This window comes from Gambusia affinis, linkage group LG09 (genome assembly GCF_019740435.1).
Source record: "Gambusia affinis linkage group LG09, SWU_Gaff_1.0, whole genome shotgun sequence".
Classification (NCBI taxonomy): Eukaryota; Metazoa; Chordata; class Actinopteri; order Cyprinodontiformes; family Poeciliidae; genus Gambusia; species Gambusia affinis.
The window spans coordinates 4,199,640-4,699,390 of record NC_057876.1 but is presented as its reverse complement, the minus strand read 5'-3'; the positions used below and the strand labels follow the sequence as shown (position 1 = coordinate 4,699,390).

The following is a 499,751-nucleotide window of genomic DNA, read 5'->3' as shown; positions in this document are numbered from 1 at the left end:
CTCGACATTCCAGTCTCGTGACTGAACCCAGTGACTCACGGTCAGGACGGTGGAATAAGGGTCATTATGTGGAGGGACATTGCCGCTGTGTTTGTGAGCGCTGAGGGGAAACAAAAAGCAAGACTGTGCTCGGAGATTTCTGTAGGAGAATGAGAGATTGAAATTGACTCTCTTGCTCCCTCTGCATGTGCATTTGTGCGCGTTAGTGAATGCGACAAAATTACGGCGGGCGAGAGGGGCCAGAGTGGAAGGCCGTGTATGAGTGTGTTATGTCGCAGGGAAGAATGGTCTCTCTGTGGTTTCACAAAGTAGCCCTGTTCGCACCAGGGTCAGCTGCCTAGATACACACAAACACACACACAAACACACACATTTGTGAACCTGTATTTAATGCAAACAAGACAACGTTGTGTGAGACAATTGAATAAAAATAAATTCCACGCGGATAGAAGTGGTTTGTTTGCCTCTGCTCATTAAAAAAATAATATTGGCATTTTCATGAGTGGGTGTTTGCTGTCATTGATTCAATGCATCTCAAATTCATATTCAAAAATACTGTACTGTATTAAAATGTTAGGCGGAAATTAAATGTCAGAGAGACAGAAAAAAAAGGAGGAATGCATTTCTTTAAAAAAAAGTGAAATTTTTAGATTAATCTCAGAAATTTTTGAGAAAAAAACATGGAAATTTCTAAGTTTGAAAAGTAAAAAAAAAAGTTAGAAAAATTCCAAAATTCTGACACAAATCTCAAAAATCAGAAGGTATATAAGGAGAAATGTGCACATTTTAAAACATCAACTACTTTTTCATCTCATTTCCAGAGTTTCACTTAAATTCAGTTAAAGTTGAATGTTTTAAATCAGGGGTCTCAAACTCCAGTCCTCGAGGGCTGCAGTCCTGCAACTTTTAGATGAGCCTCTGCTGCACCACAACCTGAATAGAATAATTAAGGCTCTGGAGAACTGGTCTACACAAGGTGGAGGTAATTAATCCATTTCATTCCAGTGTTTTGTACCTGTGGCACATCTAAAAACTGCAGGACTGCGGCCCTCGAGGACTGGAGTTTGAGACCCCTGATTTAAAGAGAGGTTTTTTTCTTTTCACTCATTTTCTGACTGGACCTGGGATTGTAATTCTGTACTGATCTACATCCATGGATAGGAAGTAATTAATTGGACTCGTCTGTCTTCGTTCATAAAATTAATTGAAGTAATTACTTGATACTTAAACTCTGACATTGTACCAGGCAGTATGTTCCTTAAATATGAGGACAGCAGTAAATGAGGAACCAAAGGAGAGTCAAGCAAAGTATAGAAATAAACGGAAAAAATATATATTTTGAAAACGTCTGAAAGAAGAAGGATCAGGGATCATTCTGCTGATTACCTGTCTATTTTTTGATGTAACGTGTCCCTGAGTAATTTATAAGTCAGACTTACTGAACAAGCAAAAACAAAAATAACAAAACTCAAAAGAAACCAAAAGAAACTTCAACACTGAGTCCAAAATTTTTAGAGCAAAATTATTAACATTACTTATCTTCACTTAGAAATTAGTTATAAGGTCATAAAATGTAAAATGTAATGTTAACCAACTTGGTATATAACATAAAATGTTAGTTAAATAAGTTGAGGCAACTTTAAAAAAGAATCTCTTATCACTTTTTAGTTTAATATAATTGCTACAGACGACTAAAAATGTATAAATGGTTTTTAACAAAGTAGCTGCTGCAGTTAAATTTAACCAACAATACATCATACTTACTATGAAACACGGTGTTGGCAGGATCATGCTGTCGAGATGCTTCTCAGTCAGAGCTGATGGGAAGATGGATGCAGGGCCATCCTGGAAGAAAACCTTTTAAATGCTGCAAAGGTACTGAGATCTGGGTGGATGTTCATCAGTCAACGGGAAGAAAGTATTGGCCAAAAGATGTGCAAAATATCATTATCTAAATATGCAGGCAGAGACACAAAGTCATATTCAATAAATATATGTTCTGAATTGGCTTGTTTGATTAAATGCTATTTTTAAAAATAACCTTTAACCTGGTATATTTCACTTGGTGAAAATACAACCAAGTGAATCCATTAACTTTTCAATAATATTCTAATTTAATGACTGCATTAGAAAGGAGTGTTTTTTAAAGTGGGTGCCGCCAGGGGGCGATAAGGAGGCCTCAGAAAGTTAAAGGGAAAATGAGAAAACAAAATGCAAAAATATTGAAACTAATACATTTCTTAATAAAAAAAGATATACATTTTTTTAAATCATAAAATCTATTCTCTTTTTGAACTATTATTATTATTATTATTATTATTATTATTATTATTATTATTATTATTATTATTATTATTATTATTACTATTATTATTATTATTATTATTATTATTATTATTATTATTATTATTATTATTATTATAGAAAATCTAAATAAAAATAACTTACTGAGCCAGTCAAATTAATGAAGCTGCTCAGTTCCTTAAGCTAGCAGTAGCATAACTACTGGCGGTAAATGAAAAAGCTTCTGACAAGAAAAAATGGAAGAAACCGTCCAGCAGCCCTGCTGAGGACAGACCTGCGAAAAACTCCGCCCGCAAGTGTTACAAGCAGTGTTGGCATAGTTACTTTGAAAAAGTAACTTTAATCAGACTACTGATTACTCCTTGAAAAAGTAACTTAGTTAAATTACTGACTACTTGATTTGGAAAGTAACTAAGTTACATTAAAAGTAACTTTTTAGTTACTTTCAGCAGCTGCTAACAACAACGCTCCGCCTCCTGTGAAAATCACATTGAGCTTTGCCAAAACTTAATTGTCAGCTATTTTATAACAGCAACATCAACAATGTGTCTCCACTGATAAGGTTGAACTGAAGAGGAGATTGTACAAAAAACAGTACAAAAAATAAAAAACGTGAATAATTTGTGTGATTCACTGTTGTCTGGGAAACTCTAAGAATGATTTTAAAGCCCCCTCCCCCCCTCCCCCCAGCCTCCAGGTTCTGCGTTACGGCCCTGGGTTTGGTGTCAAAGCGCACAGAGCTCCTCCTGCAGCTCCACAGCTCAGATGGCTGCACAGATTTGTGACACTTATCTTAATATTAATAATTATTATTAATTATAACTATTGCCACGGACACGCATTCGTGGCTGTTTTCACGTTTATTGCGCTGTTCATATTAGTCTCGATGTTTGCAGTTTTCTGGAGCGCAACGCGAAGCTCGACGTCATTCAGAGGTAATTTATTAACTTGACATTAACAAAGACACAGCGGGACGGATCATCCGGGAAATGATGGACAGGGAGAGACTGACTAAAACTACCTTAATGACGGACAAATTCTGGAATTTATCACGAGTCTCTGCTTATTCCCAAACCCAAATGAGTAACTTCACGTTCAAAAACGAGCCGAAAAAGGCGCAACCCGCCACTCATTAAATTTGCAAGCGACTTTAAAAAAATGTAGCCCAAACCCGTTTATAGTAATCGGACTTGGCGACAGAAACGTAATGTTATGCATATAACTACTGAAGGAGAGGAACGATACAACACATAGAGTATGGGATATTACGCCACGCAGGACGTGATATCCCATGTATTGTACCGAGTGAATCGAGTGAAAGGGAACTCAAAATAGTTCCAGTTTTTCCACCAACAAAATGCGCATCTCCCTCCATTGTTTAAATTTCTGTCGCATAGAGACGTCGGTCACTCGACAAGACACGTAGAGGAAATACGATTCAATAACAAAAGAAGATAGTAACGCACAGTGATTTTGATAAGTAACTGTAGTCTGACTACTGGATTTGAAATAGCAACGCGTTAGATTACTCGTTACTGAAAAAAGTTCCTCTAGAATGTTTGTTGACCGAGTTAACAAACATTCTAGAAGTCAATGTTTCTTCACATATTTTGTAGCATTGTCTGTTGGGTTTTAAAAGGGGTTTCAGGGCTTCTGCCCTGGCACGGAACATGGCACGGAAAGTTCGCGAACCCCGGTTGTAAAACATTGGAGCTGTAAATGTTTGGAGGTTCTTTATTTATTTGCCGCCCCAGGGCTGAATACAAGTTATTAGTAAACCTTTAAGTTTTTTTTTTATTCATAAGAAAACTTCAAAGTCTTTTACATTTCCCTCCCATAACTATCCCCGTTTGTGTTGGTTTTACCTACTGAACTGATTGTAATTAGTTGCACTTAATTCACTTGTAATCAATGTCTTTAATATTTTTGAATTCATTTTCTTCTCTCTGTTTAAAAAGCAAGTAAAATTTAGACGGACAACGGCTTGTTCAATTTTCCATTCACCCACTCTCCACAGGAGGGCGTCATTCGTAATGAAATACCCGTTGCCCCCAGTGACGGCTGACATTGGCACTGCAGAAGGGAAGAACCTCCCACTCCGGAACTGTCAACCCCAAACAGCACTCATTGATGAACCACTCTTCTCAGGAAGTTAGTCAAGCAGATGGTTTAGTTCTTTTGTTTTTTTTTTAATGTTGGAGGTTTCTGTTCAACTTGGTTTTGTCTGCTCTCAATATCGTCCCTCTGGTGCTCAGACTGTCTCTGAATGCTAATGAGTTCAGACTTGTGAGGATTTCCAGTGTGTTATTGTAGATATGTTAGTGTTTATGAAGCAGACTCATTTTCAATATTGGGACTGGAAAAATGATGCGTAGCTTACAATAAAAAGCCTGCATCATTTAATAACTGCAAATGTTAAACATTTTTTGCTCTATTCACTTCTGCACAAAACGTTTGCAGAGAAACAGCTGTAATATAATCTCAATCACATGGTTAAGTGGTTGAACTGTATGACTTCATAAATAAAATAGAATTTAATACTATAGATTTACAAACAGTGAGAAGATAAGACATTGCAATTCTCATTAAGAAGATGGCTCAGGATTTTAGGAGTGAGTTTCTGTTGGAAGGTTATGATTAGTTAACCAGAGTGGATAACTCCCTTGGCGGCTTCATTTAAATCCAGATTAGTTGAAGCCGAAGGCTGAATCTAATGGCTAATCTGATAAATATTGAGTCCTACGCAGTCTTATTCCGTAACAAACCAAATCCAAAAATATTTATTAAATACATATATATATTAAAATTTGTCATGTTCACATTTGGTGGTTATTTACTCAGAAATCTCATCTTATTTTTATAGAATATGGAGGTTGGAGGCAGTACAGCACCTTTAATCTTCCTGTCTGAAACTAGAATCTTTCTCATTAAGGTAGGATAAATCTGAAGCAGTGCAAAAATATCATGGTGGTTTTGGTGAAAGATGTTTTGCTACTTTTGTTTATATGCTGCGTTATTCTTTGAATCAAGCAGTTACTTCTACTCATCGCATGAACAAACTTAATTCATGTGGGATTTTTTATTGTGTTTCTCATTTAATGGAAACACAGCAATTGCAAAATTTTCTACATTAGGGGAATATTGGCAAAGTTTTGTTCACGTTTGTAATGGAAGCGCAGCTGCAGACTGCATAAATATTCTCCACCCTCAAGTCAGCATTTAGTGATTCACCTGTGGCTGCAATCACTTCCTTTATCCCCTTAACAAGCAGGGATAAAGGTTGGATATCCCTACCATTCTGTTTTTACTTTGGGTTTTTGGGGGTGAGGGTTAAGGCGCTAAGTTTAATAGTTATATTTGTCATTTTGTACAAACCAGTTTTTAATTTGACATTAAGGGGGTTTTGGTTTTTGCAAATCTTTGTCAAAAAGTCACATTTTAAAGAGCCGGATTGCTTTGTAAAAGTAATAAAAATTGCAAAGCATTCCAGGGAGTGAATACATTTTCTATGCAGTGGAAACGTTTGTCAGCGTTAAACTTGAACTGGTTAACCAGAGGATTCATACAGAGTGTTTGATGTAATATTAGCAAAGCACATTTTTTAAAGTGTCGTGATAGACAGATCTTTGAAATATGAACAAGTGATCCAGTCATCTCTGTCTCTTCTGTCTCCACTTAATCCTGGTGACTATCTCCAGGGGTTAATGGGGAAGAAGTAACAAACACCTCAACAGATTGTTGTCAGACTATCACAAACAACATGGACGGGCCCGGACAAGAACTAAGTCAATTAACGGTTCACCCTGAGAGGTTTCACTTAGGATTTGGGCCAAGAACCTCCTTGTGGTTACCTCACAATATCCAGAGCATTTATTCTTCATTTATAATAAATGAGTATCTCGAGTCACTTATTGAAGAAACTCTTGTTTTACGTTGATATCAAAGAGGCTTTGACTGTCACCAAAACGTTGTGAGCAGCAAAATTTCAGGATTAATGATCTAAAGTTTGTATTCACAAAAAAAAATCTGGAAATTACCAACCTAACAAAGAAAGTCCAGGCATGCTGGGACTTTATTTCTTTAAAAATAAACAATGGCATGATGTGTTGCAGGTACAGCACACGGCTGTTATTGCTGTCATCCACTTCAGCTTTAAGTCATTTAGCTTCTAATATCTCCGTTTGCTCATTAAATAACTATATGAAGGAAATAATGTAGCTCTGTTAAAAAAAAAAAGTTTATTGCACAGCTTGCAGAAACACACTGATATTATTCTTCCCCTTGTTTTACTCTGGTTCACTGCATAATGTGAAAACACTCAAAAATAAAGGTGCACTTGCAAGGGGCTCTCCTTTGGTATGTTGGAACAGTAATAGTTTGAAAAACATGTCAACTTATACAATCTTTTTAAAAAAGTAATAAATTAGCCGTTAAATAATTGCACAGCCGTTGGACACAGTTTCGAAACCTCTACTGCATTCCATCTCCTGCAAACGGATTCAGTTTGACAAACGTGAGGTTTGACGAAAATCATCAGGTTTATCATGAGAGATACACCACCTGGTGTTCTAACTGTGTTCCTCCCCAGCAGGAACACGGTTCCCATACGTTCCCATACGTGCTCATGGGAGAAAATGCAACGAAACGTTGAAGGTCCAACAGTCTGGTCGAGTCTCATAAGTCTTCCATACATCCAAAATCTGCTCAGAGTTCTGCAGTAGCGTGACAATGACCGAGGCGAAGTAGCAGCCCGTCCTTTCTGAAGGCATGTTGACGACAAACAAACCGCTGTGTGGAGGATCCGTCAGCGGAATCCCTAAATGTCTCATGCACAAACCCACGTACACATCTTCGATGTAGACAGCCGGAATCTTTTTGGATGCTTCCAGTATCCGCTTGGGCAGATCCAGGGACAAGACGTAGCCAACACCCAGCGCGTACGGAGGATACGAATCCTCAGGGAAGACGTCGGGCGACAGAAACCACTTGGAGGTTGGGTCTCGAAGAACCGCGGCGCCCCGCGCCACCAGGCCCGTCATGTAGTCGTGGCGGGGGGCTTTCAGCAGCATGTCGACGAGGTTGTGTACGTTGAGGAAGGTGTCCGAGTCGATCTTCATAGCGTAGGAGGTGTTGGGGCAGTGGGAGCTGAGCCACTCCAACATGACCATCGTTTTAATGGTGAGATTTTTGTAGCTGTCCAAGAAGTTACTCTGGAGGATGTCGTGGTGCTTCTTGCTTTCATTTAAAATCTGTGGAAAACAAGGACATTTGAAGCTGAAGTTAACAACATCTGACTTATAAGTACACTCAATGATAACAATAGCCAGACGTCAGGAAGGAACTACGAAATTTAGCCAAGATTTGGTACACATGCAGAGTGATTGGTATGCAAACAATCAGATTGTTTCTAGAAGTAGTAAATGAGGGAGTGCGCGTTGGATTAACAAGCAAATTTGTTGCTATTTATCCACTAGTTGTGGAATCAACAACAGTTAGCTACAACAATGAGTGAAACTCAGAAATAATGTCTGGTAGGGTCTTAAAAGGTGCACTATTGTGTTTTCCAGCCACATGGTTCCATTTTGTAGCACATCAAGTAATTACCTTCAAAAATGCTATATCTACCAAAAAACCTTAAAGAAATTTGACTTCATAATTTAACACCTTGAAATTGGGTCTCTGCCTCTTTAAGAAACTCCTGCTCTCTCTGAATCTTCAGAAGTCATTAAAACATCACTCATCTATTAACCATTTAATGTTTTGACCAGTGTTTCACTGAGAAGTGGCTTGTATTCTGAGCTCATCAAATCCACAGTTCTGCCAGGAGTTTGCTAATTGCTGCTGGATAGTCTGAAGGAGCTGAGTGGAGTTGGCGTCACAGAGGAGAGTTGCCTGAGGAGAAGCTGCATCTCCAAATCGGAGCCAGGTTCACCCAAGTGTTTTGTGCAGCTAAATGGTTGCCACGGGAATTAAATGATTTCTCAAACATGCATGAAAGAATCAAGGCAACACTGTAGGTTAGTTTTTGATGAGGGAATAACAGTATAACATGATCTAAAGCTGAAAAAAGGAGATTTTGCATAACACTCCTCCTTTAAAGGAGTTAGACAGGAGCTTTTAGGTCTGTAGGTTTCACAGTAGCAGGGCCCAGTTAGGAGGTCTAAGCACACTCACCCCAGAATAGGTAAATAATTCTTAATTTGTCAAGATATTTCTGTTTATCTGGTGGAGGAGAAGTAAGGTTCACAGAGACATCAGATTTAAATTGGATTAAAATTAAAATGAGGAAACAAAGTACAATGAATGTAGTGTAATAATGGGAAGTGTAATACAGAACTGGCAGTCCTCCTATAAAGTTCTGAGGTTTGTGCCGTTTTCACAAAGCAAATTATTACAAATTTTATCAACTTCTCTTGTTAATTTCTCCAATTTCACATAAATGTTAGTTTAACCTCTACAACATTTGGTCATTTGTGCTCACCATAGCAACAGTTTCTCAACACTTGCAAAAAATTGCAAATCCTCTTGGACCTGCATCAGTTGCTTCCATGCAGTTCTCTGCTGTTTTATAACATTTAAAGTTTCCACCAGAAAACTTGCTAACCCCGCTGCAGTAGGGGAGTCATTCATCCAGCCGGCCGCCATGTTTTTGAGCTAAAAAATGTTTAAAGATGACAGGAAATAAAAAATAAATAAAAAATCACTTGATAGTTTTGCATTATTGAAAGGCTGGAAGATTAATACCCAACTCCAACTATAGACTAAATCTAAGTCTGGTGGGGGCAGAAGTAAAGCCTGGTGGCCCACCAGTCTTACAACACACTGTGGGAAACCCTGAAATTATCGTTTATGTCATGTCAGTCAAAATGAACTACACTAATCAGTTAATCATAGTAGTCCTCATTTTATAACCAGTTCAACAAAAATGTCATTTTACTTACTTTTCCTCATTCTTTCCAGAAAATCTCTCTGAACAATTTCTCTCAAACATTTCTTACAATTGTGCACAGCGTTACGCAAAAACTGTTTCGTGTGTTTGTTGCCAATAATGTGTCCGGACTTTTCAATTTGATGACACTGACTTCTTCACTTACATGAACTCTTGCCTTTGAGAAATAAACTAGCCATTCTGAACAGGTCACAGCCTTTCACAGTTTTAAGCTTGTTAAAACTATTATAAGAAGTACACCAGCAGTTCTGCACATGTTGATTTCACTGATAAGAGAAACCAAATTGTGCAAACCCCACAAAACCAATTAATTACAAGTCTGCAGAACTTCTGCAAATTATTTTAGCTTCACACTTTAACACAGATGTTCAAAGAAAATACTTCTTGAATCAGGACAGATGAAACAGGCAGAGTATCAGATAATTTCCCAGCTTCTTCCTGTATCTCTCCCTCACTGTGCAGTGAGACTGATTTGAGCACCGATCTACGTGAACGAAGAACAAATTGAGGGATTGATACAGCGTTCTGTCACCTGTCCAACTTGAGATGTTTACTCGGCTCCAACAACGCTCGGTTCTACCCAAACTTTAGATTGAGGCATAATCAAACAGAAAACCAAAGTAAAAATGTTACTTTTGTGTTGAATTTATTAACATGCTTTGTTAATTTGTGTTTTGCTATGATTATGATACTGCTGATTATTTTTGGTGCCCTATGCACAGTGCAAGTTGTGTATGATGTGCAAACGATGCATCATATGAAGTGTGTGATTAAAAAAACCCACGGTGTTCTGGGTTGTCCACAGTTCCAGGAACTGACACAAACCCACTTGTGGTTTACATTTGTGCACAAACAGATGACAGTCAAATCTGCATATAGACTTGTTATTAAGCATAATAACTTTAACACAGCTAAAATAACCTGCCCTGTCTTGATGTTTTAGGTTCCTTCACTACATGAAGCACTTTTTTTTTTTTTAAACACACCGACATGTAATGGGTGGAGGGAGAGCAGCTTATAAATTTCAGTAAAGGAAGTGATCAGACTGTACAGAAAAGAGAGACATGCTCCAGACAAAACAATGCTTTCATAGTGCCTGCAAATATATGCAGAGATGTACCTGGTATTTGGACATTTTGGTGTAAAACCAAAGATGTTGGGTTATCGAAAGCATTAAAACTGTAACATAGGGGTACAATTGTAGCATATAACACAGCAGTAACATGTTTCAGAAAAATTATGTTTCCATCCTTCTGTCAGTAGCTTTGTTTTCATTACAAATGTGCACAAATGTTTGTCTATATTCTGCTAATTTAAAAACAAAACAGTAACAACTCCATGTTAAGATTGTGGTGATTTCATTAAATAAGATATGAAATGAAAATCAGACGTGAATAAGCTTGTTCGTGCGATAAGGCTTTAAAAATCATGGCAGTGACGGATGCATCCTTTGCTCTTCAGGTTTGTTTGAGTCAAGGGATCACCTACGGTTCTTACCGCCAGCTCTGCCACCCGTTACACAAATAGAAAGGACATCAGAGCACTTAGAGTTCACCCTACTCAACATTTCTTATCTTATCAAGCAGTAAAGGTTGAGAGAAAAACAGCGTTCACATCACCTGTTCATCGGGTAGCTCTTCGTCGTTTCCTATTCTAGACTTTCCCAGGAGGAAGTAGTAGCTGATCAACCGGCCCAACACCCGAGTCTCTCTTCCCCAGGTCCTGCGAATGATGTCACGGGCCTCCTTGCTTTGTGGGGCCACTGGGATCATGACCACCACGAAGGGGCTCTCCTGTCGGCATCGGTTTGGCTCATCCAGTATGAAATGGTATTGGTACGGGTATTTCACATAGAACTGTGAGGATATCTAGTGAGAAGGCGAAATATGTGGAGGCAAAACAGAGTTTTGTTTTATACAATTTAAATATAACCATTTACATCGTTTAGCGTAAACCAGTTTTTTCTGAATGCTTGCACAGCATTACATCTGATTTAGTTTTTACACCAACATCTGTACAAACAGATGGAGATGGATTTTTTCACTTTCAGCAGAAAAAACAACTCCACTTCCTGCTTTTCAGAATTATGTTTTGCAATAAACAAAATCGTTGCTACATCATCCGTAATGCTTTTTTTAAAAAAACACATCTATTTTGGCCAAACATGCCTTGGCACAAGCTAATTCCACAACTCTTACTGTAGGAATTGAATTCAAGATTGGTAATGTCACATTAGTTGTCACTGTGTGCTGAAAATGTTGCTTAAACAGAAATTACATTTTTAAGTGTTACATGTTTTTTCTTTTTTTAACTTAGAACGTTTGGAATGTTTTGAAAAGATTAGAGACAGTAGTATATATGAAGCACAGAAGATTGCTGATCCTAGCAACTAAGAAATAATAGGGACAATTGCAAAATTATAAGTGTTATGCATTCATAAATAAACTGGAGGCAGTTAAAAAAAAAAGGAACTGAACTTATTTCTGTTTCAGTTCACCCTTGTGGCTGTTTAGCAGTTAGTCGTTGGGAAGATTCCCAGGAAACAGGCTGGGAATTCCCAACCACAACTTCAAAATCCAATATGGCTGCTCCTCATAGCCATAGTGAAAACTGCAGAAGTACATTTTACCCATAGCTGTCTGTGACTTTGTCCGTCAGCATGTCGTGTTGTGCAACATATCCTTGAATATCATGCATTAGTGTTTAAATATTCATAAACACAGGATAAGGAGAAAGTATCTCGCGTTGCTAGTGATCCAGAATACCTGCATCCATGTTACTGTAACTGGTGGTTCACTTTTGATGATGCTGGCCTTTGAATTTTGTGAGCAGTAAGTATAATTACCAAGCTGCTGATTATTGCATTTCTTTTAAAACAAATTCTGTTTGACATTTACACATTAACTCCAGAGTCCAGGTCAGTGGAGATTCTTGCTCCTGTTGAAGTATTTTTCCACTTTGAACAGCAAATTTCCCCATAAACCAAAACAATAAAAATCAGTCAAACAAACAGCAAAATAGTCGTCTAACTTGGTACTTCATTATAAGCGTTGAATCAGATACCGACTTCAGCATTATGAGCCTGGTGTTTGTTATCTGTACTATGCATGTGGTAGTGTGTGTGTGTGTGTGTGTGGGGATGTGGCAAGTGGTGCAATAATTTGACACATCCGTTATACAACATTTGCATTTCATACCATCACCAGTCAGCATGTTTGTGCTTTTGTTTTATTTTCTTAAACTAAAAGGATTAGATTTTATTCTGCATCTTTGTTTTAAATATTTTTATTATACCGTCTGTAATTTTATTTTTAAACATTGTCACACTTTGAAAAGCTCATATCCAGGTGCAAGCCTTCCTGTACCTGTTCAGGAAGGCAATGATAAGTTTACTACAAAGCCTTTCTTATAGTAAACTAATTTTGCAGATTACCAGAATGAACATAAAAAACATACAAAAAACAGTCCAGTTACAGGAAGATGCTGCTGATGACTCATCCTGTTGTCGTTAACTTTTTTTTTTTGGATGATCTAATCCCGTAGGACCACAAGAAAACCATACTCACAGTTTTAACTGTCGTCTTGTCGCTTGGTGACGAGGCTTCGCTCTGAATCAGCAAAGGCCTCCAAGATGGTGAGAACCAGCTGTAGAGAACTAAAACTCCCAACATCAGGGAGAGCACCACATAGAAGAACCAACGCCTGGCTCCTTTCCACAGAGACTTCTCACTGCAGAGCGAGGAGTGAAGCATCTTTAGTTCTGGTTAGAGATGCATCCAGTGATCACGATTCAGTTCTGCTTAGCTGAGGATCCATTTAGATCCACCTCTTTCTGGCACAACCACAAAAAAACATTTCTAGTGCAACTTGAGCTCCATCATAGTATGCATGTGAAAACAAGCTGATGAAAGTGTCATATTTAATTAGTACCGACTTCAAGCCTTGTTGTCTCATTGATATCATTTAGAGGAAACATAAGTTAGATTTTCTTAAGTGTCTAACATAAAGCGCTAAATTCTCTAAGCTGTGAAGCAATAGAAATCACAATGAAACAAAAGCAGATGTTTAAGGGGTGTGCTGTGGTGGCGTAGTGGATAGCGTGACCCACATTTGGAAGCCATCGTGGGTTCGATTCCTGGACCCGGCGACATTTGCCGCATGTCTTCCTCCCTCTCTCTCTCACTAGACCCCACAAAAGACCCCACCCAAAAACAAAAACAAAAAAACAAAACAAAAAAAAAAGCAGGTGTTTAAGTCTACACTGCACCTCTGGTATGGAAGAAAGCTTTAAAACTTACACACCGTCAACCACACTAAACCCACAGGCAGAAACAGCATATTTACTCCAAAACTATAACACACACACAAAAAACACAACTTTTTCCATCCTGATCAAACTATAACCTATTAATGTGCGGTAAATAGGAGTCCGGTCCCTACCAGCTGCTTTGGTTGCTTCCCATTGAGAGACATGAAGTCAGAGGAATTCAGCTTGACACAGTTTGAGCTCCCAAGAGAAAGGAGCACATCTTTATGTGAGCGTCAAAAGGACAAGCAGAAACACGCCGTCGTCTCTGGTGACTGCAGCAAGAGTGCAAGAGTGGCTGAAAAACCGGCGGTAAACAAACACGCTCATGCAGAAACTTGCATTTACAAGTCGAACTGTCTGATGATTAGACATGATGTGGACGAAGAAATTACAATCAGAAACATCAGTGAAAACTTCCTTTTTTTAAAAAGATCATTGGTCACTGTATTTACTTTCCTGTTTTGTCGTTTTTGTTTTAAAGAAATGCAGGTGATGTTTTCCCCCTGAAGTTTTATGACAGTTCTTAAATGTTCAACCACAAAAATAATCTACTTTTTTTTAATGTTTGGACATTTGTGAGAATTGAAAGCAACTTTCTAAGTTATTAGGATCAAATCAAATTCTGCAACTGGGATCTGAAGTGGAAAAACGATTAAATTCTGATTGCATGACAGAAGTTAAATCACTTTTTTTCTTTTGCTTCTTGGAAAAAAAAAAAAGGTAATAATTTTTCCCCCCAAACAATAAAAGTTAACCCAAATTAAACAAATAGCTATAAACCTTTGGTAAAAATAAAGACGCATCTTTTTAGCCTGAAGCGTCACACGCCCATCAAATTGCCAGCACATTTTATTCAAAATACAGATACAGGCTTACCCTTTGGAGAAAGAATCATTCAACATTGCTACATCTGAGAAGTCCATCAGATGAGTCAAGTAAGAATGAGGATGTGCCTCTGTTCGCTGTCTGTCTCTGGTTGTGAAGTCATTTGAAAGGAAGTGATTCAGAACAGAGTCCGTTGCCTTTTCTGATCTCATGCCCTCTGAAGGTTATTTTAGAAAACATAAGCAGAAAACCTGCTAGTGGAGACATTGCAGATCTCTACTACTTCTATAAGAGGAACACCTGGTTACTCTGAGTAACTATGGTCAAACTACGGCAATAAAAACTCCCTCTTTCCTTCTCTCTCTCTCTCCCATTATCTCTTGTGTGTGTACTACGTCTGCTGCTGCAGCTGATGCTAAGTGCTTCTGTTTGAAGCACTTAGCATCAAACAGAATCCCTGGGGAAGAAAAACTTGACTGAGTTAAAAGAAATGAGTTAAGAGCCTAGCAGAGGTGATATGTGACCTTACAGCTTAAAGAGTTTTCTTAGAAAATTTGTAAAGCTCTTACCTAAAGGTTCATAATGTGAGCTATAAGAGATTAAATGTGAGGATAAACTAGAGGAATTTGTCTTTGTGTTTGATATGAGAGCCTGTATCAGATCATAATTACATATATGTTGTCTATAAACTCATACATTCTTGGTGAAATTCCACCAAAACTCAAAATCAAAACTCCTAAAACAAAAGAAACTTTTACACAATTTATCAGGGGATCAGGCTTATCTTGGTTTGATGAGGAATTCAAACCAGTATCTTGGCTTGAATACCTAAATGGAAATAAAAAATTTTTAAAAAAGGAGAAAAAGCAGTACTGCATTACAAAGAATCCTAAGAAACCTTCTTTTTCTGGACCTTAAGCAGAGATTTTAGGTTTGCTTCGGCTGTGAAAATTGTTTCAGGATATTTTATTACGCATTATGATTTTGAAAGCATAAAGCAGCAGCTTCATTGAATTCAAAACCTACCAGCCATAACACTTTTACAAGCCTCTCAGAAAATACTTTCAAACCACATTTTCTGCTTAACTTTATGTGTGTGCATATATACATGGTGACAGACAGAGAATAAATACACAAAACAAGTGTTAGCCTCTGAGTGGTTACAGAACTCTAGCTTCCCTTTTACAAACCAACGCTGACAGGACGTATTCTGAAAGACAAAGGAAACAGTTTGCAAAACGTTCAGCTCAGAGTTTCTCTGAGAGTTGCTGAAGGCTGTTCCCACACCTTGACTTTCACAGAATTAGATTTTAAACCCAGCGGTGCATCTAGAAATCTCTCGACACTCAGTTTTTACTAGAAGTTACTTTTAGAAGACGTAAAAGAACGAATCCCCATCCCGTAGCTGACACTATTCAACTTGCCTGCGGATTAATGTGAGGTTTAGCGTCGCCTCTTAGTCTTTGATTGTTCCATTAGGAAAACCATCAGCTCATCCAAACCGAACTGGTTAAAGATACTTTACAGGAAGAGGTTAAGAAGGCTGCAGAGAGGAACCAGTGAAGGAGCAACATGAGCTCCTGTATACAACTGGTTTTCCTCTGCATGTCATAACCTTCTGTGTGGCCCATTCAGAAGGAAGGTTGTGACACAGAAGAAATTTGACGCACCAAAATTGCCCTGATCTATGGATGGAAAGGACCCAAATGTGGAGGGGAAAAATGTGGCATTGCTTTGATAAAGTAATAAAAACTTACAGAAAATGAGGCATAGAGAGCAGGACGAGGAATGCAGGAGGTGAACGGAGAAGGTAACAGAGGAATTGAGTTTTACACAAAGAAAACAAGAGCTTAGGAGCTGAGGCAAGGCTGGGAAAATGACCCAGGAACCAAATCAGCTAATCAGAGGAAATGTGGCACAGCTGTGGCTGGGAGAGACAAAAAAAAAACAAAAAACAAAAAAAACAAAAAAAACTGGGGGCTGTGGGAACAGAATAAACACAGACAACTGAATAGGCTGGATCCAGCTAGCGAGGTAGCTTAATAGATAGATAGCTAGCCAGCTAGCTAGGTAGCTTAATAGATAGATAGCTAGCCAGCTAGCTAGGTAGCTTAATAGATAGATAGCTAGCCAGCTAGCTAGGTAGCTTAATAGATAGATAGCTAGCCAGCTAGCTAGGTAGCTTAATAGATAGATAGCTAGCCAGCTAGCTAGGTAGCTTAATAGATAGACAGCTAGCCAGCTAGCTAGGTAGCTTAATAGATAGATAGCTAGCCAGCCAGCTAGAGAGAAAGATAGTCGTCCAGCTAGCTAGAGAGAAAGATAGATAGCTAGCCAGCTAGCTAGAGAGAAAGATAGATAGCTAGCCAGCTAGCTAGAGAGAAAGATAGATAGCTAGCCAGCTAGCTAGAGAGAAAGATAGATAGTCGGCCAGCTAGCTAGAGAGAAAGATAGATAGTCGGCCAGCTAGCTAGAGAGAAAGATAGATAGTCGGCCAGCTAGATAGCTGTCTAGATCAGTGTTTCCCAACCCTGGTCCTCAAGGCTCACTGCCCTGCATGTTTTAGGTATTTCCTTGCTTCAGTGCAGCTGATTTCAATTGATGACTGATTAACAGGCGTTTGTTGAACTGCAATCAGTTGAATCAGGCACATTAAAGCAGGGAAACCTCTAAAACATGTAGGACAGTGTGCCTTGAGGACCAGGGTTGGGAAACACTGGTCTAGATAGTAGTGATGGCCAAATGAAGCCTCATGAAGCAATGAAGCTTCCCAGCCCGTTGTTTTACCCAAAGGTTCATTCATTTCTCACTAGTGACATCTGCTGCTGAAATCAAGGCAGCCTTGTCACTCAGATAGACACACTTAAAAAAAATTGTAAATGCAATATCATCACAAAGTTTTTGTCAAACTTATGTTTAGTAACAGGAGAGTGAATTAAATCCTATTTAACTAATCTTTTTTAGTTATTAAAATTATTTGTAGCCAATCCTGGTATATGTTGACTGTCAGTGGCTGTTTTCTTTTGTCACCAACTGATTTAACAATAGACATTTGTTTCAGTGTATTCAGAGTTCAGTGTTTGCTGGGGGCAGACAATTTTCTTTGAGTTTTTATTTGCCTCCTGAAAAACTCAAATTCTTCAAAAATTATCTTCTTGGATTTCTATTGGCTCTCTGATCTGATCCCATATATTTTTACTCATCAGGCCAGGATTTTACTCTTCCAACAGCTTTAAGTCTGTTTCTGCTGTGCAAGACTGAAATATTTTTACAGAACAAAGAAATAGTGGAAATTTCAAGAAGGTGAGAATTTTACTCGGTACAAACCTTGATGCCTGGCTTCAGATGGCCCATCACTACTAGATAGGTAGAGACAGAAAGACAGTGAGATAGATTGCTAGCTAGCTAGGTCGCTAACTGGATAGAATTAGATAGCCAGTTAGCTAGCTAATTAGATAGATAGCCAGATAGCTGTTTTTTTTTGGCTGCAAACCTCCTTTAGGAAGTTCATGTGTCGTGATCAAAAACCAAATTTCACTACAGGAAACAGGAAGTGGTAGGAGAATCATGGCCCGGCATGTTTTTTTTATTTTTTTTAAAGACTTATCATGTGAACAACATTCACCTGTGATTTTAATTGTTTTTTGTTGTTGTTTTTTTATGTAAACCCCACAATTCTTAAAGTGTGTATCTTTCTTTTCTTTCCAACATTAGCAGAATCCTGACAAAGTTTTGCCCATTTCTGTGCAGCCGCTACTCAGCATGTTTTAGCTTCAGCAGGTCTGATTTCTATTGATCAGTGACGTGCGGTGAGATTCATAGCTGGTGAGGCACTGACGTCATCAGAATCAGATTTGCAAATAGATGCATAGATTGACAGCAGTTTACGGGTTATGTTTCACTTCTGCATCCTTACACATACAAACTGTAGCTCACAAAACACACATTTCCTTAAAAAAACAAAACAAAATAAATGTTATTACTGTCTATCGCTGTCACTTACTCGGCAGTTGAGGAGTGAACAAGACGAACGTCTGGGATCTTGAGCGCCCCCTGCCATGAGGCAAGAGAACTGCCTGCCTCACCTCGAACCTGTTCTCTGCCGTTTATAATCGCTCATTACACGAAACACGTTACACAAACACAGTTGGTGACAAAAAGCACTGTACATTATATACATAAGCTAAATTATTGGAAATAAGTTCACATATTAAATTTGTTTAAACCATTTTATTGACGCCGTACAGCAACATGCTCTCCGCTTAGCAGCCAGCGCGCAGAGCCAGGGGTTGCAATCCAAGGTGAGGCAGAGCTCGCTGCTGCCTCACCGGCATCGCTTCCAAGCATTTGAATGGGAAAATAAGAAAATTCAGCGATTTTGAACAAATAAAAATCGAAATTGGTGAAGCTACATGAAAAATAAATATTTTTTAGTACAAACCACCGGATGAATATAACAATTTAAATTACTTTATGATTATATATTTTCTTTCTTTCCATGATGGCTGGTGAGGCACTGCCTCACCTGCCTCCCCTGACCGCACGTCACTGCAATTGATGGCTGATTAACGGGCATTTGCTGACCTGCATTCATTTGAATCAGGTGTGCTGAAAGCAGGGAAACAACCAAAACATGCAGGTTAGTGCGTGTCTTGAGGACCAGAGATGGGAAACGCTGCAGTACAGACCGACCATGTTGCCTCTAATCTCCTTCGACAGACCTTCACTCTCACCGACGGTGGTGAGGAATCACAACTTTAGAGTCAGTGAAACGTGAGCCGTGAGAGCAAACTGGTTCAGAGAACACACTGGCTTTCACAGGATGTAAACATGAGCAGATCTTTTTCGTGGTTTTGATGTGTCAGACTTTCAAATCACAAAGAATTTGAATTTTTCAGTTTCTAAATAAAACCAACACTGATTATAGTTTGGGAAATTCACCATAAGGACAACAACAAACACAGGTTCTCTGTCTGTATTATTTGCTGAGGTTTTTGAATCAGTATGGCATTATTCCATCTTAGGTCCTATCAGCATGAGAAGATCTTCAACATTTCCCTTTTGTCTCAGAAATCAGAGATGTATGGGATGCTATTTGTTACAAGTCACACAGTAAAAAAGGAAGGAATATGTTTGGATTATTTAGCTTGTCAAAAGAAAAGCTAAAGCACCAACATAATCCCACCAATCCAGAACACTTCCTGTTCATGTCTGATTCGCTCTTAAATTACTTTAGAGCGACTTATCAGAGTTTTTACACAAACAACATATTGACTCATTTTCATACATATAATTTTCATTTTTTTTAGATTAGTAAACAGGAAGTCTTAAATTTTGATAAACATGTATCGTCTGCTTTTAGGGTGAACCTGTTGGGCCAACAAGATCTAGACATGTTTGTTTCACATGTTCTCCACTTGTAGACTGTTTTTGTTTTTCTACAGCTGAAGGTCCCAGACAGCTCTATGTGTCTCACCGCCGTGTTTCCTCCGACTAAAAAGTTCAGAAGCATCAAACCAAATATCTAAAACTCAAAAAGAGCAAACCTTTGAAAAGCTGAGTCCTAACCACACGACTGTCAGAAACCTGTTTGTGGTTTGACCCTCATCACAAATTCTTTTCATTTTTAGCTCTTTCTCCATATTGCAGTTTTTTTTTAATAAGTCTCTTCTTAATTTTAATAGTTTTGTTCTATTAATTGAATATCACATTAGTGCTCAAATTGACCTTTAATATCCATATGTTTAAATATGTTGCAAAGACACACAGCTTGTATTGATTCCTTAACATAACTATGTATAGATCTATACAAGAAGATCAAGTAAAATCCAAGACAAAAAAGTCAGAATGACTCATTAAAAATATGTTGGTAAATAAATAACATCTCATACATTTAGTCAATAGCACATAACACTTCACCAGAACTGCAAGATTGAAGGTTTTTCTTCTTATTTCTAAGTAAAATTATTTCCATAACCAGCTGCCATGTTCCCCACACGTTATCTGCTACATCTCCGCCTTTCCATCACGGAGGATCTAGTACTTGGTTCAGCCTCCGTATGTTTTGCTTGGCATTGCAGTGAGTCAATTTTCAAAATCTTATCTGACATTGGAAAGAGAAGGAAAGCTTGCTTGCAGAGAGCTCCAGGTCTTAGGATTCTTAATGTGCAGCTACTGCTTGGAAAAGGCAAAGACATTCATTCAGACATAAACAGCAAAAAATACAGTTAATATTCATGTCATTACTGAATGTATTTTCTATAAATATGTGCTCTGCCTGCTGGGTTTGTTTTCTGTTTCTTTGCATGCTGTGAAGCTGCTACCAGACAATACTTTATTTCTTAAAGCGTCTGCATAGGCCTGTCGCGATAATCGATAAATCAATTAATCGTACAATAAATTAAAACTATCGACGTCATTTCAATTATCGGCATTATCGTCTCTTCCGGCCTTTTTCTCTTTCTGTTGATGACACTAAATGAAAAAAGGCTCAACTCTGCTGCTGTCCACTGATTGGCTACCTGTCACATTCAACAGGCTGCGTTAAGCTCCCAGTGGGGAAAACCCCTGATTTAGATCAAAGCGGCCACAACGATCTACCTACTGTAACACACTACAGGATGATCGGTTATGAAATCACAATCTGATGAATTGGGGAAAATGTAGGTGTGAACTATTGCATCAGGTATTCGATGTGCCCATCTTCTCTATTTAAATCTAATGATTACTGAAGGTCAATATAGTATACAGACTTTATAATCTGCACTCTTTTGATTGAATGCAGTATTTATTTACACTTTGGTGTTTTTATTCAAGTACAGTTTTGTTAATGGGGACTGAAAATCCATTTTATTATTATTTTTGGTTGTTTTGTTTATTTTATCAGTTGCAGTGTTAAGTGTTCTTTTGAAAATAAAGTGTAACTATCTTTGGCAGGAAATCACATGCATTATTACGTCATTTCCATTAAATCTGTGTACAAAGGTCTTCAAACAATACTATCGTTTATTGCAATATTTTTTGAGACAATTAATTGTGACAGGCCTACGTCTGCGCCAAATGGAGCAGGCCTTTGAGAGTCTGATGCTCGTTACCCAACAGGGGGATTTTCTTTAAAGTTTGCCAGTGCATAAAAAAATTCTACAAATCTTTTTTTCTTGTGAAGCAGTAAGCACACAAAAAGAAAAATTAACTGGTGCCTTATAAAAAAAACACCAGCCACATGGAATACCTGACTGAAAGAGAGTAGAGATAACAAAATCTAGGAAAATTAAACAGGAAGGCCAAGGACATAAACAGAGAAGACATCATGTATGATGCCAGTTATATACAACATTTGACATGTTGGAAATAAAGATTTTATTTCTTCTGACGGTTTAGTAGAAAATGTTTGTATGAAAAACAGTTAAACAATTTGGAATGTATGCATTTCATTCTGACTCGTATGTTGACTGTAAAATAAATTTCTGTGAAATAAACAAGAAAATAAAGAACTTCCAAAGGACAAAGTCCTATTAGAGGAATGTTTCAGAGTGTAGAAAAGTTGAACCACTTTGGAGAAAACACTTTGATTTCTCTTCGACATTTATGAGGAGCTTCTACTAAAGGACTTTTGACAATGCGAGGAAGTTGGGGTTAATGTTTGCTTTGCATGCAAATATGAACAAACACAAGTCAAGGATGAGTTCAAGCTGCAGAGCGTTTAGTAATTATTTTGTTTAACATTGTCACCATGTTATGATGGCATCATATGAGACAATCTGTGAAAAAATCGATATCCTCCACCTCCTCCTTGAACCATTCTTTAGAAATGCATCGTTTCCGACCAAAAACAACCAACGGCAGTTAGTCCTACTTGTGTGGTTTAATTTCATCATACCTTTTTTTGTTGGCTGTGGGACTTTTGGCAGCTGCAGCAACACTTCACACACAGTTATTCAGAGGTGAGATAAGATAAACAGTGGGAAACCTGAGTCTTATGCCACCAAACCAAACAAAATCTAGAGATCAGTGGTACAACATGACTCAGAAATATTGAGAAATATGAGCTGTTACTGCAGAGGAAGTTAGAGGGCAGAGAGACGAGAGGATCTCAAAGTAAAGGAGTGACAGACGTCAAAAATTAATAAAACAACTAATGCATTTTTATTTGCTCTCAGTTAAATAATGTCAACAAATATATTCAAAGAATAGTCCAAGAAATGAGCAGAAAAGGGAAAAAAAACAACAACTATTATACCGTATATTGCCATCGAATATAACAACTCATAAGTAATTATTGTATCAAACAACCTCAAAATGTCCAGAATTTCAGTGGTTCTAACAGGACAATGACAGTACCTTTGTGTGAATTCAAAACATTATCCACATTGCTTAAATATTGCGGTCTAAACTATTTCCTTTAAAGCTCAAAAAGAAGAATGTTTGATTCAGCTTGTAGTTTTAGAGCGGCTTCTGCAGTGGGACTGCCCTACCCCCTCCGGCTGACAGGCGGCGCTAGACTTTAAGACATCAGTCCGTCGGCAGGGCCGATCCATCGACCTGTCTGTGAAAACGAGGAAGAGAACAAAAACGGAACGCCTCTGGAGCACGTGGACGCTGGAAAACCTAGAGAACAAATCACTGTCATGTTCGGATCTATACAGAAGTAATGGAAAGCTGTACAGAGATTCTTGTAACAAATGGGCAGTAAAAACAAATGTTTGTGGAAAAAAAAAAACAGTCTAAGAGGATTAAACTCTTAAATTAAACATGATCAAATAAATATCAAAGTTTTTATCGGAGGGAAGCCTCCTTTTTTCCCAGTTTTTAACCATCACGCCATGGCCGGACAGAAAACAAAACGTACTGCATCAACACAACAGGTTCGTTATAAAAACAAAAAAAGGCTGCAACAAATGATTGTGTCATTTTTCTCTTTTACCTATGTTTACTGGATCCTCTTTTGGTATCTAAATGGGTGGGTCATGCAAATAGAAAGGGGGCCAAGTCTGTAATACGATTTAGTTTGGTGGTAACGGATAATCTCCGATTCCGTCTGCTACCCCGAGTCGACTACTTTTGGAGGTTCTGGTAGACGGTCACCATAACTAAAGGCTAGTTTTCAGTTAGCTAACAGGTTTCAGGTAGCCAATTGAAACCTGTTATGATTGCACAACTGAAAGCTAGCTAACTGAAAACTAGCTGAAATCTGTTTATTTGAATGTTTCATAGAAAAATCTCTGCTATTTTAGTTAGTGGTTTACATTGTATAAAAAAAAACCATTTCAAAGTCAACCGGTTCGGTTTCTATGAGCCAAACCAGCTAGCTAGTTATAGTGCTTCAAGAGGTTGACTTTTTGTTTTAAGGTGGAGTATTTTCCCAAAACTCCTACAGTAGTCAACAGGTAGGCTGATTTCCCAAAGACTGACCTACATTCAGGAAAAGAATGACAGAATTCAGCCGACTGACCCTTCTGTGGAGAGTTGTCTCCAAGTCAACCGGTTTCCATAGCAGCTGGTGTGAGAACAATCTGCGATCAAGAAACCGTTTTGTGCTCTAAGATGCAACTTGGCAGCTGCCTGGACAAACAGAGTCCCTAGAGTTTGCACATACTAATCATTTAGGGTTCCTGGACCCTGTTCCGTCTTTTCTAGTACTTTTATCCATGCATCTGTCTAAAAACTCAATTTTTCTCTGCCCAGTGGGCCATGTTGTTGGTCAGTCAGCAGCACCACTCCCTTTGCAATGGTTGACTTTTTGCAATCCAAGCTGGTGTCGGTCTGCAGCCAGTTCACTCCCCTCATCACAGAGAGCAATTGTTCTTAGAATTTGTCTTTATCCAGTACTCTTAAGATTCAAGACATGCCTCACCCACTGAGGTTCTTTGTTCATGATGTGGTATGAAGTGACCCAGTAGCAGTCCTCAGGCAGTTTTCGAGGAGCCGTCTAACTCCCAAGTCTGTACAAAGTCAACCCCCTAACCCCCAACAAAGTCCAGTTGTACAAGCAATCCACCAGAAGGCGTCTGCCCAGCGGCCCGTAAACAGGTACCGACTGAGCCGTCAGTCTACCAGATGTCAGAGCTTAGTTCTCTGCTGGTGAGCGGTACGAAGGTGCTGTTCAGGTGGAGGTCTGGCTTCTTCCCAAGCGTACTGCTCTGAGACACCTGGCAAACACAGAGCCACAGGTGTCAACAATCCACTCCTACATATGTCCGAACAAAAACCTACAGCATAACTAACTCTACGAGACACATTGCTACTGCATGCTAAATGTTTAATGCCTTATCTACAGACAGAGTCTCGCAAAAGTATTTATACTTCTTAAACCTTTTCACATTTTGTCACATTACTACACCAAACTTCAGCATATTTTCTTGGGACTTTATATGGTAGACCAACACAAAGTACTGCATGTATGTGATTGACAAGCAGAAGGATCCCAGATTTGAAATCTTTTACAAATAGAAACCTGAAAAGTGAGGTATGCATGAATCCTTCCCTGAGTTAATACGTCAAAGAACTTTCTCTGTCTCTACCAGATTTGTACGTCTCCAACAGTGACATTTTTGACAATTTGTCTTTGCAATAGAGCTTAAACTCATGCAGATTGGATGTTGGGCATTTCAGAACATATTGTTCAAACTCTGATTCGGACCAACAAACTGAACTCTGGTCCATCTACAAGTCTAGGCTTCTGTTTGGTTGAAGTAAACTCTGGCCTGGTTTGAATGCAAATATGAATGCCAAGCGGACCAGAGACTGCTCCAAAAGCAGGAAGGAGTCTATTGTGCAGGGCTTTCTGGGTAAATACAACCAAATATAAACACCCTAGTCTAGTGCTTTTGGGAGAAATGGCTCTTGGTAAGACAAGAGAGAAATCCTACAACCGCTAAAATCTGAGGCCATTTTGTTTACGTTTCGTGAAGAAAGAAGTTGTGCTCATGTCTTCTTCTGAGGTTCTGGTATTGTTTTCTTCAGTGGTTCTTAATACAGCACCGCCACAGGTAAAGGTGGGGAAACTGGTATTTTGATTTGACTCAAACCACATTATTTGGTTTGAGTCTCCTGTAAGAATAAAGGATTTATAATAATAATATGACTTTTGAAGGCAGTTTGTTTGCGCTGGCTTTATTTAGGGTTAAAACCCGTATCAGACCTTTCTGAATTTTAAATGTTGAGAATTTTAAAGAAACATACAGGATTCACAATTATGCACTGGTTTGGTTCACCATATTAAATTCCTTTAAATTACTGTACGTTAAAGTTTGGGGTACTAACGTGATAAAACGTGGAGACGTTTGAGGGGTATGAATACTAGTCCAAGGCTACTGTTATCATCATCCTGTCCCAATTTCTACTTCTAGAATAAACACATATTCTAGTGTTACACAAAATGAAACAATGTTTCTTTTATCTTCTATTTTATCCAAACAGACCTCTTGTTCCCCAGTGAACTGCTCTGAACCCCTGGGGAGAAAAGAGGGCTTTTATTTTTATTTGATTTCAACTCTGAACACACGCAAGCACATAACAGAATGGATCATCACTGAAGGAGACTCTGTGCAGATGCGGGGTGTTAAGAGGCTGTCTAGGAACGAGAAAAACCGGAAGACGCAGGTTCCCTCACCTGTCCATTCAGCAGCGTCATGGGGATGTTGCAGTAGACATGGCGCCCCCCGGGGCCCAGAGTGGAGAACTGCACCGTGGAGGGAAGTGGGAGCGGGGGCGACATGGAAGAAGGCTGTGGGGGAAGCTGGAACTCGTAGCTGCGGCAGAAGTGCCGCATTTGGGCCGCTGTAGCAGTGTGACCCCCTCCCAGTGGCAAGGTCATCTGGTTGTAGTCAGGGATCTCCGTTGCCAAGGCAACCTGCGAGTTAAAATAGAAGAAAAAAGAAATGTGGCTGGGGATTTTCCAGAAGGTTGTCACAATGTTTAGATTTTCACACTTCCTCTCGGGGTGAGTTATGAAAACAAGACATTTGGAAAACAGAGAACAAAATAAGAAACGTTTGGAATTACAATTGGGCAAAAAATGATCTTTTATTATCTTAAACATTTAGAAACAATGAAGAGGAAGCTACAAAACAGAATAGAAAAAAATGAGACTAAAATCATTCAACATAAAAGTGTCACCTATATGTTGGAATGTTATCTGAGACTGATGCTATTTTTGTCATCAGTTCATTGCATCCTGTTGCTGCCGAATGTGTGTGACTAATTATTAAAAATAAGTTTAACACCTAATTTGTAGGTGAATTCTTTTATAGGCACATAATGTGCCTATAAAAGAATTCACTTTGTTGAATCATGATTGATTTGCGCTTACAAATCAATCATGATGAGCAAAATGTCAATTTTTGACCAAAAATAATTTGAGTGAAAGCTGATTTCTACAAAATAATAGTGATAGACAAATTAAAAAACACAACACCTTAGAGATTTTTTTGTTGTTTTGCACTTTGACTTCTAGTAAAGTTCAAAGTGTTGCTTGAATCAGAACATTAAATACACCTATTGTAGTTGAATGTGTGCCAAGAGTTCGAATTGGCGTCGGCATTTACTGACCTGATGATGGCCATGGCGATTCTCATTGGGGGGCGCTAGTGAGGCAGAGGTGGTCGTCATGGCGATGGTGGAGACAGTGGTCTGTAGGTCACCAAAGAGGCCCTGTTCACCAGAGTCCATTACCTGTAAACGGGAAAGAGTTTTCTTTCTCCTTGATCAGAATCTACCAGGAACCAAAACCACCTGAATCGTAGAGAAGTTGGGAAGTAAAGTCAGTGAGCAGCAAACCGAACTGCTGTTCACTGCTGGTTATTATTGCGTAGGATGGGTGGCTAACATCATGGTTTCACAATACTTCACCAATTCTTCCAAATGCCTCAGATGTTCCAAATGTTCCCTGTTGCTGATGAATCCAAGCAAAGTGTCTTGGTTTGAGGTATGAATTAGAGGTGGGCAACATGGACTTTAAGTTTCATCATGATATTTTGTGATGCCATTGTGATAATGGTAAGTGATAATAAGAACTATTTATTCCATCGTTTCAGGTGTTTTGCAGTGACTGTGTCTCACAGTAATTATATTCTCGCAAATACAAATAATGCTCATGAATAACATTCCAGTCGGTAATGAAATATCTTAGGACACCAGGCATGTAAAGAAGTGTGATTTATATCACTAAGCTGCACACAGTAACTGTGTTTTCAGATTTATTGATGCTTTTATTGAATAAACAGTAGAGAAAATAGTTAAGCAATCAATCCCAACAGATTGATTGCTTAACTATTGAGTGTTTTTAAAATACACTAAATTAAATTTTCATGACAACTATGAATCAAATTCTTATGACATTAATCGCGATACATGATAAACGATATGATAAATGCCCACCCATAGTATGAATAACTGCAGACTTGAATATGTCAGTGTTCCCAACTAAGATCCTAACAGTGCAGAATTGTACCTTTCTCAAGCTCCTACTGCATGTTTTACAACAAAAATGTCAGAAACATGGTTTAGTTTTTACTGTACAGTACCTGACGTCTGGACAGAGTCTCTCTGCGTTTAGCCGGCATCTCATAGACCACCTGCTTCCAAAACTTTGAGGACAGCTCGTTGCTCTTTGGACCCCTCCACTTGATAACAGTTAAGACCTTCCGAGAAGAACAGCAAACGTTAGTGCTGAAGTCACTTCCCCATCTCCAGTCCTCCATCGAATTCCAGGATCTCCATACCTTGATCGTATGCTTCAGTGCGTCCACCTCTTGGTAGTTCATGACATTCTTCAAGTTTGCACACTCTATCATGATCACCTAGGCAAACGGTGATGAGGGAAGGAAAATGTAGGACCTTCTTAACACTTGAATCAAACAAGAAAGGACGCGTCAGATTGAACCCCACCTTGATCTCTCCTGTAACCAGCATGGAGTGGAGACGCGTCTCTATCTGGAAGATGCTCCAGCCTCTTTTGGCAACAAATTCTGGAGTCAAAACGATGATCAAACGTCTGCTTTGCTCCACGCTGCGCGCCAAGTCCTCAATGTAGGCTGATGGGGGGAGAGAAATAGAGAGAGAGAGAGAGAGAAAGAGAGAGAGGAGTGTTTATGGAGAGCAACAATAAAGATCCATAAGGAATAATCTTGGCTATGGGAATAACCCATTAATTTACATAGAGTAACAAGAAGAGTGTGGACTGTTTTGGTCAACCGCAACGTTTGTGACATCGGAGCCCTCCTTTATGTAACAATATGACATGTACTTTTGTGTTTTTATGATGTAAAACACTTCAACCTGCCTTGTTGCTGAGATGTGTTATACAAACAAACTTGACTGATTGATTGAGTGATGTACAAAGTCCTATTGAACCCAAGTCAAGATCCATTGATAGAGTCCTGTGCATCTGCGAGACATTCTGACACAACCATTGACTTCTTTATCAGCTAATAATCTCGACCACTAGGGGGCATACTAGATGTTTTGATACTAACAGACCTCTTGATTTTGGATGCAGAATCAGATGTTTCCCCAGTGTCAAATCATGACAGAATAAGATTTAGCAACTATTTAGCAGACAATTCAATGAATCAAACTTTTGGTAACATTTGATGCACTGCGACATCAAGGAATAAACTTCACATTGCGTTGAAGTTCAATGTAGGACGAACTGGCTTAGAGGATGTACTTGATGTTAGGCCCTTAGTATGGGTGTGAAATAAGCAGCCATAAGTGACTTGCCTTAACCAAACCCATCTAGCCAATGAAGTCATCATGCTCTATCATTGAGTCGTTTGATTATTCTGGAAGATCCAATATGGCCCAATGACATGTTCAGTGACAGCCTGGTAAAGACCAGCTACTCTTTGCTTCGTCTAGATCAGGGGTCTCAAACTCCAGTCCTCGAGGGCCACAGTCCTGCAGTTTTTAGATGTTCCACAGGTACAAAACACTGGAATGAAATGGATTAATTACCTCCACCTTGTGTAGATCAGTTCTTCAGAGCCTTAATTATTTTATTCAGGTGGTGCAGCCGAGGCTCATCTAAAAGTTGCAGGACTGCGGCCCTCGAGGACTGGAGTTTGAGACCCCTGGTCTAGAGGGTCTGGGCCCTTGGCTATTGAGAAATGATTGCTTCCTGGAAGTGTGGGTTTTTTATTTAAAGATCAGAGCACCCCTTATGAATCCTCTCCTGAAGCATTATATTTCATTGTTTGCTTTCCTCCCACGGCCTGATTTCCACAGGACATCCACTGTAGGTAGTGAATGACTGAACTGACATGGGGATTACGAGACAGATGTTTCGACTGACACAAAACAGGAAGTGGTTTCTTAGCATTTTGCTGATGGAAAACATATCGGTCAGGGGCTGAAGGCGGCTGCATGTGGAAATACAGTTTACACCTCATTTCCAGTTCGTTGTTTGCGGCATTCTCTGTGTCGGATTTTGCAACACGCGACGCTAAAATTGCACAAAGACAAGCAATAATTGTTTGTCTTTGTGCGTCCATGAACAACAGATCTCCCCCCCTTTTTGTATAGCTCCCTTCCCCTCTGTCACGTCTTCACCTGCTAACTGAATTAATGACAGAGACTCTCCAACAACACATTGCAATTTCACGCTCAATTTGAGAGGCACAAATAGTACAGAACATCCCTGAATTCAGCCTGTTTCTTCCCTGCCTCTGATGCGCCTCTTCTATCGCTTGTTTAATCTCTCTCTCTCTCTCTCTTCCCTCCGCTCTTCTTCCGCTCCTCTCACCCTTCACCCCCCCCTCCTCATCTCCGTTTGTGAGGATTATGTTAATCAATTAATAAAACAGCACAGACCAGTGACCGTGCCGCCACCTCTTTTCGCTCTCGTTATTTATTTTTGCGCTCTCGCGTTCGTTCCGAGGCCTCTAAGTGGGCTGGATAATGGAACGGTGTGTTCAAGGTCTGCTCCGCCACCGGCTTTGGAAGAAACGCTGGAAAAAAAAAAGAAAAAAAAAGGCGCATCGCTCTTTCTTGGTCGGTGTTGCACTCAAGCTTTCTGTTCCTCTCAGTGTGTGTGTTGGTGTGTGTGTGTGTGTGTGTGTGTGTAGGGGTGAACAGCAGACATTTGTTTCAGGGATGTTTTTAGGGCAGCAGTGAAACCTCTCAGACTTTTTTCAGGATTTTTTTTTCTTAGAAACCTAGATTTAGCTAAACGCAAACTATGTGGAGCAACGTTATTCGTCAAGAGCCACATTTAAGTGGCAATATATGTTTATTTGTAAACTAATAGTACAACCAGGGCAAAGTGTTTTTACTTTGTTACGCAGTAGTTATGTTGACTGTGGATTCATTTTTCTTGGAACTTTTAGAACATGAGCTAATAATTTGACTAAAAGTAATGGCACATTAACTATTTTATTTTGTAAAGTTTAAACCACGCGTTTACATGCACTGAATAAAAATATTTTTCTTTGCTGTTTTAGGTCACTCAGGATCACCACTACTCTTCCTATTTGATAAATAGAATAATTTCAAGGATTACTACACTTAAACGTCTCACTTAAAATTCTACAGTTTATAATTAACAATAAACATTGCCTCCATACAGATTTCCTCTCAGTTTGGCTAAACTGAGATTCAATTCATTTCAAGATTAATTCACACCTGTTGTGTGGGTTTAACATGAATATTTTATCTTTAAGGCATTTTTCCACAACTAAAAATACCAACTCAGTAGGGATTTGTTTCAAAATGTAAACTTTTTTTGAAAATTGGTTTTGGAGGTAAAGACCCATTGGAGTTTTTAAAGTGGATTATTCTTTCTTTTATCATTATTATGTAGACTAAAACTTGAATTCCTTTCTCCAGTGTGGTCCGAGGCGTTCTGCCATTCCTCTGTTTTATGAACAACTCTAAGTCAGAGCTGCTGTGTTTTGTAGTCCCAGTCAGACATTATGATTCCTGCAGCACTGCTGAGGTTTATCTTATGGAAACAAACTGAGCTTATCTCAAATAATGTAGAGGAATCACGTTGACATCAGACTTTGGATAAAAATGCCTGTTTATATTCATCACTACAGTGTGAAAATGTTAAAGTCTTTACTCCCCTTCCTTCTCTTAGTTACTTTCAAGGGACAATGCTAGATATTTTTCACACACTGACATTATTGAAGCAGTTTCCTTTGCCTAGACCAAGATCAAAGGCCTAAGTGTAACTTCATCATTGAAATCAGGTGTAATTGGTCACCTGGATGTGTGTTGCTTTTGATGCTATTGAGAACCGATTGCTTCCTGGATGCATGGACTCTGAGGTTTTACATTTTACCCAGTTGCTAACATTTGGTCTTGTGTAATTTGCCAGTTCGATGCTATTAAGCTTACCGGAAGTTGCCTGCGCTGTAAACAACCATCCTCCACTGCGAAGAGAGAAGAACGGAACCGAATAAGATGGCTGTTAATGTTAAATTTAATAGTTGGAGGTGTGGCCAACGATTCTACGATTCTGAACGGCTTCACTCACTTCCTCCGCTGCCATTGCTACGACTATAGGCAGATTACAATTCTAAAACAAACAAACAAACAAAACAAATCCATGTCATCGTTCGCAGCTCCTCTTCCTTTTCGCTGATTGGCCTGGAAGAAATTCCACCAAAGACAATCCACTTCAAAGGGAGAAATTCTCAGGTGGAGCAGAGAAGGGAAATGAGAATCCAGCGGATTAGCGTAGAAAACGGCCAGGCTACCATCATACCAACAGTAACAATAAACAATCTATCAAGATAATCAGACAATGAAACTATTGCAGTACAATCTCAGTTCAACTGAGATGCCAATAATAGCAGCATGTTTAAAAAACTGAATCTTAATGAAGCCCGTCGGACATTTTGGGTTTTTATTTCATTTACACTGGACTTTACAGAACTAACAAGAGCAAATTACTCACACTTACATTATATATATATATATATATATATATATATATATATATATATATATATATGCAAGTGTTTTGCAAATTCTTTCACCCTTTGTGAATGTGTGTGAATGATATGCAGTCCTGTGTAGACTCTGTAGCCCGTACTGAGAATCTGACGTGACCTCAGAAGACACAGACAAATGTTGTGAACGTCAGCTTCTGATTGAAAGTGAGATAAAGCTTCATTTAAGTAGGAAAACTACTGTATATATGTTTCTTTGTGTATACGTGATGTACACCTGAGAGCCGACAGAGATAGATTAGTTCAGCAGTAAGTGCGCTGTGATGAAGCTCTGCACACATTTTTATTTATTCTGACAGATTGATGAATTCTGGGGATTGGGGATTAAAGTGACCTATAGAGAGAGAGAGTGAGTGTGTGGGTGGTGTGAGAGAGAGAGAGAGGAGGTTGATAAATAGAATAATACTTACTACTGCTGGGTATTAAATCTCTGTCTGGTATAAATAGTTTGTATCCGTAATGCTTTTCAAGAACGTCGGGCAGAATCTCCAGAGCAAAGGTCTCCTCATCGCTGCTCGTCCTGTCAGGAAAGAAAAATGGAGAAAAAAATGATTGCAGCCTCTGAAATACAAAACAATGGGGCCACTGCTCATGGCTCCACTTATTTAAAAGGCTACTTCACATGTTTGGGAGTGGAGTTCTGCTGAGAAAATGTCACAGTCAGTTTCTAATAGAGGTGCAGAAAAAAAAAAATTTGTCTATAGAGAGTCATAATTTCTAGTCTTGGGAATTCTGAATCAGTTCAAAATGCTCAAAAGTTCTTTTTTTGGGGGGGAAAATTATATTTTGATTTTTTTTTATCTAAGAAGAAGCCAAGCAGCTAAGCTAACCTAAAAGTAAATTATGGACAAACCTATTTTTGTTGAAAAATAAAAAGATGGAATTTGGTACAGTATAGAACCTTGTATACTTGTTGTAAATAATTCTTCTATATGTTTACAGTGTATTTTCCTCTCGTCAGTCGCGTCATTTAGGCAAACAGGATCTCTGGACCGATTGAATAGTGAAATTGGTTTCTGATTTAAAAGAATCAGAAATCTTTCCTGAAGGGAATCCTGACCCTAAAAATTGGAATCAAACCTTCCATCTGCCGGAGTTTAATTTAGATGTTTAACTTATTAAAATATTATATTTATTTCCATCAGATTGCTATGGTAGCTTGGGTAGATTGGTTTTGGTAATAGAAACCCGAATCTCTTAATATAAGGTGAAACTCTTGGACTTGCAAAATATTAGTTTGTGTTATGTGTGAAGAATTCAAAGTGAAGATTACAAAGGCCAGGTGGTGGCAGCATCATGCTGTGGGGCTGTTTTACTGCCAGAGGTGCTTAGGCCCATTCTACTCAGATTGTTTTAGAGAAGCTAAATGGATGAAGCCTGGATACGACTGCTTGTTTCAACAGAAAAAAAAGGGACCGAAACATCATGTTTAATGTTTAAATCAGGCCGGACTGACCTTCACAAACCCCTGACATCAAGTCCATTGAAAATCTGCAGCACATGCTGAAAGGTTGGAGTCTGAAAATTGACTCAAATAACCTCAACAAAATTCAGAGGTGGTCAAATATTCAAGCGCTGGGGATGCGTGTGTATGTTTGAGGCCGCGGCTATAATTCTGACCCGCTATGGATGAATGGAAATCCATAAAAAGTTCAAACTTGTGCATCAGATTCTTTTAAGTAATCATCCCAGTTGCTTGGTGTGAGATCATTTTACCCCTCAGAAAGATTTCAAATAAACACCCAGAATGAAATGGTAAAAGTCTGACTCTACGCTCCAGAGCTCATGGGCTTTAAGAAACATTTATTTTGCAAATCTTTGTCAAAGTTTTTATCTCTTATTCTTCACCGTCACAAAGCACAAACCTCCTTACTTAAAAAAATATGTGCAAACTTGTTGCCTCGCTTTTTTTTTTTTTACAGTTGTCATTAAATTGACTGATAATGAACATTATCTTGTACAATTTTGGTGAGTGTAACTTAAGTTACCTTAATAAATCTGAATAATATGTAATAACTAAAACAGACGAAAGGTTACTTTTAGTACATGTAATAAACCCCAAATCTTCCTGAAGAAACATTTTCAGAACTTGAAACTACTTTTATAAAAAATAAAACTTCTTGATTGGAACAGTTCCTGGCTTCTGCTTTTTTTAATTAATTTCTTACTCAAACTTGAACAGAAGATGTAGAGAGCAGTTTCCCAGTAAAACTAATAGAGTGCGGTTTGTCAACAAAATTAACATACAACTCCCTCATGGTGCAGAGAAATGCCCATGAGATAAAAACCGCTCTGAAAACAGACCCATTCTTCACATTAGTTCAAATTAACTAGGTTCATTTGTACCTCAAAATGCTTATCAGTAGGTGAAGGAAAGCTAAATCCACTTAATTTATTTGAATAAAGTGGACGTTGTGAAGGCCTTACACTGTTTAATTCAAATGTATCAGTCTGACCTGCCCAAAGAGTCCAGGTCCACCTTGGTGTAGGACAGGTAGGCGTCGTACTCCTTGTTGTCTGGGGAGAGAAAAGAAAACAGATGGTGAAGACAAACTGCATGGACTCAAACCCCTCGCTTCTCTAGCTGAGCTTCGTTACGAATGTACGCAAAATTTTGTCACAAGCGGCATTTATACTGACCACAAAACTGCGCAAATGGGAATGATCAAAATTAATTTGCCTAATTGAAATGACAATATAGAAAAAGCTCATGTCTTTGGATAAAAAGTTTTTCCACTACAAGGAGGAGGTTTTTTTTGGCCATATCTCAATTGGTTTATTTTGCAAATTTGCAAAAGAAACTGTGTTTTCACATCACGAGTCACATGATCAACAACCGAATGTTACTACTGACCCAAACCACGAAGAAGAAAAAGACAGGAAGTAATAGGAGGATGATGGTATGCATGATTTCTGATTATCACATGAACAAACTTATTAATGTGGGATTTTAATTATGCTTTTTATTTAACAGAAGCACAGCAATAGCAAAATTGTGTTTTTCCACATTAGCAGAATGTGAACAAAGATTTGTGCACCTTTGTAACGGAAATGGCTCCAATATTCTGCTAATATTAACCCCCCCTGCAATTTCACAATTGTGGTGTTTCCATTAACTAAAAATTGTGTGTGTATTCATTAAAACTCACTGTCCAACCACTTCCTGTTGTCTTCTTTTTTGTGGTTTACAGCAGTAGCAACATCCGGTTGTTGATCATTTGACTCGTGTGATACAAACAAAGTGTTTCCATTGTAGTTTTGTGAAAAAATAAATAAAATATTTCGAAATGGCCGACAAACTACCTTATCCTAATGACAAAACTTTTTATTGACAAAAATAGGTGGTGCGTTTCCATTGAGCAAAGTTATTTTCAAAATGTGAAATTCGACAGTCAGTTATACAGCTTCTGGCTACTACTTTAGCATTTCTCTTAGAGAGGAATGCTGACTCTCTAACGCTTACAGGTTAAGCGTTTCCCCGTCAAATACCATGAAGAATCCCCCGGAGGAATGACGAGCAGCTCACCATCTTCAGTCTCGTCGCTCCCGAAGTGTCTCCGGTAGCAGAGCATGATCTCCAGGTTGTAGCACTTATAAAGCGCGGTTAGGATCCCCAGCAGCAGCAGGATGACTCCAAGGCCGCCCGCCAGCTCCAGGCGATACATATCTGCCAGAGATACGGCGGGGAGAGAACGCACAACCCATGAGATCCTTATCGGCCAACAGTCGGAGGAATTCCAGCTGAAGTGGGAGGTAAATACAGGTAAAAGCTTTTATTTTTGTGTTCTCTGATTTTACTTTGCTTCGTCCTTCTTAACAAACTACTCCGCTAACACCTGAGGGTATCTACGGCAACCTGACTTTCAGAAACAGATAAGCAGGAGCTTCAGTTCCCTTCAGAGTGGCCCTTTTTCTAAGCAGAATCTCCTTCAGTCGCGAGAAAAAAAACAGAATCTGATAATAATGGCTTTTCAGTTGGGATGATTATTTTTTTGATGAGTCACAGCAGCCTCTAGAAACATCATTCAGAGACCGCCAATCATTCCTATTGGTGCAGCAGAGATAAAAGGAGCTGTGTGACTAAAGCAGCAAATTCTCCACAGAGAAAGCAGACAGGTTGTTAAGCTAGGGTCAAATCAGCTAGCAGCTAACGACTGCTGTCTATTATGGTTATTTGTGTCTTTTATAAGAGTGATTCAGTTTGAATGTTCATGATGAAAGAGGAAATGAACAACCCACTTAATGCTTTCAATGGAGGTCAGAGAAAACGTTCCTTGATGGCTGCATGGGAGGAAATAAGTTTGAGTCATTTCCTCTCATATCTTTATCAAGTAAAAAAAAAACAAAAAAAAAAAAAACTTGATAAAGAAAAAGCTAAGTATACAGCCCTGCTTAGCCCGAAGAGATTCCTATCACTTCCTGAATGGAAGTGGTGGTGCTACTGACGTACATCGTACACACCACAACTGCTTAATTGCATCTGTATAATGTTTTACTTAGTTTTTATTTTAAGTCATTTCCTGTTTGACACGAGTATTGAATTGTAAAGCCCTTAGATCAGTGGTGTCCAAACATTTTTCCGGTGTGGGAGCGAAAAGTATTTAGATTTTTCAGGTTCACCTGATTAACAGCAAACTAAAGGCACATTATTTTAATAAAACAGAATGATTTCTGTAGACAAATGATCTGTAGAGTTTTGATTGCGACTTCAATGGGCAGTATTATGTAAAATAGGCTTTTTGAGCATGTTATGCCTAATCAAAACAGACCTGGAGTGTGATGTGTTTGAGAAATCCTTTAATCTCCATGGCAACCACTCATCTGGTGTTAAACGCCTGGGTGGACCTAGCTCCGCCTTCCTCCTCTTTCAGATCATCCACGCAGCTCCTTCAGACTAGCCAGCAGCAATTAGCAAACAACAGGTGGACCTGAGCGTCTGCTGAGCTCAACATAGGAGCTACTTCTCAGAGAAACACTGGTGAAAACGCTGTTAAAGGGTCAATAGAGGAGCCATGTTGTGATGACGTCCTGAAGGCGGAGTTTCAGAAAAGCTTCTTAAAGAGACAGAGGCCCAATTTCAAAGGCATTATATACATTATATATATAACATTTTTATAACAACTGAAGGTAACATATTTAATTGATTGTGCTATACAATGATACTATGTGCCTAGAAAATATATAATACGCCTTTTTAAGAGTCTAAGGCATTTACCAGTTGAAAAGACCCCCCAAAAAAAACAGCAGTTGATCTTTCTCTTGATTTTTTAAATGTTTTTTCAGCAAGAACAGACCATGACTCTCTCCTTATTTTGCCAAGTTAATAAATAGTCCTAATTGGTTTTCTAGTTTGCATAACCAGATTCAGAATAATCCAGCTAGCACAGCGTGACATGATCAAGTCTCACATGTTTTCTGACACTGCACAGTTTGTGTTGAACTTTAGATGTAGTGTTACCGCTCAGCCTGTTGGAGCTTCTGTAACAAACACTTGAAGTTGACTTGATGTTTTGGATCACAGCGTTTCTCTACAGGAACGGTCACTTGGCGTGAACTGTGGTGTGTTTAATCTGCACTGCATGCATACCGAGACGTTTTCCCTGTTTGCTTCGGTTGGGTTGTCTGTTGACACTGAAACCATTCAAACCATTTTGTGTTTTACAAAACCAAAAATTAAGAGGGGAAAAAACTAAAAACACAAACAACTCCTGCTGTATTACAAAACGCCCTGCATTATGGAATCACGTCGACATGTCAGAAACAATCTCAGATGCAGTGTGTGTGTGTGTGTGTGTGTGTGTGTGAATGAATGATAGTGCCTTCATAGGCAATATGAGTGTATGGGAGATTAATGGAACATGGCTGGTGAATGACACCCTGGGAAATATGATCCATTTGTGCCTCCCTCTCCACCACCACATCATCCGACACAAACACAAACACACACACGCACACACACGGACGCCAGTAAACACACGCTGGCTCATCTCGTTCCAAACTTCTCCTGGAAGCACGACCACACTTTATTGATTTTTGTTTCCAGTCACGGCGAGGAATTCTGCTCCAAATCCACATTTCAGAGTGCAGCTGGGACTTTTCCCTAACGCAGTTCGAGACAGTGATAAGTTTCCAATGACGCAAGGCGCGCGCTCAAAACTAATGTGTCAGCATGGACGGGCAATACTGAATAATAATAAAACACGACTACTTCTAAGGTTTCATCAGACACTCACGTTGCAGTTGAATTAACTTGTATCTTATTATCTTATTTAACTGAGACAAACTATATCAGATTTGTTGCTGTGTTTGAAATTGTCTCTCTTCTAAATGAGATCTTGGATCTGAATGAGAAAATCTGTTTAAATGGTCAAATGAAATCAATCCAAGTATATTTTATTACAAAAAACATTCTAAAAGCAAAGAGATGCATAATGGGGAACATAGTAATACCTTGCTGAACTGAATAGAAAGATCCAGCCAATTTTGACATGGCCAAAAAAACAACAACAACAAAAAAACAACACTTCATCCTAGCAGCAAAATGTTTCATCAAAAAAATGTGTTTTTTCAAAACTGCTGTGTTTCCACTCAGCACATTTGTCTTCAGAATGTAAATTCTATGGTGAATGGAAACACAGTGGCTAAATGGCAGAGTTGGTCAAGAATATCGTGAACTACAACTCCAAGGTTTAGTCCTCACAGGTTAAAACTGAACTCAAAGTCCCAACATGCATCAGTTCTTCTTAATTGAACCAATGTTTGACAAGTGAAAAAGTGATAAAGGTGGGTGTTACGTTTCAATAGACAATTAATTACATGATTATGTTGCATTACTGACATTTCAAATAAATAATTTAATTTAGCCAAATTCAGAATAACGCTGCTTTCGTTTGCTTACTTTTCTGACTTATTTAGGAGAAAGCATTCGCACTGTAAAAACAAAGTCTTACCAAATATTTTGGTCTATGTTCTAGTGCTGATTTCTTAGTTTACTTGAAATAAGACAAAAGTAACTGTTCAGCAGGATACTAGAGCTTGTTTTAAGAAAATAATTCCTTAATATTAACCAAAAAGCTCTTGTTCCACTGGCTGATTATTTCACTTATAACATGTGAAAAATGTCTTGTTCTAAATGAAATGATCTGCCAGTGGAACTAGACCTTTTCCATTGATATTAAGGAATTATTTTCTTAAAGCAAGCTCAAATATATTGCTAAAAAGTTACTTGGAAGTTACATTTGTCTTATTACAGATGCAGCAACTAACACCAAAAACACTTGGTAAGATTTTATCTTTGCAGATTTCTTCACATTTTTGCTCTTTTTATTTTCTTACCTAAATGTTTCAGATCAACAAGCAAATGTCAGTATCATCCATTATCTTCCACTTAATCCAGAGTCAGCCTGGATTTGAACAACACCCCAAGGTTTAATGCACAAAAATGGAAATAACTTTCAGACATGCATCGGTTCAAAAACCGGTTCAGTCTTCAAACAGCCGTTTTCTACTATTTCAGCTTTGGAGCGACCTGGAACGTTTATGAACATTATAAACAAGCCAATTAAACAGGGATAATTATGTCAAACATTAAAACACCTCAGTAGCCAATGTGCCATTTTATGTTTTGCAATGCTGATGTGGAAAATATGGAAATATCATTTTTCAGCTTACTGTCATATCTTGAGACTTTTACACGACTCTGGTTAGAGTTTTATGACCCACAGAGGAGTCCTTCAAGAGCCAGAGTCAGGGGTGTGTGTGTGTGTGTGTGTGTGTGTGTGTGCTGTGGTCTAGTCACTGGGAAAGAAGCAGGTACATCCTGAACAGGTTTCCAGGTTTCATTGAGACAAATGAAACAATCAGACACACACACACACACACCTGTGGACGGTCTTTGAATCTCTAATAAGCCAGTCTGATGACACATTAGCTTTATTAAAAAGCTTTAGGTAATGAATTTTAAGATTAGATTTTTAAGGAATTCCCGATCTTTCTCTTTTTGTGCCTCCGTTCAAACAGATTCAGTATCAATTTTTTTTCTTTACGTTTTTTTTCATTCAAATTTGAATCTGGGTAATTAATTTTGTTACATGACATAACTCTCTCTATATCTATAAATCAGCTTCATTTTCCTTTTAAAAACGTGTTTCCTAACACAGAAACCTTTTATTGCATGTCTTTTCTTTTGGTTTGTAAAAAAACAAACTAAAAATAAAACTATGTCCACATTCACCACTAGCAGAAAATGGAGGCAAACACAACAGTGACAACTGTTACCAAAATAATTTTAGTACAGAAAAGTAAAATAAGTCGGGTAAAATGGGTGGTGAGGAGGAATTTCAATGGTCATTTGAAAAATGAATCAAGTAAAAAAAAAAAGTAAATTCAGCCTCAGATCTCATTTTGTCATCCACACGTTTGTATGTTGTGCTTATTTTCACTTTTGCATCTCATTTAAATGTATATAAACTGACTAGTTTTAAGTTTGACCTTTTGTCTTCTTCCATGTTTAAATTTCCATGTCATTTTATATTACAGAATCAACTGGATAGAAAACAACTGAGACAGAAAACAATAAAACCTAGAAAAGTCCCTAATTCATCTCTTTATTAAAAATACAGGTTCTGATTTCTCTTAAAGTAATGCACTCCTGTTCCTCACATTACCCACTACAGAAAGAGACATTACCACGTCTGACCAGTAGGCGTCTCTCTAACTCTACCTCCACCAGCCACATCGCTTCCACTCAGAGGTAAAGCTCAGGAGGAAGGGTATAAAAAAAACAAGAAGTCCAAGCAGAGGTAAGAAAAGCAGCAGATTTAACTAATTGCCAAACATTTGGTAAAATGACTTCAGAATGCCTGCATTGATAATGAGACAGATTCAGAACTCTGTTTCTCCTCCCCCTGTTCCATGAACGACTGTCAGGTAGTTTCCATTAGTAACGACTTGCTACCTTCGTCTGAAACCCGAGAGCGAGCAGAACCTTAAAATTGATTTTTAACCGTGCTTCTTACTCGTCCGCCACATAGAGAGGAGGTGAACGGGTGTCTGTGGGTAGAGGGGGAAGAGAATGATTAAAGTTCAATTACATGAGAAACTTTTTCTTCCTCCCTTTGAATCAGAACCAAACACCAGACTGGCACCTTCATTTGTTCCACAGCTTTCACTTTGTGTCCCACAGACTCATTTTTTTCTCTCTTTTGGTTTTATTAAGCAATAAAAGTAGGTCAAAAAAACCATATGCAGTATTCCTCCGTGGAGCTGCAGCAGGAGATGCTTCCTGGTTCTACACAGTATGGATGTTTGTCATCAGATGCCAATATTCTTCAATCCCTGCATTTTATTTAATAAACTGATATGTTGCACACACACCTGACAGGATGTATTTTGTTGCCCAAAGTATACACGGGTTCAGCTAGAAAAAAACGAAGGTTGAATTTTGTCACTGTAATCATTTGTGACAATATTGATATCTGATGTTAATGTTGCTGTTATGTTCAATAACAGATATCTACCTTTATTTTATGTGTTTCACTGCCGTTTTGACACATTTGGAGGAGAAAACACAAGAAACAGACGGCAACAAGATAAAAATAAATGTTGGTTGTTCATATTGGTTCAGTTCTACTTATCAGTCTAATATCGATACGTTTAAAAAAATGACAGATATCGGCCGATACCGATGTTAGTGCTGATATATCGTACATCCCCAGTGAAATTTAATTTGTTTTCCATCTAAAACCAGAATGCACAGAGGAAGATGAAGAGTAAAGCTTCACTCCAAAATGAAACTTTGCTCTTCATGTCACTTATAACCAGAGATGTATCGATGTGATATTAATATCCGTCCCAATATTGAAAAAACTTCTAGATTGGTATCGGTGACAATGTAGCTGATCCATGAGAGCAGATCTGTTCAGTCTGCTTTATTATTAATTTTATGTTATATTTAGAATTCCTAATTGCACTTGCTGAATTGATTGAAAGACGGTTTGTTGCAGCTTATCTTATTTCATTGTCAGTTTGAGCTCATCTAATTTCCAGTGGCTCTTATCCTCTTAATTGAACTGACTGAACAGATTAAAGATGTGTTATTTTTACATGGTTGACCACGCTTGTGAAGCTGTTGTTGTTTTTAAGTGTGCTATACTGGTGCAGATTAGAAAATACATTTGTAATTCAGTGAGAACGCCTCACTGTATGGATTAAAAAAAAATAAATTGTGCTTTTTGTACAGGCACTGTTGGAGATGCCCGTTTCCATTTAAATGCCGGTAAAAATCAAGAACGAGTTGTGTCCGTTGTTCAACTGGGAGTGGAGTCCCAGCTGTCCTGCCACGTCATCAGAACGCCCTCAGTAACCGTTCTGAACAAAGTTTGCTCTGCCATCCTAAAACTGTCCAAAACCTACGATGAAAAAAAAAATTAACCTTTCCAAAGCTTTCACAAAACTTTGAACGGCATCAGAGGAACAATGTCCCCATCTGTCCTACCAGTTTGTCACTTTCTCTCTCCTGTCAGCTCCTTCAGTCCGTCTCCCTTCCTGCCCCCCCGGCCCCTGCTAAGACTCCCGTCATGGTGGCTGAGGGCAGCTCTTTCTGCTCTGTCAGTTACGATAAGTGGACGGTGTGTGTACCGTAGGTGTGCGTGTGGGTGTGCGTGTGCATGCGTGCAACACGGATGCATCAAGCCATTACCTTGGGTCAGTGCAGAGCGAGGGCACATCCTAATTCAATCACACACACACGCACACACACACTCGGAGAATGAAATCAAGCTTTGCTAACATGCGCTAACTTAGGATAACTCCTGTTTTGTTTAGGGCTGCCGTGTTGCGTTCAGGGACCCAAATGCGACCCTATTAGCTCCAAGGATTTAGGCAGGAGAATCTGGAACAATTGGCCCAGTTAGTGAACTTTTACACAGAAAGAAGAGAAAGTTTGTAAAAGACTTTGCTTGTCTGAACTGTTTTAGTCATTCTAGGGAGTTGGTGGCTAGGAGAGTTGAGAGTAAGTTGATTTTTTATATATTTTGTTTGTATCAAAGTTCTGTAAGTGGGAAAATTACAAACACTCACTGTTTGTTTGACTAAACCCAAAGAAAGCAGCATCTCCAGCAGAGACGTAACAGGCTGATTAAATATTCGCCTTTTGTGGCGTTTCAATGCACCTTCAGCCTCAGACCAACAGGCTGGGCTCCCTCTGAATCCCCTCAATCAGCCAGGCTGCTGGTTTCAGCTCGCAACAATTCTACACTAAACCAACCTGTGTTCAGTGCATCTCTGAAGAAATGTACAGCAGATCTTTTCGGTCACAGGATGGTGAAAGCAGACGTTTTGGGTAGAATGTGGCAGGTATTTCCCACTAGAGTAGACAAGATTTAACACATAAATCAAAATATATTCTGCACCAATATTGATGACCTCCCATGAACATTTCAAGGCCCAGTAAGTTGTACATAGTGGATTTTCTGGATTATAAATTGCTCCGGAATATATTATATATATTTATAAAAAAGCATCTTGAAGATAAAAAAGTCATATGTAAGTTGTTCTGGACTTTAAGTTGTAGAATCAGCCAAAGTATTAGAAAAAGTACCACTTAACCTGGAAAATACAGTATTAATAAAACTGATCATTTGATAATTTATGACCAAACTTGAAATATTTTTAAAAGTGTGTCTACATTTGTTCTAAAAGCAGGTGTTGCTGTATCGCTATCTTTGAGTTCATTTATAACTACAAAGTTAACTTTTACTTTGAAAGCTAATAAAATGATCAAACTACAAACAGACTTAATTTATTCACATCTTTTGTAGTCACGGCGACAAGCTGCACTCACTAATACGAACACATTCAAGCACCAATATGCAGATCGGTCGACAGCTTGGAGTTAAGTGCCTTGCTCAGGGCAGCATCGACATGTGGAAGGAGGAAATCTGACCCCAAACCTTTGGATTACAACATCACTGTTATTGCCTCTGAACTGCAGTTTTGCCCCAACATGGTGAGATAGAAGCACTCAGCAATACTAGTTGATTCGGTTCATTATGAGAACATTTTTGGCCGAGCAAACAAATATTTTTCTGGACAGAAACAAAACTGAAGTTAATATCTTTAACGATCTAGAGTCAGCTTACAGCTTCTGTTAGTACAGCTAGAAACTAGAGATCTGACTGAAATCTGGGTGTAGTGATGTGACCTGCACCTTCGGAGACATAAAGATGGTTACAAAGTCGGCCTTCCAGGACCTGAAGAACATTTCCAGGATTAGAGGACTAATTTACCAGCAAGATCTACAGAAACTCATTCATGTATATCTTTAACCGCATTGATTACTGCAACAGTGTCTTCACAGGTCTGAGTAAAGGTCTTATACTTTTAAACAAATAAGAGAATTCAACTGCTTAGGCACTGTTTGACCAGAGGGGGCAGCTCTGAGACTGTTTTGGGCAAAATACTGCCGAACTAAATAAATTTACACAAAATTGTCAAAATTCTCACAGAAACATAAAGAAACATAAAGTGTGGGTTAGTTACACTTAAAACAAAAATACTGTTAGTTTATAAATCACTGAACCAAAACACATTAAAGATCTGCTGGTGTTATTTGAACCTTCTAAACCTCCCAGGTTCTGGTTCTGGCTCTGCTCTGCATCCAGAACCAGAACCAAACCTGGAGAAACGGCATTCAGCTTCTATGCACCATAAATCTGGAACAAACTTCCAGAAAACTGCAAAGATGCTGGAGCTCTGATTTCACAGCTAAACCACGGCCTGTTTAGAACTGCCTTTGATTTGCAGTGAAAGATTGATCAGCATATTTGATCGATGATCTTGATGATGGCGTTTGACAAAATCTAATGTTTGTTGCTTGTTTCATGATTGGTTGCTGTATTATGATTTTACACATTGAACTGCCGTGTTGCTGAAAAGCTTTTCAAATAAACTTGTCTTGAATCCTTGTTTCTGGAAACTAAAATATAACAGACTTAACAAAAAACAAAACGTTTTCCTTATTTCACTTACTATTGGTTTAAGTCACCTTTATGTTACTTTATTCTTCCTGAAATATTAAGAATATCTTTAAAAGTCCCTCTTTATATTTTGCCTCCAGGTTTTTGCTACCACTTCTAGCTGTACTCTGTTGAACCTTCTTTGACAATTTCATTTCTATGTTGTCATTTTCAGCCTAAAATAAAGGCGATTATATAAAACTCTCTCATATAGCTGTAGTATATGTCCAATTTCCCCATGTCTGAGGTTTACATGGTGAAATTTTGAGAGACCGGCAGACCTGAGGTCCTCGATGAGCTACACGCTGACTGCACTGCCTTCTCTCAGCTTTGAAGCTGGAGTTAAATCAAGGTTAAAGCGTTTATCGGCTGCTCACTTTCTTTCAGTGTGAAACGATCAGAGAACAGATATAGATGAGAAAAAAAGAGACTTCTATTCTTCAGGATTTGGATTAGGGGGGGGAAAGAGCGACAAACCATATCGCTACAGTGTTGTGTATCTTCAGACATCTCTGAGGTTTTAGGATTTAAAGAAATAATTGAAAGGAAAGCAGAAACCAGAAGAAAGAATCATGATAGAGTGTCTTTGAGCAGAGCAGTCCACTAGTTGTAGAACCCAGTTTGAGCTATTGATCAAGGTCACTTTAGTCCTCTGTATTTGTTTGTCTAAAAAGTCTGATTTGTTTGGGGAGGTTCGAATGCATCGCCAAACTGTTGGTCTCGGTTCACTTGAAGTGAACTCTGGTGTGATTCGAATCCATATGTGAACGCCGAGCAGACCGGAGACCGCTCCCAAAGCAGAAAACTGACTGCAATGCAGGGCATTCTGGGTAAATACAACCACACCAAACATGCTAGTGGGAGAAACGGGTCGAAAAGAGAAATCCTACATCTGCTAAAGTCTGACGCCGCTACATTTTTGTTTACATTTCATGAAGAAGGAAGTTGCGCTCATGTCTTCTTCAGAGGTTTTTATGTCATTTCCTTTGGTGGTTCTTGGTGCAGCGCCACCACAGGTGAGGAGGGGAACAGCTTCTTCAATTAGTTTAGTTTGTTTGACTGAGTGCAGTGTGAAAGCGAACCACACCAGCTGAAAATGTAACAAATGATGCAATTTGTTACATCAGGCATTAAAACACCACAAGTTTCATTTGACTTTCTTCCAAAATCACTTTAAAAGTTCTCAGACTGATTAAGAATGCTCTTTAGATCAGTATGAAGAGATGAGGAATGTTCCAACACTTTTCTGTCAGCAACACATGTACCCTGGAGTGAAGCCTCCTGTTTGTTAGTTTAAAGCTTTGGCTGTGTGAGCGTGCATGTACATGTAATTACACTGAGAGTAATGAGAACTCCAGGACTCTCATCCCGACCCCCTCTGGAAGTGCCTCAGGCTGCGGGTCCCTCTGGTGCCCGGGACGTACCAGAAGACAGATTTGGTTTCTAAAGCAATGCGGCGAGAGTCAGATGTTTAAAGAGAAAGATGTGTTTCTACTCCTCCACCTGCATCACTTTTCTCCTACTTTTTTCCCCAAACTTTGTCTCCGTCTGCATCTTTCCGCACCACCTCTCTCTAATTTCTCGCCTTGTTTCGCCTCCCTCTGCTTTTCTGCCTGTTTATCTTTTCCAGCGTTTTTCGTCCCTACATACTTATGCTTCATACGGAGGGCAGTCACCCAGCTCTCTTTTCTCTCAGAGATCTGAGCTGACCATGACAACTCATCTTCTCCTGCAGCACTGCTCTAACACTCCTAGCTTCTCTCTGTCTCTGTAGTTTTTTTTTTTTTTTTTACTGTTGAACTTTGACTCACACCGGCCTGTTTTCTCTGTTCGCCAGATGGAGAGCGAGATGCGGCATGAAAAGAAGTTGCACCCTCATGCATATTTAAAGCAGCAGCTACTTTGTTTTACAGTTAAAGAAGCTCTTAAACCCAGTTGACTTTTTCACATTTCGTCTTGTTTTTACCAAAAACTTGCATTTTATCTGAATTGTGTCATAAATCAGCTCAATGTCATGCAATAATGTTGCACTTACTTTTCCAAGACCACTGAGCAGGTATGGAAGCATCCAAGAGACTCAGTTAGGTTCAAAATAAACCCATCTGGAATAAAATATTCTCTACAACTAATCGCCATGACTGAACAAATTATGAATGGACAGAAATTCTCATCTTCTAAATGCACAAAGAAAACTTAAATGTCTGTGAGCCAAACGAGCGGTTCTATAAAATACTGACCAACAGGGGCTAAATAAAAACGCACACCTCACTTTTCAGTTTTTATATTCTTTTAAAAATCTATGAAAACAATGCTAATAATACTCTTTCAATTCACAATTATCTACTCAATTGTTTTGGTCGCATAAAACAACCCAGTGTGTTTCTTCCACTGGAGGCTCTGAGTAGCCAGCGAGGCGAGCGGCGTCCGGCCCCGTGCCTCCTTCCCCCTCCCGCCGTCTGCAGATGGATTCCTTCTCCCCGCTCAGGTCCAGCTCCTCCACATTATCTAAATCAAGCTTCTGACGAGCTTTCGCAGATAACTCCACGAGACGCGCGCCTTTAAAGTCTTAATTACCTCGGGAGAGCTTTTGCATCTCCAAAATATTTATCAGGCCCAGGAAGGCGGCGTCGGCCCCGGAGCCCGAGGGCCGCGCCTCGTTAACAGAAGCGTGAAGAGGGATCTGATACGTCCCAGGTAACTGGAGCAGACGTGGGTTTATATTTAGTGAGCCTGGGCCGAGCGTGAAAAATAAAGCGGCGCTTTAGGGAGAAGGCAGCGCGAAAGCTGCAGCGCTCCTGAACGCATCGTGGTGTTTATTATAGCCCGTCTCTCACAGTGAAACAGGTTGAACTCATTAAAATGAGCCAAAAATACAAACACAGGCAAATATAGCTTGGACATGAGGTGGCTACAGGTGAATGCTTCCGTTCAGAAATTAGATAAAATACATTGAATAATGGATTAGAAGAACTTTTTTAAACATATTTAAATAACCAGTTTTGGATAACAATAATGTGAGAACCAGATAATTACCAGAGATTGAACTTCAGCGTGTTATTTAATTTTCTCCAAATGGATTTTATAACCCAGGGTTGCAGAACAAAGGCAATAATAAGACAATCTCAACCATTAATAAAGGTCAGCCAATGTTTTGATCCAAGGTGACGCCGTGCGTATTTAACAATTATTGATGGATTTTGTTTCCAGGAATCAGTTTTTGATAGTTTCTCTGAAAAACGATGAATTTCAGCTTCAGCTACACAAACACGTTTGTTTTTCATCCCATGGTGCCGTTACGTTTAACAAACCTTAAAAATGCATTTAAAATGCATATTATGCTGGGGAATAAACTGGATTTTAGAAACGTAAAATCAAAACACTTTATTTGGTTATTGATGCAAATTACTGTCAGTTTCAGTTAATTAGAGATTTAGCAGCTGAGGTCGTGACAAGTTTCCATAATATTAGAAAAAATACTTTCTTCTACAGGTCAGAGTGGAACCTGATCTAGAATCCATGGAGGGAGACAAAGATTAGGGTGATGGTAAGGAGTCTCTCCGACCTTCAAGACTTGAAGCTCAAGAGGAAAAAACTGATCAGCAATTATAGGAGTTTCAATTATATTATTAGGGTTTTTTTTTTAATTTTTATTCTGGGAAATATAGCTGATGATTTAAGTTCTATTAATAATGTATCACTTTCATAAAGCTGATATTTTCTCACTAAAAAATAAAATACAAAACAATAAACTATGAATAAATTATTCTCATAATATTATGAGGATGAAATTCAAATAATGAAAATAAAGTGGTACTATGAGAATGAAGCCGTAATATTGCTACTTCATTGATTATCCTGAAAAATTTAACTTTCACTTGCTGACAGGCGTGAAAAACAAAACACATCATGTAAATTCATTGCGAAAAAAACTTATCAATAATGTTAATATTGACTTGAATCGCTGTTAAACCCAGTAATACAGTTCATAGAGTCATAATGTTACAACTTTATTCTTGTACAACTTTATGGTTGTAATATTATGACTCTATTCTCTGAATATTTTGAGTTTATTCCCATAATTTTATTTATTTTACTACTTTACTCTGACGTAAGAAAATTACATTTTATTTGACTGTTTTTGTATTATTATTATTATTATTATTATTATTATTATTATTATTGTTTTGGCTTTCCCAGAGTGAATGAATTTCTCTTTATTCTCTTTATTTATCTTTCCAGAGGAACTTGCTAACTCAACTGTCTGACCTTTTCCAGACAACAGAAAGTAAAACCTGGCTCTCCTCAAGGCAGCAGAAACTACCTCTGGTAATTGTGACATGACAGATTTCTTCTAGTAAACAAAGAACCCATTTTTCTTTTTTTTGGTCTGCCTCATGCAAAGACAAAGAAAGCGAGAGCTGTACCTTTCTTCTGCAGTATTGCGCTCCCGCTGCGCTTCCCGATGCGGTTCTCTACGTAGCAGGTGTAGTTGGCCAGATCTGCCTCCTCCACGGCGTCAAACGTCAGCGACACCTGCACTTCCTTCTCGCCTAGATGTTCCCTCAAGATCCTGCGAAGACAAAAACGGAGCACAGATTTAATTCCCATCGGTCACCGGAAACATCTCTGCTTGAAGTTGCCGACAAGGTTGCCCAGATCTGAGCCGCCTGCTGGGAACGAGGACGTGTTTACGTCGTGGGACGATAAGTTTATAAAAACACCATATCAGACACCGAACATCAGGAACGTCTGAGGTACTGAATGCTCGAGAAAAGTGAAGGAATAATTGTTCACCCTCAAAGTTCTTAGGACTTTTCTGTTCACAAAAACATTATTCCAGAAGTCTGGCTCTTTCTACAGCTACACTCTCTATCGCAAACTTTAGTCTGACGTTCCTGGTTTTCATAGACGGCATCGGTTCCCTTCCTGTTCACCTTCCATCAAAGGTAAACTTGTGTACTCTCTTTCTGATTGAATCCACAGTAGCAAGAGTCCGATGAAGGCCTGCGATGATGTTTTAGTGTTTTTTAGTGTTTAAGCCTTCAGGGTGATCCTGCTCGTACAGCCAGATCTTGGCGAGCTGTCAGTCGTTTTCAATGTTCTCTACTTCTGGAGGGATTTTTAAAGTGGTGCAACAATATAAAATGGAGGAAAACATGATGCATTGTTTTCCAATTCTTCTACAAAAAACAAAAACAAAAATCTGAAAAGTTTAATTTATATTTTGGACATCGACTGTTGGTTTGATTTTCATCTTCTGTTCATGTTATGAAGATTGTGTTTTTTGCCGCCCAAACATTTTTTTTTTCTTACCCACATGTTCACTTTCCTCATGTCATGGTATGAAAGTACAGGGAAAAGAACTGGATGGAAGACAGAGAAATAATAGCATGAAGATACCGATAATAAAGTCAACAAAAGTCATGTGGGAGTATGGAAAACATAGTCATTAGAGCTTTAACACAGGATCATGAAAGTTCAAAATGCCACCCGACGAAAGAAAAGATCTGCAATTTTAGTTAGTTTTTTAGCGTGTTGGTAAGAATTTCTTCCATTTTAACCAAGTATTTTGGTAGCAAGCAAAACTTTGGAGATAAAACTCCCAGAGCAGAATCCCAACTTGTTTCAAAAAACAAGCAGTGATGCCACAGAAAATTTTTTCCTCCCTCCTCAGTACTTCAAAAGTTGAGCAGTGCCATTTTAAAAGCAGTGCAGAAGAAGAAGGTGGTCTACTGAAGGGCAGATATAATTGGGGGATTGAGTCCATGTTGGTTTTTTGTGCCTGTTAAAAGCCAACGGACTAAGACTGAATGGTTGGATCAAACTATTATCTATAATTCAGAACGTTCCAACCCCAAACATTTAAAAAAAATGCTTCGATAACAAATCTAAAGTAGGTTAAAAACAACAAACTCCAGTACATTCTAAATAAAAGACACTAGCTGGTTGAAACTTCTTGGGAATTAAGAAACTAAATTTCAGCTCAATGCCAAGTACAAGTCCTATCTCTCTTGAATGTTCTGTGGCCTAAAGCAACTTCTGATCAGGGGAAAATGAAGACAGACCAAAAAAAAGAGTTAGAAAGGGATAAAAAAACTTATGTAGGAGGGAAAAAAATCAATCGATGCATTGAAATAAAGATATTATGAATTCATTGCACATGAAGGGACTCCGAACTGTGAACGCTGAGTTGCAGAAATGGAAAGTAGCTGGACGGCCGAGCCGTGCCCCGTCGACAGCAGCTCAGAAACTGATGATACTGCTCATATTTACTATGTTTACTGTGCTTTTAGCATATTTTTGATCCCAAACATTTCAATTATTTACAAGACAAGTTGACTTTTCTCAAGGAAAGATGCATGCCTTCAGAAAAAGGTGGAGTGCAGAGAAAAACTCGAACCACTTTCTGCCTTTCAGAGGAATGACTTAGTTATGCATCTCACGAACTGAGAAAAGGCAAACGTAACCCAACCTCTAACATGTGTAATAATGAAGACCAAATCAGTGTTCTACACTTCATGGTTGTAATAATACAGCTAATCTTTGTACATTACACCATTGTTGTTCATCGAATCGTTTCTCAGGAGAAATTGTTTCGATGCACTCTACGGGCACCACCCGTTTGTTTCCCTGGCTGATAATGGACACTATCAACAAACTCCTGTCAGAATCATGGGGGATCTGAAAGCTGACAGATTAATATGCGTCACGGCGGGGCTCTGTCCGCCACGGCGCGATTGTTGGATCTGGAACGGCAGCGTGATCTGATCAGAGGCGGTCATAACGCTGAAATGAAAGATATAGAAGTCATCTGGCAAACAGTGTTTTATTACCACAGGGAAGGTTTAGTTTCACGTTCACCGGCTACCCTCAATATTTACATTTCTGTTTTCACAGAGACAAATATTATCAAAGGGATTATCTTAGCAGTCACAGACACCATCCTGAAGGCGGAAGGGCTCTTACGTCCAGCCTAAACTAAACTGAGATGATGAAGTTTAAACTCAAACTTTGTTTTTCTCTACGTCACAAAAAAAATGTAAACGCTCTGGGTGTTCACTGAACATTTACCAAACAGTGAATTTTACCAAACCCTCTTAAGAATGTTTCCTACATATGTAATGCTATCCAGTTTTGTACGATGTAGAGACTCAGAGGATAATAAGATTTTGTGTGTTTTTACACCTGATAGTCTGGCAGACTCGGTTCAACCGGTTTGAATGCTTGCTGTTCACAACGCATTCAAACTGTGCCAGAGTTCACTTCAACTGAACCAACGTCCTGCTTTCCACTAGTCGTTTCTTGGTCCGCTTCAGAGTTCAATTACGCATTCACACCTTCCCAAACAAACTGGACTATCTAGGCAAACGGACTAGAGTTCAATTAAAGTGGACTAAACAGGTTGGTGTGAATGCAGCCTAAATCATCCACAGGTCCATAACACAATGTGGAGTACAACAGAGGCTGAGCCTTAAAGACGATTCTACTGGTGTGTGATCCCAATCTGCAAAGTCTCAATACTAACCAACATATTGAATGGAGAACCTCAGTCCATATAACCTCAATGTTCGTAGGTTTGAGATTCTAATTTTGTCTCCTCCAAACATATTTATTGTAAATGTGATCAAACAGTTCAATATCAGTTTGGTCATGTGACTGTGATACTTGATGACGTCATGTCCATATGAGTGGCTGAAATTTTTCACTTAAACCTGAATGTGTCTGGTGGAGGAGGAGCGTCCTTCACCATGGACCCTCTGAGTCCATGTTAATTTTATAATTGCTTCTCCATGAGGGTTATAACTGAACCAGTGTGGGTTGGAGAAAATCCACATTACACTGATTTTTTTCTTCTCCTTGAGTTTTTAAAATAATATTTCCAAACTGTCAAGGGTTCTAAATTAATAGGATATCCATACCTACTAATACTTTGTTTACCTCTGCACTTAAAGTTACAGTAGACAGTGATCCCCTGCTTACACACCAGAGGGCTGCTTGCTGATTTGGCAACTTTGGCTTCCACTGCATGCATCAATTAAATATTTTGAGGCCTGGCTCGGTATTGACAGGTGGAGACGCAGAATGAAGTTATGAAGTCAACTCAAGCTTGATGAGATGAAATTGCTGCAGCGTTTCCAGGTACGAGGTTTAAAGAGCCAGAGTGTAGTGACACTTCCTGGATGGGCAGAGCACTGCTGTGGGAAGAGTCTGTTATTAAAGTGTGTTGGTGACCGTCGGTCAAACGGAGCGACGGCCTTGCCACAGAACGCTCTCTGTGGGTGAACTTTTCTATGTTTTGAGCTCTTCTGACTCCGTCTGTACTTTCTGATCGCTTCTATAAGAGTTTAAACTTCTTAAACTTTTAGAAAATAGGGTTTTTTCCTCCCCCTAATTTCAAAGAAGTGAAAATAGGGGGGAAAAAAAGGTAGAGAGTATATGAATTATATGAGGTCAGTCTGGTCTGTTGTTCTGATTGAAGTTTTTTGTATTGATAACCTTCAAAGGATTCGAGAAGTTGTTCTGTTTCATGGCAACCAGAAAACTCTCAACAGGTAAAAACAGAGCAACATCCGACCTTCCGACTGAAACCTGCATATAGTGTTGAAATATTATTCTGTTTTTACAACACTTTTTTTTTTTTTATATCGACAAATTTTAATGTCAAGCCAAGATAACCAGAGTACAAAATAAATCTTTCAGACAAGGATTTCACTTTTAAAGGAGAAGGATTATGCAAAATCAATTTTTTGAGCATTACATCATGTTATAATGTTATTCCTTCATCAAAAACATTCCTAGAGAGTTGTCATGATTCTTTCATGGATACTTTAAAAATTCTTTAATCTCCCTGGAGATTAAAGCTGTGAAAAACGCCTGCATGGAACTAGCACCTCCTCCTTGGAGCTGCAGTTTCCAACCTTCGGCCTCACCTTTGGCTCCACTCAGCTCCTTCAGACTAGCCATCAGCAATTAGCAAACACCTCGACTGAACTGAGCACCAGCTGAGCTCATTTTAGGAGCTACTTCTCAGTGAAACATTGGTAAAAACGTTGCTAAAGGGTTAATAGAGGAGCCATGTTTTGATGACTTCCTGAAGGCGGAGCTTCAGAAAGAGCAGGAGTTTCTTAAAGAGGCAGAGGTCCAATTTAAAAACAAGGTCAAATTTCTTTGAAGTTATATTTCATATTCATAGCTTTTTTATAGCAACTGAAGGGAACATAATTACTTGATTGTGCTATAAAATGTCTTTATGTGCCTAGACAATACATAATACTGCCTCTTTAAAAAAATAAGTCTAAACAAGAGAGAAAAAAAAAGAAGCTAAACTAACCTGACAGTGTTTGAAAAAGTAACCACTTCCTAAATCTAGTAAGTGGTTGCCTCACATGGTGACAAGCCTTCTCCATGCAGGTAGGTTTGCTGTACAACCTAATAGCTCTAGTGCTTATGGTCACAAACTGATGGATATTCTTTGACATTGTGCTTTTCACCTTTTGAACTCTTGACATGATTCCTTCCTGTAAATCAACAAACAGTGAACTTCATTGAGGTAAGTGAGGCCTGCCGTACTTTAGATTTAGTTCCGTGTTATCTGAGGACCTTCTGAAGGAAATATGGTGGAGTTATTTTGGTGAGATGGCCACTCATGGGAAGCTCTGACATTGGTCCATTTGCTGATGGCAAAGTAACTTTAGCTTGAAGTTGTCCCAAAGCCTTAGAAATGGCTTTGGGACAACGTTGTTTCTCATGTGACCTTGAATTTCTGTTGGGAGATGATGTGTGGCTTTTTGAGATCTTTCATGATTCTTAAAGTCTGGCAGCAATCAAGCCAGAGTATGGATAGTGAGACTCTTTGCTATAAATATGGATAATCAAAGATAATTTATCATTTAAGAGGACTCAAAAGGATTGATAACTTGTTCTAAGTAGGACCAGGTTAGTTTGAATATCGTTTAGCCCTCATCATTAAAATAGTATTTCACAAACTAGCACAAATGGACACCCTATTTTTACAGTGAGGAAGTCCATGAAATGGCTGCTGTTACACTTTCATACTGAAAAAACTAATGTGACTCAGATCTAAACATGAGGACCTAAAGGGGTTTCTGTTGCAAATCAAGTGCAGTGGTTGACCTGTTAGGGTCGTTTCTGCTGCACTGCAGTTCTAAACAGCGTGTACGTATCAGAGTTTACAAAGTTCTACTGAAAGAAGCAAGTTTGTTACTTTTGAAAAAAGCCATTTTTTTCCCCACCCATTATCCATAACTCTAGAACCGCAGAGCTCAAATGGGTCTTAGCCTTACATTCATCTTTAAATGTTTAATGGATTATAGCAAATCTTACCCAGGCTTTGGGTTGGAGCCATGGTTTTCTCAACACTCTCTTTCCTCTTTTTTTTTTTTTTTACAGAAAGTTGAAAAGAAACAGCTTCAGACTTCGCACAAGAACGAGTTAGCCTGGCCAAGGTCGGGTGTTTCAGGGGACACAGACATCCTCTCTTTAGTTATACTCAATGTGTGTGTGCGTGTGTGTAAGAGAGAGAGTGTATGACGTAAATATTCCAGCAGTTGCCATAGAGATCTGGCAGGTTGTCCTAATGATGTTTGATGCCCTGCAGACAACCAGTCTTTTCCCAGTAGAGTCCGATGTAATTGGTCCCAACAGTGAAGAAAATGAATTCAATTAAACTTTATTATTAGGATTCATAATTTTTCAGGCGAGTTGAGAAGAATCCTGTCGGAGAATGCTCAGCGAGTCATAAATCACTAGGAATTAGGTGCTGACGGTGTGAGCGGTGAAGATTCAGCCGAGTCATTGGGAAATTCGTCAAAAACACACACACCTGTGCGCTCTGGAGTTAAACCGCCTGGCTTTATCCCCCATCGTCGTCATGGTAATGTGATGAAACGTTCTGTGAACGCCGTTGTACTTACATGATTTCACTTTCTTTGATGTGTCCTGCCAGCTCTTCCACGTACTTCTCTCCTTTCTTCCAGTAGATGATGGGTCTCTTGTTTTCTGCGCTGTAGCCGAAAAAGGCCTTGCAGTCCAGACTCAGGGGCATACCTGCAACGTACAACACAGACCTGTCAGCAGCCACCATAAAAAAAAAACCATACACACACACACTTTTTGCATCTGAAATTTCTGACTGAATCGTGACTAGAACCCCGGCTGTAATTTGACAGAAACTTGACGATGGCAAGACGTTTCGCTGCAGGGAAAAGTAATGATTTACCCAGAAAGTTCTCTAAATTCTTCACATACAGTAGAGAAGATGGAGGACTATATGTCCCATCTCCAAGAGAAAACTAGACAAAAACAACTTTGTTTAGCTGATACCGTTACCTAGTTATAGGCTTTCAACTAGTCAGCTACATATTTTGGACAAAACCTCCCATCTTCCTGCACCCTGATATGCTTTCAGCATCTGTGATGTGGAAAGAATAAAAATGAACTAGAAAATTCCTGAAGAAATTTAACTGGGGCCTGCCAAAGTATGCCCGTCGGTTTGGACCCAGCATTCAGATGCTACAAATTAGCATCAATGCTAAGCTTGGCTCAAAAATTCCAAAGAAGCATGTGGAATGTTGACTAACATGGACTTGCACCATTCAGCATGATAAACTAAGTGAATCAGCTAAAATTAGCCAAAATACTAATGTTAGCATGAATGCTGTCAGTAGCCTGTGGGGCATCACTAGCATGTTGTCTATACTTGACTTACACCATTCAGTATACTAAACATGGCTAATAAGTCAGAAAAATAGCTAATAGCTTATTTAAGATAAAATGCTAATGCTAATGAACTGCCTTGCGTAACCTGAGAGAAGACGATAATGCAGGCTAATATTAATATTATTTTATTTTGAAAAGAAACGTAAGCTTCATATTAAATGGCCACAGTAATCCAATGTCGATCAGTGGTTTGTTTAAACCAGTCACATAAAGCCCCAAGTAGTTATTTACTGGCCTAAACAGCCGGTAGTTCTAAATGAAAGCTCCGCCCTCTGTTTTAACTGAGTGTTAGTTAGAACTACAGATATGGCGTTTTTGTAGTCCTATTTATTATCATTAGGTCAAAGGCTAATGCTAACGAACTGCCTTGCACAGCAAGGCAGTTCCCTAACCTCAGAGAAAAAGATAACGTAGGCTAATATTATTGCACCGGTGCACTAACCTGAGAGGAATATTGAGGCTTTTATTGTGAAATTTCCATTAAGCTTCATTTAAAATTGACACACTAATCCTGTGTGTAACAATGGTTGGTTAAAATCAGTTATAAAATCCCCAAAACACAAGTAGTTCTAAAGGCCAGCTCATTCCTAAGAGTTCTGACATAAAAAGAACTACAGTGATGTGTTTTTGTAGTCCTAATCAATGCTCTGCCCTCATGTGTTCCGTTGCTATGGTAATGGATCAGTTGCTAACTGTCGTGTGTGTGAGACAGAAAGGTGGAAAAAGAATTCTATCTGTGAGACACCCAGTCAGTTAATATGGAAAAAGCTCTCCAAACAAACCTTTGCCGTTCAGGAACCGAGAGACAAATTCGAAAACCGTTTGAAGCGTATGAGAGGGCTATTTGTCGTCTCCTACAATTCATATTTGTACCTCATTCACAGTAATTACAGTGATGAGACAATAATAGTGTGTGCAGGGCTCAGAAAATTTTCAGAAATACATGGAAGTGAATCTGGGAGAGCGTCAGTTACCCTGGCGCATGATTTTGCTCTGAAGCACCTTGACAGAAAACCGTGAGACCTAGAGAAATATTGAACACATGCGTATAAATGTCATCACTGAGTTTGATATCGATAGGGCGATTATTTGTGGGCGTGATGGCGATTTCAAAATTGTTTTGAGGTCAAAAATTCGCTTAAATTCTCACTCTAAAAAAGCAGCAGTTGGTGTCAGTTATGCTCTGCGTTTCGGCAGTTGGAAATTTTGCTCGTCTTTTTACGTCGCCATTGTAAGTCCGATTCCCAATAAAAATAATAGTCCCATGCCGGGATAAAGCCGCACGATTTGATACCACTTTTATGGATGGGCTCGCAGCGGTACGAGCTGCATTAACGGGAACGGAAGAATAATAAATAAAGAGGCGTTCTATTGTGTGTAGAACAATAGGTGCCTGCCACCTGACTTCGCAAGTCAGTCACTGCCTCCATGCATTGCTATGGGCAGGCCCCAATAATAATAAAGACACATTCTATTGGGTGTAGAATAATAGGTGCCTGCCATGCAATGCATGGAGGCAGTGACTGACTGCCTCCATTGCTTCACTTTACCGGAGTGAAGCAATGCTCTGGTAAAGTAATTGCTTCACTGTAATTACTTGCAGTGAAGAAAGTCAGTCACTGCTCTCCTTATGCATTGTTATGGACAGGCCCCAACTAACGTGTAGTGTGAACTATTGCATCAGGTATTCGATGTGTCCATCTTCTCTATTTAAATCTAATGATTACTGAAGGTCAATATAGAATACAGACTTCATAATCTGCACTCTTTTGATTGAATGCAGTATTTATTTACACTTTGGTGTTTTTATTCAAGTACATTTTTGTTAATGGGGACTGAGAATCCATTTTATTATTATTTTTGGTTGTTTTGTTTATTTTATCAGTTGCAGTGTTAAGTGTTCTTTTGAAAATAAAGTGTAACTATCTTTGGCAGGAAATCACATGCATTATTACGTCATTTCTATTAAATCAGTGTACAAAGGTCTTCAAACAATAATATCGTTTATTGCAATATTTTTGACAATTAATTGCTCAGCAAAATTTGTTATGACAGTCCTACTACAACTAATAATAATTATTAATATAAACTAGTTAAATCTTTTTTCCATCATCCATGTATTATCTAGTCTGCACAAAATCTTTTTTTACTTTGGGAGGAAGCCGGAGCACCCGGAGAGAACCCATTAATGCACATGGAGAACATGCAAAACCCATGTATAAAGAACCAGGCCGGGATTCAAACCCAAGACTTTATTTGCTGCAAGGCAACAGTGCAATCACAAAGCAGAGGTTGAGCTCCAGAGAACAAAGGAGATGATGGCTGATTTCAGGAGGAACAAGATTAAATCAAACCCAATTTCCGTCAAATCTCCCAAGATCCAAAGACCCATCTTGGTCCAGTCCAGTGCTTCTCAATTCCAGTCCTCAGGCCCCCCTGCTCTGCATGTTTTAGATGTGCCCCTATTTCAGAGCAGCTGATCCAAATGATTGCATTACCTGTTCTACAGGCATCAAGTACTGCAGAAGCCTGTTAATCACTCATAGATTAATCCAGGTGTGTAGCAGCAGGGAAACACAGAAAACATGTAGGGCAGGGGGGCCTGAGGACGGGAATCGAGAAGCACTGGTCCAGTCTGTTGTCCAGATGAACACTGAGGGGTTCATGTTGTTCAACAACCATCACTTCTTCTCCCATCTAAAAACTCAACAAATGACTCAAGTTTGCTTCTTTTCACTGCAAACCTCCCCAGCCAGGAAAGTTTGTTCTTTGGGGTCAGAGAAATTGTTTCCTGGGACAGATTTCCCTTCATGGTTCCAGGCTTCTAAAGCTGCTTTTGTTAAAGCAGATGTTGAGTTTTTAGATGGGAGAAGAAGTGATGGTTGTTGATCTGGACAACAGACTGGACCAAGACAAAACCAGGAGGACTGTGACCAATGTAACTTGTTGCCTCACATTGTGGGGCAACAAGATTTTTTTCTAAGACGCCTGCAGGAATGTTTCCCCGTTCCTGCAGGACGTCTTTTGTCTTTATTACATTGGTCACAGCCAGGTAAAATCGGTGTTCGGACCTTGGGAGATTTGAGGTACATCTCTCTGACAGCGTGCGTCATGCCTTTAGAGGCTGCTTTCTCCAGACCAGAGGATGAGTCTGAAGAAGAATCTTCCACAGTCGGGGAAGATTCTTCTTCAGACTCAACATAAAGGGAGGTTGAGTCCGAAGAAGAAACTTCCACAGTCGGGGAAGATTCTTCTTCGGACTCATCCTCTGGAGTTTGTTTGTACTCAATGTAAACTTCCCCAGCCGGGGAAGTTTCTTCTTCGGATTCATCCTCCTCAGTTTGGTTCCTCTCACTGTAAACTTCCCCAGCCGAGGAAGTTTCTTCTTTGGGCTCATCCTCCTCAGTTTGTTTGTTCTCACTGTAAACTTCCCCAGCCGAGGAAGTTTCTTCTTTGGGCTCATCCTCCTCAGTTTGTTTGTTCTCAATGTAAACTTCCCCAGCCGGGGAAGTTTCGTCTTTGGGAAAATCCATTGACCTGTTAAAAAGATAAACGTCATAATCCATGGCGTCTTCTTTAAACTCACTGGTGTCAAATTCGACGCCAGGAAATATTGCCTCCACAACTTTCCTTATTCCCTTGGTAATTAAATAGCCGGCTCCAAAAGAGAGCGGAAAAAACGCAGTCGCTGCCAAAAGTTTGTTCATTCTTACAATGCTGGTAAAATGTCGACCTAAATGTTCAAGAGCTGCTAGTGAACTATCTGATGCTTTGAGATGAAAGCATTCATAATCTCAGATGTCCTTTGATCTATGACATAGATGTATGTCATAGAAGTCGTCATAGCAACAATGACCTCACTGTAGTTCTGGGGGAAGGTCTTGCTTCTGGTCGTTGCTATGGAAACGGTCAGGTCAGTTCTACAGGACTCAAACTATTAATCCTTTGCATCTGAGTCACTTAATCATTTGAGGTGAATTATTAATCATGATGGATGATGGAAGTTTATATTTCAGGAGGCTAGAGATTAAAACAGGGATTTAATAGTTAAATATTAAGTTTAGATTGACAATGGTATATTAAAACTATAAAATTCCTGAAGAAATTTAACTGGGGCCTGCCAAAGTGTGCCCTTCGGTTTGGACCCAACGTTCTGATGCTAAAAATTAGCATCAATGCTAAAGAACGCTGCAATGTAATCAATAGCATGTGGAGAATCACAAGAATGTTAAGTAAACTGGACGTGCACCATTCAGTATGATAAAGTAAGTGAATAGGCTAAAATGAGCAAAAATGCTAATGTTAGAATGAATGCTCTCAGTAGCATGTGGGGAATCATTAGAATGTTCTCTGTAATTTACTTATTCCATTCAGTATACTAAACATGGCTAATAAGTAAGAAAAATAGCTAATAGCTTATTTAAGCTAAAAGGCTAATGCTAATGAACTGCCTTGCCATGCAAGGCAGTTCCCTAACCTGAGAGAAGCAGATAATGCAGAATCATATCATTTCACCGCCTGTGGGTGCACTAACCTGAGGGGCATATTCAGGCTTTTATTTTGAAATGTGCAGAAAGCTTTATATTAAATGCCCACACTAATCCAATGTGTAAGAGTGCTTTGGATAAACCAGTCACATAAAGCCAAAAGGAGCAATTACATGATGTAAAAATTGTCAGGGCTTTTATTTTGAAATTTTGCACAAGCTTCATTTTAAAGGGCCAAACTCATCCCATGTATAACAGTCATTGGATTAAATCAGTTTTATAATGCTGAAAAAAGCAATTACCTGATGTAAAAATATTCAAGGCTTTTATTTTGAAATTTTCAGCAAGCTTCATTTCAAAGGGCCAAACTAATCACATGTGTAACGGTGATTGTGTTAAATCGGTTATATAATGCTCAAAAGAGCAATTATCAGATGTAAAAATTGTCAAGGCTTTGATTTAGAAATTTTCAGCAAGCTTCATTTCAAAGGTCCAAACTAATCCCATGTGTAAGTGATGGGGTTAAATCAGTTCTATAATGCTCAAAACACAAGTAGTTCTAAAGGTCAGTTCAGTCCTCTGTAGTAACTGACAGTTCCACCATGTTGTAGTTCTGACATTCAGCTCAGACCTCTTCTGTAGTAACTGAGGATTCCGCCATGTTGTAGTTCTAACCTTCAGTCTTTGTAGTTCTAAAGAGCAGCTCAACTGTCATGTGAGTGAAACACACAGGGAGAGATGAAATCCTAACTGTCTGAAGCATTTAGTTTTTCTGAACAAAGCAGGCCGAACATATCCTTGCCTTTCAGGAACCGTAAGGCCGATCCAAAAAGCATTTGAAGCCTATGAGAGGGCTTTTTCTCCTCTCTGATTGTACCGCAATTCATATCTGTAGCTCTCTCTGCACTAACATGAGAGAAAAAGAGGAGAAAGGCCTGAGAGGACTATTAAGACTTTTATTTTGAGATTTGATGGAACCTTTATTTTAAAGGGCTACACTAATACTATGAGTAACAGTGTTTGGGTTAAATCTGTTATTTACAGGCCTAAACAGCCAGCAGTTCTAAATGGAAGCTCATCCCTCTGTTTTAACTGAGTGTTAGTTAGAACTACAGATATGGTGTTTTTGACTTCCTTTAAATCTCAACTAAAAACCCACTTGTTTAGAGTTGTATTTGAAACGTAATCAATTACAAATTTATTGATGGAACTTGATTTAATGTTATGTTTTTATTGTTGATTCTATGTTGCATTGTGTTTTTGTGTTTGATTTCATGTAAAGCACTTTGAAATGCCTTGCTGCTGAAATGTGCTATACAAATAACATTTGATTTTGATTGATTGATTTTGTAGTCCTATTTATTATCATTTGGTCAAAGGCTAATGCCATAACCTGAGAGGAAAAGATAATACAGGCTAATATTATTGCACCGCCTATGGAGGTGCACTAACCTGACAGGAATATTGAGGCTTTTATTGTGAAATTTTCAGTAAGCTTCATATTAAATGGCAACACTAATCCCATGGGTACCAGTGGTCCAGTTAAGTCAGTTATTTAATGGCCAAAAGAGCAAAGACATGATGTAAAACTTGACAAGGCTATTATTTTGAAAGTTCCATTAAGCTTCATTTAAAATTGACACACTAATCTTGTGTGTAACAAAGTTTGGTTAAAATCAGTTATAAAATGACCAAAACACAAGTAGTTCTAAAGGCCAGATCATTTCAGAGAGCTCTGCCATAATTAGAACTGCAAAAACAGAAACTATTAACAAATGTTTTTGGTCTAGTTTCTAGTGCAAATATCTTAGTTCACTTGAAATAAGACAACACTAACTTAGGAGTGACTTTTCAGGGGCGTGCTCCGGTGGCGTAGAGGTTAGCACGCCCCACGTTTGGAGGCCCTCAGTCCTCGACGCGGCCATCGCGGGTTTGATTCCCGGACCCGACGACATGTGCCGCATGTCTTCCCCCCTTCCTTCCCCCTTTCCTGTCAGCCTACTATGAAAAAAGGGACACTAGAGCCCACAAAAAGGACCCCCTGGTGGGGGGGGAAAAAAAAGGGGAAAAAAAAAAAAGAGTGACTTTTCAGCAAGATCCATGAGCTTGTTTTAAGTCAATAATTCCTTAATGTTCCTTTAAAACATGAAAAAAATGTCTTTTTATAAGTGAATTAATCTGCCAGGGGCCAGAGTTAGAGACCATAACCATCTGCAAATAGATGAATACTTGAGAACCTCTATTAAAACACTTATCACTGCCTGTTGGACATTTGGTTCAAACACCAAATATACAACAGTATAAATTGATACACACAGTGGAAGCTGTTTTGGTGCTACTGTGAAAGCTAACACCTATAAACATCTTCATCTCGGCTCTTGGCGGTAGAGCCAATCAGCGCCATGGAAAATAAATGGTGCTTTTGGATTGGCTGCAATGTCAACAGCCAATCCAGAAGGAGGTTCCCTGGTTGTGGGAACCTCACAATCTGCCGCATTTACTCAACAGAAATCAGAAATATTCAGCGCCCTCACTCAACACTCAGGGCTTTTTTTTTACAATAGCGGAACATTAATAAAGTTTTGTGCACAGTTGTAAAGGAAATGCAGCTACTGAAAACCACGTCATTAATGGTGCCATATTTCCATTTCCTTTCTTTTAAAAAGTATCTTGGACCTGCACATCCAAGCGGTTGGGATGCGACCATTAAGCCATGCCAAACCAATATCCCAAGAACTAAAAAAAAAAAAAAAAGATAAAAAAATTACAATTCAAAGGAAAATAGAATTACATCAATAAAAATGGAAACATATGGTCAGATCCCATACTTGTTCTCCTAACACACACAGAATCACGTAAGACCTTGAAATCCCCACCAAGCTGTTATTACAGCTATCAGTGGTGATGATGAGGTATTAATGAGCATTCTAATGGACGCCACCTCGTTAGGCAGTCAATTAGCAGATAAGTATGATAGACCTCGGTATTATCATAATGACAGCTCTATCCGCACAATCAAGAACCAAACCGCGGAGGCTGTCTGTTTGTAGCATTACATGCTACGAAACAAGCACGTTAATGCAGAACTGATTCAGACGTCCACTGCCACAGACACTTCAAGGCTGAAGGGACGAGCATCTTTCCACCTTTGCTGTTTGAGCTTCCTAAAACATCCATAAATGTGATTCAGAGCCTAAATTAAGAAAAAACGTTCAATGAAAAGATTGAAAAGCGGACTTTACCTCCCAAGAAGGCAATAATAAAACCTATTGTGCTTTCTGTAACAGGGTAGGGTAGGTATGGGCTACACAAAACATGCTGATCACCGTTTGTTGCACAAAATCATTCAGATTTAAGTCTGCTCTGTTCTGAACTCCTTTCAGAATGAGCCGTTTTACTGTCTCGTCTTATCTCTGTAGATCCAAATAATCTGGCCACACACCCCAGCTCAATGTTTCCAATTTTATGTGAAAATGGCTGAAAACAAGTGCGCAATTACATAACTGAACATCTTTGAAAAGCAGAAGTGGAGCCTCCTGGACAACCAACAATAATGAAGCAAGTGGTTTCTGGATGGTAAGTTGACAACAAAACACTTGTCTTTTCCACCAGCCGTTATACAGCACATACAGCGGTAAAGCCAGATGACCAAACATGCTGAAGCTCTGTTTGGGTTGCTAGGGTTTGTCTGAGGTTGCTAAGTAATGGTGCAGTGTGACTCAATAACTGAGAACTTTTTGAAACAACTAATTTTCCAGTCACCAAAAAAGACGAACTTATTGCCAAAAAATGGCTGGGCACTCTCCTTTTTTAAAAGTTTTTAGAAGCAGATGAGACCCTAAGGGACGAATAAAAACAACAAAGAGTGAATTTTGGTCCAAGTTAAGAGCAAACATTCAATGAAAAGATAGAAAAGAGGACTTCACCTCCCATGAAGCAACAAGCAAACATGGTTAAAAAGTAAAAAGGTGGAATAAAACAAAACAAATGCACGAACACAAAGGTGAGCACTGATGCCTAAATCTTGCTGAGAAGTTGCTACAGGTTGACTTTTAACGTCTTTGTTTGGGCTAAACACGATCTGCGCATAAAGCCTTAAAAACGTCACGTCTTCAAACGTCATGCTGAAACAGCCATTAAAAAGATCTTCGTAGATGGCGAGCGTGCACGGAGGGCTCGATATGGAAATGCCTGATGATTGCTTCAGGTGTGGTGACAATCCTTAACTTTGATTGATGGACCTGGGGGAGAGACGATGGGACACTTTGACGCACGTCAATCTGAAAATGCTAATTCCTAACTTAGAGAAGAAGTGGTCGTCAAATCTCTGCATGCATACGTGTGTGTGTGTGTGTGTGTGTGTGTGTGTGTGGGTTGGTCTCTCTTGATGGGGACAAATATTTCCTCTCTGACCGAGGCGTGCAGCTTCCTGTTCCTCGCACACATAACTCAGAATTGGCCATAAAAAACAGCATTGGGGGGGAAATTGGTTTGGCTTGATTGCGCGAGTGTGTTTTTGTGCGTAAGGACGTGTGTGAATGTGAGCGCTGCAGTAATTGATTAACACCCTGAGGGTGTGTTTGTGTTCTCAGCATGTTATGGTGATTAAAATCATCAACTTTGTTTGCCTTCGTGTGGAATGAGGGTGTGTGCTGGTCGGTGCACACACACTGAGACCATGTGTGTGTGTGTCCTGCAAATAGGCCGCGTCAGGCTTCGGATTGTGTGTGTGTGTGTGTTTCATAAAGTCTCATTTTTTTCCTCTGTGTGTGGCAGCAGCAGCAGCAGGGGGTTCATACGCTGTTGGAAAAAAAAAAATGATTGCGTTGTTGTCACTACTTGAAAGTAAAGACCTTACCCCAGTGGCTGATGGGAATTTTCTCAATTAGGTTCATTGCCGTTTCACACTGCAGCTGAGTGTGATTCACACCGTCTCGGTGTGAATCACAAAGAAAGAAGTCTTACTCAGTCTTGAGAGAGTTTGCAAACAACAACAAAAACAAAAAAATCAGGTGACTGTTGTGTCGAATCCAATAGATTTTTTCCGTCTTCACTCCGACAGGCTTGTCTGTACTTGTTAGTGTAGCTTCTCGATACATCAGATGAGCAGACGCAGCAGAATACATGCATTGGTCCAGACTCTGGTTCGCCCTTGGCTCACTTTTAAGAGTTGCTACTGAAGGACGAGGAACTACGGATTATCTGACATCTTTGTCTGTTTGCTTGTAAAAAGAAAGAGAACCTAACAACCCCCTCCCACCAAAAAAACAACTAAGTTTGCAGTATTTCAAATACAAAAAATGTATTGGGCAGGGGCACCGTATGGGCAGGGGGAGTTATGACAATTTCAAGGGCTCCTGACCAGCATGGGGCACTGCACAATTTTTTTTCCATTTTTTTCTTTTTTTAGTTCATAGAAATAAAAAAAAAATGGTGCCTTGTCAATTATAAACTTAATTATATTGAGTTTTCTAACATTGTTTTTAGCAGTAAAAATGAAATGTTACCACTCCCTGACCAAAAAACTCACATTTACCCTGAACCCCCCTGGATCTGCATGAAATGGTTCGTTCCTGCTTGGAGCTTGACGGTGACGATGTTCAGAAGCAGAACAGAAGAACAGGCATTGTTTACCATGAGTTATACACCAAATCTGTCAGGCAGCTGAAATTTGTTTTATATAGCTCTTAGAACAGTACAATTCATCCAAACATTGCGCCAATAATAATAATTTTTAAAAAAGGCTAAAAGACAAAAGACTCAAGCTGGTCCCAAATGTCCAGACCTCAACTTGGCTGAAACGATGTGGTGAGGTGTTAGGGAACGCTGTGCAGAAACAAACACACCCAAAGATCAACGAACTAAAGCAACGCTGAAGGAAAGTTGGCCAACATTTCTCCACAGCCATGTGAGAGACTGATAACTCTGGGTTATAAAAACTATTTTGTGGAAGTTGTTTATGTTTTTTTCAACTGAATTAGGACTATTTTGCTCCACTGAATCCAAAAACAACATCCATTTTTCTCCATCAGGTTTTTATTCTAATTTAATTTAGAGAAATTTAACCTTCTGACTGATGGATGACATTTTTGTGACATCATCAGTTCATTTCTGTTAATATTTCTCATCCTAAAACGTTTAAGGAGAAAAAAATGGTTTTCTATCAGAGTGTATTAATAAAATGTTACAAACTTGGATTTCTGTAAATTGAATACTGAACACTGATAAGAGGAAGTCCATGTGGATTGAACATCACGTCTCTGTCTCTCCTCTGGAGTCTCTCCTCTTGCTCGTCACTCATTGATCCAGATTGTCAGGAAACCGATCCAGATGTGAGAACAAGTCGTGAATTTTGATGCTCATGTTGCTCCATAGTTCAGAAAGTCGACCTGATGGAGCAAAACCAAAGTGGGATTTGGATTCAGCTTATCAACATGACTCTAAAACAGTCAGAAAACCCTTGACCAGTGTAAATGAATACATGAAAGTTTACTTACAAGCTGTTGCGTGTGTATGTCATAAACTTTCATTTGGAGTTCGGTTCAGTATAGTTTCGGTTCAGCATCTATTGCTTCATTTCACTTGATAATATCTACACAAAGACTTGATAAACACATCCAGAGCCACAGTACTTCATGCAGACTTCCGGCGTATGCTTTCAGGGTAATTCCTCAACTTATCTTCTGCAGAGTTTCTGTTAAGAACCCACAAATGTTGCGATTTGTCAGCGAGGGATAAAATTCAAACCAGCCACCTACTGTATCAACAGCAGAGTTAATTTGTATTCATGCGATTGGAATCTTGCCCAGATAATATCCAAAGAGTATAAAAAAATAAAAATAATCCTGAAGTAGCAGCTTCGTGATATTTCAAGTAAAATGAAAAGTGAGAGAAGCAATACGGGATGGTTGTAAATTCAGAAAAGCGTGGAGCCGGTCGTCTTGGCTTGTCCCTTTGTAATTCTTGCAGCAGCCGTTGGCATCATTAGTCTGTTTCACTTGTCAGTCTTCAGGGTTCCCCTGTTCTCTGCCTGTGTTTCACCAGAGTAGATTCTCTCTCATCTCTCCGTGTATTCCTGCCAGTTTTCCTTGTTGTGTCAGGACGTATTCTCTTTCCAATTACTTGCTGTCCACACCTCCGTTGTCTTCTCTTTTGCACCTTGTTTTCCTTTGTCCCTCACTGATTTGCCAGGTTTTACCTGCAGACACGTCTGTCTCTGAGAAATCTGTGAAGCTCCTGGGTTCCTCACCAGTGCTGCGAAAAGGTTTTTACCGCCCTCTGGATTTCTTCTTCTTTTTAGTTGTTATTTTGTGTCACACTTATGTTTCATATCAACCGGTTTAAATGATACCATTCATCCATCGTCTTTACCTGGTTACCCACTTTCCAGTCTAACTACTCTGAAATAAAGGCCGCCTGAGCCAACAACCACCTTTAAGAAGGATCTTTTTCAAGTTTACTTCTTTATTTAAAGCCAATTAAACGATTTGAGTAAGACTGACTTAAATTTGTCAAGTTAAACCAACTTTATAAATTAAGTTGGATAAACTTAATTGTTACCAATTGAAGTAATTCAATTAAGTTGATTAAACTAACTCCATGCAGAAAGCCCACAGACCAGAATTCAAACCCAGGAACTCTCAATGTGATCAATTACCCCACCGTGAACCCCTAACCGCTTTAAATGTCAGACAAAGTTAAACGAACTGGATAAGTATTCAGTAATTAAGGGAAAAACCAACCTAGCCTTGTTAAAGGTTGTACCACCTTTAGCAGCAACAACTGCAATCAACCATCCATGTCAATGATTGGCAGATGATCCTACTGACTGCAGGGTCGCCTCGTTCCAGCATCTTAACTGGTGAAGCCTGAACACAAACCTTCGTTGTTGCAAGTGAAGCCTACAGAGCTTCAGATGTTGGTTTGTGATCTTTTAGGGCCTCCTGGATGGGTCACTTTGGAGAGCCAGCCACCACCGGGAAGGTCCACCACTGTTCCATGGTTTCCACATTTTAGATTGGCTCTCTGAAGTCCCAAACATTTTCAACCCTTCCCACCCTGATGGGGGTTAAAGGCTTTGTTTTTTGTTTCTCATCGGTTCTTGAGTTCTTTCACGTCAGGCAGTAACCAGACCTGGTGTAAGTAATAAAACTGAATCTGGCTTTTAAAAGTATTCACCTGCAGTTATTTCATGATTTAATAAGAGGCAAATGTTTTTTAGTAGGACTGGGTAGATTTAAATAGTATGTAATAGAGCTGATTGCTTGAAAACTGGGTTTTCTATTTACTCAGTTTATTTTTAGACTTTCTGATGTTTTTTGTACTCTAAGTTTAACAAAAATGCCAGCTTTCACAGCCCAAAAATAACATGTATGAAATGTAACACAATAATGTTAAATGAAAGTAACAGAACAAGTTAACATTTAAATTCCCTCTAAATAGAAACACTTTATTGTTAAGTAAAGAATCTGTAGATGGAAACCTAAAGAACAGTCGGGCGTTCTTATCTGCCAGTTGTAATTCATCTCCCCCATTAAGCCTTGGCCCACTTAAGACCAAGACTGGTGTTAAATAAAAATCACTCAATTGAACTGTTTCGTTTCGCTGGGAAATAAAACGGTGTCAGGGGAGGCGATGTGTTTCAGTAAAGATTGGCTAATTTTCAATTAGCTCACTGAATAATAATAAAAAGAAAAGCACTCTGAAGGAGATTTAACCGTCGCCGTCGTCCTGCTCGCCTCAGCAGATGAAGCGGCGCTGGAGCGGCTGCTTTAACGATGGATGAAATAAAATAACCGCTCACTGAGAAACGAGCGGTCAGGTGGATAAATAAAGACGATAAAGGTCAGTGTGCTGAAGCAGCGGCTAGCGCCATGCGGGGGACTTACATGTCAGAGCAACACGATGTAGTGTGTTATTGTGAAGTGAAAAAGCAGTGACACATGGTTTTCAATCAGTTCTGTGAGTTAAAAATTTGAAAAAGAGCAATTTTTTTTTAACGTCTCTTCCTCTGATACCACACAGTATTACGACGGCGTATTGTGTCATAATATTGTCAAGATCAATAAAAGGAGGGGTAAATGTCCACCAAAAAACTGAGAAATGTGGAGATTAATTTAGGAAAATTTCTAGAAAAAACAAGAAAATTTCTAAACTTCAAAAATAAAAAAAAGGCCAGTTTTTACTAAAAATGACTAGCCAACAAAAATGTCTTCCTAGATGTATAAAATTATTATTTTAAGCTAAACTTACAAACCCAAAATATTCTTAGTTATCTCTACTTAATAAGAGCATCTATGTTTTAGTAGAAAAGTAAAATCAACCCATTTTATCAACCCACAGACATTGTTTTTATGTGCATAAAAGAATAAGGGATAATTACTAACTTTTAATAATTTCTGGATTAAGAGAATATACAGGCTTCTGGGAAAAAATTTGGATTAGTTTGATTGGATCTGTGCAGTAACCAATTCTCTATTATATATCTGATTACAATTTAATTATTGATTATTCCTGCATTTTTGTCAAAGGTCTAAGGGCCCTTTTACATAAAGCAAATATTTCCAAAATAAACACAGGAAATATAAATGTATTAAAGGGAAGTCATTTGTCGTAGAATGAGACGAATGAGTCTCTCAGTCAGCACAGACCAGCAGCGGCCGCCACGTCCGACGGTGTGGTGTGCGTCGCTCTGGACCGACACGGAGAAACGGCTGCAGCTCTATAGAGAGGTTCTGCTTCAGACACTGATCTACAAACCGCTGCTGACTCTGCAGAGTCAGAAGTGGAAATGGCCTCGTGCTAGAGAAAAGGTCCAACGATGATGAACCTCAGTCTGCAGGACAGGAGAGGTTACGCTCCAGAGACTCTGCCACCACTCACTGAACGATCATCTCTTCTTAGTCTAGAATTGCTGAGGTTGTGATTGCCATGCTAACCACTTTATCACCCTGAATCCACCAGACTCATGTTCAAGAGCTGCTCCGCTCAAAACAGCTTCATTCTGATTTGGTTTTAATTCCCCCCAGTTTTAGAAACCGTGCAGCTGGAAGGAGTTTTGCTCTTCCTTTTCTACTTTCAGAAAGTTATGTGTAACCGTGACAACAAGGTGTTGTTTTTACAACTGAGTATAACTCCTCTTTTGAGTTCCACCAGGTATTTGCCAATTGCTGCTGGCTAGTCTGAAGGAGCTGAGTGGGGACGTTATGAGGGAGTGCTGCTCTATGAGGCAGAATCTCAGAAGCTTGGAAACTGCAGCTCAGAGGTGGAGCTGCGCTTCCAAGGCGGGGCTAGGACCACCCAGGCGTTTTGCACAGCTGAATGGTTGCCACAGGAGACTAAAGTATTCTCAAACATGCATAAAAGAATCAAAGCAACACACTGGGTATGTTTTTGATCAGGGGATAACATTACAACATGATGTAAGGCTAAGAAAATAAGTGAATTTTGCATAATTCTGCTCCTTTAAGCTTTTGGGTTGTTTGTAGAAGCAGTAGAAACCCAAATGGAAGAACCAAAATGTGCAAAATGTAAATTAATAGGTCCCATTTAAGGAGGTCACCAGCTCTCTAGATACAAATAGTTTGGGGCAACCATGATATATGGCTGAAGAAGTCCATCCATATTTAATCTGCAGCTGAACAAACAGGAATAAATCTGGATTCTATTGGCTGGAGCAGGACAAATATGTTAGTGTATAGAGATATAGATAGCTACAGTGAAAACACAGAAGCTAGGTGTTGGCACAAGGGTTGAAGCAGCTGAGAACTTTGTTTGAGGGACAGTGGGGTGTATGTGGGTGCTGCCGGCTGGAGCGAATTCACAAATTAAAGATGACAGGTTTTCAAATCCGTGCTCCGTGGCTGCAGCGTTCTACTGAAGACCATCTCAAGATGCCACACGGAACCTTCTGGCTTTCCATAATTATAGCCACACTCGAGCAAGACATGCATAAGCACATTGTCTAATTCTGGCAGCGGCAGCATCATTCAGTGATGCTGACTTAACAAATGCACTGATCCTTTCCACTTACATCTTGCCTCTGTGCAGCAGAGCTAAAAACATTCTGCAAGATCGGCACATGGCCTGAAACACACCAGAACTTCTCTATGCCCACAGCATGCATAGGTTTTAATATATGGGATGCTTTTGTTAGACTTTGGTTCTTTTAGCTGATTAATTTGGGAGGTTGGGGTTGCAGGAAATAGCAACTTTTTAAAAAAAATATATTTTATTTGGATATATCATGCCAACAATTGTACTCGGAACTAGATTTGGCAGCCGTCTGAGGCGCAAAGCCAGAGCCAGAATATAAAGTTAATGACCAATAAGAACATTTTTACATTGAATAGTTCTACTGAAACTATTCAATTTACTGTAATTAAAAATGCTTGAATTATCCCAATGGGAATGAAATGTTGTTGTAACTTAAATCAGCCAAGTGTTGTCAAAGAGAGCAGCAAGGATCTCCAGTAGCAGTCAGTGATGCAACGAATCTATAAAAGCCTCTGCTGAAGGCAGGTATAATATAATTAGTAGTAGTAATAATAATAATAATAATAATAACAACACATTTCTAATAAGTAAATGAGACTTTAAATGAATCAACATGTCACATAGAGCACTTTAAGATGCAGTATGTACCTTTTAGTGGGAGAAAAAGGTTGGGGGAGAGCAGCGCACACATGGGCACAATTAACAGCACTAAGACCCGCCTTAGGAACATGTCCTGGATAACTATCAGTTGCTAGCAAGCACTGCTAATCAACCTCATTTGCTTTTCCACTCTTTAAATCTCTGTCTGGTTTGGAAACCAGAGAAACATTCGAAGGTGAGAAATCTTTAAGATGGAAGAGATGATTTGAACTTCCTCCTTCTCTCTGCTTCAACCTCTTTTTCAACACCTGTGGAATTTGGGGTCATAGTTCAGGTATTATTTGAGCTTTTGAGATGCTAACCAGTAAAAACAACACCTTGTTTTCCCTGCTGTACATCACATGAACTGTCCAAAAGTTATAAAGCAAGAAAAAAAATCCGTCCAGCTGCAAAGCTTCTAAAACCAGACAGAAAAACTGTCCAAGAATCGATCAGAAAAACGATGAACAAAAGTCCATAAAAAAAAAAGGACAAATCAAAGCTAACTTAGCAGCGCTGCTGCTGTTGTATAATATTTCACTTTGATTTGAGCGGCTGTATAAAAGTAAAAAGCATGTGTTCTGCTTTGTGAACACAGTGTTTCTGTTGAGACTAATCTAATTCTCACACTTTACACGCAGAGATCGAGCGAACTAAAAAAAACTAAACACACAGGCCGTCCATCTGCTCGTCAATCCACTTCCTGTTTGTCTTTTAGCTGCTCCGCGCTCGTACGCTAACGTTTTCACCAGAACGGATCCACCGTAGTCCATCTGTTCCCTTACACACACACACACACCGTCAAACCTTTAGGTGATTCTGAGAGTGAGGGTGTGTGTGTGTGGGTGTGTGTACGTGTACATGGACCAGGTATGGCGGTGTAGGGGGGGAGGGCAGATAGGGGTTGTCTTGGTAACAGCTGAGTTTTGGGTCCTGGGCTCTGAGGGCACACAGCTGCAAATGGCTACACAGATGGTGCCTCACACACACGCACGTGGATGCGCATGCATAGAGACACACACTAATGCCATGTAGATTTCCAGGACATTCGTAGGCACAAATCCACGTGTGAGTGAGTGGGCTGCTCAGCTGTAACCTGGGAGGCTGCAGTCTGTAACGGCATCCTGACTCTAATAAATGATCACACTTCTTGTTTTCTCCTCATTCTATTTTTAGGAAAGGTGCGTACGTGTCTCCTCTGCTCTCCCGAACCCCCATTTTCATCGCTTACTTGATGTAAATAACCGCTGAGGTTATTGATGTTGAGTGTGGAGGCTAATTATGTGCTTTCTCTTCTCTTCCTTGAGTGCTACTTTCTTTCTTTATTCGCTAAGTTGAGACAGAAACTCTTCGTTGGCGGCACGCTGCCAGAGTTTCGCAAGCTTCTTTCACGAGGCGTTTTGATCAACTAAAGGTTTTAGAGCGCCTGGCGAAATAACTTTCACCTCTAAATCATTTAGGTTTGTCACAATGCATCTGCAAATGTAAATGAATTTATTGGGTTTTCAAATGATATGTAGTGTCAAAACAGGTGATGATCTGTGCCTCACCTCTGACTGTACTGTGTCACAACCGGCTCTGGCAAATGAGGAAGAGACAGGTCACTTTGTTAGCTTTAAAGAGGCTGGACATCCACTGGATTGCCTACTTCCTCTGCTGGTCATTAGCATTGATAGGCTAACGTTAGCATAGCATAGGCTGGGAAGAAGAATGCTCAAACTGGAAAGTGTCATATATCTGATGCACTGAAATGTTTTGTTTTGACAAAGTTTACTTTAATCCAACGTGAAACCATGCATAAACATACTGTAATACCATCTGTTTAAAGGAGAGCTGAACACAAACACAACACACACTTCATATTTTGAGAACTGTTCTTCAAATTATGCACCGACTGGAGTTGACTTGTTTCAATCAGTGAAAGTGAATCATAGTGAGATTTGAGGTTATAAAGTCTTGAAATGTGAAATCGGTCACAGGAGTCAAAACGACTTCCTTGAAGATCCGATCCCAAAGGATTGTCGGTTCTTCAGCAGATTCTTTTATTCACCAGATCACAACTGGACCTGTTGATTACTTGATAAGACACAAAATCAAAACTCACCATCTCACGGAAACTTTTGCACATTTTTTTTTAAAAGGTTTGAAATCCAGAGTTAACGTGTTTACGACGATGTGAGAACTTCGACGAGCACAGTTCAGATTCAATATAATTTGACATTACAATCACACTGGAGGGACAGAATATTACGAGCTAAAAATGAGCCACAGGATCACTCTTGGAAATGCGATGAAATTTCCTGTCTAACAGGAAATGAAGCTGCCACAAAGCTGGAAAGAGTCATATTTTATTAGCCTGAATAAACTAAATATTTTTCTCTCCCTCTATCTCACTTCATCTGTCTCCTTCCTCTTCTTCTTCTTCTTGTTTCTCTTTAGAGAATCGGAGGTGATTCCCACAGATAGAACTCTCTGGAGGAAAGCAATAAAGGAAAATCCATCCTCCATCTTCATCCATATTTGTCCTCTTTTGACAGCTCTAATTAACTAAGTCCTTTATGCATGTGCAAGTGACATTTGATTGGCTGGGGGCCTGGCCTTGTTAGGAACTGTTTTAAATTAACGGATGAAATTAGATAGGAGATTACAGCCGATATGTTTGACAAGGTTAATTAAATGACCAGTCATGAGGGGGGGAGCAGATCCTAACAAGATAGATCTTCCATTAATAAGGTTGCTCTCTGCAGTCCCAGTTTTCCAAGGAAGCGTTTGGAGAATTATGCCATTGGTACTTTAATTTTAACTTGCTAATTTGATTACTCTGAACATGTGAGAGCATCTCTGGGAGTTCATTAGTTTTAGTATTACCAATTTAACGATGTTTGCAGATGGATCACATCTGCTAGGAAACGGGGCGTATCTATGGCAACGGAGGTAATGCGGGGAATGAGGGGGGCGAATCACTAGAGCATGACTTCAGGATTTTGTCCTTTTTGGAACCTGGTATGCTTGAGTGGCATTAAACAAAGCAGAATATAACTTATAGTGTGAAGGTTGTTTTGTTATTCGACAATTTTCGTCTCCAGAAGTGTGTGTCTAATAATAAAATCACCTTCAGACTACAGTAGCTGTGTTTCCATTGACCGTATAATTGCACAAATTGGAATTATGAAAGTAAATTTGCTTAATCGAAACACGGCAATTCTGACAAAAGCTCCCGTTTTTTGATAAAAAGCTTTTGCATTAAGTTGAGGTAGTGTTTTTGACAGTATTGAAATTAGTGTATTTTGCAAAACTGCAATGGAAACACTTTTTCCCCCATTTCACATCTAGATCCCCAAAATGTGTTCAGTTGCTGCCTTGTGACCGACTGCTTCACTATACATCTTAACATGCAACCAAATCTGTGTATTCAAGAAGCGACCAGGTAGAGAAGACCACTCATTTACTGACAGAGGAATGTATCAATGACACCAAGGGTGGCAGTAATGCAGAGAGCTGGGTGCGAAGGAAAACATCTCGGATGGATTTGTCCTTTATAAAGAAATGGATTGAAGAGGTATGTGAACCTTCTTTGTAACAATGAATAAAACCAAGTTTCAGCAAAAAACAACGTCGCGTAACATTAGCATAAGACGGTTGCATAACAGCAACCAACTGGATGTTAATTAAGAGCAAAACGTTCATCATTGGTACTTGAAGTACCAATGTACCTGTAGGTCTTTAAGAGAAACCTACAATCCAACTGACAAAGACAGACTGATGTCTCAGTCAGCAACATAAATTAAGTAATTTTTACTAAGAATGAAACAAAATAAGTTTAGTTCACCTTACTCCCAGCTCCTTTATCAGAAAAACCATGACAAACATGTAAAGAGAGCAATTCAGCCGTAAAGAGACAGAGATGCTAGAGCAGATTCGATGGCAGAGGTGAGTGTGCTGAATAATAGTGAAGTTCCAGCGTTAAAAATGAGAGAGCACAAAAAGGCTGACATGCTGTGCTTATTGACTAAAATAGAGCTTCCAGGTTTCTTTCTGTTGGTTTGTGATTAGAAACAAACATTTGCCCATTTCACATAGCGGTCGGATCCATTACGAGTACAAATGGCTTCTATTTACCATCCTCTCCAACAGCCACTATTATTATCTATATTTATTTATTTTCTTTTACCTCATGAGACAGGTTTTAATTTTTTTTTAAATATCTAGCTATCAAATATCTGCACACACTTTCCTATGGTCCAATACTTTTTTTTTTCCTTTGAACATTTCATTTAAATTGTTTGTTTTGATTTTTTTTTAATCCATTTTCAGTCCAGTTCTGACATTATTTTGTATACAACAGATAGATCAATGACTGCTGCCGAAAGTTCAATATTGCATTTTCTTTAGAGCTGGAATCAGTATTTTCTCATCCGAGGAACATCTGTACTTAGCATGAACAACTCTGGTAAGAATACAGCATGCTACAATTAAACCACATGGCTTTTGTTGTCATCAGAAACCCATTCAGTCATTTAGACTCCAAGTGTTTTTTACCCTGTGCATGTAGGGTCACCTTTACAAAGTTTTTCTTGGAGTGGTTTCGGGAACTGACGGTCTGACGGAACAAGCCCCCACTTCACTGCTGTCAAACCATAACATCTGCCACACTTCTCCTGAGCATTGATCCGAGACCACGGGAGACATTAAGTGGAATTGCTAAAGTTCATTTAAACTTTTGACAGGAATTCAGGAGAGCTGCTCTAGAAAATTAATGCTACCTTATGTTCCTACTATTCTCCTACCAGTTCTGTTGTGTCACTGGCATGTGGGGACAACTGTGTCCACGTTTTAGCCGTACAGTTTTTGGAGTGGAAGTGGAAGGTACCACCATGCTTGCCAATTGGTACCCTGTTGGTACCCCACTGCTTTCCATAATTTTGAAAGCCTTATCGTGGCTTCTATAAACATTCTTGTCACTGAGGCAAAAGACTTCAATCTTTGTCTCATCTGAAAACAAGTGTTCTTGCCTTGTGGCCCGTTGCCTGTTTTAAGAGACCATAGAGGACTGGTTGAGGCACATGTACTTTGTTCTCTATTAACTGTTTTTCATCGTGGGCATTGACTTTGGAGTTTCAGCAATTAATGGCCTGACATTTTTGGTATGTTTGTGGACATCCTGACTACAATAAACTTCTTTCACTTGAGGGGTCAGATGAACGACGTTTGGACAGTACTGGGTTATGACAGAAGACAATGTTCCCTGACTCACAAAGAAATAGGTCTGAAATGGTAAAACCAACAAGCTAAACGAGATCCACCAATCCTAAAAGTGGTCAAACCTAAGATGTATGTTGTATATGGAGAAGCAGCATTCAGCTTCTATGCACCAAAAATCTGCAACAAACTTCAAGAAAACTGCAAAACAGCTGAAGCACTGAATTGCTTTAAATCAAGGCTAAAACCCAACCTGTACATATTTGATATGTATTAATGATTTTGTGAACGGCATTTCACAGAATGTAATATTTTTTTGCTTGTTTTGCAATTGGTGACTGCATGGTGTTTTTATGATATAAAGCACTTTGAACGGCTGTCAACAGAACTCCTTTAGATGATCGTTGTATGAGAACTTGACCATGGCTTTTTGTAATTTCGATCAGGTATGTACAGGTTTTATTGGACTGATTAAAATTACACTGGAGACCAAATGTTAAAGTTTCTGTTCACAGTAACTTCTTGTTTGAAAACAACAAGTTTTAAATGGGCCGCTTTTATTCCATGATCACACTTCGCTTCCACTGATTCACACACATTTCCTTGAGGTGTCCTCAAAGACTTCTTCATTTGAGCATGTTCAATCACTGATAAGGCAACTTAATCCATTTCATTCAGACCTGTGAGGCTCTGAACACTTTGCCCTTAGGGTGTATTCTTATTATACCTTTTGTGAAAACTATCTATTGTGATACAGAACAAGCAATGTTGCAGTGCTACATTCAGGCTGAGATTTCCCATGATGGCTCAGAGCTATCATGTTGAAGCAACTGTTCTCATGTATAACGAGGTGTTGATTCTCTGCCCAGACAGACAGAGCTCATGCATCATCACTCTCGGCTTACAAGCTGGAATGAAACACCAAACAGTTTTAGTTTGACATTTTCCTCAATTTTCTCTCGGCCGTTACTAAGGAGGCAAATTCTGCAACAGCACAAAATGATGTTACCAGACTACCGATGCATAAACGTTGAAAGAAATGAAGGCCTTTCCATCCATCATCTCCAGCATTGGGGTCATCGGTGCAAAAAGGCAGAGGAAGGGGTGTAAATTATTTTCAACATCCATTTTTTTTTTGTTATATTGTGAAAAAAAAAAAAATACTTGAAACCTTTTTAGAAATGACAGTTGTGTGCGTCATTTCCTGTAAGAAATAAACTTCTTGTCTTATCGAGATCATTTTACATCCAAATCTGCCAGGGGTTTTAAATGATTTGGAGATTAACTCTAAATGCCACACTACTTAAAGTCAGAGGATGCTACTGAAAGGAAACAAAATATTTCCAAGATAAAAACAAAACACTTGCTAAATTTTATAAACATATGTGCTCTGATCAGTGTCCAGTTATACACTGATAATGTTAATTTTGTTGCAAGGCACAACTGAGGTTGTTATTGAAAATAAGAACTTGTTCTCGACTCACCAGCGTAAAAATAGGTAAAATAAACAAATGTTTCTTCCACATGTTTGCACTGCAATCTATGTCAAGAATCTTCCTTTAAAGAATGACGAGCAACGATGTGATGGAGATAATTTAATGTAGATTGTAACATTGCATGCATTGTGTAGACATGTTGCACGTTGTTGTTCACTACATCTTGCGCACAATGCTGGAGGGCCAAAATATGATTCTTTTACTTTGCCATTGTGATGACATTCCTATTGATTATTGATATTTATTTAGAGAAGAAATACTTTTTGTTTCTTTTCTTTATTTCAGTTTGTTTGGTGTTGGGTTATTTGGGTTTTACCGTTCTGGTGTGTCTCCTCATAAGGGTGGAGCAGAAAAGGGAGCATCCAATGTCAACTAAGAAGAGTAATGCTCTGAAGTTATATTAAGTTTAATTTAATTTCTTGATTGACCTTAAGATTAGTTTGTTTCTAATTTGCATGCATGTAAATATTTACTTGTACCATTTATTTTTTGTTGGGTTTGTGTAAATTATTTCTTGTTTGTTTGTCACCCCTTCACCTGGTGTGGGAGGAAGTGGCCATAAGGATAAAGACGGCTTCTTTGTTTCGCAGTGTGAAATGTGTGTCGGTGTAATGGTGACCTGCAGCACCAATAAAGCTACTCCAATCATATTTTGTTGCCTTGCCTCACCTCCTTTCGACGCAGTGCCTCTGTCGGTCAAAGCGATAGAACAACGCTTGTGTAGAACAACTCTGTTCACAAAATGAAACCTGGAGATGTTGGTCGTACTAACTTGGACCAATACACCACAGCAAGAGGAAAAATAACGCAGAGAAACAGTTAAAGAGCAACTCAAAACCACTTGAATGCTTCGCTTTTGTCACTCTGTACCGTACACAGGGAGTCGTTGCCATAGCAACTGGCTGACAACTCCTGCCACTAGTGTACCAAGATTTAACACCAAAAATCAAGCAAACATTTTTCAGACAAAACATTCAGTCCGTAACAGTTTTATGTTTTCATATTTGATGTTTATTTTGTGATTATTAATAAGTGATCATCTGAAGTGATTGATTATCTAATTTAAGCACCTGCTCTGCTGAGGATCTGCCAGACAGTTCATGTGTGGGTTGTCTTTTCTTTTTTAACATGAACCATAGCACACCAAATTCCACAGTACATCTACATGTTCAAGTTTTCAAAGTCAAGTTAGCATAACTGACCTACTTCCCTCTCCATTTTTTTTTAATTCAAGCTTTTTTCTGACCTTATTATCTGCTTGTTGTGGTGATAACAATTAGTACCAAAGCACTGCATTCCTTTATCTTTTATATATCACAAGTATATTTTAGATTTGACCTGTTGTCTTAACATGACAGCTAAAACCAATGGTAGTCATCATCAACTAGCAGTTTTTTGCACGGAGCTGGAGAACAGGATCATACTTTGTGACGTCACGTTGCAAGTTGTCTGTATGCTTGCTAAGCAAGGTAGAATTTACACCAAGGCCCAACCCGACGGCTAAAAGCTAAGTAGTCTAAGCAGTAACAGTACATTTCCCACCGGGTTGGAAGGCAGCAAGTTATAAAAGGAACAATAATCTGAAGTAGGGGTTAAAAAAAAGGAGTAAATCCACATGAGGTTAGGAGTGTTAATAGTTTCAGTCTCTGTGGTTCTACCATGTGAGTGTTTGGGGGAGGTTTTTTTGACAGAACTGGGTAGTAGGTGACGGCTGACTGACAGCTCTTACCGGAGGCTTCCAAAACATCCAGGAGTGTTCCACTTATCCGGCTTACAGACGACGGTTAGCAGAAAAAAACAAAACAAAGACGACTTGCATGGGAAATTAAATTTGGTCCCCAAACTGTCTGAGTCATCTGAGGTTTAACCAGCTGCAGGCCACAATATGACTACACAACTCTAATGTGTCCAGGCTTGAAGCGATGACAAAATTAAAGCGTCTCCAGAGGCGCAGATCGACTGTAAAGAAAGCTTGTGTAATGGTTTTAAGGACTATTTTCTGGTGAGTAAACAAAACCCACAAAACATCTACTTTGATTGTAAACTTAGCCACTTATTTCACACCAAATTTACACCAATCAATAATAACACATACTACATGTGGGTTGTTTTAATTGTGCTGCATAACTGCCTAAATTTAGGCCTAAATAATGCCTCGTGGTGCATCTTTGAGATAAAACGTCGACTTCTAAGGCTTGAATTAAGCTTTTTCACCAACACACATCAATGGCTCTTGGCAGTCTAATTCATTTAAAACCAGATATTTACATACACCAAATAAAAAAGGCTACACTTTATTTTTTTCTCTCTGTCTGAAGTTAAATTAGATGAAACTTTTTTTGTTTTAGATCATTCAAAATGACCAAAATTACTTGTATTTGCTGAATGTCAGAAAACATACAAACAAGAACACGTTTTAGAAGTTGACGTACATCAGTATTAGGGATAACTGTCTGTTGGTAAATGGACTGAACTTATATAGTGCTTGTTCCAATCGTTTTGACCATTCAAAGCATTTGAGTCACATTCACCCATTTATACACCGATCTGAAGGCAAGTTAGGGTTACGTGCCTTGCCTATGAGCACATCAAAGTGACAGGATGAAGCTGAAATCGAACCTACAACCTTCCGATCACAAGACGACTACTCTTCCCCACAGTCATAAACTGCATGACTCGGGGTTAACCTATTCGGTGACGAAAGGTAAACATTCAAAGAAAGTTGCAAAGAAAATCTGTAAAAAAAAAAAAAAAAAAAAAAAGTGTTCTCAATAGGTTTTCTAACAATTCTCAAGCAAAATTCATTTTTGTAATTCTGACTGACCTAAAGCAGAAGAAGTTTGGTCTGATTTTACTTTGGACAGTGTGTGTGTGTCTTCACTGCATGTAAATGTTCAACTGTACGTAAACAGGTGCAGTTGAACATTTACATACCAAACTGCGACCAAACTCAGTTATATCACACGTGTTTACAACCTGAGTTGAAACTTTATACGAGCCACCTTCTACTGGAGAAACACCTGCACGTCTTGCAGCTTGAACTTTTCCACAACTTTGTATTGAAGCCACGACCTTGCTCTGCTTAATCTCTGTTTTCAGCTCCACACTTTGACTATTTTTGTCACGATGCTTGTGATTTACCCTCCATTCCATCTGTATAGTTCACTTAAGCTGAAACAGTTTCTTCACAATTTGTTTTATTCATTACTGTGACTACTTCTGCTTTTCAAAGTTGTGCAGAGCATGGCTGTGCATGTCGATCAGCTCTTGTGAGCTTTTTAAGAATTAGTAGGTGAGCTTCATCTGCTGTAGGAGGCAGAAAGCGTTTGAAAACATCAAACACCTAAAAGTGAGATAAAAACTATCACCCCTTGTTTGCCTTTTAGGATTTCTCTTCTCTTCCTTGAGCTGCCACAGCCGTTAAAAGCGTGAAAATGTCGGGTAATAGTAACTGCATCCATCCACTGGTTTGCTCACTGTAACGAATCTACACACATGCATGCTAACATTGAGGACAGGTGTTTTAATCATTCTTTTTGGCAGCAACAAAAAAATTTAAATATAAATTATAGGTAAAGGTAAACTCATTTGAGTTTCCATACAGCATGAATTGCACAAATTGAAACTACAAAAATAATTTTGTTTAATGGAAACACACCGATTTTGATAAAAAGTTTTTATTAAAATGAGTTGGTTATTCAGCCGTATCCAAATAGATGTATTTCTCAAATTTAATTTTATTTTTGCATCACACGAGTCACGTGATCAACAGCCAGATGTTACTACTGGTAAAATGACAGGAGGTTATAGGTCAGGTGGTGTTTGTCGCTCCCACGCCTGAATAAGACTATAAAGGATTTCTATAATTTAACTTCACAAAACTAAACAAAACATTGACTAGGAATTATAGTTTCCTTTGTTAAATTATAAAGCATGGGGAAAAAAAATCCAAAATGATGAGTATCTGAAGGACCTGGATGACAAAAGTTGATCAGAGTCATTGTCAAGTTTTCATGTAAAATTTTAAATATTAGGAACTTGGTTGGTGACTGTAATCCTGTGATTTTTTTAGTGTCTTCAGCCCTGATCAGCAATCAGTTTGTCAACACTAAGAACTACCAAGCTGTGCAGGAAGGAACCAACACTCTTTAGTGCAGAATTTTGTATGGAAGGTAAAAGATGCAAAGTTAACAACTTGCAGTATCACTAAACTGAGGACAAGGAAAAGCACAAAAAGGTACTAAGAGGAAAAGACATTTATCATGGTGTGATTAGAAATTTCTAAGGTTATTTGGGCTTCAAGAGAGAAAGACTTTTAGCAGATAAGAGCAAGGCTTCAAATTTCCAACTTTACCACTTTAAGCCTTTAATCTCTGTCATGGAAGGTGGGAGATTAGGAAAGTTTTTTTGTGTGTGTCAAGGTGAGGATCTTTAAGCGGTACACATGCGTTAAAAGCTATGCTAACAATGCTAATATTAAATAGGTTTTACAGCAGTGGAAAGGTTTGCCTTTTATTCTTTTTCTTGTAAGCAAAATCTGAATTTGCTAAAAATTGTTATCAGAAGGTAAAATCTTTTTATATACTGGAGATTGGAAAAATTCTGATCTGTGAATTTCTGCTTAAAATTACGATATACAATTTAAAACTGAATAAATGTTGAAAGAACTGGAGAAACATAATACAAAATTAGCTAAAAAAAATATAGAACAGCAAAACACATGAACTTCTTCAATGATCAATATGTTATATTTGCTGCCATCTTCAGTATTATGAATGATTTAAAGCTAAACGGGCCGATGAAGGAGTTTGGCTTCGCTGGAGCAGAAATAACCGGAAACCGAGCTGAAAAGATAGAGATAAAAGTAACATCTCCAATTAGATCCATGTGAAAAACATCACTGAAGCATTGGATACTGTCCTCAAAAGGGTAAATTTGACAATTGAGGTGCTTGTGTTTTGAAAGAAAAAGAGCCAAAGAGCAGGTCTTTTTCAGGTGAATGGGAGGGAATCATTGGACGTGATCAGACTGAGTCGTCTGTCGAGTGTTAGTCCATCCAGCTCTCAGTCCAGATGAGAAAGCACATTTTACAGTTTATCTGTGCGTAACTAAACAAACCTGCGAGCCTGAAAGCCCACTTCTTCCAATCCGGGTTGCTCTCACCACTGTTAGTTCTACCTGTAAGAACAAAAGTTGAACAGCTGCTTCTCGAACTGCCTCGTTTCATCGAATGCATCTTGCTTCTCCTCCCAAATCAAAGCCTCTCTCCATCGGTGTTGCAAACAAAAGCTGATTACCATTATTTAGGAGTTCCACAGATGATGAATTAAATGAATTTCATAAATTTCATAGTACTTTGAGCACAACAATTGTCCCTCTTTTCTCCGCAATTAAATTTTTAACTAATTTGAAGCTGATTTTCTCCTCCCTCACATCTTTGACTGTTCCTCTGATTTGTGTGGTTTGTCTATCATTTAGCTAGTGGAGTGAAGATGTATGTTTCTGAGTTAGCATGCTAATTAACGTTTAGCCATCTTGTATTTCATACGTGATGTTATTTTGCATCTTGTGTGAATCTATGTGGCCTAGTTTAATACACACAGCTCCCACAATGTTTATTTGAACCCCAGGTAAAAATATAAATCAGTCATTGCATCAAACTTATAAACCCCATGTTTTGACTAAGTTTTAAATTTTTTTCTATAGACATGATGCAGCATGATGTCATGCATGTAAGGTAATGCCCCCCAGCTTCCTGCAGGAGGGCAAAAACTGATGAGAGGTGATGACTACCACTGGCTTTAGCTTTCAGGTTGTAAACGTAATGCGCTAATCTTGAGTGTACGCCTGACATATAAAAGTAAAAAAGACGCAGTGCTTTACTACTAATTGTCAACACTATTAGAACTAGATAATATAGTCAGATCAAAGCTTTAATAAAACAAATATTAAAGGAGAGGGTAGCGGGTTAGCTATGCTAGCTTGACTTTGACAAACTTGACGTGTAGATGTGCTGCAGAATTTGGTGTGTTTCAGTTCAGTACAAAAAAAAAAGGTGACCCGCACACCAACTCTGACAGATCATCAGTAGAGCAGGTGTTTAAATTAGCTAATCTACCTGAGCGATCGGTTAATATTTGCATTAGTAATCACAAAATAAACATGAAGCCTCAAAACATTAAACTCTAACGTACTGAATGTTCTGCTCTTTGTGCGGAAAATGTCGGTGTGTGTTGCATCCTGATGCAGTAGTGGCCTTGTTGTCAATCAGTTGTGATGATGAGTCTATGTGAAGCATAGCCAACACACAGAATAAAAAAAGAGAAAAAGTGTACAAATGGTTTTGAGTTGTTCTTCAACTAAGTTAAGAAAGTTATGTGGAACCACCTGACATTACATTTTTAAGTAAGTCCAGAATATCGTTTTTTTGAGTGCGTTATTTTTCCCGTTGCTGTGGCGTACTGCATTAGATTAATGACACCTATTATTTAATAGGAAGTGTTATTATTTAATAACACCTCCAGTTTCAATTTAACTAAACTGCTCTACCGCGGCAGCACGGCTCCGGATGACAAGTAAAACAATCGTCTTTTTGCCCTCCACCGTTGCGTGTATGTGCCAAATTTCCAGATGTAAACAATAGCATGCAACGTGTCTACAATCCTTTTGTGTGTTGCCCGCTACACAGTTGCACACTTAATAATGTGACAGTCTTATCTAAAGACATTTGGGACTGCAACTTTCATATGTTTTGCTCGGTATATTTTTTCTACTTTTCTCCTACTAACTTAGAGAAAACACCATAATTTTAATGCTGACCATCCAACAGTTTCTCATAACTACATTTTCATTTGATTTCTCATAAGATTTTCTATTTCTTTAAGACACTGCTTCCCAATTTGTCCCCTTTTTAACTCTCAATTAGACAAAGAAAAAGAAATCCTCCACTGGATGTTTTTGCTTTAGATCCAATGACGCTATGGAGGCACTGCACCGCATTGTTCTGCTCTGAATTACCCAGCATACAGTCGGATGACTAACTTGCAAACGCCATCCCACTTTCCCTAATGTACGAAACGCTAAAATATAAAGACCTCTTGATCATTTTACCCCGGCCTTCTCCCACCCGATGTTCTCCACCTCCCTGTGGCTGTCTGAAACGGCACAATGATGTACACAACTATTTTAAAACATGGAAATGATGAGCACAAAGAGAAAGGCAAAGGAACAGTTAGATATAAAAGGAAGCAGACAGTGAGATAGAGGCAGACGCCTCACAGAGACAGTCAGACAGACGGGGGCTGATAAATACGATGGGAGATGAGAAAGACAAAAAAAAACAGAGACAAGAAGGGAAAAAGGGGAAAAAACACTTCTTATCTCACTCTGCCTTTCACAGCCACCCCCACGTTAGCATCTAATATGTCTCAGTATGTGAACCTCTGAAACTATCTGTAAGCATGACTTGTATGATTCAAACATTGGCTTTGAGAAAATCAGTATATTATTGGTCACTGGAGACATGGTGTCATTTTAGTGAGCAGGAAAAACAATCAAGTATGTGACAAAATCCTCATATGGTCTGAATCCCCAATGTTTCACCATGTATATAGGTTACTATCACCCAATGCCTTTACACAAATGTACATTTAACTTTAAAGTCTACTCTTTCTGATGCTAAAATGAGGTTTGGAAAGTTGTCCACATCTATTCAAATGGGTTTCTACGCCTGGTAGGAATTAGCTCGTTCACCCAAAGCTCCTTTCTGTGAAATAGCCCTGTAAAGGGGCAATTCTACAACTTTGCAGAACAAACAGTTGTGTCTTGAGAACATGGGAGCTCCTCTAGATGAATTGGTAATAGTGTCAGTACAAGAACAGAATCCAAAAGGGATTTGGGGCAAACATCATATGAGCACTACACCAGCTAGCCTCTTAAAACTGTAAGACCAAGTGCAGATACAGAACTATGACAGGTGGAACTGTAGAACATTAAACACTGGGAGATTCAGTAAAACTTCATTTAAAAGAAAATCCTAGAGGAGGCCAATTCAAATACCAGCTGCAATCAAGTCCACCTTAAAACAAGGAGATGTCCCGTCCCAGCCATTGTTCTTCAGACGCCTGAACACCTTCATCATATTCCGGTACCTGCCTTGTTCCTCCAGGTGAATCTCAATGCCTTCACAGGTCCACTAAGAAACACAGACCCCTCCACATAAACCAACACCTTGCCAGGAAAGATCCCAAGAGGCATCTCAATCAGATACCGGACCCACCTCAACTGGCTCCTCTCGACGTGGCTCTACTCTGATCCCCTCCTGAATGAACCTATCTCTACGGGACAGACACCCACAGAGGAATCTCATTTTGATCTCTTGAGACTGAGATCTCATTTTGATCTCAGTCTCGTTCTTTCAGTCACTACTAAGATCTCTTGACCATAGTTGAGGTTTGAGGTAAACAGAGCTTCGTCTTTCAGCTCAGCTTTCTCTTCAAGACAGACTTGCACAGCACCAGTGTCACTGTACAGGTTGGTGTGGCCTCACTACACACCAAGTTACCCATCAATGTCCTGAAAAAACAAGGTCTTGCTTTTCAAGATCTGGCTGTCTTTCCGGATATGGATTCTTAAGTTGAGTGATCATCCGCCACCTACTTTACTGATGAAATCAAGCTGCATGCTAAATGACCAAGACATAAACTTGCTAATACATCCAATTGAGAAATACAAGACGGAAATTTAAATGGCCATTCAGACTAAACTTGTGCAGGAAATAGTATTTGGAAGACACACAAAGGTTGGACTTCAAGACGACATCAATACAGGTTTCTAGGTCACAAAGTTAAAAATACCTTCAGTCAGCAAGGAAATCAGTCACAACTAAGTACGCCCACAAAAAAAGAGCCAAGTGAATCGCAAGAACAGTACAAGCTTTTACAATATGCTCTATTAGTCATTTAAAACACCTTTAAAAGGGAGGGAAGAAAACACCTCAATGCACTAAGGGATTCAGATTGAATCCAGCATTTTGATAATTTAAAACAGGCTAAATGAGGGAGATCGTGAACCAGTAAACACCAGGAAATATAACAGCAAACATCCAGAAGTACATAAGAAAAATGGCAACTCAAGATGACAACTCAAGCTCTGCAGAAACCCAAAGTTGGTAGATAGGAACAAGAAGGCATTGGATGAGGCACTGGCTTAAAGAAAGAGTCTGGTGTTCTGTGCGGGAACATCTCTCAGAGTGAACTGGACGTCCCACAGTCACAGAGGCTGACACGACCAAATCACATCAAAATCCAGGCAATATTTATAGACTAGCTTGATCGACGCCAAACAACAACAACACAAATATGCAACAAAAAGGGTTTATAGGGCACAAAACGGAATTAAGAAAATTACTGGGCCAGAAAAACAAAAGGAAAAGTCAAGTCCTTGGTGTAAGTTCTCGTCAGCTAAGCCATTGTAAAAAAAGAAATAAATAAAATTTTTTTAAAAAGAACAAAAAACTCTTTGGTCATAGAGAAGCAAACTTGAAAGAAGACTCATGAACAGACATAATGAAAGTGGACAGTTTAGTTGGTAGGAGGCGTACTGTGTCTTTAAAACTGCAAATATTCTATTGTCTTAGTCTGATCTCACAAATTACTCAGTCACTGATGACTAATGAATCCAAAAACAAAACAATTGTTCTGGGAGCGGAGAACAAATAAATGAGGGCCGTGTGGATAGCAGATGAGACAATTCACAAATGCAATAACTTGCCCAGAGTGACATTTAGAGGCATTTATTTATCCCTTCTGTCTAATTAAAACTGCATTAAAAAGCAAATACCAGCTTTGTGCGAATGAGTCAGGGATACTAATGTTCACATAGCTGTTAAAATTCCTGATGGCAACTCGGCTGCAGAAATAAATAATTTTGTGGTGCTTGATGTACAAGGACTGTTGTACTTGAAAAGAACTGAAAAATGACCATTAGACTTTTTATGGTCAGAGAATTTGTCAGACTCATATATGCTTGCTTAGCTAAAGGCAAAAATTGGTTATATTTTTAAAATGTTTTTTTTGACAGCATAATGATCAGAGCCATGTCCATGAATTAATCTATTGTACTTTCAGACCACTCTCCGTAGTACTACCTTACATACCTTCAGGTATTCTGGCCATTGCCTTCCAGCACTATTCGGCTCGATTCAGATCTGAGCTTGGGCTTTTTCCCGTTCACTTGGATTCCACCGGTAGAATTTGTACCGAACAGCGAGGAGAAGAAGTTTCTGCACCATTTTAGAATTGTAGTCTGCATGAAGTTTTAGCAATGGCAGTGGGGGAAGTGAACGGAGGCATTCAGTCTCTGTGCAAATATTAAATTGACATGAACAGCCATTTTATTCAGATGAGCACTTTGTACTTCACATTGAAAGAGTGGTTATTTACAGCGCTGACAATGTCTGTTAAGCTTCATAGCGTCGACCTTACATACGTCACGGACAAACATCGGGTACGATTTAAAATTTTAATCTTACCCAAGATTGAAATTTCAACAGAGTCCACGCCTCCAGAAAGCCATCGTTTCTCGAGAGTCCAGACTCTCAGTGAAGCGAAGCGTAGAACAAGGAGCCGGTATTTACCAGGGTAACCTTTAGAGATGTTACTTTTCAATCTGAGGAATTCTCCTCATCTGTAAGGTTTCTGCAGCTCCACCATCAGTTGCAACATTGCGGTGGAGTACCAAAAAGCACAAGGGCAAGAATCTAAAAGCGGGAAACAATTTGTTCTCAAAGGGAAGGAGAAAATATTGACGACATGAATGTTTGGCTTAAGTAATTAGCTGCGCCTCTGTGAATTCATGTATGACATTTAGAAACAGACAGCATTCGTGAGAAGAATGACACGAAGTAAATATTGAACCTTTAAAAGTTGTAGTGACCCTGTGATAAATGGTGGCAAACATTTTAGATCACCAATCATTACATGAACGCTGTTTAATTTCCTAAGCCGTAATGCAATTTCTCATGCTTTAGTTTAGGTGCTTTCTTCCATCTACTTTCGCCTTGGTGGTCTAACATTCCCATTAGTTTTCCCTCTAGAGCCAACATTCATCAGTTCGCTTCATCTGCTCCATTCTCCCGACTCACACCAAGAAAAATAATGGAAACTCATTGTTTGGTAATTACTTGATTAAGTATGCCAGTGAATTCTCTGAAAATATCTTAATTTATTACTTCAAATTGCCTCAGTCAGACGTATTCAACACTGAAGAATAAAACTTAGAATGTGTAAAACGTCCACTGGAAAAATAGAGAAAATTATTAGACAGCACAAATCTCTCTTTTTTGAGCTTTATGCCCAAGAGACAAACACTTCAATGGTATCTTCTAGTAAAAAAGGACGGGTATTGTAAGACTGTTATGTTTGGTGTTTATAGAAAAAGTCAAATAAGCAACAAAAACGTACAAAGTATCCAACTAGTTCATTTATGTCCAAACATCAATCTACTTTAAATGCTTTACAAGTCTAACATCCAGCTTGACAAGCTGCTCAATAATTTTCCATATTAAATTGTACTTTCAAAACCGCTGATGCTCCATCATAAAGATGCAGATTCTCTTGATAAATTGATAGAACTCAAGGACCACAACACTGCTGTTTTAGTATTTTGGCTTTTTTAAAGCATCAACAAAAACAAAGAAATGGAAACGGCAGAATACGCCGCGCTTCCATCTAATTGAAGTTTGAGAAAACTTTTAAAATGTTGCAAAGACGAAAATGCAAATTAGTGGCGTTTCCATCTACTGGTTTGAAGCTTATTAACCAGGAAGACGTTTTGTGCCCACCAGTGGACACACGAGAGTCCAACCCGGATGTGGAACTACATTTTTTCCATTGTACGTCATTTTGAAATTTGCTGTCAAAAAGATTCTGTGTAATTTTTCCCCAACCTTTTTCACATATTCAATTGCGTTTTACTGTCATTTGGTTTGGTTAATATTCAACAAGCTGAACAGGTCACACATCAAGCAGATGAATGCATGTAACTTTTTCTCTGCAGTGACAAAAATCACTGACTGTTGCCGTGGCAACCACATACAAACAGCCACAGTAAACAATCGTACTTCCATCTCCCCCTTTTCCACATCAACTCTTTTTCAGAAAACTCAAAACTACTTCAAAGTAGGTAACAACTTTTTTTTGCAAAAAATGAGTTTTTTTTTTGTCATTTTCATCAACCTATTCTAATGAGATACTTCAAAATGGACATAATAAACATTGATTGAAATACAGTTAATCTGTAAAAGTTTCCAGCTCTGTTCACGTATCTGGTGTGAATGAAAACAGAATTGAACTCACTTTGCTGCTGGGCCTCTGTAGGGAGCACCCTCCACTCTGCTAATACAGTAAAAAGCACGGGCCAAAAGAGTACAGTGTGAAAGTAAAGGTGCAAATGAAGATATGAATTATTACCCAACATCCACCAACCACATTCTGTCCTCAACGGGAAACATAACGGCTTCATTCTGCTCACATGTCGTTTGGTTCAAAAGCATATTAGTTTACTTTTGAACAGAATGTCGCTGAACGTCAGAACGTCTGAATTAATCAGCCGCTGGACTCAATTTGATATTCAATCAAAATCAGACTAGTCAGCAGCAATTAGCAAACACCTGGAGGAACTAATTATAGGAGTTACTTCTCAGAGCAACGCTGGTTAAAGCGGTGTTAAAGGGTTAATAGAGGAGCCATGTTGAGATGACTTCCTGGCCCTTTAATAAATCTTAAACAATCTCAAACATTTGTGTGGAGGATTTTTGAGGAAAGACATTAAGCTAAAACAATTTGGAATAAGGCTGCGACATAAAACATGGAAAAGTAAAGCGCTTTGAACACTTTCCAAATGGACTCGTACATTAAATCAGCTTCTGACTCTTTGTTCTCTCTTCATCGATGTTGTTTTCCTCACATCTGTACACAAACAAAACGGATGCATTTACATCCAGTTGTTCCAGAAAAGTGCAGGAAACACAAAGATGAAACGCTTTCACTCAACAAACGAGCTTTCAGAACGAAAACGAGCAACCACACCTTGTCTGGAGACAAAGAACGAAGGATGAAAAGAAGAGACAAAGTGAGAGATGAAAGAGGAAAAGAGAGGACATGAAGCAGAGAGGAAATGTGTGTGTGTGTAGGATGGAAGGGGTGGGAGGGAAATGAGCAACACCACTGTGGCTGCTGATGTGAATCCTCCTCAGGTTAAAACAAGACAATAATTAAAAATGTACCGCGGGGTCACAGTGTGACTGCTGGAGTGTGTGCGACTGAGTGTGTGTCTTGTATGCAGCCTTTATTGCTTTCAGGAGACTGCGTGTGTGTGTGTGTTTTGTGGGGTTGATATTGCAGTGCCCATTAAAAGGTGTCCCTGCTGCAGTCGGTGTACAGAGGCCTCGGGGTCTGTTTGTTACTACATCACACACACACGCATCAGAACACTTCTGCCTACGGTGTTAACATTGTCAGAGAGACCGTTGAACAGCAGGGCAAACCCATGCATGCACGCACTTGTGCCAATACAAACACTAACACACACACGCACACCCACACGCCCACGCACACAGCTGGTGAGGAAGGCAGCCAACGGGGCTCACTGCAGAACAGAACACACACTGTTTGGCACACAGGCAAAATCTGAATTAGATCCTTTTTCCGCGTTTATTTCCAGTCCATCATTTCCTTCCACGGATTTTTAGGAAAACGACATCCTGAGACGGAAGTCGGAAGATCTTCTTTCGGCCTCTTGCCAGATTCTGAAAAGTTTGAATCCAGACCGATCAGAAGCCATTGCTGTTCACCGGCAGACGGAGTAAAAAAACGCGGCGGGACATCAAAAGGGTATGGAGTGCGTGCCGACAAGGAGCGGGAGGGCCAGCCGAGCGTTCAGAGATCCACTATCCTTCATTTAACTCAGCCAAGATGCTGAAATCCCTGCCAGCTGTTCTCTAACCAAGCCTGACCTCTGACCTCGCACGCTGAGGCCTCCACAGACTCAGGCGATGACTGCTCAGGGCTTTGGAAGGCGACTCCTCACCAAAATTGTACAAACAACACCAGCTCCAGGTTATGTGGTCACAGAGGCTAAAGCTAACAGCTAATCCAACCGGAATAAGCAACCACTTACTTTGTGTTTGCTAGCCAGCAAAGCTGCAGCATGTAACTTAGATTGAAATAAACATTTTTTAACCATGTTTGTTGAAACCATCACTATGCTGTGACAGTATGGTATGAAACAAATTGTGAAAAATAAATAAATAAATTTTTGTCTGCCTTCTGCCAGGAGGCTGGTCTTATCGCTGTCAATCATGGAGATTTGTGCACCACTCAGCAGAGGCAGTGTGAGCGATAATACTAGTTATTTGACTGTCAGGAAGAATAATTAAGATGTCCGTTTTATCGCAGTCACTGACGACAACGTTCAGTAGTCAGAAGGTCTGAAGGAACAAGACAGCTGAATGTCATCAGCAGAGAAATGATGAGACACATGATGATCTCCACACGTGTTATTATTATTTGGCCAAAAGCGACAAACAAAATGAAAAAGAAGAGAACAGGTCAGAATACTGAGCCCTGAGGTATCCCACACAGCAGGCTACGTGGAGCCAAAACCAAAACTCTGCACTCTTAAAAACATTAATCTACAACAGGGGTCTCAAACTCCAGTCCTTAAGGGTCGCTGTCCTGCAGTTTTTAGATTTACCACAGGTACAAAACACTGGAATGAAATGGCTTAATTACCTCCTCCTGGTGTAGATCAACTCTTCAGAGCCTTAATGACCTAATTATTCTACTGAGTTGGTGCAGCAGAGGCACATCTAAACGTTACAGGACTGCAGCTCTTGAGGACTGGAGTTTGACACCCCTGATCTAGAATGAATGGATATTTATGCAATCACTAAATATCAACATCATTTTGTAGAAATCAGTTTTCTGATTGATGTTAAAGGTTGCATTTTTTTCTAATTTGTTATCAAAAAGCCATTATTGATCATAAGTGGTTTGTAAAGGCAATAAAAAGGGGAAACCACCCATCAACCTTTTCTAATGTGAAAAGGGCTTGAATACATTTCATAATCACAGTGACACGGATCCCCTCCGTAGCACGCCTCGGCTATGGTTAGCTATGATCTCTGGGGATTCATTCTGCCTACATTTGGAACCAACAAAAACCTCTCCATGCATCCATATATAAACAGTTTCACACGCCATCCTGACTGTTGTTTTCGTCCAAGCCTCTGCTGACCCGACTTGCCTCTTCACATTTCCTCCACTAAATCACCTTGAGACTTCTGCCACCCACTTCCTTCATGACCTCATTATTAGAAGCCCTCGGAAAAGCTGATGCAGTCACATACAACACTTGGAAATATTCAGCCCACTGCTCCGCTCGTTCGTAAAGGGCACGGTTATTATTGCGGCATCATGACACGGTACCACTCCTCCTTTTTCTGAACCGCTGATAAATCAATTGTTTAAAAAACAACAACAACAAAAAAAGAACATTCACCCACAGTTTCTGCTATTAACTGCATCAAACTCTCACATAATTCCACTCTAGACTATTGAAGACACCACTCTGCAGCAGATTTCTGTTAACAATTTGTACCTGGTCAAGCTCAAAGGGCAGAGGTCATGTATTCCTCCAGGTTGCATCAACATATAATTGATCAAAGTGGTTGTTGTGGAAAAAACTGGAGGCTTTTATGGTGGAGTACCATCTATCCATCTGTTTTCTGACCCAATCAGCCCCAACAGGGAGAGGATTACCCCGCACCAGAGTCTTCTGGCTCCAAAACTAGCAATCGCACCATCGTCTAACCACATTTTAAAAATCAAAACACAGTTGTAATTTTGCACCAAAGTTGGAGATTTTCTTCCAAACCTGAAGGCGGCACAAAGGGAAAACATTACTCCTTACCAGGGGTGATTTCTATCACCGTGTCTTGTCTCTCTGGAGGGAAAAGGACTTTGGGAGGCCGAGTCGTCTGGAGCGCTGAGGGTAAAACAGAAAGAGACCAAGAGGACAGATGATTATTTCGAGTGTGCAACAGTTTCAGACTAATGGGATTTAAATGTACAAATTTGATGAAAATAACATTTTTCTTTATATATTTATTAAACTTTTAGCCACATAAAAACCCATCAAGATCAGGACTTTGTTCACAAGGTTGATCTGGCCAAGAAAGGCAACAGCCCAGCCATGACAAACAAGACGAGTAGAGAGGAATAACATTTAATATACTGTAATCCTGATGTCTATTTTAGTTTTAAATATGACAGTGAAGTATTGTAATGATAATAATAATAATAATAATAATAATAATAATAATAATAATAATAATAATAATAATAATAATAATAATAATAATAATAATAATAATAATAATAATAATAAAACAGACTAGGCCTGGCACGATACATTTTCCTGGACGATGAATTGTCCCAGACATTCTTGCGATAAACAATAATATTGTTGTTTCAAGACCATTTCAAGTAACATAATAATGGAACAATAATGCAAGAACACATTCTCAAGATTTAAAAGAAATTAAACAGGAAAGAAATGTGTCACAATAAATAAACGATACAACAATTACCCACGTCTAGTTAAAATACATTGAAGTTCGTAGCTCATTTTTTCATAAATGTGAAAAAAGTTCAAGAGATATTAACACTTTAGCAAGACCCTTCATGTTTAAGAGTGAAAGGTGAACTTTTTTGTCAGCTGATGTGTAGCTGACATGGTGATAATAAATGTAAAGGCAGAAATGCGTTGTGTTTTAGGTTCAGCCTTTGTTGCTCCACACTTTTGCATTTACAGACAGCTGGCAGGAAGCAGCTTTGTCAAGTTTTTCAGGTGCTGTAAATATTACAGCACCTGACAAACGTTCAATATTTGACCCAAGGTCATTCTGACATGTCAGATAGGATCAACCCGACAAGCAGAAATATATCTTTGGAAAGGAAATAACTACAGAAATATCTGAATTCATGGCCGTGGGAAGCAACGAGATGCAGCCGTTTGCATCCACAGCAGGTCAACAAGTCCCCACAACTGTTGCTCAAATGTAGGATTCTGTCGTTTATGTCTTAACTTGATAACAATTAGGTTTTATATCAGAGTAGAGAGTTCTCTCGCTTCTTAAACGTTGACTTTCAGTTAAACTTCATTTTCCCAGTTTTGGATGAAACACCCGTTATGAGACTTTTGCGATGTGACACGAAGGCACACGGAGGATTGCGCAATTCTTCTTTTCCCTTCCATCCTCTTCCCAGGTACCCCTCTCCATCTCTCTATCTTTCCATCGCTCTATCTCCATGACAAGATTGATGGTTTCATTTGCATTCTGAAAGTTACACGGTGCCCTTTTAAGATTAATGAGACAACTCTTCACCTATAGACCTCCTCCGCCGCTGTCCCAGCACTCCACCTACCGCCATGTTCTCCTGGCTTTGTCACCATTTCCTCATCGCTTTTGTTCCACATACACAGTGCATTAAAACAGCACTGATATATATGTATAAAGCAAATGCAAGAGCTCGGGACTTTTGGTTAACCCACATTACCATCTGAATATGAGAAGGTGGGCAGCAAACGCATGATAATGACCAGATAGGTGTTTACTTCTGGTTGCCAGCATCATAACAACATGGCAGAGAGAATGTGAATCTTTCCTGTCATTTACTGGAGTTAAAAATTACTGGTTTGATTTTACACCCATGCTTGCATGTGAGCGGCCAAACTGCCTGCGTTATAAAGGTTCAGCAACATCTGAAGTAAACAGTTTTAGGGAGAAGATGACTTAATTGCAGTAAAAGTTTTGTGAGCTCGTTCACGACTGAATGCTGCGTATGATGATTGGACAAGCTGCTGTCGCTGTGCTCAACTTTTGCAACAAGATTTACTAGCATCATTGTGTTAATTTAAAAAGACCAACCGGTAAAGAGCTGACTCAGAGGTTTTCTGGTTAAAAATAATCAGCTGTAAACTGGACATCCACCAACTTACATCCTGTTGTATCGCTGTGACTGACGACAACTTTTGATATACAGAAGGACTGAAGGAAAAACACAGCTGAATGTCATCAGCAGAGAAATGACACAACATATGAGAAAATTTACTTCTGAATATAAAAATAAGAAAGAAAGAAAGAAAGAGAACAGGTCCTAATACCGAGTCCTGAGGTATCCCACATAGCAGGTGGAGCCAAGACTAAAACTCTACACTCTTAAAAAACTCTAATCTAGGAAGAACTGATATTTATGCAATCACTTAAAAAGTCATTATTTTGTACAAATCCGTTTTCTGATTGTTGTTTTGAAGCTCATCCGCCATTTTGTTGTAGTTATTGCAAGATATTTACATCCGATCGTTAAACTAAACGTGGCCTTTACGGCGTTTTGATTGGCTGCTGTTCACACTTTCAATGACTTTTATGCAAAATCGCAAGTTGTTGATGCAGATGGATTGATTTAAATAATTTATTAGTTAATGCTACTCTATCAGGTGGATATTTTCAAACAAAATCCCTAAAATTAAAAATTGTTTAGGTAAAACAAATTATTTCTCATCCATTACCCAAGTTTTTGCATTTATTTGAATTCTGTAGGAAGCAATCACTCCAGTCATGCCGGAGTGTTTGTGTGTATTATTCCTGATTTGTTCTTTTTTAACTTGATCTCATGAGTTTTTCAGTTGCTTTGCTGAATATTTGAACATTTACTCCCTCTGGTTTTGGATGCTGTGCAGCCTGAAGGATTTTTGCTCTCACTTCTTTTGCTTTCGCACCGTTACGATGCGTAACCGTGGCAACACGGTTACCTTTTTTACAACTGGGAGCACCTGGTTAGCATCTCAGAAGCTCAAATAATACCTGAACTATGACCTTAGATCCTGGAGGAAGACACTTCAGATTTAATGCAAGACTGACTGAGACCAGATATCCTTCCTTCCACCAACATCGACTTCTTAAATAAATACCTGATGAGATACAACATTTAATTTCTCTTTGTGATAAAGTTGTTTTGTTTAAACTGAATTTAAACATATTAAACTGACCCCACTCTCGCCTCCAATGGTGCAATCATACAAATCTAGCAGGTCTGGTTTATTGTTGAGCAGACAAAAAAAACAGTGGAAAAAAGAAATTTATTATTTAATATTAAAAAAGAAAATGACGATTTTGGCCCTTGTGCCATAAAGTTTGATGTAATCATTTAAAATCATTATGATTGAAAACATTGTTCTCACTTTGTAAACAATCATCCTGACCAGGTTGAATAGTTTCGATGACGTGTTGCGCCGTTGAACTTTGAGTTTCATATCCAGTTTGACCTTTCCTGGTCCTTGTCCTTCCTCGCAGCCCGCCTCATCAGGTCAGTCTGAGCTATAATCACAGACGGTAAAGTTTGTCCAAGCGCTTATCTCCCTCCGCAGTCATTACAGGGGATGGAAATCTGGCATTTTTGTGAACTTGACGGTGCCTCCGAGTGCGAGAGCCCACAAGTCATCGGATATTAAAGAAATGTGTGTGTGCGCGGAAAGTTTCGATTGTTGGAAAGTCATTTGAGTAACCCCCTCTGTGACTTAAGGAGACTTTGATGCTATCTGAATCATCCTGATCTGATCATTTCAAGCTCACCGGGTGCCGTGGGTAGATTAAAGCAAACCCTGTATTATACTTTCCCATACTGATGTAAGGAGAGTGACTCTGTCATACTACATTTTTTTTAATGTTATCCAAGTTTAGGTCTTACTTCCATAGGAATATCTGTTGCATTTGTAGCATTTGCCCTCATTTAAACACTGGGGATCTGCTTTTTTCACTTTCACTTTTGTTAAAAAATGTTTCTGACTCTTTTTAACCCACCTGTTTATTTGACAACCAACACCCCGAAGTCAATCTGTTCATTTATTCCAACACATGCACTGAAATTGTTCTGTTGTTAAGATAAAAGCAGTTTACAGCACAAAAAAAAAAATGGCACAACTACTAGCATTCTGTCGTCTAAAACAATGACCGCGTCATCAGGATTGGAAAATAAAATCTCACCAAAAACAAGGAAGAAAACAGTAAAAGTTTGACTCCACTGTCGGTGCAAGAATACTCTTTGGAAAGATCTAGAGCTCCGGGGATCTGCAACTCACCGTCCACAGCAGATTTGGGAGAGATCAGTTGGCTTAATGCGACTCTGGAGCAAATATTAAGGTGAAAGATGCATAATACGCTTTGTATCAGAGACACCATCTGCTGCGGAGCAGGACCACAGAGGAACGACGCCTCAACGGCAGGAGAAGTGCTCCCCCTCGCACTGTACATTAAGCTTGATGATTACCAGCATAAATTAAAAATGAAGGGCTATGAAGGGAGCAGAGAGTGCTACAAGCATCAACTTTTGATGAGTTTGGACATGATGGGCGCCAAGTGTACACATTTACCTGACTAGAACTTCTAGACTGGTTTATGTGGGAGGGCTTTCTAAGGAAAGAGTCAAATACCCAAATGTTCAGCTTGACGAATAAATAAGGAGGCAATTTTAGTTGAGGAAAATACCCTCAGTACTAAAATGTTGCCTACATTAAAAATGCATGCTCAAGTGGGAAAATTGGGCAAAAATATGTGTGTGAAGAAATCCAAACAGCCCCGGCTGTTCAGAATTTAAAATGTAACTCAGAAGTCATGACTTGTGTCAGGTGTGAAGAAAAAAGCTGCTGGAAGAAAAGTGACCGACGTTTCCAGCTGACCCCATGGTCAAACGGGAGTCGAGGTGGAAAGGTTTTATGGTCTGGTGAGTTCAAACTTATAGTGATAAAACACTAAAAACAGGAGGCACGTTTAAGACCTTACACACCAGAAACAGTGTGAAGCAACCCAGCTTTTGTAGGGCTAGTAATGGTTGAATGATGAAAGTTTTTTGTGTCACAAGTTGGACAAATTTCTTTAGAACAAAAAATCAGAGAAAAATAACAAAAAAGACCTTTGAATATGCCCAGTCAAAGTCAATCTTTCTTAAATTGAGCGCAGAGAGATTGGAGGAAATTCAAGAATCAACACACTATCCCCCATTCCAGGTCGTTGTGAATACTTTTTCACCGTATTGTCTTGTGACTCCGGTAGACTAATAGACATTAGGAACTGATGAGTTACACAAAGCAAACATGATGTCTCTAGGCAAACCTAGAGACAACAAAGGTTACAAACATAAAGTCTTTTGCTAGAGGTAACTGGTGTGCTAACTTACATGTCTTTGAAGGTTGGAGAGAAGCTGAACAAAGACTACGCAGATGCAGAAAAGGTGCAGCCAAGATTGAAATCCTCTCATGATGATTGGATGTTTTTGTCTTAAATAATGCATTAGGCCAGATGTATCATGCCAACTGTGAAATAGCCTGTTTTTGTACTCTGAGGGAGAGGAAACGTGTCAGTCTGGCAGAGCATTGTTCGGGTGCTTATGAATACAAGCTCATATTTAAAAAAAAAAAAAAGCCCTCATTGAATCAAACAGAAATGCTATTAAACCTGTAAGAGCAATCTGAGACTCGATGGGAAAAAAGCTAAACGTTCCTCAAAGTATCAAATTGACTGCGAGGTCTTTTACCGTGTTGCTGGCTAAAAGACCCCCAGAGCTAGCTCTGTAATGACATCGGGAAGATTTCAAAAGGGTGTGAAAAGAAAAGAAAACGACTGAAAGGAAAAAAAAAAACAAGAATCCCAAAAACTGAGAACTGGAGACTGAGGGACACAACGAGCTGCATGTGGACACACACGATTTACATCCTTCAGGAGCACAGCTTGTGTCAGCAACGTTTCGTGCTTCAGCTGGAAGAAATACTGTGTGGTTACTGAGTCTAATTAGTTGATTCAAATAAAGGAAGGGGACTCATACCTAACCACTGCTGGTCCCACTGACAGGACGGACAGAAACTTGATTTATTTCCATCGTGAGGGCCGGAGGGGCCCATTCTACCCATAGAGATTTAGCTAATTATCTCTGAGCTACCTGTGGACGACTGAGCTCTCTAAGTGATACCGTGTTCTCACTGAAGTGTAAAAATCTGTCAAGACTGAAGCAGAAACACAGCGGCAGAGTTTCTACTCAAAAGAGACAGCAGTAATAATTAAAAGTACGTTTAAAACTAATAAAGAACGACTAAGAAACAATTGAGCCTAATCCTCTACACGACTCCTTCTTCACACTCAGCCACTGGCTCTCAAGATGTGCTGTATGCATCGAGGACGGTGCTTTGGTTGACTTTACTGTTGGTCAGGTGAAATTTTGACATCAATGATTTGAAAAGTAAATATAAATGAATGAAACGAGATGAACACCTAATAAAAACTGATGGGCAAAAACATCAGCTGGTCAAACACACTGACCTTTGTTTCATCCAACTTCCAGGTTCAAGGTCAGAACTGCAAATAAACTTTTTTTAATTTGACTTTCACTGGGTGGTATATGTAAGGTTGACTTTAAGGGTGTGTGGTTCGTTTGTGAAAGTGAACCAGACAATCAAGTGAGAACTTCCATCTTCACCAAATGTAGCTGCAGTAGCCTCAGGTTTTAGCTATTGCAGGACTTCTTTTGTCTCTGGCATTTCTCCTTGTAGTGCTGGAACGCCCTGAGCAATAAATCGCTTCCTGCTTTTGGAGCGGTCTCTGGCACGCTTGCAATTGTAATAGGCATTTGAATCGCACCAGAATTCACTTTAATCCAAATGAGACCTACGTTTTTAGGCGAACCAGAGTTTGCTGTTTTGAGCCGCTTTAGAGTTCGATTGAACATTCACACCTTCCCAAACAAATGATACTTTCTTGGTAAAGAAACTAGTTTGATTAAAGAGGACTAAACAGGACTGATGTGAAGGCACCCTAACTGGATCCACTGAACTGTGCTACAAACTAAACCATCAACAAGTCATATCAAAACAGAAATAAAGAATGCCAATGTAAGCCTAGCAAAACATTGAAATTTAGTAATAATTTGAGAAGACATTATAATAGCTTTCTAAACCAAATTCACCCGGGTTGAATGACCATAACCAAGAAAATTAACAGCAGAAACAGCATTATCTGTTTGATGAAACAAAGGTGTTTGACCAGTTAATGTCATTTTTTATGAGGTCTACACCGCATTTAATTCATTTATATTCACTTCACAAATTACCACTGGTGAGTGACCACCACATTTAATACTGATTAAATTTGGTGGCTTATTTTACGACTCCAGTCGTTTCGAGCAAATTCAATTATTAAATCGAACTCATAAATTGGCCAAAAGCCATTGGAATCTGTTCTCTGAAACAAAAACCCCAGTCTGAGACAATCCGTAGCTAAAAACCCCTTTTTGTAACCTCAGCTATTCCCTGACCTCAGTACCACTCTGCTGTCTTTGAGCTCTTGCTACTTCAGGTGACCTTGACCTTCAGAAGATTCTTGTACAACTTCTCACAGAGGTTGTAGAAAACGCTGATTACGATGACAAATGAATGAAGAGAACAAAATGTGAGGTCCTTCCCTCTCCCTGTTGGTGTGTGTGGAGCTGCATCTGTTGAGAGGTGATAAGACCTTTAATAATGAGCTTGTTCATTCCGTCATCAGTCAATGCGCTGTCACTGTCTCAGCCATATTCATTAATGCATTTTTCATTTCCACACGGCAGCATTAACAGCACCGGAGGTAGGGGGAGAAATGAACAACGAAAATGATTGAACAGGGTTGGGACAGTGACAAAACCCCCCTCCTTTTTACATCCACACACACGCACGCACGCACCCACGCACGCACACACAGAGAGTCGCTAAGGCATGTATTAATATACACCTTCATCTTTTGGACTCACACCTTTGTCTTCCTTCATTAGATTGCGAAATCATTGAATTAAATATCACTTTCCGGAGAGAAGAGGTTGTCACTTTGCTGATGCATTGGAAAGATCTTTCTCATATTCCTTCCCATTGAATTTCATTTGTCTTGCTCACATGAAAAAGCACTTTAGATCAGTGTAAAACCCCCCACAGCGTGATGTTGCGATTTGCTGCAATTTGTTGCTTTGGAGAAAGAAAAAAATAATAATTTCTTAAAAGAAGAAAACAACACGACCCTCTGTCGAACAAATACACACAAATGCAGAACTAATGAGGACAGAGGTTGGCTGCCGGAGAACAAAGTAAAGCCGATCACACTCATAAGCAGGAAGCAGAACACGCAGACACGCCCTTCCTGATCGATGGCCTCGCTTCAACCTCCCTGTGGTTGCTTGTTATTCAAAAACAGGAGCCGCTGTCGCCAAATCTTTCATCTGTCACCCGCATGTATTTGTTTCCAAGTTCATAAAAGAATGTGCGAGGAGAACAGAAGAAGTCAGGAGGAAATCTCACAATGTCATACATTAAGATCACGTAAGTCTAACAAGAAAAGAATCTAGTGATCCGTAAGCAGCAACAGAAAAGCCAGCTCTCTGTTTGGCCTCAAATTAATGGGAAAAATTCATGCAGAGAATTAGTCTCTGAAATTTGCCACATTAATATGTCAAATAGGATGTTGAAAAGTTTGTTTATTCAGAAGCACAAAGACCAGAAAGCTACTTCTGTTGCTAAGTGGTGTGAATGTTTTAGCATGTCAGTGCTCCAGGGAATCCATCAAATTAAAATTTGGATAAAAACTGATCCAAATTAACTTGGATCAGTTGATGTCAGGAAAAACTTCTCTGCAGAGTTTCCCTCACTGTATTATAAGCCTGGCGGGCCACCAGGCTTTTCTTGGCCCCCCTCCAGGCTAAGCATTGTTTGTTAATGTTTCAATTAATTTATTTTTTTTTTTTACACCAGTAACAGTGACTGCAACCTTTCTACTGACCTTTAACAACTGATCCGACACACTGTTATTCAGTAGTGTTGCTCATCATTCATTCTTGGTTATACTATGTAATTGTCTAGAGAAAGATGCCGCTACATTTTGTGCCCTTGGTTTACAACTCACAGCAGGGCTTATATAGTTCTGTCATAAAGGAAGCCAGCATGTTTAATAAGAATCCAGATTAAAAAACAAAACAACAATGCTCATTCACAATTTTAATTAATCCTTTCAAGTCATATTTATTTATTGTAATACAGCAGTAAGTAATTTTCCTAAAAGAATTAAGCTTTATTATAGAAAACTTAGTCTGTCTATTGTCTTTACCTCCAGTCATTTTAGAAACTGACAGTAAGCTTCTATTAATGCAGAGCTTGATGAAGCCACAGGAAAATCAACTTTACCTATTAGAGGTTTTCTCTATAATCACACAACAATGCCTCAATAGGATAATGTCCATGGTAAAATATTATTATCCCAACCTATGTAAGAGAGAGAGCGTTTACTGCATCTATTTATTGTTGTGTAACTTCAATAAAGAGCAGAGGATGACAGGTGAAAGAAATATCCCACAAATCCTCTAAAAACACTAAGAAGTATGGAACGTGTCAATGCTCAGCAGAAGCTGCTTTTCTTCTTTTTGAACCCGAAAGTACATTTAGAAACCTTTAGAAACTCAAGTATGAGCTGAAAGCGAGCGCCGACTCACCCGCAGGCTGTTTTTTTTAATCCTAATAATTTACAGTTGTGAACTTGAAATAGCTAAAGTAGCTGCAGGGTGGTTAGGCTTTTCTGCTGTGCAAAGATTTAAAAAACATAGTATGACTTTAAAACTGAAAACACACTTTATAATCTGTGTACTTTTCACCTTGAGAGAGATTAAGGGGAGACCTTTCACTGATAAAGAAAAGATTTTCAGTATAAGGAAAATAAGTATTTGAGGTGAACAACGTTTCCTGGTAAAAACATTTCTAAAGAGGGTATTGACATAAGATGGAATCAGATGCATTGCAAAAAATGCAATGTAATGAATTTAAAACAGTAAGCTATGTGCGATACTATAATGTTAGCTCTTTATGCACAGATGTATTTTCAGTTGCTGCAACAAATCTGGAGTTTTCTTGTTTTTGTGAATAAGCTTCTTCACGAGATATGTCATTAAAAAAATGGTGAAAGACAATGGACGCAAACAGTTACATGAGAGCAAGAAGCTACTTTGGAGAGGTTACATATGCTGCGTTTTGGGAAATTGTAGTCGACTATTTCACAGAAAAGCTATGGATTCAAAATAGATTCAAAACGTTGGGATGACACACAACTTTTTATGACCCGTGTGATGCTGTGGGAGCTCTGGTGGAGCCGGCCGCACATCGTCCAAAAACAACTAAACCAAACCGTCATCCTCCTACTACTTCCTGTTGTTCCTCTGAGTTTCGGTCTGCAGTAACAACCAACTGCTGATCACAAAACGTTTGTGATGTGAAAAAGTGTTTCCATTGCAGTTTTCAGAAATACATATAGTTTTATACGGCCGAAAAACCAACTCAGCTTAGTGCAGACAGACCTTTTATTGAAAAAAGTGGGTTTTTAAAAATCATCCATCCATCCATCCATTTTCTGTTCACCCCTTGTCCCTAATGGGGTCAGGAGGGTTACTGGTTCCTTTCCAGCTACGTTCCGGGCGAGAGGCGGGGTCACCCTGGACAGGTCGCCAGTCTGTCGCAGGGCAACACAGAGACAGACAGGACAAACAACCATTCACACACACACTCACACCTAGGGAGGATTTAGAGAGACCAATTAACCTGACAGTCATGTTTTTGGACTGTGGGAGGAAGCCGGAGAACCTGGAAGAACCCACCATGCACAGGAGAACATGCAAACTCCATGCAGAAAGACCCCGGGCCGGGAATCGAACCCAGGACCTTCTTGCTGCAAGGCAACAGCTCTACCAACTGCGCCACTGTGCAGCCCAATCATGTTTCCATTAGGCAAATTTATTTTCGGAATTTCAATTTGCGCAGTTTTAGGGTTAATGGTAACAATAAGATATGACTTCACCTGTGGATTTAACTTCTTTAATTTCTTTGTGAGTATAAATTAATTTTGTTGTTACTTATATCTGTCATTAAACCCAATAAACATCAAATAGTTCAATACTTAGTTTACCCAGTACGCATAGACGACTTGGCTCAGGCTAAAAACACAGCCTATAAGCACATATAAATGCATGTATAAAACATGTCTTTTAGTCTTTTTTTATTAAACATTTTACGTTGTAGAAAATACCAGTGAGATTCCTGTTGCTCTGTCATGTTGCTGCTGGTGTCTGTGTTTGACTTGGACAGAGGAGGGAATCTGAAGATACCAGCCACATTCAGATGTCCAGCGTCGCTCGTGGCTGTACCCACAACTACTTTGCATTCCAAACGTTCAAAAACACACACATTTATCATTCTTCATTCCTCCTCCCCACTTCCTGTTTTGGACGGCGTATCGTCTGATAAACAGTGTCAGCTGCCAGTGTTTACAGGGAGAGAGAAGACAAGAGAAAGTCTCCTCTGCAGAGTGTGGAGAACAGTCCTCTTAACATATTGTAGAACAGATGAGTCACGCATACTGAAAGACATCTCTAGGAGTGCCTACACAGGTATATAAAAAAAGGAAGTGGTGTATGAAATATTCAGACGTGTGTCATGCACAGACTCTGAGATGAGTGCCACGGCAGAGTCACTTCTTCTGTCTTTCTTTTGTCTCTTTTCTGTGTGACGAGACCAACAAAACAGAGGCTCGCTCTGCTTCCCTAAACACTCCGTTATGTAACCGCTCCTCTTAGCTTTTATCCAATTTGACACTTGTTTTCATCTGCGCAGACCTTTCTCTGTTCTGTGTCTGCTTACGTTTGAGGTTTCATGATGTTCAACGTTAGTCATGTGACTAAGCTGACGAGAAAGTGGAAAATTGAGCAGCTTTAGTTATAAAACTGAGAAACACTGAGATTAATCAGAATGGACGATCATTTAGGATTTGTCAGATGTATCGCGTTGCAGCTACTGAATGTAGAACATATGAATTGCCTTTCACTATCATCCCATTTGTTTTACAGCTGACTTTTTTTTTTCCATAGCTCATATCTAAAATATTTGGATGAAAATTCAGCTTTGCTGAAGCTGAAATACTTGGCCAATGCCACCCGACGTGCTGTTGGCTAACGTTTGTAAAGCAGCCTCACACAGGACTGCTCCTCGTTTTCCCTGTAACTGATCGGTTGCATCCCACAGAGTGGAAACAGTGAAGATCATATGTATCACTGCATTATATAGAAATGCAAAAAATTAAAATAAAATTGGGCTTTACAATGTAAAAACATTATTAAAACCACATTTTGCAATAGTCGATGCAAAATGTAATAAAACCCTTGAACACGTTTTTAATCGTTTTGCCTTTTACGTTATTACTGAGGGCGATGAGTCTGAAACTAAATGGCTAAAAGTTTCATATTTATTGACCAAAGTTTCCATATAGGATCTTCAACTTGATCACTATTAGAAATATATATCAATTAGGATAAACACAAACAGTTTGTGATCGTTTATTACATTATTGCTTCAAAAAAAAAAAAAAGGCTACATTTTGCAATAATAATGCAGCGGAGAGTACTGCAAAATGCGTTCAAGGATTTATTACATTGATTATCATATCAGTCAGTTTTAACAATGTTTATTACATTTTAAAGCCAGTTTTATTACAGTACTGCATATTGCGGTGCTGTTACATAAGCAGCGTAGATGTTAGTTTCTGTGATACTGCTGAGGTTTTTTTATCGTTTGCCTTAATGCAAAATAAGGATTTATTTGGTGTTTCACCCATTAAATAGGCAGTTAAAATTATAATTATAATTATAATTATAATTATTTTAGATGTGATCTAAGCTGGGGTCACTATTACACAAGAATACCTGGGGTTCAACATCTTTCACAGAATAATAGTGGCTGTAAAAAATTATTACAATAGAATTCATTTCTGTCATCACAGATTCCTTCTTTCCATCAGATGTTTACTCTTGTTGGATGCTGTAATTATGACTAATTTTGGTTACCTTGGTAACACTGAGAAATCAACGAGTTCTCAGTTTAAACGTCTTGGACCGGTGGTGGTGGACTTGTTGGAAACAAAAACAATCTGATTTCTGACCAGTGAATGAATGCACCGTAACAAATCAGGACAGCTGCAGGTCAACGTCGACAACAACCTTCCAGTGTGGAAGCTCTTCTGTTGGGAAGAAGATATTTTTTTCCAGCATCAGTAAGGTATTGAGAATGTTTGCCATTAGTTATGTGGTCTATCTCTAAATTAAGAAAGTTTCGGTAAGAGTTGTCTACCCATGTCATAGTGGCATGAGGCTGGCAGTGAAGATCTTAAGAGTGTGTTTGTAAGCACTAAAAGTATAGAATGAGAAATCCCAGTTTATGAAAATGCAAAGAAACAAAGGAAAAGAAGCATCAACATATGTAAATGATGCGTCTAAACCAATTTGGGAAAGTGATGACAAAGCCGAGATTACTCCTCACCACGGAGGCAACGGTTGTGCATGTTTATCCTCGTTGAGTGGGAGTGGAAAAAACGCTGTGGAAATATTTATTCCTTAGCCAAGGGCTGCAGGATTTTCTCCTTGCAAAGAACTGGAAAATATAGTGACGTCTGTTTCCCAATCACTTATCTGAATGCTCAGAGACAGAAATAAATAGAGGCTCAAAAAAGAGAAGCCTACAGCGAGAGAGTGGTACAAGAAGAATGATGTAGACAAAAAAGAAATTATCAAAGTGGGTTTTAATAAAAGCATCAGTGGTAACACACTGGGAGCTTTATTGGATATACTCAGCTCTGCGCAACAGCAGCCTAGTTAAAGATATTTATATTTTCTTATCACTGGATTGTTTGAGCGCCAGATTAACTGTAGCTGAAAGCTAATTGGCTTGAAAAGAGACTCACAAACACTCATAAAAAAACATTTTCTATCATCACGGTGATGGCATTTATCTGGAACTGTTTAAAAAAGCTGCTTATGTAAAGTAAACGTGCCACAATTTTCACACCAATCAGATTAGACATAACAATAGGACCAAAGACAGTAAGTGAATACAATTTTGTAACATTTTTGCTCCTAAATCTGATGCTCTAAATGTCAGAATTTTTATTTATTTTTTCATTTAATTTATTTGGTAGGGATAATCCACATCAATAAGCATTTTTGTAAATGTGGCAGAATTAGCCAAGAGGCTATTTGTCCTCTGCTGTCCCTGGACAATAAGTCATTTGTCTTGCTAGAAACAAGAGGATTTCAGCAAACGTAAGAACGTAAAAGGCAAACATAAGAATTTGAGCAGTTCTAAGGAAGACCAAAACTGTGATCGGCTTGGTCAGAGAATCTCCAGAAACGTAAGCCTTATGGTTCATTCCCAGTCTGCAGTGGTCAGTATCTACTATGAGTGAACAAAGTAAAGGGAGATCATTGGTTGGCCAACAGTCACTGAGGCACATGTGGAGAGAACATTGGCCCATGTGGTCTGATACAGTGGCTCAAAATGCTGAAAAAGTTAACACTTATAGAAACGGTCCAAAACAAACAGAGCACCTCAAGTTTGACCAATTGTTTACTAGTCAGTCAGTTGGTCAAGCAGCCAGACTGGCTAGCTTTTAAATATTTTATAGACTTAGATTACAATTTTCATGAGGGAACATCCCAAAGCGATTCATAAACCAGTCAGCCTACCTATAGACTTGGTACCAAACAATCCACCAATTGACTTGGTACCAACCAAAAGACAGGGTTCCTATGTTGAAGTTTGTCCTCCAGAGGAGGGCAGTCTGATCTGATCAGCCGTGACTTTTACTTGACCTTGGCTTGTTGGGTACTACAAAGAAGAAGGACTGTGAACAACAGAAATGGTTCAGGAATGAATTGATGAGCAAATAAACAAGCTTGACATGTTGACTCTGCCTCCAAATTCACAATTTTTCACTGAATTGGCCATTTGTGGAATTCAGGACCAATTATTCCAATCCAAGGAGGCCCCACATCACAACTTTCAGGACTTGATGTTAACGTCTTAGGGCCAGATGCCATAGCACTCCTTCAGGGGTAGAGTTAAGTTCATGGCTTGAAGAATCAATGTTATTTTGGCAGTAAAAGTGTAACCAACACATTATTAGGCAGGTCATTATGTTTTTCAGTGTATGTGTAGTTCTCTGAAAGCGACTGCGTCAACCAGTAAAGAACAGTAAACAGGACAAAGGTCAAAAGGTCAAAAACTGAAAAAATAACATGTCATTGTGGTGGAGTCACATCAACTGCTTTCAAGGTCTTCAAATCATGTCGCGTCCCTATTTCCTAACAGAGACAGAATGAGGAGAAAACATGACTTTCTGTGAAGCTTGATATCCTGCCTCCAAGCTGCCAATTTTCACCATGCTCCAGTGAACGGTCGTGACGACGACGCTGAAGAAAGGAAGTGACAGCTGGACGTTGATCATCCCAACATCCCATTAGCACCAAAACACCTCCCCTCCGGATTCAGTCTCAGTAGATCAGCTCGTAACTCAGCCTTCTCTCCTGGGCTCTGAGCCTCTGCCGCTCCGGGAAAGATCTGTGTGGAGGTCGTCATGATGTCTCAGAGGAACGCTGGTACTTAGCAAGAGAAATAGGCCTGGGTGCTTTGGCTCTGTGTGGCTCAGGCTCTCATGTTTGCTGCAGAGGCGTTACTAGCTAGCAGGCTGAGAGCCACGCTGTTTTTCTTCTAAAACGTAATGAGGTCCATATTCGGCATTTGACTGGCTGCGCGACACAGGGATGTGTTTTATCGCCAAAGGTGCAGTCAAAGGTCAGGGATTCTGATTTCTGCTTTGAAGGAATGCATACATGGTTTCTGCGTTAGCCTTTTAACAGACAGGCAATTTAAACGGGGTCTGTTTTATTCTTCCCAAGCAACAAAACCTGCAGTAGCATGCAGCTGCTAAACGTGGACAAATATTAGGACCCTTTGAAGATGTGTAAAAACGCCTTTAAATAAATTCAATTTTTGAAATTGAATACCTTTGTTCTTACAATTTTTTTTTTCTTAAAAGGCAGTATTATTAAAAATCAACTTTCTTGAGCTTTACATCTTGTTAAAACGTGATTCCCTTATCAAACATATGCCTTGAGTGTTGTCTTGATCCTTTCATGCAACTCCTTTAATCTCCCATGGCAACCATTCAGCTCTGCAAAGCGATTGGTGGGACGTTGCGCCGCCTTCAAGGACGAAGTTCCTTGATCAATATATTTGATGTATATTTGCTTGATGATTTTGATGACTGGATTTGACAAAAATGCTTATTGCTTGTTTCATAACTTGTTACTTTATCATATTTTATGGTGCTGTACAAATAAACAGCAGTTAACTATTATTTGTGAAATCAAGATCCCAACTCGGATAAGAAGACCTCAGAAAACATAAAAATGCAACACAGCAAATGAAAAATAATCCATGTTCTTATTATAAATGCATTACAAAAGGAATCAGAGTAATCCTCAGGTCAATGAGCAACTGGAAGACTTCAGAAGTAATTGCAGATGTGGTTAGTTTCAGGTTCCGTGTTCATGAAAGTCCTCTGTTGTTGGGCTTTGCTGACTGCGCTTGTGGATGAGCCAGATAAAGTTTGACATTACTTTACTGGCTGGTTGGGTAGGTAAAACTTTGCTATGGCCTGATACACAAGTGGCACAGTGACAAGGTTTTTTTTTGGTCCAATGGCTCCTGACCAGTGCTCATCTTTTCTCAGAGGCCAAACCTGGCGCTAGTGTAACTGAGCCAAACTCATCCACAATCTGATCAAGAGTAAGACTCAATGAACAATTGTTATCCTTCATTAGCTTGGCTATTTGAGAGATAAAGTTAATTAACACTTTATGTATTCCATATCTATGGGTTTATATATACTGTAGATGTGTAAAGCAATGACATTAAAATGTTTTGATATAGTTTGGTTTACGGTTTCACACCTCTTCTATTCATTTACCTTTTTTTCTTTTTTTTTTGAAAATGTGAATCAAATACAGCAAGTAACTTTTACACAGAACCTATTGGGACTCCACATAAAAGTTCACTGCCTTTCCAAACTAAAGAATATGAAGACAGACATGCTGACTAAGCAGTGGCAGTAAACCTTGGGAGCTTTATATCGCATAATCCAACACACACAAACACCCTTTGAAAGGCTACAGCTTCTCTGAACATCACAACGCGTCTATTTTTGCCTTTGGAAACAGAGGTGACAGTTCTCTAAAACAATCAAAAAAAGACTAAAAAGCTGAGTAAGAGTGTATGAAGTGCGGCTTTGCAACCTGCAACAGACAAACAGGAAACCCGGATATTATAATGAGGCCTCAAGAGGACTGACCTTTTCACCATTGTCAACATATGGTACACTACACCTGTCTGCCTCAGTCAGTCCGGCTCACACACACGGCTGATTGCCAGTGTGTGTGTGTGCATGTGTGTGTGTGTGTGTTGTCAGGCAGTTCTCTCTGAATGAATTAATTTTGTGAATAATATTCACAACTGAAATAAACGCAGTGACAAAAACCAATGATGTCGCTCACCAACCTATTTTATGAATGAACAGCACAGAGTCCCGTCAGCAGCCTCATAACTCAAATGTCTTTGTTTGTGAACAAGTGGACAAGTTCAAACAGCATCGTTTCTGAGGCGGTCTGCCAAACGAACCATATTGCAAGTCCGCGTGTGTTCGTGTGTGTGAATCTCTTTCGGTTGCCCCAAAGAGATCAAATATCAGCAGACATGCCAATCTGAACATATTGCAGATTAGGAGTAAAGGGGAGCTGAGGGATCAGCTGGCAGCAGTGTGTCTTTATTGTTACCGGTGAGAACATGAAGATGTTCAGCTCGCAACAATGAAATAAATGACTCAGAAAAAGTGAATGAGTTAGTTTTAAAGATCTGCTTGGCTTTGGGTTTAGATGCTCTTTTTTAAATATGCATTAACTTCCACCTTGATGTTTTCTGACAGCTTTTTGAACATTCAAGAACCCAAGTTTTATCTTTATCAGTATGAATTATTGGTCAAATATTAAATTATAACTACACTATCTGTAGATATCTCATTAAGCTTTAGGATAAATAATATTTTACAGACTAAAGTGATGTTTTCACTATATGTTACATAAGTTCTCAAATCTAAAATATATTCTCTCTCTCCTCAATATTGGAAAATTAATGTAATAAGCATTTGGTGTCAGAGCTGAAACCAGAATAACATTGTATTTCAGTGGGCTACATATTGAGGAAACCACCATAAATATTTAACCTAAAGTACAGCATCATATCTGGGAAGCATCTCCTCATCAGTACAATGGGATCCTTTCAGTGTTGAGGTCAGTCTTTAGTCTGTGAGCAGGGGAGTGTGGAAGCCGGTGGTCAGAAATTACAGTTTGTGCTCAATACTTCCTACTTGCTCTGAAAAGCACTGCTGCACACCAAAAACAGTTCTGGCTTCAAACTGCACTGTAGGCTTTTATGTTTCAAATTTTAACATTCTACTGATGTAAATGTGGGTTTTCTACAATGTCTCTTAAAGGGGCAGTGTTATATGAAATTTACTTTTTTTTTTTTAGCTTTGCATCATGTTATAATGTTAAGCCCTCATCAAAAATATACTTGGGAGTGTTGCTTTGACTCTTTCATGCATGTTTGAGACATCATTTAATCTCCATGCCAACCATTTAGCTGTGTGAAATGCCCGGGTGGACTTGGCCCCGCCCTCAAGGACAAAACTCCTCCTTGGAGCTGCAGCTTCTGAGCTTCGGCATCACAGAGGCGGAGTGACCGCTGCAAGCGTTTGCAGAACAAATTCTTACAACCATCGCCCCCATCATCCAGAAAAGATTGTGGTGACAATATGTTATAACAAAAACGGCATATTTTCTTCATCATTAATATCTTTCCACTGTTTTCCATGAGTTTATCGTCTCAAGGAGCAAGGTATAACAACAGTCAGTCAAATATGTCCTGCAAGTACACCTGTCCAAGTATATTCCAACTTCCTAAAATAATGGCCTAAGTCAATTTTTGCTAAAATAGATTTTTTTTCCCTAAAAGTCCTTTGGAAAGAAAAGTTTGTGTCCGCCCCAAATCACTTAAAAAAAAAGAAAAAAAAAAAGACTTATGCCATTATTTTCTAAAAGTGACGACATGCTGATGTGTCCTTGGGAAGTCTGAGTCGATGTATTTTATAGCTCTCTTTTATGTTTCGATACAGCTGAGGTAGGAGTTATTGTAAATACAACCTAGCATCAAAACTCACAGCCATCGGTCCGTACTGCTAAGATTATGGGAGCTTTGAATCCAGTGTCCTTTAAGACGTTGTTTGTCGTCGTTCCGTTTGGTCAGAACTCAATATTAGAAAGGCGCTCATATTGCTATGGACTGATGGGTATTTTAGAATTTCACATCCATCATCAGAAAATGCCACTGATATTTGAGATAACACACCAAATTGGACTCGTTTTGCTGTTTCAGAAAGCTTCCGTATTGTTTTCACTGGAAAATGCTGCCGAGTTCTAGCGGTGTAGAGCAAGAAGAATGATGCATTCAGGTACAGTCTAGCGAAGTCTATGATATGCAGGTAGCAGTGAGACGCTTTATGCTTTACGGGAAACAGAATTGACATTAATGATTCTGAGGAGAAGCTCTTCTATTCATCAGCAATACAATGCAGGTAATATGGAAAATACCAAGATCAGCAGATTCGTGACAAGAAAATCTCCATTTCTGCCCCAAGCAGCCCCAGATGACCCTGTCTGTACAAATACACACTCACACACTACACGCACACTTACTACTAATAGCATATTATCTTTGCTGCAAGCTCCTACATCCACAGTATGAACATTTAGCTAGGCTATTAATACACTTTAATAGGGGTCAACGCTACCGTGTCGAGGGAAAATCCACATACACTTGAGACCCTCGCAGATTTCGCTCTCCGATTTAAAAACGTACACACACGTGCACGGGCACGCCCACACACAAGCAAGAGGTTCTCTGTGGTTAATTCTGTCTTTAGTAGTGACTGAATCAGGTTAAAGAAAGTAATTAACTCATAATGGCCTCAACCACCCTGCCAATTAACACGATTTGAATGTGTGCGAGTCTGCATGCTTTTTTGCACTTTCATCTGCAAGAGGGATGATGGTGGCTTGATGAGTGCCTGTGTGTTTATGAAAGCAAAACACTTGTGTCTTTGTGTTTTGTTTTGTTTTTTTTCTCGCATAAAACCTCCTTCTGCTGTATCTGCGGTTGAGGACGCTCCCATGTGAAGTGTCTGTGTGTGAATGTGGCTAAATTAATAGATTTTCTTTTTTAATAGTCTGGGTGTATTGGGAAATTAGTGCTACGAAATGAAATGTGATTGGCCCTAAGGCCTCTTCTCTCATTATTTAACACCACTAGTGGCGTGGACGCGGGGCGAGAAGGCCAACGCAGGCTCACAGAAAGGATTGTTTTAAAAACAGAGATAAAGGAAGAGAGTTAAATGGTCCAGTCAGTCAGACAGGCCCGTCACTCCCTCCCTGTCAGAGGGGAAAAGCAGCAGAGAAAGAGTTTGTTGATCTCGGTGAATCAGAGCTCAGCTGCCGTCTGGCTGCTCTCCGCCTGCTGTCACTCACTTTCACAAACACAACAGCTCATTTTTCTGAAAGACAGTAGATGAGGAGACAGAGGGGGAAAAAAAAAACACAACAGAGTAAAAAAAAGAAAAAGTCTAGGGTTCAGCGGGGAAACACTCCATTGGTGTTTCCTGCTTTTTGACTAGCCTGTCCTATAAAGACAGAGTTGTGAATAACTCAGAAAATCCAAAGCTAGAGAGGGACAGCAAGAGGAAAGGTAATTTTATTTATATAGCACATCTTCAGGATCACGGCAGTTCAAAGTGCTTTACATGAACTACAAGGACATACAATCAAAACAACAAAACTAAAGAAAGACAAAGAGTGTAAGGGTAAAAAATAGTTTTAACAAAATGTAATATTGGTTCCCTATGTTTAATAAGAGTAAGTTGTCCATAATTTCTAAACTAATATGGGTTTCTCTGGATCTTAAGTTTGTTCTGGATTAGAGAGGTATAAAACTAAATGTTGGTTCCAGTTGTTCTGGGTTTCGTTCTAGATTTGTACAGTATTGAGCTAAATGTTGGTTCTCCATGTTTGAATCTTATTCTGGGTTGTTAAGTGAACTAACAGGAGTTTCTCTAGGTTCTGCTCCAATATTAAAAGTATAAAGCTAAATGTTGGTCCAAAGTAACAAGTACTCTACAATTTATAAAAGTAAACTAAAAGGCTAAATGTTTGTTGATTCTCCATGTTTGATTATAAAACTAAATGTTGGTTCCAGTTTGCTGAGTAGATGGTAGTGTGTGCTGGTTCTGTTGGTTCTGGTGTCATCTATCATAAAGATGAGAACATTTGTATTTCATTGTATCGATGCTTTGCAACAATGTTTCTTTGAAAGACACAATTTACTAGTAAGTAATAAATCACTTAATCAAATGATGATTAAAGTGAGCTCGAGGGAGAAACAGCTTATGGTCTTCTCCAAACAACAAAGAGAGAACCACTGAAATCATGGTTCATATTGGTTTACATTTGGAAAAGGAGGAAGTGGCATTCAGTGTCTTCTTCAGAGGTTTTCATTTTGTTTCCTCCAGGGGTTCTTGGTGCAGCGCCACCACAGGCAAGTGGGTGAACAGTGAAGTCAGGCAGGCGCTTGAAAATGTTTATGGAACCATTTTCACCTGGCTCCATAAACATTTCCTCCTCAGCAGCGTTCACATATGTGTTGCTTACTGATGAACAGAAATGACCTGAACACAGGAACTAGCGCCGACAGAAAAGCCCAAGGAGCTGTTATTGCTCCTTTGTGAACGTGGGTTATGAGAAAGTGATTCAATACAGATAAGATGTGCAAAATTTCATTACTGTAATTAGGGCTCTCCCGATACAATATTGATATAGAAAAAGGTTCTATATCAGCCAAAAACCCCGATAGAATCTCTGATAGACGCACTCTGCTCCAGCATTTAGTCCGGTCCAGGATTTCTATCTGGCAGCACTAGCATCCCATATGCAGACCCATTGGTCAGTTCCTCTCACACTCCATTGTAGTTGACCACTGTTTTCTTAATAATGAGGCCTGCTGCAGTAAACAATAAATCAGTTAATTCTATGATGAATTAAAATGAGCTCTATAATTTCCATTTGCATGATTTATCGCATCTCTTTTCTTTCATTCTAACAAAAATTTGATAACAAACGTCTTCAGTCTGGTGATTTCGGTCTCAACTAGGCCTTTTTATGAAGGCTAACTTTTCTTTATTGTATGTAATGAGCATTACAAAACATTCTCTAAATGACACACACACACACACGTACACACACCGAGTCCCCCACATGGCTGGCAGGGGGTATGTATAGGGAACAACCTGAGGCATCCCCCCCCACTCCTCTTATTTAGCTGAGGACCCCTGAGGAGACACACATACATGCACACAGAATCAGATACACACTCTTATTTAGTTATGCCACCTAGGGCTAAACTTCTACATAACATCTGTCCAACATTTATCTGCCCTGACGCAGCCTCTCAGCAAGAGATGGATGAGATGGAAGGAGGAGGCGGGAGCAAAAAGAAGGAAGAGGAAATGAGCACAGTAGAAAGAACATGAAGCAAAAAGAAGGGAGGGAAAGTGAAAAAAAGGTGGAGGAAACACTGGAGGAAGAGAAAGAGGGTAAAATGGTAACGTTGCTGGAAGTGTTGATGGACGAACACGAGGGGTGATGGGAAAGGAATGAGTCATGAGTGAAAAAGGGCAAAAAAAGAGGAGAAAAACAGATTCAGGCAGTTAATATTTACTCCACTGACAGAGGCAAATCCTAGAAAAATATTTAAAAAAATTCTACACTGCTGCTTTAGTATTATTCTGAACAAATGAACCACACTGGTTTTCATGTGGCACAGTTTTTTAATGTAACCTTTTAGTTTCATCTGATTCATCTTAAGTGGACTTAGAAAACACTACAGTCTGGCATGACTTGGAGCGAGAGACAAGCTCATCCACAACGCCAACGCTCCCGCTGTCTCAACGGTGTTGTGAAGTCACTGGTGAACTGCCAACAACTTGCTTTACTACAGCAACTTGGCTCAAAAACAGTAAAGGTTTTGGGGAGTTTATTGATTTGAAATTAGCATATTCGTAATCCATCCATTCGTTGTCATTACCTGTTCTCCTTAGAGCCGATCTCCAACCATCTACGGAGAGGTCAACAGTCTAGAATATATCGCCAGTTTTATTTCATTTAAATGTGGCGCTTCAGGGTTAAAAAAAAAAATCTAAGTTTAAGAGTGTGTCTAAATTTTGAGGAGTAAAATACATTTGTGAGGTCAGACACTAGATGCATTTCCATTAGCCATAAAGCTGCATAAGTTTAAAAAAATAATACAAAAGTAAATGCGTTTAATGAAAACGCGCCAATTTTGATATGTCTTTGCAGAAGGATGAGGCAGTTTTTTTGGACGCATTGATATAAGATGATTCTGCAACACTGCAATGGTTCACTGGTTCGAAACACGATTCATGTGGTCAACAGCCGGATGTTACTACTGACGGAAACCACAGAGGAAGATGACAGGAAGTAGTAGGAGGATGATGGGTTTTTTTTTTTTTCAGACAACGTGCAGCTGGCTCCTCCAGAGCTCTCACAGTGTCACAGTTTATTTTAAGTTGTTTCATTCACCGTCACTGCCATGATTGTTAATGACTGATCGTATGAACAAACTTATTCACAAAAGATTTTAATTTAATTTCTTATTTAAGGGAAAATGAAGCTGGAAATTTCAGTTTTTTGACATTTGTGGAATATGGACAAACATTCGTGACAGAAACGCCAATCACGTTGCTCCACACAGAACAAATATGACGGAGTTTGTTGTGTCGGTAACCAAATGGAGCCATCTGTTTTGTAAATCACATGCTACAAATAGCACACTCTAATTGGAAGACAGAAATCTCAGGTAGTGATTTGATGTTACAAAAAATAAAACAAAAAATACACTTTCCATTTAAATTTTTTCCTATTTGATTTCCTTTATCTAGTTGGGTGGTGGAGTTTCACACCTAAAAAAAAAACAAACTTGTTTTATTAAAACAGTTGTATAGGCTCAGTATTAGAGTCTTGTAAACTCCTATTACAAAACCATTTATGCTCTTATTTATTCCCAAGCTTAGTTCCTTTAATAAGAAATCTCATTTTATAGCCATTTTGTGTGGCAGAACTTGCTCTGTTTTGAATTGAGCGAAATGTCTCAACATTGCATTGATAAGTCATTCCTCACTGCAGAGCACAAACCAAACAACTTTTTTATGGGCTAACGATTAACTGAGCTCCATTTACAACCTATTTGCCTTTTGCACATCAAAACATTTACATCCGTGTGAAATCCGTGTTTTCCATGGAGTGGAGAATAACTCACAAGGGAAATTGTAGAGACAGGCAGTCGACCGATGCTCAGTCTGGAAGAACCGTTGAAGTAAATCCTGGTTTTGGAAAGTTCCAGATTAAACAAATTTGACTTCCCATCAGAATCTGGCACAACACAGAGTTATGATCTGTAGATTTACGCATTACAAATCCAATAAGCATCTGAATAAGAACTGAACTGTACGACGGCTTTAGATCACCCTCTAAGGTTAAAAAGTACTACGCATTAGCGGTGTCTTCTAAGTTATTAATTTATAGCTACTATTCTTGGGGGTGTGCCAACACAATAAGACAAAGTTTAAGCAAATAAAAAGCAAAAGTGACACCCTGCCACCTCACATACCAAGAAAAACTCATTAAACCTGCTTAGTATTATAGGAATGAATTTTGCTGACTGACGGTAACCTTTGCAGACTATTTTCTCATTCGGAGCGAATGCTAAAAACAGGCCAGAGGCGAGGCTAGCTCTTTACTCTGACACTTATTAATGCAATATGCTACTACCCCAGATTTAACACACTCTTAAAGCACACATGACACTTTATGTATTCAAACAAAGGCCAGCTCTCTGAAATGCCACCGCGTGACTTATTATTTGAGCGAGGGTGTTTGCATGCAATTACTTCCAACGCGGTTGTCTGAAATCCATCATTCAGAGTTTCATGAGCTTGTTTTGTGAAGTGTCTGATGAGCGTAATTAAGGCATAAATCTGCTTGTTTACTCTATTAGATGTGTGGCCAGCGGGTAGAAAACAGCGTGTGATGCTTATACACACACACACACACGCACGTGCACACGCCTTTATGTTATCGCCGACATCTGAACAAATGGCTTTCTCTACTGCCTGGATCTGTCTTGAAACAATTAGAGAAGGAGAAATACGTTCTAATCCACGCAGTGCTGTAAAGAGGTTTTTTGTTTTGTCAAACTCGGATGTTTTAAGTAAATACTTGACCTTCTGACAAATATTATAGTTACAAACTCATACTAAGAGAAAAAATGTCAAATTAAATTACAAGAATAAAGTCTTCAAATTACATGAAAAGAGTCACAATATTATAACTGGTTTTCACTTTTTTACCACAGTGGAATGTTTTAATAACAAAGTGACTTAGTGACGGAGTATTAAGGCCACACTTAGAAAATAAATTCATGATATTACAGGAATAAAGTCATAATAGTAACATAATTAAGTCTAAATAATACGAGCAAAAAGTCATAATAATATGAGAATGCAGTCATAATATTTTGAGAATAATATATATTCAGTGTTTCATATTCAGTTCCATAAACTGCTACAATCCTGTTTTGCCACTTGAAAATGGAAAATAAAAACAGTTTTTCTTGGCCTTTTCACAGAGAACGAAGCCTCTAATTTTGCCCTCATTTGTAAAGGACATAGCATTTTATTTTGACGTTTTTTCCCCATAACATTTTAGGCAAATTGTGATTTTATGTCCTTTTTGAAATAAAAGTATCCCAGCAAATATTTTTTTGCTTTTTTTTTTTTTTTTTTTTTTACTTTAACCACTGGCTTTGTGAGAGGTTGAAATGAAAAGGTTACAAACTGGTGGTTAACTAGATTTCAGGGAACAGCAACAAGCAGCCATGTATGTTAAACGTAGAAACTAGAGCAACGTTACAAGAGGTCCGTTTCAGGTGGTCTGACCTACAATACCTCACAACCAATTCCTACATGCTTCACTTTTTCTTATTTTACTATATGATGGTATTATCTCACAACTAAAAAACTTCTCATCTAATCATGTAGAGCAAGCAGACACTCAGGATCAGACGTTTTGCAAACATCCCTCCTGGAGATCCACCAAACGGAGAATAATATCGGTATCGGTCCCAATATTGAAAAAAAATTCTTGATCAGATATTGGTGACAATGTGTCCGATGCATAAGAGTAGATCTACTCAGTTTATTTCTATGTGTTTGCACTGGGTGCTTTATTTTTTTTTTTATCTTACATTATATTTAAATTCCTAATTGCATTTTCTGAACAATTTCTGAAGGATTTGTTGCAGTTTATTTTTTTTACATGTTTTAAATTAGCTGTAATTGCACTGACAAATTAAAGTTGTTTTTACATGTTTGACCACGTTCGTGAAGCTGCTGCTATTTAAGTGTTCTGTATTGGTGCACAGTTAGAAAATAAATATGCAATTCTGCACATTTATGTCTGTGTTTCAAAAAAGAAACATTGTAAGTCAATTCAGTTTTTCTCTATCGGATCGGTGTCAGACGTTACTAAATCTCAGATATCAGTATCGGTATCGGAAGTGAAAAAAATGGACCGGGACATTCCTAGTTGATACAAGAAATTGACCTATGCCTAATGCAAAGCTCATATAGATGGCTCATTTAAATATGAATGTTTTCAGAAAACAAATAAAAAATCTGTGCATCAGTCCTCCAGAAGTTGATAAAAATGTGAGGGCTCCTGTTTAACGTGGAGCTAGCTGCCCCTTAATCACCTGCAGATGGCTTCGATGGCCTTTATAAAAGCATTCATGGACGAGATCAAATTCTAAATTCGGAAACCTAACATTTTCACCCCAGCTGAAATACTGAGATTACTTTGGGATGATGGAATTAGTGTCTTGGTTTAAATTTTATTTGGCTGCACTATCCATGCTTTTTTTTTTTCCCCAGTAGCGTCTACTTTAAGTATTTATTAGCCGTTTTGTGCGGATCCAGTTGTTAGCCCGTATTACTCCCTTTGAGATCTCACATTAGTGTTAACATTTCTCAGCTGACAATGAGCAGACTCCACACACAATGGTTAAAAAAAAAAGGATAATGGATGACCTTATGATGACTTGTTTAAAACCACTGCCAGCTTCATATTAAATTAACACGTTACAATTATCGCTTCCGATCCGTGTCCGACGAATTAACACGAAGAGAAAATGATGTGATATTTTATAAACACCATAAAGAGACGAAACAATGACACTTGAACAATGAAAAAAAAAAAACGCCTGGAGGGAAAAAAAAGCTGTGCATGTACACAGCACTTTATGTCTTTTGATGGGAGACAAACAAATAATTCTGTTCCTTTGTCAGATAAACAGCCCTCTTTTGTCCCCGCTGCGTTTGTCGCATTGTTCATCAAGGCTCAAACATATTCGTGTTGATTGTGCTGACAGTTCATTGAATAGATGTCAGCGGTTCTCACTGCCTGAGTCTCGGACGGTGATAGAAAACAACATGAGAACAAGCTTATTTATACATTTCCCCGTGAACCTGTGTGCGTCTGCTTTGTTCTTGTTTTGCTCCTATTAGTGTTTCTCCCTTGACCCGAGAGCTGCGGATCAATACATGACAAACACAGTCCTGACGCGACAGACACCGACTCCAGTTCAGTTCGTATCCTCAAACAACGGTGATGAAATGTAATCTTTTATGTGTGTAGGCGTAGCGCATGTGATCCACACAAAGCAGTTAATTAAAATAAATAGATTTTTATTCATATGCGCTTTTGATTACCCAAACAAACAAGCACCCCAGGGTGCCGTAATACCCATATTTCCAATAAATTTCCGTTCGTTTAGCCGTCACTGACCTTGCATAAAGGATGATGAAGAGAGTGGGAGTAATAATAGAAAAAGAAAACAGCCTTACCAGATATCCGATTAAATTGCCACAACTTTTACAAGCCGCTTCAAATTTACAGATTTAATTACAGCGGCAGGCAGAAGGATGGATTTGTTGTAGTTCAATTTACAGGACAGTAATAGGACACAGTTCAGCGTTCATGTGAAGCTGGAACAGCTTGAATGGCCAATAAAAGGATGAAGGAGTGAAGAAAGCACATAAAGCTCTTGTTGGCCACATTTGATATTTGGATTCAGACATTTTAATGTTGAATGCAAAGTGTAACTTCAAAGCATGCACACACCCAGAATTTCATTTTTTTATGACTTTAGTTACTTGGACCAGATATCTTAATGTTCAGATCTAAAGCCTTGTGTTTCAAGACCAAAGCTCTCATCTTCTGGTAAAGTCACTCTTTAGTTGATCTGATTGTATCTTTGGACTAAATAGGAGGCTGGAAAACTAAATCCCTCTTTAATTTTCCATCCAACATTTGGACATTTTGTGACATTCTAATCTATTTTAAAAACATTTGGTGCCATTTATGGAGGAACTACAAAGTAAAGCGTAGTACAAGAGGGTTGGTTTGTACCAGGCTAGTTTTCATCCAACTGCCATGCAAATCTTGGATGAATTTTTAAAATGTCGCAAAAATTTAAGGGAAAAAAAAAAAGAAATTGAGAAATAGGCATGTTTCCATCTACTTTAGTCAACCAGGCCATGCAAAGTGTAATTCCATCAGATGTGAAGTAGAGGTTGCAGAAATAGCATGTACCACACTTCTCATAAAAATTGAGGGGGGTTTTCAGAAATGTGTTTCTGTATGGCGGATTGTTCTGTTTGCTGTTTCCATCAACCTTTTCTAACGGGATACTTAGAAATGCAAACTTTGACGACTGAGAAATCTTCATGAGCGTCCCTACTTACTCTCGTCTCATCTTAAGCAATAAAAGGAACACGGTACTATGAAACAGAGGGATGTCGGTACTTCTCTTTGGTAGTATTGGTAGTATAACTACCAAAGGGAAGCTACTATTAGCCTTTATTGTAAAATACTGCTAACTGGATATCAACAGGAAAACACGGCAAAAGATTGGAAAACCGGATCTTCACCGGTTTTCCAATCTGGCTCAATACTCATTACCTGTTCTGTCTCTGGATTGTTTCGTGATAAACTCGTGCCGTTGAATCCACCTTCAACAGCACTCCATTGTCTTGGCTAAAGTATATCCCACGCTGCGTATCTGCTGTTCATCTAAATCCATCTCTGTCTAGACTGGCGAAGAAGCAAAAAGCAATGAAGGAAAAGGGAGGGCAGCGGCGTTAGAGGAGGAGAAGAGGCAGACGATGTGTCTCTGCCTGGTTTAATGATTGATACTATGAGGGTCCTCGTCCTGCTAAAAAAGAAATGGCGTTCACATTGTATCAACGTGCCATGAGTCATGCAACAGCCTGCTAAACAACATGCTCTGAAGAAGCGAAAAGGCAGATAGGAACAGAGAGACAGATGATGAGAGAGGGAAAGCAGACAGAGAGAAAAGGCGATGGCAGTTTTATTAAAACAACAACATGGTTGGAGTTGTGCGCGCATCAAGCCAATAACACTTGATGTGCGAGCGGTGTGAAAAACACAAAATCAGGCCACAAGCAAAGTCATTAGAACCATTTCACAGTCTACAGCTGCTGATGGTAAATCATGACAACAATCTGTGAAATTGTCCAGTAAATGCCTGGTCTGCTTCTTCATGACCGATTTGACACAGCACAGTTGTGTTTGCAACGGGGAGCGAAACGCTCCGACTCAGCTCAAAAACAAAGGTGGAGAACGCTGTAAGTTTGTAACTGCGACGACAAGTGTGACATTGATTTTCGATCTCGCTCATAAAATTTGAGAACAGAACGTCTCCATATTAGGTGATTTAAGCAGAATTCAATGTATCCACTTGGTTGAAGTCACATTATTCAAAGACAAAATGCTGACTAAAGACAGGAAGGTGACACTTTGAAGACAATGTCTCTGCATTTGTATTGAAACATAACGTTGATGGTTTCAGACTAAGGCCTCTTTCACACTGAGACGATTTTAAGCGTATCTTCATGTTTTTGTGGTTTTGGTTGTGTGTCCACATGAATCTGGCATCTTGGCAGACCAGAAACAATTATTTTTAAAACGGAGTCGTTAAATTTCAGAACATTAAATTAGAACATTAAATTTAATGTTTCTGTGCGGCCTTGCAAAACGTGTCTTTTTTTAAAACAATGATGTTGAAGCTCTATGTCTCTCTCAATCTCTCAATTATTTGTAAGAGCGTATCTCACTCTCACAAATAAACACGCTACTGTTGGCTTTGTTTTTTAGGTGTGTTATTCAAGTTATTCTCTGGCAGTGGCACCGATTGCTCCGGCAGACGTACTACATCATTTCCTGTGGTGGACGAGCATTATTCTTTATCATTTACAAATCATACCGTGCTCGTCTCCGTGTATACGGAACTAAAAGTGGAGAGGTCGGAGGTGTGTTTCATGACGTGGACTCCAGAAGGCGTAGCCATTGGCCAACATGGATCCAAATAAACAAACAAACAGACAAAATAATATTCATTTGTGTTCGTGCCTGAGACAGTTTCGGCCAAAATCCAAGTGAGAGATCGTGGTAAGTACATCCAATCAGAGCTGCTTTTGACATTTCTTGAAAGCATTTTTATTAAAATAGTGTAAGACAATATTTTTGTAAGGAATTCTATGGCTAGTACAAAATTGTTATTAATATACCCTCAATAGCCAGAAACTAGTGTTGTCATTTAATTTAACACAAAATAAAAAAATATATAAAATAAATTATCCAACTAACATTTAGTTTTAAATCATCATCGAGGAATACACTCCTTCCATGAGGGTCCAGTTGGAGGAGGGAATAGAAGAATTTGAAAAGCAATGAGTCAAACCAAGAGGAATTAATTAGCGTCTCATTAATCACATTCTGGTCGAAACTAATGTCTCATTCCACGAATCCAGACGGTGGGCAGGGAGCAGACGAAGGATGGTGTCTGAGCGTGTGTCATGAGCAAACAGGGCGATGTGTAGCAGTAGTTAATGAAATGGGTGGTTATCAAGGCAAACAGGCTTCATTAAGCCCAGTGTAATGACCTGTGTCGCTTTTCATCTCTTCTTCACTCTCTCTCTCTCTCTCTTCTCGTCTCTTGGCTCTCGTCTCTCTTTTTCTCTCTGCTTTCATTTTACTTTGCACGGAGTGGGCTACTCTAAGGAGGAAAACAATGCAAGGAAATTTAGAATGTCTCCCAAAAGAATACGAGCCCATTCTGACGCAGCTTGAGAAAAATGTTCACTGCCTATTTACTACCGTAACTGCATGGCCCCCAGAGGACATCTCTTGGTGTTCCTCGAAAGCCGATTAAACGTTCATGAGCCAAAAGCGGGGATCACCTGTCTAATATCCTGCTGCTCCTCCATGGCAACAATCCTCTGTGACCCACAGAGGCACAGAGTGGTCAGAAAACCTCAATACCTGGTTGTACCTGGCACAAACAGCACACAACTGGTGCATGTTCTTCAACAAGAGCTTTATGTTTCTCGATGGGCTAAAGGGGATTGTGGGATTTAAATTGTACAATTCACACATTGTCTTCTGGATCTAGAGATAGGATAGGAACCTTTTAGGTGCTTTTACAGCTATCCAGTCTTTGCCAAACTAAAAAAGGTTGATTGTTTTCATGCAAAGTTGAAGTTGTTTCCTCTGAGGGCAGGTTGTCATCGTTGTCCTTAAACTAAAGAACGCCTGAGTGTCAAGTTGCTGGGATCAGTCAAACAAAACGTAAAATTTGTTAATGCAGGATTGAAATTCTGACAGCAATTCTTATGTATTGCCTCTTAATTTGAGAACATTGGACAACGATAACTTAAAAAACCCAATCAAAGTCTAAAAGTTACACAAATTTTGTCACGCACAAAAATGAACTGGAACAAATGTTAAAAGCGAAAGGTGATATTTATGCCATCATCACAAAATAATGACCGTTTTGTCAAGATAATGAGATAACGTCTTTCACTATCACGAGAAGACAATAGTTTTTTGAGATAACAAGATGATTATCTTACCGTTTCTCAATGGTTTTACCAAGATAATGGTTTAATTTCCAGATGGATTTATTGAGATTAGAGAATTTTTCGAGATAACGAGTTATAGTTACACACAGAGGGAAATCATCCGCTCTCTCCTGTAAAAAGCTTTTTCCTCCAAATCATTAATTTAATGTTCAAAATAAGTTCCAGAATTTGTTTGGTAGGTTAATAAAAACAGGAACACAAACATTACCCTTTTCATTTTTTAATGCTCTCGTGATATAAAACATCCATCGGCTGGTATTATCCAAGCTGGCAATGGCAATTTTGGTGTGATATGAAATGTTTAAAGAACACAAACAATCCATCTCTCTGATGGTCTGTCCACTGTGAGACTTTGACAGAAGATCGTCTATAGCTGTGACTTTACAAAATGATAATTAAGACCCTGACAAGCTTTTCAAATTAGCTAGCATCCTCAAACAACAGTCACAAGTCAATTCTACGTTGGGCATCGTTTATTTTCACCTCTTTGTTAAACGGCTTAATGAGGTGGGCTCATTTTCACCCTTCATTACCCAAGATGCAAGGTTGCATCTTCTCCACAGGCTAAAGCAAATAGGACCGAGCCACTTCACATGTTGGTCTTCAGAGGAATCAAGTCACAAATCATAAAGCCCCCAGTGACTCACAGGAAGGACCGGTGACACGTCTGACCTTTAACTAGGGTCGTTGTCTCAATAACTTTTCATTCATATAAACCAAACAATCTTTCTACTTGACATTCAAAAAAATATTCAACGTTAAAACAATCAAAGCAGGAAGAGAATATTAACAACCAGGAGTTTGTCTAAAACAGAAGGTCGCTGAAAAAAAAGAGAATCAAACAGGCAATGGAAGAAAAGTACAAATCAGAGCAAAGGGACGGACTGAGGCCCCAGTCCAGATCACTTCTGATACACACATTTACACAACTAAAGCAGATGGAAAACACACAGAGGTTCAATCACAAAGGAAAACCTCCAGAACCGCTAAACAGTGAGAAATAACCTCATGCCTTGCCCTCCTTCCCTGGTTACAAGGAGATGAAACACTCCAGTCTGATGAAATGCAATTATTAAGATATTCAGGTCACTGAAAGGTTACTCTGGCATACTTTATAATAAATTTAGCTTCCACGTTTTCTTTATTATCTCATTTCTTTCCCATCAGGATTCATTTTTGTCTTTCTTTGTTTAGTCTCCCAGCACCTTCTCTTACTATTTAGCCTCAACTCTCCTTTCCCTCTTCAGCCTGATTTCTGCTGCTGTTCTGCAAAACCTGCGTCGTTCGGTTGCTCCGCTGTAGCTTCTTATTGATTGCCAACAGAAACGTGCTGTGATTTCATTTAGAGCCGAATAAAAACACTGAGCAATCCCCCCTGAGAGGAAATTAAAAAGGTAAGGGAATGCTTCAGTAATCTGATGATTGAATTATTAACTCACTCAGTGACTTATAATTATTGAGATTAGAAAAAAATAATGAGTCAGTGAGATCAGATGCCACAAGAAAGAAAGAAAGCAAGAAAGAAGGAAAGAAAGACCTGCAGTTTGAGACGTGGAGGAGGAATATTGATAGATTATATAAAACAACATAAAACAAAGCCTTTTCCAAGTATTCAAACCCCTGAAACATTTATTTAGGATTTATTTCAGTAGGATTTTATGTGACAAACTGAAACAACATAGAAAATATTTGTAACCCAGATGTAAAATAAAATTTTTATGAATACAAAAACTGCAGTGTTTTGTGTTCCCTCCACTCATTATAGGAGCTGCTCCTCAGTGAAACGCCGGCAAAAACATTATTGAAGGGTTAATAGAGAGGTCATGTTGGGATGACTTCCTGAAGGACTTTCAGAAAGAGCAGGAGCTTCTTAAAGAGACAGAGACCCAATTTCAAAATTATATAGTCAAATTTCTGTTAATTTATATTTTTGTTATATACAGCTTTATAGCAACTAAAGGCAGCCGTTGCTTGATTGTGCTATAAAATGGCCTTATGAGCCTGTAAAATACATAATACTGCCTCTTTAAAAATCCTTTTCAATTGTTTAGTGAAGGTCATCAAAGGTTAACCAGCTCTTCCACTCACTTTATCAACAAATAACAACTGACTAATTGTGCTACTAGCATGCTCACTTAGTAAGCAATTTAGTACACTAACATATTTAAAACAGAGGCAAATCAGACACAAATTTCGGCAGCATAAGCTAGTGCTAACAAATGGTTAGCACTATTTATGTACGTTTTGCTCAACGTGGAGTATACAGAACTGCACTGGACACTTTCACGAAAAACTGGACATTTGAGGATTGAAGCAGGATTTTTTATTTGAGGGTTTTTTTTTTAATCGGTGCCCCGGAAAATATTTTTAAAAACCCCAAAACAAACAGAAGCTCTTTTTTCATTTTGAGCAAATAACTGATGACGTCAAACAAATCTAATCATAAAAAATAGAAAGCAAACAATAAAAGGTAGAATCTGCAAACTCATAAATGGGAAATACGATGGAAAGACTAAGACTAGAAGATGATGGATTAAAAAATAGAAAAGGAAAAAGAGGTTGTAATGGGCATTTGGAATACAGTAATGGAGCCATTAAACCTGCTCTACCTTAGTGCTATTATTTCTGAAAAATTAGGAAAAAGGTCCTTCAGTGTACCACAGTTTCCTCTGCTTAGTAATAGATTGTTTCTATGCAGTGGATAATGGATCTCAGAGGAGGAGAAAGGAAATGAATAATGACTGTTTAGAAGACTTTTATGGATTTAATATAGGACCATTTGCCTTATGCATTTTAGTTAATGACTCTGGGTAGAACACTTTCCACAGTTAAGGTAAGAATGATTGCTCAGAGTGGACTTTGGGTAGAATTTAAGTATAATTGAGGCAATTTATTAGACATGCCCCCATCTCTGCTGTGTATGCCAAAAGATGCTCAGCATAAAAGCCCATACGGCATTGTTTTCCCACCGAGGATAGCTGAAGGAGTATCACTTTAGCTTTCAATGTCTTCTGCTTCCACATTATGTGCAAACATCTGTTAGATTTAAGCAAGCTCTGCACTGGTGGCAACATGAGTCTATATAGTGGACCCCTCTGTTTGTGGGGGTTAGGCATGTGGATGCCTCAAAGAACTTAACACACTTAAAATCCCCCTCAATATGCTCATAATTGTCCATTTTAATACTTCAAACATCAAATATACCTTTCACAGTAGAAAGCATCTTAAAACTACCATGGAAGCCAATAACTACAGGTTTCTTTAGCCAATCAGCTCAGAGGAAAATAAACGGGGCTCCTGGATCGGCTGCTTTGCAAACGCCAGCTGATAGCATGTCAATTAGCATTGCGCCTCGGGTTTTTAGCTGCCCAAGCTGCATTTTCTTTCAAATATTTTAGATGTGCTCAACACAAAAAAAAAAAAACAAAAAAAAATCAGTGACATTCCACAGAAGAATTCTCAAATAATGAATTGCCAGCAGGTGATTGTAGATAATGACGAAGAAACCAACTTACCATTCCATCAGTGGCTATGCTAACAAGCGTTAGCGTTCCTGACACGCTCTGCTATCAGGGCGGTAGCATAGAAAGGGGAGGGCCTGAGTAGCGTAGACGCAAGCACAGCTGACAGCACTTAGACCCTCCTCCTGTCTCTGATTGGTTGTTTCTGACCTTATTTCTGTACTGGAGCTGAATTCTATCAGATTATCGCTGTCATTTTATAATGTCAGTGAACAATAACAGTTGTACCAAATGTGTAAATAAATGTTGCATATTACCTGAGTTTAAGAAGAAATCAAAACTTGAGTGTGGATTAATGTCATCCCTGCTGTATTGTGTTAAAAATACTTTGGTGTTTTTGCTTCTTTTTTTTAAATATCTGGACATTAATAAAAATGTGGTAAATATGCTAAAATATTTACATATTTGTACTGTACTTGTGGTTGAAACAACATATATAAAAAATTAACACTATACAAGTTGTGTCTCGTTTTCTCTCTTCCACCAGAGACAAAGTTCAGCTTGTTTTCATGGAAACAGAACCAGCGTTTCACACACCTCTACTTGTGTCACGGTTTACTCTCAAAGAGAAAGCAGAACCCGTCTCCACAGGTGATAATCTCGTTGGATAAAGATTTTTTTTTCAATCAAAGTCTGAATAAACAAAGTTTGCTTTTTTTCCCCGAGCGTGTCGCCTGACATTAACCAATTTGCATATTCACTCCTTTTCATCCTGACGCAACATGCTCTCTATTTCATATTTTGTTCTGATGATTTTTCCCATCCTGTTTTGTCCTCTCTGTGTTGTTTCTCTCCGCCTCCCCTCTCGGTCAGAGGTATCGGTGTGTGAGACGCAGAAGGGTTTGCATCTTAAGGTTGTCTAATACAATTAACTTGACCACTGGGTTTTGCCATACATGTGCATGTGTGCGAATATGTTTGTCTGAGGGAAGGAGGAGAGCTTTACGCTTAGAGGAGACGGTTAGCATCAGTGAGCTTTTGGCTCCTTTTCTAGCCGATCGTTGCTTCAGTGTGTGTGTGTGTGTGTGTGTGTGGGAAGGTAAGAAATGTGGGTTTCTGCCTCCCTTCAGCCTCGCTGCACATATTATGCTTGTATCTGCGTGTGACTATGTGTGTATACATAATGAATGTCTTGACTCTCTTATTTTCCAGACCAGTGGATAAAATCATGCTGGAGCATGTTTCAAGTGGAAAAAACAAAGGGTATCAGGTCACATCAACCGAATACACACAACATATGTTACACAGACACTAAAAACTGAATGAGAATCAAACTTTATAGAAACTAGTTGTTCGCTACTTATTCAGTGGATTTCACCCCCAACTTTCAGATGAAAACTGAGCGTATGAACGCACATACTAAACTTTTACTTAGTCTGGGTCATCACAACTCCATCTTATTGGGATTTACTTATTGGGAAGCGATCAACCAATGCAAGGTGGTATATAGACACGATGAATGTAATTGTTTTTTATCCGGAGAGTAAAATTCCTTTACTTGCCATTCATAGCGGCACTATCAGGGTGGAACAATTCTGTTCGAACAAATGAAACCTGGAGATGGAGGAATTATAAATTTAATGCCGTGCGCCACAGAAAAGGGAAAAACCGTTGAACAACTCAAAGCTATTCGTATTCTTTTTTCTTGCTGCCTCTGTCGGCTACGCAGCGTACAGACCCGTTGCTATAGCAACTGACTTGACAACAGCTCCATTAGTGTTTCAAGATTCAACACCAAAAAACACACAAACATTTATTACACAGGGAACCTTCAGACCGTTGCAGTTGTTATGTTTTCAAGCTTCATGTTTATTTTGCAATTATCTGAACACAGCGGTGGTCCAAAACACAAAGCACATTTTCATTTAACCCCGTTTTCTTCAATATCAAAAAAATAAAACCAAGGCCCGTCAACTGCCTTCAGAAGTAACCTAATTAAACAGAGTAAATGGAATCCACTTTTGTGTATGAAAGCATTAGGGGAGGATGAAAGCAGTAAAGAACTTTTTTTGGCAACATGCAAATGACGATGTGTGGCAGAAGTTAAATTACCCTGGACAAACTCTGCCTGCACAGGGAAACATGGTGGTGGCAACGTCATGATTCTGTGTGAAGGCATAGTTGTGTAAGTAATTTCAATTCAAGAGATTTTCAATTGAAAATGTTGGTTATTTTATCAATATGTTGTTTCGATGAAAATTTATAATGGACCCTGCAATTATCTCAATTAAAAGCTTTAATTCAGTCCCACCACTAACCGTCAGACGTTCACGGGGCGTATATTCTTCTGATTTTTGGCAAAAACGAAAGTAGGAAAATAAAACCAAAAGTGAAAACAAGCTTATTTTCCATCAGCAAAAACCATCCAAATAACCTTCCTATTGTGGAAAATAATCAACTCAAATAAATGCTAAATGATTCTCTTTAATCAGGCTTAAATTACAGAGGACTGTTGCTATTAGTTGGCCTTTGTTGTGTAGATTAAAAAGTGTGTGTTTTTAATCAGTAATGCAGAATGCATTCACTATTAATCATCTTTTTTCTTTTCTTTTTTTAAAAAAAAAGGTAAAATTCATGTTGATGGGGTTATAATGGCAACAATCTGCTGTGAAGCAGAGCTCTGGAGAGCTGAAAGTGAGGAATAGTGAGGAACTTAATCTTTGCTCCATTCGTTACATAACTGCACGACTTATTACGCATCACATCTTACCCTGATTTTGTGCCTTTAAGTCATGTTGCCACCCATATGTGAAGCTGAACTCGTGGTGATGTGAGCCTGCTTCCACTACAGGAACTGTAACCAGGACCAATGTAGCGTAAATGCGACAAGGTCAACACAAATGATCAGATACCAGAAAACATCTGATGTTTAGCAGTTCAATGCTCTTCTAAGGTAAGAAAGGAGCCTCCTTTGTCCATAACCTGGCCATTTTAACCTGGTCATACTTGTGATGACATATAATGTTATGAGGTAAGTCTAAGTTGAAATGATAAGAATTCATCCATCCTTTCACTTATTTTCCTCCCCTATCCAACAGAGCTGGTTGCAAACCTGAGGCCAGCAGGTGTCAGTCAGTTATGGTGGATCTGAAATTTGGTTTGATGACCTCAATATGAGAAGCTACAGACTGATAGGAGGAACCAAAGAGCTTTGTTAAGGTAAAAAAGCCATTTGTTTGTTAAAATGTTATTAAATATATTTGTTCTATTTGATGTTTGTTATGAATGACGTATACTCACAAACGAACGAGGTAATGAGTCCAACGTTTAGAAACTACAGCGGCTGTAATGCGCCACAGCAAAGGTACACAAAGGTAAAATAACCCGAACAGCAGATCAACTCAAAACCACTCGTACCATTTTATTCTCTCTCTCTCTTTGTAGTTTAAGCACACCTGTTACCGTGGCAACCGCCTGCGCCCCGCAAGACGAGCAAAGATTACGTTAAAAACATAACATTCGGGGCGTGCTCCGTTGGCGTAGAGGTTAGCGCGCCCCACGTTTGGAGGCCTTCAGTCCTCGACGCGGCCGTCGCGGGTTCGATTCCCGGACCCGAAGACATTTGCCGCATGTCTTCCCCCCTGTCCTTCCCCCTTTCCTGTCAGCCTACTATGATAAAAGGGACACTAGAGCCCACAAAAAGGACCCCCTGGTGGGGGGGAAAAAAAACAAAAAAAAAACAAACCATAACGTTCAGTCCGTTACGATATCAAGTTTCCAGGCTTGAAATTTATTTCTCGATTATTAATCAGTGCTTCCCTGAACACAGCGATGGTTGATTGACCAGCTATACTTGGTGCTAGAGTGGCTAACATGAAGAACAGTTTAGTCCAAAGCCTTTTCTGCTAAAATAAAATCTTTAGTGTGTGTCAGATACAGTACACGTTGCATATTGATCTGTTTAGCTAACGTAAGACTGTGCAGCAGACAGGCTTCAAGGTGTAGAAGTTGTATCAGTGCTGCTATTATGCTGTTCTTAGCTAACGGGAAGCGTGTGTTTGTGAGACGGCCACGCACGTGACCACGTTGAATGGGCATCAGCCAATGAAAAGCGGCCCCTGTCGTAAGGTCCATAGGGCTCATTCAGCCAAGTTGCTACATGGTGCAGCGGTGTCAGCATATTATGAAAATATAGACCTTTTTGTTATGGAGAAATGGTTGGCCATTTTGAGACAAGAGAAAATGTTTTTAAGAAAATGTCCACTTATCAATCACTCAATCAATTCTATCAAACTTTAGATTAACTCATTAATTGATGAGTTGCATCCCTAGCTGCGATACATTTGCCTCTAAATACATGCTAAGTTTTTCCACGTCAAAGGATCTAACTCAGTGTTATATGCACAGCTATAAGAGTCCCCAAGCAGGTAAATAATTGTTAACTGAAATACTTAAAAACAGGTCAGAAAGAGCTGCAGCTGTCCTTTGTCAGGCGAGTCGAATCTTCTTCACTGCAGACAAAGAGTTTGCACAGTTTAGCATGAAATTAATGTTATAAGTGGGTAAATACTGTGAAAGTATAGTTCCATTTTCATTATTGCATTGTTTCACATGTAAGACATATATATATCTCAGATTCAGCTAGATGTAGTATTGTGTATGCTACAATGTGAAATGTTTAGGAAGGTGACAAAGTCTGATGTGATTGGTGGTATAAAAAACAGCAGATCAACAGCTCTCACTGAAATATTTTCGGGTTATTTATTAATTCTTTACTTAGCTTTCTCTATTTGTCCTTTATTTGTGTAATTTGCAGCTAATCAAAACTTACAAAGATGTAACCTATTACCATATGTAAAGGTCTTCTGGAAAAAGTCACTTTTACAGCTAAATAGTTTAGAGGTTAGCTTAAATTAGATATGATGAGTGTTTTGCATTACGTTTTTTCAAATAACAGAAAAAAAGTCTGTACCACCAACAACAGTTTCTTTGCCGTTTCTTTGTGTCTTTGGTCAAAACCAAAGTCCTCATCAATCTGACAACCGAACAGATTGGCTTCGTGTCCAAATGAGCGCTCTGGTCACTTTAACGTAAAACACTACAATCTTACTCGGACGGACACTGAAACATTTATGAATCCTAAATGTTTAATGATGCACCGCCACATCCTAATGCGTGCTTGCTGGTGACTGAATGCTTCAATATAAACACGGAAAAGGAAAAACCAACAGGCACGACTTCACTTTGTGTTGAATGAGAGAATATATTGGTCATCTCAATCACAAGTTACTGTACAAAAGTGGGAACTCTTAGCATGTGGTATCCTTGTTTATTTCTGACTGCTAACCACAGCATAGTGGGTGGAATTAGATGCTCATCTGTTGTTTTTATTGACAAAAAGAGAAAGTTGCTGCTTAAAACTACTTACAGTTTACTTTTTTTGTTTTTATTTTCACCAGTGTTTTATGTGTATCATTTTGTTTTTCTGTCACTTGCTGGTGAACAACTGAGGGAGAAATAAATGATTACTCTACTGCATTTCCAATTTGCTAGTCCTACTATTACCATAGAGACCAGAATATAAAAAATAAAGGATATTCTGATTAAATGCATACAAGCTGTATTAAGGTTTTGCTAACACTTTATTTGATGGGTTGTAAATAAGACTGTCATGACTCCGTCACAAACATAATATAACACCTGTCATGAACATGAGTACGTCTTCAAGAATATTTATGACTGTTGTCATAAAGTGTCATTAGGTGAATCATGACACTTTTAATACAAAGTTGACATTATTCAAAATGTCTTATGACAACTAGTCATTAACCAAGAAATCATGATCTGACATAAATTTGTTGTAAAAGTATTACTGATTAAACTTGAGCTTTAATAACATAAAGGTAAAATTTTTTTTTTAAATTACGACTAACTTTGGATAGTATTATTGTAAATTTTTTGCCACTGCATTTAAGAAAGGAATAAAAACAACTTTTTACAATTCAAGTGGTGAAACTGATGATTTCGGCAAACAGAAGCCCTTGTGGCAAAAAAATGACTTTGGCCATTATTTTAGGAAGATGATAATATACAGTATAGACCAGAAGTTTGAACACACTTTCTAATTGAATTCAATGAGAAGGTTGTGTCCTTCTCATTGAACACACCTTCTCATTGAATTAGAAGGTGAATTGTTCTAATTCACCTTCTCATTGAATTACAACAATTCAATGATAAGGTGTGTCCAAACTTTTGGTCTGTAGTGTATAGTGCTGGCGAATACATATCAGAAACAGTGTGCCACGTCACTTGTCGTGCATCATTTTTACTTAGAAGTAAAAAAGAAATAGTAAGGAGGTCAGGTACTGGGGGACCAGGTGAATTAAAAAATAATAAAAGGGTAAAAGTAACCTGACAGGGGTTCAAAGGTAAAAGCAAAGTACTTTTAAATGCATCTGGCGTCCCAGATATTGTATTGCATATAAGATCGCTGAAGAGGCGAAACTCCTGTGTGGAGCAAATATCATTACATCAGACAATATTCTATTGATTTCACAAACATTTTGCACCACGGTAATTTATCTCCGTACCTCTGCTGTTCTTTTTGTTTTCACTCGAACTGTATTTATTTCACTCACACAATGAAGCACTCTGGCACAGAAATGCTCAGCTGTTAAATTTAGCCCGAATGCTGTGTACTTTGCTAACACACATTTCACTTTGAAACGCTTCTGAAATATGGATGACTTTTTTTTCTTTTATGGTTTTGGTATAAAGAGTGCATGAATGGAAAAGGGGGGGAAACCAAGAGGTAGACAGTGGATTTATCACTAGGAAGAATGCAGAAAAAAACTCCGTTTACAGGAACAATTAGAACAATTAGCTCAAAACTGTTGCGTTGAACAGCCTCCGGACGTCAGTCATGTGTTGCATAATGTAAAAAAAGGACTCTAGTGAATGTCATATGACAGCCAGAGAGAGAAAAAAGACAAAAAAAAACGTTGTTCCCAACACTGCTGTTTGTAGAAAGTTGTTAGTTTTATAGCATCTGCCCTACTTTTGTCACAGCAATTCAAACAAAGGTTAAAAGGTAAAATGTTATTCACATAATAGAATTTGTAAACAGTATCACAGAGTAAATGATACTACTATATGCATGCTCACCATCCTCTATGTATTGAATACTTTTTCTACAGTGCCGTATAAATGGGTCTGCCACCTCAAAGACTTCTTTTGTTTTAACTTTTTTGCCACTTACAGCTACAGCATGTCACTTTTATTCTTTTTAAAACATCAGTTGATTTTTTTATATATTGGTTTTAAAACTGTCACTGTTGTCACAATGTTGTAGGAGACAGATAATCTGTGGGGGGAAAAAAACTTTAGATTGCTACTATAGCGGTCTGCCAAAATGTAACACTCCCGGTCAAAAACAACCAATCAGAGCCAGGAGGAGGGTCTTAGCGCTGTCAATCACCTCCTCTGTGATCTGTTCCCCATCGCAGGAAAACTGTTAATACACCGCCATTGGTGGCTATAGTAAGTGGCGTTCATGACGGGCTCTGATGTGGGAAAGAAGCTGTAGCTTGTAAAACTGATACAACATTTCAGAAAACAAACATCCTAACATTAATCAAAAATGGTGGTGGTAGTGTCATAGCAACCGACTGACTTTTTAAAATAAGTGAACCTCAGAGGTTTGGCATTTGTTTTGTTAAAATCTCTACTTTTTTGGGGGCCGGGGGGTTCTGTACAAATCTGATGCGTCTTACCTTCATTGTGAAAAAACTGGCTCACCAGCAACAGGCAGGTAGATAACTAAAACAACAACAGAGACTTTCTGTTTCATTTGAACTAATGAAACAGGAGCCACGCTGGAGGTTCAACATAACTGGGTTTTCATTGACAAATCTGGCTTAACCAACTGGAACATCGAAGAATGGCCCATAAATGATGCTACAAGCTGATTCTAACTAGAAAAGTCAACCTATGGTTACTGACTACACCTAACAGGACTAATGCCAAAGATATTAACCTAAAATGTCAATATGAATAAATATGGCTGACATTTTTTATCATTATATCATATACTACAGGTCTCACCTGTTGGATATCAGAGAAAGATTCAGTCACAGTATATATTCTGGGTTAAAAACTGTTGCTTTTTAATCATTTGTTTTCTAAACTTGTATAAAAATACAATGCCATATTATCCACACCAAGTTTTTAGATTGGTGAAAAATCCTGAATTTGGTTGTTTCTCATAAAGAAATTAAAAGCATTTACAAAACAAAGCGAAAAAGACAAAACAGTAATCTCTACTTCGTCCATGTGCATTTGATCTGTTTTTTTTATCACCAGTTGCTTTTTTCACGTTTTGTTTTTGTCTTCCCAGTTGAACTCAAGTACTAAGATACCTAAGCTTGGTAAAGGCTGGGTATATCAGAGCAAATAGACAGAACAAGTTCACTAATTCAGTATTTATATCTCACAACACAGAATGTATTATTCACATAATCGGCTCACTGCGTTTTACACAAAGGAAAGGACTGTTTGGTTTGATTTTGCAGCTCTCACAGCAACGAAAAAGTGGAGTATGTGGAGTTTTTCACAACACTTACAATGTTTACATTTGTTTTATGATGATGATGATGATGATGATGATGATGTCCCTAATAGCTTAGTTGCATTTTTTATGACTGCTACACATATTTGGATCCAAAGCTGCTGGACGACCTTGATAAAATGTCCCAATGAGGTTGAAAAAGCTTGATAGTGATCTGGCAACGCCTGAAACATGCAAAGCTTTAAGAGATATTCCAGAGTTAATAAATACGGCCACAGTCTTCAATAAAGTGCTGTCCTGCTTCTGTCAACAGTATTTTAACGTACAGTGAGGTTGGGTCAATGCAAAAAGAAGACGATAAAAGACATGAGATTTTAAAATCTTCCTCATTTCATGACGACATGAAATCGTTTTGCGATGCATGAAGATAGAAACAAAACTGGGAATTGGTTTTTGGTAAACATTGTTCAACAACAGTAATTTTATACTCTGAGCTGCTGAAGAGTTTTACAAATCGGTTAATTGAAAGTTGGCCTTGATGCCAGGTTATTATTGTCCACTGCAGAAACGACCAGCAGCTCAGACTCTGTGGAACAGTTTGGATCTGGGGCTGGGCAATAAATCAATAACAGAACGTATCGCGATATGTCAGAAAGAATTTTCAATCATTTCACAGAACTTCAATCCAGAACTGCACTGCATTCTGGGGGATGTAGGCAGAGAAAAGATATTGGCCAGTCAATCTCTGACAGCTACGCCCGTCACAATAAACAACAAATCAATCCAACGCATGACAAACTAAAGCAAACTCAATAATTTTTATTTCTTGATTTATTGTTTTACTTTTCTCTCTGTCTTCCTACCAAAACTGTAGTTGAATCTGTTGCTTTGGTCTCAACTATCTCTTTCTTGAAAGACAATTTTGTCTACTGAGACTTCAGTAATCATTTTGTTTGTTGTTTCTGTTGTTTTTTTTTTTAGGTATTTTGGATATTTAAAATGTCTTCCAGTTCCAATATTTAAATGTGCTTCAGAATTTCAAGTTTATTGATCGTTGAGAAAGTGTTCTTGCATTACTACTTCATCCGTTACTACTTGAAAATTGTCTCAAAATAACAATATTGTTTATTGCAATAAGTTTTGGAACAATTTATCGTCTGGCGAAATTTGTTGCCGTGACAGGCCTACTCACAGCCAGCTAAGAAAACTGCTTAAAAATAAAAAATAAATGAGATCAAGTGACAACTGTGGATAAAACAGGAAAGGTTTGGTTGTATTTCACACATTTCAAACAAAAAGAAAATCAATAATTATCAATATCGACTGATATGAAACGCTTATATCGTGATAAGTTTCTCAGCCGTATTATCTAGTTGGAAATTTTGGAAATGTAAAGTCACGGTCAGAATTATTGTTCATACCTACCAACTCCATTCAGCTGCTGCAGCCAATATAATCTCTCTCTTCACTGTGAATATTATTGAAAAGGGTAAAAATCACAGGCAAAAAATGCTAAAGAGCTTTGATCTGATCTCAATAAACCTTCCAAGACATCTAAATAGTTTCCTTTGACTTCAGAATCTTAAGAAAAGAAAATAACTCACTGCACCATAAAGAGCCATTCAATTAGAGCACAATTATTTCCCCCCCAAAACACAATTATGAAAACAATTAGTTTCCTGGGAACATAATTCCGAGCAAAACGGCTTCACAACAAGTCGTTAGTGCCGCAATAAAAATGTTCCAGTTTAGCAAGTCTACACAGGATATCCCCCCGAACCCTGCCGGCTAAAAACAGCTTTATAAACACGAGAGATTACCCACCCCAACAAAGTGTACACTTCCCTGAGGTACAGCGGTTAATTAGAGGGTTGTAAATATTTAAAGGGAACAGAGAAGCTTTAAATGAGGTGCGCTGAGAGTGTGAAATTCACAACACATGTCCCCAGATGCGGCTTCGATCCATTTCCAGGGCTTTTACTTTGACTCGTTGTATTTAACACCATAGCCGAGAGGGCGTCTTCAGGCTCTCCCTTTTTCTCTCCCCCTGCTTCAGTCTCAATTTAACGTTCTTTCTGCCAGCAGGCACAGAATCAACAGCTGAGGGCTTTAACTCAGGAGCAGCTGGAAATCAGTGGAAATATTCCAAAAGATATATATTTGTTCTGTTGAACAGGTGGAAAAGAAAACATACACTTAATACTTGTCTTGTATAGAGGGCAAAAGATATTGCTGACTTTGGAATGTCATAAAATCATAAAATCTGTCACTGTAGTATTTTCATGATGAAATACTCATTCATTATGTTCAGAAACAACCAATCAGAGGCAGGAGGAGGGACTTAGCGCTGTCAATCAAGTTTATGTATGCGCTGTTCACAACCGGTGTGCTGCAGCTATGGTAATGGTGGAGACACAGCCTAGCATTAAAGGGAACACTATTTATCTACCGTCATCGGTGGCTATGCTAACTAGCATTCATGTCAAACTCCACTGTAAACTGACGATGCCAAGACTTTACTGCTGCTTGTTTCTGACCAGGAGGTTGATGGATGCAGTTTTGGCATAAATTTATATAGCAAATTGCATCATAAAGTTATCTATCTGTTTATTAAAATTATAAGCCAAACTTCAAACCCATTTATTTGAAAAGAGCTTTTGATCTTTAACTTTTAGTATTTTTATTTTTTGCCTTCTTTTATTGTGCTTGTGTTTTTAGCTAGCACTGATTTATTGAGTTATGGTTTTATGCGTTTCATCTTGTAAAGCACTTTGGTCAATACTGCTTGGAAAGTGCTATAGAAGAAGAAAAAAAAGTTCAAGTTTGTTTTTAAAAATGGAAAAATACGTGTCAGTGATCATTTATGTGTAAAATCATGAGATTACAGTCAGGTTGATGTTAAAACACAATAATAAATGCAGGGATAAAAAACATAAAATAAAACTGCAGAATAGGAAATATATAAAAACCACCATGAAATCTATATCTCCTTGCATAAACTAAATGTTCACACTTTTTTGTCTTAAGATGTTTTTTTAAATGAGAAGTGAAAGCTCCTCTTTGTTACTCAGAATTATATCCCAAGTGTGAGATTAATTATAAAGTTTATAAAGTTTGTGACTATTACTAAATTATACTAAGATGTTACTATTCACTTTCAACAAAAAATGCAACTGCTGTTCGCAATTCTACACGTTATTTGCATCCTACTGCGTTTTAACATAAACCAATTAAACTGACTTAAGTTGTCACATTAAAGAAAAATGTTCAGTGAGGGAAAAATGTAAAAGAATCTGCATGGTTTCTGGTTCTGCTCTCCTCTGCAGCGGTGGAGGGAACCCGGGCAGCGCGGTGAATAATTCTCTGAAAAATGAAGCAGCGCCTGTTCATGTCAGCTCCGCTTTGCAAGAGGTAGCTGCACATCTGAAGCACAGTGCAGCAAAGTGCTGGATGAAAGCAGCACAGACTCGGCTGTGGGATTTAAAAAAGAAAAGAAAAAAAAAAGTGTGGTGAAATGGAGCGTTAAATGTTTTAGGGCACACTCTAAAAGGACATTGTTCTGCTTTAACATGTTGCTAATCACGGCGCTTTAAAGCACTTCAGGAAATCTGTCGGCCTGCATTACCGTCGGAGCGCAGAGGAGGTTGGATTTACGGGAAACCAGACTGTCGCAAATGTTTATGAACTGCTGTGCAACGTAAAAACAATCCTCAAGATGTTGCTGTTGCTGAGAGAAACCGACAATCTGCTGCAGAAGGAATAATAATAAAACACAAGTAGGTGGCAAAGAGCGACCCGGTTCCCTAAAACACACATGAACCGGCCACGTCGGCTCTGGGTCCCGTGGTGACTGGCAAGTCAAAGTTAGATAAAAAGTCACCGAGGGTTTTTATGTTTATGTAGTTAAATTACAGGAGGGAAAAAAAACATTCAAAAATGACAGGGATAAAAAGCTACTCAACAGTTTTAGGGCACATTTGTAAAGTGTGCCTAAAGAAACTTTAAAAGTGCTGAAGTAATGATGAATGGTGCACTGCTGAGTCCGGTCATCTGTCAAAGTAATGGATGCTCTGGAGTTAGGAGGGCTGCTAAACGTTCAGAGAAGGTAGAGGAGTTGTTCACGCTGCAGTTTATTTCATTCTTGTTAGTTTGTCAAAAATGTCTGACTGCATAAAATTCATATATATTGTACTTGGACAGACAAGTTGGATGGCAGATGTGCTTAAAATACATTTTTCTTACATTCCATTTCTTAACTCAAAGTTATAGACCCTAAAAGAGGCAGTATTATGCAAAATTACCTTTGTTGAGTTTTACTTTATGTTATAATGTTGTTCCTCATCAAAAAGACACCTGGAGTGTTGTCTTGATTCTTTCATACATGTTTGAGAAATCCTTTGATCTCCATGACAACCATTCAGCTGTGTAAAATGCCTGGTTGGACCTAGCTCCGCCTTCCAGGACAAAGCTCCTCCTTGGAGCTGCTGACTTCCCCACTCAGCTCCTTCAGACTAATCAGCAGCAATTAGCAAACAGCTGGTGGAACTCAGCATAGCTCATTACAGGAGCTGCTTCTCAGTAGCTGCATTTCCATTGACCGTAAAAATTGAACAGTTTGACATTTCAAAAATGAATTGGCAGAATGGAGACACAGCAATTAAAGAAACAACAAAAAAACTCTCATTTTTCGACAAGAAATTTTGCCAGGAGGATAGTGTTTTTTTTTGTTTTTGTTTTTTTGGGGGGGGCCGTATCAAAATTGGTTTATTTGGGAAAACTGCAATGCATTTTTTCCAGACAGTAACGAGTCACATGATCAACAACCAGATGACCATGAAGAAGAAGAAGACAGGAGGTAGTTGGAGGATGATGGCGCAGAATGGATTTTAATGATTTATCAGGTGAGCAAACTTCCTCTTGTGATTTTATTTGTATCACAATTCCCAAATTGTTTTTCTTTTTTCGACATTTGGAGAACATTGACAAATTTTAGCGCACATTTATAATTGAAATGCAGCTACTGAAACGCTGGTAAACACTTTAAGTGTTCAATAGAGCAGCCATGTTGTGATGACTTCCTAAAGACAAAGTTTCAAAAAGAGCAGGAGCTTCTTAAAGAGACAGAGGTCCAAAATCAAGGCACTAAATTAAGTTAAATTTCTATGACTTTTCTTTTAACATTGTAAGTCATGGTTGACATATATATCATTTTTATAACATTTGATGGTACCACAAAATGGCATTATGTAGCTGGAAAACACGTAATACTGCCCCTTTAAATAATGGATCAGATCCTCCAATCAGCCTTTCTTGTACTCATGGTGTAACATATCCTTTAGCCTCTTTCGAGATCCCCCAGCCACGCAGCCACAAATCGTTTCCTACCTGTGACTTTGAGTTGCGTTGTTCGTCGCACCTGCTTGGATCCGTACTGCAGTTCGCACGTGTAGTTCCCGGCGTCGCCCTCCTCCACCTCAGGAATCCAGACGTGCGTAGTGTTGACAGTAACGGAGCTCCTCCATTCCACTCGCTCGCACTCCTAACAGGAGACTCCAGTTTAGCTGAAGCGGACTCCGGGAGAAGAGGTGATGGTGCGTTTTCAGCGCCGTACCTTATACCAGGTCATCTGCGGTTGTTTGTACGGAGCCAGATAGTCTTCGATGTCGGGACAGGTGATCATCTTGCTGTGGGTCACCTCGGCCTTCTCCATGTGCCGGATTTTGCTGCTGTAGCACTTCCCCTCGTCGCTCTCCTCCACGGTCATCGACATGGACACTTTCATGCAGTATGTCGAGTTCCTGAAGAGGTCACAAGGAGCAATGCCAAAATGGTCATGTTAGGAGATATAGCATATTTGCAGAATTAAAGTTTTTGAGCATTCCCTAATAAAAGGAAGAGGTGTTGACGTGCATAAAACAAAGCAGTAAGACATGGTAAAAAAGAGAAATATTTTAAATTTACGGCAAAGCTAGACTGAAAAGAAACAGCTTTGGTCCTGATTTAAAGTAGTTTGTTGTTTCTTCTTATCTTCAGGTTTTCAGGGAGCTGATTCCACAGCTGAAGCGATACAACGATCCGTAAGATATTGTGACAATGTGCCCTATCAATGCAGGCAGATCTATTCAGTCTAACTCTAAGCTTTGTTCTCTATGCAACGTCAGGGTTTATTGTCTACTTTATATTCAGAATTACTAATTGCACTTTCTGAATCATTTGAAAGAAAGCTTGTTGCAATTCTTTTTATTTGTTTGACCTCATCTTTTTATTATTTATTTCACATTAAACACCTAATGGCGCTGACTGAACAAATTAAAGTAAGTTATTTGTACATGTTTGACCAAGCTTGTGAAGCTGTGCGAAATTGTTTTGCAGACACAAAAATACGTGGTTAAAAGTATTTTGCAGACGCCTGTAAAGTTTGTCCAAATTCTGTTCCAGGTGTGAACAAAATATGTCGAAGGCAGCAAAAACACTTCCAGGTCAGAAGTTTGATGACATATCGAACTTCAAAAGCATCTGAATCGGTATCGACATCCGTGATGCCGGCCTTGTATTTACTTGGCGTCAAATCAATACCAAAATATGCAGCATCGCACACATTTAGGCATATCGTTTATGTTGGGAAAGTTAAATATAAAACCATATCTTGCATCCGCAGCCCTGCAGCTCTGAGGCGTGAAAGGACTCTTGAATCAATCTGAGTGGGTTTGTTTGGAGCCGATTTGTTTAGCCATCTAAGGATTAGCCACAACAACAGTGACATGAGTCATCCCTCCATTTGCTCAAAACAGAAACTGTGTAAAACGGTCTTCGCTTCATTTTCACGGCTGGAATGCCGAGCGGACCTCCAGGCACTGTTGTGGGTATGTTTTGTCAAATTATGGCCCTCCTAAGCTACTGTAGAGGGCATCATGGACGTCACTGAAGGTCTGAGACCATGTAAACATCTGACTACCTGTTAGCATTCTACTAGCTTGTGATCTCACTCTGCATTTTGCCACAATGAAGTTACGCCGACGTGCCCTTGAGGTGACCCTAAGTCAGAGGATTAAAGAAGGCGACTTCAACGTTTTCAACTTAAATTTGGACTTAAAGTCTTAGATTGTGCTGAAGGTGATGGGGGTTTTGTATGTTTTTGTGTAGGGAGGTCTCAGCTTGGTGTTTTCTCCCAAGTTAACCTCGAGACACAAAGCAACATTGATCTATTTCTCTTTCATCCGCCGCAACACACACACACACACACACACACACACACACACACACACACTCACCTATTGTCCTTTAACCACAACCTCTCATCTAAGTGGATCTAAACCACTCATCCCATCAATTGAGTGTGTGTGTGTCTTACAGGGGCCGCTGGGATTTGGGTCACTGACCTAACTAAGACCACTGAGCATTGAACTTGGAAAGCTTTTTATCCACCCAGCGCTTCATCATCAATCTCTCCAACCTGCAGCATCTTGTTTTCATCTCCATAGATTCTGTTACGGTTCTCTGAAGCTCTGGTGGTTTTCTCCAGCTCTCTCTCTCTCTCAGTCCGTCTTACTCTCACACACACATCAAGCAGTCCTTTAGGAGATGCTTGAATGTGTTTGGACTTGTTTGTCCCTAAAGTACAGCTCAGATCAACTGCATTAAAAACAGTTTGGGTCACTTTACTGTGATGGCGTATCAGAGCCAGGAGAGAAAGAGAGAGAAAACAATGAGGATTATTATTTTCTAGAGCAAGCAAAAATAACAAACAAAAAGAAATAAGTTAATCAGTTCCAAAAGTCAAACATTTGCACAACTTCAGAGCTCCAAAAGACCAAAATTTGTGAGAGAAAAAAAAACGGCAAAAATTGAAATTCATTTCAATTTGCAAAGAAATAAACTCAGAAATTTTCAAGTTTTTTGTAGAAAATCTTGGACAGTCAAAAAAAAAAAAAAAAAGACTTCTGAAACTGAGAAAATTTTCAAAAATATGTTCAACTTTTCAAGCTCAGAAATCTTTATTTTTCCTATAAAATCTGTTTTTTGGACTCCTTTTTCTCTGTCTACAATTGAGCTAATACATTGTCGCACTTTCCGAATGCGAATGAAATGGAAGAAACCTTAAAGTATCTCAAAGGGTTGCATTTCATATATAATTAACAAATGAAAAGCAGCTACACCTAAAACAGAACCACAAAACCTCATAACCTTCAGTGTGAATGCAACACAAAGTGAACATGATCAAATCAAAGTCAACAAATATAACATGGGATTGTATTTTGACTTCATATATAAAACACCAGATGAGACAGTAACCTGAACAGAGATATTCAAATAAGGCCAGAAAATGTCAACTCCTTTGGGTTTCATAGCAAAATCATTTCTTTCTCGAAATATAAACATTGTATTTCATTGATACAGAATTTTTATAAGGACTGAAGGTAACATTGTTACTAATTGTGCTATAAAATGGCACCTAGAAAATACATAATACTACCTCTTTAGTGCTTGATTTAAGACCTTTAGATTGAATTAACATCAGAAAGTCAAAACATCTGTCAAGAGTTCTACTTGACTTTAAGTGGCAGGAAATTATATTTAAAAAAAAGAGTTTGGGTTATATTCCAGAAAATACGGTACTTAGCAAATCTCTACATAAACGGACAGAGTGAAACATGCAAAGATGGAGGATTTTCTCATCGACCCAAGAATCAAGAATTACATATTAAATCATTTTCCTTACTTTGATTTCTTCTGTTTTTGAACTGATCCAGTGTACGGTTACATGTGTCTCCTTCACGTTTCCTTCTGTTTGTCATTGTGTCCAACCCGCATTAAACGGGGGGAAAAAAACAAACAAACACACAAAAAGGCATTATGTATACCTCATGATAAAGCCTGTGATTCAGTTGGACTGCAATGCAAACGACATGTCAAACGCATGTGTTTCACGCTGCGCAAATCTTGCTCACGGAAAAGCTCACTCTGCGTGTGGGTGTGTGTTCGTATCTGGTGTTGTTCAGAACACATTAGAATGACTGTTAGGGGAAAAAATAAATAAATCTTTGTTTGGGGAAAAAATAAATAAATGCCACAAACATCCTGTCATTGCGCAGCGCATTACTGATGAAAAAGATCTCTAGGCTAAAAAAAAGAGAGGAAATAATGGAATCGTTTTTGGGGGTTTTGAATTAAATACAGTGCGGTGAGTCAGTTTTCCATTCCGCCGCAACGCAATCAAGAAAATATCCAATTTGGAATCAATCTGTGGTTACTGATAAAAGGAGAAACAAACGGTTAGTATAAATGAAAACTCAATGTCTTATACAGTAGGATCCTCAAAATCAGTAATAACAGCAGATTAGGTGGGAAAGAATAAAACAGCGTTGGATCCCCAGACACTTATTTTTGACACTATTTGTACCGTAATTGGCTACATGGGAGGAAATCTTAAAGATGAGCCACGTTTCAGATCGGTTCGACCGTTTCCTTGGCAACAGGTGTATTTTCAGATTCCCTCCATGCTTTTTGGGGCCTGCCGTTTGGTTTGCAAGGAAACCACTTCTGGTGTAATTTGTTATGACAAAGGAGCGTTTTGCTGGTTGCAACAACTACCCAGTGGAGGAAAGTAGCCAGCCGCCAACCCGGACCACATCATTCTGGAGACGATAACGTCTCCCTTTAAAAGTGGGATATATTTACTGATGTTTCTGTCCATCTCAACGGCCATTTAGAGTGACAGACCCTCAAAGAGCGAGGTCACCAAGCCTACATGTCGAGAAATGGTGACGGTAGGGTCAAAGTGATGGTAATTTATATCTGAATGGTCAAATCAGAAATTAACTGTTCTACTTTGAGTAGAAATTAAAAAAAAAACAAAAAAAAACAAAACGCTGGTAAACACTTTAATCCCCACAGCATGATACTCCCACTATAGATCAGACAGGCGTCATTTTAGTGCATTAATACTAAGGTCTGCCACACATTTTTAGAGGACAAAAATGTTCAAATCTTTTCCTTCAACTTATAATCATGCACTACTTTGTGTCCAATCATTGTAGGTGGAAACTAGATCTAATACCTGAGCTTTTTCACAAAATGTAGACTAAAGCTATAGAGTTTGGACAACATAACGTTGCCATAATTATTTATTGATCCATGTTTCTGCTCTCACCATAACATATATTTGGTCGATTTGTTTATTTTGCTGAGCAGCTCTTACAAAAACCACCTGCTGTTCTGGACTGAGTTTATCCTCCGAGGTCTAACTTTAAAACCGAACCCAAAAGATTAAAGCTTGACTGCTTCTGCTTTTTCTTTTTTCCATCTTTCACTGGGGAGGAACGGAAATCCCAATTACATGAAATATTTAAAACGCGCCACAAACAAAATCCCCACATCCGCTTGTAATCTACAGAGTCCACCACGTAGATGAATCGAGCGGGAGAGCAGGGACCTCAGCACATGTCCAGGCACTCACGCAGGAGCGGCCGACCCCGAAGAGTACGACCCGAAGAACTCAAAACGCTCCAACGTACAGACACGAGCCTGAACATTGACTGTGCTCTCTTAATGAGAATAAAAAGTCTGCTTGTGACAAGCTTTTTTTTTTTTGTACATTGAACGTTGACAGCTGGAAAATACAACATCATCTTCAGACGTTTATTAATCACGATGGGGGCAAAAGTGGCCTATTTTGTGTAATTAAAGTTTCAAGGTCCTTTTAAGCCGTGTTAAAACGAAAGAGTCTGAGCTACTGCTGAATGTAATGAAACTTCATTAAACTCTTTCTTTTTTATGCTTTTACTTTCAACATGCCTGTCGATTAAGTGACACTTAAAAAAAAAAAAAAAAAAGAACTAAAGCTGAGTTCAGCCTCCCTGATGTTTGTAATTATTTCTCAGCACAGCCGGCCCAAGTCATTAGCTGTATGGACCCCCTGCTGGAAGTGAAGGTTCACTGGACACATTGAAAAATGGGATTGTTGTAAAGAGACAGTAGCTGCTTTTACATTACAAATGTGCGCAAAACTTTGCTGATTTTACGCCAATGACAAAAAAAAAAAAAACAACAAAAACAAACAACACAATTTGGCAATTGCAGTGTTTCCATTAAATAAGAAACACAAATAAAAGTCACACATGAATAAGTTTGTTGACACAATAAGTCATTAAATAAAATATGCAGCACCATCGTCCTCCTACGACTCCCTGTGGTCGTCTTTGTGCTGCCAGCAGCAACGTCCAGTTGTTGATCTAGTAATTTGTGTGATTTGAAAAAAATGTTTCCATTGCAGTTTTGTAAAACATGCTAATTTTGGTCCACTGAAAAAAGCACCTCATTGTAGCATGCTAACTTTTTATTAAAAAATTTCAGTTTTTTCAAAATTGACATATTTCCATTAGGCAAATTTATTCTTATAATTCCAACTTGACGCAGCTATTGACTTAATGGTTCACAGGATAGACGATCACAAATTGTTAGGAAGGTTTACGGCTGTTTTTCCTCAAAAACCCTGCTGTTTATGAGGGCTTGCTAGCTCCTTGATCTACGCTTCACTTCATTCAGACGCTCTGGACCCCTGGTTGTTGACAAGCAATTATTTTTTGTCGGCGCACACTCTGTTGAAGTTTTAAATGATTGTATTTGATTTTAGCCAATCGCTAACGTTTAGCTGTGGCATTTGTAAAGCGGCAGTGTGATTGTGAAGGAAGCTACCCCATGAAGCTAACTGGAAATTGTGAGTGCTCTAATCTCCCTCACCCCCACCAGTGTGTAGAGAGAAGGGTCAGCGAGAACAACTGTTACGACTGGGGTCGCTTGACCTAATTATGTACCTGAGTGTGCAGGTGTTTTTTTCTTATTTGATTGGTGCCTGGAGGATGACGGGGGACGTCCGATTGGTCGCTTCCCGGAGAGGACGGATAAAAGCTGGTGACGCGGACTTCCTGGGGTTCCATCCTCGGCCCATCCCTATCGACCACACTGTTTGTAACGTTTCGGAGTTTGTAGGAGTGAGCTGCCGTTTCTGTTTTCTTAGTTTTCTCCTGGTTTTTTTTAGTTAGGGAGGTAAGTTTTTGTCATTTGGTTTATTTACTTTTAATTAGGTAAGTTGGTTTATATTCAGATAGTTTTTTTTGTTTGTTGTTTTTGGCGTTAGCTCACTCCGAGGTTATACGCTCAACTCCTTGTAAATTGAAAATACATCTCTTTACAATAAATATCATATAAAATGTTCAACTTTGTGTGTTGGTTGCTGGGGATCTGAAGAGGATGGATCCTTTATGTTGCGATCTGGCCCCGCCTAGACGGGTCGTAACAACAACATATTTGTCAGCAACAAAATGTCTTAAGCATTCCTCCTACTCTGGAATTGTAGGGGAAGACAATTGCGAGGCTAGTGCCGGGCAGGTTAGCCGCTAGCTTTAGCCTCCAGAAAACCAAGCAGGTTCCCAATAGGAAACGAATTGCTAGCTTACTAGTTCACTCTAAAACTGGTGGACAATAAGCCTAACGGCACACGGGCCATCAAACATATGCTCACTGTGTCTACAGAGTTTGCTGTAGGTGCCTCTCAGTTTTGCACAGTTACTGGTAATTCTGACTTTAAATCAACTGTAATTCCTTTGATAAAAGAACAAATCAGCTGTGAGCATCCAGTTGTCCTGATGGGCACCAAAGTTCACTCCTAATTCAGTTCAATAAAAAAAAAAACATGCCATTGATCCCAGAGGGGAATAAATGTTGTAATTTATGTTATGCACTTTTCTTTAGTGTTGCAGACATACCCGAGGATTAAAGAGTGTACATATCTAGGACATCACAGAGGAAACCTTTTAGGCAAATAAAAGACTCTCAGCCTGTCTCTTACAGATGTGCATTAGCGTATCATCAGAAACACTGGACAATGCAGAGAATGATGAGGATGAAACAGGAAGCTGCTACAGTCTTGACAGAAACTATGTGCCCAAATATAAGGATTATTGGTTCTTGAACATCTTTCAACTGCGATCCGAAAAATTTATCTGAAATCTGCCTAATGAAGATATGAGTCTTTTTGTGTTTGTTTTGACTTCTCAATTTTAGGACAGTTCTATGTGAAATCAACTTTGAGCTTTACACCATGTTATAATGTTGTTCCTGTAGGAGTGGGGAGTTGTCTTGATTATTTCATACATGTTTGAAAAAGTTCTTTGATCTCCATGGCAACCATTTAACTGTGGAAAACTCCTGGGTGGACGCAGCACAGCGTTCAAGGCACATCTACTCCCCAGCTTCAGTTTCTAAGTTTCCGTCTCACTTAGGTCCCCTCCTCAGCTCCTTCAGACTAGCCAGCAACAATTAGCAAACACCTGATGGAACTGTGTATTTCCTGAGCTCATTATACAAGCTACTTCTCAGAAAAACACCTGTAAAAATCGTGTTTAAAGGGTTAATAGAGGAGCCATGTTGTAATGACTTCCTGAAGGCAGAGTTTCAGAAAGAGTAGAAGCTTCTTAAAGAGACAGAAGCCCAATTTCAAGGTGTTAAGTTATATGAGACAAATTTCTCTTAAGTCATATTTGAAATAAAGCATTTTTTTCAACTGACGGTAATAACGTCACTTGAGTGTGCTATAAAATGACATTATGTGCCCAAAAAAAACACAATATTTCCCTTTTAAAAAATACACTCTACACATGATCAGAAATAAAGCGGTTCATGAACATTAAGGCTCTGCTGAATGTTGACCCAACTAAAATGACTCAGATCATTCTAAGTTTACCATATGTATTTCCTAAGGTAAAATCTGGATCATTTACAGATCATCATGCTTGGGTCCCTGCCTCCTCCTCCTCCTCCGGCCTCCTTTTCTCTCATGTCTCTGCTCTTTCTCTCATATCTCCGCCAGGCCAGAAAGAATTCAGAAAGCCCTAAACCTCTTCAACATCAAAGTGTCAAAGTAAAGCTTACTTAAAGCTTTTTCTCCCAGGCACTCCTGGCCGTGCCAGCAGGAGTAGGCTTACGTTGGCATGAACTGGCACATGTTAGCACACGCTGGGATGAGAGCGATACCAAAGTAGATGGCTGCCAAGTTACTGAGGACTGCCAAACAAACTTCAAATGACCGCTCTCTCCTTCTCTGCTCCCGGTTTACCATCCACTCCTTCCTTGTTAGAGTCTACCGACATATTTTTTCACCCCATCCAAACTCTATTTTTGCAAGTGCCTGTTATCGACTGTCATTTCATTTGACCAACAATTCGTAACTGCTCACGTTTAACTTTGATGGAATGTTTTCTTGTGTGAGAAAAACAGATAGGGGAGCATTAATTGGACGCCAGAACAGAGAACATGTTTGGTGTAAACTAAACAGAGCATTCCAGAAGAAGAACCTCAAAGCGACGGTGAAACATGGAGCAGGACGTGTCATGTTCACCATCACAAAATTCCCCATGATCTTAATTGTGTAGCAGAGGGTGCTTCAAGAAATGTCAGATGACAGGAAAAAAACAAGACAACGCAGAACTGGACCCTGCATCATAATATTGACCCAAAACATATCAGGTAATCCCTGAAGGACTCCATTCAAAGATTAAAATGGAAGTAGGATGTAAAATCAGCTTTGAGCTTTACATCATGTTAAAATGTCAGAAGGGTCTTAAAAAACATAATTGAAGTGTTGCCTTGATTCTTTCATGCATGTTTGAGAAATCCTTTAGTCTCCATGGCAACCATTAAGCTGCGTAAAACACCTAGGTAGACCAAGCTCCACCTTCGAGGTGCAGCTCCTCCTCACAGCTGCAGTTTCCAAGCTTCAGAGCTTCTGCTTCACAGAACAACAATCCCACTCAGCTCCTTTAGACTAGCCAGAATCAATTAGCAAACACCTGGTGGAAATGCACATCTGCTGAGTGCATGATAGGAGCCACTTCTCAATAATAATGTCACTAAAGGGTTAAAATAGGAGCCATATTGTGATGACTTCCTGAAGGCAGAGCTTCAGAAAGAGCAGGAGCTTCTTAAAGCAACAGAGGCCCAATTTCAATGTGTTAAATTACAAAGTTACATTTCTTTTAAGTCATATATGATATATACAGTATATTTTTAAGAAATCGAGTTGACATAGTTACTTTACTGTAGGCCTGTCGCGATAAACAATAAATCAATTAGTCGCATGATAAATGAAAATTATCGACCTCATTTTAATTTATTGGCTTTATCATTTCTTCCTGCCTTTTCTCTCTTTCTGTTGATGAAACTGGATGAAAAAAGGATCAACTCCAGTTCTCTTCACTCCACAAAAATTTGTTATTGTGACAGGCCTACTTGACTGTGCTATAAAATGACACTATGTGCCTGGAAAATACATAATTTTAAGAAAACGAAAGTCCTGAACTCAGATTTTGATCTTTTTGAAATGCAGTGCGGTGACTTTAAATAAGATGTAAATGACGGAAAACCCTGAAATGTCTAATATAGATTATTTTATTTTATTCATAAAGATTATTTTAACAAACATGTGGAAGTCCTGATGTCCTCCTCATGTTAAACCAAAACCGACTGTTTAGAAAGTACCATTTGCTGCAAAAGACTTTGATTAAAAGGTCTCCCAAAAAGTCACATGCCAAGAAAATGCTAACATGTGACCTTTGTGTCAAGATAAGGCAACACAGTCATCTTAAAATGACAGTAAAGTCATTTAAACATAGAGTCCTAGAAACGGTTTAAAATGCCAGTAAAGTTGTTACTCTGCATTAGCCAATATAACAATCCTTTCTGCAACCAAATCATACTGTATTTAATCCACATGGCTGATGAAACGGTGAACATGCCTGAGATCCATAAAGAAAAGTTGAGTGAAAATGAAAGAATGCTAAAAGATTACTTATAATCTGAAAAATGCTGCATGCATTTGTGAAAATCCAATGTTTTGAACTTCTATAGACTTTCTCTAGTCACCAGTCAAAGCTGTTTCCACACTGACAATTTTATTCAGAAATGCCCACACATTCATAACCCAATATGCAGGTCAGGAGGAAACTTATGAAGGATTGCCTTACCCAAAGTCCATCCAACCGGCAACTTTCTGATTGCAAAGCAATTATTGTTCCGACTGAGCCATTTTTGCAACAAGAAAAATGACCAAACTTTCAGGTCCAAGATGCACAAAACTAATGGAGCCATCCCAAGAAAGATCTGCTCAATTCCACATAATATGGTAATGGCCAATACGAAAAAAAAATCTAATGTGTGCATTTGTACCTTGAAAAATATTCAAGGCCAATGAATGAACTCAAAGTGTGTCTTTGCCCCGCTGAAAAAATAAAATGACTATTAATTAAAAAGGGCGAAGTTTAAAACTAAAACGAGAAATACTGCAATTTTCCGCTTTCATAGATTTTAAGAAAAGCCTAAAAAGCCCAGAGTATGAAATACGGTAAAAGCATAAAAACAAAAAGTTAGTCAAACAAAACTATAAAACAACTATAAAACTTTCGTGTGTGTGTGTGGGGGGGGTGTAAACATTCAACTTTTTTGTCGTTTCACTAAAAAGTGTCCTAGTTAATCTTCAACATCAGAAAAATCTCTAACCAATCACCACGTCTTCAAAAAAATATGTAAACGTTCAGTAATGGGTAATTCAGTAATTCATTTTGACTGCACCAAAAATACAAACTCACCATGCCAAACATATTTTCAGCCACTGACTCATTTTTAAAGCAAATGTGTTTCTTTTCCTTCTAATGTGACGTGCAGAAGTGCATAGACAAAAGCCACGGCATGAAGTGTCTAATCTAACACTTCCTTGTTCAGTATCTAACACTTATTATTCTGTTCTGCCTTACATATTGTTTCCTGTCTCTGTCGTTCTTCATGCAGGATGTTCCTGAGCAGAGAGGCGGCCTGGCAGCATAAGGTGTGAACTTTTGAACAGTTTTTGGTAAAAATGTCCTTTTCCAAGCAGACTGGCTTCTTTTTTAATATAGTAAATAAAAGGCAAGATGCTTTATATTTTGGACAGCAGCCAAAATTGCCGCTCGCTGGCCCAAATGGAACTCAAATCAGATGAATGATTAGCGAGTTTTGAAGCGAAACCAACTTGTTGAATATTAGATGTAGATTTTTTTTAAACTAACAAGTTTGTTCACAAAGAGAATAAAGAAGAATAAACTTTGTAAATGCAATAGCAACAAACATAGAGCCAGAGATACAATAGAATGACAAAGTCTAAAAATGAAATCTAATTAAGGAGAGTTGTGAAAAAAATGTTTTTTTTTAAACACTATCTCTTAAACTCAACTAAAACTGTTTGGTAAATAATGGCAGGAAATATTCAGGTACTTGATGACTGAAGATTGAAGAAACAAACTAAAAAGTCTTGGTTTATTAGTTAAAGGTGTAATTGCTGTAAAAAGCGACTGTGCAAAGTTTTGACTTGGATAATTTACTTCAAACTCAAACTTTTCAGATTTGTAAAAATCATAAAGCAATATAAAAAATATAAATATAATATAAAATATTAGAAAATGTTTATTTAATTTTCCCCTCCACTTAATTATGCTCTACTTGAGTCTAACACACAAAATCCCAATTAAGTAAATTAAAGTGTGCAGCTTTTTTCAAAATATGTAAATAAGTTCATGTATTATGACAACTTTTGCGACACATTTACATTTTGTTTTTTTATTTCTTTTTCAGCCTGACTCTGAGATAGTTATTGTTTTATTCAGAAGGATTTCCATTTCTACCACATGAGTAAACATTTGGACTCAGTAGAAACTGGAATCACAATAACAGCCTTCTGCCACCTTTCCGCTGCTCTGATTGTAATTTCAGGTTTAGGTTTTCCATTGGCATAAAGCGTCACCACAAACTCCTCAAAGACTGACACATTCATCTATTTTTAGTCATATTTAGTCTGTCTCATGCGCTGTTAGTTTTCCAAAGGAGCTGATGATCCGACATAAATTTGTGGCTGGCATGCTAGAGGAAGGTCAGATGAAAGATAATTAGTCCAACTCTCCCAAATCCCATTCTTTCTTTTGATGGATTATTAACAAAGCTTAGAATTTCTTGGAAAACCTAAAAACACATTAATAGTCTTCATCTGCAAACATTAGATTAACTTTTTAAAGCGGCATTGTTATGTAAAATCAACTTTTCTGAACTTTCCATTGTGATATAATGTTATTCCCTCCTCTAAATCATACTAGGAGTGCTGCCTCGACTGTTCCTTTAATCTCCATGGCAACCATTCAGCTGTGTGAAACGCATTGGTGGAACTTAGCCTCACCTTTAAGGATGACACTCCTCCTCAGAGCTGCACTTTCTGGGCTTTTGTCCCACTCAGCTCCTTCAGACTAGCCAGCAGCGATTAGCAAACACCTGGCGAAAAACGCACATCAGCTGAGCTCATTATAGGAGCTACTTCTCAATGAAACGCTGGTAAAAACGCTGTTAAGGGGTTAATACCGAAGCATGATGGTTTCCTGAAGGCGGAGTTTCGGAAAGAGCAGGAGCTTCTTAAAGAGACAGAGGCCCAAATTGAAGCCGTTAAATTATAAATTTCAAATTTATCAAATTCAAATTTATTTTACGGAATTTTATAACAACTTACGGCAACACAAACTGTACTGTAAAAAGATACTATATGGCTGGAAAACACATAATACTGCCCCTTTAATTAGATTACCTGGTTGAGCTCTATAGATTCAAATACTATCACTCTTCTTCCTGAAATCAAGCTGAGTTGTGACACATCCACCTCCATCCCTCTCTGTATGTGTGGCTCTGTATGTGAGCTTTCTGATTTCCTCCCTGATTCACTCGGATAGACAATCAAGTGTTCCAGGATGGAGGTCTGGTGCAAAGTCCATCTTGTAGCATCATAGCCTGAGGGGAAACTGGGAGCTCTCACCATGCGTCTCAATTTCTGTTTAAGTAATGTCTGTCTGTGAGCGGTGTGTGCTGTGGTCCTAATCATAATGTGTGTGAGGAGGGTGTTGAACGGTCATCGCATGCCCTGCCTTCTTTCCCCACTGAGCTCCCTGTACCTGCAGAGAAAATAGATTTTTTTTTTCTTTTGTTTTTACCCTCCTCGTCTTGCTTTTCTGCCTTCGCTTTCCCGTCGTCTGTCCGTCTAATTCATCTTTTCTCTGTCGGCTCTCCTCCGTCTTCGGTTTTGTCTATTTACCCTCTTCCTCTGCATCTCCAATTTGACTACTTTGTTTTTGATTACAGTTTGCGTCTCGCTCCCATTTTCCTGACCCATCCCAAATTACTTTGCCATCGTCTTAAAAATGTTTCCACTTCTGTGCAATTTCTATCTTATCTCTATATTGTTTATCAGTTTGTGCCAGAAATCCTGTTATTTCATTTACTGAGTTTGCAGTAATTTTTTTCAGATTGTTTTTGTTTATTTTGAGTAATGTAAGAAGGACTTTTGTGAAATGTCTGTCTACGTGTACTTACATTGATAATAATCAATACAAGAAAGTTGCATATAATTAATTTCTTTCCTTAGTATTATTCTTCTGTCTTATGGAACGATGTTTGACAAAAACACATTTCTGTCAAAGATGTTTTAGGCTTCAAACCGTATCACAAAATAAGGGTTTCATATCAGCTGGAATGGATAATGATCGATTAGGTTTTTTGTTTCAAATATCGGAAATGCTGCCAAATCTTTCTGCGTCACTCTGCAAGAAATTCTGACCCATACAGTTGTTCTGTGAATATAGTAAACAATGGCTAAGTGGTGTACAGAGATATAAACTTATGTCAGCACAGACATTGTAAAATTAATTGTAGTATTAAATAATCTGAGCCACAAGGATAATGTAGATTTAAAAAAATATTTAAAAAGTGGCCAGAGAATGGAGCCTTGAGGAACTCCACATCTGATCTTTGTGTGCTCTCATTTATAACTAGAAAGCAAAAAAATTGATCTAAATCGGTTTATCATATTAAAATCATATTCATTTTTCCAGTCTGACATAGTTTTTAATTTATGATCAATCACTGGCATCCAGTTTTATGATAAACCACTGTACAGTCATTGATCAACTGTACAGTCATTGATCAACTGTACAGTCATTGATCAACTGTACAGTCATTGATCAACTGCATATTTGGTAATCCCCACTAAAACTTGTTCAGGGTCTGAAACGTGTTTACAAAGTACTGAAGCTCCTGGGAACCAAATTAATGCAGCAGGTTGTGAGTTTATGACAAACAGTTTTTGTCAAACGATTTAAACTCAATTTAAGTTATTCTACTGCAGGTGCACTAATGACTGAAAGCACCAGGGACTATTTTCATAAGGTAGAATCAAACAAATACTGTTTGTCTTATTCTCTAAATCGTTCAGGAAAGATGAAAAAAATCAAAGTAATTGTTGGATAAGAGTCAGCAGAGACAATTGGTGAGCCGTTTATCTGCCTGTCAGCAAAAGCAATTTAAGGTCCAGACATTGTTCACAGGAATAAAACTGCCTCCGTCTTTTCTATGCTAACTGCAGGTTCAAAAGTTACGGCAATGAGAGGATGAGTAATGCTGGATTCAAAATGGAGTGCAGAGAAGCTCAGGAAGTAGGAACGAAACGGGCAGGAGTGAACAGAAGGATCTTACAAACAGTGGCCGAAGAGAGACGCTTAAAGCCGATTACTGGAATGCAAAGCAGGTGAGTCCAATTACTGGATGAGGGAGAGCTGCTAATTCACTGAACACAGAAACTGGGAGAAAAAACTGATAGAAACTGGCAGTAAAAAAATACCCCAAACAAATCCACATCCAGAAAATATTACAAACGAGAATGTGAGCAAACATAAATTTACTGAAGTGTGTGATCAACTCAAAAGAACAAGGAACTGCAAATTAATAGCCAAGTTGTGCAAAAGAGATCTGAAGTTGTGTCATCAGCAGAAACACTGTGAGATGATTGTAGTATACCATAATCTGAGCCACAGGGATTATGGAGATTTAAAAAAGTAAAGTGGCTGTAGAATGGAGGCTTGAGGAACTCCACGTGATGTTTGAGTGCTCTTATTTACAATTGGAAAACAGAGAATTTTGATCAACGTTTACCAGTTTATCGTAGTTCTACATGTTCCTACAATATGAGCAAGATTATGGCTTGTTGCTATAAAACAGGATTTCAATAACATTTAAAAATGACAAAATGATAACGGAGCAGACATTTTTGACCTGTTTTTAGCATCTTAAGTATGAATTACCAAGGTTACAGTGGCTACAAAATGGATTCCTGTAAGACTGATAACTTCTCCTTAAAATGTTTTCAGATATGTTTACACATTGTGACCTTTAACCTGCCAAATATCTATTCTGCATACCTCAAATGTATGAAAGAATTTTCTAGTTTTCTTTCTAAAATAATGGCTTGCGTCGCTTTTGCCAATTTTTTGTGGTAATTTTGGCCCCATCTCTTTCTACTACACACAGACGTTACATTTGTGAACATGTTTCTCCTTTCTAACTTTAAACTCAGTTTCTCAGAAAATTGTAATCAAGAACTATTAATTACAACCTCCTAGAGTTTCCGGTATTTTCACTTTCCTTTTGTTAATCCAATTTCAACAGATGCCAGTCAGCACAGGGAGTCAGGAAGCAAAACAAAATCTGCTTGGCAGAGCCGTTTCTTTTTGTTCTATTGTAGCAAGGGTACAAACAAGGAAACGTATGTCAACGCTCTTAAAGCAACAGCAACAGAAATCAATCAAGAGCAATAAATTGCTCTGAATGTTCGGGTTTTTTCTCACGGCCCTTTTACTACCCGCTTTCATACACTGGATACGGCCTTTTAGTAATATAACCGTATCCAGTCAGAGGCTCCCTGCTAGGATAGGAGGTAATTTGCTTCCCTGCATGTGTGTGTGCGCTAATAAGAGGCCCTGAGACAATGACAGACACCAAGCCCTAATTAGGTTGTCATGCTGAGAGAGCAAGAGAGAGAAGTATTGAAAGGGAGAGAGAGAGAGAGAGCTTATTACGGAGGATAGGTGTCAGGCTATGGCAGGAATAGGTGGGAGGATGGCACAGGAGCGGGTCGAGGAGGAGGAGGGAGGAAGACGACACGGATGAAGGGAAAGAGGGAACCGGTCGAAGACGTGGAGAACCAAAGACCGGGAATGGGAGGAGCATTAATGGGGAAGTGTTACGGGTTTTCCAGGCACTTAGTGGCATTTTATAGCATAATGAAGTAACTAATGTCCGTTGTTCAAAAATGCTACATATTATTAAGTATGACTTTGCAATAAAATGCCTTGAAATTGGGCCTCTTGTCTCTTTAAGAAGCTTTTGTTCATTCTGAAATTTCAGGAAGATATCAACATGGCTCACCTATAACCTTTTAACAACATTTCTTCCAGTGTTTCACTGAGAAGTGGCTCCTATAATGAGCAATTAGCAGGTGTTTGCTAATTGCTTCTGGCTAGTCTGAAGGAGCTGAGTGAAGGAGTTGCTGGGGGAGAGGGAAGCTTTTGAACAAGTGAATGGTTGCCATGGAGATTAAAGGATTCTCAAACATCCATGACAGAATCAAAGCAACACAGGCATGTTTTGATGAGGGAATAACATAATGTAAAGATCAAAAAAGTTAATTTTACATAACACCGCTGGGGGATCTTTTGACATTAATGGAAAGATTAATCCATTACTAATGTTTGAAACAATTAAGTTAGTCTATTCAAGTAATGCAACTAAAGGAGTTTGATTCATTTACTATACGAGCCATTGTGAATGTTTTCCACTCAGTTTTTGTCCAAACACCCGTCACTCACTTGCAGGTAAACAAGAAGAAAAGCTTTGTTGTCGGCTACAAAGCTGACTGCTCTACATAGGTTTCTGCCACTGCAGTTACAAACACACAGACATGTCCCTGAAGTGGCCCCACAGTAGCCATGCCAGAGCCTGTTGCCCTGCCAGCAGCCATATTGTGAATGAACAATTTGCAAAACTGGCAGGATTTCCTCCATCTGGCAGATTAAACCCATTTGTCGCACGTTTAGAGAAAAGATTTGCTTCAGAAAAGAAGAAAAAAAACTATTTTAGAACGAATTATGGTGTGAAAACAAAACCAAAGAAATGTTATAGCCTAAGAGGTTGTTTGTTTTAATGACAAAATTACGGCACTTAATATTCTACTTAATGAATTCATTTTCTAAAGCAGAAGCCTAATCTCAGACTGAAAAACTTAGAAAATAAATCTGTCCTTAACTTACGTCCACATATAAACTCATTATGAAACGTTACCTGGAGTAATTAGACACAAATTGATGTTTCTGTTTTTGCCTTCTTTCCTGTTAGCTACACTTGCAGCTAATGAAAACACAATAATTAAGATAAGAAATTTATATTAGACCAATAAAAAAACAAAGCTGTCAAATGATTAAAGAATATAATCAGATTAATCAGACTCTAGTGCTGTAACTAATCATGATTAATCACTATGTCCAACTTTGTAAACTTCTGATTTAAATATGAAGACAGTGGAGGATGGCAGGAACCTCCTGCCATCCTCCAGCCAATTAAAATGAAAGCTACTATCTGACTTTTTTGAAAGCAGGTAATGGAAACTTACGCCACTTCACATGCATACAAGTAGTAGAAAACTTGTTCAGGGGAAAACTAACAGATGACTAGCTCACTCTTGCCTTTTTTTGCCGCTTTTTTCCATTAAACGTTAGAACAAAGCAGTGAATCTGGTCACAACTGGTCCAGAAAAAGGATTCATCGTTCCAGAACCTCAGCATGATTATTCCGTCTCACCACCTGCATTAAGCTCAGTCTGAATCCCGAACTTGGAAAATGAAACGCCCCTCTGCTCAGCGTACTTTGACCTTGCTCCCCATCCAGGCAGAGGAGCTGTTTGGATGTGGCATTCACAAGGCGTCATCAGCAATGCATCTACCTGACCCAGAGATGACCCTGAATCACGCTTCCTCTGAGAGTCTGGGACGGCGAGACAGAGTTTTTCCTCCAGGGTGGAGCATAAGTCTTTCCCCGGCGTGCAGATTCGGTACCTTAGAACGCACGTGTAGAAGCCGTTATCTTCCACTTCAGCAGATCTAAACCAGATGGAGTCGTCTTCTTTGCTCAGCCTGTGACCGGAGAAGATGATAGGCTCCTGCAGACATTACAAAGGATAACAAGAAGCTGAATGTTCAGGAAAAAAATCTATTTTGACCCAAAAGCAATGATGATAAAACCTGAAGAAGATTACCAGAGTTGTGAAGTAACGAAGTACATGTACTTCGTTACTGTACTTAAGTACAATCCTCGTGTATCTGTACTTTACTTAAGTATATTTAATAATGGATACTTTCGACTTTTACTCCACTACATTTTACAGTAAGTATCTGTACTTTTTACTTACTACATTTCTACAAAACCGTCGCGTTACTCGTTACATCCGAGTCGCATTGCGCTTTTTTTTTTTTTTTTCGTTAAAATGTGAAGTTCAGGGACTTAACAAGGCGCTGTAAATCCAAGCAATAACTTGACCTACTAATTACTGTTGTCACCCATCGCCTCCTTTCAGTCGCACGCTGAGCTCCCAGACATGCGCAGTGGTTTCCACTAAGCGGGAGATGATTGTGTCTAATCGTCAGTAATAGAATTTCGCTACATAAATCATAAGCTTTGGCGACATGTAAAATCAGCAGCGCTTCACTTTCAGACGGCGGAAACTTCGTCCGACTTTTAGCGTCACTTGGAAAGGAAGCTTAAAGGAAGGTAAGCTATGTGGACGTGATGTTAGCAAAACTAGCTGTACAGAGACACATATGATGCATCTGCGATGAAAAAACGTTGTCAGTCATGCGTTTAATTATTGTGTGGAAGTGTTTTAGGTGTCGCATATATGGGGGAACGCTGTGACCAAAATCTGCTATATAGTGATAGTGATGAACAATCTGATTCTTCTGGACGGATTTTTACTAAGTACTATAGGACTGAAGCCTCACTGAGAGCCGTTCTTTGTTCTTGTGACGCTCTGCACACACTGCAGTAGCTATTATTATTTTATTTAATTGGCCAATAAACAAAACAAGAACGTGTAACGCAGAGCTGCTCATTGCTCTTTGATTGTGTTGGTGGCATACAGGGTGAGAACAGTCATTGTCCTTCTACTTGGTTACTTCTTGCTTCTTGCACCTTGGACAGTATTCATAGTTGAGTGTTGTTTACCATTGGGGCATTGCCTTAATTTCTATGTTTAATGGAGCAGACAGTTGTGGTTTCTGACATGGGTGACATGGGCAACCACCCAGGGCGTTATCTTTTAGGGTTGGTAGGAAACCACTGCGGATTGTGCCACAGAGATGGAAGCAAAGCAGAATGAAGAAGAGTTTGAATTGATAATGATACTGGTTACATTTATTTCAGCTCTCAGTATTTAATATCTAGGTGTTTTTATGGGAATGTGGATTTTTCAAATCAATTTGAGAAGCAGTTTTGAAAGGTGCACTTCATTTTATTGTGTCATGTAGCGCAGGGTGCTGGTCTTTGTCTTCACTACAACACTAAGTGGCTCCTTGGTTGCATGTTTCCCTCATCCACCTTCTTTCCATCCCCTTTCTGTTGGATTTCTTTCAAAATAAATGCCATTAGTGGCAAAAACCTGAAGTTCATGCTATGTGAGAATAGGATGTTTCCATCCCTGAAATTATGATGCATAGAATCACAAATCTAAATCTAAACTGTCACAGAGTAAACACACTAAAAACATGCTCTATCTGTGACATTGTTCATTAAAATGGCACATATTTCATGTATTAAAATTAAATATGATAGATACACTTAATGATATTGTTTTAGAGATTAGGTAATGCATTCAGGAAGTACTTTTACTTTTAATACTTAAGTATTTTTAAAAGCCAGTACTTTTTTACTTTTACTCAAGTAAAAATGTTAATGTGGTACTTTTACTAGAGTACATTTTTGTCCGTGTATTTGTACTTTTACTTAAGTACATTTTTTTAGTACTTTCTACAACACTGAAGATTACTACGTAAATTAGATGGGGAAAAAAAGGATTTAACTTAGACTATTTCACTTTATTTGAGATGCAACAAAGAACAGCTGCTGTAGGTTTCAGGATATTTTGTGATATTTAGTGAGAGTCCATCAGTTGTCCCAGCATGAAACATAAACCTGAAGAAATCACTGTTTCAGCTTCAGCTTCAGGTTTGTTCATGTCCCAAAGGCCAATTATTATCACAGCAAGTACATAAATATATCAAAAGTTGAATTGAGTTTAACATTTTTGACAGTATTTATGACAGATTTTTCCACCAAGAGAACTTTGCAAAAGAATCAAACTCTTGAAAGTTTGACACTTTTGGCATGCCACATTGAAATTTACGTGACAGACTGATTCAAATTATTTGCATAATTCAGAAGTTTGGAAAACACATGAATTTCATAAATTTTTAGCAATGAAAAGTCTGAAAGGTGCAGCCTGCATTTACATTTAGCAGCTGAGAGCTAATACTTTTTAGAATCAGCTGGTTTTGCCGCATTTGAAGCAAAACATTTATTCTATAAAATGTCAATGGAAATGCCAAAGTAAACTAATAAATAAATCTGTACTAAATATGTACAAACTTGTTTAACTCCCAAGACATTTTGAAAAAAAAAGTCTACAAAGGTTTTTACTTCTGTAAACTTCTTCACAGAAATTAGAATTTCAAATTCACCTTTAGTTTTTACAACAAAGAACATCAAATTACAAAAAGAGAGAGAATGAATATATTCTTTTTATAAAGTATTGGGGAAAAGCACAAGTTTGTGGCCTAATGTTAAAAATGGTATTAGTGTCAGCATGAATATTGCATCAAAAGTCAACAAAAAACAGCACTTTATTACTTTTATATTTAAATTTATTAAATTGTATTTAATATCTGAAGCACAGTGTTTGAGATTTAATGTTTTGTTTTATATCATTCATGTTAAAGAGCCAAAATAGACACATGTGGTCCTAGAAACCTGTGATATATCACAAAAAAAAATCCCAAGAAAACACATTTTACTTGTGAATTGAATAAATGGGAGGTATGAATACTTCTGCAAAGCACTTTGAGTTATTTTCTCACGCCTCGGTTCTCGTCGTCTTTTGGGTCTCCAGTTCTGAAGGGGCTGCCTTACCTCCGCATCTCCTTTGTTCTTGTACCAGATGAGACGCAGCTTGGCGTTGGTGGCCATGGTGTAGTTGGTTCGTATGTAGCTGTAGAACAAGGCACATTTGACCCGAACGGGCTCGCCGGCCAGGACGTGGTACTCCCTCAGATCCACCGACCAGTCTATGCATCCGTCCACTGGCAGGGAGAGGAAGAAGGCAGAGAGTCTGAATGTGTCTGAATGTGCACACCGCTCTGCAACTTTGCTCTCTCAAAGTTTCTGACAGCAAACATGAGTAGTCATCAAAAATACCAGCATGAGTTGGAGAAAAATAAACTATATGGAAAATGAAATGGACAGATGCTGGAATAAATTAGGGGATGTAAGGGAAAGAAAAGAAAAAGACAAATGCATGTGACGGGGAATATTGTTTCTTTGAAAATTGTTCGCGGTATTGTGTTTCAATATAGAAGCAATCAAAGACTGAAAATAGGTTGTAAACTATATATATATATATATATATATATATATATATATATATTTTTTTTTTTTTAAACATATCAGAATCCAACTTAAAGCTTGAACCCATGAAGAGGTTATAATAAGAAGTATAATGGAAGAAAAATATGAGGTGAAGAGGTCCATAAACATTCAGAGTTCTGAAAGAAGAAGGGCGATGCCTGCTAAGGCAAAAGAAGAGATGAAAGAGGAATGTATGCAGCGGTGGGTAAGATGAGGTCAACTGGAAGGGGGGAAAAAAACAAATTGTAGACAGAAGACATGGGGAAGGAAGAAGCTGAGATGTAAAGGTCAACACCGAAAATGACAAGGGCGATTCCCCAAATGGACTTCCTGCATTCTCCTCATTCCACTCGTCTACTCTTCTCTTCTAGATTTTTCTTCTTTTCTCTTCTAATCTTTTGTTTTCTCGCTCCTCCAGCTTCTTCTTTCAGCCCTTCATGTTATGCGGTTTCGAGGGACGTACTACTTCATCCATGGTTCCTACACATCATTCTGCCAAAAGGTTAATTTAAAAAAAAAAAAAGCTTTAGTTCCCAGGCCTTCATTTGCCAAGTATAAGTCTATTAGGTAGGTACGAATGTTGGTAGGTAGATTGGAAGATAGGTAGTACCTGGTGTACATTCTTTACACAGTCTTTAGACGTTAAAGGTAAGGAAACATGCTGTAAGGTATTTTAGATGTTAATCTAAAAACATTTAAAAATATACACATTTATATCAAGAAAAGATAACAGAAGATATCTGACTCCTGCAGCAGATCTTAACCAGACTCCCTCAGCTGCACTTCCTAAATGCTCCGTTAGATTTCGGTTGCAGATAGCCTCTGACACCTCCTCGTTTAACGGCAGCGTAAACATGTTTTATCACTCTGTAAAATGTGTCATGTCTAATCTGTGATGACTTGGGTCACGGTCAAAGATTTAAAGGCTTCATTTCCATTAGTTTACTGTAGGAATTTACAACCACACACTTAATTGGTAACATTTATAGATCTAGCAGCAGGCATTAAGTCATAGCAGTGACAGGAGAGATTTAGCGCCGCGGCACGCACCCAGGCAGATTTATAGCACACAAAGTCACTCCCTCACCCTTGCAAATTAGCGCTCACCCGTGCTCTACACACACTAATGCACGCAGGAATGATTTAATAACCGACATGGCCGACAGATAGTCGGACGTCACTTTTAAAAACTCGCCGGGTTGCGTCTGTTGTGGCAGGAGTTGGCGTATGTTAGCGTTAGCCTGAGTTAGCGTGTGGTTGGGATTTTGGATGTGTGAATGAGAGTTGTTGATCTGTAGGCTGTTTTTCAGCATTTAACACACACATTCGGACCTACACAGGATGACCTCGGAGCATCACATTAATAGCAAATCACATCAGTTTGGTCTACTGGACTAATCCCTATTGTTTCTGGACATTGCTTAACACAGGTCGGAGATAATAGCACACACACGCACGCACACCCCTGCATGCACACACACCCACAAAGCAGTACGTCTGCAACAAAAAAAAACAACATAACCCGACACAGCTGCAACAGCAAATAGCCAATAATTCATTTATCTTCGCCTCTCCACGCACTCATCCATGGGAGTTTCTGTGTATGCGAGTGTACCAGGGGGAGAGTGGGTGCATCTGTGTGTGTGTGTGTGTGTGTGCACGTGAGCAGACATATTAGGGATGTGGGCGAGGTGTGAACATGTGCAGATATATCATTCCCATCGGCTCTATCTGCATATGAATGCTCCCTGGACGGCAGAATGGAAATAACCCCGGATGAAGGCGAAAACTTTCAGAGACTGAGAAAGTTGAGGGAGTTTTTGGCCAAAGCGCACACATTTACATGCAGAGGAGCAGAACCAAACACCCAAAACGCTTTTACTTTGCTAATACACGCTGTAAACGTTATGTAATTATAAAAGGTAAATGATAGCGATAGGAAAACCTCAGGAATGGAGGCAAAATGGAGGCGAAGCAAAAAAAAAATCTTTTCTAATAAAATCAAATCTGATTTTCTTAGAGGGATATAAAAGTACAGGTAGCTCACCAACCTAAAATATTTAGATTTATTTGTGCCATTTTATCTTAAGTGCTTTATCGAGTAAACCTCCACCACAAAAAACACACACTATAAAATTCATTCAAAATTTTTAGCTGTTTGGTTTTTCTTATTCCCCCACTCCAAACTGCAGATGACATCTCTTTCCTCTTCCATCTATTAAAACAATCTTACCCAAAATAACAAACATAGGTAACACATGTGATTCAAGGGACCGCGCGGTGTGACCGGTATAGGTGGAGCAGATCACAGCAGTTTCGGTCCGAGGCCCGTCACTCTAACGTAAAGTCCTTCAGAGCCTGCAGTCTGTCTGCACGCCTCCAACAATCCCCTGCAATACCGCTACAGCTGCTGCCATAATAATAGCTTGACCTGACCCACCCACGCACACACAGATGCAAGCACACACACACACACACACACAGCACAGAGGTAATGATCCAGACACTCACCAACGGGGCCAAGCTAGACACGGACACACAAGTCTATCACCACTGCAGGACTGTCTATACCTTGGGAAAAATGGAGGCAAAAGGAGAAAAAAAAAAAAAAGGAGAAGAGGTAAAAGGAGAGAAAGAGCTCCAGGCGTTTTGGCCAGTGGTTTGATATTCAATTTCGGAGCACTACTTTCTTCTTTTTTTAACCCGTTTTACGAGAATAGGCTTTAGCTTAGATAGACCTTTTTATATACGTCTGCAGGACATGTGGTGTGTGTGAAGTTAGTAGATACATGACAGTATGTTTGCTATTTTCAAAATCACTCCTTTAAAATAAGTTCCACCCTTACAAAAGGAAGGAAAGTCACGCTGTGCTAAGCTTAGCTAAACACCCTCACAACCCACCCATACACACACACAGAGCCAATCTATTTTGCGAGCTGTATGAATATGGTAATGCATGTGTGGGTTACGGCCTTCATTCACTGGAATAGAGTAACAACAGCATCTATCAGCAAACATGGCTCGTAGCATCGCGACACACACACACACACACGCACACACACAATCCACACTAAAACGCTCGACCTCATATTAACACACACATACATCAGGGCTGAATAGATGGAGTTGACCACAATCTGCCCTCTGTCTAATGCTACCAAACACAGTGAAATTTATTCATTCTCACAAGAGCAGTGACACACACGCACACATTTAGCTTTTTCTAAACACAGTTGCTGAATAAAGAAGTAAAATATTAGGAAAAAAAGAAAGAAAGAACAAACCCATGATTTGACCCAACGTATGCATTGCACTGACACTGGAGCGTGTTTCCAGATGGTTGGAGTTACTGAAGCACCATGGTGCAGGAACACAAACTGCAGGTTTTTGTGATTTTGTCTACTTTTTCTTGTGAATTGTGATCGGTTTGTGATCTTCAAACTTTTGTTCGCTGTAGTTTGGTACACTATTTCATGGTCCGGCATTACCACCACCAATTGCACTCTCACTGGGCAGACAAGATCAAACCCCTATGCCTAATGTTGCATTGTAGTAGTGTGATGTCAAGACGTAAGACCCTCGTGGGTCTTGTGCTTGTTGCAATCAGTGATGTTTTTTTGACTCCCAGTCATTGGGTGGTGTTGTATGACGACAGTTGCTCCACCCTAACCGTGCCACCTCTGTCCATACAACAAAGGTATCGTAACCTAGGGATATGGACATAGATGGGTAGAGGAGCCAAAGATTGTACTCACAAGTAGCAATACTTCAAAGTATTTTTACTAAAATATAAGTAAAAGGTAGCTGTCCAAGAAATTAGTCAAAAGTGAAAAAATATTTGGTAAAAATGCAACTCAAGCACTGAGTAACTGACCAAAACATCAGTCATTTAATATATATGAATGTCATTTTTTCCAAAAGGTTCATAGAGTAAATGTAACTAGTTACTAATCAACTCTGCTTATGGGCCTAAACCTGAAGTGGGTATGGTTGGTTTGAGCCACTTTTACAATGGAAACAGACAAAATGACGTACCAAAACGTAGCGACCCGCGCCGTACCACTCAGTGGAAACGTGGCTCTAGTGGCAAGGTGCAGATAGAAGACGTTCCATCTCCAAGTTTTCTTTCCTCGCTTGTTTGTTTTAATGACGTCATAGTCTGACGGCTATTAACTTGGCAGAAAAGATGAATATCAAAATGTGAAAACAACCTAAGTGTTAAATCACACATACAATAAAAAAAAAAAAGTTACAACAAAGTTAAGCTTTTAACCCTTCACAGGTTTTTGTTTTCACCGTTTTTTGTCACATGCGTTTCTGATAAACAATTTTTTATTTCATGCAAAAATAACTACAAACTGCAGTTTTTAAGAAATGATTTCAATCATTAAGGCAAAAAAAGGTTAACCCAAATAACTTACCCATGTTAAAACACTTCAACCAAAAGTTCCTGCTAAATGGAAACCAATACCACTTCACTCCCAGTGCTCTCTTTTGGCAAAGGAAGGAGGGTAAAAATATGCAAGGACAGGTTTTTGTGTTGGAAATGGTTTTGAAGTGGCCTAGTCAAATTCAAGATTTTCAAATAAATAAATTTGCTATTCAGTCACCCTAATCAGACCATTCAGGCTTGAAAACCCACAACTGTCGCTGAACAAAAAAAAAAAAAAAGAAAAGAAAATCTGCAAAGAAGACAGGGCCAAAATTCCCCCACAGCAATTTAAAAGCTCATTGTAAATTATGAAGCCTTGATGGCAGTGATTGCTGCCATCAAGCTTAGGGGGAAATTACTTTTTCACATAGGCCAGGGTTGGTTTGGTTAGCTTTTCTCCTTTAATAAGTGAAATCATTATTTGAAAACGGCAAGGGAAACTTTCCTGGCTCCATTAGATGCATCCTATTACCAACACACCTGAATCAAACGGCTTAATCCGCTCATCAGCAGGTCATTTGGCCCTGCTGAAGCCCGGTGGGGAGCTGTTCATTTGATTCTGCTGTGTTGGAGAAGGGGTGCATCTAAAGTCACAACTGGAGCAGGGCAAATTTCCTGTGAATAAATGTTATACTTCAGAAACTTTATTGTCCATTTCACTTCACATGTGACTTAATAAGTCCAACTTATTAAGGAAACATTTAATTAATTTCCGTTGCGCGCCTACGTTTCAAGGGGCTCGACTGATAAAAAAGTAAGTTGAGCGTCAGCCACAGAGCCAAAAGAAGAACAATACCCAATTTAAACTTGATTTTGACTACCAGTGCTTTAATAAAGAGCCAGAATACATCTAGAGATAGTGAGGACTGGCTTGTGAGCAAAATGTATTATGTTTAAAGACCATCTGTACCGTTTTACCACTTTCTGTCCAGAAGGAAGCACAGCCAGCAAGAGAATCGAGTAGAAATGCCTGTACAAGTTGCTTCTGTGGAGGAAGACAAGACTCTCTGGTGTATTAGGAAGGAAGTTGTGTATGATATTCAGTTCAGTACACCAAAAGAACACATTAATAAAAAGAAAAAAAGAAAAACATAAACCCAGGATCATATGATTTATATTGAACTCGTCTCCCCTGAGAAGAGTTGCTAGGTCGTCACTCCAACTGGGTATATTTTTAACCAGATCATAATAACGTACTCATTGTCTTGTCAGTTTTGCTTAGCTAAACGCAAGAGTGTGATTTGCCTCACTAATCAGATTTGTGCTAATTCATCGTGCTTTAAGTCAGGTAAAAAATGCTGACACATTCCAGCAGTATGAGCAGAACAATATGCAGAGAACAGATTAAAGGAAGACATTTACCTTTGATATTCTCTGGTTTTATGATTTTATGTTATTTTGTGTATTAAACTCTCTCAGCTACGTTACTTTTTCCTTTCTGTTGCAGCCTATTGCCCTGCCACTATGGAAATTTGGTAAAACCGGCTTGAAAACGTAGTTATAGATCTAGGACATTTAAAATTTTTCACATTTAATCATTTCGCAGTAGGATAATATTATGTATTTCATTGGAATGGTATGTGATGAACCAAAGCAAAATCAAGTCAAATTGCTGCAAAGTTGTCAAAGTACATACAAAGTTACAAATGGCATTTTGACTTGTCATTGTTCTTATTGTTATTTCATTGCCTGGTGCATTACATGCCAGCTAAACTGTAAACAAAAAATAGCACAAAATTTAAACATTTAAATCAAACCATATGAGGATGCCATCACGAATTACGTTTGGTTCAAGCAACAAATTATGAACACTTTATATAGAATAACATCGGTATTAAAACCCCACGATGCAATAAACACTAGCTAGCATTGTGCTAATTAGCGGCTAACCACTAGAGTTTTTATTAGCTTAAACCTATTTATCCAAAGCCACATAAAGAACACAAACACCTCTCTCAACAATTTACTACATGCGACATCAACTCACCACGTTGGGCAATCCGCAAAAACGCAAGTAAGTAGTAATTTTAAGGTTAATTTAGCTCCTATGCTTCAGCCTCCAGTGACCTAAAGTCACTTCCGGTTCACAGTCGGGTCGCTTCCGGTCCTCCGTTAAGTCGCTTAAACCAACGTAGGGTAAGCTGGAGAGCCCCCTTGTGGAATTTGAGGAGTGAATCCAGCATTATTTTTTCAAATTCAATTGCAGAATGACCTTTCACTACAATTAAAACTGCAGGGTTTTGAAATGGCTCTACTAACTTTGTTTCATACTTAAATGTTAGACTACTCAAAAAAAACTAGCTCAAGCTCAGTCACACCACTGCATTTTGTCATTACACTACAATTTCCAAGTCCTGGTACAGTTTTGGGGTGGAATAAGACCTAGATCACAGGTATCAAACTAATTTTTTAGTTCAGGCCACTTCAAGATTATGAATCTCCCCAAGTGGCTAGGTGTGGCAGAACATATTGATAAATTCACCTTTTAAACTGTTTATATCACAGGTGTTTGGTGGCCACCACTAAATCTTGTATTCAGAATAAAATGGTTCAGTTCTGGCCTCATCTGACCAGAGCTGTAAAGTCTTGAGTAGTGCTCCTATATTCCGGTCTGGTGCATCTAATACTTCCATTTTGGAGCTTTAAAACTGCCCGTGGGAAGACATTTAAAGTATATTGTAGCAATATTTTTCTGACTTCAATGTTTTTATACATGCAGTATCTACCTGAGGTGTGAGGTGATGAAACACAAATTTTATAACTGGAGCATAGACTTGAGATTTGCAGGACTTTGTGCTTCATCCAACCAAATAAAACATTTTATATTTGCTGAAAGGTGTCTGTTCCATCTAAAAAAAAAAGAAAAGAAAAAGAAATAAGATTTTGTTGCATAACCACCTTGGACTTTCCTCCTCTGTAACCAAACACTCAGAATGCCCTGGAACAGAGTGTGGCTATCATAAAGAGGAAGAAAATGTGATTTGATTGGTCACGGAGCAGGCCAGGGCTCAGCACCGTTTCCAGCTGAGTTGTAGGATTGCCACAGGCCTCTTGACACCACCCGAGGAAAGTCATAAGGAAAGAAGCTGAGTGTATTACATTTTAAAGGTGTCTTGAAAAACGTGGTTGCCTTTTTATCAGGTACACTAGCTTCCCTTTTCCATTTCTTGACCCATCAGCAAGCGGACAAATGAGCCGGTAATGATCATGAGGAAAGGAGGAGGAGTGGGAACCAGAGAAAATGTGGAAGATGTAACAGTGTTTCTATTGCTTAATGAAAAGTAATGAGACCTATTTTCCTCCAGAACAGAACACATTGGCCTCCATATTTACCATAATAAATACTGGAGAGGTAGATCTGAATGGATGAAGTGACAAAGAAGAGGGTGAAACACTAGCAGATGGATGTAAAAGGAAAACAAATATTAAAGAAGTTAATGATTCTGACTCATTGTTCCTCAAAGTTCGGCGGTCCAAAGGTTAAGGGGAGATGGAGGGTTTATGAAAATACTGTTTGGAGCGATGCCTCCTCAATAAGTCACTGTCAAATTACATGTGGTACCTTGGTATAACTACCCTAATAAATTAGGTTAGTGTAGTGGTGACTGATGAGTCAGGCAAAACATGGAGGATGTTTGTGTTTGAGAAAGTAAATGTTTCCCTTTAAACTACGCAACTAGCCTTTGTACACAGAAAAATTACATTAAAGCTGCAGTATGCAACTTTCATAAAGAATCTGTTCGTATATGTATCATATTATACATGTCCTGACAGTATAATATGAAAGTTGTGAAAAGATTGATCCCCTTCATCTTTTTCCTGAGCTACTATTGCTATTGGAAAAAATGCACCACTCCCAACCAAAAGCAACCAATCAGAGTATGGAGGAGGGGCGTGGTGCTGTCAATAAACATTGTGTACCCACTGCTCAGCGTGCTAATAGTGAAGAAACGATTACAGTTACAGGAAAACCCTTTATTCTCGACAGTCTCTCCTATCAGGAAGAAGCTGTAGTTTAGCAAAGGGAATAAGAGGGTGATTGGGAGCTCAGACCCGCCTCCTATCTTTAATTGGTTGTTCCAAAACAATATATATATAATATGGTCTCAATCCTAACTCCTTGAACTAAACATTGGTTCATAAACATACTTGTTTAACCAATTGTGATGTTAATGCATTGCTTTTTGGTTGTTGTTGTTGTTGTTTATTGGGTTAAACTTTTTTAGTTCATTTTCCTGGTAGTTTATTAGTTTCCTTTAGTCAGTCCATTTTTACTCATCCCCTTAGTTGAATGTTACTCGCCTGGATGAAGAGCTTCTTGACTAAAGTATTTTAACAGGAAGTTGAATTATTATGTGAATAAATTCTTGTAATGTGGAGATAATTTGTTTATTCTGTATGTATGTGCAGCACTTGCAGTTTGAATTCACTGCTATTGTTCTGTAATACCACACTTCATTCACATTATTCACAAATCTGTCAGATTAGACTACATGTTCTTTGGCTAATAATTCCTAATCCTCTGGTTGGGGCCCTAAATTTGTAATTTTGATTAAAATGATAAAGTTTATAAATATTTCCCCTCACACTTAATAGTTATTCATAGCTACACCGAGAATATTACTGCGAGATGAATAACTCAGAACCAAAATGAAGTCGATATCCTCATTCTCTACTTTGTGTTTATTCGTTTCGCCATTTTCACCACATTTGTTCTCGACTTAATCAGCGCACCGTGTTGCTGCAACAGCAGCCCTCTTTTTTCCCCCCTTGTTGATCATTAAAATCCAATCTAATCTGGCTGGGCTGGCCGGTTCATAAGCACAGGAGGGATGATGTATTTTATGTTTATGGAGATAACGACTGTTTTTTATTTTTTTTATTGCTTGTTGATGTCCCCTGGTGCTTTATCTCAGGGGTAATGAAATGTCCCCAGGGACTTTATCATGATGAGATGTAATGTGTTTAAAGTAGCAGAAAAAGGTGGTGTGACTTCGTTCATTTCAATAAGGAGAGGAAGATCAATCTTCTTTATTTTCTAGCTCAAAAACACAGTCCATTGGAGAACATACAATATATTTATAGGCTGTTTAATAGCTCACCAGTTTTTTATCAACTTTACTAGAGGAACAACAATACATCTAGTTAATAAGGTACACAAGAGCAACGAGATAAAACTGAGACTATACTTGGATATGGAGTCCATTTTTAAAATAAATAAATAAAACAACATGCAATTCACCTTTTAATTCACCTTTTAATCATGCAGGAAATTAATACTATAGTTTTTGGCCTCAACTCAATTAGATTTGATCCTATGGCAAACAAAAAAAAATGTGTTTGTGTGCGTGTGCGTGTGTGTGTGTGTGTTTCAGAAATAATCCGAAGGCGGTGAACATTCGCTCTGAATGCAGCTGGGTTGATCTGCTGCATGCAGACTTGGCTGTAAGTGCTGTGGGGATAAACATACAGCAGAATCCACTGCTCCTTATTGCCTATGATTCAACTGACCATACAGCTGCCCAATTTGAGATTTCAAGAAGAAATTTGCTTAAGTGAACAAGGTCAATTTACTAAAAAAAACTCCCGTTTTTTGATAAAACGTTTTGGCACTAGGATGAGTTTTTTTTTATTTATTTTTATTTTTTTTTATTTTTTTGGTCATATCAAAATTGGCATATTCTGCAAAACCGCAGTTTTTTCGCATCAGACGAGTCACGTCATCAACAACCGGATATTGTCACTGGCGCAGATCACAAAGAAGCAGATGACAGGAAGTAGTTGGAGGAAGATGGCGCAGCATGTTTTTATTTTAATGACTAATCGTGCGAACAAAAGTATTTGCAGGTGATTTTAATCCCGTTTCTTATTTAATGGAAACACTGCAATTGCGAAACTGTGATTTATCGACATTAGTGGACACATTTGTCATGGATACGCAGCTAGTGAGAAGACCAAGAGGGAACCATGCCTTCAAGTCAGAGTCTCCAAAAGTCTCCAATAAGAGCAGCAAATGTCACAAGATTAGCTGTTTACATTAGGAGTCATCAGAAATATCTGAATAATCACAACAACAACAACAACAAAAACACAACAAAGTCAGTAAGCTGCCAAAATGTCTGCAGAATATGTTTGAACAAAGCAGCTGTTCAAACTGTTAAAAATAATGTCACATAGAAAGTAAATAAAAAAGGCTTGTACCTTCCTTAATACATGAGTTTCAACGTTTCAGTGACAATTTATGCAGATGACGACACAGGAAGAGTAAAAATGTTCTAGTGCCCAAAATAAGAAATAACCTTGGTTTGAAACACAATAAAACTTTCTTTATGATGAACCTTTCTTCTCTTTCAAATAAACTTTCAACCTTGAGACCCAAGAATATGTACTGGCAACAAAAACATGGTCAATTCTTACAGACCAGGCAGGATGAGGCTATTTATATATTCTATCCTAAGTCCAGATCATTGCTTGCTCTAATTTGCTCACACTACCACTATAGTGTGTTCTGTTTTTTTTTTTCTTCAAAATGCCCAAACTGTTTTTTCTTTCATACAAGTACTGTCCATAAACAATGGAAAAAACTGGTAGTTAAAAATGTTATCTTAAAAAACCCAGAGAGATCCGTGATTCAGTCTTTTTGAGAGAAAAAAAAAAACAGTGAAATTGATATTTTGAGATACGGAATTTAAATAAATATCTACCTAGAGTTGAAACTTTTACAGCTTTCCAGTAAAATCACAACATGAATAGCATTCATTTTGACTTCCAGAACATTGTATCATAACCGGAAGAGAACATATTTAAAGCTCTAAAAAAAAAACATTGTTTTGTGTCAAATTGCTTCTTCGTCTTATATTTATATACACACAAGCACACACACGCACACGCACACACACACACCCCTCCTGCTCCATCCATTTGTCACCGTGCCGATGGAGCGTGCCGCAGAGTCACTCCTGCATTTGTCAGTTCTCCGGCCTGTAACGCACACACCCACGCGCCGTAGTCCCCTCTGCTTTCCTCCTGCCTGTCATTAATAAAGAGAAGTAGCAGCACACCTGTTCAATGACAGCGCCCTACAGAGAGGAGGGTGGGAGGGGGGAGAGACAGGCAGGCAAAGGTGCGACTGCATTTTATAGGAAGTGAAAAGAGATGTACTGCTACTGAAAGAAATACAGAGTGAAGAAGTAGTGTGCAAAAAAAAAAAGAAGGAAAAAGAAAAGAAGAAACTTTCTGGAGTTGTCTGTAGATTGAGAGAGTAAGGATTTGTGGAGAGTGGTACTCTGAGCTGCAGCTCTGAGTTTTCAAATCTAATTTTTTTTAAAAAAGCTAAATGCTGCTCAGACATGTAAACATTAACTGCATTGGTGTGTGTGTGTGTGCCAGTGATTAAGTCGATCTCTTTTTATTATTGCATTCTTGTAGCCCATCAAAGAACTGCATATGCTGATTAGCTCATGCTATGACCTGCTACAGCACATCAAATAGTGACTTTCATGTTGAGTTGTACATTGTCCCTTTTTAATCAAAGTTTTTTTTATTATTCTTTTGCTGCATTTCTGTGTTAGATTTACAAAGCAGATCACATTAATGACACGCAGGAGAAAGAAGCATCTTGCTCATATTTAAACCAAGCCTACGATTCCTACGGATGCCCTGAAGGGACATTGAAAGACAAAAAACTTTCTAGTGTGAGATAATGAATATTGCGCACGAGAAAGTTTATTTTTCTATTTTTTTCTTCAATGTCCCTTTCGGGCCGCCGTAGATTCCAGACGGTGAGAAAAACATCTTATGCTTTCTCATGATTTGAAATGAGTTTCAGCCTCCTAACTATAAGGGAAGTTGAACTCTCCTCTCTGGGTCATTCCTTTTCTTTCCTTATGATTAGGAAGCCGATTAGTTTTTTTCTACAAGCCTTCAGCAGACGGTATAGTTATCTTTTTGTCTAGTTTCAGAATTAGAATTGTAGATTAAAAACAATTGTTTCATTTTTGACTGAGGTAATTAAGCAAAATTGAAGTAACCTAAGACCTCCCCTTTCTTTTCTGCTTTGTTTGAATTTTCTTCTCTAACAACAGGGCGGCCATGATGGCTGCTGTGGCCTCAGGCCCCTGTCTATCCAGGGCAGTTTGATTTTGTCTTTTTGTGTTCATTGGATGGGCTATGCTGAAACTAATGTTGTGCTTCCGTATGGCAACAAAGTCTGATTCTGATGTAAAACTACACCAAAATATAAGAAATCCCAATCAGATTACTGATTACCGCAGAAACTTAGACACGGTGTCATGCTGAAAGTAACAGTTACAAGACGACAGAGTTTAAATCCTGTGAACGCAGATTTGACTACAGATTCATTCTACTGACAAGAGAGATAATCTGAAGAATCAGCGAAAATGGAAGCAGATAAAGTAGAATTTGACTGAGGAAGAGAGACCAGTCAGACACAAAGGACCCAAAAGAAACGAAAAAATAAAAAAACAAAAACCAAAACGTCGGAGTACAGCAGATTGTTTCACCAGAAATGGTTTTGCTCCCGTCTCTACCACTCTGCTCTTCTTTCAGTCTCCTATAATCTCTTTCATCCCACCTTCACCTGTCTCCACACACGTCCTCTTCCTCCCTAACCGTGGTTCTGCTGCATATTATAAATGAACCGCAGTGGAATTGCACAGTTCCACAATAAAAAAAAGTGCTGAACAGCAGAAGAAACAGGCTCTGATCAAGTCTTAATTTGATGCAAACTTACAGCACTTGTCAGCTGTCGATACTGCTCAAAGCACATTCAGTCAAACCCTAAAGGGAAGGCCAGCAAATTCCTAAAAGTATAGTCTAACTTACCAGATAGGGAAGACTATGCGAAGCAGCAATCTGTAAAAAGGGTATTTTCTGGGTTTTGTGTATTTATTTGGATAAATGTGCAAAGGGATGCAAGTTGAATTGTTTTTGGTGTGTGATGATGCAGGGCTTTGCAGAAGTAAAGCGAAACGTGCACAAACTTTTTCAGATTTCGCTGCATCTCAACAACAAACAGTGGATTTTATTGATACATCATATGTGGCAGACCAACGCTAAGTAGAGGATTAATAAGACATGGAAGGTTAAAGTGAAGTGTAGCCTGGTTTCATTTGTACTCTTAACATTTTAGTTACATAAAATGTTAAGAGTTCTTGAAACCACAACGATTATTGTAAGCATGTGACTTTAAAGGGGCAGTTTTATCTGTTCTCCAGCCACACAGCGCCATTAACAGAATCAAGTAACTATGTCAACTTCAGTTGTTATTTAAAAAAATGTTACATATATCAAATATGATTAAAAAAAATTTTACTGTATAATTTAACACCTTGAAATTGGGCCCCTGTCTCTTTAAGAAGCTACTGCTCTTTCAGAAACTCCGCCTTCAGAAAGTCATCACAACATGGCTCCTCTATTAACCCTTTAACGTTTTTACCAACATGTTTGTTAACTGTTGTGAGATGAAGATGCGTTTTGAAGGCGGGGCTAGATCAGAGGCGTTTTTTTTGCACAGCTCAATGGTTGCCACGGGAAATTAAAGGATTTCCCAAAAATGCATTAAAGAGTCAAAACAACACCCCAGGCATGTTTTTGATAAGGGAATAACTTTATAACATGATGTAAAGCTCAAAAAGGTTGATTTGACATAATACTGCCCCTTTAAGATCAGTAACCTCTCCTCGTTTTCTTCTTTGGTGGTATTGTTTTGTTAAATGGTTCCATAGCACTGATTCAGGTGCGTAATTTTTGAAAACCATTTCCTCCCACAGTTTGGAGAGAAAACTGAAAACAACAACATTGTGTTTTTCAGTCTGACCTACAATGTTTGCAAGTAGCACCGCTGCAGAAATCCTGACTACGCACTCTGAAATGTTGTTCTCTAAAGGTTAGGATTCACGTTAAATGCCAACGAAAGCTGCTACATAAGTGAAGCTATGTAGACAGGAACAGGTATGCACACACACCATGGATACCTAGAAACAACCAAAACCTGGCAGACCTCTGCCAGGACTGGGATTACTCTGCCAATCCCTCTGATGTCTGGGCTTACTGGAAGGGGAAAGCGTGCCCCCTAACCTGGCAACCTTACCGACGTCCGGTCACCTTGACAACCCGCTGCTACGCCCCCGGTTCCTCCTAATACACAAACACACTGCTGACAGTCTATTTATATTCTGCTCCTTCACAGGTAAAAATGAGGTATCTAAAGTTTTACATGGAATTCGTTGTAATTACCAGCGGCTGTTTACAGTTTTCTGCCCCATCAAGTTTCAAAGTATAAAAGAATTTAAAAATAAAAAAATAGAGAGACATTAGTTTCCAGACTCTCCTCTCCATTACATTTCCCTGAATGTAAGAGTCTGACTTTTCTAAAAGCACAAATTGCTCAAAAATAAGAAGCTATTTTCAGATTAATTATACATAATAGATATAATGGGGACTGAGAACAGCTGTGTACCTGCTGTGCTGCTGCGCCTCGTTCAGATGGGGTTTTCTCGAGATTATGAGACGATTTTTTGATATTCACAAAAAGATTTTTTTTTACCCCACACAAACTGTCTAAAAAAATAACTACAGTTCATCAAAATGACAACAATAATTCTTTTTATTTTCTTCAAATGGGAAATTACACGTCCACTACAGTGACGCGGTGGTGCAGTCATGGCTCTGTAAGCTAATAAATCTTGGGGGAGTTAAAAAAAACAAAAAATCCAAAGAAACACAGAGGTGCCTCTTTATTTTCAGGTCTCATTCCAGCAGTAGCTTTCTTGTTGTCTGCGGATCAGTTGGATATAATATATGAACCACTAGAGTCAGCTAATTTAACTTTTCACATCAGTTAATCGATTGCCAAATTATGAGCGCTAAACTCTCACCGGTGATAAATTCTGTTTTCTGCTCGTCTCCTCCTCACGTTCCGCTCGGTCAATTTATCCCACGGTTAGATAAAAATAAATAAATAAATAAATCTTCGCCTTGCTCTATAAATAGCTCTCATGGTGTCACAACATCTTTCGCAAACCGTTTGCTAGCTAACCCGCTCGTTTGTGCACACAAACACTTGACGCAATTAAAATGACAAGTGATTCAATTATAAGAGTTCGGCGAGGAAGGCAGAGCGGTGATAAGACGCCAAGAAACCTTAAGGGTAGTCGAATATTAAAATACTTAAAGAAATATTGTTAGAAATATGACTAATTCAGTTTTTCTTTTGCTAACCATGAATATCTGCCGTGTTTTCGAAAGCAGTTAAAATCATGTAATTTCCTGTTCATTTGGCAATTTATTCTGCTCTACATGTTTCCAGAAACAGCCTAACAAATTTAAAAAATCTTCAGTTAGTCATGATTTAAATAATTGAATTAAGTATTGAAACAAAAAAAGGTTTAAAACAAGAAAATAAATGTGTACACAAGCCTAGAAAAGTATTGCTAAAAATATGAACATGACTAATATATTTTCAGAAATAAGCTAACTATATATATTTTTTTAAAGTCATGACTTGTTGTTGAATTTAACTGAATTGAAAATAAAGGATTATTTTCTGGTCACAGTGAAATAATACATAAAGTACTGTATTACCAATGGCCTGGGTGCTGAATGCGATTGAAATAAACTCCTTTCACCCCCCACCAAGATTTACCTATTAATCTTTATTTTACGGTTACTTTAATCAGAAAACAGATTAAAGAGAGAATTTTTCTTTTATGAAAGAAAGATGACTTGTTTAAGTCTTGTCATTGGATCAAGTCCAAACCTTCACTTACAACAGCTAAATAAAGACATTAAGATAGAAAACTTAAATCACCAAAAACAAAACCTTTATGACTTGATTCTATCGCAGGTTTTGATCTCCTGGGTAATTTACCTCCGCTTCTGTTTTGAACTCCAACAATGCCATGCAGTCACTTCCTACTTCAGTTTTGTCCCCATAAAACCAAAACATTTTATACTCTTGCTGTTTTTTCATCCGTTTCTATGGCTTCTGGATATTAAAACGGAGCCGTCTTCCACAAGATGCTTCAAAAAGGCTTTGATAACTGTAGACTTAAGGTAATTTTCTACAGGCTATTGATAGAAGGAAATCTGGTTATGTGAATTGAGCATTTGACATTGTTTAGAGTTCATCTCAGTTAATAATCTGGTAACTTTATTGTTGCTCTAAGATCAAAGCAACAATATTTAAACACAGGATGGAAAAAGTCTTCATGATTAAGTCAAATTACCTGCTGGATGTGAACATGTGAACTCCATCTGTGCACATCTCTGCTTTAAATTGATTGAGAATTCATAGTTTAAAGACACCAAAAGGATTGGAAACATGTGAATGTGTAAAAGATTTAACTTAAAATTGAATCAATTTGTTAACAGTTAATTTTTTTCTATTATTTTTTTCTAAAGCCAGGCAGAAGCACTTAGCCAGTCACACTCTCAAACACCAACACATTCATCCAAGCTGAGGAATTGGAGCGGTGCCTTGCTCAGGGAACGACCTACATGTGGAAGCTGGGATCAAACCCACAACGTTCAGGTTTCACAGGACAACGACTCTACTCACAACTGAGCCCCCCAAAAAACGAGGCAAAACACAATTTTACAAAACAGAATATGCTTGTCATAAAAATTAAAAAATTTAAAAAAATCTTCCATGTTGACTTTTAAAAACTACAAATCAACTTTAAAGCAGCAGTAAGTGATCTCTTTTCTCATTGTTCATGTTTGAGTTTCTGGATCTTAACTGCGGCTCCATGTGCTCGTCTGCACCTTTTCCTTCTCCTCCTCTTCCTCCTGCTCCTCCTCCTCTGTGAACAGGAAGTAGTGGCCTAATTACTCCAGAATCCCAGAGGATGCTCAGACCAGTTTACACTCATCACAATAAGTTACAGTCACCTCTCTCTCTGCTGCCACATCCACTCCTCCTCTTCATCTCTCTCTCTCTCTCCCAGCTTTTATTATCCTTTGAAACGTTTCATCAGGCCTCTCTCAAGTCAGTCAGGCCGTTTGCACACGTGGAGTTATGGACACATCTTTAACCTCATTAACCTTAATGTTCCGTTTTAATACCTTTGTGTTTCTCATTGTAGTTTAGTTTGATTTTTTTGTTTGTCTAATTGAGTTGGTTTTAGTTCATTTTTAGAGTGTGTTTTCTAGTTTTTACTACTTAAATATTGTTTACTTTTTGTTTTAGTATTTATGAGTTATAGAATAGTTTTAGTTTTGTCTTACTTTGGTTCATTTTTCGGTACAGAATTCAAAAAGTATTGCATTGTGACGATGATTCATTTGTTGTTGAACAACCAACTGACTGGCATTTTTATCGCAACTTTTGCTGCGGCCATTTTGGGAACCAATGCAGGTGCCGCCATGCCGTAATTTGCCGACGTAAACCGCTTTTGTGGGTGGGAGAGGAAAAATGTTCCCATCTGTTCCATTGTGTTTGTGAATAGGTTTACAAACGCAAAAACAAAGTCAATCAATCAATTAATCAATCAAATTTTATTTGTATAGCACATTGTCTAACTCCGTGATTTATGAACACATCAGAGCAGAAATGTCCAAACTTTTTGTCTTGTCAGCTCAAAAGAACTCGCAGGCCAGAAAAATATCACCTTTAAAAAAACTCAACAATAAAGTAATCATGAACTACTTTAATTAAACAAATAATTAGATTAATTTGTTTTTTGTGTAGCTCTAAAACTTCAAATGTTTTTTTTTTCTTGTTAAATGAAAAGCCTTCAGATTGCTTAATATTTCAGACTCGCCTGAAGAAAACTGCAAAAATATTTTGTCTGTTCTCAGCATTGAAAACGGGATCTAGGTCAGTCTCCATTTGAAAAAAAATAAAAATCTTGCTGCATGTAGCCAAGTTCTAGTACAAGCAATTAGAAGCAGATTTGGCTGCACTTTAGAGTACAAGTATGAGTAGAAGTGGTCCTGGTTACCATGACAACGAAAGGAAGCCAGAAAACTCGGAAAAGATGATCACTCTGTGGCAGATCCAAAAATTTTGTAAGAGCATTTTTGATTTGAAAGTTGCAGTTTTGGCCTAATTTATTGAACTGAGAATTTTTGAATTGTGGTCGGGGCGCCTGCCAAAAAAAATTTAAATTAAAAATAAAAAACTGCTCGCGGGCCTGACCGTGAAGATCTGAAGAGCTCTGGGTTGATGAGAACGTCTGTGTTACTTTAACCAAACATTGACAGGATCATCACCTTGTCACTGACAAGTTAAAAACAATCAAATCCCCTGCTGAGTTGGCGGCAGGGGCCAAAATAAGAGTTGCTGGAGCATCAACATTGCCCCGGGCAAGCATCTAATTCTGCGCAAGTATTTTGCAAATCAAAAGAAGGCAAGCAGAATTAACAGCCTCCGTCTTGTGAATAACATGGTCCTGAATCAAATCGCAGAACACTTGCAGATCAGTCCGTGATCCACAGAAACCAACAGAGCAGCATCAACGTTTTCCCTTTTACCGATAAATGTTCTCCTCCTCAAATAAACATCCACAGAAAACTATTAGTTTGCAAAGACAATTTTTCAATCTTCCCTGTTTGAAAATAGCTAAACATAATACAGGAGAAGCATGATTTATTTTTGCTTTGCCCAGGGGCGGAGCCAAAGTCAGCACTGCAGTTCCCCTCCAAAACAGTTGGGGGCAGCAGTGAAATATGCTTGGGTACCACAAATTTATTAATAAATACATTCAAAACATGAATGCAGTTGTTGGAAAATATTATGCTCTGAAGTTTGTCTGCCACCTAACATTGGTGGCAACCCATGAGTGAATAATGGTTCCAACCTGGCAACCCCGAATGCAGATATCTCTGACTCCCCCACTGGCTTCTTCTGATGCAGACACAGTTTGCTTGAGTTTTGTGTCAGTATATGGCTGTAATTGACACAAAACAGCCATGTCTTTTGGAAACCAGTCAAAATCAAAAATCATCCTCCCACTGCCTCCTGTCATCTTCTTCTCAGTACTTTGCACCAGTGGCAACATCTGGTTGTTTATTGCGACAGTCATGTGATGCAAAAAAAGTGTTTCCGTTGCAATTTTGTGAAACAAACAGATTTTGATACGGCCGAAAAACCACCTTATGCTAGCGCCAAAACATTCTATTTGAAAACGAGAGTCGACGTCTTTCCAATGAGAAAATGTATTTTTGAAATGTCAAGTTGTCCAATTATATGGTCGATAGAAATGCAGCTACTGTTGCAGTAATCACTGTGACTAAAGATAAATGCACGAATGAGTTTCTTTAAATCCTGTTGGGACATTAGTCCTTTAACCATGGAAGTTTTCTTCAGGTGATAGAAGGCTGACTTTGTAGCCGTCTTTATGTGGCTCTGAATGTTAAGTCCATCACCACAACCAGATTTCACTGAGTGACTTGGGACCAAAATACCTGACAGACCTGCTGTCGTTGAAATAGAAACAGCTTAGTGGTTCAGGCCAATTCTGATTCACACTCCCTCATTTTCCGAGGTACAGTTACTCAGACTGGATTAAAAAAAAGAAAATCGTCCAAATCCAAGTATGTGTTTCACACGGGAAGATCCGTGGCGACGTACTCCCTTACACCTCCAGCCGACAGAAGGTAAGGCGATTCTCGAGCGAGAGAGAAGGTTGGGAAACTCTGTAAATGTTCCCGTGATATAACTGACAGGTTATCCAGAGAGACAGAAAAAAAAAATACCTCTGGTTCATGTCACAATTATCCTGAGGCCCCAAAACGCATTAAAACCTCCAATTACTTTGAGTTCATCCAGTGGCGTTGCACACCTTCTAGCTCGGCTGTTTAAGGCTGTCAATCTACCAAACACACAGAGTGACCAGACAGCAGAGGAGGCTTACATTACTGCGCGTCACACTGGTCAGAAATAGCCTTGTTATAATGGCCCAGTGAATCACGATTGCGCGCCCAACACACTGCCGATTACTGGACAGAAAAGTGTCACACAGTGTCCAGTGTCAGGATGAGGCGAGAAAACACAAGATGGAGGGAAATAATAATAATAAAAAAATAAAAAATAAACAAAAAACTGAGGAGGGGAGCAAATTAAGATGGAGGGGCTGTATGACTATTCAAGCAAAGTGGGAGGAAAGCGGAGATGATGGACAGGGGTGTTTCCGCAGATAGACAGACGAGAAGACAGAAAAGAGTGACGGGAGGAAAGACAGAGTAAGCAAGAGGAGAGAAGAGTGATAAGGAGCAAGAGAGACAGCTTGTCTTATTGGTGAGCTGTGAAAAGTTGCAAGTTGTCCAAGGACATTTATACTCCCAAACATTCCCCCCCAAAAAAGAAAAGAAAGCAGTTTTAAATAAGTTCTCACAATGTGCAACTCACCAAAAGGAGCAGGGTTGTGTTTTCCAAGCACATAGTGCCAGTTTATAGCTTTAGTCAAATAACAATTTTAACTTTAGTTGTTTTAAAAATTATATATATATATATATATATATATATATATATATATATATATATATATATATATATATATATATATATATATATATATATAAAATATGACTTGAAGGAAATTTTACTTTGTAATTCAACGCCTTAAAATTGGGCCTCTGACTCTTTAAGAAGCTGCAGCTCTTTCTGAAACTCCGCCTTCAGGAAGTTATCACAACATGGCTCCTCTATTAACCCTTAAACAACGTTTTTACCAGCGTTTCTCTGAGAAGCAGCTCCTACTGTACTGCTTTAGCTTTCTTTAGCACAGAAGGTGAGAACATTTATGCTATGTTCATTATTTCTTAGCTGTAAGTAAAAAGTTGCAATTTCTGTATGGAAAACTCACGAGTCCAATATGGTGGATGAACGCATTAAAAACTCCCCAAACTAAACAAGCACAACTTTCTTTACTTGTTTTGCCAGGTTTATATAAACTGACTGATAGGTACTAAAATAATACATCCAGCTAGGAAAAAAACCCCAAAAAACAGTTCTTTTCATTTAATGCTACAATGATGCTTTTAGTCACTACATTGCTGATGGTGAGACCCTTTATAAATAATCCTCTTGAACTCCATTTCTCTCTCCAAATGAGACAGAGGTTCAATCAGAATCCTGCAGCTCAGAAGCTGAAAACTTGTTACTGTGAAATGAAGTGGGAAAAAAAAAACGTATTCTGAAACCATCTCAGTTTTATATACATAATGCTGCATGTTATTTTTTACGACCAGGAACTTCATGCGTGCGAACAACTCTGGAGGGCAAAAAGGAAGATTCTTTTAATTGCCATCTGTAGCTGCGGAACAATTCTGTCAACTAAATGAAGCCTGGAGGTGCAGCTCCAATGAAGTGCGATGCAAAAATAACGCAGAAAAACTGTTGAAGAATAACTCGAAGCAACTCGTATCCTTTTTTTCTTGTTCTCTGTCGGCTTTACGCTACACTCGCACAGACCCGTTGCCATAGCAACAGACTGACAACAGCTCCACTAGTGTGTCAGGATTCAACACCAAAAACCACACGAACATTTCCCACAAAAAGAACAGCATCCAGTTCGCAACAGTTTGATGTTTTCTGCCTTGATGTTTATTTTGCGATTATCAAGAGATCGTCTGAACACAGACTTTGCATTTACCAGATTGCCAACAACCTAAGTTGTCTAAATGGTAAGCACAAAAAAAACGACTCAAAGAATTCAACTTCTGCCTCATTCTTAAATTAAATCCATATTTTGTCTTTATCCAGCGTTTTGTCTAGAGTCCAATTACACCAGCAGCAACAAAAGGTTAACTAGAGTCTCTGGAGCATGGCACGAACTTTAACCCACTTTCGTCTTCGACTTTTCCCGTTGTGAGACTTCATGCCGGATCCATCGTGTTCATGCACCGCGGCACGTCAACGAACAAACTCATGAGTTTCTCCCGACAAGCCTCCAGCTCCTGTATAAGAGAAATACTTTGAATGGAACTCTGTTACTTCTACTTCGCCAGGCAAGTAGAAATGGGGGCGGGGGGGAGAAAGTAATTGTCAGCGACGAAGAAAAAAAAATGCAGCAGTAAGAGAGTCGTGAAGCTGAAGAGATGTACTGAGAGAACGAGAGAGTGAGCGAGAAGCTCTCTCTAGTTCTGAAGGACGGAGGGAAAGTTGCCAACGCTGCACTTCCAATCAGATAAGAAAAGACCCAGTCATCAAGGTTTAGGCCCAATGCATGTGTGCGCATTCATGAGGGGGCTGGAAGTGTAAAAGTAGTGCATGCGTGGGGCGGGATGGTGTCACCAGGCGCACGTATGGAAAACTTCACGAGAGAGGACGCTGGCGCACGCACGTGTGTGCGTGTGCGTGTGCGTGTGTGTGTGTGTGTGTGTGTGGCTGGCGGTTGGAGACGGAATCTGTCGAATCGTTCTGGACGCGCGCAGCCAGTGTGTTTTGAAATATTTATAAATGAGGAAGATTAGATCAGCAGAGGAAGAAGAACAGAATCTGCGGTGAAAATCAGGGAGGACTCCGGGGGATTTCCGGCAAATTCTACTTCCTGCTGGATGCGGGGAAACGTCATGAGAATTTGTTTCCAATGTGAGGAGAATAACAGCCGCAGGTCAACTCAGATCAAAACATGAGAGCTTAAAGTGTTAACTGTCAGTGGTGAGCACCGGTAACTGAAAGCACTAATAATAAACATTAGCAACCACTACCTACATGCTACTTAGCAGAAGATAACGCTTGACTTTTATGAGCTTTACATTATGTTATAACGTTATTCCCTCATCAAAAACATACCTGGAGTGTTGCTTTGATTCTTTCATGCATGTTTAAGAAATCCTTTAATCTCCATGGTGCAAAACCCCTGAACAAACCTAGCGCTGCCTTTCAAGACAAATTTTCTCCTCGCAGTTGTAGTTTCCAAGATTCCAAGCTTTTGCCTCACAGAGCAGCCCTCCCTCCACACAGCTCCTTCAGACTAGCCAGCAGCAATTAGCAAACACCTGCTGGAACTGTGCAGCTGCTGAGCTGATTATAGGAGCTACTTCTCACAGTAAAAACGTTACTAAAGGGTGATGACTTCCTGAAAGCACAGTTCCAGAAAGAGCAGGGGTTTTTAAAAAGACAGAGGCCAAATTTCAAAGTGTTAAATTAGAACGTTGAATTTCTCTTAAGCTCTGTTTGATATATACAGCATTTTATAAGCAACTGGAGGTAACATAGTTACTTGATTGTGCTACAAAATAGCATGTTGTGTCTGGAAATTACATAAAAATACCCCTTTAACTCCGGCGCCAAGTTTTCACCAAGCAGGCGTCTTTAGGCTCAGAAGTATTTCGGGGTTATTTTAGAGCTGCTCAGCAGAGAAATAGAGACGTTCAACTCGGACAGGATACGTGCGTTTCAGTATTTCTGTGACAGAGGGAGGAGCCCTAACCGGTTCAATAGCAGAGAGGATGTAGCCGAGCTGAACGGAGCCAAACCCTGTGGCGCGGCCCACGGGACGAGTTCTGCACACGCACGTTGCATGTAGAAGAACTGGCGTCCCGTGTGGGACCCGGGTCCGACTCATACATCCATCTTGACTGACACCTCCTCCCTGGCGGACGGCAGCGTGTGCTGAAATCACGAGGCGGGAAATCCCATTGTGAGGCGAGGATGCATGATGTGTGTGCGTGTGTGTGTGTTTGTTAGTGGGTAGGAATCAGGCAGCAGGCAAATCTGGGGTCAAAATCTAAGTTGACTTTATTAAAAGTCTTGTACTTTGGCAGCGCCTCATTTCCTCCCTCCTGCAGAGCAGGTGGACTGGGGGGAGCTGGTTCCAACTGTTATCTATCAAATGCAGATTAATCAGTTTAGGGCGAACATGTGGAGAAAAGCTGCAGCTACAGACTCCTGTTTAGCTCATTTTAGCATTGTTTATGGTAAACAGAAATGTAAAAAAAACAGTGTGTCGCAGTCAGACAGATGTAAAAAGGAGCAGCAAAAGCAAGTGAGATGGATTAGCAGAGCTTGCTAACAGCTAATTGTGACATCCAGGATGTGTTACTGTGGAATATCATCTCTGATTCCCAAACACTGAGCTGTTAGCATGTCATGGAACTGACATGTCATCACCTTCCTTTCATGACAGAGCTGATTATTTATTTATTCATGTATTTATTTATTTTATTTTGCCTAAATGTTCTTTCATAATGGCCCAAGTTAAGTGTTGCTACAGTAATAGTTTTCAGTCAGAAGCCCCCTAATTATAATTTAAAATATTTGAAATTCCTAAATTTGATTAATTAATGATAATTCAACAAGTCGGTATAATAGTTTAATAGTTTAGTGTTAGAAAAATCTGATTCAGACCAATTTTTTAAAGAAAACTTCAATTTTTAACTCAAAATCAGTAAACGGCCACTTTGAGATGTATATATTTCTATAAAATGTTCATTTTATTAAATATGTTTTCTTAATTTTTCACTCATTGCCTTGTTCTTTGTGAACAGGAAACCTGAAAACATTTTTGCTTTTACACACTTCATGTGCGGTCAGTATCTTTTTTTAAGCAGAAAAGTCCAAATTTCATAACAACAACAATGATAATACATCAAATTCTTATTTTGAGTTTTTGGACACTTTACAAGTGAAAAATAAAAAGTTATATATGTATATGTGTACATATCTTAAATACAAAAATGGACCATTTTAAAACAGCAAACAGCTTGACAAATTTACACTAAAGGGATTTATTATATCTAACAACTCATAATCTCATATTTTATAGCACTTTATGCACATCCAGTTTATTAAACTTTTTATGTTTCTTCAGTAATAGGTGGATCTTTTCTACAGAAATCCACAAACTAAACATTTTAGGAACAATGAAGGGCGTGAAGACAGTAAATGGATTATTTATAGTAAGACTATTACCATGTGATTTATTTTTGCTAAGCCAGATTCTGACCTTATCCACTTTATTTTAGTTTTTTACACAGTACTGCAGTCTTTTATCTTTCTTTAAAAAGGGGGCGATGTCTGGAGGAGCTTTCGTGTTGCAGCTGCAACGTATCTCGAAACGAAAACCCCCACTTTCACTTTTTGTGAATTTTTCGAAACAAAGAGCCCTGGAGCTGGTTTCGGTTGAAAGGGCCCCGTTAATCCCCAAGTTGCCTAGTTAGATCAGCAATGAAATCAAGACACGCTCACTTTTGGAATATATCTTCCCTTAAAAAAAATAAATAAATACAAAAAAATTAGAAATAAACCATCTCATGGCTCGGCAATGGCAAACCAAGATATGATCAAGGCAGCAGAGATTACTATCACAGACACTTCTGTGGCCACGGCGTAACTCGGAGAAGATAAAATTAATCTAAAAACACAGAGATGGAGGGAGGAAACGGAGAGACAAGATCGTACAAGAGATCAGAACAAGAGAAAGAAAAGCAGAAATGCAGAGGGTGAAAGGACTGAACGCAAAGAAAGGCAAGAAAAGTATGATTCAATTAAAGAAAGCAATACAAAGCATGAGGTAATAAACAGGTGAAGAAGTGTGCAAACCAGGAGAATAAATAAATATATAAATAAATAAAAGGAAAAATAAAAGCATTCCCTCTTCACACTCTTTAATTGGCTCATAACAAGAAAATCCTTTGAGTTCTGTGAAAAGCTGGGAGCTGACGGCAACCTTGTACGTCCGGAACTCACCTATCTCCTTTTAATCAATAAAACTGTACACACACACACACACACGCCATACAAACACCTACACTAAAGGTATAGTACCACATTTGGAGCTTATTATCACATCTTATTTCCTGCAGTCGTCCTTAAATAAGAGCAAAAGATTGCAAATCCTTCAGAGGTGGAAGTAGGAAGGAGAAACTTCATCTACTTACACGCTTCCTGCCTCCTGCATCTGCATGAAATATACATAGAGGTGATGCCTGGTACTTTAACCCGACCACTGCTTAGTTAGCACCCCGATTTAACCATAAACAAAGACTGATGGAAAGCACAAGTCTGCCGAGAATCCTCTTAGTCAGCAGGCTTAGACCGAGTGAATAACTCAGCGGAGTGTGCTGAGTGTCGGTTCTTCGCACTCTTTGCCCAAAATAAAAGATCTCTGTGGATCACTTACAGTCACAATTCATCCAGGAACACTAGTAGAGCAAAAATATTCAATTTCTAAAAATACCAGACAACCGATTAAAAACAGAAGTCACTGAATAAAAGCTTAGAGGAAACGATTCAACACTACAAACACGTCGCAGCGTGACGTCACGCACACAAGATCCCTGCAAGCCGACGACGACTGCCGTCAAGTTGTTAACGTAACGCTTTAAACCTGAAACGTAGCTGTGATACAGACACTTGTCAACACTACGACAACTAGGTAACAACGTCAGGAAACTATGACTCTCTTAAGGTAGCCAAATGCTTCGTCATCTAATTAGTGACGAGGCATTTAGTGACAAATGCCTCGTCAAAAATGCTTGGGCCTGTAAAAAAGGTTTTGTTCTTTGTTTTAAATGTATTATGAAGTATTTCATGTATAATAATTGTAAAAAAAAAAATAAGGTTCCTTCTTCGCGGATTTCGCTTATCGCGGATTCTTTTTGGATCGTAACCCCTTTAAAAAATGAGGGATCACTGTATTTATATATAGCAGAGGAGGGGGATGTAGGTCACGTATGCTAGCTTGACTTTAGCAAATTAACATGTAGATGTGCTGCGGTGTGTTTTGGTTTAGTTAAATAAAGGGCGACCTACACACACACCAACTCTCTGACAGATCATCATTAACAGCAGGTGTTTAAGTTAGCTAATCATCCAATGCTACTGTTCAGACGATCCATCCATCCATTTTCTGAACACTCTTTGTCCCTATGGGGTCGGGAGGGTTGCTGGTGCCTATCTCCAGCTGCGTCCCGGGCGAGAGGCGGGGTACACCCTGGACAGGTCACCAGTCTGTCGCAGGGCTGTTCAGACGATCACTTATTAATAATCGCAAAATAAACGTCAAGCCTGAAAACATGTTACTGGAACGAACTGAATGTTTTGTTCTGTGTCGGAAATATTTGAGTGTTTTCTTTGTTTTGGTGTTGAATCCAAATACACTGGTGGTGGTGTTGTCAGTTGCTATGGCAACGGGTCTGTATGTAGAGTAGCCGACACAAAAAGCAAGAAAAAAAGAGTAACCAGTGGTTTTGAGTTGTTCTTCAATGGGTTTTCTGCGTTATTTTTCCCTTTGCTGTGGCGCACTGCACTACATTAATAACACCTCCACCTCCTGGCTCCATTTATTTAAAGAAATTGCTTTCTAGTGGGGCTACAGATGGCAAGTTAAAGAATCGTCTGTTTGCCCTCCAGCGTTGTGCGCATAAGGAAAAATGTCCGGATGTAAACAACAATATGCAACATGTCGGTAGCTCCACGTTAATGACATTGGAGCTTACAGTTTGTAAAAAAGTGAATCAAAAATCTCCTGTTTGGGTGACTCATGGAGTTGACCGCTTTAAGACGGGTTCTGTTGTAATTGGCAACACATCTGAACTTTGGTTAAAAAAAAAAAAGAAAGAAATATATTTATAAATGTTACGTGGCCAACAACAAATGTAGGCATTAGGTACAACAAGCCACGTTATTAAGTAATTACATCCGTATGTTTCCTTATTGAATGACATTTTGGAGTAAAGAATACTCGTCTCCCCTTGTTGTTTTTCTAAGTCAGTCGTCTTCCAATTTTCTCCCACCGACTCCGGCCCTGTGCTGACATTATTCCCATCATTAATTGCAGATCCATCAGTAATTGTGCGCGCATATCTGCAGACAAATGTGTCCCCGCAGCCAGCTCCAGTCACTGCAGGAAAGTCAGTTACAGGAGCCAATTAGAGGGCACACACACACATACACACGCACACACACACACACACGCACACAACCGGATGCCACATCCACCGCGCTCATTATTTGTCTAGCAGGCCAAAGAAGCCAACATCTGCCCAGTGTGTGACCATCAGCACAGCGTTTCTCAGTCAATCTATTCCCACAGCATTTAAAGATGCAGTGGCATTAATTTCTCACACAAAACGTATTAATCCGTCTGTTCTCGCCATTTCTCGGCCAATTACTGTCCAATCATCTCTCACTTCCTTCCTGTCTCCCGGTGGCTGAAGTGGTCAGACGTCTCAGGAGGATTACCGTTGACCTGCGGACATTTCTGTCATCTGATTCAACAGATCAATACATCATCCAACATGGCCACTATTAAACAAGGTTTAATTTGATCTTTTTACAGCAGTTTGCTTTGAACTGATTGGTGCAGAATAAGGAAAACACCCGTTTTGATCAAGTTTTTTTTTTTTTTTTTTTTACACACTGACATCATTTTCCATGGTGTCTCAGTGGCTTCGGGAAGATAGTTTTTAAAAAGTGATTTATAATTAAACAGATTTGTTTCCACATGGCACTCATAATCATAACAACTTCAGGATTCCTGCAGGCTTCACCAACTCAAACTTGAACTATTACAACTGAAATGTACAAAATAAATGTGTCTTTCTCTGTGTTCATTTTCCTGTCCTTCTCAGCTGTATTTCCATCCATAGTAACAACTTTTTCCAGTAGCTAATATTCTAAAATAGGTAAGAGTGGTGCATAATCATTAGGTTTAAAATCCACAGAACCTCAGGCTTCAGAGTTTGTGTCGCACCAAATGCTGCTTTCAGACCAGTGCTAGTAATAGTAGTGGCAGCTGTCGTTGTTTTGTGAGCTTTAGCCGTGCCAGGGAAGCAAAACGGTTAAGGATTTGGGGACAGTTTTTTGGCTATTGGCAAGCTTACCCCCCATACTGACAAGTTTGTATTGAACAGAATGTGCCTAGCATCTTATGGATTGGCAACAGAAATGAGCCAGTGGCAAAGACAAATGCAATTAGGCCAACTAGCAATAAATAGTTTAACCCAAGAAACACTTAAAGAAACTACCTGCCTAGCTACTAGCTAGGTAACTTTAGGTAATTAGCTAGTGTACCTAGCAGCTAACTAGTGGAGCCAGTAGGTACCTATCTAGAGTAGCTTATAGGTAGCTAGCCAGTGTAGCTAGTAGCAAGCTGGCTGGTGTACCTGGTAGCTAGCTAGTGTATTTTAAAAGCTAATTACCGGCAGTCTCAACCTTAGTCACAGAACACAGTAGATCTCTGGGGGTGACTCAGATTTGCCTGACGGAAAAGACTTGTGGTTACCATATTAACCACAATGTAATGAATGTAGAACATTCATTAAAAAATGTATTTTAGATAAATAAATGTAAGAGTTTGATTTTTTTTTAAGGATCTGTGGACATCCCATGGTCGGTGACAAGGTGTGTTTTCATATCTAATCATAGGGAATAAATCTCTGTGCTTCAGGCTAATGTGACTTTAGGCCAGACACTGTCCCAAAGTAATTATCGATAGATGGATATAGAATTAATATCATACGGGTTATATACACACAGTGCATTAAAATAAAAATAAAAAAAACTCTAGGTTTGGATAAAATGGTTTAATAAATTTAAAAACATTAATTACAATGCACATTTAAACTAAGTGACCTGTATTATGACCTCCTGAACCGCCTACTTCCTCCTGCTTGTACAAAAATAAGTCAATTATGACCTGAAAATGGGACAGTACTCCTGCATCCTCCCTTCCTCCTACAGCAGCAGACACCGAATGCTTGTTATTGTTTGCAAACCATTTTCAATTGTGAAGAAAAGATATGTCTCTGTAGACTTTAAGCACACAGGAGTGGCTGGCCCCAGCTCCTCCAGTCAGACTCTGCTGTCCCCTGAGGGCCCGGGTGTCAGCGCGGGGATCTGCCAGGGGCCGGGGCCACGCTGAGTGGGAGGCAGCCGGCATCATTTCCTTCTCTCTGCACGCATGGAGGAAGTTTGGAACATGAACACACAGCTCTTTATGCATTTCTTAGATGGGTCTTTCACTTTTTATTATTTGTAACTTCCTGAAACCTTCACATATTTACTTATGGCTCGTCTTGAATATTCTTACTGGACGGTGACGTCACAAACCTACTGCTGCTCTGCCCGTGTGCCAAACGTCACAACAGGCCTTAAAATAGACTCTCACAATTCATATTAAATATGATTGTCATAATATTTCACTACTATTATAACGATAAGAGCTGTTTATTGCTCTTTTTTTTCTTTTTTCTTTTTAAAGAGCAGTATGGGTGTGACTGCATGGCAAATCAGTTCTTGAAAAACATTCCCAGTCGTTATGTTTTTGTGTGTGTCCTTTTTCTGGACACCAGTTACATAAATAAGTGTGATTTTCATCAACAAAGTGCACACATTCATTGCATTTAGTCATGTTTCCAAATGTATTGATATTTGTTGGTACACCTTTATGGTACAAACAGTGGAGAAAAGCTAGTAAAAAAAATCACAATAACAATATTTTAGGGCTTTAAGGCATTGCTTGGAGCTTATGACAATAAATCAAAAGCTTACCATGACAATTTATCATGATAAATGCAAAACGATGCGATAAATACACAATAGTAAAAATTGTGTAAAATTATGTACAATTCTTGGCTTAATATTTCTAGTATTTCACAAAGTTAAAGAATGTAAAGCACCCATCCGTGTTCATATCTGAGGAGAAACCCTGCCAGATGCTGACTAACATGAAATCCAGTTCATAATAATTTCAACCAGACATTCAAACCTCCCCACACAGACCGGACTTTCAAGGCAAACGGACTAGAGTTTAATTAAAATGGACCAAACGGAGCTGGTGTGAATGCACCATTAGTCATTCCTCTTCCAGCTCCTTCTTTAGTAGCTCAGATAGCATTTTACGCATTTAGGCACAAAGAAAGCCCCAAAACGACTGACAGAGGGAGAACTGAGCAGGTCGTGATGGAGAGGTAGGCATTATTGAGAGACGAAACATTCCAGATCAGTGTGGAGCGGAGTGAGGCCGGGAGGAGTGACAGGTTGTGGTGTGTGTGGCAGACTTTGCTGGAGGTGGTGTTGCGGCCACGGGCAGCATTGTGAGAAGGACGATTGGTGTTAAATTGGGGTGAAAAGAGGCTTAGGTAGAGGCAGAGAGACTGAGTTGGACAGAGAAAACGCAAGAAAGAGATGGTCACCCTTCACTCCACACATGGATTAGAGGCTATAGAGACACTGACAGGCTCGAAACCAGGCTTACACCACTAAAGCCCCGCAGACACACACGCGGCTCGGAACGCGTCGGCCCCAATAGCTACGCTATATCCACCGAGAGGGGGGGCAGAGAAATGTATTGCACAATGGTTTGGCAATGGAATATTCTCAGTTTTGCTGAAATTCACCTGCTGGGTTTCTTCAGGTATTGCAGTCAGCCTGCTCAGGTTGGCGAAATGCTCTGCATCTTTCACAACCACGCAAACATCAAGCTATTCTTGGCCTTCTGGACGAGGCTGTGCATTCAACAATTAGCAAACAACTTGATTGGTGATTATATTAGAACTAATTTGAAAAATTAGTTGGTTTATTTTCCTGAAAATGAAAGGTTTTGATGTGATTTAGGATCCTACTGTGGGGCTAATCACTCACACGTTTTTAAGTTCATGTAAAATGTAGCCTATAGCTATGCTAGCAGTTATACTAAGCCAGGCTTCAGATTTAAAGGGGCAGTATTGTGTTTTCCTGTCACATAGTGCCATTTCATAGCAAAAACAAGTAACTTATGTTGCTGTACGTATCAAATATTACATAAGAGAAATTTGACTTTGTAACTTCATAACTTAAAATGTGGCGTCTGTCTCTTTAAGAAGCTCCTGCTCTGTCTGAAACTCCGCCTTCAGGAAGTCCTCGCTTAACCCTGAGTGGTTGCCGTGGGAGATTGAAGGATTTCTCAAACACTTTATCGCATCGCTTATCATTTATCATGATAAATTCTAGTTAATGATGTTTAAAACAACTCCACCGAATAATTAAATGCATTCAAATTAAAGATTTGTTTTTCTATTTTTTTTTCTTCTTCACAAAAAATAACTCTAATAAAAGACTAATCTATTTTTAACCCGTCTTTACCAGGTGTGCCGCTAAATGAGTTTGGCACCGTCCATTAGTAAAAAGCTAGCTTTGAAAAGCTACTTATGAATTATTCCACTAGGCACGTGCTTCTGTGGTGATTATTTTCAGATTGATAAATGTTGCAACGCATCATTACGTTAGCATCACTCTCCCTCACCTTGAGAGAGAATAGCTTCACAATTTGTTTCACCGTGCAGGGAGGTTACAAGTTAGTTAATCTTGCCATTGATTCTTTTTTAAAGGGAAGATTAAAAGTCTATTTATTCGTCTTCAAGCAGACAGAGCGACAGGGAAGAAAGCGAGAAAGAGTCATTTTTTTAAATGAGTTCAATTTAATTAAAGCTCATTGTTTGAATGGACTCTCCAGAGGAGGAGAGAAAGATGTGCTGATGTTTATCTCCTTGGCTAACCCTGGGGCCGTTTTTAATGGTTTAATAAGACTAATGCTGATTTATTGCAACGGCTTTTTCCATCAAATTCATTAATTAAATGCAAAGATTCAAATTTAGCTGGAAACTTTGGTTTAGAATTGCTTTTTTTTTTTTTTTTAGTTTAACTTTTCTTTAACTTCAATGAAAATGTTCTGGCTAACTTGATAAAATAGAATATCTTGGTGGTAATGTCTGGTTCCAGAAGTCAGTTTTGATGGTTTGACCATAAAATCAAGGAATTCTGGGAATACAAGGATCAAACAGAAGCGTCCTAAAATCTATGAGTTTAAAAAGTGATCTATTTCCAGTAAGTGCACTGACTCCATCAGTGTGACGGTACGGTACTGCGACGGTACTGCGACGGTACTGTGACGGTACGGTACTGCGACGGCCGATTCTCACCAAACAGTGAGACAAAACTCAGCAGGGGCGCAGCAGACTTCTCAACCCCATCCCCAAAAAACCCGACTTCCTCCGCCGAAGATCCCGCAGCGCTCAATCTCCAATCAATATTAACTTTTAATTTTGTTTCGCCCATCTACAGATCCACTCTACAATAGACCTTTGATTAGTAATTCATCTCTTCCTTGTCAAACAGCACCATTTTTCAGTCATAGCCGCGTCTTCGCTCTCCTCTCTGCTCTGGTAAATGGAGGAGAAGGTATGACAGCTGCTATAGAAATGTTTTGTTCTTCTGCATCGCTTCAGCACGTGCTGTGGTTTTTCTGTAACTGTGGGGTACAGTTGTGTTGGAACATCTGCTGCAAGGCCTGGTCCCAGCAGAAACTTACAGCAGTCACCCATGCATGCGTCTTTGTTCGGGAAGCTTGTTTTGTCAGTGCTAATTGGTTAGCAGCTGCAGCTGGTGGCTTTAAGTTCCCACCTGTGTAATGTAAAAAGTATTGGCACCTTTACACATTTTTTTAATTATTTGCCTGAATGAAATGTTTCACATCATCCAAAATATGTATGTTTTTCATCAGACTAGATAGTAGAGGTAATCACTAAATCACTTTACTTAAAGAAATCACTTAAATATTTTTGTCTCTGGGGCCAAAACTAGTAACATCAAAATGGGAAAAAAATAACTTGGTAATTTTTCTTTTCTGTTTTTTTTTTTTTAGTTTTGCCTGCTTGAGAAACAGGCAAAACAACAAAGATCCAAAACATAAAAATTTGTTGTGGACTATTAAAAGAAAAACATACAGTTTTAAAGTTTTTGGGGTCAACAGTTGTTTTTTTATTTTGTTGGACACAGTTTTACCATTTGGGGAGGATGGGAGGCGGGAGATCAAAATCATTTCAAGGGTCACAAATGGCCTGTGGTCCACACTTTAGACAACCTTGACTTAAACAGTGGCTGCATTCTGCAAGAATGGTATAAAATAAACTCCCTCTCAGTATTTTCCCTTTTCTGAGATATATTTAGCATTAACCTCAAAGAGTTGGGATGCTACAAAGGAGAGTGAGATATGGAGTCAGGCAAGGAGAGCCACATTTGCAAAATTAAAACATAGCTTTTACAAAAAATATACAAATTTATGTGCAGACAAATGAGTAAATTTTGGAGAACCGGTGAAGAAAACGACATGATGAGCCAGGAAGAGACGCAAAATGTGGTCAAACCCCAGCGCGAGTTATCAACTAAGCAACCTCTGACATTTTAATGGAGCAGACAGGAGGAGATCATTTTGGACGGAGCATATTGGGTCTCCTCCTGCGAGACATATGCACACGCAAACGCGTACACTCACCGCCTGAGAGAAATGATGGATAGATGGCACCGGCAGGTCTCTCGCATTCGCCATCCCTGTTTACGCAGGAGATGTTAGCGTGAGCTGCTGAGTGTGATAAATAGCCGTGAGTGCAGAGGTCTTAGTGGTTTTGTCCAGAGTCCATTAAACACCTGTTCACTGGCCTAATGTGTGCAGTCCCATGGCCTCAGGCTGCTGAGGACGTACAGGAGCAGACATGTAGTGTTTGGGATAAAACCCAATTGAAAAGATAGCTATTTCCTCTACCTACACAGTAAACATGTTGAGGATGTACCACTCTCTTTGACTGACAGTGTTTATTTAGGTAAGTAATGTTTAAAATAACTGTGCAACATATGCTTTTTGAAGTTTTAAAAACTTTAAAGAGCACAATAACATACACTATTGTCCTGAATGTTTTACGGCAGTTAGCTAAAATGTTAGTTGAGTTAATCGAAAGGCAATAATCAAAAAGTTTCCCTAATGCTACAGCGCTACGACAACACGGTATTTGGCGGCAGCTTGTTCTAAAGTGCTACAATAATATGGTATTTAAATAAAGCTAATGCTAAAGTGCTACAATAATATGGTATTTAAATAAAGCTAATGCTAAAGTGCTACAATAATATGGTATTTAAATAAAGCTAGTGGTAAAGACCTACAACAACATGGTATTAAGCTGAAGCTAATGCTACAGCGCTACAACAACACTGTAATTAGCAGAAGTTAAGCTAAAACACTAGAACAGCACGGTATTTTGTGGCAGCTACAAGGCAACGTGTTTTTAAAGAGGGAATAACACTATAACATGAAGTAAAGCTAAAAAAGATCTGTTATACCTAATACTGCCCCTTTAATATATTTCTATGGCTACTCCACCTGTGCTCTGTCATCCCTAGAAAAGTTTGAGCACCTTTCATTGGAACGGTAGTGCGAATTAAACAGACTGAAACTAATGCGTTAACTTTGCCTTTTTTTTGTCAGCTTCAAACAGATTTTAACAAATGAATAAATAAAATTAAAAAAAAAGATGCATGTGGAATCATGTGGCTCTGCTGCTGCTGAGGACTTCCAAAAACGTTAATCCTGGAATCTCAGGACTACGTCTGTGTTGCTCAGCAACAATATATATATTTTTCCGTTAGCTCATAATATCCCTTGTGTCTGTGGTGTCTTTTTCAGAGAAGCTGGGCTGTATTAACATGTGGGCTCGTGTTAGACCACAGATATGAATGCCGTGAGAGTCGGTGTGTCCTTATGACTGCATGGGCACTCTTGCATTCAGAAAGATGACAAGCAGTCCTTCGCTGACCGCTGCTCTGACAGACTGTGGGCCCACTCTGATTATGACTGCAGCCTTGGGATGACACAGCTGTCAGAGCGGTGCGGGCTGAAGCCGTAGCTGAGGCCGTTCCGGTTCTGGTTGTGACGCTTGGTGTTTTTAGCGCCGTAACGACGGCTTCGTGCAAACGACGACGTGTCCCTCGTTGTGTTTTCAGTTGGTCTTCTCTTGTGCAGTACGCAGAAGCAACACAGGTAAAAAACTAAAAAAAAAGAAAAGTAAAACAACAGCTGCACATTCCCACTGCAGTGAAAAACATGGAGCTGTCCAGTCAGACAGCAGATGCAGATGTGCTCCGATCCGGCATCTGGAAGCTGCCGGAGGTTAAACGGGAACAATGAGCCCTCCGTGCGTCACAGGAAAGGATAAGGTGTTATTTCATTTCTGTCCAACAACACACCGAGTGCACAACTCTGAGGAAATGACTGTGAGGAGGAGTCAGTAGATAAGAAAACAACCTTCAAAGCAAAAGGCAAAATTCAAAGTGAAAGTTTGTAAGAACATCTGTTGGACAGAAATGATTGAACCCCTTTCAATTACAGTTATATACATAATCTTTAAAGATATTTGCTATCAAGAAAATGTTAAATCACATTGATCATGTAATTTTAATGTAGCCCTACATTTAATATAAAAGGTATGATGCAAATTAACGACATTAGGTGCAATTGGTCATATTCAGGACTAAAGAAATCTTTGACTCCAGGTTATGTAGATTATATTAATAATGCTTGTCACCAGGCCATAAGCAATAAATAAATTAATTACATGATAAGTTGAATAATTTTCATGATTTATAATTTTTTCCTGTTTCTCCCCTCTACTTCTACCAAAAACTTGACGACAAACCTCTTCAGTCTGGTGCTTTCATATCAACCAGCCATTTTTTGAAGGACAATTTTGCCTACAGAGATTTCATAATTCATTTTATTTGTTGTTTCTGTTGTTTTGTGGTTTTAAAACTTTGATTAGAAGTGAAAGTTCTTCAATCTTTGAGAAAGTGTTCTTGTATTGATTACGGTTATATTACTTGGAACAAACATTATAATTTACTGCAATAACTTCTGGGACAATTTGTCATCCAGCAAAATTTGGTTTTTATGACCGGCCTACTGGACACACTTAAAAACAGGCTTGTTAAAAAAATTTTTTTTTAACAATATTGTGATGTTCAATAATCAGTCCATCAAATACAGCTTAATTTGATATTAAGCTAAATACGGCTTAATATTTTTAAACAGCAAGCGGGTGTCATTTTCCAGTATAATCACTAGTATGTGTGAAATATGCATCAACAGGCGTTTCAGCAGGTGGAAGCTAACTCTGAAAAAACGGTTTACAAAGAGTTGCATAGTGTTTCATGAGACACTATGGAAACCTTTTGTTCTGGCATTTCAAACTAAATAAGAATTTAGTTTAGTTTTGCTCCCACAAGCAGAAGGTGTATCATCAGGCATCCCAACCGTCCCCAGTGGTACATCTACCACACCTCAGAACCATGTAATGTTTATAATTATTCAACTGTCCCTTCCATTTAAATATGACCACATGAAAACTTTTCCTCCTGCCAGCAGCATGACTACAAGTGCTCATTCTGCCCCAAATAAGCCGCCTGTTGTCCTTTCTAATTCTGCAAGGCACTTTGCTAATGGCCCCCGCTTTTACTCCCCCGACATCAGCCGCCGACACGACTGTCACCATAATGACCCGAGCAGAACAGCAGCACTTAGAAGGAAGTTTGGCCCAGGCCGGGCCTGTCGCTGCCAAAGGAAGACGTTGGACAGATTTTCCCCAGCGCCACGGAAGGCATGTAGTGATCGTGTTGGGGACACACACCCCTTAGTCACCCTCTATCACGGTTAATTGTCGGGAGAGCGCTTTAATAGGCCCAAAAGGTGTCAGGTACTGTGTGGATAATGTCTTCCACTCTGTCGCGACTGTCACTGTAATCAAGTTAGCCTGACTGGAGCACTTAGCATTAACATCAGCATGGGTGATAGCTCCGTACTCTAACTGCCCTTCTTCTTTTTAACATTCATAGAAGCGGTAATGATCACTCAGCATCCACCATCCTGTTCCTCCCAACACTCCCCCCATACCTCCACCCTTCATCTCTCCGTGTTTACGAGCAAACCTTTCCTCTGCCCTCCATTGTCCGTTTTTTTTTTTACGCCTGAAGATTGATTCCGTGCAGGTCCGTCATTACGTCGAGATTAGAGGACCTGCGGCTCACCCGACCGGCTCGCGCACCGCCGCCGCTGACCGACTGACCGACCGACCGACCGACTGACCGGTGCGAATCCCTAATGAAATGTCAGCAGCCTGGTTGCCAGCAACAATGGAGGAGAGCGTGCACGCTTAGCAACGTGTCCAAAAGCACTCCGTCTCGCGGCTAATAGCATGTCACTACTGATGACGCTGCACTATCTGCTTAACCAGCACAGTGTGTGTGTGTGTGTGTGTGTTTCTGAGTGTGTGTACACAATAACAGAGTATGAGTAGGTAAAGAAATGGGTTGCTCTTGCATGTATGTTTGGTAACATTAAGATGGACGCCTTTAAATTCCTTTTGTCATCAGAACCAGAGCTGGAAGCTTTAGAAATTAATTTGCCTGTCTGTTCTTCTGACACCAATTTGAAAAAAAAAGAAAGTGGTTTCTGTGAATGATTATGTGTTAAGTGACCCACTCGTTTGTGAAATTACAGCCTGAAAGCATGAATGAGTTTTAAGTAATTACTATCTTTGTAGTTATTGATGCTTAATTTAACTGGATTTTTCCCAAGACACTTTGGGGCAAATTTGGAGAAGACCTCCAGTGAGGACGGGGCGAGTGAGACCGAAGGTGACCGTCTCCATAAACCGGAAATCCAGCACACATCAAAGAACGACAAGGTCGAGTAATTTCCATCTGAATGGATCGGTCAGACAGTTCTCATATATGTATGGCACCATGTTTCCCCAAACAACCTTGTCACCAAAACACTTTGTATTGCAGAGTTGTGCTAAAGTGTTTTGTAAAACAGTTAAAGTGAATAGAAACAGCTGGAAGTCTCATTTTTTAAAGGATTCCTATCCCTCATTTCATTTAAAAAAATCCCACCTTTCCAAATTGCTCAGTTAACTTGTGACTCTTTTTTTGTTGTATATACAGGAATTCTGTTTAGATTGATTTTATATCTTAGCAAAGTGTTTGGAGTTTGCAGGTGGCACAAAAGAAACCCCCAGAAAGTTCTCCTTCAACAGGTTTTATGATAAACATTCCCACAGTTCACCCTCCTCTTTCGCCGCTTCGTCACCTGAGACACATCTGTCCTTGAAACGTTTACAGAACCATGATTACCTTTATAATGTCCAAGATATTTATTTCATAACCATTCAACTGAAGACTCAATATGCTATTAACAGCTGAAATGACAGAAACCATGTCAATGGTAGAAAGAAGAACTTCTGAAGTGTAATGTGTTTGTCTGTTTTTAATCAAATACCTAAAATTTCCAAAATGGTTGGCTACAGAGTATGAAAATATGAGTGCCTTTATAAATTATGCTTTTCTTTCTCCATAATTATGAATCAAAATAAAACACCTCGATAAAATCTTGTTTTCTGCTCATTTTCAGTCCAAACTGGTCACATACTGGTGTTAAACCAGTTGTTCTGCTATTTGTCTCAGGGTAATTTGATTTTATGAACACTATATTACTAGAACTATTCCAATTCTGGATGAACTGAGATAGAATAAAATTCAGGGAACATAACACTTTTGCATTTGCCTCCAAAATGTACATAATTGGAAAAAAAACAAAAAACGTTTGGGAATAGTTCACTACTATAGATTTTCCCAGAACACATCTAGTATAAAACCCAGATGTTTTGTACTAGATGTTCCTTTTTCAGAGCGTTCTAAAAAGCGAACGTCTCAAGAAAGCCTTCAGGGTATTCAGGAAAGGACTTTCAGGGGAAACAAAAATGACAAAAGTGAAATTATTTTTTTTCATAGTGCCTTGAAAAAAACAGCTATTGATACACCTTGAAGAATTTCAGATTTTATAATGAAAAAAAAATCCCAAACCTGAAGGGATTTTATGCTACAAACCAACACAATCTAGCACATTTCCGCAAGTCTTCTGGACAGAACCTGAAATTTTCCTTTTTAAAAAAAACAACAACTATCTGTAGCTCATTCATAATGTACAAGAACATTCTGAATATTGTTTTGAAAGATCTCTCACTTCTAGCACTCCTGCTAAAGACACGTAGGGACACATTTATTTTGTGGTGCAACAGCATCATTATATTACAATGTTACTTTTAGTCAAATGTAAATGTAATCACTAATGTTCTCCAACAAACCTGACAGAACCGCTGGACTCATATTGGGATGAAATAATGCAGACTACTAAATACTTAAGTGACTCATGAAGGCAGTTGTTTGTTTGCACCCGATTTTTTTTTTTTATTGCAAACAAAAATTTTGACAACCACGGAGCATTTATAATTATACACTACTGTCGGTTTATCACAAAAAAGAAAAAAAAAACAAACAAACCTCCAAAAAAGGTGACGAGTCATTTCTTCTACATTAATGTAGAAAATCTACATAGACCAAGCAAAAGCTATACTCCCATCTTCACAAAAACATAAGTTGCAACGTTTACATCTGAAACTAGAAGGGGAATTATTCATTAAGAGGTACAGTGCATTTCAAAAGAACGCAGCCCGTATGTGTTTTTGTTTGTCTTTCTGAAGTTCAAAGGCTTTTAGTTTCCATCTGTCACAAAGACTGCAGTTTTAAGCAAGGAGATGTAAAAAAAACCCAAAAAAACATGCATTTGGAATAAGAAAAGCTGATTATATATGCTAAAGCTGTCTATAACTGGAATAATAGATATAGAAGAAGCCAGAACCTACGAAGTTCTGACTTCGTAGGTTTGTATCAAGTATGTTTTTCTTTACCACAATTCAATGGATATATTAAGGCATAAGGTGGAAAATATACACAAAGACATACCAACACAAAATGATGACATCACTGACTAAAACACACACACACACTTGCAAAGTCTCAGAGGTACTTGGTTTGTGGCTTGTGTCTGTAGCAGATGGTCTGAATTCCACAGCCAAAAAGAAACAGATTCACCAAAAGGCAGAGCTGCTCTTTAACTTGTTCTCTGTTTTTTTTTTTTTTTTGCTTTTCTGACTGTCCCCCCCTCTGTCAGTTTCTTTTTTTTTCTCATTTCTCCATCTGTCCAGTTCAGCTGGTCGGATGGAGCAAACTACAAAGGAATCTTAGCGAAGCCTTCGGAGTCCTGGAGTTTAACACCAACAATGACACAACCGAGTTTTGCTACACTTCTAACAAACAGAGGCAGAAAATCTACTTGGCTACAATAATCGTGTTTTATGAACTTACCGCTCAGGAAATCCTTTGAAACTCCCGTTATGCGGAAAATGTTGGATTTTGACGATGTGAATTATTTGGGTACCGTTTGTCCCCGAAGAAATTTCTTTAGATTTTTTTTTGTTTTTTATGCTTTTTGAAAGTTTTTTTGAAGACATCAAGAAACAACAGACTCAAGAATTCCTTCAAAGTCATTGACATCTATCAGTCTAGAAAGTCCACTGAGACACAGTAAGACAGAACTGACTGACAAGGCATTAGAAAACTTTCAAGCTAGTTGAAATTCAGAGGACAACAAATGAGGGTAAATCTAGAGGTCAAAACGAAACCCCCCAGAATCCCTCTCCCCAAAATAAAACTATAGACGCCTTGAATGTTATTGTTTTCATCTGCTAATTTTGCGCATGCCCACAACGCTGGAGGGCAAACAGGAGATTCTTTTGCACAGCTACGCTGCCGCAGCAGAGCAACTCTGTTAACAAAATGAAACCTGGAGATGTAGGTGTCATTAATTTAGAGCAGAGCGCCACAGCAGAGGACAAAATAACACAAAAAAGCCATTAAACAAAACTCGTCAAAACTTGTCTTCGTGCTACATACAGACGTGTTGCCATAGCAACTGATTGAGAACATCTCTACTATATGTGCCAGAATTCAACACCAAAAGAAAACACGCAAATATTTCCCACACAAAGAACAGAACATTGGGTTCATCACTGTATTATGATTTCAGGCTTGATTAGCGGTTCTTAAAAAGTGATCGTCTGAACAAACAGCGACGGTCGATTAACTGCTTGCAACACCTTCTCCATTGACTGTCGCTGAATTGGTTTGTAATTTCCCTGATTTTTGGGGGTTAAGCACCAAATTCCACCACACAAAGTCAAGCTAGCATAGCTGATCTACTTCCCTGGCTTTTTTTTTTTTTTTCAAATAAAACTTTTGACTGACCTGTGAAATGTGATACCCTGGGACCTTGTTATCTAGTTATTGGAATATTGGCAATTAGTAGCAAAACACAGCTACTTTTCTTTTTTTATTATTTTATGCATCGTTTTCTTTTATACATCATGCATACATTTCAGACAATTTTCTTTCGACTGCTAAAACCAGTTGTCGTCATTGTTGGCTAGCGGCTAGCGGTTTTTTGTCGGCTAGCGTTTTTTTGTCGGCTAGCGGGATTTTGCGCGTGTGACGTGAAGTGGCGACGTGCCTATCCTTGGCCAAGCTTTGCCGCAAGTTTATGTCAGAAAATCAATTCCAGATGTGCCAAAAGGTCATGTGACAGGAAGGCCAATGATTAAGAGGTACCATGCTTAATGTGTAATGGTAGCACAGTACCACCATGGTGCTGTTCTTCTTTGTGGGCTCGGGAGACCAGAACATTCTTGTAAACGTCTGTAGATCACACATGCCAAACATTTCTACAGTGCGACTCATTGGCTTCATCCAAACACGTCCACCCACATTCAAATACGTTGTTAACCTCCACAGCGGCAAAACTACGTCCAAATCGGAGCATTCATTCCGGATGACTCACTTGTTTTGTTATTGACTGTAAATCCAGCTACGAATACAGATAAAGGAAAAAGCGAGTGAAAGATGAAGGACAAACAGAGGGAGAGGGGAACGACTGGGCTGAATGGAATACGAATGACGATCATAAAAACCGAACACAGAATCTGTAAAGTTTTTATTTCCATCTTCTTCCTAGTTTGCTCCAACTACAGACAAGTGAGTCTATTTACTCTGACAGCTCTTCTAAAAAAAAGCCCAGTCATCACTTATGCATTCTGGACTTCACAACATATTTTCTGAACACCTGAGTCAGAGGAAACAAGGGTAGCTTTAATCACTTCAACTTGCCAGAGTCCAAAGAGAGGCTAGTTGGGTTTCATTGATTGGCAGACACCAGATCATCTTAATACTCTTTAATAAACATTTTTACGAACAAATATTTATGTAACATTATAAACCTGCTGTTGAGGTTGAGCTGTCTTACAAGGCTTGAACATCCACACACTTTTTCAATCAATAAATTGCAATAAGCAATTTCCGTTCATGTTTGTTGTCAGGATTGATTCCATTCTGTTCTGCAAAAACATTTTAGTCCTTATCGCTGAATTTTACAAATGACTCCAGAGTGTTATAAAAATACACTTTAAGAGCTCACTCGGAATGTAAACATTTAAAAAGTTAACCAGGTGGAGGACCTTGAAATACTCCCACTTCATGGCTTTCCAGCCGTCATCCTGACAGGTTTTTGAGTGCGCACATGTAACGTGCAAGCCGGGAGTAAGAAGTCACCAAATGACAGAATTTCTCAGCTTGCAGGCCAGACGGACAGACGGTGACGCAGACCTATGAACGCAAATGTGTTCATCTGCAGCTCTAATCGGGTGTCTAATGGGCTGCAACATAAAAGATTTAAATAGAGAAAAGGTGAGTTAAAACCTTTTGATTTTTTTCTCCTACAGAGTCACGATTTTAAAAATATGGAATTAGATTTTATTTTTTCTCCCAAATATCTTCTTTAGGATGCCCTGCGACAGACTGGTGACCTGTCCAGGGTGACCCCGCCTCTCGCCCGGAACGAGAGGCGGGGCGAGAGGCGGACAAGGGTGATTAGAAAATGGATGCATGGATGGATCTTCTTTAGGAAATTAAAGATGAAATAAAATTGCTGACAAAAATTAAATCATTTTGAGCTCAACAGTCCCTTTCAGGCGTAGGAGGTTGTAAGTCGGACTCTGCAGAACTGCTCCTGGTCCTTGAAATGAAATACTAAATCAGTCTGCTGTGATACTTTGTTAGGCTTTACCATCTGTTTTTTTCTTAGTTTTGGCATTTTCTTCCTTTTTTTAGATGGTTCATTGTGATAAAACCTAAAAGAAGCTAAATGCCAGGAAAAATATTCTCATATTTATGTGATACCTCTGGAAGGTGTAGCTCCAAAATAACTCAGACAATAAAAACTGGACGCTTTAAATTGTTTGCTTGACTGACTGAAATTAAATTCCAAAGTGATGTTTGAGAGCAGAGATCAAACCCCATTGCCTTTAACACATTTCTGCAGTCACAGACTTTCCCCTCATTTGAGAACAGAGGCTCGGTCTGAATAGGTCTGTGTTATAACGAAAGTGAAATTGACTATTTTATCACACTGAGCTCCTTTGACCTCCTCCCCCTTCAAGCTTTGACCACCAGCTGAGGTAATTTCAAGGTGCATGCAGGCTTTGAACAAGATATATACTGGGATTTAATGGCCCCAACTTCATGTTATAGGAGAAAGCTCTCTGCATTACATTTTTTAAATCTGCTAGGATTTGCTCTGCAGGAAGTGGATGTTGGTAAAAGTTACATTTTTCATGCTCCATTCTCAACTGTCTTATTTCAGTTTTTTATGCATCAGCTTAGGTTTGATTGGAAAGCAGTAAGTTTCATCTTCTGAAAGGCCTCAGGATGATGAAAATCAAGTCACTCACTCAAGTCCAATTGAAATGCTCTAACATAAACTTTACCAGGCTTTTTAAGCTCAATACGCCCCAACTGAGGCTGAATTCTGCAATGCGGAGTGGGTCACAATTTCTTTTCTTCCCTCCTTAATAAATTAACTGATAATTTGAAAGCCATATTTTGACAGTAACTCTTCAGAGTTGCCACATATTTTAAAAAAGGATACCCCTACTGGTGATTTAGTAATTTCAAAAGTAACAAATTTAGACTACATGTTACATTAGTTACGTCCAACAGCTTCCAACGACACCCTCCCAATCTCAACGTTAAACACCAGTGGGTTTTCTTTAGACTTGTTTGTGCCGTGCTGTCACTCAGAATGTTTCTTTACCACTAACACAAACCTCCATGCTGTCATCTTCAGCTGACACAAACTCAAGTGGTATTTCTAGATGTCCAGCTAGGAAACGTGGATCTCTCTGCTCAATACGTTGTTGTTCACAGTTGTTTGCTAACTGCTTGGTTAGCATTTTGCAGCGCACTGCACAGATTACCGTGTAAATTGGGGATTATCTCCTCTGCCACGAAGCGGATTCTGCAGTAATTTGGCATCTGTTATTGTCAATGTAAATGTTCATTTTAGTGCTATGTGTCGCACCTCCACCATCCCATCAGGGAAAATTACCCCTAGTTAATATGATCTGTCCTCAAGCTAAAAAATGTGGTGCCTCGTCTATGTAACGCCACTCACTGCGACGGAAGAAAATGGCAAAATAAAATGTTTCCACAAAGGAAAATGTCAAAAATACTAACATGCAGTGACTTGGTCAAGTAACTTTAATCTGATTTCTGGTTTGGAAATAGTAACGCGTTAAATTACTTGTTACTGAAAAGAGTGGTCTTGTTAGAGTAACACCACTGGCAGCACTGGCTATGTTTATGTGCTATTAACAGTGTTGGCATAGTTACTTTGAAAAAGTAACTTTAATCGGACTACTAATTATTCCTTGAAAAAGTAACTTAGTTATATTACTGACTACTTGATTTGGAAAGTAACTAAGTTACACTAAAAGTAACTTTTACTATTTCAGCAGCTACTAACAACAACTCCGCCTCCTGTGAAAATCACATTGAGCTTTGCCAATACTTAATTGTAAGCTATTTTATAATGGTAACATCAACAATGTGTCTCCACTGATAAGGTTGAACTGAAGAGAGTTGTTAAACTATGCAAACCAAAAACTCTTCAAAGTGTCAAATGGTTTTTCCACAGCAGTCAGAGCGTTAGGAACCGTGGGGTTTCTGTGTAGCTACACTCTAGTGCTGTATTTGAATTTGAAGACACATAAGCTCAGATGGCTGCACAGATTTGTGACACTTATCTTAATATTAATAATTAGAATAGCGTTAAATTGCCATTATAATCATTGCCAACTACGGACACGTTCATTCGTGGCTGTTTTCACGTTATTGCGCTGTTCATATTGGTCTCGATGTTTAATCATTAAACACATCATTTAAAAAATATATATATATATATATATCACCTTCACGTCTACATAAAACACAAATATATAAAAGATAAAATCCCCTCAAATGAAAAAAAACTGGGATTTATTATGAGTCTCTGAATTTCCAAACCCAAATGAGCAACTTCACGTTCAAACCGACAAAATCACCAACCCGTAAAAAATGAAGCCCAAAGCATAATAATCGGACTTGGCGACAGAAACTCAAAATAGTTCCAGTTTTCCACCAACAAAATCGCATCTCCCTCCATTGTTTACATTTCTGTCGATAGAGGCGGGTCACTTTGACAATGACGAGTAGAGGAAATACGATTAAATAACAAAAGAAGATAGTAACACACAGTGATTTTGATAAGTAACTGTAGTCTGACTACTCGATTTGAAACAGCAACGCGTTAGATTACTCGTTACTGAAAAAAGTGGTCCGACGTCAGTAACGCGTTACAAATTAACGCGTTACTGACATCACTGGCTATTAATAGTTTGATAAATTGTTATTCTGTAAAGTAATTTTACAGCCAGTCACAATAAAAGACAAAACAACAGAACACCAAGAATTCCGATTTTTCCAATGGAGGTTAAAAGCACAAAACAAGAAGGGGAATGATAAATAAATCTATACATAGTGCTTAAAATTTTTTAAAATAAAGATTTGATTTGCAACATTTGAGAGTTGCGTTAAATTACGCAAAGCAAAATCTCTTCAAAGTGTCAAATGGTTTTTCCACAGCAGTCAGAGCGTTAGGAACCGTGGGGTTTCTGTGTAGCTACACTCTAGTGCTGTATTTGAATTTGAAGACATTCACATAATTTACAGAAAAGTTTTATTTATTACTGTACTGAAATAACAGAGTGCAGTCAATGTCACGATAATTTGGATTTTCTTGTGAATGCAACATTTCAGATCATAAAAATGCATTTTCTATCATTTTAAAATTACCCATCATTTAAAAAAATATATATATATATATATCACCTTAACAAATCTAAAACAAATCTATAAAAAACTCTTGTGAATCATAAATTAAGTCAACATTTAAATTATGTTTATAAAATCAATAATAGTTTTGCTTTCATCGATGCAGAATCAGCAGCAGGTGGACAGTTATCGTCCTGGTGAAACGTTTTGACCGGATATGTACTTTCTGTGATGTACAACCCAGAATATTTAAGCAAATTTTATGATATTTTGTCGCAATGCACTTTTTACTGTCCTCAAACAGGTAGTTTTTAAAGGATTTTCCTATTATAATAAAGATGATTTGATGCCTTGACGTATATAATAAGGTAATTTAAAATGATTTGAATTGAATCAGATTTACAATCCTCCAAAATACAATGCTTAAAGTCTTGCTGAAAAGTTTTGGCGTCTGGACCTGAATTAATCTCTGCCTTTTTCACCTCGGATGACACACAACGTTTTTCCCCTTCATTCTGTAGAGACAAAAAAAAAAGTAACTTCTTTTTTTTTTTTTTTCTTGAAATCAAACTTTACACACTCTCATTATTTGCAAAAGCAAACCCGAACAAAAGCCCCAGGAGAGCGTGCGGTTCTCATTCGTACTGCTGTCAAAAACGCAGCACAGACTGAGCTATCGGAACATCAGCAGACGGGCCGGGCTGGAGACGATGCGTTTACTTTGGCATATCCTCAAGCTAAAGACTGAGCGTCAGTCAACAGCGAGGGAAATGTTTCGACTTTGTAATCTGCCATCTACATTCTCTGCCCCTGGAGAGTTACTGGTGGATTTTCAACGTCCATCACATTCATGCCGGCTAATTCTGATGTGCTGAATGCTGCGTGGTGTAGAAAGATGTGTGGGGACCTCAGAAAGTAGGTACTCTGGCCCTAAAAATGTATTTAAAGCCCTTTTCCAACACGTGTGTGGCATGTAAACCGTACAATTCAACTGCAACGCGCATTTAAATATGTAGTTGAAGCGCTTTCTGATTTAATTTCAGCATTCGGGCTTCGTGAGGAATCCCTCGTCTGGACGTACAAAACTTTGATAAGCAAAAGTTCTCCAAATTGATCAGATTATGAGGACAGGTCTTTGAACCAAACTGATCCAACTGGTTCTGAACTCTGGAGAAGTTCTTCCAAAACTTTCTGTGATTAAATGGGTGTGGATATTTGTACTTTCACTATGATGTTGAAAAATCTCCAGTTATTGTCACAGATTCTGACCGATATTCTATGACGGCTTCTCATGCAGCTGAATGAAGGTATTACTCCAGCTTCCTTCTTTGTCGTTTTCCTCTTCAGATGATCTTTACAATTACACAAAACACTAAAAGATGCTGCTCATGCCCAGATCCGTTCATTCAAAAGTTAAAGGAGTCGGCACTGAATGGCTCATCTGAGTTAGATTTTGCTTTGTCTGTGTTTTTTTTCTTTTTCCTCCAGCGCAAACTGTAAAAATGACACTAATTCAATTACACACTTTAATTCATCCACAGCTAAGTGAAAGCAGAAGCATGAGTAGACTATAGATCCCAGCAAACAGCAGGTCAGCTCATTCTGCTGGTTCACGTATTGATGGTCTCTGTCCATACCTTCGCTTTCCTCATCATTCGATAATCTGTGCATCCGCCATCATTCATCGGCCTATCATCAATCATCATCATCATCCACCCAGAACAAAAAAGCCATGCAAACACCCGAGCGGCCGTCCATTCATCCGTTAGCCAGTCAATTAGCCATCCATCCAACCAGTCGGCGAGTGCCGCGGCTGCCCGCATCAACCAGTACGGGTCGTAAATTGATCAGATTATGAGGACAGGTCTTTGAACCAAACTGATCCAACTGGTTCTGAACTCTGGAGAAGTTCTTCCAAAACTTTCTGTGATTAAATGGGTGTGGATATTTGCTTCGACTCACTATGATGTTGAAAAATCTCCAGTTTTGTCACAGATTCTGACCGAAGGGATTCTGCGGACGGCTTCTCATGCAGCTGAATGAAGGTATTACTCCAGCTTCCTTCTTTGTCGTTTTCCTCTTCAGCTGATCTTTACAATTACACAAAACACTAAAAGATGCTGCTCATGCCCAGATCCGTTCATTCAAAAGTTAAAGGAGTCGGCACTGAATGGCTCATCTGAGTTAGATTTTGCTTTGTCTGTGTTTTTTTTCTTTTTCCTCCAGCGCAAACTGTAAAAATGACACTAATTCAATTACACACTTTAATTCATCCACAGCTAAGTGAAAGCAGAAGCATGAGTAGACTATAGATCCCAGCAAACAGCAGGTCAGCTCATTCTGCTGGTTCACGTATTGATGGTCTCTGTCCATACCTTCGCTTTCCTCATCATTCGATAATCTGTGCATCCGCCATCATTCATCGGCCTATCATCAATCATCATCATCCACCCAGAACAAAAAAGCCATGCAAACACCCGAGCGGCCGTCCATTCATCCGTTAGCCAGTCAATTAGCCATCCATCCAACCAGTCGGCGAGTGCCGCGGCTGCCCGCATCAACCAGTACGATCGGGTCGTGTGAGTAATGAGGAGGAAGAGACAGACTACTCATCTTTTCTATCTAAATACTTACAATTGTTAAATCCAAGTCAACATAAAAGTAAAATTTTAAATAATTTTCAGAGGGAAAGCAACCACCAAAGAAGTGAATGGGAAAATGTAAAGGCTTCTGTGAAATGACTGATCTCTAACATTTGACTCAGTTTCACTTGCCACAACTGGACCTGATTAGCATCAGATCTGTAAAAGGATAATCACTTTAATGGGCGACCTGGGGTGTAGAAATACAAGAACTGATGAAAAGTAAAGTCACTGGCCTCTACAGAAATAGTGTGAAAAGGGTGAGAAAGGAAGGCTTTGGACACAAATGTACCACAGCTACTAATGGAAAATGGAAAAAAAGATGAAGAGTGGCGTCCCATCTTCCAAAATAACTCAGAGTAAACTGAGGAATCATCCAGCAGGTAGAACAACATCTAAAGTACTGGAAGCCTCGTTTGTCAGTGTTTATGATTCAACAAGTAGTAATCCTATCCATAAAATATTTTCAACCACCTACCAGAACAAACACAAACAACAACAGCCTCACGTAAGCGGAAAAAAAAACCAAAAAAAACATTAATGATCCCCGAGACCTTTGGGGAAAACGAGCAGAGCATTTCTCCAAATGAGCTATATCTCAGTAGTTCGACACAGTGGTAGTGGTGTGATAGTCATTCTCTGATTTGCCTCTTCAGGCTATATTTAATGGAATATAGGATAATCATAAAGGATAATGTCCTACAGACAGTTCTCGACTTTAACCTCAAGCAAATTTAGTTTGTAAAGGAAGACATTTATCCGCCGCGCACCAGAAAGTCGACGTCTGAATGGCTCAAAAATAAAATAGAATGGCCTCGTGAAAGTCGTGAGTCAGACTGTGTTCATTTTCAGAAGCACTTCCATGTGGCTGAAGTCGGACGAAGAGGAGCGGGCCACAAGTCTTCCACAACAGTGTACAAGACTCATCACTACTTGAGGATGACAAAACCAGAGTTCGTAAGGGGGCAAACTCTTTTTCCGTGGCGCTTTTAAATAAGTTACAACATACGTGTTATGCAACAAGATTATGTTGTCAGTCTTCCCCTCGTCAAGTGTTCTCTTGTAGTATGAGTACTTACGTTATGCCCCAGCACAGAGCAAATGAGTAGAGCCATACTGTACAGCAGTCTGAATCTAAATCCCAAAAGCATTTAAAGGAGAAGAAAAGCAGCTCCGTCTGCAAACACAAAGAGTGGACGGCTGTGTTACCTGTGAGGGCCCTCGTGGTCCCTCGTGCTCAGCAATGTGGGCAGACGTAAAGACGGAGAGAGGGGTAAAGTGGCGATGCCGGCTGATGAAAATGGCCCTCCACTGGGGTGGGTGCCTTATCGAGGCGCCATCAAGTGCATAAGTACGCTAGACCTACATGGGGATGGTTGGGCCTCGCTGTGGCGGTTATACAACCACAACATTTCTTCGGCAAACAGCAGTTAAACTCGGGGCTAAATCTGGCGGCTGCCGCTTGTGTAACAGACAAAATAATAAATAAATAAAAGACACACCACTAGCCTGAAGAAAACCCAGGCTTCCAGATTCCACCCAGCCAGTGAATACAGAGTGGACTTTAAAGCAGTTTATTTTTACACTGCATGTGTTCAAGAGTTTCACGCTTTCGTGCACCTTTCTGTTGCGGCGTCGTCGTCGTTACCTCTGGCGCAGGCCGGGCGCACATGCCCAGAACAATGAGCATGTTGCCCAGAACAACATGCGCGTAGACCCCTTCACTATTTTTGGAGCGAAGGTGTCTAGAACTACACTGGAACCTTTCAACACCGACTGCTGCTCCTCAGCAAAACAACTGAAGGGAAATTCAACCGGATGTTTCCCTCATGTGAAGATTTGCTTGTGTGTAATAGCAGCAGGAAAGACAAACCTGAACATTTTTACCATCCAAGAACACATAATCAGATCTGGAAGGGAGAAAATAGAGATAAATATCACAAGACACAAGTATGTTGAAAAATTAACCAATTACTAAGGACTACCAGAAAAGCTCCTGAGACTTTATCAAAAAAAACAAAAAAAACATAAAATGTGTGCTTTAATATCTAATCTTGGAAAAGTATACTCAAAAGTTAAAAGCATGTGTGGATAAACGGGACACAACAGGTTGTTTGTATCTCAACACATTGAAACGTGAACAGAATTTGACACGATTGAATAAGAACTGATCTTTGGAGCCTCACAGTCGTGTAAACTTTAGTGACCTCTAGAGGTCACTAAAGGTTCCAGAGGTGATCTTTAGTGACTTCTGGAAACATTTGTTAAATTTTCAGCTGGTGTACTTCTCTTTCACACTGCATAGTGTAAAACCAAACAAACCCTTTGGAACATTTATTCCCCTCCTCGCCTGTGGGGGCGCTGCACAAAGAACCACTGAAGGAAAAAACAAAACCCTCTGAACACGACACTTAGCACAACTTCCTTCTTCATGTGAAGTAAACAAATATGTAGAGGTATTAGACTTTTGCGGTTGTTTGATTACTCTTTTGTCTTTGGTGAAAGACCATGAGCCATTTCTCCTGCTAGTACAAGACTAGCCTGTTTGTTTTGGAAGCATTTACCCAGAATGCCCTGTGCTAAAGTCCACTTCCTGCTTTTGGAGCCACCTGGTGTTGGCATATGAATTCAAACAATGCCAGAGTTCACTTCAATCGAACAGAGACTCAGGCCTTTAGGCGGAGCAGAGTTTGTTCTTCTTAGTCCGCATCAGAGTTTGACTTTGATTAAAGCGGATTAAACAGTGTGAATGCACCAAACTCTAGCGCAGTCTACCTCGGTGACATAAAGTGGAGTTCTAATGAAGTGAAAACTGCTGCTGTACATTTACAAATTCTAAAGCGGCTGCAATTCATCAGTAGAGATAACGGCATTAAATATAGCATCGAAATAAGTTTCATTCAAAATGTCATTTGCACATTTTCATCGTTCATCTGAAAACCTGCGTGTGTGAAGAATCTCCCTGCAGTCTGCGGTAGTGTGTGTGTCTGTGAGTGCGCGTGCCTTTAAGTCGGCTGGTTCCAAACAAGCTCTGTGTGTAAAGAGTCTAATGAGTCCCTAATGAGACGGGCTGGAGAAGTTTTCTTTTTTCAAAGTTTTCAGAGGCAGAAGTGGTTGAAAGTGCGGATAAACAGACGTTTGGGAGCTTTGTAGATTTTAATCACAAAACATGAGCACCATCCGCGAGCAGCAGAGGAGAGATGGACACACCGATGGCTGAGGAGACCGTTTTTAAAAATGTATTTTTCTTTTCTTTTTTAACAGTGAACACATTTGAAAGTTACAGAGGTTGTGTGTGTGCTTTGTTTTCATTTCTTTTGTCCACACATTTGACTGATTAGTTGCCAGCATGTATTAAATGAGCAGACTTTGTTGATTCCCAGTTTTAATCACATTTAACTGTAGATGATGTGATAAACAATTAAAACAAGACATTCCTAAATAATATAAGTAGGTAGAAAATACTAGTTAATTCAAAGTTGCATGCTGAAAGTGGCACTTTGACCAACATGAGGTTTATTTTGTTTCCTGGGAGTTTGATTCTCATCATTTTTGACAATTCATTTGTTTTATTATAATAGGGACTTGCTTCTCTGTGCTGAAGGTAAACATATTAATATACTTTATAGTTAAAAAAGCTACTTTTCAAAACTTTATCTTACACATAAACATGAATTTTTGTTCGGAAAAAAAACTAAAAGCTTCTTTTTGGGAAGAAGAACTCAGTTAATTGAAAAACCAATAAATGGATTAATAAAAAATAAATAATTTAAAAAGTCACAGCTAATGTTCATATTCTTCCAGATATTGGAGCCGGCCATGTTCAGCAGGATGATTAGTAAATGATTGGATTTTCTTTGTCTGGTTTGTTAACAGTGTCCACATTGAGGGAATCTGATTAAATTTAGAAATAAATTCACTGATCCATTAATATAATTCAATCAAAACTACAACCTCAATCATGGAGCCTACAATTGTTGCTTTTTTAAAGTCGTTAAAAATCTGTCAAAATCGGAAATCGGTATCAGCATAAAACTTACACTGTATTTTGCCAAAAATAATTATGAAAATCAACATTTTTTCCAGAGGATCGGATGGATAAAACGCAAAAAAAGAAAGAAAATGTAAAAAGCGTAACGTGATATTAACAGGCACACGCTGAAACACACCCAAGCTGCTCACACATAATCTGTCAGGACCCGTTCATGTGTCGGCACCAGGGCTGAACCGCTTCGGACTTGGATCGCAAAATAGATTTTTTTAAATTTTTTTATTTTTTAGGATATCTATCTCACATGTACCATGTGTGATTTTTCTTTTTTTTACCTGCGAGCGAGGGATGTGCTCTCGTTCGAGTTTCAGCAAGTCTGCTTTAAGAAGTGATCAGGTGAAAGTGAGAGGACAGATCTCGAAGTAAAGAGGAGAAAAAATAAAGACTGATGTAAGCTGAAAAAAAATTATTTTTATATATATATATATGTATATATATATATATATATATATATATATATATATATACCTGAGGGTGAGCTTCTGGTGCACTGTATACACAAAAACAATCACTACTTGTCATTGTTTATTTTTAATCATCTTCCTGGCTAAGAACTCCTCCAAACAGCTTGTTGCTCTGAAACTGTGACTCACGAGAGGCGGAACAAAATGCACGTCCAGACGCAGAGCATACCCAAACCGACTCACCTAACGAGGAGACACACACACACACACACACATACACAGCGCCTGTGCACAGCCACATGAACGCCCCGCTGACAGATGTGGAGCTGCGTTGATGAAGGAGGCCGTTTGTTCGCAGATCCAGACGGCCGATGAGAGGGGAGCGACGGAGGGAGACGACAAGGGACGCCGTCACAGCCTCAACGTGGACAATTCCCTCACAGCAGAATCTCTTGATTCATTGAAGCACATTTTACAGAAAGCAGATGTGTTTAATAAAGATGTCCTGTGTTCACCCTCTAGGATGGGAGTATTAACATCTCGACTTGAGGAGATGATGTTCTCCCATAAAAACGGTTTGTTTTTTTGAGAATGTCTTGAGTATGAGAGCATAAAAGAGCAAAATTTGAACCATAACTCTACTTCAGTCTGGAAACCACAAAGCCTCTGGAGTCAAAGGATCCGTTTGCATCTGAGGTGACCCAATCAGTTCATTGGTAAAACCTGAAAGCTGTTCCTATGGGAAAGGCAACATGGCGTTTGTGCGGCAAAAATTTTTCTTTTGTGCCTTTATCACTTTAAAGATATAAAAATAAATTTTTTCCAGAGGTCACAAAAGGTCAACCAGCCCCACCCCACATTTACGAAAACAATTAATTGTTAATTAACTGTGCTACGGGCACAATTAATTTATCTGTCTGGTTTTATTGATGTGGTGCCGGGAGACGAGTTGATCTTTGACCTCTAAAATATACATTTTTAAATACTGAAAATTATATTTCTGAATTCAACTTGACGGCACAAATGAAAATTGTGCTGCACAAACAATTGATTGACGCCATATTTTGTTTGACTGTATTTTTGTATACCATCTGGTTGACCTTTAGTGACCTCTGGAAACCTTTACTGGTATCTTTAAATTGATAGCGGCACAAAAAAAACAAAACATTGTTTGCCGCACAAACGTAGCACAGAGAGGTTTTATTGTCTGAATTAGTTCATGTGGCATCGGGGGCCATATTGATCTTTAACCTCTGAAAACGTTTTTTTGTTCCCAGAGATTAAAAATGGAAATTAATACAAACTAGCAGCATAAGATGAACATTTTTGCTGCACAACCAACGGACAGCAATTTTATTTCGTTTGAAGAAAGTGGAAACTCAGGATTTTTTATGTTTTCACATGGGCTACACACACACGTCTCACTATTTATTTGTGAAAGTGTGAAATTCAGCCGTATTTCCTTAACGTCTTATCCTGTCAAACCCAACCAAACTCGTCCATGTCCACAGAGGTTCCCTGCAGAAAGAGCTCACACTCCTGAAGCTCTTTGCCTTTTCTCGCTTTGCAACCTTCAATTTCAGTTTGTTCTGCGGGACAAAGACAAAGTAGATGGATTTATAAAGGATGTGGGAGGAAAATGACCAGAATCTCGTTTGCGTGCAGCAGTGTATGCTTGTCAGACGACATCACAACTACATTTTTTTTGGCCTGAAAGTGAATGTATCAATCACAGCAGCATGATTGAGAAATGTTACTCTTTGAATGACCTCTTCTGTTATCAAATACTGTATTAGAAATGATTTACTCAGACACCAACGTGGCCTAACGTACCGCTACATACATCGTAAAAGCCAGGGGTCATGCATCCCGTTTCTTTTGGAAATCTTTTCCATCTACTGTCCCTCCCTCATGATTTATTAATCAGTAATATGATTCTTTAATCGCTCATGACCTTTTCCCTCACCCCTGAATATAAAATCCCCCCATTAACCGTTTCCACTATGAATCATTAAAGACCACGTCGTCTATAGATCAGAGTCAAAGATCCGCCCATTATTCCCCTCAAACCCAGATGAGTCATCTGATTTAACCCATGTATATATTAACAAAAAAAAAAACCAACTTATATCTTCAATTTCATTGGTCATATTTTTCCCGGCTTCTCCTCCATTTAATATTTTATTGCAGAGATGGACCACTCCACCAAGAACATCCTATATATTCATATTTGAGGGAAATTTCATAATTGAAGCCACCATGCAGCAAAAATGTGGATATAGATGCGTTCAGATTTAATCTGCAAAGGAAGTTTTTCACAGCTATTGTAAGTTTTTACTATTACTGTTATTCCAGTTATCATTCCAGCAAAACTGGAAAAAGGCAAACCACCCTACACAATTTTTCTTTAAGGCGTTTTTATGGAGGCAGCAGTACCATTTTTTGCCACGTAGTGTCATTTTATACCACAATCAAACAACTGTGTTAACACGAGTTATAAAAATAGAATATATATATAAAATATAACTTAAAAGATATCTTACTTTGTAATTTAGCGCCTTGAAGTTGGACCTCTGTTTCTTTAAGAAGCTCCTGATCTTCTCTTCAGGAAGTCATCATAACATTTGTCCTCTATAACCCTCTAATGTTATTAATGTTGTGCTGAGAAGTAGCTCCTATTTAGCTCAGCAGATGCTCAGCTGCACCAGGTGTTTGCTAATTGCTGCTGGCTAGTCTGAAGGATCTGGGTGGGGAAGTCATGAAATGTTCTGTGAGGTGGAAGCTCAGAATCTGCAGCTCAGTGGAGGAGCTTCGTTCTCGAAGCCAGAGCTGGAGGAGACAGGCGTTTTGCACAGCTGAATGGTTGCCATGGAGATTTAAGGATTTCTCAAACTTGCATGAAAGAATCAAAGTAACTCCAGGTACGTTTCTGACATGATGTATAGCTCAAAAAAGTTGATTTGACATCGTACTGCCTCTTTAAAACCATGGAAAGGTTAGCTTTTTAATTAATACAAAAGGATTCTGCAAAACAGTAATAGTAAGTAAGCCTTCCTCGTGCGCTTTCCATTAATGCAAAAATAAGCATTAATGTCGGTAACGCAGGTTGACTCAGTTTAAAACTAACGTTCTGCGTCGTTAGAGACGCAAACAAAAAGCAGCAGATAGAAACAGACGCTCATCAGGCTTCTGTTTCGTTGTCCACGATTCTCGTTATGAAGGACATAATGAAGAGCTCGTCAGTTGTTGATAAGCAAACACTTCATAATGACTCCAACGCTCCGATGGTTAGGAACAACGTACCATCAGCACGCAGGACGGAGGAAGAAGGGAGGCTGGGTAGAAAACAACCAACAGCCACCAGGGAGGAGGATGAAACGCCAATCTCCTTCGTCACACTGTCCCGCATTCCTCATGTAATGCGAGTGTGTGTGGATGTGTGTGTACTTGAACCCCTCTAAATCTCATATTAATTATAATCAGATTGGTTATTGATCAGAGAGCCAGTCTGAGTATCAATCTTGTGCAGCCTGGTAGCGGGTCATGGAACCATGTTTCTGTCTGAAGAGAGGAGGAAAGTCCTTTCACGTTGTCCCTAGTATAAGTAAAATGAAGGATTGCATAAATGTGTTAAATATAACTAGTAAAACAAAGTGGTAAGATAAGAACTAAATTCAAGATAAATCTTTTCAAAAATGCTTTAGTTGCTTGTTTTTGTTTAGAACTTAAATGGCACATAAAATATTTCTTTTGTTCCTACTTGCTAAACTTCACCTGGTTTATTATGACATATTTATTAATACACTGTAGATATGTACAGACTTCTCTGACATTCTCAGACTACAACAACTTAGTTATATATCTAAGCTAAGTGATCATGAATCTAAGTAAGCAACCGTTGCCTGTGGGATTCCTCAGGGCTCTATTCTTAGCCCACTTCTCTTCAGTAGATCGTCTTCAGTGCACTCCCCTTCGCTGAAGTTATAGAGTGTTAGCTTATGTCTAATCACACCTCTGCTGATGTCAAACAACTTTACATTTTAACTCTAAAATCCATCAGAAGGTTTGATGCATCCAAAAGCTTCTGACAAAGGTCTCCAGGGCCAACTTTGGGCACCCCTGGTCTATCTGGACAATTTTCATACAAGTATGAGATCTAGAAAGCACAAGAAATATAAATAATCAGTTCTGGGAATTTTTAGAGGGAGTCTCAGTATTAGCGAATTTCAGATGTTTGCAGGTGGCTGTGAACCCTAACCTCTGTAGAGTTTTAGATCTGTTGCTAAAAAATTGTCCAACCCGGAGTGGCCTGAACCCGTAGGTGTTGTGTCAGAGGCCAATCAGCCACAAGTAAATCTGACATATTTTAATTACGGTTTCAGTTGTAAGCAAGGTACCTTCTTCCGTTTGTAGCTTTTGCTTATTGTGAGCTATGGACTCAAAACGTTCTAATGAAACAACTACCACTTCTTCTCGATTTCCACATCGTTTTCACCAGTAGCAACATCTGGCTGTCAACAACGTGACTCGTGTGATGAGAAAAAAGTGTTACAGTTTTCCAACATACATCTATTTTGAAAACCCACTTCATTCCTGGCAAAAACGTTTCATCGAAAAATATCCGTTTCTTTTCAAAATTGGCACGTTTCCATTAAGCATTTTTATCAGTTTCTTTTACTCTGTAAGGACCTATGAGTAGTCCTCTGTACCGATGGTACTAGGCTTTCCTTTCCTTAAGCACGAACCGTATATACACGTGTTTCAAGCTGTCACTTTCAGTCACAGTGGACATGGAAGCCCAGAGCTCATTTTCCCTGCACCATCCAAACTCATCAGACAGACAACTGGGAAATTGTTGAAAGCAAAAGGCGCTCCAGATTGGGTCTTTAAGGACTAACAGCCATTTCAGTGACAATACAGAGCAGTGTGTGTGAGAGGGATGGGATGGCAATAAACAGAACAGCTTGATGGCCTTCTTGTCTTGGCACGGCCTCTGTTCGTCTAAATCTTTTTTCCCTAATTTCACAGCTTGACTCTTATTCCTGCCTCATTACGCTATGAGCAGAGAGAATGGCCTGTGTGAGTGCAGGAGACGTGGAATCACCGTCTTGGTTTCCAAGGAGCAATTCTGCACCCAGCCGCCGAAGCGGGCACGAAGTGCGGCGAAGTCAGAGCAACAAACACACACACACACACACACACACACCCACACACACAAATATACTCTGGAAGAGACGCTGAAAAATCCCAGAGAAAATCAACATCAGTTCAGAACTAAATGCTTTTGCATTTTACAGAGTGCAAAGGATTTCTCTTATTCACGAAGGGAGAGCAGCAGGGAGAGAGAAAAAAATGTGTTTGGCGACACGAGGGAAGAGGAATGAAATGAAGATGAGAAGATTCAGCTTGGGAATAATGAAGAGATAGCAAAAAAAGAAAGAGCCCATTGAAAAGGAGAAAAACGTGTTCAATACGATTTACTTTTTTAATCCCATTACAGTTCAAAGGAATCTTAACAATTAGCTTGTCCGTGCTAAATTATTACATTATCCCTAACAGTAGACTGAGACTTAAACAGATGAAAATGTCATCCTTTCTTCCCTGTCTGCCGTCTTCGTTACCAATCAGTGTAGCATCTGTATCTGAATATTTTTCACAGTTACTGCAAATAAGACTAATTTTATTTGGACTCACCTGGAGTCGTGATCTGTAGAACTTCTTTTTGTCAAACTTTTTTTTATTTTATTTAATTTTTATCTGTGAATGAAAAATTCAGGGTTCCAACTCAAAAATATGTGGGTAAGTAAAGGGGTGGGGGGAAGCATTTGAAGACTTTATTCTTTAATTAGTTGCAAGATGACAAAATTTTATGAAAAAAAAAAATAGAGTTGACATATTTTTACAAAAACAATAAAAAGATATTAAAGTCTCCATGCTGTGCTTTAGGTGTCAGTATGTAGTGACTGTCGCTCAAACTCAAACTGATTCAGGATATGTAAAACATAAAACAGACGTAAGAGAAGCCAACTTCTAGTTGTTTTTAATCATTTGTCTGGAAATGTAGAAGAAATGTAAAAAATATACAGAGTAAGGAAAATGAAAATATTTTTAATTGGAATAAAAGTCCTGAATGGCGCTACCGGGCAACACCGACAATATTCGTTAACATGGGAAAAAGTTTTTTTTTTTAAATGAAGCCAGAGGAAGAACAAACTCTCAAATAAGCAAGAAGTTAATTTATGCTGTTACAACATAGAGCTAAACTCTGGTGCATGCAAGTTATCTTACTCTGTTGCCATTATGTGCTTTTACACTTTAATTTGTTCACAATTCACAGAGCTGCTAAAAGAGCGAATTGACCTGGAGCAGCTTCAGAAAACAGCAGGATGAAAACAGAGAAAAGCTCCTGGCCTTTCCTGAGAAATTTAAGCAAAGTCACGTCGGGGAATACGCTGGATTTTCAAAAAAAATTTTTTTTTAAATATCTTAAAAATCTAGGTAACAAATGGCACTTCAAAGGTAGTGAATTTAACTGCACTAATGTTGTTAAGTAGTAACAAAAAGAGCCAGTTGAAATAGTAAATGTTACTTTCTGTTTAAATGAGTAAACCCAGTTTTAGTGTGTTTTTAAAGTTAACAATCCTCACTGCAGGAAGACGAAAAATAAAACTTTTGATCGCTGGCTGGAGATCAGAAATTGGCAACAGATTTGTGATTGGTGCATCTCTGTTAAACGGAACGCATTTATTCTTATTTTGCTGGTCGTAAAATGTAGAACGTGTTGCTTGCTGCCATCGCAGACACCAGTGTGAAGCTGAGAGGGTTTGCAATAACGCCACGTTTGAAAAGTCAAAAACTCCAAATGTTCAAGATAATCATTGGGGCGTTTGCTTCAGTTTTGAAAGCAAAATAAACTTTCAACTTTTTACCTTGTTGAAAAATTCATAAATAATGTCATATTAAAATGCCGGCTTAAGTGGATGCTTCTTCCGTCAAGATATATACAAAGCATGGGAATGAAATCATTGAAGTCTGTAGACTTGGACCAAAACAACAACACAAAACTTTATAGTGTACATTTATATTATGTCTTAAATTCCAAAGTGTGAATAAAAAACTTGTGACATCGCAGCATATCCCCTTGTGCAACAGCAGTTCCCCTTTTGTTATTCGTTTGTTTTTATGCTTTTAGATGGTATTTTTGCAATGTGCTAGAAATAATAAAAAACATGGCATAGCATTAACTTTTCAATATTATTCAGATGTTTTTCTTATTTGACTGTACTGTCACTATGCTTTCTGGAGTTATGTTCGCAATTGCTCAACTTTTGAAAGCCTTTTAACGTCACTAAGGGACATTTATAATGATGGTACATCAAATATTCAATGTAGATATTTTACAAAAATGTGACATATTTAAAATAAGACTTTATGCTGGTTACCTGGCTTTGATAAAAGTGCTGTAAAGAGATGTGGTGTAATAATAATAAATAATAAATAATATCTAGCTGATTGTTACACATAACTGATACCTTAAAAATCTATCCAGTCTAGGTAGAGGCAGAAAGAAAAGGATTTAGGTTTTCAGAAAACAGATGCAAATAATGCCTGAAACAGTGATTGGACGTGCTCCAACATGCTACTGCTATTACAACCCAAACCAGAGTTAGCTAACCTTATACTTCTCTTTATTCCTCGTGGCTGCCATATTTCTCAGTGACCCAGATAACAGCAGCAGCTGAAGGGCTGAAGAGTATTCAATCTTAAATGACAACAAAAATAGACAGATTGGAAATGATAACCAGAGGCTTTGTTTTGAGCTATAAGCTAAATACAGACTTTAATGTGTCAGTATCATGCTTTCCACTCACACTTGGGCATCTTCAATGTCTGCATGCGATGTGCATTCAAATACTATTTATTAGGGCAAACTTACTTTTAACAGTTGAACCTTAACACAGCAGCTAACGCTGAGATGGCGACTGCAGGTAAAAACCAGCCTCTCGTTCTACGCCTCACTTCATCCAGAGGGTGTGGAGCCTCAGCTGTTGAGAAACGATTTCTTCCTGAGGCGTGGACTCTGTTGAAGCTTTAAATCGCTAACGTTTGTCTGTGACACTGACTGGAGATTTTCTGTGGCACAAGCAGCCATCTTCCGCTGCGAAGAGAAAAGAGCTAAAGGAACCGTTAACGTTAACTCAGCATTTGGAAGTGTGGCCAACGCGATATGAACGCTTTCCTTCACTTCCCCCGCTGCCATCGCTTAAACAGAAAAATAATGTCACCGTTCACAACTTCTCCTTCTGTTTGCTGAGTAGCCCGATAGAAATTCGACCAGACAAATGCAGGTCAATGGGAGAAATCTAACACGGGGCACTGGAGGGAGATGAGAATCCAGTGGAAGCCAATGGCCTAATCTTCACCTCTTTTCTTTTCTGTTCCTCTGCTTCCTGTCATTTGACTGGTGTAAAAATTTTAACTTATGTTCCAACTCCTAACACAAGACTATCTGAATCGTCTGTTTATAAGAAAAGCTCCATTTTATGAGCACCATTAAAACAGAAAGCAAGGTAATAAGTAGTAAGTGTTTGACCGTCATGTCTGCAATGTGAGTTGAGTGGTTCTTTTCACTCACTTTGTCCTTCTGAGTGATCGGTTTGATTATAAAAACACACACACCTAAAAGCTTTTCTACTACTGTTGCCCCTGCATTTCAAAATGACCTTGATGATACAATTTTTTTCTGATTCCAACTTTGATATTCACTGAACAAAAAAAACAAAAAAATTCCACAAACACTTGTGGAAAACACGGGTTATAAAGAGCAATAGCCAACATAAAAAATTCAACTAAGTGAAAATAATGGATTATTACAGATCCGTCAATTACAGATTTGCCACCATGTTCCAATCACTATTTGTAAAGATTTTAACCTGCTGACCGTTGAACTGTATTTATGTTCAAGAACTATATTATATGAAGGGCAATGGTTGAAATATTTTAAATTTGTAAAATATATTATCTTCTAAATGTAACATTGTTATCTTTAATTACCACACAGTGTGCTGTATTTTCTCTTTAGTTTAAAATGGACATGGTGCATACATCAGAGAGCAGTTGCTGTTAAAAACGGTTGTTCCAACTCAAAACAAACATACAATAATAATAGTGAAAATTAAAAAGGCATTTTAAGTCAGCTGTTAGTCCTTTAATAGTTTCTTAGAGATTACGCTCTAAAGTTGTATTAAAACACACTGCAACTCAAAAGAAGGTTGGAATATTCCACAAGATGTGTCTCATAGGAAGAATGCTCCAATGGTACTTGTTGTAAATTAAAAAAACTTTAATGAGAATGATACTCTCTTCACCTCCATGGAAACGCTGACAGTGAAAGTCTACGGGTTCCTTAATCTATTTCTACTGAGGTCGAAATAATTTCTTTTTTGTGTAATTAAACATAAAACTTGGCAACACACTGAAATTCAGTGTTATTGGGTTTAAATATCATAAAAGTACAGACCTGCTGTTACGTTTAACAGACAGCGTGACTTCAGAGGAGCATAATCCCCTCCGACTGAAACAACAGGCTGAAGACATTCAGCTAGTGAGAAATGTTCTGGATCCTCCAACTACAAAGCTTCACATTTAGTTCAGCGTCCAAACCGAACGATGGGGTGCATTACTATTGCTGTGATGTCAGTTTCACTTTTAGTGTCAAGCCTTAAGCATGCTGACGAGAGTGAAAGTTTATCTGTGAAGAGCTGGTTACAATAGTGTTGCATGACATTAAGTAAGATCATTGCTGCAAAATTTGTTTTGCGGTTGCCTTGACGCTGGCTGGGAATGATATACGTGTGGTTTACATTACATATGAGAGCTACAGTTTTAAATCAGTGGGATTTTAACATTTTTAAAAGCATATACATATAAAATCTGTGGCAGCCTGGATTAATTAGTTATCAAATGATGCATGGTATGTATTGTTCAATGCGTTGGCAAGGCAACGATGAAGTATTATTTAACTTAGAGAGTGTATATGTGTGTATGTGGTCTTTCTTCAATGAATATAATCTTACTAATGTGCTCTCATCCATCACTTTAATGATTTTTGGGACATCGCGTGAATTAACTTCATCGTCCTGTTAGTATGTGTAGTAAACAAACAGAATCATGCTGATCTGTGGTTTCACAAACATCTATAATTCATTTAAAACACTTTAATCTCTTCACTTGCAGCGAAAATGAGCAAAACACAATGTCATGTGAAGACTGAAGCCTGTGATTGTCACTAGGGAGTCGACGCATCGGTTTTTCTACTTTAAACTTTAAATAGGAGAGAGGAAATACAGAAAGGAAGCTAAGGTGCTTATTGATTGAGGTTAAAAAGAACAGCTCTTCCTTTTGTCTTTACATTTCACTGTTCAGCTAGCTAGATACATAGACAGAGCAAGTGGCTAAGTAGCTAGCTAGCTAGATTGACAGCTAGCTAGTTAGCGAGAAAGACAGCAATACTGAACGCTAGCTAGAAGTGATAGCTAGATGGACAAATGAACAGCTAGATTGATAGTAACATAGCCATTATAGCCTAATATAACACGTTTAATTTTTTTGTACATTCAAAATCACATTTAGAGGAGGCATCATGGGGTACATGGCAGAACTTAACACATCCTCTGTTAAATTTGTTCATGCCCATTAGATGCACTTCCAAATATTTACCAGATATTGTTTGTCACTAAGAGCCTCTGACAGCTGACATGTTAATCCTTGAGTGCTGCCAGGGCAACAGCTCCAGCAAATAGATGCAAAGACAAACATGACTCCAGCTGTGTGCCTTTGTTTTTTCTCTTTTTTTTAAACTTTGTTTTTGATAATGTTTGTCAAGATATGTATGCCGTTTTTGTTCACAGCACGCTACAGCAATCTGAAGGCAATTTGACGGTGCCAGCTATTGTGTGGCTTTCTGCGGGTCTTGGGAGAGCTGGAGAGTGGCGATGGTGCTGGAACCAATCCCAGCAGTAACTGGGTCAGAGGCAAATCCTGCACTGGTCCTTGTTATTACCTGACCATCACCTTCTACTGGTGGCTTTTCTGTCTTTGGAAAGAAACTGCAGAAATGTAAATAACATCTGGGGCTTTCTCATCGAGGTACATCTTACTCTTTTTGTCTGGAATAGTTTTCCCAACCAGTCTGATCCAAAACATCACAAATTATTGAAGCACAGGAAAAAGTACGCCTAGAGTTTTTTTTTTATGACCTTAAAGGGAAGTGAGGATAAATGATGACGTATCGATGGTCAGAAATGTAGCAATAGAAAGCTCACATTTGACTTGCAGAACCACTACGCAGAACCACTACGCAGAACCACTACGCAGCTGCTTTTTTATGTTGTTTCTTGGCTACAATTCAATGTCTTTGAAGCTAGTTGGACTTAATAGCGAACTAACAGCCACAGTTGACCCACGGTATTCCCAGCAGGTTAGGCACCACATCAAACTGCGAATTGCTGAAATTTGAAAACACTTGGTATCGACGCTCTAAAAATAACCATAATCACATATTTCAATAGTTCAAACAATGGAAACTGTCGTAGTAGTGCTGTGGAAGATGACATCCATGGTCTTTTTCTCCACTTCTGTGGAAACAGCCGATCAGCACAGAGAAAAACAAATGTCGCTCCTCAGTTCACTGATCTGCTAATTCCAGTCAGTAACGTGTTACATGACATTGGGCGTCGCTGCTTAAGATTCCCAAGCTGCATTTCCCTTTCAATACTTTAGATTTACAATGCAAAAAAAGGAGAGAAAAAAAAGCAAATAATTTATTTTTCTGTGAATATTTTGGACATAATGCTATGTTATTCCATATTGCAAACCCTATTGCTCTTCTGTAGAAAATGTAACAAAAAACAAAATGTTAAAATGCCTGAAAGTAAATCTACAACATCAAATTCTTTAAAAAAACCAAAAGAGATGCCTTATTTAGTTAACAGGGTCATTTAAAATCCTTTTGCTATTAAGGCTTTAAAGCAGGGATCTCAAACTCCAGTCCTGTAGGGCTGCAGTCCTGCAACTTCTAGATGTGCCTCTGCTGCACCACCTGAATTGAATAATTAGGTCATTAAGGCTCTGAAGAACTGATCTACACAAGGTGGAGGTAATTAATTCATTTAATTCCAGTGTTTTGTACCTGAGGCACATCTAAAAACTGCAGGACAGCGACCCTCGAGGACTGGAGTTTGAGACCCCTGTTTTAAAGCAAAATCTGTCATTTTAAAGGGATTATTATTCAGTATTGTTTAGTTTCCAACCACTTTGTTCTGTTTTATAGCACAATCAGGAAACTATGATCCCTACAGTTGTTGTAAAAATGCTGTAAATATCAAATATGACTAAAGAAATTTAACTTAACGCCTTGAAATTGGTCATCACAACATGGCTCCTCTATGACCTTTCAGCAACGTTCTTACCAGCGTTGCTCTGAGAAGTAGCGGATGTGAGTTCCACTAGCTGTTTGCTAATTGCTGCTGGCTAGTCTGAAGGAGCTCAGACAATGAGTCGTGGTGGCTGGCTGCTCTGTGAGCCTGGAAGCTGCAGGTCGGAGGAGGAGCTTCGTCCTTGAAGGCGGGGCTAAGTCCACTCAGGCGTTTTGCACAGCTGAATGGTTGCCAGTAAATGATTTCTCAAAGCAAAACTCCAGGTATGTCTTTGATGTGGGGAGAACATTTTAACATATTATTATCCATAAGACTGAACCTTTTTTCACGTCACGGCGGCGTGGGACGAAAACAGACAGGATATTTTTTGGTCAGGAGAATCTTTGCTTTTCTCTGCTGCTCATCCGCTTTATGAAGCTACACATGCAGAAATGGGAGCGAGAGCAGCTTTTATTCAGTGTCTCGACTTTGACAGCGTAGCAGACTGGCAAAACTGAGGAGCTCTGAGGTGTCCATGTTACGGTCACATTAGACCGGCTCACCAGGGAAACTCAAAGACCCATTACCTCAACCTTTCTTCAAGCCTCTCAGCTTCTCACTTCAGAGTCATTTAATTTCATCTTCTCATTACTTCCTCTTCCCCCACACCCAACCGATCCTTTTCTTTCCTACATTTTTTTTCTCCCCCCACTCGCTCTTCCTCCGCAGCGCTCAACATGTGTTTTGAAGTGAAATGAGCATGTTTGATGGGGAGCTGAACAGAGGAGCTGGAGGTGTAGAGGAAAAGGGAGGGTTTGGGGGGGGAAGCTTTCGGATGACAACGGCTCCTATATATAGCGGTGAGCGTGGGTAGATGCTGTATTGACAGGAAAGACACACATTTTCTATCCATAGCAAAGCAGGAGGGAAGAAGAGGGATAATGAGCTAGAGAGAGGTTGAACAGGAGCCATGCCGCGTTGCTTGTGTTGCTTTTTTTGATGGAACACGTCTGAGTTCCAGCAAACATTCAGTCGCTAAACCTTTGAGACTGCAGGACCTGATCACAACACTTAATCATGGAAATTTCATGTGATTCCAGTGAAATGTCATTGATACCATTTGACCAAAGCCCCTCATGTAGAGGTGCATTGGAGATTTGTTTTCATTGTAAAAGTGCTTAATATTTTGACATCAAATTGCACAGGTGGTGGCAGCATTATGATGTGGGCATGTTTTGGGGAGGAGGTTCCAGCCGAAAGAGGAAAGCTCTTCAGAGATGATGGGAAGACTGATGAAGCCAAATGTTGTGTAGGAAAAACTGCTAGATCAGAATGCTATTATTATTCATGACTGACTGAGTTTAAAACATTCTGAGAACTAAAATGGCTCCAGTGTGACCTAGATGAAGTCCAGCTGTACATCCAAAATTTAAAAAACATCATCTCCACAGATGCTCAAAATTCAATCTAAGCTCAAGCTAATTTGAGAAATAAAAGGACAAAATTATGGTATTGATCTGATGCCTGCCATCGAATCGATACCAAGTAAACACAGGGCCCGTATCACCAATACCGATACCAATACTTTTTAATATAAGTTTGACATTTTGTCAAACTTCTGACTTGTAGGTGTAATTATTTTGTTCAAGGGGGAATCTGAAACTAAAGCATAGATTTTACCACTCAAGTGTTGATCTGATCTGGGATAGTTGGTATCAAAAGTTTGGATTAATTTGGCCACCTTTAAATTGCAGACAAAAACTGTTTAGAAGTTTTTTTTCCTTTTAAAAAACTGAAAATCTTTTAATCATTAAAAAATGTCATGACAAAATTCTAAAAACATTCAAGAGCTGTGGAATACCTTTATGTGTCACTGGGAGGAGGAAGACCCAGGACACGCTGGAGGAACTACGTCTCTCGGCTGGCCTGGGAACGCCTTGGGATTCCCCCAGAGGAGCTGGTGGAAGTGGCTGGGCAGAGGGAAGTCTGGGCCTCCCTTCTGAAGCTGCTACCCCCGCGACCCGACCCCGGATAAGCGGAAGAAGATGGATGGATGGATGAAAGGTTTATAAGGTTTATGTTTCTACAGAGGCTAAAGGAGAAACACTATGTTGGAAAATAGGGCAGTGAATGAACCGCATTTCTTGCTAGCGCTTTGATAACCTACTAAAGCCAACCAGAACTGGGCTTCCAGGCAGAGACACGGGGTGTCCTGTGGAGTCTGGCAACGGGAAACTGGCATGGGATAGTTGCCGTCTTCCGGGCCGAAGCCTCTGAGGATCAGGTTCGTTCCAGGATCCCACGGATCCTCAATCGGATTGGAGTCAGGAGCGTTTGGGAGCCTGGCCTTCTGTTTGGGCTTTTTTTGTGCGTGTTCTGTTCCTTGTTCGGGCTTCAACATTTGTGACGGGGCTGCGTTGAGCCTCTGAGGAAGCGTTGTCGCCAGCAGAAAGAGCTTTGTCAGGAACGTTTATTCCAAGTGACTCCCACATGAATGCCATTACAAAAAAAAACATGTCTTCCACAGCACCGTGGACATTCGTATGTTGTGACTAATCGATGAATCTGCTGGCTAAAATTACTTGCAGCATTCGACGGGAGGGACACCAACTTCCTGTGACTGGTGTTCAGCAGTAATCACTAAGACAGGTGAAGTGAAGACTCCCTAAAAAGTTTGACATTTAAAGTATTACATTGTGTCTATTCATTATCGTCTCATAGTTGATTGGTACAGTTTTCTACATTTCCCGACTTAAATTGTTATTAAATGTGTTTGACATTATCCACTTTTCAAAGGAAACAGAAGCTGCAAGTTTGTTTGATTGACTGGCGCATTTGGAAAAGTCAGTTTCATCTCACTCTAATCACTTGTCTGTCTTTCCTGCTTTTACTTTATGCAGTTTAGCCGTCTTGTCTCTTTATTTTTCCCTGTTGTGTTTTTATCTGAGCTCCAGTTCTAAAGATGTTACTAAAAAAGTCATCAGCCCACCAAATGAAGAAATTTTCATGAGGACATCTGCCAAACTGTGTGAAGATTCAATATATACCCCATAAAATACATTGTCACACTTAAACATTGCAGAACAGCAAACAAATGATATCAGTCAAAGACAACCTGAGCAAATGGGGGAAAAAAGCAGTTTTCAAATTATAGCTTAATATTTGAGTGGGAAAAAACCTTTACTGCTGCAGGACTTATGTGACTTGCTCTAACTGGAACAATATACTCTGCAAAAGAAGCCCTAGCCCAGCCAATGTCCACCCTTGCAATTCCATTCAATTCTCATTTCCTTTTAGATCTCTGCTTGGAATTTCTCCATTTGAACTGGATCTCTCTGGTGGAATTTCATCCTGGCCAATCAGCCGACATGAAGAGTTGTGAATGACGACGTCAACAGTTTGGCAGTGGCAGCGGAGGGAGAGAACGAAGCCGTACAGCCCCTGATGGACACGCTTACAATTATTGAGCAGTTAAAATCAGAACAATGTGAATGTTTAAGACATTTTATCATCGGCAAAGATGTTCGTTCGGCTCCGCACTTCTTGCTTTGCAGTGTGGGGACGGTTGTTTACAGCATACGCAATTTCCGGCGACGCCACTAGTTAACACCAACGGTTTAGTAAATTGCTAAGCGATGGACATTGACAGCGTCCTCTATAGCAGAGAACTCTGTGGACCTTCTGGACGAAGCAAAGCGACAAACAAGAGGCGGGTACTCATTAGTCAAGAAGAAAGAAAATTCTGACGAAGAATTTTTTTTTAACCTTAGGTTTTCCAAGGAAAACATTGAAGATAGTTTTGGCTATGATTTTGTGTTAAATTGAACCTTTCAGACATTACTAACTTTTCATATGCCTACAACTACAGGAGGAGCCTGAACGTTTTTTTTAATGATCAAAGGAAGCAAAAAGGAACACACTTCATGGAAATTTGAGGGCATTGTTTCCTTCCACTGTAATTTTCCACCTCAGGGCCATGAACCAATGCACTGGTGCAGTCACCAACCTTGGTGTCCTGTATATTTTCGATACATTCCTGCTCTGGTAGGCTCTGATCCAAATGATTGCATTACCTCCCCAGCACGCCATCAGGTTCTGCACTCATCTTAATGACCCCATTCCTTTACATCAGGTGAGGATCAGGGTTGGGAACCACTGAGAAAACCCATAAGGCGTTCTGAGAGTGTTTCCACACCAGCATCTATTCTGTTCCCCATTAGCATGCTCGCGCATCATCAGCACTTCAGACCCAACGGGCCACGGACAACATCAGCGGTGTCAGTTGTCTTAAACACTCGTCTTTTGTCACTTTTCTGGTGCATGTCGGCCACTTTTCTGGTGGCCGAAACACAACCCAGTGCTTCTTTCCAGTGAATGCACAATCGATGCACTGCTCCCGCGGGAACAGTCGTGGTTATTAGGTAATCGATACTTCTACCCCCGCTAAAGCTATTTCAGAATCAATACCATATTCAGACCACAGCCGTGAACCAATCCATACCATTAATAATCCAATCAACTAGACTATGATCACTGGAGATGAGAATGGTTACTGCGCAGTGTTGCATTAAAAACTAAAGTGAATGTAAAGTGTGGATCACAGTCGTGTTCTAAGTAAATGGGAGCAAAGAAATGATGTCGGTCTTTATTGAAGCCAGCTGCTCTTAGAAAAATCTAAAATTCACTTAAAGTGAGATTTACTTCATTGGAAAAGCCAGCGGTATTATTATAATTATTATTATTATTATTATGGTACTCTGGTTAATACATTACCAGAGAAAAACCCTGAAAGTACAGGAACTTCCAAAACCCTTTCTCAAGTTTTAACCACAAATATCAGAATTTGGTCATAACCTGGTTTTCTTTCTTTACAGCAACGATTGACAATAGAACATGTTGGCTTTTTAATGGATGGTGCACAAAACCCAACGCGTCATTTGGAATGTGGTGTGAACAATTAGTGGGGAAAGAAAGAAAGAAAACCAAGAAAGAAAACCTGATTGGAAGGAGCCTCTCTGTACCTGCAGCTACCCTAAATGCGTTCACACTAACTTGGAAGCGTTCCCCAACCTGCTCACCTGTGGCAAAAACCTTTTCAAACTCGCTGTCGCTCTTCATGCCCCCGCCTCAGTCTAGCATGTTTTTGTCAGCCTGCTCAGAGGGAAGTATCTTCAGTCACAAGGTGAGCTTTAGCAGAGGTTAAGAAAAGCTTTCCCCTTCAGCAAGTGTCTCAGCTTTCAGAGATTCGTCCCCATGAGCAACACACACCACACGTGCGCAGAGTGACGCTTCCCCCGCCCTGAGGTACGGCGTGTTCTTTATAGAAACGGACAATAATCTTACCGGGAGAGGCTGTCCTGTGCATGTGCAGTACCTTATACCTTCAGACATGCTCTACTTGGGAAAACCGCACACACACATATACACACACTCGCGCGCCACACAGAAAACACCAAAGTAGGTCTGGGCTATGTCAGGTCAGCTCAGCAAAGCACGACTAATGGATGTGGACGATAGGTGCACGAGTGTGTGTATGACACAGCAGAAGTGCCTGTGGAGCTTCTCTCTGCATGTTTTCTTTCCGTTGCCATAGGTAGGCAGACAGCGTGTTTGTGGGTGTTCGAAGGACTCGGGGCCATGTGTGACCCAGACCTCTGCTGCCAGCATGTGCGTCGCTACCGTGGCCCGGCAATGCGTTCGGGAGTGTGCACGTCTCGGTTAAAATATGGAAAGCCTAAAGAGGAAGTGGTGAGAGGGATAGTGCTGGAAAGCTTGAAGACAAGCCAGAGCATATCATCTGTCTGAGCTCCACCAGGCAACGTTAGGAGTCAAATACTTCATCCCAGATTGGACAGCGTCTCTCCTCCTTGGCAGTTTGAGCTGCTCCGACAAATTGATGAGATTAAAATACTGGCAAAGTCATGCTTTTTGCAATCTTGTTCCTATTAGATGAGAAATCCAAAGACAAGCTGCTAACGGAATTATATATACTGCAGGGAGCTTCCTTCTCCATATCTAGTATTTTTCATTGATTCATTTCAGAAGAAGGCACACCACAGATCACTTTTTTGTTCTGGAACAAGAAACTTCTTACTTTTTTCTGTGTGATTGTGGACCAAAAAAAAACAAACAAAAAACTTTTGAGATTAATATCAAAAATTATCTTGAAAAAAAAAATGAATTTTAAACATCAATTTCTTTTGGAAATTTGGAGTTTCAAACGTAAACATTGCAAAAATTTTAACATTAGTCACATTTTCAGTAGGTGGGGTTTATTTCACACTGCACCGAGTCAATCAAACAAAACTCTTTGAAAAACCTGTTCCCCTCCTCGCCTGTGGTGGCGCTGCATCAAGAACCATTGAAGGAAACACAAAAACCTCTGACGAGGACATGAGTGCAACTTCCTTCTTTGTGAAATTTAATCAAAAATTGAGTATAACGTCAGATTTTAGCAATTGGAGGATTTCTCTTTTGTCTTTGGAAAAAGATCACAAGTCTTTTCTCCAGCTAGTGCTAGACTAGCGCGTTTGTTTTGGTTGTATTAACCCAGAATGTCTGGCGCTGTAGTCCACTTCCTCCTTGGAGCTCACATATGCATTCAAACCGCACCAGAGTTCACTTCAATCGAACCAAGTTTTTAGGTTTTTAGGTAGACCAGAGTTCACTTGTTTGGCCCGCATTCATTTTTTTTGGAGTTGAATTCCGCATTCACACCTCCCCAAATGAACCAGACTTTCTTGGCAAACAAACTAGAGTTTAATGAAAGCAGAATAAACGGGGCTGGTGTGAATGCAGCTGGAGAGGACATTAGATAGCATCCAGAAAACCAATGGGCACAGCAGGAAGAAAACCTTAAAGCAGGATTAGATTACGAAGCAACGTCGCAAACCTTCAACATCTCCGACAAGAATCAAGACAGCTGCATACCCAACAAGGACGTAGCCGTCAAACTGGTGGGCGAAGGGAGGGGGGCGGGGCATTAATCAGAGAAGCAGCCAATAGGCTTAAGGTATGTCTGATAGGAGGTGTGGAGATCTACATATGAAGTTAATTCTGTGTAGCTGTTTTCAAATACAACTCTTTCTTAGGCGAACGTCAAGTTCTAACTCCTGTCAGTTTGTGTGTTCTGTTGCCCCCTTGTGGTGGTTTTCAGTTACTGTAGCTTCAACTACCAGACCCTTCCAGTGTGTGTTTATAGAGCACATGTCACACCAGAGAGTCAGTTGGGCCATTATTATTCCTGGTTTACGTGCGACCTTTTCAGCGCATTAAACACTTCTAAGAATATCTCATGTCCTTGCTATTCATTTATACACCTAATTTAGCCATCATGAAGTATCAAAACTGAACATCTAATAGGAGTGTTTGGAGTACAAAATGTTGAATGGCTAAAAATTTCTCCAACTAAATGAAGACAGAATGAAAATTGTTTGTGCTGCAGAAAAACACACAACTCTAATAAGAGACATTTATCCTTCAGCATTTTATGGCCAATGCTGAACATTAGGGTAAAATTTGACTATGGTTTATAATTGTCTCAATTATGAAATACTGCTAAAACGTGTAGTATCATCTCATGAACTTCTCAGCAATACCCCAAAGTGCTTGAACGTCCTTCCATCTAGTTTGATGTTGTTGAGGCGTTTAAAAACAATTTTTATTGAAATTTTTTCCCTTATATTTAACGTGTTCAGAGTTTTCTTATGTGTGCAGAACTTTGTGATCCGTCTGTTGATGGGTTCTACTTAAATAAAGTTTTATTTGCTTACATGCTGCCTTCCCTTGTTCGCTCCGACGTCACACAGCGTCTCAGATTCCCCAGAAAGGCTGCAAAAATTCACGTGACATCTTCAGGGGAAGTTCTTCACATGACTGCTACATATGTAATTTGCGTAATTAGGTGCTATCAAAGCTGACCAGTCTGCCACAAAGATTTAGTGCTTTATTTAGTCAGACAAAGAGTCACCAAGTCCGAGGAAAGCAAGAAATAGACGGAGATAGAGAAACTGACACACACACAAAATGTGAGTCAGATATAAAGACAGTGGAAAAATACAACCTTCAAATGTTGTTGGAATAATAATAATAATAAAAAAAACAGCTAAATGAGTTGATTATATAAATAAGCTTTGAACATTTGTGTGAAAAAAGGGGGAAAAAAAGAGAGGAACCAAATTAAATAAAATAACTTGGAGGCTTTGAATTAAAAGATGATGATCCTAAATGATCCGATTATCAGGACAAACCCACCCTTTCGAATCGGACACCGGCGAGTAAGGTCAGGGAACGAGGCGCGTGCAATTGAAAAAACATAAAGCCGAGCTGACGTTCCCCAAACAAGCTCGGGAGATTTGCAATGCTAATTAGCGTATAAGAGAGAATGCACGCCACTACAATCATGCGAGTATAATCTCAGCTGGAGCTGGCAGCCAATTTAGCATCTCGAGGCAAAACGGGTCAAGAAGCACCGGAGCTCTCTTGCTCATACGAAACACAGAGATTTCACACACGAGTGAAGGAGCTCCGTGCGCTTCACGCTAATTCACAGGCAGTGGCTCCGAGCGACTCTCCCAGGTGTCAATCCAAGCACACTAAAACTCCCGTATCGCCTCGCAAAGTCAACACTGTGCCGCAGTCAAATACTTGATATGCAAGTGATTGTAAATTAGCTCGAAAGTGAAAGGTGTGACCAGACTCGACTGAGAGTCTCGTATAAATGCAAACGTGTCACGCAAACGTCAAACTGCGAGCCCCAAGGCAACATTTACGTGCACGCTTCAATTGCGCAAGCGTCTGAATGACATACAAACACCTATCTGCGATCTTCAAAACTCCCCCCCCCCCCAACAGCCGAAGGGCTGCCACGTCAACTTAGCCTTGGGAGAAGAAAAGAAGCGATGCGGCTTTGATGACCTAAAATATTCAACACGCCTGGGGTGCGTTTGTGAACACGGGGAGATGTGAAGATTCACAGGTGATGCTTGGAGTCACTATAGTTAGTGGTAATACCACCAACGTTCAACGTGCTGCCCTATTGTCATCTTTTGCCCATTTATTTTTCTTTAATTTTTTTATACTCTTATTTTAAAAAAAATCCTAAAATTCCTTCCATTTTTTGTCAAACATTATTAGATTATGTATTTAATCATCTCCTATTCAAAATCTAATACATTTATAATAACCTAATAATGCACTATTTAAATGATCAAAGAAGGTGGCATTTTTAGGTTTTATTGGCGTTAGATCTGCAATATGTGAACAGTTCAAACCTGGATTGGATTACTCTACACTGATTACAGTCTTTAAAAACACAATTTGTGGTTTTGAGGGAAAAAAACACCATACTGCAGCGACATTATGTACTTTTCTCAAACCGAATATTTGAAGTCGACTCGTCTCGTAACACGTGATTTTCCATTTGCCTCCACTGCGTTTTCTCTTTCTGCAGGTACGTTCCCCTCTCTCCATTTGAAAGAAGTCAACTTTTCACCGTTCTCCCACAGGAGGAGAGCAGAGGACTCCGCTCCCTGCTTGCATCTTGAATGGCTTTTAAAGTGAAGGAGCAGGGTGCACTGCGTTAGCATTGGCGCTAATCATTTGGAAAGATGGGCGGGAGGGGGAAACATCTCGTCTACCGTTGTGGTTTCGAGCAAAGGCACGGAGATGCGTGTGCCCCGCCTCCGCCGGCTGCTCTTACCTGACGGCCAAAAACACCTTTAGTGAATAAAACATCAGGTGTAAAGCCAAAGCACATGATTCAATCTGACGGCCCCAAAAGCCAGCAACATCTGCACTTTGGACGGCTGTTGATGGGGGCGGTGGAGTGAGGGGGGTTGTGTAAGAGCAGGACTGAGGAACAAACTGAGTAGAGCTAAAGTCAGGCCAGAGGGTGCATGAGGAGTTCACCGACTGACCGTCAGATCAAACTACTTGAGTCGCAGCAATTTGCCGATAATGTCGCAGCGTTGAGTAGACATCCAGAGGAAACTGTTTGTAATTCTGAAGCTGTCTGAGTTCATATGAGGGAGCGTCGCTTTGCTAGAGCATTTTGCTTTGTTAGTTCAAAACTGAAGTGGAAGGCAGTTTTTCATTTTGTTTTTTATTTAACATGGATAGTCAAAGAACGTTGGGTGAATAAGTAATGAGTCTCTTTTTATCTGATACTCTTTAATGAAATACAATACTGCCTTAAAAATGTGTGACTGGAGTACACAATGCAGTCAAAATCATCAAGTCAAAATAAAATAACTTTACCTCCTCAGTTAGCTTAGCATTCGAAAGAAGTAAAGCTGGAGGGACGTGTAAACTATTCTAGATGGGAAACGGTTCTTCCCTCGTTAAAAAACATTTTCCTAATTTTCTAGATATCAATTGAAAGTTTGCTTTCAGATATCAAGATTATTAATCAAAATTTAGGTCAGTCTGTCTTTGAAAAATGCTTGCTGTATTTATTAAGTTATTTAAAAGTAGATTTAGGTGCAGCAAATCTTTTGAGTAAAAGTCACTGAGAGCAGAAAGTCTGGTTACTTCAAGACTTTATGTTGTAGCCAATATATTCTATTGTGGGAGGATTTTAGTTTGTCTCTACGGGTTTTTTAATGGCTTATTGCTGGAACAAAAACTATTCACTATTGCAAAATTGTGTTTGGTTGACATTAGCGGAACAGCGACAAGGTTGGTAACGTAAACGCAGCTACCGATAATACTGAATACTTAAAAATAGAAGGCCTCCATTTACATCAAGCACCTGTGTTGTTTTCATATAAACAACATGGTCACACAATGAAACACACAAGATAAATAAATAGATTTCCAGTTAGTGTGTGCCAATGTCCAATTTGACACAGAGCTGCACTCGTCCATTCAGCTGGTCATTACTGGGACAGGGTGAGAGGAACTGAGCAGACGAGTTGACAAGCAGCTCTTTTAGTTTGAAATATTCCATTATGACTTTTTCCAAATAATAATCATAGTAAAAAAGGAAAGTGCAGTCAGTGGGGTCAGTCAGGGTAGCTGTGAGCCACAGGGTCATTTATTAAAACAGGAAGTGAAATCTTTGCGGTTTCGTTTTGACAGTTAAAAACTCCGTCTAATTAATAAAACATTTTTTGTGAAGCTACATGACATAATCCCGTCTGAAGGTCCTGACCACGGCTGGATCCGCCGTCCGACTCGTGATGCTCTTTGGCAGCTTAAGCTGTGTGCGTGTGTGCGTGTTTCAAATTGGACGCAAACGACCACGGCTGGCCTCTACGAAGACCAAATTCAAACAAATCACGTGCTGGAATCAGCCCAGATGACGAGAATTGATTTCTTTGTTTTCAAGTGAGCAGATCAGTTTTTTCTTGAATGATCATCTGTCCAGAAGCACTTAAAAGGCAGCGTGATCAGCCTGCTGCGCACTAATGTCTGTAATGGACTGGGTGGCAAAGCGCTCGTCGCCATTTGTGCGAAACGCTTTTGGAGGTTTCAGGGGAAAAAAAGGGAAGATGGCGGACCTTTGATTCTGTAACAGTTTTTAAAAAGAGGGAGGCAGAGACGGAAAGATGACTGCTTGGACCCTTGCTGCCCAAAGCTCCGTGGGGTTTTTATAGAGTGATGTTGAGGATGCGGTCTCTAGATGGACAGCATGCCGCTGAGCTGCAGAGGCCTGGGAAAAAAAACAAGATGCCAACAGACGCCCATGTGCCTCAGAAGATCCTGCGAGACGTAAATACAGGAGTTTGAGAAGCTGAAGCTCTAAATCACTACGATCCTCTTCTGCTGTGCATCACTCCAGGCAAAATCTAACCTTTTAGCTTGATATACAGTAAGTGCAGACAGGTGTGTTACTTTACGTCCCACGTAGAAGCCTTGTATGAGAGGGATTTTGAAGCGAGCTTCTGTCTCGCCACATTCAGTGGAAGATCTCCAACATGAGCAGTTTGTAGAAAAGTGAATAAATCTTCAGAGCAACAAACCTAACGGCATTTTAAACTACTTAAAACGAACATTCACGCACGCAGGAGATAAAACGTTACATCAGTAGCTGGGTTTCCATCGGTCGTATAATTGCTCAGTTTGACATTTGGAAAATAAATGAGCTCAAAGGAAATATGGCAATCAAAAAAAACAAAATGTCTCGTTTTCAAAGGTTTTGGCAGCAGGATGAGGTGATTTTTCAATCGTAGGGAAATTGGTTTATTTTTGCAAAACTGCAATGGAAACGATTTTATTGCATCACGCCAGTCACATGATCAACAATCGGACGCTGCCGCTGGTGCAAACCACGAAGAAGACGACAACAGGAAGTAGCTGGAGGATCATGATTTTTAATGACAACAAACTTCTTCACATGTGAATTTAGTTGCCTTTTGCTTCTTATTGGAAACGTTGCAACTGTGAAATTGCGTGTTTTTTTGTTTGTTTTTGACACCAGCGGAATATTGAGACAGGAAACGCAGCAGCTGATTCTCTGATTGTGATTTCAACGCAGTGTGACTGTCAATATGACGCAGAGACCATTTTAGTAACTTCTTTTGTACAGTTTCCATGGAAAAAAGTCAGATTTTCCTTTTTTTCTAATGCTGAATCAACCTGGGAAAAATCTTCAGATTCAAAGTTGACAAAATAATTTCATTTAGTGACACAAAGAGAAAAAGGAAGGTTAAATTTCTAAAAGGAGACAAAATGACAAAAATCCAACAAACTATCCGTCTTCCAACACTCTGGATATTTCTTCTCTTTCCTGCAGCGATATACCATCTCTCTTCTTCTCAACCATAACAAACTGCCCCTTTAAGACGATACCAAGCATTCCTAGAGCATCAAACACATTCTCACCACATCATAAAAATCCAGCAGTCACAGTGGTTGTGGATGGCGTATCGATATCGACGGTACAAATGTTGGGCTGCCAGACGGAACGCTTTTAGTTTGAGACTGAGATGAAACGGTGTCAGACTAAATTAAAGGCTTCTCTTAAGGGGTATTGCAGCATTGTGTTTCATTCTCTCTCTCTCTCTGTGTGTGTGTGTGTGTGTGTTTGTACTAAAAATACATGAACTCAGCAAGACATTTTTGTCTTGTGTCGCTCTTCTGGAAATAGCTTAAAGGACGGGGCTGGGGAGAGTAAATTGATGCAGGGAGCTGATGGATGAGATGAGTGACTGGTAGGGTGGATGTGGGAAGTGGGTGAGGGGGGTTTGGGTTCAGGATGAGATGGAGAGCACATAAAACATAGAAGAGAGAGCAAACGGGAGAGAGCAAAGTTTGAAACAAAGAGCGAGAGCCCCGGGCCTGTTCCAGTTCTTCTTGTTTTGGAGTGGGCCTAATGGCTTCCACAAAACACGCAAAGACAACTCGGCCACTCCCGGGACTAAACCACTCACTGACCGTGCGTCCCGCGCTGCGTTTAAGTGCCATAGGGAAAATTGCCGCAACAAATCAACGAGACACAAATTGCATCTAAAGTGGCAAAACGACAGAACGGCTCGGAAAGAAACGGTCAAAGTTACTCTTTCGGGGGCAATTCGTTTGAGTTATAGGCTTTATTTTGTATTGCAATACCTTGTTTTGTTTTTTTAAATGATACGCTCTAAAGTATGCAAGCTCACTTTGAATCTACCTGTTATGCAACACCAAGAGAAAACGGTCTCATCATAATTCTCTATGCAGAGAGGCAAAGCTGAACCGTTTGTTTTAATACGATTCAACTGTCAAACCGTTTATCTTAGAAACTCACTGTAATGTTTGGGGATTTAGATTTTTTTTCTAGGGCACCAAATACCCAAGAAAATGTCCATGCTTTGGACTTTTATTTAAAATGATGCTGTTTATGCTCCTCACCACAGTAATTTCACAATTTCTGTGTCTCCAGTAAACAGGAAACTTAAATAAAATCACACATGAATACATTTAATCACTCAGTAATTCACTAAGAAATGTGCTGCACCATCTTCCTCCAACTACTTCCTGTTGTCTTCTTCGTGGTTTTTGCCAGTAGTAACTTCCGGTTGTTTACCACGTGACCCATGTGATGCAAAAAAAAAAAAAAAAAGAAGTGTAAAACTATTTGTCATCCTTCCACCACAAGACTTTTTTTAAAAATAAAAAATAAAAAAATTACTGTGTTTCCATGAAGTGAATTTATTTTCAAAATGTCAAACTGCACAAATTATTCTGTCAAAGGAAAGAGTCAACGACTTCCTCCCACCTCTGTTAATCGGAGTTTTATGGTGACTTACTCCTTAAAACTCCTAAATATTTCATCAATTTTTCATCATTTTCAACTTAAAACAGAGATATTCAAACTTATTTGCGATACTGAAAGCTATTATTATTTTAGATGGACAAAAGCAGCTGGAATATAAAGATATGTAAATTTGTGTGAGGATTAGCGAAGGCGAGCCTGCAGTGTTGGTATTTAACTAGATGCGGATGCTTTACCTTATTCATCGTTTGTTTTAAAAACTGTAAGGTGAATGCTTAATGGTGACATTTACATGGAAGCAAACATGTAAAATTAAAGTAAAAAAAATAATTTTACATTAAATGTCAACATTGTCCCTCAAAAACTGTAGCTGTAAGGACAAAATGCCAGATGCACGCGAGGCTTTTCCTTCTGTTGCAGCCGCACTGAAACAAGACGTGAGCTGAAGTGGTGAGTTCCAGTAACGAGGCAATTTGACTGACCTCTCTCACACTTCCACCTGTGTGAAGTTAACTTCTCGACCCCATTCCTCCAGGAGATGAGAGGAGTAAGAGTCTCAGTATTGGACAGAGCAAGAGATTGCACCATAAAGATGGAGCAATTTGTAGCCCAGAGCAGTGGGTGTGTGTGTGTGTGTGTGTGTGTGTGTGTGTCGGTTTGATGTGGTGGGGGCAGAGTTTACGGACCCATAAAGTCTTGGGCAATAAAAGTCGTACAATGCGCCTAAACGGCAGAGAGACAGAGGTGGCAATCAGTTGGCGTGTTGTTAGACAGAGCTGGAGAGAGAGAGAGAGAGAAAAGAGAGAGAGAGAGAAAAAGAGAGAGAGAGAGAGAGAGAGAGAGTGGATGGGTTCTGAGTCTGAAGACGAAATGCTTTCCTCACTTCTGAATGTTCAGTTTCTATATTTACAGAGGTTTCTCCTTTTGTTTTAAATCTTGAGAAAACGTCAAGATTCCTCAAAATCAGAACAGTACTTTAATATTTTGGTTAAAAAGGTTTTTGTTTTGTTTTTTACCCCTTCTAGACCGAACGTGTCGAAGACGACGACGACAAATCTGCAGCAATCCAGCAACTTCTGGAGCAACAGAAGTAAACGGGCTGAATTCACCTTCTGACCCACATGAGTGAAACGATCTGCCAGTGGAAATAATACTTTTTGAAATCAACATTAAAGAGCAATTTCCTTAAAACGTCCTCCTGCATCTTGTCGAAAAGCTCCTTTGTAAGTTTTGTCTTATTTCAAGTGTACAGAGTATACTTTTTAAACAAAAGGTACAAACTAAACCAAAAACACTTGGGAAAATTTAGTGTTTTTACATTATCAACTAGTTTGTGTTGGTCTATTATTGATGTTTGTGGTTGTATCGTGAAAAATGCGAGGGGTGTGAAAACTTTTACCAGGCATTATGCTTTTATTCAACACATCTGTTCCTACTTATATATTTGGTTCTCATTTTACTCACTTGAACGCAATGACTTTGACAAAAAGTCAGCTGTAAGCTTTTCGTTAATATTGGGGTCGGAGGTAGAGGTGGGCCGAGTGTGTGGGGGTGAAACACACACTCCCTCACGCCCACAGCCGTTCTCACACACACTCACAGGAATCCCTTTCTAACCTTGAACTGGCCTTGTGCTTCCAAAACACAAAGGCAGAGCAACTCGTGTGCTCACAGCCCTGAACGGAGTGATGTGGATTTGTTGTGTGCTGCCTCAGCGCCGTACCAACGTCTCTCCATTAATTAAAGCGTCCTGTTCTCCTTCTGCTTCTCGTGAGGAAAACCTTTCCACCGCAGAACTAACACAGAGGCTAAGATTTGAAACTGGAAGTTAATCGGGACTGACTCCTTCTGGAAGAGTTTGATCGTCTAAATGTTCATTTTCATTCGAAGCCAAAGTGACTTAGTTTGTTGGGGTCTGAATGTGGGATCTGGGTGACCCTCACGGGCCGATACCGCTGATGAAATATTAATCAGTGCGGCTTCGCTGTTGAATGGAGCTGCAAATTGTGTCACAGAAGCTGTTGGTGAGAGGCGGGGCTCCACGGTGAGGTTTTTCAAAGAAACTTTTTGAGAGCCCGGATAATTTTGGACCCCATTTTTACCCTGAAAAAAAAAAATAAAATAAAAAATAGACAAAAAAACCCAAAAACCTCAATAGTCTCAACAAAAACCTGAAGCACAGAATCTGCCTGGAATGATGAAAATTTACGAATCCTGCTGCAACTTCACTACAATACCCCCAGGAAAGACAAACCCTAAAGATTCAAGGTTATACAGCAAGTACTACTTTTATTTCTTAACAACTAATTTGATGAGAAAAGGCTCATGACCCAGTGCATCCATGGGTCATGGATACGCTGCCACAGTTGCTACCAGACTCTAGATTCACCTCGATAATAAACCACTAACTTTACACATCACACATTGTGGTTCCTCACCATTTCATGTGATTTTACTCTAGATGAGAAGATTTACATGTGGCGTAACCAAAGGTTCAACCCTGCTGTTTAATATCTACATCCTCTATAATGGGTAATAACATCATAAATAGTATCCTAACGATGCAGATGAAACAACGACACCAGTGACTGAAGACGTTCAAGCATTGAGCATATGTTAAAAAACAGGTGAAAATGTGGATGTGCTGAAAATAGATGTATTAGCGAGTTAGTATTATGTGTGGGATTTTTAGTGTTGTTAGTTGAATGTGTGAGGATGGGGAAGTACTGAGGATGTGCAAAAGTACTTGTATAAATACAAGGTTTCCCCCAGAAAACCTGCTCAGCCCAGCAGTTGGCCATCCATCCAGCAGCCCGTCGTGTTTTTGAGTTAAAACATGGTTAAAGTTGACAGGAAATTTGAAAATATGGCTTGATAATTATGTGTTACATTACATTTTAAAAATATTTAAAAAATAAGCAGTGCTTAGCCTGGTGGGGTCCCAAGTAAAGCCTGGTTACCCGCCAGGCTTATAATGCATTGAGTGGAACAATGAAATATGGTGGTTTCAAAGTTGCTTATGAATATGTGGGCAGGAAACATGTGTGGTGGGGGCAGAGTTTATGGACCCATTCCTCCCAGAGCCCGACTGGTGGGAGAACAAAAAAATAAACTGGAGAATGAGACAACTTGTGACCACGCCTCCTTTAACTCATGGCCACAACGTTTTATGATTCAGTTATTAAATAAAACATTGCCACGAGATATCAAGCCATGGCCATGATATAGATTTGTTATATAGTATTCTCCTACTGCATTGTGATTTAGAGGTTTTATGTACTGTAATGTATAGAAACAGCTAATTCACAGTTGGAGCTGCAGATTATCTGTAGCTCTACAGGTATACTGTCAGTAATAATTGTACGTTTGCGTCCATTGTCCCTGTCATAAAATAAATACATGAATGAAATGAAATTCTCCTTTTACGTTTTTTGTGAGACGAAGGGCTACGAAGAGACACGTGAGCGGAGCCAGAAACTTTCCTGTAACACTTCAGGCCCCACGAAGTGAGGGGAATATGACAGCGATTGTGTAGCTGTTCCACCGAGTCGTTAAACTCTCCTTCTCCTCCTGGCTGTGTGTAATACAGACCTTCATCGCCTCCCCTCCAGCAGCTCTGTCATTCCCCTCCCCTGCCCTCCCTCTGGAGAGCAACAACTCTTCTGTCTCCCTGAAGGTCCACTGTCAAATACCCGCTTACCTCGGCACTCTGGGCCAAGGCGCTGCGCATACATGCGCCTCCCTGGGGTTCGCCACGCAGCAGCCGGGTGCTTCACTGCGTCTTTGGGACTTTCCTGTTTTAGTCGGCTCTGTCCTCTGGGAGAAAGGAATGTTAGCGTGTTAGTGAGGAAGGCTAGGGAGATCTCTGAGCTCAACCAGAATATCACAAGAGTGAGGGAAATGAAATAAACAGGGGGAGAGGACAAGGGTACCGCTGAGAGCTAATGTTGCTAACACTAACCGAGGAAAAAAGACCCAGAAGTCGTAAGATTGTTACGGATTCAGTCATTATATCACAAATGAATCTAACTCTCACAAAATGTCCCAAAATTTAAACTGCAAAACTAAATACAATACAAAATGTGTCTCTTTCTGTATTGACATTGATCAGTTGTTGACAAGCAGTCAGAAAAAAATCCACCATATCAAAATGGGAAAAGTAATAGGAATGTTTATTATTGTGTTATATCATTGTTTTTGTGTTGAATAAAACTCAAATTAACACAAAAAAAAAATTAAAAAAAAATCACAGCCTGAATATTACAACAAACTCAGAACTGAGACCACACTAAGCCCAAAGCCAAACCCCATAAAATCAGGATAACAAATGCATGCCATTCCACATACTTTTGTTTTTTGTACGAATAAAAACCAATAAATAAATAAATCATCTATTCTCTACTTTGTGTTGGTCTTTCACACAAAATCCTAGGAAAACAAAGCGAAGTTTCGGGCTGTGATGTGACGAAAAGGTGGAAGGTTTGTGGTGTGAGTGCTTTTTGCTTATTCATTCATGAATAACGGCAGTCAGCCAGCAGATTGATTAATTGATGGTGAATCCCAGTTTTCCAGCTCAGTCACACTCGTCTGCTGCAGCAGCTGGACAAAAACTGCTGGTGTAACGAGGCCGTTAGGGCAGCGTTGCTTTTAGAAAGTAGGCTGAGGGAGTTACTCACAGATTAGCCTTTGAATTACTGAATTATTAAAATAAGTGGCTTGTTTACGCAAGACATGGCGGCAGGAAAGTGCGATCGCATCGAGCGGCGGACTATTTGCTGCCGCTTCAACATCATTGTGCTACGTTGAAGATATTTGGAGGAAGTAAAAAAAAAAATAGGGCTGAGACTAACTTAAGAGTTTTTGCCTGAGGGAGCGACACCAGAACACCGGGTTCTGTGTGTTCGTTTCAGGCTAGCGTCGAAAGCTCAACTCGTCTCTTTTCACAACAAGCGGAAACAGACGCCACGCTAGCGAAGCTGAAACAACGAGCCACTGAGAGGCACAGGAAGAATGCAGATTTGCATCCCAGCCAGTAGCGGTTCTGGAAACAGAACTGTATGCTGCTAAAAATAGGCTAGGTTGTGTTTTAAGCTGTGTGGCCTTGGGTTGTTCAGCGCAAACAAAGATGCCTGGAATGATGGCGCTGTGTGTTTTCACAAGCAAGGAAACAGAGAGAAGATTAAAGCTGAAGTGTGAAACTTTTATAAAAAATATATATGTATTTACACATGTGGGAATTGTCACTGACTTGACAGTATAGTATAAGAAACATAATCTGTAAAGAAGAGAAAAAAAAGGCAAGTTCTCCTGGCCAGCTAGTTAAGCTAGTTAGCATGACTGCAAATGATGACAGAAAAACCGTTTTCCTTGAACGGTAAGTTGCTTCTCTGCCATTAGCAAAATCAGCAGCCTGTACACAAAGTTGATTGACAGCAGTAAGACCCTCCTCCTGGCTCTGATTGGTTGTTTCTGACCAGGAGTGGCAGCAGCAGTGGCTCAGAGAGGAGGAGGAAATCGATTTTTTCACACACCATCTGTTTCATATTAAACTGTTACAACATGGTGACACTTTTAAAAAATAGGTTAAAAAAACCCCATTTTTTATTAAAGTTACATGCTGCAGTTTTAAAGCTGTGGGAAGGTGGAGGCAAAAAAAAAACCCTGCAACTTTGACAAAGCAGGAATATGGAAGAACTACTGTAGCACCAAAAGTAACGCAAAAATATCCAGAAGTACGAATACTTTAAAACTGGGTTGCTGTGCAAAATTACTGCAACTAAGAAAGTGATGTAAAACAGATTAGAGCAGGTTTCTTAGGTGAAACCCGTTAGAAAATGCCTCTTAATGAACCTTTGCTGAACCACCTCACAGGTTGAGCATGAGTCAGTGGTGGAAGGTCATGTTTAGTCCGGGGCTAGATGCTAGGTCTCACCAGACAATACATTAGCATATTTAAAATTAATGTATAACAGCAGGGACATTTATTTTTATTTGTGTCTAAAGGCACATTACTGAAAGATCAGGTCCTGACTTGGACATGAAGCGCACACTGTGGCCTGTGTGTGTTGGCAGAGAGCTGCTGATGCATCAGGAGTTACGTTGCTTTAATATCTTCTAAGTGTTGCTATGACGTCACCAACACAGCTTTGATTTTAATGATCGTCTGGTCATCTGGGGAGGAACGCTTCATATTCTATCAGCAGTTAAATAAAGTTGGCTGGCCTTGTTAGAGCTACTTGTTATTATTAGAGTATCTACATCAGTGCAAACAGAGCTTCAGAATAGAACGGGATTAAACTGAGCAACATTATCAGTAGGTCAATGCTGCTCCACAACGGCATCTCTGAGATTTAAACAGCAGAAAATGACACTCTTAAAGACGAACACTGATAATGGCACAGGTCATTCTTTACCTTTCACACATGAGTAAGTCTGTTCACTTGACAAGTCATTAAAAATTATGCCAGCGACAGATGTAAACAGTAATGTGAGATATATTTATATTTCAGCCATACAGTCATCAGCCAATCGGAGGAGACGTCGGCATCTCATTCAGGTTGGAGCGACATTAAATTAGGCCCCGCCTACTTGGCTGCGTTTGGGAAAATTTTAGTCGGCCATTTTACAGATTTTACACGTTCAAAAGACGTTTTTTTTACAAACTAGTCATTGATGTGAGAGCCAGCTGAAAATTATCGGAAAAAACCCAAAACAAACCAAACCGTCAATCTCCATCTATCACTTACAACAGTAATGGGTCACTTTACACGTAAATCAACTTTACTGACATACCATTTTTAGAACAAAGTCTTTTTAAACATTCTTTATTTAAGCATATTTATTTCCTTTCCCATCGTCGTCTTCGCCAGTCGTAACATCTGGCTGCTGATTGTGTTGGTTTTTTTTTCACGTCTCAGTAATTCTAGAGGAAATCTGTCGAAGAACACTGAAGAAGCAAACGTCAAGATCCCTTAAAAAGAATCAAAACAAAAAGTATTTTCTGGTTTACTACTACTGAGCAACCTAAAAACAGCATAAGATTGCTTAATAGATAATAACACTAGAAAATATTAACTAAAATATCAATATGGATAAATAATAACTAGAAATTACACACCTCGGTATCACACAGAAAATACATTGACTTTAACCTCCATACCCAACCCTCCTCCTCTCTCTCTCTCCCTCTCTCTCGCTCACACACACACACACACACACACACACACAAGGTCCATTCTTCAGCAAAGTTGCTGTCTCAGCAGAGTTGTCTGACAGGCCCACAACGATGACGAGGTCAGAGGGGCGGAGTTTGATCCTGATTGTCAAAGACAGTCCTGACACAATCTCTAGCAGTCAACCAGCCTCCCACCAGACGTATGGGGCTTATACATAAATAAAGAAATATATATGTATGGATGCGTGTGTGTGTGTGTGTGTGTGTGATCAGAGCATTTCTCACTGTAGCTTTTTTGTGTGATGTACGTCCTGAGTGGCCTGGGCTTTTTCAGCACAGGGGATGAAACTGACAAAAGTTTGAGACTTGTACGGCGCAGAGTGTAAGTTCTGTCAAGTATGTGGTGGTTGAGGCGACGCTGACACAGTGGAGAGAGAGACATCTTGACAAGAGGCTGTGTCAGTCTCCTGAAGGCGAGAGACGCTGCCGTCCCTCAAGATTTACACAAACAGGCTCACCAGATATTTGCTCTGTCCAGATGATTTTTTTTACTTTGTGGTCCAGTTGCAATCAAAAGGTTGAAGGTTTGAGTCCAACTTACATCTATTACACGTTGCCTGCTAATACACATGTCTGTGTTTAAATGTGAGTGTGAATCGTTTCTGCCCTCCCTCCTACATCATCATTTTGGACTAAAGTTGCAAAGCCCACCTGACACCTGTAAAACGTGTATCTTAGTTTGTTTTAAACATATATATATATATATATATATATATATATATATATATATATATATATATATATATATATATATATATATATATATATATATATACCTCATAGAATTACCTTGATTATTGTTGGAAAAACTTTCTTCAGGAGTTGCTTGAGAATCACGAGACTTGGGCAAGTGACCCAACAGTAATGGGTCACTTTACACGTAAACCAATTTTACTGACAAGCCATTTTTAAAACAAAGCCTTTTGTAACATTCTTTATTTAAGAATACGCTTTATCATGAACCCAACATCCATGCATCTATTTATGCACAGATGTTGGGTAGAAGAATCTGTAGGGCTTTGGAACAAAGACGGCAACGTCCCACCTGCTTCAACACTTCTGGAAATGCTTTCTACAAGGTTTATGTAGCTTCACATACACCTACTCACATAATACAACAGAGAAGAAAAAAGGACTAGGGTCTTAGCAAACATTTAAAATCCGTTTCAATTATCAAGTCTCAGAAAAGTCCTCATGGGTTCACATGAACGACAGGCGCACCTGTCCAGCGTCTTCACGTAAAAATGGACGTTTTTACGTGAGATTTTGCCGTAATCTTTTCCATTGTATACACATCTTTCAATCTTTCTTGCCATTGTTGAAGAGTGGGAGGAACACGGCCCGAGCTAGGACAGAGTTATCGTTTTCCTTGCAACTAGTATTAGAAGCTGTAGCAACTGTGCTGTACTATGACAGCAATGACCCGCAGCTACAACTTCAACACTTCTGGAGATGCTTAGTGGTGTGTTTATGGGACTTTCTGACCATTCTTCACAGAGAGCATGGGAGGGTCAGGCATGGATCTAGGAGATCTCGCTTTAGTCTGCTCTCAAATTCATCCGAAGGCCATAATCCATCAAACTGAGGTCTTTAACCTCCGTACCCAAACTTAACTTGTGCAGACAAGTTAAACTCACCTACACCAAATTTGTTCTATGATGTCTGCATGGACCTTGTTTTGCTCGCTGGCATATTGTGATGGTGGAACGGTCCAAACTTAAAAGGTCTTGGTACAGCTGTAGCAGTAAGAGGCCCTTTCACAAACGGTCCAATGAGAAACTCCCATCACCATGGTTCTGGAGTTCTTGCAACTTTTTTTTTTCTTTTTTTATTGTGTGGAAACTACTATAATCAAATTATGCATTAAAGGGGGACTTTTTGATGACATTCCAAACTCTTGTAGAGCAGTAAATTGTAGAAACCTTTCTGGCCAGGAAAAAAAAAAGAAAAAAACTTTGTTCGTGTCGTTTTGAGTACAAGAGTTAATTTCTTGGTTCTTGCACGGCATGTAACGGCTTTAAGACCAGCCGCTTCTATTGGCCTTACATTTTAGAACATTTTTTATTTCTATATGATCTATGGGTGAGCATAATATGCCAAGAGAGGAACGGCTAAAAATCCACATAACGACAAAAGCTCCAAACTTCTGGCCTGAATCATAATCATAACCTAATTAAAAACCAAAATGGAAGGTGATATGTTAATTTCTTTTAAATACAAGTGCATTTGAAATACTTTCAGGTTCTTTAGGTAAATTCAACTTTTTAGAACTTTTCTCAACTCTTTAAGGAATGCTACAATGACTGAAGTCCTTCATCCTACGATCTAAGATGGCTTTGATAACCGACATGTAAGGCTATCAAATTTATCTGTCAGAAAAGATAAACACCCACAAACATACTAAATGTAGAACATGAGCCATGAGCTCGGGCATGAGGTGTGACGATACATCCGGATCACGAGACGAGACGATACAGGATAGAGTTCACAACAAGGACACAGAGGAAGTTTTAGCTAAACTCGAGAGCTTAGCGCCGATACGGAGCTCTAATCTTGAATTTGGAGCTCCAGGTGGCCGGCGGTAAGGCAGTCACGGTGTGCTTACAGTGTCCGTTTTCTGTTATTATCTGACTCAGTTTTGACTTCTTCTTTTCTTTCTTTAGTTAAGGATGTGTTCACAGCAGACCTGTTGGGTTCTTTTACGCCAAACTCTAGTTTGTTTGCGTAGAAAGTCCGGTTTGTTTGCGGAGGTATGAATGAACAATCGAACTGATGCGGACCAAAGAAGCGAGCTCTGGTTCGCCTAAAAACCTACATCTGGTGCAGTTTGAATGCATATGTGGAAGAAAGCTGACCAGAGACCGTTCCAAAAGCAGGGACCTGACCGTAGCGCAGGGCATTCTGGGTAAGTACAACCTAAACAAATGAACTGAGGGAGAAAAAAAAGAGACGGAACAGAAATCCTACAACTGCTAAAATATGACACTGTTCCATTTTTGTTTACATTTTGCAAAGAAGGAAGCTACTCTGATGTCTTGGTCAGAGGTTTTTGTGTTTTCTTCAGTGGTTCTTTGTGCAGCGCCACCACAGGCGAGGAGGACAACAGGTTTTTCAAAGAGCAAAAGAGAGCAGCAGCTGAAAATGCAACAAATGATGCATCAAACTGAGTCTACCGGACTCACTGTCATGTGTCCCAGTTGAGACCATGACATCATCTTACGCCAGAAAAAAAAGTCACACACTGAAAGCAACTGGGCAGCATTTTACAGGATAGTATTAAAAATCTGACAACAATTCACTATAGAGAGATGCTACGACACCCAGCTTCTTAAGGATAAACATCTTTGACAGATTGGACACAAATCCAGCAGAATCTTCATTTGAATTTGACGTCTCCCACGTTTCGCCAGTCAATGTTCACCTTAAACCATTAACTACAGTATTTAAGGCAGAAGATTTCTGAGACTCATTCCACACAAGGCTGTGGTGTTGCCAAAGAGGTAGTATGAGATAAAAGCAAGAACCGCTTTGAGGTTTATCTTTAGAATCAAACAACAAATCTGGCGCAGCTAGCTACGAGAAGCGGTCAGGGTACACTGACTCACAGCACTTTGAATCAAACGTGCGAGAAAGGTCTGCAGAGCAACATATTGAAATCTGACATTTTACCAGCGATGCTGCCGCCGGAGGGTTTCGACAATAAATAAGACATCTTAAGAAGTGAGAATGGGCTCTCTTCACAGTTGCCCCGTCACTTCCTGGAGAGCAGAGCACACTGCCAGTACAGAAGTCGCACAGATGGCAAGACGACTGCAAGAGGAAGGCAGGGCGTTTGTAGTAACCCTGAGAATCAGGTTCACGTGGTTTCAGTCAAAGTGAAGAGCAAACAAAGGAAAGCAGCCGTTGGAAAAACGAAACAGGAACAAAACCGCTCATTAAAGCGCTCAGTCTCATTAAATTAACCAACCGTTGGTGGTGAGAGTTGTCTTAACGCCGACGCCATCCATCGGAATGTAAAAAGAAATTTCACAGATCAGTTTTTGAACGTTATGTTAAAATACAACCCCAACTGGATTTTTTTTTTGCACTTCTATGTGATAACTGATATGATAATTAGTTGGGGTTGATTATGCTAATTAGGTCTGAGGGTCTTTTTTTCTCCTTGGCAGTTTAATGACTACTTGCAGCGAATCGGTTGGAAAGGAGTTATTACGCAGCGGCTGATGTGACGGCCGCTCATGTGCGTCTGCGTGTTCCACTGCGTGCCGACTCAGCGACATGTCACCCACTAGATCTAGATAAGTCCGACCTGCACCTTGACCCATTCAACACATCCTCGAAACACAGTGAGATATTTGCTTCAATGTTGACAGAAGGCGGCCATCTTTCCTCATTTGCCCTTCCTGTGTCCTTCATCGTCTCTTTCTCCGTCTCCCTCCATGTTTCACCTCGCAACTTCCCGGCTTTTAGTTGAGGTTTTCTCCCGGACCGCCCCTCCTTCAGTCTTCATCGATTTCCCTCTGACTCATATTCGTCTGTTCCTCCATCTCTGTATTTACGATTGCTCTTTTTGTTTTGTTTTTTTCTCCCCAAGAGCGTAAAAGACGAGCCCCGGTGACCTCAATCACTGTTCATACGCAGTCTGATTGTTCTCCACAACAGCATGTTGCTGTGGTCCCAAATCACGCATGCAATTTTATTTATTTATTTTTTATCTTGGCAACAACCAGAAGCAGTTCTGAGATCATCACGGTAGGAAAACATTGATAACTAATGCCACAATTTTATGGCTTAATTTTATTCTTACAGATTCAAAATACAACATTTTACCAAGTAATTTTGTTCTAGAATCAAGTGCAAATAATCTTCTCTTTTTTCCTCAAGTGTCTCTACCAGAGACAGCTTGGTGGGTTAATTGGCTCTTAGTTTATTTGAAAAAAGGCAAAAATGGCTCGTCACTTTTCAGCAAGAAATTGTAGCTTTAAAAAAAAAAAAAAGACAATAAGTTCTTAACATTAATGAAATATTATTATTTCAATTGACAGATTATTTCACTTATAACAGGATATTTTTCCCATATTGTAAGTGAAATAATCTACCAATAGAACCAGACATTATGAGCAGTTTTACTCTTTATTCCATATTTAACATATTTGTCATGGCTGTTCAACAACAGGACTCGATTTGGTAATAAATGACTGAGTTCTGTCTGTCAAATATCAGTAAACCAGTAAATAAATTGCAGGTACGTACAATGAGGGTAACTAAAAACAAATTCAGAAACCCTTTAAAAACTGATAACATAATCAATGATCAAAATCTTTTCTTTTTTTTTATGTAGGCATTGAATGGGCTTCATTACACAAAAAGAACAATTCTTGACTGATTGTTTTCTAAATTTGTTTGTAGCGTAATTAACACATCAGGCGTTTGTGGTCATTTAATCGTCCAAACTAAAAACATAGCATTCATTGTTTTTACCAATTTAAGAAGTATATTAAATATTTATATATAAATATATCTATACTCGATAGGTTGTTAGAGAAATTATCATATCCAAAGTGACACGTTTGGCGTTAAGAGGTTTTAACCAGGAGTAAAGTCTGTGAAGGAAAGACTCGTTTCTGAAAATCAAGTTTAGGATTGTGTAGCATGTTGGCAACAGAGTGAACGAACCACAACGCTGCAACTGCGAACGTTCGGGTCTACCAAAGCCTTCACACTCGTTTCTATCAGACATACGGGAAAAAATAAAAAGACAAAGCGCATCGAGGCTTGACGTGACGCCGGAAACGGAGCAAAATATCTGAAATCTTGAGAATGAGGTTTCCCGGCACAACCGCCTAAATCTGCTGAAGAGACGGCGACTTCGAGTACTCGGCTCCAAAGGTGCGTGGCGTCCTATTTGTGTTTTAGGGTTAGGAAACACGGATCTATACTCAACAAAAAATGACACACAAAGATGAAGTTCACAAATATTTTGATGGGTGATGTTTTACATCAATGCTTTACGAGAAAAGAAAAAATCACTTGACAAGTAACCACATCACACACTATACTTTGTACAAAAGTACAAATTTAGATGAGATTCACGTCACAGACCATGAGAATCCACTCTACATGCTCCTGTCTTCATTAAAACCCTTTTTCCTTATATCTTCTCTGTTTTTCCTGGAGTGTCTCTACCAGTGACAGCTTGGTGGGTTAATTGGCTCACATATGAGAGAGATCCTGAGCATAATTACCTGTTTTATGACTGTGACACGTCAATGAGTTAGAGAGTCGCTCTCGGTTTCCCTGTGATCTGCGCCGTCTGAGCAAGGTAACGTATGAAAATGAAGTGACGCTGAAATCCTCCCTCACTTCCTGTTCTGGGACAGATCAAAGATGGTCGCCGAGATGAGAGCGCATCATGTAGAAGATAATGTGAACGGCACACATTTAACTCATCTGTGACTTTTTTTTTCTTTTATTTTAGAATAGTGAGGCTGCCGGTGGAAAACCCTGGAAGATATTCATTAATGTGACATCTAAGGAGTCCTACAGATGGACCAACAATAATGTTAAAAGTCTAAAGAAAGAGTCAAACTGTTAGCATTTCCAGTTACATTTTGCTCATCTTTCATTAATGTTGCCAAAACAACAAAATACTCTTTTTTTAATTTTCTTTTTTATGGATAAAAACGATGTGAAGTCAGAGCGGTATACAGAAACATTTAACTGCCAGAGCTGGGACGTGAATGCAGGAGGAGTGTCTTGCCGTAATGAGAAGCTTTCTCACTTTAGTGAGATTTTAAAATATGTTCCTTGGACGGATGACGATTTTTTTTTTAAATTTACGAAGTGGACTCCCTCCAACTCTCCGCCTTCTCACTCCGTTTCTTCTGGACGACACTCAAACGTCCCGCGAAGTGCCGTTGTTTGTTTGTGCTGCTGTTCCTCTGTAACGACCTTTCTCGTTTATACCAGATCATATTTTGGTTTTAATGAGTTTTACTTCTCGCTGTTGCAAGAAAGTCTGTCGCTTTAACAAGCTACTGTTTCTGTATTCACTCTGTAGAACAAATACCACACTTAGAGGGCCAGTGTTATGTACTCTACAGGCATTTCATAGCACAATCAAGTAGCCGTGTCGACTTCAGTTGTTATAACAATGCTATTTATTAAATATGACTTTAGAAAAAATTGGATATCATCTAAAAATTGGGCATCCAACTCGTGTCTTTCTGAAACTCTACGTCCAGCCTGCTTGACCTCTTGGTTTGAACATTAGCGGTTCTATCTGCAAAAATAAAAAAGAAGAAAAGAATCAATTGAAAATTCTGATGGAATCTATTAAACACCTTCATGGCCAAGATGAAAGTCAAAGCTTAGAGTAACGACTGCAGCGATGTTGAAGTCGTCTCACAGCTGGATTATGTTAGAAATGGGTTTGTGAGGGGCAGCGCAGAGCAGCTCCAACACCAAGGTCATTTTGTCAAACCCAATCAGTGTTGGAATGGAAATGTGCGAATGCCCAGTGTCCTGATCAGGACAAAATGATAAAGTCTTCTTGTGGAAGACAGATCACCTCCCAGCGAGGTCTGCAGGACGCTGCAGCTGGTCAGCATGGCTTAAAAACTGGAATGTTCTTCTGAAGAACGTTATTATCGAAACTAAAACTAACAAAATAACAAAAACCGAAATTGAGAAAACATTTTACTGATCTAAATAAAAATGTTTTAAACTAATTGGAGCTACATTGAGAGTTTATAAAACTAACTAAAACACACTGAAATTAGAGACACTAGAGATGTAACATATTTTGTTTTACACCACTACACCTGATAGAACTCAACTAAAACATAACTCATTATAACTAATGAAAACTAGCAAACAAAGTCTAAGAACTAACTGAATTAGACAAACAAAAAGTTACAGGGGGGGTTGAAATAAAGTCTGAGGCTGCTACCTGAATGAACAGGAGTTGCAGGAAAGTTTCAACGACGTCATTAACAACAAAAACATCTTGGTGAAATCCATATTTTGGATCAAGTAAATCATAAAGACTAGCATGGGGATCAATAGTTACCATTACCTTTATGTTGTAGTTAAATTACACACTATTCTTTAATCTTGAAAACCATAACACGGATGGCAAACAATTCATTCAATTCTTTGTTTCTTCCACCTTCCATTTTCTCGGACAATAAAAAATGCTCAAATCTCATGTGAAGCTAAAATTAATTGGACATCTCCGAAAGATTCCTTGGCATGTTGTAGTTTCATTGATTTTGTCTCTGATTCTTGTCTGGTGCGAAAGGTTTGAGCGAAGAACCTAAACAAAGTCAGGCAAGAGGAAGGTGAACTGGATATTTAGTAGTGAAAAAAGAAAAACTGATCATTTTCAAAACTGATGTTAAAAGGTGGCAAAAACATCCAAACAGGGTGAACTTAACATATAACAGCAACCATGAGTGACACAGAACAAAGCATATCTGGTGGATCTGACAATGAACTAAGGGAATCAGGAGATATAAATATGAGGAAAGTCATTATTGGTAACTGTGAGCACAAATAACAGGAAGTTAAATAAATTCAGTGAAAGTGATAGAAGGAAATCCCAAGGTCCCAAGAGTTGGCCCAGTTAATGTTTATGAAATTAAGATCAAAATGAGAAGAAAAGCTCCTGATGACACCAAAATAATTCAGAATAATGTCCAGGCAAGACATAGAAACCAGAATGCAGCACAAAAAGAGAATATTAGCATAATGAAATAATGTCTTCACAAAAGTGAGTACGCCACGTTCCCAGGAGAAGCATGAACCAAAACAGTTACTATAAGATGATGCATTAAAGGAAACGAGCAAAGGTCCCCAATGATGAATGGATAAAGTCGATAAGGCTTAGTAGAGCACATATTGTCTTGCTTAGAAACTTCGAAAGGCAGAAATTTGGCACCTTCTGAGTGTCACTCCTCACACCCAGCTTCCGGTTCACATGATCACACTCAATGCCTGCATCAGAATACAGATCAATCAACAAACCCAAACATGTAACTTCTAACAACAAACTCTGACAGTCTTTAACATAAGAGTAGGTCTGAATCGTTGAAAGTTCACTGTGTGGCCTCCGCCAAAATGAATCCATTAGTGAAGACATTGTGTCGGCTGGAAGAAGAGCCGCCGACGGACGAGAAGCAGCCAACGCCAGGAATGACAGGCTCATGCAGGAAAGATGAGACTTTAGCACAGATCAGAACTCCAAGAAGAAACCGTAGGAGGTTTACGACTCACCCGTCTACCGTTTGATTTCACTCGTCACCACTTTACCTGCAAGTGGTCGACGGAATGCCTCCGGCGAAAACAACACGAGTCGGAATCAACTCTAAAGCACGGTTCATGCAAAACTTCGACTTTATAAGAGGAAAACGTCCCCTTCAGCCACAACCAAAACACAAAAGAAGAAGGGAAAGCTGAAACCTAAGAAGGAGCCAGAGCAGAGAACCCGTACACAAGAGGTCGGGCTGTTGTGTCGACTGCTGCACCGCGTTACAGTTCTGTGTCTAAACTCTGTCCGGATGTGTGGAAGCGAGCTTTTATCTCTCCAAAAGGGCATGCTGGAAGTCTGAATAGGTGAGCGCATATAAAGGACCTTGTGTACATGAAAGGAAAAAAGGCGTTGTGACCCCGGAGTCCTTCCCTGAGTTGAGGTGACTCATCGACGCACACACACACACACACACACACACACACACACACGCACACACACACACACACACACACAAAAACATATGGGAGCAAGCTGTGAAAGCCAAATCTCCTTTCTAGTTCTGTCGCTAAAGGGCAAGTCGACAGAAAGTCCCCTAACTTTAGTTTGGACACTAAGATCAAAGAGTCGGCTTTCTAAGGAGTCTCGCATTCGAGCAATGAGTGTCAAATCTGGATGTCTTACAGCGGGTTTTCAAGAGTAGCACTTCAGTGAAATAACAGTGTTGTCATCAAAGTAGATATTTTTTTATTACTGGCATGTCATTTATCCCAATAATTACGCCCCTGCTGCGATCAAAACCTCCAGTTCCTCATGCGGAGTGTTGGGGAGAGGAGGCACTTTGGGTTAGGAAAAGCTGACATGCAGTAGCACTCTAAATATAACGCTCCTTTTTAAACCATAGTCACAAAATGTAGATGCTGGTGTATCCTTTCACCGGCTTGTCAGCTCTGACAGGCGGCTCTAAAATTCCTAAAGAGAAACCAGAATCTATTAAAAATCTAAACTCGCATTAGTGCCGCTAATGAGCCACACGAGACACCTGTGGGCTGAGAAGCAATTGTTGCTGCACATCAACATGAGAGGGCTTATGAAGATTTTTTTCCCCAAACTGCAATAAATCCCATCTCCATCCAATGACAAGTCTTTATAATATTGTGCCAATCTTCCCAGCAAGTGGATGTACCAGCAAATCCAACTCGGACTCTACAGGCGTCAGTTTGGCACGTCAAAGGTTAAAGTTCATAACCTTGCCAATTACAGACAACTGAGCAATTGTGGCTGAAATGAATACGGAAGAGCAATGCGGAAAGTTTCCGAATCATCAGAAAGACTCAAGTGATTATGGCTCTGATGGATTGGACTGGAGATGTACTGTATCTAAATGTTGAAGAACGCCAGAAAGATTACTGCAGTAAGCTAACTGCGTAGCATTATGGTGGAAGAATAACTATGAAGAGCCAACCTGCAAACACTGAGTCAATCAGAAACAATCAAAGTATTCTCAGGTACAATGTGAGGCCAACGTTTCAACGACTGACAGAAACAGAACAATTATCCAAAACCCTTGTGCTAATCTTTATAATAAAGTTAGCTTTACCTTATGATACCTCCTGGTTATCTTGAAATTAATTGAAATAGACTCCTCTACCCCCAACACACACAAGCGGTTTGAGTCAGTTCTGAGCAAATTATGGCAATCCGTTCCTCCTGATGGCGCTAACTAATAACTAAACTAAAACCAAACAATATCCGAGTAATAATAACAAAGACAAACTAGCAAACACACACTACAAACTAACTGAATTACTCAACCAGAAGGCACAATGAATAAAATAAAACTGAACTACAAGCAAAAGCCCAAAACTATTATAACCCTGGTCTCAACAGAGACATGAAGCGCATCAGGCTCACTAAAATAACATTCCTGCAAAATAAGTTATCAGTGTAAATTGCAGAGTAACTGAACTTATTTCATTCCTGCCTGATAATTCAGTGTGGAAGGAATCTGATCACATTTCCAAACCGCCTCTTATTTCATATGGAACTTTGTTTTCTTACAAAAAAACAAATAGAAAATCGGAAGTGCGCTACTGGAACCGGTAGCAGGTTTTACCGATAATCTTTTCTATCGAAAACTTACAAAAAGCATGAATTGTTCATCTGATCGACTCGTAGTCATTTTTAATAACATAGAAACATTTTTAGGATGATTTATTTAAGCCTATTCAAACTTATGTATTCAGAGAAATGACTTAAGGGCAACTCAAGCGGCACAAACATCAGACATGAAAATAGACAGAAGAAAATCTTTTATTTTCTGTCACAAAGTGAAAAGAACAGCATCCAAAAGCAATCATGAAGACCTGTTCTACCATCTCCTACTAGTGTAAAAGTCATTGTATGTGTGTGTGTGTGTGTGTGTGTGTGTGTGTGTGTGTTCAGGATGACTCATACAACAGGTGTCACTACCTGCTGGAGGGAAAAAAAGAAAATTCACGGCACCATGCTCTCAGAAACATGACTTCCTCCTGTCATCTGCCCCTCTGCGTCTTTTCCTCGCTTGTGAATATTAAGCAGGACTTTAGGTGGCAAACGGAGCTCAACGTGTCCTCTGCTTCTGTCACACAGAGTTTGAAAAATTACACGGTTCAGCAGAGCGTTGGTGACCCTCTTAGGAGGGAAAGGTGCGGACGTACGTGTTGTTTGAGGAGTCTTTCAAACTTTGCGGATGACACCATTAACGCATGTCGAAGTCGCCTGAGAGTGGCGTGCGGCCAGCGACCCGGGCCGCGTGAACATCGTCCACATGCCAACAGATCACAGGTCAGATTCTGTCACTGCCAAGCTGTGGACCACTGGAGCAGAAAGTAAATCATTTTGTTTTAATTACACACAACCTTTAAGTGCTTTGCAAAAGTTTTCAAACTCCATGTAACGTTTCATTTCTGCAATAGTTTTGTATGATTATATTTTCTAATTAACTCAAAGAGTTTGTATTATGTAACATTGACGTTTTGAGCTTTACATCATCTTATGATCTTATTGCCTCGTCAAAAACATACCGTGATTCTTTCATGCATGTTTGAGAAATCCTTTGATTTCCAAGGCAACCATTCAGTTGTCCAAAACGCCTGGTTGGACCTAGCTCCGCCTTCAAGGACCTAAACTTCTCCTCAGACGTGCGGTTTCAGAGCTTTCACCCCTGACCCCACTCAGCTCCTCCAGACTAGCCAGCACCAATTAGCAAACACCTGGTGGAGCTCATAGGAGCTACTTCTCAGAGCAATGCTGGTAAATATGTTGTTTAAGGGTTAATAGGGAGCCATGTTGTGATGACTTCCTGAAGGCGGTTTCAGAAAGAGAAGGAACTTCTTAAAGAGACATAGACCCAAAATCAACTGAGTCAAATTTCTTTAAAGTCGTATTTCTAGAACTACTGAACATAACATAGTCAGATGATTGTGATACGAAATGGCACAATGTGCCTGAAAAATACATAACACTGTCCCTTTAAAAATTAATTTCATAAAAATGTTGCAGACTTCTTCACTCTCGACTCACCTAAATAAAATATAGGATGGCTTTTGAAGAATTTCATTCCTGCTTCCTGTTTTTCTGTAATCCTGAGCAGGAAACCAATCTGAGTAACAGGAAAACGGTGGGAGGGGGACAAACATGCTTTCTGTTGATCAATCAATTTACTTAAGTTTATAATTTGACAGGGGGGTTTTAATACGTCCAAGAAAGAAAACTGAACTTTTCCAACAGAATCAACCACCCAGTGTGACAAGTAGACTAAAGGTCTGGCACATTTCAAGTATTATGTAAGGTACCCTGTGTGGAGTCAGGGAGTGAAAGATGAACTATTTCAGTGTAGCAGAGCTCTCAGGTTCGTATAAATGAAATGACTAAAATGACACAATACATAAACTCTGTCGATTACTTACATTTTCTTCTTCTCCTCAGACACCACAGTTCTGGATCCTGGAATGGGTTCATCTTCCTCCACCTCCCTGAATACACCATGTTACACCCTGCGTGACCCAGACTGCCTCCAGTTGATGGCATGTCTCGACATATGCGTTCCCATGGATACCCTGGGACACCATGTGCTCGACTCACGGGGAGGTGAAATGGCTTGCCATCAATTTGTGGCTTGCTGGCCTTTTCTGAGAACCTCCATGACCTCCCCTTGTGTCAACACGGACCAGACAATGTGCTTCTCACTGCTTTCATCTTGAGCCAGGGACGGTTCCCTCCTGGGGTTCAAAGGTTTTCTCGTTAGGAAGACAAATTGGTCATATATCCATCTATATATGGTGTCCCTCGGTGTACAGTTACCGAAAAACCATAGTCCTCAACAGGAAAGTGTTGTGACGTAATACAAATAATTTTTTTTTATCAACTTCTAAAATGTACTGATATTGAATCTCAGCTGTAAGAAGATAAGATATTGTCATTTTTGTCACACACAAAGCTTTGTTGGCTTCTTTTGTAAAACCTACCCTTGGCAACAGTGAAGGAGTCATTTTCTCCTGCGGAGGAATTCTGGCTCAGACTTCTTTCCAAAGTTACTTCACTTCCTGCTGATTTATGGGTATTTATTTTAGTATAAACTCCTCATCATCCCACCACAGCACATTAATCAAGTTGAGGTCTAGGCACTGACTATTGAAAGAGCTTTATTGTCTTTGATTTGCTGCTGCTTGTTTTGCAGATGAGCCAGGCTGGAGTGACGATTCAGCTGTCGGACAGATGGCCACAGATTTGATTCAAGGATACTTTGGTGGGGAGTCAATCACCAGTAGGATTTGAAGATCTGTCGTTTCAAAACAAATCTAGATCATCGCCCTTCCAGCACGAGGATTCACAGCTGGTCTGAGCTTTTTGGATGAGGACCAATATGTTGTGTTTGGTGTTGCTAATATGTTGTTGGGCCACATTTTTTGATGATCTGTCAATCAGGTGATTATAAACAATAGCATCTGGTTGCTAATGTCATTGTTTTGACAAGATGTAGTGCTCTTTTTTGTACATTTCAGATTAGATTAATGTAATTCCAGAAACTGATAAAGACCAGAACATATTTATCATGCTCAGACATCCAATTGAAAAAGGGTCTGCACTACCTTAGCATGATGGCACACGATGCCGATCCAAAGCATATGGATTCGTCGGGTTAAACTGCAAAATCGAAGGTAAACTGCAGTGAATTTCCAGACCATGTTATCTCCTGAGTGCTTTGTTTCAGTTTGTGTCTGTCTCCGCCAATGATAGCCAACTGAGATCAATGATACCACTGTTACACTGACTCAGGAGACCTTGATATCTAGCAGGCTAATTCATAATCATGACAGGAAATATTCCATCATATCTTCACAGTCCGCCATCTTTGCCAAACAGCGGGGATAAGAGAGGGGGAGGAGATGTGCAGAGGAGGCGCGGCGGTGGCAGATTGAGGGAGATGAAGGGAAAACGAGACAGAGACGGACAGGGTTGGAAACTGGAAGATAAAGCGCACACTGAGATGAGATGAGCATTGCTAATTTCGCTCCATCACAGCAGCGTCTCGAGGAAGAACGAGCACATTTGTTTTGGGCCAGATAACCAACACCAACAAACTGTACGTGCATTATTTATCATTTCTCCTGTAGTTTGTTAGATCACACAGACTGGTGTAAACACCTGTATGTTTTCTGTCTGCTGGCTATATTTAAAAGGGCAAAATGTATGGCAGTGTCATTTCTTATAACTGCGCGTATTACTACTAATATTACCATCCATCTACTTTTGGGCGAATTGTAAGACATTTCCATGTTGTGTTTCCAGACTATTTCTGTTCTCCTTCCATTATGACGTGCCAAAAAGGGCTCCAGACAGATATTGAACAGGCGTTTTGATTGGACGCCTGAACTACTTCATTTGATTCACTTTCACAAAGTGACAAACACAAACAGTACATACGTCTTTTGCTTTGTATCATATACCAAGGTGCTGTGGCCCCATTTATGCTACAGTAGGCACCCTACGCTGCCCCCTAGAGTCCAGCAAAATGTGGCCCACAGTGGGCACAAGCCACAGACAGTATAAATGCTACAAAAGTAGTTTCGGCCCGATTCTGTGTAATGTACAAAATGTTCCTGCATCAAGCATAAACCACACTTTACACTCAAATTTCCATTCCCATGGAAACAGCTGAGGGTCAGAATCTAGATGGACCATTCAATTTTAAATGACAAATCCCAATATCTTTTAAGTCATATTTGATGTACGTAGCATTTTCATAACAACTCCGGTCAACATAGTTACTTGATTGTGCTACAAAATGATATTACACCAAAGCAAAATTCTACACAGCTTCCTTTGAATTCTGAGAGAGGTATAAAATCGAAGTCAACGTCCACCCTCGGCGGCCGATGAGCCAAAACATTTTCAGAGAGTTTACCAAGCAATCTCCCATCCAGCTCTCCTCTGTCTATGGAACGCTGGCTTTTTGTTACGCTGAACAAATGAGTTGGAAAGCAGGAGCGGCGGAGACACAGTTTTCCCCCCGCAGAGCGGCTGCTCTCACCCAGCGGGACGGAATGAAGAACTCACCGGTCGGGGCCGACCTGGGTATCACGCCGCTTTACATTTAAATGGAGAGGAGTCTGTGGAGGTGTCTGTGTGATCAAAGCACAGCCGACTGAGGGCGGACTCTGGGGCAGACTCAGGATATGCTACAGGGGTTTTTTTCTATCTTTCATTTATCCGTCTCTCTCCCACAGGAAGTTGAGAGGTTGAGGGGATGTCTGAAAATTCGCTTCTCGCTGTGTTTTCAGCTAGATCCCAACTGGGATAAGTGACCTAAAGAGGGAGAAGTGGGTTGAAGAGAGCGTTTAGCCTCATCCAAGAGCTTTTTAGCTAAATACTAAGCAGCTGATGGCTTAATGAGAGCAAGAGCCTCTGCCTCGCGAGCACAAAGCGCCAAACTCTTTGGCGTTTTCACAGATAATCCGAGGGATCTTTGCAGGCGACTGTGGAATTTGCAATGAAATACGGATTGGAACGCCAAAATTAGCGTAAACCTGCCAACATTTGTTTAGCATTTATTGTGAAAAGTGTGCTGCGTGTTCATGCTTTAAATCTTTTCAGAACCCCATTCACTGCAGTTCTCTCTTTGTGAAATATTATCTGCATTTCCATTGACCGTACAATTGCGCAAATTGGAATTACAGAAATGGAAATTTGCACAATGGAAACGCAGCAAAAAACGTTTTTTGATGAATGGTTTTGGTGCTTGGATGAGATGTTGTTTTTAGACACATTTTTTCTCATCGCACGAGTCACATGATCAACAACCAGATGTTACCACTGGCAGAAATGACAAAAAGATGACAGGAGGGGATTGGACCATGATGGCCCAGCGTGTTTTATTTAATGATTTATCACATGATTTTAATCTAATTTCTTATTTAATGGAAACAACACAATTTAAAAAATGTAGGTGTTTTTTTTTTTTCAACATTAGCAGAATGTAGTCAAAATTTTGCACACATTTGTCATGGAAATCTTACTCAGACTGGCTGGAGGGAATGTGTGAGCAACAATTTTCAAGTCCTGCCTCAGTTCCAGACTTTGGCTGGGCCATTTTAATGCATGAAAATGCTTTGACTGAATTCAGTGTTTAAAGTCACTGACCTGATGGAAGACGAACCACCGACCCAGTCAGGTATTCCTCCACTATTGGCCAGTTTAAGCTCCATCCATCCTACCAATAACTTCTTGTTATCTGACATTAGTCTCTACTGCCACATGTTTGCTGAATGTAGGGTACAAGTTAGGGTCCATATTATCTTTTGGTCAGTCACATGGGGGCGAACACCATCACAGTTTTCAGACTTTGCACACACATTCAGAGAACCATTTTTCTATCCAGTGAAAGTTGTGGTCGTAACGTGGAAGGAAGGCGTAGAGAACTGTTAATCTGAGAAAAGATCCAGTCTTTCCACAGACTCACAATCCACCTGTGAAGTTTGTCAAAATTTGTTTATTCATTCTTTGAGCTTATGTTGTTTAGTCAACAAGTTGTTTCTTCAGACATTTCTTGTTCTGTTATGCTGCTCTTGACAGTTGTTGGTTCAACTTCACACTACGTGTAAAAGTATGTTTAGATTCCTTCACATTAGCGGTTGCTCTACTTGCTAAAAGGCCTGTCACCATAAACACTAAAGCAATCAATCACATAATAAATTAAAATGATCTCAATCATTTCCATGTGCTTGATTTATTGTTTGTCTTTTTTCTCTCTTTCTTTCAATAAAGCTGGTCTTCAGTCTGGTGCTTTGGTCTCAACTAGCTCTTTTTTAGAAGGATGCTAGGATGATATAAAATTAATTATAGTCTCTGTAAACAAAATGGTCACTGACCTGATGGAAGACGAACCACTGACCCAGGGGTGGTTCGTTTACAGAGACTCCATAATTCATTTTATTTGTTGTTTCTGTTGTTTTTGTTTATTTATTTTGTATATTTAAAATGTCTTCCAGTTCCAGTGTTTAAATATTCATCAGAATTTAAAGTCTGTCTATCTTTGAGAATGCGTCCTTGCATTATTATGTCGTCACCATCACATTACTTAAAAATGTCCTCATAACAACAATATTTAAGTTTATCGCAATAAACTCTGATCCAATTTATCGCCTATCAGAATTTGTAATCGTGACTGGCCTAGTTGCTAACGCATCTCCTCATACGTCCTGTATGTTTCTCCACGTTCCTGCGCTCATACAGTCCAACTGCAGTCTTCTGGAGAGCGATGCCGTCATGCGGTTTATCTCTTCTGTCCCACGTTTCACGCCTCTGCCTATCTTCTCTGTTAGGAGATTAGAGCTTCTAGAACACGTAGTCACGGCATGTCGCACCATGATGAAACCTGACCTACATAGGAATACAGAAATGTTGGACACCCCAGTAGAAATTGTTCATTTCACTCATTCATTCACTCATTCATTGTCTCTCTCTCTCTGTGTGAATGAGGCTCACTTTTCAGTTTAGTATTCATAGAATTTGTTATTTTTGACAATATATGATGAGCTTTTTTTTTTCCCCGAGACAATCCCTGCTTTATTATCCAGGGAATAGAAATAAATGCTCAAGGGAGTGGAGCTTGGTGAAATGAGGTCACAAAACAGCAAAAAAAAAAAAGGAAGAAAGAAAGAAAGAAAGAAAAAAGGTGTCTGGAATCATTGTGCAGGTCAGTCATGCAATAAAAGGTAGATTATTGGAAGTGTCCCGTAAAGCGTCTGGGTAATCCCAAGTCGGTCCTCGACGAAGATCAGACCCATCCTGGTCATGTGAGGCATCGATCAGAAGCGAGTAGTTAAAGTTTAGTTCAGGTTTTCTGTTTGGTTTTCTTAAAGTTTAAATCCTGGATAAAAGCACGCAAAAAACAAACAAACAAAAAAAAAAAAACAGGAAGAAAGGAAAAATTACAAACAGAAATGTGAGTGTAAAGCAGTGGCAGCTTCTGCTTTACATTCTGTTCTCACGTTCACACATTTTCTCTTTACTGATTTCATTAACAGGATACTGGAACATATCTGAAAATCTGTCTTCATTAATGACGACCATAGATCATTTCACTGTTTTTGGTTGTTTTTTTTGCAGAGAATTTTCAAGAGAAGAAAAAAAAGAGAGGAGTTTTTAAAACAATGTCTGTGTGGAAAATAATGCAAAAGAACAAATAAAAATAAAAGAGAAATAGAAACCACAAGAGAACAAAGTCCAGATGTGAATCTGAGAGAGAGCAGGTGACACAATAATAAAACACCTTACTGTTATTTTTCCCACATGCTGGCTATTAATTTTAGGCCAAAAATGTTTACATTGCATATGTAAAAAAAAAAAAAAATTATATGAAGATGAATATCCATTGCTTCAGTTTTCACTTTTTAGTTTTAGTTTGTGCAGCTGCATGGCAGTAACAGCATTCAAACGAATGAGGCAGATTTACTCTAGCAGACAAACAGCAAGGCACAGGCAACGCATCCGGGACAGTCTTGGTGGTTTTTACCATCATCTTATCTTGCTGCTTTCGCCACAAACTTGTCAGTAGAACTTCCCTCCTTCTGGGAGGGTTAAGTCTAGCAATTTAAGCCGCCAGAACAAAAGTTTCATTAAATAAAAAATAGACGACAAAACTGTCGTCTAAAGCGGCGGTTTTCAAAGTGTGAGGCGCGCCTCCCCTGGGGGGCGCCAGAGCACTTTAGGGGAGGCGCGGTGCGAGGGAAAAAATAAACCGGAAAAGCTATCTGCTTGCTGTCTACTGAGGTGAGAGAAACGTCTATTACGCACACGATCAACTCTGTGGATTTAGGAAAAGTTGGTACTGTGGTAGCGGGATCAGTGGAAATGTTTCCTTAGAGGATGTTTTGGCCAGTGACGTCAGTAACGTTACTGACGTCGGACCACTTTTTTCAGTAACCAGTAATCTAACGCATTGCTATTTCAAATCCAGTAGTCAGACTACAGTTACTTATCAAAATCATTTTTGCGTTACTGCGTTACTATCTTCTTTTGTTATTTAATTGTATTTCCTCTACTCGTCTTGTCGAGTGACCGACGTCTCTATGCGACAGAAATGTTAAAAATGGAGGGAGATGCGCATTTTGTTGGTGGAAAAACTGGAACTATTTTCAGTTTCTGTCGACAAGTCCGATTATTATAAGCGGCTTTGGGCTTCATTTTTTTTTTAAGTCGTTTGAAAATTTAACGAGTTGCTGGTTGCGCCTTTTTGGGCTCGTTTTTGAACGTGAAGTTACTCATTTGGGCTTGGAAATAATCAGAGACTCATAATAAATCCCAGAATTTGTCCGTCATTAAGGTAGTCTTACTCAGTCTCTCCCTGTCCATCATTTCCCGGATGATCCGTCCCGCTGTGTCTTTGTTGATGTCAAGTTAATATATTACCTCGCGTCTGCCCAGAAAACTGCAAACATCGAGACCAATATGAACAGCGCAATAAACGTGAAAACAGCCACGAATGAACGTGTCCGGAGTTTCCAATAGTTATAATGGCAACTTAACATCATTATAATTATTAATATTAAGATAAGTGTCACAAATCTGTGCAGCCATCTGAGCTGTGGAGCTGCAGGAGGAGCTCTGTGCGCTTTGACACCAAACGCAGGGCCGTAACGCAGAACCTGGAGGCTGGGGGAGGGGGGCTTTAAAATCCTTCTTAGAGTTTTCCAGACAACAGTGGACCACACAAATTACTCACATTTTTTATTTTTTTGTACTGTTTTTTGTACAATCTCCTCTTCAGTTCAACCTTATCAGTGGAGACACATTGTTGATGTTACCATTATAAAATAGCTTACAATTAAGTATTAGCAAAGATCAATGTGATTTTCACAGGAGGTGGAGCGTTGTTGTTAGCAGCTGCTGAAAGTAAATAAACAGTTACTTTTAATGTAACTTAGTTACTTTCCAAGTCAGTCAGTAATATAACTAAGTTACTTTTTCAAGGAGTAATCAGTAGTCCGATTAAAGTTACTTTTTCAAAGTAACTATGCCATCACTGGTTTTGGCCAGAGCGGGGCTGAAGGTGGAGTTTTTACAACGCCCCCCACCCACCACCTTCGGGGGGGGGGGGAGGCGCAGCAGGCATTGTGCTCCTTGGAGGGGGGCTCACCCTTTCATACTTTGAAAACCCCTGGTCTAAAGCATATACATTAGGTACATGGAAGTGTCCTTTTGACCTAGCTTACTGTAACCCAACATGACTCCTAGCATAAACTTACTGTAATTACACAGAGTTGAAGTTGGCTTCAGATTTGAAATACGGCTAAAGGATGATTCTGCCTTTTTTGTATTGTTTTATTTTTTAACATAGACATGCTACACCCGACATCAACATGCAATTTGCCATTCGGCCACGCCACATTAGGTGATGTCACCATGTGTCTGTGATCAAGGCTGGTCTATAATGAGACATAGAAAGTCTGATGCAGTGGTGACCTTGTCTGTGGAAGTTATTGCACTTGCACCCACATGCTTTGATGTACAAAAAAATTGTAGGATAACTTTTGACCTATTATGCCTCAAGAATGTGCGGAATGATTTTCAAGTTTGTATGTCAAACGCTGTAGGACAAGTTCGATCAGATACTACGTCAATAAAATGGACACGATGGCCATGATCCAAAATGGCCAAATTCCTGTTGAGTTTGGACCATGGCTCCAAGAGACGTTTTTGTAGGTCCTGACAAGTTACATATGTGTTCCAAGTTTCATAATTCTGGGTTTAAGCATGGCTTGGGGCTGATCATTTAAAAACCTCTAGGGGGCACTGTAGAGAAATTAGGCCACGCCCACCAAAGATTCTTATGGATTTCTGTCCAGGGCTGGATAAAGATCCATCCCAGTAAGTTTGGTGCAGCTCAGCTAGAAACTGTGGAATTTAGAGCCAAATGTATGGCAGCAGTGTGACCTGTCAATTTGCTGCGCCGCCATGGCAACGCCCTCCTTTGAAAACTCTTGGCGCTTTAAAGCAAGTGAGACCAATTGTTATCTGTCATCCAACACAAAATCATCTTTATTAGATCAAGAGAGCCACAGATGGAGCTTTCCAAGAAAAAAAGGCACTTCCTGTTCTGAGGGGGCGGGGCTTATATTTCATTTCTCCAAATAACGCCAAAGATGGAAGACAGAAATTAGAGTTTTATTGGATGATTTTTTTATTGCCTGGGACTAATTAATCTTTCTACACAATGGCTAAAAAAACAAACCCTGCTGGCATGTCTGTGTTTACAGAAGAGTTGCAGGAGACTAAAAAGTTGATGTTTGCTAATCCCAGGCTCTTTTAATCCTATCCAAAAACCTCAAATTCCATCCTATAAATGCTAATTATTTCCTTTTTGCGTTTTCACTTTCTAACTCCAAAAAAAAAAACAGAAAAAAAGCTCTTTTACTTCAGGTACGTGATGGTTTTCATTTGAATCCAATAGAATATGTTGAATTTGTTCAGAAAGCTGGAAAAAAAAGAAATGTCTGCAGTATTATTGCCAAGATCTTCATATTTATTGGCAGAAGATGGAGAATAAAAATCCCCATCCCCACTTTAAATCAGTTAGAGCCGTTTGCGTGCAGCTCAAACAAGCAATGAAAGTAGGTTCAGCAGGTGCCGGTTTAGCCGTCTCTGACTTGTCAAGCATGATGCTGAACACATGGAAAGATATTTCACAGGTGAATACACAGTCAAACACACAGCGAGGTCTCAGGGGGCAGAGAGGAGAACGCCGAAGCTTAGAGACAGCAGAATTTCAGCCTCCGTGTTAAAAAAATAGAATAAAAATCAACAACCGTTTTCTTCTCATTTTCTCAGGAAGCTGAAGCAAGCCGGGTTGAGAATCTCCAGACAATTTCTGCTCCTCTACCAGGCCACCGTCCAATTACAGCATCATGACAGCCCCAAAACACACACACACACACACCCACAGGTAAACACACCGCAATCAGTCTGAGAAACTATTCCAAAGCACAGCTAAGTAATTGTCGAGATTCAGCGAACATTGACAAAAACAAGATTTTGCAAATTTTATGTTTACGTTAAAAAAGAAATGAAACAAAAATCACACATGACTAAGTTTGTCCATGAGATGAAGTAATTAAAAATTACGGCAGTGAGATATATTCATATTTCAGCCCTGGTGCTAGCGCTCATCATCCAATCAGAGGAGACGTTGGTGTCCCCGCCTACTTGGGAGTGGCTGTGTATGCGCTGCTTTGGAGAAAATGTAGTGAAACTTTATACAGAGAGATTAAACAAGTTGGAATGACAAAACTTTTTCTGAACTGTAAGACGCTGTGAGAGTTCTGATGGAGCCAGCTGCACTTTTTCTAAAAAAGCAAAAATAAACCGTCATCCTCCTACCACTTCCTGTCGTCTTCCTTGGCATTTCCACACGTAGTAGCGTCTGACTGTTGATCACGTGACTCGTGTGAAGCAAAATGAGTGCTTCCATGCCGGTTATGGTAAGATCAATCTACTCCGATATGGCTGAAAACCCACCTCAACACGCCGCAAAAACTTTTTATCCAATTATGTGACATTTTTCAAACCTGCCGTGTTTCCATTAAGCAAATTAATTTTTGTAAATTAAATTTGCGAAACTTTGTGGGTAACGGAAACGCAGCTTGTGCGCGAGTCCCGTCTGCCCTCCAACGAACACGAAGGCCATCACTTCCCCTTTCTCCGTTGGCGTCAACGCTTCCGTCTCCGGTGACAGAACGCTCTCTCTCATCAGGCCCTTTACTTTTTATTTATTTATTTTTTTGCTCCTCCGCCATTCGGGACATGGAACAGATGAGATGGGACGGGCGTGATTTGTTTCACGTGGCAAAAGACGGTGGCTTTGATTTGCGGTGCGCTCCGAGCCTCCGTCCCCTGCTGCGGCGGAGGAGCGCGGTTGATTTGTGAGCTGTTCCGTCTCCGCGTCTTTGATTTGTGTCGCTCTTCACGCCGGGGGCCTCCGGACATAAACATGTGGTTAGACGCCCCATAGTCACTAAGACGCCCTCCCGTCCCCACGCGCCCCACCAGCCCGTCCTCTGGAGGTTTTAAGGGAATTAAATCTCCCTCTGCCTATCTGTCTGCCGTCCTGATCTATATCATTTGCATAAGGCATTCCAACAGCTGACATTTGGATGACAAACTAACATTGCTTGGCGTCGCACTCCAGTCTACGACTTAGATTTACTCAGCTTATAAAACACAATGGCTGCTAAATGCCATATCTCTGCGTGACAGTAAGAGAATGTGTGTGTGTGTGTGTGTGTGTGTGTGTGTGTTCCCCGTCCTGTTATTATCTTGGGCAGCGTCCTTCTATCTTCCATATGTCCGCGTAAGAAAATGAAAATGCCAGTCTCCTCTCTTCTCTCTCTTTGACGCCCACAACCCAGCTCGCTTTTGCCTCGTCCGAAACCCGCAGTGAAATAATTTTTCTCCTGTAAATACGCGGACTCGGAAGCGTTTACTAACGGCACGCTTATTTACCAGTCGCACTTATTCGCCGTGACCTTTAACGAGCGAAGGCGACGGAGATGATCTAATCAGAGGGACAGAGTAGCAGCTGAGAGATGGAGGGAGAAGATGAAAAGGGTGAGAGGAGATGGTACGACTTCTATCTGCTGTGTGTGTGTGCGTCTTGGAGAGCATATTTTCAGTCGGTGACATTTACTGACCGTCACTTTCGGTTTAAGTCTGCGCACTTGAGATAAAGAGAGAGTTAATGTCAGACTCCGAGAGAGCTGGATCACTGAGGAACTCTCATAACTCTAGTTATGGAGAACCTGGCAGGATTGCGTCCGTCCCCTCGAAGTTTTCCATGTTTGGTCACATGGCAACCGCAAACGTCAATGTCCGTCACTGGGAATTTATGAGGTAGACCAACAGCAGAGGAAAAAAGTGAAGTGGAAGGGAAAATAATCTGTGGCTTTCAATTTGTTTTATAATAAAATCTTGGGAAACCGACTGAATTCAGAAGACACCAGTTAGAGTCTGTGTGTAATTTGATCTTAATATGAATACAGAATACAAAAATGAAAGTCAAGGAACACAACAATACAGGTCGGCAATGGAGCTGGTGAAGCTACATTATGAACCGGAGCTTTAACGATGCAGGACGTAACTTTTATAAGTATGTTTGTGACGTATTCGTTAAAACTGTCACCATGTCAGGACAGGATAACATGAGACGAATAATCTGTGAGGGAAAAAAAATGGAGCTGTGGTCGTATAGCCATCTGCAGAAATACATTGTACTGTCAGAAACAACCAATCAGAGCCAGGAGGAGGGTCTTAACGCTCACTCTTGTGTATACACTGTCCATATTTTTTTAATTTGTTAACAGGTGTCATACAGTTTTACCAACACTTTCTGCCACAACTGATTCTTTAAAATGCATTCTTGGTCTTAATATGGTCCAAAATGAAAATGAGTAAAATCACTCATTTATGATTTACATTTATGCATATTCTGTAATAGATCCTCCTGGTAGACAGAAACCTTGCATCTCCAACACTGGAAAAACAACTTCTGTTGTGTCACAGTAACATGATCTTCTTGACACATTTTACTAGAAATGAAAATGAATAAGCTTCCCCTGCAGGTATAATGAGGCATAACGAGGCAATTTTCACAAAGAAAATCTAAAATTACCAAAAAATAATAAAATAAAAAATTGAGATTCAAGGTAGTTTTCCCTGACAGCCACAAACCAACGTTCTTCTGCGACTTAGCGGCGTGTGTTTGTCTTTACCGCGTTGAACCGTAGCCGTCTGCTGTACATTTCAAGTGTTGACACCTCACTGCTTCTTCAATTTGTCCGCCTGCTCTTTTCGTCACAAATTGAACGTCAGATGTCGTTACTTTCTGCCAACTCCAGCACAAACACACCCGGCTTGAGCATCGACACGAACTAAGAAGAACCACTGTGTGTCAACTTGACCCAAGCCTCACGGCTGATGCTCCGCTTTTACACTGCAGAGCAAAACAAATATAGAAATAAATAAGAGAGAGACTCAGCTGAATTTATTTTGACACATAAAAGGTGAACGAGACGAATGGAGTTCCACAAGAATTATGAGATATCAATTTTAAGATGCATGCTGTTCTCTTAATTAGCATATTGCATTAATGCTTCAGTGGCAGCGAGAGAATGAATGTGTCCAATCTAAATGCAGGCATTGGATACTGGGTGAGTATATGGAGGCGTAGAGACAAAACTACCGGTGGATCCGATACGATACGTTCTCTTTTCTCTGAAAGGACAGGATGTTGCACAGAAACACTCACATGTTTGTATTTCTACTCATATTTGGTCTTTGCTTTGACTTCCACTCATTTAATGTGGCAGTGTTAAAATTCACTTGTTTGAGCTTAACATCATGTTGGAATGTTATTCCTTCATCAAAAATATACCCGAAGTGTTGCAAAGAGACAGAATCCCAGTTTTAAGGTGTTTCATTACGAAGTTAAATGCAAGGAAGTTTTGATAAACAGAAGTTTGGACACACCTTCTCATTGAAGTCAATTAGAAAGTGTGTCCAAACTTTTGGTCTGTACTGTATATAGCATTTTTGCAACAATTGAAGGTAATAGTTAATTGTGTTATGAAAGGGCACTATATGCCTGGAAAACACATAATACTGTACGTATAAATAACTACATTTATGCCTAGCTCTAACCAGTACTAGTCCATTTTTAACCATAACCTTAATCAAAACTTAATTCACATCATACCTCCAAACCCAACCACCAAATCGAAACAAGGCCCATTGCTTTTAGGAAGGATAGTAAAAATGCCAGAAATGGTCCTGAATAAGATAGCTAGACAAGTACACACACACACACACACACACATACAGATCTGTGCATTCAAGGACAATTAGTATTTGTGAATAGAGGCCAGTGGGCAGGAAAAGGTAGGCAGAGAGAGAAAGACACAGTGAGGAGCAGAGTTGGGGAGTTAATTGGTGCTTCTGTCTTCAAGAGAAAAAGACAGCTCCATCCACACCTAGAGACACTCTGGGACAGTGTGAAGACTGACAACGCTTGTCCCAACACGCGCAGGAAAACGCAACCCGCTGCGTTGCCCATGTGCACGTGTGTGACAGAACATGCCTTCACTTCCTGTACTTCATAGATAAATGCTTGGCAGGCGGATATGACAGCCGAAGGTAAACCTCCTTCATTAATTTAGCTTATTTCTGTGCAACATTTGGCTTTGATCAAACCACTGGAGTTGAAGAAAACGACTGACAAGAACTGAAGACCAAATCCATACTGGAGAGCAAACATTTCTCAAATCAACTCGTACAAACTGCTGATTTTGATTGTGTTTCTCAGTTAATGGAAACCGCATTTGCAAAATTGTGTTTTTCAGCAGTAGCGGAAAATAGAAAAAGTTTTGTGCGCATTTGTGATGGAAACGCAGCTGGTGAAAGTAAACGTTGAGGTTCATCTTACAGAAACCGTTCAGTTAGTGAGATATTTGCAGAGAAAAATGATAATGGCATAAAATTTTACTTGAAGACTTCGAGAACTAGTTTTCAAGCAATGAAGCGAGGACTTTTAGTTTAATAGGGAATGACTATTCTGCATTCATAAGTAGTTCATTTTGACTGACATAAATTATAACCTTATTAAACAGAACTGCATGGCAGGAACTGATGTGTGGTCAAAAGGATTTGAAATTTGTTGGAAAGAATGAGAAACTGCTACAATGATGATCACAAATGACTAAATGTTGTGGAGGTTTAACTTAATTCTGAGCAGAGAAAATTCACCGAAGCACTTGAGTAAAACCTGTAATTTCACCTTCTAAAAACTGCATTAAAGACAAGTTAGACTTTTTGATTGTCTGAATTCACTCTGGGCTTTGTAGAGTTTGAACATTAATCTCGGACCGTCATGCTTAAAATGAAAGGCATTGCTTTTGTTGTAGACATATTGCACACATCTCGTGTTACGATCTTACTATGAAAATGGTTCAGAGTCAATTTAAACCTTTAGCAATTTGCCCCCGTTTTTACCCTTGCTTACAAAACAGACAATTTTTATCTGATTGGAACAATTTTTAGTAATGAGTAATGATGTGGAAATCAAGCACGACTCTTCCTAATGGTGCACAATTAAAACCTACAAGCTACATGTCCGTCTGAAGGGAGTGAAGGTGGACAGCTCAACAAATGAACCAGCCAACCATAAACTCTGGTTTCCTTCGGTGTTACACCTCAGAAATAAGAAGCAGCCATTACAAATCTGATCTACAGTAACAAACAAACAAACAAAAAAAGAGTGTAGTTACTCCCACACTTTTCCATGCTCATGTTTGCATGTGTGTGTATTCGTGTGGGTGTGTGTTCACAGAAATGCTTTCACTCGCAGCGTGAGCATGGTGCAGTTCCAGGGCTTCTGCTGGAAACTGCCAGCCTGCAGGCTAAACATTGTGTGTTAAACTGAGTTTGGTGAGAGACACAAACAAACACACACACACATACACACACACACGTCAAAGAGATCTATGTCCCTTTCATTTGCGCTCTGTTCAGTCCAAATGTGCCAGAGTGAGAGTGAGCACACATTTGCCTGTGCCATTGTCTCACTGCATCCACAAGCACGAGCGCGGTCACTCACACCGGGTTTGTGTGTTTGGGAGATGTAAACCGAGCGAGTGGGCTCCACGCCGCCGATTGTTCCACATCCAACCCGTAGATACTCGCACATGCGCCCACGCCGTCTAAATACACCCGACAACTATTTCTGCTCATCTTAAACATACAGTCGGAGAAGCCTTTGTACACACACACACACACACACGCACACACACACAGATCCAAAAGTGTTTGTATATGTTTTCACAGCAGAAATTGGCTGCTGAGAACGTCATCAGCAGAGCTGGCAGCCGCTGCCGGCAGCAACACATTCTGCAGCATCTCCTTCTTGGCTCAGGCAGCTTGGAATGCACTTTTCTTTTTGTCACTTTGAGCCGAACATTTCCAGACTTCCCAGAGCAGTTCTTGAATATTCACATTCTAACAATCGTCTTGTATGCATCTGACCTCAATAAATAGGGCTCTGACACATTTCCAGTATCAAAGCACATTCTGTAGTGTGATTTGAAGATTTTAGACGTACAGATTGTCAGACGATGGATGGGTTGGTGGTAAAGCCAGTATTTGTTGTTACCAGGATGTTAAATGTCAATACTCTTGGTCAGAGGAGTTTTAGAAGATGGAAAGTAGAAAGAGGGTGGAGGAGATCTGGAAACGGATGCAGTTAAAGGTGGAAAAATTGGCAACCTTTTCCACCAAAGCGAGCTCACGGGTAGTAACGTCAGATGAAACAAGTAGGACTAACCAAGAAACGTACAGACAACGAAGGCATGAGAAATAGCTGGAAAATTCTAATATTTTACTTATTACTTAACAAGATCCAGAAAACATTTGCGTCACGTTGAAGGAAAAATAACAATATTCCAGACCCACTAAGTACCTTCCATGAAATTCATTTCAGCAGACTAGTTTTAAAAGTAAAAGAAGAAGGAAAATCTGAAGCTCTGGCTTGCATGCACCGTACAGCACTAGAAACAGCTCTGTGAAATCAAGACTTTGAACTAAACACTGGCATGAATATGTCACTGTTCCAGCTTGTACAGTCAGATGTTTTATTAATGTGCTCTATGCCTACTGTATGTGCAGCGTAGCGGGTGTCCGGGTGACTGTCAAACTACTGAGAAAGTGAGTTGTAAAAAAGGCTGGAGCTTCTCCAGAGGTTAGAGAGAGAGAATGTACCAAATGTGTGTCTGCAACATGCTACATGTGGCAGATTTAACCGGTTGCTTTACGGGACTTTGTTTATTAGGTTTAAGAGCTGCAGAAATAAGGAGAGTAAAACATCAAGAACATGATCCTGTTACAGCTACTCAAACACTTGCTTTGTTTCAGTGACATTCAATGGTGAAAAAGGTGGGTACGCACTGTATGATATGCGCCTCACTGCACTACAGGGGGGCACCAAAACAGAAAAAAAAAAATCTCTAGTCGACATTTTCTGTATTTAACAGCTGTTTGTGCATGTAAGAAATGATCAATAACAGAGGAAGGGCACTGGTTAGGGGCCCCTCCGCTCTTTCACCTCCCCTTACACACACACACCCCTTCGAGAACGTACTCAGGCTCGTTCATTTCTTTCCTTGAACTTTGAATCGTCTTATATAGTGCACTTGACAACAGCGAGGTAAAGATGGAGTGGTAGGGAAAAAAAGCCATCGGAGATACAATAACAGAAAGCGGAAGAGGGAAGGGATAAAGATGTTGGAGGGACGAAGGCTGCCGCGGACATGATGGAGTGATCGCCTGTTTGAATCTCCTCCGCAATTCAGTCGTCTCTTCTTCTGAAATGTTCTGCTCAACAACAACGACTTCTGCTTTTTCTGATACTTCAGGAGAAACCGAGTTTATTTCACCAACATTGCTTGCTAACATCCTACTTCCTGATACTTCGGATTCAAAGTCTTCTGCTTCAATAAATGTTTGTGTTTTTTCCTCCTGATCGTTCAGCATTTCAGATGACAAAACAGTTTGTAGCGTCAGAGTTTTGGCTTCTTTGACCGAGTTTTCAGTTTCAGAGATGTTTATCTTGATTTGGTTTATGAGAGCTTCCAGTTCAGCGGCAGCTTTCAATGCTGCCGTTCTCATTTTCTCATACTCAGATTTTCTGGACCGCTCTTTCTCCACTTTCTGATCCTCATCTCGTCGAGTTTCAGGTGTCTTGTCTTCAGTGATCTGGTTTAATTCAGAGATCACCGTTTCATCCATATAAATCTCATTCTTCATGTTGGTGGTCTGATCCTTAAATGATTCTGTGGTGGAAACGTCTTGTTGTTGTTCTTTGCTGTTTTCTCCAGAAATCTCTTTATTTTGGGCTTCCTGTTCAAAGGCAGCTTTCCTGGCTGCCTTTCTCATTTTCTTATATCTTTTGTTCTTAAACGTTTTTTCTCTACTTGCTGCTCTGTATTTTGTTGCTTTCCAAAGTAACTTGGTAACTTGAAGTTTAGAGAGCAAAGCTTCATTTGGATTAATCTCATTTTTGACAGTGGCTGTTTGATTCTCCGTTGTTTCTGTTATTGAAACTTGTAGATCTGAGTTTTCTTCAGAAGATTTCTGATAATCGAGAGTTTCCAGCTCTGAGACAGATTTCATTGCCATATTTTCCTCGTTTGGTTTAGATTTCTCAGACGGCTCTTTCTCCACCTGCTGATCCACCGTTTCTTGAGGTTCAAAGCTGTTTGTTTCTTCAACATCTCCCTCTGTTTTTGTCTTGGTCCTTGTTGAGTCCACCGTCTCACAGCTTGTTTCTTTCTTCAGGACCCATGGTATAAATTCTGGCTCAATCGTTCTCTTTATTGGCCCCAAATTGTACGTCGAATTTCCAAAGGTGATCACATCATTTTCATAATAGTCCTCTTCCCATCCAGAAGTCTTTTTAACACGTTTACGCTTGATGATTGTTTCTTCTTTGATATATAGGGCCGGTCAATCATTGGAGATGATTCTCTGGTCATCAGCGAATCATCTTGCACTTCATTGGAAAACGTCTCATTAACGGTGTTGTCCAACCAGGCCTGGAAAGGGACCATTTTCTTCTTTTTGGGTTTAGGTGCCCGTTTCTCCCCTTGCTCATTTCTCATCTCCTGTGGGTCCGAACCGGCTGCTGTTACTGTGAATTCTGACCCTTATTGGCTTTCAGGAAAGTGGGTATTGTTTCCCTGAAGCCAAGCGTTGAACTCCCCCTTCTTTTTCTGGTTGCGCCTGGTCCTGGGCACAAGAAAAAGGTTGTACAATGCTTTGATGTCGTTGATTTGCTCATTAGGCTGCATCTTATAAAATTCTTCAAAGTTCATAAACTTCTTTTAAACTCGCAGATGAAACATTTCACAAACGGCTCCTAGACTGTTGTGATAAAATTTGATCGCTATGACCAGGGATGACTGGGGTTGCTATTTTCGTGTTGGTTCTTTTTTTTTTTTTTATCAAATAACACCAATCTCTTGGAAAAACTCTTGGCTATTGAGAAATGATAACTCTCAATATAGTTTCTCAAACTATATTCAGAAACATTTCTCAATATCGTTTCTCTGGAGGTGTGACTCTGTTGAAGATTTAAACTTTACCCAATATCTAACATTTGGATACTGTTCACGTGCAGATAGAACACGCGAACGTCCGTGATGTACGGACTGAACGTCCGCAGAGGGCAGAGCAATGTCACATCATGTTAAGACATGTCAATAGATAAAGTTTCTAGAATATGAGCTGTACTAGTATCCCACTGGCACATACAAGAGAAAACAAAGGCAAAATAGACAAAGTGAGGTTATTGGGTTGTGTGCCAAACATTACAGCATCCCTTCATACCTGCATTTACCATCTGAGCGCAAGCATTAAACGCTACAAAAATCCCTGTTTCAAAGATTTCCACCCATACCCAGTTCCATTTACAGGCTGCCTTATAGCCGTGCAAACACAGCAGATATAGCTAGGTTTGTAATGCCATAGATGAGAGGTCTGAACGAATGATGTTGGTCTTAGTAGCATTTCATGCTATAAAATTTGAGTTCTGCAGTAGCAAAGATGACCGTTGAATACATACTAAGCAGTGTTTAGGAACGCAGGTCCAATCTTACTGCTGTCATTGCGGTGTGAGGTACCGCAGAATATCACTTTGGGTCGTCAAGTGAAGTAATTTGGCAGGTTTTCACAACAAAGCGCCATGTGAGAGGCATCCTGTATCCTCATCCCTTACCTAATGCGAAGCAAAACTCTCCGGTCATAAATGATTACCTCAGAACCGAACATAACTAAGGGGAAGGGACACAGCAGCAGTCCTCCGCTCATAACGGCGAGCTTCTTTGGCAACAGGAACATTGCTGGGGATGAGTAATGTGGTCGGTGCTCTTAGTGTAGAGGCATTGAATCTCATCAAAAGTTGAAGTATTTGACTGCAAAAGTGAAAAATTTGCCATCCCGCTGAAAGATTGCCTGCAAGGAAGAGGGATGGAGAATCAGCAATGTCATTAAGATTTCTCATCTGGTCCCATAAATGTCTGCGCACGAGAGAGAGAGAGCGGGAGCTTACGGCAATCTATCTGAGAGCCTCTGAAAGTTGTCAGTCTGTTCCAAATTGGCTCATCAGCCAACAGACAATCACGCTCCCAAAGCCGCGCGGCTAATTGTTTAGCTCTTTTCGATTTTGAACCCGAAATCTGTCCTCTGCTGTTGGGCTGACACAAAATGCGGCATGTTTTGACCAACGCTAGCGTCACTCTGCTCATAATGCTGTGCATGTTAAGCTGCTTTCAGAAGCCTGGATGGTTTTTGCATCGACAGTGAGCGAGAAAACAGACTAACTGTTGGGTCATGCTGAAATAGAGGAGAGCAACCTGTTACACTTTGTGGAGAAAATTGGAAATATTTTAATTCCAATTTGCTCTTTGTTTTCTTTATGTTGCAGGGTTTCCCCCAGTGTATTATAAACCTGGTGGCTCACCATGCTTTACTAGCCCCCACTATCCCCGCCAGGCTGAGCGTTGCTAGTTTATGTTTTTAGGAAAATATTAATAATATTAATTTTTAAAAAAGCTTTTTTTTGCTAAAGCCACATTAGCAGCATTGGTAAATCTCCCATTTGTTGCACATCTCTGAGTGCAGTGCAGCGGATTTAACTCATCATGCAGGGCCGGTCCAAGGCTGCATCAGGCCTGGAGCAGAATCTGACTTTGGGGCCCCTCATGTTGCTAAAATTATCAGCACCTCCAACAGCTTCTGTGTTTTAGTGAAATCTGTGAGAGGGGGAGTAGTTTAAATGGCTAATATAAAAAGCAATAAGTTATAATTGTAGTTTACTAATTTGTGTTTGTGAACAAACAGAGCTAATGTACGACATTGGTTGTGCAGCACCACTGCAAATAATTAAACTTAACTCACCTTGCGGTTTCAACAAATGGAGCTGGAAGACGTGACCCTCCCGGCCCAGAAGGAGAGCGGCGCTCAGGGTGACCTACTAGCATGCTAGTAGTACTTGTAACATGCTAGTAGGTCAACACGCTAGCTTCCACAAGGGACTTTTCCCTTAAATAAGCATTTTAGCTATTTTTTTAAATCTATTTATACTGAATGGAGCAAGTTAAAGTAAGACAACATGCCACTGACAGCCCCTAGCATAACATTAGCATTTTGGATCATTTTAGCTTACACCCTTACGTTTGTATACTGAATGAATTCAGTTGAATGCAACATTAATACTCCACATGCTATTTCTCACATGTTAGCTAACTTTAGCATTTATGGTAATTTTTAGCATCAGAGCGCCGGGTTCCAGGCCCCGTTTAAATTTCTTTAGAAATCTTCTAGTTTGTGACATTAAAATTGCCTCTAGATGTGTTTATGAGTGGAAGTACATCCTAACTGTGATGGACTTGTGACTCGATCGAGGTGTACCTCACCTCTTTCCAGGTAGATCCAGATGGATGATATGGAACATTTGATGTCTTAGTAATTTTGTAAGTGATAAAATAAAATAAAAAAACTGAAAAAGCAGCTCAACAGTGTGACTTTGCAATACAATTTTGAATGTGAACACAGGCTCACCGGTTGCCTTGAAACGTGCTCGTCAAAGCACAAACACCTTCAGGAAGGTTGAGGGATTATCACACCCCGAGAACAAATTAACATGGTGTGTGAATGCGCCGGTAGACAAATCATTCTGTCTGCGAGTATAAATGTTCAACAGCGCACAGACATCAGTGATCCGCTGCACACTTTCTGTGTGTGTGAGCGAGTCGGGACAGAATATTGTGAACCAAAGATGTATTGTCTCCCCTCCGCATTTATATGCAGCCAATTTATCTTGCACTGAGGCCGTGTGTGTTTGTGTGTGTGTGTGTGCGTGTGTGTGCGTGTGGGTATTTACGTGTGTGTGTGTGTGTAAGAGGAACAATCTGTTGGAATATGTCACAAGGCAGATGCATTAGGTTACCTCCGCACAAACCATTCTGCTTCCCTAAGTGAAATAAAGTGAGGATACAAATTGGCCGTATGTTCTTTGACCACTGAGCTAATTGTGGCCTGGGAAAAATTCAGAGTTTTCCTTAGTTATGAATACCAGAAGAGAATTACTCAACAGGTAACTAATCAGTCTGTAAGCACAGGTATTTTTCTAAATCTTTCTCGTGGTATTGTTAAAGCCATTAGGACTCATTTGTGTTCAGTAAAAGCACATATTTGTCCTGTTCACATTTTAAAAATGCCTCCATTTTGAGAAATTATCCTAAAATAATTCAATAAATTACAATTGTGGCTTAGGTAATAGTCTGTGAAATACATCTATCACAGGGGCTTTGCATTGACTTCCATCCATTTTTCTTTCGTTTCTGTAGCCCAATCCTGATCCTTATTCTAAATCCAACCTAAACTCAATTCACATCTTTGTCCTGAACCTAAACACAAACCTAAAAACAGGATCTCTTCTTATGGTGTCAGAATTATTCACTTGTTAAAACTGAATAATTAATTACTTAGATTTTAACGTTTTTAAAATTTTAATACAATTGATTACTTTTAACATACTAAAGAGAGGAACCTTTGTAGTCACATGTTTCTGGTACGATTGTAAAGCTGATTCACAAGCCTCTGTCAGATGACAAAGTCGTTTTTTTTCCCTTTTACTTTAAAACAAAAACAATGTTTTAGCATCTCAATGCAACACAAATGCTACAAACAAACCGTGGCTAGCACAGACGTCACCAACGCTAATGTCGGTGTCAACAGTCCACATCGACATTAGCTTTGGAGACGCTACAGTCGACATTTGTTTTTTAAAGAAGTTACATGAACGATCAGGAAATCCTGAAGCATTTGAAAGCTAAAGCACTTTAAATCAATCTGATTTCAAATAGTTTTGTTGTAATATGTCTATTTATTCCGGTGGGGTTTCACTTTTCCTTGAAAAAGAAAAAAAACACAATGTGATGTGATGAAAAAGGCTATTGTGTTGAAGTTGTGCTAAAGGGAGTTAGCTTATCATGGAAGCTGTTCAAGCCTAAGAAAGCATCTCGATGTTAAACAAGATTATTATATTTTATGAAGGCAAACATTAGCTTAGCACATGCTACTCTTCACACACTGTATAATGTTCAGTGTGAAAGCTTACATGAAGCAGCGTATGTTTATGTCCATCACCTGTTGCGAACTGCTAGCAATGACCGTCTGCTTTGTTAGCCTCTTAGCGCTCTCCGCATCCTGTATGCAAAGGGAGGTTTAAAATATCCTTCCCTCTGCTCTAATGGATGCTGGAGCTGGAGTCAGGTGTGAGAGTACTTTAACTGATACCAGGGGTGAAGACGCACACAGATACAGAGACCACGGCGCTGTAAATGGCTTCCATTTTTAACTCGGACGCTGCTTGTCTGGAGCTACAGATAAGAGGCGCGAATATCTGTGCACATGTTTCTGTTAGCATTACAAAGAATACTGCACTGGAACGACCTCATTGCAATGGAACAGCCACAAACACAGTTTTAGTTCTTTCAGCACAAGTTTGCAAGTATATTTTGATCACAATATTTCTAGTCGCAAAGCCTGAACATTAGGTTTTGAGAGGAAACAGCAGCAAACGCTGTGACTGGTGTTGTTCAATAAACCATATGTTCCAATCTATTACAGCATGTCGCTATCTTCTTTCTTTGTTTGAAAGCCGAGTCAGAGAAGTTTTCAGTTTTAGTCAAATCTATTCATGAATGGCAGTAGCTGCATTTCCAAGAGTGGATCTCCGTAGAAAGATCCAAATTACTCAAAATCATTCCCCAAACGTACAAGTAGAAAATGTTGTAAGCGAGTCTGTTTTATTTTATGCAGCAAACTAAAACACAGTAATACAGAGATAAGTCATTACTACCAGTTAAAGTAGTGCTGTCGTTGCGTTGCTGCATTCTTCCCATGTCTAACAGAAACTGCCAACATTAATGTCTGCAGCAGCTTCTTTGAAAGGCTGCGACAAAATATAGAAGAGCATTTGTTTTCAGTGCTTCCATCGTCTCCTGGGTGTGATTTCTCCGCCATCACTTGTTGCTACGCACCACCTCCCTTATGATCAGTCTCTGCTGGCCTCTTGACTCCAACAATATGGGGCCACAATCTGCTACCAGCCTGACACGCTCGTTCTGCCTCCGGCATACACACAAGCTAAGCCGATGCGGTGATAGCGAGACTGCCCTTTTGAATGGCTTCCGTAGTAATGACATTTCATATCAAAATAACATCCTCTGTTGAATTAAACATCCAGCGGGAGAGAGAGAGTCAGGGGGAAAAAAGATGAAGTACTAATGGCTGAGCGATTTGTTTGACCTCCTGGAAGCCAGCTGGGTTTCGTGTAATATGGAGGCTGTAACTTTACGGGACTGGAAAGACTTTATGGTTGCCTCCATGGTGAGAGCGTAGCTAATTTTAAAAAATGTTTTCAGTAACGCGCTTAGCGATGCTTCCTTATCACACCCAAGCTACCACTGGGAAACAGACTGGACTCTCTCATTTCACTGAAATGTTCAGGCAATAGCCCCTTCCTTCTACACCTACACCTGCTTTATTCTTTACTGTTCAATTCAAAGTCAAAAAGTCATTGGCTACGTTTCCGTTACAAATGAACGCAACGTAAATAGCTTTACTCAATAAAGACTCGTCCTCCAGCATACCTGCAGTACTTCCGGATGCCACAGCGGCAACAAAGTCCATCAATCCAGGTTTCCGAATATCCTGTGATATTTGTGAGGGGAAAGGAGTAACCGGACTGGGTTGTTTGGTTCATTGATGGGTTCTTGATCCAGCAAGCACATAATGAAATCCAACATTTTCTTGAATAGGTTCAGTCAGACAGGAAGGTTCCAGTCTGGCAAAGTCAGCCACCAGGTTGAAAGGCTCCTAACAGACTTGCCCACTAAAAAGATGGCGGCACGGCGTAACGCGCTTAGCGATGCAAATTCAGGCCCCACCACACACCAACAGATGACATGGGAAAACAGATGAGACTGTGATGAATGCTGTTCTCCATGACTGCTCAGGCAAAAGAGGAATAAAAATGCAGCATGAAGGTGAAGTACCGCTCCACTGTAAGATTAAGTGTAACAACTGTCTCGAATGGATTTGGTGCGGGTTTTTTTACCCCCCCCCTTCTTGTTAGACCTGCATGAAAAATTAATCAGGAATGGAACAACAGAGCTTTCTGAATGCCGTCCAGGTACGATGGGAGGAAGCGATTAACTGCACATAATCTGGAGTGGGCTAATAGAGAAACTACAATGATAAATTCAAATAAAGTCAACTTTGATTCACTCATTATCAGCTACATCGGAGCTACTGTCCTGTCCAAGATCTCCATTATTAAACATTACAGTAATACTGTTTGTTCTTGCTTTGTCTCACTGTACAGAGACAACCTGCACTGTACTACAACCCATGCTCCTTCTACTTTGGGACTCAATTCAAATATTTAATTGAGTTAATTAATCGCAATTAGTTGCATATTAATCAAAAAGAATTTATCAACAAAAAATAGGCTATATTCTCAATTTAAAAAAAAAACCTTTTTGCTGCTAATTTATAGACCAAACAGACACGTTGGCTCAACAACAAAGACATTTGCTTTAAAGCTACTATTTAGCTTATTCAACCACCAAAATGCTTTAAAGGGCTATTACACACATTCAGCTATCAAGTATTCCAGGAAACCCTAATCATTCATAAAACTGATCAGAAAATTATTTCTTTGAAACGTGAACTCTTGACGTCGGGGGCTAGCTGCTGCTTGTTGGTAGCTTTTGTGTGGCACTGAGATGCTACTTTAGCCTTGATTAGCTTCTGTGATTGGCTACTTTCTTTTAGCGCAACTCCAACACAAACAACGGGAGTCTTTCCTAACATCAGATTATTTTTTCTTTCAGTAAAGATTAACCACAGGGGGCCAATATAAACGGTTTTATCATTCGTTGTTTTTTGCGACTGTTGCTTGTGCTTCAGGCTTACAGGCGTAACAGAAACACACAAATACAAAGGTTCTGCTCTGAATTTTTGTACTTAAAAAAAAACAAACAACAACATGCAAGCATTGAAATCAGTGTAATTAATGATTCAAAATGATCTAAACTATTCAGTCTGGCAGTACGCTTGATGTTATCGTCCTGCTATGTGTTTAGAGTGACATGCCACACATGGCGTTTTGACTGTAGGCCTGAGAGTTATATTTTGATCTTATTTGAACAAAATGCCTTTTTCTGCTGCAAACTGGACTTCTAATAACATTTTCTTCAACAATTACTTTCTCCTCATTACTCCAAATGTAAGATTTATGGAAAGCCTCACTACAGGCCAATTGTACAAACTTAAGAATGAAATAACTTCATCTAGTAATCTTGTTACATTAGCAGTTTGTTCTGGATTTAATATTGGGGTATGAAAGTGGAGGGGACTTTGTTCAGTTCTGCATGTTGTCACCTTGGTTTATCACATAAATCACTGTAAAACATATTGGCCTTTTGGTCGTAGCGTAACAAAACGTTTAAACAAAAAAAAACAACCCTCAAACTCTGGCTGTTATAACATAGCTAACACCCTGGCAGGTGTCAAAATGACCTTAGGTTTTGAAGACAAAGTGTCTTTAATGCTCTGCTGAGTGTGTGTGCAAGTGTAAAATTTGACACTAAAGGAGCAGCCACTGCCTAAAGTCACTCTCTCTTTTTACAATTTGTTTCCCTCCGTTAGTGTTTTCACACCTTTCCTCTGCTTTCTGACACGTTTTAGATTCTTTCAAAGCCACTCTACCTCCCCCGCCTAAACTTTGTCCTCCTGCCTGCTTCTCACTCGTTTTTAACAGTCAACGACCGTCTTTTTCTTTTTTCCCCTCCGTCATTTTGGTAGTCTCTTTCTGGTAACAGCGGGAAGCTAAACTCAGGTCACAGTTTTCTGTTATGTCTGACTCTAATTCCCTTCTCAGAGGTAACCTGCCACGCTTCGGTTCCGGAGTGAACGCACAGGAAGGACATCGTAGTGCGATCTCTCTGCGCTCTTGGCTTGATTTAAACGGCCAACGCGCGTACGCGAGGCGTTGCGGTAACATGTTGCTTTAGTTCTTTTTCTTTTATAGTTCCTTTTTCCCTCCTCTCCCACCACACGTCTCCTCATTTTGTTATCTGGTGTGCGTGCTCTCATCTTTTTGACACAGAGAAAGATTGCTCTTTTAATGACTTCTTGTACCTGCGTGCTAACTGTCAGCCATCTCGGCGCGTTCCCCTCCGCTTTCTGATTCTTGATGGCCTCAACACCCTAACCTCTTTTGAAGCCTCGGTTTGACATTTCATTTCAAAACAACAAGCCTCCCTGCTGCGCTCTGCTACCTCGCTTACCTGAATATAATGTGCTGAAGGTAAAACAAAAGCTGAAATCTGCACTATTGCTCTTTTTACTGTCCAAACCGTACCACAAGGAGTAAAACTGGAAACCAGGAAACACTGGAAACACTGCAACAATTTTTTATTTTTCCAAGATTCCTAAACTACAATGCAGAAGAAAAAATCACAGGAAGTGAACATCGACTTCTACGTAACCAGATGCATTGAGGTTTGTGTTAACATTACGTCACGGCAGGAAGACAACATCAATGGCTTTAGAGAAGCAATTTGTGTCACACAACAACAGATACAACTTCAAGGTAAACATAAAACCAATTTCCATTTTTAGCACCAGTAAAACTGCGCTGCTCATGGTGACAACATGTTGGTTCAGCTCTGACACGTTGGTTCTGAATGTTGCTTGTTCGGACAATCGCTCCAAATGGTTTTTGGAATCTGTACAGATGAAAGGATTTATGCTCTCATTTTTTATTTTATTTATTTTTTTATAACTCTGCATGAAGCAAGTTTACTTTTGTAATTTCAAGTTGCGTAGTTGTACGGTTATTGGAAACAGCTACTGTCATCTTCACGGATTTGACGCGAGACTGACTGCTACAGGAGATCCTTCTTGCCAACAGCATCACCATCTGCAAAAACTGTTTGAACATATGATAATGTGAGTTCTGACAAGTTTTAATAAAATATTTTTTAATCGAACTGGATTGAATTCATATCAATATAAATTCACTGGCCAATTTATTAGGTAAGTTTAAGCAACTTTAAAATTAGCATTTCAGTTAGCCTGCCAAAAATATAGCTTATCTGGTTTTAATTTCTACCATTTTTTTTTCAAAGAAGAAGAAAAAAAGCTAAAACTTTAAAATCTTGAAAATGCTATATTTGATAGCCGAAACCCTCACACACCATAAAGTGCTAACCTCCAACCTTCTCTCACTGAACAAACACACACACACAAACACACCATCATCCTTCAAAGGAGAGGAGCTCCTTGAAAACTCAATTAGACTCTGGGGCAGAACTTGCAAAAAAAAAAAAAAAAAAAGAAAACAACAACGTACCACTCTGACACAGCAATGGCCAAACTGGCACACACACTGGAGCCAGTGTTTCAGCTTCCTGACCTGCAGCTATTCCCAGGATTAAATGGACTCTGGGGTTCCAAATGAAAGAGCTTGTTCTATAGCGGGCAGCTAATGACGCTGTGTGTGTGTGTGTGTGTGTGTGTGTGTGTGTGTGTGTGTGTGTGTGTGTGTGTGTGTGTGTGTGTGCGTGTGCATGTGTGTGTACGGTTTGGGTGCTCCAGAGCATTCTCAAGACAAACACGTTCATTTGTGTACAATTTGAGCAACTTGTTCATGGCTTACTTTCAGCCTCTTTGTTAAATGGAAAATGATGTTTATTTTTTTATTTGCCGTTCTTAAATGGACCTGTCGTGGTTTTGGTGTAATGGCTGAGGACCTTAATGGAGACTCAGTAGAAAAGCATAAAGAGGTCACAGGAAAAAAAAAAAAAAGAATTTAAAAAATAGTCGGTAAAACGTAGTGGCAGGAAATGTGAGTTTGTAGATTTAATAAAAGGAAATCTACAAACCTGGTTGTGTTTTCCTTCACCTGAGGTTAGATTTACAGAATTTCCAGGGTTGTAAACGTTGAGGCGTTCATCTGAAAGTTTTATCATGTTAATATTACATAATGCAGATTAATCTTACTATTTTGACCTAATAGCCTCTCCCCCAACACAGGGGATCATCTAATTCACAACAGTTAATCGTTCTGGTCTGAGCGAACGATGGCAAAAGGTAAAAGGTTTCCAGAACAGCAGATGGCAATGTTCTGTGAACAGAACCTTTCAGGTGTTCTGTTCACAGTTAATTCAAATCTTCTCAGTGAACAAAAAGAATACATATATATATAAATAAAAGAGGTGAACAAATCTGTTCCTACTACAAGCCTAAGTAGTCACAGACACACACTTCATCACACATGTGTGCTAATCCTTGATTAGGACGTAGTCAAGACAATCTGGACAGGCCAGGACCCGGGCAGTTTGGGAAAAGATGAAATACTCTGTGTGTGTGAGAGCGAATGCGTACTTTAAGACACCAATTCTGGTCTACTGTATGGGTCACTAGTTATTAACCCCCATGCAGTCACCTTGACACACTTAGAAACAACGGGACGCACACACACACACACACGCACACACACCAGGAGTCAGAAATGACCAGTATAAACACTCTTAAAAAAACCTTGCTTTCATTTGCAACCAGTGTTGATCCTGACATTGACATTACTGACGTAACTTTAAAGGGGCAGTATTATGTGTTTTTCAGGCACATAGTGGCATTTTATACTACAATAACTATGTTACCTTCAGTCATTAAAAATGCTTTGAATCTTAGATATGTAGTGTAATTTAACACCTTGAAATTAGGCCTCTGTCTCTTTAAAAGCTCCTGCTCTTTCTGAAACTCCACCTTCAGGATGTCATCACATCTAGGCTCCTCTATTAGCAACTTTTTTAGCAGCGCTTCACTAACAAGTGGCTTCTACAATGAGCTCAGAAGATGCGTAGCTCCATCCGGTGTTTGCTAATTGCTGCTGGCTAGTCTGAAGGAGCTGGTATGTTTTTTGATGAGGGAATAACATATCATCTAAAACTCAAAAAATAAAACTGTACTTCTAATATTTATACTTGTGTGTATTAGAAATTACTTGTGGTGTTTTCAATGATTGGATTTCTCAGTTTTCCACCAAATTTAGGGCTGAAACGTTTGATTTCAGACAACTTCTTGATGCATCTCTAGTTTGTTTTCCTCCAAACTCCATGAATCATTTGTCATTTTTGGAAGTCCCTGCAGTCCAACAGACAGTTGGGAATCTCCCATTGTTCTGGAGAGACTATCAAACTCTCTTTCTCTCCTTAAGCATAAATAAACGAGTCACTACAGTCCATGTAAGCAGACACCACTTTGTGAACGTACGCTTTTCCAAATCATACGTGGATGAAGAGCATAACATTTGATTTATTATGGATTTTCACAGATAAAAAAAAAAAAAGAAAAACTTGTTCAGTTTAATAAAAGTTTTACTTTGTTTTGACTTTTTTATGTGCTGCCTTTGGGACACTTTAGATTTAAATCTCTGAATAGATTTACTCTCCTTAGATTACTTTTTTTTATTCTATTCAGAAAAAAAACTCCAACTCTAAACTTATAATACTAAGATGAGTTGCCATTTCTTGGTCTGTTTTCAACTGAGCCATGCTCTTGGCAGAAACCAGACTGATGGTTCTGAGAGATGTCTGAAGCTTTCGACATTTTGGTTGAAACGTGACCAAAATATTCTAGGGAGTGAATACTTTTGCGAGGAGCTATGATCTCTTTGACTTGATGTGCTTCATGTAAGAATATTGAAGTAAAACCTACCAAATGTTCTTAGATCAAATTTTAGTCCCTTGTAACTATTTAGGTTCATAAAAATTCCCAAATCTTGTTTAGTGTAAAGATGTTCAACCATCACTGTACAGTGTGAGGGAGGACGGTTTGAAAGGTGGGGGTGTCTTGACACAGAAATAACGAGGAGTGAGAGATGAGGGAGAAAAGCATCACATTTACAGAGATATAAAGCAGCAGCAGCTGTTTCCAGCCCATTAAAATGTAATTAAAGAGAACCTCATTACATAGAAAGACAGAGAGAGCGATGGGGGGAAGGAGAAATAAACTGTTTTCTATTATCCATCACTCATCTGGGCAGGAAACAATCAGTTCACTTCAATTGGAAAACAGAAATCCACCGAGGTCTGGTTGTGTTTGTGCTAATTAAATGTGAGGAGATCAATTAGTAAAGAAATATATAATGATCCAAAGGTATTTCTGACAAGAGAAAGGCTGATTGAACTGGAAGACAAACGATTAAACTTTTCTGTTAAGGATTTCTGTGTTTCAGTTACAAGACATCTCATCTGAAAAGAGAAAAATGTGGCTACAGGTAGCTACAGTCACTACAGTTAGCATCAGCAACAATAATTAGCTACAGCCACTACAGTTAGCATCAGCAACAATAATTAGCTATAGTCACTACAGTTAGCACCAGCTACAATAATTAGCTACAGCCACTACAGTTAGCATCAGCAACAATAATTAGCTACAGTCACTACAGTTAGCATCAGCAACAATAATTAGCTACAGTCACTACAGTTAGCATCAGCAACAATAATTAGCTACAGTCACTACAGTTAGCATCAGCAACAATAATTAGCTACAGCCACTACAGTTAGCATCAGCAACAATAATTAGCTATAGTCACTACAGTTAGCATCAGCAACAATAATTAGCTACAGTCACTACAGTTAGCATCAGCAACAATAATTAGCTACAGTCACTACAGTTAGCATCAGCAACAATAATTAGCTACAGTCACTACAGTTAGCATCAGCAACAATAATTAGCTACAGTCACTACAGTTAGCATCAGCAACAATAATTAGCTACAGCAACTACAGTTAGCAACAGCAACAATAATTAGCTATAGTCACTACAGTTAGCATCAGCAACAATAATTAGCTACAGCAACTACAGTTAGCATCAGCAACAATAATTAGCTACAGTCACTACAGTTAGCATCAGCAACAATAATTAGCTACAGTCACTACAGTTAGCATCAGCAACAATAATTAGCTACAGTCACTACAGTTAGCTACAGACACTACAGTTCGCCACAGTTAATACAGTTAGCAGCTGTCATAGCAACAATAATTAGCTACAGTCACTACAGTTAGCTAGTCACTGCAGTTGGATACAGTGATACAGTTGGTCCTAATCCAATAATTAGCTACAGTCACTACTGTTAGCCACAATTAATACAGTTAGAAGTTGCTATAGTTAGCTACAGTTACAATAATTAGCTAGAGTTACTACAGTTAGCTAGTCACTACAGTTAGCCACATTTAATACCTACAGTTGATACGGTCAGCTATAGTTAAAATAATTAGCCACAATTACTATAGTTAGAGTTGGTTGGATGGATGGATGGATGGATGGATGGAATGTTTTTGTCAAGGAGATACAAAATAGCCTGAAAAAACAAATAGAAACAGGCGGAGCTAAATGTGAAAAAAGTGGCAAATTTTTCCACCAAAACAAACTTGCGGGTCAATTGAGGATGATGATGATGATGATGATGATGATGATGATGATGATGGCAAATCACAGTATTTGTCATGAAAATACAAATACTACTATTAAAACCAGTATTTGCTGTTGTCAGGATTGACGCTCCTAACATGAGTGTGTGCTCTTAATGCAGTGTGAAATAAATGTTCTATTGTTGTGACTGCTGTCGAAGCATAAACAGTCATCACCTGGAACAATACATGTCTTAGATCCAAGCACTTTCTGCCATTTTTAACTATTCTATGTTGGTCCTAATCCAAAAAAAGAAATAAAATGACCCATTTCTCAGTCAACATGTTAGAGCAACTAAAGAAGTGTTATTCTTTTTCTAAAAATAGGGCAATAATTTAAACTTATTTTAAAATAAATTAATAATTTGCACTTACATTCTTCCAGAAAAAGTTACATGCTGAAGCTACGATTAAGGTTAGCAAGACAGAATTCTGTTTTAGTTTCAATGTCAAAGCTAATCAGTCCGATCATAATCGAGCTGAAAACTAAATCATATCTTTTTGTTATTATTATCCGAAATAACCTTCAGCACAGACTAGCAATATATCGATCATTTCCTTTTCTACGCCCTCAGCTGTCTGCATGCGCAGCACATACAGCAACTGCAACCCTCTGTTGGACAGAGGAAATGTTTGTGTTTTACAAAGTTTTTGCTTATGGCTTATTGATCCGTACGGCTCCTGAAGCCCTGGTGTCTTAAAGCAGGAACCGTGAAGTTCTGCTTTCATGTGCTGGTTCTGAGCACTTCCACTCATCCATATGCACCTCATCCATTCAAGTTAGGAAATGCATACATTTGTTGTTTTTTTTGTGTTTTTTTTTGCATTAACTTGCACTGTGGCACACAGGTAGAAAAGTTCATCTGAAAATAATAATAATACATATATATATATATATATATATATAAAATAAAGGAGATATGTGAGTTGTGAGTAATGAATGCACACAGACTACTTTATGTCTGTGAATGAACTAAGGCATGAGTGGGAGATGATGCTAAAGGCAAGGCTGAACTCAGATAAACTGGAAACTGTATGTTGGTGTGTGTGCGTGAGAGAGAGAGAGAGAGGGCTGGTGTGTGTGTGTGTGTGTGTGTGTGTGTGTGTGTGCGCGTGTCTGTGTCTGTGTGTGTGTACGGTTGTCTGATAACTAGGCCAAAGCAGTCTTGGGGATATTAGTGTTTCTGAATTGAAAAATGGTCAGAGGGGAAATTCAACCAGAACACATGGACTCATGATACACAGAGGACAAAACACGCTTCTTCCACACGTACGCTGCTAAAATAAGCTAAACTAAAAAGCATCAAAATGTCTGAAAACATACCAAGAGTAAATCAGACTGCATAAAGATGATGTGATGAAATCTACAAACTAAAACTGTGAGTTGATTCTGTCATTATCAAAATGTTCTCCTTTCATTTTACCTGCAGTTGAACAGAGACGTGGCTAAAATGAAAACCGCTTCTGATAAGTGGATTTTTTTACATAATGATAATCTGATTGCAAAGTTTACAAATGAAACTTTGATCTTTTTGTACAAATTTAGTGGTGCTCTCACACCTCTGCTCTCCAAAGTTTCCACATCACAACACTGACACTATAACAGCACTGACTTCTCATTAGCTCCACTTTAAGAACTCGTTTTCCACATTTAGTGCTTTTCAAAAGGAAATAATGAACAGTCTATACAGTAAGTAACTTTTGGCTCCACATATTCCCAGCAGGCCTTGGAGCTTCCTGGCTGTGCAGCAGAAAAAGCCTGAGCACCAGAGGAGTGTTTGAAACATTTCACCTTTATATAATCAGCTAAAACAAATCTTTACAAAGTTGGTGTTTTTTTTATTTATTACACCAAGTCACATTTCAGACACCCACTAGAACATTTAACGAGTCAAACATGATGAAAAGTTTTAACTGCTCTTTAACAACTATTAGTAAACGGTGCAGTGGTGGCACAGGGGGTAAAGAGACCTTAGTCCTGGACAGTGACGTGCGGTCAGGGGAGGCAGGTGAGGCAGTGCCTCACCTGCCATCATGGAAAGAAAGAAAATATATAATCATAAAGTAATTTAAATTGTTATATTCATCCGGTTGTTTGTACTAAAAAATATTTATTTTTCATGTAGCTTCACCAATTTCGATTTTTATTTGTTCAAAATCGCTGAATTTTCTTATTTTCCCATTCAAATGCTTGGAAGCGATGCCGGTGAGGCAGCAGCGAGCTCTGCCTCACCTTGGATTGCGCAACCCCTGGCTCTGCGCTGGCTGCTAAGCGGAGAGAGCATGTTGCTGTACGGCGTCAATAAAATGGTTTAAACAAATTTAATATGTGAACTTATTTCCAATAATTTAGCTTATGTATATAATGTACAGTGCTTTTTGTCACCAACTGTGTTTGTGTAACGTGTTTCGTGTAATGAGCGATTATAAACGGCAGAGAACAGGTTCGAGGTGAGGCAGGCAGTTCTCTTGCCTCATGGCAGGGGGCGCTCAAGATCCCAGACGTTCGTCTTGTTCACTCCTCAACTGCCGAGTAAGTAATCGTTTAGCCTAGCTCGTTTAGCGAGCTAGGCTAAACGATTCGGGAAGCAAGTCAAGTGCAGCGATAGATTACAATAGAGATAGTGATTTTTTTCCTCTCGCTTATCCCGACTTTCGACATGGATGACTACATTACAACACCAAAAAAGTTTTCTCAAGTGGACTTTCAATCGAAGCAGGAGATAATATGTGTGTTTTGTGAGCTACAGTTTGTATGTGTAAGGATGCAGAAGTGAAACATAACCTGTAAACTGCTGTCAATCTATGCATCTATTTGCAAATCTGATTCTGATGACGTCAGTGCCTCACCAGCTATGAACCTCACCGCACGTCACTGGTCCTGGACGAGGCCGTCGCAGGTTCGATTCCCGGCCTGGTGACTTTTTGTCACCTGTCTTCCCTCCCCCTCTTTACCTACTTTCCTGTCTGAGCATTTTCAAATAAAGGTGAATTTCAAATTAAGGTATTAAATGTGTTGGGGAAACAGACACAGAAGTGTTTTCTATTCCACTTAACCCGATTGAAGGTGTAAATGGCAGGCGACCAAAGCCTTCATCTCCTGTTCTGTCTAACAGGGGGTGCTCCGACTCCGTCATTCATGCACTGGCGTCTTGCCGTGAGTAAAACCCATGAGACGGATTGACGCCGGCGGTTTCACAGACGGCGAACGGTGGAGACGGCGATGCAGGCCGCGTGCGGTGACGGCAGTGCATTAGCGACGCGGCGGTCTTCCATCACCGTGCGCCGAAGACGCATCCAGGCACGCCGCGAGCGCCAGAGTCACCCGTGTTTCCACAGCGGCGGGGGTCTGATGCAAAACCACCCCGCCGGCAGAACTGGAACGTACAAATAGGAAGCGCAACGGGAGCCATTATGAACAAACACCACCTGTCACAGCAAACCGGTGTTTGCGCGTACCTGAGGTCATCCGCCCATGTCGCGGCTCGCCTGACGGCGCTGTGGAGAATCCAAGCTCTTCGCTCCGGATGGCAGATGTCATGGGGTTCATTAGTGCCTCACACACTCATACAGCAATCCTTGCTTAGTGTCGTCGGTCCTGATCCAGCAGAACCTTCTACAGGTGTGGTTGAGGAAATGCGTCTAATGCTCGGTTACTGTTACACCCGTCTGCAGGCGGTTCTACAAACGAACCCAGAATAAAACAGCCTTCAAACACCATCACGTTCCTTTAAATCAGGAGTAACACATTTCATACATAATGATTGTGTTATGTCAGCTTTTTCTGTGTTTGACTCCCAGGATTTTACTCCTACAGCTCATTTATCTCCCTAATCCCGCTTTTTTTTCATTTTTTTTTTATTTATTTTTTTTTATCCTTTTTTGCAGATTAGCTGACACGTCACATCTCCTCGCCTGCCAACTCCTTCAAAATTATATCCGGGATGCTCGATGTTGAAAGCTCACAAATCGCAGCTTGGAAGGGCTCACACGCAGTCAGCGCCGACCTCCAGCCCAACACAGGATTTTCCCTGAAATCCGGGACATTTTTTGTCTGCGACCTCAGACAGTTTTGTGTGCCTGGTGCAAAACTGGACTTAAAACATTTTGATCCAAATCAGGCTTTGACTGGAGCCCGGGATACGGCGCTGGTTCCAGCCTTACGAACCGTCATATGAAACAGATTTAGATCAAAATTACGCAACAGGTCATAATGCAGTGCAGACTGCTGGAGCAGAGGAACCCGATCTCTCCCCAGTCAGCTCATCATCATCATTGCAGTTTTGGACACAAGTCAAGTCACTCACTGCTCCTAGCTTAGCCGTTTACAATGGCAACACTTTATCTGTAGGGATGTGCAGAAGACATGTCATTAACATGAAGGAGTCTTCATGAATCATGTAGCATCAGCCGGTAAATAATCAAACTTTTAATGCAAAGTTTCACTAAAAGTTGCCTTAAAAGTCCATTAAAAGTGTCATTATTTACACTTCATGACCACAGTCAGAAACTCTCATGAAGACTCCAGTTTCATGACAATTTCAGAAAATGTATAAAACTGTGTGGTTAGAACCTAAGTGAAGTTGCCCCCCACCCCCACTTTCTTCAAATCAGACTAAATTGGTGTCACTTTGTGCTACGTTTGTGCAACAAAAATGTTTGTCTGTGGCGCTCTCGTTTTGAAGACATTAGGAAATGTTTCCAGAGGTCATGACAGGTCATCCTGCCCCCCCCCCATCGGCTTCTTCAAATCGTACAAAAGTTGCCGTCAATCAACTCGACTGTGTTTGTGGTGGACTGTGCAGCACAAAATGTTTGCTTGCGCTGCTTTATCTTTTACGAAATCAAAATGACCTTTAAACTCTCATTAATATCTTCGAAGCCAAAGGAGCGCAAAAGAAAAGTGTTGCTGCAGAAATGTAGCACAAACATTTACCACCAGTTTTGTCTGGTTTGAAGAAGGTGGGGGAGCCAACTTCACTTCACTACGAAACGTACAATGGATAAGAGCGTTCATCACAAACTGAGACGGAGATAATTATTCCATGTAACTGTAGAGGAATAAATATATATCTGTATGTTATGTAAGGATGTATGTGTATGTAAAATATATATATATGCATATGTGTGTTCATTTGGCTTTGTAGAATTATTCTTAGCTGAACTACAAACTATGCTTCTACTCTCTCCATTTTGATTATGCCAGCTATTTTTCCTTGGTTACGGTGTTCTATAGTTATTGTGCTTCCTGCAGCTGTTGTGAAATATATGTTGTTATGCAGCAAGTGGGAAGCTAGGCATGATTTGCATATCCAAAATAAAAATATATAAAAACACGTCAAGTTTTATGCTCACTCCTTCACATAAAGCACCACCAAAGCAACTATCCCTTTTACTTCCTCATGCTTCTGTAATTATTCAAATAAGTTGTTTCAATAATAAAAGGCTACATGTTTCAGTTTCTTGCCCTTCAGAAAAATAAAGTTGTCTTGAAGCGCCTCTAGCCAAAAGCCAGTATCTAGGCTGGGACACTTTACATTGTACTTTAGTTGGGGCACAATGTCTCTTCTGGAAGCTGCTCACTCTTGATGAACTCTTGCGTTCTGTCTGCTGTAGTTGGATTTCGCCGTGTTTCTCCCTCCTCTGTGTTCCAGGCCTTAAAGGTGGCACCAGGCGCATTCTGTTCTACTCGGATTATGCACTTCCTTAATCAAGCCTTTCAGATGCACTTTGAACCACCCCATTTCACCTTGGGCAAGACAGACATTGGCATCTTCACACATGCACACACAATACCTGATGCTGTAAGATCAAACTAGAGAAGACTTATTGCTACTGGCCTGCAGCGAAGGCAAACACAGTTTACTTCTTCTTTTTTTGTTTAATCAAGTACAAACAGTTACACCCTGAACTCAAAGCCTTTTCATCTCCGCAGAAGATCAAATGAACTTGTGTAACATGACTGAGGTTGCTTGTAGTGGAAAGTCCATGAAAATGATTTAAGCTCTAAAGAACGACTCTGTAGTTCCACCAGGGCAGCAACCAGCCGTCATACAGAGTCGAACCGAAACCGCTGTGACACAGGTACCCACTATCTGAAGTACTGATAACTGTTCACATGCGTCACTGCCAGGATTGTTAATGACATCGCTTGACCACGTGTACTCACGTGTAATTTTCATTTCATCACAATTGCAAAATTGTGGGGGGGTTTGCAACATTAGCTGAATATAAAGCTGGGGACTACTTAAATGATCAGTTTCTCTGATTTTACTTTTTATAGGCATTGGTTTGAGTAAAATGAACATTGTTTTTTTATTCTACGAACTACTGACAACATGTCTCAGAAATTCAAAGCAAAAATTTAGTATTAGCAGAAAATGACAAGTGGTCAAAGATGCAGTGCTTTCAGACCTTGAATAATGCAAAGAAAACAAGTTTATATTCAATTAGAAACAACAACACTTTTAACTCAGGGAGAGTTCAGTATTCAATACTTGGTGGGATAATCATGACGGGTTTAATGGGGCTCAGTGCAGAGGCTCTTCATTTTTCTACAGCTGTAGCTAAGAATATGTGCACATTTCCAATGGAAACAACTAACATTTGAATTCCTTGGCTAGCTTTTTGTTTAAAACCATCTCACCGATATGATTCACACCGAATACTGTAGACAAACCTTTATAGTTCCTTACATAATGACAAACTTTCATAACATCCCCATACTGGAAGGTACTTCTTGCCGCCCGAGCCGACTTTAGTTCTTAAACTTTGCTTTTGATTTGCCTCTAAAACATTTCCCTCGATGCAGGCCGGTAAACAGCCCGTCTACCAAGGGCTCTCATGTAGAGGATTTCAGCCCGCTGATGGTGATCTGTTGCCGCATAACGTGAGCCGTCTGGTAATGTGCCATTCTTCGGGAGTCATTCAGCAAACAGAGGTTAAAGTCAGCCGCACACACCCTGCACCTGGCCCTCTGCCGCTCTCTTCCATGTGCTTCACCGACTCCATCAGCCCACCAGCCTCTTCAGTCTCACTTTCCATGAGCCCCCTCAGCTCCTCAATAACAGCTCTGCAACACGGGGACAGAGCCGAGAAAATGGATTTGATTTGTGCTCTTGCGTGGGTGTGTATGTCACTGTGTGGCTGTGTGCATATGAAACGAGTAGAGGAGGATGGAGGAGGGGGTCTGTAGACGGAGAGAAGGATTGCAATGTCCATGGAGACACACAGAGATCCTGTTTCAGGTAATAGTTTTCCAATTTTTCTTCCATACACACCAGCATGGTGAGGTTGGTGTGTGTGAAGGAAAACATGTATGTGGAGTTTATTTGGCATTAATATTTTCTGCTGGAATTCAGTATTGCATTGTGTTTATATGCGTTTTTTTGTTGTTTTTTTTCTTGAACGCGTTACATAGCAACACAAAAACTATTTTCGGAGGGCGCTGAACAGAAAATATTTTAAGAGGAGACAGTAGATGCATTTCCACTGACCACATATTTGCTCGATTTGATAGTTCGAAAATAAGTTTGCCTAATGGATCCATGCCAGTTTTTTTCTGAAAAGTTTTGCCGCTCGGATGAGGTATTTCTTCAGCCGTATCAAATTGGTTTATTTAGCAAAAGTGCAACAGAAAGACTTTTTTTGGATCACACAAGTCACATGATCAACTGGATGGTAGGACTGGCAGAAAGCACAAAGAAGAAAACGACAGGGAATTCTGACTTTATTTGCGCCACACCTAATGATGGATGGATGGATGGATGGATGGATGGATGGATGGATGGATGGATGGATGGATGGATGGATGGATGGATGGATGGATGTCCTCACTGGGCCTGATGTTTGGAATTACAGCCGTTGTTCAACACATCAACATGATAAAGACGTCTCTCAGATTTGCTTTGGAGTTGAGCGTCAGGCCGTTTTCATAAAAATGAATAAACAATTACTCAACCATTTGTTATCTCGCACAGCAAAGACAACATCAATTGCTGTCTGCGTTGTGTCCTAAAAGCATTTTTTAAGCCTCCATCCACCCTGACATGGAAAGGCCGAAACACAGCCTCATTTACATTCAAGGTCTTTAGGCTAAGGAGGCTCTAATAGACGGTGACGGTATATATTACTGGTCTGCTGCTTTTCATTATGCGGCTAATGATTCCCTGTCAAGTTGTATTGAAAACGAACGCAGGGGGGAAAAAAATGAGAGAGTGGGCGGCAAGAGGCACAATGACACGAGAAAGAGAAGGAGAGAGAGAGAGGAAGGCGACTTCAGGGTAAACGTTAGAACATTCAAAGCCAAGAGCTCAGGCGAAACATCCAGATGTGAATACAAGAGAACAGATACAATAGCACACACAAATAAAACAATGCTTAATGGAGAAGAAGTTTAGCACAGAAGGAGCTCACTTTGCTCCTGTCTATGCTTTCATTGGTTTGGGTCTCGTGCCATACTTCCACCAGCTACATAAGTAAAAGCTAACAAAATTCTATTGGATATCTTACTCCAATTGAAAGTTTCAATTTCACTGGGAAAACTCTAGAGTTGGGATATAAAGCTTTAGAAAACTATCTCCTTAAGAGTTTGATGTCAGACAAGAAAGTCTTTCCTTCTTAAAGGGGCAGTGTTATATAAAATTAACTTTTTGGATCTTTTACATCATGTTATGTTATTTTTGCATCAAAAACATACCTTGACTGTTTCACAAATCCTTTAATCTCCCATGGCAACCATCCATCTGTGCAAAATCTCACAGATTACCCATCCCCCTCTCAGCTCCTGCAGACTAGCCATCAGCAATTAGCAAACACGAACTACTCCTCAGTGCAGCGCTGGTAAAAACGTTGTTAAAGGGCTAATAGAGGAGCCATGTTGTGATGGGAGTTTCAGAAAAAAAAAACAGTTTTTAAAAAGACAGAGGCACAATTTCAATTCACATTGAAGTCAAACTTGGCATATACTATAAAGCATTTTTATAAAAACTGAAGGAAGCAGTTACTTAATTATGCTATAAAACACCACTATGTAGCTGGAGAATACATAATACTGTCCATTTGAAAGCAGAAACATAAGCAATGGGAAAGCCTAATGTTTAATCTAAAGCACAGTCAATATGGACGCCAATCGGATCTTTAGCTTTCCCATCTACCAGACTGAACACTTGCGAATGGCATTCAAAGCCAGACTAATCTACACTAATCATGTAACCTCTGCCAACGCGGAGCCAGCATGGAGCTTGGAGAACGATGCCGTATCGCTCACCTGCTCCGGTACGGAGCTCCTCTGATCTTAGTCGAGGGAGTACGTCTCTTGGTCTTATTAGAATGCCAATGGCAAGTCTCCCAATCCAACTACACCTGATACACATATGCACACACCCATCTGCACATAGGCTCCATTATTCACTGGTAATTGCTATGCCAATACAAAGCTAAGCAGTACTGTAGCTGTCGCTTAAACACAGAAACAGACACACTCCCTATCCTTTAATCGTCCTTCCTCGGATTGCTTAGCAGCTATCTTCACACACACACTGTCCCACTTGTGCATCCGCCCATTTAGACTCCCCGTGGATTCAATCTGCCACTCTCTTTTCACCCCTTCGCCTCACCGTCCTCTTCCCCCTCAGGTTTAAACGCGCATAAACACAGACAGGCAAACGTAGCGTTGCACGGAAGGTCAGACACGAGGTTCACGAGGTTCACATCTTTCTCACCCCTCCTCTTTTCACTGTCCTGCCCCCCGAAGACTTGCACAGCGAAAAGCCATTTACCCTGACACCTAACTACACTTTGTACTGACCTTTTACCCCCCATTTCTTTAGCTCTGTGATGTTTGCTTCGTCTTGATTTGCCATTTCTCCTTTTGGAAGTGGAGTTACAGTTGTAAAAAGAAATTAGGATACAGTGTGGGACTGTGCATGTTCTTTAACGGATTGCGACATACTGATATGTCACAGAATCATTTAATAGCTACTTCAATAAACAATTACTCGTCCATTCATACAGCAAAGACAACATTAATTGCTGAGCGACTTTTTACATTTAATTAGCCAGCTACTTGTTTGTAAAAATAGCTAGCTAGTTGTGTAAATAATTAGTTCAATAAATTGCTAGCTAGCTGTATAAACACTTAGTTTACTAAACAACTAGCTATCAGTATCCTTAGATGTTTAAATAGCTAGCCATCTAGGGCGACAGTTAAAGGGTTAAATGAGGACATCCATATAGTTTGCCAGTTTGTTTTGTAACCTAATCCTTCTGTAATCTGCCCCACAAATATATTTTTATTCGTCTTTGTGATGTTGTTTGTTTAGTGATCTGACAAACCTCTGTGGCCTTCACAAAGCAACTATATCCAGACCCAGGATTGTAATGAGACAAAAGGTGAAAAGCTGTAAGCGTTCTGAAAATGTTTGCAGGCTACTGTATGCGGCTTTATGTCCAGACTTCCAAGTGTTTATGGGAAATGTGTGAGTAGCGCTGAACAAAAGCCAGCCAAACCCGATTAGAAATAATACCCTCCCCCCCTTCAAGTTGCAAAGCTTGACAACAGCATTGGTCTCGGCCGTGACGTTGACTGGCTAATGGTCGGATCTCCTTCAGCTGAAAGCAGTGATTTCATGTCACCATGCCAGGCAAATCAGTCAACCATCACGTCGTACCAGCAATTATGATAAGAGATCTACCATCTCTTTGAAATGTTCCTGGAGTGATCTAAGAGATGTTAGGACGACTTTCTGAACAAGATCAGCTTTGAACTGTCAGCTTCAGGGTCTGCTATAAAATATCCCAAAGGAATCTGGAGCTGTATTTTATCTACGGCTGTATTGGATTTGGTTAGTTTGGCTGACCAAAAAAAGTGTTAAGTGTCCTTATCAACGTGATATGATAATTAGTTTAGCTGCATCATTAGGACATCTGCGTAATGATCAGCACCTCCTGCAGCCCTTGAGATTAAGGAAGTATGGATAGTTTGTAACGACGTCTTATCCAGCTTAACTTTCAATACTCCCTCATTTTTTCGCCCTCACATAATCTTCCTTGACGTTTTGCCGCCTTCGCCCTTGATTAATTTCTCTTGACTCATCTTTTTCTCATGAGTCTCTTCTTCTTCCTCTCCCGCCTCCCCTCTTATTCGGTGTTTCTGTCCGTCTCTCCTCTTCTCTCCTCTCCTCTCCTCTCCTCTCCTCTCCTCTCCTCTCCTCTTCTCTCCTCTCCTCTCCTCTTCTCCACCGTCCACCCCGTCCGCCCCGTCCTCGCTCTCCCCTCCCCTGACCTGCTCTCCTGGCTCAGGCCCAGCTAAATTACCAGTTCTGCAGAGCGATGGTGACAGAGTGCAGAACTTAATTACACACTGGCTGACAGCAAGGACTATGTGTTAGATTCTCTCCTCTCTCGTCCCGCTCTCTTCTCTGTGCTCCTCCTCATCCTTTCTCCTCATGTCTTCTGTTTCCTTTTCATTTCCCGTTTTTTTTCCCTCTCCATTCTCTTAACGTCTCTCTCCCTGTCTCCCTCCACCTTGTTAATGACTAGTTGTGGAACTGTGACCCATATCGGATTTGGCATCCAGTGCCGTGCAATGGCATTCCATCCTCTTTAACTTTTTCACGTTGGGTTTTATAACGTCCACAAACTTTAATGTATTGTTTTGGGGTTTTATGGTGGACCAACACAAGGAAAAGCATCGCTGTAGAGAACAATAGTTTGTGGTTTTCAAAATGTTCTACAATAAAATTGAAAAGATTGGTGTACAGTTACAATTAATCCACGTTACTTTGAAACCTCTAAGTGAAACGCTCAACAAACATGGACGAATGTGCTCTGATTAGGTTGGATTTAGAGCCCAAACCAAAATTCAGGTTTCTGTGGTGTGTTTAATAAGCCTTCAACACATACAGTATAACAACAACCAAACGAGAATTTGCGACATAAAGTTGTATTAATCACCTTATTGTAGTGTAAATAGAGGAGTAGATAGTTTAACCTGTTGGGGAAGGAAAGAAAGTAAGTTGGATGTAGCAGGTAAAACTGTAACAAGCGCAGCAAACAGCATGCTGCGTCGCTCCCATCAGTCACACATCCCAGAGGATTTGCACCCGACTCACACAACAAACGACCAGACAGTGTTGGGAGACATTAAAAGCTGAAATTGGGAGAAATTTTGCAAATTATGGTTTAAAAACAAAAGCAGTAAAGCCATGATAAAGTAATATGTCGGGTTTAATTCGGGCTCAGGCCAGTAAAGTTAGTTAGACGGGTCTGGCTCAAACACAAAGCCTACGGACCCGGGTTGGATTTTTAGGCCTGAACTAACAACATGTCAATCCCGTTTTGTGGAGGAAAACCAACATCACCCTGAACACAACGTCAGTGCCTTTCTTCAGCTGAGACAAAGAAATGCCTGGAGGATTAAATTCAGACTACTAGCATGACATTGACCCTAAACAGACAACCAGAGCTACATTGGGAAGAGTCTTGACGATAGTTTGGCCCAGTCACAGTCCACACATCCATTTTTTATACCTGCTTATCCCTACATAGTCGAGAGATCGTCGAGTCAGAGGCGGGGAACAGGCCTGATAGGTCGCCAGGGCAACAAAAAGAGACACACAAGGACAGACAACCATCCACACACTGACACCTAAGGGGAATTAGTCAAATTATTCAACTATTCTCAATTCTGTGGGAGGAAGACAGAGCACCCGCAGAGAAACCATGCATGCAAACTTCATTCAGAAAGACAACCAGGCCAGGATCTGAACCAGGGAGCTTCTCGCCTCAAGGCAACAGAGATACCAACTGTGTCACCATGCCGAGGCAAGACCTTCATTCAGCTGATAATCTGCAACAAGACTTAAGTACTCTGACTTAGGAGGGGCAAAATCTCTTCTTCCAAATCTAGAAGGCTGGTTGTAATGTGACAGCATATCGTCACCTTCCTAAAATAATGGCCTGAGGCAGTTTTTGCCTTAAATGATTTGCCTTCTGTCTAGATAATCTTTTGCCAAATTCACGTTTGGCAAGATTACTTTAATGATTTATCATAGGAAAATTATAATATGACAAAGTTAATTTGGTATGTTTGGTATGAATACTGTGGAATGCAAAACTATACATGAAGAAACATATTCTGCCTTCTTTGATTGTAAGAAGTGGCATGTTGGGATTTTATTACATTAAGCTAAGAAGACAGAAAGGGAAAAACTTAGAGATCAATACTCTTCATGGCCTATTTTTTATCTGATTACAAAGTAAATCAGGCATATTTCCCAAAGCAACATTTACTGCTGTGATCATGCCAATGTGTCAACTAGCATTGAAGAAAATCACTTCGGCAGTCTGGTGGCTTGAAGGAGAGATGCATAAATTACAAGCAGAGACCAGCAGGTCACTGGACTGAAAGTCCATTGGGAAACAGTGAGACCACGGTGCTACATAATATTCATCAATTCTCATTATTAACACAAACTGGAGCCTTGCACAAAGTCATCGAGACAGAACAGACCACTAGACACCAGCTACGGCGGTCACTACAGGTCAAAGGACAGAGCCTCTGTTACACTGGGGCTTTGGTCACTGAGGATCCTGTCCACAGTTTACCCTTCAAAAAGGTAAATGTGGGGAGTGAAGGCACCAAAAGATTCTCTGAAGAAATTAATTCATGTTCTAAGAGAAAGGTGTAAGAACAATGGGCCAATGTTCAGCCAGAAAGTCTTGGATTCTGACATCCTTACATGTCACCTATCCAGGCAGCGTACACCAATTCATGGAGACAGGATTTCTTGATGTCTAGGGCCTCTTTCAGCAGGTAAGTACACCCTGCCACAAAGCTTCTATGGTTCAGGAATGGTTAAAGGAACAAAACAATGAGTTTCTGAAGTTGACTTTCCTCTAAGAGTGCATTCACACCAGCCATATTTAGTCCACTTTAATCAAACTGTAGTTTGTTTGTCCAGAACATCTGGCTTGTTTGGGGAGGTTGTGAGTGAGTCATCAAACTCTGATGAAGACCCAAAAACTGAACAGTAGTAGTGAATTCTGGCACGGTTTGTATAGCGCAGGGCATTCTGGGTAAATACAACCAGAACAAACACACAAGTCTGGCGCAAGCAGGAGAAATGGCTCGTGGTCTTTTGCCAGCGACCAAAGAGAAATCTTTCAGCCACTAAAATCATTTTTATTTACATTTCTAGAACAAGAAACTTACGCTCTGGGTCATCTTAGGTTTTTGTGTCGCTTCCTTCAATGTTTTTTTTTTTTTTCTGTCACACAGCCACAGACAAGTGCGTATGAGTCAAAAAGTTTGGTTCGCTTGCAGTGTGAACACAAACCGCACCAACTAAAATATGACAAATTTAGCAACTTTGGTCCCCAATTGAACTGAGTGTACCAGACCACCAGGTCTGAAAACACCCCAGATTTTAATCCAATCGTGTGTCTTTTGGGCATAAACAACTCTGATCAATGAAGACTTCACCTCACAACCCATATGATTTCAGATACCACAGCTCACCTTCAGAGGTCTAACAAAGTCCGTACCTCAATGAACCGGTACTGTTTGAGCATAAAATACTATTAATCAGATGGCCATAACATTATGTCTGATTGTGTGTGTTTAATTTGGCTGGAATTGGATATTAATTTTATTAAAAAATATCACAAATCATGAATCATTGCCCAGTTGGAAAATCCAGAGCTAGAAGTCTTAAGTGAAATGTAAACATGGCCTGTGAGATCAGCTGGAACATCGTCTCAGAAACACACAGAAGGAGCAGCAAACACACAAAGCTGCTCACATTAAGCTCAAACCGCAGAGAGTCAATCGTCTTTGGGGACGGATTGCTAGAAATACATCCACAAATCTTCTTTTCCTTTTATGTCCATGTGTAAATACACTGACAGCTTTTAATACGCGCACGTGTGTGTGCTTGTGTGTAGTGGTGCCTTTTGTTGGTACGTTTAGGTCAGCGTCTGTCTTTGGCTGGGGAGCCTGTGTGTTCTTCTGTCTGTGTTGGTTTTTTGTTTATTGAGTACGTGTTCCAACATTAATTTGTTTCCCAGGCTTATTTGTCCACTTCCAATTTATTCTGTTTATTTATTGCTGCTGCTGCTCCAAATGCGCTCCTGTGTTTTCACTTGCCAGTGCATATATGCTGCTGTACGCTCCCGCATGCTATGCATACGCAATGTGTTTAAGCTGCAGCTGGTTTGTGGGTTCATCTCGACTGGCTTATAGTTCATTTGCTTGCTTTTTGTCCAGTTTGCTAATTATTTCTACTTCCATCACTCAGCTGATTGTAGTTTAAGAAAGAAAAGGAAAAAACAGAAGTTGTGTACCGACGGCATCCATCGTACAATCAGACTAAAACTTTTTTACATGATATCACAAAAAAAAGTCATAATTCTAAGAAAGAAAAAGTCAAAAATTGGAGAAAATCGATGTCAGTAGGGGTAAAAAGATTACAGGTCTTTTAGAAAGCATGATGTGCTGATTCCAGTTTTGTCTGAAATGTTGCTAAACGTAACCAGAAAGTTGCAGAGTTGGAAACAGTGGGATGACTACAGTATTGTTGACTGAAAAAACATGCAGTCATTCAAACCTGTCACAGCAGAGAACAGTGAGTGATTTTTAGACCTTTAAGGAGGCAGATAAAATCGGCTTCACAAGTAGGTATCGAATGATCCCAGATCTCCGAAATTAAGGAAATCGGCACCAATAAATCGGTCCACCCTTAGAAGTCAAACTTCTGACTTTTTCCATCTCAAATTTCAAACTTTTTTCTCAGAATTGTGACTTCTTTTATTCCGACATCCCACTCAGAATTCAGATGTTAAATGCAGAATTCTGGCTTGTTTAATCTCAGATTTCCAACCCCAGGGTGCGTTCACAACAAACGCATTATGTGCGTCAAAAACGCCTCCGACGCTTCGAGATCGACGCGTGTTCACATTGAATGCAGACGCTTGACATTTTGCTCTACACCCAGCATTTTGCTCGTCTCATTTACGTTCAAAGTCTATCTGGAGTCGCGTCGACAGCGCATCGCTCCAGCCGTTGTTTTCCGTTGTCGACGTGTCAAACGCTTCAAATTGTGCTGCGATGGGCCCTCGTCGCGCCTCCACGTAGACTTTGACTGTAAACCAGATGCACCTGATGTGTGAAACGTGTTTGGTGTGAACACACCATTAATCTCTGAATTCTGAGAAATAAAGACAGATTTTTTTTTTTTCCCAGTGGTACTTTCTCCTCCATACAATCTCCTGGTGCTGAGATTTTAGCAAGCTGTCAGAAAGTGGATGCATCAGTAAATGGTTCACTCTTCAGGGGAAGAGGTGAGCTATTCTTTCAGAAAGAGACTTCCACAGCAATAAAATTTACCCGACACATTTAGTCTGAATTACTTAAGAGAACTAACTAGGTCTTGGTAAATGGAAATATATTATAGGACCTATGGCAGTGCTTATTAAAAGGATTTGATAGATGTACATATTTGAGCTTGTGTGTGTCATCTCTGTGTGTTGATCGCAGGAAACGCATAACAAATTCAAACTTGTGCACCTAATCCTATTAAAAAACATAAATCAAAAATCCTGGCACTCGCATGTTGCATAATCACCGCACCGTGAAAAACGATCAGTTCAAATACATCATTAAAAGTCACAAATTAATTTCAGATTCATCCCGATGGAACCATTTGTAAACTAACTTCAGCTCTAAACTGGGTTCAGATCGCCAGGTCAATTTGTGCATGCTTTTATTTGTCTTTTTTGCACATTCTGGGCGTGTGTGTGGTGGGGAGGGGCACAATTATTGGGGGCTGCATATACTCTGTTTCCCCTGGGACCCTTGTCAAATCTCATTAGCGTCAATAGCACACAGACACACACAGAAACTACACCAGAAGAAATTGTTTTACATGAGGTCTTCCAGCATGAGAACAGGCAGGCATGTGACATCATGAAATGTAACCGTAATGAGCCACATGAAGACAATGTTCCACACTCTAACCACAGCAGCCCACTGAACTACACACACAGGTAACAGTTAGATACAGAGGGTTATTTTAAAGGGGCAGTATTATCTGTATTCCAGGCACAAAGTGGCATTTTATATCACAATAAAGTAATTATGTTACCTTCAGTTGTCATAAAAATGCTGTATATATCAAAAATGACTTAAAAGAAATTTTATCTTGTAATTTAACGCCTTGATTTGAATTTGGCCTTTGTCTCTTTAAGAAGAAACTCCTACTCTTTCTGAAACTCTGTCTTGAGGAAGTCATCACAACATGGCTCCTCTATTGACCCTTTAACAATGTTTTTACCAGCGTTTCACTGAGATGCAGCTCCTATAATGAGCTCAGCTGACGCTCAGCTCCACCAGGTGTTTGCTAATTGATGCTGGCTAGTCTGAAGGAGCTGAGGAAGAGAGGGGAGCTCTGTGAGGCGGCAGCTCAGAAGCTTGGCATCTGTCCCCCCAAGCACTTTGCACAGCTAAATGGTTGCCATGGAGATGAAGGGATTTCTCAAACATGCATGACAGGATCAAAGCAACACTCCAGGTATATTTTTGAGGAGGGAAAAACATTATAACATGATATAAAACTCAAAACAGTTGACTTTATGCAGTACTTGTGCTTTAACTGTTGATACTTTTACCTCTTTAGTGTTAATATATGAAGAAATGAAGGAATTATGCTTTTATTAAACGTGTTTATGTTCATTTATACATTGCTGAGGTAAAATAAAATGGTCAGTTTATTTCGCACACCTAAAATACAAACCAAAGATATTAAAAAAACATAATAATAATAATAATAATAATAATAATAATAATAATAATAATAATAATAATAATAATAATAATAATTAATAATAACATAGGAAGAGGCAAAATCCAAATGGGCTTATAAAATGCTTTTACCCAAATAGTAAAGAAAAAATATATAATTATACATCAGTTGATCATAAATGTATGAAATACATTTAGTAATCATTACATTAAATAAAAATCCTGTATTTGCACAGAGTATGAATATGTTCTGCACAGTAGACAGAACAATAAAGACGTGAACACGGGGACGGTCGTGTCAGGCTTCATCAATATTCGAGTGCAGACCTGGAAAATGAATAAATCTTTAATATGACCTGCACAGTGAAGACATGGGAGCAGCCATGTAGGGTCTGTGGAGGGAGGTGAGGGGCATGAGGAGTTAAAGTTGCATGAGGTTGGCACTGGGCCATTTATTAATAGCAAGACATTTGTGGATGAATTGGTGGTAAATTTATTATTATTTGCTCCAGTTGAACCACTAGTGTGGAGGATAGTTGGAAAAAGTTGCCAGGTGTTACGGGTTTTATCACTGCTGTAACTGTCAGTGCTCCCGTTAATGTCATACAAAAATGGGACACAAACATAATATTTATTTTTAAACTGTCGATCAAGAGATGATCAATTGTATTGTAAAGAAAAGAAAAGAAAAAACAAAACTGTTTGTAAGTTGTCACCTCAGGTTGTCGGAAAAGGAAGTTTGAGTTTTAGTAGCTCAGTGGGTTAGCTTAGCATCAACAAAGTAGCAGTACTGTCAGACTAAGTGTTGTGATGTACTTGGATAACAGTGGATAGAGAGTAGGAATAAGTCAGTTACTCTGTCACAGTATAAGGAAGTTTTCAAAAGTTACACAATATGTTTTCCAAGTTACATTTCCAACAGTTTAAGTTCATTTATTGCAATGCCAGAGGAAATATCAATTGGACCGCAGTTTGTTTGGACATATGAGGCAAAGATGAATGAAGTGCTCTCTCAACCCTGCCTGTTGCTGCTCCCTGGTGGTCCGCTGGTTGAAAGAACCCCACTCAATGTTATTAATAAGTTATTGATTAGTTTTTAGTTTTAAATATCCGAACTCCTGCCAAACTGGTTGTGTCACATTTTCTGTTTTACAATCTTCACTCCACGCCGCTGTTGTTTCTTTTTATGCTGTTATGAAACTTGAAACTGCTGCTGCGCAAATTACTCAGCAGGTTGTTGCTAGGTAACCAAAGAATGACAGAGTTAGTTGATTCCACCAACACAGCTAAGCTCGCCGTGAGAGGTGGAGCAGCTAAAACCTTTCCTCTGCCTACATCGCCCAGAATGCCGTGCGGTTCTGGATCGGAATTCAGTGAATGTTCCATGTACTGAATATTCTGTCACATGTGTTATTTATTGATATTAATCCAGTCCTACATTATTGTAACTGTAAAAAGTGACATTGTTTTTGCAGTAGGTGCTATAGATTCTTTTGTAAACACTCTTTCACCAAGTAACTGTGGTATTTTTACTTCATAAACAATTAAACGTGCAGACCTAACGAGGATTCTTAAAAGCATATTCTAGGTTTATATGGCCGATTGTGGGTTATTTAAAGTAAGGGCTTTCTATTGTGATTGTTGTGACTGAAGAGAGGGTCTGGGGAACACTCCATGCCAACAGGGACTTGTCCTCATGCAGCCACGCTAACACACTGTTGTGCGTTCGAGCATCGCTTGCTTTGTGCGCTGAACAAACACACTCACATTCAGCCACTCGACTGCAGACATGGTGAGTGCTGCGAGGAGAAAAGTCAAGAGGATTTCTGTGTGTGACAAAGGCACTTGTGTTAATTAGTCACGCTGGAGAGAAATGTTAGGTAGTGCTGGTGGTAAACACATAAAAGGGTTTTGTGTTTTACTTCAAACACTTGGTCACAGAGAGGGCGGTAATGTCATTCAGCATGTTATTTAGGTTATGTCTGACTGTAACATGCTGATTCTCCCAGCTCCCTGCTGCAGGGAAAAGTACTGAGGATAACTAAAGGTTTTACTGTCAAGTTGTCAACATATCACACGCGTGATGTAGAAAACAAAAAGGGACGCAGTGCTTTGCACCCGACTGTCGATAACTAGATAACGTCAAGAAAAAGGTTTAGTTAAGAAACAATTAGGAGGGAAAGGGCAGCTATGCTAGCTTGACTTTGACTATGTTTTTTAAAATTTTTAATTTTTTCCATTTTTTTCTCCGAAGAGTTTTTGCTGCGCTAGTGGGTCATATTTTTGTGACAGTAGGTGGACAGGAAGGTGGGTGAGGAGAGGGGGGAAGACATTCGGCAAAGGTCGCCGGGACTGCAAGTCGAACCCGCGACGTCCGCATCGAGGACTAAGGCCTCCAAGCGTGGGGCATGCTAACCCCCTGCGCCACCGCAGCACGTCCCGACTTCAACTATGTTAACATGTAGATGTCCTGCAGAATTCAGTAAAGAAAAAAATAAACAGTGAGCTACACACAAACTCTGAGAGATCACCCGTAGCAGGAGCTTAGATTATTGTTCAGACAATCACTTATTAATAATCGCAAAAACATAAAGCCTGAAAACATAAAACTGAATGTTCTGTTCTTAGTGTGTAGAGAAAATTTGTTGTTGTTGTTGTTTTGGTGTCGATCTACGTTCCCACCCTCATCTATGGTCATGAGCTTTGGGTCATGACCAAAAGAACGCGATCACGGATACAAGCGGCCGAAATGGGTTTTCTCCGCAGGGTGGCTGGGCTCTCCTTTAGAGACAGGGTGAGAAACTCAGTCATCCGGGAGGGACTCAGAGTAGAGCCACTGCTCCTTCACGTCGAGAGGGGCCAGTTGAGGTGGCTCGGGCATCTGGTCAGGATGCCTCCTGGACGCCTCCCTGGTGAGGTGTTCCGGGCACGTCCCACCGGGAGGAGACCCCGGGGAAGACCCAGGACACGCTGGAGGGACTATGTCTCTCGGCTGGCCTGGGAACGCCTTGGGATTCCTCCGGAGGAGCTGGTGGAAGTGGCTGGGGAGAGGGAAGTCTGGGCCTCCCTTGTGAAGCTGCTACCCCGCAACCCAACCCCGGATAAGCGGAAGAAGATGGATGGATGGATGGATGGATCTCAACACATCAGTTGCATTTTTGTCAAGTCGTTGGTATGGCAACAAGTCTGCGTGTAACATAGCTGATGCGGAGAGCGAGAAAAATATGAGTGGTTTTGAGATATTCTTCAACAGTTTTTGTATGTTATTTTTCCCTTTGCTGTGGCACACTGAATTAAATTAATAAACAGTTTCCAGGTTTCATTTTGCTAACGGAGTTGTTCTACTTTCTAATTGTCTTTTTCCCTCCAGCATTCTCCGCATGTGTTGCCCATTCTTGTTTGCTAGTTGTGTTTATAGCTAACTTCCTGTGCAGACTCCATGTTTAGCGCCACTTACAGGCCTGGGGGAGTAAAAACATTATTCTATGATGTTTCCGGCGTGCCCATGTAGATGATGAAAACATTTCTGGAAACTGTCTCGTGTTTCTGAAAACAAAAACATGTTTAAAAAAACAAAACCTTCCCATGTGGACGGGGTTTTAAAATATTTGCTCCCATCTTGAGCACTGCCTGGCGTCATGAATGGTGGTTTTAAAATACTAACTGGAAAAATCATTCAGTTAGTTTTTAATTAAGAGAAATAACTTTTAAAAGGGTCACGACCACACCTGGTTTCAACAAAACATTCAAACCAGCAATAATTAAAGTAATACTTTAATATCAATTTTACATCCCATCATTTCTCAGCTAAACATGTTCACAACACAAACTCAAACTGCACGACTAAATACGACCTCGATATTCATGACGCGATGGTGGAATGGAATTGATAGAAACAACAAAGCTCAAAGTTTTCACCTCCAGTTCTAGCAGTCATCACCGTTTGAGATCTCTGAACGTTTTATGCGGTTAAAGCGACACTCACCAGAACGGTGAGGTGAAACCACACAGAGCCTTCACGTTCCGTCCTGATAGAGCTGACGATGTGCGGCTCTCAGAGGAAACGAGCGGCTCCTGTTCGCTGCTGCTGCTCGTTAGTTTTAGGGAAGGAGCCGACGGTCGGGCTGTGATGTCGCTTCTTTTCAATTAGCCGCCGCTAAAAGGTGTGAAGCTGTGAAAGGAGACTGCAAACACACCAAAAAACACTAAAGTAAAGATTTTTTTTTGAAAAGCTTAATCCGCTCCCTCTTTCTGTTTCTCTTTGCAAAATGGCTAATTAGTCGTTACTTTTCACCCTCGCAATAATTGGCGAGTAGTTGGATATTTGAAAGTCTTTCACTGGCAAACTACGTCTGACCTGGCCAATCGTATCGTTTAATAAGTCAGAAAAGTGACATCACCCGCCAGCAGGCCAAACAAAAGCACATAGAGATTTTCTCCAGCTGAACGTGGACAGAAACGATTCCATCTCATGTATTCAGTTTCTGTTTCCAACAACAACATTGCATTTTTTTTATTTTTTAGTATTTAATCTTGTTGCATGTGAAAGGATGCAGAAGGAAGAGGCTAAACTTTTACACTGAAGACTAAATTAGGCTGCGTTAGAGTCTGAGTCTGAAGAAGGCGGCTCCGCTGCATCTTAAGCCTGTCGCTTCACCAGAAAACGTGCCAATCTGAAATCAACTTCCCTTTGACCTGCAGCGTCTGTAGCCAAAGGGTTTGTGTGGTGGGGGTCAGGTAGAGGTCACACAATAATGTATTCCCAGAGTTCCTTCCTACAGAACAACTACATAAGCTCCAGACGGCCTTAATCTGTCCAAACGTGGCTTCAGAGTTTCTGACCATGCAGCACCACCGCGCTCTGCGCCAGCTTATCACAATTTGCCAGCTTTTACTGCAGCAGGTGCTGCATCAAAGCAATGCAGCACAGCAGGGAGACCGACATGAGCAAATGGTAGTTCCTATCCATATGGAGTCCAGAGCCGTACACACGCACACGAATACAAGTAGAGGAAGACAGAACAGATCTAACAGCCTATCTTTGGCTCGCCCACATAAATGTCCGCTTGGCTCTGCTCTGATCACATAATTGCCGAGTACACACCTCTCCCACACATCCCGTACACACACACACACACACACACGCGCACACACACACATCCAGAAAGCAGACACAGCAGCACACGCAGGCAGCTTGCTCAAATATACTCAAGATGTATACATATGCACATCCTCGCGAATCAGGGTGGCAAGAAGCGGGCACTTCACACGTAGAGCAGTGCCTGGAGTCGTAAGCGCGCCGTGGTGCAGAAAACGGCAAACAAGAACGCCCACCAGCTTCACCCACACAGGGAGCACAATGACGGGAGAGCGAGCCAGAGACGTGCAGGGAGGAGAGAGGGGCGAGAAAATCCAAAAAGAAACACCAACACTGTAGCAAAGGAAGAGTGGAAGGAATCAATCTTTTCTTCAAGTCCTAAAGTCCAAATAGACTGTAATGATGCAATGAATTGTTACATTTACAAAAGGAATATAGCTGTAAAATTGTAAGTCTTATCAAACATTCAGCTGAAACGTCCTGCGGGTTTGCCTTAAAATGTAATCACACTTTTAACAAGAGCTGTCCGCTCTTGTAGCTGTTGTTACCTAGTAAAGGGGTGTGTAGTTTGCATTAAACACAAAGCAGGATGAAGTAGAAAAAGCAGACCTGTGACAGGCCTAGTCAAAGCCCTCATGAAGAAGGTCAGGGATGGCCTATTAAAGCCTTAAGGATTGTGAAGCCTCAAGTAGATCATTTAAGCTTCTTATCTCAATAGTTTAACAAGGAAAAGGGTTTTTGAACAATACTGTGTTGAAAATGACACCAGAGAGCTCAAAGGAGCCTAATTGTATAAGAAGTAAAGGTGAAATACATGTTACACTTAATGCTAAGATAAGATCAAATGGAGCTTTGGGAATAAATTTATTTAGTGGAAGAATTATGTCTAAAAATAAAAAAGTAAATTAAACAAAATCTCTCTATATATAACCTAAATAAAAGTTTAAAATGTAGCTTGAAGCTCAATACATACAGTAAAAACAAGACAGTTACTTTTTATCAGCTGTAATGGCGCTAACAGCCCAGAAACTCATCCACCTGTTGCTAGCTAGCTAATAAAAGCTTCCTGTACTTTTACATTCCTTGTAAAACAAAATCATTGCTTTCAAATAAATATTTCCTGCTGCTAGAAGCCCTAGGCATGGTTACTGATGGAGCACCAATCATTTATTTTAAGATCGCAGTGTTTTAAAGCTGTAGTGAGCAAGCTACAGGTGGTATAGCCGCTACAGCAGCTAGCTCGACTAACCAATATAAAAAAAAAAAGAAAAAAAAGAGAAAAAAAAAAATTCCAATTTTGCTAGCTAGCTAATACAAGCTTCCTGTACTTTTATGTTGCTTAAAAAACAAATTCAATGCTTTCAAAAGAGTATTTCTGGTTGCTACAAGCACAGACAGTCTGCAGCTTGGATACTAATGGAGCACCGATCATTTGTTTTAAGATAGCACTGTTTTAAAGCTACTGCTAGCAAGGTATAGTAGCTAGCATAATTAACCAGTAGCTAAATGTCAGCTTATGTTCCCTTTTAGAGACCAAAACAGCAAAAAATAACTACATTTTTACATTTTGGATTAAATTAACATATGCAAATTTGAATGGATACATTTTGAGGAGCAGTTGTTGCTTTTCCATTTTAAACTAAATAAATTACATAAATTCAGAGTCAAAGCTTTGTTTAAACTCAGTGATGTCCTGGAAATTAAATTATATATATATATATGATTATATGTGCATATAATCCAACATTTTTATGGATTTTTTTTTGGCTCTAGTGGCCTGTCCACATTGGTAGCTGGAGAGGAACTTATGTAGAGAAAGAAGAACTGCATGTCTTCTTCAGAAGAGGAAGACATGCAGTAAATAGCCCAGGGCCGGGCATCGAACCCAGGAGAGCTCCGTCGAAGACCGTAGCCTCAGCAGATGCTGTCTGCTCCATCACTGACTACCCTCCAGGTTATTACATCGTGATCATTTTACACCGGCACAGTCCCAATCTAAAGTAAACGTAAATCGATGAAGCTAGAAGAATTGTTTTCTTGAGCCGGTCCTTAGCATGGATTTAATGTTTGATAATCCTGTATGGCTCCTCCATCTTTCCTTAAAGCCTTTTTGTGTTTTTGCCTCTTTGTGTTTTTGCCTCTTTGTGTTTTTACCTCTCTGCTGGGCTGAGTTTGCTGTTGCTTTGCAGTAAATGACACAGTTTGTGAATCACAGAAAGAGCAGCGTCATCACAGCGGCGATGTCCGACGCCTTGGAAATAGAAACTGATTGAACAAATATAGTAGTCCTTCATAGAGTGTGAAGGCATTGCAGGTTAGCTGACAAGTTTCTTCCAGTCAAACTGTTTTTCTCACTCTGCAGTTTTCATGAGAAGCTACTGATTAGCTTGTTTGACTTGAAACCTTCTGCACACATGTAGGAAACACAAATAATCTCAGTGTTTTTTGATGGTGCTTTTTATTCCTAAGATTTAACTTGTATATTCTTAAGTCCATTGGCTGTTCCCTGTTTGTGATGACACTGAGCCAGAGGTTTAGTCTGCACGGCAAGTACTGCTTCAAGTCTTTCTTTAAACATGAGTAGCAATAATCCAAACCCATAAAATGGAAGCAAAATCTCACTAAACACAAGAATGAATCTATGAAATTAGGGGCACTTTGTAATTTTCTTTGAATCTTAAGACAAACACCAACTCTAGCGTGGAAAGGATTAAGACCACAATGAAAGGTTTAGAGGCCAAGTTTCCTGTTAAATCCTCTTAACTTATTATCAACAAGAACTGTGTGATATGATTAGATTACAGCAGAATCTGTTCTAACTGGATTGCTTTAATTCAATGAACAAGTTTGCTAAAACCTGCTAAGTCATTTTCAGCGTTCAGCATCGCCTGCAGGAGTTGGCAGACGGAGCGGAAGTAGAAAATTACAGATGCTGCTGGCACAGTTTGATGTTACTGATCCACTAACTTAAAACAATACATAAATAAATAAAGTTATTTAATTGTTCCCAAGAAGAACAATGGAATCACGTAAAGCTGTGAATGCATTGGCAACGCTCCTTATCCCTCATCCAGTACAGCGCGACGCTTTGAAAGTCTGTGCGGAACGTCGATACCCCAATCAAAGTCTCCCACCGTCAGGCCAATCAGGCAGATGAAACACATCGATTAGGAATAACAGGTCATCAGCAGATCTGTCATCAGCTGCCTCGCACACACAAAATGAGCAGAACCGCAGCAACGACGACGACGGCAGCGCTCAAAACCGCCGACACACTCTCGCCCCAAGGCGGAAAAGGACGAGCGGACACAAACCCGCCCGGGCTCCCGGATGCACTTTTGGAAGTGGAATGTTATCTGAAGTGGCGATAGCGGGGAAAGGCGAAGCCGGCGAGAGCAAACAAGTAGCAGATAACCACTAAATCGAGTTAAGCGCTTTGGGAGCCGCCGGAAAGCACAAGAGCGGGGAAAATTACCGGGGAAAGATAGATGTGGTATTTATTCGACACAGAAAGGTTGAAGAGTTTGAACGAGAAAGGATGACGAGGCAGCAAACGTCGACAGGCGGCCGCGGGGCGTTTGAGGACAAACGGAGAATCGGTGAGAAATGAAATGGAGGATGGGGGAAATTCAGGGAGAGAAGAGAAACCCAAGTTTTTAGGGGAAACGGATCAGAAGGACTAGAGCTTTCATTCTTTTTTAATCCTACCTGAATTTCTCTTGGTGATGTACTTGACATCGTCACAGGCTCCCGAGGCAAAGAGGAGGAGAAGGGAGAGGAGAGATAACGTCTTCATCTCCCTATTCGCCACTGGCTCCTGGAAGTGGGGCAAAGAAAAGAGTGTTAGTGTTCATTCATTTCAAATGGAGCTGCACTATGCATCAAATCGCAATTGATTTTTCAATATCAGTTCTTGGGCGCAGTATTAGGTAGGATATCGCGTTTCAGCCGCCAAGTTTTAAAACTTTCCAAATCCTGAGACACATTTGGCCAGTAAGTGTATTTCTCTAGAGGCTGAGATGATAAATGTGAGGGAGAGTGGAGAGGTCCTTTGATATTTAAGAGTAGAAATAATAGTGTCCCAAATGAAGAGAGATATTGCTGCAGCAATTTTCAGAAATTGTGTCACAACCAGAAAAGGTGAAGAAATATCAACATTGCTTATTTTTCTCCACCTTTTTGACTCCATCAACTGCTGGATCTTGGCATATCATTGTATTCACAAAGCAAATAACACCAATGACATCTCCCAACAAGTTCCCAAAGAGCGAGCAGCATTTTTATATCAAATCATTTGGTTTTTTCACACCTCAGAATCTAAATATGACATCTCTCATAAAAACTCGTGGGGGTTGAAGCAATGGAGCGCTGGTGAAGACTGGAAGAACAACACGTTGAACTGGGAAGGAAACGCACGGAGGGTGGCAACTCCAGAATCAAAACTCAGGATGCCTCTAATGTAGAGAAATGATTTTTACTCATTTGATCTGCTCAAATGAAACATACGTAATACAAACTCAGAAGCAAATCTGAAACTCTGTAATACCTGCCAGAGTTTTACCAAATTGGGCCTAAATTAGCCGATTCTCACATTACATGCATACATTTAAACGAACTACGTTCAACTAACACTTTCTGCTCCATTCAGGGCATACTGACTGAAAACTCACCGCTATGTTATTTTGAAAGAATTATCAATAAGTTTAGTCATGGGATACATTAAAAATGTATCAGTGTGTTCTGGTACAGCAGGCCGTCTAATCACACATGTGCAGAGCAAAATGTGTGAATCAAGATCCTCCACTTCCTTCAGGTGCTAGTACTGCTGTCTGAGAAAACGCATCGCTCCCCATCAGAAACAACCAATCAGAGCCAGGAGGAGGGTCTTAGCGTTGCCAATCAACCTCCTGTTCGCTGCTCAATGAGCTAATGGAGGACAAACAACTTACTGTTACAGCGTTTATCCGCTATCAACAGTGGCCATGCTAACTAGCATTAGCATTCATGGCAGGCTGTGTTGAGCTATAGCTTAGCTTAAGAACAAGTGGGAGGAGGTGAGCATGGGAGTGACTGACAGCGCTAAGACCCTCCTCCTGGCTCTGATTGGTTGATTCTGACTGAGTGTCACATTTCTACAGTTAGCACTGGAAGAAGGACGAGGAGCTCCACTCTTTCCACAGATTATCTGTCTTATACTGTCACAACATTAGGTTAATATATGTAAAACAAACACACACAAACTTCTTTTTGTAAACGTTACATACTGCAGTACAATGGCGTGACACTGGGTTAAATAAAGGTCACACAAATTGAAATAATTTGAACAAATAGAGAATTTAAAAAGAGGAAGATGCCTCTGTTTAGAGAGATACTCTATATGGCAGCACAGATTGAAAATAAAAAATAAAAAGTAATGGGGTGGTTTGTGTGCTACGCTGTAGGACTTCTGCAAAGAGGATTAAGCTAAGTTTGAAAAGCATAAAAAGTGACACCCTGCCCTTCGTAAGAAAAAACACGAGTGTGCAATGGTTTCAATTTCACAAACACAAATATGGCCACAAAAAGAGTGATGATGTAGTAAAGTTTGGAAGAAGCTGTTGATATATTATTGTTTTCTTTAGCTGAAAAAAGTTGCATTTTCTCAAACTTTGTGGATTTTAACCAGTAGCCAAGAACATCGACGCTTCGGAGGAACTAGCCGTCGCAAACACAGTTTCAGATTCACCCATGTAAACTAACTCTGATGTTCTCCTTCTACAAACCGCAGAGTCTACGTACACACACACACACACGCACACACACACACACACACACACACACACACACACACACACACACAACAGGAAGTACAGAAGTGAAAATAAAGATTAGCTGTGCCAGCACTCGCTTCATGATGATAAATGGGAATTTAGATGTCAGCTTGAATTGTGATTGAAATCTCGTTGGGTGGGACAGCTGATGACACGCTTCAGGACGGCGCCGATAAAGCCAGACACCGTTTCGTGCTTTTGATTATTGGCAGCTCAATAATAGAACGAGAATGTGAAGCAGAGAGACCGAAATGTAATAACTGATGGACATAAAAAAAAAAAGATGAAATATTCTGCGTGTCGTCGCCACTATCAGCCAGGCTCCATCTGTTTATTTTATGGAGCTGTGCTCCCCAGAAACTTTTATTTTTAACTTGAAAAGCGAGAATCAAATATAACGGAACTGTCTAAAGAAATTCTAAAACAAAACTTTAAATCTTTCATTTTTTCACACTTAGACAAACCTTTTTTCTAGTGAAGATGGGCGCTTATGAGATTTTAGGGGTGTGTGTTACTGGGCATTTTGGTATCAATGCAATAGTAAGTAAATACAGTACTAATGTTAACAATGCAGATACTTTTTGAAATATTAATATAATTGAATAATTTGGTCATTTGATTTCAGTTAGTTGATTGTAATGAAAATACAAAACAAAGATTTCAGGACAAAACAAATACAACAAAAACAATGCAGCAGAATAGAAATAGTTTCCTCATCAGGTTTTACAGACTCAATGCAACGTGAAAAAAAGGATGCAGCGTTTTGCTAATTGTCAGCTTTAGATGGCAACGTCCCCGGGTGTCACATTTCACAGGTCAGTTAAACGTTTTAATATAAAAAAAAAAACTAAACTAGTGAGGGAGAGGGACGGAGGTTAGTTATGCTAGCCGACAGTGAGAAAACAGAGGAATACGAGTGGTTTTAAGTTGATCTTTCATGGTTTTTCTGCGTTATTTCCCCTTTGCTGTGGCACACGGCACCACATTAATGACTCCTTCATCTCCAAGTTTTATATTGTGAACAGGATTGTTCCACTGCGGCAGCATGCTATGTGTCTATTACACACAATTGTTTTATTTGGATAAATTTGTAACAGTTACACACACGTAACCTAAATAGGAATACTGCTTTTACTATTCCGTCATATTCATATTTTAATTTGAATATACACTTTTACATAAGTGTATGTTTTGGAGTTTCAGTAAGATTTTTTCTTCAGTTGCCTGAATAGACAATAACTGTGGTTATAGGGGATTAAAGGCAGCAGACATTTTGAGTTCAAAACATTACTAAGTTACAAAATCCTGCTCTCAAACTGAACATGAAAGTTTCAGTTCGGCCCTTAATATTTGACCTTTGAATTCATGTCACCTGACATGAACTCTGAAGGAAACTAAAGTAATTCGCTGGGCATAACGGAGAGAGAAACTGAATCTTTTCAAGCTTGTGGCGATCTTCTACTAGCACTCACCTGGGTATTGACAGAATTGATATGCAAGTCGACACATCCAGCCTCAGTGATGATATTCTGTGGAGTGTCACACTGACAACCTGCTGCAGGGGCAACTGACTGAAACGGCATCGTCACAGATTACAGGCTGCATCTGTGCTGGATGGTTATCGTAACCACGTTTATTAGTCCCTGCTAAAAAAACAAACTGCTGTTTCTGCTTTTTATTCACTTAATCACCAACGTTGGACTTAATGAGCGCTTCTTTGTATGCAAATGTAAACCTTTGTTGTGGACTTGTAATAACAGAAGCAAATTACTCTACACTGTATGAAGTGGATACTTGGATACAAGTCAGCAGCAGTTGGGCTCCGTGTTTTTCTATAATTGCGTTGCACATTTTTCATGTTGTGTTTCTTTAGGCCTCCAGAAATCACTAATTAAAGAAAGTTGATTGCAAGGGAATGAATCCTCACCATGTCTGAAAGTGTAATCTTCTAGACAGCCTTCAACCCAGAACATAGGCTCTATGCAAAACAAGTTCAAAGCTTTATTTTTCACAAAATAAAATTCTCGTCTTCACATTTAGTCAAGTGTTTTTGTGTCAACAGAGGAGGTAAGGAAAGAATTTATTTAAACAATTTAAACAGATTATGTGTTATCAGACTAAGTTAAGTACAGATAGTTCATTTGAATGTAGAACATGTATAACGGATAAAAACGTAGCCATATAATATGGAACCTCAACTCATGGTTCTAGGAAAGACCTGGGTATTTAGTGTAGGACAGGAAAACTAATGGAAACTCTACCTATTGATTTTCCTTCCTGTTGATTGGCTTATTTATTTCAGAAATAAGAAACACTAGATGTTTGCTTTTGCAGTAGTGCTAAGATGGTTTCCACAGTGTGTATTTATACATATTAGGGTAAATTTGGTGATTGAACTAATAAATGCATTTTTTAGGGAGAAGGGAGAACCTAAACATCCACTGTGACTCTGACCGCTATTGCAGAAAACTGCCTTCAAAGTGATTATTGGTATGTACCAAAAATGCATCAACAGGCATAAGTTGTATTAACATGTCAACGTAGGTATGTAACTTGTGGCGAATGGTCTACTAAGTTTCTAACTAAACATTTTTGGAAAGTTAAACCACAAACACCAACCAGGAGTTCCAGTATCAAACATGACCCGTCCAAAAATCCGACACGGATCACCAAATGTAGACTGCAAAACGTATGTTTTTCATTTTGCAAACACATCAGAAGTACGAATGGAAACGCGAGAAATCTAAGGACCATTACACAACATGACAAAATCCATTTATGATAATATATAGTGAAGATGTACAGACCAAATTTAGCTAAATTTGAGCCTTCAATCGTTGCTTCCAACACTGTAGCTCAGTGACGGATGTTTCTTTCTGGGAGGAGCAGCTTGTTGGAACCTCACTCTATCGTTCATCAATTCCAAGCTAATCCAGGTGCTTTAATGAGATTAATATAGCTGCACATTAACGTTTCCTTCTCTGTCTAACTTCATTAACCTCTCTTCACTCTCTGCTAATGAGAGGACTGGACTGAGCCGGCGGGGCAGATGGGTTTCTAAAGCTGGTCAGAGCTTCTGAGAGGTTTCACGAACTTCAAAACTCGGTTGAACTGTTGATGTTTTCTGGCAGAAAAAAATAAAACAACATGAAAAGGAAAACTCCTGTTACAGGTAGGTATGTTAGTGGAGCTCCCGTTGTTTGACTCAGGATTATTGATCAGTACCTATTTATTTTGCAAAGGGATTGATTATTTTAGTGGGATTGTAACACAATGAGCTACTTTGACACTCCTTGATTTCCTAACATTTAAACCAGAAGTTACTAACTTAACCAGACCTACTTAAAAGTTTATTCAACTGTATTTAAGCATTATTATGTTTGTTATTATAGCATTATTTGCATTAATATTATCATTATTGCTGTTAATACTATGAGAGCTACTATTATTAATACTTTTACCTACTGTGAGCACAAATCTGAATGTATTTGATTAATCCACAATCTGAGAGGAGAATAAAGGTATATTGCCACAATTCTTAGAAATAGGAAGAGATCATAGTTGTGATGTTGTTGGAGATAAGTTTATACTTTTACCTGCTATTTTGAACATTTATTACTTAATGTATTACTGTCACTTTATGTGTAATTTGTAATATTCAATAAACTTTGAAATTACAAAGACTGTATTTAGCACTGGCGATCTGTTAATATCTCATAGTAATAAAGCGTTTTTGACCCTCTTCAAATCAATATTTGAAAAGAATGCCACTAATATGACTTGATTTTACTGCATTTTATTTCTGGGAAGGTGTTATGTTAATATTTCAACCTGTTTTCCCTGTGGGTTTATTCTCATTTCCATCCATTCACAGTTATGACATTTGAGAAATTCTGGCCTCTGATCAAACCAAAATAACTTTCGGTGGCCTCCTGCTGGTGAATATTATTGGAGTCATATAAAGCCATTCACATTATGAGTAGGGCTGGGAGGTGATACTTTATATGATATAGATATTTTGCCACAGATGCAGTACATTAAAAAAACCTGATTCACGTCTAAACCATGATTGATTCTGACTTAGTAGCTTTTCACTCAGCAGGATGTGATTTGATGCCTCAAATTAGAATGAAGGAGGGAAATAATGCCATGTGACTGAGCTCACGTACAAAACACCTGGAACTCAGAAAACTAAACAATGAGGTTCAGTGGAATATGAAAAACCTGACAAAACACATTTCTTCAGAATTGATTTTTCTGGAAAATGAGCAAACATTGCAAAGAGGGATTGTTGTTATGAAACATGAACCTGTCAGATACACAGAGCAGATGGATGTTCTTTGTTTGTACAGCTTTGGTCTCATAATACAGATTTTAACTCCAATTCTTCAGAAAAAAAAAGTTGATTAACAGCAGCATTTTTCTTTTGGTCCCAGCTCTCCTGTGAGTGGTCATTAATTATGGAGCACACAGGAAGTCCGTGTTTGTTTTCCTTCCAGGTGTGTGCTGTCAATTCTGTCCAATGGGAGCAATGATCGTCAGCCGTTTGGGTTTGTTTACAAATTGTAGCTCACTTGGAAAGTGTACAATGTGAACGTGAAGTGTACCGAACCAAAAAAGTCAAAGTCTGCTTTTGGACAATCCTGGTATGAATAAAACCTGAAACATAAGATAAAGCTGCAGTACGTAACGTTTCTAAAAATATATATATATAAAAAATAAAAAGTATATTTTACGCACTTCCTAAAAACATTAGCACATATGGACAGTATGAGACAGAAAATCTGCGAAAAGACACTCCTCTGTGCTGCCGTCTGAAGAAACATCTTATGACCAAGAATGACCAATCAGAGACAGGAGGCGGGTCTTAGCGCTGTCAATCAATCTTGAAAATACACTGCTAAATGCGCTAGCCGCAGAAACAACTCATCATTGGAGGAAAACTGTCTATCATCATCGGTGGCTATGCTAACAACATTAGCTTGACAGCAAGAAGTCATATTGTAGAAAAGAGATCCATGTAACGGCAGGCATGACTGACAACGCTTAGGCCCCGCCTCCTGGCTCTGATTGGTTGTGCCTAGTTACCACTGGGAGAAGGTGAAAGGTACTAGATTTTTTTTTACTGATTATGTCTCATATTGTGCTGTCACAACATGTAAAAATATGTAAAAAAAATATAGATTTTTTACAAACTTTGCACACTGCACCTTTAAAGTACTTCAAGTTTAATTTCATCTCACCAACATTTCAAAAGTTTCTTTAAATTCTCTTGATAATTACAAAGCAACGCAGCAAATGATTCAACACGTGGGTGTAATCTCAAATAGGGTCACACAGGAATATTTTGGCTAGCATCAGAGTTTTTCTTTTAATTTAAGACAGAAGTTGGGAAAAAAAAAAAAAAAAACTTTGCCACACTATCTCTAACAAACCGCAAGTGTATTTTCTTCTTGTTGTTGTTTTCTTTGCTCCATCTTGCATATCAAGCCGTCCTTCATCCAGACCAGAGGCTGCGGTTTTCCTCTGACGCCGTTCGTCTCACACCAGCCGCCTCATTACTAAACACTGCACTCTCTTTATCTTATCTAGGCTTGTCGCCCCCTCAGCAGAGCCGCGCCGCACAGAGCCACGCACAGAGCCGCGCGCCGCTCTCAGCCTCCTGTCTTTCACACATAAAGACCTGACACACTCACAGACCGGGGAGCTCCGGCAGCTCGTTTGATGTATGATCCACCATGAACACCAGCCGGTCTGTGAATGGAAGCTGATGCTGTGCATATATGTCTGTGTAGAGAGTTGGAGGGGTAGAAAAAGAAGCTAAATTATGGTAAAAAAAAAAAAATATATATATATATATATATAAACATCCGCAGGATACTATAGTTGGTTATGAAAACAAATAAAAAGCTGAGAATACTGATTTTAAGTCAACATTATGTCTGGGTTTGTGGTCAGGGAGTGTGGCACAGAACAAAAACTATTTGAAATCTTTAATCCTCCATGATGCTTCGCTTCTCTGCCTGCCTCTCTCTGATATTTATATTGGTATTGGCCAGGATTAGTCAGTTTTTTAACATATCGGTATTGGTACAATAAATAAAACTGGTCCAATATCATCAATATTTATTTCAATCTTGCAGTATTGAAGAGCGAGCAGTGTCAAAATAGTCATAATATTATAATACATCAGTAAATATCGGTTAGCGTCCATAGCAGCAATATTATCGGAAATCGGTGCATTTTTTTCAAATTCTTACACACTGAATCTACTTTGAATAGTTTGAGCAAAATGTTACTTTGTGTTCTTAATGGGTTGGAAACTGAAATCGAAATATTCTCATCTTGAATTTAAGTTCAAAAACAGGAAGACGATCTTATTGGAAGATCTTCGTGATTCAAGTAACGCTCGCAGCAGCAATTTAAGAATTACAAAATATAATGATTTCTCTTTAATATCGATTTTAATCTTGAAGTCAGTTTTACAAAAGCATGTTGAAAAGCATTTTAGGATGTATCTATTAAAATGCGTAATTGTATATTATTTTAAATTTAGCAACACTTTGTATGAACTGCAATTAATTTTTCTTGCTACGTATGTTCAATCTGTCACATTCTGTATGTTTCTAATGTATGAAGTGTGTTTTTAATGATGGACCCAAGGAGGGGTCACTGGGTAAAGCTAATGGGGATGCAAAATAATAAACTGTTTTTAAAGTTTTTTTGTTTGTTTTTTTTACATTTGGGAGAATAAAGTCAGTATTAAATCCGTTTATCCCAAAAGTTACTTTTTAATATACGGTTTTTGTGAGAGACAAATTTTCAGAACTGTGTTCGTGCCTACCTACTAAAATGTCTACACACAGCTAAACCCACGCCTCCAGACCACTGTGCGACACACTCACACGTCTTGATAGCAAGCTATTCTTGTCCCTAGAAAACCAGCAGTGAGCCATTAGGCCACCTATGCCACTCTGGCCATATTAAAGACAGCCTGCAGCCTTTTTCTGTCCCACTGACTCAACCAAAATGCACTTATGCTAATGATTTTGTAGCTACAGAGGAAATCTGTGGTCATTATTAAGTACGACTAAACATCAACAGCCCTGGATTTTCTTTTTCTAGATTCTTTCCACAGTAAAGCCAGAAACCTCAACATGTTGTATAGGAATTTTTTGTGGTAGATCAGCAAAACATAATGCATTATTGTGAAGTGGACTCGTTTTAATCCTGGAAATGTTCTTCAGGTGACAGAAGGCTGATTTTGTAACCGTCTTTAAGTGACTCTGAAGGCTCCCAGATTTCGGCCCTGTGATTGCGTTTTTTTTAGCTGTAATAACTGAAGCTGAAATCAAACCTCGATAGGTCCAAACATTATAACTTCAGTTTTGTTTCCGTTTCTGACAACTTGTCTTTATAAAGAGTCCAGATTAACACATTCGGTACAGAGATCAGTCAAAATGCTGGAAACAAGGCCTTATGACTGACAGGCAATCAACAACTCTTATGTATCACTGAAAAAGATTTCATGTTTAATAAACATTTCATGTTTAATAATTTTGTTAAAATGGCGGTTACAGGAGAAGCATTTTAGCTTAAAATAATGTCCTTTAAGTTTCCTATACTATGATCTTAAAATAGGTCTGTTATGTCCAACTGTCCAGTTTAGATGTTTAATATGTCTTGTGAAAAATTTATTATGAGAAGACTTTGAATTTATCGATTCATTGATAAATTTTAATGATGTTAAATAAAAGGCACAGCTGATAGTGTTATCGGAAACATTATTTTTACTGTTTTCTCCATTATTTGTTAAATGACAGAATCAAGAAATGTCAGGAAGTTTGAAAATACGATTAAATATAGATTAAATAGCTTTCTTTAAGAAGAAAGTTAATTCAAATGAGAATGTTTTTCAGCAACAATATATGAGTGATGTGATGTGCCATGCAGTAACAATATGCGCAGTTCATTGACCAACTGCGCAAACTGAGACCATGACATTAAATCCCTTTTAATTAATTTGCCATTAATTGGAAATGTGCCAATTTCTAAATTGATCAAAATTGATTTATGTTGCAACGGAAACACTTTTCTCATCACACAACTCACATGATCAACAACCGGACTAAGAAGACGACAGGAAGTGACAGGAGGACGAAAGCGCGGTGCATTTTAGAGACTGATCGAGTGAACAAACTTATCTACGTGTTTTTCTTGCATTTTTCATTTAATGCAAAAACCACATTTGCAAAATTGTAAGACCTTTTTTCTACATATTAGACAAAGATTGGCGTATATTTGTAATGGAAAAGCATAAAGGTACCTAAAAGAGAAAAAATGAAAATCTTCTTCATTTTTATTGTTATCACAACAATACCACAAAATATTGCGATAAAATTCCAAGTCCATCTCATTCACTGACGGTTTTCATGAAAACTGTTAGCTGAACATCAAACACATCCTTCCACTATAATTTGATTGCAGAGGCTTTAATGACACAAATATAGGATTATGGTAATATGATGGAAATGCTAACGGAGTTAAACTAAGTGAGCTAAGTGTAATTAAGCCCATCGACTTCAGATTTAAGGGAACGCTGAGGACATGCAGTTACATATTACAACACCTCTCCATCTTGTTGTGATGTGAGGCAGAAATGAACCACGTGCCGATTGGGAACATCAGAATCTACAAACTTTTTCCCGTCTGAATGTGGCAGCTTGGCAGGTCTGACCGCTCCGGCTGCAGCGTCTAATTCCAGAGATGCGGTGCGCTCTCATCAAGCCCTGTGCAATTACGCACACCTCTCCTAATGCGAGAGACCCTTATTGCATCTCCCTACCGACAACACAAAGGCTCTCACAATGTCAGCACAGAGATGCCCTGCGGCTTGCGGTCGAGGCTTCGCAAAACCTAGAGGAGAACACAGTTTTTGAAAAGAGGGAAAGAAGCTTCTCCAGAAGACAACGATTCAGTTTCTCTGTTATTACTTTTAACAATCCAGCTGGGTGAAAGCGTACAAATATTTTACTTTCAGCACACAGCACTTAGAAAATGCACGGCGAAACCACTGTGGTCGCAACAACTACTAATAAAAACTGAAATTGAACGACTCCACATAAATTACAAAGGATTCACCTGGTTTCATCTGAAGGCACAGTCTCATAAATTCCTCCTGGTCCACTTCTGAACTAAATGCGCTCCAAAGCGTCCCGTCTGTAACTCTTCAACATGTTGTCAGCCTCCGATCGGCGAGATGCAATCACTTCAGTGTCCAGTTAAGACATGACATACAGATGATTCATTTTAATCGATTAATTTAGTTCCCTCTGTAACGTTCTCTGTGTGTAAAGTTGACCAAGTTTGTGCGTCTGGCTGCGCCAAGTGTAGTGAAGAGTCAATTGTAATCTGTCAAGAATGGCGGACGGCCTTCAGATTTTTCAGTCTCTTAACCCTCTGGCGAGCTTAGCGCGACGCTCAGGAGGAGAGCAGCAAATGTCACGGTCAAACTTCCACCGTTTCCACCACCAGACACACACAACTAAACAAAAAAACTGGGAAAAGGTGACCTGGGGTCAGTGAGACCCTGCCGGACTGCACACAGTAGAAAATCCTGGTGTCTAAAGGGTTGAAAACATAACAAAAGTTTTTTACAAAAAAGGTCAAATACAGAAAGTATTCTGTTAACGCAACAAATGATACCACGTAAAAAAAATTATTTTTGTGCTGTAGTTTCAGACGTGTAGAACAAAAGTGTCTTCCTACAACAAACCAACGCAAAGCAGTTGTAAGATGCGATTTTAGGATTCATTGTAAAGTTTCCACACAATTGTGGTTAGAAAATTTGCTGATAAATTATTTGTGATTCCTCCTGTCAAGTTAATGTTGCTGCACCATACTGTGCTTTTAACTGCCTTCAGGACACAAGGACAGATGCACCTATTACATCTTTCACCAAAGCCCAATGGTGAAGGCTCACACTCTGCCTCATTGCCTTCATAGTGACTCACAGGACCAGCAATCAACACAACCCTTTGTTTCTTGCTTTTTTTTTCTGCTGGATCCTGTTCACTTCAAGGTCTAGTAAGTTGCCTTTTACTTCCACTGTGTTTCCTTTTTGCATCCCAGTAAAGTTGCTGCTCTCGCTGACATCCATCATCAGCGTAGCAAGCGGCAGCTTCAGGGTTGCCACTGCTTTCTCACGGCCTTCTCGCTAAACTCCAGCCATTACGGGGGGGGGGGGGCAGCGGTACCTGCCAGGTAGCGCAACGCTGATCACATTTCTCACCGAGTCAAACTCTTCATTTTGGTTGAAAAGGCTGACAGCTAAAGCTGATGAGTGAGGAGGCAGCCGGGCCTGGTGTTATGACATAATAATTTGCTTTTCTAGGTGGTTTCAAGGTTGAGCGTGTAAGTGCAGAGTGAGAGTGACTGGATAGTTCAAAGACGAGCAGAGTAGGACCATTTGGACCGTTTTGTTCTTGCCATTTGAGCAGGTCATAAATCGCGTGGGTGAACTGCGAATTCAGTACATCAAAATGGCTCCCTCCTTTTAATTTAATGTTTTCCACATGATCTACTCCACGGATCCTCCCCTTTAGCCTCTGAGAGTTTGATCTTGCCATGATTTTTTGCCCTTCATGCTGTTTAAGCTTTCATTTAATCAGGTAGTTGTATCCAGGTAATTTTTCTTTTTTTGGTCTTGGCTTTCAACCATTTAGTTAAAGGGGCAGTCCTATGTATTTATCTCCATTACTTATCTAACTCCACTCCACTGCTTTCCAGGCTGTTTTAAGCCTTTTTTGTTCTCATGAAATCTGAATTAGCAGATTGATTTGGAGATAAAGTGCAACTCTTCTGACATTTACGGTTCAGCTACGACGCCGACAAACGTCAAGGCCACTGGACTCGATCCAAAGGTCAGCGCCGGGCCGGTGTCTGGTGTTTCTGCAGCTGCACACTCTCCTTCAGTCATAGTGGTTGTTGATGACCAAGAAGAATCTACTCTGACTTTTACAGTATGTACCCATTTTTAATACTTCTTGCATTTTCTGAATGAACCGTTAGTTGCCTCAACCAAAAGAATGAATACAAAAGCCAACATAACCAACATTCTGCCATTAGAAACTAGAAGAAGAATCGGTTTTGATTCTTTTGTTGGATTTAAGATGTTCAACTTTTAGTTCTTGACTCAAACTTGTGATCCAGAGAAAAAGTTGAAGTGGGTGAAAACACCCAAAATGGCATTCCAACACTGTGTAAAGTGTTTTATTAATTTTTTATTTTTTACCAAAGTAAATCCAAATCTAGAATATAAATCCTGGATGGGGTTTGTCACAGCTGAATGGTCGCCTTGTCCTCGAAGGCATCGCTGCTCCCCTGAACTGCAGTTTCCAAGCTTCCACCTCACAGTCAGACCTCCCTATAAACTCCTCCACTCAGCTCCTTCAGACTAGCCAGCAGAAATTAGCAAACACCTGGTGGAACTGAGCATCACTTGAGCTCATTGTTGTTGCCTAAAATATCTTTTAGAAAGGAAAAGATGATTACTTTTTTTTTGCCAAAATCACTTTTGCATTCAGTCCATTATATGAGGAAAGTGACGATTTGACAAACAGCATTTTTATAACATCTTAAGGTAATTTAGTGACTGTAGTGTGTTGTAAACCGGCATCATATGGCTGGAGAATACATAGCCCCGCCCCTTTAAGTGGTCTTTAGTGGTCTCTGTCTCTGGCGGTGATTAATGAGTATCTTCTTGTGCTAAAAGTTTGTACAGTTTTCACAGATTCCTATTAATCTGTTCAAACTGTTGCTTCAGATTGAGGGGGGAAGAAGCCGCTGCTGCCGTACCGACATCAACCTGACGGATCGATTCAAGCCGACTGGCAGCGTAGAGACGTGACGGCCTGTGATGTTCTCATGGTTATTAACACCAAGCCGACGGCGTCAGAGGAGCCAGCTGCTTTCCATTCACCACGCAGGAGACCAGCCTCCTGGGGTTTCCCCGTGTTGGTGCAAAAAGGGGGACAGTAAATAATGAATCAGTAACCAACGTGCACAAGTTATCTGCTCCTGTGGAAACAGAGCAGGGGGTTGCTAACTGCTGCGTAAACATGCGGTAATGCCATAAACTCAAATAAAATGACTGCAAAAAAAAACACACACAAAAAAAAACACAAGCGTCAGAATGTAGAAATAAAAGGCTGCAGGACAGAAATAGGATTAAACGACTGCTAACGCGGAGTGTCGCTCTGCACAGGAGTGTGCTAATGAATGCAGCACCACCTGTTCAGTCAGCGATCTAATTGCTCTCAGCAGAAACCCGTTTCCTCACCATCACGCTGTTCAGCAGAACCATTTAGCGGCGAGGAGAGGTTACAGTGCGGCGCCTTGCTCCTTCACATGGCTAATGGCTAACGGCTAACGATGCGGCCGGACGTGTCCGAGGTCAGCCGGCACCAAATGTGTCAGAGAGGAACAAGGAGGACATTTAAACTGTTGCTTTTCATTTTTAAACATGTTTACTGCATAAAAACATTTGGCAATTAAGTAAATGTTTTTAAGTTATCGTTGCTTATTGAGAAGCAAAAAGGTTCTGAAACTTTTTTTTTAAAATAAGCACAATCTCAGTAAATACTGTTTACCCAAAAACACTAGCTGTCGTTAAATAATTGTACATGAAAGACTGTATGACATGCAAATTGTCAGGATAGTAGACGGTCAGATTTTCTTATGTTGAAATGACAGCTAGAAAAATGCAACAAAAAAAAAAAAAAAATCCACTGACTACGCAATAACATTTTATTCCTGTCTAGGAGCATTTTGTACCTGAAAATAAAACCTTCAATACTTCATGTACTTGAACCAGAACATGCCGTTTTAGTTTTCTCTATATTAAATTCCTCTTGTGAATTTAAGAGGCATAAAGTGAGTCATAAAAAGATCAACATTTCACTTATTTAAATTCTATATTATCGGAAAACTTTTCGTCGTCTTTATCTTTGGTTCTGATCCTTGTCTATACAGAAGAACAAGAGTTCATTCTTCTGTTGAGCTCATTTCTTTTCATAATGTCTAATAAAAACACAGCCAGTGTTCACTAAGCATTTAAAAATCATTTTTAAAAAAGCCATGACTAGATTTTTATTCAGTTGACAGAAAAACAGTCTTCTGGTCCAAACACAAGGACAGACCAGAGGAAAGACTGCAGCAAACACAACCAGAGGCAGGAAGTGACTTTGACTGACAGACATTTGTAAAATCAACTGTTTTGAAGAAGACGACGGGGTGAAAGCCAGGGCCGTCCCCGTGAATGAAAAGTGGGATCAACAGACCTGGAAAGAGTTAACTTGAACGATTTCTGCTCAATGTGGTGACTGTGTGTGTGTGTGTGTGTGTGTGTGTATATGTCCCAGGACGAGTGTGTCTTTGATCCTGAAGTGACTTATTGATCAGAAATGTTGGAGCCGTGGTTACAGAACTCCCCAGACCTTCGCTGGGTTCTCTCACAAAGCAGATTGATGTGGATCTTTGTGACATTTATTCAGCTACAATTTCACTATGTTCTCCTGCCGTTTTTTGTCTTTTGTTTTTTTCAAACAAAAAACCAAAATATTCCCGGATCTTTACGTGATGACGGTGCATGAAACCAGACGGGGCGCAGCGTCGGTCATTGTTTTGACATCAGATGTCCTATTAAATGACAGCGGACCCTTCCTGGTCCACTGTGGAAATGCCAAACAGTGTTAAAGTGTTTAACACTGTGACATCCTTTGTGTTTTGACGGTTCACTTCCATAAGTTGCAGGGTTGTTGTTTGGTTTTTGCACCGACAGTGTATCCAGTCCAGATTTTAGACTGCGGTTGCGTTTTTGTAGAGCTCAGTGTCCCGTGTTCAGTGGAAAGCGTTCTGGCTGAGTGTGACTCAAGAAGCCTTATGAAAATATCTCTAAGCCATATTTATTATTATCCCATCGATCAGAGCCAAACTGGGATCACGGTGATCCAATACGGGCTGTGGAGACAGAATGCAGCGTCTCTCTGCCCCCTGTTTTCCATCTGTCCCGCCATATTTCCCTCCCACCGCCGGTAACTCACCAGAGAACCATACGCTCCGTTTTCTGTCTGCAGGTTAAAAATAATAATGTTTATGGTACATTAACCATAAACAAATAAGAGATCATCTTTTTTTTTTGAGTCAGTCTGAACATTACTGTTTCAGTCAAACCGTTCACTTTCAAAATCCTCCCAGCCTAAGTACATTGCAAAACAATTCATACGGCTGGAATGGGTTTCTATTTTTGTCAGCAACTCTGGGTTATAAAAACTATTTTGTTGAAGTCGTTTATGTTTTTTTCAACTGAATTAGGACTACTGTTCTCCACTGAATTTAATTCTAATTTGATTTAGAGAAATTTTATCTTCTGACTAAACTGATGACATCTTTGTGACATCATCAGTTCATTTCCTTTAATATTGCTCATCCTAAAAGGTTTTAGGAGAAAAAAAATAGTTTTCTAGCAGAGTGTATTAATAAAATGTTACAAACTTGGATTTCTGTAAATTGAATAATAAACACTGATAAGAGGAAGTCTGGTCAGCTCATCAAATTGACCTTAAAACAGTTGGAAAACCCCAGACTAACTTTTGTCTGTTGACCAGTGAAACTGGACCATATAAAAAAGAACAACCTAAACAAATCACTACTGCAGAATTACAGGCTGACCTCTGACCTCCCATTCATCAGCAAAGTTATTGAAAGCGCTGTGTGCAAATTAAATAGCTTCCTAACAATAACCAACTGCTTTGACTCCTTCCAGTCTGGTTTCCGGTCTCACCAGAGCACAGAGACTGGCCTAGTCAAAGTGTTCAATGACATCCATATAAATACGGACTGTGGGAGAACCAGAGTGCTGGTTCTGTTGGACCTCAGTGCAGCTTTTGACACTGTTGACCATGAAATATTACTGAATCGACTGGAGAGTTGGGTCGGACTCTCCGGTCCAGTGCTTAACTGGTTTGAATCGTACATAAAGAACAGGGATTTCTTTGTTTCAATTGGAAACTTCTCATCAAAAAGGTCAAAGGTCACATGTGTGGTACCCCAGGGTTCAATCCTAGGACCCCTCTTATTCAATATCTATATGCTCCCACTAGCTCAGGTTATAACAGGAAATAATATTAGCTACCATAACTATGCAGATGACACACAGCTCTACATTACGATGTCACCAGGAGACCTTTGACCCCATCCAATCACTGAACAGATAAATGTGTGGATGTGCCAAAACTTTCTCCAGCTGAACAAAAACAAAACTGAAGTTATTATTTTTGGACCTAAAGAGGAACGATCTAGAGTTATAGATCTAGAGTTATAGATCTAGAGTTATAGATCTAGAGTTATTGATCTAGAGTCAGTGCACAGCTTCAGTTATTACAACTAAAAACCAGCGACCAGGCCAGAAACCTGGGAGTAGTGATGGACTCTGACCTGAACATTCAGAGCCACTTAAAGACAGTCACAAAGTCGGCCTTCTATAACCTGAAGAACATTTCCAGGATTAAAGGACTAATGTCTCAGCCAGATCTAGAGGAACTCATCCATGCGTTTATCTTCAGTCGTATTGATTATTGTAACGGCGTCTTCACAGGTCTGTCCAACAAATCAATCAAACAGCTGCAGCTGCTGCTTGTGTTCTCACTAAAACCAGGAAGATAGAGCACATAACACCAGTTTTAAAGTCTCTCCACTGGCTCCCTGTAGCTCAAAGAATAGACTTTAAAATACTGTTGCTAGTTTATAAATCACTGAATGGTTTAGCACCACAATACATTAAAGATTTGCTGTTGTTGTATCAACCTTCCAGACCTCTCAGGTTCTGGCTCTGGTTCTGCTCTGCATCCCCAGAACCAGAACCAAATGAGGAGAAGCAACATTTAGCATCTATGCACCACAAATCTGGAACAAACTTCCAGAAAACTGTAAAACAGCTGAAACACTGACTTCCTTTAAATCTCAACTAAAAACCCACTTGTTTAGAGTTTTATTTGAAACGTAATCAATTACAAATTTATTGACAGAATCTGACTTGATGTTCTGTTTTGATTGTTGATTCTATGTCGCATTGTGTTTGATTTGATGTAAAGCACTTTGAAATGCCTTGCTGCTGAAATATTATACAAATAAAATCTGATTGATTGATTGATAACTGCGCAAATTTGACATTCCCAAAATGAATTCGATCAATGGAAATAGGCAAATTTTCAAATAAACTCTCGGTTTTTGATAGAAAGTTTTGCCACTAAGGGGATAGGGTTTTTTTCTGTCTGAATAGAAATCAGTTTATTTTGCAACATTTCAACAGGAACACTGTTATTCGTGTCACTCGATCAACAACAGGATGTTGCCACTGGCGCAAACCGCGAAGACAGCTCCTCCAACCACTATAGGAAGTAGTTGAACAATGTTTTTTAATGACCTACTGCAAGAACAAACTTATTCACATGTAATTTTACAAAAATCCAATAATTGCTTCCATTTTAGCTTGTTGAAGTTCGGCAGGAGGAACTTCAACCAACCTTACGAAGTTTCTTCTAGTTATTAATCTGATTAAATTTGTGATCGATTGACAGCATCATTATTGACTTTTTCTTATCAGTTCCCAGTAGCAGGTTTGATCAGCAGATTCACCTCTAGGATGCAGAATCTGCCATTTTCACCTCCACGACTTGGAACTGAAAGCTTTTCATCATTACTGCCACCCTGTGGTTGCAGGAATGCATAACACCGAGGTGACATTAAACGCAAGACTTAATGATGAAGGAGAAAGATCAATACATTTAACCTATAATAGAAATAAGAGTCAAATACAGTCTGAAGATACAAAACAAAAAGAATAGGACACAGCAAGCTGAACTCTGTCGTAACATTTCAAAGTCTCCTTCCGTCCTACTATCACGCCGTCTCTCCTTCGTATCTTCCCTTCTCTCTGGGAGCCGGCTGTCAGGTGGAGGGCAGGGCGCTGTCTGCCTGTCCGCCCACACACAGCACCAGCCACGCTGAGTCGGCCCCCCACGCTGACAAAACACACGCATCCACACGCAGCTCACACACAACACCGAACGGGGGAACATTTAGATTCAGCGCAGAGAACCCTCGCCAAAACTTTGCGAGAATTTAAGACGCGGTGAAGCTGGATTCTGCTTGTGTGGGAAGATGTGAAGAGCTGGGATCAAAACCAGATTTGAGACGTGCCTCTAACAGCAGAAAGTCTTCCAAACTTGTTGGTTTAGTTGCTTTGAGTAGAAGTTGGAAGTCAGTCCCTACAGGCAACTTGGACAAAATATTTAATCAATATATAAATCAGAGCAAATGGTGTTGTCCGTAGTAGAGGCCGCACTTCCTTTGACCGTGTAATTGTGCGATTTGACATTCTGGAAATACATTTTTGGATTAGTTTTGGAGCCAGGGTTAGGTGGGGTTTTTGTATCAAATTGGATTAATTTACAAAACTGCAATGGAAACATTTTTTCACATCACAAGAGTCACATGATCAAAAACCGGACGTTGGCACAAACCACGAAGAAGAAGAAGACAGGAAGTAGTTGGAGGATGGTTTTTAATGAACAATCTTCTTCACATATACATTTGTCGCACAACTCATTACTCAAAAAGTAAACTTCATTTCCATAAACAGAAGATGAGAAAAGCATTTTCAGTGGCACCTGAACTTTAACTTCAGGTTCAGTTATGAAGTTTTAACATTTTCTTCTATGCAAAAACAACTTACAATGTTATACTTCAGAAATGACAGGAGAACCGAATCATTGATTGAGTTGCAATGCCAAAAATGGTTTCAAAAATGCCTCTGCGTGAAATTACCACAGTTACATTCTGATGCACAAGCCAAAGCTACACTGGTTAACAACAGAAAGTGCAGCACTTCCAACTTCATTCACATCATCATTTCAGAAAGAGAATGATCAACGTCAGATCTTATGACATTGGATGTAAGAAGGAAACAACGTTAGCTCTCGTCTCGCCTCTATCATTTGTGGTGGAAAAGTCGCAAAATCAAATGTGAACATCGAAGGTGAAAACTCTAAAAGGACATTCGGAGGTGCTGCCAACATGTCGGAATATCAACGCGACCAACATCTGGGCAACTGAGAGCCGAGAATGTCAACCAACCACAAAGTAACGGCGCTTCTGAAAAAGTGATCACGCTGACATCCAGGAATGAAATCCTCATGTCCAATACAACATCTAACCTTCGATACTCACTTTCATTACTTCAATTATTTTTTTAGCAAGCTGCTATTACCACCAGGTATTCTGACTTTGTGCCTCTCTCCATCTTACCTTGAGATCTGATCTGAAAGCAGCTCTCTAAATAACAGAACGCTCTCATTTTCTTCCAGAGTTGTGGCAAAAACACAACTTGCACAACATTTCTTCATTACTGACAAAGTTTTATGTGTGTGTGTGTGTGTGCGTGTGCGTGTGCGTGTGTGTGTGTGTGTGTGTGTGTGAGGACTGCAAGAACTTGCATATGCACGTACAATGTCATGATAAGATAAAGAATATCTCCATCTTTGACACAAAAAGAAACCCTGTGCTAATGTTTCCGTCTGCATGCTTTTAATTTGACAAGAGCCAAACAGAGGTCTGAAATCCAGGAACTGGGTAATGAGAGTCTCTGCATGCTGCTCTTACTTTCACCTGCTAGACAAAAAAAAAAGCAGACGCACCAGTCGTTCTTAAAGTACTCTCCTGCTTTTATCAGTTGGCAGCATTTACATTCTGATGTACTTTGAGTTCTCGTATCTTGTTAAGAAAAGTTGGGGAAGTCGTGTTGGAGACGGTTAATGAGTTCCTAACTTCCTCTACGGTGAGTCAGGCCTTTACAGAAACACTTTATGAGAGTTTTGAGAAGCTGTGTTGTGTTGAACGTTTCTAGTGGAAGAGTTTGAAGAGCTACGATCCAAACCGAGTTTTCCTACAACCGGTGAAGGCAACACCAGGAGACACGGACGAATAGGAAACAGGTTACAACTTACACCGGTTCACCAAATGTTAAGGAGGAAAGATTAGGAAAATATATTTAAACTCCTCTGCCTCTAGTGGAAGGCAGAGGAGTTTAATCTTTTCAGAATATCTAGTTCATATTATACTGTCACCACATAGTGATAGTTTCAACAAATACAGCTGCTGTATGTAACTATAATTTGTCCTGCTTACAGTAGCCTTAAGTAACATGGCCTAATATTTCAGTGTTTTTCACTTTGGGTTCACTGCAGTGCTGCAGCATTATTATCATTATTTCTATTTTATATTCTTTAAATATAAAATAGATCTGGCTGCATTAGACTGGGCAACAACTGAATGGAAATCCTTTCTGCCTTCCATTAAAGAGACAGTATTATGAATTTTGCAGGCGCATAGCAACATTTAATATCAGGATCAAGTAATGATAAGAAACATGGAAAGAAATTTGGCTTTGTAATTTAAAACCTTTAAATTGGGCCTCTGTCTCTGTAAGAAGCTCCTGCTCTTTCTAAAGCGTCGCCTTCAGGAAGTCATCACAACATGGCTCCTCTATTAACCCTGACAATGTTTTTACCAGTGTCTCACTGAGATGCAGCTCCTATAATGAGCTCAGCTGATGTTCCACCAGGTGTTTGCTAATTGCTGCTGGCTAGTCTGAAGGAGCTGAGTGGGAGACTCTCCGAAGTCTCAGAAGCTGCAGCTCAGAGGAGGAGCTTCGTCCTTGAAGGCGGTGCTAGGTCCACCCAGGACAGCTGAATGGTTGCCATGGAGATCAAAGGATTGCTCAAACATGCATAAAACAATCAAAGCAAAACTCCAGGTATGTTTCTGTGTGAATGACATGATAACATAATATAAAACCAAAAAGAAAAGAGTTGATTTTACATAATCCTGCCCCTTTAAATGCACCATATATTCACTGGACCAGAACCCATTTCATATATTCTAAACTTCCCCTTTAAGAAAAAAAGAACTCAGCAAATCTAAACCTCAACACGGACTGATTTTTATTTCTCTTTCCATCTTATTTTTCCTTTTGTTTATTGATTTTTTTTTTTTTTTTTTTTTTTTTTTGTCTTACGCCACCTCTTTCAAACCTGCACGGATTAATGGAAATAAAGTAAATATTTGATTGTTTAGTGTTGATTTTTTTCTTTTCCCATCAGCTCCAGCCAGGAAACCTCTGCCGTAAGCTCTGCTAAATTCAAAGTGCAGAAACTGTCTGTGCGGCAGGCTTTTGAAACGTTCGCTTTCTCCTTCAAAAACTTGAAACAGCAAAACACTTTCATGGGGAAAACCCTCATCTTTTGCTTTTGAAATGAAGAATGAGAAATAACCAGAAAGCCACAATTGACGGTGTGAGTAAGCAGCGATTTTTTTTTTCTTCTTCTTCTTCTTTGCCGTCACATAAAGCTGTTCTGCTGACATCTAATGTTTCTGAGGCCCTTTTCAAATGGAGATGGAAATCACAGCAGAGAAACAAGCCACTTCACATGAAGTGCTGAGTTTGACTTGTGTTGGGAGGAACAGGCGAAGCAGAAAGGCTGCGCTCAAGTGTTTTCTTTCTGTTATCTCTTTCTATGGGAAGCTGGGGCTTTCATCTTCAGCGCAATTATGCTTCCAGCATTTTACTTATTTATTTTTGGGGTTTTGCTTTGGAATATAAGAGTACGGACAAATAATTGGTCAAAGCAAACCCAGACATGAGCAAAAGTGTTGATCTAGTTTGATCGACTAACACAGCAGTCGATATTTAAAGGGGAAGTATTCTGTTTTTTAGCTTTACATTATGCTATATGAGTCAATACTTTGCAAAACAACATTTCACTGCGATCACAGCTGCTGGTCTTTTTCTGTACGTCCCTGTCGACTTTGAGCCATTAAGAATTAAATGTTTCTGCTGATTCTTTAAAAAACACACCAAAAAAAACAGCTCAAGATAAAACAGACATGTTGCATGGAGAACATGTCTGGAGAACAAGTCTTACTACAGATTTTCAAAGCTCTGTATCAAAGTCGAGCAGCATATTTCACCTTATTGATGGACAGTTAGTTTCCTACGAAATAATATGCTTACAAACAAATTGTTTGCAAAACAATTTAAAAATCATAGAATGGTGTTTTACAACCTAAACATGTGATGAAGTTTTAGGGATTGTAAATACAGATAAAAAAAAAAAAAGGAGTAGCAAATGTCTGCTGAAAATTTTGAAAAAAAAAAAACAACCCAAAAAACACACTGAATCCACAGATTAGGTGATGTAGCAACCTTTTCAGATTTGGAAATGATCCTTTATATTTCTGAAAAAGTTTGTGAAAAAATATTTCTGATTTTTTTTTCAGAACAAAAATGTCTGAAGAATTTTCTGAAATTTCTTTCTAGAACAAAAGTGTAATGAAAAGGTTGCTGCGTCACCTGATCTGAGCATCCAGGGTGTGTTTTTGACTGTACTCAACGCTGGCAGTCAGACTTCATACAGCTGAACATCCACCAACGTCGCCCTCTGGCACAGAACACGGGGGAGTTCTGTCTCTTGCCGTTCTGGGTTTTGTCACGTCAGTGTGCAAAAAGCCCAGTGAGGAAGATCTTGGAGGCGTCTGAATCTGAAACCCCACAGGGGATTTCTGGCAATCAGGGTACTTTGTTGTGACAGCTAGAGCACGACAAGACCTGCTTCAGCTCGCAGAACTGAACCTCAGGTTCACCAACCGTATTTGCCAAAGGGCAAGAGAAAATTCACATCCGGTTGTAGGCCGACTGCTCTTTGTGCCCGGAAGAGGATTTCTGTAGGAACGTTTTCATGGCATGTATGAAAGGAAAGTCAAAGACGGTGCCCTTAAAATTGACAAACCTTAAAAATGTCAAACCTAATGGTGATTTCACACCAAACTCTTTCTGAGCGTCGCTGTTGGAGGCGCATTGTTGCGGCTTGTTTCGAGCGTCTAGCGTGGCGCGATTTGAACCGTTTGGAGCGCTTTGAGCACGTCGAATGCTCAAAACACGCTCAAAGCACGTTTGGTGTGAACTCACCAAAAGTGCACACGCGTCGAACTTAAAGCGTCAGACGCGTTTTAGATGTGCATTTTTGTGTGAACGCACCATTAAGAGAAAGGAGTTTCTTCAAAACAACCAGGTAAATAAATAGTAACTAATAGCGACTAATGAGATTTTCTCTGGTCAGAATCCACATGGCTTGACTCCTGTTCTACTAAAGTGAAACTGGAAATAATTTTGTTTAAGGTAGCCACAACGGAGGTAGACATGATGCAAGTTGCACAATGCAGAAGGGCAAAAAGACGATTCTGTTACATTATTTCTTATTATTTTATTTATTCAACCAGGTAAAACCCATTGAGATCTGGATCTCATTTTCAAGAGGGACCTGGGCAGAAGAAACCTGGTTACAAAATAAAACTAATTAATACATATGAACAAGTTACATGCCATCCATAGCCGCACAGTAGAGCATCACTGTTCTGTTCAAATGAAACCTGGAGATGCAGACTGTGTACAATAAAAATTATATTTTATGTTCCCTTAATGTACTTTGGGGTTAAAAGTCAAACTAGACAAATTAAACAAAGTGACACACAAGAAGAGCTAAAAATCCTGAATCAAAAACATCCAATGAATGCAATGAGAAGCAATTATTGTACACTAATTCTTGTTTTGAATCTTAAATTTACCTTTTCAATTATTTCGGCAGAATAAAAATGCTGAAATGAGGGACGACCCTCACAATGCTTCTCTTAAAACGAAATCATAACATCTGCATACTTCTCTTCAGCCTTGTTACAGAAAGTTCCTCCAGAAAATCACTTCTAAAGTCATGCTGGGTGTCAGACTACATACAATGACTTCAATTTTGTAACAGTTTTATGTTCTGTTTCATCGTCAAATACCATTATTGAAGAACCACGGGAGAATATTTGGTCTGGGAAATGTTTCCTATTCATGTGCTCTCCTTCCACTTGGTATTAATCCACGGGAGTCCAAAAGTCTGGCACCTCATAGAAGATTTCAAATATAAAAATGATTACAGTTGTGCTCTGGACTATTAAGTCTGTCATAAAAAAATAAGTCTGGAGAACTACTGAGGTAAAACAAGGAGAGTTGTATCAGACAGGTCGGTTTCCTCCATGGAAACAGATTCAGGAAAGAGCTACTCAAAGTAGCACTGGATTCTGAAGTGATAGTCATCTTACTCTTTTTTGGTAAATAAATGTCTGGAAACTATTTTTACAGCTATTAAAACCACATATCTCTGACAGGTGAGCACACGACTTAAAAACCCAGCGCAGTGCGACTGAAACAGCCGCCCTGCACTGTAAAACACACTCAACCCGCAGCGAGTCGGATCAAATATCACAACATCAAGAATATCCTGGAGTCTGTTTGTTTGGTGGACAGCGGTTCCGATTGAAGAGGTCAATTCAAACACAAGGAGCACAAGGAGCACGCACACGTCCGTGTTTATGCAACACGGAGTTGATACGAGGCTGTTTGTTGCCCCCCACACACACACACACACACACACACCCACCCGCGCACACACACACACAGACACACAGAGGTTAAGCGCTGACTGTAATGAGATGAGTAATCACTTGTGTCAGATGGCTTGAAGAGAAGAGCAGAGCATGTGCCAAGAACGCTCACCCCCCTCCCCCCTCCACTTCTTCTCCTCCTCCTTTTTCTCCTCCTTCACCGTCTTTCTGGCTCCCTCCACCACGGAGAGACGCTGAAGAAGCAGAGCGCCGTTTCCCCCTGCGGGGCGGCAGAGCGGCTCGTCCCTCTCCTCTCCTCTCGGAGGTTACGTCTGAGCAGCATATGGCCGATCGCCTCCTCATCTGGGTCCAGAAGGGACAGATGAGGAGAGCAGGAGAACTGGCTCGGCGCGCGGTGGAGTGAGCCATATGTCCACACTTTGAGTTGTAATATGGCAAGGAGGCTTGAGCCGGAGAGGAAAACGTCCAAGAGAACGATACGACGCTTTTGAGGCCTGAACCCAGTTTTCTGAGCGTCTCTTTCTGAGCTGTTGGTGATCCAAACAGGATCGGCTGAAATGCTGCAACCAGCATACAGAAAACATCACGTAAGATATGAATATGAACGAAGTCAAGATGAATTCTATGATTCTGTCAATGTTTTTCATCTTTGTCTCCATTTTTCAAAGTCATATTTTCACCACGTTATTTATTCTAAATGTCAACTAAATATTTAATTAGCAATCTAAATATTCATTTAACAAATTAGATATCCACTTCCAACAGAAATGTTTAGCTAGCATTAAGTTAGCAATACTAGCTAGCACTATCGGTTCGAAAATAAATACTTGGATGGGAGGTAAATCATGAAGCCAAATATTTAGCTTGTATGCTAAATATTAGCAATATTGGTTAATAAGCTAACTGCTCAGCTTGCTAACTAAATATTTAGGTTGGTAGGTAAATATTTAACCTCAAATTAGATCAGAGAGAAATACTGAGCTAATTGACTTGGTTAAAACCTCGTGAGTAAAACGTGTATGGAGACTTTCTGCTGCTTCCATTCACAGCTCCTGTATTAACTCTTCTAGTCAAACATTTCTGAGGAGAAATATGCATGTCGGAAAAGTATTGCTGCTCAGAACGTGAGAGGAAACATTAACCCAATTAAATGCTGCAAGGATTTCTTTTTATTTCACTTTGTCACCACATCGCAGATATAATTTCTCATAACTGTAAACGAAAAATTAGGAAAAGTTAAGAATTTGTTCCTAAAAGTCCGGAAACATGTCTTAAAAAACAACAATTGTAGCACATTTGTATTGCATGCTATTGAAAAGTATTTTAAGCAGTAAGACATGAGCTGATATAAAACTTCCAGTATGTTAGCTTTAACTTTAAATACTCACAAGGAAAATGAGAAAACTTGCAAAGTAAAACAGTGAAATCCAGAAAGAAAGCCAACGAAGAGAAAAAGACAGAAGAAGAGTTTTCTGTCATGTTGTTAAGCAGCTGCTGTTCTGGACCGGAGTCCAACACGACACCTGAACATACATGTACACCATCATACATGGACACACACGAGGGAGCGATGACAGACACAGAGAAAATATCCGTATTTTCATGTTTCCTCCCAGCCGGTGCCAGCCTCCTCTAGGTGTCTGTCGGCTGCACCCCTTCACATCTCCACAAAGAAAACTCCCCCGCCGTCACCAGCCACCGAAAATAAAACGTTTTAGAGCACAGAGGTCACCATTGTGCAACCTGCCGCCCCCCCACCAGGAGGAAGAAATGAGTCAAAGTGCAACAAGAAAAAAGCCGCAAATATCTCAAATTGCAAATAAAGGCTTTATTTTTTGCAGAAAAAAATAAAGGAGAGGAAAAAATTAAATGGGACATTTTTCACAGGAGGGTTTTTTTTTCTCCTAGTCTTAGAATTTGAATATTTGTGAGTGAAAAGTGTTTCTGGAACGCTCCTCAGGTCTTTACTTCTTTCAGCCGTTCCTGTTCCTGACTCTGGAGCTAACAGCGTTAACCTTTTTAAGATCAGTACTCAGGAAGAGATTTTTTTTCTAAATGAAGCGCATTGCATTACAAAAAGCAAATGAAACAGACTTATCTTAGGTGGGCACTTAGTTTGACCTCAAAGGAACAGACTAGAGAAACCTCTCAGATAAACGTCATCACTTCCCATCGACGCCTCGTTATAAAACCAGTCATGTGACTTTTCACATGACAGTTTCAAATCCAAAAGAGTTTTCTTGCTACCTGTAGCGAAGCGTGATCCACTGCTGCTCCCTTCAGTTCAGTAACATATTCTACTTCAATCCGATCCCATCAAGTGGATATCCTGGTTCCATTACAGAGAGGAGAAATGGGATAATGGGGAAATGGATTTTCTTCAAACATGGGCACTTTTTTCCTAAAAGGAGCAAGTGAGAGACGGGAGTTCAACTAGTGGAGACAGTTCATGTGAACAACAGAGGAGTAAAACCAAAACAAGACAGAGGAACAAACTGAGGAACTTCTTTGTGCGTGCGCACAATGCAGAAAGGTGAAAAGATGATTTTTACTTGCCATCCATAACCCCGACGCCCCGGTAGAACAATCCTGTGAGCTAAATGAAACCTGGAGATGTGGATGAGCTGAGCGCCACAGCAAATGGAAAAACAACACAGAAAAACTGTTGAAGAATAACTCAAAACTAAGGCTAACCAATTTATTGGCCCGCAGATTTCCTTAAGTTTGGGAGATCGGTGATCAGCCGATACTTAAAAGTATTGGTCGATAGTAGCAGTGCTTTGCTAGTAATTATCAACAATACAAACTAGATACAGTGCAAGGGTGTCACATTTCACAATTCAGGAAAAAGTTTGATTTAAAGAAAAATATTGAGGAAGAGGGAAGTAGGTCAGTTAGGCTAGCTTGACTTTGACAAACTGAACGTGTAGATGTGCTGTGGAATTTGGTGTGCTTTGTTTTAGTTAGAAAACTATAAATAAAACTGATAACATGTGCATATTATGACAGATTATCTGTAGAGAAGCTGATTAAATCGGCTCATAATAATCACAAATTAAACATCAAGGTTTGAAAACATAAACCTGTAACGGGCTGAATGTTTTGTACGTTTGCGTATCCTTTGGTGTCGAGACTTGATACCCTTGAACATAATCTCTGCTCCATCACCTAATGGAGCTGTTGTGAGTCAGTTGCCATGGCAATGGGTCTGTGTGTACCGCAGCCGAATAAGAAAAAAAGAATGAGTGGTTTTGATTTGTTCTTTAATGGTTTTCCTGCGTTGCCGTTTGCTGTGCAGTACTGCACTACATTAATAACAGCCACATCTCCAGGTTTCATTTTGTTAACAAAGTTGTTCTGCCAGGGCAACGCAGCTGTGAACGGCAAGTAAAAGAATAACCTGCTTACCTGCCGGCGTTGTGCGGATGTGAACAATAATGTGCAACACGACAGAGGAAAAAAAGGAGCAAATTCACAAGTTTCACTGTACATGCAAACAAGTCTCTTTGTCCAACGGTCAACTTCTCCGCAGTTCCGTCTCTGATTGGACGGCTGCAGGACGACCTTCAGTGAGTCAGCTGTTATCCTCAGACGTCGGCCGTGGAAAGGACCAAGCAGAGAGGTCACATTCTCAGTCAGTCAGTCACTGAGTCAACCTTTCTGTCATCCCAGCACATCAGTCTGCGCCACCAAAATAGAATCGGAACAGATTCAACTTTCCTTGTTTTTTTTTTTATTTTTCCTGGAAATTCATCCCGTCAACAAGTCAGACAGTCAACCTGCCACTCGCCCAGTCAGTCATCCTGTGAGTAAGTTAGATAGTCATCTGTCTATCTTTTAATATTCTGACACCAGCATTAGTCATTATATGACTGTCACTTCAGCAGTTGCTGACAGTTGTCAGGTAAAAAATAAAAAAAGAATAAAATGTTGGAGAGTCATTAGTGTTTGTACAGTGTTGAAGCATGGGGAAGCAGGAGGATTTTATTACAAAACGAGTTTTTCTGTATTCCTGCTCTGTTTCTGGTACTTTTGCCAACATGATTGTGACATATCCAAAAACATTTTGTTTGGAGCCTTCATAAAATGCTTTTTAATCCACTTGACAAGGTGAAGTATCATCAGAAATATATGGGATGTAAAAAATAAATAAATAAAAATTGCAAATTGACAAGATGGGATTAAATCACAGTAGATGGAAAAAAACTGCTGGAAAAGTTGCAAAATGCACTGACTTGAAAATTATTACAATTTCTGTGCATTTACTGAATATTTATAGCTGCTAACAAAAACAGTAAGCCATTATTTGAAGAAGAAAAAAAATCCTCATTTCGTACATTTCATACTACAATTGGACGATGTTTATGCTGAAAGTCATCTTAAAGTTTTAGATTGATTACCAATACCAACAGTCCACTGACTTCAGCTTTTCAAGACTTGAATTTGGTTTTGGAACAGAATGCTAATGTTATAAAACGAGGCTAAATTTGGAGTCTGTGAGAAAATGTTATGTTCCAGCGGTGTAGCATTTCCAGCTGTAAGTGTGTGCTCAGTGGTCTCAGAAAGTCTGAAGTCGGTGTGTGTGCGGGCCTGTGTGTGTAGAAGGGACACAATATGGCACCATTAAGCCACTTCTTATAACATCACATCCAGCATGGAGCCAGTAAGTGGTCTCTGCGCGGGCCTGTGTGTGAAGGGTGTGTATGCCTCTTCAGGTGTCCTGGTACGCTGTGTGTGAGTTGGCGAAGTGAAATGCCACGCGCACGTGCTCGGCGCCGATTACTGTGACGTTAAAAAAAAGACACAAAAAAAAAAAACAACCTCACCCACTCAGGCCAGCGTGGCATCATCAGTCTCAGCTTCACCTCTTATCACTGCAGTCAGCCGGGTGACTGGCTGCTCTGGCTCACGAATGTAGGACTAACAAAAGTCCAAAGGCGCAGAGTAGTGAACGCGCGTACATCAGCTGACAGTGAAAGCTGAAGCCTTGTCACAGCGGAGGACGTGTTTTTAATTCTGGAAGCGTTAGCCGGTACGTCTTCTTTAACTTTGAAGGCGAGATCTAGAAGAGGCTCTGAGCTTCTGAAGCCGTTCACTGAAGGCAACTTAAAACCCACTGAAGTCGCAACGTACGGCCGTCAGATTACATTTTATTTTGTACCGGATTAGGATTAATAAGTGTCATTTAGGAACAACGACAAACCGTTTCTGTCAAAAGCAGGTTTCCAAAGAAGTGACATTCTCTTGTGTCTGTGCTAAGTCTGCTTAGCTTGAGGGCAGCACATAATGAAAGTTAATGAGGGTTAGGGAAAGCAAGCTGAAATATTCAATTTCTCATTAAAATGTCAGTTGTTTTTTTTTTTTCCACCGCGCGCCGCCGGGTACGAGCGTGTCACACTGCGCTCAAAATGTAAAGCCACAGAAACCAGTCAAATGAACTTCCCCTGTTCCCATCGAACCACAGTGAAAGATAACCTACAGACATACGGGGAGGCGACGTTTTAAACATATTACACGTTCAGATAAGTCTTAACACACTTCTGTGTGCTTGTTCCCTTTCTCCACATCACCCGCCCAAACGATTGCAGGTTTTTCTTTCAGGATTTCATCACAAGTGGGAATTTTTTTCTCCTTAAAGCTGTTTACTTCCAAACTACATGAAATATATATTTTATATTTGGGAAACGTGGGTTTTAGTAACGTTGCTTTGAGCTCACTGAAACATGTTATGCGAAGAATTTTCCCAAACCCATGATGAGTAATGTCTGTACATAACAAAACCAGTGGAAAAGCATGCTTGTACATTTAACGTGACATAAATATGTAATTGAAACCATGAAGCTGGATATTTACTGACTCAGAGTGTCAAACTCCTAATTATTTGTTTCAGGAATGTTGAAGCAGAGAAACATTTCAAAGATGCAGGAGCCCCATAAAAACTAAAGCTTGACACTCATCACTTCACTGGCAAGCTAGCTCACTAGCTAGCTAACATACTAACCTAAACATTTTCTGTTTTTCTGTAAAACAAACCCAAAAAGTTGATCATAAAGACTGATAAGTTTGAAGTTCAGCAGTACGTAACCCGACCATGCTGTTTCCTTCACAGCTTCAATGATTTTCCTCCAAACGTCTCGTTACTTGGTGTTTTATTACATTGCTTGTTATTTTAAAGCATTCTTAAAGTCAGCATAATTCTGATTGTCTTTGGTCATAATCGAACCTCCTCAGCATCTGATGGAGGTTATTTCCAAACTAGGCTCTGTGTTGTATTTACTTTAGAATTTAGGTAATCAGTTAGGATTACCTAAATTATTTCTTTTTGTTAAAAGTGTTGTTTATGAATATTATTAGATTAAAATGTCTTGAAGCAGAGAAACATCCATAAGATGCAGGAGACCAATCAGGACTAAAGATTGACACTTATCACTTCACCGGCAGGCTAGCTCACTAGCAGCTAATGACAAACTGATCTAAACGACTGTTTTCTTTCAGTATAGGGTTTCCCAATTTATGTCTATTTGTTAAATGTCTTGTTAATTACCTAATTATTTGATTCAGGTGTGTTGAAGCAGAGAAACATTTAAAAGACACAAGATGCCCTTAAAAACCAAAGTTTGACAAAGTTCTTTGCTAGCTAGCAAAGTGAAGGGAGCTAGAGAAAAACATTCTGACCTATATATTTCCTGTTTAAGGTCCGTTAGAATTACCTAAATTATTTCTATTTGTAAAATGCCAGAAAATAATTGTTTTTTTAAAAGTTTATAGTTTTCATTTACGCTCACTAGAGGCATGCATGTGGATGTATTTCAAGGAAGTACAACACATCAAGACAGAAACCGTGCTGGAAAGCAAACCTGTAGACTTTTGTAGCAGATATTACAAAACAACCTACAGTTTACTTTTTAAATACAAGCTGGCAAAATATTAGGCCGCAGGTCTGTGTAATCAGTTTGAATTGATGCCCTGGAGCAAGACCGTCTTTGTTTTCTGTGTGCAGTTGGAATTATCCACACATGAATGTGAGTTTTGTTTGTGGGAAAACATGCTAAAAAAAACATCCAGTTAATGATCCCAAAGCATCTTTGAAAGATGCAGGAAGTAAGGATTGATATCTGTGTCTTCTGATGCGCTGGCGATCTGTCCAGGGTGTGCTCTGAGTCTCGCCTGATGACAGCTGGGAAAGGTGCCAGCCCCCGCTGCAACCCTGAACTGTCCGAGGTGGGCGCAAAAATATAAAAATAAAAAAAAGCCAGAGTGAGTGAGGCAAATTTGGCCCAAATGGTCACTGCAGACATGTTTGAGTTACCTTCTGGTGCTAGCTGGGCATGTCTAATCCAGATTATCTCAAAGTCACAGAAAAAGAGGCTTTGGCTGGAACCCTGTTAGGTTCTGATTATACAGGAAATTAAAAACACACTGATTACCAGCTGTAGCTCTCACTCAGGCAGAAACAGGACTCACCTTTAAAAGAGGGAATTTGACACATTTTTCTAAAATACGTCGTATCAGTTGTATGATTTATGAATCAATTAATTTGTGTGCTGTTGTGGCCTTTCTGTGCTGTTTGCTCAATCTATTCTCTCATTGTAAAGAGATTTCATAAGCTAAAGAAGTGATTACCTTTCGGTTCACATCATTACATTTCTCTATTATTACAAATTTAGGACCCACAATCCATTAAGAAATGAGTCTCTGAATGTTTTTCTTGTTATTTCTCTTTATTTTAACTTGTTTTCTGACCTCTCTTGGCAGCCCTTTGGTCCCGTATCTGGCTTTGTGCCTGGCTCAGTGTATTAAGACCTCACAAACCATGACACGCCCATATGGAAACACCATATGTCCTCATCAATACAACATACTAATCCATAATACATACACATACACAGACTGCAAAAAAAAAAAAAAAACCACCCATATGCGGCAGTACGCCGCGGTGCAGACAGCGTGTACAAACACATAAGCAGACAACTCACACACACTTAAATTGGTTTAATGACCCATTTGGCATTGAGCAGCATCTGTTTAGCAAATGAAGACTCATCGTAGGGATGGTAGTAATTTTCTCCCTGACACACTGAGCAGACAGGACAGGGTTAGGGATCCTGTTTAGCGCTTGTGAGCGCCGTCCCGTCCTGCTCCAGCATTGGGCTGTCATTGTTCTCTGTGTGCTTCCAGTCTCCATACACTGTCACACAGGAGGCGCTTTTTTAAAAACTCAGTAAGAAAAAGTGCTGATAACCAAGGGTGGACCACTCTATCTGACCACTGTGGACTCCTAGCACAAATATGTTTTATTAAGTAACAAACAAATGGCTTCTACAGAGATAATTATATGAAATTAAATTGTCTATTATTTACAAAAAAAAAATAGTTTGTTGTTTTCTGGCATCTCGCTTTGAGGCTTTTCCTCCATCAAACATGATTTATTTTTGTCTCTTATATGTTGGAAATATTGATGTTGTTACTTTCTCCAAAATAATAATCTTTTTCAACTTTTTTATCTCGACTGGTGAAAATGAGGAGCCAACATTCACAAATGACATTGAAATAAATTCCAGTCCAACGTCTGGTTTGAGGCGATTCCTCTGGATCCTGTTGGAGGAAAAATATCCCAACTTCAGAAGATTTGCCTTTACCTTAACAAAGCTCTTTGGTTCTTCCCATCAGTCTGTAGCTTCTCATATTGAGGTCATCAAACCAAATTTCAGATCCACCATAACTGACTGACACCTGCTGGCCTCAGGTTTGCAACCAGTATCCTCCTCCCAGTGTCAGAGTCTCACTGAGGAAGAAACTGCATTAGTTTTTCTATCACTTTGACATTTCTGCTATAAATGATGTATATTTACATATAAAATAGGTCGATAGAGTTTCATTTACAATTTGTATATCTTTGTGTCGATGTGGCAGATCTCAGACTGCTGGTGAGAGAAAAAGTAGATCTTGGTCTCAAAAAGTTTGGCCACCCTGATGTACAGTGTTCTGTCTTAGTGCTAACGCAGAAGCTAACATCTACAGTCTTTCTTATCTCAGCTATTGGAGGTTCCAACAAGGAAAAGACTGTCGCTCCTGGATTTCCTAGGCAATACGACTAGATATTTCAGCTTCCCAAGCTGCATTTCCTTTCAAATATTTTAGATTTGACTCAAGTTTACTGTCCAGACATTTTGTGTTCGCTGAAACAGTTGGGTCCGCATGAATCCCAGACAATCTCTCTGAGATCCAGTCAAGACAGGCCTAATTCTGGATGAGTTTTAATACAGCAGCACCATCCCAGTCCACCTCCAAAAACCTCAGCAGCGCACAAATTAGAAAGACAATGCAAACCCCTTAAACTACAAACTGGCCAGACCCCCTCTCTGATTTGCCAGTTTATGGCAGCTTTCATTGTGAACATAAATATGTCAGACATGCAACATCTCATTATAAGGAATGTTTCCCAGACATCTGTGGAAAATCAAAGCTACAGAATGATATGATGGCAGGTCTGGATGTAATGAAAACGATGGAGCATTCTGGAAAGAAACAGTCATTTGCTAACACAACCGTCAGCGGCTGCACTTTAAAGGCACAACTGTTAACAATGACTAACTGGAATATGTATCACAAAGAAAAGGAGGAAAAAAAGATTTGCAATATTGTGAAGTTGATTTAGGAGATGAAAATGTTGAACTCAACTTTATACACATTTTCTACAATTACTTCACTTCATATCTAGTTGCACCTCAAGAAATGTGTTTCCACTGCTGGGAAGAAAGGCTGCAAACATTTTGGGAAAGGAGAGAAGCAACTAGCAAAGTTTAAAGTTCCCTTATTGGCTATAGATTGAAAAATAGCCTGAACAATACAGTTGATTATGTCCACCACACTGTATACAAAAAGGGGCCCAAAGGTTAAAAACTGCCTGTAGTTGTTTGTTCCAACTAGCTTAAAAAATGTTAAAGATTTAGAGGAAGTTTAAAGGTCACTGCTTCGCCAAAAGTGTCTGTGATTTTTAGGGATACTTGACGTTGACCCTGACAAACGCCTCAAGAAATAGGAATTAAAAAAAGAAAAAAGAAAAAAAAAAAAGACATAAATAGAAATTGTTTTTCTGCCGCGACTTGGTGTCCGCGTGCTTTCGCTTTCGGCTCTCTTAGTTGGACGTAGCAGCAACATGACAGGTAAGGTCATGACACTGGCAATAATGGGAATGGAAAAGTTGAGGGGAAGGAAAGTTAGACTGAGGCTAAAGAGAAGGGAAAGACACAAGAAAGAGCACTGGGGGCAAAGAACAATGAAATCAGCGGGAGATGAAAGATGCTGGACAGAAGCAGAGTCTAAACGGTGACATGATTTATCACCTGCACACACACACACACACACACACACACACACGCACACACACACACACACGCACACACACACAGCCAGCAGCACATTTGGTTCCACTTCTCTAGCTGCTGTTCTCCACCTTATCTACAAACAGACTTTATCAGCATCAATTAAGACGAGTCTGCCTTACATGTGAAAGAAGAACATTCGTCTCCATTCACCAGGACTGAAAAGACTGAAAGGCCTCTAGAGCCACCTGTAGGCTGGTTTTACAGGTTGTGACGCCTAATCAGGACTTGAGAAGAATTGATGTGAGCACAGCAGGCGCTCAGATCCTCATTAGACACTGTACCATCTGAACAGCTTCAGAGACCCCGGTAAACACTGTCGTAAAAATCTGGTTTTGATAAAAGCAGGCTTTTACCACTTGAACCAGGTAAAAACAATACATTTACCCGTCAGCTGCATCTTGGAAAACTTATTAGATTAGAAGACTTCCTGTATTTTGATTGGTTACAGTGGAAAGCATCACTCATGACTGTGGTCAAACAGCTCAGAGTTTGAGTCATTTCTCCATAAAAGTGGTTTCTTTTTAAGGTTTTTAGCTTCCACGTGTTGGAAGATGGACATCAAAACTGACTTTATAATGGAAAAAGCAGACTGATGTCAGGCTTCTGAAAAAGGCTGTGGCTTTAGTCCTGTTGTATCTTTATGGACGACGCCCAAAAATAAGGTCGGAGCCAAGAAACCAACAAATGGAAATGTCCTGAGTGGAAACATCCAATCAGAATCAGCGATTTGTATAAAAAGTGTCTTGTTTATCGGCAGCTTTCTAAGGGTGATTTAAGCATATCAGAGTATTATAAGCCTGGCGGGCCACTAGGCTTTACTTGCACCCCCTCCAGGCTAAGTATTGTTTATTTTTATACACCAGTAACAGTGATAGCGAAGGTGTGCTATAGAGTCTCTTTGGTGAAATGGTTGGAAGCATATTTTCACATTTGCTGTCAACTTTAAACATTTTCTAAACACAAAAACGTGGTGAGCTGCTGGACGCTCTAGCGCCCCCTGGGGGAAACCCTGCACTGAAAAAAAAAAAACCATTCAACTTAACTGAATTGCTTCAATTGTAATTCATTTAACTTTATCCAACTTCATTCATTACGTTGTGTGTAATTTCAACACCGGGAGTTGACAAAAATTTACAAGAAATGAGAGAAAATGTCACTGTGCTCTGTTGAAGTTGTACCATCCCACACTTAGAACAAAACTGTTCTAATCAATCAATTAAAAGCTCAAAATTAATATGGCATCAAACCCAACACTGAGTGCATTAAAGCCCCTGTTATACTTTACTCTATGCAAAGCTTAGAAGGCTCAGCTCACGGCATTTTGCTTTGGGTGTTATCGTTACTTCATCCTGCTGTAAAGTTATTCTTGTCTGCCTTCTTGTCTTGATCCTGTATCTAAATCTTTTAAGCCATTTGTAGCCTAATTTGCTGTTCTGATGTCTCTTTTCCCTATGCAATACCAACCCATCCTTTGTAATTAGCTTTCAAAGGATTTGCCATGTTATATGCACTAAAGTGGAATTTAATTACACTCTGGTGTGTGGAGAGTCTTTATTTTTGACGTGTGGTTTCCTGTAGAGCTCTGCTGCAGACTGACATGTTGCCAACATCATACAAAGTCAGAAGTTGTTTCATCAGCCTCACACTGGCCCTTCTCAGTTATGTCAGTGGTATTACATTAATAATATGTATATTATTACGAGATGTTGCAAATAATGGAGGTTATTCCTACAGTCTTTCAATGTTTTTTTTTTATCCTCTGCAGAGCAGCTGAGGTCTGGACCTGTCTCTCCAGTCGGGCTCTTCCAGCTACGCTGACAGGATTCCCTGAAGGATCGGCCCAAATCCCGGGAATGTTTCTGGAGTCTGTATCATTTTCATTTCACCGCTTTGTGCGTCGCCTGTAAAGTTTATCCTGTTCCTCTGACAACATGGAAGATTACAAATAATAAATTAAAGGATTTTCAGTTTGTATTGCTGATGGTCACATGTAGTAGAAAGGAGAAGCAACTAGAGGACAGGCAGGGTGTTGATATGGAAGTGCATCAACCTGCTAACCCGGTGGTTGGGCTCAAGTCAGTCATTCATCCAGCGGCCCGTCGTGTTTTTGAGTTAAAAAATATTTAAAGTTGACAGGAAATTTGAAAATATCACTTGATAATTCTGAGTTGTTGAAAGACTGGAAGATTAATACCTGAACACCAACTAGAAAGTCTTACAAAATGCAAACATTTTAAAAATACTTACATAAATAAGCAATGCTTAGTCTGGTGGGGGTACAAGTAAAGACTGGTGGCCCGCCAGGCTGCTAAAACTGTGGGAAAAACCCTGAGTATTCTGCTGCTGCTGTGAAGCACGGTAGTTTTACCTTCCAGAAAATTTGAGGTGCGTCAATCAACAACCATGTGAGGTTGTTGACTGACATAATATTAGTTTTCTTTACCTTTAGTTATGTTCACCCAGGAAAAATCTGATTCTAGACACGTCACGAACAAACAACAATCAGAGATCTGTTTAATAAAAACATGGTCCAACAAATTAATCTGTAACTACTCTCTTAAGGATGTTCAAATGCAGTAAAAAACAAAACAAAACACAAAACAACTCCAGCACAATTAATTTGGCTAGAACCATCACAAAAACAATGAAAGACATTTATGTAATCTTTCTAGCATTGATGTCACGTTTTTTTCCCCAATAAAGCAACGCCATAGTTGCAGCGAGGATGTCAGAGGTAATTAAAGAAGAGGTGGGTTATCACCAGCGACATCTTCTCTCTAAAATTCTTTTCTGCTCAGACTCTGACATACTGTAATTTATGATGACATTTGGCTGTAACCACTGATCAAACATTCATCACTCAGAGTGTCAGTGAAGACCTGAATGGACAGTAAATGTAATAACAGATAATGAAAAAAGTCACTGCTTAAGCTGCGTAGTGAAATACTCCAAGGTGACAGCTAATTTTATAATATATTCAATAATCTACGACTGATTAAAATTTAAACCCATCTTCACCGGGTGTTTTCATACCAGATTGCCTTATTCTGTTTTGTCCAACATTTAACGCATCATATTCATTCACAACAATGAATGAATCCCCCATGAAAGCTATGAATTAGAACCTCGTATTTAAAACCTGCATTTGTGATTATCCACGATGTAAAACCTTGGTGTCTGTTCTCTACCTGCTTTGAACATCCAGAGACTGAACCGACTGCATGGAGACTTTTTACATCTTGAGACAAAAACTCAATTAGATTTAGATCTTGATATGAAATGGAAACTACTATGCAAAAAAAATAAAAAAATAAACACCCAGATGTTTTTTGACAAAAAGTTAATGTTTTTTGGTGTCTGGAAAAAAAACCATTTCAAAATCCTCCGGTATGTAACGTCACAAATCAGTAGCCCCTCAACTAGCACCCCCTGCGAAGCCTATCCCGTCACCTAGCAACCCGAACCCAGCTCCAGGACATTTGGTCAGCTGGTCTTACTGCTGTACAATGGCTGCTGGTAAAGACAAGTGTTTTGTTGTCAATTTACCATCCAGAAAGCACTTGCTGCATTCTTGTTGGTTGTGTAGGAGGCTCTATTTATGCATTTCAAAGATTAAAGATGCTTAAAGATTAAAAAAAAAACCTGAGTGGAGTTAAAACTGTAGATAAAACAGTAAAGGTCTCATTACAAGTTTGGAAATATTTCAGATATTTCAAACCAAAAACGAATCAATAATTATCAATAGTCTGATATGAAACCATGTCTCTGCTGTCTTGGATTTCAGAATGTTTGGTTTTGGGAAGGTAAACTTGCTTAGCGTTTGGGAAGCTAGCTTAGTGTGAAATGAAACATGTTGACAACATCACCCGCTTTAGGAGCCTCACGTCACCCAACTGCAACAAGCCTCTTCACATTCCTGTCTGTCATGGCGACAGATCTCACCAGGCCGGTGATACTTGGAGAGAGCGGTTGGCAAGAGTCTCAGAGGGACATCTCAGGCGCGGAGGGCGTTACGTGGACACCGCGGCACAAGGACGTCTTATCCCGCTTTCTGAAAGCCGAAGCCAGAGGGGAGCCCCGTCTGCCCAAACGTGATGCTGAAGCCGGCCTGAGCAAACGTCAGAAAGTGTGACAAGCTAGAAGAGAGAATGTCCTCCAAAAAGCATTCCTTCAATGCTGTAGTTGTCAGAATATCAGCAGGGTTTTTATTTTTTACTCTTTATGGCTTAAATATTGACTGTCATGGCTCCCATCTGATAATGGTTATTTGTGGATTTGGAAAGTTTAATGTTCATTTCACTGATGAATGCTGTGATATATTGTTATCAAATAAAGCCTTAATGGAAATTTAACTCAAACTCTTGCTAAATAAATCAAAGCCCTTGTAGTTTTGTTATATTGTCATGTTGTATAAACGTGGGTATATTTTGGGCAGACTTTATGTGACAATATAACAAATGCATAGTTGTGAAGTGAACTAATTATTTCTTTTCATTTTTTATTTTTTTGAAAAATAGAAATCTGCAAAGTTTGTCATCCATTTCTATTTTTCTCCACTAGGGGTTTATCGTATCGTTGATTATTTATCATGATACGTTTCTTAGCATGATAATAATTCTGATTTGTTGTTTGTCAGGATAAAATCCGACTGATGTCTCAGGAGGAGCTTTGTGGCAATAAGTGGTGCTTTGTGAGAGCCAGCATTTAGACACCCTCAAATGGTTACCATGGAGATTAAAGGATTTCTCAAACTTGCATGAAAGAAATAAGGCAACACTCCAGATATGTTTTTCATCAGGGAATAACATTATAACATGATGTAAAACTCAAAAAAGTCAATTTTACATAATACAGCTCCTTCAGACTAGCCAGCAGCAATTAGCAAACACCTGATGGAACTGCACCTCTTATTAAAGGAGCCACTTCTCAGTGCAACAATGGTAATAATTTTATTAAATGGTTAATAGAGGAGCCATGACTTCCTGAAGGTGAAGTTTCTTAAAGAGACAGAGGCCCAACTTCAAAGCCTTAAGTTGACTTTCTTTTAAGTCATATTTTAAACATACAGCATCTTTATAACAACTGAAGGTAACAGGGATTGATTGTGCTGTAAAGTGGCTATAATACTGCCCCTTTAAGGGGATTAAGGGGCTGAAAACAAATACACACTGTATGTTAAATGAAATGAGAGCTGTGACTAGTTTTTCCCTCCAAGTCGGCGTATCTTACAACAGCAACGGCTCCAGTGTCTGGCCTTAGCTTACAAAAATGTCAAATGGCGCAATTTTGTCTGTATGACAAGAGTAAGGACTGTGCAGTGGTGTAAAAAGCTATTAGGTAATCCATTTCTATGGCTCTCGCTCCTCTTCGGGAAGGGAACGGAGCCAACACATTTTGCGCCGCAGACTCAGTGAAATAAACAGAGATGGAGGGGAAAAAAATAGAACAACTGTTGCGTTTCACAAGGCCAAATCCCCGAGCGTGAGTAAACTAGATGAGCTTCAGGACACAAGTTGACATTATGTTTCATTTCAATAACAATGCTGCTGTGAAGAGGACTGCCTTGGCAATATCCCTGGTGGGAAAACACTCTGCTACACACACACACGCTACAAAATGGTATCCTACACGTTCCCTCGCAGTCATCTTTCAGGAATTAATTCCATACCATTAAATCATAAAACACTGAGAATTTGACGTAAAAATCCTCTAAAGCTGACAAGTTTTAATGAGTTTCCTGTTTTTTTTTTTTGTCTTCATCTCTATAGGGAACTCGTACACACACACAACACAATCTTTTAAAACATGCTTCACTGACACCACAACGCCCCACTGGGACCCGCAAAAGAAATAATCTGCAGGCCAGATTTATTGCACACACATGCTAAAAGAATATGTTTATCACACACATTCTCTGAGTCACACACCTAAACAGTACATTATGATTCTCACACACACACACACACACAGGAGCAGTAATAGCTTCAATCGCACCTTTTTCAATAGATATACTCCGGTGAATGCGGCGCGGAGAGAAGCCGGGTCGTTTGTAATTAAGTTCTACACGTGCAAATCCAGTTGTGAGGCTCTGCTTATGAGATTGGCTGTGTAATGACACTGGCCCCAAAAGAAGGGGACGGGGGGAGGGGGCACTTACTTAGCATTTAAATAGGTTCTTTCCCCCACTGAAACGGTTTATGTGCATTTTGGAGAAAAAAACAAAACAAACAACAGACTGTGTCCTCAGTGGTGTTTCATTGTGTGTGAGGGAACAATCCATTTTTGCACACACACACACGTACATGCACTGCCATGCATGTACACTCGTCTTCATGAAGACTATCAGTGGTTTAGTCAAAATTCATGTTTACGTAATCAGGTGAGCGGTCGGCTTTCTAAAGGCTCCTCAATCTCACCGGGAGGATTTTGTTAGTTTTTGCAATCAGCTCTACATAAAACACTCTGTGGACATGATGTGGGACACATTATGGAAGAAAACCCGAGTCTAAATGTTAAAGGGACAGTTCCTTTACTGAAAAGATCAGTTCAGGTAATAAGGATCTGACATATTTAGAGGAAAGTAGTGAGGGAGAGAAAAGACAAGGGGGAAAGGAAGGAGGAAAGAAGGAAGGGAAACAGGAAACGAAGAAAGGAAGTAGGAAAAAAAAGGCTGAATGGAAGGAAGACATGAAGGCAGCAAAAAAAGGTAAAGAGTGCAAAAAGGGGAAAGGAAGGAAGGATGAAACGATAGAGAAAATGAAGGAAGAAAGGAAGGAAGGAAGGCTCCATACAACACATTTAGCCATTCTGGGCCACCGTACAAAACATCAACAACAAAACCAATAAATTCTTAGATTTCCCAGCAACATTGTCAAAGTATCTCTGGTAAGGCAGTGGACTCATGTCATAGAGTGAATATAAACAAAGCTGGACTACTCCCATCCAGTACTTTGAGGGTGTGTGTGGGTGAGAAGGACTGATTTCTGATTATGTGAGTTGGCCAGCCCGGGGCTAGAAGCCCAAACAGAACCTGCTGGTCCTGCACCGTCTGCTGAGCTGTTAGCCAGAGGCATATTCCTCTGATGGCTGAGTCTCTCTCTCTCTCTCTCATTGTGGACCTGTTCAAGCCGAGTTCCTCAGCTCGGCCTTAAACTGCTGGAATAAACGCTCAGATTACATTTCCACTGATCCATCTCAGTTTAAACCTGATCAGCTTCCACTTGTTAAACAGTATTGCCTAACTCTTTTGTGACGGCTGCGGCTAATGATGCTAATGGTGTCGAGAAATTTGTGGCAAAATGTCTTCAGCTGGCTATTGTTTTGTAAATAATGAAGAAATGGTAATATTCCCATCCAAAAAGATACATATTTATTCATTTCCGTAAATAAAAATTTTTATTTTCCAAACCAAACCTCTGGTTATTCAGTGGCCTGAAAAAATATATATCGATACTATAAAGGTGAAGGACGGAGCGAATGTCCAGAACAATCCAGTTTTAGATCTATAATAATTTATTTTCTAAAAGTATTACTAGACAAAAGCTGTTATAAACCACAACTTTAGCATTTTAGCCTTTACCCAAACCAAGTCTGGGTGAGAAGTCCTTACAATTGATTCACACTATTTAAAAAAATATCTATTTCATTTGCCTCATCATGCCTAATTGTCTATGTTCAATTAGAAAACTATAATTGAACACAGAATACTCATTACAGTATGAAAGAGTTGTTTCCACCCATATTTTATTCACATTTTTACTGAAAACATTAAAAAAATGACATAGGCAAATATGGTTAACGATTTGTGATAATAGTGCCAGTTATTAGTAAAGTAATCTCTCAGTGGAACTAGTACATTAAGAAATTATGGACTTAAAACAAGCTCCTATGTGTTGCTGAAAGGTTACTTATATGCTAGTTTTGTCTTATTACAGTGTACTAAGATATTTGACATTTGTTTCAAGCGAGAGTAAAAAACACTTGTTTAGGTTTTGTGTTTTTTACAGTGTTTATTTGAGGTTGCGCTGTTGGGGGCGATTTGACAGGCTGCCGTTCCGCCGCCGTAAAGTTGGCAACGTTCATCAAGTCAAAGTGACATTGAAGGGAATCACTGACTCCATCTCTGCAAATAATAATAAAAAAAAGATGAATATATGAAAAAAATAAAAATAAATCTGAGCCAGCTTGTCTAAATACCAAATTTATGAGGTTTGGTCGGACGCCCAGACTGTTTTTCCGAATTTTGGAAAATGTAGTTTAATGGCTGGATAAAAAAAAAAAAGTTTATAAAAACTTTCCAGGTAAATATTTAGCCTTAGGGCCTTATTTGATTCCCACACAGCATCTCTCCTCTGGAAGCCTCTTCCAGCTTCCTCTAATGGCATCACCTGCCTGTGACCTTGAGCCTCTACTTCCTTGTAAACAGGAAGTAGAGGGACGTGTGCTAACTGTAGCACACTGCCCTAATGAGGAAGTAGAAAAATACAACTATTTGAATTCAAAAGTCTTGAATTCATTCTGTTTTCATCTTGAGACCTGGACGCAACAATAATAAAACGATAAGCAATGAGAGGTTTTATAAACTAAATGGCACATTAAACTGCAGTTTTATCTGATTACACTTAGCTTACAACAAACAGCGCCTCCAAACTTCAACAAAACTCTTTGTTCACCCAAACAAAACACATGGATCTGTTTGGAAAGTGAAAACCAGGCAGTAGATTTGCTTGTTTCAGTGTTTTAAGGAACAGCTACGTGGTTAGCCTGTTTAGCTAAGCTCAGCTCAGATGTAGCTATTTTTAGCACCGTTATGCTAACTCTGTTCGACTTAAAAGTCAAAACCGGTGAACCATTGTACACTACAAATTGCAAACAATTATTTAATTACCCCCTTTCCTCCTTTTTCAGATTTCAAGGGTAACGTAGCTACTTGATTGTGCTACAAAATGGCATCATGTATTGTGGAAAACGCACAGTACTGCCCCTTTAAGAAAGCTTTACCAAAGAATCTCAACACTGGTGCCGTTGCACTGGGAGTGCCAACGTTTTATTAAAGACAATGTAAAACGTTTTCATAGAATGTTTTGTGAGCATTTCCCAATTAATAATAATAACTCTTGTCCTACAGAGTTTTGTATTTGCATTTCCCATTAAATATCAAACGTTTTCAGAAATATCCTCAAAGCATCAGGTTGCTCCGTACCGATTTGTGTGCACTCAGCATGCAGCGCTCGTTTGGCGCACAGGATGGCAGCATCAATAGTCATTAGTTAGTCTGAAGTTTGTTGTACGACGTCTCTGCCATCAATACACTTACATTAAATACACGCTGCTCACTCTTTAAAGCCTTCCGGACGTTAAGAGTTGCCTCTAAATTACGCCGATCAAACGAGATCATTGCTCGATAGTTCAGTGCTTTTCTAAGCTGAATCAAGACTCCTCTAACGAAGGCCAGTGAAGGTGGTCTTCAGAATGACGAAGGCAGTCAATCAAATTCTGCGTGGGTTTTAGCCGTTCTTTGTACGCCTGTCACAATACATTTTGCCAGACGATAAATTGTCCCAGAACTTATTGCGATAAACGATAGTATTGTTGTTTAGGGAAACTTTTCAAGTGATATAATGATAGTAATGGAGTAATAAGAACACATCCTCAAACATCAATAGCCTTCAAATTGTGACAAACATTTAAACATTGGAATTGAAAGACATTTTAAATATTTTAAATAAATAAACAAAACAAGACAAAAAACAAAATGATTTCTGAAGTCTCTATAGACAGAATTGTCTTTCAAAAAGGGGATAGTTGACACCAGAGCAGCAAACTGAAGACCAGTTTTGGTAGAAAGACAGAGAAAAAAGGAAAATGATAAATCAAGCAAATGAAAACTATTGAGTTTGCTTTAGTTTATCATGCGTTGGATTGAGTTGTTGTTTATTGTGACAGGCCTGGTTCTACATCAAGTGCAGAACAAAAAGAATAGATCCCGTTGTAGAGAGGAAACGGACAAGAGAGTAGCAGTCTCGCGGCTTCTTCCTGACTTTGGCAGAGTCGGAGTCACCAGAGCCGGTGCCAGACAGAACTCCCCGGCCAAGGAAGACGTGCAGCTCAGCATCAAAATCTTCCAGCTGCAGCCGACGCAGCGCGGCTGCAAAAGCCCAGACCGAACAATGTCATTCTTTGACCTCTGCCTCACAAGGTTCACTTTGAAGCAGCAAGACGTTGCTTTAAATCGTCATGTGCAAGAAGAAGAAAAGAAAAAAAAAGTTAGAGTCCTGAACAACTTGTCCCGTGAATTGCATTGATGGTTTGCGGTTTAGCCCGGCGTAACGAGAAATCTGTTGCGTCTCCCTCCCTCCATTTCACGCTAATAAAGCCGTGGCGGCAATGAAGCAACGCTGACTGAGATTAATGGAGAGCAAGAAGACGGTGGAGGAGGGAGAGAGGAAAAAGAGCAGGACACAAGGGGGTAGAAGAAGAAGACTTTGTTTTTTCTTATTTTCTCATCGCACACAGGGTTTCTATTTTCTCTCTTTTTTTTGGCGCAAAGGGGAAGAAAAGAGAAAAGTCCCGGAGGACAGAAAGGTTAACCTGTCGTTTTATAGCCTTTTCTGCGCAGGCACACACACACACACACACACACGTGTAAACACACAGGGTCTGAATGCTTAACACTGTCTACGCTGAAATTTGTAGCCAGCAGGGGAAGATAAAAAAAGTAGAATTCTCTGAAAGTCTGTGTACAGTGGATATGAAAATAGTGCACAACCTTGGTAAAAATGTCAGGTTTATGTGTCGGAACCTTTCACCTTTTATGTGCTGAATATTCTGCTTATTTTCACAAAATCGGCTCGAATCTGAGAAGTTTGCCGTTTCTTCTGTTGGTGCTTTGAGTAACCATGGCAATATAATTAGCAAAAAACGAGCCCCTATTGAAAAACCAATGGAACTGGGTCTTGAAAATCCACTATTTTTGAGGATTAGCTGTGTAGTCATGGTTTCACCTAGAAACACCACTGAACTTCCAGATTGTGGATCCGCCCCTGCTCTGTTCAGAAGTGAAGACGTTATGTTGATGGCGCTTACGGTTTTTTCCTCTATAAGCCCAAATGCTTTTGACTCCATCCAGAATGATGAACATAACTGATAAGTAAATAAGAAGTAGCTAAAATGTTTATTTTAGCTACGAGGCTAATGTTAGCATGACACTATGGCAGCCCACAACTAGGTCCAAAGGTATCAGTAAAAAGTTCCATTAAAAATATAAATATCGAGGGAGAGGGAAGTAGGCCAGTTATGCTAGCTTGACTTTGATAGCCATAGCAACTTATTGACAACGTTAAGGGTGTCAATCTGTCCAGGTTTGTTTTTATTTTATCAGACCACAGCACAGAGCTGGCCCAAGCCTTTTTGAGACACTAAGCATAGTTTCATTTGAGTCCCACCATAACAACATGTTAACATCATTCCTATGCTATGGTACCAGTTTGTATGTAACACGCCTGCTGCCACTAGCATCACTTGTAATTAGCTTGTATTGCATCACTGCTACCATGGCTGTTACTTGTTTCACTTAAGACATTTTTCTACAGATAAATGAAATTATCTGCCAATGGAAGAAGCACTTTTTCCATCACTATTAAGGAATTATTGACTTAAAAGGAGCTCCTATGTCCTGCTGAGAAGCTACTTATAAGTTAGTTTCAACTTAGTTCAGGTGAACTAAGTTATGTGGACCAGAAACTACACCAAAGATACTTGGTAAGACTTTGTGTTTTTGCAGTGAAGCCAATGATTTGACTGGGTTTTCTTTCGACAGGAAACTATATCAGTGTTGACTGTACTGTCTGACAACTTGTATCAATTATAATGGCTATCATTGAACTGACATGGGACTAATCGGCACTACATAAGTTGAACTGAATAGACTGATATTTTTGTGCAATGTGGTAATTTTAGGGTTATCCCTAGAAGTTTCCTAGAAAATAGTTAATCATTTGGAGCGTGCTCACAAATTTGTTTTGTTCTTCAGCGTAATAACAGAGCATATACAGTCAGTCACAATACAGGTTCAAGGATTTCTAATGCTGAAATTTAGTATCACAAAAATCTGGCATTTTAACAACTGTGCATTGACTTAATATACAAGACAATTAAAATAAAAATATTTACCAAAACACAAAATCAAATCCATTAAATTCCAACGTACGTAAAACCACATAAGTGAATATGTCAACAGATGTTAGTTTGGTTGCTTGGTGTCTCTGTTGAGTCGTTTTGATTTGTGCTTTAGAAGGCTGTGGCCGTGGCTGCGCCTGCTCCTGTCATGATGTGAGGCTGTTTAAGCGGTAATGACATGTATAATCCCTGATGATTTAAATATAGTTGTAGCGGCCCTTGATCAGAGACGAGCCCTGACACCTCTCACAGAAACAGCTTAATGCCACCTCGCTAGCATTCGGGTCGGCCTGCAAACTGGGCTCAGATATTAGCCTCGTCACTGACGCAACGTGTGAAAACTGACAGGAAAATCACACAATTATTGACATTTAGCTATAAAGCTAAGAGAAATAATAAAATAACACCTTATTTTATTACAATTAGCCTATAATGAACAAGACTTTCAATTGTTTAGTGATTCCCTTTTTTCTTTAAAATGACTTCAAAGTTTTTCGTTGACCTTGGCTGCTTTATTCCTTCTTACTTTCAACGGAGTACATTAATATTTTCATAGGTACGAGTTCCACTTTTATGACGACGTACTATAGGTTTATAGATAGAAAAATAAATAAAAAATAGGGAAATTTCTGCGCTCCAAAAGACAAAAATGTGCAGGAAATGTTTTTAAATTAATCTCAAAAATTTTCTAGAAAAAACAAGGACATTTCTGTCAGAAGTCAAATTTTTGACTTTTGTTTAAAAATACCCAAAAATTTAAAGAAAGATCCTTGATTTTTTTCTTGAAAACATTTTTTTACTTTAAAGCTCAGGGACTTGCTTGTTTTTCTAGAAAACCTTTGACAGACATTTACTCATTCTCCATCTACAGTAGCACTGATTTGCTGTTGTACACTTCAGTCCAGACCCTTCATGTTCACTTTGTTCAGTGGTTTTAATGTTGGATCTCTTCCATAAATAGGATTTTTGCTCAGCCTCTCATTGTTGAATCATTAATGCTGACCTTAGTGAGTAACTAAACACCAAATTAATTTCATTTTTTTACATATTTGTTGAAACTTCACTATGTTGAGACGGACAATCTGTATGAGAAAAAAAAAACAAGCTTCTCTGCCTTCTCCCAGTTCTAACTAGAAACAGCCAATCAAAGCCAGGAGGAGGGTTTTAGCGCTAGTTAGCATAGCCTCCGATGATAACAGATAAACAGTTGCTTTGTAACAGTAAGTTGTTTCTCCACCGTTGACACATTTGGCAGTGAGTACACAAAATTGATTGACAGCATTAAGCCCCGCCTCCTGGCCCTGATGGCAGTAGCAGCTCAGGGAGGAGGTGGAGGAAATAGAACTTTACACATGATGACACTTTTAACAAACGTGTAAAAGTGTAAAAGTCTTCTTCCATTAAAGTTTCGTACTGTTGCTTTAACTGTTAGTTTTGTTCAATTGTTCACTTTCCTCATTTTTAAATCTCACGCAAGTGTAAACAAGAAAAAAACAGCTTTAAAAAAAAGATATTCATTCATTTGAAAGTTTCTTAAATGAAAAGCGACCAACTCCTAGGGAGGAAAACTACCACATCCATGTCCTGTAAGATGGTTGCACGGCATCCAACGAAAAGCCCAGCGAGTTCTTACAATGGAAACAAGTGGAAGAGCTCAACGCGAGCCTCCCGCCTCTGAAATGATTTGCCCCACAGAGTAGAATCAGCAGATAAACGTGTTGAATCAGTTCGGCAGGACGCTGATCTCTGCTGCTGTAGCAGACCGGGGCCGCGCTGTTGCTGCTGTGTACACTACCGCTCTATTTGATCAGAATCCATAGGGATTGCTCTGTCAGACCACGTTAAGTCAACCAGGAGGCAGCTGCACACACTAGTGGGTTGTGCTGAGGGGGAATGGGCCGCTCACACAGGGAGGAGCAGGACAAGGGATGTGGAGCGGGAAGATAACCGGCCCTGCTTTTTCTATACGTTTCGCTTTATATCGCTTTATTTCAAATGTGGGATCCGGAGTTTAGATTCGGCTGAGCTGAGACTTCTGACAGCGACGCAGAGTGTCAGAGTAGAGGAGAGGAAAGGAGGGGACCGTAGGAATACAGAGTGAGTCAGAAAGAAAACGATGCTGCTGGGATGGAGGATGAGGAGCAGGAGGGGAGAGGAGGAAGGATGCAAGGCAAACAAACAGAGAAATGTGAGCAGAGTTCCAAAACTGGAAAATAATCTTAATGCCTGGCTAAAGAAAGCTCAGATTTGTGTTTGTCAGCCCACTGCAACACATCTGTCTTACGTGTGGCATTTAAAGGGACAGTGTGATGTGTTTATGTAGTATTATTTTATAGAACAATCAAGTAACTATTCTAACTTGAATTGTCATAAAAATGTTGTATGCATCAAATATGACCTAAAACTAATTCAAATTTGTAATTTACGTCTTGAAATTGGGCCTCTGTCTCTTTAAGAAGCTCCTGCTATTTCTAAAACTCCGCCCTCAGGAAGTCATCACAACATGGCTCCTCTAATAACCCTTAAACAATGTTTTTACCAGCGTTGCTCTGAGAAAGTAGCTTCTATAATGAGCTCAGCACTTCCACACCAGGTGTTTGCTAATTGATGTAGGCTAGTCTTAAGGAGCTGAGAGGAGGAGCTGATTGGGAGAGCTGCTCTGTGACGTAGAAATTTGGATTTCTCAAACATGCATGGAATAATCAAAGCAACACTCCAGGTGTGTTATTGATGAGGGATTAACGTTATAACATGATGTGAAGATCAAAAAAGTTGATTTTACATCACGCCGGCCGTTTAAGTTGGTCCTAATTTAATTTTAACACCTACATTTATATCTAGTAAAAGTTTTTATTTTAATAAGTAGATAAGTAAACTTTATTTAGTCTTTTTCATATACAAAATCACAAAGTGCTTTTAAAAATGTAAATGTAACAATAGGAAGACAATATGAACAGCTGAAAAAAATTAAGTGGAACTACTAAATTAATCTCACCATAATTCAGAATCTACTGATAGTCCTTTATAATAAAAAACATTCAATATTTGTTGATAGATTAAGGCAATACAAGGTTAAGACACTAAAGATTTGTGATGGGAATTTAACTTTACATCACCATATAGATATTTTCCTTTTTTTCTCATTTTTTGCAATAACGGTGAACTGATGATGACAAGCTCAAAGGTTTTTCCATTCAATAGATCCTTCACTGGATGGAGTCAGAGCTCCGCTAACTAAATTCTCACTAAAACTAAAAGCTTCCCATTAATCATCTGGACGGTTCCAGTCCACCAGTCTCTAAGTGGTGCCATCGTATCACCAAACGGGTCACCACTGAGCCAAGAGTCACAATCCATACGGTCAATTTTGTGTTTTGAAAACATAATTAGTCCATTTATCCTCATCACAATGTAGCAGAGTTCATGGCACGCCGCTTTATTCTTCTGCTATCGATAAACTATCACCAGAATTGCCCGTTCCCAAGCAGTTCTGGCAATTTGCACAAAGTCTCACTGTGCTGTTATCGGCCCTCGAAGCCCAAATCTTCTGTGAGCTCCAACCATTTTTCTGTTCTGCAGCAGTCTGCTGATTCAGCTCACGACTAAAGGAAGCAAATCAGAGTCAGAAGTTTTCCTGGGGGGAAAAAAAAAAAAATCAAAAATCATAAAAAAGTAGAAATTGTGCGGTGTGATTGCTGCTGCTGCTACCGCCGATGTCTGCTTCTACCAGAAGAGAGTCGCAGTCATTAGACTTTTCCTCCTCAAGCACCTCACTCACTCGTTTATTGTTGCAGTCATTGCTGTCTGAAGAGATTTCTTAGCTGCAACAGGTCACACACTGCGAAACACTAAAGTTTACCGAGGATTTTTGGTCTAGTTTCTAAAGCAAATGTCTTAGTTCACTTGAAATAAGACAAAACTTACAAGTAATTATTCAGCAAAATATAGGAGCTTGTTTTAAGTCAATAATTCCTTAACGCCTTAACCCTCGCCCCCAAAATCACCAAAAACGGCTGAAAAGGTATCTTTTGTAACACAAAAGAAATTGAAACATTTTGTTTCACCAGATTTTTCATTTTTAGTTCTTGTAAATGCACATTGTGTGTTGAATGTATGGACTGTAAAATGCAATAAATTTGTAGAATAAAGCATTCTGCTGGTGGATTTCAAGACTGGTCAAGAAAGCACAAAAAGAAATGTCATTTTGGACATGTTTATTTCTGAGGATGACTGGAACTCCTCAGTGCTTCAATATACAGTCATCAATGAGGCTCTAATGAAAGATAATGACCAGAGGAATCCTCAGATGGACACATTATTACTGATAGTGGAAATTACTTGTAATTATGTAAATAAAATAGCATATCTGAGATCAGATTATGCATGGTTACGCATGCAGCTGGTGGATTCATGTCAAAACAAGCCTCAAAATGCCTCATATCCTTATGATAAGACATGTGTTGGCTACACATCGGTGGCTTTAGATTTAGTCTCCGAGTCGACCCGTCAGAAATATTCCAGAAAGAATAGAGGCCTGTCAAAACGAGCTCAAGTCGCTCTCTGGATGTTATTGGCTCGGAAAAACCCTTTTGGTTAGGATGAAGGTAAAGTTTAGGCTGTAGAAATGAAGGGAAGTCAATGGAAAGTCCCCACAAAGATAGCCGCCCATGTGTGTGTGTGTGTGTGTGTGTGTGTGTGTGTGTGTGTGTGCGTGGGTGTGTGTGTGTCTGGGCTCCTTTGACTCCAAATTAGCTTAGTTGCGTCGTGTTCCTTACAGGCACAGAACCGGCCAGGACACATCACCACTAATGTGTGTTTCTAAATGATTGGGACTGTATTCCCTTTGGATGCCCCACCACTGAACTCCCACTAACCGCACACACACACGCACACACACACACACACGCACACACACACACCCACATGCCTACACGCACACACACCGCCCCTGCAAACACAGGCTGTGGACAGTAGATGCATTGTGTATGTACTAAAGTTCCAAACCTGGTTGGCCAGCGATGCGCTGCTTGACCCCTAAAGGTCTTTATTTTATTTTATTTTTTAAAAAGATGCTAAATAATGAGAAATGATGTAATTAAATACTGATTATTTTTTGTTCATAGCTAATTAGCAACGCTCCAACTGGTAAGGCAAGGAGAATTACGTAATGTGTACAAAGGGAATCATGTTATTCTTTTTCTGGATGGAATAAATGGGCCAAGCAGGATTGTTTCTTATATTTTTCAGAAGTGAGCAAAATGTGTGTTGATGATTTGTGTTTCTTACTTATTGAAGTTTAGACCTTCACCTTAAATTAATAGCTATTTTTACGTGATTTCTTCAGATTTCGTTTTGGTTTTTTTGTCACACTTAAATGTGTCATATTATCAAATCAACTGTAATACTGCACACCAGTAATATGAGGAAATAAATTAGACAGTTTAAATGGGAAAAAAAATAAACCAATCTGAATCTGTAAAATGTAATCGCCCAGCCTTACTGAATCATGAATTAATTGTGATGAACTAGATATTTTTTGGAAAGCTGAGTTCAGCACCGCTGGTCATACCAGGTGTGATTACTGCCAGAAATAAAAAGTAAAGATAAATGCCTCGTGTTGCATTTGATCAGTTTTAGCATTAGTTTTCCAATTCTGTTGTCTAACAAAGTCTAGTTAAAGATCTCAAAAACAAAATCATAGCCAGGTTCAACTGTGCTTGTTTGTAATTACACGACTACAGGGGGACTATTTGTATCAAGGTAAAAAATAAACTTTTTTTTTTCTTTCAAAACTATGCATCTTAAGAATTAAAACATGAATCTGCCCTCTTTCTGTTTAGCTGGTGGGATTTGCACTCCCACAGAACTGTAAGGTATAAAACTTTGACGTATTTTGACCGTCAATGATGGTTTACACTTTTGAAATAGTCAGCTTTCAATAATAACTAAGCGAACCAAAACATGTGAACAGTCAGAACAATTTAATCCGACTTCTGCAGTGTGGAGCTGTCATTCCAGTGACAGAGTGGGAAGAAACTGCAACTATTCCTCCCCCTAATGCATCCCACGTTATCAATGAAACCAAAGTCGGTGGAAGGCGTAAAACCGACGGGGAGAAAATCCATGAAAAACTTTTTAAAACTTGACGAAATAACCTTAAACACAAGAGCGGGCCGCGGACAAACGCAGCCGTTTGGGGTCGTCCTGGCACACGGGCCGTCAGTCACCCTCATCATCCCACATGGAGCCCTGGTGTCACCCTGAGTCACTGAATCCCAATGAGCCGAGGGGCTCAGACCTGCACAGACAGGAACCGAGCCACAGGAACCGAGCCACAGGAACCGAGCCACAGGAACCGAGCCACAGGAACCGAGCCACAGGAACCGAGGCACAGGAACCGAGCCACAGGTGAGGAAAGAGCTCAACAACAATGTGGGGAAAGAAGAAGAAGTAGAAGAAGCAGCAGCAGAGGGTTCAAGCAGAATACCATCCAGTTTGGTGGCTCTGAAAGCTGGAGAGCCACTTTTCCATATTTAGACAGTGAGTGTTTTCTGTCTGGTTCGTCTTTAGGTTTTAAAGTTTAGTTTAGTTAGCTTAGTTTTTAAACAATAAACTGAGATCTTTGAGCAGCAGCTGGGTTTCCATTACAAATGTGAGCAAAACTTCACTGTCAAAAAAAAAAAGAATAATTAGCAACTGTATTATACAGCTGTGGGAAAAAATTACTTAAAATGATCAGTTTCTCTGATTTTACTTTTTCATAGATATATGTTTGAGTAAAATGAAAATTGCTCTTTTGTTCTACGAACTACTGACACCGTGTCTCCAAAATTCAAAGCAAAAAGTTTGTGTTTATTAGCAGAAAATGAGAAATGGTCAAAATAAGGAGAAAGAGTCGGTGCTTCCAGACCTCAAATAACGCAAAGAAAACAAGTTCATATTCCTTTAGAAACAACAACACTGATGTTTGAACCCAGGAAGAGTTCAGGAATCAGTATCTGGTGGAATAACCAGGAGGTTCTGAATGCAGCTCAGTGCAGTGACTCTTCATGTTCTCCAGAGCTGCATTTACATATTTATTTAATGCAGAACATTTACTTTTTCTTTTTTTAACCTTGTTGCTGGTTAATTTTGCAGTACTCATATTAGCTGCATGCAGGTTTTATTTGGCAAAGATAATGTTGTAACATCAACAAAATAAAAATGACTTTAAGTAAATAGTCAAATAAATAATAATAATCAAAACTGCAATCATAAGTCTGTTGAAAAGTAACGTTTTCGTTGCATATTTGTTTCTTTTACTGTAACAAATTCTCATTACTTTTATTCTATCTCCTAATAAAACGACCAAACGTTGCCACGTGCAGCTGGCTGCTGGTCGTGATTACGGATGATGCGTTCAACGACTGGGGGGGAAAAATCAGATTTTAGAGCATCCAACCTGCTAGTGACAAGTCAGGGCCAATCTAGATGAAAATAAATAATTTTCACAACCCATTCATTAAAAAGGTCTGGCAAAGACTCATTTAGATATGAAAATCAGATGTATGGTGAACTACTGGTTTTGTGAGGCACCTTGTGGTAAAGTCAGTTTAGGAATAAATTAAAAGTGACCTGAATGGCCTGTCTATTTCCAGACAGTCTCATTAACGTCTGCCTCCTGTTTTCACACGATGCATATGCAACGATCCTGAAGGTTGAGTTTGGCTGTTTGTTTTTTTTTTGTTTTTCTTTTTCCTGCCATAATGCCTTTGGGGAAGTTTTCATAGGACACAAATATAAAGACTCTTTGATCTTTTCAGCATGCGTGACATCGAATTACTCCAGAGTTTCAAAGAAATGTGACGATCCCCGCGTCGTATGACATCACTTTGATCAAATTTGCGCTTTGAAAAAAATGTGCAATGCACAAGTCATAATAACATCACTCCTGTAAAGCTGCGTACGGCTAATCAGCTAGCACAAACAAACTTGAATAACCACAGAGCTCCAGAGGAAACGTCTCGTTTCATTTAACTCTTTAAAGACCATCAGTCCTGTTTCCACTGTAGAAAGCACTTTCAGATGGTCTTCAACACTAACTTGGGACTTTTAAGATCTTGTGTAGCTTTCCTTTTAATGGAAAAGCTTTAATGGAAAGCTTTTAATGTAGCTTTCAACGGGGCATTTTTTCACGCTCATGTTAAAATGGCATAAATGTTCAGTGGATAATGTTAGGGTGTGTTATTTTTATAAGGCTCAACTGACTCATGGTCCTGTCTAGAAATGAAAGTTCAGGCCTAGTTTCTAAATTCCTGGAAGCCTCAGAACAGTTTCAGCTAAAGGATCATGTCCGTCTCAAATTTGTGCAGGAAGACAGGAGGAAGTTGTAGATAAAAAACAAACAAACAAACAAAAAAAAAAAAAAACAAGAGAAAATTTCCGGCAAAGAACTCTAAAAGTTTGAGATTGAAGTTGAGTTTTTCTAGGAAAAACTTGAAAATTCCAGAGTTTCTACAGCCAGAAATTTCAACTTTCAGACATTTTATGGGTTTCAAGTCAAAAATGTTCAACTTTTGACACTCGTTAAGTTCAAAGTTTTTTTTTTTTTGGCAGGAATGCATTTCCTTTTCGATCTACAATGGCTACATACATACATCATCACAAGGAAGTGAATAGCATACTTTAATGAACAAATATAGCTAAAAGATGTTCTACAGATGTTCTTTAAAGGTTCTTCTTCTGATATATGATGATAATTTTATGCTTGCATAAATCTTCAAATCTTAAGGAGTAAATGGCAAAAATTGTTGCCACTACCATGCTACACAGACACTGCTAAGCTAGTCCATATACAGCTTAAAACTATAAAATGTTTTAGACCTGAAAGAACTTCCAGACCTGAAAAAACCTCAAAAAGATGTCTTCTAGATCAGTCAGTTAAAAAAAAAAACTCCTTCAGACTAGCTGCTAATTGCTTAGCTAAATTAATTAGCAGCAATTAGCAAACACCGGGTGGAAGTGAGCATCAGCTGAGCTCATTATAGGAGCTGCTTCTCAGTGAAACGCTGGTAAAATCATTGCTAAAGGGTTAATAGAGGAGCCATGTTGTGATGACTTCCTGGGGGCGGAGTTTCACAAAGAGCAGGAGCTTCTTAAAGAGACAGAGGCCAAATTTCAAGGCGTTAAAGTACAAATTAAAATTTTCTCTAAGTCATATTTGATATGGATAGAATTTTTATAACAAATGAAGTTAACAGTTTCATGTTTGTAGTATAAATTGATACTATGTGGCTGGAAAACACACAATACTGCCCCTTTAAAGTTAGCTGCTGACTGCATGAAGAGCTGGCGGTAACAGCCAGAAGGCTGAACATATTTGGTTTTACCAAGTGTGGTAATTCTTTATGCAAGAGTAAGGGTTGGTCATCCATCAGGAAGTAACGGTGGCGAGCCTGCATGTCCCCCCCGGAGGAAACCTTCTCCTCACTGGCGGTTACGTAACCACTTCCAATTAGAGTATGATGGAAATCATCTGAGATTTACAGGGATTTTCAGGAAACGGCTTGATAGGAGTAAAAAATAAATAAAAATATGTCATGTACAATGCAACTTATTGGTTACTTAGAGCATCCTTTCTCTTTCTGTGTTCTTCCTCTCATATTTTTCTTGTCATCGCTTCCTCAATTTATGGATCTTTCCACACTTCTCCCTCTGTTCCCCACGCCTCCTTTTTTTAAAAACATGCATCATCCCTCTTCTCCCCCTTCATACATCGTCTCTCTTTGTTCGCTCTGTTCTTTTGTTTTGTTTCCTCGCACATAAACAAGTATCTTATGAGCAATTATTTACATTCTTTGAGCTAAACATGGCCGACGGCAGACTTCGTGGTAACTGCTGTTAAGCTGTATTTCACTCGCCGCTCAAGAATTTAATATATCATATGAGCACTGAGGGACTAAATGAATTTGTTTTACCACAGAGTAATTACACCGCAATAAACAGCAGCAAGTCCCGCTACGCTACGCTCCTCCTCTCAACTTAATTCTCCTCTTTTTTTAGCTCTTCCTCCCTTTTGTCTTCCTACTTATTCCTCCCTGCAAGAAATTTTCATTTCCCATCTTTTCATTAATTCACTTGAGTTTTTTTAAATTCAATTATCTCAAGCACTTTCTGAAACTTGTAAATTTTTTTTATTCTCATTTTCAAGTCTTTTTTTCCACTTCAGGGATGTTTCCGCTGCAGCCTGGGATTGTTGCTGCCCAGACACGGCGTTGGGCAACGCAAGGCTATCTATCACGGAGCCCCCGCCGGGGTCCCGTCAACCGTTTCCTAACAAAATACCAACAGTCTGGGTCCGGAGCCCGCCATACGTTACGGCTGCTGTTGTCCAAGGAGTGATTTCTCCTACGGGTCTCTTGGATTATATCAACGAGTTTCTTTTGTGTTGCTTTTGCGTGATTCTGAGGAAACCATTTGTGTTTTTCATTTTTCTAATTTTCTCTTTTGCCCCTAAAAATGTGCACAATTAATATAGAAGTGGCAGCTTGTCGCAATGATAAATCATATCAGCCTGGGATGAACTGGTACTACATAAACTACCAAAACACAGACAAAAGCAGAAATCGGAATTTCACGAGTAAAAGAAAGAAAAAAAAACAGACAAAAAAGCCGAACTACTCGGTTACGTAAGTGTGCAAACCCTTAAAATAATTCTTCCTTGGCTGTTTTGAGTCCTTGGTTCAGACTTGCCATTGATATTGGTGATTAACTATAAATAGGATTCTCATACAGCCATCCCAACAGGCTTTTCTTGGTACTCGCTCACTTTTGTACTTTAGCTGAAGCCATAATTTGCTGGGAAATTACAAAGGATCTCATCGTACAAAGGAATCAGTCAGGAGAATAGAACAACACAAGCTTCAGTTCAGTTCAGTTATGTAGAACAATTCAACAACAAATGTCATTCAGTCCAATCATACATCCGTTCAAATTGATCCTAGTTATCAAAAGACTGCAGTCATTTATTATTCAAATTAGTTTAAAATAAAGTTTTCTATCACAGGAAGAAATCTCCTGCAAAACCAGAACTAGGGCTGTTGTAAACAAATATTTTAGTAATCGAGTAATCTATCGATTATTTTTACGATTAATCGAGTAATTGGATAAAAAAATTCTAAAATAAAATATTGGTAAGTCTTAAATCATAACACCAGTGTTACTATCAGATGTCAACATCAGTCCAATTTTTCATATTTAAGCTTCCTAACAGGTACTTTTTGTAGTTTATAAAATTAACCTGTAACAATAATAGCTCACTTTCTAAGTTAACCTGAAGAAAAGTTATACAAAAATCTGAAATTATATTCCATTTAATAATAAAGAGGCAGGCTCACAAATACGCTTATGAAAAATGTCTATGCTTCAGCTTTTAGTTTTTGTATTCATCTTCAAACAGTTTAATAGATGAACTCTCACCTGTCAAGCTTTGGGTTTGAGAATACGGGAAATATCACCTGGAGTGGGACAGACCAACGTAAGATGGGGGTGGAGGGGAGGCAATAGACCAGGGGACAGACAATCGTAAGCCCGGGGTGGAAAGACAAATGAACAAACCTAATGTTGGGTTGGGGGAGAGACGACCGCTAGAACAGGGAACGAACGTAAAAATGAGGGGAGCAATATGGGATATTTACGGCACTTTCGTTCGTAACACTCAGAAACTCATGGACCAGCCATGTACCGTCACGATGCGCTCCGCCACCCGTTTGTTCAGACCGGGATGATGTCAAATTTATTGTGCGGTTCGTCCGTAGAGCTACACTTACACTGCAACTATTAACTACTCAGCTGCCCGCCGTGTTCAGTCTATCCGCTCACCTGTATAAATACTCCCACATCGCACTTCCCGCCGTTTGCTTTGAACCAGCAGCTCCCGGAAGAGAAAAGCTGCAGTACTCCAGTTATCGCGCCATTCATTTTAAGCATGTCTATTGGTCCCCCAAAAACAATGAACACCTGGCCGTTATTATCAATCAATAAAATCCCCACAGGCGTACAATAAAAACTGTACGTTAACGTACAATTTTTCAGTTAGCAGCAAAATTAGCTTTTGTCAACAACTCGGAGGTAGAAGTCAGAGCTCCGCACATGATGTTCCGTCCAGAACACGGTGCGCGAAATAATAAAACATAAATTAACAAAGCTTCAAGGCAGATAAAATTTTCCTCGAGGAATTTTAACAATTGAGGTACTTGAATCATTCGAGGAATGGTTTCAGCCCTAACCAGAACCATTTACTCTGTGAGAACGGCCATCTGTCATGATTGACTGGCGGTTTCCCGTCACTCATAAGGCCACTGATGTGCACAATCCAGAACCTAGAGCTGCAGTCTGGTTCAGCTCTAGATCATGATGCAACTTGTGCTCTAAGTCCAGACATGACATTTCTTCTTTACTAAATACTAGAGATGTACTGCAGCTTTCTGGCCGATGGCCAATAACTAATGCCTAAAAAGCCTGACCTGTTGATTCCAATTTTGGCCCATATCAATTCTTCTGATCTGAAATATTGCTAAATATAGCAACGAAGGCCAACGGGACTAACAGTCAAAACTCTCACAGCAGAGCAGAAGAGAAATGTCATGACTGAATTTTAGACCTTTTAAGATTGTTTTAATAATAATACATTTTACTTGTAAAACCCTCCAATTGAAATTTCAAAGGGTTCATTGACATGCTGATGATGGCAAGCTACTCCTACTGCCGTCACCACCGTCTGCTTCACTTACCGGTATAACTATCACCAATCTCCCAAAATGAAGGAAATCTGGCCCAATTAACTGGTGAACCCTTACTAAATGTTCCTCAATCTCCTGTTTGTGGTTTTATTAAAGGTGGTAGTTGGCATAATATCCAAGAACTGGGTCAATGGACACAAAGGTACACAGAGGTCAACTTTCCTTGGAGTCGGTAGCTGCAGACCTCTAAACTTCACGTGTGCTGACTGATGCCCATTGAACATCAGTGTAAGGCCTTAAAAATGGTTTTCTCTCAGAATGATCAAAAGGTTCCATATACACACTGGGACTCCTAAATGTAGAGATTTCCCAGAAGAGTTGATGCTGTTAAAATCTGCAAAGAGTGAATGGAACTGAGTTGATTCACTGCTATTTGAGTCCTACTGACAACTCAAAGCACTTTACACTACAGCCACATTCACCTTATCACACTCACTAACTCGCACACATTCATACATCCATGCACAGATCAGTGGGTAACTGAGTGCTAAGCGCCTTGCCCAAGGGCGCATCGACATGCGACAGGAGGAAGCTGGAATCAAACCCACACCTTGTGGTTTCATTGTTTGTTGTCAGATTCAAATATTGTGAATATTATTTAAAAGTTTATTTATTTCGGTAACTCAATTCACAAAGTGAAACCTGATATACACTGATTATTCACAAACCATTTTCAAGTCTTGATTTCTATATGATTATTTTTTCTATATGATTATTTTTGCTGCTTATAGGTAATAAAATACGACATGTAGAATTAGTATATTACATCAGACCAGTTGAAAAACATATTTTTTATTCAGGAATGTGGGTAAGCAAGTTTATTTCCTGCTTTGATAGTTTTTTATTTTCAAAAAACTATCAAGAGTTCTTGCATTTATTCAGCATGGTCATGGAAATTTATGAGTTATAAATGACTAGAGATAGTACAGGGCATTAAAGGAAGTAAACTTGCTATAGACACATTGCAATGTGACGTCACACACCCACGATCCTGTCCCCCCAGCTCACTGCTGGAGGGCAAAAAACTGCTAGCCAACGATGACTACCATTAGATTTGGTTGTCAACATAACACGCTAAATCTTAAATGAGCATGTGATATTTAAAAGAAAAGGAATGCAGTGCTTTGCTACTGTCAGCACTACTAGAAAACCAGACAACAGGGTCCAACAATGTCACATGTCGCAGGTAAGGGAAAGCAAGAGAGAGGGAAGTAATTCAGTTATGCTAGCTTGACTCTGACAAATTAACATGTAGATGAGCTGCAGAATTTGGTGTGTTTGAGTTCAATAAAAAAAGGGGGTGACTCAAACACCAACTCTCTGATATGTCATCAGTAGAGCAGGTGTTTAAATTACAGCTACTGTTCAGATGGTCACTTATTAATAATCGCAAAATAAACATCAAGCCTGAAAACATAAAACTGTAATGGAGTAAATGCTCTGTTCTTTGTGTCGGAAATGTTTGCGTGTCTTTTGGTGTTGAATTCACTTGTGGAGCTGTGGTCAGTCAGTTGCTATGGCAACGAGTCCACGTGTAACGTAGTGGACACACGGTGCGAGAAAAAATTCCGAGACGAGTGGTTTTGAGTTGTTCTTTGACCGTTTTTCTGTGTTATTTTTCCCTTCACTGCACTTAATTAATAACACCTACATCTCCAGGTTTTGTTTTGTTAACGAAAATGTTCTGCCACGGAAACGCAGGTATGGATGTCAAGTAAAAGGATCGTCTTTTCGCCCTCCGTTGTTGTGCGCGTGTGCATAATGTCCGGATGTAAACGTGTGTATATGTTGTGCTCTTCTATTAAACGTTTGTCCTCTGATGAACCTGAAGGGATTATTTGTATTCTGCGACTGCATCTTTACTGTTCACACCTTTCTATACATTAAGATTCTCATTACATGACTTGAACCTAATTCGATATATCAACATTATTACTCCCTGTTGCTGGTGTCCCTTGACGCGGCAGCATCCCTGATATAAACTATCCACCCGGATCCACGCCCTGGTTATAAATGGCTGCTGTTGGTCAGCGTGACATTCTGCTGCCGGTTCATCTACCCCGATGGTCAGATATATACGACACCGTTCCTGTATCATAAATCCATACACACACACACGCACACACACAAACAAAGCAGCAGCCTCCACTGTCTTCTTGTATTCTGACGATTGATGTGCACCTTGTTGCTAAACGGCTGAGATAATTAAACCCTGCGCTCTCCTCCCCTTTGTTTATGGGTGTGTGTGGTGTGAGTCTCACTGAACACTCTTCTGGTGCATTGCAACACACACACCCACACACACACACAACTATGCATACACACAGAAAATTGGAAGACACACGTCCACTCTGTCTCTCTCCCTCCTCTTCAGCACCATGCTAACATGATAAATCCTCGCTCTCTGTCACCGACCACAGCTACACCCACACACACCCACACACACACGCACACACTCACACACACACGCCACCGCTCTTCCTCGGTGGAAAGGGAGAGCGTGGGGGACGGAGAGAGAGAAAGCACCTGCTGTAAAGCACTCGCACAAACGGCGTCTGTGTTCTGGAAGACTTCAATAAATGGGAAAATTATACAGTGCAGGCAGAGCGGTCGCCTTTCAGACGAAGGTGCTTCGCTCCGGCCACGCAGCTGACGGCCGCTCTGGAACGCACAAGTATTTTCGGTTAAGCGTCTCGTGTAAATATATTGACGCACTTGAAATAGGACAAAACTAACTTGGAAGTAATTTTTCCACAAGAAACAGGAGCTTGTTTCCAAGTCTTAATATTAATGAAACTGTTTTACTCCCAGCGGTCGATTATTTCACTCATAACAAGACATTTTTCCCATTTTGTAAGTGAAATAATCTAGTCGGACTTTTTCATTGATGTTAAGGAGTTATTGACTTCAAACAATCTCCAATATCTTACTGAACAGTTACTTGTAAGTTAGTTTTGAACCAAGATATTTGCTAGAATTGCAACCAAAATTACTTGGTATTTTGGGTTTTTAAAAAAAAAAAAAAAAAAAAAAAAAAGGCTTTCAGCAGAATTTAAGAAGCAGAATTAGATAAACAAAGTGGAAAATGACAAGAAAATGATGTCCAACTATTGGAAGGAAACATAAAAATAATTCTCAATAGACAGATTTAAACAGAGAAAGATGAAGCATAAGATGAAAGTATCTTGTAGGTCTCTTAGCAACGGCTGATCTCCATGTTTTGAGTCACCAAAAACCAAAAAAAAATATTAATTGTTGAAAGTTTATGTGATGAACTGAGACAAGAAGGAAACAACAGACTGGAAAGAAAATTATAAACGGTTTTAATGTTTATTGTTTTACAACAACAAATCCCCCCAACAATGGTATTCATATCTATTCAACCTTGTTCACTGTTGCTGAAACTACATAAAGTACAGTGAAGCTACTCAATTCAGCAGAAAAATGGTGAAATTTATTCTCAGTAAAAATCCAGCAGTTCTGCCCTGCAAAAAAAAAAAAAAACACTAAATCTGACCAAGCGTGTTTGCTGCAGTTTGTAGCGCAAATATCTTAAGACGCTTCAAAGTGACTTCAAAAAAATACAGCTACAGCTCTGCTGTGTCAGACAACATTCCATTACAAACTTTGTAAATATTCCAAAAATAAGAAACGCAGATAAAAATCACATGTGAATAAGTCTGTTCACATGAGAAGCTGTTGAAAACCTCATGCGTAATCACCCGCCAACTACTTCCTGTCTTCGTCTTTTTCGTTCTTTTTTCCATAAACAGTTTTGGCGCTAGAATGAGGCAATTTTTCTGCCGCATCAATATGGGTTTATTTTTGAAAAACGGCGATGGAAACGCTTTTTCGTACGATACAAGTCACATGAACGACAACCAGATGTTGCCACCGGCACAAACCACAAAGAAGACGACATGAAGCAGTTGGAGGATGATGGCGCGGCGGTTTTTTAATGACTCTTCACACAAATAAACTTATTCACGCGTGATTTTAATTCCCTCTCTCATTTGACAGAAACACCACAATTGCAAAATTGTGGTTTTTTTCCAAGATTAACAGAATATCAACAAAGTCTTGAACACATTTGTAATGGAATTGCAGCTGCAAGTTAAGTTCTGGACAACTCCTTTGCTCTCAACGACGGCGTAAATCCCACTCAGAAGTCCTGAGATATTGTGAATTAGACGAATCAGAGGACAAAGTGACCACATGCAATCGTCCTGCTATCAAACAGCCACACAACAAATATAGACAAAACAAGTATGTCCTCTTCAAGCACAAGGAAAGGGGCCATAAAAGGCTCGCAGAGAGACTGCAGATGACTCAAAATGCAGTTTAGTTCCTCTCTAGAGTGTGTGGGAGCCTGCTCTGCTCCGACTGAAACACCGGGGACCTTTTTCATGTCTGTACTCAGGAGCCTCTTGTTTCATAATGACTCCCAAGATTAAAGGACCAAAAGGAACAGGTAGAAGGGAAGCTCAAAACCCAAACCGATGGCACCGAACAGCCGCTCGGCATCTCTTCAGGTGGGACTTCCAGCTAAGATGCTCGGCTGCTTCCTCCCTACCTCTACCCTGAGGCCAGTGTTGCTGTTTTTGCCTGGTGAATTTGTAAGTCCAAGACCGACTGACTGGCTGCGCTCCGAGTTACAAAAAGCGCTCCACTTCATTTTCCACAACTTTCAAGCAATTATTCCACAAGAACCTGAAAACACACACAGAGACTCGCCATTTTGTTTTCTGGTCTTCTTGGGATATTTCTATCGATTTCCACTGCTTTCATTGGCCTTAGCTCAACCCCTGCTATAAAGGAACTATTCAGCTGCGTTTAATTTATTTAATTGTTTATTTTTATATAAATACATCTACACTAGCAATAAAAACAAATGAAGGATGGATTTCCACTGCAGGATTTCATGAAATACAAAGTTTTGTTTGTTTTGTTTTTCTATAAAAAAAAAAAAATCACATTGAGGAAAAAAAAAATAGCTGCTAATGTTGCTTTTGTGTTAATATGTAGGAGTCCGACTAACGATTATTTGAGTTTTATTTTTTTATTAGAAATGCAAAATGAATGTACTTTTTGTGCAGTATTGGCCTACCTGCTGCTTTGAGTATGTTCTGTCAGCAAATGTTTTAACTGAGTCTGCATGCTTCAGTTAATAGTTTGATTACTGATTAGTTGACGATTATTTCAATAATCGATTAATCTCAGTTAATCCGATTCATTGTTTCAGCCCTGATAAAATGATAAGAGATAATCAAGATAATCAGCTGATTTTGGTGAAAACTATGACAGATTAGCAACAAATGTTTGATTTTAGTGACTGGTAGGATCGGTTCCATTTTAAATCTGTCACAAAAAAATTGTTCAAAAACTGAAATATTTCTGTTTAAATGCATCAAGTGACCAACATGATGTGGTTTTTTTACAACGTTTTGACTCAAAAGAATTGTTGAAAATCCTTTCAGCAATATCTGAACAACTAAATGCATTTTTATGAAAATACACTAAAGTACTGGACACTTTATGCCTTGGCTGATCTCTGCAGCCGTGGGAGAAAGAAAGCTAGTTTTTGGAGAAAGTAGATTTGTCTAGATTACACAGCAATACAACTAGAGATGCACTTTTTTTATATACAGATACAGATTCCTGAGGTTCCGTACCGATACGACACAGGAAAATGGTGCTGAATTAACTGAAAACGTTTGTTTTTCTAATCACAGACGAATGAAACTGAAACTCAAAAAAATTTTCCTACTTACCTTATGAACAAACCTTCTTTCAAATCTTTCATTACATACAAATAGGATAAATAATACTATGTAAAATAAACAAAATAACTGAATAGATATGTCATTATGGATCGGACACATTGTCACTGATACCCGATCTAGAATTTTTTTTGATATCAGGACCGATACAGATATTGTTGTATCTAATGAATTTATAGATACAACAATAACTGTTGTATTGTCAACATTAACCCCAAAAACATCTGAACTCCCTCAACTCAGTTCTACAAAAGAAAAACTTCACATGTATCAAAAATACCAAGAAGTAAAAAAGTGTCTATCAATTCAATAAAATTTGATACAGATTTATACACTGTATAGAAAAATCCAGTCGAGGTTTAAATAAAGTTTTACAGCAGAAATGACCAGATGCAGTAAAAAAAAAAAAAAAAGAAAGAAAGAAAAAAAGAAACTTTAAAAAAACACCACAAAATATCCCTTTAAGAACAAAACACAGGCTACCAATCAGATTCCACCTTCAGCTCCAACATCGCCCTATTGGGTACACAGTAATGTTTACTGCTAACTTTGGGGGAATAAACATAATAGAAACTTATAAGCTCAACTGAGACCCGCAGCCCAAGCTGCTCTGGCCATATCCCCATATAGAGAACCGTCCCATATGAAGGCAAAACAAAAATGCTCAACATAACGTGATGTCAATTGGGTATATATACCCTTCGTAACGAGTTTTATTGATTTGACAGAAAACCTTAGCTAGTAACCGCTAACCCTGAACTCAGACAACACTCCAGCCCGAACCGCGGGGTCCCAAAATGTCCCTCCAACTGCAATATAAGTGGGACTCGCGCCCCTGAAAGACTCTAAAATGATAAAATGAGGAAATTTTACCTGAAAATTTTCGAAAAATGAGTGAAAACAGGCACGCACGCCAACGTACAAACAAGGAGGAAACAAGCCCAGCGTCTCCTTCTGCTGCTTTTTTTTTTTTTTTTTTTACTACTTTGCTCCCGCAAACACCCCGCATCACACGCAAGCAGCCATACCTGACGACTCGATGGAAGTAATCCTGAATCCCAAGAGGAGCCAGGTGACCCGCTGCAGAACTGGAGGAAAACGTGCAGAAATAATCCCACCTCTGACTCAGTCCTCTGATTCCAGACACAAAACTGCCTTAAAAGGAGGAGAAGAAGAAGAAGAAATAATAACAGTAGTGAAGCCTTTCTCTTCCTCTTTCCAGAAGGTCCGGGGTTAGTATCTGTAGCGGATGAGCACAGCCTCAGAGGCAGCAGAGGGGGGAGTAGGATCGTTTCTCCAAGATGCGGGGAAGCTGAAGTCCGCTCCAGTTAACCGCAGTTACGCACACTCTTCCCCCCCTCCAACCTCCTCCTCCCCGCCCGCTCCCACCTCCAGCTCCGCCGCGCTCTCTCCTCCGCCTGTCCCGCGCCTCACTTCCAGGACGGAGGACGTGAGTCAGCGACCCGGCGCGCTCCCTCCGCGCTCCTCCAGGAGGTCCTCCCTCCTGGCCGGGATGTGGCGTGGAAGGAACGAAGGAAGGAGTCGCTCTACTTTCTTCTTCTTCCAAAAATAACTTCCAATCTGCGAGGTGGAATCCGCGAAGAACGCGTTTAAAGTGTGTGCATGTGTGTGTGTTGTTTCCCAAGTTTTTATGATTATTATTATTAATTACTATTATTATTAATAATGCACTTTAATCTGTGATGATCACCTGACAGTTGTATGGAAAATCTAATTTATTCTTCCTTATATGCCGACGCAGTGACCATCACAGTTTGCGATCAGCTCGGATGTGCAGGTGGAGTTTGCAGCAATATTTGCAAAGAATATTTTCCTCCTGGAAAATAATGTCCGATGTTCAATCAACCAATCAGATCATGCATGGAGATCTCAGCTCTGGAAAGCTATTAATAACTTCAGAATTTTAATTAGTATTTTATCCATTTGCGTTCTCGACTTCTCCGCTCCTCTAATGCGTCCCTCAGGGGTCAACAAGGAGGAGGAGGAGGGGGGAGGACTCCCGGCTCAGTCACTGGATGTTGCCCCGTTTTGTCCACAAAATGCCAAAAATAAAACCCAAAACAAAAACAAGTCCACCTGGAACGAGTTCCCCTAGATAATCCTCCTTTCGGCGCAGGGAAAGAGATGCGCAAAGCCCTGAGCCGCTTCTTTTAGGACTGTCCTCAGACCGAAGGAGAGAGGGAGAGAGGGAGAGAGGGAGAGAGGAAGAGAGAGAGAGAGAGAGAGAAGCTTCCTTTAAGCCGCAAAGTGACGAAAAATGGCTCAAAAAATTTACGAATTCTATCTAAATCTTTGAATTTTTTTTCCCCTTCCCCAGTAAAAAAGTGCGGAGTCGTCGCTTTAAACGGAATCAAATAACCTTCCTCCCATGATGCTCCGGCGCGCGGAGCGGAGGAAGGATAGTTCCCCTCTGTCTCCTGGACCAGAGGAACTGTTGATGTTGCCTGAGATTAAACAGACAGACAGGAATGGACCGGAACCAGCATCCAGCAGCCACAGAACGCGGGCGCTGTTCTTTCAGCACCACACACACACACACACACACACACACACACACACACACACACACACACACACTATTTAACTGCTGGAGTTTCCATCTCGTCAGTTCGGGTTTTCGTACACTTTACTAGCCTACTCTGCATTTACAACAATACTAAATAGTATTAATGTTATTATTTGAAGAAAGAAACATATGTGGAGAGAAAAAAAATCAGTTAAGTTTGTAAGAGGAATGGGAGGGAAGAGGAGAAAGACAAGAAAAATGGGGAGAGAGCAGAAGAAGCACTATCTGCTGCTGCGACTGGCGCTTTTGATGCACTATGTCGCCCCCTTCTGGTCATGGGAAGAACTTATAGAGAAATTGGAAAAATGAAGAAGCAGAAGTGGAGGTAAATGGGGGGAAGGAAGGTCGATAGAAGATTGCAAAACTTCCTACGCTAATTTATTTATCAGTGAAACTCAGTCGGAATGTCTTAAGAAATGTCTGAATGTCTTTTTGTATATATATGGAAATACATTTTGAACTAAAGGTCCCGATGTCTAGAGCAGACCCGACTGTAAACTGGCATTTTGTTTTGATGTAAATAAGCATTTGTGTTGCCTTTCAAATGAAATCACCAAGTCAATAAGGATGTGAACTGTGACATGTAAGTGTGCATGAGTCAGCACAACCTGAAGCATATTTCCAGAAAAGTTCCTTTATATCAAAACTAACCATTCACCTGTTTAGAGCTGCATTTGTTCAGTAATAAGTGAAACATCTATTAACTTATTTGCCTGGCGATTTTGATGATGCCATTTGACAGAATGTAATGTTTTTGCTCATTTCATAATTGTATGTATGTCTTTATGATGTAAAGCGCTTACCTTGACCAGAAAATGCTGAGCATAAGCTTTAGCTCATGTATTAAAGAAACACAATAAACTAACGTTTCTAATCTTTCAGGTCTGTTTCTTTAAATACAAAATCTAACAGTAAAATAGTAGCTATGTTTTCATTGTCCGTATGAAAGTCTGACATTCTGAAACTAAATTTGCTTAGTGGAAACAAGGCAGTTTTGAAAAGAAAAAATAAATGTGTTTTTTGAAAAAAGTTTCAGCGCTAAATAGAAATTGGTTTATTTGGCAAAACTGCTTGTCACGTGATCAGCAACCGGATGTTGCCGCTGGCGCAAACCACCAAGAAGAAGAAGTACTGGGAAGATTATTTAATCAAAACGTGAAGTTGTGAAATTGTGTGTGTGTGCGTGGGTGTTCGTGTGTGTGTGTGTTGGGGGGCTGAGGCTTTAACATTAGTGGAATACTGCAACGTTTTGTGCACATTTTTAATAGAAGCTAGCTGGCTATACAGAGTGGAAGGGAAAAATGTAGAGACACTGAAGTTTGTTGTGGTTCATGGTGAAGTTGTCTGTGTCAACAAGTGAATTGTACCTGAAAAAAAAAAAAAAAGAATAGAACTCCAACTTTATAAAGAAAAAAACAAGTTAATTTGCTACATGTAATCACATTGGATTTGTTAAACTTACATTATTTAACACATATCTTCTTGGACATACAGTACATAATTTCAATACTTGTAACAGATCAATTTTTTCTTAAAAGTTGGATTAATTGTTTTCTTTTCTCAATTTGAAGAAGAAGAAATAATGATACACAACTTTCAATTTTGGGGGTGGTGGGGTCATTTTGAAGGGTGAAGTGCATATGTATTTGACCCCATTTACTCCGACACCCTCTTAAAAATATCTCATGGAAAAGATTATCTGTCTATCTACTGCTCCCTGTTTTTAGGGTCAGACAGTTTTGGATGAGTTCCTCTTCCAGGGAACATGATTAAAATAATCAGTCTGGATTCTCAGAATCAGACAGCGGTGCACAGCGCTGTGGATAAATGGCGACAGAACATTTGTCCCTAATTTGAAACACAAACAATGCTCTTTAGCATTGTTCATTCATTCATTCAGCTCTTTAGCACCGACAGGCTCTGCTCTTTTCCTTCACTTACTGTGAACAGATATCATGCTGCTCATGTAGTTAAAAGAACAGTTTTCTCTCAGATAATTATCCCGTCTCATTGACCAATCAAGCCGCTGCTCGGCGCAGTAAAAAAGAAAAAAAAAAAAAACTTTGTTATTGTCAGAAACTGCCTTTTAGCGCAGGATGCTAACCTGATGCTAACTGTGAGTGCTTTGTGGACAGCTACATAATGGAATCCATCGCAGGAGGTTTTGTTGTCACTCTTACTGCTGCCATCATTCGTTCTTGATATTTTTGATTAATTCCTGCAATTTTTATCCCTTTCTGCTTTGAAAATTAGTAAGCTGTAACAAAAAAGTGGAATCTGGGGGACGGATGAAAGAAAAGGAAGAGCCTTTCATGCTAATTCTGGCACTTTTACAAAAATGTTCATATCAGCCATGCCTACCATATGAATTAAGATAAATACTTTAGTTTCAGATTCCCTCTTGATATTTTTTTCATTTTAATTATTTTAGTATTGTAGTTCATCAACTCTGCTTCAAAAAATATTTGTTTTTATTTTCTCTGAAATTTTATTTTTTTTCCCTTTATTTAAGAAAAAACGCACACAGCTGTTTCAGTCCATTGTTTCTGTTTACAAAATATTGTCCATATTCAAATGGTAAACACTTGGACACTGTCCATATTCTGTCCTACATTTTGAGGAAATAATTCAAAAAATACACAAAAACACCTACATGTCAGAAGTTTTGATGATATGTCAAACAACAATAACTAAGAAGCATCGGTATCGGCGATATTGGCCCTGTATTTGCTTGGTATTGGATCGATACCAAAATAGTATCGCTGAATATATTTTGTGAATATAAATTGATGAAATGATAAAAAAAAGGTGCAAGACGCTATATGTAGTCAAATTTTTAGTAAACAGAGAAACATGCTGAAAATTAGAAGTGCACCAATTGCAGTTTTTTGGCTGATCGTCTATTACCGATCTTTAAAACGTCTGACCTACCGATTCCATTTTTGGCCCATTCCACTTTTTTATATGAAATGTTGCTAAATATAGCCAGAAAGTGGCTGAGCTGGTAACAGTGAGGCGACTATCGATAACTATGAACCTGCAGACATGACCTGGTGGGCGGGGCTAACAGTCAAACCTCTCACGGCAGAGTAAAAGAGGACTGATTATTAGACCTTTATAAGATCGGTGGATAAGATCCACTTCACCTGTAACTATTGGACGATTGCAGATATCCCAACATTAAGGAAATCGGATCCAATTTATCAGTGCAGCCCGACTGAAAATATCTTCAATCGCTTTATGTCCTTCCCTTGTATTTGTTAGACTCCATGTACAGGGATAGCAAAACGCTTTACCCCTTTCACACACATTTTAATCCTACTCCAATAATGGCTCTCTCGAACATTTTTCAAACGCAGATTAGTTCTGTTAGGAGACTACTGGTACTGACGGGTGACTTTTGGAGAGCGTGGAGCGTATCAGGCTGAAACGCTGAGGAACAGATGGCCGGCGAGATGTTTAGGATCACTGGCAGTCCTTCCTGCCCTTTCCCTCACCCGGGTGTCATGCAGCTCCTAGGTGGAAGGCAGCAGACAGCCAATAAACCACTCAGTGGTGCAGAAAATGTGCTGGACCTTGTCCCTCTTGTCTGCGGAAGGGGAGGCAGTCTATATTAAGTTGTGTGGTAGGGAAAATATGCTGTCAGTCAGAGACGCCTAAACAGGAAGCGCGCTCAGTAATGCAATGAGTTATTTCACCCAGAAGATGCAACTTTGTAAACCCAAAGTCAGAATGTGCTCATTATCTACAGCAGCTGAATTACTAATGAAGGGAATTGTAGTTAGCTAGCTATTCAATTAGCCATATTTAGTGCCTATTCTGCAGAAATATTCCGGGCATACACAAACACCTGAAGTGTCTGAAAAACTGAACATGTTTTATGAGGTAAGTAAAGTTCCAGGTGCTTCATGGCATCCTCTTCAGAGCTGAAGTTTTCCAAGCTTCTGACAAACAGCCCTCCATATAAACTACCCCACTCAGCTCCTTCAGACTAGCCAGCAGCAATTAGCAAACACCTGGTGGAACTGCACATCTGCTGAGCTCATTATAGGAGCTGCATCTCAGTGCAACGCTGGTAAAAACGTTTTCAAAGGGTTAATAGAGGAGCCATGTTGCAATGGGTTCCTGAAGGCGGAGTTTCAGAAAGACAAGGAGCTTCTTAAAGGGATGTAATACTGCCCCTTTAAGTCAAACTCACCTGGACTGTTTACTGTTTGAAAGCTAAATCCAACCCAAGGTAAGGTTGTAAAGGTAGATTTTCCCACAATTTGGAGTGAAGCAGTTATCGGTCGCGTTCACACTGCAGACCTAAATGCTCAATTCGGATATTTTGTGAAATCAGTTTGGGGTTTTTTGCGTGGTCATTCACATTTACAAATGTACATACAACTTGTATGTGGGCGCTGTAACATCTGACTTAGTGAGCGTGTTCAGACCTCATGGAAGTAATCATGGATGCAGATGGCGGAGCGTATCTTGCGATTTTAAAGTCGTTGCCCAACCTGAGCCAGCACATTAATGGTTGTTATTTTTCTTCCCAGGTTTTTGTATCAAGATGCAGGACAGTGATGTTTGTCGCGTATCAGTGATGTTCAGGTCGGACGGATGCGACCTTGCCGTACAGACATAGGTCACATTTGAACAGATCAGACACATATCGGGTTCAGAGCCACATATCCAAGGAGCCTGGGTCACTTTTCTAAAAATCTGATCTCTGTTGTTCAGACTGTCATGAAAAGATCAGATATCTGAAGCATTAAGACAAAAAAAATAATAATAAAAATCAGCTTTGGGTCACTTCAAGTCGCAGTGTGAACGTAACCTTTTGTCAACTGAAATCCGGATCTCAGGGGAACTGAAGCCGTTATGGGCATTCAGACAGAAATCAGCTCCAAGCGCTAAGACTCGATAAAAATAGCCAGAGACTCGTCCATGGAGAGGGAGCCATTTGCAATCTCAGACAACATCTTTGGTCCACTTTCAAACATAAGTGTGGATGGATCGGTTTGCCTTCAGCAACAGTATCTGGGAACCATCTGGGCCCTTAAAAAAATACAATACATCAGTGACACGGGGCCTGAAACGAAGACAGGAATGAACCTTAAATGTAGCACCAGGGACCCCTCTCTGTCCCGAGTCATGAGGGTAATTCACTCCTCTGGTTGCCCTCAACAAGTCAGGAGATTTGGTTTTCATTTCATTATTTGTCCTGATGCTAGGCATGGCATGCCATTTGCTTTAGCCTGAGGGAGGATGAACACAGAAAAAAAAAAAGAAGAGATTTGGATGAATTCCCAGAGTGAGCAAAATGGCTTGCAGAGAAGACGCGGCGCTTCCAGCAGGAGAGAGCTCAATGGTGATTCAACAGGCGCCACCCAACCTGAGCCAGCACATTAATGGTTGTTATTTTTCTTCCCAGGTTTTTGTATCAAGATGCAGGACAGTGATGTTTGTCGCGTATCAGTGATGTTCAGGTCGTTCACCGCTTGTTTCCGATCTTAAGGGACACGTCCAGGTCTTTTCCCGTCCCTTCCGCTGTTTGCGCGTTGCAGCGGGCCTGAGTCAGCGTAGCTTCGTTAGTTGGCTGCGTTACGTTTGGTGAGAATGGCTGAGAGGGCGGGAACGTTTGAGTTGTCCCGGTCAGGAGTGTGAGTCTGCGAGTCATCGGCGTCGGGTGGTTTAAATGTCGGAGAGAGATATCAGGAGTGAAGATAAATAATATTCAGCGACAGATGGATGCAGTGGGGGACGGATCTTAAGGAGGAAAACAGGATTTGGCCAAAAAAAAGAGGTGGCAACCAACATTTTACTTAAAAACACAGATTTTATATCCATTTCACTGGATTCACTGTTTGATTAGGATTAGAAATGATCACTGTAGGTGGGGTTTTAGTCTCGATTGAAATGAAGTCAGTGTTTCAGATATTTTGTGGTTTTCTGGATGTTTATTCCAGATTTGTGGGGCCAGAAGCTGAACGCTGCTTCTCCGTGTATGGAGAAGGTAAACCACTGTTTTTATAAAGGGGTGATTGTGGTAAAACTTTTGTTTCCTTTAATGTTTAACCAGAAACAGAGCAGAGAGAATACAGAGTGGAGGTGGGCAGATCAATCAAAAACATTGATAATAAAGACAACAAGTCGGTATCAGTACCAGATTGATACTGGTGGGTAAGTTTCCAATTCCATCCATCCATTTTCTGTACATTCTTGTCCCTAGTGGGGTCAGGCTGTCGCAGAGTTTCCGATTCCCTGTTGAAATTTTATTTTATTTTTGTATTATTAACGTCTCAACTCTACCTCAAAGATTTTGTTTAAAACTCCAACAACAGTTTTTAGCATGTTGTGTTTTCTATTGCTGCTGTTCGTCATGTTAATATGTTAAAGTGTTTTGTAGATACTTATGAATTTAAATAAATAGAAAAATCTGACACTATGACAAACTTACAAACATCGGTATCCATATCTGAATTGGTATCAGTAGAGATATTGATATCAGTATCGCATCAGTATCTGTATCAGCGATTCTGGGTATTTGATCAACAAAAAATGAGTAGTGCTGCACACATCACCTCTAGTTCGGAGAAGAAATACCCCTCCCCCACTTGTTGGTACAACTGGGTATGATGGCTAAATAATGGGTAACTTCCTGAACTTCACCAAAAAAAATAAAATACAAAAAACAAAACATTGATTCAGTTACTTTTTAACACAAACAGGAAATCGCATTTAGGCATCTGGACACGAGGGAAGATGATTTGAAAACTAAGCATCAGACTGGAGAGGAAAGGAGATTTACAGTAAATGATTTTGATTGGTCTAGAAAATAAAAAAAAGAAACTGACTGTTGAGCAGCTCTCTGTGCAGCTAAAGACCATCGGGATGCGAGATGTGTTTTAGTTTTGAGTTTTCGTCTTTCTTGTATACAAGAGCAGCTCAATAGTTCAGAACTGCCTTGGAGGCATTTTTTGTGGTAGATGTGTTAGACAGCTGGCACACCAGTTGGCCATCTGCAATGTTTCACAACTCTTTTTTTTTTTTTAGGTTTAAACTGAAGCAGAATTTGACTTGGCAGTTTGTTTAAATGATACACTGGCTTACAGTGTGGATCAGTAAACCTCTGAGACGTCCTCTTGTCAGGCCGCCGTCTGAAAGAGGATCCAGCCGGGAGAAGCTTGATTTCTCCACTGAAGGCTTACATGGTTTAGAGGTTGAGATTCAAAATTAAACTCGATCTGTGATATTTCCCTCTGAGCCCTGAAATCGATAGAAATATTGAGGCGATGGACAAAGTGAGTAAAAACACAGACCAACGTCAAACCACTTTAAATCCCAAGTGAACAAGCAGATGCTCCAAGGGACAGAGCGTGGAGACGTGTTCGGTGTTTAAACAACTTTAATTCTGTGGGAAACTAAATACAGAATGGACAACCAATCAGGATGGATACTGTTTGACACTAGATGTGTTTCCACTACAAAATGCACGCACAAATCTTTGCCAATATTCTACTAAGGTCAAAAAAACAAACAACACAATTTTGAAATTGTATTATTTCCATTAAAAAAAGCTAAATTAAAATCACGAGTGAATAAGTTTCTACACAGGATAAGTCATTAAAAAGTATGGCAGCGGCAGATGTAAACATTTACATCAGATATATTCATAATTCAGCCATTTAGCTAGCGCTCATCATCTATGAGCCAATCAGAGGAGACGACAGAGTCCTATTCAGGCGATAGGAGCAACTGTGGCTTTTTAGAGAAATTGTAGTTTGTGATTTTATGGAAAAGCTATGGATTCAACTCGTTGGAATGACAAAACATTTTATGAGCTGTGTGATGCTCCGATGGAGCCAGATGAACATCAGGAAAAAAAAAATCTATCCTCCTACCACTTCCTGTCGTCTTCTTTGTTGTTTTTGCCAGTAGTAACATCTGGCTGTCCATGTGACTCACCTGACAAAAAAAATTTCAATATGGCTGAAAAATCGCCTCATCCTAGTGCAAAAACCTTTTCATTGAAAAAATTTGGGGGTTTTTTGTTTTTCAAAAATTGCCGCATTTTCATTAAGCAAATTTATTTTTGCAAATTTAATTTCTGCAATTTTACGGTTAATGGAAACCAAATATTTAGGTCCGGTCTGAACATACAAGTAGGAAAACAAACACGTTTTATATGTTTTGACCTTTCATTCACATGAAAACTGTTTAAGATCACCAATAACAATTATTTATACAAACTCCGACCAAAGTGAAGATTTCAGAAACCTCCATATTTGTGTTTGCATGTATTGATAGGAAAACAGAGTTCTGCACATTACATGACAAAACAGCAGAAGCAGAAGAAATCTGTAAGGATTGAAATTTTGCTCAGGATTATCTGATCTCAAAATGTTCCCTCCGATACGTCTGACCATTCATCGCATTTATTCAACACCACTTTTTAAAAAACTTTTACTACTCTACTATAAAGCTTTCTTCTTATTTTTTTCAGTACCATGGGTAAACCTGGTTTTACGCGTTACCTTTTCACTGTTGTGAGATTATTTTTCCAGTGACTTCTGTTCTTTTCTGCACTAAGAAGCAAAAGTTTCTTCTAGACGTTTCTTATTGTTCCGGCGATCGTCAGGGAGAGCCGAGCTGTGCTGCGTTCAGGTTCGTCCTGTTAAAATCATCGTTAAGGTCAGGTCTTTCAGAGGAAATCATCATCAGTCATAAAGGAGCTCATTAAAACCCGCTCAGGCGCCCTCCGTACACGAACCCTCGCATCTCTTAATGGCGCTCCGTTCATCACGGCTGCAGAGACGGTCCGCTGTGACGAGCCGCAACAAGACATGTTTTACAGGATTCTGTTCAGCTGGATGTGTAAAAATACAGCTGCAGGCAGACTTCCTCCAACTCTTTGACGCGACATAAATAAACCAGCGGGCGGCTCTCAGAGAACTGAGTGACAGCTCACTTTCAGCTGGATGCAACAGGAACAGCAGAGAAGGTTAAAAATACGTCATGTTTTGTTGATGTGCTGGAATAATTAAAGTAGTAACAGCGGGAACGTTTTCCTCGCCATACAGATTTCTTCACTTTTTGCTTTCTTTATTGAATTATTTCAGATAATTCAATAAACTTTAATATCAGAGTAAACTTGTGTTAATAAAAACAACACAGATTTTGAGATTAATCCCACAAACCTTCATGAAAAAAACTTGGAAGTTTTTGAGTTTCGAAAGTCAAAAGTGAGATGACTAAAGTTTCATAGTTACCATGCGTTGGTCGGGCTGCTGAAACTAAAATGTACTTTTTGATTTTTCATATTTAGCTGCTCCATCGCTCCGTTACATAAAGCCGGCTCGGTTTATGTCCTTTTCCTTCCCTAATAAACCTGTTTATATTTTGGAAAAGGCCTTTTGTGTTCACTTAGGTTATCTCTACTTCTGTACCATTACTATTATAGTTATGAAACAACCATGTGTGGGATTACTGACAACAAATTATTTTCTATCTTAAACAGCTCTTTCAAGATAAAAGCACTTTCCACTTTAAGTTGTCTAGATTTATCTTAGAGTGAGGACAAAAATAATGACAGTCTGGATTTATCTGTCAGCCTGCTGTTTCCATCTGTCCACAAATTATTCTAATTAGATTCTGAGATAGTTTTCCAATTAGCAAAGAGGGGAAAAGAAATTAGTATGAAATAAGGGAAAGTGGCTGAGAGTTTGGAGTGACTGGAGGACCAAATGATGATTTTAGCTAAAATAAGAATAATTTGAAAAAAGAATGACTGGTTAAGAAAACTAAGAACTAAGAAAACAGAAACAGGTTGGAGGATTACCAGTGAGATGCTCGACTGTTTTCTCCATCACCGGCTCCTTTTCCCTGCAGCTGTGTGTCCCATTAGCCGCTCCATCTCTGCATCCAGAACGCCACGGAAACCAGCTGACAACAACTCAGACTGTGCAGCAGAAACATGAGTGGCTAATAAAGCCGCTGCATTATGCAGCCCGGAGCAGATACGTCTCCATGGTGTGTATTTACAGAACGTAGTAAGTGTGACAGACTGCTGGAACATTCGGGTTGGCGATATTTGGCTCTTTACGCACATGAGAATACAGAACAGATGTGGATTAACAACCCAAACTGGGCAGAATCTGTAAAAGGTTGATGGACTGAACTCACAGACTGACTTTAAAATGTCTGGGTTTTGCTTGAACCAAGTTGCTTTGTGAAAGTTTTCAAACTGCTGTTAGATTTTTACTTTTTCACTCTGGATTTTGTCGTCCGGATCTACAATTTTTTTTTTTTTTTTTTTTTTTTTTTTTTAACCAAAGAAAAAAACAACAAGACATTTCTCCTGCTACTGTTAAATGAGCACATTTGTTTTGGTTCTATTTACCCAGAATGCCGTGCGCTATAGAGGAAGTCTTAGGAACATTGTAGACAGAAAAAAAAGGAGGTAAATTTCTACAGAAATAAAAAAATAAAAAAATCTGAAATTTTCAGATCTCAGAAATTTTCTGTAAAGAACACAAACAAAAAAAAACATGGGAAATTTGAGTTTGAAAAGTCAAAAAAAATGTTTGAAAAAAACCCTACAATTCTGAGATTAATCCGCAATTTTCAAGAAAATACCAGAAGATTTCTGAGTTCGAAAACTTTAATTAGTTTGAATAAGTAAATAAATTCAATTTGAAAATTAATTTTAAAAAGTTTCAACTTGGACAATTCTGAGTTTGAAAAGTTAAATTATTTTTGTTAGTAAGAATCTCAAAGTTGGAGATTAATCTAACTCAGAAAACTTCCAAAACTCAAGATTTTTTTTTACTTTTGAACCTCTGAGATTTCAGCATTTCTTCTAGAAAATAGTTTTTTGGCAAAACTTTGCTCCTTTTTTTCCCATCTGCAAGGCCTCCAACACACCGTCGTAAGAGGCAGACATTAATTCAGGCAAAACACAAAGAAACCAGGCAAGTCCATTCATCCATTCACGTATTCATTAACGTTTGGCAGCAGACTGCAAGGTGGTGCAAAGTGTGTGTTCTGTTGTATTTTAGTGAGCTCCGTCTCTTGGCAGTAAACAGAGTGGTGATGAGGGCGGAGTAGTAAGGATGGAAACCCTGAACCACCTGCATCCACGGCTCTGCGCTGAGCCTCCTTAGAGACGTTTGTCTGATCTATATGTGATTGTTCTTATCAACCATAAAAACATCTGCAGGATGTTGCTCACACTTCATTTCCTGTGATGCGTCTGCGTCGTCTCGACAGCCAGTCTTTACAGAGGGAAATCCCCAGACTGATGGATGCTTCTTGAACAACCGAATTCATGTTCCTGCCTCCCGTCACATTCTGATAACGTGAAGGTAGATCCATCAGGGTAGGTCTGAGCTTCGGCCAGCTTCCATGTGAGCCTTACTCTGATTGCGTTGTGAAATGATGAAACAGTCTGAAAATCCAGGGTCAAAACTACTAGATGGTTTAGTCCCTTGCAAAGAAACGTGTTTCTATTTTATTGAGAGATTAACTCAGTCCCGTTTCTCGCCAACTCAACACCAATACACACTAATTTTTGCCCAGTTTGAAAAAAACAAAATCTCTATCAGACTGGATACAGTTTGTCTGTGAAATGTTAGCTTTGAGCTAAATATTTAGTCAGAAAATAATTTTGTATAAGCTAAATATGTAGTTGGCAAACTAAATATTTATGTTTAAGGTAAATATTTAGTTCAAATATTTTGTTTGTAAGCTAAATATGTAGTTATAAAACTAATATTTAGCTTGCTAACTAAAAATTTAGTTAGCTAAATATTTAGATTCAAGCTAAATATTTTTGCTAGCTGCACAGTTAGTTGAATAAACTATTTATTTTGGAGCTAATAGTTAGCTTGTTTAGCTTGTTAATTAAATATTTAGTGAGAAGCCAAACACCTTGCTAGCTAATAGATTTGCGTCAAGTTTAACATTTTGTTAAGCTAAACAGTTGCACGCTAAATATTGAGATTCCTAACCAAATATTTATTTTGGAGCTAAATGCTTAGCTTACTAACTAAATATTCAGTTTGACTCTAAATATTTTGTTCCAGGCTAAATATCTAGCTAGCTAAAAAAATTGTTTGAGGCTGAACATTTGGTTAGCAAGCTCAATATTTAGACTCAAGCTAAATATTGAGTCTAAAGTAAATATCTAGTTAGGAGGTAATTAGTTTGCTTACTAAATATTTAATTTGGAGCTAAATATTTCTCTTACCATTTAGCCTGGAGCTAATATTTAGTTTGTGATCTAAGTATTAGCTTGCTAATTAGATATAGTTTGAGACTGACATCTAGAAATCAAAGGATAACATGGCAAAAATATGACTTTGAATAAATGAGGCCCCAATTTCTTTCCTCTAATGACTAAATAATAATAATAATGGCTAAATAATCCAAATTATTGCTGTAAATTTTGGACTGTCTAACTTTACAAATGGCTCCTCGTAGAACCACGCATCCGTTTTTGTTTCCACTTCACAGTCATTTGTTACTATGCGTCGGTCTGTCGCATAATTTGGTAGTGGGAAAAAAAAAAAAAAGCAATCAGTCCTCACATCAAAGCCGAGCCATATGTCCAAGCGGCCATGATGAATATAGGAGCTGACAGATGATTAGACAGCTGATTAGCTGTACCCTGAAACACTGCGGCTTTCTGCGTGTGTGTGTGTGTATGTGTGTGTGTGCAGGTTGCGTACCGATCTTGTGTGTGAGTGTGCGTGGGAAGGTGTATGAACATCCATCTGTGTGTGCTCTCACTGTAGTCAACAGCTGACGGAGAAAAAAAATAAATCAGTCGTTTCAAAGACTTTTCCTTCACCTTCTTCATTAACACGCAGTTATCCAATTATCTATGAATCTGCGCGCCGCCTACGTTTTCATTAATACCGTTATGAAAAGAGGTCTTGGAGAACGTGATTCAATCTGAGCACTACAGACGACGCAAAACAAACAGAACCTGGTGTCAGGAAGTAAAGGTACTGGAACAGACGCTCACTAAAACAAGACTTCTCAAATAAACTCGTTTTCTTTGACAGATAATTACCACAAAATCACAGAATTAACATTTAACATCCCTTATTTTTGTTTAAAATTGATTTTCCTTGCATCTCTAGCAGGAATAGTGTAGATACATAATTAAATGTATGTGTTTATATATATATATATATATTGCTACATGGCTCTGTAGTCTGGATGCCTAATCACAGAGTTAAGCTAAAAAACTAGATTTCTTATCTCCCACAGATGAGTTCAACAACTTTAGGAACAAAATAAGTTTCAATATACAGCTACATAATTGAAGAAAAGCACCAATTAACTATGTATCTAAAGAAATGATGTCCTCAAACAACCAGGTACAGTGAATTACATGATAAAATGTTTTTCCCTTTGTAGACGTTGCGATGTCGCATCCCAGAGTGGTTTTGCTAAGGTGCCACACTTTTAGACTTCAAAGACGTTTGTGACCCAAAGCCTCCTGGTGCCAAATGGATCATTTTTTTAACAATTTGATTGGCCTTCCCTCAGTGTACGCCATCAAAGTAGATTCGAGCGAATCACCAATTCTTACCAGCTACAGCTTCTCAGGAGGCGGGCGTCTTTAAAAACGCTGCTCCCTAGAGGAGGGGGCGAGTTTCCGCTGTGTGCGTGCTGCTAGGAGAGAACAAAATGTTCAGCTTTACCAGCATTTAATAACACGTGGACCGTTACTCTGTGGGGATTTCACACCATTTGAGACACCAGATTGGGCTTTGAGATGCTAATGAGTTTGGAGATGCTTTTTCTGTCAACTTTGAAATAATTCTGGAAAACCCCCAAGATGAAAATGTTTTTAGTGTTCTTTATTATTACGCTCCTAATGGTCAGCGTTGAGGTAAGTGACTTAAAAAAGTAACTGGTTACACTTAGAACTTACTCGATTATTTCAGCTGCTTCAACAAAGTGGTGTAACAATTTGCATAGTTACTTTTCAATTACGTCCTTTTGGATCTGTCAGATAGATGGTGCTGTAATTTCACATCGCTACCTGAAAAGAGATTACATTTATATGTTTTGGTTTTTAATTGATTTTTTTGGCTCCAATTTTTTTTATTTCCCAGTTGACTGACAGGAAAGAGGGCTGTAAGAGAGGAGGAGGAGGTGGGGCAAAGGTCAAGACGCCACGACTTAAACTTCATAGTTTGACTTTGTAATTTAATCCTTGAAATTGGGCCTCTGTCGCTCTTTTTCAAAATCTGCCTTCAGGAAGTCATCACAAGGTCGCTCCTTTAGTAACCCTTTAAGGTTTTTTCAGCATTTCACTGAGAAGCATCAGCTGATGCTCAGTTCCACCAGATGTTTGCTAATTGCTGCTGGCTAGTCTGAAGGAGCTGAGTGGGGGAGGGCTGCTGTGTGAAGCAGAAACTTGGAAACTGCAGTGCCAAGGAGGAGCTGTGCCTCGAAGGCGGAGCTAGGTAAGCCCAGGTGTTTTACACAGCTGAATGGTTGCCATGGCGTTTCAAGGATTCCTCAAACATGCAAGAAAAAAATAAAATAAAATCAAGCCAACACTACAGGTATGTTTTTGATGAGGAAATAACACAACATGGTGCTACTGTCCCTTTAATCAAAACTTTCATTTTGGCTCTATAAGCTTTAAGAATCAGCAATCCAACTTTGCATCCGGTTGTCTGGCAGACAGAGACGTGTCCAATCCTAATTGGCGGCTCATGAATTCTATGGTGCACACAGACTAGTCCCATATGAAATAGCCACTGGTAGGCAGAGTTATTCTGGTTGGTAGAGAGAAATCTAAACAAATTTGTCAGCATGAGGTTGGTGTGTCATTGCAGGAAACGTACAAACCCTAGTGATTAGCATCGTCATTCAACCCAACAGATTTCACCTGCCCAAAACTCTGTATATTTATACCTCGCCCGAAAAGAATCGCATGAAACACATTCTTGGGATTTGTGCCAATCAATCAACAAAATATTCAGTCACACGGTATTAAATCTAGTCTCTAGTCATGTATTTAATATCCCAATCTACTTTTATTGAGTTTTATCTGGGAACTATTGTCTGTCTACCAGACTTCACCCACTAACTGCCTCCTACACACAAGGAAGCCTTTATCTCCTGAATAGAAGAAGATTGTAAATGTACCCTGAGCCGAGTTTTAATGTTACCCAGCTAAGAGTTCATAGAAGTAAAGAAGAGGGAAACACATATGCCTCTTAGGATATGCAAACATATTATTGTGTACAGTAACAAGCTCCTACACTTGTCGAAGCATTACTTTGTACATCTCAGTGGGAAATATATCTTGCTCCAGTATCCCACTCACTCGGACTTCCTACTGCTTTGCATGCCATTTTTTCCTCTTGTATATGTGCTATTGCACTTGTACAGGAGACTGTATGATCCTGGCATGCTCTGGCAGGCATGTCGCCGCTCACAGGGACTCTACGTCTCTCTATCGGTCCTTCTCTCTCACTCTCCCGTGCACTCGCTGCATGTTCCTGGCATGCGCAGGCGGAGGCGTCACTTCTGATTTGCTTAGGGGGGCATGATGGTGCCACTGTGCACGTGTGTTAGTTTTTAGTGTCTGTGTGCATTTAAGGATTTACTATTTCTCTGTTATTGTGTTAGAGCAGTTTAGGATAAGTGTTGGAACACCTTTCCTCCCCCTCGTGCCTGCCCTCTATTCTGCTTTGGCTTTTGGCCAAATCAAGTTCATGAGAATAGTGGAACATATGCTAGGCTCCAAGGCAGCAGAGCAGACAGCCATACTCTACTGGACGCAGTGTACCTCACTGTTGTTCTCTCCGTAGCATCATGTTTCAGATACAAGTTCCTTGACTGAACACACAGAGAACTGTGCCGTTCTCTAAGGCTTGTGTTGTTACTGTATCATGTACGAAAAATTGGCAGGAATTTACAATTAAGACATCAGACTGAAGAGTATAAAGCACCTTAGATGTACTTCATAGACCATCTGTTCTATGGAGTACATCTGTTTTATAGTGTCTCAAGAAACCAGATAATCACATGGCCGATCAATGAAAGCAGTCTGCTGTCAGTCAAATCGCTTGTGCGCAATACTTGGCTTTCTCCCGATTGTACTAATCCTGAAGTGGTTACGATCTGCTGATAAAGATGAATCTGGCAAGGGCTGACTGAGGAAGAACTGGTTGGAGTTACACTTATGGAGAACAAAGGGCTCCTGTCCTGTGTGGCAGATTCAAACTTTGCCAAGCCTGGTGGTAGGGCGCGAGCGCAGTCATCCACAGGCCTGCTATGTTTTTGAGTTAAAAAAAAAAAGTTTTAATTTGACAGGAAATTTTAAAATAAATGTGGTTTGGAAGACAATATCAATACCTAAAACACCAGCAATAGCCACATTGCAAAGTGATGTCACACATTCAAGATCCCTCCCCCTATCTCCCTGTTGCAGGGCAAATTAACTGCTTGTTGATGATGACTACCATTGGTTTTAGCTATGTAGATGTCAACATAACGCACAGAAATGTAAATGTATGCAATATATAAAAGAAAAGGGAAGAAGTGCTTTGCTACTAATTATCAACACTATGACAACTATGCAATAATAGCTAGGGAAATGGAAGTAGGTTGGTTATGCTAGCTTGACTTTGACAACCTGAACATGTAGATGTGTTGCCGGATTCGGTGGGTTTTGGTTTAATAAAAAAGAAAACCACAGGCGACTCACAAACCGACTCTGACAAATCATCAGTAGAGCTAATTAAATTAGCTAATCGACCACCACTGTATACAGGAGACCACTTAAACATCAACCCTGAAAACATAAAACTGTAACAGACTGACTGTTTTGTCCTTTGTGCAGGAAATGTTTGTTTTGTTTGTATTTGGTGTTGAATTCTGATGCATAAAAGGCATTGTCAGTCAGTTGCTATGGCAACAGGTCTGTGTGTAGCACAATGAACACAGAGCGGAACAAAAAAATAAGAATATGTTGGTTTTGACTTGTTCTTTAACAGTTTTTCTGTTATTTTCCCTTTGCTGTGGCGCACTGCACTACATTAACAACACCTACATCTACAGGTTTCATTTTGTTAACAGAATTGTTCCAGAATTGGACGGCGAGTAAAACATTTTGTTTGCCCTTCAGCATTGTGCGCATACGCAAAATTACAGATGTAAACAATGACATGCAATGTGTCTGTAGTTTGACAAAATTGAAAGAAAAATAAATTTTTTGCAAGTCAGTCGATCCATCCTAATAAAAGTGTCAAAAAAAAGTCTCTGATCTTTTATCCGTGACTTGTCATTTTACTTGCTGTGGTTGTTAGCATACAGATCGTTAGAGCCTGGCAATGGTTATGGAGTTTTGGTAAATTAAAAAACAAAAAAAAGACCCCTGACCTCAGTTTCCCTATGTTCACATACTGACCGTACTATGTTGCCATTGTGTTTCCAACCCTTTCATCAAAGAAACTCTTTAACCATCCTTAGTTTGTCTGCAATAAACAATGATTAGCCTGGTGAGGGAGGAAGTAAAGCCTGAAGGCCTGCCAGGCTAATGAACCCTGAGATTCCCAAATCAGTGCAGCAGCATGAAGTTCAAATCTTTCAATCATCTGTGCAAAAAGTCACATGTAACTTATTAGATGTGCTGTACATTAACGACACCTGGAGGGAGGTATTCCATGTATTATTAAAAAGAGTTTACTCATTTTTAGCCACGATTTGCCACATTTATCCTGGGGATGTGTTGGGAAAAATTACATCAAGCTCGTTCTAACTTTCATTTTTCATCCTCTGACATCGTCATGCCGTTCTGCCAGGAGGCATATCCTGCTGAAGATTTCTTACCAAATTTATCGGATGGAAGTTACTGAACAATACAATGCCGCGTTGCTGAGGTAGATTATCTAAAACGGTTCCCTGTCGCTGACAGCAGTTACCTGAGCACTTTGTCACCGAAATTAACTTTTGATATTGATTCAGATTCCGTTCTTGGGCAGATTAGAGGGGAAGATTTAGTGCACCAGGATGTGGCTGTGTGGAAATGTTGTGCCCTGCCTGAGCAGCGGTCAATCTTGGCCATTTCCTGTACACTACCAATCTATCAAGTGCTAATATTCAGTACTTTCAAAGTGACTTAGCTTTTATTTTTTTGCTGTCATAAGCATTTTAAGATGGACAGATAGTTTTTAGCATGTCATTGTCTAACTTTTGGTTTTCTTTCAGGAGTCTCAGGTTAAACACTTTCCCTTTTTGTAGAGACGCCTAACTGTTAATATGACACACATCCTCCCAGCTTTGGCTGTCGCCATTTTACCGACTAGCTTAAGTGCCGCTGGGAGGAGCACGGAGTATCGTAATTTACTGAGAACTGTGTGATAAAAAAATCTGTCAGATCAATTCGAAAAGCTAAAAAATAAATTCATAAGCACAAAACGAAGGATATTGCATCTAATTTCAGTATGTTTTAGTGAGTTTTATAAACACACAACATAGTTCCAGTAAGCTTTCTTCCCCCCCCCTTTTTATTTATTTCAGTTAACGACAATCTTCTCATTTTCAGTTTGCTATTTTGTCAGTCTTTGGTAAATAATGACCTAATATTTGAAAGCATTTCAAGATGCAGTATGGGATGTTGTCTTGGTGGAGAAGAGGAATGTGAAAGACAGACTCATTGAGAAGGAGGAGAGTCTGTTGAGGGTTAGATGGAGGATAAATAAGAGTGATAACAGGGAGCAGGAGAAGAGATGGGCAGACCATAATGACATACAGGTAGGAAGGGCCACTCTGGAGAGACTAGAAATCATGGATGATGTTTAAAAAAAAAAAAAAAAAAGAAAGGAAATTTGCAAACTTCCAAATAGTTTTCTCAGCCCCTCTGGGCGCTTTGATGGTTGTTTTTGATTTTGCTGTCTTGTTCTAAATCTTTAAACCAGAGAGTGATGGAGAAGAAAGAAAATGGGATTTCCTCCAGATCCGCCGCTAAACCGTAAACAGTCCCTGAGCTGGGCAGTTCAGTCTTCTGTCCTTGGATTTTGATCAGCTGCGTTTTACAGTTGGTTAAACAGCAGGTAATTCAGCTGGGCCATCAAGTCAGTCAGAAAAATTGGATTTTAAAGCAGCTTTTGATTTCTCAGAGAGCATGAAAGGGAAGGTGGACTTGTTAAATGAAAGCCCTCGTGAGGCAAATGAACAGAAGGGACTTTCAGATTTGTGCTCTTTGAAGACGTACTCTAAAGCCTAAGATGGAGTGCTACTTTTCCATTCTGCTTGTCCTTGTAGCACACCGGGGGTGGAGGGGATTTATTGCTTTTTGTTTAAAGCAATAAACAAAAATAACACTGGTAAAGTATATTTTTGTTAGAACAATATATAGTTTTAAAAAATAGATTTTTCTTCTCATCTTTGGGAGTCTTAAAAATTTCTAAATGAAATTTCTTGTATTCTTAAAATATGGAAGAAGGAAAAAACGGACTCATTAGAAACAAATTTTATGGTGTTTAGTATGTATCCTGTGGAATTATGTGCATTTTATTTTTAAATTCAACAGGAAAAACACCAGCAGAAATACAAATTTAAAATTTAACCACAAGAAATTTACTTGCAAAAATTGCTGAAGAAATTGAACAGCAACAATTCTCCTGCATATGAAGTGGCTTTCCGGTGAACCCAGCCAAAGCAATCAGCGCCAGATCGAGTGGAGCAGCTCCGAGCCAATCAGATTACACTCCTTTGATCATGTGACAAAGCCTTAGCTGGCTAGCGCAGCTAACCGTTAAAGGGCATCTTTAAGGTTCTTCTAAGTGGCAGAAAAACATTATCTGAAGTGAAACTAGGATAATGTTGTTATAAACGATAAATCAATTAATCATACGATAAATTAAAACTATAGACGTCATTTTAATTATCGCCATTATCGTCTCTTCCAGCCTTTTTCTGAAGGTCAATATAGTATACAGACTTTATAATCTGCACTCTTTTGATTGAATGCAGTATTTATTTACACTTTGGTGTTTTTATTCAAGTACATTTTTGTTAATGGGGACTGAAAATCCATTTTATAATTATTTTTGGTTGTTTTGTTTATTTTGTCAGTTGCAGTGTTAAGTGTTCTTTTGAAAATAAAGTGTAACTATCTTTGGCAGGAAATCACATGCATTATTACGTCATTTCCATTAAATCTGTGTACAAAGGTCTTCAAACAATAATATCGTTTATTGCAATATTTTTAACAATTAATTGCTCAGCAAAATTTGTTATCGTGACAGGCCTACTACAACTAATAATTATTAATATAAACTAGTTAAATCTTTTTCCCATCATCCATGTATTATCTAGTCTGCACAAAATCTTTTTTTACTTTGGGAGGAAGCCGGAGCACCCGGAGAGAACCCATTAATGCACATGGAGAACATGCAAAGCCCATGTATAAAGAACCAGGCCGGGATTCAAACCCAAGACTTTATTTGCTGCAAGGCAACAGTGCAATCACAAAGCAGAGGTTGAGCTCCAGAGAACAAAGGAGATGATGGCTGATTTCAGGAGGAACAAGATTAAATCAAACCCAATTTCCGTCAAATCTCCCAAGATCCAAAGACCCATCTTGGTCCAGTCCAGTGCTTCTCAATTCCAGTCCTCAGGCCCCCCTGCTCTGCATGTTTTAGATGTGCCCCTATTTCAGAGCAGCTGATCCAAATGATTGCATTACCTGTTCTACAGGCATCAAGTACTGCAGAAGCCTGTTAATCACTCATAGATTAATCCAGGTGTGTAGCAGCAGGGAAACACAGAAAACATGTAGGGCAGGGGGGCCTGAGGACGGGAATCGAGAAGCACTGGTCCAGTCTGTTGTCCAGATGAACACTGAGGGGTTCATGTTGTTCAACAACCATCACTTCTTCTCCCATCTAAAAACTCAACAAATGACTCAAGTTTGCTTCTTTTCACTGCAAACCTCCCCAGCCAGGGAAGTTTGTTCTTTGGGGTCAGATAAATTGTTTCCTGGGACAGATTTCCCTTCATGGTTCCAGTCTTCTAAAGCTGCTTTTGTTAAAGCAGATGTTGAGTTTTTAGATGGGAGAAGAAGTGATGGTTGTTGATCTGGACAACAGACTGGACCAAGACAAAACCAGGAGGACTGTGACCAATGTAACTTGTTGCCTCACATTGTGGGGCAACAAGATTTTTTTCTAAGACGCCTGCAGGAATGTTTCCCCGTTCCTGCAGGACGTCTTTTGTCTCTATCACATTGGTCACAGCCAGGTAAAATCGGTGTTCGGACCTTGGGAGATCTCCAGTACAACTCTCTGACGGCGTGCGTCATGCCTTTAGAGGCTGCTTTCTCTAGACCGCAGGATGAGTCCGAAGAAGAATCTTCCACAGCCGGGGAAGATTCTTCTTCAGACTCATAATAAAGGGAGGTTGAGTCCGAAGAAGAAACTTCCACTGATTTATGGAAGCATGAAACAATTGAGCAAAGTTATAAACAGTCACTCCACTTGCTATTAAGACTTTCTAAGAACTTAAAAGTTAAATTATATTTTAAGGTGAGCAAAGTTTTCCTTCTTTCTCTGGAGTTTAAAGAAAGGTCTGAGATTTTTCTGATAGAGGAGTTTCTCAGACCATAACATCAGCAGAAGAAGCAGAACCTTTTACTTTGAAGGCCAGAATGTTCTAGTTTTACATTTCAGTAAACCATTCTGGACTTCTTCACCTGTGGTTTCCATTGTCCCATCTCCCAGCCTGTCTTACTCTTAGCACAACAGCATTTGTCTTGTCCTGAATGTTGAGGGCGTTAGGAGTCACATTTGGCTGCAGATAGCTAAAATTATGCAAATACTTGAGACCCTCTCTAAAAATGCGTCTATTTTAACAGTTTAAACACCAAATATGCATTAATACACAGAATATGAGTTAGCTTGGCACTACCTCAGAAGCTAACATCCACTGTCGTTCTTATTTCTCCTCTTCAGAGTGCAGCCACTCAGCACCAACTAAGCTGAATGGCTCTCCTGGATTGGATGCAAACACCAAACCACTTCTCCAGCTACCTTTGCGCCATTGTAGCTTCACGAGCTGCATTCTCTGTCAAATATTTGAATAATGCTGCAATAAAAAAATTCCGGTAATAGGTGAATTTTTTGCAAATAATTTAGAGTCATGTTCCACACAAAACCGCAAATAGGCAGGATTCCACTATATCCTCACCTGTAAGTTGTGTTGTAAACAAACATCTGCTAAATGCAAATGCGTAAACATAAAAATAAAATACTATTTGCTGGCCCATTCCCAACGAGGCCTGTCACGGTAACACATTTTGCTGGACGATAAATTGTTCCAAAAGTTATCACGATAAATGATAATATTGTTGTTTTGAGACCATTTTTAAGTAATATAACGGTGATAATGCAAAAGCAACAAACTTTAAATTCTAATGAACATTTCACACTGGAACAGGAAGGCTTTTTAAATATCCAAAATAAATAAATGAAAAAACCACAAACAAAACGATTTATGAAGTCTGTAAACCAAATTGTCCTTCAAAAAATGTCTAGTTGAGACCAAAGCACCAAAAACTTTTATCATCCAGTTTTTGGTAGAAAGAGATTTTAATATGTTAATATTTATCTTTTAGTTGTCAGGATCCTGTTTTTGGTAACATGCACATTTATTTATTTTGAACTATCTCAGACATATGTTAGAGTCCAGCAGTAACTGAACTGCTGCTAGAGCACTTCACCCATTTTAATAAAATGTAAATTAATTTATAGAATTAGGTTCTAAATTAACTGTTCAATTTAAATGCAACAAATGCTTTATGGTATATGAACACTTCAGTATCAAGTATTTTCAGCTCTTAAAGCTGTTCAATTTAATTTCAAACTAGCATGTATTACCAGGATTTTTTTTTTTTTTTTTAAAGAAAAGAAAGGTTTTGCAAATCATTATTAGCTTAGACTCTAATAATTTTAAGTTGGTGAAATTTAGTAGCATAAGTTTTGTTAGATCTTTTGCTGAACTTTTAGTGATTGCAGATTTTCTTCTAGTTATGCTAGTTATTCCCTCTATTTGTTCACCAAGCATAAACAAAGGTCCTATACCCCATTTTAAATCAAATTTCTCCCTGTCGACCTCGTCTGCCATGCCTGGAGCCAGAATCACCTCTTCTCTCCTCCCTGCCTTTTTTTTTTTATTACTCACACACACGGCGGAGAGCCTCTGTGTCTCTGTTTTTATTTTTAATTTTTTGTTCTTCCCCTTTATTTCGAAATTCATCGTGCTCCGCCAGATAAGTTATTAGTCCGTCTATTTGTTCCCAGAGAGTCACTAAAGGGCCTGCGCCCCACTTTGAATTGTAACTCTCTGCCCTGGACTCACTCTTTATTTTGTAAGCTCAGAAATCACCTTTTTTTTTTTTTTTTTTAAAGTGTGCACGGCGGCACTTGCTCGTACGGCGACGAGTTTATTGCGGTGACGACACACCGCAGATAAAGTTAAACCTTTTTTACTGTCCGCACGGCGGCGGGACGGCACACAGCTGATAAAATTAGAACCTTTTTTCCCAAATTAAAGTTCACAAACGCCAACCATGGTTTCAAAACATATTACAACATTAAACAAGCAGAGAAGCAACACATGAGAGCAAAAAACGTCTGCAGCTCTCACACACACAGCTGACACACGCGCTCCGCTCGGCGGCGGAGCTGACAAACAAACAAACGAAGAACACATAAAAGGGCTATTTTAGCCCTGGACGTTCTCTTTTATTCTAACTCTTTTAGGTTCTTTCCACACAAAAGAACTCTTATCGTCTTCCCACACAGAAGACGTCTTTATTTTCTTCCCACACAGAAGAAATCTCTTATTCTCTTTTCACTTATATTTCGTCCCAGGCACAGATCACGATCAATTCTATCGCAATCAACTTTTAACCTTTATTTTCTGTTTCTTCTGACTCGTTTTCTTTTGCTATGCGGTCAGCTCTCAACGATTTACGTCTCTTGAGCTGACTCGGATTGTAGTCACTTCTCCGGGATTTAAAAACCGACAAAAACCCAGCCAAAACCTTGGTCGCGTCCGACTCACTCACACACCTGCCAAGTGTGTGTGAGTGTCACAAGGGGGAGACGGCCACCTCTCACTAATAAGCCAATCCAGCAAACACCTCTTTTTATTTCTATTTTATTATTTTGAACGTACACACAGCCGACAAATCAACTTGCTCTGTTAACCCCACAGCAACTACTACGTCTGATATTTAACTTTAGGCAGCCCCACAACAGACAGTGCAAATGCGTTCAAGGAAAAAGTTTCCTTACTAGATTTTTTGGGCCCAACGCTGTTACACTGTCCGGCCAGGCCGCAGCAGCCCAAACGGCTGGCCAAATCTGCACAACTCTGCACGTGTGTCAACATGTAACCATCCTCTGCTACCAAGTTGTTGAACTAAATATATTATCGATGAATCGGAACCATGTGATCACACGTGCAGAAAATCAGTCAAACACAAATAATCAGACTTTACTTATTTTATTCTTTTTAGCGCTAAAAATAAAGAGACGCTTACCCTCACAGGCTAATTGGTTGTGACGTGAATACACCGGGACTAAACAGCATCTGATCAAAAACGGACGATCCATTCTTTATATCTAAGACACGTCTCATTGGTCGTCTGATGACTACGTCAGCTAAGGAATGTCATGATATCATGGTGTCAGCTTAAGTTTCACTTTTACTGAAAGCCTTTTGTTTGAAAGTGAAACATGCAAGGTCAAGTTCCATTCCTTCAAAAGCTCTCTGTGCATAAATGAAACATACTATGTGTGAAATACAGCTGTATGTGCATGAATATATGTGCAACCTTGGATAAGCGTCTCAACAGTCCATGTCTGGAACCAGGGCTGGAACCAGAACCAAGGCTGGGACCATAACCAGAACCAGGTATGATTCCATCTCGGGAACCACACGCAGAACCAGGTCTTGGTCCATGTCTGAAACCAGAACCAGGGCTGGTACCGTTTCTGGAACCAGAACCAAGGCTAGGACCAGAAACAGAACCAAGGGCTGGAACCAGGGCTGGAGCCAGAACCAAGGCTGGGACCATAACCAGAACCAGGTTTGATTCCATCTCTGGAACCACACGCAGGACCAGGTCTTGGTCCATGTCTGAAACCAGAACCAGGGCTGGTACCGTTTCTGGAACCAGAACCAAGGCTAGGACCAGAAACAGAACCAAGGGCTGGAACCAGACCCAGAACCCAGGCTGGTTGCATGTCTGGAACCAGAACCAGAACTGGAACCAGAACCAGGTCTTGGTCCATGTCTGAAACCAGAACCAGAACTGGAACCAGAACCAGGGCTTGGTCCATGTCTGAAACCAGAACCAGGGCTGGTACCATTTCTGGAACCAGAACCAAGGCTGGGACCAGAAACAGAACCAAGGGCTGGAACCAGACCCAGAACCCAGGCTGGTTCCATGTCTGGAACCAGAACCAGGGCTGGGTCCATGTCTGGAACCAGGCCCAGAACCAGTGCTGGAACCACACCAAGAACCAGGGCTGGGTCCATGTCTGGAACCAGAACCAGGGCTTGGTCCATGTCTGAAACCAGAACCAGGGCTGGTACCATTTCTGGAACCAGAACCAAGGCTGGGACCAGAAACAGAACCAAGGGCTGGAACCAGACCCAGAACCCAGGCTGGTTGCATGTCTGGAACCAGAACCAGAACTGGAACCAGAACCAGGTCTTGGTCCATGTCTGAAACCAGAACCAGAACTGGAACCAGAACCAGGGCTTGGTCCATGTCTGAAACCAGAACCAGGGCTGGTACCATTTCTGGAACCAGAACCAAGGCTGGGACCAGAAACAGAACCAAGGGCTGGAACCAGACCCAGAACCCAGGCTGGTTCCATGTCTGGAACCAGAACCAGGGCTGGGTCCATGTCTGGAACCAGGCCCAGAACCAGTGCTGGAACCACACCAAGAACCAGGGCTGGGTCCATGTCTGGAACCAGAACCAGGGCTTGGTCCATGTCTGAAACCAGAACCAGGGCTGGTACCATTTCTGGAACCAGAACCAAGGCTGGGACCAGAAACAGAACCAAGGGCTGGAACCAGGCCCAGAACCAGTGCTGGAACCATTTCTGGTACCAGAACCAGGGCTGGGTCCATGTCTGGAACAAGGCCCAGAACCAGTGCTGGAACCACACCAAGAACCAGGGCTGGGTCCATGTCTGGAACCAGAACCAGGGCTTGGTCCATGTCTGAAACCAGAACCAGGGCTGGTACCATTTCTGGAACCAGAACCAAGGCTGGGTCCATGTCTGGAACCAGGCCCAGAACCAGTGCTGGAACCACACCAAGAACCAGGGCTGGGTCCATGTCTGGAACCAGAACCAGGGCTTGGTCCATGTCTGAAACCAGAACCAGGGCTGGTACCATTTCTGGAACCAGAACCAAGGCTGGGACCAGAAACAGAACCAAGGGCTGGTACCAGAACCAGGGCTGGGTCCATGTCTGGAACCAGGGCTGGAGCCAGAACCAAGGCTGGGACCATAACCAGAACCAGGTTTGATTCCATCTCTGGAACCACACGCAGGACCAGGTCTTGGTCCATGTCTGAAACCAGAACCAGGGCTGGTACCATTTCTGGAACCAGAACCAGGGCTTGGTCCATGTCTGAAACCAGAACCAGGGCTGGTACCATTTCTGGAACCAGAACCAAGGCTGGGACCAGAAACAGAACCAAGGGCTGGAACCAGACCCAGAACCCAGGCTGGTTCCATGTCTGGAACCAGGGCTGGAACCAGAACCAGGACTGGGTCCATGTCTGGAACCAGAACTGGAACCAGAACCAGAACCAGGGCTTGGTTCCATGTCTGGAACCAGAACTGGAACCAGAACCAGAACCAGGGCTTGGTTCCATTTCTGGAACCTGAACCCAGGCTGGTTCCATGTCTGGAACCAGGGCTGGGACCATAACCAGAACCAGGTTTGATTCCATCTCTGGAACCAGACCCAGAACTAGGGTTGGTTCCATGTCTGGAACCAGGGCTGGGACCATAACCAGAACCAGGTTTGATTCCATCTCTGGAACCAGACCCAGAACTAGGGTTGGTTCCATGTCTGGAACCAGAACCAGGGCTGTAACCAACCAGTAACGAGCCCCATTGACCAACCTCAGGATCCAGAGGTATCTGATCTCGGCTGTGGTGCTCCAATTCCATTAAGTACAAAGATTCCACACATCTACTGCCCCCACAATCATCAGACCTAAGCCACATCCCGCTGCAATGCCTTTTCCAATACCTTTTAAGATATTTATCACCTTTGGTTTCTCCGTCTGCGGCTTCCTTTTTGCCTCTTTCTTAAGTTCCACCGAATCCTTTTTTAAATCTTCAAATGTGTTTTTCAGCGGTTCCCATCCTTGTCCTACCTCCGTTAATGTACTAATCCTTGATTTTATAGTTACATTGAAAGATTCGATTTCTTTCTCAAGTTCTTCAATTTTTTTAAATAAATTGGGACAGCATATCTTGTCCTGTCTTTGTCTTAGTTTTTTATATAACCGTTGATAAGCTAAACTTGCTGTATCGATCCCTTCATATAAGATATCCAAATCCTGTTGCCTCACTAGTTGCGTCTTTGTTACGTCTTTCATCTATTTTTGTAGCACTCCGTACATTTTTAACAGCAGTCTGAATTGTCGAACTCTTCTTCACTGACTGAACGTCTCTTGTGGTCAACTAAAATTCCAGATTGCAGTTTTGTGATGTAATACAGAAAAGCGTGATGTCACAGATTGATGTCACAGCCTCAGCAGAACAAATGGCAAACTCATCAAGTTTGAATGAAAACAATTTGTGTGCTTTTTTTTTTTACTTTATTTCAAATGAATAACATGAGCATACATATAGATGTTAACTCAAAGTCAAATATTAAAATATAATAAAACCAAATAAATAATAATCACAGATATTGAGGGCGTTGATGTTAAAGTCTAGGAAGACAAGAGTTAAATAAATATATATACATTGGTAAAAGAAAATGATGTGTACTTTTTCAGTTAGGTTTTCATAACAAAATGTCAAAAATATATTCAAATACATATAAGATTGTATATTATAGCAAAAAGAACAATAAAGGCAAAAAAAGAAAAAAAAACCTCTATGAGAAGTCAATTCTAGATTGAGTTGAAAAGCTTTTGTTACTCCAGGTGAATTGTATGTCAGTAGGATGACGATGTCTCCAAATATCTAATGATTTTAGCCGGTTAGAGAAGTCCAAAAGATGGTTCTGTCCATTTGTAAATCTAGAGGATGTTTATCCAGTTGAGTGGAAAAGACCACATTAAAATCTCCCCCTAAAATAACCTTTGCTGATGGAAACTTAGTACCAAGGCAAAACATGGTGTCCTCCAGCTCTTTTGAGAAAATAATATTTAAAGAATCACAATTATAACCATGAATATTGACAGAAAAAGATGTAAGAATGAAACTCAACCGCTATTTGTGTTTTTGTTTTCAAATTGTGAAACCAGGAACAATTTATATAAACAGAAAACATTTCTACCAGTTATCAATAAGAATTGCTTTTGAGCCGGTGATATTTTCTCAATATTATATAAGTGACAGGTTCGTCAATTCATCCTGTCATAAACACTCATGCTGCGTTTATCACACAGCCTCCAACAAGTTAGATGGTGTTTACTGGAAATTGGTGGTCAACGTAGAAACAGTGCAATTAGCTCCTCTGCTGGTCTATAAATCACAGCAGAGCGCCGGACAGACTGCAGCAGCTGCAGCAATAGACTGCAGCAACAACAGCAGCAGCAGCAGGAACAGCAGCAGCAGCAGGAACAAACTGCAGCAGCAGCAACAGACTGCAGCAGCACTTATATGCTTAATTTTACTAATGTATTAATTTACCTTTTTCAAATCGTCAAAAGGCGTTCTTCACAGGTTGATGCTCTTGAAGTCTGCAAAAATGTATATTAGTGCAGTTAATATAACATTTGGGCTTTAAAAAAAATACATATATATATACATATACATATATATATATATATACATACATATATATATACATATATATATATATACATATATATATATATATATACATATATATATATATATATATATATGTATATATATATATACATATATATCGGGGTAAATAGCAGAGGAGCCAAACACCAACTCCTTGTAGACCACACAGTTGCCAGAGACTGCAAAACCCGACACACCAACCTGTGCACGGCTTGGATTGATTACAAGAAAGCCTATGACTCAATGCCACACACTTGGATCATCGAATGCTTAGAGATGTACAACATCAACAGGACCTTGAGAGCCTTCATTGCAAACTCAATGGATGGAAGACCACCCTTGAAGCCAACTGCAAGCCACTTGCACAAGTATCCATCAAATGTGGCATATACCAAGGAGATGCGCTGTCCCCGCTACTGTTCTGCATAGGCCTGAACCCCCTCAGCCAAATCATCAACAAGACTGGCTACGGATACCGACTCAAGAATGGAGCCAACATCAGCCACCTCCTCTACATGGATGACATCAAGCTGTACGCCAAGAGCGAGCGTGACATAGACTCACTGATCCACACCACCAGGATATACAGCACGGACATTGGGATGTCATTCGGACTAGAGAAGTGTGGTCGGATGGTTACAAAGAGAGGGAAGGTCATCCGTACAGAAGGGATCTCACTCCCAGAAGGAACAATAGCAGACATAGAGGAAGGTTACAAATACCTGGGAATATCACAAGCAAATGGCAACCTTGATGAGATCACAAGAAAAAGAGCCACAACCAAATACCTCCAACGAATAAGACAAGTCCTGAGAAGCCAGCTCAATGGCAAGAACAAGATCCGTGCAATAAACAGCTATGCCCTACCAGTAATCAGATACCCTGCAGGAATAATTAGCTGGCCAAAGGAGGAGATACAGGCCACAGATGTTAAGACCCGAAACTACTAACAATGCATGGAGGGTTCCACCCCAAATCCAGCACCCTGAGACTCTACACGAACCGCAAAAGAAGGAGGCAGAGGACTAGTGAGTGTGAGAACCACTATCCAAGACGAGACATCCAAGATCCATAGATACATCAGGGACAAAGCCTCAACAGACAATGTGCTCAGTGAATGTCTCAAACAATGGGGAACAGAACCTGAGGTGCCGGAGGAACCATCATGGGAGGACAAGCCCTGCATGGGATGTACCACCGGCAAATAACCAAAGTGGCTGACATCAGAAAATCCTACCAATGGCTGGAAAAAGCTGGACTGAAGGACAGCACAGAGGCCCTCATCATGGCCGCCCAGGAACAGGCCCTAAACACCAGAGCAATTGAGGCCCAGATCTACCACACCAGACAAGACCCAAGGTGTAGGTTGTGCAAGGAGGCCCCTGAGACAGTCCAACACATAACAGCAGGGTGCAAGATACTGGCAGGGAAAGAATACATGGAACGACACAACCAAGTGGCAGGCATAGTGTACAGAAACATCTGTGCAGAATATGGACTGGAACCCCCAAGATCAAAGTGGGAAACACCCCCGAAGGTAGTGGAGAATGACCGAGCTAAGATCCTGTGGGACTTCCAGATCCAGACAGACAAAATGGTGAGGGCGAACCAACCAGACATAGTCGTGGTGGATAAACAACAGAGGAAAGCCGTTGTGGTGGATGTGGCAATACCAAGTGACAGGAAAAAGGAACATGAGAAACTAGAGAAATACCAGGGCCTGAGGGAGGAACTGGAGAGGGCCTGGAAGGTGAAGACCACAGTGGTGCCTGTGGTCATCGGGACCCTCGGGGCAGTCACCCCCAAACTGGAACAGTGGCTACAACAGATCCCAGGAACAACATCAGACATCTCAGTCCAGAAATGTGCAGTCCTAGGCACAGCCAAGATACTGCGCAGAACCCTCAAGCTCCCAGGCCTCTGGTAGAGGACCCGAGCTAAGAGGAAGAAGAATCACCACACGCGGTGGGTGAGAAGGGATTATTATTATTATATTCAAGGCAAATCAGCCTTTGTATAGATTAATCACTGAAGCCTCATATTGTAAACACTGGACACTTTCACCAATGCAATTATCCTCATTTATTTGGTACTGACAGGACTAAGACAACTAAGACAGTAGTATTAATCTTAAGAGTAGTTTAGAAAATGACTAATAAATCCTAAAATATTGTACATATAAAAGAACAAGAGCTACACTTAAACATAAGTATATTTCACTGTGAGGGTTTTGCATAGACCAGCCAAGAGACATAAAAGAATTTCAGAAAATAATCTTAATTTATTACAAAAAGTATCCAAACTAATTCAAAAATGACAAACTGGGCCCATAAACTGAGGTCAACATAAAGTGTAACTCAAGTGGTAACAAAAGAAACTCAAGCACAAACTGACCTAACAAACAAGACATGAGGGAAACTTAAATAGTGGCTGATCAGACCACTGCTAACACACACAAGGGGGTAACTAAACACACAAGAACCTAACAAATACTAGTGAGATTATCATTAAATCTTTAAATTAAATAAATATAAAATTTAAACTAACTTTGAAAAAGAAGAAACATTAAAGAAATGGTCAAAAGAAACTATAAACCAAATATCCCCTTCCCCTGGTGAACAAATGGACCGGCCCACTGAGGGAGTTTGACATCCCTGGACCTCAGTCAGCTGGAGCTCATCTGTAATTTCCAGGGGCAGGTCCAAAGGAAACTAATAACTCAAAAAGAAGAAATTAAATGGTTGTCTTTAACAAAAAATACAAAGAACTGACAAATAAAGTTAACTAAATGTGTGCAAGTCAAATAGTTAACTAAAATGTCAGACTAATAAAAATAATTTCAAAGATAAAGATAAATCTAAACTAAGCACTAATTAATATGTAAAGTAACATTAAGGAAGAACAGAAAACCATTACCAATTCTGTGTGACAGCAGGGTCAGCTGTTACATTCACATAAGTGCTAGCAAAATATTGCAAAAAACATAAGAGAACAAAACGCTTTAAAGTGTCACTTACAAGATAAAACAAACATGATTTAAAATATTAACTGCTATTGTAACACTTACGATGTGTTTACAGTTAATAAAACAGACAATGGACCAATGCTAGGTTCGGCTACGGGAGTAAAGAAATGTGCAATGTATTAATGACCACAGACCAGGGAATAAGTTTAAACTGCCGGCTTATTATTTGTTGAAAAAACAAAAGAAACAACAATATTACAAACAGTTGACATACAATGACACAAAATCCAATCCAAAATAGTTTCCTTGTTTCTTTCAGAATATTGTATTTATTCCTGATTTAACTTTAAACCTAATTTTAGGTATTAAAGGATACTATTTATTTTAAAACCTAGGTTATAGTTCTATTTAAGTTCAAGTTGATACTGTTAATCTATTTAATTTACAGTTTGGTTGTCTAAATCTTTTGAATCTATTTTAATTATTTAGAATTCTTTTTAAGAAGTTAAGATTTTAATTTCCTGTTTAACCATTTGTTTCTATTATAACCCCACAAATAATTTCACATTAAACACACAATGAGTATTAAATGTGGTTCAAGAAAGAAAAACAATAAAACACACAAAACAATCCAGGGGAAGACTGAATAACTTGTGTTCAAATCAATGTCTTTTCTTCTGATGTCTTTCTTGAAGGGTTAATCCCGTTCTCTGAATCCAATGCTAGTTCTGCAGGAAAACATGGGCAGATCATACCAGTTTGGATGAATTTCAATGTCCAGCAGAGGGCGTAGCTCCTGCTAGACGACAGTTACAGGGCTCCTGGGTTACGGCTCGCCATCTTGTTTCTCGCTAGCGGAATCCAACTCATCAATCGACTCCGAATTTCCCGGTCCAATTTTCAGCAGAACCTTAAAAGGCCTGGTTTAATAACCAACAAAGCATAATAAAAGTTCGTTTAACTTTGCTTCATACTGAATAAAATAGCATACTCGCCGATTTGGCGGCTGAACATCGTGTGTGTGGGGAACATGCTTCACCCACACCAGCTCATCCGTTACTTCCACGGTTTTTGAACATAAAACAACATAAATGCGCTACTTTAGCTTTCTGTTAGAATGAAATAAAATTATCTTACAAATAACATCCATTACAGAAAATAAAATACACTTTTTTTACTCACCAAGTCCAGTTCTGTACATATAATACTCCGAACGCAGTCGGTAAAAAAATGCGGAAAGCTCCTCCGACGAAAATGGAAAAGGTTTCCAGTCAGCAGGTAGAGTTTTTAATTATCTATTTTCTCTTATTTCTCTCTCTTAGCTTCTTCTTCTCTCTGCTTCTTCTCTCTGCTTCTTCTCTCTGCTTCTTCTTTGCTCTCTCTGCTTCTTCTTTGAGCGCCAGAGAATGTAGCAACCCGGTTGGCTGGAGCAAGTCACATGGACTACACATCAATGTGACCCTTCAGAATAAGAGATTTTACTCCACATTGACCGTTTTAGCTGCTGACAAAATAAAACTCTACAGATTCTTAACCAAATAAAACATCATAACATGAAATAAAGCATTCTTAATGTTTTTAATTCTTACCTTTTATATTAATTAATTATCTTAACACCTATTTATTCTCTATTTATTCATTTATTTATTTATTTCCTATTTATGCATTTTATAGCTATTTTGTATGAAAAGGCTTACATATAGTGAGGGGTATTTTAACCTGGGTTACACTATGCCTTTATTTTATTTACAAAAAACTTTTATGCCCAATATACTGAAACGACGTGGGCCCCATATAGTATTCCCATTTCTGTCCCATTCACAGTTAGCCCACATTAATGCTGAATAAGGCCCATACATTTAGCCCAAATGGGTCACCAATATGGCTCCCATTTTAGGTTAACCATATGGGACTCATGAAGTGAAGCATTTGAGGACTTTCGGGTGAAACCTATTTGCAGACAACGGTGTTTTCATGTTAGATGTAAAGTGTGTTTAAATACATTCAGTTCATTTTTGTGTTAATTACTGCTCTAAGTTTTTTTCCAGCAAATTAGTCTGAGTTCTTTTGAGTCTGCACACTCCAGTTAACGATTAATCAAATACTAAGTCAACGATTATTTCAATAATTGATTCCTCAATCTGATTAATCGTTCCAGCCCTATTTTGTATGCACTTCTAAATCTTTTTTACAGCATTTGATGTCTGACTTGCATATTTTATTATTATGATATTGGTAATTGGGACAGTATTGATTATAGTTAACACACATTTTCTTCCTTCTTCTTTTTCTTTTTACATCATTGCAACATTCTCAACACTTTTCATGAGATTTAGTTTCTCAGCCAATAAAATATACATCAGATTTTGGCATTAGGGGCAGTAAAAGTCAACTGGCCAGATATTCTGCTAGCATGCAGCATGTGAATGAATTGCACCTGAAATCTAATTTCCTACCAAATACTATATTCAAGCAATGTCCAGTGCATTTGCTACATTGGACTGAATAAGGATGAGCAGTGACTCTGCAACCTTTACAATCCAAAGATGCATTTTTACCCTCAGTCCAGCTAAATAAAGAAAACTTGTTTATAGACGTAAATGCAACACAACTTTTCAAAAGAAGAGGAACTTATTATTTTTGATAAATTCTATGACATTTATCTTTAAAGAACCACCCTTTGTTTTGGTGCACGTTTTAGAATAAATAAAATCCTATGGGAATTTTTTTTTTTCCTGCATGATAATATTTGTGGAAAATGAGGCAAGAGAAATGTTCACTGCTTTTTATAGTGTCTCTTCCTGGTGAAAATTCAAAAGCTGCATTAGTTTATATCTATATTTAAAAACATTAGTTGGTTCCTTTTAACCAACAAGCTGGTATTTGTTGCTTATTTAGTCTATCTGTGTTAAAGGGAGAGAGCCTGGAATATGTTTTAGTTGGTTTTAGTTTACAATTTGTAATTGCTTTAGTACGATGAAGGGTCACGCTTCTTTAGTTTCTATACCATGACTGTTTGTGTTTCTTGAACTGAAATGTTTTAAAATAGGCAAGTTTGTGCTCTACCCCTCCCCCACCAGTTGCTGCACTATCCCAGTCAGATTACCACTGCCTTACTGTATGAATTCCAATCAATTGCTGCTTTTGTGGTTTTGTAATCGTAAAAACACCAGCGTATATCTTGATGCGGCGCTTGTTACATCTTACAACTTGTCTACAACTTGTCTACAACTGTGGTCGTGAGAGAAGCATTTTAAAAGCAGCGATTATCTTTTATGGAGTGCTTGAAACATTTTGTTTGTTGGGATATGAGGAAGTATGAAATAAAAACAATAGACACGATTTGAGAAAATGTTTAAGCAAAACCATGACCTAACATTCAGTGAAGTTTTGGAAATGAAATGCAATGTTCATCAAAACGGTGGGTGAATTAAAATATATCTAGAAGGAGATAAATATGTATGATCAGTTTTTGCCTCATTCTGTTTCCTTATTTTTGTCCTCTGCCATTTGCTTCCTAATTTGAATCTGGGACTCGTGAGGAAACATAGCTTGAGTCTTACATTAGCTTATGTAAAGTGAGAAAATAGTTAGTTTACAGTCACTGGTGGCATGGAAAGAAATGCATTTTCCCTCCCTTTGCTCATTTCCTCAACCTGAATTTGTTTAGATAAAAATAAAAGTGTAATTCCCAATGCAACGGAAACCTCATCCATTTTATTTTATTAAAGAAATGGATGTGATCTTATAGTTGTCAATCTTTTGTAAAGTTTTTGTTAATCCTGTTAAAAAATCTTGACTTGATAAATAAAAAGGAGACAGATCATACTTATCACATATTATAACAGACTGAGTTTGTATTTCTTCTACACACCAAACAATTTTTAAAAAAGTTTTAAAGCCACAGCTGATCCTTTTGTATGAGTAGTTGATGATAAAACCTTTATCGTTGGTCACCATTTGTTACCCACATTGCTGAAATACCACTAAACTCACTTTACACTCTTGACACCAATAAATGTTTTTACGTCTCATTTGTTTTATTAGTTTTTGGCAAAAGAAAAACTCTGAATTTTCAGAATTTTGACAGTAACTCCATTTTAAGCAGAATTTGCTGTTTTGGGTCAAATTCACTTGTAAATCAGTTCCTGATTTCCATGTTTTTTTTCTCCCATTTGCTGACTGTAAATGGGGTCCTCAGAACACGGCAGTTGTAATTGATCTCATTAACGTGAGATACAGAATTCACACTGCTTATTTTGTCACTCTGCCAGAAACAGAGAGAGGTTTTAATGATGCCAGTCTCACTCCATCAAAACACAAAGCTTAGAAAAAATACAACAAAAGGCTTGAAGGTCAGTTGAGTTGTAAAATAACACGGAGTGTGTCTGTGTTTTTTTCAAATTTTTTATCTACATCAATTAGATCAGCAACCATCTTAAACTGGTGTTAGTTGATATGATGATGGACAGACATGTATTCTCTGTCCAAATAGAATGGAATTACTAATTTACACTGAATTGCTAAAACTAAGAGAAAATGTATTTTGTGAAATTTAAAACTTCATCAGTTTATATGAATTTACAAAAAAAAATTAGCAATGTCATAGAGCTGCACAATGTATTGCAAATTTATTGTCATCGCAAAATCACTGTGTGCAATATTCATATTGCAAAGGACTGCAGAGAGATTAGATCAGTCAGGTTAATTATCAGCAAGATGGTAAGAGTTCAGCATAGCTTAAACTGTGATGTTTCCGTTTCTATTTCTCTGTGTGTTTTGAGTGTGTGTGTGTTTCCTGGTTCTAATTGCTTCTATTGAAAACCAATAGACACAACACCTCATAGGTGTTTATTTGCAGGTGACGTGCTTGGTGATGTGTAAGTGCTGGATCCTGTGTCTTTTATCATTGTTAATTTTAGTCTGCATAATCATTGCATTTATTGCTTTGACTATCCTATGATGTTAACTAAATTACAATTTTCTTGCACTTTTTTTTTTCTTTAAACCTGCCAGTTATTTAAAGTGTAATTTCAAGATGAGCAATTTTCTTACTCAGCTAGCTTCCCCATCGGTCGCGTGCTTAAACATGCACTTAAACAGAACAATGACATACACCTATATCCTCTTAAGTCTCTGACCTACATTTCCTCAGAACAAAAAACAAACAAATAACAATTACAGAATGTGCTTAAACCAGTTACTGATAAAACAGATCATTTCCAAGGAAGATATCGTTAAAGCGGTAAAGCGTTACAAAGCTCCCTTGAGGTTGCTTTTGTTGGCTGTTGTAGCTTGTCCATGTTGAAACTTGAGGACAGAGTGTCAAATCAACGGCAAAGACGTAGGCTCCAGTTCCTCTGAAACCGAATCTCATGGCAGCAATCACTAACTAGCCTGTCTGTGATCGGCAGTGGAGATTGACACAGCCAATGTAACTTGTTGCCTCACGTTGTGGGGCAACAAGATTTTTTTCTAAGACGCCTGCAGGAATGTTTCCCCGTTCCTGCAGGACGTCTTTTCTCTTTATCACATTGGTCACAGCCAGGTAATATGGGTGTTCGGACCTTGGGAGATCTCCAGTACAGCTCTCTGACGGCGTGGGTCATGCCTTTAGAGGCTGCTTTCTCTAGACCACAGGATGAGTCCGAAGAAGAATCTTCCACAGCCGGGGAAGATTCTTCTTCGGACTCAACATAAAGGGAGGTTGAGTCCGAAGAAGAAACTTCCACAGCCGGGGAAGATTCTTCTTCGGACTCATCCTCTGGAGTTTGTTTGTTCTCAATGTAAACTTCCCCAGCCGGGGAAGTTTCTTCTTCGGACTTATCCTCCTCAGTTTGGTTCCTCTTACTGTAAACTTCCCCAGCCGGGGAAGTTTCGTCTTTGGCCTCATCTTCTGGACTTCGGTTCTCTGCCCTGCTAACTTCCCCAGCCGGGGAAGTTTTGTCTTTGGGACAATCCATCGTCCTGTTAAAAAGATAAACGTCATAATCCATGGCGTCTTCTTTAAACTCACTGGTGTCAAATTCAACACCAGGAAATATTCTTTTCACCACTTTCCTTATTCCTGTTGTGATTAAATATCCAGCTCCAAAAGAGAGCGGAAAAAACGCTGTCGCTGCCAAAAGTTTGTCCATTTTTACAATTCTTCTGAAATGTCGACCTAAATGTTGAAGAGCTGCTACTGAACTATCTGATGCTTTGAGATGAACGCATTCATAATCTCAGATGTCCTTTGATCTATGACATAGATGTATGTCATAGAAGTCGTCATAGCAACAATGACCTCACTGTAGTTCTGGGGGAAGGTCTTGCTTCTGGTCGTTGCTATGGAAACGGTCAGGTCAGTACTACAGGACTCAAACTATTAACCCTTTGCAACTGAGTCACTTAATCATTTGAGGTGAATTATTAATCATGATGGAAGTTTATATTTCAGGAGGCTAGAGATTAAAACAGGGATTTAATAGTTAAATATTAAGTTTAGATTGACAATGTTATATTAAAATCATTCATTTAAGTAGGTTTTTATCATTATATCAGGATTAAAATTTTGAATCATACTTGATTTAAGAATATTGCAAAAGTAAAATTAAATGTTTGGGTTATTTGGGATTTATAACCCAATTTCTAGGTAGAATCTGTTGGGTCAGAGGTTGGGTTAATTTGACCAAATATTGCAGTGGTCCCCAACCTTTTTATTACTGCCGACCAGTCAAGACTTTGCAATTTTGCTGCAGCCTGGGACCGTCAGATAATGCTTCTGCATGTTGGTGTTCCAGCTGAAAAAAAAAAAAAAGATAAAGCCTTTTTTTCTTTGCCCCGATTTTTCCTTTACTGGGTTTTCTTCTGGAATCGGGATGTTTATGAGTGGAATCGGTTTGTGTGGTGTGTTGCTCCTTCCGTGTGGCTGGACACAGGAACCAATTGAACCTGTTGGACTTTTATCGGCTCTGTGGTCACAGAGGTTTGGGGGAAAAAAAAAAATTTAAAAAAACAAAAAAAAAAAAAAAAAAAATCGGCCCACAATTCTTAAATCGCTCCATGTGAACCAGACCTAAAACTCACAAGCTCTACTCCTCTCATCTAGTCTGATCACTGATTCTGGTTGCTATGGTAACATTTACATGTCCCTTCAAAATAAGATAGAGATGCGCCACAAAAACAAACATTTTACTTCCGTGTAAATTTTAATGACTATTGGGAACCCTGAGCTTGTTTCTCTGCAACCAGACGGTCCCATCTGGGAGTGATGAGACACAATGACACCTGAAGTGTTGCTTATGCACAGGGTCCTTGGTCTCTACGTGGCGAATCAGTTTGAAGCTTCATTGCCTCATTAACACGCCGGTCAGCACATCATGCAGAGCTTGGAATGTGGGAATCACCTACTGGTCAGGGATAAATCCATTCTCCTGTCTCTTTTCTGGGCCTTTTCCCCTTCAAAGAAACTTTACAAACACATCTGATCTGTTTCTTACTCATTTTGCTGCTTGTGGCTCAATGTTGGCAGAATCTGTTTAAAGGATTTTCAAAATAAAAGATCCTCCAGACTCAAATAATACATAAAAGAGAAATATTTAATTATTTCTTGTGCGGCCCGGTACCAATTGGCGGACCAGTACTGGTCCGCAGCCCGGGGATTGGGGACGACTGATTTAAGTTAATGTTTCCCAACATAGCAATTATCTTAACGAATTAAAATGAAGAAAAAGCTCCGCTGCTAGAATAAAATGCACAGCTGTCGTTGATAGCAGAGCTCGGATGGGGGCTGTGGTGAGGAAGTGGTTCGTAGTCAGAGCGAATTTAAAGTAAAAATAAATTCATATACATCATTGCATAGGATAAAAATTCACCGTCGAAAAATAGTCTAATTAGAAACAAGCACATTAAAGGCTGCTGATGCTTTCATTTAGTAGAAATACTGTTACATCTGGAGTCAGATCTCTATTCCAATATTATTTTGTGAGTCAGAAGAAAGGAAAAGTATGATAATTTATCAAATAACATTTGTACGAGTCATTTTGAAGCTATTTTAATTTACTCAGGGGCTTTATTTGTCATATTTTATGATCAGTCCATCTGGTTCAAACAGGATATATAACATCAGTACTTAATGGTTATAGACAAAGAGATTAAAAGATTTGCTTTGGGGTACATAATATTAAGTTATTGATACAAAATGGGAGTAGAAACTGGTCCAGAACCTCAGAACACGGCAGCTGATTATTAAAAGCTGTAAAACTCAGGTTCAGGTGCTGTTCTATTTCAGGTCTGGATGACTGAGTGGTTTGCTCATTATACCTGAGTCAGTTCCTGTAGCCCGCCCTGCTCATACATTTTCTATAGGACTGAGATCAGAGCTTTTTGATGACCACTACAGAACTATTTAATTGGTGCCACTTTTAGGGTTGTCGACTATTTAGAAGACCAGTTTAAGCAAAGGGTTACATTTTTGAGTCTTGTGGTGTTGCTTTAATATTTCCACGTAGTTCTGTTGTCTCATGTTTACTTTTAGAAATGTGTTAGTCTACAGCGAAACATCCCGACTACATGATGCTGCCACCTCCATATTTCAAATCTGGGGTCGTCTACTTAGGTTTGCATTTCCTGAAAATGTAAAAAATGGTCAAAAATTTGCCAAATTTTCAGGGGTTGGTTACACTTTAAAGCAGTATGTAATCTTTATAGATTTTTTTTTTTATATTTGTTAAAATCATCATTGTTGTGATTGTATAGTATTAGAACTGAAAAAAAATATATATATAAAAAATATGTATATGTATATCAAGCTCCTCCCCAAAGCCCCCAGAGCTAACTGCAAAAACACACCTGTCAATAAACCAATCAGAGCCAGGAGGACTCAGTCATGCTTGTGTTCACCTCTTCCTCTTGCTTTCTGATACACGGCAGTTCACCACAACATAGCCTGCCATGAACGCTACCGCTAGTTAGCACAGCCACCGATGACGGTGGATAAACGGTTTTCCTGGAATGGTAAGTTGTTTCTCCGCCATTATCACATTTAGCAGATCAATTAGCAGCACTAAGACCCTCCTCCTGGCTCTGATTGGTTGGTTTTGATCGGGAGCAGAGCATTTATTCAGTTGGCAACCGTAGCTCAGGATCTTTTCACAGATCATCTGTCTCATACTGTCACGGCACGATGAACATTTTAACAAACATGGGAAAAACAATGTTGCATACTGGAGCTTTAACGCTCGTATTAGTTGAGGAATTATTTCAGTGTGAATAATGACACCATTATAAAATTCAACCAAGTTCTTAAGGTCTTTGAGTTTTCCTCTGGCAACAATACACACATTCAGTAACCAAAACAGTGTGAAAGCTAGAAACTTCCCCTCAGTACTTCTTTGTAGCTTCAACTTTTTCACTGAAAGTCACTTGCGCCTGGATGTCAAGTAACCCATGCATGGGCGGGTCAAACACAGTCCGCGCATTAATATTCAGGAAATCCGCCAGCCAGATGTGAGGGCCGGTCGCTCAGTGAGCCTGTCAGGTGGTGTTGGGCCTCGCCTTGACGCTGATGGGATTTGAGCATCCAGTTTTATCTTTGGCATCAGCAGCGTCTCCTGTGTGTCCAGCACCGTGCTGATACCACGGCCCCCCCTCCTCTCTGCTGCCACTCGGCGGACGTTATCTCATCTCGGCGCGATGACATCAGCAGTCTGTCCTGTCCTCGCCGATTCTCTCGGACTCCCCGTGAAAACCCTCTTCAGCACTTTGCTGAAACCCATTACTGTGCCTCGACGCACACTCGCACCCCGGCAGACAAACACGCCATATCAAATACAAGAACAGAGATAAAGGTACGCATAAATGAAATGACACCAAACAAATGAGAGGCCACAGTAAGTTCAAGGAATTCGAGGGTATATAAAATATTGTAATAGCCTGCCAGACACACACATCTTTTTCCTCCCCTTTCTTGCTTCCTGTCTTTGTCCTTGTCATCACACGGACTGTAGGTTATGCGGAAGTGAGTGTTGGGTATTAGTGTGTCTGTGTGGGAGTCCAGAGAGACGATTATTCCGAGATGCCAGAGAAGTGAGAGATAGCGATCTCAGTAAATCTAATAGAGCTAACGGGTCCCACACACAGACGGACGCACAGACTTTTTCTGAAGCACTTTAATCCATTTAGGGAGCGTACTCTGTATTTGAGGAACGTACAAGTACATTGGAATAAGATTTAAGAAATGCCCTTATCTCCCTGGCCGTGTGTGTGCGTGTGCATGTGTGTGTCCTTGTGTCTTTACAGTAACCCCGTCTCTGTTCTGACTTGCCTGCCCCACGCGGCTGATTTCATCAGAGCTGATAGCCCTCGTACATCACCAAATCTCGCCCTTGTCCCTCGGCTGTACAAGTCTTTTCCATGTTGTGGGTTTCACTTCAGGATGTTGTTATTTGGTATAGATCGCTGAAAAAAAAAAATAAAGTTTCCGCAAAAAGGAAAATGGGGCCAAAAGGGGCAGTCAGTCTTAGGTTATTTATTCTTTCAGGAAGGAGGCTTAAAGTAATAACTTGCTGCGCTGTCATTCAATAGCGATTTAGCCTTTGTACTGGTCTTTTGTCTGCTGTCTAATCATTTGTACGATGGTTTATTTTTTGTGGGAAATCCTCTGCAACATGTTGAAGAGGATTTATACGGTCTTTACAAGAGCGGCTTCCTCAGTTTGTTTGGAAGAAATTAAAAAAAGCAACTCCTTCAACAGCTCTCCTCAGATCTGGTGTCAACATGCCATTCAAGGCAGATTCAGATAACAGCAGCCATCTTTAGGCACAACTGTTAAGACCAGGTGTTAAAATCTAAATCGTCTTAGACGGGAATCTGGGTTTTATGAAAGGGCTCAGAAGAAAAGCAACAGGAACGCCCGTTTTTGGTTTGCCAAAATCTGTGTACGCTGGTGGAAGAAAGTGGTGTGTACATGTCATTTGTATTATGGAAGTTCATTGAAAGGGTTTGTACTATTAAAAACACCAAGACCAACGACAAGAGTGAGTGAGTTCACGTTGGTTATCAGCTCAGTGACATGCTGTTCAGCCTCCGATGCGCTGACTTGTGGTTGGATGTAAACTCCAGCGCGTGAAACGCCCTTGGTGAATTTTTAAGGTTTATTTACAGTAACTCCCTTAAGAGGACTCTGCTGTTGTCCACTCAAATCAGACAGAACTTCAGCAGCAGAGCTGCACCGTCCACCAGGTCTTCACCTAGCCAGATTTAAGTAAAGTAGAGGGCTGATAAGGAGCAATCTGTCTGTTTCCTTCACAAGGAAGTGGACATTTGCCAGATGACAGGAGCTGAGCAAAAAGGTCCCCACCTGCAGATCTTAACAACTATTTTCCCCCGTCTGCATCTCTGGTAAATCCTGCAGAGAGAGAACTGCCTCTCTTCCTACCAGAATATCAGGAAATAACTCCCTATATCAATGAAAAGGGAGAAAAACCACTCAGAGAAGACTGCCTGATGCTTAGGAGTTGCTTTCCTGTGAAAGTGGCGTTATTATAGCAGCAAAGTAGAGTGGAAACACAAAAAAAGTGCGAGCGCGCATGGTACCGAGGCAGCCATCTGCGGCGTCATCTTGATCAAACAGTTTCAGGCCTCGGAAATAAACTTTTTGAAAAAAACTTGCAAATCTGACGCACTGGATAGATTTTGGTTTCTGACAACCGCATCTGTGCTTCTGTCTGTGTAGACTGATGTAAGATTACTGCATGTGTAGTTAGGGTTTTTTTTGTCCATATGGTAGTGGTACATTATTAACAAACACTCATTCATTTGTTGTTCCTGCTTAAGCTCCGTTAGGGTTACAAGGTATTAAAGCTTATTCTTGCAGTCAAAAGGTGAGAGGCGGTATCCAATCAAAGTAGGTGACCAGTCACATGCAGTAAAACAGCAGCCATCTTGTTCGGCTCAGCACTTCTCTCTGGGCAGTGGTGGACGGTTGTGTAGTTTTGTAGTGTCGAACTGCCGCAATACATATTTCACAGACAATCGTTAGCAATTAGGTAAGGCTTAAAACGTCAGAGTTCACACCTCCAGGAAACAATCATTTCTCAATAGCTAAGGGTCCAAACCCTCCAGACTGGGTTTTACGGAACCCATTTACTTCCAGTTCTGTCATATCCCAGAGCTTCAACCTACCTGGACTACCTAGAAGTCTAAGACGCTAAAACGAAACCACCACCGAACAAGAGCTGAAAAATCTAGAATGGGATAGGACATATCAGAAGACACATTAATCAAAGGGTTTATGGGCGGATGAAATGAGACTGGCGGGCCAGATGGATGGTCCTGTGGGCAGATCTGTAAGGGTCACAGAACTGGTCAGTCCTTTCCAGGTTGAAGATGACTTAAACTACTAAAAGAATAAAAAATTAATATTTAGACTATGTAAACTAGCTCATTGAACATCTAACTGCACATTAAATTAGACGGAGCTCTCCCTGAACATCCATGTTCCACAGAGGAAACAGCACAACCTACAGGACCCAAAGGATCTGCTGCCTCACTGCAGGAACGCCTTCAATATGCAACCATGTTCTGTAAATACAAGGTGGAACAGCAATTATAGAACTCAAAGAGGCAACGCAACTTAAGACTTGACAACTGTCTTAGACTGCTCTCCTGAGGCGTCACCTTCACTCATGGACTTCAGGATCACAATGAAAAATAGATCCAAAAAAAATTAACATCTTGAGTCATTTCTCTAGATTTTGCGTCACACACAACCACAAAACCGCTCATGTCTGCTTCATCTTCCCTCACCTCCTCTTGTAGGAAAGTTGAGATTCTGAGATGAACCCCCAGCAGCACTTAGAGCTGAAAGTATGTTACCAAAAATATATATATATATTCCACCAACATAAAGCTTTGCTTGTGCTCTTTCAGTATTTTTTTAAGCATTTCTTTGTAGACTGAAGTGGGAGTTTTATTTTCAATCATTCACTGCTTGATAGTGAACACAAAATGATGTCCTTTATTGTGCTGATCTGCAACATTCCCCCCTTATTTAAAGCTGAGATGTCCCACAGCGGTTTGTCAATTTTTTTTGCAGTGTGAACCCTGTTCTACTGAATAGTCAAGTACAGAAATCCACTTACCCATCAACGGGACTTTTATTACACCGTCAGCATCTTCAGGTACACCTCTTTCTCTTCCAGGCGTGCGCTTCCCTCTCTGACACGCTCGGTTCGTACTCCCTCCCTCCACTTCTCTCGTCGAGGTTTTTTCCCTTTCCCCCCCGTTTTGCTGCTTGCTCAGCTGTCCAGAAGGGTGACTTGCTGTTTTAGCTCACTTTGCCTCGTCATCCATTTTCTAGTTTTCTTCCCCCTTCATATTTATTAAGCCTCCTCCCGCCTGACCTTAAACATGGCTTTAAAAGCAGCGCTTAGCTGGGAAGTGATGGATCACTCTGTGTGTGTGTGTGTCCATTCCAGCGTGTGACTCCACAGGGAGACGGAGAAAAGATGAAAACAATTAGAGTTCTGAAAGCCCTGCATAGTGGAAAAAAAAAAAGAGTATGATCACAGCTTTATGAAGCCATACATGCTAACTGTAGCATTTTATGGATTGAAATTTTATTCATTTGTTCTTGATCTATGATCAGTTGAAAACTGTTTCACGTAAACCACCAGGTTTCAGTGTTTTTGGCCTGCCAGGTCACTGGAACTGGGCGATGAATCGATTAATCAAATCTTTGGTTTTTGAAGATTTGATTTTTGGAAAATGTGTTTTTTTTCTGTTTTCACCAATCCATTTTCTAGTTTTCTTCCCCCTTCATATTTCCTCAGTGTCCTACATGTTTTATGTGAGCCCCTATTCCACCACACCTGATTCAGGTCACTGTATGACCTCCTCTGGATGCCATCAAACTCTGCCCTAGAGGAGCTGCACTTCACATCCAGGTTCCAGAAGAACTCTCAGATTTCACCTAGAAGAATAAATCGTGTTTGCGTCCAGAGTTTCCACCATAAGCCGTCAATGTGAAAATTACTCTCCGAGCCTCAATCTGCCATCTTTTCTGCCCGTCACTTTGAAGCGGTGGAATTTTACAGTGGATGAAGTCCAGACCTACCATCAGATTAAAGACAAATCCATATTGAATTTTTTATTTTTTGGGGTTCCATTAGGGATTAAGGTTGACCTGAATTAGAATTTGATGACAGACACAGCTGGTGACCTCAGCTAAGAGACGGCGAAGTCACTTTAAAGCTTCAAGTGAGTTGGAGGTAAGAGAAATCTTCAAAGTGAAATGCATGACATTCCAAGAAACATGTGAGTCTTCATGCAGGGACCCAGCCATGCTGCAGTCTGCACTGACAGGAAGGTCTTGAACAAAACTCATGCAGGAACTTAAGTTAATGTCGGCCTTAATCCCTCCTGACAATAACACACTTCACTCATTTGTGTGTGTGTGTACTTGATCTAAACTAAAACATTCCCACAGAAATGTCTTGCACATTAAGAACACTGATGTTTCACACACACAATATTTATACCAATATTGGGACTTTAATGGTGATCTACCTTTTTAAAATGTTCGCTAGTCAACACATTTCCATTATACTTTTTGTACAAAATCATTCTTGGATGATGAGACTTCAGTTCTGTCTACTTTGAGCTCCTTTCTGAACGCCGTTTTAGGACCTCTGTCATTTTTATGCAAATAAGCTGCTGCTGGCCACGCCCCCCAATTCAACGTTTACAATCGCACTTAATACATGTGGGAAAGAAACCCTGCAAAACGATCCACAATCGTACAACTTTGACCCCGAGTCAGAGCCAGAAACAGAAGAAGTGGATCTTCCTGCAGGATTCAGCCGTGGTTTCTGGATGGTGTCTTTTCCAGCAGCCGTTGAACAACGCATCCAGCGTTAAAAACCAGCAGACCAGGTAATGTCGATAACAAAAAACTATTTTTTTGGAAGCTGTCTATGTTTTTTCAACTGAATTAGGACTGTTTTGCTCCGCTGAATCCAAAAACGACATCCATTTATCTCCATCAGGTTTTCATTCTAATTTGATTTACAGAAACTGCTTGGGATCAAATTATCATATATTCTTCAATGTTGGCGTTTCCTTTTTCAAAGACAACATTTTGTTTATTGTTTGATTTTACTATTAAAAGAAAAAACAATTTTTTTTATGCCAATGCAAACAATCATTTTTGCTTCATAGGTTTTAATCTTGTGTGCACTACAGTATGAGATGTGTAGAAAAGCCAAAGGTCTTATTAACTAACTTGCATTCTACACCATTGGAATGCAAGGCAGGGCAGGAGGATGTGTTGGTCTAAGGCAAACAGAGAGTCAAGAGTCAAGTATTAGATCCACTAGACTTCTTTAAATCAATCCCTTCTTCACTCAAAAGCACTACGTCTCCAATAAAACCATTTTATGGACAGAATTTATTCACTGGAAATCGACTCTTGCAGTCTGTATAGAACTCTGAATCACACTTTAGACTAAGACAAAGAAATGTATTGAAAACTTAGAAGGTCATAATCATCACATCGATAAGAAAATAACTGCATTCAAGACTAAAACTAAACAAATAAATCTTCATTGCAGAGACAACTTCCTACACAGAGGCAGCTCGACGTATACGGACGTCCCATGAGGTGTTAAATGTGTGTTTATGCAAGCAAATATGCAAAGCATGTTATCGCACAATGCAATTGTAATTTTTATAAATACATGTGTGTCCGCACAGATACAAACTAACAACTCAGCACAAAGCTTAATTAGTAAATGCCCTCAAAACGAATGTTAAGATGGCAAATAAATTAATTTATGGAGGCGTTAATGCTTTAGCAGCCATTCTATCATGAACACCCATAGAAAATGTTTCGTCGTCTCTACTTCTCACTGCTACACACACGCATACAGAAACACACACACAGCAATATTTCACTTACAATGGTAAGCCGGGGTGCTTATTAAACCTCTCCTCTCAACTTGCACAGATAAGAAGCTGCTTTATAAAATGTCTTCCTATTCAAGCTGCTATTGATTAATCTGGGGAAGCATTTCAAAAAAAAAATCTATTTCCTTAACACTCTCTTGCAGCTTAGAGATACTTTGACTCCTGATCTGTTTCTTTCTGTCTTTTGTTTGATTGATTGTGCGGAGCTTTCCTAATTTCCTCAGGCCCGTCTGTCCGAGCGAAGCTTTGTGTGATTTAAGTGAAAAGATGTGCAAATTGTGCCAGAAAAACCTTGCATGGGCAAAAGTATTAAAGTTATAGATAACTTTTTAGGGTCAAAATGAAACACACTGTTCTAATAATGATTTATGTAACTCCTGGTTACATACTACTTACTATCAGATACTACCGAGTTAGCAATAGCAATATAGATAGCTTTTTCCTATCTAGATAGCCTGTTAGTTAGAAATATAGGTGGCTCTCTTCCCAGCTACCTGGCTAGCTACAGATAGTTAGCTATTACACTTAGCTAGAAATAGAGCTAGCTATCTTCCTCAAAATAGCTAATAACTCTAGTTAGCTAGACATCTAGCTAGCTATTCTAACTAGATTATTTCCAATATTATTAACAAATCTTTGTGGAAAACCTGTTACTTAAAGTTCTAATGTTTTACTTTGTACTTCTAGCTTACTGGGATGCAGTGGCGGCGATTTCTGAAGGGTGGGCTCATATACTGTGTGTGTGTGTATATATATATATACTGTGTGTGTGTGTATATATATATATATCGTTTATGCTAATATTGCTCACCAACGATCCTTCTCAGTCTACACCAAACCACGCCCACACACACTAGAGCTGAGGAAAGTCCATCCTGATTGGATGAATCCTGTGGGGCAGGTCCTGGGCTGACCAAAATTAGCCCCAATGAGCTGCAAACTGAGGGGGCGTGGCTAGACGTCTGTCAATCATTCTGAGTCGTGACAGACAGTAACGGGGTTGTCAGAAGTTGGCGCTTCGGAGAGACCTTGAGATTTTCCCCAGGCGGTTTGACATCAGGTTTGTTGAAAATTTAACTAAATGTGATACATTATTTATAAAATGTATTTATTTTTAGGTATTTAATTTGAAGTTGTTTATTTTAAAATCTTTATTGTAAATGTCAGGGAGGGCTTAGTCCTACTAGCCCACTTATACCAGCCGTCCCTGCTGGGATGGACAACTACTGTATATGTAAAGTGTGATGGGCTTTTCATGACCATGTCAGAGCTGCAATGGGGAGTTCGGAGAAAGTCATGGACTCATCCACAGGTGTGCCTCCAATCAACTCAGTTAGCCTGTCAGACTCCAAATAAATGATATCATAGAGGCTCTCTGTCATTGTTTAAAACGATTGTCTGATTTAGCTTCCGACACAGGAGGGGGAAAAAAGTGCAAATCTTCTTGTTTAGTGTATGTAAACTTCTGGTTTCAACTGTGTATTGACTGTATAAAATGTTGGGTCATTATCAAGCAAAAAAATCATTTATTACTTGTGCATTCAATTCGCGGTGGTTTGGACTCCCTGGTATTCTACTTTTTGCCAGTTTAAAACTCCTGTTCCTTTAATCTAAGTGACAGGAGTATTAAGCAGATCATTAATTGCTTCTCATCGGGATATGTGGGAAGACCATGAGTGAGCAAGACCGAGAAAGAAGAAGAGAAGAACAGGTGACACTCTTCCTCATGCTCAGTTAGATAATGATAGTCACATGTTCAGAAGCTGTCACCTGTAGTTACATAATGGAAAACAACTTGTACTTTTTAAGATTGTATCATGTTACAACTACAGTCTCATGTTGCATTGTTTGGATTTTCAGACAGAATAAAACAAAGTCTTGTATGATCATAAAGTGAGAGAAGGACGGTTGGTTTTCAACTTTTTCTTCCCCCCAAATAAAGTTATGAAAATTGCAGTACAGGTATTTGCAGCAGCAACAACAACTGCAGGTCGTCTGCTGAAACTAAACCTTGTATTTTGTCCCCATTCCTCTTTGTAACTTAGCTCACGCTCATTCAGACTGGATGGAGAACATCAATGTTTATGTTTTAATCAGAGATTCTGAGCTTTTAATACGCATTTGTATTTTTTACAAATACTCTTCGGCTGTGAATGCATGTTTAGGGTCAAAGTTGAACATGTCTCCCCCATAGTCTGAGGTCTTTTGATGTCCAACATGTTGCCTTCCAGCATTTCCATTTTCTCACCACCACTTATGTTCCCATCAACTCTGTCAAACTTTCCTCTCCCTGCTTAATAAAAAATCAGCTGACATGTCAAATAACACGCTGAGAAAACTACCTGAAAGCCGGAGCGCCATTTTGACAGTCACATTGCTGTAGCATAAAGAAATCCTCACAATGAAAACCACAGAAACATGACTTTCAGCTGCTTCCATTCACTGCTGCTGTATTCAACACCGGTACCGAACGGCCAGAACCGACGCAGATATTATGTCTCCTTAAATGTTTGGAACATTTTTAGGTTTAATTTAATGAGACATCAGCAGTGAAACAGGCCGTTTGTTATTAGGCAGAGTTGGAACAAGTCAACTTGGACCCAGACCAGTCGTCATCACAAACCTGTTCGGGTTGCCGGTTGTTTCATCATCCAGCTTCTTGCTTCCAGTTGTCCTGGTGCAGATGAAACTTTACAACCTCAAACTTTGCATACAGATTGGATTGCTGAGCCTGGCCCGCAGCAGCAAACCTCCAGACAAAAAAAATAAATAAATAAAAATTTAAAAAGCTGTAAAAACAGAGAGGCAGGCAAGACATGTGGAGCATTACAGTGTGTCGGATTGAAGAATATTAAAAAGGTTAAAAAATAAAATAAAATCCTCTCAGTCCTTATTCTGACCTGAGGCCACGGTGAGATTAATGTGAGAACACATATCAGTGTGTTTGAGGCCTTAAATTACACACACAAATTATCTCATATGTTGTGAATTAACTGACTACAAAGCCAGATTTTTAAAAATTGTATACTTCAGTTACAGGGATTTAGGTGTGTTGTTGTGATGAAACTGTTTTTCAATCGTTAAATGAAAGAAAGAAACCCCTTGCTAATCAGGTTAATTATGTTTTCTTTTATGAGCGTCTACAATTCCTCGACAAAATGTCTTAGAAAAATATTTCAAAAAATGACTCGACTCTAAAGACTGAATGTGTTTAGAAAAAAATAAAGATGAAATAAGCACTTTTTTTCAGCCTGTGTTCCTGTGGCATGACGTACAAGATGAGTAGACCCAAATGCAGCAGGCTAAGAGACGTCACACGGTTTTGAGAATTTAATGAAGAAAAACGACAAAGTGCACTTACAAGAATCAAGAGTCCAGGGAACAAGAGAAATCCCAAAATAAAACAAAACTGGAGACGAGCGGAGGCAACAGATGACATGAGAAACAGGATGAAGGTAACAAGACAAACTGGCAACTAGTGGTAAGAAGAGAGGAGTTTAAATACTAGGAGATGGTGGAGAGACTGATTGATTACAGGTGTGAGTAGTTGGACAAACAAACATGATGAACAGGGACAGGACACATTTAATAAGAACCGAGGAACCCAAAGAACTAGACAGAGAAATAAACCCAACCAGAATCACTCTGACTCTAAATAACAACTAGACCAAGAGCACAGGTGTTAAACTCCAGTCCTCAAGGTTTTAGATGTGCTGCAGCTACAAAACACTGAAATGAAATGGTTTAATTACCTCCTCCTTGTGTAGATCAGATCTCCAGAGCCTTAATGACCTGATTATTCTGTACAGGTGGTGCAGCAAAGGAACATCTAAAAGTTGCAGGACTGGGGCCCTCGAGGACTGGAGATTGAGACCCCTGACCTGGAGGAATGAAATAAAACATACTAGAAACACTATGAGGGACAGAAATGAGGGCAAATCAAATAACGGAGCTAGAACCACCAAGAAGGACTGAAGAAAAGTGAACTAGAACATGACTGATTAAAACCCAGAGTCTTCACAGACAGTCGTTTAAATAATATTGATCTGTTTCTGTACTGGTTTTGTTTTATGTTTTGTTTTGTTTTTTCTAACATTGCACATTTATTTTTTATAAATTACACGATCACCAGGGCTTCTACAAACTGCTTCACGGTGTAGTACTCCAAAAATCTCTGTCCATTCTTCTCGCATTTATTGAATATAAATAATTTGTCTGATATGAAACATGTAAAGACGACGGTTGGATTTAATGAAATAACGCATCATTTCACACGGTGTATTTTTACAAAGCTCTGATGCTTTCATGGGGATTTTTTCCTTCTAATGCTGTAAAATCAGCTCCTCTAATTATTTGCCGTTTGTCCTGACAAGAGATGAAGGGACATTGTACAACACAGAGCAGATCCAGATATAAAATATGCATTTTGAACAGATTCCCTTACAACTGGAGCCTAATTAGTGCTAAATTGCTTGACCATGTAATTAAACATATATGTGCAAAATTAAAACCAGATTGCTTTTAAAATAAGGCTGAGAACAGAGTAGTATGCACCTTAATCACGAAGACGCACGTTTAAGTGGGCATGAAGGAAAAAAATAAAAAAGAGCAACAAGATAAACGAAAGACAAAAAGAACCCGTCAAGGGAACAGTGGATGTTGGAGGACCAGAGATCTGTTCTGTGTCGAATTCTCTTCTGATCTCTTCGTCTCCCCCTCATTTAGAAAAGACCTGTTTGCGCCCCCTCAACACACACCCACACTGTTATCACAACAGACACACTCTCTACAGTGCACACACACACACACACACACACGCGCGCGCGCTCACGCAACCCTGCAAACACCCACATCCGCAATTTTTCTCTCCCTTATACTCTAACACCACACAAATGTTTGGGAAAAAAAAGAAAAAGCGGAATTGCCTGGAGTGTTTGCAGCCCACACTGTTTCCTATGTGTGGATAAGCTGACTGACTCTCTCACTCACACACACACGCACACACACACACAGTAATCGGAGACAGGGGAAAAATTATATTTTGTCTTTTGATCCAAAGCCGTTTGATTTTCTCCGCCTCGCTTGCATAGCCACTTAGCAGCTGTACAGTTGTATAACAAGTCTTTTCCCATTTTCTACTTGCAGCATTGGATTTCCTTTTTAACATGTTTTATGTTTTTGAAAGGGTTTTTTTTTTGTAGTGCATATTTTTTAATGACATGGAGATGAGTACTTAAACCCAACATTAGGCCTCAGATACCCTCGTTATGGGATTTCATCCCCTCCAGGGATCCACACTCGCAGATGTGTTTGAAGCCAGTCTAACATTTTCCCATGCTGTGCCCATAATTACAACATTTTTGAGTGCAGTCTTGGTGAATTTTGGTGTTGGCCCTTTGCAATTAAAAGGTTTTAATCAGGTTACATGAACATCAAATGTGGTGCAGAAAGAGTCTTCCCTGCTGCCAAGAGTTCACATTTTAAAATGGAAAACACCCCAGGAGAAGTACTAAACTGCTCTGAATGAATGAAAGACATGAGCAGGACATAATCACTGAACGTGTTCACATTTTGTTACAGCACAACAACAACCTTCAATGTAGCTTACAGTCGTATTTTATTTATCTAGCTAGATAGGTGGCTGGCTAGAAGGGAAAATGACTAGAAAGAATGCTAGCTACCTTGGAATATAGCTAGGAATATTGTTAGTTAGCTTGGAAAATAGGAAGATTGCTAGCCAGCTTGGAAGATAGCTAGCTAGTTTTGAAGAGAGCTCAAAACTATCTAACTAGCTGACAATATTCTGCTAGCTTGGAAGATCGCTAGAGCTATTAACCAGGCAAATGTATTAGCTATATTGCTATCAATCTATGCTACCCACACCAAAATGTTATGTTAGCACAACTTGGTGCTGCTGAGGATAGTGAAAGAAATTCCTCATTTTCTGACTCCGTACTTCAATACACTAAAGCAAAGTGATATTAAAAGACAAATGAAAAAAAAAAACACATTTCAGTCTCCCGTGGAACTGAAATGGAGACAAAATCTTACGTTTCTCCATCACAGTAGCCAAATGAGTACAATGAAAGTAATATGTCCAGTATTTGTTATAGAATCAACAATCATCAATGAAACTCATCAAATCAATTTTATCATTAGGGTGTTTTGCGTTCAATCAGTGTCCCCAACTCCAGCCATGTAGAGCTACTATCCAGTAACTTTTAACAAATGTTACTAATTTGATCATTTCCCATTTCCCTCAATTTCACCTTTTTCTTAGTCCTTTTGCATATTCTCTCTCTCTCTTCCCAAATCTCCCTTCTTTTGTCCATCCCTCCCTCTGTTCCTCTCTTCGCTCTTTATCCCTCACAAAGGGAAATATCATGGAGAAATTGGCAGGTACTCCAAAGATAGAGTGTGGGCAGAGAGAAAGAAAGAAAGAGAGCAGTGGAGAGAGGAGGAGAGCACTGGAGAGAAGAACACCAGTAAAGCAGTGAGGGGAGACAGAATGTAAGTCCTCTCACATCTCAGTTTGGGATGGTGAATTCTGTTTAGCTGTGAATAATTTACCAGATCTCAGTTCTGCATCCAACAGTCATGTTTATTTAACACTGATGTCCGTGTAAAAAAAAAAAAAAGAAAGAAAAAGAAGAGAGACAAATACGAGTTGATTATTTAAAAATGACAGATGTAAATGATTATCGATGTCAGATTGTTTACATGAATCCTGTTTATGTTGCTAATCACTGCCTAATGGAAAAACAGTTTCCGATTTCCAAAATGTCTCGTATCAGTGGCTTTTTCTGAGGCTAACCTAAACGTCTTCAGTCTTTGAACATAATCTATCACTGCACAATGCAAATTAATCTTAAAATATGTGAACTCATCTCCCCTGAGGTTTTTTGGTTCCATCTTAAATATTAGCAAATTTGAATGGACAGAACGCGGTCGGGGTTTTTAACAATTTTATGTAAGAACTGGATAAATCCTTGAACTCTCACCAAGACATCAGGCTTTGTCTTTTTTTTTTTTTTTCTTCAGGATAAACATAAACTAGCATCGTACTGGCCTTGCCATTGCATTCAGTTCCACTGTATTCTCATGGCCCTTCCCTGCTCCATCTGGGCTTTCTCACATCTCTCTAACATTATACCAGAATTCAATTGCTCTCCTGACATTTACTTCCTGAAATTAGCAGCAAAGGCAAACTGCACAGCCCCGCTATGAATTAATCCAATAATGTGGGGCAGCTTTGTGAGCTTTCCCACAATATTGTGTTTTTACATAAACAGAAAAAAATCATTTTAAAGACTGGCAGACAAAAGGCACATATAAAGTGGTATTTACAGCAGGTAAATGTGTCACATAAAGTCTTTAAATAAACTCCACATATCGGTTGAGTTCGTTTAAGTGAGTCAAACTTTGTACAGTAACTGCTCTCATTATAGCAACACAATAACAGCAGTGTATTTCTGTTTTTGGCTGTCAAAAACTGCAGCAATATGTTCATTGATGGAAGTTGTAGTTTGGAGTCACGTAGTTGTAGTCTTTCACACCATTGGTGGTAAACTATTACATTGTAGGCACAGGTGACCTGGGTCAGACTGACCGCGCCACCACGACCTCTGACCTGTCTCGTCTTGCCCAACAACAGACAGATGGCGCAGGGATTCCTTCAGTGGTTCTTGGTGCAGCGCCACCACAGGGTTGCTCAAAGGGTTTGGTTGGTGAAAAATGAAACAGTCCCCAATCACACCGAGTCTACCGGACCACCAGGTGTGAAAACACCCTCGATACCTAAAATACAACTCTCTGCTTAAAATCTGTTTAAATTTCCAACTTAACTTTAACTTTCGTTTCTGCATAAACAACATGGACAGTTGCTCAACATCTTCATTTTGACTTTTTGCTACTCATTTCGCTTCGGAGTCATTTTGTATCCACCAGCAATCGAGTTTGAGTCAGTGTGTCTGAGTGCTTTAGATGTCTATGTGTAAGTGTGTGTTTGGCATGCTGCGGCGAGCGCTGTAAGCCCATTTCCCAGAGCAGGAGCTCACATACCCAACACTATCCAAACAGTTCATCCAATGAAATACTTTGGGTGAGAGCAATCGCTCTCCCTGTTGGCTGTAAATCAAGAAGGACAGGCTTATCAGAAGAGATTGAAACACGACAGCTTTGTCGTCCAGGGCGGCACAAGACGGATGGATTATCTGGGACGTGTGAGCGGTAGGCAAAGAAAAAGAACAATGGAAGAGAAAAAGACAGTAACAAAAGCAGAAAAATACTTGGAAGAGATATCTAAAAGTTTTTAACCAAAACGTTTTTGAGTTTATATTTTTTTTGTGAAACAATAAACTCAAGTTTTCACAGTAAAACGACGCTCAGACACTGAGTTACAATTATTCCTGTTGGGTATTTTATTCTCATGCACAAACAGATTGTCGAGCAAACTTTGGCGACCAAACAAATTAAAGGTCCTACTCCCATTCGCAGAATGAGCAGAAGACCAGAAAGGAAACAGAAGACGCCACTAATGAAAACTTTCTTCCTCCAGTTAGACTTTGAGGAACCCAGTGATCCAGAAGAGATTCAGGAGCCTAAATAAAGCACTACTTTGTGTTATGGTGGGTTCACACCAAACTCATTTTGAGTGTCAGGCGGGTCTGGTTTACATTCAATGTCTATGTGGTGACACGTTGAGGGCCCGTCGCGGTGCGTTTGACGTCTCACGAGAGTCCAACAAGTAAGCCGACAACGGAAAGCAACGGCTGAAGCGATTTTGACGAGTCTGACGCGCCGTCAGGGCGCCTCTGTGTAGACTTTGAATGTAAACAAGACGCGCCAAACGCTGTCTGCACTCAAAGTGAACAAGCGTCGAACTTGATACATGGATCCCAACATTAAGCTTTAACAATCTATACGTTTGAAGAGGTCTATCCATTTTCTGAGCTGTTCATACAGTGATGGGTCCATCAGTTTGCTGTCTGGTGACACTTTTTGTTTATGGAGGGAACAGTTGGTCTGGAGTTCACATCCATCAATGAAGTCATCCTGATTACGCTGGCGGTGCACTTATTCAGATCTGGTGTTTTACATCCTTTTTATGGCTTTTTGCTTTAAAACCAATTGAGCCTTCCTTTTGTTCAATTTCTGTTTTAAATGAAAGATTATACTAATGTGTCCCGTAAAGTGCTCTAAGTGGGGTCTGTCTTAGTTTTTTTTTTTTTTTGTTTTAGCTACTTTATTTGTACTACCATGCCTCCAAGTCAAGTCAAATCAGTGTATCGTACAGCAACACCAACAACGTTTACGGTACTAAAAGGTACCAACAGTATTTAACCTTGAGAATATAAAGCTAATATGGTAGACATACGTGAGTCATAATTAAATAGCCGGCATTCTTGGATCATTTTGGAATAAATACATGAGGGTAATGTAGGAAACTACAGAAAATATAGAAAATATAGTGCTCTAAATTTAGCCTCTCTGGAGAAGAAACACTGCCCTCATTTCCACTGATATTTGAGTTCTATACACTGCAGGAAATCTTCTCTAAACAAGCTAAAATTCCCCCATAAGCGGAAAAAATCTGCCAATGGAACCAGTACTTAAAAAAATAAAAATAAAAACCAATATTCAAGAATTAATGGCCTAAAATAAGCTCCTATAACATGATGAAAAGTTATTTGTAAGTTTAGTTGTTTTCATGTTGTATTTGCAGTAGCAGCTGGCCAAAAATACTTGGAAAGACTTTGTGTTTCTGCCGAACAGAAGGATGTACTTGTTATGATCCTTGTGTTTGAGTTTTGGATTTTTCTTTTGAGTTTCTGTGTTGATCATTCCTTTCTTTCTTTATTTTTGTCCTTAGACCCTGCCAAATAATTTTATGCATTTATTAGTTCTGTTCTTTGTGCTTTTTGGATTCTTGTTATTCCTTTCTCTTGATTTGTATTTCTCCAAGTCGCGGTTCAGCTCCAGTGTCAGTTATTCTCTTTCCCTGCCGCCAATTTCCCCCCGTCAGGCAATTACCAGTTTTAATGTTTCCTATAATAAAACTGACAACACATCATTATAAACTCTCGGTACTCCTGGATCTTGCGTATTAACTAAATATAATACACCTCAATGTTCATTTTACCAATTCTTTTTACCAGAGCATATTTTCTAACATTTATTTTTCTAAAGGTGGCTACTTGCAAATAGAGAAAATAAACAGAAATCCTAATTTAGACTTTTTTTTTTTTTTTTTTGCATCATTTAAAACTGAACATCACCTTCGAGGCTCAGCTCCTCCTCAGAGCTGCAGTTTCCAAGCTGCTGAAAACGGCACGACTGTACAACTCTCTCACTCAGCTCCTTCAGACTAGCCAGCAGCGATTAGCAAACACCTGGTGGAACTGAGGACCTGCTGAGCTCATTATAGCAGCTAATTCTCCTTGTTGTTAAAGTGTTTTAAAGGAGCCATGTTGTGATGACTTCCTAAAGGCGGAGTTTCAGAAAGAGGAAAAGTTTCGTAAAGAGACAGAGACCCAACTTAAATTACCAAGTCAATTTTCTTTTAAGTTATATTTTATATACAGCATATTTATAATAACTGAAGGTAACAAAGTTATTTAGCTGTGCTATAAAATGGCACAGAAAAATTCTGAATGTAATTGTGAAGGTTTTGATTATCTTTCTTTATGAGCAATAAGTACTCAGGATTATTGGTTGTATTTCTGTAAGAATTTTTATTTTTTTTCCCTTTAACATGTAGATCAGAGCAGTGTTGCGGCTGCCCAGCGCTGCCTCTCCCCTCTCTCCCTGACCCTGTGAGGATAAGCAGGTATAGATTATGAACGGATGGATCTGATGACTCATTTTCTATTGCTGTCCAACAGAAACAAAGTTGTATTTATTTTCAGCTCAATGAAATCACACTGTACAAAAAGAATTTGCTTTGCCTCTAAGCCGTCTCATCTTCACCAAATACCAAATGATGTCTCTCGGTTGTTCCGCCTGGGCGCGCCGTTTGTGCCTCCCATCCAGGGCCAGGTGACGGGGGTTCTCTCCGAACCGGAGCGGCTGGCGGTTAGGGTTAGGATAACCAGGCCTTACTGAGAGGAAACTCCTTCACCGATTCGCTCTGCCCTCCCACGTTTTCCTGCCAGGTCCAACACCGGAAGCCTTCAGGTCAGACGCCTGCCACCCCCACCGCCGCTTTAATCCGCGTTCCTCATCCGTTTAGAAGGCAGCTGTCAGACGAGTCGGTTTAGTCTCCCCCGTATCTGTGAAGTGCAAATGTGGCGCTGGCCTCCGAGGTAATCAATGCTTCCTGCCTCCAGTCCCACCCACATAAATTGTTGCATCATGCATTCATTATTATTATTATTATGATTATTAATATTATTATTCCTCCTTTCAGTGGCGAGGATCCCGTATGTGAGATGGAAATGTTTGGCTTCGAGGGCAAAGCTGATAATCTTACATATATAGAAGACTGCGAGCATCCAAAGGTTAAATGGCTGCACATTCTCACTGCAGAGCGTTATGACACGAGCCAGAGTCACACAGCAAGAGGAAAAAGAAAGACGTTAACAATTACACTCTTTTGTGAACATCAAGGTCAGCAGAGTTGACCTTTAGCTGTGGAGTGTTAATGCATGTTGACCCTTACCAGAGATAACCAGCTAGTATGCTAATCCTATTTCCCTGCAGCAGGAATGAGCATTCTTACTTAAAGTGTTCTTATTGTTAGAAGAACAAGATTACACACACACACGCACACACACACCCACACACACACACACACGCACCGAAACTCACAGTACTATTAAACCCAAACAGACTGGAAAACAGTGAAGCCTGATAGAGATTCAGATCAATGGTTTATGACGGGAATGTTTTATTAACATCCGTAAGATTTATCAACCAGGACTAAAATAATTTCTTTTATTTCATTCCAGTGTAGGGTGGGTGGCTGAAAAGTGTATCACAATATACTCATATTGATTATTAAACCTTAGTGTGACCTTTCCTGTTTGATCCACGGCTTTCACTCCATGCTGTCGTTTTTCATTTTTAATCAATTACGAGGCGAAACCTGAAACTGCTGCTGCGCAGGCTGCTCAACAAGTTGGCCTGAAACACTGAGTTAGCTGATGCTACAAAACATGCTTAGCTAGCCGTGACAGGTTGAGCGACTATTGCCTTTCCTCTGCCTACATAACCCAGAATGCTCTGCGGTTCTGGATTAGATTTCAGTGAATATATATATTGAATATTCATAGCCACACTGTTACGTCTCATCAGAGTAGTTAGACTGTAAAATGAGATCACAAGTACAAACAAACCATGATTAAATTTTATCTTGCTAACTTCATGATACAAAGGTTCAGACTTCTGCACTTGTATGAATTAGTTTCCACTTTTGTCAAAGCTTTTATTTTAAATTTTGACTCTGTATCTTTCATAAACTGGCCACCTTCACCGGCGATAAGATGATGTACTGCATGAAAGAACATAAGCTACAGGAAGTAAATATATACCATTTAAACCCTACTGTGTGTGTGAGCTCCTGCTTAGGCGTCTCTCTGATACAGTGAAGTGTGTGTGCTGCCAAAACCACAGGGCTGGAACCGACAGTATGGGGCAGGGAGTGGGCACACCTGGAGATAAACCCTATCACGCTTGAGAACGTATTCAAAGTTAGCTTGTAGCCAGGAAACTACAAGCTAAGATCATGACCTTTTTTTATTTCACTGTTTTTCTCTTGCATTGTTCCTGCAGTAAATACGAGTCTGTGGGGAACGCCTCACGTTTGGCAAAGCGCTCCGTCCGCTTGGCTGCCTTCAGAACGACGTCACATTACTTCTGCTCAGCTGATGAGAGGCTCAAGACGTCCGTGTGGCTACCGATCGTTACCTGTCAGCAACAGGCCAGACAACGCTATCTAAAGGTGACGTAGCGGAAATTAATATAAAAGTGTGCTGAATAATAATTATAATAATAATGATAATAATAATAATAATAATAATAATAATAATAATAATAATAATAATAATAATAATAATAATAAAGCAGATCAGCCGGTTCTTACTCCATTATTTACTGTGGTAGCTTCAGCAGGTCAGGAGAAGCATCAGGGATGAAAATCTTACTCGTCAGATCTGCTTGGTCAACATTGGAACATGAAAAATAAAATTAAAAAATCTGTCCTCCAGCTGCAGTTGATCCTCAATGCTGCTGCTGGTGTTCTGACTAAACCCAGGACAAGAGAGCATGTCACCCAGTTCTAAAGTCCTTCCACTGAGAAAACAGACTTTAAAACACTGTTGTTAGTTAACAAATGACTGGACGGCTCAGCACCACAACACATTAAAGATTTGCTGTTGTACCAGCCTTCCAGACCTCTCAGGTTCTGGTTCTGATTCTGCTGTGTAGCTCCAAACATGGAGAAGCAGCATCCAGCTTCTATACACCACAGATCTGGAACAAACTTCCAGAATACTGCAAAACAGCCGAAACACTGAGTTCCTTTAAATCCAAGCCAAAACAGATTTAAAACAATTATGGATATTGACTGATATGAAACCCTGATATTGTGATTCGTTTTCCAGCCATATCCTCCACCTTCAACCACTTTATGCAACATAACAGTTTCCAAGCGTATGCACTACAATCATTTTAGTATTTTAATTTGAACTGGTTCTACCTGTAGCTCTGGGCTGGTGTCATCCTTGGTTCGACAGCCAATAGCAGCGGGATGTGTGTGTGTGTGTGCATATCTGTGACGCTGAAGCTTGTTTTTATTATCTCACTGTCCCCAGTAGCCATGAGATATCCTTATTTTCTCTTAAGGTTTTATTTATTTATTTATTCTAATTAAAAATACTCCTCATTGGATAATGGATTACTGTGAAATGACACGAACAGCGTGAAGCACTTTGTTCCTTTGTGGCACACACATGCATGAAGCTCTGAGACTTCTACACAACAGGGAGAAAAAAGAAAAAGGACAGAAAATCCACTGGTGACGTTGAGGTAAATTGCTGCTGGCGTTTGAATGTGGATTAGAGTGTAGGCATCAGCACCTTTCACTTCTCAAAATAACAGTGTGTGTATGTGTGTGTGTGTGTGTGTGTGTGTGTGTGTGTGTGTCGGTGTTGGCGTACATGCGTATTCTAGTGATAATCATAGAGTGGGATGGGGGGAACAAAAGAATGATTGTGCAGCTGAGTGGTACAGCAAGAAGGAGACGGTGAAGGTATTTGAGGCAGGGAGATGGAAGAGCTTTTTTTTCGTGCGAGTGCGTGAACATATTTGTGTGTGCGTGCGCGAGAATGTTCCTGTCAATTGACATTTAGGGGCCTCCCTATCTCCTTCCTGCCTCCGTCAGTCGGCCATGTGGACCAATAAATCTCTGTGTATCCTCAGAGTGGGAGCGTTTTATTGAGTGCCTGCTGCACCGTTGAAGGAAAACGTCAGAAAAAAACCTAAAATACTTTTGAAGGAAAAACAAAAAATACAAAAGGTTACGGCTAACTGTAGGAGAGAAGGAGTTCTGTAAATAAAGGAGGGTCTGCACGATATTTAGTATGGAGACACAACTTGGAGAGACGACTGGTGACTGGGTTAACGAGGCTCTGTTGATTAGCTCTCACTGCAGTTATCATAAAATTACTGTACAAATCAAATGTGACTAAGAGGAAATCTGACTTCCTAATTTAGTGCCATAAAATTGAGCCTCTGTCTCTTTAAGAAGCTTGGTGAAACTCCGCCTTCAGGAAGTCATCTCAACATGGCTCCTCTATTAACCCTTTAACAATGTTTTTACCAGCATTTCACTGAGAAGCAGCTCCTGAAATGAGATGCTCAGTTCCACCAGGTATTTGCTAATTGCTGCTGGCTAGTCTGAAGGAGCTGAGTGGGGAAGTTGTGATGGCGGGAGGCTCTGTGAGGCTCTGTGAGGCTCTGTGAGGCTCTGTGAGGCTCTGTGAGGCGGAAGATTGGAAACTGCAGCTCTAAACCAGCACCTGCTCATCTCTGGGACACAGAACCTGTCTTCGTTCTAGCTGGACATTCCCATAGCTTTTCATATCGTCCAGAAGTATTAAGAGGAAGATGACGACCTCATGTCTAAAAAAATTGGATGAAGCAGTCTTGTGGCAGTCAAAGCAACTCATCTTGATATTTTGACTCATTTCTTCAGGTTTTTCCTGTATATCACACAAGATCTCCTTTAGGCATGTCCCAGTGTGTTCCTCCACTTCACTTCAAATGTTGCAAATCTGAATCAAACATTTACAAAGTGATGAGATTTTGTAGGACACTCAGGGGCGCCACCAGGAAACTTGAGCTCCATGACAAAAAATTCAACTGGGCCCCCCTGCACAGCTGCTCTTACATTTTCTTGAGTCTATATGACCCATCAAAGCGTCACAATTTTAAAGACTTACAACGGCCTTGCTTTCTTTGGTTCAATACTGATAACTAGCACAATATTTACTGCTCATGAATTTTACATGAAACAGTCGACATACAGTATGCAAGCTGGTTGCTTAAATTTTTTCTATTAGTTCTAGATTACTGAACTGTCTCTCCCCACTAGCAAGAGTCATAGGCAACGTGCAAAATATACATAAAACAATCCAGACTTCTCTAAAAATGCTATGTAGTCGCATTTTATTCAAGCTGCAGTAAATAACTTTAATAAAAAACATGTTTTCTCCATATTTGTTAAAACTGTCACCATGTCATCACAGTTTGTTATGAGACAGATAATCTGTGAAAGCAACCAATCAGAACCAGGAGGAGGGTCTTACTGCTGCCAATCAACCTCATTCACTCACTGCTAAATGTGCTAACAGTAGAAAAACAGCTTATTACAGGAAAACTGTTTATTTGCTGTCATTGGTAGCTATGCTAACTAGACTGAGCATTCACAACAGGCTACGCTAGCTGCAGCATAGGGATGAGCAGCCCCAGGAGATTGTGATTGACAGCACTAAAACTCTCCTGTCTCTGATTAGTTGTTTCTAGACAGTACTGGGAGATTTTTAACAGATTATCTCTCATGCCATACTCTCACAGCATAATGACAGTTTTAACAAATATGTAAGGAAATATTTTTTATAAACGTTACATACTGCAGCTTTAATTTCTCTTAGGAGGGACGTGGGCTAGAGCTGCTGCCGACTGCATCGTGTTCAGTGCAAATATATTGTGTTCTTTAAAATTGTTTTTGCAGTAAAAATTTTACGTTTCCCTCCCGGACCAAAAAGCTCACATCTATAATTAATTTTGTAAAAGACAGTGTCCCATTTATAAACATTTCTACGAACAAAAAAATAAAAATTCTTAAGGGCCCCCTGTTGGTCAGGGGCCCTTAGAATTGTCATAACTTTTCTCCCCTATACGGCGCCCTGAGGACACTTGAAGGTAAAGCCATGTTGAACTTCCGAATTTTAAGAAAATTGATATATAACAAAGCCTTTCATTATGTTAGTGGTTAACAAATAGAAATATACCTAGCACATAGTTCTGTAATCTAATAATAAGGTGAGAAAACTTGAGGAGGTATATCCTTTACAGCGCATGTAAAGCTGTAACTCTGTTCCTTCTGGTGACCAGAAGAATAAATCTGAACAGTGGAAACGACCTCAGAGGAAATGACTTGCACAGCTTAGGTTTTTCCACCGTAACTTTCTCATTTAGAGATTACTCTAAAGCCAAACGCTGCCTCCGTTCCAGATTTTCCAATTGCCTTCGGATGACTTTAATTGAGGCTTTCGTTTTGTAGAAAAGCAGATTGTTGCTGTAAATGACACTTGGCACTGTCATGCTGACCAGAGGGGGTTCAGTGCGACTCATACCGCTGGACACTTTGGTGCAGCTCCACAGTTGGGCCTGTTAAGTCTTGTGAGGAGTCACAGGTGCGTCACCTGGATAGCTAAAGCTTAGCAGACTAATGGTATTCCTAATAAAGCCCCAATCTTGGTTTCTATTACATTATACATTACTACTAATTCTCTCAAAATTAACCCTTTAATAAAAGAGATTTGTATACATATATTTTTCAATAATCTTATCACAGATATGGAGAAACAATTCTTAGCTAATTCACCGGGCCAATGGCACACCACTATTTATTGCATTTTAAAATCCTTCAAGGCATAGTTCTGTTTAATTTTGTCTGCATCAACAACAGATTATCTATGATTCAAAGATGTCTTTAAAGCTGCAGTATGTAACTTTTATTTTTTTTTTACCATATTTGTAAAGCATTGCTGTGTAATCACAATTTGGTATGAGGCAGATAATCTGTGAAAAGGTCAATCTCCTCCACCTCCTCCCTGAGCTGATATTGCACCACTCCAATTGAAAACGACCAATCGGAGCCAGGAGGAGGGGCTTAGTGCTGTCGATAATCCTCATGTACTCTCTACTAAATGTGGTGATGGTGGAGAAACAACTTAACCGTGACAGGAAAACTGACAGGCCTCCCTTCTTAATCTGCTACCCCGCGACCCAACCCTGGATAAGCGGAAGAAAATGGAAGGATGGATGGAAAACCATTTATCCACCATCATCGGTGGCCATGCTAACTATCCGAGCATTCACGACAGGCTATGCTATGCTAGCTGCAGCTTAGCAGAGAGCAGCTCCACACAAGATTGTTATTGACAGCGCCAATCACAGCCAATCACCAGGAAGCTAAATTTTTTCATGTATCCTCTGTCTTATAACATACCGTCACAACTTAACACATTCTTAATAGAAGTTACATACTGCAACTTTAACACAGAATACATGACAGACACCAGAAACAAACGTGAGCTGGTTACCAGTTTAAAAGCACACCAAGGTCCGAAAAAGTCTGACTTCTGAAACAATTGTGACGTTACATCGCTATCTGCACATCTGATTCAACAGTGATGTGATCTGAACAATAGTTTTTCTTGACTGTTGGTCTATTCCATAAAATCTTGATAAAATGCTGCTCTGCTTTTGGTTTCCAAGTGAAAAGATGTGAAGTTTTCAAGGGGCTGATTGTGCTTTTGGCAGACTCAACAGATTCTTCACTTTATCATCCTAAGAAAGGAAAGCTTCTGTAGGAGAATATTGTAGACTTTCACTAACCTTTGTCTCTAACCCGGAAACAGAAGCTTTATGTGGTTGTACCGTAGCACCTTTAATAGAATAAATGAAAGAGAAAGCTTCAGCAATTAATTTGGAACCTTCTGCTACACCTCCGCTTGTGCGTTTTTATTATTAGTTTTTATATGTCTAATGAGCAGCTGACTTATTTGCAGCCATCGGCATCCAGCCCCCTTTTTGTCAGATTCAATCCATCAGTGAAGTCATTAATGCAGAAATGACACATCACAGAAATGTTTGCGCTGCGGTAATCAAATTAGTGCTACTCGCCATATGCTACGTGTGGCTGACACTTCTATATACAGAGCACTGTTTATACTGTAATTTGATTTGCAGTATTTTCCTCTGGAACAGCTGTGCGCTACACTCCGGTATCAGGCGTGAAACGAGATAAGGCCCAGATTTTGCCGCCTACTGAAACGAGGAAGCGCGCGAGGCTTTAAGCACAAAGACGGAAAGCAAAAGAAGTCGGTTTTAGACATAACACTTTTTTTTTTCTTCTATTTTGCAAAAGTAGGGTGGGGGGAGCACATGAGTCATCGCGCACCCAAAAACGGCACAAACCAGCGCTGCCAACGAAAGGCTCGTTATAGCTGTGCTATTCATGTTCCCACCGATGACGAACCGATGGGTGTAGATGTATCTATTCGCAGCATTGTCTTTGATTGTGGTGACGGGTTTCAGTCCCAGGAACAGAAGAACACGCTTCTACAGTCTTCCAAAGCACGGCGACTTTCCAGCGGTGAACGAGGTCTTCAACATCTGGATGCTGACGTTTCACCCCGTGACGACGTGAGCTTGTCATATTGACAGGATCGGCAGCTATCCAGTTCTCTGCTGCATGCTGGGGTTTATGTCACAGCGTCACATTTGATGCTACTCCATCCTTTCATAATCTCTAGCGCTTTTCACCTCCATTCCAAACATTCTGCACACCCATTTTACATTTCTATGGCATAAGAGCATGCGCAGCAGCACAATGACGCTGTAGAGTTCCCGTCCTACGCAGATCGACACAAAGCGAGCCGAGCAAGTCAACCAGAAAGAGAGTCTGAACTTCAAAGACATCAGAAAATCAGCGCTAACGTTACTTTTTTTTTTTACGTAAAACATTACTCAAAACAAGATAGGACACAAACTAATCCATGATCCAAATAAATGGATTTCTTCACAAAACTATCAATTTTTATCTACAACAGCATGAATCTGCTTTTGCAAGATTTAGTGGACAAATTAAGTCATTTATACCACCAAAAAGTTGTGCTTGAGTGTAAAAGACCATTATTTCACACACACACGCACACACAGTTGTGTTTCTCTATCTATGTGGGGACTTTCCACTGACTTCCATGTCCAATGTTTCTCTTATTTTCTAAGTCAAGAAAAAGACCAAAAAAAAACTTTAAACTTAACAGGAAAAAATAATAATAACAGCTCAATGTGTGAGCTGCAGAACAGAACTAGCGCTTCACAATAGCACATCCTCAAAGCTCCGCCCACTACGAGCTTCGAGCTCCTTCGTGACGACTAACCCATGACATCTTTGTTCCCTTTGCAAAAGGTTTTTATGTGTTAGTACTTAATCTGGGATGTTATACATATACAAGGAAATTCATTTTGGCCAGTATTACAAGTACATACTGATCGAGTGTGTGTAATGTACTTGATCATTACACCTACAATCATTTACATGGCAAAAAGTAGACTTGAAATATTTGTTTTTAAAAATGCTTTTTTATAATTAAATCTTGAGACTGAAAATGAAGAGTAATATAAAAGCCAGTATTTACTAATGCTGCAATTTAAGTTTGCTTCTTAATTTTCAAAAGTTAATGTGAAATGTTGCTTTTCTTTGTTGGTTTTTTTTGTATGTTTTACCAACATGCTCTGTTTTTATATAGAAGTGCCATAATCTACAGCAACACAGAATCACAAAGCCGATGCAAAGATGCTGAAGGAAGCACACCGGGAGTCCTGCTTACTGGCGCAAAAGCCAATTTAAAACTTTTAAAAGGCTCTAGCAGTCTTCATTACAACACTAGCCATTGGATGGGGTTGTAATTTTCTGGAAGTAAATTCCATTAGAAATTATGAATTATGTATAGATATGCACTATGCAGGACAACAATACATGAGGGGCCGTGTGGATACGTGACATTTTCCCCACAATTATAGAAGCTGTGCACAGGTTCCTGTTTCGTCATTCATCTAAGTCTATTTATACCAACATTCATTAGGGTCATTGGGGAAGGTTGAGTCAGGTCCGCCCTGAACATGTTAGTTTATCTCAGGGATGTAAGAAACGACTTCATAAAATTATGGACAAAGTGGGCAGCTGCCCAGGGCGGCATCAGATGCCACACTAGTAAGCAGTTGTGAAGTTAAATCTGTAGCCTATTTCTTGATTGACAAGTATTGATTTAACAAAGGTTTTTATATCCTCGTGGTGACCTATTTGTGTCTGGAATGTGGAATTGTGGGTACCGCTGCTTTTTGTGGGGACATTTCTTGACACCTATACGGGGAAATGCTGTTTTTAGGGGTTAAGCATGTGATGGTTAGGGTAAGAGTAACGGTTTGGCTGTAGAAAACAAATGGAAGTCAATGTAAAGTCCCCACAAGTCATGAAAATACATCTGTGTGCATGTGTGTGTCATACAGAGAAAAAGGAAGTGTTTGTTTGTCTGTGTTTGGAGTCTTTCCCTCTCAAGTCACATTTATTTTACTCACAAGTGCATAAGTTGGCTTGCTTTCATCTGATTCAATATCAAACAAGAGATGTGCACACACACACACACACACACACACGCGCATACTGCAAATGGACAAAGCCTACTGCATAATACGGATAACTCATTTCCCAAGACTGGATAGGTTGCATAGCACAGGTTACAGTCAACAGTACTCTGTTTCAATCATGTGCTCCGTCAGGGTGGGCGTGGTGTTTTGCATTTGCATTTGCATTTGAAACTGGATCTGTGCAGCTCTAAACGGAGAATGTGAACGAATGCAGATTCCTAGCTTTGGCTAGGAAGTAATAAATTATCTTCCTGTTTAATACTTTCACGTGTTCGTGCATCAGCATTACATTGCATGGCCTGAACTTTCAGAAAAGGAGCTATTTTAGTATTAACAAATCAGAGAAAAGCAGAAGACAAATTCATCGTTTAATGCTGGGAACTATTTTTATCGGTGTGATGGATGCTGACTCGACAATGGAGCGCCTTTCTGTGCCATCGCTCTACAGAAATCCTGTGTTTCGTCTCTCGCCGAGGAGAATAATTCTGACTGTGAAATGTATTCTGGTGTGTAACTCTGGTGTGACGGTGTCAGGCTCTGCTGTGAGCAGGTCTTGGCAGGGGCAGATGTCTAAAGGTGTATTTATGAGTTGACAGCCATCTGGTGAGGCTTGAGCTCGTCCTTCCGTGTCTTCTCATCCTCGGCGAGAAGTGAAACTCATGGAAATGTAACAACGTTGTCCCCTGACAACACTAACTTTATGCTCACGTCCCCAACAGCAAGGATATGAAAGTAATCAATCAAACTTTATTTGTGCACATCTGCCATTAAGAATATATTGGTACATGCATGCCGTCCAACAAGGGATTTGTAAGTCAGAGGCTATTGAATCTCTCATGCAAGACAGCAAAGAAAGACACTGAAGCTTTTGAAAGCACTCCACACGAAGCCAATGCAAGACTGGATGCTGGTAATGACAGACAAGAGGCTCTTGATTGTTTTTATCCAGCAGTGGAAAGATTTTCATGTTTTTGGTGATTGATGCCAGCTCATCTAAATATGGCCACCAGGATATCAGCAATGACTTTACACTCTGTAGTATATTTTGGTCTTTTTAACTTTAATTAGACATTTTCAGGTTGTTATTTTCTCCCTTTCTTCCTCTTTTATGCATATTTTTCCTTTATTTCTTCCTTCTTATTTTTACCTTTCTGTCCTTCCTTCCTTTCTTCCTTTCCTTTGTCACAATCTGACTTTATTCCTTGTATTCTTCCTCCAAAGAAGTTATTTCCCTGGAAACTTGTGATTATGATTAAAGAACTATGCTTCCTTTGCCATGTATTTATGTCTAATCAGAGCTGAGTCAGTAAAATGCTGGTTGGTCTGTAAGTGACCCCAGAAGGTTGGTAAAGGAGAAGACCAAAGGGAAGGAAACCAAAGACAGATCTACCAAATCCAACCCAGTGTTCTCTCTCTGTTTTGTTCTGCCTGTTTTTGGTTTGATGTTTCTGCTTCATACTTTGCTGTCTCCAGAAGTTTTTTGACCCAGTCTCCAGTTTCTTCCTGTATAACAGTTGCATATTAAATAAGATACGTAGTCTCCCTCAACACCTTCATACCCCGTTCTTATCTCCCTCCAGTCCCACCTGCCTTCATTACTTCCTTCCCATTTTATTTTATATTTCTAGGCTGCAAATTAAAGTCTGCTCTGTGTTGAAATGCCTCTCATGAATCCACTGTGAAATATTGTAAGGTTTAACTAAAAGAGAACGTTTTAATGGAGATAACTTTGGGAAAGTATTTTCTAAAAAGTGTGAAACTCTTATAATCAGAGAGATAAATCATCAAACCCGATCAATTTTATAACCTTGATTGCGCCGACTTATTGAACAGTAATATATTCAAGAAAGATCACGCAAGGACGCCGCCAGGAATCTTGGGCATCATGACAAAAAATGTAATCGGGCCTCTTCTACGCAACTGCTGCTACATTTTCTTGAGTCTATGTGACCCATCAAAGCGTCTGTTACGACTGGGGTCGTTTGACCTAATTATGTACATGAGTGTTCAGGTGCCTTTTATTGATTGGTGCCTGGAGGACGATGGGGGACATCTGATTGGTCGCTTCCCAGAGGTGAAGGATATAAAAGCTGGTGACGCGGACTTCCTGCCATCCATCCTCGGCTCATCCCAACCGGCCACACTGTTTGATCATGTAACGTTCTGGAGTTTGTAGGAGTGAGCTGCCGTTTCTGTTTCCTTAGTTTTCTCATGTTTTTCTTAGTTAGGGAGGTAAGTTTTTGTCATTAGGTTTATTTACTTTCAATTAGGTAAGTTGGTTAATATTCAGATAGTTTACTTTTGTTTGTTGTTTTCGGCATTAGCTCACTCTGAAGTCATACGCTCCACTTGTAACATCGCAATTGAAAAATACATCTCTTTAAAATAAATATAATTATAAAATGTTCAACTTCGTGTGTGTTGGCTGCTTGGGATCTGAAGAGGATGGATCCTTTATGTTATGATCTGGCCACGCCTAGACGGGTCACAACAGCGTCACAATTTTAAAGGCTTACAACGGCCTTGCTTTCTTTGGTCCAAGACTGATACTAGCACAAAATTTACTGCTAGTGAGTTTTAAATGAAACAGCCCGCATACTATATGTAAATAGGTTGCTTACATATTTTTTTTAGCTCACTGAAATGTCTCTCCCCAGTAACAATGTGCATAGACAACGTGCAAAATATACATAACACAATCCAGACTTCTCAAAATATGCTATGTAGTTGCATTTTGTTCAACCTGCAGTATATAACTTTAAGAATTTTTTTCCCCATATTTCCACCATGTCATGCCAGTTTGTTATGAGACAGATAATCTGTGAAAACAATCAATCTCCTCCACCTCCTCCCTGAGCTGCTATTCCTGGCTAAATTAATGCAACGTTCCGACCAAAAACAACCAATTAGAACCAGGAGGAGGGTCTTAGCGCTGTCAATCAACCTCACACACTCACTGCTGAATGTGCTAACAGTGGAGAAACAACTTGTCATTATAGGAAAACTGTTTATCAACTGTCATTGGTAGCTCTACTGAGCATTTACAACAGGCTGCGCTAGCTGCAGCATAGCACAGAGCGAGGGAGAGGGAGTTGGAATTGTCCAAACTTTATCCCCCCATACGGCGCCCGTGAAGATCAGTAACCACCAAAAAGCATTTCTGAAAGAACACAAAGCTGATTTTTATTGCTATTAATCTTAGGATTAATTATTAGGAGTTATCTGCTTGGTTTAGACTGAACCTGGTAATTACTGAAAAGATTCACTGAACTATCAGATTGGGTTGAAACATGTTAAAGTCTGTCTAAAGCTTCAATAATATTATTGTCTTTTTTTTCCTTTTGGCTCAACATGTTTTGTGTATAATTTGTCTTCAACTAATTAACAAAATCCAATCAATATTACCAGGGCTGCACAGTGGCGCAGTTGGTAGAGTTGTTGCCTTGCAGCAAGAAGGTCCTGGGTTTGATTCCCGGCCCGGGGTCTTTCTGCATGGAGTTTGCATGTTCTCCCTGTGCATTGTGGGTTCTCTCCGGGTTCTCCGGCTTCCTCCCACAGTCCAAAAACATGACTGTCAGGTTGATTGGTCTCTCTAAATTATCCCTAGGTGAGTGTGTGTGTGAATGGTTGTGTGTCCTGTATGTCTCTGTGTTGCCCTGCGACAGACTGGCGACCTGTCCAGGGTGAACCCGCCTCTCGCCCGGAACGTTAACTGGAGAGGAACCAGTAACCCCCCTGACCCCATTAGGGACGAAGGGTGATTAGACAATGGATGGATGGAGACAATCAATATTACCCCCCCTACACACACACACACACGCATTTTGTCCTGCCAGACGAAAACAATGATGCAACTTCAAGCAACAACATCATGGTGACTTGTTGACAATATGAGCAATTTGGCTTATTCAATGAAAAATCAATTCCAGCCAGCATTTATTTGAAAACCTGGTGACTTTTATGGAGGCTTTGATAGCAATTACAGAATTTATTTCAGGTTTTTCTTTCTTATTAAAAAGATAGGAAACATTCGTTTGTGTGTGTCGCACACAAACAAATGCGAAAACCAACCAGTGTGACATCACATGCACTTATGCAACGACATGGTTTATAGATTACGAAGCAACCTACAAGACTGCAAATGTCAAAACACTAAATTGTGATTAACGAAAGCGTACATTTTTGACCCGAGTTCAACTTGCAAATGAAAAATGCAGTCGCTTCCTGAAAATGGCAAATGTTTTGTCACGTCTCAGCTCCGGTAAAACCTTTAAATAAAACAACACAACAGATCACGAAGCCGTCATGGACGTATGGAGAAACACGCCGCGGCCCCGTGGACCGCTACAAAACGTGCGAGTATGAAGAACTGATGCAAACGCGCCAATAAAAATGTTCATCCTGAGGCGTTCGAACAGATCAGTCAAACACCACTTGAGTCAGAAATATGTGAAGGTTTGTTTCAAAGAAAATAAATGCATTATTGAAGACTTCTGATTAAAAATGTATTCCCATAAGTCTTTCAGAATATCTGCGCTGGTGTTTAGAGAAATGTCATGTAATGTAAACTTGTCCCATGATCTGAAAAGTCTGTGAAACTCTGAGTTTGATGCCGTTTCATGAAACTGGTGGCGTCTTTGGCATGCTAAATGTTTCAACTTTCACACACTAATCACTGAAAGCCAAACTGGTTCCCATTTACTTTTCATGGATTTCACATTACCTCAAATGATCTGCATTTTCACTGACCACATAAATGCACAATTTGACATTTGGAAAGAAACCTTGTTTATTGCAAACACGCCGGTATGAGAAAAAAAATGTTTTTTTGGTGATAAGTTAGGATGATGTGACTTTTTGGTCGTATCAAAACTTTTTTTTTTTTTTTTTTTTACACATTAATAACCAGACGCTGCCACTGGCGCAAACCACAAAGACGACGACAGGAAGCTGTTGGAGGATGATGGCTCGTCATGTTTTTTAGCGACTTACCGCACAAACAAACTTATTCATGTGTGATTCTAATTGCGATTCTTATTTAATAGAAACACCTCAGTTACAAAATTGTGCTTTTCCGACATTAGCGGATATTTACAAAGTTTTGCACACATTTGTAATGAAAATGCAGATTCTGTCTGATACCTCAGGCCAACCCAGAAATGCAGAAACTTGATAGTTTCTTCCACAGCGGGACTGGAGAGAAAATAATGTCCCACTTCATACACAAAGTCTCCCGTCGCAATCTAAACATCTTTGACGCTTTTTGTTTCCATCTCACACTCAAACTCTATAAAGTCTGATGTGTCAATCACAGTTTTAAAACTGAATTCTTCATATATTCAGACCATTTTTCTTTTTCTTTTTTAGATGTTCATAAAGTTTTCCTGTAAGACCTGATGTTTTTGTTAAAGTGTAGAACACGCCCGTCTGCATCGGTGACTTCTAAGAGAATCTGCCTAAAACATCCACTGAAAGACAGTTTACCTTTCCAGGATCTGACAGGATTTTGTTGAGACAGTTTGCACAGTAACGATTTAATTCCTCGGGCGATGTACTGTAGGTCAAATAGTACGCGCTGATATTTTGTGAGGTGCGTGAGCAACGTTTTTAGAAGTTGACAAAATATTTAGGTACTTTTGGGTCAGCAAGAAAAAAAAAACACCCAACAGCACATCCTTGAAAACCCAACACATGCTTGATTTAAGAGCAAAAGTTTAAATGTGTTTGCAAAGGCAACATAAAATTCCCCGACAGAAATCTCAGAAAACACCCAGGATTAGATAAATGATCCATTATTAATCTGACTATTCATAAATTACAATCCTAGATTTAACATAGGGGGTAAAGTTAGAGTGTTACACAACAATACAGGATATGATTCAATGTGTGAGTTTCTGACAAAAACAAAAAAAAAAAACAATCTACATTCCATTACTCTTTACCTTGAAGAACCATCTTTAGATCAAAACCTTAAAGTAATGGCCTCCTGTCTGACCTCATCAGGTTTCCTCGTGCCTTAAGGGAACTCATTTCTGTTTCTGGGCATTTATGAAAGCACAGCTGTCCCAAGGTCCTGCCATGGTATTTGAATTGGGTTCAGGTTTGGACTTTAATAAGGCCATTGCGCCACCTTGATTCCCCCCCCCCTCTCTCTCTCTTTTTCAGTAACTCTGCTGTGCTGGTAAATTGTCTTTTTGCATTGACCGATTTCAGAGAGCTTCACCTGTCAGGCTGAAGGTTCAGGCCCAAATGATCAGCTCTCTGCTGTCGAGTCGACATCCACTTATTGAAATATTCAACTTCAATTTACCAAAAAATATTTAACTCCGCCTCAAAACCAGCTTACCAACTTCCACTCAGCTACAATTTTGTTTTTTTCAGAGAAAAAAAACTTTCCAAACAAGCTACTATTGTTCACTCACGACAAGAAAAAAAAACTGTTTCTAACTGAGATGTGATGAGATATAGACGTTAACTTTGGTTAATTTTGTTATTCTTTGCTGAATCCTGCAGTTTGACAGGGTGAGGTTAGCTGTGTTGGCAGACAGTAGTGAAATGTTACACATTAGTCATGTTTGCTGTGACTGCTCCAGAATTCAATCAATCAATCAATCAAACTTTATTTGTATAGCACATTTCAGCAGCAAGGCATTTCAAAGTGCTTTACATGAAATCAAACACATAAACACAATGCAACATAGAATCAACAATAAAAACACAACATAGTCAGATTCCGTCAATAAATTTGCAATTGATTACGTTTCAAATACAACTCTAAACAAGTGGGTTTTTAGTTGAGATTTAAAGGAAGTCAGTGTTTCAGCTGTTTTACAGTTTTCTGGAAGTTGGTTCCAGATTTTTGGTGCATAGATGCTAAATGCCGTTTCTCCTCGTTTGGTTCTGGTTCTGGGGATGTCTTTCTGTCATTTGGCACTAGATTGATTCATTTACACTAAGTGCATGCCTGCTTAAACTCGGGATAAATTGCACAATAAATATTGAAAAACGCCTGAAATGATTTATTGTGGCTTCTTTAAAAAAAAAAAAAACGAATCAATAACAATCATTTTCAGACAAGAGATTATTATTTTGCCTTTTAGTATCAGTGCTGGATAACTTTTGGTAAATTAATCATGTCAATAAATAACCTAATTGCTGCTCTCCCCTTTATCTTTGCATCCTTTCCCTAAAATTAATCATCGCCTCACAGTATCAGTCTTCTTTTTAATCTTACCATTATCTTTTTCTCATCTCTTCACATAACCTTTCCCCCTCGCTTTGTTCCCCTCGTTTCTGTCTCTTTCTTTATTTTTAACAGCCTCCCTTCTCTCTCTCTCTCTCTCTCTCTCTCCATCCCTCTTGTTTTCCCTTCCTCCTTTGACCGTGATTAATTATCGTCGCCTGACGCGCCGTCTCCTCGGCATCCTTTGAAAATCGTTCTTCCGTCTTTTAAGAATACCGTCAGAGCAAAGCCATTAGTATGTTGGCTTTTGTTTTCAATCAACCAAACTGGAGCAATTGGCATCAAACGTTTTGGTGAAATCAAACACGTGTTGAATCTGCAACTGTACTTCACTGACCCGTGGTTGTAGAGAATGGCGTTTGCAATAGTATCTGAACTCTTTCAGAAGAGAACCTTTGGGGATACCTAGGGAGAAACTCTACCTGGTTTTACAGTTTAGTTTGCACCGACTCTTTCATTGTTTATTTTTCCCACAGAAAGTCTTCTCGGTGGTAAAACTGTTTAGGAAAACGTTGCGGTTCTCATGCATGAGGGATAAGTTAGAAACCAATTACTAGGCAATGATGAAAGCAGTGGAAATGATTCATGGATATGATTTGGCATGGATGACCCTGGAGGAAGCTGTAGTGTTTATTATCTTCCTTTGTTCGTTTCATAATTGGCCGATGCCTTCATACTCCTTCATCCTAAACATTAAACAAACCCTCATGCCCTCTATAAGACTCCGTCTGATTTTTGCAGGACATCCATGAATAACCTGAGTAGTTATTAAGAATTAAAATTTGGAGTTTAACAACCTTCATAGATTTTCATTTAGCTCCTAACGTGTGACGGTAACTGTCATGCAACAGTTTAGGTTTGTGGTGGGGGGAGGCAATAACTTTTCTACAAATTTTCTACAAAGGGAAGAAAAGTTGTAGAAAAATTTACAACTTAAGAAAAGAATGGATTAGTTGAAATCTGCTTGTTGGATTTATGCAGGTTCATTCGATTTGTTTGATGATATAATTAGTCCGATTGAGATGTGTCATATCGAAAGCAAAAACAGAATAAATCGAGAGAGAGGCAGAATCTCCAGCACTACACACACACTTGATTTAAATACAGAGGCCATAAAAGGCTTCTATCAAATTTATGTTAAACAAAACATGGTGACGTATTTTTTACCTGTGGGATAGCGGCAACAAAAATAATATAATTTCTAAAAGGTCGAGTCCAGCCAGTCCTCAACAAGTTTGACCAGTTTTTTTCTTTGACCCACTCAGTGGTGTTTTCACTAAAGCACTTGGTGGACATAAATGTGCAGCTTTGATGTGCAGAACCAACACCTCAGCTCTCCTCGTCTTACCACACAACGTTTTCAATTGAACTTTTACTCCAGGCAAACTCCCCTCACATAGAAGATGACTTGGTGACTCTGATATAAACAGCTATCGTCATGAATCCTGCAGACCCTGGAAACCATCTGTGCTTCTTTAAAAAAAAAACTCATCTTTCTGGGTCATGGACGTTTTTATATCTACATGCATCATAACTGAACTATAATCTGATGTGCACAGGAATGTTTACATTTATTCGCCAGTTCTTCATACATACTTTTTTTCGTTTTAGGAAAAATTACTGGTAAGCTAAATCTCCTCAGCTAGCCAAATGTCAGTTAGATACAACTCAAAAAAAAGAAAAAGTTGTTCATTGTATATTTAACCATTAAAGTGGACATATTGTGCTTTTCATTTCTTCCTTTTCACATTTAAATAATTAAATCACAGATGGAGGAACTGCTCATCTGCTGAGATTAATATAGAAGCTACTTCCCAGTGAAACGCTGGTAAAAACATTGTTAAAGGGTTAATAGAGCAGCCATTTTGTGATGACTTCCTGAGGGAGGAGTTTCAGAAAGAGCAGGAGCTTCTTAAAGAGACAGGCCAACTTATTTTAAGTCTCACACCCTACCCCTCACTCTCTGCTATGCTAAAGCTGGATCACCACAATGGAGCTTACCATGAATGCTAAGGCTTGTTAGCATGGCCACATATGAACTGTTTCTCTGTTGAAGCACTTTAAGCAGTTCATACACAAGCATGACTGACAGCGCTAAGAGGCACAAGAAGAATTGCTGGGTTTTTTTATATGAAAGGAAGTGTTGATGGGATTAGTACTAAGGTGTAAATTGAGTTTCAGCTAGGTTCAGGGTAAGGCCATAGGAACGAATGAAAAATGAATAGATGTTGATGCAAAGTCCTTGTGAAGATGGGAAGACATACTATGTGTGTTGTATCTGTAATGCCTTATCTGTTTCGATATTGATAAAGCTATCATTTCTAATCACTGCCGTCTGTTAAAGAGCTTCATTTAAAAAAGAGCCTTGATTTTCTAACTCACTGAGACTCTCCTCCTATAAATCTGTGCCTGTCCTGGGTGACCTCTTCAGGGGACTTCCTCCAGTGTCCACAGCATAATTATATAAAGCTTAGGCCATCTGCAATTCATCCATCACTGACACACACACGCACACACACGCCCGCACACACACACACACACACTTCTGCACCTGCAATGAAGGCAGACCACAGTTCAATCAAATTGAACCTCAGACATTCTTCAGTTAAAGGAAAACGTATGAACAACAGGTTTAGACCGAGCAGCATTCAGCTGACCAAAGACTTTAAATATCAAGACAATCAAGCCTTTGATTAAGAACCTAATGGAGAGGTATAATTACATAATGTTTGCTATTAAAACAGCTGCCAGGCCAACATGAAGTCAGACCAGGTGGGCCAAGGCTTCTTTAGTCTCTGGAAAATAGCAGGATAAAAACGTAGTTTTAAAAATTACACAGATGTTTCTGAATCAGGAAGTAGAGTCAGGGACTGAAACTGTAAGAGCTCTCAGTTTGCACTGGTCTCACATAAGTTATTGTTTCCTGTCTGGAAAAGTACAATTTTGGTTACATCGTAAACACATTTAAGCACTCCATGGGAAGTGGAGTTGGGGTACGATGGAGGTCAAACTCAAGTTTCTCATCAAATAGTTGTTTTTTAGATTTGGGTTTTCTCCAGGTACTTCAACTTCCTCTCACAGTCCAAAAATAAGACTGGTTGGTCCATCGGTCTCTCTAAATTCTTCATAGGTGTGAGTGCATGGTTGTTTGTCCTGTTTGCCCCCCCGTGTTGCCCTGACGACCTGTCCAGGGGCCACCAACACCCCACAGCCCTCCAAGTCTACAGTCTATTGACGATGTGTGAATCTTTGGAATAAAATCCCACCAGAAAGCATTATCACTCTTTTGATTTCTCCAGATTTAGTTAGACGTTAAAAAGGCACATTTGAAAATAACCTTCTGTAAATTAATTGGAGTCAACCTCCAATCTGTGATGCTACATGAAAGGGGTTACATGTGACGGTATCAGGCAGATCACAGCTGGTAAACCCAAAGAACTCTCTATGGATCGCAGAACTTGCATTTTGTCAAGTCACATACTGTATATGCTGCTGCTCTTCAATAGTATTAACAGCAACATAATGCTGGTGATGGTCTGAAACTCTTTAGATAAACCTGCTGCTGCTGTGTTTGACATTACAGAAGCAGCGGTTTTCTGTTGACAACCAGGATGTAAGGTTGACCTTGGACCTTCCAAACACCTAAAACCTGTCGATTTCTGCATGTTGCGTTTACATCAAGCATTGAGAAAGTATTTTAAATGTGTATACGACTAGTTTACACATTTAAAATCCTATTGAAGAAGGATAAAACAACATTCAGTCACATTGAACAGCCAAACCAAACTGGATGATCAAGGAGACTGAGAGCCCGGCGGACATTAAAGGAGCAGTATTATGTAAAATCAACGGTGTAGATCGTTGAGAAAAAATATTTGTATTCATTGTCTATTATAATAAAAGTGAAAGGGATGCAGTGTGATTCATCATTGGGAAAATTATTATAATCTTTTCACTCATGGACTTACTTCTATAACAATCCAGAAAGTCTTTGAAAAAGCCACTTCACCCAACCAACACTTTCATTTTCTTTCCTTACAGCGATCGATCCAACCATTCATCTCCTTATCTTACCTTTCCCTTTCTTATCGCTCTTCACATCATTCTACTCGATCTGTCCTACGTCTCCTCTCAACTTTTTTAATTAGTGTCACGAGGGTCCAGAGTTTGTTTTGTTTTTTTTGGTTTTTTTATCAAAATAGGTTCTAAAACCCTAAATCCACACTGGTTCAGGAGACAGCTTCATTGTCTCGATTAAAAAAAAAGCTTAAGAATTGGATTTGTTTCCACGACCAGAGAATTTCCTCATATTAACAGTGCAGTGTTGTGTTTTCCAGGCACATAGTGCCATTTTATAGCACAATCAAGGAACTATGTTGCCTTCAGTTGTTATAAAAATGCTATAAATGTCAAATATAACTTAAAAGAAATTTGACTTTGTAATATAACGCCTTGAAATTGGGCCGGTGTCTCTTTAAGAAGCTCCTGCTCTTTCTGAAGCTCCGCCTTCAGGAAGTCATCACAACATGGCTCCTCCATTAACCCTTTAACAATGGTTTTACCAGAGATTTACTGAGGAGCAGCTGCTTTAATGAACTCATTAAGAGTTCATTAAAATCTTGTAGTTTTTTACAATTTTGAACTACGTTTGTCATCCATCACAAATACCAACAAAGCTGGTGGTTGTAATGTGGAGTAACTGTAAAAATAAGGGCTTATGAATACTTCTGGAAGAATTATAGAGGCAAGAACTCCAAGTATTTGAAATCTCATCAATGTCAGTTTCAATAAAGTCGGGATTTTAGCCACAGAGCGATTCTGTTGAGACTTTGGCACCTAATTAACAAGAGCTTTCACACAGCTCGGGGTAAATGGGGCTTTTCTGTAAAAGTGCAGTAAAAAAAAAAAAAAAAAAAGCTTTCGTTTGAGTACATTCTATTTTACTTTTCGATAAAAATGTCAACTATGTCCTGGCGCCCTTTGTTTTTGCGCTCTGTCATCCAGATACGGGGTCTGGATTGAGAACCAAACAATACAAACATCCAGAGAAAACATCCAGAAGGAGGACGGAGCAAAGCTCCTGTTAAATAACAGGAATCACAGCTTCAAAGTTAAACTGTCAGGGCAGAACAAGACAAACGCAGGCGGACAGACATAAGCGTGAGGTTGACATGATGAAAACAGTGCTGGAGTGACTGGGTGTTGAAGAGATAAATGCTTTGTGACATGATGGACAGAGAATGTGGGGCCACAGCAGCACTTTCTCTCAAATCAACATAAGACTTTAAACATTTCTTTTTAAGTGAAAAATGCTTTTTCTAAATGCCCAGTTTATAATTATTTTTTGTGATCTATGCACTCTAATATTCTGTGTTTACTTGCATCACAGGCAAACCTCCAAAAATCAATATATTGTATTTAATTACTTGTTTTTCTTCTCTGTCAGCTCAACTCCAACCTCTAAGTTTGGCTTCACTGGTAAAAAAAAAAAAAAAAAAAAAAAAAAAGAGGTTGTGTTTCTGACACTATTAAGATATTTAATTATTTGGTTTCTTTGTTGTTTCTTATAGAGCAAAATTTTGAATAAATTGAAGGCAGCCATTTTGGGTGTGCAAATAAGTAATCTAGCTGCAAAACTGAAAATCTTTTCTGTTGATTAAGCAAATTTTCCTCAACACTTAATTCTTTTCACACCCCTTTTCTCTTAAATGTGACCTATTATGCTTCCTTCAACAGGTTAGGACAGGTCTATGGGCGATTATAAAACATGTTCATAAAATCATTCTTAGATAATGAGTCTGTTCAGTTCTTCCCATGTTGAGCTCCTTTCAGCGTGAGCTATTTAAGGGCGTCATGTCACTTTAAATCCAAATCCATGCCCCTGAAACTCAAGGCTTACACTCAGACACAAAAACAGCTACCATTGTACAACCATACTTCTTAAAAAGCAGAAGTGGAGCCTCGTGCACAACCAACAAGAATGCTGCAGGAAGTGGGTTCTGGATGGTAGGTCGACAACAAAACACTAGTCTTTTCTAGCAGCCATTGTACAGCGCATCTAGTTAGGTAATGGGCTTGGCTCAGGTTGCTAGGTAACAGGGCTGGGCTTCGCTGCGGCTCCTGATTTGTGACGTTACATTCAAGGTTTTTGAAACGACTCGTTTTCCTGACACCAAAAAACATTAACTTATTGCCAAAAACATCTTGTTGGTTTAAGAGCTTGGACTGTTTTTAGAAACATCACAAACCCAAATGGAAGAACAAAAATGTACAAAATGTAAATTTTTAACATGTTCCTTTCAAGTCAAACCAAACAATAATCTGAATTCAACAAGACGTATAGAAAAAGAAACTTCCTTACAATGATAACATTTTATGCATGAAGGTGTATAACAGTAAAAGAGGGAGAGCGGAAGATACAGAATGAAAGTTTCTAACCAGATAAGACATCTGCAACGAAGGACACTGGGAAACTGCTGATCCGGTTTGCGCGTCTTACTTTTCTGTTTCCACTTAAAAGTGATTTTTCAAACTCGGATTGCCTGACACCCACACTCTGACCGTTGAGACGTTCGGAGAGAAATGCGGCTTGGCGTGTAGATCAACTGCACCTCCCTTACTGCCTTGGCACATGTCACTTTCCTTTCCTCATCGATACTACCTCCATTAGAGCCGTAGTGATCAAACTCATTCCGTCTTCTTTCCCACTAATGTATGCTCCACTCGTTTCTCGGCCACCTGTCACCATCCCGTCCTTATCCGTCCCTTCAGCCCACAAATGTGTCTGCTTGCCTTACTGTCACGCCACATAAATGCATGAGCATGATTAAACAGTGCGTGTATGCAATTGAAGTGTGTGTGTGCGTGTGTGTGTGTGTGTGTCACCTCACATCTGCGTCCCTGTTAATGACTTTGACAACATGAAGAAGACAGTTTGTACATCTTGACCTCGGACAAACACTCTCAACGTTCTTAAAGAACCTTTGGATGTCAATAGGGATCGGATTACTCAAGTATCCACCTGGTTTTAATTATGTTGACCATCGATTTGAAATGAATTTGAAAGAAAATCGAAGAGCTGTTAGATGGTATACGAGGATTAAATATATTTCACAGTCTGCTGATTGTTTAGGTTCAGGAAAGCACCAATGTTGAACAAGCCACACAAAAAAACATGCAAAGAAACACCAAAAAATACCCAGTCTAGCAACCTTAACGAATGTGATTAATCTGAAAGATTTGACGAGTCAGTATGACACATTACAATTTTAATAAAATATTTGATCAAAAACAGGCAGCTTAATCAAACTGCCTATTTTCGACCTAAAAGTCTCTCTTGTAGTTCACAGACTCAATAACCGTCAGGGCAAAGTGAAAGTTTTCTGTGATAGACAACAACAAAGCAACAAGCTCCAACTCATGTTTGTGTCGTATGGAGGAAAATTAAAAGAAACCGTGGCCATGACTGAACTTGTGGGAACAACTTAAGTATAACAACTCATGGTTTTTAAGTTTTGAGCATTTTTTAAAAAGTTTTTCTCCCATGTCACCAGACAGGCTTCGTAGCGTTGCTAGCCCTCGTATACACATCTACAGGCTAGAAATTTCACATGCGTGATTTACGCTGGTTACTAGGCCGGATGAGGACAAATGACTGGCTCCTGGTGTCGTTTCAGCAACACGAGAGTTCAGTGTGCCTTTCACCATGAAAACATAATACAGTATTCAAATGTGAGACAAGCAATAGACATTTCTTTTTGTCAAAGAAATGTCTTTCTGCTCCATCAAAATCATCCAACATACAGATATTTTGGGTCAATGTTTCAGTTAGCAAACGTGGGTTTTAAGCCTTGATTTAATTTTTTTCCCCAATAAAAAACAATGAAGACCTCATTTACTTCCATTTCCTACTGAATTGCTCTTTTGTGTTTGCACTATAAAATTGGTGGTTTTATCATGACACAAAAAATGTCCAAGAGGCATGAATAATTGATCAGAGTTCAGTCCCATAAACAGAACAATGCTTTCAGCGACCTGATGCATTCAGACGCACCGTTGCTCTTTCACCGCTGCTCTGTCACTTAATTCTTTAACCACAGCTTCTGACCGCTGGTTTTGTTTTCTGGCTAAAACATTTCCCGTTGGCTGCCCGGAGGATTTGTCTGCACACAGAACAACGCCTTATTCTTGTTAAGCGGTGAGGTACCGAACTAACATGTGACATTGCTTTAAAAAAAGAACAAATGGATCCTCTCTTAGTAGTTTGCTGCTTTTTTTGTCAATGAAAGCAGAATGAAATGTGGCAGCTGGAGATACTGAAAGATTGCATCGCAATGTTGCATTATGCATTTAGAGAGAGTGACATTTACTCTGGCGAATTTAAAACCATCTACAAACAGATTTGTTTGTCGATTTTCTCCTCGAACCTGTTCCTTTCCTAAACATGTTTCTAAACCATAAAGCCATCTTTTCTTTACAGTAAAACAATAAAACTGATTTTACCTCTTTGTGACCAAACTGCTTTTGTTGGGCTCCAGCCTAAAGAAAGAGCTGTGAGCGTAATAATAATTGGTAATCATTCATTTTATTGGCAACACTGGCAATTTTGGTGTGTTTGAGGTGCCGCTTTAAAATCCATCCACAGTTGTGGCTTTAAATGACTCCAGTTGTGAATGTAACCCAATACAATTTTACAAACCATAATCACCATCTGGGCTTTCTCAAACTGTTTAAAGGCACAGTCATGTCAGTGCAAGTAAATATTTGAAATTAACTAAGAATTTATGTCTCGTTCTATTACTTAGCAAAGCCAAGTTTTCTATTGTATTGTTATTGTGAAAAAAACTACGTCTTTCTAATGGCCAACAAACAAGATTCAAAATCCTTTATCTTCAGCAGTGGAGTCTTGAGCAGTGAGTGTGGGTTGGTATTCTTGATGCTTTTGTCTGTTCTGTCTCAGGAGAAGCCTTTTGGTTGATAGGAAAATTATTTTCTTTCTACGTCCAAATTATGGATCTAAAGGTGACAACTGGAACCTCCAAAAGTTTAGAAATGCAGCTGTAGCCTTTGCATATCTTTCTACAGTAAGATCTTTTTATGAAGGGCTTTTTACTTTTACCAGTCATACCAAGCTTTTGGTAATGGGAACCTTTTCATTGGTTAGTAAGTTAGTATGAGAGTATTTACATAAAGTGACAGCAATGCTTTAATATTAACAAATTGCCACATATTTCTTGGCATTCTTTGCTTTATTGTATCATTTTCTTGTGTTGAATACTTATTCCCTGTATCATTCCACTCCATTACATGTAACTAATGGACTAAGTTGGTGTGGGTTACTTGTGGTAGTTTCCAATATCTGATGTAAAATTTATGCCAATAGAAATATATTTACTGCGGGAAAAACACTGAAGTTTAATGTTTACTCGTTTTTTTCCTGACAACTCAAATCTGAACCTTGTATTTCTTCTCATGTAGAGATTTCTGTAGTTTAAACTAAAAATATTTTAAAAGACAAACAAAAATGTATAAGTTACAGTGTTATTCATCTGACCTTTTCTATAAGTGTGAAGGACGGACGTCACCCCTAGAAAACAAAAACAGCATAAATAAATAAATAAACTGTTATCTAAAATCTGGCCTGTTGTTCCAGATGTGTCCTCTGAACTTCTCATATTGTTGCTATCCGACACAGAATGACCGAAGGGTCAGCATTTAACCGAGGTGAGAGTTCACCCATCTGAACGGCTGTACGTCTGAAATTTTGACCGAGATGCCCAGCTGACGCGACGCCCACATGATGACGTTCTACTTGAACCTGGCGGGCTTTCGGACCAATTAGTGTCACATCACTTCTGAAACCGAAGGTGTCCCCGTTCCCGGCGCTCGTGCGCCTTTGCGGGCAGGCATGAATAAGGAGGCACGCTCATCCCTAATTCCCCCTGTCCCATCTGTTGCATGGCCTCTGTCAGCTAAATGTCTCCTAATAACATCATAAGCTTGTCAACCTTTCCCCTTTTGTCTCACGTACACGGATGAACGCACACACTTGATCTGGCACACGTAAAGCACTGCGTGTGACACCTCCTGCCTTGTCCTTTTTTGTTGTCTCTTCCACTCATCAGATTTTATTTTTGTCCTCAAATGCTCTCCATCCTTTTCCGATACTTTTTAAAACCTTGTCATTTTCTTCGCATGTAGTTACAGTCTATTTCCACCTTAAACTCTTTCCGAGTTAACACTTTTCAGCAATCCTCTCCTCCCTTTTCCTGTCCAGGTTCACTTTGGTGAAGTGCACAGTTTCTTGAGTGCTTAGCTGAAGTGACAGGGAGGGCTTATTCACACCGTCGCCTGTCCTTTCCCAGTTCCATCATGATGTTCACACATGTGCCAATGCATCGACCACAAGGGATATTCTGGAGTTAAACTCCTGAGACAACATTTAAAAATTCTATCGCAAATGCTCACAATAACGGTGTGTCCATCAATGATTGTTAATGCTCATTTGGAAGTAAAGCACTAGAAAAGGTCGATGAAAACGACAAAATAAGTCAACTTCACTAAAAAAAATGTTTTTACACTCAGTCTAAGTGGTTTTTGGATTTTCAGAAAAGAATTCATGCACTAAAGTTTAAATTGTGACTCATTTGCAGAACAAGTTCTGGCGTAGCGAACATTTACTTCTTGTAACTGATGACCTCTTTCCGCTACCAGTCCATTTCTTTTGCTGGTTTCATACCTGGGGGGGTGTCCAGACAACAGATGGTGGCCAGGGTTCAGAGAACCAAAATGTAGGGGATAATTGGACTGCACCACCTGCTGCTGCTGCTGGAGTCGGAGGGGGTGGGGTTTAGCTAGCTGGATATCTTGGTAGCTAGCAATCTAGCTATCTAGCAAGCTAAATACTAACATGTTTGGATAGCTAGCGCTCTATTTAAACATGTTTAGCTATCTAGATACCAAGATATATAGCTAGCCAGATACCAAGATTTGGCTAGCTAAATATTAAGATATTTATATAGCTAGCACTGTAGCTAGCTATATAAATAGCTTGGTATCTTGCTAGCTAGTGAGGTAGGTAGGTAGGTAGGTAGGTAAGTAGGTAGGAAGGAAATAATTAATTACGAGGATATCAGCTAGGATTAGGGAAGGGAAGACTTGATTTACAACAACCTAACAGACAGAAGAACACTAATATTAAAAGTATCAAGGAGGGGACTGAATTATGCTGCCATGTGTGACTTACACTGTCATGAAGTGAACTGCTGCCTTAAAAATTGGGAAAAAGGGAGAGAGAGAGATACAGCAGAATGAAACTCGGAGTCCCAGGTGGAACAGGACATCGTGTCAATGAGCTTTATTGATATCACCATTTAAAATAAAGCAATATTTACTACTACAAATTAACAATTATGTACAGCCTTCGTAAATTTTCTGCGGAACGTGGGCTGGGGGACATGCTGTCGGTTAGCAGAATGTTTCTTACTCATTCTGCTAACCGACAGCATCCGGTTTAGGATTTTCAAAATAAAAGCTCCTCCAGATTCAATGCTTAAAACTGACATATTTAATTATTTCTTGCGCGGCCCAGTACCAATTGGTCCGCGGACCGGTAGTTGGGGACCATTGATGTACAGTAAACAGAAAAAAAGTACCTCATTACGCAGTTCATTTCAATATTCTAGGATGTGTAGCTCTATAGTTCCAGCATTTTAGCTGTAACTCATAAAGCGGGCTATATACAGTAAGTCACTGGATACATGCATGGTGACAGTCGTCTTTAGAGCTGGGCAGAGATTTTAAAATTCTCTGACTTGTTCTGAGCTTTTAGTTACAAAAACAGTCGAGCCTCTCCTGTGATTTTGTAAAGGACAGATACAGCAGCAGACGCATAAATATCGATAAAAGATTTACTAGGACTGTTGAAGTTTCCACTGGGGATTTTTTGCAGTGATGTGAGCTTGGTTTTACTCACTTATTAAAATACCAGAATAACAATATAAAAGTTTCTTCTGCAAATCATTTAATTAAGCTGTCAGATTCAGTTCTGATGACAAAATTAGAATGCAACCAAGGTAACAGTGACGAGACACTGCTTTATTAGGAACTCACGTTTTGTTCTACTTGGATCTGAATGAATATCATCAAATAAATCCTGAAATATATCCCTCCGAAAATTAATCTGTGTCTTTTATTAAGTCACAGTTTAAATTAATTTAATTCACATTGTGTTTCAGAGATTCAGAGGAAACAGAGTACACTTCAATCTGGAATATCCAGCATGCAGCTATTACACATCCACCAATCCATCGTCATCCACTCAATGGAAAACAGGTCGTATGGGTAAAAAGTACAGTACGTTGGCACTTCCCAGTTCCTTCTGGGGGAACACACAATCTGAAGGGACATGTAGTCCTTCTATCGAGTTCTGGCTTAACCCCAGTCTCCTATCAGTGGGTCCTGGATGATGGAGCTCTTCACCATATCTCAGAGTCTGAATCCGGCCACCCTACAGACCAATTTCTATTTGACCGCTTGTGTCTGGATCTCATTCATACAACCATGGTCCATATCTCATGACCAGATGTGAGGGTAAAAGTTTAGATGGACCGTTAAGTCGAGAGGCTCGGAAGCTAGGTAGGTAGTCAGTTATCTTGCTAGCTATAGTAAGATAGCGAGCTAATAAGCTATAGGACCGTTATAGAAGAAAGTAGGACCTGCTTTGCTGCAGACAAAGCTCCACTCAATCTGTTGTTGTTCTTTTAAGATTATTATAAGTTACTGTACTGATCCTCCCTACCAAAACTTGTGAACAACACAACAAGATCCTTCAAATGAATTACTTCCGATACCACACCAGCAGTCCCATTTTTTTTACCAGTCAACGACCAAAAGACTCATGAGCTCACCTGCAAAGCACTGTAATTCACTGGTAATCTCGTCAACATAACCAGATAAAAAATAAAAGTTGAGGTTTCCAACCCGACACCACAAACAGAATCGGTAACCAGCTCAGGTCAACCTGCATTTGTCAGTTGCTTCTCAAGTCCCAAAGGACAGCCTCACTTCTTCCGCCTGACGGTTTTCATCACCAGCAGGTCCGCTGGTGCAGAACATGGCCCTCTGTGATTCCATGTCTCCAAGTTAACTCTGGACGTGAGAGGAATTCTCCCAGGGCTGAGAATCACCTGATCAGGTCCCTCCACCAAACGCTCTCAGCCCTCCTCCATCGTCCTTCGTTCGGGTTGACCTGGTCTGTGCAGCAACCTCTCTACCACCAGATCCAACTCAGAGAAAACAACATGCATGCCAGCAATTGTGAGACTTAAATTTGCTAAGGAAAAAATTAAACCCATGTATCATTTTCTGATTCTACCGTCAGAGACATACTAGACGTTTTCTTGTATAAGTGGATTCCCCTTAATTTTTAAGTCAAAAGCCTGCAGAAAACTCAACATGGATCTCAGAATAGATGAGAGGAGACATAACGTTATCTCACATTCAGCATTAAATTATACTTCCCTGTATATAAACCGGATCCATTTGTCTAATGAGGTGCTTTGAGACGATACCTGTTATGACTCGGAGTATAAATAAATTGAAGTGTGAGGAAGTGAAATGAGACGGGAAACAATTACATTCCTGTAGAAATCCCACGGCAAAACTCATAATACTTGCATAAAAACATGGTATTGAGATGCTATGGCAACACCTCAAACAGACCATTCATGTTCAGAAACCATCCAATGTGGATACTAAAGCAATTCCAAAGTGATGGGGGGAAAAAGAGCTCATTGCCATTTATTATAAACATTTGATGGGAGTTATTGTTGCCAAGGATTATGTAACCAGTCGCTAGGTTTAATGATCAATCATTTCTTTCCACATTGCATCAGTTTGGTTTGTATTTTGCATTTTCTCCTATATTTGTCTTATATGTGACCTGCAGGAGGTTTTTGTTTGTTTTTGTTGGGGTCTTTTGACGTTTTATTTCATTTTAGTCAAATTCTCCATGCCGTGTTGTCTGAGGGTCTATGGCAATTTCCATAGTTAGCCTTTTGGGTACCAGTCGTTAAATCACCAAATGCCAAATATATTTGTTTAAAAACTGCATTTCTAAAATTACAAACAGCAGGAATGCTGTGTGGCACAGACCCGACTGAGAATCATCAATTTGATGAGTCTTTCTAGAGATGAGTGTCTTTCGAACGATTGTCCAATGGACTCTGCAGAACATCTTTCAAGAAGTTCGTCTTGGCCTCTTACTGAAAACACGTACAATAGAAACTCCCACCATTGATCAGCCCTGCACTAAGACCAGCAAAACAGTCATTGAGACCGTGAATACATTTGAAAGGCATCCTGCCTACTCTCACATCTGCGTTTTAAAGCAACACAGGCCATAAAAGTTTTATTAAATGCTTCCAGGGTTTGACAAACTGAACAGAGTGTCTTATTCTGTCCGCTGGGGGGGAAAGCAGAAAGCAAGGGTACGGAAAAAACATACATGGAGGAATAAAACCTGAAGGATGAGGACAGGATGCGAAAAAAGGGGGGAAGCTTAAGGGAGACAAAAGCGGAAAGACGAGCGTAGCGAAAGATAATCATTGTTAAGAGATCTGGTGAGGAAGCTGAGGGAGGAACAGCGAGTGGATACAGAAGACATAATTATGTCACTGGAGGCAGATCGGAGGAGTTGGGATTTACAGAGGCCAGCTGCATGTAGGTTCACAGGCTGTCTGATTTCATTACTCACTTTTGACTACTCTTATCCTTTCTCGTGTTTCGCATTCAGTTTTCTTTTTGTCGTAGACAAAGCCCTCCGCCTTGGTTAAAACGAGAGAGGGGTCGAACGGAAAACAGCAAAAAGACGGAAAGTCAAGGAGGGGGAAAGATCATTCATCTCTCAGCGATTAAAAGTTTGCAAGCAGGGCAGCAGTTTCCACTTTTCATGTGAGAATAATGGGAAATCAATTTAATTTTATTTATTTTTTTGCTTTGTTTATGGGCACTTTTGGGAGCTCCCAAAGGCTGCAGAAACTCAGCAAACAATCAGTCACAATCATTACTAATGCAGGATGTGTGTGATCTACGACCCAGGTCAACAGAAAAGAAAAATGTGTAAAGAAGTCTAAATGTAAACATGACTCAAATTTAGCTCACCAGACAAGGCAAAATTAAAACATATGATGTTGTGTTCATGGGAAAGGCAAGAAGTACCGCTCTGCTGTGTGTCTGGGAAAACTAAGTATCCCTATTCTCAAAAAAGATTCTAACTCAGTAGCTAAACTGAAGCAATTAAGTCCTGAATCAAATGCCTGAATTAGCTCCTCAGTATGCAGTGAAGGTTTGCCCAGTGCTGCTAATGACCCGACTTTGGTCCATCCTCCGTGATCAAATCAGTCAGTCAACTTTAGTTGTATAGCACATTTCAACAACAAAGCAGTACAAAGTTCTTTACATCATAAAAACAGAAGTTAGAAAAAACTAACAGTATTTTAAAGTCTATTCTCTCAGTGGAAGGACTTTAGGTGATGTTCTCTGTCTTCCTGGTTTTAGTGAGAACAGCAGCAGCAGCGGTTTTATTCAGACCTGTGAAGACACTGTTGCAATAATGAAGATAAACATGGATGAGTTTCTCCAGATCCTGCTGAGACATTAGTCCTTTCATTGTAGAAATGTTGTTCAGGTGATCGAAGGCCGACTTTGTAACCGTCTTTATGTGTCTCTGAAAGTTCAGGTCAGAGTCCATCACCTTTAGTTTCCTGCTGTAATAACTGAAGCTGTCTAGATCTAGATAATTTCTCTTTAGGTCCAAAGACAATTAGTTATTTTTCCCAGTTAGATATTCTGTTATTATCACCGTTTTAGGTTTTCTGTGTTGGATTTTGCTTTTCTGTAAAGATCTGTGTTTGCTGTCCTGGTTTTATATTTTTCTTTGATCTATTTCCCTTTTTTCTTTATCTTTTGCTTCCTCACACTACAGGTCCTCGTTTATAAATCATCACAACCACCCTGTTTCAATAAGCATTGCTTCAGAGAATATCTTCCTCCTGCTTGTCAGATCGCTGTTAGCTTAAGTTATTTTTACCTTCGCAACAAATAACTAACAAACAAATAACTAGTGTGGATCACATCTGAACTTCCCACGAGGCTGAACGATGCTTTCCCAAATAAAGAGAAAGCCCAAGAATTTTGCTCATTTTTTCCTACGGCTACGTTTTCATTACCATTCAGCAGGCACCGTCTCACAGCCAGACTGACACCTTTTATTTTATTTTTTATTTTTTCCAAGCTTGCAGGATCTCCATGTTTCTTTTTTATCTGACCAAAGCGACCTGCTGGTCTGATCCGGCTGAGGCTCACAGACTGAACCGAGCTAAAAACAGAACTGTCCGTCATCTGGGAGGAGAGATGAAACTCTGAGGAAAGACAACCAAAGTCAGTCCAGAAGTCGTGACGTTTATTTTTAACGCAAATTCACTCATTTGTAGATTTTGCACAAATTTCCACCAGTCATTGTAATTTTTACATAAATCTGGTCATTTACATTAACACTTCCTGTATTTTCTTCCTTTCTGACCAGTTGCTGCAATTTGGCTGAATTTTAACCAATCCCTTTAATTCCCCTTGTAATTTAACTTCCTGTTTCACAACATCTCTTGAAAGGGAGAGAGGAAAACTTGAGACAGCAAGACATTTGCCTTTTATTTTTGCAAGCACATAGTGCCATTTTACAGTATGGTCAAGTAACTGTTCCTTTCAGTTGTTATAAAAATGCTGTATATATCAAATGCGAATTAAAATACATTTTAATCCTGATTTAATGCCTTGAAATTGGGCCTCTATCTCTTTAAAAACGCTTTTTCTGAAACTCCGCCTTCAGGAAGTCATCACAACATGGCTCCTCTATTAACCCTTCAACAACGTTTCTCCCAGCACTGTCCTGAGAAGCAGCTCATATAATGAGCTCAGCTGATGCTCAGTTCCACCAGGTGTTTGCTAATTACTCTGGCTAGTCTGAAGGAGCTGATTGGTAGAGGGCTGCTCTGTGAGCTGGAACCTTGAAGCTGCAGCTCCAAAAAGGAGTTTTGTTCTCGAAGGCGGAGCTAGGTCCACCCAAGCGTTTTTCACAGTGGTTGCCATGGAGATTAAAGAATTTCTCAAACATGCATGAAAGAATCAATCCAACACTCCAGGTATGTTTTTGATGAGGGAATAACATAATAGCACGACGTGGAACTCAAAAAATTTGATTTTGTGCAACACTGCCCCTTTAACTTTAATATGGAATTTTTCTTTTGGAATTTGATTTTATTGGTATTTCATTTTATTTCAAGAAGATACTTAAAAACTGTTGTTTGCACTTAAAACAACCAACTTCTTTCTTTGGGAAGGTTACGTGCAGTAATCTAATTTGTCTTGTATTACCACATAATGGCAAAAATTAAAGCATAAAAAATTTACAACTTTGACCGCAACTCTTTGAAAAAGGTCCCGCAAAAATCAGCAATTTTACGCTGCAATGATCCACAAACACATTGCGACATTATGGAGGGCCTGAAAAGTCCACATAATGGTTTCCAATGGAAAATACACAATCAGACTGTCTAAATCTGTTCACAGTGACATGGTATATTGCTGTGGTTCCCAAAACACGGTGCCACTTCTGTTACTCTTAATCAGTTTAGTGCCGCGCAGTTTGGCATCAGTCTTTACAAGTTCACTACCCAGCTAATGAGCGATGATCACTTGGGTTGGTGGAAAGCTGAACGGTCCAGATGGCCAGAGAGACGAGAGGTTCAGGCACATCACAAACACAGCTTCCCGTGGAAAATGGGAAAATAAGTGCTGTAAAATATCTTTTCAGAGCGCCATTTCACACAGAGGAAACATTAAACCAGAAACGAGGCCAGGTGGCAGACTGAGGTGACGTCTCCGCCATAAAACTATCATATCTTCAACTTTGACAATGGTTTAAGAGAAACATTTTATGTTCTACTTCGAAAATATATTTCTGGGGTTTCCTAAGGTTAGACTCAGGCTGGTCGCCATGGCATCCCATTTTGCAACCAGCATTTGTCAAAAGCCTGCCAGTGTGATCGTGTTAGTCATCCTGGAATATTACAACCAACATTATAAACTCCACTGCTCAAGACATAAACACGTTTTCCTTACCATTATGGCACCAGTAAGGGGAAACAGCTGCCTGTCTGTAAAGTTCTGTTATATTGTACTTTTTATTATGGCCAGTGGTGTGATAAGCATAGTTATTCAAACTATGTTTTCTATGTACTTTCAGCAAAGACTAAAGTTGACCAAACACACATTTTCTTACTTTTCATTCCCTTGTATGTGCATTGAGTGGGGGAAAAATAAGTGTTACTTTGTAACGTCAAACACATGTGCAACAGAAACATGGGGACATTAAAATATATATGGATTTATACCAAACGTTTGATTGTATCGTACAGAAATTACAAAGAACAAAAGATAAGAACTGGTTCTAAATCAAATCCAGGAGCCAAATTCAAAGTGTCGCAGAAAAACGTTTAACTTGAAGCCTCGTGAAAGTGGTACCTTTCTTTAAGATTTAAGATTTCAATAAGCTTATTTCCTTCTGTAATGTATATGTATATAAATCATATGCATGTTTGTATGAACTTATCAAGGATTAGCTCAGGTTTATTCACGTTTGGCAGACGACAATCAAAGTGCAGAAAATAAATAAAAAAGCACTATTGTGAAAACTGAAATAACATGTAAATAATTTCTAAAGAATTGATAGATAAAATATGAACAATAAACATATTAAAACTCAATAAAATACAGAAAACAATAACAGTGAAGCTCTAATTGATCATCTGTCTTAATAAAATTGCATTAAGCTGCTTTTTGAAGAAGAGTTAATGCAGTTAATAGATATATATTTACCATGGGGACAGGCATTTCTCTACAAAAAACAGTAACTGATCTCATTATTGATGTTCAACTGATATCAAAACATCTGCGTGTACATGGGGAATGTCTAACAGAAATGTTTTTATGATAATACCTAGACATGTTTTATATGCCTCCATGCCAGAGTTCAGTTTAACTCTGGCATGTCAGCAGGGCCGGATTTAGGAGGATGGGGGCCCCTGGGCTGGAGTCAGGATGGGGGCCCCTGGGCTAGAGTCAATATATATATATATATCTATATATATAGATATATATAGATATATACATATATATAGATATATATATCTATATGTATATATAGATATATATATATATTTGTATGTGTTTGTTTTGTTTTAGAGGATGAACAGAAAATGACCGAACAGTAAGTTTTGACAACTTACAACTTTAATAAGCCAGTTGTCACAAACTACAAACAACTCTGAACTCTTTTCTAGAAAGACTAAACCACATGTTGGGGTTGAAACTAGAATATGATGCTTGCATCACAAAATAAAATCACTGAATAGTTATTGTTGCCTGGACTTCAACACAAACTATAAAACAGATTGAGTGCAAGAAATGCAATGCTCAAATCTACTTTTACAAAGCAAAGCGAGTAAAACAATATTTATACAAATATCCCCAGCATTTACAAGTCCATATAAGTACAAGTGGAATATATCAAAACTCAAACTTTTTCTTTGGTTTTAAAGTTCTTGGTAAATAGTGGAGGAAATAAATGTCAAAAAAGTGCTTCTCTGCCAGTCAGACAGAACATGGATATAAACAATATCTTCTGGAAAAAAGAGATCAGGCATACTGTAGTTTTCAGAAAATATCCTGACCCAGGTAAGTCCAAAGTGCTGCCCTCTGAAGGATTTTTAAAGTTTAGGCATTTTGCGTTCAGTTGCGTGCTTCCAGTCACTGAAACCAGTTTCAAAGTTTGACTGAGTATTAGCATTTCTGAAAATGCGGCATGCAAAACAAAATGCAGCTCCGGTGGATGGAGAGTAGAGCAGCCACGGTCTTTCGATGTACTCACCATTTAACATCTTGCGTTTAAAGTGAGATTTGGAGAAGTGACGCTTTTGATGCTTGTACACCCCTTCTGATGCTTGAAAGCCAACATTCATATTTTGACAGCTCTCCGGTCCTCGCTCTGCCCAGTAAGCTCGCACGGACTCGTCAATTTCCCCCCAATGCGCCGGATCGGTACTGTACGGATCCACAGTCGTCTTTCCATCTGCGGAAGAAGATCCCGCTTCCACCAACTCTGACTCCACAGACGCCAGTCCAGCCACCGACTCAGTCATTAAAGGTTCTGGCGGGATCTTAGTGCCGTGTTAGCATAGCTAAGGGTTTGAGGAGCGGGGATAATGATGTTTCTGCTCCATCTCCGCTAACAGGTTTAAAAAAGCCTGTCAATTTAGGCATTTTGTTTGTCGCCTCTTTGGCGCGATGCTCTTTTTCTTTTCTCTTCCTTCTTTTCTGCGCTCCGCTGTCATATTTCCTGTTATCCGCCATTGTAAAATAATATTCCCTTGACGCTCCTCCTCCCCAATGCGTAAGATGCGTCAAAAGTGGACCAATAACAAGCAAGCATTCAAGATGGACGTTTGCCAGACCAAATTGGAACATTTTTCATCGGTGCTGTCAAAATCATGGTAGTCATTGATTAAATTCTGACACTATCCATTCACAAAAATATAAAACATCCTTCGGGGCCCCCGAAATACCGGGGCCCCGGGCTGCAGCCCCGGTAAGCCCCTGCTAAAATCCGGCCCAGCATGTCAGAGACATGCAGGATCATGTCAGTGCATGATCCTGCACTGACATGCAGGATCATGATTCCTGAGGACCAGGACTGAAAAATAGTAAATGAGAAGGGAATGTTCTCATCACAGATTGTCAGTTACGGTTGACTGACTTCTTCTTTTAGCTGCCATTACAAGAGGAACAAAAAAATATCATAGAGAACATCTTTAATAACTGCTGGATTACATCTGTGCTCCCATTGACCGTCGGACCACGATGTTCCCGACACAGATTCCCGTTTGCATCCGTTTCCTCATGCTTCTCAAACCCCGTCAGAGTACATCTGTGCTCCGCCTTACAGCCCCCGGATCAGCTACGATCAGGACGCCGACGTCACGGCGTGACGAGTCGGCTTCATGTGTGGGCGAGCGATCATCTTGATCCGTGATGTTGGTTTGATGTGCATGAGACGACCAGCAGGACAACGGGTTCTACGCCGAGAGATAATCAGTAATCATCTGGATAATTGTCTCATTTTGTCCCTCATCGTTCCTTCAAATCACCGTAAAGTGGTAAAACAGGTTCCTGCTTTACCACTTCACCCCTCCTCATTCGAATTGCACTGAAAGGCAAAGCATGCAGCCGTTCTCCTACAGTTCCTCCATTCCAGATTTTTCATCTTCCTTTTGCACCAAACAGAGAGTATTTTCCAACTCAGAAATCTCAGTCACTTTGGAAACACACGGCTGTCCTAATCAGCCTGATTGCTGCCTTCGCCCCGGTGTGTTTGCGTGTGTGTGTGTGTGTGTACGCCCTGAAACACACTGGGATCCGTCCATGACTCAGACTGATGTCACTTTGGAGCCACAGCAGAAAGGCTACGTCTCCATGATGAGGTGTGGTTAACATGTGGATGAACGCGTGTGTGTGTGCGTGTGAATGCCAGCATGCGTTGTGTGTGAAAGTACACATCAGTCTCTGTGTTACAGGTGCCTTCGGGCGTGAGAAGTTTGTCTGAGAGTAAATTTGAGGCTGTTGTCCATCCAGTAGACGTCAGGCTGAGATTCCATTAACTCTAAAATTGCACAAATTGAAATGAAAACAGATTTGCTTAATGGAAACACAGAGATTTAAAAAAACAAAGACATGACGTTTTCTGATAAAGAGGTTTTGCCCTACAACGACGTGGTTTTCACGTCACATTCTTTCCTCCTCACACAAGTCATGTGATCAGCAGCAGGATGTTACTACTGGCAGAAATGCAGAAGATGACGACAGGAAGTGGTGGGAGGATGACATTTGTTCACAAAAAGTTGAGTCATTCCAACATGTTGAATCCGTAGCTCTTCGGGAAAATCGCCAACAACAATTTTCTCAAAACGCTGCATACGTAGCCGTTCCCAAATAGCTGGGCTTTTCACTCCAAAGCCTGAAAAAGACATCTCCTCTGATTGGCTGATAGATGATGAGCGCTAGCACCATGGCTGAATTATGAACATATCTGTTGTAACTGTTTACGTCTGTTACGGCCATGGTTTATAAACATTTCAAACTTATTCACACAGGATTTTAACTTCATTTCTTATTTAATGGAAACACTAGAATTGTGACTTTGTATTTTTTTCAACATTGCTAAAATATCCAAAAGGTTTTGTGCACATTGGTACTGGAAGCGCAGCAACTGTTGACGTTTTAGGTGAGAAAATCTTTCTCACAGAGAAAATCTGCCATATTTGGATCTACAAAATATTCAGTCATAAATATCATAGTCACTTTTGTTTTAAGGCTATATTCAGACATGCTGCTAAAAATGACACAAAGAGCCATGATGTGCATGTGCAGTTTATACAAGACTGGACAGCACATCAAGTGAAATATATCTCTGGACTCGGCCTGGTGTCACACACCCACAGCCATCCATGTAACTGCGCTAAATAAATAAAGACAGCATGATTATGTTGAGCAAAAATACAGTAATATCACAGTAATATGCTAGTAAAAGAAAAGAAACTGTTCTACATCCGGAACAAACAGGTTACTATGGTGACAGTAACCGTGTTAATCAGTACCAGATGTATTATGTATGAGGCTGACAATTAAATCCTAACTCACAAAATGTTAAAATATTAAATCACAACCATTACTGTAGAAGTAGTGTGGGTAAAGTCACAAAGAGCGGAATAGGCTTTCATTTTCAGCCAGTTGGATGAACTCCAACTTTCTTTTATCTCATGTAAACTCTTAAATTGTGTAGATTCATCACACACTGAGTGAAATATATCAGCCCTTTATTTACTGTAGTTTTCATGACTATTGCTTCCAAAAAACCTCAAATTAAGTTTCTCTGCTTAATTTTTACTATGTAAGAGCTACTGTACATAAAAGACTATTTTAACCAGAAATGTCAAGCTTCAGAAAAGTCTGCTCATTTATTGTGGAAGAAGGGAAATATTGGAAACTTATGTAATCACGCCCTAATCAGCTAATTATCTCAAAACTCCTGCAAAGGTCTCCTAACCCTCTGCATCGTCTCTCAGTCTGGGTCGGTTGGACACAATCATGGGGAGGACTGCTGACCGGACAGATGTCCACAACACAGTCACAGAAGTCACAAAAGCCCGAAAAATAAATGTCACTTGAAGGTCATTGGGAGAAAAGTGTCAGGTTTTACCATTAAAGAAATCACTTCAGACTTAGAAACTTGGTGTTGGCTGGTCATGTTGGTTGGCTTGTTAGTCCAACTCGCTGGACAAACAGGCAGGAGCTTAAGCTTTATTATGAGGATTTGATTTCCTGAACTGTTCTCTGCTTCGTAGCAAGGTCCATTATCCTGCTGACCGACTCAGTTATTGATTGTTTTTGGCCATTTGTTTTCTTTTCCACACAGCTGTTTTTACTCTTTTTGAGTCTCAGTTACGACAGAAGCTCCCCATGAGCCTCGGCTGATTCAGCTTTCCTGGACCACTGCAGATTGGGAGCAGCTGTGGAGATTCTTTGACCCTAGAAATTTGTCAATTTGTCAAATGCTTAAATTTTTCCTTCTTCCAAGTCTTAACATTGATGACAAAATGTTTGCTTGATGAATACCAGGAGCCTTGATAAATGACAATAATCAGTGTTGCTCGCGTAACGCCTGATTTATGCAGATCTTGTGTTGTTTTGGTGCTATTAATTCTTGCAGACATGTCACTTTTGTTCTGAGGTTCTATACAAAAGGAAACCAAAACAACCCACTGACTTTCCACACAAAAAAAAAAAATTTTTTTGCAATTAATTTCTCTAATTTAATTGATCTTTTTAAATTTAATTAAAGTTAAAATATCAGTTAAAACAAACTTGGCAGTTTTAAGAAGGCTATCTCCAACAACCATGACTGGAACGAATCGTGGGTTTGGAAAGAGCCAATATAAATATATGGAACATTTTTACTTGTTTTTAACTAAATTAGGCACTCCATAAAAAGAAGAAAAAAAACTAAACTGAACAAAAAAAAAACATCAGGCGAACACTGTAAAAACTCAAAATCTTAGAGAGTATTCTTGGGCTATTACTCTTCTAATATAGGAAAATGGTATAAGTGAAATGATCTGCCAACAGAACTAGTGTTTTTTAATCAATATAAAAAACATTGACTTAAAATACATCTTTCTGAAAAGTTACTTATAAGTTAGTTTGGTCTTATTTCAAATGTCCTAAGATATTTGTGCTAGAAACTAAAATAACTGGTCAGATTAATGTTTTAGCAGTGAAGCAACATGGAATCTGTAACGGAAGGACAACGTAGAAATAACATTTACAATATAAAACGTTGGACTCAAAACAATTAAATCAGGGCAGAACAGATTAAAACAGGGGAAATTAAGAGGAATTAATGGCATGTGTTACACGTGTGCCTTTCAGTCTGATATAAAGCAGGAAGCGTCAGAATGCCAGAGAGCCTTTCACCCGATGCTGCAGGGAGAGCAGCGGTCTCTGCTCCGTCTTTCTGTCACGGTGTGTTCATGTCCTGTCAGTGTGTTTTCACACCCAGCATCAGCAACTATCTGCAGCCTAGTAGCAGACAAATGACACCTTTAAGATCCGAGCTCCTTCGTAAACATCATTACTCCACATCTCAATGCCCTTCGGTGTTCAGCCTCACTGTCAGGGAGCGGATGGTTTCCTGAGCTTTTCGTTTTATTGTTGTTTTTTGGGGGGGGGGTTTATGTGACCATGTGACGATCGCCCCTGTTATCACACAGAGATGTCGAATGGTAACCGTTTACTGTTCTTTCTTAAAATCAGCTTACATATTAATTGGTGAATAGTTTAGATTTTCATTTTTGATTTCACTTATTTTCACTAGCCTGACTGTTTAGCTAATTATCTTGCAGTGCACACATTTAGTTAACTTTATTTGTTAAATAAATAAATAAAGTTTAGTGTATTTTGGTGTATTAATATTGTCTCTGTTTCACAGCCCTCAGTTCAAACTCTGTAAGACAGAAAGGAGAGTGAGGTTTTGACAGACTCTGACGTTTCTTGTCAGAAATACTTGAAATAGAGATACAGAGAGAGGAAAGCGTTCATTTACTGGGGACTGTTTCACCCACGGCACCGTACAAAGAACAAAACTCTATACGGTGGAAAGCAATAGTGGCAAAGCCTTGGTGAGCATTAACTCTGGTAGTTAGATAAGCTTGTTTACATTGGTTACAAAATGGTCTGATTTCACCAAGCTAATAATTCTTTAATCAGGTTAACAGTTCAGGTGGGCAACAGAACAACCAACAGGGTTCCAATATCAATGAGGTAGTGAATGAAATCTATAGGTATGAAGCGAAGGTCGAAGGTAGAGGTCAGGAGTAAGAAACGGGTTAGGTACATGATCAGGATAGCAGACATAAACGATAACTAAAACTGAAGTTCAGCTGTCCTACTAAAATCTTTCTGTCATTTAATTATTTGTATCCCTTATTATAATGAAATATTTAACTCCATGTATTCTGGTTGTGGCTGAATAACCCTTTCAAACTGAGTGGTGGCAGCATTTCTTCGCTAGCATCATTGCCTTCCTACTTGGCCTTTATTTCACCCGACTGCCAACACCATCGCATTAGTAGAGCCGTTCACACATCCTGACGATCAGCAGCTCCTTTCATCCATCCAGGGCTGCAGTTACCTAAGATAACTTATGAACTTAAGTAAAACCTTATTGGGACTAAACAGAGGAAACAGAGGGACTCAAGTGAAAATGCCAAGCAAATGTCATAAAGCTGAAATATCACAGCTTAGTTGTTTTTTTTTTTATTTGTTTTTTTCGGAGTCGGGTATAAAAACAAGCCACCAGGTGATGAAGTATGTGCGATCTATTAGTGTGAGGGACGTTATCCGTCCCTGAAGTGGAGGCGAGAAAAGCCTGCAGTTTATTAATATGGATGAGGCTTGTTTACTCCTTGTAGCTCTAATTC

General features: G+C 39.6%; 2 protein-coding genes across 8 annotated transcripts; both read right to left on the bottom strand.

Annotated features, from left to right (window-relative positions):
- Positions 1–6,527: 6,527 nt before the first annotated feature.
- LOC122836910 (beta-1,3-galactosyltransferase 2-like) lies at positions 6,528–17,900 on the bottom strand. Of its 4 annotated transcripts, none has more exons than XM_044126890.1 (4): positions 17,715–17,900; positions 12,820–12,982; positions 10,873–11,121; positions 6,528–7,553 (listed from the first exon to the last, which is right to left on the bottom strand). In XM_044126890.1, exons 2-4 carry the CDS (start codon positions 12,922–12,924, stop codon positions 6,927–6,929), a joined length of 981 nt encoding a protein of 326 aa, XP_043982825.1. In that variant the 5' UTR covers positions 12,925–12,982; positions 17,715–17,900; the 3' UTR covers positions 6,528–6,926. The 4 variants fall into 4 exon arrangements, with proteins under 4 accessions (XP_043982825.1, XP_043982824.1, XP_043982826.1 ...); XM_044126889.1 differs by lacking the exon at positions 17,715–17,900 and adding an exon at positions 16,145–16,298; XM_044126891.1 differs by lacking the exon at positions 17,715–17,900 and adding an exon at positions 15,812–15,876.
- Positions 17,901–23,513: 5,613 nt separating this feature from the next.
- On the bottom strand, positions 23,514–448,870 carry il1rapl2 (interleukin 1 receptor accessory protein-like 2). Of its 4 annotated transcripts, XM_044126534.1 has the most exons (20): positions 448,783–448,870; positions 448,045–448,171; positions 328,080–328,188; positions 167,295–167,464; positions 164,171–164,274; positions 145,783–145,969; positions 145,557–145,710; positions 95,885–95,959; positions 56,292–56,424; positions 49,782–49,927; positions 35,868–36,008; positions 34,798–34,858; positions 32,752–32,861; positions 28,275–28,420; positions 28,109–28,186; positions 27,911–28,027; positions 26,937–27,059; positions 25,999–26,238; positions 25,808–25,838; positions 23,514–24,535 (listed from the first exon to the last, which is right to left on the bottom strand). In XM_044126534.1, the coding sequence occupies exons 3-20, from the start codon at positions 328,165–328,167 to the stop codon at positions 24,447–24,449; spliced, it is 2,193 nt and encodes a 730-aa protein (XP_043982469.1). In that variant the 5' UTR covers positions 328,168–328,188; positions 448,045–448,171; positions 448,783–448,870; the 3' UTR covers positions 23,514–24,446. The 4 variants fall into 4 exon arrangements, with proteins under 4 accessions (XP_043982469.1, XP_043982468.1, XP_043982470.1 ...); XM_044126533.1 differs by lacking the exons at positions 448,045–448,171; positions 448,783–448,870 and adding an exon at positions 395,896–396,215; XM_044126535.1 differs by lacking the exons at positions 25,808–25,838; positions 448,045–448,171; positions 448,783–448,870 and adding an exon at positions 395,896–396,215.
- Between the last annotated feature and the right edge of the window lie 50,881 nt (positions 448,871–499,751).

Excerpts from the sequence above, each read along its gene's own strand:
- il1rapl2 (XM_044126534.1), bottom strand. The coding sequence starts at position 328,167 with ATGAAGACGTTATCTCTCCTCTCCCTTCTCCTCCTCTTTGCCTCGGGA. Across the intron at positions 145,711-145,782 it reads CGCAGATGACCTGGTATAAG|GAGTGCGAGCGAGTGGAATG; the intron begins GTACGGCGCTGA and ends GTCTCCTGTTAG. Across the intron at positions 28,421-32,751 it reads AGATTTAATACCCAGCAGTA|CCTACATTGAGGACTTGGCG; the intron begins GTAAGTATTATT and ends TCCCCCCATCAG.
- LOC122836910 (XM_044126888.1), bottom strand. The coding sequence starts at position 13,716 with ATGGGAAGCAACCAAAGCAGCTG. Across the intron at positions 11,122-12,819 it reads ACAAGACGACAGTTAAAACT|ATATCCTCACAGTTCTATGT; the intron begins GTGAGTATGGTT and ends CCTTCTCACTAG. Across the intron at positions 7,554-10,872 it reads AAGAGCTACCCGATGAACAG|ATTTTAAATGAAAGCAAGAA; the intron begins GTGATGTGAACG and ends TGTTTTCCACAG.